The 576,716-nt window shown below is 44.3% G+C and overlaps 1 protein-coding gene across 1 annotated transcript; it reads left to right on the plus strand.

Moving 5' to 3' along the window:
* Nucleotides 1–54,756: 54,756 nt before the first annotated feature.
* On the plus strand, nucleotides 54,757–419,026 carry LOC138580596 (protein-glutamine gamma-glutamyltransferase 5-like). Its single transcript, XM_069651260.1, has 13 exons — nucleotides 54,757–54,969; nucleotides 99,585–99,764; nucleotides 167,952–168,194; nucleotides 176,270–176,388; nucleotides 214,328–214,456; nucleotides 264,121–264,298; nucleotides 325,200–325,338; nucleotides 342,031–342,134; nucleotides 342,322–342,561; nucleotides 375,209–375,607; nucleotides 390,151–390,311; nucleotides 391,393–391,526; nucleotides 418,350–419,026. The coding sequence occupies exons 1-13, from the start codon at nucleotides 54,960–54,962 to the stop codon at nucleotides 418,507–418,509; spliced, it is 2,196 nt and encodes a 731-aa protein (XP_069507361.1). The 5' UTR covers nucleotides 54,757–54,959; the 3' UTR covers nucleotides 418,510–419,026.
* Nucleotides 419,027–576,716: the final 157,690 nt, after the last annotated feature.

Here is a 576,716-nt window from a genome sequence, read left to right on the forward strand (position 1 = left end):
AGGCCCGCAAGGCAGCCTATAACTTACAATGTGGGGAAGACTAGGCCCCACAAGAATTTGTTCAGGAATTAAAACGTGCCTTTGAGCAGACCACTAGAAGGGTGCGCACTGACTGTAAAGAATTTGTGAACATCTTCTTTCATGCTCACCCTAAGTATATTATGACCCAGCCAGTGAGGGACTTTCACAAGAAAAGATAACTAGACTGGGTCATTGAACAAGCAACGCGCATCTATGAGGTACAGAAGCCGTTGGAAAATAAAAATAGTAGCAAAAACCCCAAGACAACCAACACCCCTGCTGCTGCTGCTAAGGTGGCGGAGGAGAAGGTAGCCCCCTTTTTAGATCTGGAGATGGGGGGGGCCTAAAAACCTTCCCACGCAGAATCAGACAAACCCCAAACCCAGAAGGCCCTTGGGCCAATCACAAACAGGGAGCCAGGGAGGTAACCCCACAAATGGGACCCCTAACTCCCCTGACTATATCAGCCCATGCTACAAAGAAAATAGACCCATCCTGGGTTATGTGTGGACTCCTCCAGCCCAAGGGGGGGGGGTCCAACCAGACAGCAGGAAGCCCAGGGAACTTCCCTCCTCACTTTCCCCAGGAGGGCAGCAATCCCCCAAATACCAGACCAAAGTTCTTTACCAGGTACCCGCCAAATTTCAACCCCCAAAACAGCCCATGCTTCTTTCCCCACTTTCCTGAGCCCAGACAGCCCAATCCGGGTGAGGGGAGGCCAAGGGTGGAGGGGTACCAAAACTTCCCTAACCAGGGGTATTTTGTAAGAAGGGATAGTTACCCTTCCCGGGATGAACCCAGGGGAGACCTGAGGACCCCGTACCAGCAAGAACGGGTGTCCCAACTAGAGCGCCAGGTCCAGAACATGGCACAGGATCTGGGTCGCATGCTGAGGGCTCAACAGAACCCTCAGATGAACATGGCAGCTCAGAACACCTCGAATCCAGGGTCTGGTGCTCCAGAACAATGACAGGGGAAGAACCCCGACAACCCACCGGTTCCCTAATATGAGGCACAAGGGGAAGTGGGGTGTAAAGCCTTGGAGGAAGCTTCCTTCCCCACTTGTGGAAAGCCCCTGGAAACCCAGGAACCAGAACCAAAATCTCCTGCCCCCGAAAGTCTGCAACCCAAGGAGCAGAGGGCGGGTAGGAGAAATAAAGAGTCCAAAAAGACCCATTTTGTGGAGGAGGTACAACTCTTCCAGTTTAAAGGAGAGGGATCCTCAGAGGATGCTGAGAAAAGTATGTTCTCCTTCAGGGATGGGGGAACTCCTCCCAAAGAGAAATGGGTCCCAAAGGATGCAAATCCAGACTGGGTAGATGTGTGGACTGAGTTAGAACCACCCATCATCAAACCCCAGAATAATCAGCATGAAAATCCCCTGGTTCAAACCCATCCTGGTAACTGCCTCCAAAAAGGGGGTGTCAGCCCAGAATCAGAACCAGGGGAACCCAACACTTCCCCCATATCTAGCTGTCACCTTTTCCTTACAGATTCTTAAGACCCCAAACAGAATCCTGCCCAAATCACCTCTCTGTCAGTATCCAAAGCAAGGAAATTAACCCACCAGTTGGCCAAAAATGTGCATTATCTTTGCCCCCTTGAGGAAAAGGAGGGAGGATTTTATGTCCCGGTCCTAATACAGGGGCAATGTACAATTTTGGCACTGGTGGGCACTGGATCCCAAGCTACCCTTCTGTCAAAAAGGGCATTGATCAACTGAATTCGGGAAGGGGGGAGAAATACTAAATTCCTCTCACCCCTCTTCCTGGACAACTTCAGAACTTCGATGGGAAGGAAATTCCCATCGAGGGGACTGTGGATTTGGACATTAAAATTGGGCGACGCAAGGGGAAGCACTAGGTCATAGTTGTGACTCTAGAGGGCACACCTTGTTTACTGGGGAATGACATCCTGCGTAGGTTGTCTCCCCTCATAGATTGTGTACACAAGGTCCTATGGACCCAGACTAGCCGACCAATAAAATTGAAACATAGTGTCAACCATGTTAGTTTAAATGGCACATGCCACATGGTTGAACAAAAACCTGACCAACCAGAATTTCACTTCCAGACTAATCAAATCCCAGACGTGACTGTAATTGCAGTAGGACAACAAACTGTTGATGGAGAGTAAACACTCTGAAATTCTTTACAAATTTACAATCAGAAAATCCCATTCCTATAGTCCAAAAAGATGAGCAATCATCTCAAAGCTTGGCTGATATTAAGAATATTGGAGCGCAGTTGTTCATCCCTATTCAGTTAAATGAAGGGAAGGACTCTGTTCCAGCCTGAGTATGTGTGAACAACGGTAAGAGCTTCATCCATGAGGCCATGTTCTGCAAACTCCCAAAAGATCCAGCCATTCCCACATTTGAACTGTTAGATAAATGGGAAATGGACCTGGAAACACCCAATTCCAAACATCTGCTGCTAAGCAGGTGTATGCTCAAAATTTCCATAGGCAACAAGAGCATAGTCCATAATTGTTGGGTCGTGCGAGATGTCCCTGCTCCATTTTATTTAGGCAGTGACATTCTCAATCGCTTTGCCATTAGTTGGACCGAATAAACTTCAAAGCTTGGTCCCGATTAGCGGGTAATCCCATGGACTTTGATGACCCAGAGAAAGCATTTCGTTCCGCACAACTGCTGCCATATGCATTTGAAATTCATATTGGAGAGGAAGTCACCATCCCAGAATGGACCCGACAATTCTCACTGGAAGTAAAAGTTAAAAGAGGACAAAAACTGAAAAACCCTGACGCCTATGTCCATCTCAAGGCTCACTTCCAACAGCAAGGTTTGGGGGTAAACCCAACACCATAGTTAACATAGAACACAACACCATTCCAATAGAGGTGGATAACAGCAACCTAAAGAGTATCACTCTGGTCACAGGCACCATTATTGGAATGGCGGTTGATGTCCGACACTTTTTCATAGATTTAGGTAATTAACTGTTAGGACCAATCCCCAAGGACTGTTTTGACAGTGATAACGATGATGACGCAGCACCAGACAGGATTTTCACCCGGCATGGGAAGAATTTACTGGTGTACTCTTCCTGCCCTTATGGTAAGGAAGATGTGACCTGTGACTTCAGGAGGGATGAGGTGATCTTTCGGGTTCACGAGGACTGCCTTCCCCACCTGAAGTCATTAGTCCAAATCAGCACTTTGACCAGGGACTTCTCCACCCAGCTGGAAGAGGCCGCTGAGATAGCAAAATGGGAAGTCTTTCCAGGCTTCAGGCAGATGGTTGAAGAGAAAGTCAACCTATCTGATGCCTGCGGGACTCTGGAGCAAAAGAAAGAATTGAAACAAGTTTTCTTAGATTCTCAAGATCTCTTTGCGGTGAACTCATATGACTGTGGTCGCACTGACATCCACACAACATCAATTCCCATGGACCCTGGCATGACTCCAGTGTTTGTGAAGCAATATTGCTTGCCTCTCGCATCAATGGAGTCCCTTACTGAAATAATTAAGAACCTTGAGTCCCGTGGGATAATTCGTCCAGTCCACAGCACCTTCAATAATCTGGTGCTGGGGATTTTGAAACCAAACGGCCAGTGGAGACCCTGTGCTGACCTAAGGGAGCTCAACAAACGGGTCCACACTTCCCGATGGCCTCTTCCCTACATTGACCAAGGGCTAGCCCAGATCCAGGGGTCAAAGGTATTCACTGCCATTGACCTGACCAATGGATACTGGACTGTACCTGTCAGTAAGGAGGACCAATACAAGCTGGCCTTTACCTTTGGGGCCAGCAGCACACATGGACCAGGATTCCCTTCGGATACATCAACTCCGGCAATTAATTTAATATCTTTCTACACAAGGCCGTGCCTGACCTGGTTGAAAGGGATAACCTGGCCTATGTAGACGATGTTCTAGTCAAAAGCTCAACTGTGGAGGAACACATAGCGGAGATCCGTTATGTTCTCACACAGTTGAGGGCTGCCGGAGCAAAACTCTCCTTTCTAAAGGCACAGTGGTACAGAACACATTTCAATTTCTTGGGGCATGAGATTACTCCTCAGGATCTCTGTCCCCAGGAAAAGAAAGTGTAAGCACTCCAGAAATTAAAAGACCCCACAACTCTGTGGGAACTAAGGAGCCTCCTTGGACTAACTAATTACAGCAGAAAGTTCATTGAGGACTACGCAGAGATCAGAAGACCCCTGATCCATCTTTTGAAGGGGGGGATCAAGTGGGAGTGGGGACCAGAACAAACCGAGGCAGTAAGACAGCTCAAAATAAGCCTCTCACAAGCGCCTTGCCTAGCTTACCCTGTCAAAAACAAGGAGTTCTTCTGGGAGACAGAGTTCTCAAATACATGCTTGACTGCAGTATTATATCAAAAGCATGACAAGGTCAATAAAGTAATCTCCTATGCGAGTAAGACTTTTCCTCTGTAGAGGAAAAATTCAATGATTGTGAGAAGGCACTCCTGGCAACGGAGTGGGCATTGAAGAATTACTGCCCATTTATCCAGGGGGAACACATCATAGTGGAGACTCCACACCAACCTTTGCAATATCTTCAGAGTGACAGAATCCGGGCTGGAAATTTGAGTAATTCCCGAATTACTTCCTGGATTCTGTCAATGTCAAAGCTTTCTTGTGGAGGTCACATATGGCAAAAACAAGAAGAGTCCCCTCGCGCAAGGTCTGGCTGACTTGCATGATTGTGCCAAAGAAAACTGTCTCGAGGTCGAAAGTCTTAAAGTCTTAAAATCAAGGACAACATGGAGGCATACCTGAATTCCCCACACAAAGGCTATGAAGAAGACAAGTGTGAGGGAATGCCCACTGTCTATGTGGATGGATGCTGCTACCATGTTAACAACAACGGGAAAAAATAACTTGTGGCCGGTGTAGGGAATGCATGGATGTATGATGCCCCAGAACTCTCCGCTGGGTACAAGATTTTCCCCGAAGTAGTCAGGTTGCAGAGTTGATGGCTGTGCATCAAGCCATCCTAACTGCTGTTCAACACCAACTCCACAAACTAGTCATAATCACAGACTCAGATTATGTACGGAACGGGTTCGTGGAGCACCTGGTTAATTGGAAAACCAGAGGCATGTTATGTGCTGATAACAAACCATTGAAACATGGAAAATTAATCCAAAATATCGATGATCTGGTCACCTCAAATGGGATGACCATCTACTGGAAAAAGATTAAGGGTCATTCTAAAGTAGAGGGTCCAGACAAAACTGCAAATGACCTAGCTTATCATCTGGCCAAAACCGGAGCCATCCAAGGGGATCCACTTGAGATTGAGTCCCAGTTGGGGGAAATTCAGGTCACTGCTATCACTAGGTCCCAGACAAATGCTCACAATGAACTCTCGACTTCACAATGGAGTAAGGAGACCCCAGATGCTGATTTGATTACAGCTCAAAAAGGGGATCCAATAATTGGTAAGTTTTATCAACACATTGAGGACCCTAAGAACTTTCCCCTGACAGATACCGATTACACAGGGAAAGAGGACCTCAGAGTGTTGATGAAATGTCCAAAAATGTTCTGAATCCAAGACGGTTTGTTGGTGAGTAGATCCATAGCTGGCCATGACCAGTGGGTGATCCCCACCTCATTCTGAAGCCTGATGCTAAGTCACGCCCATGATGTGGCCACAGCCGGTCATCGGGGTTTTCATACGACAGTAGAAATCTTGCGCGAGGTTGCAAAATGTGTAAAACAGCTTTTGATTGCTTCCGACCACAGTTTTAAGATTTCACATTACCTCTTAGTATTAAATCATTGCTAGTGTTTGTCTGTAACTATCTAAAGCGGCTCCCATAAGAATTTAAACAATTTCAGTAATTTAGACCATATTTAGTGTTTCTACCCATTCCATTCTCAGATAACTTTAAAACCATTTTGACTGCTTGCCAATCAATTCTGTTTTTCTCTTGTGTTGCTGGGGGGAAAGTGGGATTGTTATTTTGTTTGAATTTTATCATTCCTGAAACCTGCTTTCTCTTCTCGTCTCTTTACATTGCCTGTTGGGGGTTGAGGGGTGTGCAGGGGGAAATAGTAACCACACTGCTATATGTTCTGAACACACACACAAAACTATTATTTCTGTGCTGAATTATTTTGTTCACTATTGCTCCTTGTGATTAAATAGATTGCTTAGTGTTACATCACCCCATTGGTGATTATTGTATACCCATTAATCATAGTGTGATTGAACTGTAACTACATAAATAAATATTTTAACTTTGCAAACCAGCCTGATTCCTGGTTCAGTGGGACCGTGGGGGTTTCAGGAGGAGAGCGTGATATGAGTGGTACATCATTCAAAGAACTTTTAGACACAAATAAATATGGATTTCAGTTGTGCACTACATGCTAGGCTTTGAGTTAGGTGAAGTGCCAGATAGAAATCACTTACAATCTGGTAAAATGGGATCCGGATAAGAGGGCATTCCTTTTTGGCTTTGTAGGCCAGCCCTCATAGCTGTCACCAGTTGGTAGGTACAGTAGACCTTAAGGCAGGTATTATAGCGGGACCCAAACCCCAGATTAAAGGGCTCATAGAAAAAGGTAGAGTACGAGCCTCACAGTCTCTGGGGAGATTGTATCAAAGGAAGGCAGGCCCAAGGTTGAAACGTAGTCACAAGACCTGTTCTTTAGCAGGGGAGAGTTCAGACCAGATCAGATGGCTTGCAAAAGAAATAACTTGAATGCAAGCCCCACGGTGTCTGGTAGAAGGAAGTAAAATAGAGAACGAATCTGCCATTAGGTTGTGAAGCGTCCCGTCGTTCTCCTTAGTTTATTTTCCCTGTGCTCTTTTATGCACGAGTACGGTGTCACAAAGTCTCGAAGTACAAGTCGAAATATCAATGTATATTATGGCTGTATTTTAGGCAGTCCGTGGGTCTTACTTGCAACAGACTTCTTGTCAATTAGTTGTGAGACGTACTAATATTTTCTGTCACTCGACAGCCATCCACGGCGAAAAGTCAAACAGCACCAGCCCTTTCCCCCCAGTGCTTCTCTTGTTGTAAAGGGACTTGCTCTGTAGCACAATCAATGGTTCTTATTTATCACTATAATATGCGGTTGACTGCTCAAAGGGACTAGTCCTACAGTTACAGGTGTGCTTTGAACTTTTTTCCTGCGGTGGACTGCGCAAAGGGATTCCCCCCGCAGTCACAGTCCAACCGCGTATGTGTTTAGCAAATTTGACCCACGGTGGACTGCTGAAAAGGAACTATCCTCGCAGTTGCAGGCCAACCGTCTATGTATCTTACTATTCAAACAGATGCCGGATTGAGACGTCTTTCTGAGCACTTCTCTAGTATGACAAACAAAACTGCCAAAGTTCATTCGTGGAGCAGGTCAGTTTCTAAAATAATTCACATGGAATGTTTTATTGAAGGGCTTTAAATGAGTAATTTGGTACTTTTACTACTTTTACTAAAGTTCCACTGACCACAAATTCAAAATCTGGCTATGCATTGGGGCTCACCGCAAATGAGCTGTCATTGAAGTTGTATAGCATGCTGCGAGTAGTAGTCAAGATGATTTTGGTATGGGAAAGCTGCGCCGCGCCGCACCTGCAGCCTGCAAACTGCAGCCTGCAAACTGCTAGCTGCCACTTATCCCACTTTGCTCCGCTTTCCAAGGAGATTAAGAGACACCAGGCCAGTCAAGGTGGGAGGGGATCGCAGTCTGTTGCCAGCAGGCACAGGAATTTAAAGGGGCCAAGTTTGCAATTCCAGCGCCTCCAAGTTAGGTTGCTGTTTAAAGCAATAAACAGTGTCCACAAAACGAAATGTAGCAAGAGCAGCGTGTCCTCCTGCGAACTGCCACTTATCCCACTTCACTCCGCTTCGCTTTCCAAGGAGATTATGAGACACCAGGCCAGTCAAGGTGGGAGGGTCTATATATTACATGGCCACGGCAGTGGCCATGTAGTTATGGTTAAGATGCTGTTTCCATAGGAAGAGCACTTTTTGGGTGGCTTATAACCTTGCTCTCCCTGGACGGATCCTCACCAAACCTTGCAAAAAAAGTATTTGGGTCACTCTGAATTGTTTTGCAAAGTTTGGTGAGGATTCGTCCAGGGGGGGCAAAGTTATAGGGGGGGTCCCAAAACTTTTTTTATTCCCATAGACTGAATGGGAAAAAAATGTTGCTCGCGCCTACAGCCCAAACCGCTGGACGGATTTCCACCAAATTTGGACCAGGAGCAGCGGCTTGGTCCCGAAAGCGTGCTTTTGCAAATTTGGTGAAAATCCGTCCAGTAGTTTTTTTTTAAATGACCAAAAAGTAGGTAAAAAAAAATGAGTGATATCTGTGTTCGGTTCGCGGACACACTTCCCTGTTCGCTCCACGGACAGTGTCCTGATTGGCCAATCGACTTGCGTGATGTTCGCGGACATGCAACGTGTTCGCTGATTGGACGGCGTGGAGAGTGAAGCGCGTCAGATTTTTCGGTAGCGCCCGCCATCTTGGATTCGCGGACATCCGCGGACAGCGCGGTGAAACTTTGTTCAAAATGTGTATTTTGTAGAGTGTGTTGGTGTGTAGGAGTGTTTGGAGAGGGTGGGAGTGTATGAGATAGGATGAAAGTTGTGTTTTTTATGTGTTAGACGTTCTTTTGGTGTTCGATTTGTTTGCGGACATCACGGGTGTTCTGAAATGTTCTAAATAAACTGACTGGGGGGTGTTCTAAGGACTCAATATGTGTCCGTTTTGTTCGCACGCAAAGTGAAACTGTTCTAAGAACACTTGCGGTGTCCGGGGAGTGTTCGTAGGGGGTGTCCTGAGGACGCTGTCCGTATTGTTCTCTGTCAAGTTGAATGTGTTCTAAGAACACCCGCGGTGTCCTGAAATGTTCGCAAATAAACAAAATGGGGGTGTTCTGAAGACATTTTTGAGAACACTCCCGGTGTCCTGAAATGTTCGTAGGGGGTGTCCTGAGGACGCTGTCCGTATTGTTCTCTGTCAAGTTGAATGTGTTCTAAGAACACCCGCGGTGTCCTGAAATGTTCGCAAATAAACAAAATGGGGGTGTTCTGAAGACGTTTTTGAGAACACTCCCGGTGTCCTGAGATGTTGGTAGGGGGTGTCCTGAGGACGCTGTCCGTATTGTTCTCTGTCAAGTTGAATGTGTCCTAAGAACACTTGCGGTGTCCTGAAATGTTCGCAAATAAACAAAATGGGGGTGTTCTGAAGACGCTTCTAAGAACACTCGCGGTGTCCGGGGAGTGTTCGTAGGGGGTGTCCTGAGGACGCTGTCCGTATTGTTCTCTGTCAAGTTGAATGTGTCCTAAGAACACTTGCGGTGTCCTGAAATGTTTGCAAATAAACAAGATGGTGGTGTTCTGAAGACGCTTCTAAGAACACTCGCGGTGTCTGGGGAGTGTTCGTAGGGGGTGTCCTGAGGACGCTCTCCGTATTGTTCTCTGTCAAGTTGAATGTGTCCTAAGAACACTTGCGGTGCCCTGAAATGTTCGCAAATAAACAAGATGGTGGTGTTCTGAAGAAGCTTCTACGAACACTCCCGGTGTCCTGGAATGTTCGTAGGGGGTGTCCTGAGGACGCTGTCCGTATTGTTCTCTGTCAAGTTGAATGTGTCCTAAGAACACTCGCGGTGTCCTGAAATGTTCGCAAATAAACAAGATGGTGGTGTTCTGAAGACGCTTCTAAGAACACTCGCGGTGTCCGGGGAGTGTTCGTAGGGGATATCCTGAGGACGCTGTCCGTATTGTTCTCTGTCAAGTTGAATGTGTTCTAAGAACACCCGCGGCGTCCTGAAATGTTCGCAAATAAACAAAATGGGGGTGTTCTGAAGACGTTTTTGAGAACACTCCTGGTGTCCTGGAATGTTCGTAGGGGGTGTCCTTAGGACGCTGTCCGTATTGTTCATTGTTAAGTTGAAAGTGTTCTAAGAACTATCGCGTTCTGAAATGTTCGTAGGGGGTGTCCTGAAAACGGTGTCCGTATTGTTCGCTGCAAGTTCAAAGTGTTCTAAGAACACTCACATTATTCGCGGACATTAAAAGTTTCCCATAGATCATAGTTGAAATGTGACTCTATGGATGTGATATGCTGCGGTGGTTGTTGCCAGGGCATAGAGTCTTGGGTGCATGGCCATTTGGCCATGCACCCAAGACTCTATGCCCTGGCAACAACCACCGCAGCATATCACATTCATATTTGCTTATAACTTTGGGTGAAAAACAAATGTATAAGGAACAAAGGTATTAGATACTATGGATGTGATATGCTGCTATGGTTGTCCTTATTATTGTATACTTACTGTTTGGTCTAGTAATGGGAGTCCATGTTTTTCTTCTTCATTTCTGTGATAAAAGAAAATAGCATGTTAATATTAGTATTTTGTAATGACTTATTACATTGCATAAGCAATATACTTTTATTTTTTTTCGACCCTCGTATTTAGTAGAGTACAAATCAGAGTACTGTGCAATTTGCTCAGTTTCTGTATTTGTTGCTAAAATCATTGGGTCTGTGGGAGAAAAGAAAAATCCATGTTGGATTAAAAAAAAAACTTTTTCTGTTATGCTACAGTTTATTTGTTTGTTTGTTTTCAATGTTCACTTTTTGTTTCTGGCTAATGCTTTACACTTTGCTTTGTTGTATTTTTTTTTTGGAGCAGTAACAGATTCTTCATTTGTTTTGATATTATAAAATTTTGGAGCAGTTAGATACCAATTGGCGTATTCTAACTGTCTATTTTTTTAATATATTTTAGTGGTTTTGATTTATCTATTTGGATATTGTTAAATATTGGGACAGTTAGATACCAATTGGCGTATTCTAACTGTGTATTTTTTGGCCTAATTTAGTGGTATTCATTTATCTGATTAGTTGTTGTAGAATCTTTGAGCTGTTAGATAGCTTTTGGAATATTCTAACAGTTTATATTATTTTAACACAAATTTATCATTTTGGGACAGTTAGATACCAATTGGCGTATTCTAACTGTGTATTTTTTGTTCTAATTTAGTGGTATTCATTTATCTGATTAGTTGTTGTAGAATCTTCGAGCAGTTAGATAGCTTTTGGAGTATTCTAACAGTTTATATTTTTTAACACAAATTTACTTAAAGGTTTAAATACAGTTTATTTATCAAATTTTGGTTTTAAGAACATCAAATAAGCGTTTGTAAGATTTGCTGGTAATCTATGTTTTAGAGTAATGGTACTATCATTACATTCAAACCATCCACATTTCTTTTTTATATATGCCGTGTAGTGCCCTGAATTGGTTGTGGCTCCTGCATGGTAGATTATACCTATTGTTGTGAAGGTTTTCTTACCAAGTGATATTTGACTATGTGTGAATCCAGTCAGCTTGCAGTTGTTTTTGGTACCATCTGCATTGTAACGTAGAAGCATTAGTATTACGTATTTACTATGTGTTTGTATTACCAACGTGGAGCGATTATCTGAATTTCAGGTAGAGCATAATCTACCATGGTTTGCATTTTGTACAAGTTGCTGAAATGGAATGGATTCACAATTTGGTATTGATATATATATGAAGCGTTCATTGGGAATTTCTTCTTGTGTCACATTGTTGCACAGAGTGCATGTATGTTTCCACATGTATGAAATCTGGAAGATTTCATTTATAGGTATGTTTTTGTTTTCCAGTACTAATAGTAAGTACATTAGAAATTCTTGTGGATGTTGCTGTGAGTTTATAGTGAATTTTACCATTCCAGCACAGTAGTCCAATTGTTGTCTTATTCCAAAAACACTATATGTGTTGTCAGGATTGTTTGCTGCATTTCTGTGAAGTACTAACATTTGCAAACAGAAAAGGGTCTGTACTGTGTAAGTAAATGTTGTCAACAATTGGTGGTAATTGAAATAGAATATTCATTGCAACATTTGCATAGCAACTTACACCAACTATATTTGAGAATTTAAATGGTCCAGATAGTTCTGTATCTAACTGCTTTTTTGGAGTTTGTCTTCCTTCTTTAAAGAAGTACCTGGTTTACTTTCTCTAATTGATTCTTTTTTGTTTGTGGTATTTGATGAAGTATTAGTTTCTTTTACTCTCTTTGGAGGATTTGCAGTGACGTCCTGTTGCATTTCTTTTTGATTTAGTTTTCTTTTACAACGTTTTAGTTTTTGTGGAACAGAATATGTGTTTAGATGGGGAGTGTATAGTGAGCGAAGTCTATTATATTCTAAAATGCAAGGAATATCAGCGTTTACTTTACTTGCATCAAAGTTGATTAGAAATAGACCGTCAAGTGTACGTAAGCGTGATAGTGCTACGTAGCTCATGCCTTCTTTAAAGACTGTGTTACCAATATCTATCATTGCTTTGTCTAGGGTAAGACCTTGTGATTTATGAATCGTGACTGCGTATGCAAGAGTTAGAGAAAATTGTTCTCTGCGTACATACATATCTTTGAAGAGAAGGAATCTAGCTGTTGAGCGTCCTATCCGTTTTACTTCTGAAAGTTTGTCAAAGAGTATATTGACAAACTGAATTTTGTTGTCACGTGGGTATGTTTGAAAGCCAACAACTGTACCCAGTGCTGCATTAACTAGTCCTTGGTCCACGTCAAGGCTACGTTTAAGCATTACTCTGCAATTTAAGGATAATTTTAACATCTTTTCTAAGCCTGCTGTGTTTGAGATTAATTTTTCTAAATTATTTAGTCTTGTTGTGGCTTGGTCACACATGTGTAGTGTCATACCATGTACATCTAGTTTGTCTGTGGCGCTAATTTCCATTATTGGTTGCATTTCTTTACTTAACATTATTTCATTGAATTTGAGACAGCTTGCAAGAGTTGGCATTAAGGCCATACAATTGACATTTTTGTGGGCTAATTGTTCCATAACATCTGTAGCACATGCATTATCGCCATAAAGTGCATTAATGTGCCGGGTTTTCAATGTTGCTTCTGCTTCTTTAGAAAATATACCAACTCTCAAACTTTTTAAAATGTTGGCATAAGTTAGATCTGCAGATTGGCGCATGTTTTCTGTTAATTCTCTGTATTGGAAATGTTGCCAAAGGTTGACATTTCCAATGCTGCCAACAGTTTTACAGCAGTTTGTGCCCTAATGTTTTAAAGATAGGTTCACCTTTTACTGGTGTTAATTGAAGCAGATCTCCAAAAACAATAATGTGTTTTCCTGCAAAGAGCTCTTCATAGTCTGTTTTGAGTACTTCTTGTAATCTGAGGAGAATCAAAGCTAACATCAGGTTGGAGACCATGCTCACTTCATCTATTAGTAGCATTTTCATTTGTTTCAATACTCTGCGTAATTCCATTGCAGCTTCTGCAGAACGTTTGTAATAGTCTAATTTGTTCTGGTGTTCTACTGTTAATAGTAGTAATCGGTGTAATGTAACACCACCTATTTTGTAGGCAGCTAAACCTGTGGGGGCAGTGACAACAGCTGACAGTTTGTTGTTTGTCAATTGTTGAAGGAACTTACTAATGATTTTGATTAGGAATGTTTTGCCAGAACCAGCTTCACCACTGACGTACAGTAGTATAGGTTTATAATTATGGCAGGAACATTCTTTATTTTCATGTTTTACACCATGTGCAATTTGTTTTGTTACTTCTTGAAAAATGCTACTTTGCTCATTGTTTAGTTTTGATTGTAGTATAGTTAAGTCTTCCTTATCTTCATACTGACACATGGTGTTTTCTACTTCTATCATAGCTAATTCTTCCTCATTTGTTATTAGTGGTTCTCCCAGTGGTTCTTGGCTTCCTGTTACAGAAGGTTGAATACTGTCAGGAGTATCCTTATCTAGTTGGGCTTGGAGTTCTTCTTCATGTTGCTGTTCATTGTGCAACATTGTTTTGTACTGTGTAAAGTTTACATCAGTTATAGTGCTTTCATTTGCTTTGAAAGCATCCTCATATGAGTCATAGTTATCTAGTAATTGTTCTTCTTTTCTCCATGGTTTGAAGAGTTGTAGCAGGGACATGTAATATACTTCTTTATGTTGAGGAGTCTTCAATGACAATTTGATATGATTAATTAAATTTGGTTTAGTGAGTTTAACTAAGCTGCCTTCACAGTCTGTCACTCTATATTTACCTTTTTTTCATCAGGTTTCATATTATTTTTGTATGTGTAGTTTTGGGCTATTTGGTATAGACACATGTTTTCCAAAGTATTACTTCTGTTTGGGTAGTATGTGTCCAATAAATTGTTTTTTAAAATGTCTTGGCTGTTGGGATCATGTTTGGCTATTGTTTCTATATCTTCATATGATTTTAGAACTCTTTTTCTATATTTAGCTGGACCAAGACTTAGCCATACTGTATTTTCAGATTTACCATACAATGAAGTACCAGTTAAACGATCAGCTGCTTCATAAAATCCACATTCTCTATGGGTGAGCATTTTTATGCCCAAGCTGTATAATTTCTGAGATACTGTTTTACCTGATGACAGATCATTCCAGAGGTCTTGGAGCTCTGTCTTTTCTGCTTTAGTTAAGTATGCTGTGACATATCGTGCAACTGCAGTAGAATTGTCTGCAATGTACTGCACATCTATGTTTGCCTTCCATAAGTGGGCAATGATTGCATTATAATCATTGATATATTTTTCTTCTTCTTTTCTTTTTATGTAATATGTATTTTTAGGTGGCTTACCTTTAACACTATGTCTAACTGAAGACATGAGGTTGTTTACTTGACCTGTATTATGTAACTGGTCTAGGGAAACCAAATCGGCATTTGGTGTAGTATTTGCCTTTGTTTTTGTATTTGCGACAACAATATTTTCCACATTTGTGTCTTTGAAATTGTAAAATTTGTGCATGAAGATCACTATTTGTGGCTTCTGATGGAATTTCACAAGTGACATATTTTTCAATAAACTGTAAAACAGTAGCATCCCTGTCTTGACCAAATTTAGGAGCATCTTTAATCCATAAAAGCATGTGGATATGTGGTGCTCCTCTGGCTTGGTATTCTTTTCTCCAAAAGAAGTGTTGCACTTCTCCAAGGGGAGGAACAGTTTTATTACAAATAAAATGTAGCATAGCAATGAAGCGATGGTGAAAATATCTTGAAACATTAACAGGATCCAAAGAACATACTTCTCCAGGTGTTAAAATATCTATGTTTGTTTTGTTTTTATTTGATATGCGTAGGAAATCATGTAAATCTTCCCATGCATACTCTGCACAATTTAATGTAACAAACCAAGTGGGTGGGCCAAGGTTTCTGATCATACAACGTACATCTCCATGACGTCGAAACCAGTACTCTTTAGTACCACGCATATTTGCTAATAGATTTGTAATATTTGATTGTAAAACCTCATCCTTTTGTTGCACTTTCTCTAATAATTGTGTAGCTGTCAAATTTTGAAAGTGTGATCCTGATTTTAATATGTGTGCAACTCTGTAACATAAAGTTGCTAGTTCACTTTCAAAGAGTAGGTGGAATATGTATTCCACATTTTGTCTAAATCTGGGATCTTCAGAATACATCCGTAATGAGCGGTATTCTGGAGCTGATATTTGAATAGGTCTATCATCATACCTTCCTCCTTTGCCAGTAGGAAAGAGTAGAGAAAAAGCATGTGCTTTATATTTTTTTCCCAAATACTGATTGGCGATCCTTTTGTTTGACGCATTTGGTAAGTTTCCAGTACATCTTGTACGGTGTCATTACAGTGCAAAGGATGAATTGTATAATGGTCTAAAGTATTTGATATTGTAGCAGGATCTAGTAGCTCAAATTGACCAGCTTCTTGTGTTTCTTGAATTATTTCAGTTGTATCTTTCAAGTTTTCTTCAATATTAATTTCTTTGTAACATTCATTATTCTCTTTAAGATATTGGAAGGCTTGTCTAACTTTATATAAATCTACCAGCTGTTGCTATACTTTTTTGTCTTTTGTAGGTACTCCATTTACTAATATAATTAAAGATTGCTGCATTGGACGTTGCACTGCTAGAGTATGCACATTTTCTTTTAGATTTAATGGTAAATAAACTACTTTTCCACGAATGCCTTTTACCAATTCAGAGGGAGGTAATTTTGCTGTTTTTGTTTGAAGGCGTATTATTGCTTGAAATGGGTGTTCTGTTTGAATTATGATGCTCTCATATAAATTAAGTTGTTGTAGAGGTTTTGCTACTGGGTATAATTCCAAATTTTTTGTGATAGAACGTGAAGGAGTTTGGTTGTTGTCATGTTTTGTAGTGCAATAACTGCAAAGTATTAAGGGCTCAGTTATTTCATATTTGTTTTCTGCTACAAGGTAGAGAGCTAATTCATACCATTTAGAATCTTCATTGTCTTCTATTTTGTATGATAGGTCCACAGTTTTTGTGTTACTTTTATAAAAAATTATACGGCAACATACACATACATGGTTTGGTACTTCAGCTGATGTACTTTTAAATTTTAGTATTTCTTTTTTGTATGTGTTTAGCAAAAGGTTGCCATGTGTAGAATTGTTGCTTAATTGGTTTAAAGCTATTTCATTCTGTAAATGGCTTTCACTTCCAAAATATTTTTTCTGGATATAGTGAATTTCTTCAAGTAGGTCTTTCGCTGTACCATGTAGAAGGATGCTATTTAACTTTGCTAGTGCTAAAGCAGGACTTTTAGCATAGTACAGTTTATAAACTAGATTTCTTATAGTTGAATGATGTGTTGATATCCTTTTGATATCATGGAAAGTGGTTTTACAAGTAGGTCCTGTAATGCAGGCCAATGAATGTCCTTGTAGTCCTGTGTACTTGCGCACTGGAAAGGTATCTATATTTTGCAGTAATTTAATTTTGATTTTGTCTTTGCTTTTTACATATTTATTGAGGAATTGGCGTAAAGATTTGAAACATTGTTTGGGAATGTTACACATTGACGTGCATGGCCATTTGTACACTAGACGTTCTGATTCAGTTGAATGGAGGGGTAATTCTAAGTTTTCAGGGCATATTTTTGTGAGGAGTACTTCTTGTTCCATTATGGTATTATTCACTTTTTCATAACCTCGACCACTGCTATTTATGGCAATTGTATTTGTTTGCTTTTGTTTGTACGCTTCTTCATTAAAATATGGTTCTGTGCTCGTAGTGTGATTCCATTCACCTCCGCAGATACTTAAGAAGTTCTTTCTGTTGACATTTCGCTTATTGAGAAGTCTTTTTTGTAATTTAGTTATTAGTTTTGTTAGTGGTTTCATTTTGTTTAACAGTAAAATAAATACATTTCTTTTGAGAAGAATTGCACTGTCCATCAATGCTTCTAAGATTAATTTCCTCGGATAGGTTTTAAGCTTTGAACCTGATTTCTCTCCTGTTTTTATAAGATTTTGAAGGACTTTGTGACGGTATATTTTGGCTTAAATTCTTTTTTTGGTATGCTTACTTTGCACTATATTAAAATTTGAAGAAGTAGTTTTATCTGTACTGATAGCTGATTTTCTGTTAATTGTTTTTTGGTTTGTTTTACATTTTGATAGAGGAAGCAAAGTTGCGGTACTTGAAACTTCTTGTGTTTCACTAAATGATTGTATTAGCTGTTTTGTTTCAACTTTTTTTACAAATTCTGCTAGAGATGGATGCTTATGTTGGACACCTTTATTTTCATTTGCTCTACTTTTGCGTTGCTTTCTACGGACTAGACTTTTGGTAGGCATTCTTTAGGGTCTGTTGAAAAAAATAAAGAAGATATGGGTTGGGGTGTTCTGGAATGTATGTGTGCTGTGTGCATGAGTGTTTGAGTAAGGTATTCTTGAATATATGTGTTACTAAACTGGGGTTCAGATGACAAAAAAAAAGTAAGCTAGTGGTGTGGAAAAGTACACATAGTAAATCTAATGTATACAATTAAAACAGTTGTTTGTTCTATAATATGAAAATTGTAGTGGTTTAGTTGGGTAATTTGTGTGTCCAAAAATAGAAATTTGTGGGCCATTCTGGCTGTAAATCGCTGTTTAAGACATGGACATTTTTGGACAAAATGGTACAAAATCTCTATTTTTAGAAACCAAAATAGCTCGTATTAATGTTATAGTATATATGATTAATAATACAAATAATATGGTGATATTTTACTTACTTTTTTTTTAAATTAACAGGTAACTTCTTAGTTTGTCTTTCTTCGAATGTGGCTGCTTCTTTTCAGGAAACTGGTCTTCACTGCAATTTACAGATTTTACAAGGTAAAAGTCTGTTTGAAAATGTGTTCATCTACTATACAGAAAATATGCATACCTGAAGTGTGTGTTCATGCATATGGATATGCATGGAGCTGCAAGTAGAAATCTTGAAGACTTGTACAGTATTTCTGGTAGATGGTGCTTGCCAATGATATGACACTTGTACTCAGAGAGATTCAGAGTACATTTGCAGTGCTGATCTATGATGATGCAGTTAGATGTAGAGGTCTTGAATGTGATTGGTGCATGGTCATGTGATTTTTGAGGTACATCCAATGAGGGAATGGCAGAGAGAGTGTAGTGGAAATGGTAGAAGGGCTGTTCATGTTACGATATGTCAGCGGACATGGCGGTAGTTCGTGGACATCAGGAGTTACATCCAGGGATTTTTGGGTTCAGAAGTCATGCAAATGAGAATAAGCACTGAAAGGTATTGGTCAGGAAAGTTTGGTGGGTGTGTTGTGCCAGGAGAGATTTTCTCAGATACTCTTTTTGCTGAGAGAACAAAAGATAGCTATGGCTGTGTGTTTCAGAAAACAGATTGTTTGGATTTTAGGAGATTCATGGATACATTGGTTGAAGGTGCATGCAGAAAGCTGCGGAGTAGCTGTAGATCTTGGATTCCCACATGTGGAAGTACACTGGCATGGAGTATGTGGAATGAAGTGGTTAGACTTGCTACCTCTCTGTGCTACTTTGGAGACAGAGCAACATCCAGGCATAATTGTAATTCATTGTGGAGGGAACAGTTTAGGACATGTGACTGGAATTTTTTTGCAATTTGCTATGAAAGAAGGATTTAGGAAGGTTATCGACATGTTTCCTAATTCTCAAGTGATATTTTCACGGATTGCGCAGGGACAAATATGGCTTTGTTCTTCTTCATTTGGTCCACAAATGGAAAAAGCAAGGTGCAATGTTAATAAGGCTGTTTGTGCCTTTCTAAGAGATTTTGGCATGTCTTCTTTTCACAATGAAAATATTATGTTTTGTAGTACATACATTTTTCGCAGAGATAGAGTCCATCTTACTTATACTGGAAATCAGATTTTTCTGAGAAATGTACAAAATGCATTGCGACCTTTTTTGGAATTACAACAACGATTTTGAAGTAGATGTTAAGCATTTACAATTTTTGACTTACAAACACCACCCAAAGTCTCTTTTCAGAGCCACCACTTCTTTCCAGAGAAAATTACAATGTTTGTGATGGAGTAGCGACCCAATTTTTTTAATGTTCGCAAACTGTCCGCGGACTTCTAAAAAATACAAAGAGCCCTGCTTCATTTATTTTCACTTCTATTTTTTAACTGGGAAAGGGGGCTCTGAAAAGAGCCTTATTTTTTTTTTATTTTTGTAATTTTGTATTTTTTTTGGTTTTTCAGACACGACACACTAGGAGAGGAGGGTAAAGGAGGGTAAAGGGGAGGACACCAACCACAGGGATAAGAAAGGGCGAGCTGAGGGAGGAAGATGTAGAGTGGGTTTTATTTGGGTAGTGAGCAGGTCTTCTCTTGCTCTGAGACGATAGTCTCAAAAGCACTCCGAAGTCGCTCCCCCCTGCAGAGAACTGTGTCACAGTACATACATACAACTGTGACCCTCAAAAGGTAAGGGTCATCAGCATTCTGTATGGCCTGTGAGGCAGCTTGAGGAAGACGCTGTCCCACAGAGGTGGTCCTTGTGGTGACAGGATCAGAAACAGAGGATGAAGTAGAGGAAATCAACCTGCTACGTTCTACGCAAGGTACAACCCTGCGAATAGCCCCAGAGTGAAATGACCTCAGGTGTCGCTTCATAGTAGTGGTCCCAAAGCTGTACTTACCGTGCTTCCCGCAACTGAGTACCATTTTACACTCATTGCAGGTAACACGGTTCGCACGAGCCTTAGGAACATTACCATGAATGGTAAATAACCACCACACCCAAGACTCATGCCTAGTGCGGGTAGTAGGGTTTTCCTCTACCTCATTCTCATCATCCTCTTCTTCCTCCTCCGCATCCTCACTCCTGTTCCCCTCTTCAGGCCCTTGGGGAGGTGGTGGTGGTGGAGGGGGTGGGGGTGGTGCTGAAGCAGGTGCAGCACCAAGTGGCAGTTCAGCAGCCAAAGATGCCATCTCGATGATGGTGTAGTCTGCAGGTGGCAGCAAAAATCACTGTGTTCTGAAGAATAGCCAGAAACACAATGGGAATAGGCTCTTGGGTGTGGTCTTTTATAGGGTTGCTTGTGCGCGGTTCGCGGACATGCGCACTGTCCGCAGACAGATCGAACACAAAAAAAGGATCGGAAAGTTTCAAAAGGTATATAGAAACTCAAGATTGCTATGTGGGACTTGTGCCATGGTGAGATTTTATTGAAAAATATTATGGATTAACTGAAAATGTACTTTTAAATTGTTCGGGGACACGAACAGTGTCTGCATTTCAGGACACACGATGAGCGTGGGCGCGGTCATATGATCCGTTCGCAAACTAGTCCGCGAAGGAAGCGCCTGCCCGCAGGACACCAAGTGCACGGAGATTGGTTAGCGCATGCGCATTGATGTCCTACGGACCCTGTTCGGGTTCTGAAGTAATTAAAAGTGCGTCACACATCAAACGAACATTTCAGGACATCGCGTGTGTTCTTAGAACAGTTTAAACTTGGTAGCGAACAGTAAGGACAGATATAGTGTTCTTCAGGACACGTGTAATTTAGTTTATGTACGAACATTTCAGGACACCAATTGTGTTCTTAGAACAGTTTCAATTGGGTAGCGAACACTATGAACAGGTATATTGTTCTTCAGGACACCTCCATTTTCGTTTACGTACGAACATTTCAGGACACCAATAGCGTTCTTAGAACAGTTTGAACTTGCTAGCGAACAGTACCGGACAGGTATAGTGTTCTTTAGGACACTTTAATTTTGGTTGTTTACGAACAATTCAGGACACCTCGTGTGTTCTTAGTACAGTTTCATGTTGCTAGAGAACACTACGAACAGTTGTACTGTTGTTCAGGACACATCATTTTCGTTTATTTACGAACATTTCAGGACACCAATTGTGTTCTTAGGACAGTTTTAAGTTGATAGCGAACATTACGGACAGATATAGTGTTCTTTAGAACACTTTAATTTTTGTTTCTTTACGAACATTTCAGGACACCACATGTGTTCTTAGAACAGTTTCAACTTGCTAGCGAACAGTACGAACAGGTGTGGTGTTCTTCAGGACACCTCCATTTTCGTTTATGTACGAACATTTCAGAACACTTGCACTGTCCGCGGACACTTTTATTGTTTTAAAAAAAAAATGGAAACTATTCACAATACAATATAAAAATTAAACTTTATTTAACATATATTAATAATTTATGACAGAGAAGGTGAGGCAGAAACAGAAACAAAAACAGGAGAATTTGGGGTTTCAACATGATTGGTATTAGGTGAAGAAGGGATGGAAATCTCATCAAAACGTTTTGGATTATGGAGAGGGTTTGGGGATAATTGACTGGGATATGATGAGGAGGGACAAGTACATGTGGGGCAATGGTACGAGGTTTTTGGTTTGAAATGATTTTCTACAAAAGTTTTTAAATTATTAAAATTAGCCAACAATACATCCATTTTTTCTTCTATATTGTGAAGACTGTTATCCATAACAGGGTTTTCTGAAGTTTTTTCTATTTTGGTATGCTCTGTACAAAAAAATAATATATATGTTAAATGTATATAAAAAAATAATAAATACATGGTTTATATTATAAAGTGTTTACCATTAGTTTCACTATCTTGTGACATTTCTTCATGTGGGAAATTGTCCTCTAGCCATTCCAGAGTACTAGACATTTCTGTGAGAAAATATATTTTTTAATCTAATACAGAAAGTTTATAAATATATGAGTAAAATGAAGTACACTTACTATTTCTGGTAAAATAAGTCCTATGTATTCAGTGGGTCTGGTCTTGTTCTCAGTTCTGTTGTGTCTGTGAGGTAATTATGTTGGAAGCCAATTTATCTTCTTGTGGTATATTCCATTTCAGAACATATTGTATTTAAATGAATGGTTAGTGTGTTACATATATGGGTTACATTTCTTATGTATTACTATATAAAATGTGTTTGTGTGCTGCTTTTTGAATTTGTTAAATGTTCCTATATTATGATATAACAATCAAACATACCCCCCCACTCCCCCCACAGTTTTTAGGTAGTGGTACTGTTCTCCGAACATGTCCGCGAACATTAAATAAGTTCGCGGACATCAAGTTCATAAGAAGAGATCTAGTCAGTTCCATATGACATGTAGATAAAGTCAAAGTCATTATTGTTAAGTTGTGCTACTAAAAAACTATGAAATTCAGTGAAAAAACTTTGTTAAAGGGACGTTATGGTTAAGTTGCGCTACTAAAAACCTATGAAATTCAGTGAAAAAAACTTTGTTAAAGGGACGTTAAGGTTAAGTTGCGCTACTAAAAACCTATGAAATTCAGTGAAAAAACTTTGTTAAAGGGACATTTGTGATGTCATCTTTGATGTCCTGGGTGTTAGTCTTAGCAGTGCACTGTGGTGGCGCGAATTATGGTTGCTTAGCTTACCATAACTGGCGAATTTCAAGGGTTTTTCGGTTTTACTTGGAACCATAACGTCCCTTTAACAAAGTTTTTTCACTGAATATATATATATATATATTACATGGCCACAGAGTGGCCATGTAGTTATGGTTAAGTTGCTGTTTCCATTGGAAGAGCACTTATTGGGTGGCTTATAACTTCGCTCTCCCTGGACGGATCCTCACCAATCTTTGCAAAACAAGTATTTGGGTCACTCTGAATTGTTTTGCAAAGTTTGGTGAGGATTCGTCCAGGGGGGGCAAAGTTATAGGGGGGTCCCAAAACTTTTTTTTTCCCATAGACTGAATGGGAAAAAAATTTTGCTCGCGCCTACAGCCCAAACCGCTGGACGGATTTACACCAAATTTGGACCAGGAGCAGCGGCTTGGTCCCGAAAGCGTGCTTTTGCAAATTTGGTGAAAATCCGTCCAGTAGTTTTTTTTTAAAATGACCAAAAAGTAGGTAAAAAAAATTAGTGATATCTGTGTTCGGTTCGCGGACACACTTCCCTGTTCGCTCCGCGGACAGTGTCCTGATTGGCCAATCGTCTTGCGTGATGTTCGCGGACATGCAACGTGTTCGCTGATTGGACGGCGTGGAGCATGAAGCGCGTCACATTTTTCGGTAGCGCCCGCCATCTTGGATTCGCGGACGTCCGCGGACAGCGCGGTGAAACTTTGTTCAGAATGTGTATTTTGTAGAGAGTGTTGGTGTGTAGGAGTGTTTGGGGAGGGTGGGAGTGTATGAGATAGGATGAAAGTTGTGTTTTTTATGTGTTAGACGTTCTTTTTGTGTTCAATTTGTTTGCGAACGTCACGGGTGTTCTGAAATGTTCTAAATAAACTGACTGGAGGGTGTTCTAAGGACTCAATATGTGTCCGTTTTGTTCGCAAGCAAAGTGAAACTGTTCTAAGAACGCTTGCGGTGTCCGGGGAGTGTTCGTAGGGGGTGTCCTGAGGACGCTGTCCGTATTGTTCTCTGTCAAGTTGAATGTGTTCTAAGAACACCCGCGGTGTCCTGAAATGTTCGCAAATAAACAAAATGGGGGTGTTCTGAAGACATTTTTGAGAACACTCCCGGTGTCCTGAAATGTTCGTAGGGGGTGTCCTGAGGACGCTGTCCGTATTGTTCTCTGTCAAGTTGAATGTGTTCTAGGAACACCCGCGGTGTCCTGAAATGTTCGCAAATAAACAAAATGGGGGTGTTCTGAAGACGTTTTTGAGAACACTCCCGGTATCCTGAAATGTTCGTAGGGGGTGTCCTGAGGACGCTGTCCGTATTGTTCTCTGTCAAGTTGAATGTGTTCTAAGAACACCCGCGGTGTCCTGAAATATTTGCAAATAAACAAAATGGGGGTGTTCTGAAGATGCTTCTAAGAACACTCGCGGTGTCCGGGGAGTGTTTGTAGGGGGTGTCCTGAGGACGCTGTCCGTATTGTTCTCTGTCAAGTTGAATGTGTCCTAAGAACACTCGCGGTGTCCTGAAATATTCGTAGGGGGTGTCCTGAGGACGCTGTCCGTATTGTTCTCTGTCAAGTTGAATGTGTTCTAAGAACACCTGCGGTGTCCTGAAATGTTCGCAAATAAACAAAATGGGGGTGTTCTGAAGATGCTTCTAAGAACACTCGCTGTGTCCGGGAAGTGCTCGTAGGGGGTGTCCTGAGGACGCTGTCCGTATTGTTCTCTGTCAAGTTGAATGTGTCCTAAGAACACTCGCGTTGTCCTGAAATGTTCGCAAATAAACAAGATGGTGGTGTTCTGAAGACGCTTCTAAGAACACTCGCGGTGTCCGGGGAGTGTTCGTAGGGGGTGTCCTGAGGACGCTGTCCGTATTGTTCTCTGTCAAGTTGAATGTGTCCTAAGAACACTTGCGGTGTCCTGAAATGTTCGCAAATAAACAAGATGGTGGTGTTCTGAAGACGCTTCTAAGAACACTTGCGGTGTCTGGGGAGTGTTCGTAGGGGGTGTCCTGAGGACACTGTCAGTATTGTTCTCTGTCAAGTTGAATGTGTTCTAAGAACACCCGCAGTGTCCTCAAATGTTCGCAAATAAACAAAATGGGGGTGTTCTGAAGACGTTTTTGAGAACACTCCCGGTGTCCTGGAATGTTTGAAGGGGGTGTCCTTAGGACGCTGTCCGTATTGTTCGTTGTTAAGTTGAAAGTGTTCTAAGAACTATCGTGTTGTTCTGAAATGTTCATAGGGGGTGCCCTGAAAACGGTGTCCGTATTGTTCGCTGGCAAGTTCAAAGTGTTCTAAGAACACTCACATTGTTCGCGGACATTAAAAGTTTCCCATAGATCATAGTTGAAATGTTTGACTCTATGGATGTGATATGCTGCGGTGGTTGTTGCCAGGGCATAGAGTCTTGGGTGCATGGCCATTTGGACATTTGGACATGCACCCAAGACTCTATGCCCTGGCAACAACCACCGCAGCATATCACATTCATATTTGCTTATAACTTTGGGTGAAAAACAAATGTATAAGGAACAAAGGTGTTAGATACTGTGGATGTGATATGCTGCTATGGTTGTCCTTATTATTGTATACTTACTGTTTGGTCTAGTAATGGGAGTCCATGTTTTTCTTCTTCATTTCTGTGATAAAAGAAAATAGCATGTTAGTATTAGTATTTTGTAATGACTTATTACATTGTATAAGCAATATACTTTTATTTTTTTTCGACCCTCATATTTAGTAGAGTACAAATCAGAGTACTGTGCAATTTGCTCAGTTTCTGTATTTGTTGCTAAAATCATTGGGTCTGTGGGAGAAAAAAAAAATCCATGTTGGATTAAAAAAAAAAACTTTTTCTTTTATGCTACAGTTTATTTGTTTGTTTGTTTTCAAGGTTCACTTTTTGTTTCTGGTTAATGCTTTATACTTTGCTTTGTTGTATTTTTTTTGGAGCAGTAACAGATTCTTCATTTGTTTTGATATTACAAAATTTTGGAGCAGTTAGATACCAATTGGCGTATTCTAACTGTCTATTTTTTTAATATATTTTAGTGGTTTTGATTTATCTATTTGGATATTGTTAAATTTTGGGACAGTTAGATACCAATTGGCGTATTCTAACTGTGTATTTTTTGGCCTAATTTAGTGGTATTCATTTATCTGATTAGGTGTTGTAGAATCTTTGAGCTGTTAGATAGCTTTTGGAGTATTCTAACAGTTTATATTATTTTAACACAAATTTATAATTTTGGGACAGTTAGATACCAATTGGCGTATTCTAACTGTGTATTTTTTGGTCTAGTTTAGTGGTATTCATTTATCTGATTAGTTGTTGTAGAATCTTTGAGCAGTTAGATAGCTTTTGGAGTATTCTAACAGTTTATATTTTTTTAACACAAATTTAGGTTTAAATACAGTTTATTTATCAAATTTTGGTTTTAAGAACATCAAATAAGCGTTTGTAAGATTTGCTGGTAATCTCTGCTTCAGAGTAATGGTACTATCATTACATTCAAACCATCCACATTTCTTTTTTATATATGCCGTGTAGTGCCCTGAATTGGTTGTGGCTCCTGCATGGTAGATTATACCTATTGTTGTGAAGGTTTTCTTACCAAGTGATATTTGACTATGTGTGAATCCAGTCAGCTTGCAGTTGTTTTTGGTAACATCTGCATTGTAACGTAGAAGCATTAGTATTACGTATTTACTATGTTTTTGTATTACTAACGTGGAGCGATTATCTGAATTGCAGGTAGAGCATAATGTACCATGGTTTGCATTTTGTACAAGTTGCTGAAATGGAATGGATTCACAATTTGGTATTGATATATATATGAAGCGTTCATTGGGAATTTCTTCTTGTGTCACATTGTTGCACAGAGTGCATGTATGTTTCCACATGTATGAAATCTGGAAGATTTCATTTATAGGTATTTTTTTGTTTTCCAGTACTAATAGTAAGTACATTAGAAATTCTTGTGGATCTTCCTGTGAGTTTATAGTGAATTTCACCATTCCAGCACAGGAGTCCAATTGTCGTCTTATTGCAAAAACACTATATGTGTTGTCAGGATTGTTTGCTGCATTTCTGTGAAGTACTAACATTTGCAAACACAAAGGGTCTGTACTGTGTAAGTAAATGTTGTCAACAATTGGTGGTAATTGAAATAGAATATTCATTGCTACATTTGCATAGCAACTTACACCAACTATATTTGAGAATTTAAATGGTCCAGGTAGTTCTGTATCTAACCGCTTTTTTTGGAGTTTGTCTTCCTTCTTTAAAGAAGTACCTGGTTTACTTTCTCTAATTGATTCTTTTTTGTTTGTGGTACTTGATGAAGTATTAGTTTCTTTTACTCTCTTTGGAGGATTTGCAGTGACGTCCTGTTGCATTTCTGTTTGATTTAGTTTTCTTTTACAACGTTTTAGTTTTTGTGGAACAGAATATGTGTTTAGATGGGGAGTGTATAGTGAGCAAAGTCTATTATATTCTAAAATGCAAGGAATATCAGCGTTTACTTTACTTGCATCAAAGTTGATTAGAAATAGACTGTCAAGTGTACGTAAGCGTGATAGTGCTATGTAGCTCATGCCTTCTTTAAAGACTGTGTTACCAATATCTATCATTGCTTTGTTTAGGGTAAGACCTTGTGATTTATGAATCGTGACTGCGTATGCAAGAGTTAGAGAAAATTGTTCTCTGCGTACATACATATCTTTGAAGAGAAGGAATCTAGCTGTTGAGCATCCTATCCGTTTTACTTCTGAAAGTTTGTCAAAGAGTATATTGACAAACTGAATTTTGTTGTCACGTGGGTATGTTTGAAAGCCAACAACTGTACCCAGTGCTCCATTAACTAGTCCTTGGTCCACGTCAAGGTTACGTTTAAGCATTACTCTGCAATTTAAGGATAATTTTAACATCTTTTCTAAGCCTGCTGTGTTTGAGATTGATTTTTCTAAATTATTTAGTCTTGTTGTGGCTTGGTCACACATGGGTAGTGTCATACCATGTACATCTAGTTTGTCTGTGGCGCTAATTTCCATTATTGGTTGCATTTCTTTACTTAACATTATTTCATTGAATTTGAGACAGCTTGCAAGAGTTGGCATTAAGGCCATACAATTGACATTTTTGTGGGCTAATTGTTCCATAACATCTGTAGCACATGCATTATCGCCATTAAGTGCATTAATGTGCCGGGTTTTCAATGTTGCTTCTGCTTCTTTAGAAAGTATACCAACTCTCAAACTTTTTGAAATGTTGGCATAAGTTAGATCTGCAGATTGGCGCATGTTTTCTGTTAATTCTCTGTATTGGAAATGTTGCCAAAGGTTGACATTTCCAATGCTGCCAACAGTTTTACGGCAGAGTTTGTGCCCTAATGTTTTAAAAATAGGTTCACCTTTTACTGGTGTTAATTGAAGCAGATCTCCAAAAACAATAATGTGTTTTCCTGCAAAGAGCTCTTCGTAGTCTGTTTTGAGTACTTCTTGTAATCTGAGGTGAATCAAAGCTAACATCAGGTTGGAGACCATGCTCACTTCATCTATTAGTAGCATTTTCATTTGTTTCAATACTCTGCGTAATTCCATTGCAGCTTCTGTAGAAAGTTTGTAATAGTCTAATTTGTTCTGGTGTTCTACTGGTAATAGTAGTAATCGGTGTAATGTAACACCACCTATGTTGTAGGCAGCTAAACCTGTGGGGGCAGTGACAACAGCTGACAGTTTGTTGTTTGTCAATTGTTGAAGGAACTTGCTAATGATTTTGATTAGGAATGTTTTGCCAGAACCAGCTTCACCACTGACGTACAGTAGTATAGGTTTATAATTATGGCAGGAACATTCTTTATTTTCATGTTTTACACCATGTGCAATTTGTTTTTTTACTTCTTGAAAAATGCTACTTTGCTCGTTGTTTAGTTTTGATTGTAGTATAGTTCAGTCTTCCTTATCTTCATACTGACACATGGTGTTTTCTACTTCTATCATAGCTAATTCTGCCTCATTTGTTATTAGTGGTTCTCCCAGTGGTTCTTGGCTTCCTGTTACAGAAGGTTGACTACTGTCAGGAGTATCCTTATCTAGTTGGGCTTGGAGTTCTTCTTCATGTTGCTGTTCATTGTGCAACATTGTTTTGTACTGTGTAAAGTTTACATCAGTTATAGTGCTTTCATTTGCTTTGAAAGCATCCTCATATGAGTCATAGTTATCTAGTAATTGTTCTTCTTTTCTCCATGGTTTGAAGAGTTGTAGCAGGGACATGTAATATACTTCTTTATGTTGAGGAGTCTTCAATGACAATTTGATATGATTAATTAAATTTGGTTTAGTGAGTTTAACTAAGCTGCCTTTACAGTCTGTCACTCTATATTTACCTTTTTTTCATCAGGTTTCATATTATTTTTGTATGTGTAGTTTTGGGCTATTTGGTATAGACTTCTGTTTGGGTAGTATGTGTCCAATAAATTGTTTTTTAAAATGTCTTGGCTGTTGGGATCATGTTTGGCTATTGTTTCTATACCTTCATATGATGTTAGAACTCTTTTTCTAGATTTAGCTGGACCAAGACTTAGCCTTACTATATTTTCAGATTTACCATACAAAGAAGTACCAGTGAAACGATCAGCTGCTTCATAAGATCCACATTCTCTATGGGTGAGCATTTTTATGCCCAAGCTGTATAATTTCTGAGATACTGTTTTATCTGATGACAGGTCATTCCAGAGGTCTTGGAGCTCTGTCTTTTCTGCTTTAGTTAAGTATGCTGTGACATATCGTGCAACTGCAGTAGAATTGTCTGCAATGTACTGCACATCTATGTTTGCATTCCATAAGTGGGCAATGATTGCATTATAATCATTGATATATTTTTCTTCTTCTTTTCTTTTTATGTAACATGTATTTTTAGGTGACTTACCTTTAACACTATGTCTAACTGAAGACATGAGGTTGTTTACTTGACCTGTATTTGTAACTGGTCTAGGGAAACCAAATCGGCATTTGGTGTAGTATTTGCCTTTGTTTTTGTATTTGCAACGACAATATTTTCCACATTTGTGTCTTTGAAATTGTAAAATTTGTGCATGAAGATCACTATTTGTGGCTTCTGATGGAATTTCACAAGTGACATATTTTTCAATAAACTGTAAAACAGTGGCATCACTGTCTTGACCAAATTTAGGAGCATCTTTAATCCATAAAAGCATGTGGATATGTGGTGCTCCTCTGGCTTGGTATTCTTTTCTCCAAAAGAAGTGTTGCACTTCTCGAAGGGGAGGAACAGTTTTATTACAAATAAAATGTAGCATAGCAATGAAGCGATGGTGAAAATATCTTGAAACATTAACAGGATCCAAAGAACAAAGTTCTCCAGTTGTTAGAATATCTATGTTTGTTTTGTTTTTATTTGATATGCGTAGGAAATCATGTAAATCTTCCCATGCATATTCTGCACAACTTAATGTAACAAACCAAGTTGGTGGGCCAAGGTTTCTGATCATACAACGTACATCTCCATGACGTCGAAACCAGTATTCTTTAGTACCACGCATATTTGCTAATAGATTTGTAATATTTGATTGTAAAACCTCATCCTTTTGTTGCACTTTCTCTAATAATTGTGTAGCTGTCATATTTTGAAAGTGTGATCCTGATTTTAATATGTGTGCAACTCCGTAACATAAAGTTGCTAGTTCACTTTCAAAGAGTAGGTGGAATATGTATTCCACATTTTGTCTAAATCTGGGATCTTCAGAATACATCCGTAATGAGCGGTATTCTGAAGCTGATATTTGAATAGGTCTATCATCATACCTTCCTCCTTTGCCAGTAGGAAAGAGTAGAGGAAAAGCACGTGCTTCTATACTTTTTTCCCATATACTGATTGGCGATCCTTTTGTTTGATGCATTTGGTAAGTTTCCAGTACATCTTGTACGGTGTCATTAAAGTGCAAAGGATGAATTGTATAATGGTCTAAAGCATTTGATATTGTAGCAGGATCTAGTAGCTCAAATTGACCAGCTTCTTGTGTTTCTTGAATTATTTCAGTTGTATCTTTCAAGTTTTCTTCAATATTAATTTCTTTGTAATATTCATTATTCTCTTTAAGATATTGGAAGGCTTGCCTAACTTTATATGAATCTAACAGCTGTTGCCATATTTTTTTGTCTTTTGTAGGTACTCCATTTACTAATATAATTAAAGATTGCTGCATTGGACGTTGCACTCCTAGAGTATGCACATTTTCTTTTAGATTTAATGGTAAATAAACTACTTTTCCACGAAAGCCTTTTACCAATTCAGAGGGAGGTAATTTTGCTGTTTTTGGTTGAAGGCGTATTATTGCTTGAAATGGGTTTACTGTTTGAATTATGATGCTCTCATATAAATTAAGTTGTTGTAGAGGTTTTGGTACTGGGTATAATTTCAAATTATTTGTGATAGAACGTGAAGGAGTTTGGTTGTTGTCAAGTTTTGTAGTGCAATAACTGCAAAGTATTAAGGGCTCAGTTATTTCATATTTGTTTTCTGCTACAAGGTAGAGAGCTAATTCAAACCATTTAGAATCTTCATTGTCTTCTATTTTGTATGATAGGTCCACAGTTTTTGTGTTACTTTTATAAAAAATTATACGGCAACATACACATACATGGTTTGGTACTTCAGCTGATGTACTTTTAAATTTTAGTATTTCTTTATTGTATGTGTTTAGCAAAAGGTTGCCATGTGTAGAATTGTTGCTTAATTGGTTTAAAGCTATTTCATTCTGTAAATGGCTTTCACTTCCAAAATATTTTATTCCGGTTATAGTGAATTTCTTCAAGTAGGTCTTTTGCTGTACCATGTAGAAGGATGCTATTTAACTTTGCTAGTGCTAAAGCAGGACTTTTAGCATAGTACAGTTTATAGACTAGATTTCTTATAGTACAATGATGTGTTGATATCCTTTTGATATCATGGAAAGTGGTTTTACAAGTAGATCCTGTAATGCAGGCCAATGAATGTCCTTGTAGTCCTGTGTACTTGCGCACTGGAAAGGCATCTATATTTTGCAGTAATTTAATTTTGATTTTGTCTTTGCTTTTTACATATTTATTGAGGAATTGGCGTAAAGATTTGAAACATTGTTTGGGAATGTTACACATTGACGTGCATGGCCATTTGTACACTAGACGTTCTGATTTAGTTGAATGGAGGGGTAATTCTAAGTTTTCAGGGCACATTTTTGTGAGGAGTACTTCTTGTTCCATTATGGTATTATTCACTTTTTCATAACCTCGACCACTGCTATTTATGGCAATTGTATTTGTTTGCTTTTGTTTGTACGCTTCTTCATTAAAATATGGTTCTGTGCTCGTAGTGTGATTCCATTCACCTCCGCAGATACTTAAGAATTTCTTTCTGTTGACATTTCGCTTATTGAGAAGTCTTTTTTGTAATTTAGTTATTAGTTTTGTTAGTGGTTTCATTTTGTTTAACAGTAAAATAAATACATTTCTTTTGAGAAGAATTGCACTGTCCATCAATGCTTCTAAGATTAATTTCCTACGATAGGTTTTAAGCTTTGAACCTGATTTCTCTCCTGTTTTTATAAGATTTTGAAGGACTTTGTGACGGTATATTTTGGCTTAAATACTTTTCTTGGTATGCTTACTTTGCACTATATTAAAATTTGAAGAAGTAGTTTTATCTGTACTGATAGCTGATTTTCTGTTAATTGTTTTTTGGTTTGTTTTACATTTTGATAGAGGAAGCGAAGTTGTTGCACTTGAAACTTCTTGTGTTTCACTAAATGATTGTATTAGCTGTTTTGTTTCAACTTTTTTTTTACAAATTCTGCTAGAGATGGATGCTTATGTTGGATACCTTTATTTTCACTTCCTCTACTTTTGCGTTGCTTTCTACGGACTTGACTTTTGGTAGGCATTCTTTAGGGTCTGTTGAAAAAAATAAAGAAGATATGGGTTGGGTGTTCTGGAATGTATGTGTGCTGTGTGCATGAGTGTTTGAGTAAGATGATAAAGATGTATGTAATGGTGTGTGATTGTGCATTGGGAACTAAAACTAGTAGGGATAGGTATTCTTGAATTTATGTGTTACTAAACTGGGGTTCAGATGACAAAAAAAAGTAAGCTAGTGGTGTGGAAAAGTACAAATAGTAAATCTAATGTATACAATTAAAACAGTTGTTTGTTCTTTAATATGAAAATTGTAGTGGTTCAGTTGGGTAATTTGTGTGTACAAAAATAGAAATTTGTGGTCCATTCTGGCTGTAAATCGCTGTTTAAGACATGGAAATTTTTGGACAAAATGGTACAAAATCTCTATTTTGAAACCAAAATAGCTCGTATTAATGTTATAGTATATTTGATTAATAATACAAATATTATGGTGATATTTTACTTACTTTTTTTAAAATTAACAGGTAACTTCTTTCTTCTTCGAATTCGGCTGCTTCTTTTCAGGAAACTGGTCTTCACTGCAATTGTAAAAGCTTCAAATTAGTAACTTTGTATATATCACTGTTTTTAATTTAGATATTGATTTTCTTAATTGAAATCCTCAGTGCCTTCTGTAAAACCATTAAACTAATTTATTTACATAAGATACATTGCATCAGTTCAGTACATATGATATGTTCTTAATTAACAAATTGTATTGAATGACTAACTGTAGCAAAAAAAAAATATCTTTACTATGTCTTGTGAAATTTATAATATATTAGTGAATACCACTATTTCTGTAAGTAAACTGTTCTAGGTAATAGCGCCTCAATGTCATGACTAATTTAAAGTAATTAAGTAAATAAATAAATAAAAACAAAAAATATGAAATTGTATAAGTATTTTTATAAAGGTTTAAACATAGATTGTGTTTGCATGCAATTTTGTTTGAATATATGTAGTCTATATATTTCATTTAAAATATGTTATTTTAACATGATTTGAGTGTGTGTGTATAAAGAAAGTAAATAGTATAAAGGTTTATAAGTGTTAGTTGATTTTAGGAAATTGAAAAAAGTACAGTAAATTCATTTTACAGATTTTACAAGGTAAAAGTCTGTTTGAAAATGTGTTCATCTACTATACAGAAAATATGCATACCTGAAGTTTGTGTTCATGCATATGGATATGGATGGAGCTGCAAGTAGAAATCTTGAAGACTTGTACAGTATTTCTGGTAGATGGTGCTTGCCAATGATATGACACTTGTACTCAGAGAGATTCAGAGTACATTTGCAGTGCTGATCTATGATGATGCAGTTAGATGTAGAGGTCTTGAATGTGATTGGTGCATGGTCATGTGATTTTTGAGGTACATCCAATGAGGGAATGGCAGAGAGAGTGTAGTGGAAATGGTAGAAGGGCTGTTCATGTTACGATATGTCAGCGGACATGGCGGTAGTTCGCGGACATCGGGAGTTACATCCGGGGATTTTTGGGTTCAGAAGTCATGCAAATGAGAATAAGCACTGAAAGGGATTGGTCAGGAAAGTTTGGTGGGTGTGTTGTGCCAGGAGAGATTTTCTCAGATACTCTTTTTGCTGAGAGAACAAAAGATAGCTATGGCTGTGTGTTTCAGAAAACAGATTGTTTGGATTTTAGGAGATTCGTGGATACATTGGTTGAAGGTGCATGCAGAAAGCTGTGGAGTAGCGGTAGATCTTGGATTCCCACATGTGGAAGTACACTGGCATGGAGTACGTGGTATGAAGTGGTTGGACTTGCTACCTCTCTGTGCTACTTTGGAGACAGAGCAACATCCAGACATAATTGTAATTCATTGTGGAGGGAACAGTTTAGGACATGTGACTGGAATTTTTTTGCAATTTGCTATGAAAGAAGGACTTAGGAAGGTTATCGACATGTTTCCTAATTCTCAAGTGATATTTTCACGGATTGCGCAGAGACAAATGTGGCTTCGTTCTTCTTCATTTGGTCCACAAATGGAAAAAGCAAGGCGCAATGTTAATAAGGCTCTTTGTGCTTTTCTAAGAGATTTTGGCATGTCTTCTTTTCACAATGAAAATATTATGTTTTGTAGTACATACATTTTTCGCAGAGATGGAGTCCATCTTACTTATGCTGGCAATCAGATTTTTCTGAGAAATGTACAAAATGCATTGCGACCTTTTTTGGAATTACAACAACGATTTTGAAGTAGATGTTAAGCATTTACAATTTTTGAATTACAAACACCACCCAAAGGCTCTTTTCAGAGCCACCACTTCTTTCCAGAGAAAATTACAATGTTTGTGATGGATTAGCGACCCAATTTTTTTAATGTTCGCGAACTGTCCGCGGACTTCTAAAAAATACAAAGAGCCCTGCTTCATTTATTTTCACTTCTATTTTTTAACTGGGAAAGGGGGCTCTGAAAAGAGCCTTATTTTTTATTAATTTTTGTAATTTTGTATTTTTTTTGATTTTTCAGACACGACACACTAAGAGAGGAGGGTAAAGGAGGGTAAAGGGGGGACACCAACCACAGGGATAAGAAAGGGCGAGCTGAGGGAGGAAGATGTAGAGTGGGTTTTATTTGGGTAGTGAGCAGGTCTTCTCGTGCTCTGAGACGATAGTCTCAAAAGCACTCCGAAGTCGCTCCCCCCTGCAGAGTACTGTGTCACAGTACATACATACAACTGTGACCCTCAAAAGGTAAGGGTCATCAGCATTCTGTATGGCCTGTGAGGCAGCTTGAGGAAGACGCTGTCCCACAGAGGTGTTCCTTGTGGTGACAGGATCAGAAACAGAGGATGAAGTAGAGGAAATCAACCTGCTACGTTCTTCGCAAGGTACAACCCTGCAAATAGCCCCAGAGTGAAATGACCTCAGGTGTCGCTTGAATAACCGCCACACCCAAGACTCACGCCTAGTACGGGTAGTAGGGTTTTCCTCTACCTCATTCTCATCATCCTCTTCTTCCTCCTCCGCATCCTCACTCCTGTTCCCCTCTTCAGGCCCTTGGGGAGGTGGTGGTGGTGGAGGGGGTGGGGGTGGTGCTGAAGCAGGTGCAGCACCAAGTGGCAGTTCAGCAGCCAAGGATGCCATCTCGATGATGGTGTAGTCTGCAGGTGGCAGCAAAAATCACTGTGTTCTGAAGAATAGCCAGAAACACAATGGGAATAAGCTCTTGGGCGTGGTCTTTTATAGGGGTGCTTGTGCGCGGTTCGCGGACATGCGCACTGTCCGCGGACAGATCAAACACAAAAAAAGGATCAGAAAGTTTCAAAAGGTATATAGAAACTCAAGATTGCTATGTGGGACTTGTGCCATGGTGAGATTTTATTGAAAAATATTATGGATTAACTGAAAATGTACTTTTAAATTGTTCGGGGACACGAACAGTGTCCGCATTTCAGGACACACGATGAGCTTGGGCGCGGTCATATGATCCGTTCGCGAGCTAGTCCGCGAAGGAAGCGCCTGTCCGCAGGACACCAAGTGCACGGAGATTGGTTAGCGCATGCGCATTGATGTCCTATGGACACTGTTCGGGTTCTGAAGTAATTAAAAGTGCGTCACACGTGAAACGAACATTTCAGGACACCGCGTGTGTTCGTAGAATAGTTTAAACTTGGTAGCGAACAGTAAGGACAGATATAGAGTTCTTCAGGACACGTGTAATTTAGTTTATGTACGAACATTTCAGGACACCAATTGTGTTCTTAGAACAGTTTCAATTAGGTAGCGAACACTACGAACAGGTATAGTGTTCTTCAGGACACCTCCATTTTCGTTTACGTACGAACATTTCAGGACACCAATAGCGTTCTTAGAACAGTTTGAACTTGCTAGCGAACAGTACCGGACAGGTATAGTGTTCTTTAGGACACTTTAATTTTTGTTTGTTTACAAACAATTCAGGACACCTCGTGTGTTCTTAGTACAGTTTCATGTTGCTAGCGAACACTAAGAACAGTTGTACTGTTGTTCAGGACACATCATTTTCGTTTATTTACGAACATTTCAGGACACCAATTGTGTTCTTAGGACAGTTTTAAGTTGATAGCGAACATTACGGACAGATATAGTGTTCTTTAGAACACTTTAATTTTTGTTTCTTTACGAACATTTCAGGACACCACGTGTGTTCTTAGAACAGTTTCAACTTGCTAGCGAACAGTACGAACAGGTGTGGTGTTCTTCAGGACACCTCCATTTTCGTTTATGTACGAACATTTCAGAACACTCGCACTGTCCGCGGACACTTTTATTGTTTTGAAAAAAAAAAAACGAAAACTATTCACAATACAATATAAAAATTAAACTTTATTTAACATATATTAATAATTTATGACAGAGAAGGTGAGGCAGAAGCAGAAACAAAAACAGGAGAATTTGGGGTTTCAACATGATTGGTATTAGGTGAAGAAGGGATGGAAATCTCATCAAAACGTTTTGGATTATGGAGTGGGTTTGGGGATAATTGACAGGGATATGGTGAGGAGGGACAAGTACATGTGCGGCAATGGTACGAGGTTTTTGGTTTGAAATGATTTTCTACAAAAGTTTTTAAATTATTAAAATTAGCCAACAAGACATCCATTTTTTCTTCTATATTGTGAAGACTGTTATCCATAACAGGGTTTTCTGAAGTTTTTTCTATTTTGGTATGCTCTGTACAAAAAAATAATATATATGTTAAATGTATATAAAAAAATAATAAATAAATGGTTTATATTATAAAGTGTTTACCATTAGTTTCACTATCTTGTGACATTTCTTCATGTGGGAAATTGTCCTCTAGCCATTCCAGAGTACTAGACATTTCTGTGAGAAAATATATTTTTTAATCTAATACAGAAAGTTTATAAATATATGAGTAAAATGAAGTACACTTACTATTTCTGGTAAAATAAGTCCTATGTATTCAGTGGGTCTGGTCTTGTTCTCAGTTCTGTTGTGTCTGTGAGGTAATTATGTTGGAAGCCAATTTATCTTCTTGTGGTATATTCCATTTCAGAACATATTGTATTTAAATGAATGGTTAGTGTGTTACATATATGGGTTACATTTCTTATGTATTACTATATAAAATGTGTTTGTGTGCTGCTTTTTGAATTTGTTAAATGTTCCTATATTATGATATAACAATCAAACATACCCCACCACCCCCTCCCACCCACAGTTTTTAGGTAGTGGTACTGTTCTCCGTAATGTTCGCGGACATCAAGTTCATAAGAAGAGATCTAGTCAGTTCCATATGACATGTATATAAAGTCAAAGTCATTATTGTTAAGTTGTGCTACTAAAAAACTATGAAATTCAGTGAAAAAACTTTGTTAAAGGGACGTTATGATTAAGTTACGCTACTAAAAACCTATGAAATTCAGTGAAAAAAACTTTGTTAAAGGGACGTTATGGTTCCAAGTAAAACCAAAAAACCCTTGAAATTCGCCAGTTATGGTAAGCTAAGCAACCATAACTCACGCCACCACCGTGCACTGCTAAGACTAACACCCAGGACATCAAAGATGACATCACAAATGTCATTGATGACATCACTGATGACATCACATGTCTGGCTCACTATTTTTTCTTTTGCTGACATATCTAGGCCACATGGTTTTCTTCAGTAACAGTCAGAAACTAAGAATTTTATTTTATTTGTAGACATATCCTTCTAGTAGGTTCTTACAGTAATTCCCTTAGAGTACAGTCACATCATATGAAACATATACATATGGGAAAACACAAGCTTGAAAGACAGCAATCCTTTTTGTGCATAAAGATAATCACTAGACTTATGAGCACTTTCTGATAGTTCTGTTGTTTTTATATGGCTGTACTTTCCTTGTATATGGTCATATTTGTATACATTGTACTCACACTACTTTCCTTAGGGTCCAATCACATCAAGTGATACATATACATAGGGTAAATAGCAGCTTTGAAACAGAGCAATCATTTATTTGCATGAAACTAATCAGTTAAGTTATGAATTGTTTCTGATACTACTTGTGCTTTTTTGCTAACTTCACTTTCCCTGTATATACCCATATTGGTATGTGTTCTTGTGTCTTTGTGTTTTGTCTATAGTAATGCAATTATGTAATACATGGTTTTTATTAGCTACTTATTACATATTTCACCGTACACAAAAATCTATTAAGAAAACAATTTTCATTTCATTATTCAACATATTAACATTACGAATATCATACCTTCATCTTGTATGCTGTTATGTTTCTGTATGAGTAGCTTAGTATACTAGATAGAACCCCATAATAGGATGCTATTTATATCAATGCATCGTTCAATGCACTTATTAGGGTATATTTCTTGCAATGATTCTTGACACTTTTTTCGCAACATAATAAGAATCCCTTCTACACATATTTCATGATAAGTACATACACATGTGATGTCATCAGTGATGTCATCAATGACATTTGTGATGTCATCTTTGATGTCCTGGGTGTTAGTCTTAGCAGTGCACGGTGGTGGCGCGAGTTATGGTTGCTTAGCTTACCATAATTGGCGAATTTCAAGGGTTTTTCGGTTTTACTTGGAACCATAACGTCCCTTTAACAAAGTTTCTTCACTGAATTTCATAGGTTTTTAGTAGCGCAACTTAACCATAACGTCCCTTTAACAAAGTTTTTTCCCTTAATATATATATATATATATATATATATAACACCCATTTGTGCTGTTGATGGTGCTAATATATGTTTTGTTTGAACACACTGGTGATCAAGAAATTCACCAGCACATAGGGGAGCATTTGTACAGAATGAAACCAAGGACAAACTCTATCTACGTCCTTCTCAAGTAGGCGTTGTGATAGGCTGCTGCTGACTGTAACAGACCAATGGTGTATGGGGAGCAGTAGTGCCAACATTACCATCCATGGTCACAGAATCTGTTATTTTAATGCATATATTGCCACTGGGTGGCATGAACATGCCCCTACAGCCTAGACCCCTCTCCCTGTCACTCACTGTGGAGGCCCATGTGTGTGGGCCACCCAGGTACATCAAGAGGAATGCCTCCCACCATTTACACAGAATCTGAGTAGGCTTTGCAGCACTAGATTCAGAAGGATGTCCTCTGGTTCAATATTTCTTTTTACATTTTGTAGCTTTGGTCCAGGGGGCAAAAGCCCAGTCAGTCTGTGGTGTAATTGCCCCTTGCCAGTCCACTGCTGCGTGTGGCTTAGCTGCAATGGTCAAGTGTCTAGTAACATATGGAATGCTGCTGTATGCTGGCCTAGACAACAGTAGTGTCATGTCACAAACCGACTGCAACAAAATATTAATTACAGTGTCTCAGTCATGTCATGTTCCAAAGCTAGGTAGTAATATTACCACTAGACTGATATATGGGATACATTAGCCCCAGAGGCAGATCTAACGGTCATCAGCCAGACAAATGGCGAGCGGGCCCCTGTGCTAGGCCCCGCTCCTTCCACACAGCGCAGGGCTCTTTCTGCTGTGGCGGGCCTGCTTTGCGGTGGCAAGTTCTCTGCTCACTTTCCCCCTGACTGCTGCCAGAGAGCACACATGCCATTGCCGTGTGGCTCAGTGTGTCACACTCTGCCATTTTTCTCACCTGTTTTTCTCGGGGTTGAGTCTTTTATGGAGACTTCTCTTTCTTCCTGGTTGTTCTGGACTTGTACAGCTAAGGACGCGTGTCCTCTGGGTCTGGTTCCAGTGTGAGGTTCGCAATATGCCTCAGGAAGCTGGGTGTGATTCAGTATCCAGGATAGAAACACTATGGCGGATTCCAGGAGGGAGCAGCGGCATAGATTCAGAGTTCAAAGCGAGCGTAGACCTGCTAGCACGGACCGCACACGCGGTCCGGGAAAAAAGAAGAAAGGAGCCAGGTATTGCGGGAGCAGTTCAAAACAGGGAGGGGGCAGCCTGGGAGGAAAAGGATAGAACAAGTTGGAAGGAACTGACGAAGGGAGCAGTAGCAATTGCTAGTAACACAGACAGTAGTGTTGACACGCACAGAGCCACATGGGCATGCCTATTTTCTAGAAGGCAGCGCGCCTGACGTAAACGCTAGAGAGCAGCGCTCCTGTGCCGGCAGCCATGTTGAAAGGATAATTGTCCCAATGATGCGGTGCCTTATGGACCAAGACGTCCATAGGGGGCAAAAGTGGTGATTCATGACAGCATGCCCCCTCCTAAACCTGGATCCACCAGGTTTTCCTGGATGAGTTAGATGGAATTTCTGCACCAAACAGGAGCGTTCATGTTGGAGGTGGGTTCCCAGGTTCGTTCGCTGGGGGATATCCTTTCCATTTCACTAAGTATTGGAGTCGGCCCCATCTATATCTAGAATCGCATATCCTGGAGACTTCATATTCCATCTGGTCATTGATGAGCACAGGGTTAGGTTGAGGTGTTGATCTGGTGGAGATTACACATGGTTTCAGTAGGGAAGTGTGAAAAACAGGATGTATTTTTTTCCAAGATGGGTAGCTGGAGGCGAAAAGTCACGGGGTTGATGACTTCCTTAACGGTAAAAGGCCCGTAAAACTTAGGCACCAGTTTATTAGGCTGCAAGTGTCGAGGTAAGAGTCTTGAGGATAACCAAACCTTGTCCCCAATTCCATATAAAGGGCTAGGTCTTCTCTTGTTATCGGTGTAGCTCTTGATGTCTGCTCTGGCCTTTTCCAAATGATCCTTGGCATCCTTATGTACACTCTCGAGACATTCAATTCAGGAATCGACCGATGGTACCGGGGTATGATGGGGTAGGATAGATGGTAAAACTGATGGATGGAACCCCTGGCTGCAAAAGAATGGGCTGGTCCTGATGCCAGAATGATCTGAGGTATTTTAAGCGAATTCGTCTGCCGGAGCCAGGACAGACCAATCATCTTGGACCTTGCAGCAAAACATTGCAGGTATTGTTCTAGGGTCTTATTTACCCGCTCAGTTATACCATTGGTCTGAGGATGGTACCCTGAAGACAAGGCACATTGGATGCCCAACATTTGACACATATGTTTCCAAAACTTGGAGATATACTGAGGCGATGATCCTGGAAGGAAGCATATGAAGTCTGAATATGTGTTTTAAGAAAATTCCTGCCAATTCAAGTGCCGAGGGTAACTTGTATAAAGGAGTGAAGTGTGCCATGTGGGTGAATAGGTCAATGGTAACCATTATGGTATTATACCCTCTGGATGGAGGTAGATCCACGATGAAGTCAGTGGCAATTATGTCCCAAGGGCGCTCCAGCAAGGAAGGTTGGAGAAGGAGCCCTGCAGGCTTTCTATTATCACACTTGTTTTGACTGCAAATAGAGCAGGCCTGAATGTATGTGCCTTTATCCCATCAATCATCTTCGGCCACCAGAACTGTCTCTGAATAGAACGGAGATTGGCGGTAATGCCTCTATGCCCAGAATGAAATGTATCATGGCATAGAGTTATGATCTTGGTTCTCAGTCTTTGTGTGGGTATCACAAGTCTGTTATCGTGGAAGAGGTAACCATTCTTTGATACCAGGTTCCATTGGTTGGTGTTGGTATAGCTCTGCCAAAGATCAGAAGATGGTGTTTTCATACGGATTTCTTCCAACAAGGAATTGGCCTGGGCTATGACGACTGTATTGGGAAACATTCTTGGAAATGTGCGATCTCCAACAGGCTCGTAATCGGGATGCCTGGACAAGGCGTCTACGATTACATTATAGGATCCAGGGACGTGTTGTATGTGGAACTGATACTGGGCAAAGAAAAAGGCCCAGCGAGCTTGACGACTGTTCCTGCATTCCAAGGACTGCAGAACTTGTAGTTTTCTATGATCGGTTCGTAGCTGGACTGGATGTTGGGCACCTAGAAGTAAATGTCACCAGTCAGTAAAGGCCTGTCGAATGGCTAGTAGTTCTTTCTCCAGGACTGAGTAATGTGCCTTACTGGGAGTCAAGGTTTGAGATAGATAGGCGATGGGATGTTCCATCTTGTCTTCAAGTTCTTGTTTACGAACTGCTCCAATGGCATAGACTGAGGCATCCGTTTCCACCAGGAAGGGTTTCTTTATATCTGGTTGAGCCAGGATGGGGGCTTGTGTAAATCTCTGCTTTAATTCCTTGAAGGCTGTTTCTTGAGCAACCGACCAAGTAAATGGTGTGTCTTTTTTCCGCAAGGCGACAATGGGATGCACAATGTCAGAAAATGTGGGAATGAACTTCCTGTAAAAGTTGGCAGGACCCAAGAAGGACTGGATCTTTTTTATTGTGGTAGGTGCTGGCCAGGAAAGAATCGAGGTTACCTTGGCACGATCCATTGCAATTCCCTTGGAACTCAGTACGAAGCCAAGATAATGAACAGTTCAAACATGAAAAATAAATTTTTCAGGTTTAGCCAGGAGCTTGTTCTCTCTTAATCGCTGCAGTACAGCGTTTACATGTTCTTGATGGACTTGGGGTTTGTTGGAATAGATCAGGATATCATCCAGATATACTATGACAAAAAGAAACAGCATATCCAAGAAGACTCTGTCCATGAAGCGCTGAAAAACCGCTGGGGAATTGGCTAGGCCGAAGGGCATGACCAGGTACTCAAAATGACCAAAAGGTGTTCTAAAGGCGGTCTTCCACTCATCCCTTCCTTAATTCGAATAAGATGGTAGGCACCTCGTAGATCAAACTTGGTAAAAATTACAGCTCCTCGGATAGCCTCCAAAATATCAGAAATAAGGGGAAGCAGATACCAATCCTTAAGGGTACACTGGTTAAGACCTTGGTAGTCCAAGCAAGGTCAGAGCTCCTTAGTATCTTTTTTGGGCACAAAGAACAATGAGGCACCGGCGGGGGATTTTGAAGGACGAATGGTTCCATTAGCGAGATTTGTGTCCAGATATTCTCTTAGGGCTCTTTTCTCCGGTTCAGACAGTATAAACATTCTGCCAAATGGAATTACTGCTGATTCTTCCGTGTCAATAGCACAGTACTCTGGTCGATGGGGTGGTAAGGATTGGACAATAGCAGTTTAAAACACATCACAATAGGACTGATAGATCTCCGGCACTTGAGTTATGTTGGATACACACAATGGTGGTTGTTCGGGAGTGTGGGAGTCCACCTGAGGATCTGGCACCAACACTTGAGACAAACAATGGCACAAACAAAATTCTGAACCTAGGAATAAGGATCCTGCTGCCCAGTTGATAGACGGGTTGTGCTTCTGAAGCCAGGGTATGCCAAGAACCATGGGATAGTGTGCTGCTTTTATGATATCGAAACAAATTGTTTCTTGATTGTTATTTATGGAGAGTAATAGTTTCTTGGTCTGGTGGGTAATGGGTCCGGAGGATAATGGTTTCCAGTCAATTCCTTCGACAGCTTGAATCACTCTCTTGTTTTCTCGAGGTATATTGTGCCTTAATGCCCATTCATCATCCATAAATACTCCCATGGCACCGCAATCCACTAGAGCCAGGATGGGAAAGGTGTCCTCTTTAGTGGACGACTGGAATGTTTGTAGAACCACCAATGTATTTTGGCGAGGACAAGTCAAGGAAGGAACAGAAGTGGAGCAGACATCTTTCTCCCGAAGCTGTGCTCTGCTCAAGATCGGGAGCTGGCATTTCCCGAACGCAGGGGTGGTGCTATTGGGCAATTCCTTACAAGATGCTTATCAGAGGCACAATACATGCAGAGCCCGGTATTTGTTCTACGGGTCCTTTCTTGTGGGGAGATCGGACCTCGAAAGGAGCCGAGCTGCATGGGTTCTGGATCCGAAGAAGGCTGTGAGGACGTTTCCTTAAGGCTAGGGTACTCCACAAGTGGTTTCGGGTTTGAGGGTTTTGTTTTTCTTTTTTCAGCCTTCCTTTCCTGAATTCGGAAATTGATCTGTAAGGCCAAATCCATCAAAGCCTGGAAGGAACTTGGACGGGCTACTCTAGCTAGCTCATCATTCACTTCATCATTCACACCTCTTCGAAACAAGGTGAAACTAGCTTCCTGGGACCAATCCGCCTCTTTAACCAGTTGTTTGAAACGAGTCACATAAGTAAGCATATCTTGGTTTCCTTGTTGGAATTCCAATAGTCTTTCCTGGGCACTATAAACGAGTTCTGGTCTATCAAACATGGTCTTGAAGGCTTCTATGAATCCATCGTAGTTCTCCAGGAGTGAATCTCCTGCGTTCACGAAGGGGGTCACCCAAGCTAAGGCATTGCCAGAAAGGTGTGATATCATAAACCCCACTTTAGCCCTGGGTGTGGAAAAATAGTAGGGTTTGAATGTGAAATGCACAAGACAGGAATCAAGGAAGGAACGCAGGGACTTGGAGGAACCATCATACTTGTCCACTATACCCCCTGTCAGGGCACTTTCCTTGAATGCTGAGTCCCAGGAGAATACGAGTTGTTTTAGGGCTGCGTTTTCCGCCTTGAGGTTTTGAACCTCAGTAGTTAATTCTTGCATCCCTCTCATGAGGTCCTGGACTGCATCCTCCATGTTAGGCTCAATATCAGATTCTGGCCGTCTCAAACTGTCACACTCTGCCCTTTTTCTCACCTGTTTTCCTCAGGGTTGAGTCTTCTTTGGAGACTTCTCTTTCTTCCTGGTTGTTCTGGACTTGTACAGGTAAGGGCGCGTGTCCTCTGGGTCTGGCTCCAGTGTGAGGTTCGCAATATGCCTCAGGAAGCTGGGTGCGATTCAGTATCTAGGATAGAAACACTACGGCAGATTCCAGGAGGGAGCAGCGGCGTAGATTCAGAGTTCAATGCGAGCAGAGACCCGCTAGCACGTCTGGGAAAAAAGAAGAAAGGAGCCAGGAATTGCGGGAACAGTTCAAAACAGGCAGTGGGAAGCCTGGAAGGAAAGGTATAGAACAAGTTGGAAGAAGCTGACGAAGGGAGCAGTAGCAATAGCTAGTAACATGGACAGTAGCGTTCAGAGGGGACGTGCCTATTTTCTAGAAGGCAGCACGTCCGACGTAAACGCTAGAGAGCAGCTAGAGAGCAGCGCACCTGTGCCGGCGGCCATGTTGAAAGGATAATTGTCCCATTGATGCGGTGCCTTATGGACCATGAAGTCCATAGGGGGCAAAAGTGGCGATTCATGACACAGTGTGGATCTTTACACAAAAGGGGGAAACCCAATATTACTACCTAGGTAGTAGCTCTACCTTTTATCGGGGGAGTCAATATTATAAACATAAGAGGTAGTTAGCTCATATTAACAGTTTACAGTCAGTATTCATTATATCAGTGCTGTAAAAAGTCCATATTTAGTTATATTTTAATATTCAATTACTTTGAAAAAGTAGATTTCAGGCTTAAAAAAGCGGTGGGTCAATCCCATTCACTTGACATAATAAAACATTAACACACTGTCTAAAAACAGACAATTTAGTTGTGACACGCAGATTTAAATACAATCTGATAGCAAATATCTAGTTGGCTAGTGGTGGATTAGATGATCTCTGCAGGGAACAATTGCTACCTTGCACTGATCATGAGACCCTAATTCGGGGTAGCTATTTCATTGAACTAGTAAGTGCTAAACTAGTTGGAGAAGACTCGACATGTTTCAGTTCTCTAATTTTTCTCGGAACTTTCCTCAGGAGTAGTGTCACTGTATCTAAATAGTTAAAGTAAAAAACAGTAAAAAACAGTAAAAAACAGCAAAAAACACCAGCGGCAGGCAGTGCTATGAATGCATATATCATTATTCCTGTTGGCAGTGTTAAATAACGAACTTGAATGTTCTTTCTGTAGCTGTTGATATGGGACAAAAAAGACAAAAGAAGAAAGGTAAGCTATAGGTGCTCCTTATTCTTCTACAATAATTTAATTTTATCAGTCATGCCTAGGTTGATTAATTACCTAGTCTTGTCGGGGCAAGTAGTTCGTTTAGAGGTATGTTTCTGAAGATAGCAGGGTTTTATCCTCTTGGTCTGTTATAGACTCTTTATTGAGTTTCAAAACGACCTGCAAATTTAATTTGCATAGTTTAGTTGGCATATTGACATGGTAGTATGATTGCACTAATTTCATGCACTGTACCGCCTGAGCTCAACTCCCATGTCAATATGCCAACTAAACCATGCAAATTAAATTTGCAGGTCGTTTTGAAACTCAATAAAGAGTCTATAACAGACAAAGAGGATAAAACCCTGCTATCTTCAGAAACATACCTCTAAACGAACTACTTGCCCCGACAAGACTAGGTAATTAATCAACCTAGGCATGTCTGATAAAATGAAATTATTATAGAAGAATAAGGAGCACCTATAGCTTACCTTTCTTCTTTTGTCTTTTTTGTCCCATATCAACAGCTACAGAAAGAACATTCAAGTTTGTTATTTAACACTGCCAACAGGAATAACTATCAAATGATATATGCATTCATAGCACATCCTGCCGCTGCTGTTTTTTGCTGTTTTTCACTGTTTTTTACTCTAACTATTTAGATACAGTGACACTACTCCTGAAGAAAGTTCCGAGAAAAATTAGAGAACTGGAACATGTTGAGTCTTCTCCAACTAGTTTAGCACTTACTAGTTTGATGAAATAGCTACCTTGATTTAGGGTCTCATGATCAGTGCAAGGTAGCAATTGTTCCCTGCAGAGATCATCTAATCCACCACTAGCCAACTAGATATTTGCTATCAGATTGTATTTAAATCTACGTGTCACAACTAAATTGTCTGTTTTTAGACAGTGTTTTAATGTTTCATTATGTCAAGTGAATGGGATTGACCCACCGCTTTTTAAAGTCTGAAATGTACTTTTTCAAAGTAATTGAATATTAAAATATGATTAAATATGTACTTTTTACAGCACTGATTTAATGAATACTGACTGTAAACTGTTGATATAAGCTAACTACCTCTTATGTTTATAATAACAGTGTGGATCTTAATACTGTTTGTCAGCCCCGAGGGAACATGGCAGGCTTTTATGTGACAGCTTTCACAGCATAAACAAAGCCAAACAAGGTTGGTGTGAAATGAAGAGGGATTTGGTCACTGATGAAAAAAAAAAAAACATAGTTCTTGTGGCGTGTTTTGCATGTTAGTTTACACAGGCTTTGTTATATACAAATGTCAGTATCTCCTTCAAAATACATGCTGCAATGCAAAGGTTTTAAAATATTACGACAATCCACATCAGCACGCTGTTCTGTGTAGCATTTTTTTTTTTTTTTACTTTTCCTTTATTTAGGAAGTTTACGGAGCACAGCCCTACTCTAGAAGGCGCCATATGGCCTGATTTACAAAAGCACTTTTCAATGTAAAAATCCCATTGGAAACGTTTTGTACATCGGGCACATAGGGGTGTGTTATGTTTGGGGAGTGTCACAGCATTCTATCATCTTTCGGGAAAAAAATCAAATTAATAAACTAATAGATACAGCATCTGGTCCTGCAGCGAACACAAGCAGCTCATCACACTGTTGTCACAAACATCAGTTATCTTCTTGTAATGTTTTTTAACTCCATCCACATTGATCTGTTTTGCATCTAAAGTACACGCAGATACAAAATATTGTAAAGGGCTCTGTAATTCCATACTAGTATACCCTTGTACAGATCCAAGTTTTTCACTCTCCAACTCGTGCAACAAAAGCTTAACACTATGCAATTCTGCTGTTTTGCAATGCATGGCTGCAGCAACGCCCGCACAAACAGAATGACATCACTTTTCTTCTACAAGGACGCGTATGTTCTCTAGGTTCACAATATTTAGCATTCATTGCGAAGCCTGCCGAGGAGGCCCAGCTGATTCCAGTTAGTCAGACCCTTAGGTAACTGTAATGAAGACTACTTAATAAAAAATTGCTTTTGTCCCTAAAGTTTTGCCATTGTGCACTGTGACCACAATAAACTCCGCCCACCCAAAGCTCCGCCTCCATGACCCGCCCACCTAGGGCCCTGTGTCAGGTGCTGCCCACAGGGCCTTTTGCCTTAAATCTACCACTGATTAGACCAACTATATATTGTATAGATATAGATCTAGATATGGAGAGTGACCAGTATAGTCTTTTACCAGGTTGCGGAAATCAGAGGTGATCTGCAATAGCTTTATAATCTATAGTTGGGGAATTGAATTCCTTATAATCCAAAGGTACACCATGATCCCCTTTAATACTTGATCTGTGGCTCTCTCTGATGCAAGTGATTGAAATGTGGAATACACATAGTTTGTGGAAAGAACAAACCTGTATGCAGCTTGTAATGTGTTGCAAACAAACATTTAAGTAGTTTAATACAAATTCATCACAATCAAAATTGTGGTTTCCATTTGTAGGGTTTTGACGCGGGTCCCGTAAACCGCTTTGAACAAAGTCACACGGGAGCCGGGATACAATGCGACCTCTTTATTCGTCGCACTTGCAGGAACTGCCCCAATGTTTCCCCCGCCCCCTCCCTAGCCCAACGTCACTTCCCCTTGTCCGGGGAACTAAGACCGCAACGGTGGTCTGCCCACACAATGATGTGGGCGGGCTGCAAAGCCCTCACTAACGACCTGACATCTCCCCCTTTTTTAGCAACCAAGTTGCACTCTCCTCCTTACTCCATTTCTTCTATGAGTCTGTGAGGTTTGAAGCGGCTTCTCTGGGGTCGACCACTGTGGCCCGGCGTTTGCTCAGCCAGGCCCTGGGGTGATGAGATGTCCTCACCTTCTGAGGTCTCGCTCTCCTCCACGTAATAGCTGTCCTGAGAGTGGTCATCCTCACTGTCTGCTTCTCGGTCCGGTGCTTCCTCCATGTAATACCTCTTGGGTTTGAAGTACGACGCATTTCTAGTGACGGAGGACTGGTCGGTTCTCTGGGCCGTAATCATCGTCCCTTTCTTGTGCGTGACCGTCAGCGGTTCCGGTGCAAACGTGGCATCCTCCTTGCATTGCTTGGGTTGCTGCAACCACACTTGGTTTCCCAGTTCCACGTTCGACTCCTGTGCCTTTCTTTTATGATCTGCCTTGTCCTTCATCTTGGCTTTAGCTGTGTCGTCCCTGTTTCTGGCCTCTCGTTCCAGGGGCGTGGCCTCTGCTGCATGTGTGTCTTCCGGCAAACGTGTCTGTACCGGTCTGCGGAACATAAAGTCGGCTGGGCATATGCCCGTCGTGCTATGGGGGGTGTGACGATAGTCCCTGAGGAACTGATAGAGCGCTTGTTCGAATGGTTTATGGAGGATGGTCGCTATTTGCAGGGTTCTTTTGATGTTGGCCATGAACCTCTCGACCATCCCGTTGGCCTGTGGCCATCTCGGAGTTATGTTCCGATGGTGGAAGCCCATATACCTCGCGAAGTTCTCGAAGTCTGTGCTCATGAACGGCGCTCCGTTGTCGGATTTTATGATCCTGGGTATTCCATATGTGGACAACATGCGGTCCAGTACCGGGATGACACTGGAGGCTGCCGTGCTGTCTACAATTTGTGCGTCCGGGAATCTGGAGTGTTCATCTATTAGTACTAACACATAGTGCCATTTCTGAGAGGTCCAAAGAAGTCCACCGCCAGTTCCTCCCATACGTGTTTCGGTAGCGGCGACATGTGGAGTGGGTTTGGGTGTGGAGGCGGTGCTACCTGTGCACACGTCGTGCATTGTCCTATGATTTCCTCCACCATCATGTCCAGCTTGGGGAACCACACTTTTTCCCTTAGTAGTCTCTTGGTGGCAACCACTCCCCGGTGGCTTTCGTGTGCTACCTGGATTGTTCTGGTGCACAGTGACTTTGGGAGGAGTACTTTGCACCCTTTTAATATTACGTGATCGTCGACAATGGAGAGTTCGTTCCGGACATGGTCTATTAGTTTGATGTCCTCTTGGATCTCTTCCGATTCATGCTGTGCCTGTTGACGCATGTGTGCCCTTCTGTCTTCCTGTATGCAGTGTCGTACAATTCGTAGAGCCGGGTCTTGTTCTGAGTGTGCAATGATGTCTGCCCACCCCACTGGTAACGGTTGTAGGTGGTGAACCACATAATTGAGATATTCATCGGCGATGGATGGTTGGGAGTTGGCGGGGCCAGTCGGGTGACGCGACAGATAGTCCGCTGGATTGTCTTCTTTTCCAGGCCGGTGCTTGATGATGAACTTGTAATCCTGCAGTCATAGGCCCCATCTGGCTATTCTGGGCGGCATCCTTGACTTGGGGTCTCCGTAGATTGTGAGCAGTGCCTGGTGGTCTGTGATGATGGTGAACTCCTTGCCATACACGAACAGGTGAGAGTACTCGCATGCTCATACTACCGCTAGGCTCTCCTTTTCAGCCTGGGAATAGGCTTGTTCTGTCGGGGTTAGGCTCCTGCTGGCGTATGCAACAATGTATATTTTCGCGGGTTCCAGTGGGTCAATTTGTGTTAATATGGCGCCCAGACCGACGGGGCTGGCGTCCACTATTACCTTGGTGTGCCTTTTGGCGTCATAGTACGCCATGTCCTCTGCCTTTGAAATGGCATCTCGTATCGCCTCAAACACTTTTTGGCAGTCTGTGGACCATGTGTAGGGTTGATCTTTGCACGTTAAGAGGCGCAACGGGTTGCTGATAGTTGTGTAGTCCTTTAAGTATCTGGAGCAATAGCTGGCCAGTCCCAGGAAGGAGTGAAGCTCTGTCGTGTTCGTTGGGGGTGCGGCTGAGTTGAGTGCCGCAACTTTCTCCGGGTCTGGTCGCATCCCTTTGTCAGAGAATATGTGGCTGAAGAACCGTAGTGAGCCTTTCCCGAACTCGCATTTGGCCTTTTTGAGTGTTAGCCCGGCCTCTTGCAGTGCAGCGCACACTCTGTGGAGAGCTGTGTCGTGCTCTTCTTTAGTCTTTCCAAATACGAGGACGTCATCTGAGTAATTCAGGCAGTTGGGCACGTGTCTGATGACTCTGTGTATTTCCTCTTGGAAGATTTCGGCTGCGGAGGATATCCCGAAGCTAAGCCTTTTATATTGAAATAGACCCAGGTGTGTGACGAATGTCGTGATGTACCTGGATTCGGGAGCAATCTCAATTTGATGATAGCCTTTCGTGAGGTCCAATTTCGAGAAAACCTGAGCCCCGTGGAGGAGGTGTATCATGTCGGTGATCCTGGGCGCCTGGTGCCTTTCCCTCTCAATGGCCACATTGGCTCTCCTCATGTCAACACACAGGCGTATCGATCCGTCCGGTGACTTCTTGGGGACGGGAACGATGGGGGACACCCATGGGGTGGGCCCTGAGACTGGTTCAATGACGTTGAGCTTGATTAGCTTGTCTAGTTCCTCTTCGACCTGGTGTTGTATGTTTATCGGAATGCCCCTGTAGTGCTGGGCGACGGGCGGTATCCTCGGGTTTATGTGCAGCTGTACCTTTCGATGTTTTAGTTTTCCTAGGCCTCTGAACAGCATGGGGAATGTCTGCTCAATGGCGTCCGGTCTGGCGAAAACTTTATGGGCCATAAGCAGGTGCAGGATGTGCACCAGACCCATCTCGACGGCTGTCTTAAAGCTGAGGATGCACCCGCTGTTGGCTTCCGTCTTCAGGATGTGTAGCGTGACCTTTGCCGCGTGCGATTTGTGCACGCACCATGCTGATATTGTTCCTTTGCATGGGAGCGGGGTTGTAGCTCCATAGGGGTATATGTCCACTGACGCCTTTCGGATCTTTGGGGGGTTGGTGAGTGAGCTGTACGCCTGTTCACTTATTATGTTAACTGTCGCCCCCGTGTCTATGAGGAATTCCAAAGGTGTGTTGTTGACTTGTAACAGGAGCGTCGGACTGTGTTGGGTGGCTGTGGCATTGTTGAGTGCCCACACGTACCCTTTTTTCCATTGATCATCCTCTGACGACTGGGATTCGCTGCCTGACGGGGATCTCATCTCAATGTACCGGACGAACCGTCTTCTTTGCGCTCGCCTTGATCCGTCAGATGGCCTTCTGTCGTCTCGGGCGTAGGAGCTCCTTCGAGATTTTTCTTCTCTCCAGGGTCCCGCCTGGTCTTCTTCTCCTCTGCTTGCTGGTGGGCTGTGTCGTGAGCTTCTCCTTCTCTCCTGTTGTCTCGGTCTGCTGGGTCCCTGTCCCGGCGGATTCTTGCAGACAGCTCTGTAGTGATCCATTCCGCCACAGGCAGCGCACTTTTGTCCTACTGCTGGGCAGTCACCCACGTGCGGATACTCGAACCCGCATCTGTAGCATGTGGCGTCTGTTCCTTTCCCTCCCGGTGAGGGCGCGGTATGCAGTCTGTTAATGGCATCTGCATTCAGTGTCGGGTGTTGAATGGTGACCTTGCCTAGGCTGTCGAGCTGCGACTCAACTGCGGCTTCCATCCTGGCAAGTGCAAGGATTTCCTCGAGGGACCTTTGTTTTTGTAGCAGCTGCTTCCTGAAAGACTGCGAGATGCAGCCAGCTATGACTTGGGATCTTAGCGCCTCGTCATTAGAGTATCTATGGAATTCACAGTACTTTAGCTTGATGCGTAGGCGCATCACAAAGTTATCAAGGGACTCTCCTTTTTGCTGTCTAGTAGTATGAAAGACATGGCGCTCGTAGTCAATGTTTGTATGGGGCGTGAAGTATTCTGATAGCTTCCCATGTAGATCTCCATAGGTGACCGTGTCTACATTCATCAGTTCGCCTGCGATGTCCCTGACAGCAGGGCCTACTGTCATGAATAGGGTGTTTTTCAGCATCGCGTCATCGGTCAAACCAATTGCCCCCATGTAAAATTTAAAATCCCTGAGCCATATGACCCATCTGGGTCCTAGGTTGGATGTGTCTCTAACATCAAAAGGGCCCGGTAATGGTAAGTTGTGAGCAGCGGTACCTGACGTTGGTGCCTGTTGGGGGCCATCAGCCACGGCTCCAGATCCGTCCAATGAGGAGGCTACGGGGCTCGCTGGGGCTGACATGTCTGCTGTAGCTGTGGTGGACACCAGGCACTCCTGTGCAGCCTTCTGCCGTGCTGTGCAGTAGCCCTCAGCACGAGTTGGTGGTGTGCAGCCTCTTCACGGGCTGTTGCGTGTCCTTTTGAGCTGTCCCCTGGGTCCCTGGCAATTCTTGGGGCCTCCCGCCGATTGCGGGTTGATGTGAGGGAGGGTGGGGGGCGGGACCAACGCCCGCACCAGCCAGCGGGCCCGCGTTCGCTTCACAGAGCGCGAACACGCCCGCTCCCCCGCGGTGTTTGTGAGGGGCCACTTCCCTCCGTGGCACTCCGTGCCTGCGGCAGATCCGGCGGGTCCCTGTATCCGTGAGGTGCGCCGACGCGCCACGCCGCACGACCGCGGACCTCCGTGGCACTCTGGGCCTTCAGGGCGGAGGTGCGCCGACGCGCTGCACCCGCTCACCTGCGGGCCTCCTGTGTGTGCGAGTGGGTACGGTGTACCCTTCGTCGCCAAATGTAGGGTTTTGACGCGGGTCCCGTAAACCGCTTTGAACAAAGTCACACGGGAGCCGGGATACAATGCGACCTCTTTATTCGTCGCACTTGCAGGAACTGCCCCAACGTTTCCCCCGCCCCCTCCCTAGCCCAACATCACTTCCCCTTGTCCGGGGAACTAAGACCGCAATGGCGGTCTGCCCACACAACGATGTGGGCGGGCTGCAAAGCCCTCACTAACGACCTGACACCATTAAGTGTCAGTTGCTGGACTGCTGTTCGCCTGTGCTAAATTCACGGTAGCGTGCAAAATAAACATGCCACCATAAGGGTCTCCTCATCAGCTAATGACTGTGACTTCCAAAAGAACAGGAAAATCAAACGGAGGGAATCTGAAAAGGGGAGCACTAGTGCGTTGACTCTGGGCATGGGCAGTGTTACATCAGGAAGCAACTGTAGCGATTATGACGTGACACTTGACCTGTGTAGTGAGAATAGGTCGTGTGGGCGTGTGCAGTTACTGCAGACCTCCGTACAGTGATAGGGCAGCGTGTGTAAAAGCGTCCATGCAGGCAGGCCCTGCGAGCATCACGCAGCGTGTGATCTCATCCCAGCGCTCTTCCCTGCTGGAGACAATGGGGCCATTAATCACCTACTGCTCGCCCCTTCGCACCCCACCTACCGGGCCACTCCCATCAGGGAGTCACATATGGAGAACAAAGCCAATAAAAACACGATGACTGAGTGCACGAACCAGTTGCCCTTTCACAAAAAAGCTCCAACTAGGTCTCCCATGCCACTACTACTTGTTTGACTTTTTCCAGAAAGAGGTGCTCCAGTTCTTTCCGGACCGGTGACCCTGCACAGTCCGGTGTCACACCAGGGCGTGACAGGAGCATTTCCAAAAAGCACAGGAGTCGTCCAGGTTCGCCATGGAGGAGAGTAAGTTTTGGAATGGCACGGCGCAGCGGGCACCATTGGAGCCAAATAGTCTGGGTGTACGCAGCGGCAGGCTATGCCCGGGGAGGCTCTAGAGAAGGCTTGCGCGTGTGTTCACTCACCAGGGTGCGGTTTGGAGTACAAGCGTGCGTGGCGTTTTTATTTCACCTCAGCAAAAGCTACTGTAAGGAAAACCTCTTCACGCTGATAGACACTGCATGGCAACATATTGCTCTATAATAGTGCGAGCATCCACACTTAACAAGTACACGGAAGGCGGCAAAGACATTGGCGAGCATTGAGGCGTGGAGAAAACTGCCAACAGTGGCAGTGCCCATCTCACATTTAATCCCAGAGTTCATAATGCAAGACATGCTGTACTCTTCACTTGAATGCAGAAACGCCGCCCTATCTTAATTTCCAGGTTTACTGGTGGGAATAGCTTTAAAATATATGTGCATTGCAGTTATCCGACACAACTACACTCTACTGTATAATGTGATGTGAAATACATGTTACTAGTAGAAGGCTATCTGAATGTATGGCGTTATATTTTTGCCTCGACTTTGCTGTGTTTTTGATCAACCTTATTATAAGAAAGAGTGCACGTATCTTTAATGATTGGCCTTTTTAATGGTGTTTCCATTTGTTCATGTTTTTGTTGTTATAACGCCTATCGGATGTTACACAATTGAAGGAACAAAATAAAACACGTTTTCTCAATTTTAACTTTCGTTTGCATTTTATCAAACATTATCTGCAAACAAAATTAGGCTGAAAACCAACACAGCCCTGTAGAATTTAGTCCAAGTTCTCCTTATGACAAACAAGCGCAGCGAATAAGCTCTGTCGTTGAACGGGGGGCCGAGGAGGTCCCGAGGGGAGGGGGGGCGGGGGTGGTGCTGGAGGGGGAGGGCAACAGCGAAATGGCAAAAATAGTCTCTCCAGATCACAGTGTATTGGGACACTTAAAGGTCACGCCTGGGTCACTAAACACCACTGCACCCTCTGTTGCTGTTGAGGCGTGCCTTGATGTCACTGCGCCCGCCTCTAGCGCAATATACATAGGAATCGGAAGGGGCGTAGGAGACACATACAATCTGGGGGGGGACAGAGGACACCTTCGGGAGTTTGCTACAGACGGACCAGCACTGCACTACTTTAATTATTTAGCGCCTAAGGTGATTCTTTACCGTCCCCGCCGTACTGGTCACCTCTCCCTCCTAAGAGATGGTGCATTCTGGAATGACTCTGTGGTGCATGGGTGGGTGGGTAGGACCATGCTCCTTCTCAGCCACCCAACGCCACCTATAAGCAGAGGGGCTTGAAAATTATAGGGCAAAAGGTAGTACACCAGTGGTACTATCCGTTTAACACAGTGGGGGTCATTACGACCTGGGCGCAAAGGGATACCGGGCAGCGGTAATGACACCAGTGCCAGTAATCCCTTTACGCCCTATTCCGAGGTCCCTTTGCGGGTCCTCCTTTAACTCCTGATTTTACCACGCGTTATGGACGGCACCCGCAAAGGGATACCGGAGTCAATAACGGTACCGCAATTTGCGGTACCGTTATTGCCGCATTCACATTGAGCCCTATGGGGGCTCAAATGGGAATGGGTAATGGCTCTGGTGAGTGGGGAATTACCGGTCCCGACGACCTCGGACTGGACCAGTATTTACTCCCTTCACCAGACCAGAGTCGGACTGATTTTGGAGGCAGCCATGGAGGTAATAGTGCCATGGCTGTCTCCAAACTCGGAATGAGGCCCAGTACCTCGCAGGCTCGCACACAATCATGTTTGTGCTGGGTATGCGAGTGAGCTGAGCATCTCTGCTTCCTCCCCAATATCCTCTCTCTTCATTTATTCAATTCCCCACTTGTCTCCCCACCTCCCTGCTTGCACATGCCACCCAAGGTAACCGTGCGTTAAAGAAGGAGTCCCACTGTGGTTGACCTCCTTCATCCATATTGCTGCTTGGGTCTTGCTACAATATGGCTGTTGTAGGCGCGGCGACCACCTAGAGCGCCACAAGGATCCGGGCTCCAAAATCGCCCTCTGGTTCCAAGGGGATGCCAAACTGGCACTTCACTTTAGCTGGCATAAATGATTGCATGGGCGCTCAGTGCATGCCTCTTTTTACCACATGTAGATCACCAATGATCTTACCTAACACATAGATGAGTGAAATAGCTTCTGTTGATGAACACAGGGCACATGTGTTACATTCTCTGAGAAATGCTAAGTCGCCAGATTTGTAGGAAAATCTCTGCCACCTGGCAATATGTTGTAGTTTTTTTTCCCACCGCAAACACTTTGCCTGTTGGGATTTGGAGGCCCATACACCTATATAAATCTGGAACTACAAAGCCAGCATTTCTAAAAAGAAGGAATGGATGAAGGGGAACATGGGGTCTGGGGTCTGTTGGTAGTACAAAGGATTAGTCAAATTAAATCTGCACAACTTTAAATTCTTTAAGTCTAGAAAATGATAACCTCATGGTCTAAAGACTGACATTGTGGGTCCATACTAGGATGGGTGAGAGTGATTGATGGATGATATCAAAGTCAACAGCCAGAGCCTGTTCCACAAAAGAACATTTATTTAGGCCTTCCCCGATAATCTTTTTTTTGCTGCCTTGTTTTTATTGATTCCAGAGGAGAGAAGGTTTGTTTAATTCTATGCCCATTTAATATGCTTCACAGCCTCCCTTCCCCTCTGATAGCCGTATGCTGTTCATGAGGTTCTGCAAGCACATACATCCACAAAGTGCACTAACAAGGTGCAGGTCAGGTGCCAAAACAAAATAATAGCCTGGGCGCTATGCCGCGCTGTGCCCCCTTCCTCCTCGTGACATGTGTTGGAAGTGCGAAATCATAAAGCAAGATGACGCATTTTACGTGCACGAGAGCAGGGCACATACTGGCATGCTCAAGCCCTCAGGCAGCATATATATGTTTTTTCTTCTACCCAAGGCAGCCGCATGGTGATTGCTGGTGACCAGGTGCGGCAGCCCCTGTGAGTTATGGTATGTGTGACCTGGCGCAGCACGGCAGCCCCTGCGAGTTATGGTATGTGTGCCCCGCGAGCGCTGCTGAGAAAAACGCAGCGTTTATGGACTGTGCTGCGGCTCGTGTCGGACTCAGAGTCTTGCATGATACGTGCAGCTGAGCTGGGGGTGCCTGGTCATTTATTTAAGGGTATGTTTAGTGTGCATGCTGGGCTGTCGGTCCATGCATCTATAGCCTATGTGCATGCCCATGGACATGTTCACTGGCGATGCAGCCTCAGGCTTTTTCCCTCCACATTGTATGTTAGTGCAAATTGTGCTGCTCGCCACGCATGGCTGTAAAATCGGGCTCTCGTCTCCCGATATTCTAAAGCCCTACTCTCTTAGCCTGTAGGTATCGTTGTGAACGCAGTCAAAATGAATTGAGCAATTTTCACTATATTTAGCTTTAAAATAGAAAGTATCATAGAGGGGTCGGGTTTCGGTGTTTTTGTGATTGTGGACTCTTGAGTACACCACTTCAGTAGCCCCACTCTTTTGTGTGTTACACAGCACCTTCAGTGCAGTAACACAGGGTTGCCTCTTAGGCTTCCCAACGACTCCGTTTTCTGGGGCTGACTACTGTCCCCCAGAAAAGGGTAAAGTTGCCATTAACTTTACATAGTCACTTGTAACCACAGATTCTGTACACCCTATCTTATATTGAGTATTGGAAAGGGTTAATTCTTAGCCCTTTTTTTATCTGTACCTCTTGGAGCAGTGTTTTGCTCCCTTAACATTATCAATTGGCTGGTGGCAGTGGTACCTACCGTAATTTTCCTACTGCGATTATATTATATAATGTGGCAACGTTTAGGCTATTTTAGTAGCCTCAAACTTTAAACCCGCTTGCCCAAATACTTTTTATTTCAGCTCCGGTTGGGTTTAATCGACATTTCTTTCTGTTAACCTCCTTCTTGGGTCTTTCTTTACGCAGCAAACCAGGTTTGCCTCCTTTGTTTGCCGACCTTTGGCGGGCTTCTGACCAGAAGCCCTCCTTTGGCGTTTGGGTGAATGTGAGGGAGGGGCTTAGTCACCCCCTGCACAGGGTCTCCTTGGAGACCCAAGTCGCAGTTTGTGTTGATTGGCTGAGGTGGTGTCCGGGCTGGACAACCCCTCTTCTGAGTGAGTGACAGCCAGGCTGTGTGAATGGGGGATTTTGGCATAAAAGGCAGGACTCTTGGGCTGGAAGTCAGAGTCGCCAATGGAACTGCAACGAACTGAAGAGAAGTGGAGAAGAAGATGGCTGCTGCAACCCGGATCCCGGTGGAGCCCTGCTGCAGTTCTGAGCTATCTACCCTTCAACGGCAAGAGAAGGTCCAGTGCGGAGTCTTCTTCCCTTGAGCCTAGTGGGATCAACCAGCTCACCCTGTCTTCAGTCAGAGCATCCTCTACTGGGTCGAAATCACTGCTGTGCTGTAGTGGTCCGGATAACCGTCAGAAGAGCCCTCTCCTGATTTAAAGGAGCGCACCTTTTATTCATTATTGTCTTTTTCGCTGCTGCTGGCCTCATCCCTGGGTAGAGCAGATCGCTCCAGACGTCCTCCTTCTTGTCCCCACGACTGAAGCCACAGGAACTGTGAGTCTGCAGGAACTACCAGGAACAACTGCCATGGCACCAGCTTTTCTCCAACGGAATAAGGTACTGTACACATTTGGTCGTTCTCTCCGACTGACCATCCGGAATCGGGGTGAACCCTTTTCCTCCAAGAAGACTTATACTTTCTTCTCTCCCTCTTATAACTTTTCCTTCCATCTGACAATATCTAAGCACTGTTGGCATCTCGAATCTCGAACTGTTCAACGTGTGATCCTCGGCAACTGAGCAACTGCTCCACTGGCACTGGCGCAGGCCTATTGACTTTAATCTGTATCTTTGAACAAGCCCTCCGATTCCCTTGCCTAGACAAAAGTATTGCCTGTGAATTTATCCCCTTTTCCCTTGTTTGAAATTCTAAAGTACAAAGTGTGTTTTACCTTCGTGAGCATTTCTTTCCGTGGGTACGCGTTAGTATCACAACACCGGTCTGTCAAATCCTAATGTACTTACCTTGAATTTGCTGGAACAAGTAGAAATGGGTGTGCGTGGTGTATTTTACGTGTGGTTTTGAATTTATAGAAGTGAAGTGTTTTATGAACAGATGGTTTTAAATAAATGTACCTATATTTTTTACATGAAACCTTGAGTCAGTGTTTGCTAGAGTCACAGAAATTGTGGTCCTTTGTGTAACCTCTACTACTGCTCATTTACTCTTGAGATAAGTCTGGCTGCTCCGCTACTGCTACCACTTTAACAGTGTAGTACATGTTTTTACCAAAGGTGAACTTGAATTACCACTTGTAGTCTTAATTGTGTGTAGTGGTCCCTAAGGGCACTTCACATGATTCTGTCTAACACTGGTGTACAGTGGGTAGGATTTGAAAGTATAGTGATTACACTTAGAGTGCTGCTATTGCTTGGGTTCAACTAACCACAAGGCTAAACACCACTAATTCTATTAACTGAGAAATCATTTCAAATATGGAAAGCTACACTGAGGAGGGTCTCTTAAACTACACTGCTGAGGTTTTAAGAACCATGTGTAGGAAGAGGAGTCTCTCTGGTAAAGGAAAACAATTGGAACTGGTTGCTATGTTATTGGGATTGGGAAAACAAAGTCTGGAGAATGGGTTAGAAGGACCTACCCCTCCAGAAAATGTGGACACTGATGTTTCTGATGCTGACATTGTTGAAGAAGAAGTAGATAACCATTTGTTAGGATTTCCTACCAACCCCTTGCCTGCTCAGCAACCACAACCTATGTCCACAGGGACCCCCACAGGTCTTACACTCACCCCGGAGTTTATTGCACTAGAGAAAACGAGACTTGAATTCGAAGTGAAACGTATTGAAGCACAAACTGCCATGAAACACCAATAATTAAGGCTCAGAGAAATGGAGATGGCTCATGCTCTAGAAATGAAGAAATTGTCTTTGGAAAATGTTTCTCTCCCAGAGTCTTCTAGGTCTTCCAGCCCTAAGAGACCCCGTATGCCAAAGGAAATGATTGGTATGTTTGAGACTAAACTTGATGTTTTGGATTGGTTAGCAATGTTTGAGTACAATCATGGTATTCAGCATATCTCAGGGAATCAGTTGATTCCTTGGCTTTTTTCTAGGCTTCCCCCTGTTGCAAGTGATGCTGTAATGGAGTTGGGGGAGGAGGATAAGCAGGATTATGAGTGTGTGAAGCTAGCATTAATAGCTAGATTTGGGAAGACCCCTTCCCAATACCTTAAGAGGTTTAGGACCCTCAAAAAGCATGATGGTACCCCTTGGGCTACCTGGGTGTGTGAATGTTTGAAAAACTTAGATGGTTGAGTTAAGGGTTACAAAGTGAACTCTTATGAAGGTTTGAGGAATCTTGTAATGTTGGAGTTTATTTTTGATGTCTGCTCTCCTGAGCTTAGACAGGACTTGGCTGATTCAAAGGAGATAGATCCTAAGAGGTTAGCTATGGCTGCTGACTTGTGGGTTGCTAACAGGGCTACTCACAAGGATTCTGGGGCAACTCAGAAGAAGGATGAGGGAAAGCAGCTAAAGAAAGACAACAAAGAGAATTCCAATAATTCCAATCCAAAAGAGGACCCCAAACATAATCAGGGTAAGCCACAACGGGAAACCCAATCAGGCTAGTGTACCCTCTGGTCCCAAACCAGATGGAGGTCAGAACAAGCCCCCATTCCATAAAGCATTTGGTAAATGCTTTGTTTGTGGGTCAACTGACCATGTGAAAGGAGATCCCAGACGTAAAGGTAAACCTTCAGGGATCCACACTGTCTCCTTAGACTTCCCCCAGGTGGATGAATTACCTATAGCCAGTGGAAACTTTCAGGTACTAGCTGATGAGCCCATGAGAGTCTCAGCTAGTGTTTCATTAGTGTCCTTGGGTCTTTGGGAACAACAGAACTTCGATGTCTATAACTCAACCCCAGATAATACTAAAGAGTATTACAAAGATAGTGTTCTTGTGAATGGTCAGGAAACCCCTGCCATCAGAGACACTGGAGCCAGCATAACTTTGGTTGATGAATGTTTTTTCAAGGTGGAGGATGTTTTTAAGGCACCAAACACCTAACCAAGTTAGCTGGAGGCCCTCTGCAAATGGTTCCCCAGTTACCAGCTCTCATCCAGTGTAAAGACATGACTGTCAGAATACCTGTAAGTGTGCAACATAACATGCCTGGGAGGGTCCTGTTGGGTAATTCTAAAGAATGGAGGGGGGTGTCTGTACTTCTGCTCTCTATATGGTAGAGGAGAAGCACACCCCAGCCAAGATTCTCTATTATTGGTACGTGGTCGAGCAATCAAGGCCTAGCTTCTCAGGAAGTGATGCAGGCTGGTTCTTAAGTACAGTGTAGTCCCCAAGCCCCCACAAAGGAATGTCCACACACTGTATTAGTTAAAACACAGTCTTTATATAATTAATAGTCAAGGTTATGTACACTATCACAATAACTCACTTAGTGCTCAGAAAATCAATAATGGTACATATATACAGTTCTACAGTGGTATCACAAATATTATCAGATCTCATTAACGTGCATCAACTATACTGTCAAAATGTCACACAGATCAATAAAGAGGAAACCAGCAGTAGAGAGAGGAAGGAAAGCAAGATGGTTGAACAATTGGCAGAATACTGGTCGCTACCGTTAAACACAGCTCTGTGTGGAGATCTTCCTACCTGGGCAACCTGTAGAATAAAGATACAAGCCCAGTCCATATATTGTTCACAATAGACTTCCCAATAGTTCTGCAACCCCAAAGTACCTGGCGTTGTAGCGTTCCTCGGCGGGGAATCAACGGCCCTTCTTGAGTGCCCTCCCTTTAAGGCAGGAATCACACGTCGTCGAACGTCCGACGGAGGACAGGGTGAGCTACGACGGTGTAGTCGCAGGTTTGTTCCTAGCAGTGCTCGTTGACGGGGAAGCATAAATGTCCTGCAAGGAAGAGGCGTGCGGGGCACCTCAGTGTCGATAGTTCTGGACCGCAAAGAGTTTGAAGAACTGTGGCCCAGGAAGGGCGTCGAGTCGTCGGAGTCTCTGTGGTCCTTGGGTGGCGGGAAACCCACCAGGGGATGCTCCTCGGCGCGTCGACGGTCTGGCCTTCTCCAGCAGGATACAGTGGCGACGATGCAGACAAGAGCGTCCTTGGATCAAATGAAGTTCTTATGCAAACGGGAGCACGGCGGCTCCGGTCGGCGAGGCGGTCGTCTACAGTGGCGGACAACAGTCCGGGCGCTTCTACTTGGGATTCCGCAGCAGTCCCCGTCTCGGGTTGGCAGCCTGTCGAAGGTCTGTCTACCAGGGAGCTTTGGTAAAGGTCAGCTGGTGCACGATGGTTCCTTGTAGCTCGGGAAGAGGGCGCCTTACCAGGTCCTCTCTGGGTCAGTCCTTGGAGGCCCAGCAGCTTTCAGATTGTGAAGGAGAGCAACAGCAATTCTTCTCATCCAGCAGGGCTTCAAGGTTAAGCTTCAGTTACTCCAGTTACTGGACGTTAGTGGACTTCAGCTTCTGAACATGATTCCTAGCAGTGAGAGGTCCCCAGATATACTGTTGATCTCCCATTCATTCCGCTGGTTCATACTCAAGCATCCAATCATGGTGAAGGGCATTCATGCAGGCAGGCAGCCAATCAGGCACACAGTGCATTCAGGCCATTCACTTCTCTCCAGACACTCACAACAAGTAATGTGTATTGGGACAAGTACCCAGCCATTCAACACTCCATGCTACATTCATACCAGTTTCGGGCAGGGCTGTCTCAGTCATTGTGTCAAACACCAGATACTAGACACCAACAACACAGAAGGAGTATTTGTCACACACTCCATTCACCCAGGTCCCACCCACAGGTGTACCCACAACATACGGTCGTTGAGAAGGCTCCAGCCAGTCTGGTCAGCACTTCCCCACACTACCATATAAGGAACTTCCACCCAACAGCCAGTCAGGGGGAAGGGACAGAGTCAGGGCATCCCAGGACTTTGGGAAGATCAAGGTAACAGGCGATGGAAGGCAATAGGCCACAGGGGCCATCTTGTCTCCATCAGGAATCTACCGATTCCAATAACAGGGCCTGGGCATCCCAAAATGGAGGACGCTCAGGGCACCAGTCAATTCAGCACAGAGCTGCCACCAGCCCGTACCCTGCTTTGTGGGCCACACACAGGTGCCCAAAAACATACACTAGGGGCAAAGGGTTGTACCCCCACCCAGGGGTGCCATAAGGGTATCCCATGGGTCTGTTCAGCAAACCAAAAGAGAGAGCTGCACCACCAGGAGTCCCACGTGAACTCCTGCGCAGAAAACACGACAGAACACACGATAAAAAACAGTAAAGGACAAGGATACGGAGGCCTTGTCCCTCCGATGCATTTCCAGCATCACAGTAATGACCTTAAAACTCTTGGAGTCTTGTCCAGTACCCAAATGCCACCCAGCAAAAGTAAGCAGGAACTCACAAGTTCTGCTAGGGAGAGAACCTTGAGAGGCTCTCCTGGAGATTTGATAGAAGAAACTATCACCCCAAGTCCACAGGACTTACTGCTGTTGCAAGACAGATAGAGACCAAGGGGAAACCCAAGTCTGCCAGCAGCAATAAACCAGCAAGCACTCCTGTGCCCAGAAGGACATCCCCAAGATTGTCCAAAGTCACCTCTGTGACTCCTCCACCAGCTTAGGCTGAGTATGAGGTTCAACCCTGTATGGTTCAACTAGATACTGAGGAATTAGATCTAGAAGGAGATCTTACTCTGGTTGGAGATCTTGATCCTGTTGAACATCCTAAGCTGCAGTCATTACTGGCAGAAGGTGGACCCAACAGGGCGGACTTCAGCAGAGGATAAAGGGAGTGTCCTGCTCTTGAAGGTCTTCACCTACAGGCAGCTTCTCAGCTCAATGAGACCGGGCCTGGGAAGTATAGGTTGCACTGGGAAGATCAACTCTTCTACAGTGAACCAACTGAGTCAATCCGTGGAGACTGCAAAAGACTTGTAGTACCTCTAGTGAAGCCACTCCAATTTCTGCAGTTAGCCCACAAGATACATTTGGCTGGTCACTTAAGTTTTAAGAAAACCAAGGAAAGGCTCTCTCTTTACTTCTACTGGCCTAAGATGGGTTCAGAAGTAGACAAATTTTGCAGGAGCTGTCACACTTGCCAAACTTCTGGCAAGAGTGGAGCCAAGAATGTGGCACCCCTGGTGCCTCTCCCAGTGGTAAGAGTCACTTTTGAGAGGGTTGGGATTGACATTGTTGGTCCTCTTGACCCTCCCACATCTTCAGGTAACAGGTTTATCCTGGTTGTAGTAGACCATGCTACTAGGTATCCTGAAGCAATACCTATGAGGATTGTTATTGGTCAAGCTGTGGCTAAGGCTCTACTTTTAGCGGAGTAGGTTTTCCTAAGGAGGTGATAGCTGACAGGGGATCCAATTTTATGTCCCACTACATGCAAGCCTTGCGGAAAACCTGTGGAGTCACCTACAAGTTCTCAACTGCCTACCATCCTCAAATCAATGGTTTGGTGGAGAGGTTTAAGAGAGCTATGAAGAGCATGATAGGTGCTTTAGAAGAACCCCTTAAAAGAAAGTGGGACCTTCTACTGCCATGCCTTCTCTTTGCATATAGTCCCTCAGGAGGGAATAGGTTACAGTCCCTTTGAACTTCTCTATGGCCATCCAGTCAGAGGTCCATTGGCCCTGATCAAGGAGGGGTTGGAGAGTGATCCTTCCCCCACGCCAGTCAGAGTGACTGACTATGTGATAGGTCTCCGGAGGAGAATGTCACATATGATGGCAGAAGCAAGTGATAACTTGAAGGCTGGTCAAGCTCTGGTCAAGCATTGACATGACCAGAAGGCTAACATGGTTGAGTTTACTCAAGACCTTCTTGTTCTTGTTATGGTACCTACAAGGCAGAGGGCCTTACAGGACAAATGGATAGGACCCTTCAAAGTTGTGGGTAAACTTGGAGAGGTGAACTATCTGGTGTACTTAGGCATTCCTAGGGAGGCTCGTAGAGTCTTTCACACCAACTGTTTAAAGGCTTACGTCTCTAGACCTGACATAGGAGCATTGCTCCTAGCTTCAGCTCAGGAGGAGGAGGAGAGTGAACTTCTACCTGACCTCCTCAGGTGCTTACTTTTAGATGAACAAGTGGAAGGAGTTAATCTCTCTTCCAGTCTCACATCTGACCAGCAGGATGAGTGCAAATTACTATTAAATCAGTTTGCCTCCCTGTTCTCACTTTCACCAGACATGACTCCTTGGGGCCAGCATGATATCCTCACTGGTGACTGTTTGCCTGTCAAAAGCAGGGGATACAGAATGTCCGACAATGGAAGGACCCATATAAGGAATGAGGTCAACAAGATGCTTGATCTCGGGGTTATAGAGCCCTCTACTAGCCCATGGTCTGGCCCAGTTGTGTTTGTACCAAAGGCAGGATCTAAGGAGTTGAGATTCTGTGTGGACTATAGAGCTCTAAATGCAGTCACTAAGACTGATGCCCATCCTTTACCAAGGACAGATGAGCTGGTGGACAAGCTAGGTGCAGCCAAGTACCTCAGCACATTTGACCTCATGTCAGGCTATTGGCAAATAGCCCTGACAGACCATGCCAAGGAGAAAACTGCATTCTCCACCCCAGCTGGCCTCTGCCAATTTAAGGTAATGTCTTTTGGATTAAAGAATGCACCTGCTACATTTCAGATGATGGTCAATCAAGTTCTGAACGGGATGGAGGACTTCTGCATGGCATACCTGGATGACATTGCAGTGTTCAGCCCTACATGGAAAGAAGATATTGATCACTTAGGATATGTTTTGCAGGCTCTGAAACAGGCGCATCTGACCAGAAAGGCAAGTAAATATCAAATTGGTCAGATTACAGTGGTGTACCTTGGACATGAGGTAGGAGGAGGTGAAATAAGGCCATAGCCTAGCAAAGTACAAGCTGTACAAAACTGGGCCACACCTACTACTCAAACCCAAGTGAGAGCCTTCCTATGTCTCACTGGGTATTACAGGAACTTCATTGAGAACTATGGGACCATAGCTTCTCCATTGAATGTCATCTCCTCTCCCAAATTTTCTAAAAAGGTCAGGTGGAATGAGGAGTGGAATTAAGCCTTTTAAGGTATAAAGAAAGCCCTTTGTCAATCTACGGTCCTAAGAGCTCCTGACTACCACCAACCCTTCATTGTAAAAACTGATGCTTCTAATGTAGGTATAGGTGCAGTCCTTAGTCAACTGGATGAGAAGGGTAGGGAACATCCCATTTGTTTCATCAGCAGGAAGTTATAGGATCCTGAGACAAGGTGGGCAACAATAGAATGTGAATGTTTTACTATTGTGTGGTCACTGAAGAGGTTTAGGCCATACTTGTATGTTCTACCTTCATTATTCAGACTGACCACCAACCCTTGAGATGGCTGATGCAAATGAAAGGGGAAAACCCCAAACTACTCAGATGGTCAATCTGCCTGCAAGGATTTGATTTTACCATTGAGCACAGAGCAGGAAGTCACCACCAAAATGCTGATGGTCTCTCTAGGATGTTTATAACCGACTAGAGGTCTGAAATCCATCCAGGAGTGGATTAAATCTTCCTGTCCCTTAGTCTGGGGGGGCGAGTGTTAGGGAGAATTCTCATTCTATGGCTAATTTCCCTCACCTAGTGAGTCCCCCAGCAGCCTTGCTGGATTTCTGGAGTTTATTTTTTTCACCTGGTAAGAGTGTGAGCTTTTTCCCCACTCTTAGCTGTGTTTTTCCATTTGTATTTTGACTGTTTTTGTGATTGTGGACTCTGGAGTACACCACTTCAGTAGCCCCACTCTTTTGTGTGTTACACAGCACCTTAAGTGTAGTAACACAGGGTTGCCTCTTAGGCTTCCCACCGACTCCATTTTCTGGGGTTGACTACTGTCCCCCAGAAAAGGGTAAAGTTGCCATTAACTTTACATAGTCACTTTTAACCACGGATTCAGTACACCCCATTTTATATTGAGTATTGGAAAGGGTTAATTATTAGCCCTTTTTTATCTGTACCTCTTGGAGCAATGTTTCGCTCCCTTAACATTAAGACTTGGCTGGTGGCAGTGGTATATAACATTGGAACTTTTTTGGCTATTTCAGTGGCCTCGAACTTTAAACTCCCTTGCCCAAATACTTTTTATTTCGGCTCCGGTTGGGTTAAATCACCATTTCTTTCTGTTAACATCCTTCGATTCGGGTCTTTCTTTGCGCGGCAAAACAGGTTTGCCTCCTTTGTTCACCGACCTTTGGCGGGCTTCTGACCAGAAGCCCTCCTTTGGCATCTGGGTGTCTAGGTGGGCTGAATGTGAGGGAGGGGTGTAGTCACCCCATGCACAGGGTCTCCTTGGAGACCCAAGTCGCACTTTGTGTTGACTGGCTGAGGTGGTTGTCCGGGCTTGACAACCCCCCTGGTGGGTGATTGACAGCCAGGCTGTGTGATTGTGGGATTATGGCATAAAAGGCAGGACTCTTGGGCTGGAAGTCAGAGTCGCCACTGGAACTGCAAGGAACCAATGAGAAGCGGAGAAGAAGACGGCTGCTGCAACTCCGGATCCCAGTGGAGCCCTGCTGCAGTCCGGAGCTATCTACCCTTCAACGACACGAGAAGGTCCAGTCCAGTGTCTTCTTCCCTTGAGCCTGGTGGGATCAACCAGCTCACCTTTTCTTCAGTCAGAGCATCCTCTCCTGGGTCAAAATCACTGCTGTGCTGTAGTGGTCCAGATAGCCATCAGAAGAGCCCTCTCTTGATTTAAAGGAGCGCACCTTTTATTCATCGTCTTTTTCGTTGCTGCTGGCCTCATCCCTGGGTAGTGCAGATCACTCCAGACGTCTTCCTTCTTGTCCCCACGACTGAAGCCGCAGGAACCGTGAATCTGCAGGAACTACCAGGAACAACTGCCGTGGCACCAGCTTTTCTCCAACGGAATAAGGTACTCTACAAATTTGGTCGTTCTCTCCCACTGACCATCCGGAATCGGGGTGAACCCTTTTCCTCCACAAGGATTTATACTTTCTTCTCTCCCTCTTATAACTTTTCCTTCCATCTGACAATATCTAAGTACTCTTGGCATCTCGAATCTCGAACTGTTCAATGTGTGATCCTCAGCAACTGAGCATCTGCTCCACTGACACTGGTGCAGACCTATTGACTTTAATCTGTACCTTTGAACACACCCTCGGATTCCCTTGCCTAGACAAAAGTATTGCCTGTGATTTTATCCCCTTTTCCCTTGTTTGAAATTCTAAAGTACAAAGTGTGTTTTAACTTCGTGAGCATTTCTGTCCGCAGGTACGCGTTAGTATCGCAACACCGGTCTGTCAAATCCTAATGTACTTATCTTGAATTTGCTGGAACACGTGGAAGTGGTTGTGTGTGGTGCATTTTACGCGTGGTTTTGAAATTATAGAAGTGAAGTGTTTTATGAACAGATGGTTTTAAATAAATGTACTTATATTTTTTACCTCAAACCTTGAGTCAGTGTTTGCTTGAGTCACAGTAATTGTGGTCCTGTGTGTAATCTCTGCTACTGCTCATATACTCTTGCGATAAGCCTGGCTGCTCCGCTACTGCTACCACTTTAACAGTGTAGTACAGGCTTGTACCAAAGGTGAACTTGTATTACCACTTGTAGTCTTAATTGTGTGTAGTGGTCCCTAAGGGCACTGCACAGGATTCTACCTAACACCATTGGATCCCCTCCCACTTAAGATTGTGGGGGGGATTTGTCCCGCCCATCCCCCTCCATGTCCTACGCCCATGGGAATCGGGTAAAAAATATACTCACCCTTCATAGCGCTTAGAAACGAACTTCTGCACCCAGACTGGAAGAGCGCCACTCCAGATTGTCTTTTGTTTTTCTTAATTAGTCATTTAAAGTGCAAAGAAACTGGGTTGTAACTATTTTTTTTAAAAAACAGATAATGATTAGTGGGAGATGGTTACAAAAACAGCAGTGTGTGTGGGTATTTGCAGTCGCTTTTTGTCTTTCAACTGTCTTCTACAAGATATAATGTTGGATGTTTAGAAATGAAGGGGTTCATGACAAGGTCAGTGCACAATGTCTATAAGCAGGCAGCTTATTTTCCATTTACTTTCGCGCCTCCTTATAAGTGTTGCAATAGAAAAGCCGCACTTCTTAATACCGCACCACCTGTCTGTTTGGACACCAATCAACCAAAAAGGTCCTGCTTGTGAGTGGGTGGTATTACCTACAAATTAAAGCTAATAAAAGAACATATCGATTGCTGAATGGTATGTTCTTGATAAATGTTTCATTATCTGAGGGATGTTAGAATGTTGACAATATCAGTGACTCTAACAGTGCCCATCGCATGGTTTGCATATCTGGGCAACCTAGAAATGGCATTAGGGCAGTTAGAAAGGTGATGTATGGGGCGTGGCAGGCGTTTGTAAACCCGCCCGGCCCCCGCCCGACTTGCTGATCCTGCGTGAGATCCAGGGTGGAAGTTGAATAAGGGAACTAGTGGTACTCTGGCTGCATCCAAAAGGGAGGGACTGGGCTGGGCGGTCCAAATGGAGGGATGGGGAGGGACCAGGATCACAGCTTTGGCTCAAATAATTGGATTTCAAGGTCTACCATTATAATGTCTTGTAGAGTTTACTTACAAACAACACAAATTGCATAAGAAAGCCATACGACAACATGTACATACTTTGAGCAACATGTTAAGCGAAAGGAATATGATTGTGGCTTTAATTTTCACATCCTGAATGTTAAACTATGAGTCCCAGAATGCAATATAATGCCAACCTGAACAATCTAGTTAACCCCACGGTACTTTCAGAGATGTAAGACATGAAATAACAGAAGCAACTTTATTGTTTTGCATATCAAAATATTAAACATCATGAAATAGAAACACATCTTCAAATGGGCGCTTTTTGTTGCTTGTGCAAGGTAACTGGTGTTTTGTGAGCTCTTTGAGTTGAACAATTAACATCATGCATATGAAAGGCTCTGCCACTGAGAAAGTTGTTTGCAACCTGGACACCTTAACATGCAAAGCCACGGACGCTGTGTGTGTGTCTGCCTAGCTGAGACTTGCGAAAATGGTAGTGCTTGAATGTCCAGCATGAGCCGATTCTATATTTGGCTCAGGAGAAAGACAAAGCGTTAAGGAAGCATTTCTTGAGCCTTTGAACTAAAGTTATGCTCTGTCAAAATTAAAAGAGCTAGTGGTACGGTGTACCAATGATTTACATTACACTTCCAACTCTGGTGAAATCTGTCACCTTTTCACGCCGAGGCGTGATCCGATTTGAAGGTGGCATTGAGTAACGTCTGGATGATGGTCTGGGCTGATTGACAGAGTGATGTGTCATCCGCAACCACGTCCTTCAGTGTGCTGAATGTGAGTCCCCCTCTTCTCAATCCGGAGTACAGTCAAGATGGCCGAAACTGGACAAGCGCATTGAAAAGAGCAGTCGATGCCCGAGAGTGACATGGACCGCTCCGCTTGGAGGATCATATTGATTTGAGTTCAGCGATCTAGTTCAGAATACTGTACACCGGTGAGCATTATACTTTCTTTGGATCAATGCGGGTAGACATATATTGCTACTAGCACCGGCTCAAGGTGTGCTCAGAGGGTGCGGCTGCATAAGGGCGCCCCCATCGCGCAGCAAAAAAAGGACACATTGCCTATTTCAGAATCACATTCTTTAGTAGGCGCTGTTTACATGACAATTAGCTGAAGGGCCTTGATGATTTGGGCTCAGTAATCCAAGTGCGGAGTATGCCAGTAAGCGTTACACTTTTATTTGAGTTGGGCAAGTATAATACACATTTATACGGTGCGCGGTCACCCGAAGACATCATGGTGGTACCCAGTAAGTAGAGGAACCTAAAACAGGTAGGTCTTCGAAGATCCCTTGAAAAGCAAATAATTCTCCATTCTTGGTATGGCCATGGGAGTGGGGGGTCCATAAGATAGCCCCTACCACCAAGAAAGCACGACCTCTGACCCGGGCCAGTCTATAGCAGGAAACCCCTACCAAGAAGGCTTATGCAGAGCAGAGAGAGCAACCAGGTATGTAAAAATGGAACTTGGCCTGCAAATAAACAGCCCTTCTCCCATGTAAAGGATAAAAAACTAGACAAAGAGACTTACATATCACTCTCTTTGCTATTGGCAACCAGTGAAGGGAGTGCAGCACCAGAGAAATGTGAGCCCTGCCGGGACGTGGAGGTGGCAACTCGGGCTGCCAGATTTTGAAGAACTTGAAGACGACGGGTCAGGTAGGCAGTCTGTCCCAACAACAATGCATTGCAAAAGTCAAGGGATGACAGTACTAGTGAAGAGACCACTGGGGCCCAGAAATGGGCGGTCAGAACGGGTAAGACTTTCTGCAATAACTTAAGCTTAAGGTGCGCCCCTTTGCCGGAAGAGCTGACTTGAGTGACTATGGAGAGGGAGGAAGTAATTTTAACCCACAGATTTTTAACACTAGGCATAGGGATCGGACAAGATCCCGGTGAAGAGGGTCAAAAAAGAGGCCACCAGTATCTTTGTTTTCTTCCCGTTCAATTTCAGCCAATTAGAAGACATTCACTCTCCCACAGCCTCGAAGCATGCCCTAAGCCTAACAAGTGGACTGCACATTGCAATTGTGTTGGGGAAGGGAAGAACAGTTCTTTGTGCCCACCCCCAGATAGTCCTTACTGATGGATGTGATGGATCCAATAGAACAGAAACATACCCCATAGAGAATGGGCTTGAAAAACCTAGACAAGCTACAGTTGCTATAATGAGTTAGAGAATCCAGCATATTGGAGGGCAGTTTATTAACTTGTCAGTCTTATGCTCTGCAGTAGTGTTGGTACATTTTACTCTTAGTTGGACGTATGGGGTCCCAGCACAAACGTACCAGGATGGATTGGTTCACGCAGGGGGCCTCACGCCCATGAAACTCCCTTTGCCCCAGTGGGCAGAGACACATACGGTAACCCCTGCAGATCTTGTGCAGCAAAACGGGTTGGAGCAAATTATTTTGGAGGCCATACCAGGTATTATTTATTTATTAGCATTTATAGAGCGCACAGCAGCCCTTAGGCATCTTGGCGCTTTTACAAAGTAGAGACTTGCTGGTTACAAAGAATGTGGGAGCATAGTGGTTACATGCCGGAGCTTAGCTCAGTGGATACAGGTTTGCTTTAGTATACAAAGTGGTTACAATGGTTACAGATGATATTAGTTACAAGTTTAACTAACATTGGAAACAGTACATGTTGAAAACATGCATGGCTTAGTGGTTAATAGAGCAGCAGAGGGAAATAGTTATAGATTTAGCTATGAGTGCGAAGTAGGGTTAGTTGAACAAAGTAGTTTTTAGTGTTTTGCGAAAGATGAGGAGGGATGGTTCTGCTCTAAGCTCACTTGGGAGAGCATTCCATAGTTTGGGAGCTATGTGGGGGAAGCCTAGACCTCCGGCTTTAACTCTTTTGATGAGTGGGACTTGCAGTTGGTTTGCATGTTGACTTCTTTTGGGGCGGGTAGAGCTGACTCTGTTGATAGTATCAGTTAGGTAGGAAGGTGCAGTGCGACTCATGCATTTGTGCGGGATGGTTAGGATTTTAAATTTGACCCGGGTAGTCAGTGTGCAGCTTGCATGGCTTGAGTGATGTGCACTCTTTTGGGAATGCTGAAGGCTGCATGCAGCACATTGTTCTGCACTATTTGGAGCCTGTTCAGATTTTTGGCTAAGGTGCCTGCTAGGCCAGGTCCACTCTGCAAAGAAAACCAAGCAACCCCAGACATGTTTCGGCCTTTGTTGGACCTCCTCAGTGAGCTGAGCCTGGTTCCCTATGGCGCAGCAAGCAAGGGACCCACGTCTGGGCATACCCTCTCTCACAAGGAGAAACAAACTGACCACAAAAGTGATGGGTGGAAGGTTTCGAATAAATCTAAACCACTGGCAATTGCTCTGGGCAACCTTCCACACCACCGTTTTTTAGCCCATCTGCGCCATTGGAAAAGGGGACCAGCCATGTGCAAATCAGTCAGCAGCTGCCGCCACCGAAGGTAGCAGCCCAGCCCGAACTGCTAGGCCAGGTCCCCTCTGCACAGAAAACCAAGCAACCCCAGACATGTTTTGGCCTTTGTTGGACCTCCTCAGTGAGGTGCAGTCTGGTTCGCTGTGGCGCAGCGAGCAAGGGACCCACGTCTGGGCATACCCTCTCTCACAAGGAGAAACAAACTGACCACAAAAGTGATGGGTGGAAGGTTTTGAATTAATCTAAACCACTGGCAATTGCTCTGGGCAACCTTCCACACCACCGTTTTTTAGCCCGTCTGTGCCATTGCAAAAGGGGACCAGCCATGTGCAAATCAGTCAGCAGCTGCCGCCACCGAAGGTAGCAGCCCAGCCCGAACTGCTAGGCCAGGTCCCCTCTGCACAGAAAGCCAAGCAACCCCAGACATGTTTCGGTCTTTGTTGGACCTACTCAGTGAGGTGCAGCCTGGTTCCCTGTGGCGCAGCGAGCAAGGGACCCACGTCTGGGCATACCCTCTCTCACAAGGAGAAACAAACTGACCACAAAAGTGATGGGTGGAAGGTTTCAAATTAATCTAAACCACTGGCAATTGCTCTGGGCAACCTTCCACGCCACCGTTTTTCAGCCCGTCTGCGCCATTGCAAAAGGGGACCAGCCATGTGCAAATCAGTCAGCAGCTGCCGCCACCGAAGGTAGCAACCCAGCCCGAACTGCTAGGCCAGGTCCCGTCTGCATAGAAAACCAAGCAACCCCAGACATGTTTCGGCCTTTGTTGGACCTCCTCAGTGAGGTGCAGCCTGGTTCCCTGTGGCGCAGCGAGCAAGGGACCCACGTCTGGGCATACCCTCTCTCACAAGGAGAAACAAATTGACCACAAAAGTGATGGTTGGAAGGTTTCGAATTAATCTAAACCACTGGCAATTGCTCTGGGCAACCTTCCACACCACCGTTTTTTAGCCCGTCTGCGCCATTGCAAAAGGGGACCAGCCATGTGCAAATCAGTCAGCAGCTGCCGCCACCGAAGGTAGCAGCCCAGCCCGAACTGCTAGGCCAGGTCCCCTCTGCACAGAAAACCAAGCAACCCCAGACATGTTTCGGCCTTTGTTGGACCTCCTCAGTGAGGTGCAGCCTGGTTCCCTGTGGCGCAGTGAGCAAGGGACCCAATTCTGGGCATACCCTCTCTCACAAGGAGAAACAAACTGACCACAAAAGTGATGGGTGGAAGGTTTCGAATGAATCTAAACCACTGGCAATTGCTCTGGGCAACCTTCCACACCACCGTTTTTTAGCCCGTCTGCGCCATTGCAAAAGGGGACCAGCCATGTGCAAATCAGTCAGCAGCTGCCGCCACCGAAGGTAGCAGCCCAGCCCGAACTGCTAGGCCAGGTCCCCTCTCCACAGAAAACCAAACAACCCCAGACATGTTTCGGCCTTTGTGGGACCTCCTCAGTGAGGTGCAGCCTTGTTCCCTGTGGCGCAGCGAGCAAGGGACCCACGTCTGGGCATACCCTCTCTCACAAGGAGAAACAAACTGACCACAAAAGTGATGGGTGGAAGGTTTCGAATTAATCTAAACCACTGGCAATTGCTCTGGGCAACCTTCCACACCACCGTTTTTTAGCCCGTCTGCGCCATTGCAAAAGGGGACCAGCCATGTGCAAATCAGTCAGCAGCTGCCACCACCGAAGGTAGCAGCCCAGCCTGAACTGCTTGGCCAGGTCCCCTCTGCACAGAAAACCAAGCAACCCCAGACATGTTTCGGCCTTTGTTGGACCTCCTCAGTGAGGTGCAGCCTGGTTCCCTGTGGCGCAGCGAGCAAGGGACCCACGTCTGGGCACACCCTCTCTCACAAGGAGAAACAAACTGACCACAAAAGTGATGGGTGGAAGGTTTCGAATTAATCTAAACCACTGGCAATTGCTCTGGGCAATCTTCCACGCCACCGTTTTTTAGCCCGTCTGCGCCATTGCAAAAGGGGACCAGCCATGTGCAAATCAGTCAGCAGCTGCCGCCACCGAAGGTAGCAGCCCAGCCCGAACTGCTAGGCCAGGTCCCCTCTGCACAGAAAACCAAGCAACCCCAGACATGTTTTGGCCTTTGTTGGACCTCCTCAGTGAGGTGCAGCCTGGTTCCCTGTGGCGCAGCGAGCAAGGGACCCACGCCTGGCCATACCCTCTCTCACAAGGAGAAACAAACTGACCACAAAAGTGATGGGTGGAAGGTTTCGAATTAATCTAAACCACTGGCAATTGCTCTGGGCAACCTTCCACACCACCGTATTTTAGCCCGTCTTGTACTGAGGAACAACAACCTCCAAGAAATTATTATGGTTCAATTTCCACCAAGTACTGTGTTGATCCTAAACGGTTGATTGGGACATACAGAGTCACATACAGAGGATAGTGAACACCAATAGTCCTGGAATGCAGTGAGAAAAAAGTACAGGCTAAGGACTATGAATTCCCTAACCCACCACCTACACATGTAGCACAATTGGCATTATATGTACACATGTCAAAATAACTTTATGAAGTAAACTCTCTGAAGACCTGACTCAAGACCCCACAGAGAAATTCACCCAGACCTCATGACAGAATGTGTCAAGTTAGACGGCTCCGAATGAACCCAACCCTGACAGTGTGTCATTCCTGTGCCACTGGCACACACATTGGCAACCATCATGGGATATTTGGAACTCATTTGTCTTCAGAATACTCTTTGAACCACCCCTATTCACACTTTGGTCCTTAATTTCCATTTGCACGACTTTGGTACTTTCTTATTTAATTCCGCTAACTACATGTACCATAATGCACCTTGCTACAGTTATCAATTCCTGGCTATTCCCATTCATCAGTATTGGAACCACAATCCCCAGAAGCCCTAGCGATCAGTACTGCTTCCACCTTCTCAGGACCAGAGAGGGAGGAGGCAGATTACCTTCAGGTATCCTGCTTCAGGCGTTGCCAATTAGCCTGCCCCAGTACAGGGCAGGGCTCTCTTGCATCAAGAGTTCTCCCAGCCCCTTTTTGCCTTGAGCCACGATTTGTAAGCTATTCCTGTTGCCGTATTATCCTGCTTCTGATCCAGTGCCTTGCTGCCCTGCTCCTCTGGGCTCCCTGCCTTGCAGCCTGCTACACTCCTCTGCCTTCAGCCCCGGTCCTCTGGGCTCCCTGCCTTGCTGCCCTGCTCCTCTGCGCTCCCTTCCTTGCAGCCTGTTACACTCCTCACCATTAAGCCCTGGTCATCTGGGCTCCCTGCTTCACTGCCCTGCTCCTCTGGCTTGCTCCTTACTGCCCTGCTCCTCTGGGCTCTACTACAGCTCTCTGGCCTGCTCCTCTGGACTCCCTGCCTTGCAGCCTACTACAGTCCTCTGCAGTCCTCAACAGTTTGCCTACGCCTTGTGCCATCCGTTACTGCAACCCTGCTTCCTTGTTTGCAGCCCACCTGTTTCCTGGCTACTGCTCCCTTGCTCTCTTCCTTGTTTGCAAACCCCTTGTTCATTATCCCTGTCCTTCTCTTCCTTGAGTCTTCAGTCCTCCCCTTAGGTTATCCATTTCAGTTATATTGTTTCCTTCATTTCCTTCTGCTAGCTTTCTCTTGTCTTTCCAGCCCTGAGTTATTGTTCTACTATTCCATGTACAGTTTCCGGTCACCATTCCCTACAGTTAGATACTAGGTTTCTGCCCTTCCTTTCTTCCGGATTCTGTTCTGAACCTTGTTCTCTTTTACTTCCTTTTCCCTGGATATTTCTTGTCTTGCCTTCACTTGTGTCTTATGTAAATCCTTTGTACAGAGCTTGACTGTTGGTTTCCGGCAGGCAACCTCTGCCCCTTCCCTTGTTGCGTTTTCAGTGTTGTACTTCGTGTCATTGTTTGGTTCCTGCTGGACACGTGCAGGGTTCAGGCTTGTGAAGTACTGTTACCTTGTTCGTGCCTTAGGGTTCAGGTACAGAACCCTAAGGCATGTTGTTCCCAGCCATGAGCATACAGAGTGGGCCCCTGTAATAGAATCTGTGCAGAAGGCTGGAGTTTCCAAAGGTCGTCCGTGGAACACTCTTTCCCATTTCTGCATTCACCCCAAGAGGGAATCCAGTTTGTTTGTACCTTTGTATTCCCTGCCCCTTTTTGTTCACAGCTACTGTTGCCCATTCTTCTTTCTTGTTGAGCTTCCTGCTGTGTGTGCTCACCTTACATCAGCACAGCCACCCAAAACCTACCTGGATGCCCTGTGCCACTCTTGACAGTGCCATCCTTGACACAGTGATGGAGAAGGGGTGCAAGAGGCTTATCCAACAAAAACCAGATGAGCTACAAAGAACAACAAGGGCAGTCAATTGTGTTGATATGTTTTTATATTATAGCAGAGAAAGGATTGTATGAATGGATGGCATATGGGAAAAGATGATGCCTTAGACACCCAAATCACATTCATTCAATTGGCAGGGAGTTATACATACAATTGGAAATGTTTTAATCGTATGGAGATATGGGGCCTCATTAGAAGTTTGCCTGCCCAGCAACAAGGCTGCCGGTAAGCTCACTGGCACCCTTGTTTCCCGATCGGCAAACTCTGTGTCTGCCTGTGATGGCCGCTGTGCCCTACAGGTCCGACCCTGCCGGGTGCTGTGGCCACGGTAGGCAGACTGTTCATGGAAATACCAGCACCATTGCTAACGGTGGTGGTGATTTCGTGTCCCCAATCCCTGAGAGTCCTTTTGGACACTCTGGGAATGGGGACTAACGATTTGCCGGCGCCTGACTTCCCCGGCCGCCGGACTCATAATGAGCCAGTGGCACCAGGAAGTCGGGCACCAGTAAATTATTACGGGCCCGGCGGCAACCCGCCAGTAGCACCCGCAGGGTTACCACCAGACCCGTAATGAGGCCCATGCACATGCTCATACCAACATGTATAAAACCTACCCATGGAGTCAGATGCTAATAAGCAGACAGGAGGAGACGCTTATTATGGCAAATGTACATAAACACATATGGCACTCAAGCATAATGAAAATGTGCTATCTAACATGTACACTTTGCCACAAACACCTGCATGCATGCAGATACACATACAGATAGGCTTTTGGTATCAGTGTAAAAGCTTGCAGACCTCCACATTCCACGTTTTTGTGTGGATAGTTGAGACACATCCCAAAAGATGAAAAGGCAGCTCTGGTTGCAGAGACACTGATGCCCCCAGGCCTGATGGTCTGCGCGTTATAAATGAACAAATACAAATACTGCCATGAAATGAAATGTTCAATGTGCCATCTAAGAAAAGGCAGCACTCTCCATTGTAATCTGCAGCCGCTTGTTGAGTAGTCATATTATTTCCATGCCGAAGCCCCTTGCTCCATAAATAGAGGTCATGACAATGTACCCAGATATGTCTCTGAGATCCCGAACAGGTATGTTAAAAGCTTTACTGCTCAAGTATGGATATTATCCCTTGGTCATGTACTGTCATAGTCAGCTGGTTAAGAGCAGTGGCCAAGCAGGACCTTCATGCCTGCTGAAAATGAAGCTAGATGTCCAATGAAGTCAGGAGAGGGGATGGCATGGTCAGTAGGTGGACCGCCTAATGGGGAACACTTACCCCCCCCCCCCCCCCCCGCCCCGGACCTCATTACCTCTGCATCTGCACTCCTGGCTATGTGTTAACCAGGCATGAGGGGACAATAGAGAAATGCAGATACAGATGCTCTAGTCAAAGAGGACTAGCTGTTAAGAACATTGGGAGCAACAATTGTTCAGGTAACTCATGTTGGAGTGGGTTATCCCTCACAGCGCCTATAAACAGAGTCAACAGCAAATTCAAATCATGTCATGTAATGCTGGGTGGTGGAGCATCACAAACAGATGTGATATTCGTACTGTGAAAGAAACATGGGGATGCTAAGAGTTTGATGTTAATGGTCATAGGGTAAGGTTTCAGTTGGGGACAAGGACACATATTACCCTGCCCGATGAGACGTCTTGTTATAGCCTTTAGAACTGGACATTTGTGTGAAGTATTGCATTTCACCGCAAGGCTCTGGATTGTTGGGGAGAGTAGGAAGGGAAAAGTAATGATAATAAAAATGCATTAAAGTAACGACTCCGAAAAGGTCATTAGGGCCTTTTTTACAAGTATCCTATACATGCAAGTATCCTTAGATTGCTTATTATTGACCATTTACCTTTTACCTGGGGACTTTAATGCATGAATTAGTAAGAATATATTTGATTCGGTCTCTAACTCAAAGGGGTTCTTCAATACTTATTTCATTTAAGATTGTGTTTTGTCTCAATTCAGACGTTGTGCACGGGGGGAAACAAATAAGTGGGACTCCGCACCTGCAATTTATTTTATTTATTTTTTAAATTTTGGTAACGCCAGACCCTGGGGTATCACGACGTTTGGTACAGTAAATACGCAAGCTAGGTACAGTGACAACAGCATCGAAAAAGATAATACCAGATACTTCTGTCACTCATATTTGTCAGACAGTCAGGTTTTTACTCACTTTTTGAAATCAGTGTAGGATTGTTCATGTCTGATATGTGTGGGCAGAGAGTTCCAGAGAGATGGAGCCGCGATGCAGAAACTGATACCACCGGCTCTCTTGGTCTTGAATCGGGGGGGAGGGGTAACCAATGAGATGATGGAGCAGGATCTTAGCGCACACACAGGATTCTTATGAATAATACAGTGGACGGTTTTGCTTTGCTTTGACAGGGAGCCCGTGCGTCTTGCGTCTGAGAGCTGTGGTGTGGTCTGATCATTTTTGTCCCAGAGCAGAAAATGCTAGCATCTGTAAATGGGAAGTTTTCATATGATTACCTGGAAAATGCTTGCTCCTTGCATGGAAAGGGGGCTGGTCAGAGATGTTTTCCCTTTTTAAGGAAGGAGTTCAAGAAGCTTTGTGGAGCAACCATTGACCAAAATACACCCGCTTTGTTGTGCTGGTAGTTGGTCCTGTGTTACCTAGGCCCTCAGTGAAGCTTAGAGAAGGAAAACATACAAACCCTCTTTGACTTATTTTTATCAAATTGTATTGTAAGGATGAATCATACACTCCAGATACCACTGTAGACATGCTACACAGAACCTTATGGATGCTACTCAACTAACGCACCCCCACTTTCCCTTTTCCTATCTCGTTCTCCCTGAGCCCTTCTACCGCTTCACATATGGGTTACAAACTTGAAGTTCTCTTTGACTGCAACCTTAACCTCTTCCAGTTCCTCATGCCCACTGCCACCTCAGCAAGAGTCAAACTCCCAAATAACAAAAAATCAGCCCTAAACTGGCACAGCACTCAACTTAATACCTATCTCCTACGCTTATGCTCCGCAAACAGAACTACTGCACACACCATTGTCTTGATCTGCTGCTCTTCTCTGTGCACCTCTCAACAAGGTCCTTAACTTTCCGATTTGCACCCTTTTAAACATGACCGGATCCTCCTCAACCTCTACGTGTGTCATGATCTCTGCTTCCAAAAGGTCAGGGTTTTCCCAACTCCCTTGGAAGCAGATCCATAACCCAGGTTCCGAGTGCCAACCAGTCCCAATTGGGACCTTTTGGACCCAGTCCTGGCGCCAGTGGCACCAGGCTCATAAATATGCCCAGTCCCAGCGCTGGAAGCGCCGGGCTCATAATGCTTGGGTGGACTTACCTGCAGCAGACCATGCTGCTTACTTGCCTGCCAGTTGAGCCTCTGATCCTCTTCTGTTTGGAACTACTTTTCCTGTTGGGTGGGGCAGGAGCCACTCCCTAGGTTCAGAACACTGGAACTCTTCTGGAAAGCAGGAACTCTTTTCTTACCTAGGCGTGGCTGTGGAAGGAGACACCTAAGCACTACAGGAGGCTATTTAAACCACACCCGATGGATGAATCTTGCTTTGCGTTATTCTGCATCCTCTGCAGCAGAACGCTCATCGTGTCTTCTGCATCTGATCCTGGGCCTAAGGAAAAAGGCTTACCATCCTGAATCCAGTCTTCAGCAACACCTATAAAGACAAGAAAGAACAGGTTAGCATTACGGTCTTCAGTGACAGCGCTTCACTTACCTGGTCCATCGGCTGTCACCAACGCCTCGCGCTGCATTCCGGCATCTGAAAGACAAAGGCTTACCTACTCTTCGTGCGCTCCGGAGGTCTTCGCACTGCATTCCGGCATCTGAAAGACAAAAGCTTACCAACTCTTCGCACGCTCCGGAGGCCTTCGGCGCTGCATCCCGCATCTGAAAGACAAAACAAGGTGCGTTTAAAGACATTGGGGAACTTTAATACTCACGTGCCATTACTCCTTTCCACATCTAACCCAGTGGGTATTCCGGCACCCTGCAGCCGCTCCGAACTTGTACCTGCAAAATAAAAAGACAGTTAGAGCGCATCGTGAAGCAGGCAACACGCGCTTACTTAAGTGCTTCCAGGCGCTTCTATTCATCACACGGGCTCCATCTTCAACTCACTTCAGCCCGTCATCCGCCATCGCCGGAACCCTGCAAAACAAGAGACATCATTACTAAAGACTTTTAAAGACATTAGAATTACTCGAAACTTACCGTTCGTGCAGTTAATGACGGACAGCAGTCCTCTGAAGTCAAGAGGCCTGCTCCCCTTATCCAGTGAAGAAACTGGTTACAGCACCCTGCCCCGAGGCAGATGGAGAGCACGGCGTTCACTTACCTAAGGTGAGAGCGTTAACCTTTGGGGTTCTACAGGAGAAGAGAAAGGGAAGAAGAGAGAGACATTCAATAACCCAGTTCATTAATCCCATATTTTCTATCTGCAGACATCTTACCCTTCGAGTCAGACATACAGTGCACAGAGGTCCAGCCCAAAGAGCCAGCCATGTGTTACACATCACCTTTGAAGATACGGTATACGCCCAGTCAAGACCGGCGCCTCTACGGGAATCAGGTGAGCGTTACAGAAAGCAAAGCCTACCGCAAAACTCCCGTCCAGGCGCTATGGAAACCTCGGATACCGACCAGCTAGCCCAGTTACTTGGGGAACTAAGGGCAGAAGTGCATGCAGCCCGTCAGGAAACGAACGCTCTAAGAAGGGAACTGATTATTTCCAAGGAGCGAACAGAGGATCTCGCTAGAAAATTGCTACAGTCACAAGCCGGACAGACCCCGTTACCCGCATCTGGGGGAAATCTTCCTTCTACATCCTCAATGAATCCAGTGCAGATCAACCTACCTGGGAATGTACCTCTGGCTCCGCCCGAACGATTTTCTGGTGACCCAAAGAGGTTTGCAGTATTTATCAATCAGTGCCGGTTGCATTTCTTATGCCGGCCAGCAGCCTTTCCAACTGATCAAGCTAAAGTAGCTTTCGTGCTTTCGTACCTTAGTGGCAATGCGGCAGACTGGTCGATCCCTCTAGTAAATCAAGATGATCCAGTCCTCCATGATTTTCAAGCTTTTCAGCTCAGTATGGAAAAACTGTTCGCAAGACATTCACAGGGGCAGGCTTTGGACAATGAGCTTCTTTCGTTGCGACAAGGTAATCAAGACCTTTTGGCTTATATTGCGTCTTTCAACAGACTGATAGTGGAAACTCAATGGCCTGAGGACAAAAGGATTACGCTGTTTTATAGAGGTCTACGTGGAGAGCTCAAAGACGTGTTAGCCCAAGTAGTGAATCCCCCACAAGATTGTTCGGACTATATAGACTTAGTCGTTCAAATAGATCACAGACTGCAGAACAGGAAGGCCGATCGTTCCAAGTTTGATGCTCGAGTATTTTCCAAACCGCCAACTCCTTCCAAAGGAGTAGACTCCGGGTAACCCATGCAAATAGGGGGCCTGAAAGGTCCTCTAACACAAAATGAGCGGGAAAGGAGAAAACAGTTGCAATTATGCCTCTATTGCGGAAACTCAGGGCACTTTCTTCGAGACTGTCCGGTGAAACCTGCCAAGAAGGCAGTAGGAGCTGCAGTTACCAAAGTTACAAACTCTGAACAGGGAAACGACCTCGCCCGACAAGAATAGAGGTCCTCTTGCCGAGCCTGAAAACCAGTTCCGTGACCTCGCATTTCGTGATACCTATGGTCCTCATTAGCCCTGATAATCCGGATCGATTACATGCAATTGAAGCTTGCGTCGACAGCGGTGCCATCGGCAATTATGTGGATCATGAAATGGTTTTGAGGATGAATCTAACTCTTTGTCCCAAGGCTGTAAAGGACGTCATTACTACGGTGGATGGTACGGAGATAGCCTCCGGACCAGTAACGCATACCACTCAGGAAGTGACGCTAGTAAGTCAAGATGGACACCATGAGAAGATCGTGTTCGATGTGATCAAGGCCCCTCAGTTTCAGATTATTCTAGGAATACCTTGGTTAGAGAAACACAATCCTCTGATCGATTGGCGAGCAAGAACGGTCCAGTTTCCAGAATGTGTCTCTACTTGTCACCCTCCACCTGGTGTTGCACTGGCAGCAATTTCTTCAGAGACTCCCCAGTTACCTCCCAAATACCTAGAATACCAAGATGTATTCCGGAAGGATCAGGCTAACTCTCTACCTCCTCATAGGTTTTATGACTGCCAGATAGACCTGATACCTGGATCTACTCCTCCTTGTAGTAGAATTTATGCCCTCACCGAGCCTGAGAACCTTCACCTTCGACAATACCTGGATCAATACCTGGCAAATGGGTTTATTCGTCCTTCCAAGTCCCCTGCTTCTTCAGCTTTGTTCTTCGTTCCGAAAAAGGAAGGAGACCTTAGAACTTGTATAGATTATCGCTCCCTGAACCAGATCACCGTCAAGAATAGATATCCGTTACCTTTGATCCCTGAACTCCTGGACCAAGTCAGAAAAGCATGCATATATACAAAGCTGGATCTTAGAGGAGCCTACCACTTGGTACGAGTAAAAGAGGGCGATGAATGGAAGACGGCCTTCCGCACCAAATATGGGCTATTTGAATATCAGGTCATGCCCTTCGGACTTTGCAATGCCCCGGCTGCCTTTCAATATTTTATGAACGATGTCCTCAGAGAGCTCATAGATGTGTGTGTTGTTGTTTACATTGACGACATCCTCGTTTATTCTTCATCGGAATCTGAACATCGGAAACACGTGAAAATGGTCTTAGAAAGATTGCGTCAACACAAACTTTTCGCTAAGTTGGAAAAATGTGTTTTCAACGTGACTGAAGTTGAATTCTTGGGATTCATATTATCACCTAGCGGAGTGCGTATGGATTCAAAGAAGGTCGATGCAGTTCTCAAATGGCCATCACCATCCTCCGTAAAAGGTGTGCAAAGCATGTTAGGCTTCGCTAACTTTTACCGCAGGTTTATCCCCGAATTTTCTCGAATAGTCCAGCCCATCACTGCCTTGTTAAAGAAAAACAAACGTTTTGAATGGTCTACCGAGGCGGAACAAGCTTTCCAGGATTTGAAGACTAAATTTATCTCTGCACCAATCTTAAAACACCCTCGCCCCGAACTCCCCTACATCGTGGAAACTGATGCTTCAAGCCTTGCCATGGGGGCAGTTCTATCACAAAAGGACCCGGTAACCAACCAGTTGCATCCCGTGGCATTTTGGTCCCGCAAATTCTCGCCTCCTGAAATCAATTACACGATTACTGACAAGGAACTTCTGGCTATCAAGTCTGCCTTTAAGGCTTGGCGGCATTATCTGCTGGGGGCCCGACACACCGTTACTGTGATTACGGATCACCGAAACCTGCAATATTTGAAAACCGCAAAAGCCCAATCCTCTAGACAACTCAGTTGGGCATTATTCTTTGCCGAGTTTGACTTCATAATTACCTATCGACCTGGTACAAAAAACGGTAAAGCTGATGCCCTTTCTCGGATGGGAGTGGAAGAACACTTGATCAACCCTAAACCTGTACCAATCATTCCCGAACAAAGAATTCTGGGTGTAATCGCCACAGAATCCATAGAGGAAGTTAAGGATAAAGCCAGGCAACTTGTAACTGCAGCAGACATACAGAATTGGCATCTGCAGGGAAAGGACTTTGCAGTAAAGGACAACTTATTGTATTTCCAAGAACGATTATACCTGCCCAGCACAGATTTACAGAAAAAAGTAATCTCTTGTTATCACGATTCTTTAATGGAAGGACATCCCGGTATGGCCAAGACCTCAGAAAATATCAAGCGCTACTTCTGGTGGCCGTCTTGGAAAAAAGATATCAGAGACTTTATAATGTCCTGTGGAGTATGCGCCCAAAACAAGAGTCAAAAGGAAAGACCAGCAGGCCTCTTACGCCCTATTGACATCCCACCTCGCCCTTGGCATACGCTTTCTATGGACTTCATCACCGATCTACCTCCATGCTCCGGATACAATACGATTCTAGTAATCGTGGACTTATTCTCCAAGATGGCGCATTTCATTCCGCTCAAAGGCTTGCCAACAGCAGCAACTCTGGCCCGAGAATTTCTCGAAAACATCGTCCGACTGCACGGTTTTCCTTCGGTTCTAATTTCGGATCGAGGTAGTCAATTTATTTCTCATTTTTGGCGAAGTTGCTGTCGGTCGGCTCAAATTGATGTGAGACTATCGACCAGTCACCACCCTCAGACCGACGGACAAACCGAGAGGACCAATCAAACTCTGGAACAGTATTTACGCTGCATGCTGCAACAAACTGAAAAAACTTGGAAAGACATCCTTTGGATAGCCGAATATGCCTACAATAACTCTGTCCATTCGGGAACTGGGAAAACCCCGTTTTTTCTTTTATACGGCAGTCACCCTCGAACCTCGGAGTTGGATCCCCTTCAAGATCTTGAAACACCAGCAGTAGACTACCTGCATTCTACAATCACCCAAGCCTTTAAGGAAGCTGTTTCTCACCTTCAAAGGGCTAAAGAACAATACAAGAAAGGAGCAGATCAACATCGGAAGGAAGCCCCTCAATATCAAGTAGGGGATCAAGTCTGGTTATCCACCAAATATCTACCTCTAAAAGGGCCACGCACATTCAACCCAAGATACCTTGGTCCCTATTCCATCACTACCATAGTAAACCCAGTAGCGGTCAAGTTGGACTTGCCCCCGCAAATGAAGATACATCCGGTCTTCCACGTCTCTCTATTAAAACCCGTGCAACCTCAAACCCGACTAACTAAATCTCCAAAACCTATCCTAGTTGATGGAGAACTCGAGTTTGAAGTCAAAAGCATTCTGGACTCCAAGATCTCCAAATCTAAACTATTTTACCTAATTGACTGGAAAGGCTACGGCCCCCAAGAGAGATCCTGGGAACCTGCTGAATATGTCCACGCTCCTCGCCTAATCAAAAGATTTCACCAAACATTTCCTGACAAGCCAAAACCCCCGGAGAAGCCCGGTTTGGGAGGGGGCTTGAGGGGGGTACTGTCATGATCTCTGCTTCCAAAAGGTCAGGGTTTTCCCAACTCCCTTGGAAGCAGATCCATAACCCAGGTTCCGAGTGCCAACCAGTCCCAATTGGGACCTTTTGGACCCAGTCCTGGCGCCAGTGGCACCAGGCTCATAAATATGCCCAGTCCCAGCGCTGGAAGCGCCGGGCTCATAATGCTTGGGTGGACTTACCTGCAGCAGACCATGCTGCTTACTTGCCTGCCAGTTGAGCCTCTGATCCTCTTCTGTTTGGAACTACTTTTCCTGTTGGGTGGGGCAGGAGCCACTCCCTAGGTTCAGAACACTGGAACTCTTCTGGAAAGCAGGAACTCTTTTCTTACCTAGGCGTGGCTGTGGAAGGAGACACCTAAGCACTACAGGAGGCTATTTAAACCACACCCGATGGATGAATCTTGCTTTGCGTTATTCTGCATCCTCTGCAGCAGAACGCTCATCGTGTCTTCTGCATCTGATCCTGGGCCTAAGGAAAAAGGCTTACCATCCTGAATCCAGTCTTCAGCAACACCTATAAAGACAAGAAAGAACAGGTTAGCATTACGGTCTTCAGTGACAGCGCTTCACTTACCTGGTCCATCGGCTGTCACCAACGCCTCGCGCTGCATTCCGGCATCTGAAAGACAAAGGCTTACCTACTCTTCGTGCGCTCCGGAGGCCTTCGCACTGCATTCCGGCATCTGAAAGACCAAAGCTTACCAACTCTTCGCAAGCTCCGGAGGCCTTCGGCGCTGCATCCCGCATCTGAAAGACAAAACAAGGTGCGTTTAAAGACATTGGGGTACTTTAATACTCACGTGCCATTACTCCTTTCCACATCTAACCCAGTGGGTATTCCGGCACCCTGCAGCCGCTCCGAACTTGTACCTGCAAAATAAAAAGACAGTTAGAGCGCATCGTGAAGCAGGCAACAAGCGCTTACTTACGTGCTTCCAGGCGCTTCTATTCATCACACGGGCTCCATCTTCAACTCACTTCAGCCCGTCATCCGCCATCGCCGGAACCCTGCAAAACAAGAGACATCATTACTAAAGACTTTTAAAGACATTAGAATTACTCGAAACTTACCGTTCGTGCAGTAAACGACGGACAGCAGTCCTCTGAAGTCAAGAGGCCTGCTCCCCTTATCCAGTGAAGAAACTGGTTACAGCACCCTGCCCCGAGGCAGATGGAGAGCACGGCGTTCACTTACCTAAGGTGAGAGCGTTAACCTTTGGGGTTCTACAGGAGAAGAGAAAGGGAAGAAGAGAGAGACATTCAATAACCCAGTTCATTAATCCCATATTTTCTATCTGCAGACATCTTACCCTTCGAGTCAGACATACAGTGCACAGAGGTCCAGCCCAAAGAACCAGCCGTGTGTTACACATCACCTTTGAAGATACGGTATACGCCCAGTCAAGACCGGCGCCTCTACGGGAATCAGGTGAGCGTTACAGAGTGCTGCCACCATGCTTGATCGCTCCCCATGCAAAATTACTCTTTAAAATTCGGTCACTAATCTGTAAATTCATCTATGCACTTGTAACCCAAGAGCTCTCTGAGTGCAGCTCACTGGAATCTCCCTCTCAAACACCGCAATCATAATCTCTTCACAACCTATTTGTCCCTCGCACTTCCGGTGCCACCTCAGACCTTTTCTCTTTTTCTCTATTTGAAACTCTACACTGGAATGTTCTCCTCAGCCATTAAAGTCAACACTCCACTGGAACCCTTCATAGCGCAAGTCAATCTCCACCTGCTAGTGATGGAAGGAGGACACCCTTGTATCCAAGGTAAACACCTGACCCACCTCTCCTGCATTCTGCCCTCAGAATCACTCTATGTAATTTGTGTTTGTGTAAATACTGGCCTGAGTCTGTCAATGTTAAAAATAGTGTTATGTTGTTCCTGTGTAAGGTATACCCTAAAACCTGATTAGTCAAACACGAATCCAATGAGCCAACAAAAGTGAACGAGTAGCAAGAAAAAGAAAAGTTTATTACCTGCAACCTCAGCCGTGAACAATTAAAAAATCATTCAACATTGTCATCATTAAATGCTGGTTTTCAAGTGACATCACAGCTCTAACAAAGTTGCAAGACACATGTAAATTAACGTTCACTGATTGGACAGTGGTTGCTGTCTCATATAGAAAGCTATACAATACCTAACCCTATTGACCTATCCTCTTCCCTGTGACCAATCAAATGACCTTCTCTCGACAATGACCTAATAATCAGGTTATCCAGTTTCTCATTCCTAATTGATTGATGTAAATTATTTCATTTTGTAACATGTGAATCAGTTCCCCATTGGCTATCCCACATCAAGTGTTCCATGGTGGTATTCTTCCACCTTCCACCTTCATTGACCAATCATTTTGTGAGGTGTAGACAGTGTGGCAACAAAAATTATTACTTCATCACTTTCTCATGAGACCCAAAATGTAAGCACCATCAGACCATTCTCAGCCTTGTGGTTGTACAAACTACAGCTAATATTGCGACTTCTCTTCTAAAACATGTTTCACCTTTTAGTAAATGTCCTTCCTTTGCCATGATGAGAATGCATGACTTCACAAGCCTTATTTCTTGACCGTTTACTCCAAGACCATGTGCAAATGTGGAATATACATCTATATGTGGATGTGTAGCTTATTTAGATTGTATGAATATAGCTAGTTGTGGGGCAGTGCGTCACTAATTTCCCCCATCCTTCGATGAGACTATATACTTTATTCCCTTCATTTGAACAGGTAACCTTTTGCCTATATTGAAAAAGTACCTTTGTTGCTTCATTCTTGCAGCTTCATTCTAAATGGCAATTTTCCGACATGGGGCAATGGTTTTCTTCTGTCTGATTAATTTAGTCTGGTGCACATCTCAGCTCACTACCTCATTCTCACCAAACTGTGGCCTTCCTCTTTCTAGTTTTAAGTGATGTGTAAGAACATGGTTTGTTATATTGTTCACTGATTTAGGGTTTGGGAACCTGCTGCACTGTCGCTCCTAGCCAATCCCTGTGCAGCTTTTCACATCTTCTCTCAAGGGTTCTGACCTTGACTCTTGCAGTGATTGAGACAAACAAGAATGAAGTGTATCTTACCACTAGAAATGTGAATGTTTCTCTGCGGCCTAGTTTTCTCACTAATTTAAAAGGCTGCTTTTCGAAATGCATTTTATTTTAGAATGTCACAAAGTCCAGCTACCACATGCTGGCTTGCTAATATGAATTTCTTTATGTTCCCCACTATTTTCTAAGACCTTTGTCTATTATAGGTCTATGAAGGACTTTTCTAAGGTAGGGAGTGTCATGTGTTGCCCTCCTTTACTTATAAGTCTATCCTATTCCCAATACACTACTGCATACTAATAACCTCAAGCTTTGCACTCTCAATATATTAAATGGTTCAGGTTTCTAATCTGTATTTCTTCATTGACTGCTCTCAGAAATGCATCTATCCCTTTATCACCTTCACATAAGCCCTATATCGTGCACATTAACAAGGCGGCTGGCATTCGGTGTAGATCATGTCTCATGAAAGAGAAATGTCCTTAACTTGTACTTTCTCTCACGTTTGGGGCATTGGATTTGCATACCAACCCATGTAACTGGTATATGTTCTCAAACTTACCCCTCCACCACACAGCATACATCACACAATGCTCTTATGTAAAGACATGTTATTCTAAGACTCCCTCCGCTCTCTGGTATTGCCTACTTTGCAAGTTATTCCTTTTGAAATGAAACCTGTGTCTTCATTAAATATATAAATACAAAGACAACATGGAAACTAAATCGCCCAATGACAATCCCAGCTATGGCTGCATCCATCATGCACTTAAGGGGCAACAGGAACCTTGACTTTGGTTACTTGTGAATGTTTCGCATTTCAGTCTCTGACAAGGCTAATCATTCCACTGTCCTATTAGCTCCTTGGTCCACCGTCTTCCCTACTCATCTTTCTAATGGCACCTTGAAGTGAATGCGTTGGTAACTAACGGTAAAGCAAAAAAGTAACAAACCCAAGCAGACCAATACTAGATATGCTTGTTAACATGGATAGTTAATGACTTGAATAATAAAATAGTTACACATTTATTTGCGTTCACACTCACGCAACACACAGTTTCTTTGTTAAAGGAGAGAGTTGCAAGGGAGCAGACGTGTCTCTAGTTTAATCCACACTGAACTGGGTAACTCACAGTAGGAAATCCCAAAACAGTCCTCCTTGTTATATACACATTTATTTGCTCCAACTACACTAAGAAGCATAGAAAGTGAAACAGCATAAAGAGCATAACCAAGTAGCATCAGCGAAAATGGTCGAGTGTAACAAGACATGTAGGGATGGGAAAAGGGGTTTGAGATCTGCAGTCGTGGAAGCACAAGCCCGCGTTTTGAGTTATCATAGAGGTTGGCCAGCATTTTATCTCATTTTTCAACCAAATCACAGTTTAGCGGAAATCCTAAATTGAATGAAGGCTGCAATATGTTTCCCTGTATGTAAGGTAGGTTTAAAAAAGGCCTGCTTTCATGTAGATGTTTATTTCTGCTTTATGCGATTGGTTATTTTTTGGTGCAATGGCTGCAAGCAGTTAAAAAATAGGCTTTATCCTTGGGCTTTTTTCCCATTCACCAATATGGTTTCATCCATGAGAATTGCCATCAAGTCTTTTACTTACCATATGTTGTTTTTGTGTTGAAATTAGTGCATGTTTCTCTCCTACTGAAATTCTTTTAATCAGTGCTTAAAGTGGGCCGGGGCCTGCCGGGGCCGGGCCCCGGCAGTCTCCAAAAAGTGGGACTGAGCCAGGGCCCTGCCGGGGCCCCCGTCCTACCGCAACATTGGCGGGATGCATTATCCCGTCGCAGCCGCAGCCGCGATGGGAGATGTGCCTGCAATGAAGTCAGGCAAGTTGACAGAAGTGGCAGCCAGCCACAGCGACGCTGTGACTGGCTGCCACTTCCGTCAGTCATAGTAACTGCATCTGGTGACCCCTCGAGCGAGAGGTCACCAGAGGCAGTTACTGTCCCTTTGTTTCCCCAGGTTGCCGAGGTGTCTTTAACCCTCAGCGAACCTGGGGATTCCTCGACATATTTCGAGGTTTATAAAAGATGGCTTGAAAAGTACACATTTCAAGCCATCTTTTATAAAGCTTTACCGACGGACAATTTTGTCCGTAGTCAAAGCTTTATAAAAGATGGCTTGAATTGTGTACTTTCAAAGCCATCTTTTATAAACATGAAATGTTTAAAAAAGATGGCCTGAAAACTAGGCAAACCGTAGGGTCTGCACACAAATATTTATAAATGTTATATATTTGTGTGTGTACCTTACTATGGTTTGTGTACTTTGCAAGCCATCTTTTATAACCGTAGAAATATGTAACATATTTCTATGTTTAGAAAAGATGGCTTGCATAGTACACAAACCATAGTAAGGCACGCACACAAATATATAACATTTATATATATTTTTGTGTATACCCTACGATTTGCGTACTTTTTAGGCCACGCCCCTCCCACAAGCCATGCCCCCAAATGAGGGCCCCCCCTCGATTTCTTACCCCACTTAAAGCCCTGCTTTTAATGTACGTTATAGAGAACTTTCCATATACATGCAATCTATTATATGATCGAGAATGATTTGTTTATTATTTCACTTCTGCTAAGTTCATGGAATGTAATAGCAATTTTGGCAAGCATCCGATTTTCTAAATAAATAAATCCAGGTGTCTGAAATTCAACTGCATGCGGTTAAGTGTGAGTATAGATTGCATCAAAAGAAGTGTGGGCGGTGTCTAGTATGTGTTTTCTGGAGCCACACTCACACCTGACGATTGAACTTCCCAGTCTTCTTGCTCAATGTTGGGTTGTGTGCAAACATTGCTTATGGCTGGCCTTGGCTGTATTCAGTTTTGTGTGTCCCGCATGAGCCTCTATGGCAATCATCAGCTTGGTTTAAGGATGCAAGTGTGTTGTAATGGCCAAGTGCGCAGACAGGCAGTTGGAAGCATTCTAGGCGATCATATTGTATCCTATCGCAGCAGGAAAGACAGTTAACAGTGGTGAGCGCAATGCTCTCAATTATTAACTGGGGAGAAACACATACTCAAACCAATGCCTTCAATCTGTGCCCGGATGGGTGTGGAATCACTCATGGACTCAGTGCTGTTGAAATGCGAGAGGTCTGTTCAGGGGAGCCAAGTTGTGAATTTCCAGGGAGGTGCCGGTAGCCAGATTTGAGGGATGTTGCATTGAAAGTATGGGGACATTTAGCAGAGTTTACTTTTTCCCAGGGGGTACCTGGTCCCTAGAGTACCCGCAAACTTTGCGCCCTGAGTCTGTTGCTAGTTACATATTTGAGGGACCGGGCTATAAAACAGCATGAAAGGTGTTCCTCGTGTGACAGATTAATGAAAAATGTGTGGTGAGATTATGTAATGACTTTGTTCATAAGAAAATAGAATTACTTTCATAAGGAACAACACATTGGGAGAAACATACAGTTCCTTTCTCAAACATTCAGCAAATACATACAATGGTACACTAATACTCAAAGAAGTTGTAAAATGTCATTCACATTCACAAGTAAAAAATGGTATGGGCCGCAAAATGCAGGATAACACAAGACATTAAACGCATGAGAAGTGCTGAGTTGCAGTGTTAGTTGTTTGCAAATTCTCTTTCAGGACACACGTGGAAGGGGAAATTGCTCTAACAATCCGCATCCAAGGATATCATAGACATGTGGGTCATTCCGACCCTAGTGGTAGGGGGTTAACGGCACCGGTAAGGATGCCAGTGCCGTTAACCCCCTACCGCCCTATTACGAGGTCCCTTAGCGGGTGCCACCAGGACCGGCTGCTTTTACCAGCCGGCCTTAGCGGTACCCTAAAAGGGACCATGGAGCTAATAACGGCCCCGCAATTTGCAGGCCCGTTATTAGCTCCTTCCCCATTCCCATTGAGGCCTATGGGGGCTCAAATGGGAATGGGGAATGGTTTTCGAAATGGGAACTTACCGGGTCCGCATAGGTCGGAATGTCCCGGTAATTCCAAATTGTGACACCACGGACCCGGACCAGAGTTTGGAGGCACCCATGGTGCTAATATCACCATGGCTAACTCCAAACTCGGAATGACCCTTATGGACATGTGCCCACCCAATTGGGTTTCCATCAGGTCCACAAAGCTTTCATTGATAGAGGGTCCCAGCCCCCTGTTTCCCATTGGTGTTTATGTGGGTACGTCTTCCTATTGTAATTGTTTGCAGTGTGGTGCTGGGTGAAGGAAGGGATTGAGTTTGAGTAGATTGTCTGCAAAAAGTAAGTACGTTTTCTTGCCAGATCTAATCCTGCCAGCACGTACTTATGTATGTGTTGTCAGTACAAAACTTCACTGAAGATTGTAAGACTGTTTGGCGATTTGGCGATATATGACTATCCTGGGTGCTACAAAGGATTTCCAGGGGAGACTAATACATAGACGTGGAACCCATCATTTAAAGATTTTTGGTTGCCATGCACTTTCATGTGACTTGGCGCGCTCTGAATTTCTTAAGGCACTCTGTTGTGGGGGCCATATCATGTGCTTAGTTTCTTGTGTCAGTGTCTACAAAAGAACATTTAAAGGAGACGCAGGGCAATTAATAGTTGTTGCAGGACAGTCCCACCAGCTGGGGGACTCTTGCCAAAAGTCTACCTTTGTCTTCTTTCTGTGTCAGCAAATTACCTACAATACGGGGATTCATTGTGTTGCTGACAGTCGACTATTCATGAGCCCGATGGGTATGCCATGTACCATGGGTTGCAAATGTGGAATGTTTTTTTGTGTGGCCCTGACTTTTTGTCTTTTCTTCGATACGTCGTGTACGTTCTGTGACCCTAATTTTAATGTACTCTTGCAGCGGAGGGATCAATAGGCAACTCGGATTTAAGAAATTGGTTTCAGAGTTATTTTACAAGATAAATGAGCCTGGGGTTTGGGATGCACGCGGTGAATGGTTGAGAGGTGATCCAAGAAACCAAAAGGCAGCAATTGCAACTTGTATCAGGTCTGTCTGTCCATTCCCTAATTCCGTGGTGCTCCACCACCTTTCAGTCAAAGAAAGGTCACTCACAGTCAATTTGGATTTCAGCGTCCCTTGCGCTTCTTTCTTGGCTTGTTTGGTTTGTTCCATGGTTGTAATTTTAGCCAGGATATAAGGTTCACACAATAGGTGGTTCTCCCCACCTGGTGGGCTCAGGGACCTCGGGCAGGTTTCGCCAAATCTCACTGGACCAAGGAATTGTTGGACGTGTGCCACTGGATACTGGGTACCAACACTGCCACATTTATTGCCAGCATCATATGGGTAGGTGCTGCGTTTCTCAGGACAGCTCTAAACATATCCTGAACCTCCTGGTCGACTTTACGCTCTCTCTCTTTTCTCCTCACTCTTCCTCGGGTCCTCAAAAGAATCAAGCACTCTTTACCTCCACTCTTAGCTTCACTTGTTCTCCCCAGAATGGTTTAGTTATTTCACTCCACGTTACTTCTTCTCTCCTTGCTGCTCACTGGCCCATACTCCCCTGCCTTCTCCCTTCTCTTCTTTTCTTCTTTTGCCCTTCATTCTCCACTCTTTACTCCCCTCAGGTTCCTCTACTTGTTCTTCCCTCCTGCATGACGTACTCCTCTCGTCAGTTCTTTCTGCTCTTTCCCACCTACTACACTCTTAAATCTTCTTCTACTATCTTGCCACTAATTTCCACCTCATCCGCTCTCTACTGTTACCTCAAGCTTTATTAATTCACTTCTACCTTCTCCACTGTTCACTATTCTCTCCAGATATCTCCATTTGCTTCTGCTTCCTCCCACACCCTGCTTCCTTCTTACACTTGCTGTTCTGCCTTCAACTGGCGCTGCTTACTCTCCTCTCCACTACTTTCCGACTCGCTCCTTTCACCTTTTATCACCACTTCTAGTCTCCACTCAGCTCTCAGAGCCAAAGGCCCTGATTCACAGAGCGTTTTCCAATTGGGTTTGCCATTATAAAACGCTTCAGTGAATTAGGCCCATAGTATCAATGACCCGCCCCTAGGGTCCATGAATTCTTGACTGTGCCAATCTGTGGTGTGGGGACCATAATCTTCATGGATTGGTTATCTAGATATGAATCTGCTTCCTCATATGCTGTAGACTGTTGCATACCTCTCCATGTGGCTCCACAGTATGAGCTCAAGGGAGGGGCATCTGCCATTTTACCTCTCGTAATCATGGCTCTAGTAACCATGGTTGTCACTTGTATACTTTGGATTCTATGAAGGCTTGCTGAGTATGATGGGTAAGTTGCTTGCAGGTTTCCTTTCATGGAACCACAGTTGAATATTAGTGATTGACAGTCAGCGTGACCCTGTGGCCACTGATTTATTTTCCTAGGTCCTGCTTAAAGTGACTGATTTCCTTGTACACTTGGCAGATGACAAACACAAGTTGACAAATGAGTATGTCTGGCATTTGCTCTGGCAAGAATGTGTGTAACTCCTGCAATCATTGATGTGTTTTGGGTATTGGGAAGGTAGGAATTTGGAAGAGTTAGGACGATAGGGTGATCACATATCCATTAATTCTAGGGTCCTCATGCAAAAGATGGGAGACTGATTCCTTTCATGGTGACCATAGTTTACAGAAAAACTACTTATGGAACTGGGGTGATTTACGGGTAGTTTCCCCTTCTCCAAATGATATTCCCTTGTCACTCAACTAATTCATAATTACCGACTTGCCGCTAATGTTTTATTATTATTGTTTGGATATTTATTGAGCGTGGACCTAGGTTTGAGAAGCAACAGATCACTTTACAAATCATACAAGGAATTTCACTGTGAGGTAAGCAGAGATGCAAGGGCGAGGAGAGGTAACAAGTGTGAGGGGAGGAACAGGCACTTTTGCAGCAAGGGATCTACAAGCAACTAGATGAGGAAACTAAGGCAAGCAGATTACCCAGTAACAGGTCAGGTGGGGAGTGGAAGGTGTGTGGACCTAGGTGTTCATGGGGATCCATTCCTTCCAGAGGTTCCAGTGTCTTTCCTTCCGGCACAAATGGTGTTGAAGTCTGCTCATGCCCTTACTTCTGGTGGATCATAGGCCTCAAGAGATGCAGAGTTTTGCAGTGAGGTAGCTTAGGTATTTCAGGCTGACAGCCCTGTAGGAGTTGCAGTAGTATTTAAAGATGAAACAAGCTTGCAGTGGGAACCAGTGCAGTTTGTTGATAGTCGGGTGATGTGGTCTAATTTGCAGAGTCTTTCGATGAATCATGCAGTAGTTTGCAGGGCACATTTTAGGGGTGCCAGAGTGGTCGCCGGACGGCCTTGTAAAAGGTCATCGCCGCCATCAAGATGGATGACTACTAAGGCTTGAGCAGCATATCAGAAGTTGTTTTCAAGAATGAAGGGCTTGCTTTTCATCAGGAGATTAAGTGGGTACCAAGCCAGTGTCTGTCGATGGTGAGCCCAAGAAACCTGGCACAGGTGGTCAGCAGGGGTGTAACTCCCTCGAGGTTCATGGTAGTGAGCCAGGTCTGGATGTCAGGGTGTCAGGCGTTGTTGGTCAGGAGTAGGATTTCGGTCTTGAAGGAGGTGAGCTTCAGGTAAGCACTGGACATCCAGGACTAGATCAATTTGGATTAATAGGTAACGGAGAACTATTAACTAAATTTAAAAGCATAGAAGCAATGCACCAGCTGTGATATGAGACTTTAAATGTATTATGGAGGAATTATATATTGTTTTTGACAGGTAGGCCCCCATTAGGAGATTCCTGGCACTCTTGAGGCGATGCCCAGCACTCGGGGTAGTATCCCTTGATAGAGGCTCTTCCCCAATATTTTGCCCCACTTGAAGTACTGGGACTGATCTTGTGCACATTTGAGCAGAACTCCATTCCTCCAACCACATGCTACTGTGAGCAATGCTTATCTAACTGCTGTCCACGTGCCCAAAACTAAAAGTCTCACTCCCCTAGAAGAGAAGAATCGGATGGCACTAGCCTGACTGCTGTTTCATCCGTATGTTGGGGTTGGGTTATTATGTGGACACGACACTTTTCACTGCAATTGGTGGAAACCTGGAAGGGGCTCTGAAATAGGTTCATTTCAAGGGTCACCACATGCATGTAGACCTTCACCCAGCAGAATGAAACAATGGTTGATGCCATGGGATTGGCTGCTGCAGACCCCCACCCCCCATTGATGTGTACTTTGCCAAACCCTGAAATAATCATTGGCTAGGCTCAATGCGGCCTCACAAAAGCTAATATTTTAGGGTTGAGTCAGGGTGGGGCTAACACACAAAATGCCCCAAAACCACCACAGACAGCACACGATCCACCAGTGTACAGCCCCATGTGCAGTGCTCCAGCATCACTGCAATGGTTTTGGAATGCCAAACGCAGAATCAATGCTCCCCGGGCAAAAAACATAGGAAGTCTAGTTTCTGCATTTTCCACTAATCCAGCAAGATAACAAAGATGCTGGCAAATATTCATGGCCAACCGGGCTGTGCAGCACTTGTGTTGGCCGCCAGGCCCGCCCATTACAGGAAAGTCTCACTTGTGAATCATTCAGGGACTTGTATGCAGAGAAATCAGCTCATGATATCCTATGAGCAGCTACATTTTATTGAACGCCTCCATCCTCAATGATTTGATATGTTATTTATAACGCGCTTAATACCCAGAGGTTTCTAAACGCGGACACAGGGACCGACCCTGTGTTGCTACATGTCGTATTGCTTCCAAGGCGAGCACGTTGCCCCTGAGCTATCCTCCCGAGACAAGTCACTGTTTTTAACTAGACTCGGGGGCTAGTCCTCGGTTTAGAGCAGACCACCAAATACAGTGTAAATGCTCACTGCATACAAGCTTTTTGGGATTCTGATAATGTGTCCCTTTTAACCTCATTATGTCTAGGTTATAATTAAATCATGAGCTAAGCATATGACTCATGCGCGCCAAGGGTGTGCCGCAAATCATTAAAAACAGCGTGTTATTCTTCTTAGTTGATGTTAGAGAATATCCTTCCTCTGTATAATGAGCTTCCTTGAATTTCTCTCCATCTGTAGTGTTGGAGGTGGCCTTCATAGACCTTCTGCACCAGCGAAATAAAGAGCAGCACCACACAGATGACATCGGTGGCAAGCGGCTGATTGTGAGGCGTGGGCAGCCATTCGCCATCAATCTGCACTTCAAGACCAGAGGCTTGCAGCCAGGAGTGGACCACATCGCCTTCATTGTGGAGACAGGTATAACCGGCTGCGCTCTGCACATGGAGCAGGTGTGGGGCTGTTACACAAGCAGACTCACTTTCATCACATTCTATGCAAATCAAGGCCTTTGAGAGCTGTAATTGCAACAGTGTATTGCACAAATGAATAGTGAAACTGACACTACTTAACTAAACATCATTGCATTTTCTACTAGAACAACCTTTGAATGGACAATATTTAGATGTGGCCTTCATTAAACACAATATTATGCATGATGTCGCATAGGAATGGCCCAACTAGTTCAGGAATAAGTCGAACTGCCCATATTGTGGGTTCTTTGAGTCCCTTGAACCTTTTGAACTTTTCTGAATATTCGTGCATAAAAGTTCAAGGTCACCCAGGACAAGAACATGAGGGGCCCTGCATGGAAGGGCAGTCTAATGCCAACCCCCCCAAACGTTCCTATAACATGCCCAATTACCCCAGCCATGCCCGGTTGGCCCCTGGCATTGGGGTATGTTAAACTTGTATTCTGTATCCTGTGCATTTGCACTAGAAAACAACTTTAAAGCATTTGTGCGGTGCTAAGGTTGGGGAGGGAGGCCAGGCGATGGGTGGGGGGCGGTAGGGAGTAGGGTTTGCACTCCAAAACGTGACTTACAAGATTCTGCAGCTCATCGAAACATTCTGGTTAGTGACCCGCAAAATGTTGCCACTCAATTTTAGGGGCTCACCTTTAATATCAAGGTAGAAGCACTTACCTACAGGCATTGGTAAAAGAAAGTCATCTTGCTTATCACATGCAGTTATGCATCACAACTCTATGTTGTGATGCCGCCATGACGTCATATATGAATTAGGAAAAGTCCTATGCATGTACTAGTTGGCCAAATGCTTGTTCAGTGAGAATGAACAGGGAAAAAAAAGTACTGACACACAATATAAAACGTCACTGAGCTGATTGGTTAGGGCGTGTACCCAAATTACTTGCACCTGACTGTGTATTCTTCAAGTCTCTATTACTGGCACTGCACCTCCTACTGAACCTCTTTCATTCTATTGCTGTCCTATTACTTTTCGTCTGGCTTCCAGGCCTCGCAAGCTACCTTGCCAAGCATCCATGTTAGGTTTGCTTCGTTTGCTTCAAATCAAAATGTATCTCCCCGCAACCCGTCAAAGTGACCCTATTATTACCTTCTTCTTGTGGGCCCGAAGTCCGTAGACACAAATGCATATAAAAGTTGTATTTACAAGGTTTATGCTTCATCTCACACTATGGGTGTAATTCATGGGGCCTCATTGTGAGTGTGGTGGTCAGGAAATGAGGGTGCCAGTCGCACCATACCAGCGCCCTTTCCAGAACACCACACTCCAACTCTGCGGGTGGGGCTGTTACGCATGGCATGTCTAACTTGCCGGGTGGAAATGCACTCACCTGCAGAGATCTCACAGAAGCACTGGCACCGTTAGCAACAGTGCTGGTGCTTCCTTTCCCACTCCATTCGAACGGGGACTAACATGTTCCAACGCTTGACTTCCCGATCTGCCAGGACTTGTAATGTCTCGGTGGCTCCAGGAAGTCAGGCACCGTATTCAGTGTTTCGATGACGGCAGAAACCCCGTAATGTGGCCATTGGAATGTTCAGCGCAGTGCAAAGTGACTTTGCACTGCCAACAAACACGTAGAAAGAACCTGGCCTAATTCACAGAGCGGTGTAAAGTGTATCTTTGTGGTGCAAAGTCACTTAGCACTGCAAAATTACTCTTTGCACTACTCTAAATGGCCCTAATTCACACAAAAATACACTTTGCACCAGCGGCGTAACACAAAAAATGTGCGGGCCTCCTGCAAGCCCTGCTGGGGGCCCACCCCTGCCACCGCCAAGCCTCTCAAAGAAGCAAAGGGCGTGCCACTCTGGGCCCCCCTCTGGGCATGGGCAGCATGGGGTCCCCGTACGACCCAGCCCCCCCCCCTCTACACCAGCACTTTGCACCACTATGGAATTGTGCCCAGTGGGTCAATGTGTTTGTTGGCAGTGCAACCATTCCTTGAATTAGGCCCTAAATTTCATTCCTTACTACGCTAACGTTATGTATTGTTATGCAAGATTTATATAGCATTTAACTGCCATTGACATGGCCTCACCGTGCTGTGGTTTGTCTGAAAATATGGTAGACCGTACTCTTATGCCCTAGACAGGAGGTGGTAAGGAAGGGCCTTAGCAATGAACTAAATTACAACATTCTACCCTGGCCTTTCCAGGGGTATTGCAAAGCACAATCCATACTTTCACCTGTGACCAAATCTAAAGTGCCTCTCACACATGTCAAACCTCCTTTTTTTTCCATCATCATGGACTCTTTCAGCAGACATAATAGCCACTCAAAAACCCTTACAACGCCCAAGCGCTCCCACTTCCCCTCTGCAACCAAGGACACTACCCTACATGTCAAGTAATGCATTGCTCAATTGCTCAGAAATGCAGAAATGATTGTTTGAAAGACCTTTGACCCAGAAGAAGAACATGCTTTGCCATGTGCAGTCAGATTCCATGGGGGATGTTAGTTAAAGAAATGGTTATTGCTAGGTGCAATCCCAACACAATGACAGAGCCACAGGTGAACCCGCTACCCTGTCAATGTGTGTGGATGTGCCACCTTCCCATGACGGGCACAGTTGAGTGCTGTCTCACACTAACACTAGGCCCCTCTTCAGAGGCAGGGTTCATATGAACAAACTAACAGCGTGTCTCTTGTCTCACTGTGAGTATGTGTGAATATGTTCACTCATAGAATCTTTGGAATTGTCCCTACCTTGGGAGTGTAGTCTGGGACTCCTGAGTCCTCTCCTGAGGGGCCAGGAGAGGAATTTGTAGTCCCAGGCAGCCAGGCCAGCCCTGATAAAGGAATGCGCCATTTTGTCTGGTCTGCCTTACCTGCTGCAGTGGAGTCAGTGCCACTATCTGCAATGAACATCAAGGGCGAGACATACAGCAGTTGTTTACTCTCTCCCCCTATCTTCTAAATAGGTGTGTGTGTGAGTGTCTTTGCAAGTGCCCAATTCTGAACCAGGCGCAGTGAACATGCAAAATAGCACTGTCTGCAATCCGTTTGTTTGTATAGATAATGGGCAGATTCAAAGTCGACAGCAGTTTCGTTAATTAGAGAGTTAATTACAATTTTTCAAAAAGTGCTCCCGACCACATGATAAAACACAAATGAAGGGGTACAAAAATTGCAGGGTGTTTGTGTGCTACTCTGGAAAAAAAAGAAAGCCATTTCAAAGAAAACTAGTGACTGCAAGTTTAAGCAGCATTTTTGAGTTTGGAAATGTCTTTTGTTTTCCCCAATGAAAGTGTATGTGATGTGCATTTGCAATACAATAGTGTGGGCAGCATGTAGAAAGCCTGATTTTAAAAGTGATGGCCCCATTCCTGTGGTGTCCCAAAAAAAAGCTTTCAAACGTGCGAATGAAGGCTGGGCAAAGGAGTGCAGAACATCAACGCCCTCCCAAGCGGTTCGTCAGCGAAGCAGGGGGCTTGCAGGGCTGTGGCAGGTGGTATCACACATGACAGCATAGCTATCTGTGGCACTCCCCCACAACAGCAACACCAAAGTGGTGCCACACACGGATGACACTTTTATCCATTTGCTGAAGTGGATGAGTATCAAAGGAATCAGCATGCAAAATGCCTGATACCGAAAGTGCTAGTTGCTAGGTTGGTTTATCGCCCTTCCTAGCAACTGGCACATATATTCGGAAAGTGGCACATTCATTCTGACTTTGGAACAATGCGCCACCTTCAGAATATGTGTTAAGTACCGAAAATGTTGGAAACGCTTTGTACAACATTTTAGATACTTAACGCCATTTTGAGTTTCGGGGCCTCAGTACAGCAAGAAACGACATTTAGGCCCTGATTTACAGAATATATTGCTTGCTGAAAGTGACTTTGCGCACTTTTCAGCATGCAAATCACCTTTCAGTGATTCATGGAACAGACTTTGGATGCCTTTCTGTGGATCTGTGCGGGCCCATCACGTCTTTGCGTGCAGTCAAGCACTGTGCGCGACACTCCACACAAAGTGTGCAATGGGCCTACACATCGAAATAAACTGTGGACGGAACATTCATATTCCCCATTCTCCTGGAAAAATGTGGAATAATAAGGAAAAACATGGGCTTGTTAAGGGACGGGCCACACAAAGAAAGCACTTGCCCATCCAAGTTCAAGCATAACCGTATTGATGGATTTCGCCGCACAACTTCACATCGGGAAAAGTCATGCGCTAACCTTGTGATCCCACCGTCCCATGATAGTACATGCAAAGTAGAGAGTAAAGTAAAAGCACTCAATGCACACCATTCCAACATTGGTCAGTCACAATGAATGCAGGAATACTGGGAGCCATCATACATGGACAGAGAAGGCGGAGGACAATACAGAGACCCCAGACTTTCACAACATGCACCACTCTGTTTCGGATGCCAGAAGACAAGGTATATGTAACGTACCAGCTCCCACCCCATGTCACACTAGAACTGGTCAAGGAGTGGGAAGAAGACCTTGCATCCCTCACCATCTACTCCCATGGCCTCACCCACCTGGAAAAGCTGCTGAAAGCACTCCATTTCATAGCCACAGGCTCCTTTCTGTGTACCACAACCATTGGTGGTGGCATATCTCAGACCACACAATCCCGCTGTCTCCACCTGGTGTTGGCCTGCATAACATTACGTGCATGTGTGCATAGGCACATATATATGTCGCACACACTGCAGGAAAGGCAGAGAGTGTGCCAGGAGTTCTATGCGGTTGGACTCTTCCCACGTGTCCTTGGAGCCATTGATTGTAAACGCATTGCGCTGCGCTATGCCCACCCTCCCAAATTGACGCAGCACATGTACTGTAACCGGAAGCATTGGCATTCCGTCAATGTGGAGGTCATCTGTGATGCAAACAAAGTCATCATGCAAATCAATGCCAATTTTCCTGGAAGCACACATGCCATCTACATTTACTGCCAGTCACCAATCTACAGGGCTCGGGCATTGGGAAACTTTGGCAACACCTGTCTCATTGGCGAGTATCAACTGTCATGCACATGCATGCATTAAAATGACACACTGAACAACAGACCATGAAAATAAATATAAATAGCAACCATTTACACATTTGCAGATGACAGTGCCTTCCCGCTATCAAGATTCCTGCTCACACCATTCAGGAATCTTGGCACACCAGCCAAGGTAAGGTACAATGTAGCACATATAGCCGTAGGGGCATAGGGAAATGCACATTTGGGGTACTCAAGTCACGTTTGGGCTTCCTTTGTTTTGTGCTCTGCTTTGTGAAAACAAAATCAAAATATCGAGGCTGAGTACCCCAAAAGGAAATACACCGAACATGGGTTACAAAGGAACATACAAAGTACTTTATTTTATACTGAATCCACTTACGAAGAACAGAGCAAAAATCAGATAGCTATCGGCCCCCAGTGCAACACAACGAACTCCAGCATGGTTCAGTGTGTTCAGTGAGAGACGCTGTACATTAGAATGCATTGTTTTTTTTATACTCTTTGTGAGCATGATGTCCAGCGCCACTTTGGGTTAATATTCCACTAATCCATCACCGATCTAGGGTTCATGCCAAGTCTCGCACATCCGCATATAACTGGTTTGCTTTTAATACATATATCAACAAGCCTATACGGCAACTGTGTATTCTTGGATTTCCCATGCAGGTATTCTCAAACATTAATACAATGTAGTTAAACAAGTGCTCTACATTCAGTATTTGAATACATTGTTCTTAACATATGCTCGCAGATTATTTTCATTGCACAAGTAATCCTTTATACACAGGTCAACGAAGAACAAGGTCTCAGTTCATGACCTCAACAAGTGGCCTGCAGGCAAGTTACATATTAGCTACATACAGAGGTCAAGACGGCCATGTTGTATTTTAGAATGACATCGTCCACCATTTTAACTCACAGGGTGACTTTGCAAAGTGAACCTAAAATGGCGGATTGAACTAAAATGGCGGCTTACATTGATTCTAAGGTCAGGACCTTGCCACACGGATTTCTCCGCAAGCGACTTGTGAGCAGCTTGGCGTAATCCAATATACATATATTTATTGCGATAGGAGGCACAATATAATCTCTCATTTGACAAACTCTTCTTTTGGCCTATGCCAAGTGCTAAAACTACTTTGGATCTCCTTGCAAATAACTCCATGCTTCATCGTCCATGCACCCTGAATCAGTGTTGGAAATATCTATTGCCATTAGGTCATTCGCAAACATTTCTTTCAACACATATTCTTTGGAAGTTTTATCTGGGGCATACACTTTATGTCCGATCGAACCTATTGCTTGTGCGCAACATCCCCCTAGCATCTAACATATACTAGGTAGACACTGAATACAGCAGCAAAGAAACAACAGAATTCCCAGAATAATCAGCAAAGCTGAAAGCACCTTCCAACACCAAGATCGCAAGAAGTCCCAGAACCAAGCGCTAAGATCCCAGTTTACCTCGGGAACATGCACTTCTGAACTAAGGACGTGAGGATTCTGTTTTGCCTTGAAGATGGTTGGGGAGGAATCTGGCACAAAAACACAGCAAGCGGACCCCACTAATTTACACACTCCACCACGTTCAGCCAGAATGACATCTAATGCCACCCGGTTCTGAAGTGCTACTAGTCTTATCGCCTTCTGTTCTAATGTCATATTATAGAGTATGTACGTGGTCCGGTTGATGGTTCTCTCCAGTTCTCTCGCTAGTCTGCTGATATCTTTGGAATTCGCTATCTGCCCCCAAAATGGCACAACTGATTTTGCTATATCTCCCAAGATTTGTGCTGGAGTGCCACCATTCTCGTCCCGCCTTTGAAACTTCTTTTGTGCTAGCTATAAACACTCCAGGTAACAGGATCCCTAAATAACAGGTTCTCTGCCAATCCCTGGGCAACCATGGCCATGCTACATTACCGCAGACAAAGTAGACAGGTTCACCTACATACAAAGGTCTGTTTTCCCCAGTCAAATTTGCAACATTGGCACAACCTAGAAAATCTCCCATTGACTGAGTTCCATTCCTCTGTATGAAAAAAGAAACTGAATTGGGGCTATGATTAACAGTGTAAGAAGGAGGCATGGCATCCTTATTGCCTATCGGAGCCATCTTAAAGGAAATCAAAAATTGGAAAGGACGAGACAGTCTATCAGAAGGCCTAATAGAAGCAACGTTAGGTTTACTCTTGTTTGCGAAAAGCGAGCATCCCGGGGGAGTCAAAACACGTTTCTCAAAACTATTCAAATTGGTGCCATCAAAGTTCCCTGAGATGCTATCATTCCAATAGCCAAAGAAAAGTGCTCTAAGAGAAGCATAGCAAGCAGTTGTCAAAGGTAAAGGATGAATGTACCAACCTAGCCCCTTATCCCCGTGTTGCGGTAAATGTGAGCTGACCCAACAGTTAGACTTATTAAAAATGGCATGCGTAGCATTCATGATAAGTAGTAGAGTATTATTGTGGTACCTTTGTCTATGCTGAGAGTCCCTAGGGGACATAGTATGCAAATGTACAAAGGGAGTAGGAACAGTAGGTACATTTTCAGTGGGCAACAAGGATTCTAAAGGATGCATTCCTCAAGGTACCACAATCCTAAAACAGTAACTATTATAAACCCAAATGTCATTATAAAAACACAGCAATATGTTTTCGGGGCCCAGGCATATTGTCCATTGTCCCGGTTGGTCACCCCCTCATTTACAAGTTCCATACGAGCGGCAGCGTGGCAGGCATTGTAGTCTTCAAACGGAAACTCCCAATGTTCGTTGCTGGCGACTTCCCGGTCTTAGTCCTTCCACAACCCTAGCCCACAGAATCCCCTTTCTCAAATTTGGGCAAAAACAAGCCATTGATGATCCTTTCCTTCTTCGAATGCACAGCTGAACCGTGCCGTAAGTCTATCATATGCACAGCAAAACCATGCCGTAAGTCTATCAGATGCACAGCAAAACCGTGCCGTAAGTCTATTTTCTTGCACGCAGATTGTACCTTACTTTTCCCGGTACTGATTGATCCGGAAACAATGTGTCGTCACTTCCCGTTGGAAGCAACGTATCAGAGACAAGTGAAGATGCCAAATTTGAAACAGCAGTATCCAGATGCGAAACTTTTGAAGAGTGTGGAAACAAAATGGCGGCTTCCCAAGCCTCACAGGCTCAGAAAGATTCTCCAACACACTCTTGGCGCTATTTACTGCTTTGGGATCGTTGGTTGCAGCATTAGCGAGGGATTCTGTTTCTTCTGTAACGTGTGGCACTGGGTGAGGAAGTTTCTTAACGTGGGACGCGCGGATCCAATTCTTTCTTCCAGAGCCCCGCACCGCTTTTTGGGTGACCAACAGGACCTGGAACGGGCCAGGCCAGCGAGGCACAAGGCAGGAAGAGCACTCAAATGCCTTGATGAGCACCCAACTTCCAGGCCATATACTGTGGCCCGGGCCCTTGTATCGCACAGGTAAAGCTTCTCGTACCTGGTGATAAATCAAATACAGGTTTTTAGTCAACTGGCTGCAATAATCTGAAAGTAATACATTTTCAACATTTCTCAATGAATTGCATTTAGGAAGGTTCCAGATATTGGCAGGTCTCCCCATTACCACCTCAAATGGAGAGAGCCCAGTCTTAGTTTGAGGGGTTGTACGCATGGATAATAACACGATCGGTAAGGCGTCCGGCCATTTTAGTTTGGTGCCAGTACCCGTCTTAGCGAGCTTGTTCTTGATGATACCGTTGTGTCTTTCTACCACTCCGGCGCTCTGAGCATGTCTGGCTGAATGGAACCATTTGTCGATCTGTAATGCCGCACATATCTGCAGAATTACAGCAGCGACAAAATGTGGACCGTTGTCCGACCAGATGACTCTTGGTAGCCTGAACCGCGGGAAATACTCCTTTAACATGGTTTTCACAGTAGTCATGGCTGTAGCATCTTTGACGGGGAAAGCCTCAACCCATTTAATAAAAGCACAGATGACCACAGCACATATCTTTTATTGTCACATTGTTCCATTTGAATAAAGTCAAAGTGGATAACTTCAAAGGGGAGAGGGTGGCCCAAAACTTCCCCTTGGAGTTACTGTCCCCTTTCCCACATTGTGTTGTAGGCAAATCATGCAACCCTGGACGTAGCGCTGGGCAATTTTCGAAATTTTGTCATTTGCCCAAACTTTCTCTAATATTTTTGTCATTTTCTGGGCACATACATGCGTAGGACCATGGGCCATGATGACCATCATCATTATATACGCGTCAGGGAGTAGCCATTTCCCTTCAACTATGTCCACCCAACACCCGTCATCATCAAGTTTCCCCAAGCCTTCAGCCCACCTCTTGGATTCTTCTAACGTGGCATCGGCTTGGATATCCCGTACAGACCCAACACCCTCATCCATTGCATAAGCATTTACAGTCTCCCTTGAAACATACATCTCCATAAGGGGATCGGTAGCAGTTTGTCTAGCTATCTGATCAGCAAAAGCATTCCCTTTCCCTATGTCATCTGTAATCTTTCAATGTGCTGCACATTTCATAACTGCTAACTGAGTAGGGAGCGCAAGCGCAGAGAGTAGTTGTACTATTAGGGAGCCATGTTGGATTTTAGTGCCATGTGAAGTTAGGAACCCTCTCTCTGACCAAAGTCTCCCAAAGTTGTGAACCACCCCAAAGACATACTGACTTTCAGTATATTTGTTTACTGCAAGCCCTTCGGAAAGTTCACAAGCTCGGATCAATGCTATAATCTCAGTGGCCTGCGCAGAGTTATGCGTGATTATCTTGGTTTCCACGACCGTGCTTAATGTGGTGATTGCATAAGCAGCTGTGGATGTACCATCCGGAAGTTTGAAGCAAGAGCCATCACAGAACAGCTCTCCTTGCGGATTATCCAAAGGAGTGTCTTTCAAATCAATTCTACCCTTCGTTTCTTGTTCGGTAGTATTCAGAAAGTCATGTGACTCTTCATCGCCGCAAGTAGTGCCTTGCGGGAAAGATAGGAGTTCAGCCGGATTAAGAACACAACACCTCTTAATTTGAATGTGAGGAGCAAACAAGATCAATTCATATGTTGTCAGGCGTGCAGAAGTTAGGTGTTGTGTTTGGGTTCGGTTCAGTAAAACATCAACAGAGTGAGGCACCATCAAGGTTAGATCATGGCCTAGGACCATTCCATCACTCTGTTTTACAGACGCAGCAGCAGCAGCGACAGCTCGCAAACATCTTGGCAAAGCGCATGCTACAGGATCAAGGGCGGAAGAAAAGTAACCGCATGGCCTATTCTTCCCTCCATGTTCCTATGTTAATACAGCCAAAACGCATCCATCACATTCTTGCACAAACAACACAAAGGCCTTTTCATAGTTTGGTGTGCCCAAAACTGGTGCAGAGCATAATGCAGTCTTAAGCAAGTCAAATGATTGCTGGTGTTCCGCGTTCCACGGCAATGGCGAAGAAATGCCCTTCTTTGTCAAAGCCAACATCGGTTTGATCACTAGTGAAACATTTGGGATCCACAACCTACAGTAAGAAGCCATACCTATCAAGGCTCTAACTTCCTTCGGTGTATTTGGGACAGACATGCCAGAAATGTGTTTTTTTCTTTCAGGTATCAATCTTCTTCCCTCCTTTGACAGGAGATAGCCTAAATAGGTGACCTCCTGGCAACAATATTGAAATTCTTTAAGCAAAGCTTTATGACCATGCTTAGCTAGATGGATAAGCAATAACACAGTGCCTTCCTTACAGGCGCTCTCAGAGTCAGCAGCTAAAAGCAAGTCATCAACCTACTGAAGCAATGTACAAGTAGAGGGCAATTCAAGGGTATCAAGTTGTTCTTTCAAAGCCCTACTATAGATGCTAGGACTCTCTGTGTACCCTTGAGGTGCACAAGTAAATGTGAACGAGCGTCCCCCTAAGGTGAACGCGAACAAGTATCTACTATCCTTGTGTATAGGAATACTAAATAAAGCATTCTTTAGGTCCACAACACTAAAGTAAGTAGCTGTAGCTGGAATCATAGTTAATATCGTTGTCACATCAGGCACAATTGGAAATTGTAGAGCGACGACTTTATTAATGGCACGTAAATCAATTATGAAAAGGAATGGAATTGCATCATCGCCTATTTTGTACATGGGCAAAATCGGACTATTGCACAAACTTCCTGAAATTTCTTCAATTACCCTGCGATGCACAAAATCGGAAACAATGCATTTCAAAGCTCGCTCGCCCTCAACTGAAATCTTATACTGGGGAATGCGTGGCAGCTCAATTCCATGTTTCAAAACTATTTTAACAGGTTAAATATGTAAAACACTGACATCATTGTCGTTAACAGCCCATAAGCTCTCTGGTACATCAATGAATTCTGGCGGCAAAGGTCTAGTCAAGAATTGCGATACAGAAAATTGCTGTGGTGAAATCGTCAAATGCACTCCATCAGAAGAACAATAAATCACTGCATTCAATTCTTTTAGCAGGTTCAACCCCAGCAAGTTCTCTCCGCAATTCAAAGTTAACAAAAATGGACAGTGGTCCATAAAGGGACCCAAAGAAATGGGTACCAACGAAGAAACCGGACAAATAACTGGTGTGCCAGAAAACCCCACAGAAACTTTGGTTTGCCCTGACAGTGGAATGTTTGGAACCCACGAATGATCAATGGAACACTTCTGTGCTCCAGTGTCTATCAAAAACTGATGTTTCCTATTTCCCACAACCATTTCAACGTAGGGTCTTTTCTAATTGACGGGAATAGGTGTAGGTTCCAAACCCTACTACGGGCAATCCTAATGAAACAGAATGTCATCAAAAGGAAGCTCTTCAGATATGTAGCAGACGGATGATCAAATATGTTCCTCGTATCCACACTCGGAGTCTGATTATCCTGTGAAAAAGGTTGCTGAGGATCCTGTGTAAACTGACCTCTACCAGGGCCCCCTACACCCGGGTGACCTCTGGATTGCCTACCCATATTCCCAAATGTGTTGTTCGACCTTTGTCGAAGGACGGGGCATTGTGCACGCCAATGACCCTCTTGACGACAATAGGCGCACTGGTTAATGTTCACAGGACCCAAGGGCACATTCCCTTGCGGGACATACTGACCTCTAATCTGAGAACTACCCCCTCTGGGGCCTCTAACAATTTGCTGTAATAGCACTTTAGTCTTTAAATCACCTTTTCGTTTTTCAACTCTATCTTTTTCATTATTGACACGATTCTCGTAGCACTGAGCCATGTGCAGTACTGATTGCGATTTCGCCTGCCAAGCGCTCTAAGAAGACATAATTTGTGACTGGATGTCAGGCAGCAATCCACGCACAAATGTGTCCACAAATAACCTTTTCCCAGACTCTGTGCCTAGGTCTTGTCCGCTGAAATCCGAGAATACCTGTTCGAACCGATTAAAGAACTCGGTAGCAACATCAGACTTTCCTTGGACACAGGCCGTAAGTTTGTCCCAAATAATTATTTTCTCTGGAATTATAATTTTTAATTTTGCAATGATTCTATCAGGAAAGGTTAGTATCACCTGGGGCGGTCTTTCACCAGCTGGCCTTTCTCCATCGAGTCTAGTTATATTCACCCATGTATCTCCTAACCCTGGCACGTCGTCTATAGTTCTAACTTGTTTCCACAAATCTACGGGCAGGAGTACAGCAAATAATAAGTCAATATCTCCTAAGGTGAACACAGAGGACTGCAAGACGGACTCTATTTCTTTATAGAATCCTGTCAGATTTTTCCTAATATCAGGAATAGATTGTCTAATAGTATTAACTTCCTGTCTTGAGAACATGACATGAATAAACTGCGATACATAATGTGCAGGAATGTCCACAGCAACTATACCTCGTGCGGCATCGGCTGCAATCTCAACCTTCAGGACAAATGTCAGAAGAACCTCTCTCATAGGCAACTGAGAAGTAGGTGACTCGGAACGCTTACTAAGCAACAGAGCTAAGTCGAGCGCTAAAGCAGTCGAAGAAGTGTCAAGTGAAAAAGCTCTCTTGTAAATACTCAATAACTCTGTGGGACAACTAATCTTTCTTTTTACACAATCATCCTGTAGGTACTCTATCATTACCTGTATCACTTTCCTCTGCATTTCTGGCGTATACTGACTATATGTGTCATATACTTCAACTGGAGTTATCGACTTATCTGAAATCCATCTAAGCGTGCCCTTCGTACAAATTTGTGCTTCCTCAGATATCGATTTACGACAAGGAAGGAACCGTTCTGTACATACATACTTTCCTCCTCGTCATCCTCATTCTGCTTCTTTTCTAACTCCTTCCTCTACCCAAATAACCTCTCTACACGCTCATTTACTTTCTACACAGTGTCTCTCGAAAATGCTAAAGTATTTAGATCCCTGAACCCTTGCGGGAGATCTGTATTATTTAATTTTCCCCACATTACACATAAATGAATCCCTAAACCTTCAATAAAAACATTTTTCTCAGGAAAATTATCCATATTACAAAGTGTGGCAAAAACATTAGCTTGATCATCCCTTTCCATACAATGCTTAGCCCATGCAATCAAATCACGTTTCTTCTCTGGTGGTACAGTATTGCGAGTAACAACCTTTGAACCTGCACCTCGATCGACTATAAGCGACTCAGGACCACTTGGAAGAGAGGGAGCAGGCAAATTCAATGGAGGTACTGTAACTGGTGCGATAAGAAGAGGTGGAGGAGCTGGAGGAACGGGAACCTCGTGTGTGGTGATTTTGGCAAATCTGCCTGACCTCCATAAGTGTACCCTCGTCAAGATGCCGTCTCGGACCACAAGCTAATCGTCCAGGGATCGGGTCGTGCAGCGCTGCTGATGTATCGCGTCTCGTTCAGTGGGCCTCTTTTTTGTCACACCGTTCGATCCCGGTCCGATAGCCTGCATCAACCTTCAACAATCCGGCATCAATCTTGAGGGTCCCCATTCGGGCGCAAACTGTGAAAACAAAATCAAAATATCGAGGCTGAGTTCCTGAAAAGGAAATACACCAAACACGGGTTACAAAGGAAAATACAAAGTACTTTATTTTATACTGAATCCAGTTACCAAGAACAGAGCAAAAATCAGATAGCTATCGGCCCTCAGTGCAACACAACAAACTCCTGAGTGGTTCAGTGTGTTCAGTGAGAGACACTGTACATTAGAATGCATTGACTTTTTATACTCTTTGTGAGCACGATAACCAGCCCCACTTTGGGTTAATATTCCGATAATACATCACCGATCTAGGGTTCATGCCCAGTCTCGCACCTCCGCATACAACTGGTTTGCTTTTAATACATATATCAACAAGTCTATATGGCAATTGTGTATTCTTGTATTTCCCATGCCGGTCTTCTCAAACATTAATACAATGTAGTTAAACAAGTGTTCTACATTCGGTATTTGAATACATTGTTCTTAACATATGCTCACGGATTAGTTTCATTGCACGAGTACTCCTTTATACACAGGTCAACGAAGAACAAGGTCTCAGTTCATGACCTCAACAAGTGGCCTGCAGGCAAGTTACATATTAGCTACATACAGAGGTCAAGACGGCCATGTTGTATTTTAGAATGACATTGTCCACCATTTTAACTCACAGGGTGACTTTACAAAGCAAACCTAAAATGGCGGATTGACCTAAAATGACGGCTTACAATGATTCTAAGGTCAGGACCTTGCCACATGGATTTCTTCGCAAGCGACTTGTGAGCAGCTTGACGTAGGCCAATATACATATATTTATTGCGATAGGAGGCACGATATAATTTCTCATTTGACACCTTAACCATTCTGGTGGGGTATTGGTATATCCTCCATACACAGCTTGCGTGACCACCCCATTTCCTCACAACAATTATGCCCAAAATACACATCTACATAAAAATAGTCACACAGAATGAGAACATTTCTGGTTCACTACAAGAAAGATGCACATCTCACCTCACACCTTTCCCCTTGTGAGCCTGCTGCAGCTTTACCTGGGAATGTATCCTTCCTACCCCTGGTAGACTTACAAACCAGCCTACTCTGCTGACATGTTCCGTGCAGGCATCTGACAGCACTGTTTTCCAGAATATCAGCAACCATCTTCCCTCGCAGAATGCCTCAGTATAAAAAAAGTCCCAGCAGGTAACATATCCACATCCCTGGGGGCGGAAGGATAACTCAGGGGTGAGACGTTGGTCTTGGAAGCAAGGCAACGCACCACATGTTTGATTCCTGATCCTCCGCTTATGAACCACTCCTGGTTTTAAGCGCGTTATAAATTATATAATGATACATTATGCACCGCATGACACTTGTGCCCCCCCTAAGTGTCATGCAACAAATGCAAGCATTAACCCTCCAGCCACTCATTACCATGTGTCCCTGCACCCATGCAGACAGACTCACTCACCTCAGGCTAATACAATAAAATCACCCCACAGTGACACTTTCCCCACCCACAACACCTACACTGCCTGCCCCCTTGAGTGCCATGAAGTGAAGGACCAGATCCCACTTATCCCTTGTTCTGGTGAGATGTCATTGTGAACCCTTAGACCAGCTGGACTCCCAAACAGAGATCACTGAGAGGTTGGAAACCCAGGATCCCCTTGAAAGCACCCCCAATGCCACAATATGGCATCCCCTGATTAACACAGTATCAGTACATTGCAGTAACCACTGGCAGGGGAGCTGATGATGGAATGTCCATGATGACTGAATGCAAACTTCTCATCAATTGAAGTGAAGACAGGATTCGGGAGAAGGCAGCTAGGAAAACAGGGATCATTTATAGAGGAGGGTAGGGCACAGAGGCAAGTGACATAAAAGAGACAATGAGACAAAAGAAATGAATGAGAAACAGAGGTCAAAGAGACTGGCACACAAAGGGAGCACACAAAGGGAGCAGGGAACAGATAGGAGGACGGAAAGGCACAGTTCAGAGGAACTGGACCGAACGAGAACCAATGAGCCAGGAGCTGAAGGGATGCACTGATAAGCTGTCAACCATTCATGCTACATGTCCCCATGGAAACAAACAACACCAGGCCAATGGCGTGTGCCTGGGTTGAGCATGGCATCCCCCAAATGGCCTGCAATACTGTGCTGTGTGCGGATTTGTCTTGTGACAACACCCCAGAACGGGCTTACGTGCCAGGAGTGGACTGCCTTTGTGGGTAGACATGCCATGAAAAGCTGAGGAAACACCTACACTGCCTGCCCCCTTGAGTGCCATGAAGTGAAGGACCAGATCCCACTTATCCCTTGTTCTGGAGAGATGTCATTGTGAACCCTTTCATCAGCTGGACTCCCAAACAGAGATCACTGAGAGGTTGGAAACCCAGGATCCCCTTGAAAGCACCCCCAATGCCACAATAGGGCATCCCCTGATTAACACAGTATCAGTACATTGCAGTAACCACTGGCAGGGGAGCTGATGATGGAATGTCCAAGACGACTGAATGCAAACTTCTCATCAATTGAAGTGAAGACAGGATTCGGTAGAAGGCAGCTAGGAAAACAGGCATCAGTCATAGAGGAGGGTAGGGCACAGAGGCAACTGACATAAAAGAGACAATGAGACAAGAGAAATGAATGAGAAACAGAGGACAAATAGACTGGCACACAAAGGGAGCACACAAAGGGAGCAGGGAACAGATAAGAGGATGGAAAGGCACAGTTCAGAGGAACTGGACTGAACGAGGACCAATGAGCCAGGAGCTAAAGATATGCACTGAGAAGCTGTCAACCATTCATGCTACATGTCCCCATGGCAACAAACAACACCAGGCCAATGCCGTGTGCCTGGGTTGAGCATGGCATCCCCCAAATGACCTGCAATACTGTGCAATACTGTGCTGTGTGTGGATTTGTTTTATGACAACACCCCAGAACGGGCTTACGTGCCAGGAGTGGACTACCATTGTGGGTAGACATGCCATGAAAAGCTGAGGAAACGGGATGCCGTGTGGCAGGCAAGTCACATGCAAAAACTGCTGAGCAATGACAAGCCAGACTCACATCACAATGGGTCCCTGCACCCTTGCAGCTGTACCTGCTTACCTCGAAATAACTCAACAATAAACACCCCACAGTGACAGCCTCCCTCACAACAATCACCCCATAACCAGTGCCCCCCGGATTGCCATGCAAAAACATCAAACATGGACTAACCATCCTGCCATTACCATATGTCCCCGCACCCGGGAAGCTGGACCCACTCACATTAGTCCTCGGCAATAAACAATCCCCCCACACAGTGCCAGACTTCATGCCACCAATGACACCACAATATGTGCCTCCCTGAGTGCCTCGAACATACCTGCACAAGGTACCTGAATGTCTCGCATCCAGAGCATTCCACCTGAAACAACATTCTAAGCTTGCAAAGACATGCATTGTATTACAGTATAGAAGCTGGAGAGTCTTGACAACTCCTGTATGGAATTAGGTAACCACTGTGGACCACCCAGTGTCAATGTACGGAAGTCCAAACAACAGAGGGTGAGCAACTATCAATCTTACAACATCAAAACTCATTGGCAGAGCAATCACTGGCAGTGAAGCAAACCGATTTCAAGCTCAGCAACACATGCACTGTGGATAGAGGTGTCAGTCGTCTCAGAGAGGCGGGCACCAGTTGGGCAATGGATTGCAGGCATACAAGTTCCGCACAACCACTTTGAGGTCTCATGTGTGTTTTTGGGTCACCCATGGATGCAGTGGAGTAAAAGGACACCAAGTGACGAGGTGAAGATCTGGGGAATGGAAGTACAAGTGTGGGTGCTGATGTGAAGTATGACAGAGGGCAAGAGAGAGCCAGGACACAGAGTGATGAATGTGTAGTTGTGGAGTGGAGAGAGAGAGTGGGAAAGGGGATTTGTGGTGCAAGGAGGAGTCTGACTGGTGGGGCGATGAGCAGAGTTATTGTGGCTGTTACAGTGGGTGAGGGCAGAGAGAAGGGGGTGAAGAGAGGGACAGAAATACAGGATAAAACATCTGCATGGTCTGAAAGCCTGTAAGGCACATTGATGGAAAAATAGTACCTGTTGGGGTCCAAGAAGGACAATAGGTGGGGAGGAAGAAGAGCAGGCTGGAAAACAAAGGTCACCTGTGAAAGGGCAATTCTCAGCTCCTCATCACAAAATTAACATGCTCAATCCACCATATGGCATGTGAATCAGAAAGAGACCCATGTCTGCAACATCCATGAAAATAAGTCCCTTCAGCCACAACTCCAGACTCTGCACCAACCACCAACTGTTGGACACCACATTAAATGGACATGACAACAATCCCCAGATGTTGTCTCACCCACCAACAGACCACACATCCTGGACAAGATGTTCCCAGGAAGGGGGCGGGGATCATAGGGTGCACTTGCAACACCTACAGGGACAACAAAGGAACAGAAGCTCGGGGCCTGCAACAGCCCGGAATATGTCCAGGGAGGCATCGCCTGAGGATCACAAGAACCAAGGAGTGTTTCCGGGCCCAGAACGGTGCCAAACACTGTGTCCTTGCCCTTCCACAGGTTTCACTGCTGCGCGGCGGCAACAGCCGGTAAATGTCGGGGGGGGCGTGGCCTGAGGATCGCAGGTGTTTATGGGCCACAAAACAGTGCCAAAAAATGCACCCTTATACCTGATCCTATCTGTAGTGGCATTTACCACATTATTAGGCATTCTTTTTAATCTGTAATGGTGATTATTTGTGATAATAGGTTTACGAATAGTGCTAAAGTAAGAGGTATTGTACATGTAGCAGTAAATACCACCACCACCACCACCGGTAATAATACTGCACTTTCTTTACTAGGGTCCATAGTATTTCAAATACTTTAATTCACAATACCACCTAATTATGAGTTGGGATTACGTGTGCCATTTTTCACATTGAGTATGTGATTTCCACATGCAGTACTTTCCGCATAACCCATGCAGCAATTATTCAGTGTGATATCAATCTAAATTTTAAAAATACAATAAAGAGGCGAGCTCCTCACAAAGTTGATTCAATCCCTTAACATGGAGAAAGTAGAGAACAATTGCTGCATTACGATTTTGGAGATTATACTAAAACATGCATCATTTGGAAATATGGAATGTTTTACCGCTTTGCCAAATTCAGAGTTTCAAGTCTGAAAATGTTCAATTCCAAATGCAATTTGGTGGAGGTAACAGGAAGGTATGCAATATTACCTCATGTGCTATTACCACATGAGGTAATATCGCATTTCCCCATGGGTTACTATTGGGCTCGAAAATGTGGAATAACTGAAGAATACACATGAATCACGTGGACCTCTCAAGTTACTGCTGTTGTTACTTACATCCTCATTACACCTAGTCATTCTTCCTCCTCACAGTACTTACCTGTGAGCTCAACCTCCCATACACAGTACTTACCTGTGAGTTCCACCTCCTATAAAGGAACTTTTCTTTTTTTTGTTTGTAGGTATGTACCTCCTACTTACCCACAATCCTTAGTTTATACCAATTCCAGTCAGATCATGGGACCATCAACACCAGGGGAGGGCGCAGAGCGTCGCCAGTACTGTGACGAGGAAGAGTAGCACTAGGAGTAATGAATGAAGTGGAAGGCCCCAATGAAACACACACCAAACCAATTGATCAATGCAGCAAAGGTACCAACAGACAGTCAGAATTGGGCCACCGACAGCACCCCCAAACCAAATTAACCATCCCTGGGGTTACCCACATTGAGCCAGTAGTGAGTAATAAAGCTATTAGGATCGCAGCTGTTCGAATTGGGTTTCTTATTGGCTGAAGATCGTGCAAGAGTTGATAACACACACACTATCACTCATAAAACAAACATCTACCAACCTAGCCAGGCTTTTGAAACCAGATATACAAATGTGCAAATGATGCCACAGCAGTAACCATTAGTGACGTTACCATCAAAAGAACTATACATTGCCAGTTGGAACTCAAGGGGTAATTCACATTTAAAATCTGCAATATCCATGTTCCCTCATGTGTTTCAAATAATAGCTTTACAGGAAACGTGGTTAACATCAGCACCTACGTGGGATGGTTATGACATAGTGTTGCTGCCTGCTAGATCCACTGGAGGTAGACCCGCTTCTGGCTTGTTGGTGGTGGTGCATTTAAAATCTGGTTTCTCCATTGAGAAGAGGAGCACTGAAAGTGATCATATTTTGTCAGTTAAAATGAAACGCAGCATTCAGAAATTTGCCTTGATAAATGTGTACCACAATCCAGCAGCCCTAAATGATGAAGCCTTCTACGCAGGATTAAGACGCATAATGCACCTGGTACATACTGCCAATGAAATCACATATACCATTCTACTAGGAGATATTAATCTTGATTGTGTCAATCCAAAGCACCACCCCCAGCAGGCTCAGATCTGGTCATCCTTCATGGAAGAAAGACAATATATCATGGTAAACGGGGCCATTCAGGGTGACATTCATGCAAACACTACTTTGTTTCGTAACAACTCAGCAAGCACAATCCGCTATATGTCGATCAAATACTATTTAAACAACTACAATTCCTAGAGGCCATCACTCTTCCATTCAGTGATCACAAACTTTTGGCCTTGACCGTTATGAGTTCCCCACAACCACCTGTGATGAATATCCCCCACCAGAATTTATTATTGAACACGGCAAAGAACAGGATAAGATGGACGGCTCCTAAACTTACATCGTTTAAGAATACTTTAGAAAGAAATGTAGATCTGGTGGTGCCTGTACCTTATGTATAACTATTAGTCTTTTACACTAACACTCTGACTGTGATGAAAAATGGCAGCCCAATGCACAAACATACATTTGACCCGGAATTGCATTTAGACGAGCAGCATATCGTAGGCAGAGAAGATATATCATAGCCTTGAGTCTGCCATCTTGCCAACAAGCTTTGAATAATGCCAAATGTATATACAAGAACTGGCTAAAATCTCACAAACATCTTATGTTTCAAAATGATGATGAGCGTATGGAACACGCAATGGCTAATAAAAACTCTGCTGAGATGTGGCAATTACTTAATGGTCAGATTTCAGATAATCACGCGGATACACAATTGAACATTATTAGTGAAGACAAGTGGATCGAACATTTTAGCAATCATTATAACGATCCAAAGTTCATTCCATCATTAGACCACTCTTTAGACAATCAAGGGTGGAATATGAAATTTGCTGCATCAGATATTGAAGCCAGTACATCTAGAGCTACTGGCCCAGATGGACTCACAAATCATATGTTCAAAGAGAATCCAAGTGAATGGGCACAGATTCTACATTGTATTTTCCAACTAATAATAAAACATCAACAAATACCAAAGACATGGAAAACCTCTCTAATCATACCAATATTCAAAAAAGGTGATCATATGTCACCCCAAAATTACCGGCCGATTGCGCTATTAGATGTGCCTGCGCTATTTAGTAGTAGTTTACTAAACTACTACTAAAAGATTTCAGTGCCTGGACACTTAACAACAACCTACTTGATCCTAATCAGACTAAGTTTGTTAAAGGAATGGGGACCCATGTTAATTTAATGTGCATAAATGCAATAAAGGCTCAGTGTCAACACTCTAAGCAACCACTATTTTTTGCCTTTGTGGATCTACATTCCACCATTGATTCTATATCAAGGAATAAGCTGTTTGAGAGGTTAACGAGAGACAAATGCCCACATACCATACGTGCCATCATTCAAGATCTACACACAAATATATCTATTCGTGTTAGACTTTCAATAAGTGGTGTATTGTCTGCAGAGATTAACACAGCCTGTGGACTTAAACAGGGCTGTTCATTGGTGTCTTCCGTATTTAACTATTATAACCAAGATCTCCAACAGGCATTATCCGAGCTGCAATCAGATTCACCTAAAATGTAAAACGTACCTGTAAAACATCTATTATATGCAGATGACCTCGTTCTACTATCTAAAACGCAAGTAGCTCTTCAAAAATTATTAACAGCCTTTCAAGAATACATCTCACAAAATTAGCTCCAAATAAACTATGAGAAGATTCAGGTTGTATTATATCTCCCTTCAAAAGGTTCTCCGAGACAGTTTACCTGGGTAGTAAACAAAGGACATTTGCAAAGAGTTCCCATATATACTTAATTGGGCACTTGCTTCGAAGGTATACCGAGCATTAAAAATCAGATAAAAAGTATTGAAAGGAAAATGAACATCGCAATACCCCAAACCCATATCATAATGCACAGATATGGGACATTTTCTATTAAACCAGCATGGGCATACTGGAAGCAGAAGGCAGTTCCCACAATTTTATATGGTTTAGAAACCTTCCCAATCTCGGCTAATTTTCAAGTCAACAAATGGGAGGCATTGTATTGGAGGCAAATACTGCATATGCCAATTTGTGTTCCACACACATGAATAAGGTATGAATTTGGGTTGGTCTTGTTACAAGCTTTATACAATTGGAGATGTTGCTCACTGTTTAAAAAATGCTTAATATCAACCAATGTGAATATTGTGCTGAGATTGGTGGCCTCTTACATGTTTACAACTACCCATTCTTTTATGGTTAAATGGGTAGACTATGGTTGTAAAGTTCTAGCAAACACTGATATCAGCATCAAACTGTTGGTGTTAAATCTAGACAAAGCAAAAAGAAAGTTATACAACATAGACTGGATTAATACATGTGATATCTGTGTATCGTACAAAGAGGGTAACACCAGTAGATTTCCCCCCAAAATAATGTGTACGCTACCATCCTACTTAATCAGATCACCATCACCACAATATAGACAGGTAATACTATGTCTACGTTTCAATTTGTAGCCTGTCAAAGAAATTGTGGTTAAACGTCACCTATTAGAAGCCTGGACTAATGTATGTCGATTTTGCAATAATGCTAATACGCCTGAAACTTTAGAACACTTCATCACCCAATGCCCGGCATTGTGCCATTGCAGGCAAATACATTATGACAAACACTGCACATTCTTGGGTAACATGCAATATAGTACCTGCTGGGCAATAATTTTAAGTAATGAACATCCAGTGCTACAGATTGCAACCGTACATTTTCTGGATAGTCTTCGACTAACGGCTCCCTTAAATAATGATTTATTGCATGTTACTGATCAGTAATTAACTATTATCGGGATTTCACAAACATCGAGTTTCAACTAAAGAATGCTTGTGCATCATTAGTGTCCGATAAGGAGTCAGACTGAGTTCAACGGGAAAGCTATAATTCAAAATATTAATCAACTTTACTAGCTCTATGCTTCACAAATTTTACGAGATAAGCGGGTTTGTCCATGATCAATTGTGATGAGGGTTGAGAGAATATGTGCTGAGGACTTGGTTAATTATTGTAAACCAATGCATGAAATGAAGTGATTTGACCATGAGAAATTATTTTTAATATGTTTTGAATAATCTCTTTTACTTATTATGATTGTTTTTAATGTATGTAAAATATTGAAAGGTTGATTAATTTCAACTAAAACAATAATAAAAATATTTATTTTTAAAAAAAGCTATTAGGATCCCCTTAAGTAACCACACTGCAAATCCCGTGCAGAGGAATGCCCTAAGTGTCAGCCCAAGAGATTTCCTTGCCCCTGTTGGAACAACTCTTGCCTTTCAGAGGGACAGGCAGTTCACACGTCAGGTAAGCCGTGGTGATAACCAACTTAATCCAGAGACTGATGGAAACCACAGAAACATTTCTACCCGTCCTAGCAGCCCCAAAAGTGACAAGGAGGCTGTCTGACCACTGGAAGGCCTCTGTCCTGGCAAAGTATGCCAAGACATAGCATGGTAAAGGGATCTGGAAAGAAGGCGGGAAGGACCACATCCTGAGTGAAATTAAATTTCAGGGCCGCTTTAGACAAAAACCAGGGATCACAACGCAAGACCAGAGCATCCAGAAGAACCCTGTGAAATAGGGGGTGCAGAGCAGGGCCCCAATTTCCTCCAATTGACTAGCGGATATTATGGCAAACAGAAAGGCAGGCTTGAGAGTGAGGTGTTTGCTATCAATGAGGTCAAGAGGCTCAAACGGAGCCAACTGCAGAAGCCACAAAACAAGGGGCAAGTCCCAAGGTGGAACACTCAAACCCTGGGAAGGCCGAGAGGAAGCCAAGCTCTTAAGGAACCGACCCACCAAACCGTCATCCGGCAGGGAAATGCCCTATCCCTCTTGAGAGCCTTCAGAGCAGCCCACTGGGCACGAAGAGTAGCAACTGCCCACCCCTTGTTACACCTATCTCGCAGAAACTGCAGGACTGCCAGGACACCACAGCAGAGGGGGTGGGTACCAGACTCCTCATACCAGCGGAGGAAATGAGCCCAGTGTGTATCATAGGCTTTCAGAGTACTAGACTTACGCCACTTGGAGTGCAGAATAGTTTTAAACCTCTCCATTTCAATAGCTAGGCTGCCCAGCAGATCACGTGAAGCCCCAACCCACCTTCTGAGGGCAAGGCCACCCCAGAATCCTCCAGACCGCCTGAACCCTGTGTTCCAGAAGGGAGGGGAACCACCCACTGTGGGGCCAGAAGAGAACCACCAGGATCATTAACGACAAACTCTGCCTGATCTTCTGTGCGCACTGGGAATAAGGGGAGTGGTAGGAAAGGCATACAGGAGACCCCCAAGGCTATTCCAAGTTCAAGGCATCCACCCCCACGCTCCCACCACCAGCTACCAGGAGCAAAATTGTGGATTCTTGGCTGAGGACGGGGAGGCAAAGAGGTCCACCACACGAGTCCTGAACCTCCAACAGATCCCTGAGCACACCAGCTCCTATGAACTGGGAAACACCCAGATGAGGCGATGCACCGCCACATTCTTCACCCCCAAATTGAATGGCCTCCAGGGACAATAGGTGATGATCGGCCCTGGTGCAATGCACCCCACCAGTGAATTCAGGGCCTCTGATCCTGATCCCCCCCTGATTGTTGACATTGGCCAAGGCAGAGGAACTGACGGTCTGGATCAGCGGTTACGCTGAAAATTCCAGAAAAAAGCTGAATGTGCATAAAAAGCACATTCAGCTGTTTTTGGGGGGGGAAAAATGAAGCCCATAATGTTGAACAAGGGGAGCGTAGGTAGTGGAGGAGTCCTCAGCTCCTCTTGTTCAACATTATGGGCTTCAGGGGTTGCGGGAGCGTCCTCTTCTTTCATGACATTGAAAGCGGGAAACAATAAAGTAAAAAGAAAAGGAAAAAAAAAAGAAGAAAGGACCCTGCGGTGCCAGCTCCCACTCATGTTTGTGGGAGGGAACTGACGTCACAGGGATAGAGGGGAGTCAGCGGCATACACAGGAGTGTGCCGCTGAAAAGGTAAGTAGGGGTAAGTGGTAGGAGGGCCTGGGATGCGGGAGAAAGTGATCTATGTGATCACTGCACAGCACGATTTTCGATTTTGACATTTTTTTTCGGATTCGGAATTTCGCACCATGCAGTAATCACGTAGATCCTGGATCAACACAGCCAGACCTTGAAGGCTTATAGAGAACCACTGAAGAACTCAGAAAGTCGCTGCCAATTTCCTCCAAATTGAGGACCGACACAGCCCCTCCAGGTCTCACCATCCCTGCACCCTCAGAGACCCCAGAGACACCTCCCAGCCAAAGCGGCTCGCATTAGTGGTTAGAATAATCCTCTGGTGATTATCTAACCCCACCCCTTTCCAAAGGGTACCCATGACCAACCAACACTCCAGGGCCTCTCGCAACCCCTGAGAAATCGGGAACCGGAACTCGAGAGACTGGGAGGAGGGGGACCAATGAGTCATTGGTGATGGACCACCAACAGGCTCAGCGGGAACTGATCCGAAGGGACCAGGAAGACACACAAAGCCATGCGCCCCTGCACCACCAGCGGTTCCCTTGCTAGGCCAGGGATGCAGTAAGACACTGGAGAGGGCTGCATGTAGCTAAAGAGGCCTCTCACAGGGGATGATGGCCTTCCCCTGCTTGGTGTAAAACTCAACTCCAATAAACACCAGGTCATGGGACAGGACCAGAGGGGATTTCCCCCAGTTGACAAGAAACACCCACTCCTGGAGATTCTGACAGACACGGAGCAGATAGATCTTGACAGTACTCCTGAGGTCTGCCTTGTTCAACCAGTCATCGAGGTAGGGAAAAAGTTGGACACCCAGTAGATGCAGATGAGCCACTACAATTTTGTGAAAACCCTCAAAGCTGATCTCAATCCATAAGGAAGGACCCTGAAAAGAAAATGCTCCCCCACCGCTGTACCCAGACATACTGCCGGTGGGAAGGGAGGATAGAGATATAAGAAAAGGCATTCTGGAGAACCAACAAGACCAACCAGTGCCCCCTTTGCAATAAGGGGAATGATCTTCTGGAGCATCTCCATCTGAAAATTAATCCCCTTCACAAACACATTGAGTGCTTTTAGGTCCAAGATCAGTCGGAACTTTCCCAAGTGTTTCAAAACAAGAAAGGCCCCTGAGCATAAACCCAGACCCCATTACCATTAGGGAACCCGCACAAATTGACTTCTTCTGAAACAGTTTGGCCAGAACCTCTGACATGGGCATCTTCTTGATCTGACCCCTGGGCATAGCAGTCATGGTCAACCCAGACTGAACTTGGGGAGAAATAAATTCGATCCAGTAACCATATCGAACCATCTGCAGGGCCCAAACTTCCAAGGGCCACTTTTCACACACCGGAAAAAAGTTTCAAATCCAAAAGTAGTCCTACAGTTGCACAATCAGAACCATCCTCCATTGCCATGTGCAGACACTTGAAACCACCTAGGACACTCTCTGCCATGTAGGACCCATAGACTTTAGCTCAGAGCGCCAGATAAGAGCCCCATGGGCCTTCTTCAGAGCTGAGTTAGCATTGTGGTCCACTGGGTCTCGAACAGCCGCCTCTTCCGCAGCCATGATGGACCTCTCCACCAAACTGGCCAGTATATCACCCACTTCCACTGAATCTGGAAGGAAGCAGTCCGCACCCTTCAGCAAATATAACTTGGCCATGAAATGGGGCTTGAAGATATGTTCAGAGTCCCGTCATTCACAAAAAATCTTCGTCTTCATGTCAGAAATCAGGGGAAAGCTCAATTTAGGGTGTGTTCATACTGTCTGCGTTTGGGATTAGAAGACCCGTCACCTTTAACAGGCTCTAAGAAGCCCATGGAGTCCTACACCTGAGAGATAATAGTTTCTATGTCTTCCCTTGCCAGGTACGTCCCCTCAGCTTCATCACCAGAGTGGGTAGGATCTGTGGAGGAAGGAGCAAGCTCAGACGAGGAAGAGGAGGAAGAAGATGAAGAAGAAGAAGGACAGGACCAGACCCTCCTTTCTTCTTGGCACCCTCATGCTCTTCAAAGGCTTTCCTCATTAGGCACTTGATCTCTTTTTGAGAAAGGGAAAAGTTTAACTCTATCTTCTTTTTCTTGAGTTTTTTCCTGCAGCGACATTCAGTGCTGTAACAATCATGTTCAATGTGAAAAGGCTTCTGTTTTTCAACATGTTTCCCCATTTGGACAAAGGGAGAAGCCAGCCATTGTATAGCCCAGCACGCAACGTCTAAACAGAAGAAGACACCGAAAATGGTTGCTAAGCAATCAATACTGTTCTGTGGATGGACTCCCAGCCAATCCCCAGCGCTCGTTTCTATCCCACTGGAGACACAGCCCAGAATGGCAACAAACGTCGCTCCCTGGAGCCTCACTCCAAGAAGAATCCAGTCCCTCTCAGAGACAGAAAAAAAAGAACTAAGGATTGTGGATAAGTAGGAGATATATAACTCTGGAGAAACAAAAGTTCCTGTATGGGAGGTGGATCCTCATAGGTAAGTAGTCAGATGGGGAAGAGGGAGGTGGAGGTAATGAATGCTTACTACATGCACTCATGGTAATACCATTCAGCTCTATTTCCAAAGGAAATACTACCTATATCATAATCAGGCCAAGAGGGCATTAATCCTTGACAAGATGTTTACCTGCAAGTAGTCACTGATAAAATTTCGCTATCCACAAAACAGGCCAGAATTCCTCCTAGACAAAGTCACTTGTTACCACCCCCAGAAACACTCAGATCTGGCACAGCATCTCCCCGAGATGTCCCACATTATAACTACACCAGACTCAGCGGATCCTATTTCTCCATCCAAGTGACTATCCACAACATTGAAAATCACTTGGCATTCAGAAAGGGCATCAAAACCTGGCTTTTCCCTTCCTGCTCGCACTCTATACCATCATTACACGCACAGAAACACTGGCCCAAACCCAGCAACACCCCTATCCAACCATACCTCGATGCAGCGTTCACACCGGCACACCGTGACACATTTCACCCCGACCCCCACCCTCGCCCACAGATGATGGCACATCACTCCCCTGTCCCTCCGGGCCCCTCTCCCACTACTCAGACTTCCAATCTAGGGGGACCATAACTGGTGAGACCAGCCAATCACGTTGGACCTAGAAAAAAGACATTGAAGATGAACTCCATCCAAGTTTAAGGTATGTATACCTGCACCACGTCTTTGGACACAGGCCGCAGGCACGTCCACCCATCCATGCACTCTCGAATGCAGCTATGGCTGTGCAATTCCGGTTTAGCAGCTCGTATAGCTGTCCCCACTAAAACTCCTGACGTACCGCAACACTTCTGCCATTAGTATACAGGGACAACTTATGAAAAATATCGTCTAGATGGGCACACATAGAATATCCTGCACTAGCACTCATTCCTAAACCACCAACAGAACCCACCCACGTGCCTGACATCCGGCTGCTTACTGAAGCTTCACACACACACACGTCTATTAATTAACTCTTAGAACTTGATTATGGTCACCAAGGGCTTTCCAACCACAAAGCGCGTTGAGGCCATACAAATGGGGAAATGGCGCTATATAAATGACGAATACAATACAATTTTATCTCTGCATTAGCGAATTATGTGGCAATCTGAGTTGGCAATCAGATTGAGGAGAGCTGAATCAAACCAAAGTGGAATGTCATTGAGGTGAGTGAATAAAGTGTGCAGGTTACTCCCTTTAACTTTCGAAACATTGTCTGGCAAGCAGAATGCTCCAAAACAATACAAAAACACTGTGCACTTTCACAGACAGGACGTGCAGATATGATTAGGGGAAGAGACATTACACCCCCACAAATCCCAGTGCAAAAAACACAAAAAAAAACACAGACCACGTATTCTACAAAAGATAATTGTGTCCTGCCACGGGTGATTAAGCAAAGCAAGTCTCCAACACAAATATGGCAAATGCTCTGCGAGAAATTCACCTTTAGAAAGCTAACAATATCAGGCTGTGGTAAATTCTATAAAGAAATAATAAAACAGTCAACAGCTAAATTTATCTCCACAAGCTCCAAACTAACGATGATATACAAGCACTCAGTGGCAACTAAAGAATTTCTAAACTGGTTGGGGGGAATCTACATGATTACTGGGCGGCACGAAATTTCGAATCCGAAAATGTCGAATTTGAAAATCGCGCCACACAGTGATCACATAGATCACTTACTCCCACATCCTGCATCTCGCATCCACCTACGCCTTCCCCTCTACTTACCTTCTTGACGGCACACTTCTGTGTGTGCCGCGGGCTCCCCTCTATCCTGCGGCGTCAGTTCTCTCCCACTAGCGTGTGTCGCAGTTGGCGCTGTAGGGTCTTTTTTTTAATTATCTTTTCTTATGTCCCCTGCTTTCAATGTCATGGACGCAGGGGTCAACCTGCGAAGCCCATGATGCTGAACAAGGGGAGTGCGGGACACCCCCAAAACCCCTGCTCCCTTTGTTTGACATGATGGGCTTTGTGTTTTGCTTCCCAAGCCAAATGCATACTAAATGCGCATTGAGCTTTCTTTATTCAACATTTTGGGCAGACACGGTTGGAGCACACGGTTTAATTCAGACATTGCGATAACATTGTGTGATCGGTTGTTAAGCCTTCACTTAAATCATTACCTGGCGACAAAAACATTGAATTATCATCTAGTGAACGACAACCCACATTTTGCTCCTCCAAGATACCTTGAGGCAGTGTTATGTTAACTTATATAGCGCACCGTCACCAACGGAATTGGTCCCCAGGCACTTTGACAGATCTGTAAACAGGAGTAGGGCGGGTAGCCTGAGTCGGGAGGAGGGGAGTAGGAGAGTGGGAGAGGTGATGTGCTGTTGCAGCTTCAGCTCGGTATACACCGAGTGCTGGGCTTTGGTGCAAGTATCGGATCGGGCGAGGCCTCGTGTGCTGTAGGTGCTGTCTATGGGCCTCATTACATGGTAGGCGGTAACCATGGCACTATTAGCGCCATGGTTGCCGCCGGTATTTTACCATGTCCGCCTTGGTGGATGGCAGAATTACTGCCCTACTCCAAGGTGAACGGGTGCGGTAATTCCCCATTCACCAAGGCACTTCCCCATTCCCATTTTTGCCCCCATAGGGCATAATGGGAATGGGGAAGGCGCTAATTACGGTACCGTAATTAGCACCAAGATCCCTTTGCGGCACCCTACTTTAACGGCTGGTAAAACCAGCCGTTAAGGTCAGGTCCCGCAAAGGGAAATCGTAGTAAGATGGTAACGGTTTACCGGTACCTTTGCCCTTACCGGTACCGGTAAACCCTTACCGCCTACCGTGTAATGAGGCCCTATGTGTTGTTGATACAGCGTGTTAAAGTGCGTGCGGATTGCTGGGAGAGAAATGGTTGTGTGAGTTTTGTGTGGGTTAAATATGCAGAAAATTGAGGGTTGGGTTAGTGGGGTGGGTTAAAGGGGTTAGGCAAAGACGAGGGATTACAAGCACATGGTACTATAGCAAAATGTTGAGGACTGAATTTAAGTATTAAATAGAGTTTAGTAATAAAGCTTAAAGGTACCTTAGGTTTTTAGGCTTTTATCCAAATAAGTGTCCTAATGAGGGCGAATAACAAAAGCTTTGCAGGTTCCTAGAATGCCTTAATGATTGACTACTGCATCAGAAAACACAATGAGCATTCAAACTCCCTGATGGAAAAAGGCTTCAATAAAAATGAGCTTCAGTGCAAAGGGATAAGAAAGGCGCGATGAAGGCGCTTTGGGACAAGCCTTTCTCACATAGGTAGTATTCTTCCCCCCAAAGCATCTGTATCCCTATGGATGGAAGAACGCATGGTTTTTGGGGGCCGCGCTCCGGTGCCTGTTCTGTTGATCTGGCACCATTGATGGCTGCTCAGCTTTGTGCCTCAGACTCGCGGGCTTGACTAGTAACCAGTAGGGTGCCATACGCGCTGGAGCAAAGGCTGTGAACGGCGTTACCTGAAGTCAACGTTCACCCTAAAAATGCTTATCTGTACCTTTTTCTTACTTGATTTTCAAAAGCCTACTTGAACATACACAAAAAACACAATGCATAAAAAAAAGACCCATGCTCTTGTGACTATACGACAGTGATGGGTAAAAAAGTGATGTTTTATAGCAGATGCACTGGTAGAAAGATGGAAAGTGGGCTTAGACTGACGAATAAATCCAACATTTCAGTCCATCCGATTGGCGGATGCTTCTACGGGAAGAGCTAATTTCCAATGCCCCTTAGTTGTGAGAGCACATCACAATTTTATGTTTATTTGCTCTTCAGCGGCAGGAAGCCTTTGGGGGATACATCCGCATTATAAGAGATTGTATTATGGGCCTCATTACGACCCGGGCGGTAAGGGATTACCGGTACCAGTAAGGGCACCGGTACCGGTAATCCCTTACTGCCCTATTATGAGTTCCTTTTGCGGGTCCTCCCTTAATGCCTGGTTTTACCAGGCGTTAAGGATGTGAGGTAAAGGGACTTTGGTGCTAATGACGGTACCGCAATTTGCGGTACCGTTATTAGCGATTTCCCCATTCCCATTTAGCCCTATGGGGGCTCAAATGGAAATGGGGAAGGGCCCTGGTGAATGGGGAATTACCGCCCCCGCCAACCTTGGAATGGGGCGGTAATAACTCCATTTACCAGGGCGGAGTCGGTAAGGATTTGGAGGCAGCCATGGCGCTAATAGTGACATGGTTACCTCCAAACTCGTAATGAGGCCCTATGACATTTAAAATAGCGTGCACACCATAGCCCTGACAACCCAGAGTATCCCCATCCCCGTCATGGCAATAACAGAGACAAATGACAACAGGTGATGGAATAAAAAGGCTTCAGGTTTTATAAACTTATTTAGAGTTAGTTTGCTGGTGATCAATATACAATCAGCAATAATGATTCAGATTAAAAGGATTGCTGATACCTGAATGACCATTTGGGTTAGATCTACTTGGAATATAATATGTTTTGCTCAGCCCAGGATAATCCAGGCGTGGACCCCTTGCTCATTGTGCCTTAGAGAGGCTCAGCTTCACCTCACTGATGAGGTCTGACTAGGCCGAAAGACGTGTCTGTGGTTGAGGAGAGTACTCTTGTTCAGAGGAGAATTGCCTAGCATTTTAGTGCTGGACTGCCCTTGTGGGTGGGACCAGACTGATATGCAAATGGCCATTTCTCCTCTGTGAAAGGTACAGTGAGCTAAACTGTGGTTGTCAACATTCCTGAGTGGGAGAAATTTCGTAGAACATGTTAGGTGACCTATGTTCCTTCTCAGTGGAGGGCCTCTCATGCCCTGGCTTAATTTGTAAAACTTGGGGTTTCACCCTAGGTAACCCAGGGTAATCCAGACGTAGGACCCCTTGCTCACTGTGCCTTAGAGAGGCTCAGCTTCACCTCACTGTTGAGGCCTGACTAGGCTGAAAAACGTGTCTGGGGTTGCTGATTGGTACTCTTGCTCTGTTCTGTACTGCCCTTGTTGGTGGGACCAGATGGATATGCAAATGTATATTTCTCCTTTGTGAAGAGTGCAGTGAGCTAAATGTGCTTGTAGACCCTCCTGAGTGGGGAAACATCTATAGAACAGGGTATTTGACCTATGTTCGTTCTCAGTAGAGGGGCTCCAAACACCATTGTTTAATGTGTTTTACATGCATGTCTGTTAGCAGGCTGTTCCAATAAAAATTGCTAATTTGGAAATTTTATCTGGTGTGTATCTATAAATACTCCGGATATGTGGCAATATATCTATGTGAGGTGGTGACTATGGTTTTGACACTGGGTGTCTCAGTGGTGTTCAACAGAGTCTGCTGTGTGTGCAGAGGCATGCCTAGTCTTGTTGGAGTCTTGGTTAGAAACTAGGATCATATTCACTCAGTTTTATATAAATGCCAAAGCGCTGTTTGAGCAGAGGTTACAAAACCTGCCTGGGACGCGCGCAGCAACAGGCAGTGCGGCTTTGATATTCTCCACCAAAGATCTGCTCATCTTCATTTTTCCTTTGTGCAATATTAATAATAATACCTCTTTGTGAAATTTTAAGAGATCATGAAGTGCTTAAAGTATAATACAGTAGTAATCTGCTCCCCACCCCAAACCCCATACATTATCCTGTGGACCTTATCAATATTAATGCTTGAATGTTGTTATTTGCTTTATCGGTAGTTTGAAGTATTTTGATAAATGATTATCCAAGATTTGTTTTGACATTTTAGCATTTTTAGTCCACTGGCTCCAATACAATAACTTTGCAACTCTCTTGATTTTAATTCTTTCTTTAACATACCACCCAATTTGTAATGCCAACCTTCAGTAGCATGACAAAATGCTTCTGACCCACCCCAACAGCAACAATTAAGGGGACTATAAAGGTGCATTGCATCCCAAGCAATAAGCATAGAAGACCGATCCCGTAATTAACCTGAATCATTAAACTTTGGAGAAAAACCTGGACAAGACTTTCAAAAAGTCTGTCTGAAGTTCAGCCACAGGCATATAGGAAAATGTGATGGAATTACTTTTGCTTTTTAGAAGTACAAGGAAGTGTAGTGGCTTAATCACCTACTCATCACCCATAATTCTACAAATCACCAGTAATTTAAATCAAATAGGTAAAACAGGCACAACACAGAGATTTGACACCTTCACCTTTTGTCGTAATCTGGGATGAGGGAAGGTTATACTCTTAGAAGGGGTGTGAATGTGAGAAAGTTGCAACCCAAACAGCAATAGTATTCAAGTTACAGAATGAAATAGTGAATCAAAGGTCTATAAAAACATGTACTTTAATTAAACAAATCAATTCTACAACTCACCTCAGAGTGCCAGATGGGAGGCCATATGGGCCTTCTTCAGATCTGAGTTAGCATTGCAGTGTACTGGGTCTCGTAGAGCCACCTCTTCCGCAGCCATGATGGACTTCTCCACCAAACTGGCCAGGTATCATCCACTTCCACTGAATCTGGAAGGAAGGATTCCGCACCCTTCAGCAGATATAACTTGGCCATGAAATGGGGCTTGGAGATATGTTCAGAGTCCCGTCATTGACACAAAATTTTCGTCTTCATGTCAGAAATCAGGGGAAATGTAGGGTGTTTTCATACTGTCTGATTGTGGGATCAGAAGACCCATCACCTTTAACAGGCTCTGAGAAGCCCATGGAGTCCTACACCTGAGAGATAATAGCTTCTATGTCATCCCTTGCCAGGTACGTCCCTTCAGCTTCATCACCAGAGTGGGTAGGACCCGTGGAGGAAGGAGCAGACTCAGAGCAGGAAGAGGAGGAAGAAGATGAAGAAGAAGAAGGACAGGACCAGACCCTCCTTTTCTTCCTGGCACCCTCTTGCTCTTCAAAGGCTTTCCGCATTAGGCACTTGATCTCATTTTGGCAAAAGGAAAACTTTAACTCTATCTTCATTTTCTTGAGTTTTTTCTGCAGTGACTTTCAGTGATGGAACAATCATATTCAATGTCAACATGCTTCTGTTTTTCAACAAGTTTCCCCTTTTGGACAAAGGGAGAAGCCAGCCAATTTATAGTCCAGCACGCAACGTCTAAACAGAAGGAGACACCGAAAATGGTTGCTTAGCAATCAATGCGGTTCTGAGGATGGACTCCCAGCCAATCCCCAGCACTCATGAGGCGGGAGGGAAGAGGCGGCAACCAACCGTGGAGCCGAGAAGGAAGGCACTGGAAAGAGGCCCCACCCCCAGTCAGGCACAGTCCCCACTGACAGCATATCCCAAGTAGGAGATGCAGGAAGGAGCCTACCAAACCCCCTGCAATGTCCGGAAGGTCTCAGCCAAACACCAAACCCGCTCCAAGCACCGGTGTGCAGGAGGAGGGAAAAGGGACAGGCATATCTGCTGAGTGGGGGGAGTACCTCACAGAAACCCTGCCGATAATCAGGCATGGCCATCACTGAAACAATGCATGTGTCGGAGAGGCAGGGAGTGCCTTACCAACCCCCTCCCCACTCCATCTGAGAAGGCAGATGAGGTGGAAGCAGGTCCCCAGACTGTGGGAAACAGCAGTCCACCCGACCGTACCTGTGCACCCCACAGGAGGTCCAAGAGACGCAGCAGGTTCCTGGCTCAACTACAACACCATGCACCTCAAGCGGACCATGAGCCACTATACCCCAAGGAGAATGTTGCTGTCCCACTGGAGACACAGTCCAGAATGGCACCACACATCGCTCCCTGGAGCCTCACTCCAAGAAGAATCCAGTCCATCTCAGAGACAGAAAAAAAAAGAACTAAGAATTGTGGGTAAGTAGGAGGTATATACCTCTGGAGAAAAAAAAGGTTCCTGTATGGGAGGTGGATCCTCATAGGTAAGTACTCGAATGAGGAAGAGGGACGTGGAGGTAATGCATGCTTACTACATGCAGTCATGGTAATACCGTTCAGCTGTATTTCCAGAGGAAATATGATAATCAGGCCAAGAGGGCATTAATCCTTAACAATATGTTTACCTGCAAGCAAAGCACTCAGACAATTTTGCTATCCACAAAACAGGCCAGAATTCCTCCTAGAGAAAGTCACTTGTTACCACCCCTCAGAAACACTCAGATCTGGCACAGCATCTCTCCGAGATGTCCCACATTACAACTGCACCAGACTGGGTGGATCCTATTTCTCCATCCAAGTGACTATCCACAACATTGAAAATCACTTGGCATTCGGAAAGGGCATCAAAACCTGGCTTTTCCCTTCCTCCTCGCACTCTATACCATCAATACACGCACCGAAACACTGGCCCAATTCCAGGGACACCCCTATCCTACCATACCTCGATGCAGCGTTCACAGCGGCACACCGTGACACATTTCACCCCATCCCCCACCCTCGCCCACAGATGATGGTACATCACTGCCCTGTCCCTCCGGGCCCCTCTCCCACTACTCAGACTTCCAATCTAGGGGGACCACAACGGGTGAGACCAGCCAATCACGATGGAACTAGAAAAAAGACATTGAAGATGAACTCTATCCAAGTTTAAGGTATGTATACCTGCACTACGTCTGTGGACACAGGCCGCAGGCACGTCCACCCATCCATGCACTCTAGAATGCAGCTACGGCTGCGCAATTCCGGTTTAGCAGCTCGTATAGCTGTCCACACTGAAACTCCTGACGTACCGCAAAACCTCTGCCATTAGTATACAGGGACAACTCATGAAAAATATCGGTCTAGATGGGCACACATAGAATATCCAGCACTAGCACTCTATCCTGAACTTCACCCAGCCACGTGCCTGACCTCTGCACTGCTTACTGAAGCTTAGCCAGCCCATCTAAGTCCTAACCTGGCAAAATGCACACACACATCTTTTTATTAACTCTTAGAACCTCCCACACATGGACTATGGTCACCAAGGGATTTCCAACCACAAAGCGTATTGAGGCCATACAAATTGGGAAAGGGCGCTATATAAATGACAAATGCAATACTATAATGTTATCTCTGCATTGGCGAGTTATGTGGCATCTGAGTTGGCAAACAGATCGGTGAGAGCTGAATCAAACCAAAGTGGAATGTCATTGAGGTGAGTGAATAAAGTGTGCAGGTTACTCCCTTTAACTTTCGAAACATTGTCTGGCAAGCAGAATGCTCCAAAACAATACAAAAACACTGTGCACTTTCACAGACAGGACGTGCAGATATGATTAGGGGAAGAAACATTACACCCCCACAAATCCAAGTGCAACCCTGTGTGACGCAACCAAAAAACCACAGACCACGTAGTGTACAAAAGATAATTGTGTCCTGCCACGGGTGTTGAGGCAAAGCAAGTCTCCAACACAAATATGGCAAATGCTCTGCGAGAAATTCACCTTTAGAAAGCTAACAATGTCAGGCTGTGGTAAATTCTACAAAGAAATAATAAAACAGTCAACAGCTAAGCTTATCTCCACAAGCTCCAAACTAACGATGATATACAAGCACTCAGTGGCAACTGGACAATTTCTAAACTGGTTGGGAGGGATCTGCATGATTGCTGGGCGGCACTAAATTTCGAACCTGAAAATGTCGAATTCGAAAATCGTGCCACACAGTGATCACATGGATCACTTACTCCCGCATCCTGCATCTTGCATCCACCTAGGCCTAACCCTCTACTCACCACTTCTGTGTGTGCCGCGGGCTCCCATCTATCATGCGGCATCAGTTCTCTCCCATTAGCGTGCGTCGCAGCTGGCGCTACAGGGTCTTTTCCTTTTCTTAAATCTTTTACTTTATTGTCCGCTGCTTTCAATGTCATGGATGCGGGAGACAACCCCCGAAGCCCATGATGGCGAACAAGGGGAGCGCGGGACACCCCCGCAACCCCTGCTCCCTTTGTTCGCCATGATGGGCTTTGGTTTTTTCTTCCCAAGTCGAATGCATACTAAATGCGCATTCAGCTTTCTTTATTCGACATTTTGACCGACACGTTCGGGGCACACGGTTCAATTCAGACATTGCCATAACAGTATGTGATCAGTTGTTAAGTCTTCCCTTTAATCATTACCTGGCGACAAAAACATTGAATTAACATGTAGTGAACGACAACCCACATTTTGCTCCTTCGCGATACCTTGAGGCAGTGTTATGTTATGTTATTTTATGTTAAGGTACTTACATAGCGCACCATCACCAATGGAATTGGTCCCCAGACGCTCTGGCGAATCTGTAAATAGGGGAAGGGCGGGTAGGGTTAGTCGGGAGGAGGTGAGTAGGAGAGTTGGAGAGGTGGTGTGCTGTTGGCAGCTTCAGCTCGTTATACACTGAGTGCTGGGCTTTGGTGCAAGTATCGGATCCGGCAAGGCCTTGTGTGCTGTAGGTGCTGTCTATCCTTTGCTGATGTGGTGTGGTAAAGTGTGTGCGGATTGCTGGGAGAGAAATGGTTGTGTGAGTTTTGTGTGGGTTAAGTATGCAGAAAATTGAGGGTTGGGTTAGTGGGGTGGGTTGAAGGGGTTAGGCAAAAAAGATGGTTTACAAGCGCATGGTACTATAGCAAAATGTTGAGGTCTGAATTTAAGTATTAGATAGAGTTTAGTAGTAAAGGTTAAAGGTACCTTAGGTTTTTAGGCTTTTATCCAAATAAGTGTCCTAATGAGGGCGAATAACATCAGCTTTGCGGGTACCTAGAATGCCTTAATGATTCACTACTGCATCAGAAAACACAATGAGCATTCAAACTCCCTGATGGAAAAAGGCTTCAATAAAAATGAGCTTCAGTGCAAAAGGATAACAAAGGCGCGATGAAGGCGCTTTGGGACAAACCTTTCTCACATAGGTAGTATTCTTCCCCCCAAAGCATCTGTATCCCTATGGATGGAAGAACGCATGGTTTTTGGGGGCCGCGCTCCAGGGCCTGTTCTGTTGATCTGGCAACATTGATGGCTGCTCAGCTTTGTGCCTCAGACTGGCGGGCTTGACTAGTAACCAGTAGAGTGCCGGTTGCACTGGAGCAAGGGCTTTGAATGGTGTTACCTGAAGTCAACGTTCACCCTAAAAATACTTATCTGTACCTTTTTCTTACTTGATTTTGAGCAGCCTACATGAACATATGCGAAAAACACAATGCATAGAAATAGAAAAAGACCCATGCTCTTATGACTATAAAATATATTCGAGGGAATTGGGTCCTCCGCTGTATTCCATATCTATGACAGTAATCACCACAACTGTGCTGCATCGGAAGATTTTCGGCGTCTGCGTCCTTGACGTCGATACGCTGTCCTCGAGGGCCTCCATTGAGCGACGTCACCGGATGTTATAAGTAGGATGCATGACGCCCATAGCCTCAGTTCCGTTTTTTCCGCGAACGTGTTCGCTTCGGAGATCTCGGCGCGCCTCGGTTCTTCTGAGTTCTGTTCTTTTGGTTCTTCGAACCTGCTCGTTGTGAAGATTTCCTTGATGTCTTTGTCTTCTTCCACCCCGCGGCCGGGTTTTAAGAAGTGTCGGGACTGCGGTTCCAAGATGTCGTTGACAGATTCGCACGACGCCTGCCTCTGGTGCCTTGGTGAGGACCATGACAGGGATGACTGTGTAGACTGCCAGTCGCTTACATCGAAGGCCTTGCGGGAATGTAAGAAAAAGCTTTCTGTAGGTAAGGTGGCCAAGCCCCAGAAGTCGAGATCCACTGGGCTTTCGACTGATGATTCGATGAGGGACTCTCTGCATTGTCGGCATAAGTCTGGGGCGTCTCGGTCCAGGAGTAGACCCGCCATTCCTCTGCCTCTTCGAGGCACTCACGGAAGAGCCGGCATCGGTCACCTTCCCCATCTCCATCTGAGGACTTCGCCCGTCGGCGGGTAGCTTGTCCCAACAAACATTCCACTCCTGCGGAATGGGCTTCATTTCGGCAGGAGATGTTGGTGATTTTTCAGTCGCAGGGCTCCGGTCCATCCGCGTCGTCGAAAGACACTAGCCATGACCATGCTAGAGACGCCACTCGCTTGCCTTTGGGCTCGAGTGGGCGTCGCGATCACCGGGCACCTTTGAGATCCCGGTCAGACAAGGATGTCGCTCTAGACATGCCCGTTCCAGGTCCCGGTCCTCGACGCCATCGGCGCTCAGGCTGTCGAAGGACACGCTCGGGGTTCCGCCCTCGAGGACTGTGTCGAAGCCATCGGCGCCATGCTCGACGTCGACGCCGATTCCATCGACGCCCTCGACGCCTTTCGAGGCTGCTTTGTCGGAGGTACCCCGTGGCACGGTGGAACCCCCTCGAAAGGCTTTGGCCAAGGCTAAGAATGTCTTTGTCCCTTTTTCTGTGCCCTCATTCCAGCCTCTGGATTATATTTCTGAGGTGGATGAAGGGTCTGAGTAAGGTAGGGTTCCTGAGGAGGTTCCTGATGAGATTTTGCATGACGCCAGTGGTCTGGACACCTCTCCGGCGGTGGAGTTCTGTAGGCCTGAGCCTGGCACCCATGCCGAGTCCTCGTACCGGAGCCTTATGTCGAGGGTCATGGAATACTTGGGGTGGTCGGCGCCACCAGTGGACTTTCTGCAGGATGACCTGACGGATATCCTCAACCAATGTCCACCAACTGACCTGGTACTGCCATTCCATATTCCAGCTTCGACTGCTCCCGAGAGTCTCCCAGCAGTGAGCAAGTCTTTGCCGCAAAAATACCGCCCAGCCATTAGCAACCCCTGCTACTTAACTACGCACCCCACTCCTGAAAGTTTGGTGGTGCAGGCATCTACAGCCCCAGCGAAGCAGGCGTCGTACCGTACCATCCCTCCTGATAGGGATGACAAGCATTATGATGGCTGGGCAAAGAAAGTGTTTTCTTCAGGGGGTATGGCTTTACAGGCAGCCAACTACGTGTGTGCCTTGTCACGTTTCACGCACACTCTGTGGAACTGTATTTTGTTAGCGACTGAACATATTCCCGAAGGGGAAAAACGGGATGGTTTTCTTGCTATTGTGCAGGATGGCAAGGATGCCATGTGTGAGTCCGTTCAGTCGGGTCTGGACATGGCAGATTGTGTCAGCCGGTCCATGGCGGTGAGCACCGTAATACACATGTATGCGTGAGCGCGGAAGTCGGGGTTTGCTCCGGATGTGCAAGCCCTCTCCTCAACATGCCCTTAACATCATTTTGGCAGCAAGGCTGACGAGAGCCTTGAGAGGTTGCAGACCTCGAAAGCTGCAGCGAAGTCGTAGAGCGCTGCAGTTCGCCAACCTCTGCCTTTTCGTCCTAGGGGACAGCAATGGAGGGGAGGTTCCTTTCGATATTACTCATCCTTTGGTAAATTGAGAGGAGCTGCAAGTCAAAGGGGCAACCGTGGGATTACTAGAGGTGTAAAACAGGGTACTCGAGGTGCCAAAGCCGCTCGGGCAGTTGCATCTTTGCCCTCAGGCAACACCGCAGCCGCTTCAGCTCAGTCGTGAGGCCATGTCCCATGGTTCGCCGGTTGGGGGAAAGCTGGTGCAGCATCTTTTAGAATGGCGTGCCATTACTTCAGATGTGTGGGTTCTGGAGATCATAGCCCACGGCTACTGTCTTCCTTTTCGGCAGAGGCCTCACGACAATCCACCAGGGAATCTCTCTTTGAAGAGTCCAGATCTGCTCCTTGCACATGAAATACAATCCCTGCTGGCGAAAGGTACCATAGAACTGGTGCCTGTAGCTGAGAGTAACAAGGGATGGTATTCCCCTTATTTTTTTATTTTGAAGAAAGACGGGGGATTGAGACCCATCATGGACTTGAGCGGTTTGAACAAGCTCCTAAGGAAGGACAAGTTCAAGATGGTTACTCATTCTCAAGTCCTTCAGGCCCTTTAACTTCAGGACTGGTTGGTGTCTCTTGACCTCAAGGACACTTACTTTCATGTGCCGATCCATCCCAAGCACAAGAAGTACCTGAGGTTCGTGGTTGGCGACTTGCACTTTCAGTTTCGGGTCCTGCTGTTCGGATTGACCTCCGCCCCAAGGGTCTTCACCAAGCTCATGGTGGTGGTGGCAGCGTATCTCAGGAAAGGAGGAATTCACGTCTACCCCTACCTGGACGATTGGTTGATCAGGGCGCGTTCTCCCAAGCAAGTCCTGGATCATCTGTCCGTCACCTGCCACTCCCTTGACAAGCTGGGCTTCTCCCTCAACTTAAAGAAGTCCTACTTGACACCAACTCAGTGGCTCCAGTACATCGGAGCAGTGCTCGACACGTCCCTGCGGCAGTGTTTCCTCCCCAGATGAGGGCTCATCACATTCAGCAGATGGTGAACAAGTTTCAGCATGCCCAGAGTCTGCTGGCGTTCGAGTTCTTGAGGTTGCTCGGCTTCATGGCATCCTGCATTCTTCTGGTGCCAGAGGCCAGGTTGCGGATGAGATCTCTGTAATGGGCCCTCAAGATGCAGTGGTCACAGTCCTCCGGCAGGATGTCGGACCCCGTTAAGGTGCTGCCCTCGGTCAACCAGGACCTTTTGTGGTGGGCCGTCTATGGCAATCTGATGAGGGGGGCTCCATTTTGGCTACCCTCACCGGAAGTGACGATCGTGACGGACGCATCCCTCACGGGATGGGGAGCTCATGCCAACGAGTTGACAGTCAGCGGTCGTTGGTCTCCGTCAGAGTCCAGAATCCATATCAATCTGTTGGAGCTGAGGGCCGTCAGGCTTGGCCTGAAGGCTTTTCTGTCGACTGTGCAAGGAAATAATGTCCTGATTCTGACGGACAACACAGTGGCCATGCACTACCTCAACAAAAAGGGGGGGCAGGGTCACTTCCTCTGTGCAGGGAGGCAATGCAGCTCTGGCTCTGGGTCATCCAGCAGGAAATTTCGAACTCGGCGGTTCATCTGGCCGGAGACAAATATGAGACGGCAGACGCTCTGAGCAGACAGAGCGCGATCTCTCACGAGTGGGAGCTGACTCAGGAGATTCTCCTGGAGATCTTCGCCCTTTGGGGGACCCCTCAATTAGATCTCTTCGCCTCCAGTGTCAACTGGAAGTTCAAAAGTTTCTGCTTGCAAGATTTTTCTCCAAGAGGAGCCTTAGGAGACGCGTTTGTGGTGGAGTGGTCCTTCCCACTGCTGTACGCGTTTCCTCCAGTCCCCGTCATACCACAAGTGCTGCGGAGGTTACGGAGGTTTGGTTCCCAGATGATCCTCATTGCTCCAGCATGGGCCTGGAGAACGTGGTACCCGGACCTTCTCGACTTGTCCATCTGCCCTCCACGTCGTCTTCCCTACGAAACGATCTTCTCTCACGGGGGGGGGTCTCCATCCAGTGGTCAGATCCCTCAACCTTCATGCTTGGCTTCTGAAAGGTTGAGGCATAAGGATTGGGACCTCCCTAAAGACGTGATGGAGGTGTTGCTTTCGGCCAGACGGCCTGCAAACAAGTCCCTGTACCGTTGCCATTGGAGAAAGTTCTGCGACTGGTGCAGGGTTAAGAATGTGGATCCTTTTTCTTATGACATTCCTGTGGTTCTGTCTTTTTTGCTTTTGTTAGCCCACAAGGGCCTGCAAGTGGGTACCATTAAAGGTTACCTGGCGGCGCTGTCCATATTTAAGCGCTCGTTGGAGGAGTGTTCTTTTTTCAAAATTCCTTTAATTTCTCAGTTTCTCAAAGGGCTCACTAATGTGTTTCCGCCTTCACCTTTCCAGGTGCCTGGTTGGGATTTGAACCTTGTTCTAAAATTCCTAATGGGTGCTCCATTTGAGCCTTTGCATTCTTGTCCTCTGAGACTGTTAACCCTTAAAACTGTATTTTTAGTTACGGTCACTTCCGCTCGCAGAGTGAATGAGTTGCAGGCACTTTCAGTTAAGCCAACCTTTGCTGTGTTTCATAAGGACAGGGTTGTGCTTAGAGTTCGTCCTTCCTTTCTTCCGAAAGCTGTCTGGGAATTTCATTTAAGCCAGAAGGTCATTCTTCCGGCATTTTATCCTCCTCTGCATCCTGGTAAGGAAGAGGAGAAGCTCCATAGGTTGGATCCTAGGAGAGCTTTAGGTTTCTACATTTCACGCATGTCCCGAGTCAGAGTGGCCGATCAGCACTTTATAGGTTACGCTGGAAGGCGTTTGGGACAAGCTGTTACTAAGCAGACTTTGTCTAGATGGATTATCTTGGCAATTTCTGAATGTTACCGCTTGGCAGGTAAGGACCCTCCGGGTGGCTTACGAGCCCATTATACTAGGGGTATGGCTGCCTCTACAGCCCTGCAGAGGGGTGTTCCTATTCGAAACATCTGTGAAGCAGCCACTTGGGCTTCGGTCCATACTTTTGTACAACACTACTCCCTAGATTCCATCCATGGGCAGGATCTGGCCTTTGGCAAGGCGGTCCTTTACTCTGCAATTTGATTGGACATTCTAAATTTCTATATTCTAAATTCGTTTTCCCTCCTCCATATGTTGGTATTGCTTTGGGAGTCTGTCAGAGATATGGACTACGTCGGTGGACCCAATCCCCTTGAAGAACCAGTTACTCTCTTACCTGGTAAAGTTCTTTTAACCCTTTAAGTGCCAAGGGCGAGGTATCTCGTCCTTGACAGTGCACACGCAGTGCCAAGGACGAGATAGCTCGTCCTTTTCGGCACCTTGTTTTGAGCGATCCCTGCAAAGCAGGGATCGCTCAAAACTGTAATCCAACCCCCGTGCTATGTGAGGGGGAGGACCCCCTCACTGCCAGGGGGCTGGATTACCTTCAGTTTCGCGTTGGCGTGCGTAACGCACGTCGGCGTGAAACTGAAAGTAAATCCACCGCAGCAGCCATTTTCGGCTGCTGCGGTGGATAAAGAAGGTGAGTTCCCTTCTTTGTCAGCTTCGATCTCCGGCTGTATTTCAAGCCGGAGATCGAGGCGGGTATCGTTGGAAAGGGGAGATTCTCCCCTTTCCAACGATACCAATTGTGTGGCATTACTGCCCGCGGATCGGGCACAGGGCGCCTCGATCCGCGGGCAGCAACGTCACGGATCAAATGAAGATCCGTTTGTGACGCAGGGGGGGCTGCTTACTAGGTAAGCGGCCCCCTTCCCCCGTGGCCCCAAAGCATGGGGCACAGCGCCAGGGACCCCTGGGGGCAGATGATCACTGCCCACAGGGGTGAAATAAAAAAATTAAAAAAAATACAAAATTCGAGGGATGGAAGGAGGTGGGAGGGGGTTTGGGGCCCTGGGGCCCACTGGACCACCAGGGATGGAACAAAAGTGGTGTCCCTCGAAAGGGGACATTCTCCCCTTTCCAAGGACACCACATATGAGGCATTGCTGCCCGCGGATCGGGCGCAGGGCGCGCGATCCGCAGGCAGCAATGCCAGTGGATCAACGCAGATCCATTTGTGACGCAGGGGGAGGGGGGCTGCTTACTAGGTAAGCGGCCTCCCTCCCCCAGTGGCCCCAAGCCATGGGGCCACAGCGCTAGATACCCCTGGGGGCAGATAATCACTGCCCCCAGGGGTGAAAATAAAATAAATAAATAAATAAATAAAAGCACGGGGAGGTGGGAGGCGGGAGGGGGTTTGGGGCCCTGGGGCCCACTGGACAACCAGGGATTGATCAAAAAGTGGTGTCCCTGGAAAGGGGACTTTCTCCCCTTTCCAAGGACACCACACATGAGGCATTGCTGCCCGCGGATCGGGCGCAGGGCGCGCGATCCGCAGGCAGCAATGCCAGTGGATCAACGCAGGTCCATTTGTGACGCAGGGGGAGGGGGGGCTGCTTACTAGGTAAGCGGCCTCCCTCCCCCAGTGGCCCCAAGGCATGGGGCCACAGCGCCAGATACCCCTGGGTGCAGATAATCACTGCCCCCAGGGGTGAAAATAAAAAAATCAAAAATAAAAAAAATCAAGGGGAGGTGGGAGGTGGGAGTGGGTTTGGGGCCCTGGGGCCCACTGGACCACCAGGGATTGATCAAAGAGTGGTGTCCCTGGAAAGGGGACTTTCTCTCCTTTCCAAGGACACCACATATGAGGCATTGCTGGTCACGGATCGGGCGCAGGGCGCTCGATCCGTGACCAGCAACCCACTAGACCACCATGGATCCGTTTGTGAGGTGGGGGGGCTGCTTCAAGTAAGCAGTCCTCTCCCCCTCCCGGCCCCCAAAGCATAGGGGCACATGCATGTGAACCCCGGGGCAGATGGCTGACCATCTGCTCCAAGGAAATGTAAAAAAAAAAAGTGAAATTATGGGAAAAGGGGGTGGGGGAAGGGGTGGGGGCAACTAGCCACCATGGATTTTTTTACTGAATGAAAGGGGGGGTGCCCCCCCAACCGAAGTAGAAAGGGGGCACCCCTTGTAACCCTCCCTGGGGGCAGATATCTGCTCCTTGGAAGGGGCATCTGACCCCAGGGAGGGATGCAAGAGGTGGGCCCCCCCTATCTGCCCCCAGGGAGGGTTGCATGAGGTGAGGCCCTCCATTTGGGGTGGGGGGGGGCTGAGGGCCACCCCCCGTTGCAGTACATCATTTGCTGCCAATTTAGGGTGCCCCTCAGCCCCCCCTAAAAAGCAGCCTATGAATTTGTATTACTTTTTTTGTTTACCCAACTTCGCTTGGTGCAGATGGCCACATTAGTGTGGCAATCTGCCCTCAGGGTGCCCAAACCCTACTGCCCCATCTATTGGGGGTCCTGCCCCCCCTTTTGTGGTGGCCCTCTCCCCCCCCACCCCAAATGGAGGTGGGGTGTACCCCACGCAGCCGTTTGTAGGAGGCCCAGGGAGGCCTGCATGAGGAGTCCCTGCCACCCTTTTGGGGTGGGGGGGAGAGGGCCACCACAAAAGGTGGGGCAGGACCCCAATAGATGGGGCAGTAGGGTTTGGGCACCCTGGGGGTGGATTGCCACACTAATGTGGCCATCTGCACCAAGCGAAGTTGGGTAAACAAAAAAAATAATACAAAATCATAGGCTGCTTTTTAGGGGGGGCTGAGGGGCACCCTAAATTAGCAGCGAATGATGTACTGCAACGGGGGGTGGCCCTCAGCCCCCCCACCCCAAATGGAGGGCCCCACCTCATGCAACCCTTCCTGGCGGCAGATAGGGGGTCCCCACCTCTTGGATCCCTCCCTGGGGTCAGATGCCCCTTCCTAGGGGCAGATATCAGCCCCCAGGGAGGGTTGCATGAGGTGGGGCCCTCCATTTGGGGTGGGAGGGGGCTGAGGGCCAACCCCCGTTGCAGTACATCATTCACTGCCAATTTAGGGTGCCCCTCAGCCCCCCCTAAAAAGCAGCCTATGAATTTGTATTATTGTTTTTGTTTACCCAACTTCGCTTGGTGCAGATGGCCACATTAGTGTGGCAATCTGCCCCAGGGTGCCCAAACCCTACTGCCCCATCTATTGGGGGTCCTGCCCCACCTTTTGTGGTGGCCCTCTCCCCCCCACCCCAAATGGAGGTGGGGTGTACCTCACGCAGCCGTTTGTAGGAGTCCCAGGGAGGCCTGCATGAGGTGTCCCTGCCACCCATTTGGGGTGGGGGGGAGAGGGCCACCACAAAAGGTGGGGCAGGACCCCCAATAGATGGGGCAGTAGGGTTTGGGCACCCTGGGGGCAGATTGCCACACTAATGTGGCCATCTGCACCAAGCGAAGTTGGGTAAACAAAAAAAATAATACAAATTCATAGGCTGCTTTTTAGGGGGGGCTGAGGGGCACCCTAAATTGCCAGTGAATTATGTACTGCAACGGGGGGTGGCCCTCAGCCCTCCCCACCCAAATGGAGGGCCCCACCTCATGCAACCCTTCCTGGCGGCAGATAGGGTGGGGCCCACCTCTTGGATCCCTCCCTGGGGTCAGATGCCCCTTCCTAGGAGCAGATATCAGCCCCCAGGGAGGGTTGCATGAGGTGGGGCCCTCCATTTGGGGTGGGGGGGGGCTGAGGGCCACCCCCCGTTGCAGTACATCATTCGCTGCCAATTTAGGGTGCCCCTCAGCCCCCCCTAAAAAGCAGCCTATGAATTTGTATTATTTTTTTTGTTTACCCAACTTCGCTTGGTGCAGATGGCCACATTAGTGTGGCAATCTGCCCCCAGGGTGCCCAAACCCTACTGCCCCATCTATTGGGGGTCCTGCCCCACCTTTTGTGGTGGCCCTCTCCCCCCCACCCCAAATGGAGGTGGGGTGTACCTCACGCAGCTGTTTGTAGGAGGCCCGGGGAGGCCTGCATGAGGTGTCCCCGCCAGCCATTTGGGGTGAGGGGGGAGAGGGCCCACAAAAATGGTGGGACAGGCCCCCCCAGTGGGTGGGGCAGTAAGGTTTGGGCACCCCGGCACCAGATTGGCACACCAATGTGACCCTCTGCACCAAGGGGAGTTGGGTTACCAAAGGAAAAAAAAGAAAATGGTGGAACGCTTTTTAGGGGGGGCGGTGGGGCACCCCAAAGGGTCAGGGAATTTTCTAATGGGATGGGGCGTTGACCCCCTCCCCCCCCCCACCAGCAATGGAGTGGGTGCCAAGTCATGCAGCCCTCCCTGGGACCAGATATCTGCTCCTAGGAACGGACGCCTGAGCCCAGGGAGGAGTGCAGGACAGCCCCCCCCCCCTTATCTGCCCCCGGGGAGGGCTACATTTTGCTGGTGTGACCGTAGGTAACACATGTTCTTTGTTTTGTTTACAGCTTTTTCTACCCGAGCAGCTGCAACGTTATGTGAGTACTGTTTTTTATTATTCTATGGTTAGGGCCCACTGTCAGTGGGGTGGGTGAGACTGGGGCTGGATTGTTGGTGGTGTGGGTGGGAATGGCCCGTTTGGGCAGATCACCTCCAAATGTCCTGGAGTTGCGGCTGGGCTGCATTACAGCTTTTCCCTTCGGGGAGGTATTGGCACACTGCCGAGACTCCTTGGTGGGGAGAAGCTGTAACGCAGGGCAGCCAGGGCTCCAGCAAAGTTGGCGGTAATATCCCTGGCCTTGGGCAACCTTCTCCCATGTAGGTCTTTGCTGGTGGTTCTGGGTATTACATTCTGGGCCGATTTGCGTGAGTCAGACCTCTGTGGATTCCCACGGGTGTCCTCTTTTGGGAAATGCATTGGTTCCCTGTTTTCCTTGCTGGCTTCGACACCCTAGGCCCAAATCTGTAGGTTGCCCACATTAACAAAATGGGCAGTGGCGAAAGGCTTGGGGTTCCCAGTGGGTTACCCTTTTCCTTTTGCGCCCCCGGTAGGTGCACCCACACATGTGAGGTACCGTTTTTATCGAGACACATTTTGGGACGCGGGAAGGTAAGCCACGTGTTGTTGGCGGTGTGTTTCGGTGGATGGCCATTGCGAAATGTCTGAGAATTGTCTTAATTTCCGGCCAATTTCAGAGACATTTCCCTGTGTCCACTCACCGAAACACGTCGCCAACAGCAGATGTCATACCTTCTCGTGTTCCCATAGGTGTCCCAACGAAAAAGGTACCTTGCATGTGTGGGTGCACCTACCGGGGGCGCAAAAGGAAAAGGGTAACCCGCTTGTAACCCCAAGCCTTTCGCCACAGCACAATTTGTTCATGTGGGCAATCTACAGATTTGGGCCTAGGGTGTCGAAGCCAGCAAGGAAAACAGGGAACCCCATGCATTTCCCAAAAGAGGACACCCGTGGGAATGCACAGAGGTCTGACTTGCGCGAAGCGGCCCAGAATTTATTACCCAGAACCCCAGACAAAGTGAACATTGTGTTTTTTCCCCACCAAATATCACACTTGGTCGGGGATTGTGGCTAATAAAAACTGGGGCAATTTGCGCAAGGCAGACATCTGTGGATTCCCACGGGTGTCCTCTTTTGGGAAATGCATGGGGTTCCCTGTTTCCCTTGCTGGCTTCGACACCCTAGGCCCAAATCTGTAGGTTGCCCACATGAACAAAATGGGCAGTGGCGAATGGCTTGGGGTTCCCAGTCGGTTACCCTTTTCCTTTTGCGCCCCCGGTAGGTGCACCCACACATGTGAGGTACCGTTTTTTATCGGGACACGTGTGGGGATGCGGAAAGGTAGGCCACGTGTTGTTGGCGGTGTGTTTCGGTGGGTAGCCAGAGCGAAATGTCTGAGAATTGTCTTAATTTCCAGCCAATTTCAGAGACATTTCCCTGTGTCCACTCACCGAAACACGTCGCCAACAGCAGATGTCATACCTTCTCGTGTTCCCACAGGTGTCCCGACAAAAAAGATACCTCGCATGTGTGGGTGCACCTACCGGGGGCGCACAAGGAAAAGGATAACCCGCTGGTAACCCCAAGCCTTTCGCCACAGCACAATTTGTTCATGTGGGCAACCTACAGATTTGGGCCTAGGGTGTCGAAGCCAGCAAGGAAAACAGGGAACCCCATGCATTTCCCAAAAGAGGACACTGTTGGGAATGCACAGAGGTCTGATTTGCGCAAAGCGGCCCAGAATTTATTACCCAGAACCCCAGACAAAGTGAACATTGTGTTTTTTCCCCACCAAATATCACACTTTGTCGGGGATTGCGGCTAATAAAAACTGGGGCAATTTGCGCAAGGCAGACCTCTGTGGATTCCCACCGGTGTCCTCTTTTGTGAAATGCATGGGGTTCCCTGTTTCCCTTGCTGGCTTCGACACCCTAGGTCCAAATCTGTAGGTTGCCCACATGAACAAAATGGGCAGTGGCGAATGGCTTGGGGTTCCCAGTCGGTTACCCTTTTCCTTTTGCGCCCCCGATAGGTGCACCCACACATGCAAGGTACCGTTTTCATCGGGACACGTGTGGGGATGCGGGAAGGTAGGCCATGTGTTGTTGGCGGTGTGTTTCGGTGGGTGGCCAGAGCGAAATGTCTGAGAATTGTCTTAATTTCCAGCCAATTTCAGAGACATTTCCCTGTGTCCACTCACCGAAACACGTCGCCAACAGCAGATGTCATACCTTCTCGTGTTCCCACAGGTGTCCCGACGAAAAAGGTACCTCGCATGTGTGGGTGCACCTACCGGGGGAGCAAAAGGAAAAGGGTAACCCGCTTGTAACCCCAAGCCTTTCGCCACAGCACAATTTGTTCATGTGGGCAACCTACAGATTTGGGCCTAGGGTGTCGAAGCCAGCAAGGAAAACAGGAAACCCCATGCATTTCCCAAAAGAGGACACCCGTGGGAATGCACAGAGGTCTGACCTGCGCGAAGCGGCCCAGAATTTATTACCCAGAACCCCAGACAAAGTGAACATTGTATTTTTTCCCCACCAAATACCACACTTTGTCGGGGATTGTGGCTAATAAAAACTGGGGCAATTTGCGCAAGGCAGACCTCTGTGGATTCCCACGGGTGTCCTCTTTTGGGAAATGCATGGGGTTCCCTGTTTCCCTTGCTGGCTTCGACACCCTAGGCCCAAATCTGTAGGTTGCCCACATGAACAAAATGGGCAGTGGCGAATGGCTTGGGGTTCCCAGTCGGTTACCCTTTTCCTTTTGCGCCCCCGGTAGGTGTACCCACACATGTGAGGTACCGTTTTCATCGGGACACGTGTGGGGACGCAGGAAGGTAGGCCACGTGTTGTTGGCTGTATGTTTCGGTGGGTGGCCAGAGCGAAATGTCTGAGAATTGTCTTAATTTCCAGACAATTTCAGAGACACTGTGTCCACTCACCGAAACACATCACCAACAGCAGATGTCATACCTTCTCGTGTTCCCACAGGTGTCCCGACAAAAAAGGTACCTCGCATGTGTGGGTGCACCTACCGGGGGCGAAAAAGGAAAAGGGTAACCCGCTGGTAACCCCAAGACTTTCGCCACAGTACAATTTGTTCATGTGGGCAACCTACAGATTTGGGCCTAGTGTGTCGAAGCCAGCAAGGAAAACAGGGAACCCCATGCATTTCCCAAAAGAGGACACCCGTGGGAATGCACAGAGGTCTGACTTGCGCAAAGCGGCCCAGAATTTATTACCCAGAACCCCAGACAAAGTGAACATTGTGTTTTTTCCCCACCAAATATCACACTTTGTCGGGGATTGCGGCTAATAAAATCTGGGGCAATTTGCGCAAGGCAGACCTCTGTGGATTCCCACGGGTGTCCTCTTTTGGGAAATGCATGGGGTTCCCTGTTTCCCTTGCTGGCTTCGACACCCTAGGCCCAAATCTGTAGGTTGCCCACATGAACAAAATGGGCAGTGGCGAAAGGCTTGGGGTTCCCAGTGGGTTACCCTTTTCCTTTTGCGCCCCCGGAAGGTGCACCCACACATGTGAGGTACCGTTTTTATCGAGACACATGTGGGGACGCGAGAAGGTAAGCCACGTGTTGTTGGCGGTGTGTTTCGGTGGATGGCCATTGCGAAATGTCTGAGAATTGTCTTAATTTCCAGCCAATTTCAGAGACATTTCCCTGTGTCCACTCACCGAAACACGTCGCCAACAGCAGATGTCATACCTTCTCGTGTTCCCACAGGTGTCCCGACGAAAAAGGTACCTCGCATGTGTGGGTGCACCTACCGGGGGCGCAAAAGGAAAAGGGTAACCCGCTTGTAACCCCAAGCCTTTTGCCTCAGCACAATTTGTTCATGTGGGCAACCTACAGATTTGGGCCTAGGGTGTCGAAGCCAGCAAGGAAAACAGGAAACCCCATGCATTTCCCAAAAGAGGACACCCGTGGGAATGCACAGAGGTCTGACCTGCGCGAAGCGGCCCAGAATTTATTACCCAGAACCCCAGACAAAGTGAACATTGTATTTTTTCCCCACCAAATATCACACTTTGTCGGGGATTGTGGCTAATAAAAACTGGGGCAATTTGCGCAAGGCAGACCTCTGTGGATTCCCACGGGTGTCCTCTTTTGGGAAATGCATGGGGTTCCCTGTTTCCCTTGCTGGCTCCGACACCCTAGGCCCAAATCTGTAGGTTGCCCACATGAACAAAATGGGCAGTGGCGAATGGCTTGGGGTTCCCAGTCGGTTACCCTTTTCCTTTTGCGCCCCCGGTAGGTGCACCCACACATGTCAGGTACCGTTTTCATTGGGACACGTGTGGGGACGCGGGAAGGTAGGCCACGTGTTGTTGGCTGTATGTTTCGGTGGGTGGCCAGAGCGAAATGTCTGAGAATTGTCTTAATTTCCAGCCAATTTCAGAGACATTTCCCTGTGTCCACTCACCGAAACACGTCACCAACAGCAGATGTCATACCTTCTCGTGTTCCCACAGGTGTCCCGACAAAAAAGGTACCTCGCATGTGTGTGTGCACCTACCGGGGGCGCAAAAGGAAAAGGGTAACCCGCTGGTAACCCCAAGACTTTCGCCACAGTACAATTTGTTCATGTGGGCAACCTACAGATTTGGGCCTAGGGTGTCGAAGCCAGCAAGGAAAACAGGGAACCCCATGCATTTCCCAAAAGAGGACACCCGTGGGAATGCACAGAGGTCTGACTTGCGCAAAGCGGCCCAGAATTTATTACCCAGATCCCCAGACAAAGTGAACATTGTGTTTTTTCCCCACCAAATATCACACTTTGTCGGGGATTGCGGCTAATAAAATCTGGGGCAATTTGCGCAAGGCAGACCTCTGTGGATTCCCACGGGTGTCCTCTTTTGGGAAATGCATGGGGTTCCCTGTTTCCCTTGCTGGCTTCGACACCCTAGGCCCAAATCTGTAGGTTGCCCACATGAACAAAATGGGCAGTGGCGAATGGCTTGGGGTTCCCAGTCGGTTACCCTTTTCCTTTTGCGCCCCCGGTAGGTGCACCCACACATGTGAGGTACCGTTTTTATCGGGACACGTGTGGGGACGCGGAAAGGTAGGCCACGTGTTGTTGGCGGTGTGTTTCGGTGGGTGGCCAGAGCGAAATGTCTGAGAATTGTCTTCATTTCCAGCCAATTTCAGAGACATTTCCCTGTGTCCACTCACCGAAACACGTCGCCAACAGCAGATGTCATACCTTCTCGTGTTCCCACAGGTGTCCCGACAAAAAAGATACCTCGCATGTGTGGGTGCACCTACCGGGGGCGTACAAGGAAAAGGGTAACCCGCTGGTAACCCCAAGCCTTTCGCCACAGCACAATTTGTTCATGTGGGCAACCTACAGATTTGGGCCTAGGGTGTCGAAGCCAGTAAGGAAAACAGGGAACCCCATGCATTTCCCAAAAGAGGACACCCGTGGGAATGCACAGAGGTCTGACTTGCGCGAAGAGGCCCAGAATTTATTACCCAGAACCCCAGACAAAGTGAACATTGTGTTTTTTCCCCACCAAATATCACACTTTGTCGGGGATTGTGGCTAATAAAAACTGGGGCAATTTGCGCAAGACAGACCTCTGTGGATTCCCACAGGTGTCCTCTTTTGGGAAATGCATGGGGTTCCCTGTTTCCCTTGCTGGCTTCGACACCCTAGGCCCAAATCTGTAGGTTGCCCACATGAACAAAATGGGCAGTGGCGAATGGCTTGGGGTTCCCAGTCGATAGCCTTTTCCTTTTGCGCCCCGGTAGGTGCACCCACACATGTGAGGTACCATTTTCATCGGGACACGTGTGGGGACGGGGGAAGGTAGGCCACGTGTTGTTGGCGGTGTGTTTCGGTGGGTGGCCAGAGCGAAATGTCTGAGAATTGTCTTCATTTCCAGCCAATTTCAGAGACATTTCCCTGTGTCTACTCACCGAAACACGTCGCCAACAGCAGATGTCATACCTTCTCGTGTTCCCACAGGTGTCCCGACGAAAAAGGTACCTCGCATGTGTGGGTGCACCTACCGGGGGCGCAAAAGGAAAAGGGTAACCCGCTGGTAACCCCAAGCCTTTCGCCACAGCACAATTTGTTCATTTGGGCAACCTACAGATTTGGGCCTAGGGTGTCGAAGCCAGCAAGGAAAACAGGGAACCCCATGCATTTCCCAAAAGAGGACACCCGTGGGAATGCACAGAGGTCTGACTTGCGCGAAGCGGCCCAGAATTTATTACCCAGTACCCCAGACAAAGTGAACATTGTGTTTTTTCCCCACCAAATATCACACTTTGTCGGGGATTGCGGCTAATAAAAACTGGGGCAATTTGGCAAAGGCAGACCTCTGTGGATTCCCACCGGTGTCCTCTTTTGGGAAATGCATGGGGTTCCCTGTTTCCCTTGCTGGCTTCGACACCCTAGGCCCAAATCTGTAGGTTGCCCACATGAACAAAATGGGCAGTGGCGAATGGCTTGGGGTTCCCAGTCGGTTACACTTTTCCTTTTGCGCCCCCGGTAGGTGCACCCACACATGTGAGGTACCGTTTTCATCGGGACACGTGTGGGGACGCAGGAAATTAGGCCACGTGTTGTTGGCGGTGTGTTTCTGTGGGTGGCCAGAGCGAAATGTCTGAGAATTGTCTTCATTTCCGGCCAATTTCAGAGACATTTCCCTGTGTCCACTCACCGAAACATGTCGCCAACAGCAGATGTCATACCTTCTCGTGTTCCCACAGGTGTCCCGACGAAAAAGGTACCTCGCATGTGTGGGTGCACCTACCGGGGGCGCAAAAGGAAAAGGGTAACCCGCTGGTAACCCCAAGCCTTTCGCCACAGCACAATTTGTTAATGTGGGCAACCTACAGATTTGGGCCTAGGGTGTCGAAGCCAGCAAGGAAAACAGGGAACCCCATGCATTTCCCAAAAGAGGACACCAGTGGGAATGCACAGAGGTCTGACTTGCGCGAAGCGGCCCAGAATTTATTACCCAGAACCCCAGACAAAGTTAACATTGTGTTTTTTCCCCACCAAATATCACACTTTGTCGGGGATTGTGGCTAATAAAAACTGGGGCAATTTGCGCAAGGCAGACCTCTGTGGATTCCCACGGGTGTCCTCTTTTGGGAAATGCATGGGGTTCCATGTTTCCCTTGCTGGCTTCGACACCCTAGGCCCATATCTGTAGGTTGCCCACATGAAAAAAATGGGCAGTGGAGAATGGGTTGGGGTTACCAGTCGGTTACCCTTTTCCTTTTGCGCCCCCGGTAGGTGCACCCACACATGTGAGGTACCGTTTTCATTGGGACACGTGTGGGGACGCGGGAATGTAGTCCACGTGTTGTTGGCGGTGTGTTTCGGTGGGTGGCCAGAGCGAAATGTCTGAGAATTGTCTTCATTTCCGGCCAATTTCAGAGACATTTCCCTGTGTCCACTCACCGAAACACGTCGCCAACAGCAGATGTCATACCTTCTCGTGTTCCCAAAGGTGTCCCGACAAAAAAGGTACCTCGCATGTGTGGGTGCACCTACCTGGCTGGCAAGGGGCAAGCCGAAAACGCAAGCAACCCCCAGTCTGTTTGCAGAGGGGAATCTCAGCCATTCTGCCGACCGGCACAATATACAGATATGGGCCTCGGGTGTCCAAGCCACCAAGGAAAACAGGGAGCCCCATGCATTTCCGAAAAGAGGACACCCGTGGGAATCCGCAGAGGTATGATTTGCGCACATCGCCCCGGAATTTATTACCCAGACACCCCCGCAAAGTCCGAAATGTGGGGAAAAAAACGCATTTTCCGCACATTTAGCTCGGCGCACCAATCGAAACACGCCCCCAACAACACATGGCCTACCGTCCCGCGTTCCCACAGGTGTCCCGATGAAAACGGTACCTCACATGCGTGGGTGCACCTACCTGGCTGGCAAGGGGCAAGCCGAAAACGCAAGCAACCCCCAGTCTGTTTGCAGAGGGGAATCTCAGCCATTCTGCCGACCGGCACAACATACAGATATGGGCCTCGGGTGTCCAAGCCACCAAGGAAAACAGGGAGCCCCATGAATTTCCGAAAAGAGGACACCCGTGGGAATCCGCAGAGGTATGATTTGTGCACATCGCCCCAGAATTTATTACCCAGACACCCCCGCAAAATCCGAAATGTGGGGAAAAAAACGAATTTTCCGCACATTTAGATCGGCGCACCCATCGAAACACGCCCCCAACAACACATGGCCTACCGTCCCGCGTTCCCGCAGGTGTCCCGATGAAAACGGTACCTCACATGCATGGGTGCACCTACCTGGCTGGCAAGGGGCAAGCCGAAAACGCAAGCAACCCCCAGTCTGTTTGCAGAGGGGAATCTCAGCCATTTTGCCGACCGGCACAACATACAGATATGGGCCTCGGGTGTCCAAGCCACCAAGGAAAACAGGGATGCATTTCCGAAAAGAGGACACCTGTGGGAATCCGCAGAGGTATGATTTGCGCACATCGCCCCAGAATTTATTACCCAGACACCCCCGCAAAGTCCGAAATGTGCCCCAGGTATTGCTGGGAGAGAGCATCATAGATATTAGGAGGTGGCAGGTGACACACCAGTCAGTATCGATCTCTCGAAGTGGACGAGACACATACCGTCAGGGTCACCTAGAAGGAAGCGCTGAAATTGCTTGAAATTCTTGAGAGCATCTAGTGGAAGAGTCATGCGCACCTGATTTTTCTGGGAGGGAGCACAGGAGCCTTGCAGAGGTGGTGGTAGACACACCAGTCTTTGTCCATCTCTTGTAATGAACAAACAAGACATGTACAATCGGGTGACACCTGAGATAGGGAGCTTGCGGAGGAGCCTGGAAACCCTGAGGGCAGCTTGTGGGATTGACATGCTAATCAGGTTTTTCTGGGAAGGAGCAGCAGCGATTGGGGAAGGCAGTTAATCACACACTAGTCAGTGTACATGTCTTGAAGGGAGTGGACGAGGCATGTACTATTGAGTGATTTGGAGGAGGAGTAGGAGTAGCCTTGAATCATGAAGGGCAAGTTGTGGGAGTGGCACGCTCACCTGATTTTGCAAAGCAGGAATAACTAAGATTCAGTGGGTTGGGTGATGCATATTTCGACATATCTGGAGCAATATGATGAATCTCAAATTAGACCAGAAGCAGGGCGGGACATGTTGGTTGTGATATTTTCACTCATGCAGCTAAACCTGCTGTGTGTAGTGGGTAGAACAGATTTTCATGTGGTCAGTTGAAGTTACCATCCTACTCATATTCCACACCCTCTGTCACTCTGAGGTACAAGTGCCAGCATAAGAAAATGCACAGATAATGCACCACATCATTCAACACCCAGTGAGAACGACAGAGAAGGTTGCACTTTCAGTTCTGTCCACAGTCTCAGGAGCAGAATTTGGATGTGTGTAAATCTTATCTAATGAAGAGCAGGAAATGTCAATAGAAGGAGTACTTGAGCAATGACAGGAGATTGAAAATCCAAGGACTCTATCTCCACTTCCCCCATCCATCGAGCTCAGTCAGTAATGATGATGAGACAGATGATGATAAAGGCAAATAGTGTTCTCCTTCTGAGTCCAGACGGCAGCAAGTAATGGGGTTGGAATGCAGTACTACCGAGGAGGCAGAGGAAAAGCGCACCACAGATGGAGAGGCTTTAGTTTTAATAGAAGCACACCCTGCTTGTATAGAGTCTATTTGAGAAACTAGCCCCCCATCACAGGTCAGAAAGCACATCACATAATTACGTGGCATCCAGAACACCATCTGTGCCAGCACATCGTACGCACAAGAATCCCGCCAATGTGATAGCTGACTAAGTAAGTCAAAAGTGTGGGAGTAGGAGCCACCAGGGGGCACCGAGATGTGCTGAAGCACCTTCGTCGGTCTCCTCTATAGGGCAGACCTATAGGGATCTGAGCACCCCCATACCCTCAGGAGAGAGGTGCTGACCCCCCCAGGAGTTGAACGGACCCCCCGGGCTCTGAGTGTGCGGAGATCCGACAGCCGGGGGCCCCGCGAAGCGGAAGTCTCGAGAGTGCCTCTGTGAAGGGACTGTGTTGGCCTCTGTCCCCGCTTGTGACTCCACGGCAAATGGACTGAGTCTGGGGCGTAGGAGGGGCCCTCTGCCTGCGCTCTAGAGTTGCTGCCGGGGCCATCGCCGGGGGCTGGGCTATCTAGTGCCGTCTCCTTCCCTGGTGGGAACCCGCTCCTTTCCCTGCCGGGTACGGAGGTGCTGGGCCGAACGGAGTGGCGTGGCCGCGGTGAGGCCTGGGTGCTGCTTCCCTGCATACAGTGTGCCATCAGAGGTGAGGGCCATGAGGAGATACGTGGACACGACTCCAGTGCCCCGGGCAGCACTGAACAACAGCGCTGCTGCCTAGTCTACCCGCTGCAGCTGAGGTCTGGTGAGAGACAGGGGCGGGTGGAGATCCACTCGGCCACCTGCCGACTGCGTACTGATACGGATAGTGAGGCCGTTGTCAAGAGGGGGTGACCGCTGCGGCTGCAGCCCGGGAGGCCTTAACTGATTTGGAACTGAGCCTTGAAGCCTCGTCCCACATCATACTTTGCCCCAGGAGGGGCCTCCTCCGAGCCTGCAGCTAGTGATTCCGGACGCCTCCTGCTGCTCTTGGAGGTGTGTGGAGGGTGATCTGGGTGCGTGCTGGTGCCCCGCCCCATGGTGGAAAGATGTGATGGGGAGAGGCGTTCAGTTTGGAGGAGGGACTTTGTGATCTGTCTTGGAGTGCCTGCGAATGGATGCTCCTCCTTTTTGGCTTCTGGCAGCCTCAACTTTTTTGCCTGTATTCTTGCCTCTGGGGTTGGTCTGCCCAGCTTGCTCTCTCACTCATGTGATCTTAAGCTACGTTGCATAGCCTGGGAGGTTGGGAGAGGTTCCACAGGTCATTGATTCCCCTGTTCATCGCTGGTCGCTTTAACTGCAGTCTCGCCTAGGCTCGCTGGGAGCCCTCTTGTCCTGGGTAGCTCCCTGCACTGCACCTAGAGATGCCGGTGCACAACAGTGCCTTTATCCATCTGCCAGCGCGATCGCTGGCCCTGGGCGCGGGGGGACTTCATGAACTGGGCTGAATCCTTACAGAAGTTTCTCTGCATGCCATCTGGCCCTAAGCCATCTTCTAATATGGCGGCAGCCGCGCAACCGGATCCATTGGATGCTAATGCAGTCGCCAAGGGGGTGACAGCTTTGCTAGAGGAAATCCGCGGTTTTAGGGCGGACATTGGTAAGAGGACAAAATAAGTCGATACCCTGGAGACGAATTCAACTTCAATTGATCTGCTTGAGACCCAGTTTGACATGCATCTTGCAGAGCTTGAAAGGAGGGAAGAGAAGTGTACCCTGAAGCTCGATGATTTAGAAAATAGGGAGTGCCGCGGTAACCTGCGATTCCTGAGTTTGCCCGAACGGGAAGGTGAGACTCAGTTGATTTGATGCATGAAGTGGGCAGTAACAGCGTGCAGGCCTACATGTTGTTGTTGGAATCTGAAAAGGCCTTTGAGCTTGTGGAATGGTCCTATATGGGGAAAGTCCTGAGGAAGATGTGTTTAGGGGTAAGATTTTGTAGGTGGATCTCCACTCTATATAATGGCCCATCTGCCAAGGTATTTGTTAACGAAGCGGTCTCGGCCCTGTTTGCCTGCCAAGGTATCTGTTAACGAAGCGGTCTCAGCCCTGTTTGCCCTCTCCCGTGGGACCCGACAGGGCTGTCCCTTGTCCCCCCTCTTGTACGCTTTCGCCCTGAAGCCCTTAGCTATAGTTATAAGACAACACCACCAGATTACTGGGATTAGTTGCGGTGATTTAGAGTTTAAGCTATCTCTATTTGCGGACAACATCCTGGTCTATATGACCAAGGTGGGCCAATCTCTCCCAACTCTTTTTACTCTTATTCAGTCGTTTGGGGCTTTTTAGGGTCTAAAAAATAATTTGGCAAAATCATCTCTCATGCCGATGGGGCTGCTTGATGGATCCATTGAAGGGAAGGATCAGATGGGAGGTATTAGAGACGAGCGCAGGGCTACACCTTACCTGGGGGTCCTGCTTCCGAGAGACTTGGGAAGCCTCTTTCAGCTCAATTTTCCTCTGGTTCTCTCCAAGATACGTTCGGACCTGAAGCGTTGGACTCTTCTGACACTCTCATGGTTTGGGCACATGGTATCCCTAAAGATGAATATTCTACCCTGCCTCCTGTACCTTTTTTCTGCTCTTCCTACTGTAATCCCAGATTCGTTCTTCAGATCCCTGCAATCCATGGCGTTGCACTTTATTTGGAACGGTAAAAATCCAAGAGTCAAATTTACCACCTTAACCCTGCCGAAGTCTCACAGAGGCTTTGTGCTCCCGGACTTCTGTTTATACTACAAGGCTGCACAGCTGAGGGTCATGTTGGAGCATATGAGGGACGAAATGCGGACCTACTGGTCATATATCGAAGATACCCATACCCAACCTAGGAAAGTAAGAGACTTGTGGGCCCCGGCGGGGGACCTCCCGAATGGGGTTAGAACCCATCTGACGTTATCAGTCTTGTGGTCCTTATGGAGGCAAGATAGGTCCAATGCGCCCCTTTCTTCCAGGCCATCTCCTCTGTCTTCTTTATGGGGTCCCCCTTTTGATTTGGGGAAGAGGGGTTTCAGAGACACCCAGAAGTGGTCTGATATGGGTGTAGAACGGGTTGCACAGCTATTCCAAAATGGTGCCTTTATTGAGTACCCTACCTTGGCGAATTTCATTGGAGACCACCCGATCTCAATTTTTGACTTTCTTTGTGTGAAAGGGCTCCTGACTGACCCCAAGTGGGGGTGGCTTTGGTGCGCCCCCTCAAACCTCTGGAAAGTTGGTTGGTGGAGGCTACCTCGAGAAGATGTTCCCTTTCCAAAATATACATTTTAATCTCAGCCCAGCTTGGGGGTAGACAGGGTTTTAAGAGGTTCTGGGAGGAAAAGTGGGGTGAACCGTTGGAGGATGATGTCTGGTCTAAGCTCTGTGGGGTGCTTCTGTCTGGTTCCCTTTATATGGCTGCTATGGAGCACAACTTTAAAATCCTCCACACATGGCACCTTCTCCAAGAGAGGTTGTCCAAAATGTTTAGTGGTACTTCCCCCCTCTGCCCCAGGGAGTGTGGCCAGAGGGGGTCTTGGTACCACCTGTGGTGTGAGTGCCCCCTTGTGCAAGTTTTCTGGTCGGAGCTCTTGAGCTGGATTAAGGATATAGTGGGCCTCACGATCCCCCTGTGCTCCATTGACCTCCTGTTTGGGTTCCCCTCTCCAGCATCAGAGTCGTATTCCTATCGGAAGGTGGTCCAGGCTATGTTGAGGGCGGGGAGGCTGGCCCTGGCCCAGAAGTGGCAGAGCGAGGGGTTCCGTCCAGAGCGGACTGGCTGACTAAACTCTGTGTCATTTTCACCTATGAGAAGTTAACAGCTCTGATACACGATACGATGAGAGCCTTCCTGCCGGACTGGACAGTGGTGCTCCTACACGAGGTCTGTGGCTCAATGAGACTCTGAAGCCTCCGGCCCAGACGCTGTCTAGCGTACATATCTCTGGTCCTACCTGCCAGTGGTGTAAGCTCAGTAGTGAACCCAAGATGTCAGCCTAATTGCTTGGTACAGTTCAATGGTTCCCATATTTCTCTTTCTTGTCTCCACAATGCCTGCCTGAGCCTGGTTAAGTATGAGCGGGGAGTGGGCTTGGGAGGGTGAAGGGTTCGTTTTCTGAGGTTTTTTTTTTCTTCACTTTCTTCGTGTGTCAAAGTATTATGGTCAATGGTCTTTGCCAGTTAAGTAACATGTTCAATAAAAATTAAGTGGGAACAAAAAAGTGTGGGAGTAGTCCATAGAGAATAAACAGAAACCAAATCTGGACACTTACACATTCTGCCGGAAAACGGAGTGCCAAGGAAAGGCAGGAACAAACTTCATTACTACATCTATAAAGTCCCATATCCTGCAAAAGATCTGAAGAGCAACCTTGCTCATACCATAAGACAAACAGCATACCACCACCAGTCTGCAGAAATTACCTCTGAATATATTGCAACTGTGTCATTGCTTGCGACACAAGCATTTCCTCCTGTGCCCCAATGATGCATGACAGTGTTCCCCATTTCATCAAAACCAGAAAAAAAGTCCAGAGGACGTGTTTATAATAATAACGTATCAAAATTTATTTTAAATGATACACAAATTAGTACCATATTTTTAACTTGTTAAACACTTTGGAGTAAAGCGCCATGTAAATAAGATAAAATACAACATACAAATACTTTCAGGGATTCCTACTCTCTAAACTCGTCAGATGACACTTCCTGTGTCCAGCCAGATCAGATCACTGTCTGCACTGCACAATGCTGTGAAAAGATACCCTATCATACCCTCCCTATCATAAATACAACTCTAGGTCCCCGGACCCTCACTACCTATGCCTACTCTTCTTCCTACTGAGCTACTCCAACTACAATCCAGTGTATTAACCCTTTCCTAAATTTCATCCATTTCATCCAGCAATAACCTCCTCCCTCTCTGAAAGTTTCCACAGACTGAAAACATACTCCAATCATGTGTGTCGCTTTCCAGTCCATGCGATTAAACTCGGTCAAACATATTTATACTTTTCATCTGAAGTTGGGTCTAGTAGAATCATCCAAAATGTGGGCGATTTGAAGTTCTAGCAGTAAAGTTTGTCCACTCCAACCCTTTACACATTGGCCGCAATCTCTCCTCTAATGCAAGCTGACAACCCTATTGCAATGCAACTGAAGGTCAAACCTTAGTTATATAATGAAACGTTAAGTGTAACATCTAAAATCAAATAAATCAAAGCGCTAAAGCAGCCCCATCTGCATAGAGTTTGTGAGAAAATCTGTACAATTTCCTAAATTAAAAAAGACAATGCTAAAATAATGTACAGAATCATCATAGAAGAAAATCAATTAGCACTATACAATCTAACCAGACAGCTGCACAGGAAATGCTACCCACAGAAGCCCACAAATGGAGGAGGAAAGTGCAGGAGTGGTGCACAGGCCCAGAAGGGAAGAGGGCAGGGCCCAGCAGTAAAGTGGTTCAAGTTGGGTAGGAGCTTGGTGCAGCGGGTGCCGATAGGGAGGTAACCCTAACACTGAGGGTCCAGATGGGGCTGTGGTGACCGGGGGATGAGGATGAGAAGGAGAAGGCACAGTGGGCAAAGTGGGGCGGAGCACATATTATGTGGGGTTTGGAGGTGAGCCTCGCCAATGAGAAAGGTTTATGTCTATTTGTGGCCCACTTTAGAACGACCTCAGACGGGCGACTAATAGACATAGAGTTGCCCTCATGCCCGTTCTGCCCCTCATGTGCTCTTCCCTTGAGGGATCTGATGAGCTGCAGCCGCATCCTGAACTCTTGGGGAATAGGCCTGGCGAGATTCCCAATCCTTTGCAGGTGGTGGATAGTCATGATGAACAGTGGGAGGCGGCCCGGCCTCCTGGCTCTGGTGCTAGAGAAACAATTGTTCCTGCCACACGCCTCTGCCCCAGCTTTGCCACATTCATTAGGAATCTGCTGGGGGGCTTGAGGGTGACAATGCATGGCCATGCTAAAGTAAACAGGGTTATTAGAGAGAGGTGCTTGTTTTCTATTGATGGCCCTCGCTCTGCAGCGCTAATCCAGGGGATACAAGAACCGAACTAGGAGTACTAATTGTGCTCCCAGAGGCGGTTGCCGCTTCGTTTTGAATAATGAGACAAACTTGACATCTTTGTCAGTAAATTTCTATTTTTTCAGGGCTGCAAACATGTGGGCTAAACAGGTAAGTAGAGTGTGAGCTCTGAGATGGGATTGAAACGCTGGGCGTGCGGCAGTAGGAAGTATGACACTTTCAATCATTTCTGGATGGGGCCTTTTCGCATTTTTAATAGTGAGCAATTTTTCTGATCTTGAGCGCTTCAGAGAGATGTGGGCACACTTCCTCCTAGCCGTATGCCCAATCTAAGAGGGGTGCTTTTCAGATGGGGTGTCATGGGAAAACCTTCCTGGGATCGGACTGAAATAGTAATACTTGGCACTCAGAGGCAGACAAAGAAAGGAGCCAAATAGATAATGGTAAAAAGAATGGCAAAATGATACATTCAGTCAAGGTATGGAGATGGAAAAAGGTAACACACAGTAAAGCTCGTATCATGTTTATTATGGGTGCAGGTGAGAAGAGGTCCTTATAAATCATACCCAGCATTTTACAGTTTGTGTTCATTTAAAAAAGAGGGCATGTAGGAATCAAATTTTGGGAACAAATATGCCTACTACACGTCCTTCTATTCAGTCTATTTCTTAATGCGCCTGCTCCTCTAGAGAATCTGCAACATCACTGCGTCCATCTGCACCCCCAGGGAAGGCCAAGTCTGCGCCCCGTGGTGCCACCGTATTGGCAAGACTGTTAGTCCTGTACTCCTGTATATAGAGGCAGGGTAATGGGCTTCTGAACCTGGGATGCCACAGGACATTGCTATTACCTAAAAGAGGAGAATTCAAAAGGAGCCACACGAGTTGGGTGTGTGCCACCTTTATGGACAAGTCTGAGAAATACACATTCTGAAGCACACAGCCTCTTTTGCAAGCATGTGTGCCGAAAGACAGATACATACAATCCACATGTTGAGATCCATCCGGGGAGCCCACAACAATCCTGGGTGGAGCATCAATCAGGTGTGGACCCTGTGAAGCAGGCAGCTCTGTATTAAGATCCATCGAGGGGCCATGCCAGGTAGATTCTAAGGTTTAACAACACTCTTATCATTACTGCTGGCTGGTTAACCTCTAAACCAATTCACTTTAAATGTCTTCAGTTTGAGTATGCCCAGCTGTCTCAGAAGCGTTGGACAGGGAAAGGGTACTCAAAATCCCAGGAAATGTTATTAAATAATTGGTTCATACCCTTCACTTTATACATCAATTTCCAGGACTAATTGGATAAAGAGCCTACGTCGATAAAGGATCTGGTCCACTCACTCACTAGCTCACAGGTTGCTTCAGAGACAGGATTATTAGACCTGAAATGTTAGAACATATGACTGCCGACAGCACGCACCGAAGTATAACACATGGATTTACATTTCTTTTCTTTAAAAATCCTTTATTTATCTTTTTAATATTTCTATTTTTATAACACGAAACAAAATCATCAGGCCAGTTTCTGCAAAGAACGCTACACTTACTAAGATTTTAGATATGTATATCATGCAGGAGGGTATCAGTGAATTACACCACAGAGAAACTTCTGCTTGCCCTGCTGAAGTCTTACTCCAACTCTTGAATAAACACGGCAAGACCGCGTGTTTGGTGACCTGCAATATCAGCATAGCCGTATAGCCGTATAGACAAGAGGAAGGGTCATTAGTTCTTTATTTATTTATTTATTTATTTATGTATTTGTTTGTTTGTTTGTTTGTTTGTTTTTCATTGGTATCTACGCGCTGGTTACAGACATATTAGGTACATTTAGATAAGAATATTTGAAGAGATGACCCGCCAGCCATAACTTCGGGGATGGGTCAATTTTCCAAGGGATAATGACCCCTCCGTAGGTCCATGAGGTTAATAGCACATTCAAGTTATAGAAATATATGTTTGGGAGTTTTCCTGGTGAAGTAAAATGTAACTTTAATAGCGAGTAAAGTAAATAGACAAACTAAGTTAGTACATTAAATGTTTTTATTTTGTAGTGTTTAAATAAGGTGGTCTTCATAAATTAAGCATTGAAATGGCACACTTGGTTATAATGGAGCCGGTTTAACATGAGCGTGAAGTAGGTGTCATGGAAAAGTAAAAGATTCCTCTATAAGAAAGGGAACGCATTTTGCCATGTTTTAGCTTTCTCATTCTTGTGTTAAATAAGATGCTACAGCAAAATGCCCCTCCCAGAGAGGAAACGACTTGTTGAGAAAATATTGGGCCTCATCACGGGTTGAGCGCGGCAGTAAACATGCGGCAGTAACACTATTAACACTGCATTTTCGCTCCGACCAATCTTGAGTTTGGGCGAAAAGTTGGGAGATTCACCTTCAGCTTTGAGCTGGAGGTAAATATGTTGACTTTCGGCACATATTTGGCACATTTACCACGGCGCAATTTGTGCCTCAGTAAATCTGCCGAAAAATGCTCCGTAGAGTCCTACGGATTCTGAACAAAATGGGGATTCACAGTCCCGTGCCGCAACTCGAGTTTGCATTGGGCGGTATCCTGGTGGATTTACTGCAGGGATACCGCCCAACTGGTGATGGCCCCCATTGCCTGGAAATTGCATTGCTGTTTTCCTGTTTACTTTTGAAGAATGTTCAGAATGCTGTCTATACCAGTAGTTGTTGACTGCACTCTGAACATGTTGAATATTGCCTTCTGATTACATGCATGGAAATGTACATCCTGATTCACAGAGTGGTGTAAAGTGTATTTTATTTGTGCAAAGTGACTTTGTACTAGTGCAAAAGTGGTGGAAAGTCATTTTGCCCTGCAAAAATACACTTTCCAATGCTCTGTGAATCAGGGTCTTTGTTGGCAGTGCAAAGTGATTTTGCGCCAGTTCAAAGTGACTGCACCACGCTAAAAGTTCCATGATTCGGGCCCTTAGACACTTGCCAGCAATGATAAACTCGTGATGTAGGAAGATGGGAGACTTGGTAAGTTGAGACATTGGTGAGGAGTCACACATGTGATATCTATACTGTGGACACTGCAGCATCTCAGAATGGAATCCTTCCACTGCCTGAAGGGGGAAACAAACGCCACTGACACAGGAGGCCCATCCTAAAAATCATTGCCTTAGGTTTTCCCTTCCATGCAAAGGACGCCAAAGATGCAATGGGACCCCAGAATGTAGTGATCTAGGTCCATGAAAATATCGGCCATTTTGGTTCACATGGCATTCGCAGATGTGTCACGTAATGTGAATTGTGATTGGCTCAATCTTTGCACTGTAAGACATGTTCCTAATTGTATGGCTTCTATTGCATAACATTAAATACACTTCTCAAAAAAGGAGCGCAAATGGAAAAAGCTGAGTATGCATTTTTTTATTTGCACTCATTGCTGGAATGCACAGGTGACCTTATTCTCAAAGGTGACCTGCGCATTTCGGGAGGAGCTGGACAGTACCTTAAGGATGCTCTGTCCAGTCCCCTGGCATAAATTAGTGTCCCGAGCAAACACACGGTTGCTAGGAATGCATTAAAGGGTCTGTCTCAGAAGCAATCGCAAAATAGTATCCCGGTTTGGGGGATGGAAATACATGTGTGACAGCTGTGGTTTAAACCGCAGCTGTCAAAAATCATGACATGGCCCAAAAAAAACCTGTCATGAGTTGCACCTCCCCCTGCGCCTTTTCCCAACAGGTGCATGCATGGTGAGGACTCTCATTTCTGCGGAACTCAGGGTCCACATTCAAATGCATAAAAACGCTGCTTGATTTGCACACATGTGTAAAAGGGTGAAACAGGCCCTCTGAATGAGCGCATCTTGCGACAAAAAGGTTTTGAGAAACTGGCCCACAGTCGTTGGCATGCGCCATTTCAAGGATGTATTTTACTGTGATGTTTCTACGGCATGACATTGTAGGCCAAGCGAATAATACTTAATTGTTTCCCCATCAATTTGAATTGAGAGATCCGGTAAATTGCTGTGTGCCTGATATCTCTAACGTATAGTTTTTTTTTCGTTTTTGTCAAGGACCATGGCCAGAGGTCTCATCCGGAACAAAAGCCGTATTTCCGTTGGCAAAGTCCGGAAGCAGAAACACTTGGTGTGCGGTCTCTGCAGGACAGAATTCCACGACACTGGTCGCCTCTTTGTCGGCTCCTGGCAATGCCATCATTGGATGCTACACTCTGAAGATCCAAGTGTCTACCCGGGACAGAAACATCCTCTATCAGCTTGGCGACTTCTACCTGCTCTTTAACCCTTGGTCTCAAGGTACACTATGCCTCTGGCTTTAACTCTAGCCTTCCAAAATGACGTGAAAAATAAGAAATGTTATGTCATCGAATTTGGGAACCATATTTGAATAGTTTTATGAGCACTCAGACTTCATTTAATTATTTGGATGAAAATAAATCTTCAGATCAACATTTTAACCCACATCACACATTTGCCGATGCAGTAAAAAAGGTGACAGTAACGTAATTGCCACCGCTTTTACAGCAGGATCAAATTCTGACTGGGTTTAGGAACTTTCCTCACGTATCCTCTGAAAAATTGAGGAATTGCCACTGACGGAATAGCCATCAGAGTACATTAATTCACAACCCCAATGGAGTCCATAATATCGCAATAATTCCAGCTTTGGAAAGTAGGTTTGGCTGTCATCGGTCCACTTGCCTGAGCCCTGGTAGTTAAGGGCTCAGGCCAGATTCCTGTCAAGCTTGCACACCAAAGGCAGAATTAAAACTATTTGCACATGGGGGCTTTTGTCCTAAAAGCAAATACTATTTTAGAGGCGATTGTCTAGCATGTATTATGTAACCTGTAAAAATAAAGCTGTCAGATTGGAGGACCTGTAACAGCATGGCAGTCCTTTTACTATTTCTACCATCCCAAAGCATGGTGTGATGCAAGTGAGAACAGTTGCGGTAGGTGAGTGTGGCTCTGTGGAGGGATAGGCTGAGGCAGGGGGTGGCAAGGCTGATGGTGGCCGAGAGGAGGCAGAAAGCAGGTGGGGCAGAGACAGGGAGACAGTGGGGTGGGGGTGGAATGGAGAAATAAAATTGTGGCTCGAGGGAGTGGCACTGAAGGAAGGAATACAATGCAGGCCTATGCCAGCAATTCTGAGCCTTCATTCCTAACACCCTAATTTTATTTTATCTATTTCATAGTTTTTTTTATAACGCACCATATATTAGTTCGTTTGGTGTTTAACACGGATTCAGGATTCAAACTTCTGTTGCTCTGAGTGGTCTTGCTCCCAAAACCGGTGCGTTGCCCCTGTGCTATCCTCTGTTCGCCATGGCATCATTGCCCTCAGGGCGGATGGCAAATAACACCATCTCTGAATTTGGAGAATTGACCTGAAGTTCCAAGGCAGTATTATGCTGGTAACTGTATTTGATTTATTTGTATTTGGCACTTGTAAATCCAATAAACTCATAATGAGGGTGTTTCTGTAGTATCCTGCCCATTAGTAGACAAGAGTGCACCACTTTGATGTCTAAGCTTGGAAAGTCTTCTTTCCCGTACGAAGTCTAGAGAGTTCACATTTTGCATTTTATATGACTATTGTATTAAATTGCGATTGTCATGGGCCCTTCCAGCCAATCAGGGCGCTCAGAAGGTGGGCTTTACCTTCATGATATTGGGCTTGTTCTGAGCCTCCTGTGACGCAGGTGCCTGCCATCTTCCCTCCAGGGGGTAATCCTTCACTCAGCCCTCTACCCACTGTTCCTCACCTTCCCCTCTGCAGCAATGGCCTCCATGCCAGGGAAGAAGAGGCTGTGCATAGTTGACTTTGTGTAGCGTTTTTTAATTTGAGAAGCAGCAATGTGCATTTCTCAAATAAAACAAAAATAATAATATATAGCACTCCGCGAAGCATGTCGGGATACTGAAAGCTAAAAACCCTTTGATGGGTGGATATTAGAGGTCAGATTATGGCACCAGAGCACACATTAAGACCATTGCTTAAGCCTGTATTTTGGGCCCAGGCCATCACCTGACCAGTAATGCTCGTTCATCTCTGGATGGCAACATACCACACATGATCACGACTTTGGCGGTATTAGCCCTACCACCGAACTCCCGGCGCTAATAGTGCCGGATCACGAGTTCGGCGGTAATGTAATTCCCCATTGAGCCCATTCCCTGGATTTTCTGCTTAAAAAGTGGTTAGTGATAAAACAAAATGCATTTCTTTCATGTAGGTTTCTGTAAAACGAGCTCCTTAGACTTGATGCATGTAAGTGTAGATGCAATGATGCCCAAAGCTTGCTATAGAGAACATCCTACATGTTGCATAAAAGGAAGCATCAACATAGAGTACAAAGCAAGATGAAATCCCCCATAGCATTGCTCACTAACTGATTATAACTAGGTGGCCAACAAGGACCTCACATGGAAGCAAGGGGCTTTGGTTACCAGATGTGAGCTGCGTAATGGATGGCAGGCTGGAGTTACTCAGTGGGGAACTCCAAAGATTGGGAACTTGGATGGGAAATCACACTGGCATTATAGGTCGAGCCACCAAAGCACATTATGAATGAATTGGAGGTAGGGCAGCTTCAAGAGGCTTGATAAAGGGAAACCAATGTGTAATGTGTAATCCATGTAATGCCATATGGTGCAAATAGAGATAAGTAGACCTTTTTGAAAGGTTTCGTACTTATCTAAATGTTCTGGCCTTTACATATTGGCACATTTGTCAAAGCAGAAAGTACAGTTCCCTTAATCTTAGGGACACGTAAAAAGATAGAGAAGAGTGGTCATATATGATGATGGCATTACTAGATCTCTGATCTTAGATGGTCATTTGATCGTAGATGTGTTGTTTTAATGATGTGTGGGCTTTCAGAAGAATACCTTTGTTTCTAGTGGAGCTGCTCACTGCTTAACAGTTTTCTAAAATAACTAAATATTGTGAACCTGCAACATACTGGTCTACGTAGTGTACAGGGTAATGTTATAGGTGGGCATGTTTGGTCTTGCATGTACCATTCATTGGGCCTCATTACACGGATGGCGCAGAACCATGGCGCTATTAGCGCCATGGTTCATGCCGGTAATATACCGGCACCACCTTGGCGGAAAGGGGAATTACCGCCCCATTCCAAGGTTGGCGGGGCGGTAATTCCCCCTTCCACCATTGCCCTTCCCCATTCCCATTTTTGCCCCATAGGGCTCAATGGGAATGGGGAAGGCGCTAATTACGGTACCGCAAATTAGCTCCCTGGGTCCCTTTGCGGGTTGGTTTTTAACGCCTGCAAAAAGCAGGTGTTAAATCCCCCAACCCGCAAAGGGACCTCGTAGTAAGGCGGTAAGGATTTACCGGTACCGGTATTTTACCGGTACCGGTAAATCCTTACCGCCATCCGTGTAATGAGGCCCATTGTGTGATTGCAGCATCTAGGGCTAGCGGTAAACACAGAAGAGTAGGATCGTAGCTAGGAACCATATGGTAGGTGTGCATTGCAAGCACACATGAAAGTACCGGGGCACACAGCGGCAAGGGAAGGAAAATACTGGTGCACACTCTGTCCTTCACTGGAAGTAAATAACAAGCACCACGGGGATTGTTGTAGCATCTTGACTCCAATCCAAGGTGCTTAAAGAACTCATGACAAACATTTTAGAATGTTGCAGGAACGTCAAGAAGACACAGCAATAAGAATGTCAGTTATTTTCATAAGTAACACGCTTGCTACAGTGGTGTGCACTGAAAAGACAATATATTTGTGTTCAAGGAGTGAAATCCTACAGTTGAGAAAAAATGGGCAAGGTGATTGTTTTTTTATTTTTATTTTCAGCATTAGTCACTGCTGTGGAAGTGCTTTTATTTTATTGACTCATTGAGTGAAAGTTGTACAGTAGCTCGTGCTACCGAAAATAAATGTACAATATATAGGTGTGCTTTTTTTTGTACTCCTGTCCAGGTGAGAATTAGTATTTGTTTGTTAATTATCTAATGCAGCACCTGTGAGTCTGTACCATAATTAAGGTGACCATGTCAGTCATTTTATAGCATTATTCCAGAATGTGAGATGCATTGTCAATACTACGGTAGCACATGCAGGGCTTTGCTTCACATATGATAAACATGCCATTCTTTGCATGGCAGGGTAGGGGAATTTGTCTTTGCACTTGACCTTACTTGACTTGAAAATTGTCCTGTATTGCAAATATCGATGTAACCACCTTACCCTCCACTGTAACCAGCAAGCTTGTCTTTCTGGAACAGTGCCACAAGGCCCCCGGGCTGTTGTGCGCTTTAAAAATATGAATAAATAAATAAATAAATAAATAAATAAATAAATAAATACAATGGTAGTGCCGGGCTGTGAGACTACGCCTGCCATATGTTAGTTATACCGTTACAATAATGGTATTATTACAGTATTTGACGCTGCATTTGCCATGTGACAGCAGCTCCTCTCTGTCTGTATTTTTTCTTGCAACCTTGTACAAATTGCGCCCTGATACCCCCAGGCCTGATGGATTGCGCGTTATAAATAAACAAATACAAATGGCAACATACCACACATAGTGCTACTATATTAACAGGCATCTGATGCCATTACTGTGGCATTTGATGCTGGTTTTGGAATACGATACCAGCGCCTCAACATGTAGGGCTATAGCTGGGACATGGTGACTGTATGAGGGATTTGAGATGGGGCTTGTCATATAATGGCTTCACCTGTGAGGCTAGTCCTTTTATATGTAAAGACACTGGTCATATGATGGAATTTTTAGGGCATTTGTGGCTGCCCTTCACATATGTTTAGGGCTGGCTGAAATTGTTCAATTCTGTTCCGCCAGCTGCAGAAGTAAAATCTGTATGATTTTTTTCAGCTTCATCCCAATCTGCCGTGCTGTCACCCCATGTATCGAAAAAGATCAGCGCAAACTTCCTCATACAGCTGCATGAACTGAAGAGAGCTGCACAACGTTTGTTGTGCCTCTGCATGAACCGAAAATCTCTGTGATGTTTCTTGTGCCGTCGTGCGAACCCAGCACAAATCGAAAAGAGCCACCCAAAGTTTCATGTGCTGCTGCGTGAAACCTAGCACAAATCGAAAACACTAGAACAAAATTTCTCGTGCTGCTGCACGAACCAAGCATGAATCTTAAGATGTGGCACAAAATGTCTCATGCAGCTGCGTAAGCCTACTGCAAATTGAAACAAAAACTGTGTGAAGTTTCTTATGCCGGTGCGCAATCCTAGCGCGGTTTGAAAAACCAGTGTGAAGTTTCCCACGCTGAAGTGCAAAACTAGTACTGGTAAAAAAAAAGGCCAGTCTAAGGTTTCTCGTGTCGCTACGTAAACTAACACAAGTTAAAAAAGAACCACACACAGTTTCTTGTCTTGCTGAGCACAACTAGCATGGATTTCAAAAGACCTGGACAAAGGGCCTCATTACGACTCAGGCGGTAAGGGGTTTACGCCGGCGTAAACAGCGCCGACCCTTACCGCCTGAGTACGAGGTCCCTTAGCGCCATGGCGGATTTAACACCTGCTTTTAGCAGGTGTTAAAATCCATGGCGCTGAGGGACCATGGAGTTAATTACGCCACCGTCATTTACGGTGGCGTAATTAACGCCTTCCCCACTCCCATTATGCCCTATGGGGCAAAAATGGGAATGGGGAAGGGTAAATGGGGATTGGGGACTTACCGCCCCGCCAAGGTCGGAATGGGGCGGTAAATCCGCCAACCACCATGGCGTAAACATAGTTTACGCCATGGTGGTAAAGTCACGGCCCAGGCGGTAACTTACCGCCTGGGTCGTAATGAGGCCCAAAGTGTCTTGTGTCGCTGCGGGAACCTAGCACAAATTGAAACCCACACAAAGTTTCTCATTCCGCTGCACGAAACTAGCACGGACCGAGAAAAAGATTGGTGTGAAGATTCTCGTCTCGCTACACGAAACCAACATGGAGACGAAACACCACACTCTGCACAAAAACCCACAAAACCGGGCAACATTTCATTGGCAGCTGAACTGTAATGCTGATTTCACAGAACGAGTGGAAGTGGAATTGAGTGTGAATTCTGCACTTTTCCCTTCACGGTGGGGGGGGACATTTCACCCACCCCCACATATCACCCCAGTTCTTGCATCTGTGGCATTATGACTTAAAGCAATGTAATTATAACATAATGTTATTCTTAGGGCATTTGAGGCTGCACCTGTATTAGGATTGCAGCACCTAAAAGGTGGGGCTAAATCTTCATTAATTTATTCATAAAACTTTATTTGTATTGTGCCTTGATCATTGTGCCTTGATCATTAAAGTGTAGAGAAATGGAAGAAGCGGGCATCATAATCTATCAGATTCTGTCTCTTCTTTAACCAAAAAGTAATCAGTTAATTAGTAATTAGTCAAATTCATAGGAGCTATCAGGCTAATGACGATCCCATGACACAAGGATCTGTAAAAAAACTTCAAGAACCAAAAAAACAGGTGTAACTACCCAATAATGCCCGATGCTTTCACAGTGCTAAAAAAAAGAGCTGATAATTGGTGTGATTACTTTTTACAATATTCCTTTTCGGTGATTCCATGCATTCATCTCATTATTCACTGCAGTGTCTTTCCATCAAAAAGGATTATATATGCAAGTGTGAAACAAGTCTCTTGAAGGACATCTTTATTCCAAGTTTCTAGGCCAATATGTAGATTGGCTACTTCCTGGCAGAACAATCTTCGAAATCAAACATGTGGCTCAAAGCCAATGCATATCGGAGGGTTGCTCCATCTTCAGGGCTATATTCACAGCAAAGCCACATTTATAAAATAGACAAAACATGTAATATTACATTTAGCTATTTTCTACACAGCAATGGCCGCCATGTTAATTCATAACGTGAAAAGAAAAAGAGATACCAAAGTAAATACCGTCAGTCTTTCATCCATACCTTTGTGTTTAAACAATACATTATATTACAGTTTTCAAATCAGGTATGTCAATCAAGATAATCGTACCTTATTTAATGAGCCTTCACGCTGCAAATCAAGAGAATATGTACTAAAGCTTTTATCAGTATCCAAAATGCCTACACTAACATAAGCTGCCCCGTCTTTATGTGTTACATTAGGTAATCAGTTCTTTGTCTAGGCTAATAAGATGGATCTCCATTAGATATCTAATCTACAATTTGAGGATAGAACTCCATTTCCTTTAGCCTTTCACTTACCAAGGACAGCAGTGACTCGCTCACCACCGCTGATGATACCTGCGTGGACGTACATTGCAGCGTTTATACCGTTGCTATGGAGACCATGCAAGGTGTTGCGTCACGTCAACAGGCCTGGTGTCATGACAGCACCTCACGTCCCACCCTCCCATGGATACGGAAGGGCAGGATCGGGTCTTGATGTATGTTGATACGTGTCCATGGTTACCAGCTGCATAAGCTGGATGCACACAACAGCTTAACCCATTAGTTCTTTCATCCCTCTCAAACTTCGCCAGCAGTTGGCTACACTTCACAATGATTTAAAATAGAGAGGAACTGCCTATTCCCTATGTAAACCCCCGCTCACCAATTAAACCTAGCGGGCCTGTGGCTATTGGTAACGGTGTACCCAACAGTACGCAAATGTTAGCTGCAAGGAGTTTTAGATCAAATTTATATACAATAGGTCATTACTTGCTTTACAATACTGACCCATACTTATTTGACTACATTCCACATGTGTTCTACTAAGGCCCTCTAAGGGTGACTCGCGATTGAGTTAAGATAACTTAAATGTTGGTCATATTGTGCAACATATCATATTTCATGGCTTATGGCGTACTCTATGATAATTCCCAAATCAATATATTAACTCTCTATCTGCAACATTAGAAGAGTACATGACAAAGAGGAACATAATTAAACAATTATATATGGCGTAGCAGTAAAACGTGTGGTATTTCTTTTTTATTGCTTCCATCATACTCTTGCCTATGCCCTGGATCTCAAGATGCATGTCCAAGGAATCTTTACAAAAAGATGCTTAAACTGTAGAAGAGCGAGGAGATTGATAACATATAGGAATCTGCTATTGAATGGTATTGATCAGAATTTCTTATTCAATCATGTCATTTGTGTGATAAAGCCTGATGTTATATGTGATGTTATTGACAGCGCAAGATTAAAACTACTTCACAAAGCCTTCATACTCAAGAGATGTATCTAGCCGCATTTATTAACCTGATAAACTTTAAACAAAGATTGCATGAAAGATTTTCCAGACATATCACAGTGAAGAGGGGGATGGAACGCGATTTAGAACAATGCTTGTACCGTTCACCTTCTGTTACTACATTTTGAATCTCATTCCTTTAATTTCTCAGATGATGAAGTATATCTTGGCAACGAGACGCAGAGGCAGGAGTATGTCCTCAATGACTACGGATTTGTCTACCAGGGCAATCCACGCTGGATCTCACCCTGCCCATGGAACTTTGGCCAGGTAATGTGACCCTCAAATGGGAAAGGAAGTGGGTTGGGGGTAATGTGTTGAAAGAGGCTTTGGAGGTAGTGCCTATTAGTCTACGATGAATATAGTGTTCATTCTCACAGCCGGTCATATGGAGGATTACTAATCTGCCTCTAGCCTGGGCCTAAGTAGGCTCGAGCAAAAGGCTCTGGGCCATTACAAGCCCTATATATCCCCATACAAGGTTATGACTGTTATTCCCACCCCAGGGCGTCATACAGGAACAGAATAGTTGACACGTTTTAATTGGGCTGTGCATGTCTTGCGCATGCCCAGTGTACTGTAAAATAAAAACAAGATGGTCATCGTCATATTAAATACAAAAAGGGACAAAGTCCTTTTTCTAATTGTATGGCAGGCCCAGCGCGGATGGGGAATGTGTGTGGAATCCCGAGCCTGGAGAGAGAAGGACAAGCCCTCGGATTGGCGAAAGGTTTCACACACTTTCACTGCGGCTGGACGAAACAATCAACCCGGTTTGAACAGTAGCTTAAATGGAGAAGAAGGCTGTAGCTGCGGCAGATATTCCTGGCAGGTCCTGCAGACTCACGGTTCCTGAAGCGACTGTCGGACTGAAACGAAGTAGGAAGACTGGAGGGTCCTGCACTGCCCAGGGAAGAAACCAGCAGCAGAGCAAAGTAACAAATAAAAGGTGTGTTCCTTAAAATGCAAGCAGGGTCTGTTCCTCCTGGCCATCCGGTTCACTGTAGCTCTGTACAGCAAATTCGACCAGAGAAGGGAGGCCTGGCGAACAGTTTGGTAAACTTGTTATTCCCAACAGCTCAAGGGGAGAAGATTCCTTGCATATCTTCCATGTCATTGGAGTATGAAGATTCAGACCTGCAGCAGGGCTTCATCAGGAGGTTAAGTCGTGGTAGGGGTCCTCTTCTGTGAGCTCATCTTTGGTTCTCTCGTTCCAGTGGCGTCTCTAGCTTTCCAGCCTCAGAGTCCTGCTTTTTATGCAGTTTTCCCCCATTCACACAGCCTGGTTGTTAATCACACAGCAGGGTGGCTGTCCCGCCAGGACAGTCACCACAGCCAATCAAATCAGAGTGTGACATGGGTCTCCAAGGAGATCCTGTGCAGGGAGTCGTAAACCCTTCCCTGTTCCCCCCAGACATACAGGCACCTAAGGAGGGCTTCTGTGTAGAAGCCCGGGAAAGGACGGTGAAGAAAAGGAACTAATCCTGGTTTAGTGGGCAGAGTAAAACACGAGAAAGATTTTTACAAAAAAGAAATGGCTAATAAACCCAGCCGGAACCGTATAAAAATGTATATGGTATGGCAGATTTAAGTTCGAGGCTACCAAGATAGCCTAAAACAATTCAAGGCTATTTAAGAAACCACGGTAGGAAAAATAGGGTAGTTACCACTGCCACCAGCCAAGTCTTGATGAAAAGGGAGCGAAACAATGCTCCAAGTGAAACAGACAAAAAAAGGGATACGTATTAACCCTTTTCAGCACTCTATTTAAGATAGTTTGTACTGGGTGTGTGAGTTTTAAAAGCGACTAATAAAGTCTATGGTAAGTTTATATGTTCTGGGAGACCCTAGTCAGTCCCAGAAAATTGAGTCAGAGTTGGGAAATCAAAAAGACAACCCTGTGTCACTGCACTGAAGGTGCTGTGTAACACACCGTAAAAATATGATGCCTGTGGAGTAGGTGAGGCTCCACAGTCTATGAACACAAGAACATGTTAAACACACACATAGCAAAACACATGTAAGAGTGAGAAAAAAGGCTCACACTCTTACCAGATGAAAAAAATAAATCCCAGAAATCCAGCAAAGCTGCTGAGGCACTCAGTAGGTAAGGGAAATGAGCCATTTTGGAGAATTCTCCCTAACAGACATTCTGCTTCAGAAAAAAGGCACACTTGTGCTTCATTCATATCTATTTTGAAAAAGTTATTTGCTAACAAAATCTTCAGAAAAACACATTGGAACCTTTGGCACTAAGATATGTATAATGTAAAAGCTGTCATTGCATAACTTGAAACTGATACAATAAAAAATATTGGAGGCAAAGTGATATTGCTAGGTTAACAGTGTCCATGGCCAGGGTAGGCCCCATAGTAAGATGTTCACACCTTAAGTACACCATACAGGATCTGAAATACAGTTCAGTATGCTGTATTAACATTAAAACAAAACTACAGTATCCCCAGGTGAGAAATGTCATGTTGGCCTAGCTATATTGGTATGGCCTATTTATATAGCGCAACTTCCACCAGACAGGGCATCTTGGCGCTAAATGACAAAAGAAAGAGAATAAAGCATACCACAACAACCTGACTAGAACACCAGAGATTTCAGCATCCGACAGAAAGAGAAATGAAGCCCAATGGCCCGCAGAGAGTTGGGTAGTTTATTCCACAGTTTGGCTGTGGGCACAGAGAAGGAACAGCCCCCTAGTCTCGACCGCTTAAATCTTGGAACTAGGATCAGTAGTGCCTCCAATTAATGAAGTGGTTGAGATGGAATATAGTGGCAGATCTTTCCTGTAGATACTCTGGGCCAGCCTGATAGAAAGTGCAGTGTACCGTATGGGCCCTGAAAGGGTTCAGGGTGGAGACTCTCGCATCAGAGTTATGAAGTATGTGTAATCGGTGCGGTAGATAGGCCAGTTGGGAGAGATATAGGTGTGATGCTGGAAATGCATCAGAGGGACAGGGCCTCCGTATCCTTGTACCTTTTATCGTGTGTTCTGTCGTGTTTTCTGTGCAGGAGTTCATGTGGGACTCCTGGCGGTGCAGCTCTCTCTTTTGGTTTTGGTGAACAGAAGCATGGGATACCCTTATGCCACCTATGGGTGGGGGTTCAACCCTGTGCCCCTAGTGTATGTTTTTGGGCACCCGTGGGTGGCCCGCAGAGCAGGGTATAGACTGGTGGCAGCTCCATCCTGACTTTGACAGATGCGCTGAGTATCCTCCATTTTGGGGATCCCCAGGCCCTGCCATTGGAATCAGTTGATTCCTGATGGAAAACAAGATGGCCCCTGTGGCCATTTGCCTTCTATTACCTTTTACCTTGTTTTCCCAAAGTCCTGGGAAGCCCTGACTCTGTCCCTTCCCCCTGACTGGCTGTTGGGTGGAAGTTCCACAATGGTGTTGTTGTGAAGTCCAGTCCAGACTGACTGGAGCCTTCCCAGTGACTGTATGTTGTGGGTACCTCCTGTGGGTGGGACCTGGGTGAATGGAGTGTGTGACCAATATGCACCTCTTGTTGTGGCTGTCTGGTTTCTGTTATGAGAGACAAAGACTGAGACAGCCCTGCCCGAAACTGGCCTGAATGCAGTGTGTAGTGTTGAATGGCGGAGTACTTGTCCCAATCCACATTCCTTGTTGTGAGTGTCTGAGAGGGAGGAGGATGACCTGAATGCACTGTGCGCCTGATTGGCTGACTGACTGCATGAATGCCCTTCTGTATAATTGGCTGCTGAGAGTGACCCAGCAGTGTGGATGAGAGACAAGATAGTATATCTGGGGACCTCTCACCACTGGAAATTGTTCAGAAGCATTCAGAAGCTGTGTCTGCACTTTAAGAGTAACTGGAACTGCTGATCCTCGACACCCAGCCAAAAGACGAAGACTTGCTGTTGCATTTGCTTCGACCTGATCTGAAAGCTGCCGAACTCGTCAAGGACTGATCCGAGAGAGGACCTGGTAAGGCGCCCTCTTCCCGTGCTCCGAGGGACCATTGAGCACTGCTAACCTTCGCCGAAGTTCCCTGGAAGTCAGACCCTCGAAAGGCTGCCGACCCGAGATGGGACCGCTGAGGAGAACAAAGCAAAGCACCCGGACTTCGCCGCTGACGAAGTCCATTGCCGTTGACCAGGGTACGCAGGTTTGTGTAACTGCTGGAGGCCTGTCGAAGTTGTGTTGCCCAGCCGTGGGGACCACTTGACGCCGTGCCGCCGACGAATGGAGCCGCCCACTCCTTAGCCTAAGAACATTTTAATCCAAGGACTCCCTTGTCCGCAACGTCGGACGCTTTGTCCCGCCGGAGAAAGTCGAGGACGACCAACGAGCCGAGGAAAATCCGCCGGTGGGTTTCCCGCCACCTGAAGGCCACAAAGACTTTGACGACTCAACGCCCTTGTTGGGCCACAGATCTGCTGAAACTCTTTGCAGTCCTGAACAATCCATCGCCGAGTTTCCCCGCACACCTCATCCTCGCAGCATGACTAACGAGCACCGCCTGGATCGACATCGGGGACTCGGCACCCTTGAGCTTCTCATCGCCGCTGTCGACGACAAGTTCACCATCTTCAACGCCTCTTGACGATCCGTGGCTCCTGCTTTAAAGGGAGTCACTCAAGAAGGATCCTTCGACGCATCTTCGAAGAACTCTACTCCACCAGGTACATTGGGGGGGTAAAACCTTAATAGGAGGAAATAAGGCTATTGAACAATATATGGACTGGGCTTGTGCTATATATCTTTATTTTACAGGTTGCCCAGGTGGGGGGATCTCCACACAGAACTGTGCCTAGTGGTAGGGGCCAGAAATCTGCCTATTGTTTCAAGCATCTTGCGTTCCTTCCTATCTCTATTGCTGGTTTCCTCGTTATTGATCTGTGTGACCTGCTATGTATTTTGCTGTCTTCTCGTGAGATTGTAACACTGATAGGAGTAAAATGGCGTTTGGGACTACTAGAATGTCACAGATAGGAACATGAAGGACACACTCTTCAACTGATAAGGCAATCAACTGGACAGGAGGAAGGATACTTTACACTGCAAGGGGCAGAGCTAGAATGAATAAACCTGAGTTTGCCATATTTTGGAGTTGACCGAAAGACCACTTAGCAAATTTGGGGCAGAGTTGTACACTTACTGAAAATTCATTTTTTTAATGCGTGGAACTGTTCAGAACTGACATATAACATATGTTTTTCTTTTTAATCTGGAAGCTGAATTTATTTATTCCTTTCCTCCTGCTTTTTCAAATAGTAGTAATGGTTAAAGCATATGTCATTTTTTCAAAGATTTCCCATTTTTGTAAATATACTCATTCAGCGCATGGGCATCAATTGTGCTAGCTTTTTTTGACATTCCACGCTGGTGGAGAGAGCTGCCACCCTTTTAGTATGGTTTATATTTCCTGAGACCTGTCTGCCGTCTGTCTTTTTTAATGACAATTACTATTGACAAGCTCACACGGGCCACACAGAGTCAGGCTAAGTGGATGCTAGTCCCTGATCTGAGCAGGCCATTTATTATCGTATAATGTTATCGGTAAAACATGCAAAAGTAACTTCCTACTGTGTCACGTTTCAAATGATGTTCACTGTGCGTGATTGTTGGAGGAACACTATCATAAAAAAGTCATTTCGAATGATGGTGCTAATTTATGTTTTATGACACTGTATTGGCTGGAAACACTTTTTGTAATATGATACCATTTTTAAATGTTTAATGGTGGCGTATTTTGCATTTGCATAGAACAATGCAAAACACCAATCAAGTTGACCTTTTCATGTTTTATTATGAAACAACCCTCTTGATAAAAAACATAGATTTTCCTAGGAAATTGAACACTGGTGATTTCACATGTGTACATAAGTGCCCAAATAAGCTGCAAGGAAATTTTCCATACACATCATTCAACATCTGACAATATAGAAGCTGTTATTGACACCACATATCTGTTCAACAGAGGGGGAGCGTTTGCGATTATTACCTCATAACTGAGTTGAGCTCTAAACTCTTATGAAACCAGTCACAGCCTCTGGCGGGTACTTCTTCTTGGGGGGAATGTTTGCATCTGACATAGAGGGAGTGATAAAAACCAAAATCATCACCATCCTAATCACACCTAGGCAAAATGCCTAAATGCACCAGCATAAAGCAGGCGGACCCTGAAGGAATCCATTGTACATGCTGCCTGGCATCCTCGCATGACAGGCACCCTGTACAATTAGGATTAAATGATTAAATGTTTCTTGAAATGCTTGCATGTTGGGCAGCGTTTATTTGTAATTGTGAACACTGCTTACCATGCACACAGTGTTCACAAAGAAAATTAAGCACAGCACGACATGTGATCATGTTGGTCAACGTTTAATTGTAATTGTGAGCACTATGTCGCTCACAATTAAAAGAAAACACTGCCTGTCTTGCGAGCAATGTTTGCTCAGTTTGCACGGCAGAAAGCTAAAGTCCAGGGCAAAAGGCTGCATAAATATGTGTATTCCACCTTTTTCTCTGCACATTTGCACTCTCCCATCCAAGTGATGACAGTTTGGTGGGAAGCCGCATACATGCATGTCTACAAGTAATGGCTGCCAGTCGCCAAATTACACTTTGGAGCAACATGAGCTTCTCTCTGCCTCAGTGGTGAAAAATGTGAGATTCATGTTAGTAGCTCTGTTGCCCTCTCCCCTTTGAAATGGCCAGTTTATTTTGGCGACCATCCAGACTTTAGATAGAAGTATGCAATAAAGGAATATCAGTTGATATAGATAATCACCTCTCATCTCTCTCCTGACTGCAGTTTCAAAAGGTTGGTTACCAACAGTGTATACTAAGCATTGTGGCTCTTTTGACACTCTTCCAAAGAATTGCACTGGTCATTACAGTTAGTACCTCGAATCATGCCTCCAGACATATGTTTGACCTTATACAATAAGAGCACATCAACCTGGCACTGACGTCCCTTCACTGGATTCTGATACAATAGGGCACTGAATTTAAAGCGTTGTGACTAGTCCATAAATCATTACATGGTCAGTACCCAGGGAATCCTAGAAATAAGACACCTGAACTTAGTACACATCCAGGCTACCAGATACAAATGATGTGGCTACTGGTCTCTTTGTACACAGGCCTCTTCTCTCTGCAACACTCTCCCTTTAGGCTTAAGGGGAAGCTGATTTACTAACGCTTTGGGACCAGATTATCTAACATTTGCACAAGTTGGTTAAAGTTAACACGTGCTTTGATAATATAGAATGGAGCAAACAAGTTTTGTCACAATAAGTATTATTTACAAATATTTGCACTGGGGCAAAGATGATTAAGTGTTTTTGTACCATATTTTATGCATAACATAAAAAGAAATCTGTTTGCTACATTTCTCTATCTGGTACTCATCAAACATAGTAAACAAAACAGTCTTTTTCCGTTTGGCCCTTGTGAATTTCTTTTTAGATAATACAAATGGGGCTAAATCTGTTTGCTCCATTCCCAATTGCGTAAGCAGTAAAATTGCTTCTAAATTAGGTTGCTCCACTTTTTTCCCCCAGTGGAATGCTTTGATGATCTGGCCCCTTGAGTGCACTGAAGACATGTATATTCTGCATTGTCTATGGATCCATATCTGTTTTAGTACTGTTCAATTGCATAAGACCAGTGAGATCTAGTGGAACGGATCTTAGTTAAGTAAATGATTCCCATTATATTCCCTTTTCCCAACAAGGATTGTGTACACATGTATCCACATTGAGTCTATTGATAGTGTGCAAACCTTCTCCAGGATTCTACCACTCATGGTCAGATAGCACAGCAAGCTAAGTGCTCGCCCCTGATATCTGTGCATAACCTGCTGTGACAGGTTTCAGTCCCGGCAGGATGAACTCAGCCTTTCATCCTTGGGAGGTCAATACATTTAGAACTGCTCTGTGGGATAATGTCTTCTGTTATTTCAGCGCCCTGAGACCTATGGGTGTGTAGCGTTATATAAAAAATAAACTATTAATATTATTATCTTTGTTCTATAGAACAATGATCCAATGATACTGAAATGCAGAATATATTGCTTTACAAAGAACCTAAAATAAAATGAAAGAAATATATTTGTATCATCTTCATCGAAATACATTGTTCAATATACAATATTCAAAGGCTGCAGATACAAATGGGGCACAGGCCCTTCAAGGATAGCTCCAATATGGATTTAGCAAAATGTCTGACACGACTCTCTCTCTATGATTTTAGTACATATTGTTAAGCTTTAGCAAAGCTACGTGACTAAACTGCTACAGAAAGAAGAGAGAGGGGAGAGAGCAATGAGAAGTAGAATGCCTTTTTGTCATGGTAACTGGCAATACTATTGCCATGCATTAGCTGCATCACAGATTGCTTTTTTTATGTCCTTCCACTCACCGTTCTTTCATCTGGTCCCTTCTCCTCATCCATTCACCTTCATCATAACATCCTCCTTCATCTTTCCTAATTCTCATAGTTCATATTCCACATCAAAGGCCTTCTTCATAATAGTCCTTTGTCATGGTGTTTCTCTTTCATCATAGTACTTCTTCTTAGTGCTTATTCATAGTCCTTCTTTGTTCTATTCGTTCAGATTGGTCCCTTTTTCTTAGTATATTCCTTCATTCTAGTTCATCTCCTTTGTCATAGACCTTCTTCCTAAGCCTTCTTCTTCATCATGGTTCATAACCTTAGTCTTCCTCCTTTGTTATAGCCCTTCATTGTGTTCCTTCTACATCATAGCAATTTTTCATTCTGATAATCCTTCATCATGGTCCTTTTCCTTTGTTCTTGTCCTTCATGACAGTCCTTCTCTTGCATGCTAATCCTTCAACCTAGACCTTCCCCTTCTTCATAGTCCTTTGTCCTAGTCCTTCTCCATCATAGTGCAATATCATAGTCCTTCATCATAACCCTTCTCCTTCATAATAGTAATTTGTCAAAGTACTACTCATACAATATAAAACTTCATCGTAGTCATTCATTAAAGTACTTGCTCATAACCTTTATCTATCATCTTAGATTTGCAACACAGTCCTTCAACTGTGTCCTTCTTTATCAAATGTATTTGTCTAGTTCTTGTGCTTCTTCATAATCCTTAACCATAGTCCTTTGGCATAGCCTTTTCCTTTGGCATTGTCCTTTTTTTCTTTATTATATCCTTTGTCATATTTTTATGTCATAGTCATTCCCATTTTTCTGGTCTTTCTGTTTCATCATAGCCCTTCATTATAGTCCCTTGTTGTAGTGCTTCATCAAATAACTTCTTTATAGTACTTCGCATGAATGGCTTTGATGAAGGATTATGATAAAGGACTATCAGCCATTGATTGATTATTTATTATGTGCTTATGCACAAGTGTTTCAAAGCACAGCCATGCATGGGAGGGGAAGACATGAGGAAGACAAGACAATCTTACTAGGCATGATACATTCAGATCATTCAGGTGCACAGAACAGGAAGTGCAGGGGGGAGGAAATAGGGACCAAGTGCATGCAGTCCCATCGGAACATGGGTTAAGTGCAGAGAGATATCATTTTCATGGGTCGTAACCTAAATGCAGTAATGCTGTGATAAGTTCAAGGCCGGGGAGCAAGTGCAAGAGACTGGGGAGGAAAGCTTGGGACTGGTGAGGCACTGGAGGTACAACACATACATTTCATAGCCCTATTCTTATTTAATCCTTATCATTTATACCTCATCATAGTACTTCTCATTCTTCATAGTCCTTCATCCTTCATCCTTGTCTTTCTCCTTCAACATAGTCATTCACCTTACTAAGTTGTCATATAATTTTTCAATTTTTTCTCTGCTGTAGTCCTTTGTTATAGTCATTCATCATAGTCCTTCATCAGAATCCTTCTCTGTTGTCACATTTCTTCATCCTAGTACTTCTCCATCAATATAGCCATTCACCTTAGTCCTTCTCCTTTATCATAGTTCTTTGTCCTAGTACTTCCCCTTCATCATAGTGCATCATCATAGTCCTTCCTCATAGAATGTGTCCTTCATCATCCTACCCTGCCTTTCATACCATGTGCCATAAAGTCCTTACCAACATACTCACCAGTGGATGAGCTTTGATGGAACAATTCTTCAGTGGTTTGACATCTACCCCACCAACACAGGGCATCGTGTTCAGATTGGCCCCAACATGGTAATATTGGGGGAACTACTCACCAATACCAACATAAACCTACACCAATATTCTTATGACACCCAGATTTACCTGTAGACCAATCACACCATGTCATCCATCAGCTAAAGCACAGTTTGTCCATCATTGAAGCCAAGATGCCAAGCAGCTACCTGAATCTCAACACAATAAAGAGAAAAAACATTTTCCTAGGCAACTCCACAAAGGATGCCCATGTATAGAATTGGCTGATAGGCATAAAGCTAAACAGTCACACTTCAACTCACACTAAATGTAACATCTCAACCTTCACCTTCGACTGTGACCTCCCATTCAAAACAAACATAGCCAAGAAAATGCAAACAGCATGGTAGCAGCGCATGCTCCTCCACAAAGTCACACTTTTCATCCCTGCCTGAGCTTCCAAACAGTTTTGCAAGGCCTCCTCATCTCCGAGATTGATGGTGGCAACGCCATACTAAAAAGAGACCCAGATGCCACTTGACACATATGAAAGCCATCCAGAATGCTCCAGCATGTCTCAACACAGGACTAAGAAAATATGCCCACACCACCCCCATCCTCAAGGTGTTGCACTGGTTACTCCTTCAAGCACAAATCATGTTCAAGACAGCCTGCATCACCTACAAAGCAGTCATAACTAAAACTCCACTCAACCTGTCTAAGAAGCTTAGAATCTGCAGAGTCTATTGTACCATTATAAGCCACAGCATTGTCACACTTGAATGTAAGAAATGCAAGGGGTAAAAGCCTAGGAAACTGCAGTTTCTCTGATAGTCACCATTTCTCCAGGAAGAGTTACCATTTCAGATAAGGTTGGTACATTCTATCCTACATGTCAGAAAGGATAAGAAGACTCACTTCAAAGATCACCTTGCCAATAATTGATCATTCCACTCAACCCTAGTGACTCCTGTTCCCATTAATTAGATTACACTCTCCCGTGCTCCACTTAACCATTTCAGATACCCCTGCCAGTCAACACCCCACTGGTAAACCCCACGTGAAATCCACATATGCACCACTTTGTTGCTTCCCAGTTAGGTTAAAACATTTTAAATCCCAGGCATTCACAACTTGTCCTTCATCATTATCATTTACCTTCATCAAAGTCCATCATCTTAACCATTTTATTTTATCATAGTGCTTTGTCATATTTTATTTATTTTATTTTATTTGGCATTTATATCAGCACACCAATCCCTCAGACATCAGGGCGCTAGTTACAGTAAGTGCAGATAAGAATGATTTCTTAACAGTTATCGATACAATCAGATTGGTGAGACAAATCAGGTAGGTGCATAAACTGGCAAAGCCACGACTCATGGTGCTGGGGCTACATCAGAAATGCAGTTATAAGTACGGTCAGATTTTATTTTATTTTATTTTGCCTTTATAGCAGCGCCCAGTCAATTACGGGTCCCATGGTTCCCGGTAGGAAACAAGCACACCCAGTGCAATGCTGAGCAAGGTCAGATAGGGAAATAAAGTTATGGCAGCATGGGGCTGCAGGTTAAGTCCAGAAGGTTACAGGCATCAAGAAGCATCATGAGTGGTGTCTGTGAGCAGAAGTGTTATGGGGTATCGAAAGTTACATGGGTCCAGGTTGTGTGGGCACACGGTCTGTACCAGGTAGGTCAGGAGACATGTCCAAAGCAGGGTAAGCCTGAACACGCATTGTGAGAGGCGTGGAAGGCTTACCTGAGCTTGTAGAAGGGTTGGGTAGGCAGAGTGATGAGCTCTGAAGAGCGGATGTTTCCGTGCCATCGCTGCATCACTGGCGGAGACCGGCAGAGACATCCAGGACAGGCCTTAGCAGTGGGCCTTGACAAGTGGCTGGCTGCACCTCACAGCTTGATGTTGTTGCTTGTAAAGAAGTATCAGCCAGCCAATTGGAGCAGACAAGTTCAGCAGCAGGATGGGTGCCTGCTGGTCACAGGTACTGTAGTCGTTTGCCCTTTTCCTTCACATTCACCATAGTCTTTTGCACTTTTCCTTTCTCTTCATCAAAGTTCTCAATCTTAGTGCTTCTTCTTCATAATAGTCCTTTCTCCTTGTCCTTCCATCTCTTTCAACATAGTTTTTTTTTAAATTCTTTTCTTTCATCATTTTCCTTCCCCTTCATCACAGCCCTGCTTCATAGCCCTTTTACTTTATTGTGGTTGTTAGCCCTATTCCTGCTTCTTTATAGTCCATTGTCCAAGTCATTCTACTTTATTATAGTCCTCAATCATAGTGCTTCATCATAGACCTTTTCCTTTGTCACAGCTCTACATCTTAGTACTTCTTCACCGCAGTCCTTCATCCTAGCTCTTCATCCTGTTTGTGATGTTAGTCATTCTTCATAGACCTTCTCCACCATAAGGGTGCTCCATCCTAGTACTTCTCCTTCAACAAATTTTTGTCATGTCTCCATCATCATAATCATTTATCATTGTCCTTCTCCTTCCTTAGTTATTTGTCTGAGACCTAATCCTTCATAATATGCCTCCCTCATAGTCCTTCTCTCCCATTAAAGTCCTTATCACTGTCTATCATCATAGAGATGTCCCTTCGTTATAGCTCATTCTCCTACTGCTTTTCCTACATTATAGTTATGCTTCTTCATCCTCATACTTCGTTGCAGCCCTCCTCCTTCCTCCTGTTGCTGTGTCATCCTAGTCCCTTGCCTTAAATTCGAGCCCTTCTCTTGTTTCTAAGTCTTTCCTTTGTCCCGGTCCTTCACCCTTTCCCTTTATTCTAGTCCTTCTCCTTCACCCTTGTCCTTTGTCCTAGTTCAGCTCTGTTTCCTTTTCCCTGATCGTCTTTTCTCTTTATCCTAGTCCTTCCCCTTCATTCTAGTCCTTCATTGTTCATCCTAGAGTGTTTCTTCTATACATACTGGTCCTTCTCAATTCTTCTTCAATCTAGCTGTTTGGCCTTCATCCTAGTCCTCTCATTCATCCTTGTCCAGTGTCCTTGTCAATCTCCATTTCCTTTTCCCTCATTGGGCCTCATTACGACCCAGGCGGTAAGTTACCGCCTGGGCCGTGACTTTACCACCATGGCGTAAACTACGTTTACGCCATGGTGGTTGGCGGACTTACCGCCCCATTCCGACCTTGGCGGGGCGGTAAGTCCCCAATCCCCATTTACCCTTCCCCATTCCCATTTTTGCCCCATAGGGCATAATGGGAGTGGGGAAGGCGTTAATTACGCCACCGTAAATTACGGTGGCGTAATTAACTCCATGGTCCCTTAGCGCCATGGATTTTAACACCCGCTAAAAGCGGGTGTTAAAACCTCCATGGCGCTAAGGGACCTCGTAATTGGCGGTAAGGGGTCGGCGCAGCTAACGCTGGCGTAAACCCCTTACCGCCAGGGTCGTAATGAGGCCCATTGTCTTTCCTCTTCATCCTAGTCCTTCGACTGGATCATAGTCTTTCATCCTTTAGCCTAGAGCTTTTCTTCTATACATCCTGGTCCTTTACACTTCCCCTTCAATCTAGCCTTTTCTCCATCATCCCAGTCCTTTCCTTCATTATATAGTCCTTCACCTGAGTGCTTCTCCTTCATAATAGTCTTCCCCACTTGTCCTGCTCCTTCATCACAGCTATTCATCATATTTCTTCATTATAGTCCTTCACATTCATCAGAATAGTTGATCATAGTCATTATACTTCATCATAGCTTTGTCCTAGCCCATCTGCTTCATGATATCCCTTTGCAGAAGTATTTATCCTTGTCATAGTCTTTGGACCTAGTCTGTCTTCATCATATGCCATCATGATAATGCTTTTCCTTACCCATACCCCTCTTCATATACCTTCACCATCAAGTATTTTATCCTATTCTTTCCCCTTATCATAGACCTTCATCCTAGTTCTCCTCCGTCATAATAGTCTGTTTATTTTCTCCTCCATATTCCTTCATTGTAGTTCATTGTAGATCTACTTCATCGTAGCCCTTTGTCATAGCCCTTCACTTCATTACAGTCCTTTTCCTTCATCATAGAACTGCATCAGTGTCCTTTCTCATTATTAAGATCCTTTGTCCCAATCCTTCTCTTTCATAATAATCCTTTGTTCAAGCTCATTTCCTTCAATATAGTTCTTAATCATAGTGCTTCATCATTGCCATTCTTAATAGTCCTTTTCGTCATCACAGCTCATCATAGTAATTCAACCTAGCCCTTCAACATAGTTCTATATGACAGTCTGTCAACATAGTCCTTCACCATCATAATTATCCTTCATTATAGTCCTTCATTATAGCCATTCTCCTTCCTTACCACAGTTTGTTGTCCTAGAATAGCTGTTTGCCCATATCTATCTCCTTGTCATAGTTGTTCATCCTAGCTCTTCTTCATTATAGTCCTTCAACATTGACTTTATTGTTCATGTATGTCATTCTTCATAGCCTGTCTTCTTCACCCTACTGTATCTCTGTCTCTGCTTCATTAGAGTGCTTTGTCTGAGTCCTTCGACTTCCTCATATCCCCCCTGTTCTTCTCTTTCATCAGAGCCCTTCATCATAGTTTTTCAACATAGTTCTTCTTCATGAAAGTCCACGACAAAAGAAATGTTCATTTATCATAATTGTGTTTCCTAGTCATTCGCCTTCATTTTAATCCTTCTCCTCTTCATTTTCCTTCATCTAAGTCCTTCTCCTTTGTCCTCATCCTTCTGTATCATCCTAGTCCCTAACCTTCATTCTGGTCCTTCCCTTTTATATCCTAAACCTTCTCCTTTGTCCTTCATCCTAATCTTTCATCACAGCCCTATGCTTCCCCTGTATACTCTATCCTTGTCATTCTCCTTTTCATTTTACCTCATCCCAGTCCTCCTCTTCATTCTAGTCCTTCCCTTTTGACCTAGTCCTTAATTATATTCCTTTATTAATAATCCTGTTCCTTCATCCTTCCTCTTAGGCCTTTCCTTCTGCATCATCCTAACTATTCGACCTTCTACTTCATCTTAGTCTGCTGCCCTTCATCATAGACCTTCTCAATAGTTCTTTGTTATAGTCCATCATCATCATATCCTTCATCCTAGTCATTCACCTTCATTATATTCCTTAATCTGAGTCCTTCTACGTCATCATAGTCCATCCTCCTAATCCTTCTCCTTCACCAGAGCCATTCACCCTAGTTCTTTATCATAGTCCTTCTCCTTCATTCAAGTCCTTCATCTCAGTTATTTTCCCTCATAATAGACCTTTGTTTTAGCTCTTCCCCTTCATCATAACTATGTGCCCAAGTCTTTCTCGTTTATCATAGTCATTTGTCCTATTCCTTCTTCATCATAGTCCTCCATCATAGCCCATCTCCTTCGTCATAGTTATTCATCATAGTCTTCTACTTCAACACAGTCACTCACCACAGACCAGACCTTCTTCTTCGCCCTAGTTCTTCTCCTTCATAATATACTCCCTCCTTTGCCCTAGTCATTCTCCTTCATCATAGACCCCTACTTTGCCCCAGTTCTTCTCCTTCATCATAGACCTTTGCATACTTTCTTCTTTTCCTAGCTATCCTCCTCATTTTCCAACTGTGTCATCTTGTCCTTCATATTTATTGAAGTCCTTCTTCTTTGTCCTAATATTTCTTTATTGTGTTGGTCTTTTTTATTTCTTCTTCATCCTAATTCCACCCCCCCATTCTTGTCCTTCACCTCTTTCGTTCTCCTTTTCCTTTGTCCCGGAAAACATGACTTGATAAATGTGATTCACTTGCATGGTAAATCTGTGGTTTGATCAATGATTTCCCACAAAAGCTTTTTGTGGAACTTTATTACTATTGTTTTATACAGGGACAAAATAACACTGGTTTTATCCATGCAGCATACTGAATAGGTTTCAAACCAACCTTTAAAAATCGAGCAACTGTAGGATAACTCTTATGTGGATCCGACATATTTTTCAAAATACCTATTTCATGTTTAGTAATGGAGCTCATCGTTGTAGGCCCACCAATTTCAGCTCAGTAGGCTACTGCTGAACAAGCCTGATCCTTATAAACGTGAAGGGCCTCCACAGTCGGTTTGCCACCGGCTTTCCTCTTAAAAGACAATGTGGCACCTGCAAGTGTCCCTCGGACTCAATCACATCTCTCTACTTGATTACACCAGGTGCCATTAGCTGTCAATCCCAGGCCTAACTAATTCAACAGGCTGACCTATGCGATTTTCATGCCATTAAATATAAATATAAACCATTTTTTTTTGTTTTTAAATCTGTGGCAAATTAACCTCTAAGCCCCATTATGTGTGTATTTTCCTAAGGCCTTAAATTGACTCTTAATGCCAGCCGGGCCCTGTGATATGAATCACACCATTGATGTATAACGAAACAATGGCTGCCTTTGTGTCTCCTAATTTTGGGCCGTTACAATCTGAATTCTGAACAGCATCCACCAAAAAGTTAATATGTAAAAGAATATCAAACTGTGCTAATACACTTTCACTATTGATAACTTTACAATAACCAATACAGTCCCTCCTTTGCTCAAACCTGACTCTTGCCAAATTATTAATATGTAGACATTGTAGCTTCCAATAACAAATCAGGAATAGTCAATGTAATCAGAGCAGCCCACAATGTCTCTCTTATACCTTGTCAAAAGCAGTTTTAAAATCAATAAACAACTAAATAGAAAAATGTGATTTGATTTATAAAGCGACTCACACCAAGGAGCTGAAGAGGCAATAATAAGAGGTAAAATAGAGGTACATGCAAAACCAACATGAGGAATCTAGTCAGGAAGAATGAAGATGGTCTTTAAGATGGGCTTTGAACAGAGGTAAAGTAGGAATAGAACAAATCGAGAAAGGGAGAGCATCGAAATATTTTGGAGTGAGCAAAGAGAAAGATCAGAATCGAGAGGTCACACATGAAAGGAACGGGACAGACAAGAGAATTTGAGATTGAGGCTGGAGAGTACGACTGGGAGCGTAGAAAGAGACGACAGAGGAAAGATATGGATGGTGGGGGCAAGTTGATTAAGGCATATAAAAACTACACAAAGAAAATGAAACAGTAAACGGGATTCGAAAGAAAGCCAGTGTAAAGAAAGCAGAGCGGGACGCATTGACTCACAAGGAGAGAGAGAAACAAGAAGGCATATATAGGTATTGTATATTGAGTTTAGGGGGGTAAGTCTTCAGTCAGGAAACCCCAAGAGGACCGAGGAGCAATAGATTAGGAGAGAAAATACATGTATTGAGCACATTATTTATATATAAGCAGCACCTAAAAGAAGACAATGCTCAATTATCCCCTTATTATTCTTAAAATGTCCCTGTAAATCAGTGTTCAGCCTATTTTTGTCTGCCAACTCCCCATATCATGCTAATATTCCAGGTATTTCTCCTTTATCCTTTCAGTCAATTCTTCATGCTAGTCCTTTTTGCTCCATCCTAGTGCCTCTTCAAAGTTCTAGCTCATTACTATAGTACTTTGCTCTAGTCATCGGCTGCCTCCCAGTCTTTCGTTTTCATCTCAGTCTGCCCTCCTTTTAGTACTTACACCTAATCCTTTTTCCTTCTAGTTATTTTTCCTTCATCCTATTTCTTCTACGCTGTCCTTGCTCTTTATCCTAGTCCAATCCCTTCATCCTCATGTGTAAAGATGCCATTTGGTGAGGGTGGGAAAGTCCTGACTTTTATATTTGTATTAATAAATAAAGTAATGAAGGTAATTCTGTTTATGAAATTGAGATCTTCTAATCAGAACCCATTCCATAAAATGATCCATGCCAAAAGCATAGTGCATCCATGCATCTTTGCTGCACCAGTCTCCCGACATCAGAAGCCCATGCTCTCCAGTCGCACAGGGCAGGTTCAAAGGTCACGTGTGCATTCCTAAATGCTTCTGGGGAACGAAGTCCCTGCAGACAGAGGTAGCATTTTAACTTCTGCGTCTCTGGACTAAAATGTAATCACTGTTGCTTTATTAATCTGCTGGCAGGGTAATCTTTAAGAATATGCCACGCCTGTTAGTGGTATGGTGACTGATAACAGCAAAGAATGATTAAAGCCACTCCACTTCAATTTCATGAACGGTTGAACCCTGCGAGCCCAGGAAAATGATGTTATTGTATTGTATAGTAGAGATATTTATAGAGCGCAACAAAGACCGCGAGATAAAGGCCTCTAAATGACAAGAACTAAAATTAATAGGTTTTTAAAGCTTTTCAAAAGGGAAGATGTTCAGAAAGATTTCAAAGATCAGGTGGCAAGGCGTTCCAGAGCATAGGGGCAAGCACCGCAAATTATCTCCCTTCCGCTCTGGCACAGCGAAACCTGGGAACACACAGCAAAGATTGATTTGCCCAGTGAAGTGGTCTTCTAGGAATATAGGGCACAAGTTTAGAACATAAGAATTCTACCCCGACATCGTGAGTAGCACAGTGAACGAGAACCTTAAACTTGACTCGGCTTCTAATGGGAAGGCAGTGTAGCTGATAAAGTAGGTCCCGAGAATGACTCAGTTTAGGGGTTCCCAGAGCAAGGCACAATGCTGCGTTCTGGAGAGTTTGAAGGTGTTATAATAGTGTTTCTGGTTGGCCCAAATAAATGCCATTGAAATAACCCACGGTACTCATGATAGATGCAGTCACAATTTTGGATATAGACGCAACCGGTAGAAATGGCAAAACATTTTCCAATGTTTTCAATTTTGTGTAGCCTAGTTGGCAGACTGCAGAGATCTGGACTTCTCTAGAGCCTGTAGCCTTTAGTTTGATCCCTAGGCTCTTCACTATTGGACTAGGCTCTGGACATGGACCCAGGGAGCAAGGCCAATAGTCAGATGGCCAGGGCTGCCCCACAATATTTGAGCCAACCAGGAGGACCTCTGTTTTATCTTCATTAGGTTTGATCCAGTTATTGGCCATCCAGTCTCCGACTGCAGCAAGGCAGTTTTTAAGTTTATTAGGGGGATCAGATGATGGCACATTAAAGCGAAAGAGGATTTGAGTATCATCCGCGTAAGAGTAGAAATACACTTCATAGTTGGCTATCAGATTAGCCAATGCCTGCAAATACAAATTAAACAAACGACGAGACAGAGTAGAACCCTCAGGGACTACACAGTTCAGAACAATGGGCCTGGTAGTGAATGGAGAAAGAGAGTCTGAATCCATTCAGACAAAGAGGAAGAGAATCATTTCAGTGGAATGCCTGAAATTCCTGCCTCCAGGAGACATTGAAGCACATTCTGATGATCAACATTGTAAAAGGCTGTGAAGAGGTCAAGGAGAATCAAAGCACCCACCTCTCTGCAGTCCTAAAGCAAAGCAATGTCAGTGCTGCTAACTCTCACCTCAGAACAGGTTATCATGCCACGTTCTCTCTGGAGAGGTGCGCCTGCTACCTTTTGTGAAATATGTGTAAGTAACTTGGGGTTGGTCACCCTGAGTTACCTGGGGGCAACCAGACGTGGTCTCCCTGCTCACTGTGCTCAGAGTGGCACAGCTTCACCTCACTGATGAGGCCCAACAAGGCTGAAACACGTGTATGGGGTTGCTGTCGGCACTCTTGTTCAGAGAGGAATTGCCATAGCATTTCGGTGCTGGACTGCCCATGTGGGCGGGACAAAGACTGATATGCAAATGGATATTTCCCATCTGTGAAAGGTACAATGAGCAAAAAGCGTGTGCTGCAAACTCTCACCTCAGAACAGGTTATCATGCCATGCTCTCTCTGGAGAGGTGCGCCTGCTATGTTTTGAGAAATAGGTGTTATAATAGTGTTTCTGGTTGGCCCAAATAAATGCCATTAAAATAACCCACTGAACTCATGCTAGATGCAGTCATAATTTTGGATGTAGATGCAACCGGTAGAAATGGTAAAACATTTTTCAATGCTTTCAGTTTTGTGTAGCCTAGTTGGCAGACTGCAGAGATCTGGACTTCTCTAGAGCCTGTAGCCTTTAGTTTGATCCCTAGGCTCTTCACTATTGGACTAGGCTCTGGACATGGATCCAGGGAGCAAGGCCAATAGTCACATGGCCAGGGCTGCCCCACAATATTTGAGCCAACCAGGAGGACCTCTGTTTTATCTTCATCAAGTTTGATCCAGTTATTGGCCATCCAGTCTCCGACTGCAGCAAGGCAGTTTTTAAGTTTATTAGGGGGATCAGATGATGGCACATTAAAGCGAAAGAGAATTTGAGTATTAACCGCGTAAGAGTAGAAATACACTTCATAGTTGGCTATCAGATTAGCCAATGCCTGCAAATACAAATTAAACAAAAGACGAGACAGAGTAGGACCCTCGGGAGCTCCACAGTTCAGAACAATGGGCCTGGTAGTGAATGGAGAAAGAGAGTCTGAACCCATTCAGACAAAAAGGAAGAGAACCATTTCAGTGGAATGCCTGAAATGCCTGCCTCCAAGAGACATTGAAGAACATTCTGATGATCAACATTGTAAAAGGCTGTGGAGAGGTCAAGGAGAATCAAAGCACCCACCTCTCTGCAGTCCTAAAGCAAAGCAATGTCATCCATAAGAGAAAGCATCACGGACTCCGTACCTATGCCAGAGCGGAATCCAGACCAAAAAGGATGGAGAAGATGATTGGATTCCAAAAAGGCAGATAGTTGAGGGGTCACAATAGATCCCATCAGTTTCAGAACATTAGCATTAGAACCGTAAGCAGTGAGATAGGTCTGTCATTTTCCACTTTTGCAGGATCAAGTTGTGTTTTTTTAATAGTGGAGACATTACTGCATGTTTAAGGGGCGCAGGAATATGAACTGTGGAAAAAGAGTATTACGGTGCAGCAGTAAACAGAGAAATAGAGTTACTAGAAGCTGCTTGGAGAGTATGGAGGGGAATAGGGTCTGTGGGAGAAGCAGAGTGAAGTTTCAGCAGTGCAGAGGAGACCATACTGTCTGTCATTGCCCTGAACTGAAAGGCATTAGATTGTGTCTCTTTGATGGTAAAAATTAAAACAGGGGGGTCTGCTGGGACCAGCCTTCCTATATTTTTCAGTTCCCGAATGTTACAGATTTTATCCCTTAAAAAGGAGGGAAGGCGATTGCAGTGTGCCTGAGTTTGCAAAATCTGTAAAGGATCCCATGTTGGAGTAGTCAGCTCCTTAGCAACTCAAAACAGTTCTCTAGTGGAGCAGGAGGCTGTCAGAATGTGCTCTGCAAAATGACAAGTGTTGGCTTTTTTAAATTGCAGTTTGATATATGGTGCAAGCCTGTAAATAGGCTCATTTTGCAGATAGGATCGAGATAGCTGTTCCACCTCCTTTTAGCCTGCCGACATTGTTGTTTCAGCAACCTAAGTGCAGGAGAAAACCAAGGAGCAGAGAGCTCAGCACATCCAGCTGAGTGTGTGGAGGGAGCAAGGGTATCTGCTGTCACCTGTTTGGCGTCAATCAGAGAACTACAGGGATTTTGCATTTAATTTGTTATTCCACCATAGGTAAGGGCTGTAATTGAGTCTGAAATAGATTCAGAAGAAACCCTGGCACAATGTCAATGAGCCTTAGGTAGGGGTAACTGTTAGGGAGAATTCTCCAGAATGGATCATTTCCCTTACCTACTTAGTCCCTCAGCAGCTTTGCTGGATTTCTAGGATTCATGTTTTCCACTGGTAAGAGTGTGAGCCTTTTTTCCACTCTTACATGTGTTTTGCTGTATGTGTTTAACATTTTTGTGTGCATATACTGTGGAGCCTCACCTACTCTACAGTCATCATCTTTTTACTGTTTGTTACACAACACCTTCAGTGCAGTGACACAGGGTTGTCTTTTAGACTTCCCAACTCAGACTCAATTTTCTGGGACTGACTACTGTCTCCCAGAACATATAAAGTTACCATTAACTTGATTAGCCTCTGTAAAACCACAGACCCAGCACAAACCATCTTACATGGAGAACTCGAAAGGGTTAATACTTATCCCTTTTTGTCTGTTTCTCTTGGAGCATTGTTTTGCTCCGTTTTCATCAAGACTTGGCTGGTGGCAGTGGTTACTACCCTATTTTTCCTACCGCGATTATCTTAAATAACCTTGGTGTTGTTTTAGGCTATCTTGGTAGCCTCGAACTTAAACCCGCTAAACCATATATGTTTTATTACGGATCCGGCTGGGTTTATTCGCCATTTCTTTTTGTAGAAGTATTTTTCGTGTGTTACTCTGCGTGCCAAACCAGGTTTGGTTCCTTTGTTCACCGCCTTTTCACGGGCTTCTATGCAGAAGCCCTCCTTAGGTGCCTGTATGTCTGGGGGGGACAGGATGTGAGGGAGGGGTTTAGGACTCCCTGCAGAGGGTCTCCTTGGAGACCTATGTCGTACTCTGAAATGATTGGCTGTGGTGACTGTCCTGGCGGGACAGCCACCCTGTTGTGTGATTGACAGCCAGGCTGTGTGAATGGGGGAAAACTGCATAAAAAGCAGATCTCTGGGTCTGGAAAGGCAGAGTCGCCACTGGAACAAAAGCACAGACGAGGAGCTGATGGAAGAGGACCGCTACCATGACTGAACTGCCCGGTGAAGCCCTGCTGCAGGTCCGAATCCTCAAACTCCAATGACAGAGAAGATCCTCCAGGAATCTTCTGCCCCTGAGCTGGTGGGACCAACCATTTCACACAAACTGCAAGCCAGGGCTCCCTCCTCTGGCCGAATTCACTGTACAGATCTACAGTGGGCCCGATAGCCAGTAAGGTCGGACCCTGCTTGGGTTTTTAGGAGCACACCTTTTATTTATTGATTTGCTCTGCTGCTGGTTTCTTCCCTGGGTAGTGCAGAAACCTCCACTCTTCGTACTTTGTGTCAGTCCGACAGTCACTTCAGGAACCATGAGCCTGCAGGAACTACCAGGAACGTCCGCCTAACCTACAGCTTCTTCTCCATTGAAAGGTACTGTTCAAATCCGGTTGTTCGTTTCGTTCAGCCGCGGTAAAAGTGTGTGAAATCTTTCTCCAATCCGAGGGCTTGTCCTTCTCTACTCTTTAACCTAACTTTCCTGCCCACTAACATCGTCCGGAAGTCTTGGCAAAGACTTAACCGAGAACTACCTTGAGGTGTGTGATCTTGAGCAAAAGACTTTTGTCCTATTGACTTTGGCCCTAAGCCTTTTTGATTTGATACTATCACTGTAGTTCCTCTTTCTAGATTGCTCTGCTTACTTACCTGTTGGTGCTGTTCAATTTCTTCCTAACTTTGTCTTTCCCTCCCTTTTAAATTTCTGGAGTGCCATTTTGCTCCCACTTCATTTTGTGAGCTTAACGTGTCTGGAACCTATTGGGAGTGGTGTGGTGTAATAAGAGTGTGATTTTAAACTGCTTTACTTTAGTGAAATGTTATACAACTGATGTCTAAATAAATGTATATTCTTTTACTCAGAAACCTTGAGTCAGTGTTTGTTTGAATCATAGTAATTGCTGTCCTTTGTGTAACTATTGATAGGGCTCACTTGCTCTTGAGATAAGTTTGGCTGCACAGCCATCGCTACCAGTTTTACTCTGTAGTACAGGCTTGTACCAAAGGTGAATTTGTACTGTCACTTGTAGTCTTAATTGTGTGTGTTGTTCCCAAAGGGTACTGCATATAATTCGGCCTAACAGTAACAGCCTTTGTAAAATGGCAGCCGTGTGAGCTTGCCGAACAAAGGAATGGAAGGACTGAGGAGGAGGGCCCGCTGTGCACCTTGAGAGGAAGCGTCCCTGGTCGGCCAGAACAGCGGCCCAGATGACAATGTGAAGAGCCCGAGCTGTGCTGCTGCGGAACCTAGAGGAGTGGACGCCTCAGTTGCTGATACAGGCATCCAGCGAAGACGGGAGTGCACTTGTGCTCCACTGACCTGGCAGCGCACAAGAACTTTGTGGACCTGACACAGTAGATATTGGACACTCCCGAGGGGCCCTGAAGGCGGTTGTACTTAAGGCGGCAGCATCCACCTGGGACTGGAGGGCAGCAGGGGCCAACAGCGGGCCCCCAATATACGGCTAGCCCGTCGGCTGGCCGATGAGATTGAAAGCCTTTCTGATCTACGGCATCGTGGCCAGGGGCCAGTAGGCCTCGCTTAAAACCAGCGGAATGCCAGACGGCAGGAAGGCATCCAAACTTCTCAAATCCAAGGTGAAGCAGCCTACAATGGAGGACTTCACCAAGACCCGCAACATGCAGAGGGGGCAAGACCTAAGGACAAGATTCCACCTGCAGACATTACCCCTACACGCGTCGACCGGCAGATCCTGGAAGCAATTGCAGACCTTAAGGCAACGTGGCAAAGTAAGCTGAAGGCAGCCACTGCTGAACATAAGGCAGCGCTGGAGCTCAAAATCGGTGCAGTGCAAGAGGAGGTCAACTTGCTTAGATTGGACGTGCTGAAAATGGCGGAACGCTCAGATGAGCTGGTGAAAGAAGTGACCATAAATACGACTGCCCGGACCTCTCACGCTTCGGAGATCCACATCCTGAAGCAGCAGGTGATCAACCTGGAGAACAGAGCAGAGGAGGCCGAAGGGTGCGCTCGAAGGAACAACATGCGCATAGTGGGCCGACAGACTACGTCGAAAACATGTTGTTGCAGGAGATAGGAGCTGGGATCTTCATGCAAGGCTTCGCTGTGGAGCGAGCACACAGAGCGCTCACGAGGAAACCCCCCCCCCCGCAATGCCCCCCCGAGGCTGATCATCGCCAAGATTTTGAACTATCGGGGCAGGGAGAAGATACTGGAATATTTCAGGATGGGGGGCACCATACAAAGGACTTCTGCGACCATCGCGGCATATCCTGACTATATACTTCAAGTGCAGAGGCGGAGGCTGAACTATGGGACAGTGAAGTGGAGATTGCAAACGGCAGGGATGTGATACATGTTGATGTACCCAGCTAAACTGAAAGTGATCCATAAAGCCAAAACTTTGTTTGTTGAGAGTCCGGGGGATGCGATGGAATGGTTGGATGGCCAAAATTGCCCGCAGAGTGCGGACGGCCGGAAGAAGGACGATGCGGACAAGTGAGGCCCGTTTACGGGACCGGGGTGCTGTACATATTGTGACTCTGGGACTTGATTATAATACAGTGTAGAGATGTGTTGACTCTCAGGGGCTTTGAATTCTATTGTAATATGGAGGATGCACAATGTACCATAGTAACTAACAGGAGACAAGTAGGAAGCACTCTTAACCCCAACAGTTAGGACATTAGTTAGGTCACCAAATATTGGTGACACCCTGCCGGGTTCCCTACCTCGGCATTTCGAGGTGGGACCAAACGCGGGGGAGCCTGAGATCCAGTGATGGAGCTGGGCATTAGTTTGGGTGTGGTTTAGGGGTGGGAGGGAAGGGGAAGTGTGCTGTGGGGAATAGTTGAGTGGGGGGAGGGGGTGGCTATTTGAAGAGCCCAAGTGTGGGGAGGGAGGAGAACAAGCCCAATTTCACACTGGCCGGGACTGGGACGGTGACCCGGGGAGGGGGGAGGCGGTACATACTTCGCACGGCTATGGATAGTCTCCGGATTGTAACTTGGAATGCACGAGGTCTCAACAGCTACCTGAAAAGGAATAAAGTAATGATGTACCTGAGAAGGCTGAAAGTCGATATAGCATTACATCAGGAGACCCACCTTACCAGGGACAAATTAGAGCTAGTCAAGAGGAAGTGGAGGGGAACCACCACAGGAGCCACATACCCAGCATATGCAAGCTGGGTGGTCACGTGGGTAGCACCTCATGTACCATTCCAGCTACTAAAGTCCATGCCAGACCCAGATGGGTGAATGTTAGTGGTGCGAGGGATGTTGGAGAATAGTGAGGTCAGCATTGTGAACACATACGCTCCCAATCAAGATACAGCGGCCTATTACAGGGCCCTATATGATAAAATTAGCCCCCTTATGGGCAGCGCTACTATCTGAGGAGGCGACTTCAACTGTACAATAGACCCCAGGATGTAAAGGTCTGATAAGAAACTTGAGAGACTCCCCCCTGCGGCAAAGGCACTAACGGCCCTCCTGCAGGATTTTGATCTGGATGACATATGGAGGTTGCTGCACCCGGGGGACAAGCAGTACTCGCACTATTCGGCCCCCCACAACTTATAAACTAGACTGGACTACATGTTCCTAGACTGGACTACATGTTCCTGTCCTCGGGAATAGCAGGGGAATGACGGGTTCGGAGTATAAGGCCAGAGTGCTTTCGGACCACTCCCCCTTGGTGGTGGAGTGGATGCATCGGCCCCCAGGGCGAGAATCCCGATGTGGAAACTCAGAGCTGAGGCTTTGCAGGACTCGGGATTCTGAGAAGACCTAAGGGAGGCCATTACCGAATTCTTTGACAACAACACTGGCAGTGTGCAGTCGGAAGGTACCCTATGGGAGGCATTCAAAGTGGTAGTACGGGGCGTGGCCATATCCAAGTCTAGAGGGCTCCAAGGGGGTATAGAGCGGGAGCTACAGGAGACAGAGAGGGAGCTCGAAGAAATAATGCAGTCGGGAGGTACCTCACAGGACGATACGGCGAGGGTGGCCCTACTCCAGCAGGTTAGCAGCGGGCTCTGAGACAGGCTCTGCAAGTTAAACTATAAAAAGTACATTGAGCGGCAACATGCAGGGGGAGATAAACCTGGCAGGCTGCTGGCGTGGCTATATAAGAACGAAACGACCGCGCTCAGTGATCAGGGAGATAAAGGATGAAGATGGCCAGACCTGGGATACCCAAGAAGGAGTCAATGAGGGATTTCTTAGATTCTACAGGCGCTTATATGAGGACACGGGGGAGGAGACGGGGCAAGAGATTCAGGAAACCCTAGAGGACATAGGACTGCCCAAGCTTAGTGACCAGGAGCGGGAGCACCTAGATGCCCCAATCACTCTTGAAGAACTAGAGTTGGTGGTACAGCACCTACCTACGTGTAAGGCCCCGAGGTCAGATGGGCTCACGAGTGAATTTTACAAGACATACAAGCAGGAGGTGCTTCCCCCGCTGCTTGTCATGTTAAACGAGGCGTATGAACAAGGGAGGCTGCCGGAGTCCCTCAAGGAGGCGGTAATAATCCCACTATTGAAACCAGGCAAACCAAGCTCGGACTGCGGATCCTACCGACCCTTGTCCATGCTCAACCAAGATAGCAAGATCCTTACTGCCATGTTAGCAAACTGGGTTAAACGTGTCATACGGAACCTGGTCCATACCGATCAATCAGGGTACGTGCCAGGCAGGAATATAACGGACAATCACAGGAGACTCCACCACATAATTGAACAAACAGAAAAGGACCTGGGCGAAATGGCGATAGTCTCGTTGGACGCCATAAAGGCGTTCGACTCAGTGAAGTGGCTGTGGCTGCTGGCACCACTGAGGGAATATGGCATGGGGCCAGGGTACCTGAGGTGGGTAAGAATGATTTACAGCTCCCCAATCGCCAGGGTTAAAACAGGCGCCATGATCTCGGACAAATGGCAGCTTAGCAGGGGCACGAGACAGGGCTGCCCCTGGTAGCCCATGTTGTACATCCTCGCTCTGGAACCGCTGGCAATCTGTCTCAGACAACAGTATGGGGAGATTGGCATCCCCACAAAGGGAGGGACGCACCTCACTTCGCTGTATGCGGATGACATCCTGTTATACCTGCGCTTCCTAGAGGAAAACTTGCAATTTGTCCCGGAGGTGATGGACCATTATGCCACCCTTTCAGGCATAGCGGTGAACCCCAAGAAATGGAGCATGTTCCCCTTGGGGAGATACAGAGGGGTCCCAGAGGAACACTTGCCGGTCTTAGCAATACCCTGGCAGACCAGGACTTTTAGGTATCTGGGCATCGATATATACCACTCGGTTGAGGACGAACACAAATACAACATGGAGCGGGCAGTGGCAGGCATTAAGAACAGCATGGGGTTTTGGTCTAGGCTCCCTTTGGCCATGATGGGTAGGGCGGCGCTGCTCAAGATGGTGGTCCTGCCAAGACTGTTGCACTTCTTTGTGAATATTCCACATATGCTCCCTAGACGCTTTTTTGGGAAGCTCCACAGCCTATGTAGAGGCTTCATCTGGCACAATACTAGAAACAGGGTGGCTTTATGGAAGTTACAAAACCCGAGTGACAAAGGGGGCATAAATTTACCGAACTTAGAGCTATACTATCTGGCAGGACAGCTGCAGTATGTGATCAGGTGGCTGTCCGAGGAAGAGTCCGCTGAGACCAGGCTTTTGTACAAGGACCCTGCCCCTTATTACCTGAGGGAAGTGGTATGGCTGCCAAAAACTAAGGTGCAGGGAAGGGCAACGCTCCTAACACTGGGCTGGAAAATCTGGAACAAAACGTGGCAGCTGGTGGGAATCCCAACCCCATGCTGCCCGCAGGTGCCGTTGGTAGCGGTATGCGGGGAGGACACGCAATTGATAGTAGCGATCTATAAATGTTGGGAATCAATGGGACTTGTAGCCCTCGGGGATGTATGGCAAGAGGTCGAGGCACTAGACTTCAGTAGGCTGACAGAGGACACCGGGGTGAATGTAGGCCAACACATTACCCACACTAGAGTCATTAAACAGGTGTTGGACAGATGGTCTGCGGAAGTGCTATGAGAGCAACCTGACATGGTCATCGAGACAATGGCCCTCATTACAACCCCGGCGCTAAACCATGGAGCTATTAGCACCATGGCTGGTGCCGGTGTTGTAACGAGCCCGCCATGGTGGAATGGGGAAATACCGCCCCATTCCAAGGTTGGCGGGGCAGTATTTCCCCATTCCACCATGGCCCTTCCCCATTCCCATTTTCGCCCCATAGGGCTCAATGGGACTGGGGAAGGCGCTAAGTACGGTACCGCAAATTGCGGTACCGTAATTAGCACTGAGGTCCCTTTGTGGCACCCTACTTTAACGGCTGGTAAAACCAGCCGTTAAGGTCGGGTCCCCGCAAAGGGACCTCGTAATGAGGCGTTAAGGGTTTAACGGCGCCAACACCTTTTACGGCGCCGTTAAACCCTTAACGCCAGGGTCATAATGACCCCCAATGTATGATATCTCGGAGGGTGGGCATGAAGTGTCCCATATATACGAGTTACTGATGTCTAGGGTGGGTAAGGAGGTGCTGCAATTGAGACGGGATTGTGAGGAGGAGGTGGGAGAACCCCTGTTAGATGGACAATGGGACAGAGTTCAGAGGTACCACAAGAAGGTGTCTCGCAACACAAGACTTCAGCAGATACAGCTGTATGTAACCCATAGGGCATATATGACCGCCGGTAGGATTGCCAAGTTTGGGAACCCAGCGGCGCCAAAGTGCCCACGGTGCGGGGAGGCGGAAGCATGGCTGATACACATGTTCTGGGCTTGCCCGGAGGTGGGCAGATTCTGGACAGAGATCAGGCTATGCCTGCCGGATAAAGGGATTGTATTGGAGGTAGAATCAGTATGGGCTTGTTTGCTGGGGGTGTTCGCCAGGCCGCATAATCTGAAGCACGTTAGTAAACTGAGGACCTGGCCTACATTCTGGCCAAGCAGAGAATCGCAATGTGCTGGAAGGCCGCCCGGCGCCCCAGGATAGAGGCGTGGTGGGCGGACCTCCTAAAATGGGCGGACGCAGAATCGACAATTTGGTACGAAGCAATCAGTAGGGGTGGGGAGGAAGAAGTGGGACCCTTGATAGAATGGAGGCAACTGGTGACCACACTAGCCGGCACCCCCAAGGTGGGTCCCAATGAGGTCACTGCGCAGGAGACGTGAGTGCAAAACGAGACACTTTGGCGGGCGGCATGGTAATAGAGGCTCGAGTTAAAGGGGAGGAGGGGAGGATCGCAATGTTTGATGTATGACTATATCGCAGTACTCTTGAATGTACATGTCCTCTAAGTTGTAATGTTTGGTGTGTTGATATTAAAAAATAAAAAATGTTAAAAAAAAACCCAGTAACAGCCTTTGCTTAGATCCTGGAAGAGAAAGAGAGATCGGCAGTAGGTACTGGTCCAACCATACCAAAGGCTGGGGGGTGAGTGTGGGGGAATATGCATAAAAGTCCATCAAAATCAGAAAAAAATGTAATCCAACTGATTGCCCCACAAATGGGTTGGACTGTGATATCTCAGAATGAAAATGCAGTCGGCCAAAACAGAGACAAGTCTGTTGGCCTGCTGGTCATTGGGGTTGTTAGGTTGAAGATTAAAATAACTCAAAATTACAAATTTAGAATATGTCAGAGAGAGATCAGCAATCAACTGTGCAAAGTTATCTAAACAAGGATTAGATACATGCCCAAGAGGGCGAGAAACTATTAAAAAATAAAATGATGAAAAGGCAATGTGTACTCATGGCTAGCCTTGCTGTCTCCACTGCTACAAGAGAGACAGTAGCCAGGATGCTGCCTTCCTTTGAATATCAGAGAGGTAGGGTAACACTTCCCCACATGGAACGGGAGCTCCTTAACAGGAGATCTCCTGGGAACCCAGCTTCAAAGAGCAATTCACATAACAAAGGCCTGTCTCACACCAAGGTATTGCACACCAAAGAGTCTTTCACGTGAACAGGCTTTTGAAGAGTTTGGAGTTTGAGTAGCCCGAGTTAAGGTGGAACTGAGAATGGGTTCCACTGTCTTGGTTTTCGTCTAAGGCTCTCTTCCTTCCTGTCCCCTGTAGTACTGCCAGAACAAGGCACTCTGGGCATGATGCAAGAAAGTAAGTGTCCCCTGTTACATCATGTGGGATTGGACAACTTTCAGCAAGCTTTCTTGGAGTCAATTACCTGTGACCTTTTACTTTTATGAGGATGGAGTCTCCCTCTCTCATCGGTCCAGGATTCAACTTTGGACATCATAAGAAGAGGAATACACTTTTGGACCTCTGCTGGGAGCACATCACATTTCAAAGTCCCCCTATATAGGCAGAGGAGAGCTCTGTCCCCTAGCCATTTCCACGGAACACTGTGATGAACTGCTGTGTATCAAGGTCTGCCATTCGGCCAGCTGCACAGGAACCAGGATCCTCATTGGAAGTGAAGGAACCCCTGTATGCATGAGCCAAGATCCCTGGAGTGCAGAGTAAGAAGAATTCACCTTTGGAAGTGGGACCCAGAGAAAGTTGAGAAGACAAAAGCCTGGAATCCTGTTTCGCTACTTCGATTTTCTTCAAAATGACTCCACTGTGCTCAATGCATTGACCTGCATTTTGGCCTTCATTCATCTTTTGGATCTGCAAGCCACTGACTACATGTTTGAACCAGTTTGATTCAATCTCAGACAAGTAGCACTCATTGCCATCCTGACTCAAAAGCCGCTACACTGCTGTAGAGGTACTGACTCCTTGCATCTTGGAGCATCGCTTCAGCACAACAAGGCCTTGTCTTGACTAACTCTACTACTGACTCAAACTGCATATAGCCATTGTGTATATTGCCACATCAACCCTGCTAAACCATCTTCTTGCACCAACTCGACCACTGAGTCAATCCAGTTGGACCCATTGAACCGATTAATCTCAAGCATCAGCCCACGGAGCCGCCTGTTAATGTTGGCTCGACGTCAACTTGCATATGGATCTACACAACCAGCATCATTTTAAATCCGGTTCAACTTCCAAAAAGTGCCAAGAAGCCAGACTCAACTTTTTCTCCATAGTTTTATGGACCTTCAAACGTTTTTCTTTTGTTTGTGAACAGTCCTGACTTTGTACGTAGTTCTCACTGGACTCCCACCTTTGGACTGAAGACCTCTAGCATAGGGAGGCAGTTGGCAAAAACTTTAAGTACCAGTTGTGATATTTAGAACTGGGAAATGTCCCCAAAATAGATGTTTTGGTGAAGAAACAAAAGAGTTCCTTCCCTGTGTATAAATTTAAGCAGCTTAGATATGACAGATCAGTTGATCTGTCCCATCTTTTAATTTTGTTCTTGAAATCTGTTTCAGATTCTGAACCGCTTAAATCAATCATGGTACGAAAATTGTCACATCTTTTTCTTCTTTTTTTCAGAAATGGATTTGTGACGGGCAACAGTAAGGTGTTTAAATAAAGCCCTATAGAGTGTTTGCATGCTCCCACTAGGGTATCTACCAAGGGTATACTCCTACTTATTTACTGAGACCACCAGGATGTGAGCCACTATTCCAATCTGATGATACTTATTGGTACCGAAGTCGGGAGCCCCAGGAACGGTTTCCGAATTTTCCCCTCTAGTACATCAAAAAGGTTCCTACCTGAGATGTTCATCAGTCCGCACCTATAGAGAACAATTGACGACACTTTCACTCTATAGAACTCGATCAAAGGGATCAAGGAGTATGAACACAGTTTCTGTTTTATCATCTTCAACAATGACATACAAATTCTGACTGTTTGTTTTTCACGTAGATTCTTATGTATAACGTAATACTATTCCCTTAATTAAATACATTTTACAAAATATTGCTATGAAGAATGCACCTAACACACATTGTATTCGTCATCTTGATGCGTTTATTTAGTTCTTTCACACACGTGTGCATTCTTTAATTTTCATAGTCTTTTTTCAATGCGTATTCAAACCGTTTGTTTATTTCTGAGCATTAAACAACTGTGACATGGGGAAAAACTTCAATAGAATATATGGCATTGCTATCACTGTACCGCATTAAACAACTGTGACATGGGGACAACCTTCAATCGAATGTACTGCATTTTCTTTTTATTTATTTGAAATTGTATAGCGCACATCAACCCGGGGGCATTGTGGCGCTGTTACAGTTTGATCACTTGGTACAGGAATATATTATGGCAGGTAAGTACATTAATTACGTTACATACAGTCAATATGTAAAGGAAGAAAGAGAGGGGTTAGTTGAACAGAGTGGTTTTCAGCAGTTTGCGGAATGTGGTGTAAGATTTTTTGTTTCTTAGTGAAGTGGGTAGTGCGTTTCAGCTTTTTGGTGCTAGGTGATGAAAGCTGGACCCGCCGGCTTTGCTTCTTTTGAAGGTGGTCACATAAATCTGGTTGGTCAAATGGGATCTGGTGGTTCTGGTGGATGAGTTGAGGGTGATCCTTTTCAGATAAGTACGGGGGCGTCAGCATCTATTTGTGATGGCCATGGTTTTGAAAAGGATGCGTTCTTTTACTGGTAGCCAATGGTCCTCTTTCCTGGCTTGACAGATGTGTTCCCTTTTGGGAATATTCAATGCTGCTCGCAGGGCATTGTTCTGTGTGATTTGCATTTTGTTTAGATTTTTTGCAGAGGTGCCCAGGAAGAGGGCATTGCAGTAGTCCAGTTGGTGCCTATTGTGGCTCTAGCTATTGATAGGCAGTTTTTAGTAGAGAGGAAAGGTTTAACTGCATTGATTACCTTAGTAGTGAGTGCGGCGGAGGATGCTATGGCATTGACCTAACGTGACATTGACAGAATTGAGTCAAGGTATACTCCTAAGGTTTTTACTGCTGAGGAGACGGTAATGGTGGAGTCGTCAATATTGAAAGTATTGTATTGAGTTGGGAGTTTGTTCAGGGTTTCCTTGGTGCCTACTAAGAGGATCTCTGTTTTGTCTCTGTTTAAACAGAGACCGTTGGCTGCCATCCAGGTTTGGATGGCTGTGTAGATCCTTGTTAGTGCTGCAGCGTCTTGTTCATGGATGCATGTGAGGGGGGTAGGACTTGGGTGTCGTCGGCATAGTTGGTGTAAGCTATGTCGTGACAATCCAGATCATTGAAGAGTGGGAGGGTGAAAATATTGTACAGTGTAAGGGCTGTGCATGAACCCTGTGGGACTCCACAGTGGATGGTGATCGGGGTGGAGCAGGCAGAGTCTGAGAAGACTTTCATGAGTCGACCCTTGAGTAAGGAGGTAACCCAGGAGATGGCTTGAGGGGAGAAGTGGGCTTCGTTTTTCAGTTGCATGCCTGGGATATCGTGGTTGACCAGGTCAAAGGCAGTGGACAGACAGATCCAGCAGGAACAGGAGAGCTGGTTTACCTTTGTCCATGATGTTGCTGAGTTGTATTTTGAGATTGAGTAAGGCAGACACAGTCCTGTGTCCTGGAGAGAAGCCCGATTGTCTTTTTCCTAGGATGTGATTTTCTTCCAGGTGTTCCTGGATTTGCATGTAGGCCACTTTGTCCAGGATCTTGAGCAGGAAGGGGACGGTGGTGATAGTCCCGTATTTGTTTGCGTTTTCTGGGTCTAGGGCATGCTTTTTGAGAAGAGGGCACATCCAGTCTTCTTTTAGGCTATCTGGGACTGAGTTAGAGTTGAAGGAGGCATTGATAAATGACTTGAGAAACGGTGCAAGTGTTTCTACGCAGTCCTTGACTAGTTTGGCGGGGCAGGTGTCGCCTTTGCTATTGGAGGGCTTGATTGTCATTCACAATTTCTATTACTTCTAGTTCAGAGATTTCTTTGAATTTGAAAGGTGTAGTTGGGTTTTTTGTGACCTTTGTCTCAGTCCTAACTTGGGAGGCTGTTTTGATGTGCTGAGTGAGGTTTTTGTGGTGGTCTAGGATTTTCTTCTGCAGGAGCTCAATTTTGTTTAGAAGAGCAGACTGTATGGTGTTGCACCAGGTTTGATCTTTAATGATCTCTTGGGTCTTGGTGACTGGCATGGATGGTTCTTTGAAAATGGCAAAGAGCTCTTTCGATTCAGAGCTGGCATTGGAGATTCTATGATTGTATGAAGTAGATTTGGCTGTGATAATGTCTTTTTTTGTATTGTGTAGCCAGTGATTTGTACAGGGATAGTGAGGAGGCACTTCGGGTGCTTTTCCATTTGTTCAGCGCTTTGTGTTTTTTGGTGCGCAGTTCTTTTAGTTTTGATGAGATCACAATCACTTTTCTTCTGAACTACGGTTTAGATGTATAGATGTATTTGAATGTTTAGATGTATTGTAAAATAGAACTTTCCGAGGACTTTGAACAGGACTTTAAACTGCAAAAAAACTTTCTTTTTTACATTGACGTTGCTGACTGAACCACATTAGAAATTACATACGACAAGCTCACCTTTAATATGAAATAGCTTCTTGTTCTGAGCCAAGCTTGCTCCTTGTCAGTTTTTTCCCTTCAACGCTTGCTGAGGTTTAAACTGATACAACAGCTGTTTTCTTTCAGAGTTAGCTGCTTGCGCTCTAATTGACAAGCTCCCTCTCTGATTTACAATTGCACATTATATGCCTACTAACAGTTTACTTGTACAGTGATTGATGTACAACAGTCATATAAAAGGTTCTTAGTTTATTTATACTGAATGACATTAGCACGGCCAAATCACAGTGATATTTTATAATGGAGGCATTTGAACAGGGATATTTTTACATGGAACCATTTCTTAACAGCGATCTCAAAACCCAGATAGCAAATTGAATCAACTTGCTGTATTGTGACGTCATTTAATTTCCACAAGTATTCGTTGCACTTCCTTCTGGTAGTGCTGACCATGACATAGGATTTCTCTGCATTAATTTGCAGGGAGTTTTCTTTAAAGTATTTTTCCACCCCAGGGAGTTGCTGTTGAAGACCAGCTGGTGTGTAGTCCATTAGCAGGATGTCGGCAGCAAATGCAATACACCTCAGTCTCAGTCCTGACCACTTAGGCACAAAATCTCCCCACTCTTTACTGGCTTCCCACAGGTCGTCTAAATACATGTTAAATGGAAAGGGGGCCAGCACACACCCCTGACTGACTCTTTTTTTCAACAAGATTTTCATAGATAGTTCCCCCAATGTGTTCAGTCTGACTCTGGTGTTATTGTCATAATACAGCAATTGAATATTTTTTAGCAGGGATGGGTCTATTACCATTTTGACAAGTTTGACCACAACCTGGAGATGTCAACGTTGCTGAAAACAGAGGACAGGTTGATTGCCGTGACATATAGGGTGCACCCACTGCGTGATCCTATGTCAGACAATCAGGCTATCAGCGCTAGACCACTCATTATTGTGACAACACCCTTCCTATAGCCGGTCTGCAGCGGGCTTAATAGATGGATCTCTTCTGCCCATGCTGATAGTTCATTCAGCGCTATGTTGGCAAAGACTTTTGAAGAGATGTCTAATAAGTATTTCGATCTATAGCTGGAGGGTTCAACTCTGTTGCCTTTTTTAAAAATGGGGATGAGTATTGATTCAGACCATGATGTGGGGCAGGTACACTCCTGAGTTACATGCCTAAAGACGTGAAATAGTATATCCACCCTGAGTGCAGGATTGTCCATAAGTATTACATTCGTTATTCCATCTGGGCCGCTCAGCCTCGAGTTCTTCCACTTGCTGATTGCCATATCGTTGTCAAGACGATCAAAAGCAAGTGGTTGAGAATCAGAGCCTGGTCTATGTGATACTAGTGGAGTAGTGCAAACTGTTTCTGCATCATACTTGTTCGAAAAGTGATGAACCCACTTCCTTTCACTTACACCAGTAGCCTGGGCGACCGCTTGTGACTTATTTTTATTATGCAATATCCACCAAATTGCGCGGCTAGTCATTTCACCTCACCTAATCCTTAATTTTACCCCTACCTCCTCTTGCTCCTCCCTCATTGTTCTTAAAGCCAGTCCACCATGTTATGGTACTCCATATACCTACTCTCCCATGTTCCTATTCATCCGTTATCCTAGTTCTCCATCATCCTAGTTCACTATCATCGCAGTGCTTCTCCGTCACTGTAGTCCTTCTTCATCTTCGTACTTTATCCTAGTCCTTTTTCATTTTTATGGTCCTCCTCCTTCAGCCTAGTCAGATCACCTATCAGACAAAGTCTCTCAGCCAGTCACAGTTCCCCTCTCCCACTTTCTGGTTTGCTTTGCTTCTTGTTCCCCTACAAATGTCCCTCTTTGTTCTTCTCTCTTTGTGTCTCTTTCTTGTCTTCCCCAGGGTGCAGAAATAATTAAAGGCTGCATGGGGAGTTTGTAAGGTGCTGGATTCTAAAACCATAATGTCTAAGGATAAAGTCAATAATGTATCTATATTATGCTGAAATAACCACCCATAAGCCTGCATATGGATCGTTAAGTTGTATTTCTTCATTTTGTAACTGGGAGCCTTGCTTGTTTAGAGGGTTTGAGGAATGCATGGAATTTAAGCTTTTTTTAAAACATGAAACTAGCATCCCAGGACAGCACAACAGCTGCTTCAGCTGTCCTCGAGGTACATGGTAAGGCATCATTGCTAATCAAATGGGCACATGGCCCTCACACAATCATATTTTCCTTACACCTGTTATGACTAATATGTTTACATGAATGTTGAAGGCTTCTTTGTGTGAGTATGGCTTGTAAACTAGTGCTGTATCTTGGTAAAGAATAACATTCTCATCTTGGTGCAAATAACATTTATTTAGCATTACGGGCCTTGCGACATGAGTCTCATATATCAAGTATTTCTTGATTCTTTTTGGAGTGATACATTTTGGCTCTGTAGCAAAGAAATGGTTGGAGTTCCATGTTTCTGCTGGAAATTGCTGACAGTCTTTGGCATATGGGCTTTTCAGGCCTTTTAAGGCATGTTTTAACATTATTGATGATACCCATGACATCCAGATAGTGCAGAGACCAAAAGCATTTGATGGGCCGCTGTGGCAGTCTCTGTAAGCAGCAGGCTATGAACATCAGCTGCCAGTCACAACTATTTGGAGTATTTATCAGCCAGCATAGACTAACAGCTCACGTAATAATAGTCATGTGATAGCCATGCCCGCACATCGCATGTTCTTCATAAGGCCAACACAAATTCATGCCTTTAAATGCAAAATGCAAGGAAAAACTACACACACCAACATTATTGGCTTTTTTCTTGGTAGGTATAGATCTGAGCCATGCATTTTTGTCCTGTTGGTCCACAATTTCAATGTCTGCCAAGTGGTCTATCGGAACTGTGTCTCCCATCTTGCTATACTGAGCTGCAGAAATTAAATCTGAGTCACGCTCATCTCTTTTTCAACTCAGAACAGGATTCGGAAGAGTGCTGTCCTCACACTTCCATGTGCAGTTGAATATGCAATTGTGCAGACGTTGATAATGTCTTCACTGTAGTGGGAAGCTGTCATTTATCTCATGTACATTCACAGTTCCAGCTTTGACCACGTGGACATTGTATAATTTATCATACGCATACTTGATGAATGATGGATGCATTTTCTATTCTTTTTCTGTAGTTTGAAGAAGACATTGCACTTATCTGCCTGAAGCTACTGGATAAGACTGCAAACTACCATCAAGATGCATTCGAGGATCTGTCTCACCGGAACGACCCGGTGTATGTGAGCAGGGTTATCTGCGCTATGGTGAGACATTGACAGAAAGTAATGTTAAACTATTCACATAAGATCTGAGAAAGTATTATCCACAACAGAATGAAAAGATATAGATGGTCTCATAATGATCAGCACTTATCGATTGCAGTATTCCTTGAAATGCAGAATCATTTGGTCGTATTGTATTGTATTGTAATTGTCATTTGTATAGCGCTGTTCACCAATGATATTGTCCCAATCCTCTGTAGGTTGAAGGCCCTCGGGGGATCAAAGTCCAAAATGTATCAGAGGAGTTTAGAATGCGTGTGTACATTTTAGCCAACATGAAGTTGGGTGAGGATTGCCAGGTCCCTACTAGCTCTGCATATTGAGCTGGCAAATGGATGGGTGCTTAGATGTTGACAAGAGAGAGTGAGGGAGTAGTAGATTCATCTTGTGTCCAGCTAGACCACATTTCTGTCATGGGGCTAGCTGGATTCTAATGGCAGAGATGATGCGCAATATGTCTTTGGGAATGCAGTATGGTTGCCGATGTGTGAGGGTGGGTGTCATTGCCTTTGGCTATCTTCCATAAGCATGGAGTGTGATCCCTACCCATCTACTGATGTTGACTTCTTGGTTTCGTAAATGTGGCATGGACTCTCTCTTGTGTTCTGCCTAGTGTTGTTGTCATAAATAAAATCAAAGTGAACAACCTTATCAGATATCAGTGTCATCAAAAGGAGTACTGGGATACACATTAGGTTGACACATCATTAATACCAATGACTCCCAAAAATGTAGATTAGTTTTGAAATGTGTGATGTAATGATGGGTGGATACATTTACATTTACAGAATAGCATAGCAAAGGATCTATGCCACCTCAGAAAGCAATATGACCTAGTTATTTGAACAGATGTAATGTGTCAAGTCCAAAATGGCGTCTACTAGTTCACACTGCTGTAAAATGTGTTTGCAGTGAGATAAATAAAAAGGGCAGGTCTTGTTGCCGCTGACAGTAACCTACAATACCTACATGCTATTCACAAAATGATGTTTCAATCATCAAATATCATTTAACACTGTTTGACACCTGTTTTCTTTAGTCTCAGCCCAGGCCTTTATTGACACGAGCTCTCCAGCTGACACGCACTATTCGAGAGGGAGAAAGAAAGAGAGAGAGAGAGAGAGAGAGAGAGAGAGAGGGAGAGAAAGAGAGAGACAGAGAGAGAGACAGGGAGAGAGAGAGCGATATATATATAGAGAGAGAGAGAGAGAGAGGGAGAGAGAGAGGGGGGGCATTGCAAAGAGGTGGGCAGAACATACCCACTTAAACCAGTGGGCTTCCATGACCTCTAGGAGTGTAGGCATGGTTCTGCTCTTTACGGTCTGACGCAGAATGTGAGTTTATGGCTCGGAATTGGAAATTCAGTGTTCTGAATTCAATTCCTGAATACATCTTACCCAAAAACACACACAAAATGCTTTTAATCCCCTTTTATTCTGTGCCATATTACCACAATAGCAGTATCATAAAACCTAGGTTTGTTTGTGGAGTGCTGTACTGTGTCCACACCTTAGTCTTCTGGGGGAAAGAACTCGAGTGAGTGGAAGATAAGGGATGGACACGCGAGGAATATATACTACACACAGAGAAGGGGTAATGCAGTGGGGGGAGAATGTTTTGTGATAGAATGGATGCCTGTCAGTCCTATTAGGTTGACCATAGTTCTTAAAAGGGGCAGAGGCAAATATATCATAATGTTTTGCCATAACTGGGTTGTGATTCCAAAGCAGATTTGGATAATTGTAAGTCAGAGCCCAGTTTAAAGTAGGAAGTTTGGTTCTATTTGATCTTAACGGATGACATTATAAAGAATGAATTTTCTACAAAACTTGAATAATGAAAAAATATCAACCTCCCTTTCCCCATGCTTTTAAACACACTCCAACCCCTACCCACCCGATTTGTAACCCCTTGCCCCACCCCCATATATATATTATTTTAAACAATCGATATTTTTTTGCTGTAATTGTTTTCGCTGTAAATTCATTCTCTGTTTTTTATTCATTATACTTACTGGACATCGGACGTTTTTTGGCCTATTTGCCCAGGCATCTACAGATTTGGACCCTAGGTCAATCTCCGGAATGCTAATTCTGCAACTGTCAAACCTGAGTGGCATAGTCAAGAATAGACTGCATATTAAGGTGAATGTTGCTGGTAACCGAAGGCAAGGTATGGAGTGGCCCAACTGGTACAGTAACATTGAAAAGGCCTGACACCTTGAAGTCAAAAAGGCTATTAGTAAAAGTTTGATGCTAGGCTATACCTGTGCATTAATGCCGCAATCAAGTTACCAGTTCACTTGCAATTATAGGATTGGATGTTCTGCAGGGCAGAGTTTTAGCAGTGAGTGCTCTGCATTGTACAATTCAAGCTGGCTTGTTCTGGAGGATAGAATATTACCAGTAGGTGTAGTGCAGGGTTGAGTTTTAGCAGTGGATGGAATTGTGGTTGCAGTGTTGGACTGCAGGGTTAATTTTAGTAGTAATTATTGTTAGAAGTTCCTGCCTAATCATGAGAGGGGATGGTTGGGTTGCCAAGAGGACAGGGTGCCACCACAAGCTGATTTTACTGTTACCACCCAACCCTGAATGGTGCCATGTCGCTTTGCCGACAGGAATTGCTTCGAATTACTTTACTTCATTAGAATTCCACCAAAAAAACGAATTTAATTTTTTATTCCACCCTTTCACGTACACTAATTCCTCCTTGCCAAGCCCCACCCGACTCCTTTTAACCTCTGTCCCCCGTTATCCAACCCCCCCCGTATATATTCCGATACATTTTGTGAGGAGAATTCTTTCCGAATAAAGTACTTTGAAAGAATTCCTGTCTGCAATAGGATGGCATACGCTCTGAATAACACTCAAAGTCAGTGCACATTTTTCATTATCTGGAAAAGAATGTTCTTTGGTGAACAACAAAAAACAGACATACAAATTAACAACATATTCACATATATACACATATATACATACAAAGTCACAAGAACACTAATACATCCTTCCACATATATTTTACTGTGTCACAAATACACTCAAACAAATCACCATGGTCACACAGACCGAAACATAAACACAAACACACACACACACACACACACCACACTCACGCATACGCACACACACACAAGCACTTTCCTAGCCAATACAAAACATTTAATAGGTTGGTATTACTCCCTCTCCATCGCCAGATCACAGGCGAATTCTCCTCACAGGTCGCTCTGCTTCCATGAATTGAAATATGCAGGAGACGTCACACAAACATACAACTTGGGAGCACAATAAAAGTCAAGTCCCCTTGGTCTTTCACTTTGTCATGTCCAATTGTAGCTCCACAGTCACATTTACCAGCAAGACCCATAGTGACTGGCAAATCAAGGTGGTCTACTCTCTACAGTTGAGCCAGGGTAATGGAAGGGGGAAAGTCAGATGGAATTGTTGGCTGAGCGATTTGGGCAAGGGAAAGGGGTGTGAGTGGTTAAGAGAAGGGGACAGAGGTAAGGGGTATGAGATGAGAAAAAGGGAAAGATCTCAAATGTAATTGTTCTTTAGCCGTTCCATGAGCTTTATTTGGCATAAAAGCCCAACCATTGGGAAACGATGAAAGTCCTCATCACACAAGGCCACTAGAGTCTGCGGGTTAGCTATTGGCAGGCATGCTTGGGGGACTGTCAGCTCATATCAATTTCCCTCTTGTTGGACAGTCCCCCTCCCTATCACCACCATACCAGGTCCCAGAGTTTCTTTTGTTCTATGGAGTTGGGGTTTAGGTGGGATAGGGAGTGGGATCTCCGGGGAAGGCAGTTTTTCCCCCAGAGATTGGGAGCAGCAGATGTTGCATGTATGGGTGCCAGGGAAATGGAGGCTGCACCAGGCTCCTCCAAAGATACTGTGGGAATTGTAACCTTAGGAGGATTTTTCAGGAATATGGGGGCAAGGTTAGAAACAGTGGGTGGAATGTCCTTTAGAAGAACCTCAATTTCTGGGGAAAGGACATTAACCTTGGTTATCAATGTATTAATATAAGTAGGTTTCTTACTATGTAAGCCAGGGGGCATACCCATGGGGGGTTTTCTTTTGGCCAGATCTTAAAATATGCAAAGAAGCATTATAAGTGTGCTTATGTACTTATGCAAAATAAGGTCAAGGATAAGGATAAGAAATATATAATATAATATAAATAACACTCTACAGCTCTATATATAGCTCTAAATATGCACAACTATAGCTTATAACGTATAGTGTTCTCTAATTTAAAAATGTACAGCGGTTTAGAACAATTTAAAAATCATAGTATTGTCCAATGTTCCTATTTATACCATATAAAACAAAGAGTCCAATAAAATCACAAAGTTCATTCAAAAGACTGCACCCAAGGTATTCCCAACTGGCTTAGGGCTTGCTCAAGTCCCCCCCCCCCCCGTCAAGCAGTAAGATCTTCACTTCATTTGTCTGGAGGGCCTTAATAAATGGTTGAGGGTCAAACCGCCTGTATCCAAACCAGTCAGGTGTTTGAGGAAGTCTAGATATTCTTGTGAAGGGATTCATTCTTTTAATGTTGCTTAGTCAAAGCAGCCTCAAGCATGAATCTCTTTATGTCTGCTGTGTAGATCTGATTGCAGCATTTGATAATGTGACAGAGGACTTCTCTGAAGGAAACTAAAAGCATGGGGTATTCCCAGTAATGTGTGGATATTCTTATGTCTCTTCACACTGACATGATGATCCAGGTCTGATTGAATGCCAAGGGTGGGGGGGGGGCTTGTCAGAGCCCACACACATGTGTCTTGGAGTTTCACAGGGTTGAGTGCTACAACACTCTTCAATTTGTATATCTCAGACCTGGGTTCTTGGTTGACTGAGGAGGGGTATCCCTCCCCCGCCCGAGGATAGGGATTCAGACCTTCCTATATATACTATCTGCTCTGATGATCTAATCGTCTTGGACCAGACTACAGTTGGATTACGGCATTCATTGGATACAGTATCCTTGTTTACGGATGAGCATGGTCTCGGGAATCAGATCAATACTGAAAAACAAAGAACATGTTGTGGTACAACAGGAGAAAAAACGGTTCCTCTTATGTATGGAGGGTAAAAGAGAGTTCCTCTGGGAAGAGTGCATAGGTTTGTTTACCTTTGTTTCACTATGTGTAGTAGGAGATTTTAAAAGAAATATGAAGGTTAGCATATGTAGTACACTTAGATGAATTTGCAAAGTATACTCCCTTATTGTCCCTGATGAGTCCTGAAGGTTAGCCTTTACTTTACTCTCAGAATAAATTTACAGGGTAGACATTGTATGGCACTTGGAAGAATGGTGAAGCTAACCTATGCATCTCACAGAATAGACCTATGAGGATAGCAATACTCTGCACCTATATGAAATGTGAGCATAGACAATGTGTTGCAACTGGAGAATGTTGAGGCTAGCCAATGTGCTGCACCAGGTTGAGTTGTGAGGATGGCCCATGTGTAAAGGTTGACTATGGATTGCACTTGGTAGAGCCCTCGGGGATAGCCTAAGTATAACAGCTCAGAAGTATAGTGAAGGAAGCCAATGGTGATGCACTTTGAAAACAGTGAGAGTACCCAATTCACTAACAAACCCTACTCCTGCTCCTCTCCTGCATACCTCCCAAGAACCACACATGCCCTACGGGCCAGCCAGACTTCTCACAAAACACACAAAACACATTGAACATAACAAACATTTCCAAACAACAAACACTCCAAAACAATTGGCATTACCCCTCTAGATATAACAAGACAGTGCACACAATCAAACCCACCTAGAAAACCGACTCGCACCGGATGCCAGTTCCTCCTGGCTCCTCAAGCACCAACAGAAGAGCACAACCTCTAGCCTATCCCTCTTCCCTTACTAACCCACCACACCCTCGTTCTTACAGAGTCACATGAGCACCTGGAGACTATACCAATGGCAACAGTGTACTTTATAAGTCAACTTAACAAACATAATGTAACACACACTATACGTCTACAGGGTATGTGAGTTGAAGGAATGTAGGAACAAGCACAGGGGAAGGAGCAGCAGAGGATCAAAAGGATCACAAAGTGACACAGATAGTGTTATGTGCAGGTCCCTTTGGAACAAGCACATGATGTGGCCACGAGGAAGGAAGCCAGGTTGGGCTGTTGTTGAAAAGGCCTTGCACTCCAAGGTATGGATGGTCACAGGAACCAAGAAAACATCCTGTAAATGCTAAGTGGTAGTCTCTTATTGAGCAGAACCTTTGGCTCTGCTGGCACCCTATGCAATACCTCCCAGAGACAAGCGCAGCTGCCAAGCTCAAATAAATGTACCTGTCCAAGGACCAGGTGAATGAATCCTTAAAGACGCAGGCAAGGTGAATAAAGTCCCTGGACACATTTTGAGTTTGTGAGGGAGGGTGCCCTGAAAAGTCTATGAAAATCTATGAATCTTGAAAGATATTGATCAAACGTGAAGAAGGCTTTACCATTTTGACTGTTATTTGCATCTGAGTAGATTTGCTATACAACAATATATATAAATCTATCTGGTCTGGAGTGACCAGCTTCATGAAGGAGAGGAAACGGGTCTAGAAACTACTTGATACAATTTATTTTGCCTTAACTAACTTTTCATTTATGCCCAGTACATCAGCAGCAACCAACCCAGACCCCATTTTCCTGGGAGGCAGAAAGTGACGTTTTAATGGACAGAACAGATAATGAAGGATATGGGGAAAAGGGGGATTGCTTGTGGTAGCTGTCCCAATTTTAATCATACAAATGACTCCTACTGAAGAAATTGTAAATAAAAGGATTGCTAAGAACAATCTGGTGTCTGACTGCTTTTTAATGCAAAAATAGAAGTTTGACGCTGGAAGAGGTCAAAGACCATCTTGTCAATAAATCACATTTTTTTTTTTTATTCTTTTTTATTTTATTGGTTTTTTCAAACCTTTAAAAGTGACGACATATGTACAAACAACAAAGCAACAATTAGATATACAAACAATCATCAGTAGTAGACTTTTGGGCAAGCTCCATTCACGAAGTTATCATACAGATTATACCGTGACAGGTTTTACTAATTTGTTTCCCCTACTGGTGCCATCATCAGACATTTTTCAATTTGCTCCAAAAAACGTGTTAATGGAAATATCAGTTACAAGTCAGTTCCTTGGTACATCTGGTTCCACCAGTCATCAGCACAAAAGGATGGATGGATTACACTCCATGGGCCCAAGTGGATTGATCTTTCAGATTTCAGCTTAGGGCAAAATAGCACTAAATGTTTGAGTGACTCTTTGGCTAGCAGACAAAGTAGACATTCGGGTTTTAGGTGCTCATTATTCTTCCATAAGCGAAGACGTTCAGTAGTTTTGAACAGATTTAGCCTGAACAGTAAAAACAGCTTTCTTGCTTGTGGATCTGGAAACAGAGTAATGTAACGCTGCTGGGTATTGAAGGCACGTGCTTCCAGTGGCACATTACACATCGATTTGGCCATCGCTCTCTTTGTGCATGTATGCTCCCAGTCGATGCGCCAGATTTTAAGCTTTGCCGCATCCGGATTTTCATGGAGCAACTCGCTCTTGATGTCGAAATTCTGTAGTAATTCTTCGCACCTGTTTGACCACATTGTGATGACATTGGAGTTACCAACTGAACCATCAAAGAAGATGTCAAATTGAGGAATTTGTGCTCTAGAACATGTTTTACGATACAAGTTTAGTAGACTCCAGCTGATCCTGGCATGAATCGATATTATCGACAGTTCGTATCTTATACAGGCAGTCTTCACGCCTTTTGGGAGTGTTAATACTTTGGACCAAAAGCAGTTCTCTAAAGAGTCCCAAATTTCATATGAACAGCCGAAAGCATTTTCAGCCCCGTATGTCAGTACGGGGATTACCTTCTGATGGTAGAAGGCCAGCACAGGTTTTAACGAGAATTTACCATATCTTTTGTGGATAATTAGTGCCTGGTTTGCTAGTTGTTTGCATTTTCTTCCTATGTCAGCCTGCCACGGTCCATCCGTTATTGATGAGCTTATGAGCATTCCCAGGTATTTAACACTGGCAGATATTTGCAAAGGTTTGTGGCCTAGCGTCCAGTTTGGGGTGCGTTTCCTCGCCACCCAGCCGCCTTTTAGGTTTTGCAGGACCAGTATTTCACATGTTTTCGTGTTGATCAGTAGTTGATTAGATGTAACGTATTGTTGAACTGCGTTTAACTTTCTTTGCAGCCCAATGGGCGTCCGGTCCAGGATGATCAAATCATCAGCATATAGTAGCCAATTTAAGTGTGATTTGGCCACTTTCGGCGGAAATGATTTTGTTGCTCCAATTGCTTCACCTATGTCCGATATAAAAAGGCCGAATAGTACTGCAGCTAACGGACACCCCTGTTTGACTCCTTTAAAGGTGTTTATTGCTTTGGATAATTGCCCTAATTGATCCAGCCTTACTCGGATAGAGGTGTTTGTGTGCAGTTCTTTGATTGCCGCTATTAAATCTGACGGGCATCCCCAACGCTTCAGTTTTTCCCACAGGATCGCTCTATTGATGGTGTCAAAAGCATATGAAAAGTCTATAAAAGCTAGATAGACCTTCCTGTTTCACTTTATCGCTTCCATTTTAATAATGTTTAGCAGGAGTAAATTCAGTGAGCATCCCACCTGCTTCACGAAACCTGATTGGCGCTTATCCACGTGGTTCGAAGTTTGTGACCAGGCTACGAGTTTTTGTTGGAGCATCGTGGCGTAGATCTTACCTAGGACGTCTAATAGAGCAATTGGACGATAGTTTTTCGGGTTTGCTCTGTCGCATTTTTTGAAGATATGTACAACTATTGCGGTCTTCCAGGATTTTGGCGTCTGGCCACTTAAATTTACTCGATTAAACAACGTTACACAGAACTCTGCCCATTGCTCTGGATGTTGTTTTATAGTAAAATTTGTCAGGCCATCAGGACCAGGTGCCCGTGAATTTTTCACTTTTTTAATGATGGTCACCATTTCATCTTTTGAATAAGACAAGGCCCACGATTTAGGTGTTAGTTTAACAGGGCCGTCAGTTGAAACAGGTGCTTTGTATAAACCTTCGAAGTGAATTATCCAATCAGATTCAGACACCATACAGACTTGTATGGCTTTTTGGGGGGTGTGCTGATTGTTCATAAGCCTCCAAAAGTCTCTAGAGTTCTTGTTTTTTAAGACCGTCAACATCTGTTCTGCATCGTTTTGGGCCATTACATGCTTATGAGCTTTTAGCCAGTTTTTGTATCTCTGCTTGACCGCCTTTACGTCGCGTAAGTATGTTTTGCCCTTTGTACACTTCAGCATTCGGATGTCTTGACGCATAAGACGCTTTTGTGTCAGCAATTCCCGGTCAAAGCAGTGTTGGCGTACAAAGGCCGTATTTTTAAAGCCCGCTTGCTTGGGCTTATAGTGTATCAGAAGGTGATCATAGTCAACGTCTGGGCAGGTCTTGCAGTAGAGATTTACCAGATGTTCCACATCATGTGTTTCGAGGCTCAATCTTACTCTATTGGAAACCACCTGGATTTGATGGGGCCATAGCTCTGGTTTCTGTTTTGTCATAGTTGTAAATTCTGTTATTAGCATGTTGTGATCGCTTTCCGTCTTTTCAATAATTTTCAGCGAGGTTATCCGAGGGTGTAGGGATTCTGATACAAATATGTAGTCAATTGTTGACCTTTGCCCATCACGGTGCCACGTAGGGGCTGGCGGCATATCGTCACAAGTGTTACCATTTAGAAGATGTACGTTTCTTAGGGTCAATTCCTCCGACCACGACTTGGCCAAAGAAGTTTTTTCCGGGTCTGATGGTTTAAAAAGGTCGATGTTTAAATCACCAAAGATGAGAATGTTCGGCCAGCCATTTGTTTCCAGCAGTTCATCAACTATTTCCATAATCTGATCGATGAATATCTGTTTTCCAGCATTCGTGTGGTGCCAGTACAGGTTTACAACACAGAACTGTTCCATAGGCGACCCTTTGTGTTTTAGTTTTGACATTAATGTTGCTTGGATGAAAGGGGAGTAATTGGTCGAACTCGCAATTCTCCAGCCTGAGGATTTCCTAACCATGGTGGCCAAGCCCGACATTGGGCGTCCTTTTAAAGATTTTAGAGAAGGGTTTAAGGCCACCTCAAAGTCGTTCATTACTGGGGTTTCTCGTAACCAGGTTTCCTGGAGACAAGCGATGTCGATTGATGCAAGCCAGTTTGATTTAAACAGATGTGAAAAGCCACGAGTGTTCCACAAAGCCAATCTACACCGAGCTTTAGGGGCCTCATTCCGGCATTATTGGGGATTTTTGCTGCACAAGACTGCAGACAACCATTGCCACTCTTTCTTACCGCCACTAGGGCTGAAGGATTTATTACTAGGAACACTCAATCCACCTTGTTTGGCGTTACAGAGTATAGTAATTCGTATATTCTCTTTTTGTTGCTCCCTCTCAGAGACCTCCAGTGTCTGGTCGTGGCAAGAATTACCCAGTTGATTCTGTTTGGTTCCATCTAAGGGTGCCTTCTGAATTGATGAACAAGGGGATGCTTGAACGTTGATGACACTCTGATCCATGGGTTTCGGCATACTCACACACGCGTCCTTACTTAGGACTTTGTGGGTGTATGGGACCTCAATTCCATTGGATGTTTTATGAGACGATTCAGAGTATTTAAAGACTTCAAAGCCAAGGGAAAACAGAGAGATATTGGCGTCCAGTATTGTTGAAGCAACAATAGGTGACGAGACGTGAAGCACCACCTTATCGTTCCTTTTTTCGTTGAAAAACTCCACGATCATCAGATCATTTGAACTTATGGCCTGTAGGGCAGGTACAAGATGTAAAAGCCTGATTATGTTGCCTCGGTTCAGTATTAGATTATCAGAGGAATCTAGCCTTTCAATGACCAATTTGTAGATAGGGCACTTCGATCTAGCTCCTCCCGATGTTCTGGGCTGAAACAATCGAACGTCATTCAGGGAAGCCTTTGAATTGCGTACTTGACACTCACCATGGTGAATCATATCAATATCTGAGATTTTTACGGTATCGTTATGCAGCCTTGCTACCGCCAGATTAGCGGGGACATACGGATTAGTCCGAATATTTCCAGGGGCCGACGACCCCTGTTCCGTAATGACCCGCATCCTTTTTTCGTGTAGGGTCATAAACACTGGACTGTTCGACGATTTCAGCTGCCCCTGATGGACTTCCTTTTCATTAATTATTTGACAGGTTCTTCTTGCAGAGGACCATGCCTTAAGAGTCGTTTGCGTGCCAGTCACGGCACAAGGGCTTAAATTGATGATACTTGCAACAGTTTGGATAACAGGAAGTTCATTTCCAGGGCCATGTGCTGGAGCATCGATCTTAATTTGTTTGACGTTCTCTACGTCTATCAAGGTGTGGACGACGTCTCCCTCTTGATTCTCATGGGAAGAGGTGGAAGATATGGAATATCGTGTGTTACTTCGTCGTATGTTGATAGGTTCAACAGCTCACTTGATAAGTCGTGGTTCGAACCTGACGCGGCCACTGCGTCAGGTGTTACAGGGACTTCTGTAACACCTGACGCAGTGGCTAAGGGTTTATTTTGCGATTTCCCACTGATTGAAGAGGCTGCCTTTAGACACTTGTTGATGTTGCTTGCCACGTTCTGGTCCACGTTTATGTTACGTAGAAATTTCCGTGCACCATGCAGCGCCTTGTTTCTAAGACCTTTTTGATTTTTAGGTTTCTTCACCTGTTTTGCAGGTGGAATAGCCAAGGGCTTTGAGGTCGACACCTTAGGTTGTGACACCTTGTTGAAGACCGAATAAGTGGGTATTGAAGTCACTGCATATATTGCAGAGGGAATAGTTGTAGAAGCTTCAGCGCCCAGATCTCCCTGAGAGGAAGATGCCACCTGGGAGTCTCGTAGTGCTTGGTTCAAATTTCCCCTCGCCTGTTCAAATGCAGTGTTGAATGAAATGTCAGAAGTAATATCTTCGGATGTTGTCATCATTATAGGCAAGGGTTCTGCGTCTTGAGTGGGCAGATTCCCCGTTATGTGTATCAAACTTGGGGGAATCACCTCACTTATGGTTGGCGAAGTTGCCAGCTTTCCCAGTATAGGATCCGTCGAGACCAACGGGCCTGGGTGCACATCTTCATGGATTACAATCACGTCTGAAGGCTCTTGAGTGTTTTGGTTTACATCCCCTAAACAGCATTCATTTAAGGACTTACTGCATCGAGTCGGTGTCTTGCTCACAATTGGTGGAGTGATTTGATGCTTTTGCCGGTTTGAAGTCAGACCATCGTATTTAAACAAAGCTAGCGCATCTCTCGCTACTTCAGCCAAGAGTTTTTTGTCAATTGCATCGTTTTTCCTTTGCTCTTTTAACAATGTACATGATCCGTCTAGTCTTTTCAAACCTTCTTGTTGGTCATTGTAAGACTGATCACAGACTTGTTCAATCCGGATTAATTTCGAATGCATTAGAGCCACGACAGTTGTCAAGTCCTTAGTGGCTTCATGCAAGGCTTCATATAGTTTCATATAAGGGGCCAAAGACATCGTCATAGATGAAATTATTAGGGTTTGTAGCTCAGTCTGAGGCATAGTGGCTCTGTTTTCAGCACTGAACACTGGTGGCTGAAGTCGATTGGCCATTTCCGACTTTTCTCTAATATGGCGTATTTTCGGAAATGGACGTTCCATCAACGAGGAGTCTTGTGAGTCTTCCAACAAACATTTGTTGGTGACAGAGCGCTGTGAGGTATGGATAAAAGACGGGAGGGACCTATTAAGGTGGTGTTGTTGCGTGTTCAACCTTTTCTGAGAGGTAAACACATGTTCGAGTCCCTCGTGTGGTTCACAATTACTTGGAGTTTGATTGTTGATTTTGAAGCGTTTGTAGCACACCTTAGATCATATGTCTTCATTTGCACCACTTAGTTGTGATATTTGCCTTTTTGTGGTGTGTTTATCAGGTTTCAACGTAGGAGAGGTAGGACCTTTCTTAGTGTTTGCAGGGCACTCTTTATTCATTGCTACTGAGTTTTCCAGAACCTTTGTCACAACACTTAAGGAGTTTCTCCTGTTATCAGTAAACGGAGCACTTGGGTCAACTTGTGTCATACACACAGGTCTGTCGGAGTGGGGATCATATTGGCGTTGGACACGGTCATGACCCCAGCTCATCACAGACTGTGTAGAGTGAGCAATCTCATCAGTTGAGAAAGAGCAACAGAAAGCCATGCGGGACAGATGAACGAGAACTGGCACTTAATGGAGTAGGCTGGACGGGTCTACTACCGTGCTGCAGCACACCAGGAGTCGCTGCAGACAACAGAGGTGCTCCGTCACTCCAGCTATCCGCCTGGCTCGCGCATACAGCAACAAGCACACCTCCAGACCCGTCGGGGGCGCACTCTCCCACAGGCAACGCCCCCAGGTGAACCTCCGCGGGAGAAACGACGGCTCGCCCGCCAACATCGCTGGCTCCGGGGCCCTGCACCACCGCCACGGCAGCCAACCCCCCGCCACCACCCGCCTCATCCAGAAGCGAAAAGTCGGACAACCCAGCAGCAGGTAAGCCGACCGGTTTTTCAAAAATCATACACGCGTCCAGAACAGCAATGCACATGTCACCTTCACATACGCTGGTGCCCACAGATAACAGGCCCGCCTGTGGAGCTACTGAGGGGACCCCGACACAGATCACGTTCTCATTCAACAGGTTCACATGTGATAGGGGTCGTGCCGCTCCACAAAGTTTTAAATCAGACGACACCACGTCTGAGTGAGGTGTGCAATTTCCGGATGTGCAAATGAAATCTCCGGCGTCAGGTGTTTCCTGGCGAACATAAAGCAGCTCATCAACAACAGAGTCAGGGTTTGAGGAACATGAAAAAAATCGGCTTACTTTTCTTGCCGGTGTACGCAGAGTGATTTCATGCAGCGCCTTCTCCTCGCGTCATATTTGTGCCCTTGTTCTCAGGGCAGTTGGAATGGAGTCTGACATGATCGATGTGTCCTGGCTCCCCAACTCGCCAAACAGCCAAACAGCAGGGTTATCTCAGCCCTTCTCTCCTCAGGGCTTAATTTTTGCACTCCCTTCCAAGATAGCTCTAGTAGCCTGTCCAGCTGTTATCCCAGACTTCACTGGAAACAGCCAGATGACCATAGGCTTACAGTGGGCTCAACAGCAGAAACTGCTCCTGCATCATGGAAACTAGTACCCACAAAACCAAAACGAAAACCATGGGGGAAATATGGGACTTCCACAGTTATCCTTAGATTGCCCACCTAAAGGATTTAGGATATTCCAGCCCTCTGCTGCAAGGCCCAGTGGCCCTTGAGATGAAGAAATTGAGCTCCCTCGTGGCGCGTAAAACACTAGTCAAATGTTATGCGTGTGGGAAATCTAGGCACATGGCAAGAATTGCACTAGCAATGTGACAACTGAGACAATGCACACAGGTTATTATGTCCCTGGGAAACTCAATCCAGGACATGACAATTTTGACTGGGAAGAAGAAAGATAGAGAGAGACGCTGGTTCAGGGACATACAAGTGAGATATTCTAGTAACATCTGCTACCTTCCCATTAAGGGAGTGAGGCAGCCGACAACAGCCATGCTGGTCTCTTGGGGCCCACGATCAGCAGTTCATTTGGGCCTGACATATTTAGATGAGTTGCTGCTGAACCATTACCCATGTATGCAAGGAACAGCGATATATATCACAAAGCACACCTTCCATTCTCATTGGATGACCAATTCTTCCATTCAGGGGTAGTCATGATGTCTGCTCTGCCAGAGGATTGTTTCTTTGGCATTGACCAAGAGAACCTCAACACTTGGTTCTTGAAGCGTCAAGAGAAAACCCTATGTTAATGGATAGAACCCGGGAAAGCGGATGAAAATCAGATCATGGATGGAGGATGGGAACACTGCCCGGGAGAATCTAAGGGACGTTGGGCTTAGCACAGGAATTTGCTATTCTCCTACAAACAGAAAATACCCACCACAAAAACTTAAATACCCAAAAGGAGGCGTCAAAGTATACAGCAGACATCTGCTGCCTGTCCCTGAGGCTGGTTATTGGGGTCACCAACAGTGCTTGAGACTGCCAAAAGCTGTGTGATGCTGGACCTCAGGGTGACGTTCAGAGCATCTTCAGATACTCCACCATTTTCTATTCCTGACGATTAAGTGTCTCATTAAGAGTTTGCGAGTTTAGTAAAAAGAAGCAATAGAATTACCATGTTTACCACATTGACAAATTCTTAGTTTCGTAACGATTAACCTACTTTAGCGAACAATAGGTTGGCTATTTTATTTACAGAAAGTTACAGCATGTCCAGCACCTCAAGCAGCAAAAACACGTGCAGGCTGCTGTGGTTTCAACCCCACATTTTCCCCAGAATGTGGGGTAGACGAGGTCGATATTGAAGAGGGGTGATGTAAAGCCCAGCTGCTTCTTCACCCACTCGCAATATTAACGTGGCAATGCTGCCCTGCTCCCAGAATACTGTTTAATATGCAACCTCTTCCAGAGAACAGTAAGATGTTGATTGGTTGCTTCGTTCCCGAAAGGAAACATTTCCATAAAAGGCAATTAAAAAAATATGTGCACGCAAAATTGTAACACGAACGACACATTAAAACAAAATGCACAATTCAATATAGAATTCTGTTCACTAATAACAAATCACACCTTTGAATTTGAATCATGTTCTTCCGTGTTGTAAGAGCACGGTGTATACGAGCCTCAAGGGCAAAACAACATCAGGCATCATTAAAAGTGCCAAGGACGAGTATGCTCGTCATTTTTGCATAGATTTGCATACTAGCCAGGCACTTAAGGGGTTAATAACACACAAAATGCAGGTTTGTAATGTTGGAAGTCTCTCGCTTTCAATAATGGTATTAGAGTCAAGTTCCCTATGGAGCTATACATTAGGTCGGAAAGAGGAAAGTGCATGGCTGTTTCTTTAGACAAGCTATGCGCCACTATTCATATCAAAGCGCAGTCTTTCCAGCAACACACATGAGAGTTATGATCTTGTCCTGAAATCATGAATACAGTGGGGTTATGGGCTCAGTCCAGAAACTGAGAAAAAAGCTTAAAATCAAAGGGTCCCTTTTCCTCTACCGACTCCTTTCCCCCTTTACAACATTCCGCAGTTCTCTTTTGAGGGCTACAATTGTAGGGCCTGATTCAATGAGAACCTGCCACAAAAGAATGCTTTGTACATCAGGCCCTTAGTCTCTGTAAAGCTTTCAGGCACTACCCACCCAAACATAATTTGAAAAGTTTGTCCCAAAACTTTGTATCTTCCCAAGCCAAGGAATTTGGTTCCTGGTATCCCAAACTATAGGTAATTCATAATCATATGTGTTTGAGTGCACACTTCTTTTGCTCAGATGGAAAACCGCAGTCCTAGAGGTCTGGTTGTTAATATGTCCACTACGTAGGGCATGTTCAATTCTAAGTATAAATTGTAAGTAAATGTTAGAATGAGACTCCCAATAAATTGTCACTACATTGGTGTTGGGGGCAGTAAAATATTACATCACATAACACGTGCTGCAGGAGTGTGAGTGAGCGGTTATAGGGACAGGTTTTGGTGGAAGAAGTGAGCTCAGGGAAGAGCTTTGTACATTTCCCAACCCTGGTGGAGAACAGTGATGACAGGTCATAGGGGTCAGAGGAGTTCTCCTCCCTGAATCATCAAGGGCAGTTGAGCACACAGAGGGGGTACAAGGTCCAGGAGGAGCAGGGCCTATGTCAACCGACTGGAAATAGAGTCCTGCACCAAGGGAGGCAAACAAACCTTTCAGGGAAGAGCTAATGGCCAGGAGGGAGTCAGCAGAGGGGCAAAGAGAGGTAGCAGGGAAGCAGGGTTAGGTCGAGAAGTTAGAGAAGTCAGATCATGAAGGTAAAATCAGCGGCTAAGGATCGGATTTCCAAATAAAGAATGCATTGTTAAGTAGCGAGGGCACATTTTGTGGTATAGATTCATATTGTAGCTGAGCTCACTTTATTAAGGACAGATTCAGTGGTAAACCTCTCAAGAGATCAGACTAACATGTTGATTTTAGAGAGACAATGATCTCCCTTTAGGCATAAGCTTAACAAATACAACCAAGACACTGAAATGGCAATACAGTTCCACACTGCACAAGAAACATTGAAAGCACAATAACTGTTTGACTATGCATGACCTCAGGGCTTCATTCTACCACCATGGCTCTTCAACTTCTAGCTAGCCCCTCTGGTCAACTTTCTCCCCTCTCTTCCAGTGTTATGCAGATGATGCACAGCTCTCCTTCAAGCTGCCATCCTCTACCTCCTCCTCCACTTCCCTCATGCCTGACTGCCTGACTGAAATTCAGGCATGGTGCACTGCCAGTGATCGCTGCCTTAATGCCAGTAAGACAGAAATCCTACTCATTGGACGCCTGCTCATTGTCCCCCCCCCTCTTTCTGACCAGATTCCATGAGTCCCCACACCTACCCATGAGGCAAAAAACCTTGGGATCATCTCTCTCTTTCTGTACACACATCACAGACCTTGCCAAGAAGTCCAACTTTCAGCTTCACCTTCTCAGGGGCATTCTCAGGGGCATTCTACCTTTCCTCACCTTCCCAAAGAATCTCAACATCTCCAGAGCCCTTGTTCTGTCTAGGCTCGACTACTGCAGCAGCCTCTTCTTCAATCTGCCTCTTTCCCCCATTCACCTACTCCAACTAATCCAGACTAGTACTGCAAGACTTATCCTTGGCCTCAAGCCCAGGGACCACATCTCACCAGCCCTAAAATCTCTCCACTGGCTCCCGGTAACTGCAAGGATCACATTCAAATGTCCAATGAATAAATAAATAATGCCCTTCACAACAGGACAGCCATTCGTTTAGCAATAATCACCTGTTCCAAAGGCTTGAACAGGTGGTAACAGGCCGGGGCCCTACGCGAAGGTCTTTAACGATGCTTCCCAGTGCGTCTAATGGGTGATTATTGCAATTAGCACGCCAAGTTGTCAATCCGGTAACCTGGGGTGCTGGTAGCTATGTCTTTGGTATGAATGAACGGTGTCCTGTTCATTCAATCAAAATACTTTTAGAAAGAAGGGGATCCAAACAAAGCCCCTCTTCCATTTCCATGGCAGCCAGAAGGAAGACATAGTGGTTGCAGCAGCGGTGGGGCCGCCACCACCGCCACTGAAGCCATGAGTTAAGTGGGGTGGGAGGAACAGCAAAATGAAGGAAAATGGAAGGGAGGGGAGAAGGTGGCAGGGTGGGGGAAGAGGCCGCCAGATCGCTCAGAAAGTAGGCTTGAATTGCGGGATTCAGCCCATGATCTGAGCAACCTGATTGGTTGCTCTCCCAGCCCTGGCTGTTAATATTAGTTACTCCTGTGTGTTTCCTGCAAAACATCTGCTTTTAGCAGACAGATCTACAGTGCTGTAACAACTGACCTTGGCCCTCATTAAAGGTCAGGCGGTGGACCATGGTGCTATTAGCACCATGGTCCATGCCGGATTCCGCCATGGTGGATGGCGGAATTACCGCCCCATTCCAAGGTGAGTGGGGCGGTAATTCCCCATTCACCATTTGCCCTTCCCCATTCCCATTTTTGCCCATAGGGCATAATGGGGATGGGGAAGGCGCTAATTACGGCACTGTAAATTACGGTGCCGTAATTAACACCAAGGTCGCTTAGCGCCTTGAACTTTAACGCCTGCAAAAAGCAGGCGTTAAAGTGTGAATCAGACGTTAACCGATCATGCTGTAAACAGTAGCTTAAACCGGTCAATAGGCAATTGCTATGAGCCCTCTAGGACTGATATGTTTGAGCCGCGACAATTACAATCCCCCTGCAACCATGATCATTTCCCCACCAGACCTCTGGCAGGCAGAGATGGCATTGAATGTTCTGGTAGGGGCTCGGGGCTAGCAGTGGCACTATGCAGCAGTGTGCAGCTCATGCAATGACAATAGAAGGTGTCTGTGATGGTACTAGGCAGAGACTTCATGTGGCGGTAGCTGGGCGACACGTGGCGGTAGTTAAGCACTGCTGTCTCACCTGCACTGGACACAGTCAAGCAGTGCACGGCCCACATTCATTACCCCTTCCAAATATCCCAGTCATGCGCTGAACCCATTTTTAGGAGAGGCAAGCAATGCAGCCAAAAACGGTGGTAATGCAGTGGTAACATAGGTACCATTGCATTACCACTGAATTACTGTTTTGCACCGCCAAACTATGGATTTGGAGTTAAGGTGGAGCAGAATGCTGGAGGTAATTCCTCCAGCCTACTGCCAAAAATTTGCAAAATTGGCAGAATAACCACCAGTGTTAATTCCGCCAAAATCCCCAGTACTAAGGACTCAGATAAATGGGGACTAACACTGGCTGTCACCACTTGTAATCTGGTGGTAATCCCACTGGACCATGTGGCGGTAGCAGTAACTCCGTTTGGTGGTATTTCAGCGACTACACTGCCTAAATCCCACTTGTAATGTGGCCCGAACGTGAACGTACTGACCTTTCTTAACAAAAAAGTCTCTGGGCCTCATTACAAATCAGGCGGTCTGGAAATAACGGTGGCGGTAAACCCGCCGCCACCGTTGTTTCCGGACCGCCTGATCCCAACTCCTGCAGGCGGGAGGTGATGTTCCCACCAGGTTTGACTGGCGGGTTTAACACCGCCCGCCTGCAGGCGGACGAGGAAACACCGGCAGCATCACGAGATGCTGCCGGTGTTTCCATGATCCCCATTCCCATTGAGTCCGATAGGAATCAATGGGAATGGGGATTAACACCATTCCGCCTCCGTGATTCCCGGGAAACCGTGGTTGTAATGCCCCGGTAATTCCGTGAATCACGGTGGCGGAATGGTAATACGAGTCCAGCGGTAACCAGGTGGTTTTACCGCCTCGGTTACCACCAGACTCGTAATGAGGCCCTCTGACTTTACCCTTCACCAAATGTCAGCATTCCCCTGGGCGACGAGTGCTAGGCAAGTCAACAGAGATCTCTAATGGCCTCCAGGTGGGAGTGGGCAAATGGAGCCTTGATGCATTTTTGGTTTCTTTTGCGCATACATCTTAGAAAAGAAACATGTCTGTAAAGAAAGTAATTGAATAAACCAAACTTATGCACTGCCACCTTCCTTGGATGAACACACATACATATGAACTGTCTAAAATGTAATACAATTGATTAACACAAGCTGTACTGTCAAAGGTAGAAAATTCAGATTGCAAAACTGAAGTTCAGTTGATCATTTTACTTAAAAACTCATGTGCGATGTGTAATAAATTAGGAAACATCGTTATGACTGTTCTCTGAATAAGTGAAGCTACATAGGAGGGTCTTCTCACACTTATTTTTAGCCAAAGAGTTCCATCTAGTGGTGAAAGTTAGTCTATATCAATGGGTCCGTATTTCATCTAATCATGTTTTTAAAAGATATACTGTAACCTGCTGTTTACAAATGAACAAACATCTATAAATGCGCAAAGAGTGCTGCTCTCTGGTCATTTACAGATGTCACGTGGGCCTTGCCCACTCAGGCCCTACCCTCTCTACGCCCCGTTCTAGCTCCTGCTTCTCCAAACCTAGCTGCTGCCGACCAGATTATCCTCCATACCCAGGAGTCGCTTTTTTGCTCCTAATCAACAAAATTCAATTGCAAACCCTCGATCTCTCAGGAAATATTACAGCCCTGCTAAATACCTCCATACAGTGCAAGCCAGCATTACACATTCTATCGGTTTGTTTTCAGTTATTACTAGCCATAGTTAATGCGTTTGCAATGTACCACCATGCAAACATAACATGGAATCTCCACACATATAATTAAACATTTATTACTGTGTGAACATAATAAGCAATGTAGCCACATCACCTTATACCCAGTGGCACATGGAAACCTTCAAATCAATTAAATTCATACTTTACTTCAGCATTTTTATGCCACAAAAGTAAGTCAAAACACAAATGCATTCATCATAAAATGAGTATGAACAAGGCAGATACATCTGAAAAAAGATATACAAACAGTACAATATTCAGAATAAAAAACAAGCAATCCATTGATTAAAATACAGAGAACTATGAGAAAAAAAATTCCCTAAACATGAAATAAAGCCCCAATTGGATCTTCAAACTATAAAATCCAGCAATATAATATTAAAGCAGCCTTCGTCTCTAACAATAGATTATCTGGACACCACTCCATATTAAATTTGAGAGGGGGTCTGGCTCATTAAATACTGCCGACTGGACCATATATATTTTCTTCACTCTTATGGATCCCTTCAGATAAGAGAGCAGTGCCCATGGCACATATGTAATAAATAAAAAAGAACAGGACAACACTGGGAACAAGTTAGCTGTCGAAGGATAGGCACAATTGTGCACTGGCGGATAGACAAGTGCCATGGGCACAACATCACAAACGTGTTAACGGTGCAATGTTTAATGTTTCGCCTAACTAAGGCCCTATAGCTTTCAAAATGTGATGAGTCAATATCATAAGAGAGTTAGACCATATCTGGAGCAATGAAACACGAGGGGCCAAAGCCCAGTCGTCGTTCATGAAACTGAGACCCAATTCTGAATGGACAGTGAAAGTGGGTGCAGAACCTGCAAGACCCAGAATCTCTTTTAAGAAAGTATTTCTCTCAGCTGTAAAGAGCATACCTTTACAGATCCCCTTAAAAAGGCATCATAATGTGTCACAGCCTTAGCTCGTGCCCCATAAACATTCAGGATCATTTGTAAAGGTTGTCCACCGCACATAGCTTTTAAGCTGGAGATCACACCTAGAGATTGAGCCATACAAATCTCTTGTTTTGCAATGTGGGGTTTACCTGAGACAGACAGGGAAAAAAGAATCTGCAGGTAGTCAAATTCAGACATCAGTCAGCATGGGATGCATTCTAAATGTTTTCTTGCCCGGGCCGCAGACCATAACAGCTGATTTCGCAGTATAGATCTTTAGGCCCAATGTATTCATGAAAGTGGTATATTCCCCCATGTACCTCTGGAGCGCATTTGTGGTCCGGGCAATGAGGACAGTATCATCAGCGTATGACAAAAGTGGCAATGCCATAGTCCTCGCCCTCAGATAATCTACTCCGGTCTCCACCAAGGTATTGAGTAGTACAGGATAAATAGGACTGGGGCCAATACTAAACCCTTGGGAAGTCCAAAGTCCTATATTTGAGGCCATCAATTGAGTTCTCCAAGTCTTCCAACAAAACTTTCGGACTGATGTTAGCCCTCTGCACCTGAGACAGGTGGTGTATTTTAAGCATGGGCAGTCTTTGCATCAGGCAGTGCAGGCAGCTGTCTGGGGTTCCAGTCTCTAGGGGGCGCCAGCAGTCCAACTCCAACAACACCATTGTGACCGTCATAATGCATGAATCATCATTCAATTATTGATATTTGGAAATAAAGTGAAGTGCTGCTACCTTAAATCATCACACTCTCTTGCAATCGCTCAGTCTGAGCAGCATTTCTGTCACTGCAGCGGCGTGGCCAAAGCCAGTCTAGCTCCTGCTGGGGCCTCTGCAAGCAAGCCTCAGCATGCAGACCTTAAATGCAACATTTGTTGCTTATCACATCCTAGGCCTGGCCCGACCACATGTTCCGCCTCCGCAGCGCATGTGCACAGGCAGTCAGAGTTGGGGCCATTGATTGGGCTAGCAGGATACAGACAGCACTTGCAAAGTTGCGCTGGAGTTTCTAATACCGCAAGATAAGGTTGGGGAGGGGTTAGGTTACCGACCTCAGAAACAACAAATATTTAGAAAGCGACCATTTACATTTCTGCCCACGTCGGCATCCATGTTGTCACTGAAAGACAAGCCAGTTACATTTTCGATAAGGGAAATATGACCACCGGTAGGCTCCTATGTTGCTTTTAATACTTTAGAAAGAATGGTTAGATCCCCTTGTCCCCTCCTAACCCCGTTGCTCGATATCGCTCCCCCCAACCACCCATCTCAAGTGAATCAAGTAGAACTCAGGCCATGCAAATATCCCTGATTATCTTCAGTGATACTGGAATGGGGATGCAGTCAGACACAGGGAGCATGTGGTTGATTCTCAGTGAGTGCAATAACTTCCAGATGGCAGCACGTTGCCCTTTGAAGTGCAGGGCTAACAGAGTGGCCAACATTTGGACATTATTTGAAATCAGTTTATCAAGGGTCTGACTGATGAAGAGGGGAGTATTAGGTAAACCCTTCATTGGCTGTGGCTGGATATACCAGTGCCTGTCCCTGGTGCCTGTTCAGTAACAGAACTCGCAAAACTGTTTAACGGTTTGTTTGCCAAGGCCGAGTGCTTGCGGGTGAGACGTTTAGGGCTGTAATTGATGATGGCCACTTCTCACCCTTATTGAAGCCCACTCAAACTGCAAACTTATATCTCGAAAGAAAACTTGTGAGGAACCTTAAGAAAACACATCAAACCCCATGACCCTGCCTGTATTTTAGTAGTACATTTCAGACTCCAGCGATCACCCCTCTTCGTTCATCATGTTTGGTAAGAGGAACAGAGCCATAGAACAGGGCACAGACAAGGTGGACAGTTAACAAATGCCTGGTTATTACTAATGTAAAACGTTTTATTGTTAGCAGCTCAGCTGCATCCTGCATTCAAATGCATACATTTTTCGGCAATTGAAATCGTGATGGGGTGTTAGTACTTGCATGTCAAGAGAGTGATTGGTGGGTAGGGGCAGGAGGCCATTACTTGTCACAGCAGTGCTTTAGTGTGTGGTTTCAGATGTGAAGGAGAGAGTTAACTGCTTGTAACATGGAAGTTGCACTAGAATAGTCTCATTAGAATGTGTAAAGAAGTTAGATGCCCCCCAGGGTAGTAACACAATCATACACGTTTTACGCAATATCAATATTTTTATATTTGGTTGACTTATAATGTGTTTTGTGTACATTTCATATTGTCACTTTTAGTCTCACTTTAAAGCTGCATTAACACTCATTTGTTAACGTGCTCAGATGAAGTGTGCTCAAGTGTCTCAAGTGCAAACTGGGCTTACATCTCAGATTCACCTCCTGACTTCTGTGATACTGTGCTGATTCATTCATCTCATTGTGCTGTGTCTGCAGGAATCGGGATGTCACGCGTGCATTGTGTGTTGTGGAAGGTAGGACAGCAGCAGGTATGTGTTTATGTCAGGGGTAGGTGCATGGCAGGTCCGGGTCTCATTTTGTTATGCAGAAGGATGCCAGGCATGAATTCTGTGCTGTGCAGAGTGGACAGGTATGACACCATGTTTAGGAAAAAGTTCTCTAAAATGCGACCTTTTAGTCCCTATGCACACATTATTTTTGGGAGATTCCTCAATCGCCCCTTGCAGTGTTTGAGGCTCGCTTGATCGGTGCAAAATGGAGCCACTTTGAAATACATTTGTATAGGGCCACTTTTAGTTCCCAGTCCAGCCCTGTCTATGTGAAACTGCAAGTAGCCCCTTCTGAGACTCCAGAGGACCTTTTTCTGAGCCTGTACGATGACCCCTCTAAGCCAGTGAACACAAATGAAGTGTCATGATTTTGGTTTCAGATAGTTTGCAGGACATGAGATGGAATTAAATGTGGCTTTTAAACATCGCTTGGATTTAGGAAAGCAAGCTGTTACTACTAAGTTAATGTTGCAATACACATGGATGGTTGTAGGTATTGTGAGGTGATGTGTGGCAAAGGACGTCCAGCCTCCCCCGTTTTGCATTTTAATTGACATCACAGAAAATGATCTTACAGTGAGTGACCTAATTCTTTGATACTACCATCAGGTACGGCCAGCTCAGCTGGAGGTTATTCGTTTTATTTACCTTTTAGCACAGAACTGAGTGCAGGTGGGTGACTGAACGCCTAATTGCTGTTCATCTGTCTGACCAGAATTTTAAACTTTATCTCCTTGTACTTGCCACCTGTCGGCTGGAAGGTGCCTGGCTTCCTTTTTAGCCACACTGTTTTATGGTCTGTTCTCACTGTCTACTCCCCCTTAGTGGGAGGGGTTTGGCATCTTTCTGCTCTAAGTAGAACCTCCTCGCTCTACTCGAGCAGACCATCCGGTACGGCCAGCTTGGCTGGAGGTTACTTGATTTATTTTCCTTTTAACGTTCTACTGCGTGCAGGCAGGTGACTGGACGCCTAATTGATTTTCCTCTGTCTGCAAGCATATGTTATCTCAGTTTTTAGCATCCTTACTGGATCTAGGCTTAATCCAACATGTCACATATCCAACCCATCGGCTGTGTAATACCCTTGATTTTATTTTTGCCCTAGTAACTACCATCTCTGTTTCTCCGGTTCTTCCTATTTCTTGGTCTGACCATCATGTTGTTCCTTTCTCAGTGCAGTCAGCGACCACTCTGTCGCCGCAACCTGGACGTCCATACAGGGAGCGGAGCTGGCATTCTGCTTCTCATCAAGATTTAGCCACTCAAATTGTCTCTTACTGAGCTTTGTCAGATTTCTGTAATTGGAACACTCTGTCTGCTGCATTCATTAAGGCAGCTGACTCCATTGTTCCTATTAAGCGCAGCATATCAAAAAACCTGTCCATGTGAACCTTGGTTCACTGATGACCTTTAATCTCTTTGGCTATCTTGCAGGCAGGCAGAAAGGAAATGGAGAATTAGCTATGGCCCAGCTGACAAAGCTCTCTTTCACAGAGCCACAGGTGTATATCAGAAGGCAATCCTCTCTGCTAAACAAGCTTATTTTAGCAGGAAGGTTGAAGCTGCCATTAATCAAACTAAGGCTCTATTTAGTTTTGTTCAGACTCTATCCTCATCTGCTCAGTCACATTCAAATATTATTCCGTCACATGATCTTTGTGACTCCCTGTCAATCTTTTTTGAGAAAAAGATAACCACCATTTGGAGCAAGATCGCTGAGTCCTGCCCTCATCTTCCTATGTCTATTGTGCCCTCCTTAAATATCCCTCTGAACTCGGCCTGGTCGACTTTTCTGTCTTTTTCCCCATCATACGTTCTGTCCGCTATTAGTAAACTCAAATGTGTACCCCTCCCCACCCCCCTGGATCCCATTCCTCTTTCTATTATTAAAGATATTTCGGTTGATATCAATTTTTGGTCACAGCAGCAGTGAATGACTGTTTATCCTCAGGCCTTATTCCCAATGACCTGAAGCATGTGCTGGTGATCCCACTGTAAAGAAACCTTCTCTGTACCTGGCAGTTTTGTCTAACTGCTGTCCTATTTCTCTATGAAGCTGCTGGAATCCTTGGTGTCTCCTGAGCTCTTTTCTTGACCCTTTTCAATCTGGCTTCCGCCCAGGTTGGGACACGGAATCTGTTCTTGTATCTGTGGTGGATGACCTAGACCATCTGGCTGGCCAGGTTGGCATAGGGGCACTGATTCTATTAGATTTTTCAGTGGTGTTTGACATCGTGGCCAACCCCACCCTGGTTGCCCGATTGTCTTCCGCAGGTCGTACTGACCATTTTCTTCTTTTCTCTTTGTTCGCACTCCATCTATCTTTCTCTCTTCCTTTTCTTCCAAACCAATGCCTCTCTCATGTGGAGTGCCACACGGCTCTGCCTTGTCACCTATCTTGTTCAATATTTACATCCAGCCACTCCTGGCTCTCATACGCTCCCACAGTTTCCTCTGCTATTCCTATGCCAGCAATATGCAGATTATTCTACGTCTTTATCTGTCTTGCTCCAATATGGCTGCTTGGCTTAGGAACTGCTTTGTGACCGTGGGTGGATGGATGACCAGGAACTAGTTGAAATTGAATGGTGATAAGACAGAGGTGCTGGTAGTTGGATCTGTCTCCCCCTCTTTGTTCTGGACCGCTGACTTCTGGCCTGCTAGTTTCGAACCCTGTCCGGTGCCGGCTACTGTGGTGAAAGATCTGGGTGTTAAAATTTCGGCATCTCTGTCAATCTCTGACCAGGTGACAGCTCTCTGTCAAGCTGGCCATCTCAAGTTGAGAACCCTCCATAAAGTCCTGCTGTTTATTCCCTCTCAATAACACGCTCCATTCGTATCTGCTCTAGTCATGAACAGTATTGACTACTGTAATGCCCTCTATCTAGCTCAACCTGCCTATTTGATTCATCGACTCCAGCTCCTGCAGAATATGGCTGCTAGAGCTGTGTTCCACCCCCCCCCTTTTTGGTTATCACATGACTCCCCTCCTACGTCAGCAACACTGGCCCCCTGTTGGAAAGCCTGTGGTGTTTACACCTCTATGTATTGTCCATAGAGCTTTTTACAAACTGGGGGCTGAATATCTCCAGGAACAATTCTATGCCTATGTCACCTCCAGAGCCCTTCACTCTCAATCTTCGCCAATGATTCAGGTCCCCCTGATAAAATATTCCCGTATAGGTGGCTGAGCGTTCTCCGTTGCTGCAGCAAAGGCCTGGAACTCTCTCCATTCTCCCTTTGCGCGATGGATAATCACCTCTCCTTTTGCCGCTCCCTGAAGACTCTTCTTTTCTAAATCAGATTGATCCTGTCTCTGATGGCTACTTTTGGTCTTTAGCACCAAGATGCCCTTGGGTGATCGTTGCGTTTAATAAGTTCTATTAACATAACATAACATAACATAACATAACATAACATACTAGAGGCAACAGATGTAGTCAGTCAGGAAGTTACTTTTTGAAATTCTAAGACTGTTACCTAGTATCTAATGTGTGCATTTTGTACTGCATTTCCATCTAATTATTTATTGAGTGCCCTATTACCAACATTTTTAACATGCAGTTTTTGTTCTAATAACAACAAAAACTACATGTTAAAAATGTTTGTAATGGGGTACAAAAATGTTTGGGGATGGGGGTGCCAGTGATGCTTCCCACCCGGGGTGCAATCTGGTTTATGACCAGCCCTCAGAGGGATCATCCAAAGCTGGTTCAAATCCTACTCTGCTAATCGAAGCTCAATCCCTCCATGACTGAATTCCTACTGCTGACCAACAACACCAAACACCCTGATAGGCAGACTTGGTTCATGCCATGCACCACAATGGCTTCACACCAGAACTGGCTACTTGCGCCATGTCTTTTCGGTACGACATAGATAGACAGCTGTCTACAAAAAGTGTGTAGCAAGGAAGACACAATCAGCTTCGTGCCAACTTTCTCTCATGCAGAAAATCAAGACCTTCATCCCAGAAAACAAATTCAGATCTGCTGTCCAAGCATAGGTCCTCTCCCACCTGGATGATGGCAATGCCCTTTTTGAAGAGCTTCCTGCGGCCACCCTGGATCACCTGAGATGTGTCCTCTTTGCTGCAGCACAACTCATTGAAGGACTCCATAATTCAGACTACATCATCCTGAACAGAATTGTCCCGCACTGGTTCTCGTTGAAAGCCTGTATGATCTTCAAATCCTGCTTTAACATCTGCAAGGCTGCCACCCTGAAGTCCCCAAGCTAATTCACTGAGAAACGCAGCGTCTCTGGAAGCCTGCCATCCACCAGAAGTATGGATATGTTCAGGGAGGAAAGAACCAGAAGACAGGCCTTCTCTGTATATGCCCCAAAACTCCGGAACCTCCTCCCTGTCAGTATCAGACTCGCCCCCTCCCTTCTACCATTCAGGAAAGGGCTCCCCCCTAACACCTAGGTCCACCCACCCTCCGGTTGCCATCTGTTTTGCTTGTCTCCACTTTCCTTTTGTAGACACTGGCTTGTAATGTATGATGCAAGGTGTTGGTCTGGCTCATGTTGCAGGGTGTCTAAGTCTAAACATGCTGACAGAGCCTGTTTTACAATGTAGTTTATGTATCTTGCCATGATGGAGGGGGTCAGGATGACTGAGTTGGATGTCGGGACAGAACATCTACCAGTTTCTCCTCTTTTCCAGATTCTGGATGATGGTAAAATCATAATTCTGGAGTCACAGTCTTCATCGGGCCATTATCGGAGGCACTCATGCGTTCGGGTTCCCATAGATCGTTAGCAGCCGCTGCTTATCTGTGACATTCGTGAATGCCTGTCCATAGAAAAATAGGTGGAAGTGTTAGCAGCCCCAGACCATGGCCAAACTTTCTTTCTTGGCTTGAAAATATGCGTGTTCAGTGGTCAATAAACTTCGACTAGCTTAGGATATGATGTGTTTCTGGTGAGAAGTTCGGGGAATCACATTGCGCTAAAATGACTCCAAGACCCACTGGACTGGCGTCTACAGGGAGGTAATTTCAGTCAAAGTAGAACATGTTAGACACTGATGTTATTGTCTGACATGTTCAGTGAAATGAGGCCTGACACTCGGGGGTCCAAATAAAATCACTGTTGTGTTTAGTAAGGGATTGCATAGGTGCAATGATGGTCGCAAGCCTGATTATATTGTGTACAATAAATTGCTAGACCAAGAAACAAGATCAGATCAGATATGCGAGATTGTCTGGGTGTGTCATTTAGCACTGCAACTTTGGCTGAGTCTGGTGTCAAGCCCTGTGTCTAGAAGATACGTTCCTTGTATAGAGTGGGATAAGCATTTTCCAGCACCATGCACACACAGTTCAGTGTTTCATCATGTCACTCTGGTGTCGTGCTAAAGACGAACACGTCTTTGATATACATGATACAGTTGGGTATGTGATAAATGATTTTATGTATCTTCTCCTGAAAAATACTGGCAGTGGAAGAGGCACAACAACTAAAGGACTTATATCTGAATAAGCCTAGATGGGAAACACACACATTGTAATATGCTGTGATTCCAATGCTAATTCCAAATGGTGGTAACCCTTAGTTAAGTCAAGTTTGGAGAATATTGTTGCACTTATGAGGAGCTGAATCGTGTCCATAATTCTGGATGCCTGGTATCTTTCTTGCTGGAAAGCATGGTTTGGAAGTCTCATGTTCATTTGTAGATGAATACTTTTGTCTGAGCCCTTCTTTGGAACTTGGACAATGTGTGACACCTGTGGGGTGGGGCCCGTTGTTGGTTCTATAATGTATTGCTTGAGAATATGGTGTAATCCATCTTCAACTTGTTTGATTTGTATGGGTATGCCCCTGCAGTGTTGTGCCACTGGTTCGATAGAGTCCCCTATGTTCAAGCATACTTGGGAGTTCTTTCTATATCCCAGTCCTGTCCGCCATGTTGAAATACTGATTTGCATGTAGTGATATTAAATGTTTACTAGGCCCATGTCCAACGCCGATTTCAAACTAAGAATGTATCTACTTTCAGCAGCTGCTTTTAGAACATGAAGCTGTATGTTTGCTGTGTGCATTTTGTAATGACATACAGCTGGGAAAGTACCTTTGCATGGTAGAGGTGTATGTGAGCCATCAGGATATATATCAAACTATCAAAAACTTCTTCACGTTTCATGTTTACCATTGCACCTGTGTCAACTAGAAATTCAGTAGTGGTTATTGAGTTGCAGCAATAGGGTAGGGTTTTGTTGAGTGCTGGTTGGTTACCCAGCACAAATCAATGTCCTTTCTTCCTATGAGTATATGGTGAGGAGCTTGAGTCACTACCAGCTTGTGTTCTTGCACTAAGGTATCGGATTTTGCAATGTATTCTGTGTTGTTGATTGTGTTCAGGTGAGTGCTGTTGATGTTGAAACGATTGTTGTCAGGTGAACGTACCTTGTACCTTGCATGGTGAGAGGATCTTTTGTGAATCGTCTCACTATGATGAACTTGTGATGCAGGAGGTGAATTCCCCGAGGCTATGTATGCTGCCTGGAAATGCGTGTCCCTGCTGCAAGCAGTGCCAAACTGTCCTATTGAAGGACAAGTGCCCTCATGTGGGAAGTCATAGCCACAACCGAAACAGAATTTGTCCATTTGTTTTTGCTGATGTATTGTAAATAAGATCTTATGGATGGTCACCAATAGCGATGTGTGAAGTGTGAGCTTGTCCATTGTTTTGATCTATAATTCAAAGGCCATGCCAGTTAATTCCATGGTCAATATTTCGTTTTAACGTGCATGACTTCTGTAGTGGTTTATTTTGGAAAAGAGAGGATTCACATCCAGCAATGAATTGGGAATTAAGAGCTTACATAAGAATAATGATGAAATTCACAATGATTTATGCAAGTACAAAGTAAAATCGAACTCAGATGACCCATTGTTTTCTATGCTGCTACTTAGATCTTGTATGTCACTCCACTCCTATAACACAAACGTACTGAATCTCAATATATGGCATACTTTGTACTCTCCAGTCACCAGTGCCGTAGGTCTCTCATGCGCTATCCATGTGGCAGCATTAGGCCTTTTTGCACCAAAATCGAATCTAGATGTCAGTATGTTTGAACATCCCCACTGCATCCCTACTATTGAAATGCACTAAAGGTTAGCTCATTGTTCTTCCTACTTTAGACGTATTGCTGAACACATCTGCTACTTAAACTAAATATCTAGCCGCCAGCACACAGTATGCTCCTGGCATAAACAGAAATGTCCCCCACCGGCCTTATTAAAGTCACCCTGACCATAATACTCATCGCCACTATATATAGCATAATGGCCTCTACTATCAAAACTTGCCCCCCCAAGGATAGAAATATGAGACTCAGATCCAGACTACCCAGTATCTATGAACCTGTAAGAAACCACCCGAATAATGTTAACAGACGTACTAATACCCAGCCAAAAAACCTATCTTGCCCAGTCAAGCAATCTGCCGACACCAGCACTCAAACTTCTACTAAAACTTGTGAAACTCTAGATACCCCACCACCGAAAACTGGTGAAACTAACAAACCTAACAGCTCTCTAACGCTAATAGGATCCCTCATTAACGCAAGATCAATGGTGGCCCACGCCACAGAAATTGCTGACATCCTAAAGAATGACAACTTGGACCTATTGGCCATAACTGAGACCTGGTTTCACGGGCTGCAGGACCAACACTAATGCTAGCCATGCCCGATAAATACCAAATTCTCAGAGCCGACATGCCTAATGCCAGAGGCGGTGGACTAGCCATCATTTTTAAATCTTTCCATCACATCAGACCTGCCACATCAGTCTCCTTCTCATCCTGTGAAATACTCACAGCCAAAATGTTCCCCTCTAATAACCGCACGCTCTCAATCCACCTAATATACAGTCCCCCTGGCCCTCTGGGTACCTTTGAAGACAATCTAACTAGCCTTATAGCCAATAACACTAACAAGCACTCCCAAACCTTACAATAGGGAGACTTTAACCTCGGCTTTAATGACACTGACAATAAACATGCTGAGTCAGTTGCAGCACTGCTCAAGGACCACGGCCTTGACCAAAAAGTCCTCTCTCCTACCCACATCAAAGGAAGGACTCTTGACTGGGTCACCGAACTGAACTGTAACATCAGTATCGCCGATATTATTCCACAAACCTGGACCAATCATTATCTAATAACATTCTCAGCCACACTAGATCTCCTTAGAGCTAAAATCAACAACATGGTTCCTCCTATCCTGACCAGAAGTAAGAAGGATATAACTGCTGAAAATATTATCCCCCTCCTCCTTCCGGCCATATCTGGACTGGAAAGTAACAACCCCACCACCCTAGTTGAGACGTTCAACGATGCTTTGATGAAAGCACTAGATGTAGTTGCTCCAACTAGACTATGCAAAGCTAAACAGGAAGCCCACCTAAATGCCTGGTTTACGCCCCACCTCAAATCTCTAAGATTACAGAAAAGAAAGCTACAATCCATCTGGCTCCACTCACCCACTGAATACAACAAAAACAACCTAACTGAATTTGCCAAATCCTACAAAAAAGAAATAATCAAAACTAAGAAGAACACCTTTAACGACAGGATCGCAAAAGCTAACTCTAATACCAAAGAGCTTTTTCGCCATCCTCCGCGAACTGGAATCCCCCATTCAACCAATAGACAACGTCCCCAAAAACAAAGCCTGGTGCACTAACATCCAAAACACCCTCTCTAACAAAATCTCCTCGCTTCAATGCAAAATCGCAAAAAAAAGGCCACATTGTCACCACTGGACCAACAAATACCCCAATCTCAGGAGAATAAGACCACCGCACCGTTTAGATTCAAGACTATCTCCATAATTGACACAGAAAAAATAATACTCTCCCTCAAACCCTGAAATTGCAAGGGCGACTCCTGCCCAGCACAAATAATAAAGGACGCATCTAGGGACCTAGCTCCTTTCATCTCCAAGCTCATAAACTCCTCCTTTAAATCTAACACGGTACCCACCAACCTCAAAGAATCATGGGTCCTCCCCCTACTAGAAAACAAACCCTGGACCCTACAATCCCTACCAGTTATAGACGAGTCACCACCGTGCCATTTCTACTTAAAATCCTAGACAGAGCTGCCTACATACAAATCCAAGATTACCTGGAAGCTAACCACTTGCTTGGCTCATGGCAATCTGGCTTCCGTCCACTCCATGGCACGGAAACAGCTCTGTTAGACCTCAAGACACAAATTGAGGAACTGAAGGATAATGGAAAAACAGCCTTGCTCCTCCTACTGGACTTGTCGGCAGCTTTTGACCTAGTGGACCATGCAGTCTTATGCAACCATTTCAAATCTGCTGCCAACTTCACAGGAGACGCCATAGCTTGGGTCCAATCCTTCTTAGCTAACCGCACCATGCGAGTCTTCTCCACCTCTGACTCTGCTGACCCTATCAAAATAACCTGTGGTGTCCCACAAGGATCCTGTGTCTCCCCTACCATGTACAACATATTCACCAAGCCTTTGTTTGACAAGCTGGACAGACTGGGTGTCACCTACACGAACTACGCAGATGACACTCAGATCCTCATACCCCTTTCGGGCAACTACGATGCAGACTCAGCCTTGGTGAACAAGATATACACCCTCATTCAGGTATGGATGGCCTCACATGGTTTCTGCCTGATTAACGACAAAACAGAGATACTAATCCTAGGCTCTGTAGCCAACATCAAACATTAAGCCCCAACTACACATCCTTCAGCATTGATAACAACCCTATCAAGGTGATGTCTGTGGTTAAAACCCTTGGATTCTATCTGGACTCCTCCCTCAAGCTCAAGAAGCAAGTCAACTCCCTTGCCTCTTCCACCACTTACACCTGCAAACTTATCCGCGCATCCAGACTGTACCTATCCAGTGCCAGTTGCACCACCCTAACTAATGCTCTGATCATGTCCAGGTTAGACTACTGCAACGCCCTGTACTCTGGAGCCAATAAAAACGTCATGGACAAACTTCAAAGACTGCAGAATAATGCCCTGAGATCTGCATTACACATCCCCTACAAAGAGCACATTACCAAACACAGGAAAGAGGTCAACTGGCTAAAAACAACAGATAGAATCCTACTCAAAACAGCCTCCCTCAGCTCTAAATGTCTAAACAACCTTGCCCCCCCATACCTTATGGAAAAAATCACTAGAAAAACGTCCTCGCGACCCACAAGATTTGCCAACACCTTTAAATTAGAGACTCCTAGGTTCAAACGTTCGACTGCGGGAGGAACTAGTTTTCCGGTCAAAGCTGCTCACTGCTGGAACAAGTTACCGCTCGACCTCAGAACTGAACAACCGTACCCTAAATTCAGACTCAAGATAATCAAATGGCTGCGTGCCAATGACACATAACTTGACTAACACCGAGCATAATCCCACCTTAGCCCATACCGTATCTTCTGTTCACCTGGACCTCTCCACTCCTTAAATAGCCGAGCATGCATCCTACCTAGCCTTTATATGACACCAGATTCATAGTCTGACCTATGAACCTAATCATATAGCCGTCTGTTTAGATAGTTTCGCTAGAGTGCCTCGGACATCCCTAGATATACCCTGATTTTGTACATATGTTTGGATATATTCCTGTATATATTTGCTCTTTTTTGCCTATGTGTCTTAGATAGCCATGCCAAATACTGTAACAAGCTTACGTTTTCCTGTACACTGTTGCACCCGGCTACCCAAGGGTTTGGAGCGCATTACCAAATAAATAAACAAACAAGCAAACAAAGATGCATCACAAAATGTCCATGGTCATTCATGACCACATTCCTGTGTGGGGCAAAGTAATCCATCAGGGCTTTCTTGGGGTTATGAAATATGCTTCTAGTGTCTTTGGGGAATTCATACAATATATCAAGCGCTGAGGAGCCCATTGCCAGGGAGAGGAGACTTTTCTTTTGGAAGTCATATTGAGGGCCAAGTGGTACATCAATGAATACATTAAAATGGTGAATCCACCCTGTGCAGCTGGGTCCACGGTTGCTAGTCTTAGAAAGATCAAACGGTGTAGGTAAAGAGTGATTCACAAGGCCTTGCCGGGGATGCTTGAATGATCAAGGAGATCTCATCGTTCGACATGGTGCAGGCATGATGCGCTGTTGTGACTAGCAAAGGTGGAAAGATGATCTAGTGTGTGATGGAACGTCCACAAATGAGGAAAATTAGCACTTGAAGCAAATAAAATGACTGTCCCTGGATGTGGTGGTTCATGAACAAATTCATTACAGATGTTTCAAGTGTAAAACATGAATCTTTCACTAATAGTGAATTTATGGATGTCAATCAACCCATGTACGCCAGAGGATACCATGTGTATATCATAACCAATGTTTCACAAACACCAACCTGTGTGTGTCAGAAGATATAACGTACAGAGGCACAGGTACCAAGGTGTGATAGGCAATCAGCCATTGCCATGAACAGGAGGCTGGTAATGGCATAAGCATCATCAATCAGGAGCTGTGCCACACCTCGACAACGAAAGCAGATGTTGTCCTTCCAGACTTGCAATGGCGCACCTGGTGGGAGGAGCCATGTCAGGCAGGCGGCACAACCCCAGGTGGAATGAACACACCAAGGGCAGCATATTGCACGGGGGTATGACCCTTCTTCACCAATGTTTTACAGTAAGTATAATGAAAGGATGAAAATGATGACTTGAAAATGGAGTTGAATAGGGATGCAAGCTTTTTTTTTCTTCTTCAAACGGAACTCCCCGAACTCTGAAAACCCCTCCCTTTTCTCCCACGTCATTTCCTTTCCTTTGACCTGAACACGTGTGCCACCTTTAACATAAGATATAGGACAAACTATACATGTACATTATATACAACCTAACACTATCCTTTCATCCCAATAAGGTGATAGATATGCAGCAGGCATTTTCCTTCCTGCCCTCTGGCTACCTTCCTTGGGCCCTCTACCCTCACCATCCTGTGAGGCAAAAAGCCTTCGAGTCATCTTCATCTCTGCTCTCTCCTTCACCCCTCACATCTTGAACCTTGCCAAGAAGGCCCACTTCCAGCTTCACCTCCTTAGAGGCATTCTCCCTTTCCTCACCTTTCTCCAGAAGCACCACAAATCCAGAGCTCTGGTCCTCTCTAGTCTGAACTCCTGCAACAGCCTCTTCCTCAATCTCCCTCTCTCCTCCCTAGGGCTGCAAGACTTATCCTTGGTCTCAACCCCAGGGACCATATATCTCCAGCACTAAAACCCCTCCACTGGCTCCCGGTGGCTGCAAGTATCAAATTCAAAATTTCTGGGGCCTGGGACTATGCAATCTGAAACTGTCCCTCCCTAAATACTTCCCCGCTAGAGCCCTCCGCTTCTCTAACTCCAACTCTCTGCTTGTCAAATGTTTCTCCAAGCAGAGAGTGGAGGCAGGTTTCTCTCTTCGGCTGTGCCTTTCTTTGGAACAGCCTCCCTGCCTCTCTCAGACTTGAGCCGGATCGTTTTAAGCCCCAGAATATTTTTAAAACTCTGCTTTTCTCTACCTCTTTCTCTCTTTCTCTTCCCTGCTAATCACCCCACTGCCATTGAGACTGGCAGCCTGGCCCTTCATGAATCCCACAGGTTACCAGGCCCTCTACCCAGTCAACGGCAGCAACGCCCTAGCACTGCCCTTATGGGCCACCTGCCTGGCAGATGTGTACCCCACACGTGGGATTCTCCTGCCCTAGCAATTAACCAGTGGCCTTCTCCCTGGCTCCCTTGCTCTTGCCTCCCAGGCACCCACCAGTACTTGTCCATACCTCCCCCTATCTTCCCTATCTCCTGCACTTCTATTCACTTCGCTTGTCGTCCGAATGCCTCAAGGCCTAGTATAACCACGTTTGTATATTACTGTTCTTTTTATTTTGTGCCACTGTTATTTACTCCCATTATCCCCCCCCCCGGCCCCCACCACTTTTGCCCTGCAGCGTGTGGAAACACCATTTTGTTGTATAGGCGCCTAACAAATGTTCAATAAATAAAACGACACAGAGCCCCAAAGCTCTGAACATGTTCATGTACTCAGTGCAAGTGAGTATATCCTAGGGTAACACACAACGATTTTTGAGAATTACCCTCATTGCATCTCCAACCCTAATTTTCCAATGAAAAAAGGGACACACATGCTATATGGTATTGCAGTGCCCCTTTTAAGAAGTATTGAGAACGAACTTCTGGTAGCATTTACTTATACCATATGTTCTAGTATGAGGTGGGCCTCTGCTCCGGGCATGTAAAAATACTATGGGCCTCATTACACGGATGGCGGTAAGGGTTACTACGAGGTCCCTTTGCGGGTTGGGGAATTTAACGCCTGCTTTTTGCAGGCGGTAAAAACCAACCCGCAAAGAGACCCAGGGAGCTAATTACGGTACCGCAATTTGCGGTACCGTAATTAGCGCCTTCCCCATTCCCATTATGCCCTATGGGGCAAAAATGGGAATGGGGAAGGGCAATGGTGGAAGGGGGAATTACCACCCTGCCAACATTGGAATGGGGCGGTAATTCCCCTTACCGCCAAGGCGGTGCCGGTATTTTACCGGCATGAACCATGGTGCTAATAACGCCATGGTTCTCCGCCATCCGTGTAATGAGGCCCTATGTCTATTTAAATTAACGAGACACCACTCCCATGGCGACATCTTTGTACGTGTATGGACTAGATTTAAATTGCGCATTAGTTGAAGCAGTTCTCATGAACTGATCCTCAGCATTAATATAGTGTTAGCATGAAGGCTTAGGTCAAGTTTAGAGTAGTTTGTGAACGTTTGAACTATAGAAGAACAAACAACAGCAGAATGCTCTCATTGCACGCCTCAGTTTTATGCCAGAGAAAGGTATTGGACACGTTTAAGTTTTATGCCAGAGAAAGGTATTGGACACGTTTAAGTTTTATGCCAGAGAAAGGTATTGGACAAGTTTAACAGAAAATACTCGATGCAATAATGGAAAACCAGCAGGCGGTGAGGAAACATAGCCAGAAAGTATTTTGCAACTAAAGGTCATTACCCATGTTCCATGGCCCCCAATGGCCCATTTATATCAGCTCTTAGGAAAGGATTGAAGGGCAAAGTAATCATCTTTGTAGGTAGGAGCTGGGGATGGAGTAAGACAGCCAATCTCTCACAAAGTGGCAACTCCATTTCACCCTGATCACCTCATTGTCACTGATAAGAAAGGTTTGTTGGTGACCGCCATGAATGAAATGAAAACAATCACGAGAATATTCTTTCACTTCAAGAAGGCTCCTGAGACATTGCTAAAGCTGAGCACATCCAAATACTTTGGGGGTCATTACGAGTGAGGCGGTAAGGGGTTTAACGGCGCTGGTAAAGGTGCCGGAGCTGTCAACCCCTTACCGCCTCATTACGAGTCTGCTCACGGGAACCCGCTAAGGATGCCTGGTTTTACCAGGCACCCTTAACGGGTCCCGCAAGCAGATCAGGGTGCGAACAATGAGCCCGTTATTAACGGGCCCGTTGTTAGCACCCTCCCCATTCCCATTGACCCCTATGGGGGTTTGAATGGGAATGGGGATGGGTTCCTTGAATGAGGAATTACCGGGTCCTCCAAGGTCAGAATGGCCCGGTAATTCCTCATTCAAGGAACCCACACCTGGTACATGGTAAGGGGGTAGCCATGCCACTAATAGCGGCATGGTTACCTCCCACCTTGTAATGTCCCCCTTAGAAGCTAGAGATGATAACTCTGATGTTACCTATATTGGAGACAGAGAAGCCTGTTAGAAATTCATAAAATATCATTGCAGGCAGAGCACTGATGGACAAGCCTCCAGAGGGACGATAGAATGACCAGGATGAGTTAAGAAGAAACCTGTGAGATGGTTTGATGAAGTGGGTGAGCTCAGGGGGGTGTGGTCTGGTGCCGAGGAAAATGGCCACGTAGGACTAGCGCTCCATCTCACCATTCCTTAATTATGACATTATAATTCATTAAGTGACCTGTTTCTTTTGCGAATTCTTGCCCTGCACCTGCAGCTACACTTGGAGTGTTGGTCCCTAGAATCCCGACTTCTTGCCGGGTTTGCGTAGTCCGGCATCGGCACTGAGAGATTAGAGCGATGACTGCTTACTGAAGTAGCCGTGCTGAGTGTGGAGATGCTCGGCAGACTTTGCATTCCTCCTGGCTGCCACAAATCTAGCTATCCAACCTAAGTATTTCATTTGGCATACTTTCCTCTAACATGTAACAGCTTTTTTTCCCTAGAAAATATTATTGCAGTTGTTGTATACTGAAGCAATTTGCACAACACAAGCATACATCAGAGTAGGAGAGAAGTGTGGAAACACTTCAGGAATATGTATACTTCTTTCAGTATTCTGCTGCAAAACAAAGGAAGAAAAAGGGAATAAAACAATAAAGATAAATTATTTAAATAAAAGTAAAGGAAGAAAAGAACTGGATAGTAATGAAACTCGATGGAAGGAAATTGATGTGAAGTGCAAATATGACTTAAGGATTTACTAATGCATATTTAGGATCATTTGGGCTCACCTCAAAACACTGTCTGATTTCTCTATCTGAATTACTGCAATAACTGCATATCTCAACCCTCTTACGATGTTATAAGGCCATTTCAGATCAGTGTGCAGCCCTTGCTACCATCCCCTACATCATTTGACACCCTGCTCTTCTCTAAACCTACTGCTCACTCTCTAAAGTTGACTTCTATTTAAGGCAAAGTTCTTATCACCACCCTCTACATCATCAGTCGCTAAGCTCTTCTTTGAACTTGCTGCTCAGCTCTAAGTCCACAGTATCTCTAAATCAGTGATCTCTATCCTGTGTATTACCCATCTGGCACCTGTGGCAACAATGGCAACCAGCAAAAGCAATCAAAAAACCATGCCTGCCATTAAAGACCCTAATCTTTCCTCAACTAATTTCAAAAGGCCTAAAAGCGACTCACCACATCCGCTGAGCTTAACAGATCCAGCTATCAAGACTATTTTACAAGGAATCAGAGCACTAAAGCTCTTCATCAAGACCATGAATCAAAAACGTCAACAAGTGGTTGACAAATGGAATGGCTTTGAAGATAGACTGGAGGAAGTGGAGAGAAGGGTAGGTCTTGTGGAAGATGCATCTCTTAGGTTCGTTAAATACCTCCAGAAACACAATGAGGATTTAGAAAATAGAAGCAGACGTAATAATCTTCAGACATCAGGCCTGTCTGAAGGTTGCGAAGGATCAGACCCCATTGCATTTCTACAGAAATTACTACCTGCCATTCATCACTTACCTTTGGAAACCTCATTCAATATACAGTGCGCTCACCGTATTGGTCCAGTGAGAGTCTCTGCATTCCTCCTAGAACCCTCATATTCTACTAGCTTGAATATCACCAGAAAATCCCTCCATCTCTTCCAGAACATGATATTTTAGTCATCTCACCAATTTTTGTACAACACTTAATGTCGTTATTATTGTTATATCATACCATTGGTGAGACAGGCGCTGTTGTGGCATCGCTCTCCTGCGGTGTGCCATATTTTTCCTTTTTGACGGCTCAGTAGGTGTCACCTACCCCTTTTGCATTTTTCTTCCTTTTTTCCCCACGTCCCGGTCTGATCTCCTTTTGTTCTTTAATCATTTATGCTGTTGTCTTAGTTTCTTCTGAATTGGAGGCTTTTCCCTCACGTTTTGTGTCAGAATTGGCAATCTCTGATGACACTTCCTTTCCTCCTCCCCATATCCTTATGTGTTTTCCTTTTATGTCTTCTCCCAGGTACAGGAGGTTACAACTATATCTTTACTACATTGACTCCTGTTGTTCCCGCATGGCATTTTTCCTCCAGGTTTACTTGTATTATCTGCCCACTACTGTTCTGTATAATGTTCTTACAATTACCTCATTGTGTAAATGTTATTTAAGTATATTACCTGGAACATTAAGGGTTTCTACAAACCTATAAAAATATGTAAGATTGTATCCCACTTCAATAAACTCAAGACGTCTGTGGTATGCATACAGGAAACTCATCTATCTAGCAGTGAAGCTATGAAGCTCAAATCTCTCTTGGTCAAAGAGGTCATTATAAGCCCGGCGGTAGGCAGTTGCTCAACTGCTCAGCAAGAAACCACATATCAGATTTTGGGCCAAGATGCTGATTCTAATGGGTGTTGGGTGTGAGTCAAGCTCCTAATTGGCTCTTTGCATGTCTGTATTCTGAACATATTTGGACCTACCCTACCTGATCCCAACGTTTGGGTTTCCATCAAGCAATTGATGCTTAAGAATAATTTCACTAATCTTCTTATGTGCAGGGATGTCAATCAGGTCCTTGACATGTTCCTAGATCGAAAATCTAGCTGTGTATTTAAAGCATCCAAATCCCACAAGTCCTTTGTAGGGTGTCTCGCTGAGACCGGCCTAATTGATTCTTGGAGGCTTTTTCATCCTACACAATTAGATTACACATTTCACTCATCTCCACATAATACAATCTCCTGCCTAGACTACATTTTTTCCTCTAAATCTCTTACTGGTACTATTGTTGACTTGTCGATCTCCATTATTATCATTTCCGATCACGCCCCCGTTTGCACTACCTTCAACTTTGATAATATCAAAAAACCATTGGCCCGATGGAAATTTAATAATTACTTGTTACAAGATCAGCAGTTTATTCAGTCTGTACAGCTGTTCCTATGACAATTCTATGGTGAAACCACGATAGTGATACTTGCATTGTAAATAATTGGGATGCATTTAAGGCCACGCTCAGAGGTCATATTATGGCCCATACAGGCAAAAAAAATAAAAATGTGCAGAAACCATCTTGACAATCTTTATACCCAGCTGACATCTGCTGAACAACATTATTATCAAAACGCTAACACAATTAATCTTCATCTAGTCATGGCCGTATGCTTCCAAATCAACAATGAGCTTACTAAATTGGCTGCCAGGACTATATTAAAATATAAGACTAAGATTTACCAGACGTCTAATAAAGCCGGTAATTCACTTGCCTCATATCTGAAGATTAGAAAAGAAAAAAACATATATATTACACACTAAGGATGCATCTAGCATCTCACAGAATCATCCTGATGAGATTTTGAACTGTTTCAAAAAAATTATGTGGACTTATATACCCCTGGTACCACTGTCCCTTCTGAGAACATTGATTCATCTCTTAACAATATTAACAGATCTTCCTATCCTCAAACTGACCTATCTCATTTAGAAAGTGATATTGCACTTCCCAAAATCACTTGCGCCATTAAAGGGTTGGGTAGAGGAAAGACCCCTGGACCAGACGGTCTCTCTACTGAATTCAATGACAGTCTAGCCCACTCCCTTACCCTAAACTCAAATCCTTATTCACCGATTTAACAGACAAAGACCCCACTTTTCCCAGTAATTATCGGCCAATATCTCTCATTAACGTTGAAAGTACATTTTTTGCTAAAATCCTCACCAGTAGAATTTAATCGCCTCTCCCTATTTTGATTAAATCCAACAAAGTGGGATATGTGAAGGGATGTAACATCTATACTAATGCAAGACTATTACTAAATGCCCTTCACATAATCACTAAAGACAAGAAAGATAGAATAGGATATGCTGCTATCAAACCTGATGCAGAATAAAAGTCGACCGGGTCAACTGTGACTTTATGTTTTGATCTTTCTGATGGCATGGTTGCGTCGAACAGTTTATCACCCTCGTCAAACTTCTCTACTCATTCCCAAATCATTGATTAGTATTAACGGCCAATCCTCATCCTGCTTTTCCTTACGAAGAGGTCCACGACAAGGCTGCCCTCTCTCCCCTATTCTTTACATCCTCTCTCTTGAACCGTTGCTAGAACTCATCAGATCTTCCAGGTGGGAAATCATCTATTAAAATAGCAGCGTATGCTGATGATATTCTTATCTTTATCAAAAATCCCAAACTTCACCTTCCACATTTGCTTGACAGACTCCATCAATTCACCCAAGTGTCTGGCTACAAACTTAACAAAGATAAATCAGAGATTTTCAGTTTCAAATGGTGTGAGGATTCTATCAAATATATTGGTATTCGTTTTGCCCCCACAATACGTACTACTATCAAACTTAACACACAAATTCTGTTGGATAGACTCTAAGAATTAACCTCCAAGTGGTCTCCCCTTTACCTCTCCTGGTGCGGTCTGCTAGACACCATTAAGATGATACTATCCCCTATTGTTTTATCTTACTGACAGCTCCTCCTGGTCCCATTGTCTCCCCCTTTTTTCATAGCTGTCTACTCTATTCTTCTCAATTTCCTATGGACCATGGTAAATGTAAGATAATTGCAGCTGCCTAGTTAAAAGCCCCATATGACATGGGTGGGGTCAGGTTCCCGCATTTCAAATCATATCATTCAGCCTTCCTTCTCAAACAATCTCTCTGCTGGTTTGCTTCTCCTGATATATTTGACACTCCCTCCTGGTGTATGTTAGAAAAATATTTGGTGCATCCTTATGAGTTTGCTGACCTTATCTATGTATTTAACTACTCCTCTATGGCCCTATCTGATCCCATAAAGGCCTCAATGTTTGCCCTAAGGCTGCTCCTTTTCCCTCATACTAAACCGTCTTCCAAGAACCTTTCCCCACTGATGTGCCATAATAAAAACATTATTATTAATAATAGAGCCCTGTGTCATGAATTCAGGTTAAAAAGAGGCATCAGATTCATTCAGCAAATTGTCTATTCTTTCCTTCCAGAAATGAAGACATCTGTTCTCTATTCCTATCTCTGACTTCATCTTTTACAATACATTGGTTAGTTCGTGCCTTGATGCACTCCACCATTTTATATTATTCTCTTTTTTTTTGGTTAGCTGAATTACATCAACCTTTCCATATTTTTATACAAAACACAGAAGAAAAACAGAACCTTATATTAGTTTTCAATCATTTCATTATCAATTTTCACTTCAAAATAAAAAAATAAATCCATCACCATTAGTCAGTCGACAGACATCACGTATTAATTATCCTACTTTGACTAAAAAAGGAAATAATGTAATCATGATTACACAAGACACAATTAACTAGAAGTTTAGATGAGAGACTAGGGGCATCATTACATGGAGGGCGGTAAGGGGTTAATGGTGCTGGTAAAGGTGCCGGTGTCGTTAACCCTGTACTGCCCTATTACGAGGTCCCCTAGCGGGACCCGCTCTGGATGTCTGGTTTTACCAGACTTTTTTTGGGGGTCCGGCGAGGGGGCAAGCATGCTAACAACGGGCCAGTTATTAACGGGCCCGTTGTTAGCATCATCCCCATTCCCATTGAGCCCTATGGGGCTCAAATGGGAATGGGGATTCATTTTTGAGGATTCATTTTTACTGGGTCCATGGAATGGGAAATTACCAAGGTCGGCATGCCACATTCCATGAAACCGGTAATAATTCATTACCGGCGGCAGCCATGCCCTCCAGGGTCCTAATGAGGCCCTATGTCTCGTTTCCCACAATGCTCACGTCTTTCACATTACCCTGCTGCCGACAACCATAATTGGTGGATGGGTTCCCATTTTCTCAGTTACTCCGGTTTAGGGATTTGATAAACTGAAAAGTTGCAATACGAATGCCTATTGATTTGCTAGATAAAATCATAGGCCATCTATATTCTGACACCATAATCCCAAATATGCCAAATGCTTATGAAAATCTGTGACTCTCAATTGAATTAATGCTGGACATTTCACTAACAAATGTTCCATTTTTTCTTTTTCTGTTTGAACCATACAAAACCTACAGAAGTTTTGAGTCATGCTGATCATTCTGCGTTTGGCCAATAGATCTCCCGTTGGCCATAAATTGAAACGCAGCCGCATTATGCATTGTCTTAATCCAGGAGAGGGTAACCTACACAAGTAGGGTTCCACAGTTCTGAAACTTTTCTCACCATAACAGTCCGTGTTGAAGTGTTTATACGCTGAGCAAAGTCTCCTGGTTTCAATCCAGTCATGTTGGTAAACCTTGCATTTTGCTCTGTCTGGATTGGTGAGAAGAACTTCGCTGGAAATACCTGCAGTTGCCAACATTTTTATGATGTAACTTGTCCATTCACGGGCAAATTTGTGTTGAGAGAAAAACATGTACATTGAAATATTTCTTAAAACATTGTCTGCATTTGTTGAAATCAAACATTTTCAGAACAAGACACACAGACGCCAGTTATACAGGGCAGTTAAAGAAATTAGTCCCAGCTCAAATCTCAGCCATGGACACGATACAGATTGTGGGAGGTGTAGGACTTTACGCCAATATTTGGCCTCAAGTTTGTTGAAGGATGTGATAGAAATGATGGATATAGTTTCTAAACCATACAGGAGTGTAGGAATGATTTTATGGTTCCAAAAAATTACAGCCAAATTAATTGAGAATTTTCCAAATCTGTATAGGATCAACCTGGTCTGCGAGAGGGCAGAGATCAATTTATTCTGTATGGTTTCCCAGTATAGATTCTTCTGGTGTGAATCGCAAAATTGCAATCCTAAATATGTATACTTTGTTGCAATTTCCACTTTAACATTCTTGATGTTCCAGTTAATATGATGTATATTAGAATTGTTAGGAGCATATCTCAGAATCTGCGTTTTCTCAAGATTGATTATCAACTCATTATCATCCAAGTACAATGGAAGAGCAGATAATAATTTCTACAGTCCTATTGGTGTCTTCAGTATGAGTACAAAATCATCTGTGTACCATAAGGCCTGGATAGGAACACCAGCCATTTTCGGTGAGTCCGAGCAAATGTCTTCAAATATGTGTTTAATATCTTGAATGAAGAAGTTAAATATCGCTGACGCAAGTGTGCACCCTTGTTTGAGGCCCTTTGCTGTTGCTATCGGTTTAGAGAGCAAGCCTGTCAAATTCAATCTGATTTGAATTGAAGTGTCAGAGTGTAGAGCATATATGATATCACACAAAGTGGGTGGACATTCAGCTAGTCTCAGTTTATTCATTAATTTGACTCTAGGCACCGAGTCAAATGCTGAATGTAGATTGATAAATGTAAAGAATATTGGTCGCTTTGTAAACTGAGTTTGGGCTTTGAGTGCATATAGAGTTAGCAAACTAATTGCCGTGCCCATTCCAGCCACAAAGCCCGATTGTTGTGGATCTCTCTATTGGAATTTTTGTTCCCAGACATTGGAGTCTCTCAAACCAGTTTTGTACATAGTTTTCCGCGAGCATCGAGAAGTGCTATGGGGCGATAGTTATTTGGTACTGAACAATCACCCTTTTTAAAAATGGGGACGATTAATAACTTACGCCAGGATCCTGGAAGTATGGTGGTTTTTAATATGTCCTGAAAGATGTCATTCAGTATGACCGCCCATTGTTCTAGATGTGTCTTGAACATGAAGTTGCTCAATCCATCCGGACCTGCCGCTCAGGATTTTGAAGCGTTTCGGATTAATTCAGCTACTATTTTGACGTTACAGTCCAACTGTAAAGACTGTGGAGCTCTTTTTGTTTATTGATATTTTTCTAAGCTTTTATCCGCGTATTGTTTGCTAAACTGCTGAGCCATTGAGGTTCTGAGACTCTACTTTTACAGAGAGCTGCCTGAGGCCTCTAGAGTATTACAGCTAACCATGGTCTCCGATATCAAGGCCTATAAATTCTATAATGTTCTGACCTCGGAGTCTGTTGTATGGCCTGCTTGCTTGTTATGGGAAAATGACTTCGGCTGTGCCCTTGATGACCACATGTGGTCTCAATTATACTTCAAAATCAGGGGCCTATCTGCGTCAGCCAACATAACACAGTATTTCTTTTTCTTTACTCATAGAGCGTTTATTACCCCCGTGAAACTATCCAAATGTAAGAGAGATGCGGATGATGAGTGATGGTCATGCAGTAATGCCCCTGCCTCATATGAACACATGTTTTTTAACTGTCCTTTTGTTTTAAAATTCTGGAAAGACGTTTGGAAATATCTGAAACTCATCTTTACAGTAGAAGTCCCACAATCTTTTTTGAATGTTTTGTTGGGTAGCTTAGCGGTTAAGAACAATGATTTGCAAACCTCAGCCAACCTCTATGATTTATTTACTGGCCTGGCTCTGAAGCACATCACAGCCAATTGGTAAGACTCACGCATCCTCTCTGTTAGGAGCTGGGGGAATAACATTTGCCACTTACAAAGAATGGAACTATTTATGGCTAATTACCGACACTATTCCCAAGTACAATGCCAAATGGACTTTTTTCATTTGTTATTTAGACTGTTTCAACGCATTTTCGCATGGCACCTGAGCTTATATTTATATTTGATTTCCTCAAACTTCTTATTGAGCAACACCTGAATCCGTTTTTTGTTTACCAGATGCTATCATCACTGCATTTTAAAAATATGACATATGATACTGCTTTTTATACCTCCCCCCTCCCGCATCCTCTCATTCCCTCTGTTCTTTTATTAATTATTCGGATTTGTAAAGCGCGCACCAGCCCTAGGGCATTGTGGCGCTTGTTACAGACATATCTTAGTTACATATCAATGACATACACAGAAAATTACAGGCAAATAATAATGTACAGAGAATTTACAGTGACAGTTAATGAAAGATGCATTATACAGGGCAAGGAGTGAGATCTTGAGTGTTCTACGAAAGGAAGGGAGCGAGTTTTCTGCTCTGATGTCTGAGGGTAGTGCGTTCCAGGATTTGGCAGCAATGTATGGGAAACCTAGGCCACCGGCTTTGGCTCTATTGACTCATGAGATGTGTAGTTGGTTCGTGCATTGTGTTCTGGTGGGACGTGTGGAGGAGGCTTTGGTGATTGTCTCGAATAGGTATGAAGGTGCATAGGGAGTGAGGCATTTATGTGTAAGGGAGAGGATTTTGAGAGTGGTACACTCTTTTACCGGGAGCCATTGTGCTGATTGTCTGGCCTGGGAGATATGCTTCCTTTTTGAGATGCTCAAGGTGGCCCAAAGCGCATTGGTCTACGTGACTTGTAGCCTGGTTACATTTTTTGAGGATGTGCCAGCAAAGCAGGGAATTGCAATAGTCTAGTTTGGTTCCAATGGTTGCTCTAGCTATATAAAGACAATTAGGTTTGGATAAGTATGGTTTAATGGTTTTGATGAGTTTGGTGGTATGTGCAGATGAGGATGTGATTGCACTAACCTGTGTAGTCATGGATAGGGTGGAGTCTAAGTAGACCCCCAAGGTTTTGACGGTTGTGGACACAGGGATAATGGAGTTGTCAATGGTAAAGTTGGCATATACTTTATCAAGTTTGACTAGGGTGTTTTCTTGACCTAATATCATTATGTATGTCTTATCCTCATTGAGGCAGAGGCCTTTTACCGCCATCCAGGTTCTCGTGTGTGTATTCTGTTTGTCCCCTCGCCTGTCCCCCCTGTATGTCTCAGCAAATGAGCTTATTTCCTTTGCAGATCTCATTGTTATTGAGCCTCCCTCATTAATCTTTGTTGCATTTTTTATCCTTTTAACTACCAATATGTTGATTATATATCTAAAATCGCCCTGGATTATATTTTGATAATTATATAATCTCAATAAAAATGTATTAAACTTAAAAGAGGGCAAGTAGTGTCAGCTATACTGCACATGTATAGTTAGTACTCCTTATATTAAAGGAGGGACCCATGTTCATGTTAAAGAAAAGGAAATGGCATGGGATAAAAGCGAAGGTATTTCGGGGTTCGGTAGTCTCGGTTGGAAATAGAATAAAGAAGGTAGTATTCAGCTGCGTCTCACCATTTTACTTAACATACAACAGAAAGTGGAATGGTAAATATGTCAGACCTGGGCCACCTGGTCGTGTTGGCTGTTTCACTTTTATTTTTGCAAGAAGCCCTGTCATTTCCCATATCACTTTCCAACCCCACTACCCTAAACATTATTCCTAAGTATTCCCTCACCCCGACCCCTTTAAAATAATTTTTCAAAAAACGCTGTTTAAAAGCAGTTTAATCAAATCCGGTGAAACAGCCACAAGGAGGTGGGCGTTACCAATACATCTATTATTAAAATAAAGGTCACTGAATCACAAAGAAGATCATTTGGAAACTGTGACTTACTCTTGATTTAAACCTGGTGAGGGCTAGTTGATTCACAAAGAAATAACCAATAGTAACTCTGACTTACTCTTGAATGACAGGAGCAAATCAGAATAACTTGTAACAAAGTGTTTGAGAGAAAGCCCTAATATCCAGCTCTGCACCGGTGCAAAAGAACATTTAATTAATTTCTTTGATCAAAAACATAATTTTTTCATTAAAAGAGGTCTTGAATGTGTTTCTAAATCTTTGATCTTTTCAGTCCAGCAGCAAGGTGGAATAACAAGAAGATATTTCTGTTGCAGATCTGCTGCAATAACGATAATGGAGTGCTGGATGGAAAATGGGGTGGCGATTGTTCCAGTGGTGTCTGCCCCTCTGCATGGAATGGGAGCGTGGCCATTCTGCGACAATGGCAAGAGAGTGGTTATCAACCAGTGAAGTATGGACAGTGCTGGGCTTTTGCAGCCGTCATGTGCACAGGTAGGTCATGCCGATACCTTAACACAATCCCTTTACTTGTACTTTACATACCTGACATTTGTTTCAAAAATCAAATTCCTGTCTTCCTCCTCAAACAGGGGGCTCTCATTCCACTCTGGTGCAAATATCGCTGAGTAAAAGGAAAACAATCAAAAGTAATCACATCTTTACCAATTCAGTGAAACTGACAACTAGACAAAAGACCTTTATAGAACATTGTTGATTTGCTTTTATTTCTTAATTATTGAGATCATCTCCTTCTCGACATTTCATTCAGTTCTTTGTGCTTGCGCAAGGCAAGTCATACAACTGTGGGCATACAGGCTACATGCTATGCAAACGCAGTTTTCTTTCTTGCTCCCTTTCATGTTTTACTGGTTCTTGGGATCTACTAGGGTGCATGCTTCAAGATGTCTGCCTTCTGAGACTGAGACTAACAAAGCCACTGTGGAACTTCTGTAAGGAAGGACGCGATGCACTGAAGTCTGTAGCTGCATTGAGCTGTGCCTTCCTCCTTCATGAAACCCATATGTTGAGAGCACTGACAAGAGCGCTGGACTGATGTGGTGAAGGAGAGCAAAGTTGTATGCAAACAATCTCCATTGTTTAATTGCTATGATTGAGACCATGTGGCTATTTTGTCTGTTCCTCTGGGACACTACCATGGCGTTAGTGTAAATACCTAATCATGCAAACAATGAGAATTGTCTAAGAACAGTCTGGATTAGCTGCTTACATAGGAGAGACTGCTGTGCCGTTTGTAGATAAGTTGCATATAGTAGTTGATTTTCTGCAGACTAGGTTTCAAACAAAGAACTCATATATATTGTGAAGCATGTGTGACACTGGGCTCAAGTATGAGGCTTCCAGCAACCCTCGTAGATACAACGTGAAGAAGTGTGCCCTATTGGTCTCATTGAAGGCATGGTCCTGGGAACGTTATTGCGCAGCGAACTACAATCCCCAGTGGAATTGTAGTCTGCACACTTATTTGTTGAAACGTCATGCACGTCAGCGCCGACGCATCAACATCTAGCCAGACTGTCCTGTGGAAGTATTTAAACCCTGCTCGTGTTCTGGTGTTTTTCTTTAGTTTGTAACAAGACGCTGCTTTTCTTGGCATCGAAATTACTGCTCATTTTCACATTGTGTTCTTTTTGCACCTTACAACCACGTTGATCGTTTTTAGGAATTTTTAAATTATTATATCTAGCTCCGAAATTCATAGATTTGACTATTTGTTATTGTTTTCAGTCATTATCTCTGTTTCATTCATTGTCTAGCACTTCACTTACCTTGGAATTCTTTCACCCAGAGAAGCCCGCTGGTCTCATTGCAGGTGTGACCCTGGGAATGTTATCGCGCAGAGAACTACGATCCCCAGTGGAATTGTAGTGCGCGTGCTTATTTATTGAAACTTCAAGTGCATCAGGGTCTGGCCAGTCTGTGCTAACCGCAATGTCAATGATGGTGCTGGCCACACTGCTGTTTTGGAGTAAAAGCCCGACTGTGTTATGTCCTTGACACCAGGTATGAATGTATACATACCCGTTATGCCTTCTATACGCACTCGTCAAGTAACTTGTGAAAGTGCTACTGTGAATGCATTCCGCAGGGTTTCGGATGTGGGTGAGAAGTATACCACTATGGGACCATTGCTAACTACAGAAATAACATTTAATAGTCAGATGAAGGAATTTTTATTTAATAATTAAGGTACACCTGTTGAGGGAAAGGGTAATGAGGCTCTGCCTATACACTTTGTCACTACTCACAAGCCTTTGCATGATTCCGAGCATGATCATGCTCCGACATCACCTGATGACACATATGCTCCGAAACAGGAGAAGTGTTTAGTGAAACCCATAATGCTTAGTGGGGCCACTTTTAAAGTTGCCCTTTTGAACATTAGGTCACTAGGAAAGTCAGCCATAGATGTCCAAGATTCCATCCTAGACAATTATATTGACTTTCTGGCTATTACTGAAAACCTGGCTTAAGGATTATAGTGGCCCCATTATCAAGGCAGCTACTCCTATGGGTTTCATTTTCTATGGACAGAATAGAGAGTCATGTATTGTTGGGGGTGGGGGGCACAGCCGTTATAGATAGGGAAGAACTTCATGACTTCCGATATCCCACCATATGTGAGGGCTGTGAGTTGCAACACTTAAAAATAAACTCTTCACCTGTTCACTGTACTCATCTCTTTGTAATTTACCGCCCTCCAAATGAGATGCCCAATTGTAATGAGGACTTCTTGGCCATTTTTACTAACTCTAACACCCCAATACATACATTTTGCATATGGGGGATCTCAACAGGTGGAAGGGTAATCACGCAGATAATGAAGCAACTTCCTGGAGCTTCATTTAAAAAACATTGACATTTTGGTCTACAATAATGAAGTGACACATGTTAAAGGTAACATCTTGGACTGGGTTGTGGCAAAAAATATGCAGATCAATTAAATCTGTACCACCGCTTGTGTCTGGTCTGACCCCTTTACAGTGATCTTTGAAATAACCCTTCCCGGAAAACTCATTCCGCAAGGGAAACCACTTAAAAAGGTAACCTGTAAGAATATTGATAATATTGGACCGTCTGATCTGCACAAATGTCTACTCAGTATCATGGCACATACATCAGATTTTGATTCATCGGATATATTGCTTTATAGATATGATTCTGCCATGACTGATCTGCTCAACAACAAAGCTTGCGTTGAAACCAGAACCATTAGAGACAGACAAAATCATTATTGTTGGTTCTCTCCACAACTTACAAAATTGAAACAAGAAAAAAGATTAGCAGAACGAAAAATGGAATAAAACTCAGACAGACAAAAATAGAGTATAGAAAATATCCTCATTGCAAAAAGAAACTTCTACAATGTGGAAATCGAGGAATCATCAAATAGCACGAGAAAACCTTTTGAAATTTTGATAACTCTGGAAAAATTACATCTGAAATCAGACTTGGCCTCTCCTACCCTTGAAGACTGCTCTACAGACCAACAAGCTTTTCTTTGATAAAATCACAACAGCTCACGCAAAAATTATGACTGATCCGGCATCAGCTTCCAGACCTGACATGACTGAGGTCCCCCCGTGTGAGGACACCATGCTTTTTCATTTTTCTGCCATCTCCATCTAGACTATGGATGATGTCCTTAAGTAGATGTGCCCCACCTCTTGCAATGTGATACGCTGGCAGGCAAAATTATTCTTAATAAGGCCAACATCTTTTTGCCCTTCCTGCTCGCTTTCAAATGCCACCTTTCATCATAGTACCATTCCTAAAAAGGTCAAGAAGGTAGTTATCTCAACTTTGTTGAAGAAGGCAGGTCTAGACCCTAAGAACTTTGCAAATTATAGACCCACTACCAATGTACACTTCCTCTTGAAAATTGATTGTGGATCGAGTAGCTACTATGCAGCTGTAAAGATATTTAGAAGAGGCTAACAACCTCCACCCTCAACAATCTGGTTTTAGAGAACATCATAGCATGCAGAGTGCTTTGCTCAATCTCCAGAGCCAGTTGATGGATTGTATGGACAAGAGCAAGCCAGGCTTAATGATACTTCTTCATTTATTCACAGTCTTTAATCTCTTGGACCATACGAAACTCCTAGATACCTTTTCTACTGTAGGTCACTGTTCTCCAATAGTTGTGAAATGGTTGAACTCCTTCCTGTCAGGCAGAATGTTGAGAGTATGTTGGGGCTAAGCATCTTCAGGGTCCATACTGTCCACTTGTGTAGTGCCTCAGGAAGCATTTGTGTCCCCTGCACTCTTTAATGTATACCCACACCCTCAGTGTGATATCTTGGACAAAGCTGGGGTTAAATTCAAAAACTATGCTGATGACACACAGCTACTGGTGGAGCTGAGTGGTGACTACACTGAGTATGTAAACTGTACAGAGCATCTACCTAATAATAAAAAACTGAATAACTCAACATTGGCTCTGCCTTAAAAGCGGAAGAACCAAACGATTGATCTTTGGATCCCCCCAAGCAAAGTCAAAACTGGCCCAAGCAAAGTCAAAACTGGGGCGGCATACAAAACATTTAAAATGGATGTTTACCCCATTAAAATCTCAGACCAGGTTAAAACTCGTAATGGACCAGTCACTGAGCACAGATACCCATGTAGCAAGTGCCATCAAATATGTCAGTGCTACTTCAGGCTACAAAGATTGGTCAAGCGATATGGTTCTAGTAAGAACTGTGCAACCCTTGTCAGAGCCATAGTAATGCCTCATATTGACTACTGCAATTCCCTAATTGGGGAGCAAGAAAGAACTGTATACAAAAGCTTCAAGCTTTTCAAAATGATGCCGTCCGAATTATAAAACGTGTTTCAACACCTCGGCAGGAAGGGAACTCTACTGGCTCCCTGTCAATTCCAGGATTACCTTTAAGATCCTGGCCTTGGCACATAAATGCCTTCATGGACACCCTCCAATCTACCTGAAAAATGGTCTCATTCCCCAACCACAGGGGAGATCAACTAGATCAAATAACACCCATCGTCTTATCTGCCCCAGGATTTAAATAAGTTGGGACAGAGGTTGTTCCTTTCTGGTTTTAGCTACTCTAGCATGGAATGACAGCCCGGTGGAAATGCGCACAGAGAAGAGTGTTCAAATCTTCCAAAGGCTCAAGACGCTTCTATTTCAATAGTAGCCTTCTTCATATACAATGACACAATGACACACCTCTGCCGGATCCCTTACTGTTCCTTAGTCTCTTCCTCTATATATGCCCTTAGTATTGTTAGTTGCCTGTCTTTTTGTTATTTGTGCGCCCTGTTGTCTGCGGGCTACAGTGCGTTCTAAGAACAAAATCAAAATAAATAAATAAATACCTGAAGCCGGGCACTAGAGCAGGAGACTTTTTCTAAAAAGACAGCACTTCATTCCTGGAACTCTACTTCTCATTCAACGTAAGGAAACAAACTAAATCTAACACAAGTCCACAGGCACATCACATATTTGTGGCTTCCTCTTCCCATGCATTGCACATTCTGCCACCTAAAGAGCTAAAGCAGGGCAGGAGATCAGCTGTCAATCATTACTGCCTGTGATTTCTGGGCATTCCCCATGTAATCCAGGAATGCAGCATTGTCAGAGGGAGACAAACTGCTAAATCAAATCTAAGACTATACAGGCCACCCTTGAGGTAGACCCGCACTTCTCCCCTACACTCCTTGAATGAATGGGAATAGGGCATGTGCAGGCTGCAGACTACACTACCACACCTATATTTTTAATAGAAGCATATTTCCTTGGTCATACCCGTGTGAGCCTAGCTCCTCGAAGTCTGACACACTTCTTGATTCTCAATTAATAATAATGGTAGAATGGGACAGTAATTCCTTCTACAAATGTAAAACACTCACATGTCATTGTCCTTAGGAGTGCGTAAAGGCAATGTCATCTAGGGTGGGGTGTATAAGCCTCTCTAGTAAAGCATTTCAACAAACAAGAAAGTTGCCCCCACACCAAAAAAAGCATACGAAAAAAAAACATAAGCCCCCCCCCCAAATACTTCATAGTTAACCAAAATGTAAACTGTTTTGGTGCAACATGGAAAAACAAATCAAAGGAAAAGGAAACATGTTGCAGATCCATCAAATGTCATTAAGGGAGGAAGATATCATTTGAATATGTTCAACACTCTGTTCAACCCTACAACACATTGCCTTCATCTCCTCTAACACTGCCGGCAGAATTACAGTTGACCTATGTGAGTGGGACTGGCAATATGGCTAGGTCTAAAGCAGTGGAAAAAAAGCCATCTCTTTTCTTTTTACAGAAGTGATAAAGAGGCAGTCAGGCCCCATTTCAACCTCCATACGGAATTAGAAATCAACTTTGACTGATTTGATGGAAGACATAGCAACCTTGAAGTTGTTTATCACACAAACAATTGATAGCACTATGCGCGTCAAGGGAGGCATCACAGCTATAATGGTAGCCTGGGAAAAATACAAGACTGCTCTAGAGGCTCCCGAACATAGGCTCAGTGCCTGTGAAGATGGAACTGGTAAGAGTGGAAAATTGACGAAGATTGGCACCATATGTCCATATGTTGAAGACCTTAAAATCCCTATCTGCTGCAACAATATTACAAAATATGGTGTGTCATAAGACAGTGAAGGCAAACACATAATCACTTTCTCTCAGAAGACCCTGTCCCGAATCCTCAGTACACCTTCTTTTGGAGTCTTCAACATTTAGAAGACCAACTGATTGGGCCAGAAAAACAAAGCAGAAAACCCCATAAATCAAGGGACATAATTTTGTATCTTTTCAGACACACACAGGTTCAAGAAATGTCCCATTTAGCCATGAACCTTAACCCACTAAAGAAGAATTGTGCTTGCATGTTCATTAACGAGGAAATTGATGGCTATGTGCCCAATGCTCATATGGTGGTCACATACAAGGATAAGACCTGGTTGTAGGACCACCCAAATGATCACACATATTCATCAAGTTGCTTACGTAGGAGCAAATAAAAATAACACTTGCTGATAAAGTAAGGCCTCATGTGGAGAGCAAAGGTCCAGGCCAAACAAACAAGAACACACGGGCATTTCTTGGGTCACCACATGTGGTCACCCAAGCCACATGACACTGTTAAATTACATTGCATTGAAAAATTCCCTTGAAACTGCTGGGCATACTGGTACATTTTATTGTAATGTTCCTGGACGTTATTAAACTGTACTTCCTGTCACTACATGGGTGAGTCTGAAAGCATTCCCGATTGACACATGTCTCAACTTAAGCAGGAGCATGTTCCCAAGACCATGTTTCAGTGGAAGAACACATGGAGCTGTTCACTAAGTGACAAGCAATGGAGTTAGGGAGGCATGGTCCTCCACATCCAACTCAGCACCCATTTCACAGACACTTCTCTGGATTTGATTGCAGAATACTTTGGATACCACAGAGAATGCACTGAGAAAAGGTCATCAGGACTGACATTTGTTGGTTCTGTTTTCTAGAGAAGAGCTCCCAACAGCATTATAGTTTTGCTTGCTTGCCAAAGTTATGTCCATATTGGTATTTAGTACTGACAGTCAACTGCAATATTGGACATGTTAATGTTCCTCTCATGTGGTTCATATTGATTGCTTATTTTTCCCTTACCAGTGTGTAAGGAACTAGAATGAACGGGAGACAAATACAGAAACCAGGCACGTCAGATTTGCATTGATGAACGCATGTCAGGTTTTGTGATAAGAAGGAAAAGGCAAGCATGTCTTCTGAGTGTCTGAAAAATGCATTCATCAAACAAGCTGTGCCTTTACTAGAGTTGCATTGGCACAGAAACACACTAAAATAGTCCTAAACAAGTTACGAGTCAGGCAGCAACACATTATTGAGTCAGTATGCCGGTCTGGAATTAACATACCCCTAATTCTGTTTACTGGCATGTTTCCAGACCAGCATACTCCAAGTCTGATGGTGGGGTGGCTGAATTTACCTTCAGCTCTGAGCTGCCGGTAATTCCAGCATCCCACCACCAAAAAATGCTGGTATTACCAGCAACGGTATTACTGGTGCCGGTATTACCAGTGTCGGTACTACTGGTGCCGGTAATCTCAGCAATTCCCCCATGGAGTCCTATCCATGGAATGGGGAATACCCACCATTACCGGCTCTTGTAATCTGCCAGTAATTCTGGTAGACCAAGTGCCGGTAACGGTAATACCATTTGGTGGTATTCCGCCAGATTTACCAGTGGGATACCACCAAACGTATAATGAGGCCCACTGATTTGGTCCATATATATAACCTAACTGTGAAAAAGATGTGGGAGGGCTTCAACTGTAGCCATGAATTATAAAGGCAAAAGATGTCAAAACATATTTTTGCATCTAACTAAGCATTAAGTACAATTTGCATAGAAGGAGTAATTTTGAAGCACACCTACGCGTTGAAACCTGTGTCATACCAAACATGGACAAGATCTGAGAAACTTATTGCTACAACTGAACTTTACTGTAAATGTGCATGACATTGGCCCTCATTACGACCCTGGCGGAGGACCATGGTGCAATTTGCACCATGGTCCATGGCGCAAAGCTGCCAACTTCGTCATGGGGGTTGGCGGACTTACCGCCCCATTCCGACCTTGGTGGGGCGGTAAGTCCCCAATCCCCATTTACCCTTCCCCATTCCCATTTTTGCCCCATAGGGTATAATGGGAGTGGGGAAGGCGTTAATTACGCCACCGTAAATTACGGTGGCGTAATTAACAACAGGTCCCGTAGCGCCATGGATTTTTCCGCCCGGAAAAACCAGGCGAAAAAAGCACCATGGCGCTACGGGAACTCGTAGTAAGGCGGAAAGGTACGCCATGCATTACGCTGGCGTAAACCCCTTTCCGCCAGGGTCGTAATGAGGGCCATTGTGTTTTACGTGTTTTATGTTTCAAGAGTTCAAGTATTTTTTCTACTGTATGGATTGTATCGGTATATTTATTATATTGTGTCTTTGTGTATGCGTACATGTTTAATAAAATTAATTTGTGATATTAAATATGTACTTTACAATTTGAAAGGTGGAACAATATGTCCTGTTTCGTAAATGTGATTTACATGTATACAGCTTTCCTTGTCTTAATAAGATATTGGATCAACAAGGGACATGATCGGAAGAACCGTGTTGTTACAATTGAACTTTATTTCTTTTGTCTAAATAAGTTTTATTTAGGATCATAACTTACAAACATTGTAGAACAAAATGCATAACATTTCAACATAGTGTAACATGATACAACTGTATTATGTTAAACTTATTAAAATGGAAGCATATAAAAATAAAAGAAGAAAAGAAGGTAAGAGAAATGGCGAGGCTTAGTAAGTATATAAATCCATGAATACGCTAATAAAACAATGTTTTAATAAGCGGGCGGTATAACAAACAAACATTAAAAGGATGCAAACAGGACAATACATTTACATGACATTAACAAGATGGAGATTTGGAAATGCAAAAAAGGGGGGTGTATGAGGGTTACTTGAATGTATAAATCTTAAGCTAATCTTAAGTGTTGCAAGGAACTGTACAAAGAGTTTCCATTTGAGATCTTGTTTGCATAATAGGAATTTAATGGACGCATTACAGCATTCTAGTCTGTGGGTATTACATCCAGCATTCCATCATATTTTGTAATGAATTTTATCCAGATTTTTCCAATTAGAGGTGATTATCTTAATGGCTAACATTATGAATAAGTCAAACAGAAGTTTATCATATCTACATATGATACCATTAATAATAGTACTGCCCACAAATAGAACTTGAGGACAGAAATCCATTGATATATGAAATATTTTCTTAATATTCTTCCAGAAAGAAGAAACCAATTTAAAATCAAGGAACATATGTTTAAAGGCTCCTGGAGATTGAAGGCAGCACCAACATTTGTCATTTGATACACTACCACATTTAAAAAGATATGCAGGTGTAACCAAAATCCTGTGGTGAACGAAAAACATTGTTTGTATTAAATTAGCTGCAGGCTTCACTTTAGACACGTGATTCCATATTACAAGCCATTCCAATTGATTGTCTGTAAGCGATATGTCCTGTTCCCAAGCTGCAAAACAATCATGTGATAGACTAGACGTGGAGGTTTTACGGAGCATTTTGTAATATATAACTACTGACAACGCTGGTTTGCGGAGTAATTGTAGTCTCTCAGTATTTAGAGTGGGGAGCCCAATAATCAGAGGATCATAGTTTTCATTTATGGCATTAATAATGGACATATATTGTTAAAAAAAGACTGGGGGACATTACATTTGCAAATGAGAGCATTAAAGTCTATTGGGTTACCATAAATAAATAATTGATCTAGATATTTAATGCCCAGAGAAAGCCATGACCTCCAGAAAAGAGATTTCTTTTTACTTTTAATTAGCGGGTTAAACCACACGTATGAGGAGACATAATAGGAAGATTCGTTGTCTGGGAAATATACAAACTTCCTTAGATAATGTGCTGATATAATAGTGATGAATAGTAGTAGTGCACTTAATACATTTTGTTTTGGCTTTAATATGAAAACAGTCAGCCAAACTTATGGGGGATACCATTGCTTTCTCTAGACACATTCACTGGGGCACATCACTAGAACTTTCTTGAACAAAGCAATATTGAGCTTGTTTTAGAACAAATGCTATATGATAGCTTCTGAAATAAGGCAACCCAACCCCTCCCGCTTCTCATGATAACTTGAGTTTGCTAAGGGATAACCTATGTCTTCCTTTTCCCCAGAGAAATTTAGCAAGTTTGGAGTCAATAGATTTAAACAGGGAAAAGGGCAAAGGAATTGGCAACATATATAATAAATATAGAATTATGGGTGTAATCATCATCTTAATGGATTCTAGTCTTCCCCACCAGGAAAGATTAAGAGGGGGGCAGGAGCTTATAATATCTTCCATTCTTGATAATAGAAAGGTATTGTTATGTTTAACAATATGTTTGATGGATGATGAAATATGGATGCCTAAGTATTTAAATCCACCTGGGCACCATTTCATATTTGTAGCTGATTTATGATGTTTGGAGCAATTAACTTTAAGAGGGAGAATTTAAGATGTGTCAGTGTTTAGTTTATAACCTGAGACAGCTGAGAACTGAGCTATCATGTTTAATACATGTGGTAAGGAGGAGCTGGGATCTGTAAGTAATAGTAAAATGTCATCTGCATATGCCGCTAGTTTAATTTGTACATTACTACAGGTTAAAACTTTAATGTTGGTGTTTAATCTTACTTTCTCTAAAGAGGGTTCTAGGGCTAAAATAAATAGGAGTGGAGAGAGATGATACCCCTGACGCGTTACTCTGAAAAGAGGAAAATATGGGGATATATGACCATTAATGAAAATGGAGGTCATTGGATTTGAGTAAAGCACTTTGAACCATTCAACTCGATCAGCATCTAGGGCTACCACAGCACAAGGATCACTCATGCCACTTATATGATCTATAGAATTTAAAATTAATCTTATATTAGAGGAAGAGAGTCTATTTTTAACATATTCTACTTGATCTTGATTAATTAGCTTGGGTAATACCGATAAAAGTCTATTGGCTAAAATTTTTGCAAAGATTTTACAGTCTGTGTTAATCAGGGAGATGTGCCTATACCTTTGAGGGAGTTTTGGGATATTTTCCAGATTTGGGGAAAACTATCAACATTGCTTCCAAGAAAGACCCCTTAGCTTTCCCGTCCTGTACACATTGAGAGAACAGGTAATTAAGTTTGGGTACTAAAATATCTTTTTAAATGTGCACAGAAATCACTGGAATATCCATCTGGTCCTGGTGCTTTACCTTTCGTAAGGTCTTTGATGGATTTGTGAACTTCACTGGTAGAAATGGGAGCACTTAGCGATGGAAGATCAATTTATTGGCATGAGGAGTGAGGGATGTCTTTGAAAAAAGCCTGTGATAATTCATTATTATCAGATATTTCAGATGTAAATAGGTTCTTATAAAAATCTGAGAAAACTTCGACCATTTCTTTATCTGCAAATGTTCTATTCCCAGTAATATCTTTAATAACTGTGATCCTATTTTTCTCTTTTTAAAGATTTAGATAAGATACTACCGATTTGCTTGAGCATTGGCTAATTAATAAAACTTAGCTTTGTATTTAAGAAGATTATCACAAGAATATTGGGTGACTATTTTGTTATAATTAATTCGAAGCTTAATGCTGAAGTTTAGCATTAATTTTGAATTGTTACATGAAAACTGAGATTCAAGAGTTTTAAGTTCTTTCAGAATATTTTCTGATTCTGATCTAAGTTATTTTTTTATTAGCTACATACAAACTAATATGTCCTCTCATAACAGCCTTATAGCAATCCCAATTATTCTAGGTTGAGGCATCTATAATTAAATTCTCTGAGCAGTAGTAATTATGTTGTCGGGCTATGTAGGAAGTGAATGCTTCATGTTTAAGCAAGGCTGATTTAAATCTTCATCTGTTGGAGGAAAAGGGTTTTAGTATGGAAGCTAGTTGCACATGAACATGGGCATGATCTGATAATACAATTGAGTCAATTTTAGCATCAATAATAGAACTCCCTAGGGATTTAGGGATACATATGTAATCTAATCCAGATAAGGTACCACGAGGATTGGAGAGGAAAGTGAATTCTGAGTTAGAGGGGTGAGTGATCCACCAGGTATCAATGAGACCTAATTCTGAAATTAATCTGGTGAATTGCATATGGGATTTTGTAGATGTATAGTTTCATTGCAGTCTCCACATACAATCATATTATTAGGTTCGGAAAGAAAAATTTGTTTTTTAAGTTGTACCCAGAAGTATGGATCTGATGATGTGGGTCCATAGACATTTAAAATAACATATTCAACTGAGTCAATCAATAGCCTAACTATTACCCATCTACCTATGTCATCAGACCCACTTGAAAGTACTTGACAGTTAAGCTTCTTACTTATCAGGATAATAACACCATTTATTTTCTGATTGGATTCACTGGATAAAACTTGACCAACCCAATGACGCTTGAGCTTCATCGTCTATGTATTGGAGAGATGGGAATCTTGAATACATGCAATGGAAGGTTTGGTCCTATTAAGATGAGACAACATTTTCTGTCTTTTTACCGGATTATGTAACCCTTTCACATTTTACGTTGTCACATTGAATTCCTAGGGTTAAAGTAGTAAACAACGACTGATAGCGAGCCTAAGGGTTCATTAAGAGTACTCTTTGAAAATATCATCATTTCAATATATGCACTCCATGAAGACACATAAGGAGAAGGACACAAGAGGAAAGGAGAAACTAACAAAGATAACATTAAAAACAGCAATCTTGATGTGAAAAATACTTTTTTTATAACAGTGGCTAAAAGGAAACGGCCACCTCTATCCATGTTAACTTCAAGGAGATGAAACAACTCCCTGCCCACTCCACAAATCTAAAGGGAACATAAGGCATGGCAATATAATTAACAGGTATAGTCTCTTTAGAAAATGTCTTCAGGTGGGCACTTTTGAGGTATCCATGTCTTCTCGTCTCTGATTTTGAATAAACAGTCTTAGGGCAGCTGGGTTTCGAAAAGATGATTTGTGGCCATTTAGGGTTACTTTAGGGATCACTGGATGTATGATACCATATCTGGCATTAAGCTGTTAAAGAGCATGCCTAAAAGCTAAAAGTTCCTTCCTTCTCGACGCTGTGGCATTTGAGACATCTTGAGTGATAAAAAGTTTCCTACCATTTCAAGCTAGGTGTTTTTTTAGTTTAGCTCTTTCCAGGATTAGGCGTACATGTGAAAAGTCTAATAGAGCAAAGATCATTGTCCTTGAGGAGTTGTTATTGACGCCACTCGAAGGCTGTACAGGAATATAGGGACCAATATGATGCGCTCTTTGAATATTTAAATTGATTGATGATGGAAGTTCTAGAAGTTTAATGAGGAGTTTGTTGGTGAACAATATTGGAACTTCTCCTTCCACTCCTTCCTGAAGTCTGACAATTCACAGGTTGTTTCTTCTATTACGGTTTTCTAAATTCACTGTGTGTTTCTTTAATGAAATAAACGTGTTTTCAAGTGTTTGAACTCTTCCTGTGAGGTCCTGCGCATTACTGACCCTTTGCTCAACTTCAGAGATCCTGGTTTCAAATGCCGACCATTTCTCATCCATTTGTTGTAATTTATGATCGGTTGCCTCCATGAGAGGCTTTAGAGTTTTTATTTCCAGTAGTATGGCCTGCATAGTGGCTTCTGATGTATCTTCTTTAGGAGTTGGGGAATCACTTTTGGTCCTTATTTGAAATGGAATTGGGTGATTCTTTTGCTTGAGGTTTCTTATTTGCTATGTCAATTGAGGTGTATGTATTGATGCACTATACACTTAAGTGAGGTTTGATTTATCGTGTCCTTAAATAATCCTTTGTTAACAATTATGTAGGTTGAACACACAACAGTGCTATGAGTTTAATCTATACATGTATGACGTTAGAGCTGTGAATTCTCAAAAAAGGATTTTAAGCATTTAATGTTTAAGGAAAAAAAAACACCTTTGCTGTTTGTATCTTGAGGGTCTAATATATGCCTTTTCCACACCTTCTTCTTGCTTTGTCTAGTACCTTTTTCCTGAGAAGTGGGACATATATTTTATAGTACTTTATCACTTATGCCCTTCTTTTGAGAAAGTTAGGAGTATTTCCTGAAATGTCACTTCTTATTAATGGTGCCGTGCTTTTAAAAGAATAAAGAGTTTTCCTCCAAATGCATTCCCTTATTACAGGAGCCTGGATAGTGAGGGGAAGAGGAGTATTCCATTAAAGATTTTTCCTTATTAACGGTGCTGGGCTAATATAAAATAGGGAATATGCCTTTGAGTGTGTTAATAACGGTGCCGGTGCCAGGGCTTATATAAAAACAAGGATACACCTTTAAATATGTTAATAACAGTATTGGGCCATGTTACGAAGAAAGAGTAAACCTGAATAAGCAGCACGTCCTCACACTGTGCATCGCCCACACAGCTGACTAGAGCGTCGGTGTTGGCAGTACAGCACCTCCCGGCTCTGCAGGACCGCTTCTTCTTACAATGTAGCTCGGATTTCCAAAGGCATATGCAGCTCACGGAATGCCCCGGACCACCAGATGAGTGCTATATACCTTCCGGTATTTCGTTTGTATATTTATTTTTTGACTGCCGTGAAGGATTTGATACTGTAATAATTATTACGGAGCGGGAGTGCAGGGTTCAGTCATCCATCCCGCTATTTTTACTGTGCATGACTTTGTTTATTGCATTATGTGGGATATTATGATGAATTAAGTAGTGTGAATTGAATGAATACACTGCAGTGTCATTATGAACATAGTTTTAAATACAATGAGATCATTTCGAGAAGTGTTTCTTGTTTGCTGTAGTTTTTTAAGTCATATGGTAATATAATTATCTAATGTCAATAAGAAAGCGATTATACCGCAGTGAGTAGCTCTACCTTCCTAGGATGTTCTCTCATATTGACTGCAGACACTTCCAACTAATAAGAAGCGATCAGCTATGTTAAGCAAAATAATATTAAGCATGTTATTGTCTGCTGCCATCAAAGTCACCACACTGAATTGGGAAGATCGCTCTAAATCATCACCCCTGCACATAGTCAATAGGATTTTGGGTAAACTACTACAAGCTTAAGGGCACAAGTGTAGAGTCCTCCTCTCCTTTCCTGAGGGCAGTGTTACTGATCCAAATACTAGGTGTGACTGAAGCTCTGTGTAGCTCTCCATTGTTTTCTTATTTGAGTCTACTGAGAGAATGTGCTGTACTGCAATATTGCTACACGGTATACGATTTGGCACAACCACGTCCCCTCCTGCCCCTTGCCCGTTCCAAATAAAGTGGCCTAGACCTAGTAATGGTTGGACGCTTTACACCTTTTAACATTTTTGATACATTGATTGGTTCGGGCAGATGCTTAACAGCTCTCTCCATAACTACTTAATTTGTTAATTGTATTTTATATACAAACGCACAACGGCCATAACTAAGGTCCCAGGTGGTCCTTGATCAAGTGTGGGATACACACAGGAACTTTGAGGCACTGCAGTGCTCCACATACAGAGATAATGGGGTTGATGCTGCCAGCCCGAGGAAATCCTGTAACGTTGAAGCTGAAACTGGAGGAGGGGAGGCTGGTGTGGATATGACCAAGATGTTGGAACGCATCTCATGCCACCCAAAGCAAAACGTGAGTGGGCGAGCAGCTTTCAGCACCGGAATCCAGCATAGGGCTGAGAGCGGAATTCCGATGCTGGAGCGATCAGGGCCAGGGACTGGCACTGCTGCAACCCGGTAGGCCACTGAAGAAGGCATGTGGTGGGATCGAGGGAGGACCTTGGGGACGGAAAACTCTGGGGCATGTGTGCCATATTGACTTAGGCTTTGACCCATTCAAGTGAAGGCTGAGGTGGGCATGGTGACCCGACTGGGAAACATGGTGTGGTGTGTCAGGCCACAAGCTCACTGAGATCATGGAGGCCTGGTGTCAAGCTGCAGAGCAAGTGGATCACTCTGGCAGGAACTGCTTCCCCTCCAGACTTGTCCCCATTGGAGGCATCTCCTTCAGGTTATTGCCTGCAGGATGCTGCATACATTACAGGGATGAGGGATGAGGGATCCAAACATTAAACTTTACCCCTTGGTGTTTCGAATCCACAGGCTGGTCCTTGGGTACACGGACCAAGGGGAGAGGAGTAACCTAGGCCAGGGGATAAGCTGGAGTACACCCCAATGGTTGTTGAGATGAGGCGGTGCAGCCGTGCATCTGAGTGACTTTCCTTGTTCCGAGCCACATATGGGAGCAGACCGGAACGTTGCCTGCTGAATGCTGGTCCACGAGTGTGCGCCCTGTGCGTGCATGATCCTCAAGCGACGCAAAGTAATTTGTGCCTACATACTGGAGCATAATTCCCCCCTTTTCTCTGGTTGCCGCATGGTGTAGACATCATACGTGGAGCCCCAGACAAAACTGAGCCTCGATCAGGTGGAAATTGAAATTTGAAACTTCAACCCCAGCCAAACAACCAACTCCGGGGAGAACACCCCGAGTAGCACTGCAGCACTCTCCATGTTGTACCCAGAGTGAGCGCTCTGCGACATCAAGAAGAGGCTCGGACAAGTACAGACCAGCATGCAGTCCCTAGATGGGAAGATGGACATCCTGACATGCAAAGTGGATCACATGCAGGTCTGCCTGGATAAGCATGGAGAAATACAGGAGGATGTCGCGGGTCTGGTGTCTACTATCATAGATGGATCCAATACCACCACAAGAGGCCTGGCTCGGATCAAGAGGGCAATCAGGGAGCTGTCAGATAAACAAGATGACCTCAAATCCCGGTCTGACGGAATAATCTGAGAATTATATGGGTGCATGAGGTAGCAGACCAGTGTAATATGGACCTGATGGTGTAGACTCTGCTGAGGGATTTTCTGGGAGATGGAGATTAAGCAGTGGTGTTTATTGTGAAGAGAGCCTATCGCATCCCTTGAAAGGAGACCAGTGCTGGGGACACAAGCCAGACCAATAATTTATTGATTACTGAATTTTAGGGGCAGAGACCTAGCCCTATGAAAGGCCAGAGAAAAATGATCCCTGATGTATCATGGTGCGTTGATTCGCCTCTACCCAGTCATCTCAGATAAAGTGAAGTCATCCAGGAAAACTGTCATAGATGTCAAGAAAAGAGTCAGGAATAGAGACATGACAAATGCAATGTTATTTCCCACCAAACTTAGGGTGGATCATGATGGACGGGTGCTATTTTTTCATACCCCGTAGGAGGCAAATACCTGCCTGGAATCGCTACCCAGACCACCGCAGCAAAGAGGGAATAATGAATGAGGGGTGGACTCCCCATAAATATGACACTTGGATTACCTACAGTTCATGGTAGAAATGGATTAGTGCAGAGGCAGGCGGGCTACAAAGAAGGGTTGTCTGGGCGACTGGTCCTTGGTGAGCCCTCACGCATGAGTGTATGTTTGTTGTAAGGTTAAGAGGGGAGGGGGTTAACTGGCAGGTTGGGGTTGCTGATGGAGGTGGAGGGGGAATTGGGGAAGGGTTAGATGTTTGGGTTTGGCAGTGGTTCCAAGGGTCGCTCTACCACACTGATAGATGGAATGGTATGGCATCACAGACTATAGGTTGGGTCAATTTTGAGGCTACAGGGATGCTGTTAAGACATAATGGCTAAGACACTTAAGAGTATGAGAAGGATTAAACTGTCCATCTAAGTGTCATAAAGTGCTACTGTATATGCAGCATCACTTAGTGGACATGACATTTCTTCAGGAGACTCACTTAACACCCAGGAAGGAAACATATTTTGGGTGGGGATGGGGGTGTCACCACTATTTTTCTTTCTACTCCACATATTCCAGAGGAGTGTGCATCCTGCTAGGAAATACAGTTGGGTTCCGTCCGACCTCTCTAGTCATGGATCAGGAAGGACAAGCCCTGCTGGTATATGCGACTATACATGACCGAACAGTTACCCTGGTTAATTACTATGGCCCCAACCAAGGTGGAGACCCTCAGGTGGATTAATCACCAACTTGAGGAGATGCCACCAGGGGAGGTTACATGGGTGGGGGATTTAAAATCGGTATTGGAAACTGACTGGGACAGAACAAGTGGGGTACACAGGCCAATATCAAAAGTAACGTGCTAACCACAGGATATGTGTTGGACATGAGAGGTGAATGGCTCGGTCTCACGGATGGATTATTTATTGCTCTCTAATACAATGGTGGGCTTGGTAACTGAGGTGACTATCCTTGCGCGCACACTCTCGGATCATCCCCTAGTGGTAGTGACCCACACGATGCCTGGTAGAGGAGATGGGAGACCGCCCTGTGTGTTCAAATGCGAATCCCTGACAGATGGGGCTTTTTCCTCAGCGTTATCCAATGGCATAGATAACTTCTTTGAGCTGAATGTGGGGTAGGTGTAATCCTATGCGATGCTACGGGAGAGTTTTAAATGTGTTATCAGAGGGGAGTGTATCTCAAGGGAAGCATGGATATTAAAACAGATCCACAAACAGCTGACAGATTGCGAGGTTCAGATTTGACAATTTCAAACGGCAGTAACTGAGGCTATTCTGACAGAGCAGGCTGAGATTAAAGAACAACTGAAGTTGTTTGGGGAGCTAGCACAGAGCGAGGTGAAATCCTCCTGTGGAAAGCAGCATTAAGACAGTATGGAGAGGAGCAGTGCAATGGCACGTTACTAGCAAGAGTTGCGAAATTAGACACAGCTGTGTGTTGTGTTCTATCAATAAGGGACTTGCAAGGGGAAGAGAAATTTGTGGACCCGGATGTAGTCTGGGAATTCTGTACGTTTTACAGCTGATTATTCTCCTCACATGTTCGGGTATCACAACAGAAATTAAACAGCTCCCTAAAACAGGTGGTGCTGTACTGGTGCACAGAAGAGGAAAGGATTGGTTAGGTCGTCCCCTGTCACTGGAAGAGGTTTTGTCAGCAGTCAAATCGCTGTCATCTGGGAAGGCCCCACGGCCAGATGGGTAACAGATCTGAGTTTTACAAACAATTTGCTGGGAAGCTGGCTTTGCACTTGTTGAAGGTATATCGGCAAAGCCTGAGGGATGGTGAACTGCCTGAATCACTGAGAGAAACGGTGGTGGCGGTGCTACTGAAACCAGACAAGGCCACGGATGACTGCTCATCCTACCGTCCTATATCCCTTATACATCTGGACAATAATATTCTGGCCAAAATGGTGGTCTCCAGAGTAGCCCCGTAATACACAGAATGGTGAAAGCAGATCAATTAGGATTCATACCGGGCAAGTCCACCTTCTACTGTGTAGAATGTCTGATGTCGGCAGTTCCGCAGAGTGATTCGATAGTGGTGGCACTGCTAGACACCAAGAAAGCATTTGACTTGGTGGAATGGCCCTTCTTGTTTGCAATACTAAGCAGAATGGGGATGGGGGAGGATACATCTATGTGGTATAGTTGCTTTACACCTTGCCCATCGCTAGGGTAAGAGTGAAATGCCAATTCACAACCGTCATACTGCTTGAGCGAGGTACACGGCAGGGGTGTCCTCTCTCACCAATGCTGTTCATGCTAGCGATTGAACCCTTAGCGGAGATAATCAGGGAATGTCAGGGAATGTCATCTCCACAGGGATATACAGTTCTGTAAACATAAACTGGTAGTCTATCTATACATGGATTACATGGTGCTGTATGTCACGGATCTGTAATGCATTCTTAGCCCAATTATAGCAGATGTGATTACTTTTGGGTACTTCTATGGGTTAGAAATTAACACCACAAAATCGGTACTCTTCGCACTCACAGACACTACGATTCAGTTTGTAGATGGGTGGGGGTTCCAGTGGCACGGGACCTACAATCGGTATCAGGGTATACATTTTGCACATTCCCCATTTAAACGCAAATATCGACTGGTGTTAGAACGGGCTCGGTTGACAGTGGATAGATGGATGGAAGTACCGCTCATCCTCTATGGGAGGATATCACTGATCAAAATGGTGATACTGCAGCACTTTGTATATGTGTTTCTTAATGTACACTTGTCAGTGACAAAAGTGTATTTCCAGGAACTGAGAACTGGACTCCTGCCGTTCATCTGGGCAGGCAAACAGGCGAGGATATCCTGGGAGAAACTAGCAGCACCATTAGGGGGGGCTAGCACTGCCAGATTTTGAAGTATACTAAGAAGTCGCTCAGGCGGGATTCCTCTACTGGTTTGGGGACCAAGCAGGCAGACTACATGTGGAGTTGAAGAGGGCTCTGACGGCCTCAGTCCTTTTGAGATCAGTGGTGCTGACAGTGCATGGGCTCATATCGAGCAGAAAATGGAGGGGGAGGTTATCTATTCTCCCAATTATATATATTGTGGGAGTGCCAGTGACAGTGAATGGAGCTTTGTGGAATGCATGAAGCGCTGGAACATATCCTGCTTTTAGGACCTCTTCCCGGGGGTGGGGGACATTTTCTGATGCTGGACATGATGGGCACCAAGGAGGTAATTATGCCCCTGGATGTGTTTCTGTATTTCAGGTTGAAGGGCTCTTTGAAAAAGATTTGTTCCACCTGCCCAAGGGAACCGTTCACTAGGAACCATAAGGAGACCACTGTTGAACAAAATGCTCAATAGAGTAAACAATAGCACTGGCATGTGCCTAGACACCAGAGCAGGTCAGGTGACTCTTCTCAGAAGAAATGGGAACAAACACTGGGATGCATGGTGCCAGAAGAATTGCGGGTTGTGCAGAGACAGAGAAGGTGACTCTCAACACCAGATTTGAACTGATCCACTGGAAATATTTACATCCGTTTTATTATACCCCAACTCAGTTGCACACATTTTTCCCAAATAACTTGGATAGTTGTACGAGATTCACCAACTCACCGGCTGACTTCTTGCATATGGCATGGGGATGCCAAAGATCAGGCGTTTTTGGGTGGAGGTCTTTGTGACACTGAGTGAGATTGTTGGGGTGAAGGTAGATCCAGCACCAATGACAGCGCTACTGGGGTATACCAAACATATACCGAGCAGAGTGAGGAAGCTGGCCGGTCTGCTCCTAGCCAAGAGACGGGTGGCAATAGTTTGGGGAGATTGAAAACCCAAATACGGAACAATGGCGAGAGGATATCCTATCTTGCAACAAGATGGAAACAGAATGTGGCAGATTGACACACCCAGAGGCCAGACCAAGGGATATCTGGGGGCCATAAAAGCACTACCTCATTACTCGAGCGCAGATACTAAGGGACGATAATTAGAGCATGTTGTTGAAAATGTCACAAACTATGTGGGAGTGAGCTAGAGAGGGCCCTGCAGGGGGACATGCAACTAAACAATAAGGAAAACATATGCTGTTAATGTTGCTGCTTGAAAAATTTTCAGAGGGAAATAACTGTACCGAGCTGCTAGCTGTGTTCAAGAGTTGGAGGGATGTGTGTGGAGGGGCGAGACATCGAACCGCCGAATTGTTTAATTTTCTTTATGTTCTCAGTTGACACTGTGTATCATTGCAAAATGTTAATACATTTGTTTTTAAAAGAAGTAGTATTACACTCTCTACTATGAATCCTTCAAAAGCCTCAGAATTGCGTAACAGACAGTCATCTATGGCAGAGGAGTATTTTGGTTGGCGATGGCAGTTATATTTGATATAATTGCTGGAAAAAACATTGAGAGTGACTCAATATATTTTTTAAAGGCACTGTAAGTGTTTTTGTCATAGAGCTATTACCTAAGTTGGCGATATCTTAGTGTTGTGGTAAATGAGCGGTAAATTGGTGGTAAATGTAGTGGTGATTTATTATGGCGGTATAACAGTAGTGAGCATATTTATAGTACTGCCCTATATGATGAGACAACCTCTCCCCGTTTTGTATTTGTTTTCTGTTTTAGGGTTGACTGCAAGTACAACTTACCGGGCCTTACACATTTAGTAGGAATACAATATTACCATTTGTTGTGCTGATGACTTATATACGACATAAGCCTATTGTGTTTAATAGTTCTATTCAGCTCCCAGCATGCATAGCTGAACACACACACACACACACAGGTTTCCAGCTAGCTTGCTTTTATGGATCTCTAATCTTATTTGTTTACCCTACCACTGGCGGTAAATGTTTTTTACCACTATGGTATATGCACTAAGAAAATCATTACACCATGTCTGTTTTAACCCACTTTTATGTGTGTTGAAAATGACGCTGCTTGCAAAGAAAGCATAATTCATTTCACAACAATACATTTGTTGATTTTTACCAATGCATCAACACTGCCGTGGTCATCTAAGAGAAGAAATGTGTATCACAGTAAAGTACATGGAACATATTTGTAACATTAACTTCTATTATTTGCTCTTCAGCATGTGTAACAAAAAGAAAACATTGAAAATATTGTTCAAAATAACCCCTTGTCCAAACTGCTTTGAACCTCACAGTCAAGTCAATCGTCCACGCTCCTCAATGATTACAGCTACATAGATTACTATGAAGTTTCTGCGCTTTATCTGGAAAACTCCCTCTCTGTCGTGGTTATCTGCAATGAAGGGTTGCAAATTCTGCACTGCTTTTTTGCACCCCCGAAGGTCGCCTCAGAGTCCCAGCAGCATCCAATGCTGGGTCAGCTCAGCGCTTCCCTCTGATTGCCTTCTCCCGACAGCCAGCAACCAAAAAAAACTCCACACCCTTTCTCCTACCTCTATTTATCTCTCCTGTCTGTCATTCAAAATTAAACCTGCCCTCTCTCTGACGTTTTCAGCAATTTCTAGAATTCTAACCTCTCTATCCAATCACCTAACGAGAACTTGTATGTATCTTTTTGCTTCCTGCATGAACAATGACCTTTCTGAATGGAAGAAAAAAAAAGCCCATTCATTTCTGCAGCACATTTATTTCCTCAGAACGAACAAACCAGAATTTTCCATCTGTGCTCCTTTGCATTGCATTGCAATGTTAAAAATGGGACTAATTAGTGAATGGGATATCATTTAATCAGGATGGTTAGTTAATTAATCTGGGTTAGTTTCCTTAATGCAACATTACACAGATGGCAATTCATGTATACCATGAGTCATTTTATATGTGCTCAGTACATTTTGAATCTGCATTTAGAATCTGCATTTTGAATCTGCTGCTTTTTGCATCAATTGTTCTGCCACCATTAAAAGCCTAGTTCATTGCCCCTCATGAACTCAATGTGTTATTTTTATTTTTCTGCCTTCACCTGCACTACATAATCTGCTGTCTCTTTTTGCATTTATTTATACTAACCCCACTGAAAGTACTGTCATGTAATCGCTAATTTGCTGTTCGCATCTGCACTCATTTTACTAGCTGCCTCCATTGAAATCACTGCCACGCCTCCTACAACACTAAACCCCCTTTCCAACATATTTTAGGACTGGTGCAATTATATAAACAACACTCCACGCCTAGATTATTTGGAGAAATTCCTGGATAGTCCCTTTAAAGAAATATAGAGTCACCCTCAATGTTTTTTTTTTCCAGTGATGAAATCACTGGGTACCACCATTTATTTGTTTATTTATTTATTATAATGCTTATATAAAGCACTACACACCCAAAGGACTAACGGCCCCCAGATAGATAAAAAACAGAACAAATATCCAACAAAATAACAAACACAAAAATAACATTAAAAACAATAAAACGAGTACTCAAATCCTTTATTAAAAAGATAAAACTGCTCTCATTTTTAAACAGGGTGGCCAGGTAAAACGCCAAAGCAATGATGGCAGAAGCTAAAATCAATAAGAAAATCACTCAATCACTTTATTAAAAATATATATTAAAAAGTTCTTCAGCTCTTTTTTTAACGCAGAGAGGGCAAGTAAGATCCTGAAGTGACCATGCCTGCTGTTACATGATCGCGTTTACCATGACCGTGAATGGCAGGGCACCCCATTCTGTAAGATCTGCAATTTGTTCAAATTGGCCTTGGGGGTACCGGCCAGAAGACTATTGCGACAAGACACTGGAAATGTACTAGACGTGTAAAATGCCAGAATGGCAAGAAGCTTTTTAAGTGAAATTGTCACTTGTTTATGTTTAGAGATGTTATTCATGAACTCATTGTGAATATCTTGACACCATGCGTTACAAGTACCGATTTTGGCCTTCACATTTGTCTTTCCCTCCAGCACTCTAAGAATTATGAACAGTTCCTTAGAACTGGATTTAGCATTAAAGAGTCTGCAGTTGCAGTCAGGCTGCTTGACTGAAAAAAAATCCCTATTTGTATTCCCTTACAGACTTCCTATGAGAAATCAAGGAATCAGTACAAGGGTTTTTCCACCAAGCTCTTTCACACAATCTTTTTACTTCCCTGAATTTTATGATATCATCATTAAAGTTAACCTGTGTATTTGTATTGGGTTTGGTTTTAATAGTTTTAAGTTGTCTCAGTGACTTCAATCCAGCAATCCAACTAAGTCAATGCCTAGTCTGGGATGCCCAATGGAAGCCCTTATTTATATATTTTATGTCAAATTCTTTGAACCTGGGTGATATACCCTTACATAACGCCCCTCTCTTTGAATTCCCCTGACCTCAATGAGCTAAGAAGTAGGTTTGTTTTGCAAATTAAAAGATTTATTGGAAGAATTAAACAATATATATATATCACACTTTTATGAATACATTTATATTTGATAACACACTTATGAATATAATAGAGATCAACAATGGATAATATTACACTAGCACACTCCCTTCAATCAGTGAGGAGATGGGATAGAAGGAGAAGGTCACAGAGAATACATTTATGGTTCAAGGAAATGCAATAGTGGTAAAGAATGCAGCACGGAAATAAACTTGATATGGTTTCAACAAGAGATAATATGAGCACTTTTTCCCTTGTGACAAATCACTCGCCCCCTTTATGCAATATAAAGAGATGGAAAGGAGAGCACACAGTTTTCAGGGATAGAATCAAAATGCAGTTCAAATTCCAGTTCCCCCCAGCAAGCTTAGAGAAAACCGGTATGCTTTTAAACAGGCAAAAATACTTTTAATGTGATTACAATGAAGTGAAAAATATGCTAAAAATTATTTTAATTCACTAAAGGATATTCAGGGTAGTTGATCGTGACTTTGAATTGGGACAGGTCGACACTATCAATGATTCATGAGTGATTATCAGGTTGAAAACGAAATTCAGCAGTTGAAAGCAAAAGACAGCAATTATGACAGGAGTTAATTTTTCAATTCGCAGCACTTTTTTCCCGAGTGCGTAAAGCATGATTGCGGAAAAACTATGAGGAGTTGTAATGTTTTGGGTTCGTTGGAAAGCTTAGGATCTTAGCTTTGAAATGACAGTTAGATCTCGCTTCTAGGACATACAGTTCAAAAGATATGGATGTTTTTGTGGAGGTATTCAGAAATAAAATAAAGATTTCAGAATGTCAAATGGTGCTTTACAGATTTGGAATCGACAGGATGAACACACGATTTCTAAGCAGTTCTGGACAGGTTGAAATGGTTTGAATAAGATTATTTTAAACTAAGAGATTGGTTCTGTACAGTTCTAGGCGGGATACTCACACCTAGTTTTGGACTGGAATGAGCCTGGGACTACTCTCGCCACCAGACGGTCTCTGGCACTGGTTCTGCTCACAGCGTGGCCTCTGGTCTGCTATAGGCACTGCACAGCGGTCTGGTCTGGGTCTGACAGGTTCTGGATACAGCTCTGCTTTCTGGGTCTGGTTCTGGCACAGGGTTCAAGCCAGAAGCAAAACAGCCGGCTGTTGAATAGTTTAGTTAGGTTATTGGATTCTGAGGCCTGCTGAGAAGAGTTCAGCTTGTGGATTAGGCCTCAGCTTCTCCAAGGTTCTAGAGTTTTTGGGTTCTAGAGTTTTGTTTCTGGAGGCTGTCTGGAATCTGGAGCCTCAGGAGTCTGGAGTCTTTGTCTGGATATGGTCGGGCAGCGTGCTGCGCAGGAATCGATGAGTAGTGGAAAAATGAGTGTCCCTATCTGGGTCTCAGTGGTTCTTTTTATGTGTTCTCAAAGGGTGTGTGGAGGCTGACTTTCTATGCCCAACCCTCTGAGGATCCTGATAGGTTAAAGGATTTACTGTCCTCTGACTGGAGAAGGGAGTAGGTATCATATTTATGGCTGAAGGAAAGAACACTCACCCTTGCATTTACTTAGAAAACTATTTTTCATAACCAAACATACTTCCCAGATACACAAGTTGTTGAAATTACATGTACACATCACAAATTAATTAAGACAGTTCTCTGTTCAACCCTGCTCTTTCTAAGAGCTTGGGTTCATAAATGACAACTTATTCGCGATTTTCGTGGGTTCGTGGGTTTTCGTGGGTTTCGCAATATTGGGCTCGCCCCAAACCTTACACAGAGGTACACAGCCTCTCTGTGCATATTATGTAAGTTTGCATTTTTCTAGTATAAACCCAGTGTCTACAATATTAATAATTACGGGGCTTGTCCTCAGAACATCGTATGGATTCCAGCTTACTCTCAAATTATGAGTCATTTGTCATATTAAGAATCCCAAAATTGTATATTTCTGCCAACTTGATGCAATATTTTATAAGCAATTTAATAAAAAATGCATTTGGTGCAATATAAAATCCACAACCCAGTCTGGCCCGCCCCTAGAAGCTTTGCTCTGACTCAGAGGTCACATGGCCTGTTTCCTGCCAGGAGTTGTTTGACCAGTTACACCCAATTCAGCATATTCTATTCAATTGAAAGAGTCTATTGTGTTGTGTTCCTGCCAGCATACCAGGGTACCACTCTCCATCTGATTAACAGGACCCTGTGATTTCCCGCCTTCTGGTGCATCGCCTCGGAAGCGTATGTGTGAAGAGTTCTCATAGACTAGCAAGCCTTTTGAAGGCTCAGCTAACTCAGGTTACTGTTTAGCTTCTGAAATACAGGTCTCCTGTCAGAATTTAGATCACCAGTGCCGGGCAGTGGCGATCACCGGTATTGCACCCATTTTTGACAGCTGTCTTGAATTAATATCTTTACAAAGGGGATTTAGCTTGGTAGCATAGGATTCTCGCTGATATTGTATTGATGTGGATTCTTGCAGTGGAGAAATGTAGAACACCCAACAAGAAGTTGAATCCTTTTGGTGGTTTTGTGAGCCATGATTTTAGCAATTTTGACGATCAAGAAAATGAATTCCCAAACAGCTCTGGGTTGCTTTTGGCAATCAATAATACTATTTCAAAGTGGTTTCAGGCTACTGTGTGGGAATCCCAATGGTGGTTCTAGGCAGTGATCTCCTGTGTTCACTGACATGGCAAAAGTGGGTGGCAGCCTATTTTTCAGATTTTTACTGTGCATTTTTGGATGATTTCTGGCGAGCAGCATGCTTTCAGGTGGCCACTCTAATGTTTCTGCTGCCAGCGATGTTGTAGGGCTTGGATTCGTGGGTGAAAACATCCCACAAGCCCCACTCTTGCGATGGCCATTCTGAACTTTCATCGATGGAACTTCGCAAGACTGGGATGTCGCCTCGTCTTCTTCTGATTCCGCAGATGGCAAAGTTCAGCATCTTTTCTTCCATCAGGGTGGATCGATCGGTTCTCCTTGCCGGTCCTGATGGGAGTATTGGGCGGTACTCCAGGCCCCTCGGATCTTTGCTCCCGGTCCCCAGGTCGTCCTACTTGGGCAGTCTCCATGGTTTTATTTCTCCTAGGATGACAAAGAAAAAGCGGCAGAAACATATTCGTAGACATTTCCCCACCACTATTAATGTAGTGGGGTGAACATATACATTTTTTTTTATCAGGAGACATTTACATTCTTATTATGGTATTTCATAAACTACATGTGGAATGTTTTAGGGTTGGAAATTTATTAATCTGGAGCGGCCCGCTCTGGGGTTCCAGAGGACTGCTCCAGTTGCTGCAGAGTGTGCCTGGGATAGCAACACTTTAGCTGATTAATATGGACCCACTTCTCTTCCCCCTCCGCCAAACTGCCTTTGGGGATGCAGATCTTGTAGGCGACTAGTGAGATCTTGTCTACAATTTCAAAAGGTCCCTTCAAGGTAGGCAGAAATTTCCGCTGTTAGGCTTGGTTCCTTTGGAAATTGCATAAGTAAACCCTGTCTCCTACTGTCAGAGCCTTCAGTCTTCTTCTCCTGGCACAGAGGCAGCACAAACGCCTCCCTTCCCGTTAGGTCTTGGGGCCTGGAGGTTACACCATCGCAGGCTTCCACGACCCTTCGGGGAAAGAGGGTTAGGGTCAGTGGAATGGATAGGTTGAGGGTTTTAGGATCACCGGAAAGAGGTAGAGGAAGGAGTTGTGGATAGGAATGGGGGAATTAGGGTAACATGCTCCTTGGCTCCTGCTTCCTTTCGGTGGAGTTGTAACCTGTCACTCCAATGCTCTTTACAACATCTAGTAAACTCTCAATACGGGAGCCTCTGTGCTGGAGCTCCAACCAGTTTGGCCTACTTCTGCAGAGCCTGTGAGGATGCCAATGTTGTTCACAAACACCTACAAAACATTTCCCAGATTATTGCATGCAAGATTCCCACATTACTGCATGTAGAAATATGCGTTCCCCACATTGCTTCATGTGAGGTGCAGTTCTGCTATACGTGACTCACTAGGCTCACTCTGTCATTAAAAGCAACAAGACACATAAACTTGAACTTAGCTTCGTTTTCAGGTGATCTGCGGCGACTGCCGTCTTTTCTGTCCACGCACCGTTCCGCGGAGTCGTCTTCCACTAGAAACAAACAAGGAATGTCAGAACGGATACGTGCGCTAGTTCTACCCTTAAAGGGTTATTTGTTCTGAGATCGAGCGGCCCGTGTCTTTCGTTTTCCCCACACGGGTCTTTAGTAGTCTGGACCATGCAATGCCCCCCAAGATGCATGCAGTAGTTATGCAAGCACTACCCATGCAGGATTAATAGTTTGTGCCCCAAGAGTTAGTTTCGTTTTGCACGCGACTTGGTTTTCGTGGTTTTCTTGTTAGTTTATGAAAAAATCCCTTCCATGCAATTAGCCGCTGCGCGTAGGACCATGCGCTACTTATCTTAATTGTGACGCGGGGCCTGGGGTATGTTTTCAGGCGGGCTGGTGCCCCGCTGATGCTTGCCGACCGGAGCTCATCAGATACACGGCAGCTCAGGTTGCCGGTCAGGATTGCGAGCGGCGCTCGTGGGGCATGGCTCGCGCATGCGCCCTCGCGTGGGCGCGGTTCCCATGTGTCCTGCCGCCGGGGTTGCTGGGAAACGTAGTTTCTTGGCTGTTCTCCACCCCTGGCCTCGCGACCTGCTAAAGGGGTGGAGAACACGTCTTGAGAAGCCAGTTGGGCGCCAAAGAGGCCCCCTCCTCCCTCCACAACCCAACATAGGGGCCCTTTTCCCTGCCACCACCCCAACATTTTCCAGGGTCCTGACAGTACTTCCCCTCCCTCCTGTGGGCCCAGGTTTAGAGGGATTTCTTCGATGGAATTGGCGGAGGAGCCGAGGAGCATGAATATTAGACGCTGGTTCCCAAGACCTACCCTCAGGGCCATACCCCACCCAATCCACCAGATACCACAGTGCTCCTCGCCTTACTTGTGAATCTAGGATAGCCTGGACCTCGAATTCGGGGTACCCATCGATCAGGACAGGTGGAGGTTTCTTGGGCGGAATGAAAGACGGAGCTGGTTTGAGCAAAGCAACGTGAAATACTGGGTGCACTTTCATGTTTGCAGGTAGATCCAGTTTTGCTGCTACTGGACCAATCAGAGCTGTGATTTTAAATGGGCCAATGAATCGAGGTTTGAACTTAGGCGACCCCTGTAACCGAAGATTCCGTGTTGACAGCCAAACCTTGTCCCCAATCCGGTATTGCGGGCTGGGACACCTTTTCTTGTCTGCCTGTAGTTTGTATGCCTGTTTGGCTTTATCCAAATTGTCTCGTACCTGTTGCCAGATAACCTCTAGCTGCTTCTTCTTTGTCACCGCTGCTGGTACCTCTGGGTACTCGTATTGAGGCACCGGCTGAAAGCGAGGATGATGCCCATGCATACTATAGAAGGGCGTGGTTTTCGTTGATGTGTGAAATGCGTTATTATACGCCAGTTCAGCCAGCCATATCACCTTTGTCCAATTGTTCTCTAAACCTCGTGTCAAACAACGAAGGTATTGCTCTAAAGATTGGTTCAAGCGTTCAGTTTGGCCGTCTGTCTCCGGGTGATAGCTGGTTGAGAGCCTTATTTCCATTCCCACTGATTTGCAAAAGGCCTGCCAGAACCTCGATGTGAACTGTGGTCCTCGATCCGAGATTACACTATAGGGTACCCCATGTAACCGGATTATGTGTTGTAGAAACAAGTCTGCCACTGTGCTAGCCGAGGGGGTACCTTGGCAGGGAATGAAGTGTGCCATTTTGGTGAGATAGTCCACTACAACCAAGATGGCATTGTAACCTTGACTTTGTGGTAGCTCCACTATCAGATCCATAGACACGGTATGCCATGGGGTGGGTGGTGTTGGGAGTGGTTGTAAAACCCCCGCCGGTTTCTGATGCTCCGACTTATTTCTCAAGCAGGTTTCACATTTGGCGATGTGTTGTTGAACTTCCTGATTTAACCCTGGCCACCAGAAATGCTGGAGAAGTAATTCTACAGTCTTTTTCTTCCCTGGATGTCCCACGAAGGGTGAGTCATGGCACCATCGAATGGCCTGTTGACGAAGAGGCACTGTTGGGAGATACAACGCTGATTTAAAGAAAGGTAGCCCGTATTTCACGGTTTTGTTTTTGTCTCCGGCTGTCCAATGCACTAATTCCTGTGCCGATACGGCCTTTCTGATATCTTCAAAGATAGTATCCACAGCTGACACGACTTGGGTCCAAAATCGTCTTTGGCACGAGTTCTGATTGGCTGGAATCCGAACTAGGTTCAGGGTACCGTGACAGTATGTCAGCTTTCCGATTCTCTATACCCGGACGGTATGTCACCACAAAATCGTATTCCAAAAATTGCATGGCCCACCGAAGCTGTCTTGGACTCAATGCTTTGGCTGATTTCAAAAATTGTAAGTTTCGGTGGTCTGTATATATCGTGACAGTGTGTCGAGCTCCCATTAAGTAATGGCGCCATTCGTCGAAGGCTGTTTTGATAGGCAGTAGCTGCTTGTCTGCTATTGCATAGTTTTGTTCAGCTGGCAACAACATCCGGGAGTAAAAGGCAACTGGATGCAACTGACCATCTTCATCTCTTTGTGATAATATTGCCCCAACAGCATAACTGGAAGCGTCGGTTTCCACAATGTACGGCTTGGCTGGATCCGGATGTCGCAGAACTGGCGCAGTGGTAAATGCTGCCTTCAAAGCCTGAAAACCTTCCTCTGCCTTCTCTTCCCACTGGAACGGAACTTCTTTCCGTAATAGTCGTGTCATGGGCTGCACCTTCTTAGCAAAGCCATCGATAAAACGGTGATAGAAGTTGGCAAATCCTAAGACAGTTTGAATATCTTTCACTGAACCAGGGGAGGGCCAGTTTAGAATGGATTGCACCTTCTTTTCATCCATAGTGACCCCTTGAGGAGACAGAATAAACCCCAAGAATTCTACTGTTGTTTGATGGAATTCACATTTTTCTAGTTTGGCGTACAAATGATGTTACCGTAGCCTTTGCAGAATGGCCTTGACATGACTCTGGTGTTCTTTTGGGTCTCGTGAGTAGATTAGTATATCATCGATGTACACTACTGTGAATACATCGATGTAATCATGCAAAACTTCATCTAGAAAATGTTGAAACGCTGCTGGCGCATTGCAGAGCCCGAAGGGCATTACCTGATATTCATACAGGCCAAACTTCGTGCGGAATGCTGTCTTCCACTCGTCGCCTTGTTTTACCCGTACCAGGTGATATGCCCCACGGAGATCTAGCTTGGTGTAAATTGTGGATCCGCGTACCTGATCTAGTAACACAGGTATCAAAGGCAGGGGGTAACGATTTTTTATGGTTATCTTGTTAATTGCCCTGTAGTCAATGCATGTTCTTAGATCCCCTGTTTTCTTTGGCACGAAAAACAGGGGTGAGGAAACCGGAGACTTGGAATGTCTAATAAACCCATTAGCCAAGTTCTTTTCGATATATTCTTTCAGATGTTTATCTTCTGCTTCCGTAAGTGCATATATTCGACTGCAGGGCAATACTGCTCCTTCCACTAGATCGACTCGGCAGTCAAAAGGCCGGTGTGGGGGTAGGGTCTCGGCCGCGGCTTTGCTAAAGACGTCCCGATATGCTTCATACTCCATAGGCAGGTCGGTTTCCGAACTCCCTCCTACACAATGAGCTACCTTCCCTGATGTTCCACAGTTCGCGTGACAGTGAGTGGAATTAAATTCCAGTACCCCGGTGCTCCAATCTATGGTTGGGTTGTGCAGCCGCAGCCAAGTCAACCCCAAAATAAACCCGAACTGGGGAGCCGCTATTACGTCAAAGCGGATCGTTTCCTGATGTGTTACTCCACAACTCAAGTGTAAGGGTAGCGTTTGCTGTGTAATTGGTCCTGAAACCAACTGCGAACCACCCACCGATTTGACTTCTTCTGGACGGGATTTGTCACACAATGGAATACCCAGTTTCAAGGCCACCTGTCGATCCACAAAATTCCCTGTGGCCCCAGAATCCACCATCAATGACACTGATGTCCGCTTTTCTTCCCATCTGAGGTGACCTGCTATCAAAACATGACCTGCCTGGCTATGTTGCACATTTGCTAAAATTTCGGGGGTGTCTTCTACTTTGCTCGTCCTTGCCACCCTCATGGGCGAGCGGTCTCGTTTCCCGAAGGACTTCCCTTAACAGGCTTGTTTGTACATTCCCGCACAAAGTGGCCGGCCTTGCCGCAATATAGACACAGTTTCTCTCTTCGCCTCTTCTCTTTCTCCTCTTTAGACAGGGGCCCACGCACAGTTCCGATCTGCATTGGTTCGTCTGTTCCTTTTTTCCGATGTTTTTGGGGTCTTTTGTTGATCGAGCCTGACTAGAGGCTTGTTCTCCCACCTGCGGCGGTCTTGTCGCCGCTCATTTTGTCTTTGGTCCAATCTAAGAGCTAGATCAATCATTGTTGAACAGGTCTCTGGTTGTGGGTCAACCTGTGCTACTAGGTCTTTTAAATCTTCCTCAGCCCCTGATAGAACAAAGCCATCCTTTTATCCTGGGGCCAATCGGTTTCCATAGCCAGTCGATTAAAGGCCGTGACATAAGTAACCAGTTCTCTGTTGCCTTGATTTAGTGTCAATAGTTCTCAATCCTTCACTAGAGTTGCAGCCCTACGATTGAAGATTTTACCAAACTCTTCGAGGAACAATTCCCAATCGTAGAGCAAACCGTCGTCCTTTCGGACCAAGGGGATGGCCCATGAGGCCGCATCGCCCGTAAGGTAGGAAATTACAAATGCGGTGCGCGCTTGGGCTGTCCGAAAAACTGCTGGTTTGGTTAAGAAATGCAGTTGACATTGCATTATAAACTGATTAAAGTTCTGAGGATCTCCATGGTACCTCTCTGGGGCTGCTAGGGGTATTGGTGGTTCTGTGGACACTTGCACCTGTACGGGGATAGAGGATGACACTCTAGGGATTGGTAATGGCGTAGCTTGGGCCTGGCTTTGGATTGTTAAAGTATGGACCTGACCCGCCAGATTCTGGTAATCCTGTCTGGTTGCGGTCAATTCCGCTTTCAATTCCTGAAGGAGTGTAACCACATCTGCCATGGTTGTACTGCCTGGGCGCCTGATTTACACGTGGGCTTGCAATTCTGTCAGCGCCTTCAGTCTTCTTCTCCTGGCGCAGAGGCAGCACAAACGCCTCCCTTCCCGTTAGGTCTTGGGGCCTGGAGGTTACACCATCGCAGGCTTCCGCGACCCTTTGGGGAAAGAGGGTTAGGGTCCGTGGAATGGATAGGTTGAGGGTTTTAGGATCACTGGAAAGAGGTAGAGGAAGGAGTTGTGGATAGGAATGGGGGAATTAGGGTAACATGCTCCTTGGCTCCTGCTTCCTTTCGGTGGAGTTGTAACCTGTCACTCCAATGCTCTTTACAACATCTAGTAAACTCTCAATACGGGAGCCTTTGTGCTGGAGCTCCAACCAGTTTGGCCTACTGCTTCTGCAGAGCCTGTGAGGATGCCAATGTTGTTCACAAACACCTACAAAACATTTCCCAGATTATTGCATGCAAGATTCCCACATTACTGCATGTAGAAATAAGCGTTCCCCACATTGCTTCATGTGAGGTGCAGTTCTGCTATACGTGACTCACTAGGCTCACTCTGTCATTAAAAGCAACAAGAAACATAAACTTGAACTTAGCTTCGTTTTCAGGTGATCTGCGGCGACTGCCGTCTTTTCTGTCCATGCACCGTTCCGCGGAGTCGTCTTCCACTAGAAACAAACAAGGAATGTCAGAAAGGATGCGTGCGCTAGTTCTACCCTTAAAGGGTTAATTGTTCTGAGATCGAGCAGCCCGTGTCTTTCGTTTTCCCCACACGGGTCTTTAGTAGTCTGGACCATGCAATGCCCCCCAAGATGCATGCGGTAGTTATGCAAGCACTACCCATGCAGGATTAATAGTTTGTGCCCCAAGAGTTAGTTTCGTTTTGCACGCGACTTGGTTTTCGTGGTTTTCTTGTTAGTTTATGAAAAAATCCCTTCCATGCAATTAGCCGCTGCGCGTAGGACCATGCGCTACTTATCTTAATTGTGACGCGGGGCCTGGGGTATGTTTTCAGGCGGGCTGGTGCCCCGCTGATGCTTGCCGACCGGAGCTCATCAGATACACGTCAGCTCAGGTTGCCGGTCAGGATTGCGAGCGGCGCTCGTGGGGCATGGCTCGCGCATGCGCCCTCGCGTGGGCGCGGTTCCCATGTGTCCTGCCGCCGGGGTTGCTGGGAAATGTAGTTTCTTGGCTGTTCTCCACCCCTGGCCTCGCGACCTGCTAAAGGGGTGGAGAACACGTCTTGAGAAGCCAGTTGGGCGCCGAAGAGGCCCCCTCCTCCCTCCACAACCCAACATAGGGGCCCTTTTCCCTGCCACCACCCCAACACTTGCCAGGGTCCTGACACCTACATTGTATTCTTACCTGGTAGTCTTCAAGTCATAGTGGGTCTTCATGCTATCGGCGGATCTTTCTAGATTTCGCTGAGCATAGGCAAAAGCATGTTGAAGGTGTTTCCTTAAATTCTCAACATACTCATGAGTTGTGGAGGCATTGATCAATGTCTGCTTTTGGGTCCTGTATAACAGATGCTGGGGAAGCACCATCCTGCGTCCAGTCATCAACTCAAACGGTGACATTTTAGTTGCAGATGAAGGGGTAGATCTGATGGCCATTAGGACAAGAGGTAAGCGAATATCCCAACTTGGCCCAGAATCTGCCACAAACTTTTTCAAGATGCTCACAATGGTTTTGTTGTAACATTCTACTGCACCAGAGGAGGCTGGCCAGTAAGCAATGTGTAGCTTCCTTTTAACCCCCAGTATCTCCCACATCTTTGTCATTACTTCGCTGGTGAAATGGCTACCTCTGTCTGACTAAATCCTTTGGGGTAGTCCAAAACGCAAAAAGATGTGATTGATCATCAGGGAAGCTGCTGTTTCTGCCTTGCAGTTGGGGCCGGGAGACATTCCACCCATTTAGTAAATAAGCATGTCACTGTCAACTGTCGAATCATGGGCCCGATAAAGTTGACTTGTAAATCTGACCATGGCAGTGTCATCCCCCTCTTTTGGAGAGGCGCACGGTGTGTGGGGGATGTTGGCTGAAATTGTGCACACACAAGACACCCCTTCGAGTATTGGTCGAGGTCCTGCCCCATGTGTGATCAGTATGCAACCTCTCTTAAGATCTCAAGTGTTGTCTGAAACCCCCTATGACCGGCGGTGGCCGCATCATGGGCGTGACTTAACATCAGGCTTCAGAATGAGGTAGGAACCACCACTGATCATAACCAGCTTGGGATTTCCTTACCAACAAACCGTCTTGGATTCGGAACATTCTTGGACATTTCATCAACACTCTGAGTCCTCTTTCCCAATGTAATCGGTATCCGTCAGGGGAAAGTTCTCAGGGTCCTCAATGTGTTGGTAAAACTTGCCAATTATTGTATCCTCCTTCTGAGCCCAAATCAAATCAGCATCTGGGGTCTCCTTACTCCATTGTGCAGTTGAAAGATCATTGTGATCATTTGTCTGGGACCTAGTGTTAGCAGCGACCTGGATTTCCCCCAACAAGGACTCAATTTCTATTAGATCCCCTTGGAGGGCCCCGGTTTTGGCCAGCTGATCAGCTAAGTCATTTCCAGTTTTGTCTGGTCCCTCTACTTTGGAATGACCCTTGATCTTTTTCCAGTAGATGGTCATCCCATTCGAGGTGACCAGATCATCAATATTTTAGATTAACTTCCCATGTTTCCAGGGTTTGTTATTAGCACATAACATGCCTCTGGTTTTCCAATTAACCAGGTGCTCCACGAACCCGTTCCGTACATAATCCAAATCTGTGATTATGACCAGTTCGTGGAGTTGATGTTGGACAGCAGTGAGGATGGCTTGATGCACAGCCAACAACTCTGCCACCTGACTACTTCAGGGACCAATCTTGTACCCAGCGGAGGGTTCTGGGGACTCATTCACCCATGCATTCCCTACGCCGGCCACAAGTTCTTTCTCCCCGGTGTTGTCAACATGGTAAGAGCACCCATCCACATAGACAGTGGGCATTCCCTCACAATTATCTTCTTCAAAGACTTTGTGAGGGGAACTGAGGTATGCCTCCATGTTGTCCTTGATTTTTAGACTTTCGTCCTCGAGACAGTTTTTGCTGGCACAATCATGCAAGTCAGCCAGACCTTGCGCAAGGGGACTCTTCTTGTTTTGGCCATATCTGACCTCCACAGGAAAGCCTTGCATTGACAGAATCCAGGAAGTAATTTGGGAATTACTCACATTTCCGGCCCGAATTCTGTCACTTTGGAGATATTGCAGAGGCTGGTGTGGAGTCTCCATTATGATGTGTTCCCCCTGGATAAACGTGCAGTAATTCTTCAATGCCCACACCGTTGCCAGGAGTGCCTTCTCACAATCGTTGAATTTTTCCTCCACAGAGGATAAAGTTTTACTCGCATAGGAGATTACTTTATTGACCTTGTCATGCTTTTGATATAATACTGCAATCAAGCACGTATTAGAGAACCCTGTCTCCAAGAAAATGTCCTTGTTTCTGACAGGGTAAGCTAGACATGGCACTTGTGAGAGGCTTCTTTTGAGCTGTCTTACTGCCTCGGATTGTTCTGGACCCCATTCCCACTTGACCCCCCCCTTCAAGAGATGAATCAGGGGTCTACTGATCTCTGTGTAGCCCTCAATGAACTTTCTGCTGTAATTAGTCAGTCCAAGGAGCCTCCTTAGGTCCCACAGAATTGTGGGGTCTTTCAGTTTCTGAAGTGCTTCCACTTTCCTTTCCTGGGGACAGAGACCCTGAGGAGTAATCTCATTCCCCAAGAAATTAACACAGGTTCTACACCACTGTGCTTTCTGAAAGGAAAGTTTTTCTTCAGCGGCCATCAACTGTGTCAGAACATAACAGATCTCCGCTATGTGTTCCTCCACGGTTGAACTTTTGATGAGGACAGCATCTACATAAGCCAGGTTACCCCTCGCACCCAGGTCAGGCATGGCCTTGTGTAGGAAGATGTTGAATTAATTGCCGGAGTTGAGGTATCCGAAGGGAGTCCGGGTCCATGTGTACTGCTGGCCCCCAAAGGTAAAAGACAGTTTGTATTGGTCCTGCCTACTGACAGGCACTGTCCAGTATCCATTGGTCAGGTCTATTGCAGTGAATAACTGTGACCCCTGGATCTGGGCCAGCCCTTGGTCAATGTAGGGAAGAGGCCATCTGGACGTATGGACCCATTTGATGAGCTCCCTAAGGTCGGCGCAGAGTCTCCACTGGCCGTTTGGCTTTAATATTCCCAGCACCGGATTATTGAAGGTGCTGTGTACTGGACGTATTATCCCCCGGGACTCAAGGTTCTTAATTATTTCAGTAAGGGACTCCATGGATGCGAGAGGCAAGCGATATTGCTTCACAAACACTGGAGTCGTAACAGGGTCTGTGGCAGGGGCGTTGCTAGGGGGGGCTAAGGAGGCTATAGCCCCTGATTTTTTGGTTGTAGCCCAGGATAGAATCTCAGGAGCTACAGCCAAAAGCTAGCCCCCAGTCCCAACAGTTCCAACATCAGCTTAGCCCCGGGTCTTTTCCAGACCTAGCAACTCCCCTGGTCCGTGGGAATTGTTGTTGTGTGGATGGCGGTGCGACCACAGTCATATGAGTCAACCGCAAAGAGATCTTGAAAATCCAAGAAAACCTGTTTCAACTTTTGCTTCTGCTCCAGAGTCACACAGGCATCAGCTAGGTTGACTCTCTCTTCAACCATCTGCCTGAGGCCTCGAAAGACTTCTGGTTTCGCTATCTCAGCAGCCTCCTCCAGGTGGGTGGAGAAGTCCCTGGTCAGGGTGCTGATTTGGACTGGTGGCTTCAGGTGGGAAAGGCAGCCCTCGTGGACCTGGAAAATCACCTCATCCCCTCTGAAGTCACAAGTCACATCTTCCTTACCATAAGGGCAGGAAGTGTACACCAGGAAGTTCCCCCCATGCCGGGTAAGGATCCTGTCTGGTGTTGTATTGTCATCACTGTCACTGTCAAAACAGTCCTTGGGGATTGGTCCTTACATTTCATTTCCTAGATCAATGGAAAAATGTCGGTCATCAACCGCCATTCCAATAATGGTGCCTGCGGCTAGAGTAATACTCTTTAAGTCGCTGTTATCCACCTCTATTTGAATGGTGTCATGTTCTATATTGACTAATGGCGTTGGGTTTACCCCCAACCCTTGCTGTTGGAGAGGAGCATTTAGATGAATATAAGCAACAGGGTTTTTCAATTTTTGTCCTCTTTTAACTTTCACTTCCAGGGAGAATTGTCGGGTCCTTTCTGGGATGGTGACTTCCTCTCCAATCTGAATTTCAACTGCATAAGGCAGCAGTTGAACTGACCTAAATGCTTTTTCTTGGTCCTCAAAGCCCATGGGATTATCCGCTAAAGCTTTGAAGTTTATTAGGTCCAAACTAATGGCAAAGCGATTGAGAATGTCACTGCCTAAGTAAAAGGCAGCAGTGACGTCTCGCACGACCCAACAATTATGGACTATGCTCTTGTTGCCAATGGAGATTTTGAGCATACACCTGCTTGGCAGGAGATGTTTGGAATTGGGTGCTTCAGTTTGAATGTGGGAATGGCTGGATCTTTTGGGAGTTGGCGGAACATGGCTTCAATGATGAAGCTCTTACTGTTGTTCTCACACACTCGGGCAAGAACAGAGTCCTTCCCATCATTTAACTGAACAGGGATGAACAACTGCTCTCCAATTTGCTGAACATCAGCCAGGCTCTGAGCTGATTTCACATTTCTCTGGACTATAGGAGTGGGAATGTCTGATTGTGGATTGGTAAAGAATTTCAGAGTGTTTCCTTCCAGTGTGGAATACCACCTTAAACTGGAAGGAAGGTTGATTTGCAGAAATAGAGAGGAGCCCCCATCACCAGTCTGTTGTCCTACTGCTATTACTCTCACGTCTGGAGTTTGGTTGTTCTGGAAGTGAAATACTACTTGGTCAGATTTTTGTTCAACCATGTGGCATGTGCCATATAAACTAACATGGTTGACACTCTGTTTTAATTTTATTGGTCGGCTAGTCTGGGACCAGAGGACCTTGTTTACGCAATTTATTAGGGGTGACAACCTTCTCTGGAGGTCATTCCCTTGTAAACAAGGGGTGCCCTCTGGAGTCACTACTATGACCGGGTGTTTCACCTTGTGTCGCCCAATTTTAATGTCCAGATCTGCAGTCCCCTCGACAGTAATTTTCTTCCCATCAAAGTTCTGAAGTTGTCCAGGAAGGGAGGTGAGAGGAATTTGGTAATTCTCCCCCCTCCCTGCATTTAGTTAATCAAAGGCCTTTTTGGACAGAACGGTAGCTTGTGATCCCGTGTCCACCAGTGCCAAAATTGTACCCTGCCCCTGTACTTGGACCGGGGCATAGTATCTTTCCTCCTTCTCCTCACGGGGGTACAGATCATGCACATTTTTGTACAACTGGTGGGCCAATTTTCTGGTTTTGGAAATGCAAAGAGAAGATATTTGGGCAGAATTCTGTGGAGAGTCTTGGGAATCTGAAAGAAAAAGTTGGCAACTAGAAAAAGGAGACGTTATGCGTTCCCCTGGTTCCGGTTCTGGGCCGCCCCCCCTTTTTGGAGGCAGTCACCAGAATGGGTTTGAACCAGGGGATTTTGATGCAGTTGGTTCTGGGATGAGATGATGGGCGGCGCTAACTCAGTCCCCACATCTACCCAGTCTGGATGTGAATCCGTGGGGACCCATTTTTCCTTGGGAGGAGTTCCCCCATCTCTGAAGGAGAATATCCTTTTCCCAGGATCCTCTGAGGATCCCTCTCCCTCAAAGTGGGTCTGTTTGGGTCCTTTGTTTCTCCTACCTCCTCTCTGCTCCTTGGGTGGCAGACCTTCAAGGGTAGGAGATTTTGTTTCCGGTTCCTGGGTTTCCAGGGGCTGTTTACAAGTAGGGAAGGAAGCTTCCTCCAAGGCTTTACACCGCCCTTCCCCTTGTGCTTCCTCCCTGGGAACCGGTGGGTTATCGGGGTGCTGCCCCCGTCATTGTTCTGGAGCACCAGGACCAGAGTTTGGTGCATTCTGTGCTGGCATGCCCAACTGAGGGTTCTGCTGAGCCCTTAGCACGCGACCCAGCTCCTGTGCCATATTTTGGACCTGGCGCTCTAACTGTGAAACCCGCTCAGGCTGATACGGGGTTCTGTTTTCTCCCCTAGGCTGATCCCGGGAAGGGTAGCTATCCCTTCTCTGGTAGTACCCCGGGTTGGGAAGATTTGGGTTCCCCTCCACCCTTGGCCTCCCCTCTCCCGGATTAGTTGGTCTGGGATCAGGGAAGTGGGGAAAAAAGAATGGATGATTTTGGGGTTGGATATTGGGTGGATACCTGGGGAAAAAGTTCTTTCCAGGGCTTGGAGAATTTCTGCCCTTCTGGGGGAAGTTAGGAGGGATGTTCCCTGGGTTAGGTGCTTGGCCGGATCCCCCCCTTAGGCTGGAGGAGTACACACATAACCCAGGATGAGTCGGTTTCCCTTGTAGCGAGGGCTTACATATTCAGGGGTGTGAGGGACCCTGTTTGTGGGACTACCTCCTTGACTCCCTGTCTGTGACTGGCCCGAGGGCCTGCTGGGCTTGGAATTATTCTGTGCAGGCAGGTTTTTAGGCCCCCCCCATCTCCAAATCCAAAATGTGGGCAACCTTTACCTCTGCCACCTTAGCAGCAGCAGGGGTGCTGGTCAGTTTGGGGTTTTTCTGAGCATTACTTTTATTTTCTATGGGCTTCTGCACCTCATAGATTCAGGTGGCCTGTTCAATGACCCAGTCTAGTGACCTTTTCTCATGAAAATCTCTCACTAGCTGGGTCATGATGTATTTGGGTAAGGCATGGAAAAAAGTGTTAACAAATTCTTTGCTGTCAATGCACACCCTTTTGGTAGTCTGCGCAAAGGCACGCTTCAGCTCCTGCACAAAATCTTGTGGGGCCTGATCCTCCCCACATTGCAAATTGTAGGCTGCCTTGCGACCCTCTTGGGGATTTCGGTGAACAGAAAAGTGTTTCAAGATGGCCGCCCTATATGTGGACCATCTTGAATGGTTTTGGTCCTCCAGCCCCGCAAAGAAACTGGAGTATTCTGGGGAGAATGTCCATTTTACATACTGAATGCAGCTACTGCTGTCTTTCAAATGGAAAGTCTCCATAATTTGCTCAAAGAGCTCCAAGTGTTCCCAAACAGAATACTTGGAGTTTTTATGATAAGGAGTGATGACGCTCCTTATTGCTTTGATCTGTTTTAAGGGGTCGTTAAGCAAGGCCCTTTTTTGCCTTATTGGCCTTCTTGGTTCGGGTAACCCTGGTCCATTCATCCTCTGACTCAGAAGCGCTGCTCCCAGAGGTGCCCGTCTGATCTTCCAGGTTTTCCCGGATTCTGCGAGCCTGGGGATGGCCAGCAGACTGTGGGGAACTGTGTCCTGGGACAAGCAGAGGAGTCTTCAGATTACTCCTTGCTGCCTGGATTTGATGGGTACCCCCCCCCCGCGTACCTAACTGGGCAGAGGTTTTCAGAATGCCCTTAGAGGGCCTACTCTCCAGGGGTTCCCCATTAGATTGCACTTTACTTGGGTGCCCATACCCGGATGCCCGCCCATCTATTCGTGGGAGGTACTGGCCTATGAGCCCTATACTTCTGACTGGATAGTAATCTGCCATCCCCGTGGCCCTGGGCTCATGTGCGCCAGGGGACATAGGGGTGGCAGAGTCCAAGGACTGGGAGAGATGGAGGCCTCTGATACTAGGGCTCCTGAGGTTATGCTCAGGTGTTTCCCTTTCCCAGAAAACCTCATCTCTATCAGCCTCTGATCCCTGTTGCCCTGCCAGAGCTTGCGCTTTCAGTTCCTCAATCAAGGCCTTACTAGACTCTATCAGTCTCTCCTGCATGGCTACCTGTTGCTGAAGCCTATCATTGTGCTGGCAGAGAGCTTCATTCTCTCTCTGTGGTTCCTGGTTATTCTTGGAGTACTGGGCCAGTCTTTGCTGCAGGAGGGTTACCCCCTGAGTCCCATCCCTACTGGCCTGCTCCTTTCTTGCCAGAGCATCTTCCACCCTCCTGGTGTGCTCTAACAAGTTCTGATGCTCTTTTTGGAGGTCACCCAGTCCCTGGAGGGCCAGGTGATTTTCTTCCATTTTTCTTTTTAAGTGGCAGATTTCCTGGCCTAAGGTGTCCCTTTCCTGAGTAAGACCCTGCATCTGTGCCGCCAGTTCGTCCCTCTGTCTTTGAAGGGCACCAGCTTTCTGGCGGTCTTCATCAAACTCTGCCTGGGTATCCAGGTCTTTCAAAATCAATGTATTGCTCTCCTCTTTTTCTCTATCCAATTGGCTTTGCAGGGTGGCTACCTGCTTTGTGCATGCCCTGTTGAAATCTATCTGTTGCTCCAGCTTTTTCTGGCTCTGCAGTAGGGAATCCAAAACTTCTTGATGCTCCTTCTGCAAGGCCAGAATTCTGATATCCTGGTCTGCCTTTTCCTGTTGCAGGATATCCATATCCTCTTTTATTTTAATGACATACTGTCTTCTATCATTTTCTGACTCCTGGCTCCTGTGCAGCCTCTGCTCAGAAGAGTCCAGGTCAGATTGGGCCTTATCTAATGCCATCAGTTGTCTACTTGCCAGATCTTGACCTTCAGCACATTTGTCCTGTATGGCTCCCATATATAAATATAAATATGCCGTTATCCTGACAATCTTGTTGTGCTCATCCTTGGCTTTAGGGGCCATGTATAGTTCACTCAGGGCCACCTGTAAGGGGCCCTGATATCTCCAGATATCTAACTCAGTTGCAGTGACCTGTTCTGTGATTGCCTGCACCCACACCTTCTGATCCTGTTCCGTCCATACGCCTCTCACAAATAGCTTATGTAAGAGGTGCTCTCTGGCTATTTTGATATCTACCAATGTCGTCATTCTGGAAATTGGTTTCCTTCCTGATTTACAGAAGTTTGTATTTTATTTTACAAAACAGACCGTTTCCTGAGAGTGTTCCTTTTTTGAGGGGTGCTTTTACAGTGTAACACAGAGTGGTGATCCAACAGGATTTATGTATCCTATCAGTTAGCACACTGTATTAAGCTGCACAAGTGGTAGGTCTAATACTGACATCCCGGATGAGCCCCCACTCCGTAAGTGACTTCAAACCAGCAATCCAACTAAGTCAATGCCTAGTCTGGGATGCCAAATGGAAGCCCTTATTAATATATTTTTATGTCAAATTCTTTGAATCTGGATGATAAACCCTTATATAACGCCCCTCTCTTTGAATCCCCCTGACCTCACTGAGCCAAGAAGTAGGTTTGTTTTGCAAATTAAAAGATTAATTGGAAAAATTAAACAATGGATATATATATATATATATATTCAGTGAAAAAACATTTTTAAAATGGACGTTATGGTTAAGTTGCACTACTAAAAACCTATCAAATTCAGTAAAAAACTTTGTTAAAGGGACATTAGGTTTCACTGATGATATCACATGAATGGCTCTCTCTTTTTTTTTCCTTTACTGACATATCTAAGCCATATAGTTTTCTTCAGTAACAGTCAAGAAGTAAAAATTGAAAAGGTACTATATTTGTAGACTTAGGGTCAAGTCATATCATATGTAACATATATATAGCGGAAGACAAAGGCTTGAAAGAGAGCAATCCTTTCTGTGCATGAAGATAATCATTAGAGTTATCAGCACTTTCTCATAGTTTTATTTGTATTACTATACCTTCCCTGTATATGCTCATATTTTGTATACATTGTACTCACACTCCTTTCCTTAGGGTTCACTGACATCATTTGATACACATACATACAATAAGTAGCACCTTTGAAACAAAGCAATAATTTCTCTGCATAAAGATAATCAGTTAGGTTATGAACTCTTTCTGCTACTACTTCTGCTTTTTTGCTTACTTCTCTGTCCCTGTTTATACTCATATTTGTATGTGTTGTTGTCTCTTTGTGTTTTGTCTGTATTAAGTGTAATTATGTATTAAGTGGGTTTTATTAGCTACTTATTACATGTTAGATTATGAATATTGCACCTTCATCATGTATACTACACACAATGCCTAAGTTTCTGCATGAGTTGCTTAGTATACTGGATAGAGCTTCATTATAGAATCCTACTTATATCAATGCATTGCTTAATGCACTAATTAGCTCATGATATTTATTGAAATGATCCTTCACACTTTTTGGTCAACATTATAAGAATCCCTCCAACAGAGTTTTCATGAAAAGTGAATGCACATGTGATGTCATCAGTGATGTCATCAATGACATTTGTAATGTCATCTTTGATGTCCTGGGTGTTAGTGTTAGCAGTGCACGGTGGCACGAGTTATGGTTGCTTATCTTACCATAACTGCTGAATTTCAGGGGTTTTTCGGTTTTACTTTGAACCATAACGTCCCTTTAACAAAGTTTTTTTACTGAATTTGATAGGTTTTTAGTAGCGCAACTTAACCATAACGTCCCTTTTAACAAAGTTTTTTGACTGAATTTCATAGGTTTTTAGTAGCGCAACTTAACCGTAACGTCCCTTTTAACAACGTTTTTTCACTGAATTTCATAGGTTTTAGTAGTGCAACTTAACCATAACGTCCCTTTAACAAAGTTTTTTTACTGAATTTCATATGTTTTTAGTAGCACAACTTAACCATAATATCCCTGACTTTATATACATGTAACATAGAACATACTCAACCCCTAGCTAGTGATTTCGATGTCCACGGACTACCGCCATGTCCGCGGACATATCGAAAATCTGAGCGTGGTGAATCTAAATTTAAATAGTGTGCCTCATTTTCCTTTTGAGGTTGGCTCTCCGTTTTTTTTGTTTTTATTTGCAAATGCTTGACAGACACCTGTTATTTTGTATTTTTTTTTCTTTTTCTTACTTTACTCCTAAAATCTTCACATAACCTTCTCCAAAGCAACCCTTACATTCCAAAACAGAATGGCATTTCCCATAAAAGATAAGGAAATGCCATCTTCTTTAAAATAAATAGCATTACTGGAATCAATATTCTCATTATTACAGAAGAACATACCAGCTCTAAGCATGAAGGCACATATGCCTCGGTTGATTACACACCTAGCATTGTTTTGCTGAGGACAAAAAACTGAATTATTGTCCCATATTGCCCTAGGTACTAATCCAGAAAAAAATTACTTTGGCATTTGGAAGGATGTTCATTACTGCTTGAACCAAGTGTTCCAAATCTGCCAACAAAGTAGGGGCACTGACATAGCCCAAATGGAAAGCACCATAGTGCAAATCGACCACATGGGGACTGTTGATCCTGCCCATATCTTCACAAACTTGTACAATTCCCTGTACATTGCAATCAGGCACAGTGCTCCACACCACCTCCACTCCTTTAACATCACAATTCTTTGCAACATGCCTGCATTGAGCATACTGTTGTAAACCATGCACAAACATATCTCCGAGCACCAACACCCTGACTTTCTCCACTTCTGCCATCTTCACTACACACAGTCTCTTTGAACACAAATCCACAACCTCAACATCTGATTGGCTGATGCCTACAGTCTTCTTTCCCTGCTGGATTTGCTGGAAAACCCTGGATGTAGCACGCCCTGTCCGCAGACCGCATCACTCTTAGACCGCCCTTCTACCATTTCCATTTCATTCTCTGTGCCATTCCCTCATTGGATACAGCTAACCAGGCACACAATACGGAGAACGTCCTCAGAACACCCCTATTTTGTTTATTTTCGAACATTTCAGGATACCGCAAGTGTTCTTAGAACACATTCAACTTGCCAGCGAACAATATGGACAACGTCCTCAGAACACCCCCATTTTCTTTATGTATGAACATTTCAGGACACCGCGAGTGTTCTTAGAACACTTTCAGCTTGACAACGAACAATACAGACGTCTTCAGGACACCACCTGCGAACATTCCAGGACCCCACGAGTCTTCTTAGAACACTTTCAACTTGACACCGAATCCATTCTGTTTATTTACGAACATTTCAGAACAGCCGTGTTGTCCGCAGAAAAATCGAACACAACAAAAGTGTCTAGCACATAAAAAAAACAGAACATTGAGCCTATCTCATACTCCCCCATCCTCCCCAAACACTCTTACACACCAACACACTCCACTAAATACAATTTTTAATCAAAGTTTCACAGCGCTGTACTCAGTCATCTGCGAATGCAAGATGGCGGGCACCACAGAAAATTTGATGCGCTTCACGCACCACGCCGTCCAATCAGCGAACACGTAGGCGGTTTGGGCTGTAGGCGTGCGCAAAGTTTTTTCCCCATTATGTCTATGGGAAAAAACGAAAGTTTTGGGGTCCCCCTATAACTTTGCCCCCCCTGGACCAAACCTCTCCAAACTTTGGGGCCATATACTTTTTTTGCAAAGTTTGGTGAGGATTCGTCGAGAGTGGTAAAGAATGCAGCACGGAAATAAACTTGATATGGTTTGAACAAGAGATAATATGAGGACTTTTTTCCCTTGTGACAACTCACTCCCCCCCTTAATGCAATATAAAGAGATGGAAAGTAGAGCACACAGTTTTCAGGGTTACAATCGAAATGCAGTTCAAATTCCAGTTCCGCCCAGCAAGCTTAGAGAAAACTGGTATGCTTTTAAACAGGCAAAAATACTTTTAATGTGATTACAATGAAGTGGTAAATATGCTAAAAATGATTTTAATTCACTAAAGGAGATTCAGGGTAGGTGATAGTGACTTTGAATTGGCACAGGTCGACACTATCAATGATTCATGAGTGATTATCAGGTTGAAAACAAAATTCAGCAGTTAGAAGCAAAAGACAGCAATGTTGACAGGAGCTAATTTTTCAATTCGCAGCACTTTTTTCCGAGTGCGTAAAGCGCGATTATGGAAAAACTATTTTTGGGAGTTGGAATGTCCTTTTGGGTTTGTTGGAAAGCTTAGGATCAAAAGATACAGACGTTTTTGTGGAGGTAGAATTTCAGAAATAAAATAAAGATTTCAGAATGTCAAATGGCGCTTTACAGATTTGGAATCGACAGGATGAACACACAATTTCTATGCAGTTCTGGACAGGTTGAAATGGTTTGAATAAGATTATTTTAAAATAAGAGATTGGTTCTGTACAGTTCTAGGCGGGATACTCACTCCTAGTTTTGAACTGGAATGGGCCTGGGACTGCACTCTCGCCACCGGACGGTCTCTGGCACTGGTTCTGCTCACAGTGTGGCCTCTGGTCTGCTATTGGCACTGCACAGCGGTCTGGTCTGGGTCTGACAGGTTCTGGATACAGCTCTGCTTTCTGGGTCTGGTTCTGGTACAGGGTTCAAGCCAGAAGCCAAACAGCTCACCTGGCTGTTGAATAGTTTAGTTAGGTTGCTGGATTCTGAGGCCTGCTGAGAAGAGTTCAGCTTGTGGATTAGGCCTCAGCTTCTCCAAGGTTCTAGAGTTTTTGGGTTCTAGAGTTTTGGTACTGGAGTCTGTCTGGAATCCGGAGTCTGGAGTCTTTGTCTGGATATGGTCGGCCAGCGTGCTGCGCAGGAATTGATGAGTAGTGGAAAAATGAGTGTCCCTATCTGGGTCTCAGTGGTTCTTTTTATGTGTTCTCAAAGGGTGTGTGGAGGCTGACTTTCTATGCCCAACTCTCTGAGGATCCTGATAGGTTAAAGGATTTACTGTCCTCTGACTGGAGAAAGGAGTAGTGAGTCATCAGGTATCATCTTTATTGCTGAAGGAAAGAACACTCCCCCTTGCATTTACTCCCCCTTGCATTTACTTAGAAAACTATTTTTCATAACCAAACATGCTTCCCAGATGCACAAGTTGTTGAAATTACATGTATACATCACAAATTAATTAAGACAGGTCTCTGTTCAACCCTGCTCTTTCTAAGAGCTTGGGTTCAGAAATGACAACTTATTTGCGATTTTCATGGGTTTCGCAATATTGGGTTCGCCCCAAACCTTACACAGAGGTACACACCCTCTCTGCGCATATTACTGTAAGTTTGCATTTTTCTAGTATAAACCCAGTGTCTACAATATTAATAATTACGGGACTTGGCCTCAGAACATCGTACGGATTCCAGCTTGGTCTCAAATTGTGAGTGCATTTGTCATATTAAGAATCCCAAAATTGTACATTTCCGCCAACTTGATGCAATATTTTATAAGCAATTTAATAAAACATACATTTGGTGCAATATGAAATCCACAACCCAGTCTGGCCCGCCCCTAGAAGCTTGGCTCTGACTCAGAGGTCACATGGCCTGTTTCCTGCCAGGAGTTGTTTGACCAGTTACACCCAAATCAGCATATTCTATTCAATTGAAAGAGTCTATTGTGTTGTGTTCCTGCCAGCATACCAGGGTGCCACTCTCCATCTGATTAACAGGACCCTGTGATTTCCTGCCTTCTGGTGTAGGGCCTGGGAAGAGTAGGTGTGAAGAGTTCTCATAGACTAGCAAGACTTTTGAAGTCTCAGCTAACTCAGTTTACTGTTTAGCTTCTGAAATACAGGTCTCCTGTCAGAATTTAGATCACCAGCGCCGGTCAGTGGCGATCACCGGTATTGCACCCATTTTTGACAGCTGCCTTGAATTAATATCTTTACAAAGGGGATTTAGCTTAGTAGCATAGGATTCGCGCTGATATTGTATTGATGTGGATTCTTGCAGTGGAGTAATGTAGAACACCCAACAAGAAGTTGTATCCTTTTGGTGTTTTTGTGAGCAATGATTTTAGCAATTTTGACGATCAAGAAAATGAATTCCCAAACAGCTCTGGGTTGCTTTTGGCAATAAATATTGCTATTTCAAAGTGGTTTCAGGCTACTGTGTGGGTATCCCAATGGTGGTTCTAGGCAATGATCTCCTGTGTTCACTGACTGGCAAAAGTGGGTGGCAGCCTATTTTTCAGATTTTTACTGTGCATTTTTGGATGATTTCTGGCGAGCAGCATGCTTTCCGGTGGCCACTCTAATGTTTCTGCTGCCAGCGATGTTGTAGGGCTTGGATGCGTGGGTGAAAACATCCCACAGTTGCAAAGGAGCAAGGGAATTCAATTGCCCCATGTAAAACCTGTTGAAATTGCTCTGCTAGATCATTAGAAATATAAATAGTATGGATTTGAGAGAAACCTGGAATTAGTAGAGGGGCAATAGCCATAGGGGTGAGCTTTTTCAAGTGCCTAACCCTTTTCAAGATTCTAGGATTAGAGTCCACATGCAGTACCGCCTTTGGAAGTAGCAACTCAAAGGATATTAGCAGGTGATCAGACAACAGACAGGGATCAGTAAAGGATACAGAGATGTTAAGATTATGGGAGAGAACACAGTTTAAGATGCTTCCTTCATTGTGTTTAGCGGTCTTAGAATGTTGATGGAAACCAAGTGGTTCAAGCACATTCAAGAGTGAGGCAGCTTGTATGTAAAAAGTATTGTATGTCATGAGATCAAAAACTCCTACTAACAGAACATGAGAGTCGGTCTTCATGCTGCCATTGAGAAATGCAGGTAACTGTTCTTGAAAGTTCAAAGTTGTTTGAAGGGACCTATAGCGAATAAGAATACACACTGAGGTATTGTGGCCAACATTAACTTGTAGAGGTTTGCTTCCATAATTAAATATGTTAATTCCACAGCATGTTGGAACAACAACTGAGTATTTAACAAAGTTATTTTCAAATGGGAGTTCTTCAAGTTTATTGACGAAATGCCAGAAAGAGTGTAAGTGCAATCCCCTGGGATAATAATCAGGTGATGGAGGTTGTATTTGAATGATAGGTGTCACATCTTTAATTGCTTAAGAATTAAGCATAATAAAATTATCATTATGCGATGACAGTAGGAAACTAACATTAGAGGTGGGAAAACTAAAGAGTCAAAGTATATTGCAGTCACAGCATGCAGCTTCCAAGCTGCAAATTTAACAGATGAGTTTCTACTCAATTAATGATTGAAGGTGAGGCCTATGCAGTTTTTGTAAGTACATGGTTATCCATTTTGATTTTTAAATAAGTAAGTAATTTGGTAATTGTAGTGAAGAGTGGTTCTGTTGCCCTTATTATTGTATTATGATTGTGGAATTCAGCTGCATATGTTACTTACAATGGATTAGTTATTATATTACTAATGGGAGAACAAAGAATTCATTTTCCTTCCTGTAACATAGAGAACCACTCAAACTTCAAGGATTTTAAAAATGATATGATGACTTCTTTGATTCTTGGGATAAACCCCTGTCATAATAATTAAACACATTAATATGAGCTGCAGATGCAGTTGGAGGTACCTCTAAAGGTGGGGTCTAGATTTTACACGCCTACAGGAGGAGTACAGCCGAGGGAAATTAGAATCCATAGGAATGTAAGAATATATGGAAGGTGGGTCACATTCCCGATACACGTAGACGCTTTTGTGTATTACCCGCAGCCAGGGTGCCCTTCCCTTTCACTGATGCAGTCATCTCTTCCTTAGAGTCTGGAGATGAGTAGGTGAACTGCAGTGCACTGGCAATTGCTGTGGGAATGAAAGTGTATCTCTTAATGATTTAGTATCACATATATTGACAGAAGTGACAATCAGCATACATTTTTGGTTTGACAGAACCATCAAGAAGGGCAATGAGGAACGAGTAAATGTGCTCTACAAAATGCATAGAGAAGACTGCCGCCGCAGAAGGAGCCCAGTTAGACGGAAGAGTTTGGTGCAGTTGCTGACATGAGGAGTGTCTATCTTTGTAGTCCTACCTTCATGCTGTTATCTCCATAGGATGGGTGGCACTTTAATGTGAGTCAGTTATGTGACTCGGTTTCTGTTTCCGCTTCGGCTTGGAGAGGTCCAATTTGTCATCTCCATGGGTATGGGAGGTAAGGCAGTTCTCCCATGGTCTTGAAACCGTGTCATTACGCCACACTTTTAGGTCTGTGAACTCATGGTAATGCCACTTAAGGAGGCATAATTCCATTCATGCTCTGTTCAACAGATACAGACTAGGAAATGCGTGGGACAATTACGCTATGTATGTGGGGTTTCGGTGCATGGCGGTGACAAATTTGAAAAATGGGAATTGAGCTTTAAGAAATTTTATTTGAGATCTTCATGAGAATGGGAGGTAAGGTGGCTTTCCAACAGTTTTGTAATTGTGATACATTGTGAGCATTTTTTTTAACTTATGGATATTCTATTTATGGAAACACAACGTCATGCATGTTGTGTTTAACAGATGCAGAATAAAAGAAATGTATAGAACTTTTCCGCAATGTGTACTTGGATGTGGTTTATGGCGGCGAGGACTTTGAAACATGAGAATTGAGCGCTGGGGGTAGGGCACGCTGGCAGGAAGCTGCGTAAGTGACCTGACATGATTGGCAGTGTATACGTAGTAATAGTTTGGCATTTTGGGGTGGAGGGGGACATTAATGTAGCACGTTGTTTCCTCTTGTTTGGCATTGCAGATTGGTGTACGAGCAGCAATTCTGTTACCGTCCATCTCAAAACCAAGTGCCTGATTCATGGAATTTGTTGTGTAGTGCATAGTGGCTTTGCACTGCCAACAATCACCCTGAATCACAGAGCTGTGCAAAGCGTATTTTTGCAGTGCACAGTCACTGCACTGCAAAAGCACTCTTTGCACCAAGAATTAGTCCCATTTAGCATGGTGCAAAGAGTACTTTGGCATTGTGCACCGCTCTGTGAATCAGGGTAATAAACTGTATGGTGCTTTGTGAATCAGGGTGCTTGTTGGCAGTGCAAAGTCACTTTGCACCACGCAAAAAGTTCCATGAATCAGGCACCAAGTATCCATTGCAGTAGCAGGTAATGGGTATTTCTAAATTGTTTCAGGTCGAGTTGTTGTTGCATTCCAGGGTGTAGTGTTGAGGTATCACTTTTCCGTGTGTTTCTATTTTTAGAGAGGTGCGCTTTGGCCCTCAGGAAGACGACAGATGGCATTGGTCATTGAAACTAGTGAGGGCACTGTGGGAGCCATTTACTAGTGTTGCATGTTTGTGCACCTCTATGCCCCAACAAAATGAAATATAGTCAATTTTTCATCATCTTTGTGACATATGAACTTTAGTTGGCAGTTTGTTACGGTTGTGCAGTCAGTAGGTGGCAGGGTGTCATCCACTATGATTGCATCCGCACCTTTGTTGAGTACACAACAAGTGTATGCACTCATTTTACATGTGACTATGTGTAACAATCTTTTATAGTTTTGTATATTCGTTTGTATTTACATTGCATTCATTGTATTTTTGTATTGATACTCATGAATTTTTTGTGTAACTAATAAATCTGTGTGTGTGAACCACAACTCAGCCTGATATATTGGGCATATGAGGAACGTTTTAGTCCCACGGTAAACATTGGTACACAATATGTTCTACAAATTATGCCTATAAAATTGTGTTCTGAAATTGTTCGACATGAGGAGTAGACACAGCCAGGAGGGAGGAATCAGTGAGGACCCTGAGCAATATTGACACCAAATGACAACTAAAACACGCAGGCCAAGTGTGCCTGACTTTTGCAAGAGAATAAGAAGAGAATTCACTGGAATTGAAAATGGAAGGAGGGTGGATGTGGTCTGTTAAAAAACTTGGAACTAAAGAATTGATGGAGCAAGGATGGTTTGGGGGACATTTACGAATTTGTTATGCACCTTGTATTTGTTTAGCTGAAGGTTCCAATAAAACAGAAGATAAAGACGAGAGTTCAACATTAATCAAATAGACTGACAGTATGTCAGCCGTAGGGCTAGAGGTCCACAATAAGGTAAAGGGGCAACCATTGGGGCTGAGGTGAGGCAATCAAGTGGTGGAGAGGAGAACAGAGTGGCCAGCTGCTTTAAGGTTGGACATAGTATGCACACTAGGGTTGGGATCTGAAGTAATAGTACAATAAAATGAGGTACTGAGGTGTTAATACATGGCATCCCATTTCGTCCGCCAGTAATGGGGCCCCATGTGAGTTAAGGTCATGAGCGCAGAAAAGCCCCTTAATGGGGGCAGTCCTGCATTGTTACAAGACGAAGTGTCCTGCAATGTCAAGCATTATCTCCATTAGTAATGCTGTAAGTTAACCATTGAGGGGCTTGGCACAGGTTGCAAAGGGTGAAACACACAAGCTTACAAGGAAATACAGATACAAATGGCTGCCATCAATAAATACAAAGCGAGCATACGCAAAAGAGAGCAAATACCATTTCTGTTTCCATGATAGCAGAGGTGATGAATGGAGATGAGCAGCAGGGGAACCAGCGGTGAAAAGAATCAAGGCATCAGGTCAGTTGTTTCTTTTGTTTTTACAAAAAAGGGGAAAGAGACAGAAGCACATGGGGACGGCGAGTGTGGGGAGGAGGTGCAGAGAGGAAGAAATAGACAGACAGCTCAGAATCCGGGCTTGCACTGGAAGCTCATTCCAGCATTTTAAGCTTGCTGCTTGGCTGCAGCAGCACCAAAAGATGGTAATCATAGACTTCTTTACCCAAAGCAGGCATTGAGGAGGTCGCATGGGATTTTGCTATAGGAGGACTCTTAATATGAATTACTTCCCCGAGCTAAATGCTCATGGTAAGTGACTATCCCTTCTAGTTCTGCCATATCAGCAGGTCAAAAATCATCTGTATCATTATTTTATGGGTGTAAACACTTCCCCCAGATGCTGTGGGATCGGCAGAGCGCCAGGACAAAGTCAAAGGTCTTGTGGATGTGTTGCCTTTGAAGAAAGACCCAGTGTCAGAGGGGGTAATCATGCTACAAAGAGGCAAATGGAGTGGGTAGGATGCTGCAGAGAGAGGTATGGTTCTTAAGCATCAGACTCCACCAAGTACCTCCCAATAACATATCGTGGACCGTGGCATTCCCCAGGGTTCCACCCCGTTTCAGCGATTTTCAATATGAATCTGCATCATTTAATGGACTTAATTGCCAGTTTTTTTATATCATTTTATAACTACGCTGATTATATGCAAATCATTTTAGACTTCGAATCATCTAACAAGTCATCAAATGAAAATATTAGAAATTGTCATGCTGCAATCACGAACTGGTGTGATGCCAATGTACTGAAATCAACCCAGATAACATGGAATCCATCTTTCTGGCCTGATAACCTCTGGCAATGCCCAGAACCAAGAGATTAGATTAAAAACCTAGATATTGTCATTGATAATGAACTAGCGTTAGATAAACAGGTGAACTCTAACAGGAAATCATGTTTTTTCTTATCGGGAAAATCAGATACTTGTTGACTTACCACACTTTTACACTTCAGGTTATGGTGTTGAACAATTTCCTCGTTCCCGACTGGATTGCAATAATAGTATCTATCTCGGTCTCCCTTATGTCTCTCTCTGAACAGACTGAAAAGAGTCCAAAACGTGGCTGCTAGAACATTGATGAAGATCAAGACATCTGATCATATCACACCTGCTCCCATGTCAAGGAGGGCAAGCCTTTTCGATAAAGGCCACACAATTATAGAATACAATACCACTGACTATTCGGAAAGAGTATAATCTTCTATCATTCATGAAGAAACTTAAAGCACACCTATTTAACATCTGCATGCTATTTTCAATCTTGGGCTCTGCTTAATCTTTGATGGCCTGGAAATGTTCAGTTTTAATGTTCATAACTTATAGTGCCAAGATAGCTCTGGGTGTACACTTGCATTGTATAAAGCCCTGAATACAATACTGTGAAATACAATACTGTGCATGTTTCTGATTTTTGTGCACCAGCATTTGTGTTGTGTAATGCATAATGATGCTATTCACCAATATATGTGTAAATATATTGATTGATACATTCATTTCCATATCTGATTGTGACAAAAGTGCTGTAGACTCCAAATATACATCACCTGTTAGAAAGGCTAGGAGATATTTGTGAGAACCTCCATTAGAGATTGGAAAACATCTTAATTACCATTGGTTTTGTAAATGTGGTTGGCTGTAATCTGATGCATTTCCAAGACATGTATGAGCTTCTTAAGCATAAGGAAAAATATGATACCTGCTGATTGCAGAAAGGGCCACCACATTCACAAAATGTGCTGATGGACCGGAACATTTCATCAACCTACCTCAGTGACTGCCTATAGCTGCACAGTTGAAAAAAAAAAAAACTTTTATCTGCAAGAGACATGCTAAGACCTAGAGGCCCAACTTATATTATTAGTGGTACTGGACATCAATAAATGGTACAGTACATCACAGTATGTACAATACAAACTGTGTCATCATGTGAATCAGGCCATACATGAGATGGCTGGTGAAATTCAAAAAAGCATGTTTACCAAAAGTAGAGCCACATTCTAGCCTGAAAACTCTGCACACCAGACCAACCATTGGCACAGGAGCGGTTGGTGCTCAAACTTGGAAGACAGCAATGAGGTGCGTGTCCCAGCCGCACCGTCACTGCCAGCACTGACCACTGTGGATGTGTATTCCGCAAATGGCCTCTCAGTGTTGCACAGCTCCATACATGTCACAGGCACTTCTGGAGGTGGTGCTGAAGCAACCTGCGGGAACAGTACATCCAGAAGAAAAGAAAACACAGATAAGTGATAACCTCATGTCAGTGGTGAAGACGGTAGACGCTCAATCAGATGCTGAGATCAGACAATGTATATCATTTTGAAGAAAATAATATTGCACACTTAAGTTTAGACCATGTGGTACATGCGCATGGAGAACAAAAGCAATGCTTAAAGGTGTCCTTGATTTGTCAGGTTGAGGGGTGGCAGAGAATGAAAATACTGAAGGTACCACTCCATCTATGCCTCACAAATCCATTAGCATATCCACCCAAATGTGATTTTGATATGGGTGACGAGCATGTGGATTTCCTATGGTATTTGCATATTTTTGCACCTTTAAAAAGAAGGTGTATTCTATACGAATCTATGCTGACAGACATGGCAGGTGACATTTACTATCCATTTTGACTGGAGTGAAATTTTATGAGAGAAACCTGGGACAAAGGCAATGAAAATGGCGCAAGGGATCTCATGGCACATTAGTACGTTCATAAGCAACCACTTCTTGCTGTTTATGGGCAATGTTTTCAAGCACAGAAGAAAATATAGTTTGCATTATTGAAACAAACTGCAAATGTCACTGTACTTGTAAAGCAAACCCTCATGTTTTAGGATTGCATGCGATGTGTGTCAAAATGTAGCACCTTTGCATTTAAAGTAAGAAGAAATGGAAAAATGGCTTAGGTACGTGAAGGGCAATGTGCTGTTTATTCAGGATATGTTGAACGCAAAGTAGAGAGATCACTGTAAAGTATTTTTAAAGATTGTCTTGTGCACCTTTAATATAACAGATGTAAATAAGCCTTCTATGTATAGAAAGTCAAATTAAATTAAGAATTGGCTTTGGCAAAAGTGATTTATGTAGCTCTAAAGTGAATCATTAAAAAAAAGCGGATTGTTTGTTCAGCCCTGCATGCACTAGTAGGTTTGATATACCAGGAGATAAGCTTGACATTTGGAGATAAACAGTTTCATTCATCTTGCGCCACAGAAATTCAAAAAAGGTTGCTATGACAACAGCACCATTTGTTCGAGGCTCAGCCAAATGCAGAAAAATAGCTGAAATGAAATTCAGAATCAGGTGCCTCGGACTGAAATAACCTAAACTTAAGTCACATGGTACACCCAATAAAATTCCCCAACTGCAAGGTATGAACGGCTTTGCAAAAAGAATCCCTGGCCAGCTGATCAAGGTCAGTCATTAGCTGCAAGCAGTCACAGATATGTTTCCAAATCCGCAATTCAAATGAAACACACACTTAGTATTCCAAAATGAAATTACAGATCCAAAACACGATTTTGGCCGTAACGCCAAATCTTAGAATTAAAATAAAAGATGCTCTGAAACCATGGGATTCCCCTCTATAAAATGACTCTGAACACAATATGTGTGGGTCTGTTAATAAATGATTACATCATAAGTATTAATAAATAAGTCATATATAATCGCATACTTACCTGCTGCATGTCTCTGCATTTATTAGGCTCACCTGAACACAGAAAGTCATATTTCATTGATGTGTCATGTTGCTACTATGAAAAATGGAATACATATGAATTTTACCTCAAAATTTTCCAGAGTACACAGGCCCCACTCTATCACATGTTCACAAATATATTCAACCTATCAAATTAAGGGTAATATTCTCTCGGAGTGTCTGCCTATTAAGTTAACCAATGAAAATATACCCACATTCAAAAAGTGCTTTGCCCATTGTTGAAAAATGTAAGATCTTTTTAAGCAGACTCACCTACAGAAGAGAAGAGAACAAGCATTTTGAAGTCTGCAGAGAAGGGAAACTCATGTTCCAAATGGATGACTACTGATTTTGGATAATATCTCTATATGAAAGGGCCTAAACATGAGTGAGCATAAAGCAGATTTACCTGAAGCAGACCTGCTTTGTAAAGGGGAGTGAGAGAGACCAGATGGGGCCTAGCTGACTCTGAGTTCCTTTGAAGATTCTGAGGGTCCATGCTGGCTCTGTGATTTAAAAGAACTATTCAAAAGGGAGTATGCAAATGCCCCAATGTAATTATATATTGGTCCTCTAAAACTATGCATTTGTTAAGTCCCAGGAGTGGGTGGACTGGGGAGGTAATTGAAACTAAAGGGGGGTTATTCCAAATAGAAAGCTTTCATATTTAATGTGAAAAACAATCGTTCTTTCTTATTATGCTTAAAGTCAAGTGAAATCTGACTTATTAGAGAACATATCGCATTGTTGCATGTAGTGTACAATGGCTGATAATCTATTACCAACTGAATAGGAACAGAATATTGTAACCTGAGACAGTGGGATAAGTCTGGGGCAATATGTTTGTCTTGGAAGCAAGCCAGAGAGAAGTAACACAGGTTCAAGTCTCCATACTGCGCTTAAAAACTGGTCTCCAGTATTAATTGTGTTATAAAAGATTAATTACTTAATTAACCTGTTAGTGTTAACTATACCTTGCTTTCGCTGTATTCAAAGCCAAATGAGATTACATTTAAATAAGACCAAATAGCACTTTGGCCTTTTCTATGCTGTAGGTACAGCATTTGTAAAGGATAGCAAAATGAACTGTATCCAGGGCATTTTAACAGGCATAGTCAACAACTGGGGCTGTGAACTGATGCACATGCTTCATAGCCTGACAGAGAATGTATAAAGTAACACCTGTGAAACCCATAGATAAATAGTGTTTAGTATTTCCTTTTCCAAAGAAAAGGTGCAACTTCAAGTGGGAAATAACATTTCAATATTGGGGGAAGGGAGGATAGCTTAGGGGAAACATGTTTGTCTTGGAAGACAAGAAGGCAACACAGGTTTAAATCCCGATCCTGCGCTTAGAAAACATTCCGGGTATTAAGTGTGTTATAAATGAACAATTATAAATGTAATGACCAATTATAAACAATGATCTTGTGTTTTGAAGGCAGAAGGCCCCTGTCGTTATTCCCACAGTATACATTTAGGAGGCCAACTTTCAATTGATTTTATTTGAATAAACTGACTTTTTGATTCCAAATGCAGTCTCCTTCTTGTCCCAGGATTGTGGAGTGGGTTTGTATATTAGGTAGTGTAACATTAGAGATACCCACTTAGTTAAGAGCAATAATAAAGCACAACACATCTTGACAGCAACAAAGTGTTCCGAGCAACAAATTGTTCTGAGTGACAGCTTCAATCATCTTCTTGCACTACTGCATAATTCATGATACAGACATAGTAAACATGCACATTTAGAAAATGCAGGTATAGCATGCATCATTGACCTTATGTACAAATAAATTAAAGCACACAATTTCGACAGAATAGGTGACTTAATACCAGACTGTTCATGCCTTCATTCACCAAGCTAATTCCCAGAAATTCAAATTGTATTCCCATGAAATCATATTTATTACAATTACATATATATTATTATAGGCAATGCTAACTTTAGAGTAGGCAAAGTAATTTAAAGGAAGCAATGCAAAGACAAGGAAAGCAATGAACAGTGGCATGAAGGTCAATAACTCCTAGATAATTTTGACAAAAGTAGTAATATGTTATTTGATCACTGCAATGAACAGAGCAGTACATTATTAGTATTTCCCCTTAGAATAGCCTAAGATGTAATACCAGTTTAACAGTGTGTGATCTTCGGAGGGAATTGCATTATTTATTATTTCCCCCTTTTCTTTCTTTTTTTTACTCAACAAGCATTCCTTGGGCCTTACTACCTTTTGAGGTATGTTTTTTGCCTGTCCCTGCCTACACACAGATTCGATATGTTGATGGAATTCATTGACGTTCAACCAAGTAAATTGTGTGCCTTGGATTTACCAACTTCCTCATGGTCAATTGATGAAGGAGCGCTTTGTGAAAACTGCACAATTTGCGCTTGTAACCAGTTGCCTATTTCCACTGGTGCAGTTTCACTCATATGTATGTGAACCCTTCTATGATAACCAGAGCATTTAAATATAGTGCAAAATAACAATGATGTAAAAAATGTGAAATATAAGATCAAAATATTGCATTTTTGATGAGAGGTAATTAGACTAAATCGTATTGAAGATTTGCATCATCAATGGGGATGTTGCTCCAAGAAGGCAATTACAAGCTGCTGTCTAGGGCCCCTCAAGCAGAACACAACTGGAGGGCCGTTTGAGACAAATAAGCACTATAAGGATCCGGTGCCTAAGTAGCACTTGGAATAAGTCCTAAATGGTCTTGTTTATCATTTGCGTATGCAAAGCTCCTTATACCTGCGATGCAGCTTCTACAGCGCGCTGGGCTTTGGCGTGGAGACATTTGGTTAACCAGCCAAGAACATTTCTGTTTAATTCTCACAGAAGCTGAGAGTATGAGGCATGTTTTAGAGACCAAATAAACATCAATAACAATGGAAGTTTTGAGATAAGGCACTGGGCCGACGCCGCTCTTCCTGAAAGGTGATGATGATTATGTTAACATGAGATATGAATAATGATATACATTTCCTTTTATCTTGTTTAGTTATGAGATGCCTAGGAATTCCAACTCGGGTGATCACCAGTTTCGATTCTGCCCATGACAGTAGCATGAACCTATCAATTGAGGAATGCCATGACCACACTGGCAAGAAACTTCCAGCCTCAAAGGCCAGCAGCATATGGTGAGTTTTGTACGAGATGTCCTGTACCTGCCTCTGGTGCCTCCTGCCATCTGTGCTCCAGTAATTCAGTTCTGTGGAATATTAAACATTCTCTCATCATCACCTTTATGCTAATTGCTCACACGAAGAAGCTTTTGAAGGTAATTGGTACATATTTGGTAACAGAATACTTCGGCACTCTTAAACTGCTAACCTCACTATTGGGGGCTCAGAAGTATAATCCCAGTATCATGTAGGCTCAGTCATAAGCATATGTGATTGAGGCTCTGCCACCTAGAGTCCGCACAGCACATATACAGAGACACAGGCATTTCAGCTGCAATTATAAGGACTCTAACAACATTCAATAGCCCAGCACCATCAGCTCAGTAACAGGTCACTGCATCGTGGAGAAAATAAAGTGTCTCTTAATCGCTCCAGTGCCAAACACTGTGACAGTTATGATCGAGATTGATTCGCACACTGTCGAAAACGGCCCCTTATGCGCTATCAGGTAATATTGCCATATATATGGCCGTGGGGTAATGCCATAGGCAATATTATTGGTGGGGATCATTTATGGGGTAAATGGGACCAGGAGATGGGGAGGTGTCCTCTGCTCCCTTTAAACAAATATGTGGGTTGCAGGGGTATCCCCCTCAGGTTCCATGGCTTAATATCACCGCAAACATATGTCGATATTTTTGTATGGCGATATTTTTGCATGGATATTAACACGTGGAACCCCTTATTCATGCAATGATGCTGCAAAGAATGAACTTGAATTATTAACCTATTAAGAAACAAGCTCTCTAGAGCCAAACAGTTGCTTCTTGGTACCAATGACATGAATACAGGTAAGAATTGTGTACCGACCTCAAATATCTGTATCATGAGAATGCTTACCAAAAGTGTTTTGGTGATGGGTTTGCATTTTAAGGCAAGGGTCTTGAGAACATGAGAGACGTGTGTTTTCAACGAACATCTTACATCTCGTATTGGATGCAAAATCGTACACATGGGTTGTCTTGCGTGAGGTAGGTCGAAAATGGTGCAGGTGGCAACATTCATTCCCTTGCCAGGCATGATATGATATGATATGGCCTTTTCGTGAGTGTCCCCAAGAGAGATAAACGCCCACCCCTTTGCACATAAGCTTGTTTCTGATTAAAGCTTTGCTACGTCATTGAAGGAACGTGATTCCAACGGGGAATCCCATGTTGGTGCGAAAAGTACTAAGAACTAATTTCTCGGAAAGGTGGGCATACAAATGAACACCAGGACAGTTTCATTTCTATCATACATTGCGTAAGGAGGCAAGAGAAATGATAGCTATGATATATGGCCCTCCCCAAATCAGAAACACACAATAGCAGGAGCCAAGAGGTTGAGGCGTCTATTTATCATAAGTTGGTAAATGAAGACGCCCATTGGGCCTCATTACGACCCTGGCGCTAATGGGTTAATGGCGCCGTAAAAGGCTGCAGCGCCGTTAACCCATTGGCGCCTCACTACGAGGTCCCTTTGCGGGACCCGACCTGAACGACTGGTCTAGACCAGCCGTTAAAGTAGGGACCCGCAAAGGGAACTTGGTGCTAAGTACGGTACCGCAATTTGCGGTACCGTACTTAGCACCTTCCCCAGTCCCATTGAGCCCCATGGGGCAAAACTGGGAATGGGGAAGAGCCAATGTTCAATGGGGAATTACCGACCCGCCAACCTTGGAATGGGGTGGTAATTCCACACTGAACATTGGCAGACTCGTTACGATACCGGCACCAACCATGGTGCTAATAGTGCCATGGTTTGGCGCCAGTATCGTAATGAGGGCCACTGTGTTTGATTTAGACTTACTTACGAGTGAGGACAATTAGTGTTACATGTGCAGAGATGAACTGCAAAGATGAACTGAGTTCATGTACATAGTTGCTCAAGCATCTTTTAATGTATACAATTCTTTACATGCAATGGAATCTGGATGGTTGATTAAGGTTCTAGGTCTAGCCTGCAACCACTGCTGTTAGAGAATGCTTGGCTTTGAAACTACAGTCAGCTGTCAATGCAAGGGGCTGGGCTGCTAACACTGTAACTTGATACCTTGCACATCGTATTGAATAAAAGGTGATTGCTCACTCACATAGGCCGCTCCTCTTCATGTAATAATCAGCCTGGGAAAGTATTTGTATGTTTTAGATTTTGTATTTCCATTTTTTAACACAGAACCGACCCTTCAAAAAGAGTAGAGCTCAGGATAAAATGCGAGAAACAATAGCAGTTTAATGTGTAAAGATGCATTGGGACATCAACAGGGGGACAGCACTGAAATACAATTAGTGCAAACAAGCAGCATACAGAGTTGACTATTTACTGTATTTATACATTTTTATGGGTGTTGGAAGATAGTGGGGACGTCACTTAAGGAGAGGAGGCTCAGCACCTTATGTGCTCCTTAAAAGGGAAGGAGGTGCTATGTCAGAGTAGGTTTTAGTCCAGATACAGTGGAGAGGGACCTGATGACATGGAGTAGGAGTAGGGCAAAGCTGGTCAAGGTGCAAAAGAGTGATATAGGTAGAGAGGTTGGACAACACAATGTCTATGGAGGACTTGAAATCTCAGACTGTGAGGTGGAGCGATTAGCAGCAGATGGAGTTAGTCTTGTAGTCTGGGGACTATCCCATGGATTGATTTGAACAAAAGAGGTAATACTACAGCCATACCACAAGCAAGCAAAGTGAGGAGTTGGTGGGGCAAGAAGTGCAGGTGGCAACATTCATTCCCTTGCCAGGCATGATATGATATGATATGATATGGCATTTGTAATGCGCATGTACAAAAGTGTTTCAAGGCACGACGAGGCAAGGGAGGGGGAACAGAGGGACCACAGACAACGATCCTACTAGGCCAGGTGTCATTCAGATCATGCAAGTGCATGGGAAGGGGAAAGGAGGAAAGTGCAGGGGGAAAGGGGGAGGGGACAGTGCGGAACATGCAATAATAGAATAAATAGACAATAAGTAAGTATGGCCAGCAGGAGGCAAGTGCAAGGGTTAGTGCAGACATCAGGTGACAATTGCTGATAGTGGGACTGTAGCAAACAGAAAACAGTGTCCAGTGCGGGGGCTGCCAGGAAGGTAGTGCAGGTGTGCGACTGGTGGGGTGGGGGACCTGGTCCCGAGATCAGAGAGTGGCCAGGTAACCAGTGCAGTTTCAGTATCAGCCAGGAAGTCAGCAAGGGACAGGAGGAGAAAAAGCTGAGGCAAAGAGAAAGGTTTTGAGGTGCTTCTGGAACCAAAGATGATTCTCCTCAAGTTTCAGGGAGGCAGGGAGAGGGAGGCACCAGCCAAAGAAAGAGATCTACCACCAAACACTTGTGTGCAAGCGCGATATAAATAAAATTTAATTTAATTTCAACTCGTTGCTTGGAGAAGCGACTGACCCTGAGGGAGTTGGAGGCGGATGAGCGAAGAGCTTGAGAAGGAAGATATTTAGGCAGAGAGATTTGGAGGTATTGAGGCCGTAGGCCTCAAAAGGCCTCGTGGACAATGCAGAGGGTTGTGAACTTAATCCTCGCAGCCACTGGGAGCCAATGTAGAGATTTCAGTCCTGGAGAGATACTATCCCTGGGCTTGAGGCTAAGAACAAGTCTTGCAGTCCTGTTCTGAATGAGTTGCAGAGGGCGGAGAGTAGAAGCAGGCAGATTTAGAAAGAGGCCGTTGCAGTAGTCCAGCCTAGAGAGAATCAGAGCTCTGGAGACAGTGAGCTTCTGGGGGTAGGAGAGGATAGGAAGAATACCTCTGAGGAGGTGCAGCTGGTAGTGTGACTTCTTAGAGACATCAGAGATGTGAGGAGAGAAGGAGATTACAGGGAAGGAGGGAGTGGTTGTGCCGATGAAGAGCATCTCGGTCTTGCTGCCATTAAGGAAGAGATCATTGGCGGTACACCACTCCTGGATGACGTACTGACAGTCTGAGATGAAGGAGGGAGAAGAGGTGGCTGAGGGTAGCCTGAAAATGAACTCGGTGTTATCCACATAGAATGGGTATTTAAGACAGAGGGAGTCCTGGAACAGAAGTTCAGCCTGTTTAGAACTAGGGAGTAGATGAGAGTCTTAGCAGATTGAAAGGTGAGATGCCCATCTAGAAAGGAATGTGCAATTTGGACAGCAATATGGTTAATATGCACAGATTAAGAGGGAGGGAGTTTTCTATTAGCCAATTTTTTGATACAACACAATAATTATTTTTGAAGCAAAACAATTCTACCTGGTGTTAGGGCAGATTTGTTGTAAAGATTGAAAAAATATTCCAAATTTGCCAATGAGACCGATTTATTAGTAAATCTGGATGAGGGACCAAAAAACAAATAGTTTTTTTTTTAATTGGTGAATTGACTAAACATTCTGTAAAAGGCATGCATAAAGGTTCTACTCGTTTTTGTTTTGTGCTGTTTGAATATGAAATAGTTGTAGGGCAGAGTGGAGGAACAGGTCTTAATTTCTGAAAAGCCACGCTCATCCTTTCTGCCACAATTATCAATCAGCATCTACAATGGCATGCAATTTTGATATGAGAAAAGATACTATGGATTACTCTAGAACCGACGGCCTGTTGTACCTGCTCACTGCAGCTAGATCCCATAGGCCACAATGCCTGTGAATGGTTTGCAATTGTTTGCCTTATGATGTGTACAATTATTCTGAAGCCGAGAACTCTCTTTACCTTATTTTCACCTCAGAGTTCAAGCAACCAAAAACAAATAATAAGAAATGCATGGAGGTGAATGCATTCACAAGAAGGCACAGGTTTGTGGTTCCCTAGGCCTGGGCACTGGTCATCACAATTCTACCACAAGCTCATTCCTCCTCCCAATCCCTCCAGACAATGGTTAGATGGCCATTATATCAATGTCTGTCTCTGGCTGTTCCTGTGCCCCCAAGGACCTCCCCACACTTTACCTATGTTATAGCAAAAATGCTCCTTCCTTTGTCCAGCAGCATCCTCCTTCTGTGGTGGTGCCCACCTCTGTCAGGAAAATGCCCAAAAAGACTATATCCATTTCTACGAATGGCAAAAAAGACAGAAAAAGGCCTGTACCATTCGTACGAATGGATACATTGTCTTTGAACATTTCCATTGAGAATCCGAAAATACTGACCATGAGGAGCAGGGGTTGTGGTAGTGTCCCCTGTGCCCCATGTTCGGCATTTTTGGATTCAGGGGTTGTGTGGGTGTGCCCCACAAAGGGGAATATATACATACATTTAAAAAAAGGAAAGGACCCTGCTGCGCTGGTTCACAAACACGCAAATGAAGGGAACCAGTGTCTCAGGGAGTCAGCAGCACACAACGAGGTTTGCCACCAAAAGCAAAAGGGAGTAGGGAGGTATTTGTGGGGTATGTTTGGGGAGGCATTTACTTTAGGTTGTTTGAGCGTAATGGCCAAGTTAGCTGCAGACTTTTCAGCCACAAACTTTTCCGTTACAGGGTAACAACCAAATCCCCTCTGTCCCACTTTGCACTCATCGTCCTCCTTGTCCTTATTGACCTCCAAGCCATATTTCCTCCTTTGCTCTTGAATGGTCTCTTCCAACCACTGCCCTCTCCTCACCTGCTTGATTTTCTACAACCTCTGTCCTCTCACCTCCTCCTACCTCATCTCCTTCCACTCCATCTCTTCCCCGCCTCCACCTGCTGTGTCTTTAAGCCTCTTTCCCCCTCTTCTTCCTCTGTCACCTTTAATTCTTTCTCCACCTTCTCCTCCCACAGCTTCATATCGGTTTCCACCTCCCCCTCTTGGCCTGCAGCACTCTCGCCATCTCCTCCTCTTGCACATTCAGCTCAAATACCACTTCTACCTTCTTCAGCAACTCCACATCTCCATGCCTGCCCTCTCAGCTGCTCCACAATCTGACACGACCCAATGCTTCCTCTCAGTACTAACAGATCCCAAATTCTTCCTCCAGGGCTGGGCTATGGTCTGTAGCCTACAAATGTGTATAATAGTGATTCTGAGCGTGGGATTGATTAGACAGCATGGAATCAAGTGTGTTTAATTTCCATCCATGAGTGTGTTGAATTACCTGGACTGAGACTATAAATGGCAGTGTTACAAAGTTTCAAGATTCTCCGCCAATTGCTTCTTGGTCATGGAATGACTATTATTATTATTATTATTATTATTATTATTATTATTATTATTATTATTATTATTATTATTATTATTATTATTATAAATAAATAATAGACCTAGCTTCAGGAAGCAACAGACCACTTTACAAGTCATAGGAGGAAGGACACAGTGCAAAAAGCAGAGATACAAGGGATGGGGAGCTAACACCAGGGGACGGGTGTAGGGAGGGAAAGTTGGCAGCCAGGGATTAGCAAGCCACTAAGGGAGAAAACAGGAGGTGCGGGGCAGATTACCCAGTCTCAGCTCACATGGGGAGTGTGTGTGGACCTAGGTGTTAGGGAGGACCCATTCCTTGAAGAGGAGGCTCTTGAGCTCCTTCCTGAAATGTAGAATTGGAGGGGCATGTCTCATATTCATAGGGGGAGGTCCCTTTCATACCTTTTGTGACATCCACAAGGGCCTCCTGTTTGTCTTCTTCTTCACTTTCATGCAGGTAGTTGTTTGAAGAAGGCTCAGGCACCTGTCCTAATGCACAAGTTATGTGACAGGCAGCATGTGATTACTGTGTCCTCCAACTTCACAGCTCTGTACATCAACGGTCCCCTGTGCTATCCAGGCACCAGAATCTTGCCGCTATGGCTGGAAAAGCCCTCTCAATGTATGCATCTTGTGTAGATATGGACGTCATTGTCACCTATCTCCCGTGTCATTTGTGGCTTGCAATAAGGCATCAATAGACATGGCAGAAGGGGATATCCAGGATCACATATGATGGGAAGGATACAATCACAAGTCAGATTCCTATCTCGTATCAGAGGCGGACACCATGCTGTAGTGTGCTTGACATTGGCGGTCCACTGCTGGGTCCTTTCCTCCAAGGCACGCGCGTGGTGAGACAGGGTGGCTCATGGATAGGGAAACTGTGAGCAAGCCTTGCAGATGAAAGTGACAGTTATAGTGGCAGTTTGGGTACATTGTTTTACCAGCGTGTGCCCCCTCCACAATGGCTGCTCCCTCCATACTACTTCAATGGAAGCCCTCAATTGTTCTCCATGAGAGAGGTTGATCTATGGCTGGCTGCTGCTCTATTCTGGCATTGAGGACTAGTCCAGGCTGTGTGGGACGTGACCGGACATTACTTGAGTAACACATATTACCCAGTGAGGTTTGTGTTTTTCAAAAAGAAAAATAGCTGTTATATTTATTATAGTATTATATTATTATACTAATCTCATTATATGCGCACTAGCTGGGAGAGCAGAGGCTACAGAGCTCCAGCAGACTGCCTTGCTGGTCCCTTCAAAATAACACAGCAGGGTGCCGGCAGTTGGGTGCGTTGGCAGGTTTATGTTTTGGAATCTCCCATGGCTGCCCAAAACATGAAGAGAGGAGACTGTCTGCTTGCAGGTCGCAATGGTGGTGAAACCCGGCACGACTAGGATGCTGGGTGGGTGTTACCAAACTTACTGAGCGGTGCCTCTGTGGTACTTGTGGACTTGCAGTCTTGTGACATTCTAAAATGTGACTATGGAACCAGGGTGGAAGGCTGGTTCCTTCATGATTAACACCATGAAGCGAAGAAGTAAGCTTCTGCCCCGCGTTTCTGCTTAGTTATTGCGCTCCTTGTTTTAAATTTGGTCCTGATTGGTATTTCTCACCACTTGGGGCAGGCAAGCCCCGTGATTACTGGGCTGCTGAATCACACAGGAGGGAAAAACAGACTCGAGACCAGCCTTTGACCATTATAATTGTTATAGTTGTTCTGAACTTTTCTGTTCATCACAAGTGTTTGATCCACTTTTTGACTCTCTCCCTATATTATATGCTTATTGGACCTCGAGTATGGAACAATATGTTTTATTGTTTCGATGTTAACAGCATGTGTGTCTAGGTTTTCTAACTCTGTTGTTGGCACTCTGAATTCTGCCTTTTCTAACTATAAGCACTGCAACACTTTAACAGCACTTTGTTTTCTCCCTATTCTGAGTCTTGTTTTTATTAAGCAAATTCACATATTAGGAGTGTTTCTTTCGTGCCCTGCACTTGGCATTGTTGTGCATAAAAGCCTCTCTGTCTTTCAGGCACCTTGTATTGAGGACGTTCTTCGACATATGCTTGTTTGGAAGATATCGTTTCAGTGGGATTGCATTCCTGTTCTGGATCTAGCACTCCATTCCTGCACTGGGCACTTCTTTACTCTGTTCATGGGCTTTCCTTTTCCAAACTGCACTGGTTACCTGGCTACCCTCTGACCTCGGGCCCAGGTCCCCTCCCCGCCAGTTGGACATCTGCCCTGCCCCCCTGTCACCTCTTGCACTCTGGGACTGTTTCTGTATCCCTACATCCCCCTACAAGCACTTGACATTGGATGTCTGCACTTACCCTGCACTTGCCACCAGCTGGCCGCACTTTATATTCATTGTCTATATTATTTATTTTACTGTTATCCTATGTACTGCACTGCCCCCCATACCCCCACACCCCCTGCACTTGCGCTGTCACCTGGCCTAGTAAGATCGTTGTCTGTTTTCCCTCTGTCCCCTGCCATGCCACGTCGTGCCTTGAAACACTTATTATAAATGCCATATCATATCATATCACCCCCCCAGTATTGACTGTCTAGGAGATGTAAACGCAAAGCTGTGACCAGTTCCGAACTGGTTTGGGATCAACTGCTCATCAATCTCAAAGGGTGTTTATTCACCAGGACAACAGGGGAGGGGAAGGAAGTAGTCCACACACAGGATGGGTCCCCTGGAACACTTACTAAAAAAAAGGCAGTTTGGGCCCTCGATGAAAAAAATGGTGTTAGCAGAAAACTCAATTGTAAGTGGGGACATTTTGAAAATAATTTCTGATGACCTGCGAGCTATTCTTCCCAGGTAGATAAGAAAATGAGCACTATTCCTGTAATTCCAGACTCTAGGCATAGCGGGGACACCTGCAACCAGGACATACTAGAGGAGAACGTGAGTGGGGATGACATCCTAACCAACTCCCAAATGGGTGGCTGTCAACTTGATCTCTCCAAAACATTCAAGTTGAAGGAAACACATCCTGATTACACGTTAGGGAAACAACTTGCCATCACCGAAAGTCAGGTATTACATAGTCACAAGGCTTGCTAAGATTAGAAGACTCATTTCTGGGGGCTCCAAGGCGGTGTGAAACACAATAAGCAATTCATGTGTGATGGAAGCTCCCACTCGTGAAGCCACAAGCATTTGTTGCAAAGGAGGCACTTGGGTTTCATCCCGGCACTGTGAAAGCAAATCAACCCCATGGTGCCACTATAGCAAAAACCAGAGTCCTGGACTTTGAGTGCTATGGGTTATAGCGCTGGGAATCAATGTTCAGCAAAATGGAGCGTGGGTAAAGCTGGGATTAATACGCGTAATAATGTTAGGACATCCACCTCAACTGTGAGGGTCTTAGATCACCCCTTCCTGATATTGTAGATCTCACCAGTACACTGCCCACCCATGATAGCCTTGAGTGTTCGACAACAAGAGGGAAGGGGACCTGCAGGCTGGAAACATGGCCCAGTCTTGGCATGGCCTCCAGGAATTCTAGTAATGCATTTAGGCTAGATTTGCTACCTCAGGCGACACCTCTAGTTGTTGTTTTGACTAATGCCTTGTCACTGAGTGCAACCAGCACAGAAGATGCTGTGTCCCAAATGAACAAGGTGAACCACTGAGTAAGGAATGCGTGCGGTACAACTCTACTCAGGTGGAGAGACCTCCTAATGGCAAAGCTTTCCACTTGGGTAGGTAGAGGGGGAAACATGCTTTCAGGGTGTTAATAACCTTAAATAATGCTTCTAAGGTCTCGGACCATCTATGGTGAGATTTGCATAGCCGAATGGATTTGTCCAGCATTCACCTTTATTCCTCTGTGTTTTTTCTTTAAACCAGTGGCAAGGAGGATATTGGACATCTAGTGACTGGTCTGATTGATGTCCATCCCAGTGCATCTTGGGTAAAGCCAGGACATCAGCATAATTAGGACATCTTTCTACATCTTGGGGAGTTTGGGCATCCTGGACGGGACCTTCCAATTTCGAATAGATTGACTGTCTAATGGACCTGGAGATGGTTGACTGACAGGAAGCCCTTCTTAAAGAAGCTTGGCCACTGGTGGCTCCTCTAGTGACCCGACAATAACCGAGTGAATAGTGGAAGTTTGGATGTTTGTGGGGGTTTGCAGTTGGGCTTCCCAAAGGGGTCTGGTATTGATATCCCTAAGGTTGCCCAAGTAGTCTTGACAGGTGTCAAGCTCTTAGTATGGAATATTGCAGGCCACAACAGCAAACTTCAGGATTTCGCATGATGGGACTTTGTCAAGAACCATTACGGTATTATGTTTCTGGAAACCTCCATGCATTCCCATTCTTTCAAATGCTTGCGGTGTGGTCTAGTGTTAAAGATCGACCTGCCGGAGGCCTGTCAGTATACATTTCAATCAATTCCGGAGGAATATTCTTTCATCTGCTCAGTTGAACACAAACATTCCTCTGTGACAGCTACTACCCTGGGAGCTATCCCTCTTGTACTGGTTAATTTCTATGACAACAAAAGTGGAAATCGGATGGTCAGTCTTTTAAAGTCCTTACCTATTTCTATGTTAAATGATCATGATCCACTGGGACAGATTTACCCTGTAATAGTGGGGAGGATGATTTTAGTATTCGATTAGGGTCAGGCAAGGACCTTCTATATGATAATGAGGAGGACATGGCCTTGACAATTCCCAAACCACATCAGGTGGACCCCATAACTTCAAGCAATGCACTTTTGCTGTGGGACATTCTGGTAGAGACTGTGTTTGGAGTAGTAAATGGAAGATTCAAACAGAAATGGCAGGCAACTTTACTTCTGATAATGGTAGATCCCACAGTACTATAGATTGTGTACTGATCCCTATAAAGTGTTGGGGATGCATTTATTTATTTATTTATAAATGTATGAAGCGTGCCCACAGCCTAAGGGCATTGAGGCACTGTTAAAGGTAATGAGCTTAGTTACATGAGTCAGATGTCATACATTTGTAGAAACATTACATACATATAGCATGGGCATTCATAGTACATATATTGAGTCCCTACAGTCTTGGGTTAGGCGAATAGAGTTGTCTTGAGGGCTTTGTAGAAGGCTAGTTATGAGGTTTCTGCTCTCAGGTGCAGTGGCAGTGCATTCCATTGTAGGGCAGCTATGAAAGGGAAGCTGGCACCGCCTGCTCCGGCTCGTTTGATTTTGGGTACTGTGAGTATGTTGGTATACAGTGTTCTTGCTGGTCTGGAGGATGAAGATCTGTCTATTCTTTGGGCAAGGTAGAGAGGTGCTGTATTAGCACCTTTGATATTCACGAGAGGTGTGAGAGCGATCACCACTCATTTCTACTTACTTGGGTGTAGGATGGAAGAGAGGTGGGTGACACTGCTAACATTTACACTCAACCTTTGCTAAAAGGAGCCTATGGCCGGGTGCTCAACTGCAGAGTGGTCAGATAATTCGAGACATTGAAAGGGGTGCTTACCTAAATACGGGTACCCTTAATGCCTGTCTTAATCCCATGTCTCCCCCTACAAACACTACAGATATAATTATTGTTTGGAGCATTTTTGTGGCTAATGGGAGGACAATTTGTATGAGCAGGAAGCCCATTAGGAGCAGTTGCCCGGGTTCATGGCTATCAATCAAATGCAAGTTCAAAAAAGGGTTAATTCTTCAGCTGTTAAAGCCTCTCCCCTCACCCCACAATGTTCTGGACATCATGTTTAGACGCTGGGACTACAAATTAGAACTTGCTAATAGGTGGGCATAGATTGCTAGGAAGCTTTGGAAGCTCCTTTGTCCTTCTGAAAGAGTTTAGCCATAAATATGAATGGGCTTGATCTGGGTCTCCGGGAAGTCTCAGAAATACATTTGTCCAGGGAAGCATTGGGTCTATCACTTTTTTACTTTGTATAGTACCATTAATATTGTTGAGGGAATGGGTGATGAGTTTGTACCTCTGGGCGTAGAGATTCTGACTCACTTTGTAGTTAGGTAACTGATTTCTATAATTAGGGGACAAAATCACGTAAAGCCACTGATTATGATGGGTCACCAAATTACCTTTTTGCACTAACACTGAACTGTGGGCTCCCTTTCTGACACACATTTTCAATGCCATTATTACTGGTGGGCACATTACAGAAAGCTAGAAATCAGGCATTATTATGCCAATTTACAAAAAGATAAACAAATCCCTGCCTTCGTCCTACCATCCAATCACCTTGTGGGATGGGATATTCAAGTTTTTCTCTGGGATACAACTGAATAGATTGGAGGACTGGGTGAGGGAAACTGACCTGTCAGATACCTATCAGGCCTGTGGAGTGGGTATGGAAAATAAGTGCTTACATCTGTATTTTCTCTTGGCAAAATATGCTCATGTATCCCTTCAACTCCTCTAAAGTCATCATTAATGTCTACCTTAATGTCACTGTCATAGTCCAATGCCCTCAGGCCAATCTCCTCCTCGTTGATAGGCACTTCCCTCGCCTCATCAACTTCCTTTCATCTCCTGCTGTCCCATTGGCTATCTCGCCCTCTCTTCCCTCCTCCTCTGCCCCACCTCGGGCCCCTTCTTCACCTCCGCAGGGTGTACCTCTAATTTGTACCCCTCCCTCGAAGGCCTTTAAGCCTGGAAACCTTCTCCATCTTGCCACTCTGAACTCTCGCTCTGCTGTCAAACCCTCCTCTGATATCTGCCACCTCCTGGAAGAACTTGACCTCAAAGTCCTTGGTCTTACCGTGACATGGTTCATGGCCAGCTCTGTCACAAGCTTTGATAGTTTGCTCCCTGATTGCTACAAAATCCTCTCCGCACCCAGATCCACCCAGGTCGGAGGAGGTGTGGGGAGTGTAGCCCTGATCTCTCCTGAATGGATTCCTGCCTCTATCATTCCCACGCAGATATACTCCTCTTTCGAATGTCTTGTCTGCAGGCTTTCTCTCTCTCCTAGCCAATCTCTTACCATGGCTACCATCTACCAGCCACCTGTTCTGATCATCTAATTTCTCTCTGAGTGGGTGGACCTCCCTCCTGGCATCAACCACTCAACTCCGCCTTCATGGCGATCTCAATATCCATCTCGACTCTTCTTGTCCTTTCTTGGTACTCTTCAGTGACCTCTGTTACTCCCTCTCCCTTTCTATCCTCCCCTCTGGCCAATTCACTCTGCAGGGCATACACTTGATGTCTTGATCTCCTCTGACCTCCCCCTCGCTATCCCTCTGACCACTCCTCTCTCCTGGAGCGATGCCTCCCCACTCTACTCTCATCTCTCCCTACCTTCCCCCCAGGCCAAGCCTGCCCCAACACGGCCACCTACATTCTCGGACAGCCGGCCCATGAAGCATGTGTTAGTTGTGGCTTTCCCCTGCCACCTTCTCTACCCCTCGCCACCTATGGCTGATTCACATCCTGACACAGCCTTGTCTATGCTCTACCCCTCTATTTCTGACACTCTTGATGTTCATGCCCCTGTCATGATTATCCATTTGAAGCTTTGCCAAGTACAATTCTTGGTATGAATCTGGCCTAGCTACACTTAAACATAGGTGTAGGGTGGCTGAGGGGAAATGGAGGGCTTCTTGTTCATCCTCTGACAAACTGGCCTGTCCCTGATCCAAATTCAATACCAACTTTATGTCCACTCTAAGAAGAGAGCCCACATCCAAGCCTGTGTATCTGTGGCATCTAACAATTTAGCCAAACTCTTTAAAATCTGCAAGGAGCTGGCCAACCCTGCTGCAGTCTCTACCTCTCCTGTCTCTTCCCAGGCCCGTTGCACGGCCCTTGCCTCTTACTTCATCTCTAAACCCCAGGATATCCAGAACACCCTCTCATCCACTCCCCCTCTCTGTCCCCCTCCTTCTAGGGACTCTGGCCCCCCTACAGCCTCCCTTGACCCTCTTTCTCGTTCTTTCCTTGTTTCTCCCCTGACAAGATCTCTAGACAAGTCCAATCTATGAATGTCTCATCAAAACAGCTTCCTCCCTGTTCTTCCAAAACCAGCAAGGACCACATTGCTCCTGCTATGTTGGATTTCTGCAACCTCTCCTTCACCTCAGGAACCTTTCCCTCCCATCTGACGCACTCCCTTGTACACCCCCTTCTCAAGAAACACATGGCCGCCCTTCTTGCCTGGCTAACTATCGCCCAATCACCATCACTCCTTTTCTGGGCAAACTCCTGGAAAAGCTGGTCATCTCACAGCTTAACTTTCAGTCTGATTATGGTGATTGTCTTCATGACCATCAATCTGGCTTTAAAGATGCCAGAAGCATGGAAAAGGCTCTCCTGAACAACCTTGAAGATCTGCTCTCCAACCTCGACTCTAACATCCCCTCTGTCCTCATCCTATTCAATCTCTTTTCTGCCTTTGACACAGTCAACCATACCATCCTGCTCAACTGTCTCCGTGACAACCTGGGTATCACCGATCAGCCTCTGGCCTGGCTGACCTATTTTCTCACTGATCGACCCTCCCAAGTCCAACTTTGGTCCTTCCTTTCATCTATCTCCATTTCTACCTGCGTTTTACCCCAGGGGTTTAACCTCTCACACTGGCTCTTCAACCAATACCTGGCAACTCTCACCCACCGCATTGCCATTTTCTGCTGCAACTTTCAGTGCTATGCTGACAACTCTCAACTCATTTTCAGGCTTCCCTCAGCCATGTCCTCTCCTTCTCTCATCTCGGATTGCCTATCTGCCGTTCAGGATTGGTGTGCTGCCAATTATCTGTGCCTGAATGCCAGCAAGACGGAGATCCTCCTCATCTGCACACCTTCACCCTCCTTTCCTCTCTTTCTCTGGGCGGCTTTCCCTGGCCCTCCTCCTACCCCCACCTGTGAGGCTAAGAACTTCAGGCTCATCTTCGACTCCATGCTTTCCTTCTCTGCCCACATCTCTGATGTCTCTAAAAAGTCAAACTTCCTACTTCCCCTACTCAGAGGTATTCTTCCTGCCCTCTCGTTCCCCCTGAAGCTCACTGTCTGTCGAGCTCTGGTTTTCTCTAGGTTGGACTACTGTAACAGCCTCTTTCTAAATCTACCTGCTTCTACTCTCCGCCCTTTGCAACTTATGCAGAACAGGACTGCAAAACTTGTCCTTGACCTCAAACCCTCGGATCGCATCTATCCAGCGCTGAAATCTCTCCACTGGCTCCCAGTGGCTGCAAGGATTACATCCAAAACCCTCTGCATAGCCCACAAGGCTTTCTGGGGCCTGGGTTCAAAATACCTTCAGCTGTCCCTAGGCAAATACCTTCCCTCCCCAGCTCTTCGCTCCTCTACCTCTAACTCGCACAGGGTAAGTCGTTTTTCAAAGAAACTAGCATGGGGATAGATCTCTGTCTTCGGCTGGGACCTCCCTCTGGAACAGCCTCCCTGCCACTCTGAATCTTGAGGAGAACCATCTCTGGGTCCGGAAGAACCTCAAGACCTTCCTCTTTGCTACTGCCTACGCTCCTACTCTCCCCTGCTGATCTGCTTTCGCTCGGCACCGTGCACCTGGCCTAGCCTCTGACCTCCGGACCCAGGTATCTGGTGACCATGCCACTCTCCCGCACTGCCTCCTGGCAATCCCTTGCACTGGGGTATGTATCTGTAACCATACAGCCCGCCCCCCTTTTCTGCACTTACCAGACACTCCCTGTCTGCTGCCTTAAACCTAGCACTTGCCACTTGCTGGCTGCACTACTGTTTGTTGTGTTTTATTATTTATGTATTTACTTATTATTTATCTGTATTCCTTGCTCAGCACTTCTTCCCCTTCCTTGCACTTTTCCTCTTTCCTTCTCCCATGCACTTGCGCGTTCTCAATGTCACTGGGCCTTTGTAAGATTGTTGTTTGGGTCTCCCTTGTTCCCCTCCCACCACCATTTTCAGTGAAAAGTTTTTTTTAACTTTTCTTTTCAGATTTACTTCTATACTTTAACTGGTACTCGCTTGTATCTGGCTACTTGATCTTTTTTTGTGATTCAGGTGAATTTTCAAATGAAAAGATTGTCGGTTGCACATTGTGCACGGCGCATATAGGATTAGTTGACAATAGCCGTTAATGAGCAATGTGTAGGGTGGACATAGCTGCTTTTTGCAAATGCCGCATTTTGCACACACACACATTTCTTCATGAATTAACCATTTTTAGGGTATGTGTTCAAGCAACATGATGTTTTTATATGCACCCAAGTCATTATTTGTTGATGTAGCCAAAACACCACACTACCAAAGCTTAGACATGAACTTGGGAAGGCCTTGGGTACTAAAGTGGAGAAGGCTATTTGAATGCCACTTTATGCATGATTATTACAGGAAAGGAATTCATTCTCTAAATGATTGTTTATGCAAACTCTATTAAAAATAACACTGGCATCAGTCATGGAAGTCCTTGTATATTTTCTTCTAGGTAGTATTATGCCAAGAGCAGTTCTCCTGTTTTTCATTTTTCATTTGATGGGCTTTTGGTGCTACACAGAAGTATTATTTCTACCAGTGCAACTCTTAATGTTGGTGCTCCTCTATTTAGGAGTTTTCATGTCTGGATAGAATCCTGGATGGCCCGGAAGGACCTGCCTCCTGGATACGGTGGATGGCAGGTACTGGATCCAACACCCCAGGAAATGAGCAATGGTAAGCCCCACAGATCATTTCTTTTAAAATCTGCTCAGAGGGAAGATTTTTTTTGTAATCCCAAATCCCTGCTTATAAACCTCTTCGGTATTACGCACGTTATAAATAACCAATTATAATTATAATTATTATTATAATTAGAAGTTATAGAAGTTATAGTTTTTAAACACATGTCCTTTGCTTGCAGGGATACTTTGCTGTGGTCCTGCTTCAGTGAAAGGTATCAAAGAAGGTGATGTGGACCTGCCTTATGGCGCTCATTTTGTATTTGCCATGGTGAATGCAGACTGTATTTCCTGGAGAGTCCAGGGACCAAAAAAGGAGAAACATTTTCATGACACCCGCCTCGTCGGTAACTCCATCAGCACCAAGAGTGTTGGCAGTGATCACCGTGAAGATGTCACCGACAACTACAAGTACAAAGAAGGTACATTGAAATGGGAATGTCATGGCAACAGGGAAACTTGTGTAGGGATTGACTTTGCACTATTGATATCTATTTTCTTTTTTAAATTGTGTTTTTAAATTTTTGCCGACTTTGATATTGAGGACAAGCATCCTCCACGTAAAATCTTCTCTGATCCATTAAAAGCGGTGAGAGGTTTTTACACGGCTATGTTACACCAACATTCCCACCCAATATGTGCGGACAGGAAAAATAAAACATATTATTGTGCCCATGTTCTCGAATTCAAATTATAGACATCACTTGCCAACAATGATTGGATCCACACATCTTGATTATTTCCAGTGCCAATACCTTTAGCAACTATTATTTGATTCTCTACACCCTGCAGGAAATCCTTGTGTAACTCCAATATGGATGGAGCTCTGAAGGGTCAACCATCCTTATAATGTACTGCAAGCCCAGATGTTTAGGTGGCCACAGAACCTACCATGGCCTATCAGTCCGCTGTCAGAGTTTAAATGAGCCCAACGTGAATTACATTGAAATGATGTTGTGTTTGGATTACCTTGAACTGCTTGAATCTCTGTAAGTGTGTCCAGGGTGAAAGAGTAATGTTGCATTTTTGCAGGACACAGACCATGCCTCCTCTTATGGCAGCTTTTATTTGTGGCAAGGTCATTATCTGAAATATTTATTTATTTTGAATCCTCTACAGGTCCCTTAAATGGACCTTGTCTTGACATTCGTTGATTCTCAAGATTTAAAAAAAAAATGCTTGTTTCATTGAGTCCTTAAGGAATATCTGCCCAACCACGAGAGCATACTATGCCATTCTGAAGTACGCTAGGGACCCGACACAGGGTAAGAAGAATTTAAAAAGGATATACAAGATATTTTACACAGTTATGTATTTATCTCTACTGTATTGTGGACATTTAAGAGGCCACAAGGATACCTGAATCTTTGCCCTTCCCCTAGCCTCAGAAGAAGTATTCTCCTGCTAAGAATCAATCATCTGCCAGTCCTATCGGTTGCTGGTGTGGAGTGTGGTATTCCGAAAACTGACCGTTTTTGTCAGTTATGCTCTAACAGGGAACAGAGTGAAACTGCAAAATACGTTTTGACAGAATGCCCCTCTATGGGAGTAACCTATATTTATCATCTTGGCAGATTTGTCCACCAGCTGGAGACAATAAGAGATGCCTCATTTTGGAATCAATGCATTAATACTAGCAATCAAAGTTTGCATATGTCCCTGTTTAGGATATGAATATAGTGGGAAAGTGCTGGAATACGATGGCCAAATGAGGCAACGTGAACCAATGAGTAAGATCAAAGCGATCCCTGGAACTTGCAAGTGGGGGATTTGTAAGGGTCCTTGTGTTTTTATTTGACCCCTAGGACTATTCATGTCCCTACTGCCCACTAGAACTGTTGCCCTCTGAACCAGTACTATAACTATTGGGAGCATGGTTAAGAGTACTATGGTGGAACCCATTGTGTGTATTTTGTCCTTTCGGGCTATGCATGTGGACTGGACTTTGCACTTTGAATCAAATTGAATGTGAATTGAATGTAAATTGAATTGAATCAAATGGAATTTTAATGTTTTTTGGGGTGCATATAATTACTTCTTTTATGTTCTCCCTCTTTTTCTTTTTCTGTTTTAAATTCTAACCTATTTACGTTTTAAGTATATATTATGTTTTTCTTTCGGTATATGATCTTATTTTATCATGTGTAAAGTTTTTTTTCAAAACTATATCACATTAAATGAAATAAAATAAATAAATGTTGGGCGAGTATTACGAGGAAGCTAAGGGAAACAAGAGTGGACAGCTAGCATTCTTTCAATAAAACCCAAATAGTTGGAAATTGTAGAGCAAAATTATAAGCAGCAGAGTTTTTTTGATGATTCTGTAATTCTGCATAGGTGGAAGGGAGAGCATGTCTTAATAGGCATGTAGGAGAATAATTGTTGACGGACTGGTTTTATGCATCTGGCCAGCTATGAATAAAGGACAAAGAACAGATTTGCAGGAGATGTGCTCCTATAGCCCGGTAATGGCTGGATCACAAGGTGTTAATGTGCCTACCGACAATACGCATCTTAAAAGGCATGAGTTTTTTTCTGGCTATTGTTGAACCATAGAAAACCTTCTTTGAGTCGTAGGTAATCAGGAGGAGTGTTCCAGAGAAATGATCCCTGAACATCTAGTCCATGATTGGGTGGATAGGAAAAGTTTCCCATGAAGCCAACCTCTGGCAATTGGATGTTTGTACTACTTTGTAAATAAGGTGCAGGAGATTTTTATAGACTATTTCCTGGTTGGGAAGACATACATAATTCAGACAGTGAGGTGCAGGGATCTTAGATTTCCTAATTAAAGAGATCCATATAAATAGAGTTGCATTACTCTAATCTGGCAATTCCTTCTGCTAGTGCTAGCATCATTCTTTGATGTTGGTGAAGCAATGGGAGAAGTCTCCTTACTGGGAAATGTGGATGAGAACATGGTGTGTACTTGCATTCACTTGGTGAATTTGAGTTTTCTTTTGAACTTGTATTCTTATTTTGCAAACCATCATGTTTAAATCTGCCTTTCTTTATGTGCATATACCAGGGGGAAAAAGGAAACAGAAACACATTTAGTTAGGAGCAGCAAGCACACAACATACATTGTGATACAAAAGAACTTGACATGGAACGGACACCAAAATCAAGAATCTAGGATAAATACATATATAATTCTGCATATTTATCAATAGAGTAGAATATGGGTGGGAGTCGAAGGAAGAAGCAAAGACAGTGTCAGACATAAGACCAACATAATACTGTTATATCTTAAAACATATATTTTTACAAATATTATGTATTGCAAAACGTTCAACGCAGCAAGTTAGCCCCCCACTAGTGGCCAAATTGTGCTTTTCAAAAGTCTGAGAATTCGTTTTTAGACCTTCCACAAGTCTTATTGGACAAAGTGTCCATGCAATGTCATCCAGACAAAAGATGACTACGTTTGGAGAACGTTGCAGGTGTTGTCTATTTCTAAAGCTACTTATTTAAAAAGCTTTCCTCCAGAAAATGTTGACAATTTCACTACCTTCTAAATTACCTTTGATGATCATCACATTGGATCCCATCAGGTGAATGGTAGTCGTTATAGAATGACTGGGCATATGAACAATATTTATGTCTCTTGCTGATAAGCCAGGGACAGTGCGGTTGCATCCAGCGTTGACCTGCCATCATGCAGTATGCTATTTATTGTGGGTTCCCAGATTTCTCTTCCAGTGTAAAATAGATCTGTGCATCATATGTGTACAGGTGGTGGCTGATATGGTGGAATTTCAAGATGCAGATTAAAGGAGCCATGTAGAGGTTAATCAGGATCTGTGAGCTCGACAGCTCGACAGCTGCATGAAGTGGTTTTACATTTTGTTATCACACTTTAAATCTTGGACCAGTCACTCAAAAAGTAGGAGATCCTAGAGGGTGCTGTGCTGGTCAATGAGTATGTTGTAGTCAGTGGTATGGATGATATCAGGGAGGTTGAATAGGACTTTCACCCAAACCTTTCCATTAGCTAGTTATGTGTAGCTCCTTGCCCGTGACGTTGGTCCCATAGAATAATAATTAGCTCAAATGGAAGTCCCTCAGTAGGTTTTTGGATTCCAGGTGGAGGGTGAGTTTAGGACTTTCCCACTGTTTCTAGTTTCTTGGAAATATGGGGCATGGGTGTTTAATGGCACAGGTTTTCCACATCAGTGTTAGGAGCATGTTAGGATTTCATGAAGTTGATGAGTTAGTGACTGCAGCTACGACATTTTAATAAAAAATGTTTGCACTGGGTAATGTTTTTGAAGGTCGAAATGTACTTCCCAATGTTTTCATTATGTTGGCCAATGTCCATGGAAACATGTATTTCTGTGTGGGTGATTATTTCAGTGAGAATGGTCAGTGTGGAAATCCTGACGAGATCGTTTGCAAATGAAACTAGATTGATAGTTTTCCAGATACTTAACAGGAAGGTCACACATGTAAAAGATTGTTCTTACTATTGAAGTTTGCAATCCAGTGTAGTAAAATTGATCAGGTATCTAGTTGAGCCAAATGCCAACCACAAAAAGTAGCTAAAAAAAACATTATTTTGTGTACATTCTTGGACATGTGAGTTTGATCTATGAACTGTTCTCGTAGCAGAGATCAAATATCCTTTTTCTATGGCATCTAATGTTCTCGGGTTGTAGTGCTATATAAGAATTTAGTACCCGGCGAGGGACAATCAGATTGCAACATGCAGTCTGATTGGCCCTCGCTGGGGCTTTACTGGACCGGGAATCCCGTTCCCCACATTCCTTTCCTTTCTGTCCCCAGCGGGGGGTGTGACTGCCACTCAGCCAATGAGGAGGCTCGGAATGGGGTAATCCCTGCTCCGAACCACTTGATGGCTGGAGGCTGCCATATTCCACTGCTGGGGATCAAGGTGTTTCCCTCCCAATCCAAACAATACCATCCCTGCCCTCCCAACCCCAATTACCTTCTTTTTTATCCATTTTGGGAGCGGATGCACTGGGAATACTTATGTCCCCAGCGTGTCCGCTCCCGATCTGTGACAGGCCGTCATGGAAAGGAAGACATGTAGTCCCTTCTCTCCTTTCCATGGCAGCCAATTACTTTGTTTACATTTTCCCCTTGTTTTGAATGGCCACCACGGAAAGGGAGAAGGGACTACATGTAGTCCCTTCTCCCTTTCCGTGGTGGCCATTTTGTTTGCTTAAATGTTTCCATTAATTTTAAATGGCTGCCATGGAAAGGGAAAACAGACTCTGTTTTCCCTTTGCCAGCGGCAATTTTTTAAACTTTTTTATTTTCTGTTCAGAAACGCTGGAGCGTTTCAGAACAGGAATAAATGCTCTTAGTACCCCGCATTTGCGGGCCGTGGTACTAATAACAATATGCCCCTCGCGGTGGCTCATTACCACTTCAGGCAATACTCACTTTTCTCGGGCCTGTAAAAATTGTCCCCAGGCCATTACCCGAAGTGGTAATGCCCACCCTGCTCGGGGCTTATTGCTTAAATAAACATACATTGAGGGTATAGATGACAGGAAGTTGGAAAGGTTATTTTTGAGTGGCTGATATAGACATGCTCACAGAAAGGCTGTTGCTATAATTGTCCTGCATTTTGTGTTTAAAAAACTCTAAAGCGAACGTACATCTCTCAGTAACTTGCAGGAGGTAGAGTTTGCTTTATTTATTTATTTCCTCTTTTGCAACACGTTAAATGCAACGGATGAACTCAGAGCACACTTCAAGATGGTGGGATGATGGTGCATGCGTTATGTTACTTTGTAATCAACCTGCTATTTCTAGTTTCTTAACTGTTTTTATACTGAAAGAAGAAATTGGCAGTGAAAAGTTCAGTAGACTGGATCATGTGCTGAGGGGTGTTGGGTACCCGAGAAAGGGGGAGAAGATGTATGTGTTGTTACGAGGGTGGCAGTTGCAACTAGAGAGTTAAATGAGGAGCGCGTGGGGATTTATTTTTTGCCTATGATGGCAGTAAAGGCTTTAATGTTATCTGGGATTGAGGCTAGTGAACTCTTGGCCACAAAGCTACTCCCATGAAAGATATTTCAGAAATTAGTTTCGATAGGATGCAACTACAACAGCCTTGATCTGAAGTACATTGCTTTGTTTTAAATCATACAGTAACACTTGTCAAATATATAAAGATCCATAAAAAGGAAAAAGAGAAAAAAAAAACGGGTAAAGTAGCAAAAGAACAAAGAGAATCCAAGAATTAATTTTTCCTAATTATTATCCATTTCTCAAACATTTCTCACCTTTTTGAGTATATATTTTACAGAATGGCAGATTTTCAAATGTATTTTATTTTAAAAGAGGGAAACTAAATCATGGAGAATCAGCAGTATGCCCTCCTGAATTTGATGAGTACTCCTGTGTTGGGAAAAAAGCCATTATACTTCACAGAGAAACAAGTCCTTGTGGGATTTGCATAGTACACCCACACATGGAATGTTTTCTCAGTTCAGCATCCGGGGCTATTTTACCAATTCAGTGGTCTCCCTTTGGTTGACTACAAAAGACCAAAAGGCTGCGTCCTCCCGGCCCAACAGCGAACCTGTGATCTACACTTTTGCATACAGTTGCCTTCAGTAGGCATGTTAATGCACTGAGCTATCATACTGGGCTATTGAGAACTGCAAAGTTCCTCAAACATTTATTTGTGACCTCCCCTCGCATGTCTCCAGCTGCTTGAATCTTCTCTTAAATTCAATGATTAAAAGGAGATGTGTGGCAATTCGAGTTTAGCCACAATGGTTCTTAAATGCCTCGAGCTTCCACAAACCTCTATGAAGAACATTCAAGGGTGTTGTGAATTACTTTTGAGAAACGATGACCCATAATAAGATAGGGCCAATAAAGAGGAGCTTAACTGAGACCAAAGGGATAATTCAGGCATCTAGAAAAAGGCTTAGGAAGGCAGTGGGTATTTTTGTGTAGTGGTGATGGAAGAGGCTGAAAAAAGACCCAGGTCTCAAGTTTGTGGAGGCTTGAAACGGAGAGGAAGTCAGGCCATGTGCAGGAATGGGGGCAGGCAGTCTAGGACTGATGTGCACAGCATAGCAAGCTAATGTGCAGGAAATGGAGGATAGCACAACAATGACAAAAGTATGCATTGACTGGTTGAGAATATGGTACTGTTTCTCTTTGGGGATGCAGCTTGACAGCCTGGGATGATGCAAGGTGCTTTCCTTGAATTAGCTTGGCAGTGTCATCAGCAAGCAGAGACATGCTCCAGTCTGTTCTATCTGCTGTGACCCTGACTAGAGGCAAGCGGGTAGTGATCCAGGGAGGTGCAGAGGCCCAGAGTGACCCATAGCTGGAGTAGCATTCGAGAATCCTGAAGAGGGTGCAGTTCATGACGTTCTTCGGTGCTGACCAGTGCAACGCCTAGCAGCTAGGCTTTGAGTGCAGTCCGGAGCTAGCAAAGCCTCCAGACCACTACTTACCTAGTGGGCAGTATTCAGCGTCCTGCTCCTCAAAAGCTTGCCCACACTACGCACACACTATTGCTTCACTTCTATTTGTCATACTAATGACCAGGACATACCACGGACTATTAAGAATAGCAAAACCATCATCAGTAGCGTCATCAGCTGGGTTTTGCTTCGGAAGTGGCTGTTGCGAAGGTAGTGCAGGGCAGCTTTTCACTTGCATCAGTCTCAGAAAATCCTCTCTGTTAGCTAGACGAGAACGAGAAGACTCAGCTTCACCTTACCTCGTTGCTCGATCCTGTTTACCCTTAGTGCTCCATAATTTTGTCTTATGGTGAGGCATAGTGGGGCATCTTTAGTACTCCTTGATCTGCTATTTACGCTAGCCACGGCAGTTATTAAAGCTCTGAGCAACTATGGGCAAACCTCGTCAGAAAAATTTGACACAAGAACCTATCAGGAAGCAGAGGACACAGCTTAGTTGCTTGAGTGGCTTAGGTCACCTAAGCAGCAGGCCTAGAGGGGCGACGAGGCAATCCACCATCAAATAGGCTCTTCGTACTAATCTAAGCGTGACTCTTGGGTTAGGCCCAACGACGGATGACGACTCCGTTTCTAAATGCTGCACCGAACAAACCGCAGACTACGATCTTCGATGCCTCTTTGTCCCTTGTCCCTAGTAAAAGATATTTTCAGTTCACCTCCAGCTCCTTCCCCCTAAGACGTACTTGCCCCCCTTTATAGAGTGTGCAGCTCACTAGCGTTTGCTCCAATGCAAAGTACACTCTCAAGCACTATAACTAAACCAATAGTTCCCCCTTCGCTGCTCCCTCTGATAGAACAATCATTGAGGCTGGTCAGGTTGATCGATAAGTGAGTGTAATGACGCTATCTGGTTTGACAGGAAATGTTGTAGAGCCAAATTTGAATTGGGGTTTACTTTTAAAAATAAAACCTTGACAGCAGGAAGCCTGCAGAATCCTAAAAAGAGTATAAAAAACTTCTAAAGGCTAAGAAAACGTTTTTAAAGAGTTGCAGTGCAATCTGATGGACAAGACAATACGGGAGAATAACGTAAACGTTTTTTGGAACCTTGTTGTTTAATAGATCGAGTTTTTTTTTTAGGTGTGCTTTTTCTGTTTTGCAGCTATTTGTCTCTATTCTGACACTAGGGCCTATGTTTCCGGCCAGCCCAGTCTAAGTGCAACCAGGGAGTAAAACAGGGATGCTCAATGGCCCCTCTGCTTTCTATTATTTTCCTTTCAGACTTCAAGTCCGTTCCCAACAGGAAGGATTATTCCCCCAGTCCTGAATGGAGTCGGCTATTCTAACCTTCTGTATGCGGATGACGGCTTCTTACTTGACTTGGCACCCAAGGGACAAGGCAGAGCCTGAGATACACAGCCACATACTTTGAATCAAACAGTTTAAGTTTGAATCTTACCAAAACAAAAATAGCGTGTTTGGCAGTAAGATACGGGAAACCTCATGGTCTATAAATAATGTTAAAAACATTGACAGTGGATTCCTACTGCTTCTTAGGTGTGAGCTTTTTCAAACAATTGTTCCTGGCGTCTTCATTTGGAGTCGATGAAAAACTGCCTTCAGACAGGCTTGGGCAGCCTGAAGAGATTCTACTATACGTTTGGCGGCCACCGGCTCAATAAATTTATCCAAGTGATTGAAGCCAAGGTTAACTCATCTGTTTTATACAGTAGTGAAATCTGGGGTCATGCACCTTGCTCTGCCCTAGACCGTATTATGCATATGCATTTAAGGAAGCTATTGTGATTGGGTCAGAGTGCCCCACCGGTGGCTTTGAAAATGGGGGTTTTTGTTTCAAGCAGTTTAAAGGCAGAATTAAGATTTTTTAAAATATATTAAAAAATGTTTCCAGATCCCTCAGAAAACCTCAATATTAGGAATGTAATGGGAGAAATGGTATTGGGTGGCTCAAGAGATATTGACCCTTGGTTCAGGACGTGTGCCTCTGTATGTAAGAAGAGGGGTATTGATATCACACACCTCAAGGGAGGCTCTATTAATTAACAACATTTAACAATGAAAACAATAGTGTTGAAATCTGATCAAGCCATGAATATCATGGCACATTTGGGCTCACTGAGACCTTTGACTGCAGCTTGCAGTACATGCCATGTGAATAACTCAGTGAACACAATACAGACACCAACCCAAAGGCTTATTATGGCAATGGTCAGATTGAATACATTGCCATTAAGGGGTCGAATGTCATGGTTATTTAAGAACAAGTATCTGTGTTAGTGGTGCCATTGAGGACATGCCACACTTTCTGCTTTTTTTGTAAGATAACATTGGTTCTTAGAAGGACGTGGTTGCGTAGTCATTTTATATGCAATCACAATAGATCAGTTTCAGAGACAATGTTATTTATCATGTCTGCACTAACGGACATTTTGCAACTGATATTTGTGAATATGTTAATATTTCTTTTAAATGCTTGGGAAGGATTTTTTAACACAGTTTTGTTAGGATCATTTTTATATCTAGCAGATTTTATACTTTTGCATATTTAAGTGTTACATTTAGGAAATGCTTCTGTGTGACTGTTTTTAATCTGTTTGTAAATGGCAAAAGCCGAAATAAAGTATACTTTGGGCATCCCAGCTGAATCATATGGTCATTAGACAGCCCATGGAATATTCATGCTAAATGAGTGGAGTGTTGGCTCCTCTGTACAATTTGGCCAATGGTTCTGGAATACAGGCTCCGGTGCCTCATGCAGTTCCTCAGCAGGCATGGGGGAACTTTAGAGCCGCATCAGTAGTGTTGGATGTACTCTGTATTGGACGGAGGGGATGAGAAAGACACATTCACGAGAGCAATGGCAAAATCCAGTCATTCAATATTTATTTATTTTCGGATTCCAAGATCCATCAAACAACACAAGAATACATAACAGTGCAAATACATATTACCAGAGAAAATTAAAAACACAGTTAATTCATATTGATGATCTGCATTAAAAATCTAAAACAGTTAAATGAGCAGAGAAGAGGCAGTATTATAGAAATGACAAACAATAATTTCTAGTCTGGGCAGCCCCACGGCAGAGAGTCATTCACCTGTGCCATGCAGCTTTCAGAAAACAAGGGCAAAAGCAATTCCAACTTTAGGAAGGTCAATGAAAACAGAAGAGCAGTCTCCAGTGTAGTGTTCTGCTGGACATAAGCACATTTAATAAATATATTTTACGTAGGTCACTGTAAAGTGAGCAAAACAGCATACATTGTAACAAAAGCCAGACAGGTGTCTGAGCAGAAAAAAGATCTTCAAGGAGTTCAGTAGGGGGGGGTGAAGCTGATCCGCAGGGGTTCCTAGCCCACGGAACAGTTCTGATAATACTCTGGGAAAGTGGGTAGGCAAAAAGAAGGGGACATGAATTGAGAGTATGGGGTGACATACACCCAATGAGCTCAGTTGGGGGGTCATCTTGTTTGGGATCAGCAGGTTTTCAGTGGCCAGAGTTCCTCCTGCAATCCAGGCTTCTTGCTGGTTTGCTCATTCCCAAGGTCTGCAAGGTCAGCATAGCAGTGGGAGACTGGTTACGATTGATGAAAAACTAGCCGCCATTGGAGACATGAGCCATGAAAAACAGACGCCATGAGATACAGTAAACGATTCTGAAACCTAAAGAAGATCAAACCTGAAGAGAAACGTGTTGTTTATCTGGAAACTCTACAATTAATTTCAGAATTGTTGTTCTTAAACACAGTGCCTATGAAATTACTTCAACACTTTCAGAACTAGTAATTGTGCAATAATGTAAACCGTAGGCCCAAAAATCATTTTTTACATAGTCAGCGGCAAAAGTGAATATCAGTGAAACTGCATCCTCTTTGCTATATGTAAATATCGACTTGGTAGCATGACTTTCCATACCTTCTGCACTGTGATTATTCTATTTATTTTGTAATTACAGCACACGAGGTTATCCCAGTGGATAATACTGCTCAGAGTTTATGTATTGATTTTGAATAGGATTAAACTGATGATGCCTTAAGTCATGGATGAAGTACCTCTTAGACTGTTTTACCTGAGGATCATATTGCACTGTTCTGAAGAAAATGGGGTGATTCCTGGAAGGGGACAATCACAGTCTGCTGATTGATATCAGGAAACATGGTGGGCAGCATCTAATATTAATGCTTTGCAATGGAAGTCCTTTGATTCAAGACTAAGGCATCTGAATTGACAGAATCAAAGAAATATCTCACTATTAGACTCAAAGTGTTTGTGAGACTTGTGTGTGACTATCAATAATTTAATTTTGGCTTCAAATGAAAAAATGAATACCTTTTGGAATCCGTATTTTTTTGCATGAGGGGGGTACAATCTTCAGTAATCACTTTTGAATTAGCCACTGTTTCCCAGTGTATGCAGTGTATATAGGTTCTTCTCCCTAAAGCTACACTATCTTGTGATTATTCTCAGCAGCATAAAAGAGATTGTCTAACAGTCTCATCCTGTAGCTAGAAGGTGTCAAATAAGTCTTCATATTTGCCTGGTACTTCAAACCTCCATTTTGGTTAATTGTTTGTATGGGGAAAGGCTTCTTCAGCAGATGTCTAAAACATACCAAACCAGTGTACCAAGGGAGAGCTAATGAAAATGGCTCTGCTGCTGGATAGCACTGCCTGGGAGTCAGTGTGTGCAATGGCACACAGGCAGTGTTTGAACTATACATTATAATCATTAGGTTTTCAATGACAGTGCTTTAGGTGCCGGCAGGACTTGAGGCACAATGCCAATCCCCAATGGAGAGTCACCAAGGGCTTACTGTTGTACATCCAACTAGTCAAGCGGATCAAGGGTGATTTCGTGTTCAAGCACATTGGGTAGGGAAATGTTTCCATACCAATGGTGTACATATGCTGGAGCTGCCTCAGCACTTCCTTGTGTGCTGCAGTGAACTCCTGATTTAGGAACACAAATGAACATAGATTAACTCGTGTGACATTTGTTCTTTGATATTATTATTTTTTCTCTCTCATTGAGACAAGAGGACACTGGAAGGAGGTGGCTGGTGATTGGGTAATATGAGGTGCAGCTTCTAGTATTGCTGTTTTCCTACCCATCATTGACTGGCTGAACTGATTGTGATCAGTTCGACACTTTGGCTCCTTATTATACCATTGCTAATTTCAACCACTAAACTTGAGGCTGTCAAAATAGCAGTCCAGCAGAAGAGATCCTTGAGTGTCTTGCTATCCATCTTGGAAGGGTAAAATGTCCTTTCATCGCGGGACATTTTTTTCGCAGAGTTTTTTACCGCACATTTTTATCGAAAAAAAACATCTATTTTTTGGGATGTGGGTTTTTGATAATGATATAAACTGAAAGGGAATGGGGGGACCCCCCAAAAAATAAATAAAAAATGGAGGTAGAAAAGCCCACGAAAAAACATCCCGCGATCAAATGACATGGAACCCTTGGCAGGAGGACCGCTGTCATGCTTAAGCCCGCTTCTCCTGTAGGCCAGTGGGGAAGAGCATCCAAGCCAAGGCAGGGCACAGCGTAGGCTGCAGAGTCCCTTTCAGATAAATCTGGAATCTTCTCTGGTGCCTTTTAATTGGGAGCTTACTGTCCCATGGACAACAAAATCTAATTGATTCTGCTCTATCAATGGAGCATGGTATATATATATCTCAGTTACATAACATAAAAAGAAAATTGGGCTTCACTGGGTGTATTCAGCATATGCTGCATTTAATACCTGGACCCTATCGTGTGTCACTGTCAAACTAAATTTCGGGTGGCCTTCATCAGTTTTGTAACAATGGCGAGCGGGGAAATCTGCAAATATTCTATAACTATGTACCAGGGCTCCCATTATTCTTTTTGAGAATAGGTCTGCATGGGTGACAACTCTGTTCGTATTGTAGTTGTCACATTTAATACTATTGAATAAGGCTCATTAGACCATCCATTCATCAAGTGACATACTTCTGCCATTGAGTTCTGTCTTCATTATCTCTAGGTAAGAAATCTCTCAGAATGCTCTGCGTGAAAGTTGCTTGTGGGTTAGACCAAAGCCACTCCCTCCTTCAGTCGTTTTACAGTGAGGAAATTAAAAGATGGAGTATGCCTTGTTCATTGTGGACAGGTGTAGTCCCAAGAGACAGAGTAAACAACATTCTCAGCCCCTTGAAGAATTTGCCCCAGCAATCCAACCCAAATTCCTTTCCCATATGATGAGATACCAACAGATGTGAATTAGTACATTTTTAAATGTGTCCCTACTGGATGCCTCCTTATATCATTTTAAAGCTAGGTTGTGCGCCATTTGGTTCATTATTCATGCCTTTCTGGATATATGTACCAACCAATTCAAGACATGTTCTGTAAAAAGCAAAATCCAGGCTTATTGTAATGTTTGCCACATGCCATGTGCCATGTGCTTTAATTCAACTCTAAAAAGCCAGAGAAAATCATATGCAAGAAAGAGCAGACTTCTTAGTTCTGTTGAACTGAGGAGAAAACCATGCTACAACATGTATAAGGTGTATATAGTGACGTTTTCATAGGGACCTGGTTGTTCTATTCATTAAAACAACATTATCTGTGCAAACATATAGAGAGTCTTCAATTGTTGAAAGAAGGGATGTTTGAAGTAACACCCACTAGTTATTTAGTCAGAAGACCTATATACATAGCAAAGGGAAGTGGCAAAAGGGCAGCGCTGTGGCAAACACCACTTATCGAGATAAATGATGCCTCAACTATCGAGATTTATCAAATCTCACTTGTTCTGTATGGCTATGCCCAATCTCTCCATGAAACCAAATTGTATATTGAACATTATTTTAAAATTCAACAACCACTAAATAATTATATTACAAATTATCTGATCATACATACATCTTTGCAACCCATCTGAATTGGGATATACACATTTGTTCAAGAAGTATCAGCTTTCATTTTTATTTGGATAAATATGTCCTCTGGATTGGACATTTTTGGGAAATTCAGAAATAATTCAAAGTTAGAGCTAACGATGGTGCCCACAGATCAAAAGAGAATTCATATATATCTAGTGGAAGCTCCAGCCAGGGCATTTCCTTAATTTACTAGGAATGCTTATGTAAAGGTTATGCATCATTAGTTCCTCCTCTCTATTGTAGAATGTGTTGTTCCTCATCAGATTTGGTCTAGGATAAATGTTACATAGTGATTTTATAAATTCTCTAATTGCCACATTCTTTGCATTGTTTATGAAGAACCCTAATTTACAAGGCAATAATAGATGTGTTCGATTCATACCAGCACATGGAAGTGCCAGGTTTATGTCCTTGCTATCTCTGATGTCCTGTGACTTGTGATGGTCAGCCGGTACATACATTATGGCTGCCATTAGTTAATTGGCATTATAGCTAATAAGATGACAACATGTGTTTGCAGTCTAATTATCATATAACTCTTCCAAAATAATTGTGATAGTTCATTCTGATTGCTTTCACACAATGTGTTTGTAGAAAGGCAAAAGGGCTGCATTGTTTAATATTTCATGTGATCTGTTGCTCCCATATTTCAAGTGGCATAATGCCAAGTTATTCTACATTGTGACATCTCACAGCTCAAGATGATCTGTGTCCACCTTCTGTTCTTTTATAAATATATTTCCTAAAGGTTTCTGTAACACACTTCCTTACATACCATATTGTCATTTTGAAACTGCTCACTGTCTCTGTCTAGTACCTACATGAGTTTCTGATTTAGCAGGCCTCATGTACACATACGTGCAATGGCTCATATCCACATATGCATTTATGTAAGTGAACAGATTGTCCTCTTCCCATCAAGCTTCTGGCATCCATGAATGGCAAAGGCAAAGGAAAAAATCAGGCGCCCGGGAGGTTTTCTCAGCAGTCTTTATTAGATGAGGTTACAAGACACTCTGGAAAAGCACTCAGCACATTTTATCTTCAATCTGCTGATATAGGCTATTTGGATGACGCAACATCCTCAAGCAAATAACTACTTTGGTCAATGTATGCTTTTGATAGGTTCTCTTAATCAGAGAAAAATACTCACTTTACCATGATTGGGTGGCTTATCTGGTGCACCCCAAGCCCACATTAGCATTATTTGAATTAACAATTTCTGCTGATGCACTGACAGGCTATTTTAGACCCGGATGAACACAATTATAACATTCTTCAACTACTGCCAAGAACAATTTTAAACACATCACTGTCAATTCTTTATCTACTTTTTGATGTCCTGCCAAGTTTAGCTAGTGTCTTATACCATGGAGAAATACATAACCTCTATTAATTGATCCAAATAATGCAGCTGGTCTTGTCAAATTGGTCTACATAAAGTACAGTGTGCTTCGTTATTAACAAAATAGATCAATGTATCCAGGTTTCCCTTGCATTATCCCACTTCATCATCAATCTTTTCTGAATTTGCTACAAAGTTCCAGGTTATCCCCCCAGACTCAATTATCACACTGCGAGATGCTGCCAAAGATCATCATTTGTTGGCCTCCGTTGCTTATCAGCATGAGTGAGGGATTTCACACCTGCCTTAACAAAATCCACCTTTATGTACTGGAATCATCCATTTTGAAACATAACTCTGTCTGCCTACTGTATTAATCCTTCAGATAGCCATTATGTATTTATTTAAGCATTTCTCACTCTGTATCCCTTATTCATGATATATCCTTTCTTAATTATTTTTTAACAAAGTTGAACAGATCAGAGTAAATCTTGATAATCAACTCTTAGTCCCATCCATTATAACAATGCATAAGGCAGGGGGAACATCCCCAAATGTGAGTTTAAATTCTAACAGTAGATAAAGAGACTATCAAAAAATTACTTGAAGCATTAAAACCAACAGATCATCGTTACGACCCAATTCCGGCGTACTTAGCGCAGAAACATGCTGAAGCCCTGAGTGGACTTATGCAAAGTTTTGTTAATGCCTTTTTGGCACAGGGGTGTGTGCCAAAGGACTTTAAAAGATCTTACCTGATGCCACTATTAAAGAAGCCCAGCTGGATCCCCATGAATTGGCTGACTGTCGCCCAATTGGTGGGTTGGTGTGGCCAACGAAACATTTTGAAACTCAACTACAAAAACATATAGAAGCAAACAAAATTCTTGACACATTCCAGTCTGGATTTAGGCCTGGACATGGAACAGAAACAGCGCTGATTAAAATATGGGATGACATACTGGAAAATATAGGCAGTGTTAATGTCAGCATGCTTATTATGTTAGACATGTCGGCAGCGTTCGACACTGTTGATTCACAAATCCTGGCTGCTAGACTGAGTGAATTAGCACATGTCTCTAAAGAGGCACTAAGATGGTCCGACTCTTTTTTATTTTATTTTTATTTCTTTATTTATTCAGAATTAAACAATTTACATATTTACAAGTTACAGAGTAAAATCAATAAATTATGAGATATTAAACCACATCACATATATATAAATGTACATTAAAAGACCTAGTACATGTCAACAAATGTTCTCCATATTTTCTCCAAAACTTTTTCTGTCTCCTGAAAATTACCATTTCCACATCTGCAAGAGAATACATCTCAGAGATTCAAATAGACGGTAGTGCCAACATTTGAGACATCCAATTGCAAAGTATCAACTTTTTACCCGTCAATGCCCCCCTGAACAAGAATTTGTTTGTGACATCGTTAGATCATCCAAAACCATTTCCTCCTAAAATCATCGTTTTAAAGTCCAGAGCAATGTCAGTCTCCAGAACACAAATGCACTTCTGACAAATATCTAACCAAAATACCCAAACTCTCGGGCAATGCCAGAACATGTGTTCTAACGTACCAATATCACTCAAACATTTCCAACAGTCATCAGAATCAGACATACCCCGTTTCATCATTCTTTCAGGACTCCAGTAGACTCTGTTCAAGATTTTAATCCATCTAGATCTTTCACTCAAATTCAGTGAACAAAGTTTCACATTAGCACACATCTCCATCCATTCTTCTCCCGTAATAACATGCCCCAAACGCTGACTCCATTCTTCTCTTAGTGTAACGCTCACCTGACTCCCACGGAGGCGCTGGCCTGGTTTGGATTGCTGTGGCCTCTTCTAGGGTGATGCTCAGGACTCGGAAGATGGAATGGACCGGACCCCCAAATCTGGCTTGTCTGGCTCGTAGAAATTTCCTTCTGTGTGTGAAAAGGGAGTATTAACAATCTGCGGGATAATGCGTAGGCCTCCCACTTCCCTTCTCACCCTCCACGAAACCCTTCTGCGATTCCCCGTGAAGTCTCACCTTAGGGTCTGAAAGGACAAGCTCTCCATCCTGCTTCTGATGCAGGGGTGCGTTGTTATCCAGTTACTTCACTGGATCTCGGATTGGTGAGAGTTCAAGTTCGCTTGACTTTTCCGGTAAGGTACCGTAAGAATTCTGTTGCAAGTTCAAGCTTTAAATAACCATTGTCCGTTTTCTCTATTTCAGGTGCTGAATGAAGATTCCGAGTTAGGAAATGGAACCGTCGAGGGAAAACTCTGGTGAGTTTTTGATGAGTGGTTCCTCTAGTGTTCTTGCATTAATGCACTAATGCTTGTGTCTTTTTCCCCTTAGGGGCCGGGGTTTGGAAATGTCGAAGATACGGCGCCAACCCGAAGTGAGAAGAGATGTCCCAATAGATATCAGGTAAGTCTTTGATGAGCGTTCCGCTAATGTCCTTGCATTCGCTCACTAATGCTAACGTCTTTTTACCCTTAGGGGCCGGGGTGCGGAAATGCCGAAGAAACGGCGCCGACCCGAAGTGAAGAGGGATTGACCCAACAGTTAAGTCTTATGGTGGAAATTAAGCCTTTCTTATTCTCTTCCCTAGCTCACCTTTGTTCTTGTCTTTTTCTCCCTTAGGCGCTGAAATGCGGCGGAAGATCCAGATGATCGCTGATGGGCAAGAAGGCGCCTAGTAAAGGTGAGTGGAATGCTGCGCTGCAGTGAGCAATGCGATGTGCTTTTAAAAATGAATGTCTTCCCTTTAGGATCGTCGGCGAGATGACTCTGGAATGCGGATTAAGCAGGTAATGTCTCTTCTTTCTCCTGTTCTCCTCTCTTTTCCCTTTACAGGTGTTCCAGGATGCTGGCTGGAGTCCGGATGCAGGAGCAGACAGGGTGAGCGTCCAGCTGCTAGGTGCAGAACAACGCGAATCGTGAGTTGCTGCTTTGGCGTGGGTTAAATAGCCTTCAAAGTAGTTCCAGGTATGTATTCTTCCTCTAAGGTATGTATTCTTCCTACGGCCACACCCGTGTGGTAAAGTAGTCCCATAGGTAAAATAGTCCCATTCAGGTCTCTAGGTGGCCTGGATGTTGCAGCACGGTCTGCATCAGGTAAGTTCACACAACGCACTTCTTCACACAAAGTCATCCTTTATGAGCCTGGCGCCTATGGCGCCAGGACTGTTGTTCAACATGAGCCTGGCGCCAAAGGCGCCAGGACTGAGTCCAAAGGGCCCCTACCTGGGGCCGCTGGGACTTCCCTCAGGAACATGATGTCTGCCTCTGGGGTTGCTGGGCCCGGTCTGGCTCCTTGGGGGTAGGCATCAGGACACTTAGTTTCACATTCTCTTTGTATTTAGAAACAATATGTTTGTACATCCTACTCACAATCCCTCTTTCACCTGGTTCTCTCACCCTGTCAATATTACTATCTTCACATCCTCTTCCAACTTTACCCTACCAATGCTCTTCTTCAAACGTCTGTAATCAGATTCTGAAAAATTCTCAATACTCCATTTCTCACATAACTCGGTCCCTGAAATCCATGTTCCATTCTGCCACATATCTCAAATCAAACACACACCAGCTAAAAACCACTCCATCTAAAATAATACCTTTCCTTTTCTTTAACCACAGAATTCATCCATATCGAATCATTGAGCGAGCTTAAAGCATCCGAACCCAAATATACATACTTGCTTCAAAACTTTAATTGAAGCCTTTTTATGAATTAAAATCGCCACCCCTCTAGATCTGGAAGAGTAGCATGAGCCATACGCACCACCAACCCATTGTTTCTGCAATCTTTGGGTCTCTTCATTCAGTAAATGTGTTTCTTGTAAATAATATATATCAAACTACATCTCATACATACAATTTTAAATTCTCTGTTGCTTGCTCATATTATTCAATCCAATAATATTCCAGGACAGCACTTTCAGGTCCTGTTTCATTGGAGACACCATATCTTTCAATAAATCCAAAAATATACTAGGCGTATAAAAATCAATTAAAATAACTACTATCAAATAATACAAATACAAATAATCCCTCCCTCCCCTTATCGACAGAATGTTGATAGCCAACAATACAGACTATGAAAGCCCAATTCCCCCAGCACTCCCCCCATATTTAAATGAGAACTTCAGTGACTAGACTGAGAAGAAAAAGAAGAAAAAGAAAAAATACCAAATTAATGTAATACATATACACTATCCCCACACAGACCGAATGACAACCAAGTTATTTCCGCAGATCAACAGTCGCATGATGATATTTCAAATCCATCAACAACAATATTATAATATCTTGGCCAAAAACAATACACTATAACACCCCCACACAAAAAATTCAATTATAAAGTATTTCACCAAATAAAGACTTTCACTGTTGTAACCAAGCTCATTAGTGCCAGCATAAAGTTGTGCCAGCCACATGTACCACCACCCACCACCATGCAAGCCACATTTCCATCATTTCTGCCCATTCTTTAAAATGTACACTGCCCTTGAAAACTTCAGTGATATTAACTTCTACACTTCAAATAAATAATAAACAAACTCATTAAGTCTTTACCTCCTATTTATTGTTCATAAAATGTCCTTGTTTTAAAAAAATCATTCACCCAATGAGTTCACCAAAAGGTACATCCATAAATGTCCATAGATTTACCCTTAGTATAAACCACCCCAGTCAGTATAGCCACCCACATCCGCAAGGCAAAGGAATATATTTGAACAACTGAAGGCCTAACCACATTAGGCAATCCAATCATAGTACCAAATTACAGTCATGACAGATAATTATGTCATGGAAGGGGACACAACACACCTCACCCAATGCCCATTAAAAAGGACAATTCCATGTAATAAGAACATCAACATCTAAATAATACCAGCAAACACTAGTGAATATGCACGATACACTGGAGCCAAAAGATGCACATAGACCTGGAAAAAAAAATGTATATATATATATATATATATATATATATATATATATATATATATATATATATATATATATATGACATGTGTAGCAATATATTTTTCACCCTAAGAATGCCAATAGCAACACTGCCCAATGTGTAGCCTGTGTAGCATATGCCTCCATTCACAGGGTTATCCAAATCCCCCTCGGAGTCAGCCCGCCCACGCCCAACCGCATCCCCCCACGCCATGCACACCCGCATCCAGCGCCTTGCGATGCCACCGGACGACCATACCATCCAACGACCCTGCAACACACCAAACACCAGCACACAACACTGGAGACACGGACATCGGCTAAGAAAGCTGACTCCACAAGGAACAAGGACGACGCCCCGCACCCCACAAGGCGCTTGCCTATATCAGAATATTGAAACCATACATATGTTCATATATCGTAATACATGAAAAAGGTTTTAGCATTTACGTAAAATCATAACTAAAATGAGTTAGGCCAAAGTTCCAACGAATTAATGGATCACCGCTCCATGTATCAGCTGTATTTTCTGAATAGTCATTCAAAGTGCATGCGCTCCAGTATATATTCTTACCAATGTGGGAGATCTAAAGTCATAATGTCCGCGCTGCCACAGAAATATGCATTCCTCCCTTGTGAATGGACAGCTGTCCTTCGCGTGTCACATGGATGCGTCCTGGCTTCCAGTGCAGACACGTAATGTCAAAGCTGCCCGATCCTTGCATATACACAGCAGACTTAGCAGTGAACACACACTACGCACGCAACGTAGAAATCAGCTGACATCATGTCTAAGATGAAGGTCTTTTCCTCTATCCTCGTTCACTGGCACAAATAATCTAAAGGCACGCTCATCATATCAAGTATGTTTTTAAAAATTATAACGTTTAACCGTAGCGACAAAGCAGCACCATTTTAGCTAATTTTGACAATATAAAGGTAAACATAAAACAAAAACTGTACATGAAACGTATATTACCAAATGATAGAATATATGCACTCCATTTCAGTGGCATTAACAGATCCCTCATGGCAATTTTCTAGCCAAGAAGTTGCTTCCTTTGGTTCAGTAGTAATCCTTTCACCAGTTGGTAAAAACAATGTAATGGAATTGAACTTGTTAAGAAAGACTTGAACATTCAACTCCTTTGCCAAATCTTTAACCACTTTGAAAGATTTCCTGATGTTCAAATGCTCCTTTGGGAAATCTGGGTAGAGGAAGATTGGTTTCCCTTTGTAAGTAGTCGGTCCTTCAGATCTAGCAGCCTGCATTATGGATTATTTCACCCTAGAGGCAGTAAAGGTGACAAGAATATGTCTAGGTCTGGATCCAACTGATCTGCCAACACAATATATATAGTCAATGTCAGATTCAGCAACAGACTCTACACCATAACATTCCTTTAAAATCTGTAAAGTCAATAAGGTTAGTTTTTCTCCCACTGGATCAGTATTCTATTCTACTCCAATCATCCTGATGTTTTTCTCCCTCAGCTTTAAGTCCATTTCCAGTCGTTTCTCCTTCTCTTTATTTAGATCTTTCTTCAGAATATTGTAGGCTCCGAAGCTCCCAGTAAATCCAGAGCTCATATTTGAAGATGTCTTCTCCAAGGAAGTTACTCTGACATCCAGATTTGGACCACTTGAGCTAAGGTCTGCCATAGTCACTTTGACTTCCTTCATATCTCTAGCTACTTGTCTAAGAATCTTACATATTGTCTGAGGGCTAGGATCTTCCTCTTCATCTTCCTCCATCTCTGTAAGTTGTTTCTGTTTCTTGGGAATTGGATTAACAGATCGCTGAGATTTCTTCTTTGAGTTCATAATTGTATATGTAATATCTTTCAGGGAGGCCAGGAGCTGCAAGCTTAAGCTGCTGCTGCTAGGACCAACATTCCGGACTCCTCGGTTAGACTCTTTTTTGAGTGATCGCACAAAGAAGGTTAAGATAGGCTCTCTTTTACCTGAAATGCTGACCACAATCTTCCCTATCTCTGGTTCTCTTTAATCTCTATATTCGCCCCTTCTAATAATTTTGGCATGGTTAATCTGCAGTATCATTCCTATGCGGATGATACACAGATTTCTTTCAGCCTAAAACAGCCAGTCGAGGCAGTGGACAATATTATGAAATGTGCAGAGGCAGTCCGAGGGTGGATGATAAAAAACAAGCTCCAGCTAAACCCTAATAAGACCAAGATAATTATATTTGGATCTAAAAAGAATCTCGGAACTACTGCCCAGATGGTCCCCTGCCCACCGATATTTGGCAACACCCAAGTGTATACAGATTTTGTTAAGAATCTAGGGTGCATTTGGCAGTCAGATATGGGATACAGGTAAACCAAATGGTTAAATCAGTTTATTTTCGGTTGAAACTACTGAAACCACTCCTCCTCCTCATTTCAGAAGGTGATTGAGCAAAGGTGGTGGGTTCACTTGTTAATGCCACGTTAGACTATTGTAATAGCCCTAAATACCAGTTACAACATCTTGCAGTAGCACAGAATGCTGCAGTTCCCTTAGTGTTTGCCCTGGAAAAAATCAGTCTCGGATCCAGGAGGAAAATACATTGGCTTCCGGTCCACCGAAGACTCCTATTTAAGTTATTGGGCCTCATTACGACCCTGGCGCTAAGGGGTTAACGGTGCCGTAAAAGGCTGCAGCGCCGTTAACCCCTTAGCGCCTAATTACAAGGTCCCTTTGCGGCTCCCAACCTTAACGGCTGGTCTGGACCTTGGAGGTAATTACGGTACCGCAATTTGTGGTACCGTAATTATCGCCTTCCCCATTCCCATTGAGCCCTATGGGGCAAAAATGGGAATGGGGAGGGCCAATGGTGCATGGGGAATTACCGCCCCGCCAACCTTGGAATGGGGTGGTAATTCCCCATTGCACCATGGCGGACTTGTTACAATACCGGCAGCAACCATGGTGCTAATAGCGCCATTGGTTACCGGCGGTGTTGTAATAAGGGCCATTGTGTTTTATCTTTAAGTGCATACACAACCTTGCACCTTCTTCTTTATTCAATGGATAATATTCAAATCTATACCCCCAGTAGATCCCTGAGATCTATGGCTTTAAATCAATTTGTCCGCTGGGGGGACAGAAGGTTTTCAGTGGCTGGTGCCCATGCATGGAATGGTCTTCCACACCATCTAAGGAAGATAGAATCCCTGACAGTCTTCAAAAAACATCTAAAAACAAATCTGTTTGAATAATGCCATGTGAATGGTGATGGCTGTTCATCGAACTGTACATAGGATCTGCACCTAGATGCGGCTCGCCGCTTGGTTTCCATCGTGGATATGCGCAATACAAATTGTAAATCAAATTAAATCAATCAAATCACTCATAATACTCATAAAACCCAAATATGTGCAGCTCCATGTGACTATAATTATGATTTATGTAATAAAGGAACCATTTGATCTGCTTATCATGTTTTCTGTACTCATTTGAGGGGGAGGGGCTGATACCCCTATATACAGGTGTGTAAACATATATTATTTATCTCTGTAAAATGTCTACTATACTTAAGTAAGCTATTAAGTTTAGCTTCTTGCCTCTGAACATTTTCTTTTAGTTTCGCAATCATATTCGCCAGCAAATGCAATGCTTATTAAGAGGCTGCTGTGAAAAGGTTTCTACCCTCTTTGGTTTACTTAGCAGAAGAGCATCCTACACGTCAAGCACACTCATTACAACGTCAGTTGCACCAGAGTTGGCTTTATCCATTTGATATGATTTTGCTTATGTATGTTTATAACTGCTGGCTTATTGCTTCTGTTTGATGTATGTCAGTCTCAGGAGAGGGAACACAGACTAATGACAGTTTTTGGGGGGTCTACAGTATATGACGCAATGGAAGCACTATTGCTAGGTCTAATGCAATCCCATGGTGGTAGATAAAGGGACTTCAGAGATCTACATGGCTCCCAAGATTCCCGTTCACAATGTCATCTCTATAAATAGAGTGTGTGTCTAGTTTCCAGTGAAGAGACAAGCACCATGCTGAGGTAGACGGACTACTGCAGCCTCTTTTAGTGGTAAGGAATTTGCAATGAAGGACACTACGACATCACGCTTTGTGCTCTGCATGCGCCACAGCAGAGCTACTACCATGTCAGCAGTTCTTCTATCTTTGTAAAGCGACTAGCCAATAGGGTTGTGGTAATTTTAAGATGGGATTTTAAAAAGTAAATACACAAGGTTCCAGGCTAAGACTGGGCTCCTGGTTCCAGACAGTGTTTGTTAGTGTGGCTATTCTGACCCATGCTCCTCAATTCTGATACCGTCCTCTCACGCCAGTTGTCCACAGCTCTTCTATATTTGTTGAGTGGCCAAACAATCCATATGTATTGATTTTATATCACATCCCTCCTATGCCACCAGGATTCAGGCAAGTTGATAAATGGGGTTTCAAGGACAAGACAGCTCCCCCGGGATTCCTTAGTGCAATGGTACGGTCCATACTTCGTGGTCCTGATGCCTTCCCCTCTCATCAGCTGTTAGTAGCTCTTCTCTTTTTGTAGAATGACAATCCAATCTGATTGGGACTAGTTTGGAACATGATTACCAATTCCCCAATATTAAAGCAAGTCAATAAAAAGGGTTCATAGATCAAGACAGGCCCACGTCATCCCAGTGTTTCTTAGTGTGGCTTGTAGTGTGTCTGTTCCACAGTCCTGGCACCTTTCTCTCTCTTTACTTGTGATTCACAACAAAGTGAATCCGTCAACCAGATGCATGTTTGGCATTGTTAACACAATACATGTAAAAGATACTCATGCAGTCACTAGATAAGGTGTGGATGTGTCATGGGGTTGTGTGAATGAGAACATGACGCACAATCAGAACGTGCAAATCAAACTGCATTTACAAATATTTTAAGATGTCCTGTCAACACACTTAAGTTGCGCCTGGACAATCTAGATGTGAGTGTTGTATGTGAAGTGTGAAACTGAATCAAAATGTATGTATTGTTTAGGGTATGTGCAGTAAGAGAGGATATCTCGAATAGAACTACTTTTGATTCATAGAAAAAAACAATCAATATCATTTTCCGAAATATCTGGATCTTCGTTCTTGAATTGGCATAGCATGCACTGGATATAAGTTATGGTATGTTAGATGCTAATATTGCCCATAAGTGACCTCATTATAACTTTTCTGGTTCAGAATTAACGTGCCGGTATTACTGTATACCGGCAGGTTTCTGTACTGGCAAAGTACAAATTTGCTGGTGGGGTGGAGAAATTACCGCCAGCTAAGAGCTGGAGGTAATTACCCTATCCTAATTGGCAAAAATAACTGGTATTACCAGCACCGGTATTACTGTTGTTGGTACTACCGGCAAATCCCCCGATAGAGTCCTTTGGGACTCCATAGAATGAGGTTTTCCAACCCTTACCAGCACTTGTATTCCAGCGGTAATACCTCCAGATCGAGTGCCAGTAATAGTGTTACCATTTGCCAGTATCCTGGCAAAATTATCCTGTCACGATACCGGCAAAGTTATAATGAGGCCTATTATTCTGCAAGAAGTGAAACCAGCACAATCCATCCAACAGTAAAAATGTACAGCTGATTTGTTATTCCCATTTCAGGGCAGAGGTTACAAATACTTATGTGTGTTTTACTCACATGGAGAGCTGTAAACCAGGAGTAAAATAATCCGACCTTATGTTTAGAAAGCCTTGTCATGTTAGGTGGACAGGGAAGTCCCATACCTCTGCTGGCCTTAAACATGTTTCTGCATTTAGAGCCACAGACAAGGCAAACAACATGAGAGGAAGAATGAAAAACGAAACTTCCAAGTGACAGGATACATTATTCATTAGCGCTAAACAGCTGAGAGAAGGTGGCCCAGATGGATTACACAATGTCATTTTTAAATGTAGTTCAAACATTTGGACCACACTATGCTATGTTAGTTTATAATATGTTATTGGTATTTATAAGCACACTCTGCTGCCATGTGCATAGTCTCCAAGCGCTATGTCAGATCTAAAATCAAAGTGGTGGTAGGCTAATGGGGGAAAGGGAGGTATTTGAGATAGCTGGATTGTTGCGTTGGTGCATTCTGAGTGAAAGTACCCTGAGTTCCATGTGCAGATCTGTTTCTAGGTGTTCCATGTCCAGAGCACAGAGACATTGGTGTCCAGGGAGGGTCCTTGCGAGCCTATGGTGCAAGGGTTCATGGGCCACTTCTGCGGTAGGTAAGTTACTTGTGGAGGTGTAGTGTTCTGTTGTTTGATGCCTTATGGAGAAATTAAATTACTGTGCGTGAGTGGCACCGTTTGTGCATTGGAGCATAGAAGTTGTGAATGTTAGTGTTGGTGGGTTATTGGATAAGACCAGTGGGGAAAGAGCTTAGGGCCCTTCAGGAACATGCATGCAATGGATGGGATCACACAGAATAACTCTGAGTCCAAATAACTGAGCCAAATCAGGAATATGGGAAAGTACTGTTTTATTAAAAATTATCTAAGAATTAAAAATTATCTAAGACGGGGCGTTACAACGAACATCAAGGGATGTTCGCTCGATTTCTCTCAGAAATCCTCTCACAAAACAAGATTATATATGAAAAAATATGTCATACTATGCAGTAAATAATGAACAACCTACCAGGAATTGGGATTGGCCTAAGGGGAACATCTAAGTATATTATCTATAGGAACTAGGATTGTAATTGGCCGCCCACTGTCAGGTGGACAACATATGCCTACCTCTAAAAGATGTCATCTTCAGAAACATTAGATACACTGTTCCTCATTGGTTTTCAAACTATAAGGTCCTTCTTTATATGGACAATTACAATTGGTTGGCACACTTGTGCCATGTCTGGAAAATTTAGTTCACTCAGCAGCACGTAAGCCCAGACCCAGGTGCAAGGAGATAGGGCATGACACTACCTCCCAACACAATTAGCCCAGCATCTTTCAACACCCAACCCTTCTGCCATGAAGATTGTCTTTGAGCTTGGCCTTGCAAAAGTATCCTTGTCTTCAGAAAACATGGAAGTGTGGGTACTCACTATCGTGTTCTGGAACTCCAAGTCTGAACTCTATTTTCATCCTTGGCTCACGTGACTGGAGACCATGATTTGGTCCATTTTGCAGGTTTTAAATGCCTTATATGAATAAAACATGGCACTCTTTGTGTTGTTTCCTTGCACCTTAACAAGCGATGATTCATCCTTCGCACTTTCTCGCCTTTCCAGAATAGATATCTGACCTTGGCTGCTTCAGTCTTAACTCTAGGCCAGACAACCTTGCCATTCAGCACCACGATTCAGCTTATTCTTGCTGAAACATATTTTTCCCTTCCTTCTTCATGGGTCCTGGCTTACCAAATTCATGATACCGATGTCCAGCTTCTACACAATGGCGGGTTTGCCTGCATTCTATTCACTACGTACAGTCAGCTTCTATGATGACTTAGTCTACTTACATTTCAGCATCTGTACAATTATTGAACGGTTGATTCTCTGCAGCACTTTGTGCATGTGTAATCTGCTTTTTCCTATTTAAAAGTTCACTTGATTCTTTAGTTCGACATTAGGTTCTATAGGATCTTTAAATCATCTTCAGCCACTATCTTGGGATGTCGTACGTTTCTCTTGTGACGTCACTAGCTTCTTTCTTTGCTCCTTTTCATATTCCTTCAGGGAGTTTCTCCCTTAGGTTGACATCACTTCGGGGATACATTTGGTAGAGTTGTCTCAACGGGTACCTTCTTTCAAACACATGTTGCAGTATTGGCACAACTGCTGGTGTCAAACACGGCACAATCTCAGGTCTCCAACATATGGGGACTAAGGGAGCAGGGTTTCCGGCAGAGGCATGCAGCTGCTCCTCTACAGTAACTTCTCAGTATTGGAACCCTTTGTATTTGTTGCTGGTGAGGAGACATCCTGAGGCACTCAGGTGTAGGATGTCTCTCTGGATGCCTGTGCTCAGTGACTTCTGGATGAGAGAGGGGGAACACGGCAGGGGAAACAAAGGAATCATGCAGCAGTGGCACAAAGTGTCTGTGGATGAGAATATCCCAGAGAGAGTTCATAGTAGGCATTTCAGGGGAGGGTAGAGGCCAAGTGGAATCCATAAGAACCACCCATTGCACTGCAAGGTCAAGATGCTTATATCTAAGAGCCAGTCACAATAATTTCAATAAGCATAGGGAGAAAATCAAAGTAGGATACTGCATGGAGGACCGAAAGGGGCAAACCACAACCATCGCATTACACTGGATGCCTGGAACCAAACTCACAGAATGAGATAGATTGTATTTTGTACCCAGGAGCCAAGATAATGTGAATTAGGCATAGGGACGCTTTGTGTACAGTCCAAATGGAAATTGAAGGGGGACATGGCTGGTTACTGTGTGATGAAAGCTTGATCTTTAGCCTTTGCAGGTGATCATGGAGTGTGAATTCCCTTGGTGAGAAAGTTCCAAAGCAGAGATGTGATGTTGGAGCATGACAATCTTCTAAATCACTTTCTGGCTAATGGCGATTTTTCTAGGAGTACCTCTGAGAGTTCTTCTGTCTGGTATGATCTATCACTGGATGAATTCAGCTCCATGTCCATGTGTTACCCTCTAGGGCATAGGTCTTCAAATTGTGGGTGTGCCCCCCCCCCCAAGGGGCACAGCCGCATCTCGGGGGGGGGCATGAGAGCCCAGCATGAAATGTAAATTGTTTTTTTTTGTTTTTTAGATTGGAGGAAATGGGCTGGGGAGGCTCACATGGTCAGACTGGACCATAAAACAGTCTCAGGCACCAATGAAGAAGTGGCCCGCAGTTGCAAATGATTCCTTTAGTCACAGACTGTTTGAATAGTACCAAAGGGGGTGTTTTTTGTTAAAATGTAAGCAAATTGTGATATTTAAAGAATATTTATTCAGCAGCATAGGTCAAAACTAAAAGCTGCATAGTGAAATATCTCATCAAACTGGCCCACAATGGCCAAAAGAGTGATCCATTTTGACTGGTCTACACTAGCATTTTGCATTTTTGGTACGGGCATTGCCTATTGCCCTATAGGCCAGTCCGAACCTGGTGGCTCATCCATAATGGGTGAGGGGGCGTCAATCCCGTGCCCCCCCTCACCCATTATGGAAGAGCCGGGGAGCCAGCGCAGTGAAACACTGAGCATTCCCTCAGCTGCTTTTTCCAGCTGAGGGAGTGCTCCTGGGCTGGCTGAACTGTCAAAAGTTCAGTTCCCTAGCCGTACATGCTCACTGAGCCATGCAAGGCTGGGGGCATTTTGCTTCACCAGCCTTGCATAGCTCATTGGAAATGCTGGCTGGGGCACTGCATGTCTGCATGTGTGAGCGTGAACTCCTGTGCCTCCTTGCACATACGAACAGAGCAACCTGGAGCGGGGCATTTCAGCCCCCACGCACAGGCCCCAGCAGAAGGTACGTTTATGTTAATTTATGTTTTATTTAAATGCGTATGGATGCGTGTATGCTTCTGTTAGGAGTGAGTGTATGGTGATGGGTGCTTGTATGCATGATAGTGATTGCTGTGTGAATGTGTGTGTGTGTATGTGTGTGTGTTTGTTTTGGTCCGTTGAGCTCATTTTCGCGAGGAACCAGCGCAGTGAAACACTGAGCATTCCCTCAGCTGCTTTTTCCAGCTGAGGGAGTGCTCGTGATTGCTGTGTGAATGTGTGTGTGTGTACGTGTGTGTATTTGTTTTGGTCCGTTGAGCTTATTTTGGCGAGTGGGGGTAAGAGGGGAAGGAGGGTTGTACAACAAAGGCCTTTTAAAAATGGCTTTGTTGCACAATCCCCTACCCACCTGCCAAAATCAGCTCTCTTTCTGAGGCGCTGTGGAGCACGGGGGGACAGGGATGGTATTTTCTTTTACTGAATATCTTTCATAGATGTCCAATCAAAAATACCATGGTTTACCTCTTGGTCCCCCATCGCCAATTGCAAACTGTTTGGCTTTTTACCAATTTTTTTAAAGTATGCTCTAAAATGCAACATTTTAACCAATTATTTAAAAAGAATTCATGGGGGGGAAAAAACCTCAAACCCACCTTGTTTGGTTCTGGCACCCTTGCTGCGCTCGGTCGCTATGGCGTTTTTGTAGGAAATATTTATGCTGCTCCACTTAAAAAATTCACCAGCTCCCACTGGCCCTCAGACTGTGTTGGGAATGGGGTGGGGGAGTCCAGGGACTGTGATGGGAGCCGGATGAGCAGGGTCACTGTAATAGTGGTGGGAACAGGTGGGGAGAGACCAGGGACTATACTGGGAGTAGGGCGCAGTGACGTCATCCAATAGTTCAGAGCCATTTGTAAATACTGTTCATTTGGCATTTTGTGGGGGGGCAACCTGCCCAAAATTTGCTCAGTCAGGCCCAATACAATAAAGTCTGAAGACCACTGCTCTAGGGCATGCACAGTGCTTTTGAAAATATGAAATTCCTAACTGGTAGCCAGTGGTGTGATGTCAAAGAAGGTGCAATATGGTCCCATCTGTTGAGTCAGAGTAATGATCTTGCGGCTGGAGGCCAGATGTGTTGCCATTGCTACTAAGGTGATCCAGAATGCCCATATATGAGTTGTTGACATAGTTAATTCTTTATAAAGCAAGCAATAAGATGGACAACATCCTCTGTGGGAAGGGCTTTATTAGGTTGACCGAGCATAGGTGCTAGTAGCATTTATTTGCTATTAAATTCATGTGTCATTCCAAGTGTAGTTCACTGTCAATCAAAACTCATACATTCTTGACCACATGCAAGGTGTTCATGCATGTAGGTACCCATCCCTGTAGTAGAATGGATAGATGCCTCTGGTGTGGCATTCACTGGAGTGATCATGAGCTTTCTCTTTTCCGTGTTTAGCTTAAGGTTGTCACTAATCATCAATGTGTTCTTTTGAGTGAGTCAGATGTTTAAGGTAGCATCTGCTTCCTTGCTGTCAGTCATTTTGAAAATGATTTGTGTTTTGCCTGCATGGTTGCAGCAGGTGAGGCAGTGCCTTTTGATGATTCCCTTGAGTTGGGCTAAGTATATGTTGAAGATCTAGGTGACAAACTCGATCATTGTGGTACTCTACAGGTTATGTCACATGGGTTTGTTCTGTATGGGGCTGGGTAGCCAGGTCATTTCTGCTCTGTCCTCAAAACATGACTTCCTCTAATGCGGCGTCATATCGCAATGTCCTGCTTCTTTCAGACCCTTTATTGTTGCAATGTCCTGCTTCTTCTTCAGTCTCTTCATTGGGTTTGTATGGTTAGCAGTGTTGAACGCTGCCAGGATTTCTGGGCGCTTGAGGCACATGGTGATGTTAGTGTCTGCGTTGATCTTACGTTCACCTGAAATTCCTTTTCGTTCAATGGTATTTCCTTCAATGGTCTGATTCATACTTGGTTATGATCCCAGATTTTGTTGCATTCAAAATGTTTCAGGGTTTGAGCATGAATATAGGTTTCTAGCATTTCTGCTGGAAATGGTATGCTGAAGGTCATTCAGTAGTTTGCCTGCTCTTCCAGGTCTCCCAGGGTGTTTTAGCAGCACTTTGATGTAGGCCATCTTGAAATACTGTTTTGCGATTTCTGTACCTTATGCACTAAAATACAGGCCTTTTCCCTGCAAGGCAAAGGGAGTTGCTACTTGTGTTAACAAAAGTATGGACACACTGTGACAATAACCCTGAAACAATGAGGAATATTGAAAATGAAGAGGTTAAAAATAACTTTTACTGAAAAGTACAAATGAATAAGCAAACACATCCCAACGTTAATATTTAATAAAGAAAATCTGAAGATAGATAAAAACAAAAAGGAAAATACTTCTGCCTGGGATCAGTGTGGTTCAGAGCAAGTGAGACGAGTAGAGGAGGGATGGAATTGTGCATCTGGATTAAGGGGTTTCTAAAGTGTACATTCAAAGCTGCAAAAGGGTAATTGCAAATAAGAGAATGATGGGTTTGGCTTGGTTTGATGTAGGGGATTCCCTTGGTGCTGCCCAATCAACAAGAAATCAAAAGCACATTTTAATACGTATGTTTGCATAGAATGTTCTTTTTGAGAAAAAAAAACAATAAAGTAATACATTTTGTTATTTATGCTTTCATCATTTAACATTCTTGTATGTTTACGGTTTTCATTACTTCAGTGTAAACTATGTAATTTTACCTCGTCATTATTACCTTGTTTTAAGTCTGGGATATCATTAGCGGGGGCACTAGAAGACAGAACCTCATACCTAGCTTTGAATAAATAAAAAATCAGATAGATTAGAAAAGAACACCTATACCTCTATTCCAAGTGTCTACACATAGAACATTTAAAATATTGCAATTTGTGACGAGGGATGGCGCAAAATAGACAGAAAGTGAATGCAACGTTATTTTTCTTTTTCCCAGGTTCCCAGCAGGCGAGGAAGGTTTTTCAGAAGGCCAGCAACATGCTGAAACCACATGCACTGAGGGCTCCTACTAGTCTGCAACCCAAGTCGGCATCGCTCCCTTCGCCTCAGAGCAACGGTTCACTATCACATTTCGTACGCACACAAGAAATGAGCAACCAACAGGATGAATGTCCCAACAGGTCCTTGAATGAGGCCAAATTACGAATGCAGTTTAAATTGGTGGATTTTCCTTACATTGGGCAAACAATCAGTCTCAAGCTTGTGGCGGCGAACTTGGCGGCTCATTCGAAAAACCTAAAGCTGTCCGTAAGTGCACAATCCATGAGACATGATGGGAAACCTCTACACCAATTCTGGACGGACTCTCTCTTTGTGTCACTGGGTCCAAACGAAGGTAAGATACAGGAATCCCACACATTGCAATACTTACCTCTGGCTATATTTTCCACACAATAAATGTATCTCGAATCAGCAGCCACTAGAGGTTGGGCAACCAACTCGAATCAGCAGCCACTAGAGGTTGGGCAACCAACAATGAATTGTAATCTCTTGCACATGGTGACTGGTCCTTAAAATATTGATGTAAATTGTTATTTAGGGCTCTTTTGTCTGGACAACCTTTTCTTAACATTATGCATAGTTTTAATATTGTTATTTGTCTCATGTCCATTTTGAGGACAACATACAACAGAACATTCTCGTTGTTTTACCAACGTCTCCAACTTGCGGTGCTTCTTGCTAATACCCACCAACGATCCATGCATATAACGTCACTTTCTTTAATATTCCTCCTTTCTGTCTATGCATAGTTAGTACAAATTAGGACACACTGTATGCAACACAGATCCCTCCACAAGACAGGTAATATATTTTCACATGGTATAATCATTTTATTTGCACCTTCATGCCACCCTTCTACTAACTAATTTGAAGCATTGCTGAGCAGAGCTTCAAAGGACAGTGAAAATATGCTGGGCAGTCATCAGATAGATTACAAATTGGGTACCTGGTAATCAAATAGTTGATTTGGCTCACATTGCTCTTTGGTCCACATATAGCCTTGTGTTTTGAAGACTCTCTAATGTCAACAATAGACAATTCTTGTAAGTGGACTTGGTCTCTTTGCCTTGTTTTTGTTTTTTGTTAGTCTTCCAACCAGGAGAAAAATATCACTGAACTCTTGCAGATCCAATGCTAATGTTATACTGCATGCCATGTCACATCTGCACAAAGGCCCGGCATGCAAACGCGATTGGCTAACATATGAATCAGTGATACAAACCAATTCCAGAGACAGAAGAGATTTGCCGTATGTCATCCAGCGTTGGGTCATTTATATACAGAAGCGTATTGAATAGACTTCCTAGGAGTGGGAGGACAGGCAGACCCTTGGTCTGAATATGGCCTTCAGAATGATATGGCCATCATGCATGGCTACACTTGCAGGAATATTTAGGTAGCAATTCATGCTTGATTTGGAATGTTTACTAACAATGTAAACATTGCCCTCTTTTGATTCAGGACTCTTACAAATTCCTCAGCAGCTAAATATCTAACAACTTTGTTTTGTTTCAGAAATCCTCATTCAGTTGCTTTTTTGTCTCATACTTCCTTATCATGCCTTCTTTAGTTTGCACAAGCCCTAGTGTTTGAAGTTTGAAGTTTGAAGTTTTGAAGTTTGAAGTTTGAAGTTTGAAGTTTGAAGTTAATTTTATTTATAACGCGCAGACCAGGCCCGGGGGCAACCGGGCGCATACTCTTGAAGACAGGTTACATTACTCATAAATACACATTGAGATTACATAAAAATACAACAATATAACAACAAAATACAATTGGTAGATTATAATACAAGTAAATAGGGGGTGTACCAGAATACACATGGAAGCAGGACTAAGTGAGGAGTCTCATAGCTCATGAGAGAACAGCCAGTTTTTTGCATTGTTCTTGAAGGATAGGAACGATGATTCGGTTCTGATAGGAGTAGGCAGAGTGTTCCAGAGTTTGGAAGCTAAGACAGGGAAACTCACACCGGACGCTTTTTGGAGTTTGAATCTGGGCAGGGTGAGGCTGTGAGATTGGGCTGATCTGGTGGGGCTGGCAGAGGTGTGGACTGTGAGGCAAGCAGAGAGGTGGGGTGGGGTGTTGTTATTCAGGCATTTGTGGGTCAAGGCAAGCATTTTGAGGGCAATTCTTTGTTTTACCGGGAGCCAGCATAGGTCAGATCTGATGGTGGGTGGATGTGCCATCCAACTGACCTCAGCAAAAACACAGACAGAATACCCTACCCAATACCAGAGCTAGGCACTCTAAGATCACATATCAATTCACACATCAAAGCCACATATTAAACGCCCTTGACGTCTAATACTATGCTGAACCACAATCTACTTCCCTCCTCACCCTATTGATGCCCTCACTTCATCCCATCACCCAGCTTCCCCTCCCTTCTGTTTTGTCCTCCTCCCACACTAGCAAATCATCGTCCACCGCCAAACATTTCAGCAGCCATACAGCTTGTAACCCTCCACAACCACACACTAGCTCCTCCTAACCCTGCCCTCCAATGTAAATCCACCCAATATTTCCAACTATGCAGACAATTTACTAGGTAACAATCGTACCACTGCACAATTTACACACTCCCACAATAAATTCCACCTCAGTCAAACACACTCTAACATCAGCACATAATGTCACTAAAACCCATACAACAGAAGCCCACACCAATACAATCATAATCATCCCTACACACCACTGAATACCACACTGACACCATGAAACAATGATTGAATTGTACACTCCTTAGACAAGCACATTGCAAAATGCCCATCCCATCATAACATGATAACACAGAAACATGGCATCCTACATTCAGCAACATTAATGCCACACTGAAATGCCTTTCATAATACATTCACATTGCAATCACTTCCACCACATTCACTTTGCAATCACTACCATTCTAACAGCCATTCATATTCATACACTATGATATGCTAATGATATGCTATTCCGCATTTCCCCAGCTGGGCAATGGGTTGCTGGCAACTTTAAGTAAGGTTTATGACAGTATATGATGCCACTACTGTCCAAATATGTTTGTGACTTTTTCAGTTCATGCAATGTTTATTGTCTAACAACTAACCCTCAACCATCTACCATAAACAACACCCACATTTCTCTACCCAAGCACCACCACCTGGCATATGCCACTCAACCCTTCAAATACAGCATGTTTCATTGACACCCTCCACCATCATCTTTGCTGTGACCTCCATACTACACACTGACCAAGGAACACAACTGACGATGCTAGCACATACAGAGGTCTAGGATGTTCTATCTGGACTCATGATTGCATCAAAATATGCAACCACCTGATACTCCATCCTGCAACACAAACATACATTCTCGTATCCATTTCTCGTTTCACTTTTTGACCTTTTCCTCCTCTCTCACCTTCTTCGTTCTATGCTTTCCTGGGCCTATCATCTCTTTCTCCTTACTCTCTTTTCTGCTCTTCCATCTCTCTGTGGGCTCTCCCTCTCTTTCTTTTCATCTTCTCCCGTGACAACCTCTTCCCCACACAACCCTGGATTTCCCCTCAGACTATTTCATCATTTTGTCTTCTGCCTATTTCCCTGCGCTGTCCCCTCTCTCCCTTTATCTCCACTTTCTGTCTCTGTTCTCCTCTTTTTCTCTGCTCTCTTTCTTCCTCGCCTCCTCTCTCACCTCAATGTAACCATCTCCTTCTTAATCCTTCCAATCCTCAATCCCCCAAACCCTTTCCCCATGTGTCTCACACGTGACCTCCTTCCCTCCTCATTTCTTTAATTCATTGCCTTCTTCTCTTGCCCCCTATACCTCTCCCAACCCGACTCTCCTTTCACTCTTTACTCTCCCTTCCTCTTACCATTTTTCTCCTGCCGAATATCTTTTCCCTTTTGCTCCTCTCATATATTTTCTTCCTTTCAATCTCTCTTTCCACCCACGTTCCCTCTATCTCCGCCCTGCTATCTATGTTCCTTGTTCTGTTTCCCTCCTCTCTTCCCTTTCCTTCTAAATGTTCCCGTTTCCAGTTTCCCATACCATACTTCGTCAGCCTCTCCATCCCTCTCTCTACTTTCCTCAGCCTTCTACTCCCTCCTCTTTCTTCTTATCCCTCTTAGCCTTCACTGTCTTCTCACTCACCATCACACCTAAGGAGATGTGCATGGTCTTACAAGATTACCAGGCTCTTGTATGACGGAAACCATACACTCAGAAAGTTCCCTGAACCCCTGCCTGGAGTCTCCCCCTTTTACACCACAGATATACACAATGTCTATGATCTCTGCTAGAACCTGACAGCTCACTGACCTCCCAGACCAACACCATTATATAAGGGTAATTATTGGAAAGTGCAACAGGTTAACACCAGAATATCTGTCAACCCCTCCCGAACATACCAATACACCCTACCCTACTGACAAGCACCTCAAGAGAAATCCCAAATACAAACACAAAAGCATTACCTCAAAAAACTTGCCCTGCAGAGTGTTGGGGATGGCTGTTAGGTTTCTGACTTCCTACTAGGACTGTGCCTTCAACTAAACCCCATATAAACCAGGAATCCCAATAACATGTCAGGCATCCAGTGATCACAAGACATACACTTGCAAGCTTATAAGTTTTGACGACATTTTGATTTTTCTGTTTCTTGAGTCAGCAAAGAGGCTGATCAGTCCTCTGTCAAATTATAATAGTGCACATTGGACGGTGAGTCATCACAATTTGTGTGATTTACATTATCATTCACAGGATTGGCAAATAATCCAAAAACGATTGTGACAATGGTTGAGTAGCATGTACCTGTTTCCGTGTTGTCTGGGTTTTGCCACTCGTTACTGTCATTTTTATCTAGATTTACTACAATTGTTGCTTCTGAGATTCCTCATTTGGTCAAATGTTCCCTTGGTGTCATACTTTAAAGAGTCAGATAGTAAATGATCATTCGGAACATTATATTTTTCTCACACTTATTCCTTGTGAAATTAATTACTAAGGTATTTAAAGTGAGATAATGGGAATGAAGGAGGCCTTTATTGCTCGGAGTCTGCTTTACTTTCAGGACTGGTTTGGAGCGCATACATTTGGAGGCACGTTGACAAGTGCAGTCTCAAAATAGTCACCCAGATTGAAAAACTTGTGATTTCACTATCTATGATGTATGTGCTACTTATTTACTAATGGTCGTAGGGATGATGAAATACCAAGGGGCTTTGATGAGTAAAATCCTGGTGAGAATCAGCCACCTTTTGAAGTTTTGTGTGAGCAAGCTGGGCACGCATGAGTCAAAAATTGTGGTCTTGAAGAGGCAAATCAATGATATCTGCAGAGAATTGGTTTTATAATTGAATTGGCTCAGAATTATGTGTTGAGTTTTTTAGACTGGTGCTTTTGCTGTCAGGTGTGGTGCTCCAGAAGGAAGTATTGAAAATGTGTAAGGCGGCAGTGACTGCTGGCCATCAAGGTGTTAGCAAAAGGTTGGATTTGGTGAAATATTCTTTTTGCTAGCCAAGAAATGGGAGGATGATAATTGTTGGCTTGTTCTGTACACACAGAGCAACTATCTCCCCAATAGGCAGCTGGTTTACTGAGACCTCTGCAACTTTCTCCAAAGCACTGGAATGGTATTTCCACTGATTTGTCTGAGGGATATCGCTCTTATCAGTGCAGTGTACCTCAAGCATGGTCACTATGAACACGTTTTCTAAGACAGAACTTTGCACACCTTTGGAGCAACGCAATTGGGTTGCTTTTTCTGCAGTAGGAGGATCTTTTCTGACCATGGTTTGCAGTATTTTGTAAGGTTCTTAAACTCGATGTGTACTGATTTGGGGGTTGAGTAGGTTCTTACTTCTGGTGAACATCCGCTGACTAATGGGAAGAATGTTGCAGTGAATGAAATGCTGGAACATTATTTACAGTGTTTTATGAAGACCAAGCAGTCCAATTGGAAATACTTGTTCACTGCAGTAGAGTTTTCTGATAATTATTACTTAGATTATAGTGCTAAGGAGATACTTTTTGCATGTATGGCTTGCACACATGGGGCCTCATTACAACCCAGGCGGTAAGTTCCCTACTTTACCACCATGGTGTAAACTCCGTTTACACCATGGTGCATGGCGGATTTACCGCCCCATTCCAAGGTGAGTGGGGCGGTAAATCCCCATTCCCCATTTACCCTTCCCCATTCCCATTTTTGCCCCATAGGGCATAATGGGAGTGGGGAAGGCGCTAATTACGGCACCGTAAATTACGGTCACCCCCCCCCCGGCCCATGTAAAAGTAAACGGCGCATTCAAATACACTTTTTAGGCAGCGTTTACTAATGGATCCTTATGGAATCGGCCTTGTTGTTGTGCAAAACCTATGCAGATGACATAGCAATATATTTATTTTATGCCTGTGTGAAAATCATACAGGTGTAAAACAATGTTCTAACAAAAGTTGAGCACGGCAGAGACTGTGGGCCTCATTACACGGAAGGCGGTAATGGTTAACGGCCACTTTTAATGGTAACGGTGACCGTTAACCATTACCGCCTTACTACGAGGTCTCTTAGCGGGTTGGTGCTTTAACGCCTGCTTTTTGCAGGCGTTAAAAACCAACCCGCTAAGGGACCTCGGAGCTAATTACGGCACCGCAAAATTGCGGTGCCGTAATTAGCGCCTTCCCCATTCCCATAGAGCCCTATGGGGCAGAAATGGGAATGGGGAAGGGCAATGGCGGAAGGGGGATTTACCGCCCCTCCAACCTTGGAATGGGGCGGTAAATCCCCTTTCCGCCAAGGCGGTGCAGTATTTTACCGGCATGAGCCATGGCGCTAATAGCGCCATGGCTCACCGTCTTCCGTGTAATGAGGCCCTGTATCTCAGCTCCTTGCCCCTCCTCCTAGTTGTGAATGCACTGCAGAAGAAAGGAGCAAAGAGGTAATTTGCATTTGCCTCACTGTTTGCTACTCCCCCCATTTAAACTGAGGGCAACTGGCTCCTGGAAACAATCTTTGTAAATCAGGCCCTAATGTGCTGCTCCCCTTTTGTGAATTAAAACTCTGAAGAGGAGCTTTGTGTTCCACAGGATAGAATCCCTAGGAGGGTGATTAAACACCTGGTCATGGGAGTATTGCAGTCCATCTGGAAGTAGGGAAGTTCTGCTAGATGGCTCACGTCGTAGCCCGCTCCCTTGAGCTTTATCTGGGCCTCTCCACTAAGTGACCTGATTGCAAAACCACTGAACTTTCAATCCGGGTATGAGGCTGGCTTGGATAGAGCAGGCCAGCTCTGGGAAGGAGGAATGTTCATGTCCCCTGACCAGCTGGAAGAATGCCCCCAGGTTAGAACACTCTCAATGCTTTTGGTATTTAAAGTTGAAGGGTGCTCTCTGGGGCCCAAGGTGGGTAGTCAGCCTTCGCAGAGGGTTAACGTCCTTCAAAATGACCCTTATCCAGAAGAGGCGTACAAGGGACTTGTAGAAAGGCTCTACAAGGAGTTTTTTTTGACAAAGCCAATTGGCCAAATAACTGCAAGGGGTCAATGGGCTAGGGATCTCAATATAGACATCTGTGATGGGCTCTGGTCCATGCTATGTAGTAGGGTGTCACACTCCATAGTATCCTTGAAATATAGAATGCAAGCTGTGAAACTGCTGCATAGATGGCATTGCTCTCCCAGCAAATTACCTAGAATATATCCAGCAGTGAATTTTCGCTGTTGGAAATGTGGACAACAGGAGGTTAACTACTGGCATATGTGGTGGAAATGTGGTCACGTACAAACGTTTTGGCAGGAGGTTTTAACCTGGATGAAGGACTTAGATGGTATTTCTAGGACATTCACATCACTATTAACACTAGTGCTGAAGAAGATGAGGAGAGATATACATAAATTACACGTAACAAAGCCCATTAATAGCTGCCAGGAGCTGTGTGGCACAATTGTGGAAGAGAGCCGGGGTCCCAATGAAAGAGAATACCTCCAGAGCTTGTGGGACATATATAGTATGGAATATCTCACAAGGGTAACATAGGGGGTTTGACTTCCTTTCTTTCTCAAATATGGGAAGTAGCCTCTAGAAAGGTTGACCGCAATAAAAATAACCTATATCCCTCCATGAAGCGTGTTGTCCCTTATTAATGTACTGTGTGGAAGTGGGAGTGATGGGGATTGGAGGGATAGGGTTGGATGTAGTACGGGAGATCAATCGGGAAGTTCTAAAATGTTGTTTGGGAATCTGTATCTCTGTGTTCTGTAAGTGAATTGTTCTCCCTTGGAAAATGGAACATGTAATAAACTTTGATTTTGAAAATACTCTGAAGAGATATTAAGATGGACATCTAAAGTCAGCCTGGGGGGAATACTGTAGGGCACCAGCCTAGGTATGGTGAACAGGGAAGCAGTTAGCCCAAACCCAGCCAAGGTAGGAGGATGAGCAGTCTAGGCTTCGTCTCAGGAAAAGTGTGAGAGTGGTCGAGGACCACAGAGAGTCCATACAGGGCAACACTCAATAATTCAAGTGAGACAGTCAATGTACAAACATACAGTAATGTATTAGGCCTTTAAGAACAGACTAGGAGATGAAAATCACAGTATTGCAATCAAAGCCCATATATCACATATATATATGTATATACAAATTCACATTCAGCGATAATATCATTTACTAGTAGTCATCAAGTAAGTAATAAAATGCAAGAGAAATAGACAAAATCGCTCCATCACTCTCCAAACCTCTCTCTCGTTGTCTAAACTTGCACCCACTTAATCCCTCCATATCCTATATCCTATATCGCCGTATCCTTTCCCCCACAGACCACAGTCTCAATACCGCTTTAAGAGCTACAATACTCCAACACCTGAACAAGCCTAGGCACTTTAAAACCTCAGCAGTTGCAATTTTGCACAGTACAAAAGGTTAATAACGTACAGTACATTTCAACTGCTTGTGAATACCTGATTTCTTGTAATTACTGTCCATAGTTTCATGGTGTCTGTGTTAGCTGCCCTCATGGAATGTACTCACTATTAGCCCCCTCCTCCATCCAGTCATTACGTTGGGCACTTTAAATATGGAATGCTAAGCACGCTGTTATTCTAATGCCCAGTGTTTCTGTTAGAAGTGCCAAACACATTCACCAACAAATACAAAAAATACCCGTGCCTCAGTAGAGGGGCTCCCATGCCCTTGTTTATTGTGCATGCATTACTTTAGCTATTTTGTCATGTTTTCATATTAGGCAGAGAAGAAGCATTAGCAGGCACAACCTAATGTGAACGCTTTAAAAGGAGGCAGTATGCATAGCTGCCTCCAGCACTGTTGCATGGACGTATGCCTCCATTTTGGAATTATCCTCACTTGAAAAGTGACACATTTGAATTGTCAAACCATGACATATCTGCCTACAAAGATCTTATACTAGAACCTGATCTGGTGGCCAATTTTGTCAACAGATCTCCCTTCATCAATAACCGTACCTCAATAACAAATGAAATAAATCATGCATAACTGTGCACAAAACATAAATAAAATGGAAAACAGTGAAGGAGGGAAGGAGAAACGAGGAAGAAAGAAGGGCAGTGGTGTGGTGGAGCATTATATTGCTTGTTCTAGATTTGTAATGCAGAGTCAATTCCATCCAAAGGGCCAGATTCATGGAATCCGGTGCAGAAATGGTGCAAGGACTGCGCACTGAGCAGAACACTGCGCGAGCGCTGGTACAGAATATAGATTGTGCGCCACATGTATTCATTCATAAATTCCAAGATGCATTACTAGCCATCGCGCAAGTCACAACAAGCTGCACAAGGAACGCTTACAACACGTCCTCGCGCTCACCAAAAAGTATGCCAAGGACTAACATGGCACTAGCCTCAGCGCCACACCTGGCCCAGCATCCAGTACCCCAGTGAAATCTTACACCTCACCTCGCAATTCTAGGCCACACCCTAGAGAAAACGTGTGCCCTCCCTCGCAAGCCCAGGCTGCACCCCAACGAAATCATGCGCCTCATCTCGTAATCCCAGGCCGCACCCCAGAGAAAATGCGTGCCCTCTCTCGCAGCCCAGGCTGCACGCTAGCGAATTTGCGCGCCTCACCTCACAATCCCAGGCAGCACCCAGAGAAAATACGTGCCCTCCCTTGCAAGCCCAGGCCGCACAAAAGCAAAATTGCGCGCCTTACCTTGCAATCGCATGCCGCATCCCATAGAAAATACGTGCCCTCCCTCGCAAGCCCAGGATGCGCCCCAGCAACATTGCGCGTCCCCTAGTAACTGTCTACACCCCTTACAAAAACATGAGTCCCCCTTACACCCTCATTACTCATCCTGTCCACATAACCCCCTACTGCACATGAACCACTGTAGTCCACACACCACCGCCCAAACCCCCTCACATGTGACATCACCCACAGACACCCCACTCCAGACTGAACACCACCCTCCAGCCTCCCTCACCTGTGACATCCGACAGTTAGCCCCCTCCAGAATGGACACCACCGCACAGCCCCGCTCAACTGTGACACCCCCCACATGCATCCCCCTCCAGATTGAACAACACCTACAGGCAGCCCCTCCAGACTGGACACCCCCCACAGGCAGCCCCCTACAGACAGGACACCCCCCGCAGGCAGCCCCCTCCAGACTGGACACCGCCCCCCAGGCCACCTCACCTGTGACACCCCCCACAGTCACCCCCCTCGAGACTGGACAACACCAACAGGCAGCCCCCTTCAGACTTGAGACCCCCACAGGCAACCCCCTCCAGATTGGACACCCCCAACAGGGGGTGTCCTGAATTAGGTGTGTACAATTGGAAAGGCTATTCTGGGTTTTGTAGCTCTGAAAGCACCATACATTTTGATCAGTTTTGGTCTACAATATCCAGAGCATATTCGATTGTTATTACCGCAGCAGCTCACAGTATATGGAAAATTTCACAAAAAAGAATTGCTGAAATTGAGGCCAAATAATAGCGAGAGAAGGAAGAAAATATATATATTATACATCTAAGATCTTTGTGATGCATGAAATGCATTTTAAATTAATTATTCTAGAACGTGCAAGGTTTCAGGCATAGGTTAATTGATTCAAATGAAATGAATTATTATGATAATTATTGTGAAATGATTTAGTGCTGCGATATTTTATGATTCTACAAGAACGGCGGGACCGGTAATTCCCCATTCACCAGAGCCACTCCCCATCCCCATTTGAGCCCCGATAGGGCTCAATGGGAAGGGGGAAGGCATCAATAAAGGTACCGCAAATTGCGGTACCATTATTGACCCCGGTATCTCTTTGCGGGTCCCTTCCATAACGCCTGGTAAAACCAGAAGTTAAGGGAGGGACCCGCTAAGGGACCTTGGAATAGGGCACAAAGGGATTACCGGCACCGGTGTCATTACCGGTGCCCGGTATCCCTTTGCGCCCAGGTTGTAATGACCCCCATTGTAATTGTATGTGCTTTCTAGACGTATTAATTGTTTTAATTGTGCAAGAAGCTTGTTTAGATATATGCACACAAATAAAACATTAAAAAAACATGATTTGTTATAAAAGGTGCCTGCATTGTGAAGCTATGAGGAATGCTGTTCAGGGTCTCCCTTATCCATTACTCCACCTTGAGAATGCTCAGCCAAAGATTCCAAGAACCTTCTCCAACTGTCTTTACTGAGGTGTTTATGCCCAGGCAGAGTTTACAAATTTCACGTGTGATTTTGCCGTATTTTAATGGCGTTTCAGCCCAAGGGATTGGAGGTACATTGGTTGCAGCAGGTAACTTGCCTGTTTCCATTTTGCCACCACCTAATACCAGAGATGTAACCATGAGAAGGGGGTTGAGTTATTTTTATTCAACATTTGTAGAAGATGTGCGTGTACCACTTGCATACCTTTCACATGTAAACTTCACCATTTGACAAGACCGGATGTAGAAATGTAGTTATGTTGCATTTATATTGAAGACCAGTGTAGGTGCTTCTCAAAGAGTGACAGCAGGCAATTTGTACTGGACAGTTCAAGAAACAAGTCAGAGATTTTCATTCAGAGATTACATCCTGAAAAATGCCCACACTTGCGAACGACAATGGCAGATGTTGCTAGTTTGTTAGTGACTCTAAACTCTAAATACCAAACTGCACCAGCAGGTGGCGCCTGATGGCTGTCAGATGCGACTGTTTTTCTATGCACTTCAAATTCTAAAATAGCAAGCTGTTCTCTGTTGCTTCCTCTTGTGCCACCAGCCGCTTGTCGAATTTCAGTTCTTGTCCAAAACTCCCTGGGCTCTCCTGATTGCCTCCATGTTCGTTGGCTGAATGCAGAGCCGGGCACTGCTTTCTTGCGGCTCGCGCCTTACGCCTACCTCAACCTGGCTGTTCGCTGCGGGCGGCCATCCTGTTGGTTCTCCTCCTTGGCGTGCTCACCTTCATGGCCATAATGTGGAGGTTGTATTCCTCCAGGGGCACACAGAGACTTGGAGTTACGCTAAGAGGGTTTATTCATTAGCACCACACGTCCTCTCCTTCAGCTCCGCGCAACCGCCAGCCTCCGACTCTGCTGTGGAACGCTCCCGCAGCACAACAACAAAACATAAGATGCCACGTGCCTGATACGACCCAAGGAACATTTGGATTCAACATTGGCTCACACTACATCACGCTACTACACATAACCCTGCAAAGTTGGAAATACCTGGGCTTTTGATCGTAATAGCTTGTAACACCCACAGGTTATGTGTCAGCCAACCAGCTGACTGGGATTGTAGGCAGAAACAGCAAGTACCTGTTCACATTCCATCCTGGCCCTCTGTGCCCTTCTGGTGAGGCTGACATGTTCTTGTCTTCCCAGTACACATAAACTGGGCCTGTATTTCCCACTTGCACTGCCCCAGAATGTTGCACATATCATACCTCAGCACAACCCCCAGCAAAATCACCCCACCTACCTCTCTGCCTCTCACTTTGGCATCTTGTGCCATGTCCTGCCAGCTGTTATCCAAAGTCATAGAAATAGTACAGGGCCTAGCTACCTTCACTATTTTCCTTCAGTCATTGTTATCTGTAGTTTTTGTATTAGAAATTGGCATGTTTTGATTGCGTAAAGCCAATTTCCCTTAAAAAGAATGATTAACATTTTGGACAATGGCCCATTGTGATAATAGAGATAAGTCCAGTGTTCGGGACCGAAATGGATGAAAACATCCCTGATCCCTTACTACATGACTTTGGCTGGTGTGTCATTAATGGACATATCTGACCCCGTGATGCTTAACCCTATATTAGAACATTACAATGCTGGTAGTTTAATTGCAGACAAAACAGCAGCCAGGCACTGGTATAATTCTTCAGTCCCAGCATTCCAATTTTCCATTTTTTTCTTTTTCTAGTTTTGCCCCCTTCTTGGGCCATTACTGAAGCAATAAGCACCCGTTTAGGGGCTTCAGCAGCTGGTAACGGCCCAAGGTCCAAGTTATAGGCCCGGGCGAAGCGAAGGCCTTAACACTAGGCCCCGGGACCGTTACCAGCCAGTGAAGCTCTCAGAACAGGAGCCTATTGCTATTAACACACTGGATTTTAAAATTGGAAGACTGGGGTGCTAATAGCAATATATTTTGTTTGAATGAATTAGACACCTCACGGCTTAAAGAATTGGGGTTTATGATTGAATAAAGTAGTCTTTTTTGCTGGCTTAACCACGGGCCAGAACATAAGCCTCTGACCCCAGCAAGACGCTCACTGTTAGACATTACCTTCCCTGTGAATAGGGCATAAGAAGGTTTACTGGCAGCATGATTTTCCGTAAGATTTTAAGGGGTAGATCATTTTGACATAACATTCCTCTGATTGCCTAAAGAATAAGAATTTGCTCCATACAGAGCCCCTCTTTCATTTACATGGCAGCCAGCATGGACACAGAGCAGCAGTGGTGGCGGGGGCGCCACCGCCGCTGAATGTATCAGGTCAGTGAGGCTTGGGATGAGAAGGGACTGGACACCTAAGGGGAGGGGAGAGTGGAGGGAAGATGGTGGGGCAGGGCAAGCAGCCATCAGGCTGCTCGGAACGTGGGCTGAGATCGTAGGATTCAGCCCGCGATCCGAGCAACCTGATTGATCGCTTCTCCCGCCAAGGGTGCTAATAGCTGGTAACCTCCTTTAAAGCATGAGTTTGGACCCAGGGGGTTTTATCACTTGGTAATGGCCCTTCAAATGCAGCATTATTACTTAAGTATGTTATAGCAATACATTTTATATGATATCAGTATCAAAGGAAATCATTGCAGTATCTGGGCATATGGTAGCAACTAGTAACTATTGGAGTTTTCAAAGCTTCTTAAGATTGTATGCCATTTCATTTAATCCAATAAGAAGACATGTATTTTTACGGGGGCTAGATGGATATGGTCAGGGCAGCCTATATTCCCTCACATCTGCCCGCCTATTGCAGTTGCCATTTAAAGATGTTAAAATGCAAAGACTCACTGCTTGCCCAGGTGGGAAATGTGCAGACTATCCCTGCTGCGCTCCTTCCTCACAACTGTGCCCTAGGCTGTTGCCTAGTTTTCCCACCCCTAGAAACGGCCCTGTCTGCAATTGCTATGTTACCTTCTCACTGCAACAGCCCCACAAATTGACTTAGGAGAACGAAAGGAAAGTTGAAGCCATATGCTCAGAGTGGTCCTGTGACCCTTCAAATAAATCAGAGGATAGCAGTTTTAGAACCACAATCACCAGCGTGCACATGGAATTCTTAATTTCTCTTCTCACTGCTGCAAGCTTACGGTTGGGTCACGAACAGCAACAAAACAGTGAAGCATTAAAAGAACATGTGTGTAACTTAATGGGAATAATCAACTCACAAATATCTGCATATGTTTTGTTTCTTTTTCTTTTGCAGAAAAAATGGTGATGTTTAAAATCCCTTACTCAGTGTATGGAAACTTTCTGGATGAGAATAATTTAATTCACTTTGTAGCCATGGGGGAACAGAACACCAACTGGGAGAAGCTACTTGCCGAAAAGGATGTTAACCTCGCTTTCCCAGATGTGATAATCAGTGTATGACACTTTTACAATGCTGGTGAAGTATCCAACATTTCAAATACATATGTGTATTCTTGAAAACCACAACGAAAGAATCTAGACTATCGAGGAGGTCAAAATAACCATCAGCTTCACTCACATCAAACAAATGTCCTCATATCCAAGCACACATTTTGCCGACCTACTGTTATGTTTCTGAAGATGCTATTTACCACTACACACACTCCATTTTGAACATGCCTGCAAATTTGATGAGGTGTACTGGAACAGCAACAGTGACCGCTTCTGCGGCCCGTTGCATCAGAATTTCATCATTTTCCATCAGAGGAGGATAATGGCTCAGGAATCCGAGTGGTTTTGTGCCTCTGTGCCATTACTCGCCACAGGCAGGAAGTGCACTTTGATCAGTACCATACACGCATTCACACATGGCGGTGATCAGTAATGGCTGCCACCACGTATAAACATGGAGGCAGGTTTTACAGGGAATCCTCACTCTTTCTCTTGTTCCATGACATAAAAGAAGAAGTTGGAACCTATGAGGGATTCCAGCATCTCAGCCCGCATCAAAGTCTAATTTATTTAGAGGGACTGTGCAAGTCTGTCTACACAGTGGATAAAAGCAAGGAGCAGATATCCCACCCCAGGACCCCATGCACGTAGGGAAACTGATCCAAAAAGGCCAGAGTTAAAAAATCACGCTGAGATGCTTTTCTATGTCTAGGCTATTTTGTGCCCTAATGAAAATGAGCCCGAAAGAGTCTCTTTTCTAATTTTGAGGACGGTATAAAAAAGTGGTAAATGAATTAATTAAAATGCAATCTCATGTTAAAAGATGTAGGTAAATGCAGCAAACGTATAATAAATGATGGTTAACAATTACTGAATTGTATATTTCGCAACTCAAATTGGATTAGGATGGCATACATATATATCTATATAACTTCCGATCATTAGATGTAAATATATAACTAAAACTGTAGGACATATCCACTCTGCTGTTGGAATGGTGTGGAGTTATTCTGTAAAACATAGATGACAGTTTTTTCTTTCCTTATGGTGAAAGAGTGGTGACTTTTTCTCTTTCATACCCTAGGTTCTCGGGAGAGTTATAATGGACCAGAAGGTTACAATACAGGTCAACCTTGTCAATCCTTTGCCTGAGGTGGTGCAAGACTGCCTCCTGGTGGTGGAGGGCAGTGGCTTGGTTCATAAGCAACTGCAGATGAGGTAAGCACAATATGGTATTGAAGGCATCCTTGACATGACATGTCTTCGATAGAAAGAAATAGGAACTTATTCCCAGTCTCTGATGACCAAAATGGATTGCATTGGGCCTCATTACAAGTTTTCTGGTCTGGGAACTACTGTACCGGTAAGCTTGCCGGTACTTAAATTCCCGGACCGGCTAACTACTAGTTGTGCCGGTCCTCAATGATTCTCAATGTTGCCGGTGCATCCTACCTCCCCATTCCCATTGAGCCCTGTGGGGTTCAAGTGGGAATAGGGAGTATTTTTTTTCGGCGCCCGCGATTGGGCACATACCGCGTCCGGGTGCCGGAAACAATATCACAAGTTTGGCGGGCGGTTTTACCAGCAAGGCTACCGACAAACTTGTAATGAGGCCCATGTCTTTAATTACACCCAATATACAAAAGCACCAACGTTGCAGAGAGGTGGAATGCGGACCACAGTGGCCTTGTGTATAAAATAATGCTGTTAGTGTATTGCAATTCACACACTCACCTTTTTGGAAATCTATTTGAGCAGAGGCTAATTTTGACTTTCTTTCTTCAACTTGTTGAGGAGTAGGCAACATGTAATGCGGTTTCATTTTTTAAGGTAACGCTATGGAGGGGTCTGCCACCAGAGAGAATTAGGCTATCACTCTCACGAAGCCGAACCACTAACTATGCTGGGTAGGGGTACACCAAGCTGTATTTCAAATCATCTGGAGAGCAAAAGGTTCAGGCCCCTACTTATGGGAAAGAGAACACTGAGACCCCAGAGATGAATTTCCTGTTTTACACTCCATGTAAATAACAGCAAGTAATGTAGAAACTGTCCCGTCAATCCCTGATGTCCCCAGTCCATGTTTCTGTTGGTATGGTCCCTCTCCATTACCCTGCCCACATTAGGCACACTACTCACTATCAATGATGGTAAAACACGTGGCGAGGAGGGTGCTCGGTGCAATGTTGTCTTGCTTGCAATATTAAAGCTATCCCAACCGAGTCATTAAGTGAGTAAGGCCCCTGTTTTGTTTTTGGCCTTTTCATTATTGAAAACTAAATTGTCATTCTGCATTTTTTCATTCAAAACGTTTACTCCTGTTTCCTGGGTGTATTAAAGCAACCCAGTACTTTTTAGATTATTCCATTTTTGTAAACAGTTTATTAAGAACGTCTAAACTGCACCCCTGGGACAACTTGCATAATGTGGTTTATGGGGATGAATAAACCAAAGGGTCTTGTCAAGTCCTTTTCAAATCCGTATGGAGGCCAGGTTTGAGCTATCTTTAGAGCTCTACTTCATGGAAATCCATGCTTATGAAACACTGGCTGGTGCCAATTTAATACAAGTTAAGAACAATGATTGGGTGGAAGATACATTTTTTAAATTTCTCCTGCTGTATCAGTACTATTCAGTATAATTCCTGTTTTCCTAAAAAGAGGCAACCACAGAATAAAGAGAGTTGCGGTGATGGCCCGTGTCCCCTTTTGAAATTGGAAAAGATGAGAGGAATGTGCTCGCACAATGAATGGCAGGTGCAGTGACGGGGTGGGTATCATGGAAGGGTACCAATGGTGCTGATGCTTACCTGGGAGGCACTCAGAGCTGGCTGGTGATGATGTTGACCTTCCCACCATACCTTGCCTGGGGAAATGAAAACGTTCACCTGATCCACTTTGGTTGTGATCATGAACACCCATTTCCCCCGTCATTGGCCGGTGTTTACTATACATGTGAGTTCAGTAATTGGATGGTGGTTCAAAACAGCTCTTGCACTCGTTTCTGGCAAGTCGTACCCATTTGTGTGTACCCCCAGATCATCAGTGGAATTGTGACAATAACAAGTAATCACTATCCTCTGGGATCAATGACGATTGGGAACTTTTTGGGAAAACAGCCCTATCTGTTTTGATTGCTTAGGGCTTCATTTGAAATGCCAGCTGTCTAACAAACCACATTTAGAGGGCCAGGTCATGAAGATGCCGCAAGCAATTGGGAGCTTATTTATATTCACCAAATCTGTAAGGCTCTTCCACTTGATATGTTGCTCTGTACGTAGGAAGAAAAGGTAAGTATACGCAGTTGCAGTATACGGGATGGGCATGTGGGGCTGCAAAAACATGCCACGTTTACAAATGACACGAAATCGTGTGTTTGGAAGATTCTTGGATCATCCAGTGCTGCCCCCATTTTTGCAATGCAGAACTAGATTGCCCTGTTAAACTTCGAAATGCAAGACCATGTTGACTTCCATTTCCCTCTTTCTCAGGACATTTGCCAATAAACAAGCCAAGCTTATCCATCCTATTTTCTGTAACTTGTCTGAATCTGACAAAGGTCTTCAAATTCCTTGGCTGCAATGTATACACAATACAATGTTGCAAATGCTCCAGCTGACACAGAGAATTGCTTACAGCGTGCGTGTGCAGAAATCATCCAGCAAGAACTTCTTATGCAGTATTGAGTACATTTTTAAAACCCCTCGTGAAGAACTCCAGCTGAGGAAACCATTGAATTAGCTGTTTCAGTGGGGGTGACCCTCAACGTTTCTCAACTATAGTATTTTATGGAGGGCTCGTTGTTGCTTTACGAAACTAACTTGAACATTAGATATTGAGTTATGGCAAACTAGAAGAAATGACAACAACAGTTTGCCCATTTTGTCCTGGTTTCCCGGAGAACCCTGTTCATGTATTGCTGTTGTGTGTAAAAGTCTGCCCCTTTGGGACATTGCCTTCTGCTTCCCATCCTGAAGTAGAGAGCCATTTGACAATGCAAGCTGGTATTTGTCTATTGGCTTTGGGCTGTTGACACATCTACAACCTGGGCTTTGTCAACCTTCTTAATAAAGCAATGCATATTAGAAATTGAGACATTGATCTATCCCTCCCCCCAGCAGAGTTAAATATAACAACATATAATGAGTGTTAAATATTTCTCGCGTTTTTATGTAGAAATTCTATAAGCTATATCATGTATGATCTGGATGTATTTATTTTATATACGGATCCTCTGTGAAATGGTAACTGAGGCACAATGTATGTTTAGAACATACGATTGTATAATTGCATGGATTGTCATTTAATCCGAAATGTTTCTGAGAGGCAATAAGGCTCCAGGAAGACACCGTTTTGGTGTGGAGTGAATAGAGAGAGGGTCTTTTTGGAAAGGCTGCCTTGCCTATATGAGGTACCACAAGCCAACATAGAGCGAGAAGGACACACCAGGAAGAAACACACATTCAGAAGATAGGCAGGAGCGTGATGTGTAGGAGGTGGCATGGTTTATGAGAGGAACAGGCTGTTCACCAATTGGAAGGGTAGAGACTTTTGCCAGGAAGGGAAGTTTGGGTGATGTGAATTCACACAGGACACAATGTGGACGTAATTTAAATGAAACTTGTCGGAGGTTTACTGAAGACGCAACTGCGGCTTTATTCTTTTGAGGATCCTGCATTGTCTGTGGACTGAATGCCCAATAACTATGCCCAAAAGTACCATATTGACTGTCAGCACCACTGCTGCCATATGGGTCACACAAACCCTGTTGGTGGGGGAAATGCCCAGTTCGCAAATGTTCTCAAGTGCAGCCGCCATGTTACATTTACTAACTAGATTCTAGCACACGTCACTGTGTGCCGCATCAGTGTGCTTAGAGACTAGCAGCAATGCACTGGGAGGAGTTCAGGCTGCTCATGTCAATTAGGTGGATTGGTCCATTGACTCAGGGGCAATGCTGGACGTCCTTGAGGAGGAGCTGCAAGTTCATAAGAGTGATGTGTCTCGACTCATAGTTTAATAAATGCAGAATTGCAGTCACACACTTCTTTTAAGTCTCTTAACCACATTCTAACACACTTCCATGAAGGAAGTCACTAATATAAAGTATGCCAAGATTTAAATAACATAATATTATACTATCAGGTATTTTACCAAAACATTCTTAAGAAACAACTATTAAGATGGCCGCCACTTAGGGTTTTGTCACATGAACTTTTACTATATAAGGTGTGTTGGTGTAGGACTAACAATTTCATACAGTTCAGTATTGAGAAAGCTGCAGGTTGCAACGAAGCGCATTGACTGCCACCCCTTCTCTTAAAGGGTCCCCCTGCTTGCCTGTTGCTTAATGAAATAATACACATATATTGTATTCTTTCTTGCCCATGGGTGTGCAATCGCTAATAATGCATGTGATGTGTTTTTTTAAGATGTAGTATATGTTCAGCCACGTAGGGAAAGGCAGAAAAGTAATCATACAGTCCCAGAGCAGAAAGGGGTGCATGAACAAACGACAGGAACAATTTCAGAACCACAGAAGCCCTGTACACTTTTTAGATGGCGAAATTTGTTTTTTTAGATGGCGGAAATTGTTTCACGAACCGTGTATGTTATGCAAATACAACTAGGACCATATCACGTAGTAGAATATTCCCTGATTGCCGCGATGAAGGGGAGTGTTCTTTTTCCACCCACGAGCAACGTCAAATAACATGGCATAGCGGCCGTTCATAACAAGCCTCTGGAAATACTCCATGCAGGACAAGCATCAGATGCATAGTGGATCCTTCGCTCCCAGCAGAAAAGTCCTGTGCCATGGGGAGCCTGAGAGAAGCACAAGGATCTCATGTTTGTCTATGACAAGGGGCAGATCAAGGGGTTCGCAACCTTAATGAAGCATGCATCCACCAGAAGCAGCTACCGCAAAGTCATATGGAGACTCCCGCCCAATCATTCACACTTAAAAATGCATGACCAAGAGAAAAACAGAAGAGACGTGCTCCAGATCCGTCTGGCTAAGTCAGAAACATGACATGAGGCATTGAACAGTCACTGCTCAAAGCTACACTTATCAAAATATTGGCTACACAGATATTAATGCATGCCTTTATTTAAAAAAAAAGGTATTAGGAAGATGATTTACAGCACCTATCATAATCCCTAAACTCCAAGGTATGGCTTCTAGCTCAATAGGATGTATTTGAGTTTTACAACCAATGTGGTATTATGGTAGCAAATGCATCCTGACCATGCCCACATGAACCAGTCCTGAAAGCACCAATAACATGGCCAACATTTGTTACTCTGTTCTACTGTCAGCCAAAAGGTGTCATGTGCAAAGAGCTAGGGACCATGTTTTTTTTAGCAATCTTTGCATATACAAGACTTACTAAAAAAGTGACAAATGCGAGACAGATATACAGGGCGTTCAGCAGTGACCCAAGTTGAAGTGATAGTTACACTAGAGGTCTGTATTTTTGATATGTGTATTTATTCTCCTGCAATGGTTTTTAAAACATGTTGCAGATGTATTTTATTGGAACATTTTCTTTCCTACATTCACATGGACCAGGGAACAGTTGAAAGCATTCTATGCCATTCAACACTTCAAAAGAAATGCTATTGCAATTTGGTCATCATAAAGATGCACATTTATCATTGCAGGTTAATCAGCCAGCTGTAGGACAGCGTCCAGTCGAAACATCAAACTCCAACTAACCCTCGCACCCCTCCTCTCTTGCCCACCCCCTTCTTCCTCCCATCTGATTCCTTTCTTCGGTCCTAAGTCCAATCACTCACTGGTGGACATGCTTGGTCTAACATGCTTGGTCTATCATGTACTATGGAGGCATCTTACATGCCAATACCAAAACTCGTACTCTGTGTACCATCTACTATTCATGTTGGCATGACATCTGGGAGGGTCAAATATCAGCTGTGTCAACACGTTCCAGCCCATGATTATGCCCCCCTCCTTCCGTCCTATCTATGTACTTGAGGCAGACTCTCATTTTAGCGAACACCTTTCCTATTAGGCCTATCAACCATTTGTCCAGCATGGGGCCTTCTGTGTTCTCCCATGCCAGCACAATCCTGTGTTTATGCAATAGAAAATCCCAGTTCTACAAATTTCCGCTCAGGTTTCAGCGTCTTCGGGCCTTTCCTAGGGTACATGCTCAACAGGCACACCCGGGACGAACATGAGAAGCTTGTTATTTCCTATTCAGTGAGCTTGATAAATATTGCTGTCCAGTACCCCTGTACCACTGGGCAATACCAAAATACATGCATCAAACCTATCATTGTCGAACAAATATTCCAGCAAAGATATTTACATCGTTTTCTTTTTAAAGATGCAAATAAAGTAAGTAAAAACGGCTTCATTTTATAAATGGGATTTTGGTGTTAGGGCTTGGCATCACAATACACACCATGTCCTTCTCCCTGACATCTATCTCTTTCAAAATTATGCATTCATTTGTTTATTTATTTTGGTTCCACACTGACAGATTGCCTACTTACCACTTTATGACACTTGAAATCCTTGTTTGTTTGTTTGTTTGTTTTATTTGTATGGCGCTCCAAACCCAGAGGTAGAAGGGCGCTTAGGAATTTGGTTACAGCGTTGAGAAGTATCTTTGTGTTGCACACTTTGTACAAGTTTATAATATATACATATATATATATACAGTGATCAATAAACAGAGCATATGCAGTAGGTACAATATACAGTTTTCAGTATAAATACAGTGTCTAAGCCAGTTACCGCACAGGTCTGGTGTTAATGGCATTATTCTTTGTTTAGCAGCCAGCTGATGACCTACCTCCTAAAGATCTGGAAGGATTCGACAGTTTTGATGTTAAGTAGTAGGGAGTTCCAGAGTTGGGGGGCAAGCACTGTGAAGCTTACCTCTCCAGCTCTTTTTAGGTGGAACCTGGGCACTAATAAGCAAAGAGAGTTGGATGATCTGGTGGATCTGGTGGCAGGTTTCAGGGTGAATTTATTAGCTAGATATGGTGGTGCTAGGTGATTGAGGGATTTGTACGTGAGGCAGATGGTTTTTAGATCAATTTTTTGGCGTATGGATAGCCATTTGCAGGCTTTCCTAGTAGCAGAGATATGCTCTTGTCTGGGAATGTTGAGGGCTGCGCGCAAGGTGTTATTTTGTATTACCTGCAGCTTGTTGAGTACGGATTGATTAGCACCTAGGTACAGGCTGTTACAGTAATCCAGTTTGGATTGTATTAGGGCCCTGGCAAGGGTGAGGCAGCTGTTGAGTGATAGGAAAGGTCTGCTGGCCCTAATGAGCTTGCCGGTATAGGCAGCTGCTGAGGCGGTCATATTGGTGTGTTTGCTAAGGTTGGTGTTGGCATCTAGATGGAAACCAAGGGTTTTTACGCTTTTGGCTATGGGGATGGCATGGCCATCGATGGTGATGTTGTTATAGCTGGGGTCAAGTTTAGTTAGAGTGTTGGGGGAGCCGACGATTAGGAGCTCTGTCTTCTCATCATTCAGGCAGAGACCATGGGAGGCCATCCATGCCTGAATGATGGAGAATATTTTGTTGATCCGGGCGGAGTCTTCTTGGTAATTACCAGAGATGGTGAGGAGTATCTGGGTGTCATCTGCGTAGTTTGTGTAGGTGACACCCAGACGGTCCAGTTGGTCAAATAGAGGCTTTGTAAATATGTTGTACAAAGTGGGGGATACACAGGATCCTTGTGGGACCCCGCATGTGATGGGGATGGGGTCTGCTGCAGCTGTAGTGGAAAAGACTCGCATGGTTCTGTTTGCCAGGAAGGATTATATCCATGTGATGGCAGAGGAGGAGAAGTGGGCTGCGGTGGCAAGGTGATTACAGAGGACTTCATGGCTGACCAGGTCAAAGGCCGCTGAGAGGTCTAGTAGGAGTAGGATTGCGGCATTGCCTTTGTCTTTAATTTCATCAATCTGGCTTTTGAGATCAACAAGGGCGGTTTCAGTTCCGTGTTGAGGTCTGAGGCCAGATTGACGTATTCCTAGCAGTTGGTTGGATTCCAGGTATTCCTGAATTTGGATGTAGGCAACTCTGTCCAGGATTTTCAGTAGGAAGGGGATTGTGGTGATGGGCCTGTAGTTGGTGGGTATGGCCGGGTCGAGGGATTGTTTTTTCAGGAGTGGGAGAACCCATGATTGTTTTAAGTTGCTGGGGATAGAGTTATTGGTAAAGGATAGGTTGATGAGTTTGGTAATGAAGGGGGAGAGCTCTCTGGCTGCATCTTTTATGATCTGTGCAGGACAGCTGTCTCCTTTACAGTTAGAGGGTTTCAGGGGGGTGATGATTTTTTAAACTTCCGGGATGGTGACTTTTTTGAAGGCGAAGCCTGCGCTAGTGTTGTTGGGTGTGGGTAGGCTAAGGTTGGTGACCCTATTGTTGAAGAGTTGTTGCCGTTTGTCTTCGATTTTAGTTTGGAGTCCTAAAATTTTATTGTTGTGGGCGTTCTGGGTGTTGGTGCACCAGGATTTGTCTTTCAGGCAGGTTTCTGGAGGTGAGATAGGGTTTTCTAGTTCCTTCAGAATTTTAAAGAATTCTTTAGTGGAGGATCCTGCCTGAGTGATCCTTGTGTTGTATGTATTGTTGGGTGTCCTGACCCACGTTTAAGCTATCATGCTACAACATTTGGTGCTGTGGGCTTAGAAAATTCAAGATGGCGGAAAACCCACATGTGCGCCGAAATCCAGGAAAGCTGCGCAGTTTGTGCGCACACCAAAATGGTTGCCTCACTTGCCACCCCCCGTGCGAGAATGATAGGCCGGGTTGCCAAAGGAAAAACAGTAGCGCCGGTTAGCTTCAAAGCGTTTTAAAACCACCCTGTGTTTCTCTGAAGGCAGGCTCAAAATGCCTATTTTCAAACATTGCAACATGTGCAAAATATTCACTGAACACCAGCAGACATTTGGCAGAATGAGGTTTTGTGTGCTTACAAAATCTGGGAAATGAAGAGCCCAAAACAATGCTTATAACAAAACTGCTATGGAGTCAGCAGTTTAAGTTGCACTGGATTTAAAGACACTAAAATCGAAAATGTTTAGATTAAATGAGTGACCTATGTTTGGTGTCACATGCCTTTGTAACTGTTGAAATGTCATAGTTTTGCACTTAGAATCAGCATTCTAGCTGCATGTGTAAAATTGCAAGTTAATTTAAAAAGCAACAAAAAAAACATGACAGTTAGCTGAAAGTCTGGCTTAAGGAACTTGATTCTGCCTGACAGCTACCCCCATCAGGAGTGAAACTTGAGTCACAACTGTGTTCCCAGGCCTATCTGCCTTTTGCTGGCCACACTAAGGATATGCCATCTATCTGATAATTGAATTACCTGTGCTCTACAGGAGCTCTGAACAAAGCCTGTTTTTGACCCAGGCAGATGGTTTATTACAGAGGTCGTAAAACAGCTTCCTCTTGGCAGAAGCTGGGAGGGGCACTGCTTGTGAGAGCAAGCTGGCTTGGCAGAACTGGAAAAACCACTAATTCAACCTTGTGCTGAGGGTAAACCACACCCCTTTGGAGCCAGAACATAACTTTAAAAAGATGGATCATTCATAGAGCGGACATGTGAAAATGTTATAAATGATACCATAATTATTGTGATTTGGTGGTATGTTCAGGGGGGTGTTAGCGGAAAAGTGGATATTACTCTAAATATATGCATGTTAAAAATCTGAAACTTCATCAATTAATGACCATACTCCTTGCGCACATGTGTGTCAATTTGGGTCAATGTCAGAAATTGCGAAATCCGTTAAAAAGTGAAACATGTGCCATTTCTGAATGCAAGCCCCCAGGAACAGCAGATTTGGGACAGAGTATACCTCATGGGATATGTGGCATGGGTATGTAATTTCAAACAACTGTGTAACTGTGAAATATGGATTTTGATCATATATAGATTTGGGTGCACAGATGACAGGGGAGGTTTTTCAAGAGATCATAAATGGATGACATCACTCTGACTCACAGTTCCTTCCCCAATCAAGTGAGGAATGAAAGCTGGACCAATGACAAGTGAGAGGGGCAAGTTTAGTTATGACCAACACACACACCCACTTGCAGAACATATAAATGGACCACTGAAACTTAGGTAGAGACCTTCAATTCCATCTGCCGCTGGAAGCTCTGCCGGAAAAATCCATACTTACCTCCATCAAACTTCAAAGAGCCAACACTTAGACTCCAAGATAAACAGACTCTTCAGAACCTTAACCAAAAAGGTCACTGCCAGCAAGAGTATTTGTCAGCAGGCCTAAAAATATTTTTGCAACTGAACTCTTCAGACAGCCGGCTGACGCCGTCTGAATTTTGCCAAGAACTTTTGCAAGAACCCGGTGACAGAAATATCCAAAGAGAAGGCTGGACCCGACCCAGAGAACTGGTGCCTAGCAGAGACCAGGCCATTGTATCCAGAGTGCTGACCCCGATGCTGTGAGCAGTTCCAGAGACCAGACGCTGTGCCCAGAGACCGTCCGAAGTCCAGACCTGTTGACCAGATCGTGACAAAGCCGCCTTCCTGTTTAAAATCTCTTGTGAGTACCGCCAAACTGTACCAAACCAAAGCTCTTAGTTTAAATTCATCTAATTCAATCTATTTAACCTAAGTAGAACTGCCTGATAGCTCCAAATCTGTCACCTGTCATTCTAGCTGCAAAATCTGTCACTTGTCATTTTGAGCTTTTAAAATTTCAAATCTGAAAAACGACCTTCACAAAATCGCTCATATCTCCGCGACCGTTTGTCTTAGAGACTTGCAATAACTTTCATCTGAAAGCTTAGAATCGTGGCTTTCCTACGAACCTAGAAACGCATTCATACCCCCTATAGTTTTACCGCAATCGCGGAACACCCATCCGCGAATTTTACCGCGATTTGCAAATTTCTCCACGTGTAAAAACAGCTGCTGCTTGCCTTCCATTTGCCAGAAAATCGTTTGCCTCATAAAAACTATCCCTGAATCATTGCAAGAGTGAGCCTGAGCTAATATTAACTAGATACCACTCACCCTGAACCTCTAGAGGGAATCAAAAGCATTTTAGCATATTTTTTTTAATTCATTGCCAGCACATATCAAAGCAATTTGGGCCTGTGTTTTCAAACTTCTGTAGTCTAAGCTTGCTGGGGTGAACTGAATTACAGTTGATTGCATTTCTGAGAACTGTGTGCTTCCTTCCATTTCCTTGCATTGTATCAAGGGGGGGAGGGGATTGCCAGAGAAAAGTGATTACATTGTTTTGTTGAAATCATATTGAGTATTTTCTATACTGCATTTCATTCATTCAACCTTGCATTTCCTTGAACCCTATAAAGCATTCTCTACCACATTATACTTCTGTACCTATTTACCACTGTGCTACCTTATCCATTTTATGTCAACTCCTTATTGATTATAGAGAAGCGTGTTAGTGCCAGATTCTCCGTTGTTAATCTTTATCATATCAGATTAAGTGTGATATTCAATTATTAATTTATTATAAGGTGTGACATATATATATATATCTATTGTTTAAATTATCAAATAAACCTTTTAACTTGCAAAACAGAACTACTTCTTGGCTCAGTGGGATCAGGGGGATTCCAAGAGAGGGGTGTTATATAGGGGTAGTCATCCAGAACGCATGAACTGGACATAAAGATATATCAATAAGGGTTTTCATTCAGTATTATAGACTAGGCGTTGACTTAGCTGTAGTGTTGAATTGAATCCTCTTACAAACTGGGGGCTCGGCCGGACGTTTGGGTTAGAATACCACTTGTGCAGCTTAATACAGTGTGCTAACTGACGGGATACATACATCCGGTCGGATCACCACGCTGCATTACGCTGTGAAGCATTCCTCAAAAGGGACACTCCAAGAAAAGTTCTGTTCTGCAAAAATAAAATACTAACTTCTGTAAGTCAGGACAGAGACCAATCTCTAGAATGACGACCTTGGTAGATATGAAAATAGCCAGAGAGCACTTCTTACATAAACTATTTGTGAGAGGTGAATGGGCTGAGCAGGGCCAGGATGCCTGGTTGCAGGCCATCACGCGACAGGTCACTGAAACAGGGTCAGACTTATGGAGAGATCAGGGTCCATTACATGTGGCCCTGAGTGAACTATATATGGCTCCTAAAGCCAAAGAGGAACACAATAAGATTGCCAGGATAGCAGCATACCTGTACCTATATATGGGAGACATGCAGGATAGATGTGCTGAAAGCCAAAATCTGGCAAATAGGCAACAGGTGGTGTTAGAGAAGGTCCAATCTGACCTGGTCTCTTCTGAGCAGAGGCTGCAGGGGAGACAGGAGTCAGAAAATGACAGCAGGCAGTACATCATTAAAATAAAAGAGGATATGGGCATCCTACAACAGGAAAAGACAGATCAGGATACCAGATTTCTGGCCCTGCAGACAGTTTGGACTCCTTACTGCAGAACCAGAAAAAGTTGGAGCAACAGATCAATTTCAACAGGGCATGCGCGGAGCAGGTAGTCACCCTGCAAAGCCAGCTAGATAGAGAGAAAGAGGAGAGCAATAAACTGATTCTGAAAGACCTGGATACCCAGGCAGAGTTTGATCAGGAGCGCCAGAAAGCTGGTGCCTTCCAAAGGCAGAGGGACGACCTGGCGGCACAAATGCAGGCTCTTAGTCAGGAAAGAGACACCATAGGCCAGGAAGTCTGCCATTTAAAAAGGAAAATGGAAGAAAATCACCTGGCCCTCCAGGGGCTGGGTGACCTCCAAAAAGAAAACCAGAACTTGTTAGAGCACACCAGGAGGGTGGAAGAGGCTCTGGCAAGAAAGGAGCAGGCCAATAGGGACACAGCTCAGGAGGTAAACCTCCTGCAGCAAAGACTGGCCTAGTTCTCCAGGAAGCACAGAGGGAAAATGAGGCCCTCTGTCAACACAATGATAGGCTCCAACAACAGGTAGCGATGCAGGAGAGACTGATAGAGTCTAGTAAGGCCTTAACTGAGGAACTGAAGGCACAAATGCAGGCTCTTGCATTGCAACAGGGAGCAGGGGCGGATAGAGATGAGGTTCGCTGGGAAATGGAAACTCCGGAGCATAACCTCAGGAGCCCTAGTACCAGAGGCCCTCATACCTCTCAGTCCCTGGACTCTGCCACCCCCATGTCCCCTGGCGCACATGAGCACAGGGCCACAGGGATGGCAGATTACTATCCAGCCAGAAGCATGGGGCTCATAGGCCAGTACCTCCCAGGAATGGATGGGCGGGCATCTGGGCATGGGCACCCAAGCATGGTGCAATTCAGTGGGGAACCCCGGGAGAATAGGCCCATTAAGGGCATCCTGAAAACCACCGCCCAGTTAGGTCAGTGGAGGGGGTACACATCAAATCCTGGCAGCAAGGAGGAATCTGAAGACTCCTCTGAACTGCGCAGGACACAGGAGACCAGGTCCCCACATTCTGCCAGCCATTCCCAGGCTCGCAGAATCCGGGAAAACCTGGAAGAACAGACGGGAACCTCTGGGAGCAGTGCCTCTGAGTCCGAGGACGAATGGACAAGGGTTACCCGAACCAAAAAGGCCAATAAGGCAAAAAGGGCCTTGTTTAAGGACCCCTTAAAGCAGATTAAGGCGATCAGGAGCGTCATCACGCCTTACCATAAGAACGCTAAGTATTCTGTTTGGGAGCACTTAGAGCTGTTTGAGCAAATGATGGAGACTTTCCATTTGAAGGACAGCCAAAGCTGTATTCAATATGTAAAGTGGACCTTCTCCCCGGAATACTCCAGTTTCTTTGCGGGGCTGGAGGACCAAAATCATTTAAGATGGTCCACCTATAAGGCGGCCATCTTGAAACATTTTTCTGTTCACAGAAATCCTCAAGAGGCTCGCAAGGCAGCCTACAATTTGCAATGTGGGGAGGATCAGGCCCCACAAGAATTTGTGCAGGAGTTAAAGCGTGCTTTTGCACAGACCACAAGAAGGGTGCGCACGGATAGCAGAGAATTTATAAATACGTTTTTCCATGCCTTGCCCAAATATATCATGACCCAGCTCGTGAGGGATTTTCACGAGAAAAGATCTTTAGACGGGGTCATTGAACAGGCTACCCGGATCTATGAGGTGCAGAAACCGGTAGATAGCAAAAGTAATGCCCAGAAAAACCCCAAAGCCAACAGCACCCCTGCTGCTGCCAAGGTGGCAGAGGTAAAGGTCACCCCCGTTTTGGATTTGGAGATGGGGGGGCCTAAAAACCTACCTGCCCCTAATAATGCTAGGCCCAGAAGGTCCTCGGGCCAGTCACAGACAGGGAGCCAGGGAGGCAGCCCCAATGGGGTCCCTCGCTCTCCTGACTATGTAAGTCCTCGCTACAAAGGTAACAGTCCAATCCTGGGTTATGTGTGGACTCCCCCAGCCCAGGAGGGGGGATCCAACCGAGCACCGAACCCAGGGAACTTCCCTCCAAACTTCCCACAGGAGGGCAGAAATTTACCAAACCCTGGGCAGAACTTTTTCCCCAGGTATCCACCCGACTTTCAGCCCCAAAACCATCCATCCTTCTTTCCCCAATTCCCTGAGCCCAGACCACTGAATCCGGGAGAGGGGAGGCCAAGGGTGGAGGGGTACCCAAATCTTCCCAACCCGGGGTATTACCAGAGGAGGGACAGCTACCCTTCCCGGGATCAGCCCAGGGGAGAAAACAGGGCCCCGTATCAGCCTGAGCGGGTTTCCCAGTTAGAGCGCCAGGTTCAAAACATGGCGCGGGATCTGGGTCACATACTGAGGGCTCAGCAGAACCCTCAGATGGGCGTGCCGGCGCAGAACGCACCCAACTCTGGACCTGGTGCTCCAGAACAATGACGGGGGCAGCACCCTCCCGGTTCCCAGGGAGGAGGCACAAGGGGAAGGGGGGTGTAAAGCCTTGGAGGAAGCTTCCTTCTTCACTTGTAAACAGCCCCTGGAAACCCAGGAACCGGAAACAAAATCTCTTGCCCCTGAAAGTCTGCCTCCTAAGGAGCAGAGGAGTGGTAGGAGAAACAAAAGACCCAAACAGACTCAGTTTGAGGAGGAGGTAAAGATCTTCCAATTTGAGGGAGAGGGATCCTCAGAGGATCCTGGGAAAAGGATCTTCTCCTTCAGGGAGGGGGGAACTCCTCCCAAAGAAAAATGGGTCCCTAGGGATGCAAATCCAGACTGGGGAGATGTGGAGACTGAGCTACCGCCGCCCACCATCTCATCCCAGAACCAACAGCAAGAAAATCCCCTGGTTCAAACCCATCCTGGTGACTGCCTCCAAAAAGGGGGGGCGGCCCAGAACCGGAGCCAGGGGAACCCACAATGGCTCTGATCTCCAGTTGCCAAATTTTTCTTTCAGATTCCCAAGGCTCTCCACAGAATTCTGCCCAAATCTCTTCGCTAGCGATGTCCAAAACCAGAAAATTAGCCCACCAGTTGTCCAAAAATGTACATTATCTGTGCCCCCTTGAGGAGAAGGAGGGAAGATATTATGCCCCGGTACAAGTACAGGGGCAGGGTACAATTTTGGCACTGGTGGACACTGGATCTCAAGCTACCCTTCTGTCCAGAAGGGCCTTTGACGAACTGAATGCAGGAAGGGGAGAGAATTACCAAATTCCTCTCACCTCTCTTCCTGGGCAACTCCAGAACTTCGACGGGAAGGAAATTCCCGTTGAGGGGACGGCAGACTTGGACATTAAAATTGGGCGACACAAGTTGAAACACCCGGTCATAGTTGTGACCCCAGAGGGCACCCCTTGTTTACTAGGGAATGACCTCCTGAGAAGGTTGTCACCCCTAATAGATTGTGTAAACAAGGTCCTCTGGACCCAGACTAGCCGACCAATAAAATTAAAACAGAGTGTCAACTATGTTAGTTTAAACGGCACCTGCCACATGGTTGAACAAAAATCTGACCAAGTAGAATTTCACTTCCAGAATAGCCAAATTCCAGATGTGACAGTAATAGCAGTAGGACAACAGACTGGTGATGGGGGGTCCTCTCTATTTCTGAAAATCAACCTTCCTTCCAGTTTAAGGTGGTATTCCACACTGGAAGGAAACACTCTGAAATTCTATACTAATCCACAATCAGAAACTACCACTTCTATAGTCCAGGAAGATGTGAAATCAGCTCAGAGCCTGGCTGATATTCAGCAAATTGGAGTGCAGCTGTTCATCCCTGTTCAGTTAAATGATGGGAAGGACTCTGTTCTCGCTCGAGTGTGTGTGAACAACGGTAAGAGCTTCATCAGCGAAGCCATGTTTCGCCAACTCCCAAAAGATCCAGCCATTCCCACCTTCAAACTGATAGACAAATGGGAGATGGACCTGGAAGCACCTGATTCCAAACATCTCCTGCCAAGCAGGTGTATGCTCAAAATCTCCATTGGCAACAAGAGCATAGTCCACAATTGTTGGGTCGTGCGAGACGTCCCTGCCGCCTTTTACTTAGGCAGTGACATTCTCAATCGCTTTGCCATTAGTTTGGACCTAATAAACTTCAAAGCTTGGTCCCGATTTGCGGATAATCCCATGGGCTTTGATGATCCAGAAAAAGCCTTTAGGTCAGCTCAATTGCTACCTTATGCAGTTGAAATTCAGATTAAAGAGGAAGTCACCATCCCAGAAAGGACCCGACAATTCTCCCTGGAAGTGAAAGTTAAAAGAGGACAACATTTGAAAAACCCTGATGCTTACATACATCTAAATGCTTCTCTCCAACAGCAAGGGTTAGGGGTAAACCCAACACCATTAGTCAACATAGAACATGACACCATTCTAATAGAGGTGGATAACAGCGACTTAAAGAGTATTACTCTAGCCGCAGGCACCATTATTGGAATGGCGGTTGATGACCGACATTTCTCCATTGATCTTGGAAATGAACTGTTAGGACCAATCCCCAAGGACTGTTTTGACAGTGACAGCGATGACAATACCACACCAGACAGGATTTTTACCCGGCATGGGGGGAACTTCCTGGTGTACACTTCCTGCCCCTATAGTAAGGAAGATGTGACGTGTGACTTCAGGAGGGATGAGGTGATTTTCCAAGTCCATGAGGGCTGCCTTTCCCACCTGAAGCCTCCGGTCCAAATCAGCACTCTGACCAGGGACTTCTCCACCCAGCTGGAGGAGGCCGCGGAGATAGCCAAACCAGAAGTCTTTCCAGGCTTCAGGCAGATGGTGGAAGAGAGAGTCAACCTAGCTGATGCCTGTGTGACTCTGGAACAAAAGCAAAAGTTGAAACAAGTTTTCTTGGATTTCCAAGATCTCTTTGCGGTAGACTCATATGACTGTGGTCGCACTGACATCCACACAACAACAATCCCCACAGACCCTGGCATGACTCCTGTGTTTGTGAAGCAATATCGCTTGCCTCTCGCATCAATGGAGTCTCTTACTGAAATAATTAAGAACCTTGAGTCCCGGGGAATAATCCGTCCAGTCCACAGCACCTTCAATAATCCGGTGCTGGGAATATTGAAGCCAAACGGCCAGTGGAGACTCTGCGCCGACCTTAGGGAGCTCAACAAACGGGTCCATACTTCCCGATGGCCTCTGCCCTACATTGACCAAGGGCTGGCCCAGATCCAGGGGTCACAGGTATTCACTGCAATAGACCTGACCAATGGATACTGGACCGTGCCTGTCAGCAGGGAGGACCAATACAAACTGGCGTTTACCTTTGGGGGCCAGCAGTACACATGGACCCGGACTCCCTTCGGATACCTCAACTCCGGCAATGAATTCAACATTTTCCTACATAAGGCCATGCCCGACATGGGCGCGAGGGGTGACCTGGCTTATGTAGATGATGTCCTCATCAAAAGCTCAACTGTTGAGGAACACATAGCGGAGATCCGTTATGTTCTAACACAGTTGAGGGCCGCCGGAGCAAAACTTTCCTTTCAGAAAGCACAGTGGTGTAGAACCCGTGTTAATTTCTTGGGGCATGAGATTACTCCTCAGGGTCTCTGTCCCCAGGAAAAGAAAGTGGAAGCACTTCAGAAACTGAAAGACCCCACAACTCTGCGGGAACTAAGGAGCCTCCTTGGACTGACTAATTACAGCAGAAAGTTCATTGAGGGCTACGCAGAGATCACCAGACCCCTGATTCATCTCCTGAAGGGGGGGGTCAAGTGGGAATGGGGTCCAGAACAAGCTGAGGCGGTAAAACAACTCAAGAGAAGCCTCTCACAAGCGCCTTGCCTAGCTTACCCTGTCAGAAACAAGGAGTTCTTCCTGGAGACGGGGTTCTCTAATACGTGCTTGACGGCAGTATTATATCAAAAGCATGACAAGGTCAATAAAGTAATCTCCTATGCGAGCAAAACTTTATCCTCTGTGGAGGAAAAATTCAACGATTGTGAGAAGGCACTCCTGGCAACGGTGTGGGCATTGAAGAATTACCGCCCGTTTATCCAGGGGGAACACATCATAGTGGAGACTCCACACCAGCCTCTGCAATATCTCCAAAGTGACCGAATCCGGGCCGGAAATGTGAGTAATTCCCGAATTACTTCCTGGATTCTGTCAATGCAAGGCTTTCCTGTGGAGGTCAGATATGGCCAAAACAAGAAGAGTCCCCTCGCGCAAGGTCTGGCTGACTTGCATGATTGTGCCAGAGAAAACTGTCTCGAGGACGAAAGTCTAAAAATAAAGGACAACATGGAGGCATACCTTAATTCCCCCCACAAAGTCTTTGAAGAAGACAAGTGTGAGGGAATGCCCACTGTGTATGTGGATGGATGCTCTTACCATGTTGACAACAACGGGGCGAAAGAACTGGTGGCTGGCGTAGGGAATGCATGGGTGAATGAGTCCCCAGAACCCTTCGCTGGATACAAAATTGGTCCCCGAAGTAGTCAGGTGGCAGAATTGATGGCTGTGCATCAGGCCATCCTCACTGCTGTCCAGCATCAACTCCACGAACTGGTCATAATCACAGATTCGGATTATGTACGGAACGGGTTCGTGGAGCACCTGGTTAATTGGAAAACCAGAGGCATGTTATGTGCTAACAACAAACCCTTGAAACATGGGAAGTTGATCCAAAACATTGATGATCTGGTCACATCGAATGGGATGACCATCTATTGGAAAAAGATCAAGGGTCATTCCAAAGTAGAGGGACCAGACAAAACTGGAAATGACTTAGCTGATCAGCTGGCCAAAACCGGGGCCATCCAAGGGGATCTAATTGAGATTGAGTCCCTGTTGGGGGAAATCCAGGTCTCTGCCATCACTAGGTCCCAGACAAATGCTCACAACAACCTTTCAATTGTACAATGGAGTAAGGAGACCCCTGATGCTGATTTGATTACTGCTCAGAAGGGGGATCCAATAATTGGTAAATTTTACCAGCACCTTGAGGACCCTGAGAACTTTCCCCTGACGGATACCGATTACATTGGGAAAGAGGACCTAAGAGTGTTGATGAAATGTCCAAAAATGTTCCGGATCCAAGACGGTTTGTTGGTAAGGAAATCCAAAGCTGGCCACGATCAGTGGGTGGTTCCTACCTCATTCCGAAGCCTGATGTTAAGTCACGCCCATGATGCGGCCACCGCCGGTCATAGGGGGTTTCACACAACACTGGAAATCTTAAGAGAGGTTGCATACTGGCCACACATGGGGCAGGACCTCGACCAATACTTGAAGGGGTGTCTCGTGTGTGCACAATTTCAGCCATCATCCCTCACGCACCGCGCGCCTCTCCAAAAGCGGGGGATGACACTGCCATGGTCAGATTTACAAATCGACTTTGTAGGCCCCGTGATTCGCTCTGCTAGGGGGAATAAGTACATGTTGACTGTCACATGCTTGTTCACCAAGTGGGTGGAATGTCTCCCAGCCCCAAATTGCAAGGCAGAAACCGCAGCTGCCTTGATGATTAACCACATCTTTTCCCGTTTTGGTCTACCTCAAAGGATTGAGTCAGACAGAGGTAGCCACTTCACCAGTGAAGTAATGACAAAGATGTGGGAGATACTGGGGGTCAAGAGAAAGCTGCATATTGCTTATAGACCAGCTTCTTCTGGGGCAGTAGAGAGATATAACCGGACAATTGTGAGCATATTAAAGAAGTTTGTGGCAGATTCTGGGCCAAGTTGGGATATCCGATTACCTCTGGTCCTAATGGCCATCAGATCTACCCCTTCATCTGCAACCAAAATGTCACCATTTGAGTTGATGACTGGACGCAAGATGGTGCTTCCTCAGCATTTGCTCTATAGGACCCAAGAGCAGACACTGATAAATGCCTCCACTACTCATGAGTATGTAGAGAATTTAAGGAAACACCTCCAACATGCTTTTGCTTATGCTCAGCGGAATCTAGAAAGATCAGCTGATAGCATGAAGACCCATTATGACCTGAAAACTTCCAGGAAGGAATATCAGGTGGGAGACCGGGTCTATCTATACAACTTCCAAAGGAACCAGGCCAAGCAGCGCAAATTTTTGCCTACATGGAAGGGACCCTTTGAGATCATCGACAAGATCTCCCCTGTGGCCTACAAAATCCACATCCCCAAAGGCGGTTCGGCAGAGGGGGAAGACAAGTGGGTCCACATAAACCAGTTGAAATGTTGCCATCCCAGGCATGCTCTGCAACAACTGGAGGAATCCTCTGGAATCCTAGCGGGTACTGTCTCAGACTAATTCAGTTCCAATCATAAAACATACCACATCTAGTCTCTAAAATACTGTGATTTGCATGAAACTGTCTCTTAGTTATACTGTTTTTTTTTTAAAATAAGAATGTAATGTTTCATTATGATGAAATGCATATGCTGCCCCACTATCTCAACAGTGGTGGAAAAACGTCTATGAGTAGGTATTGCCGCTCTTCCTTTGTCGTCCTAGGAGAAAGAAAACCTGAAGACGGGCCAAGGAGGACGATCCGGAGACCGGGAACGAAGATCCAATGGGCCCAGTGGACCGCCCAATATTCCCATCAGGACCGGCGAGGAGGACCGATCGATCAGTACCGGATGGAGAAGAAGATGCTGAACTGTGCCATCTACAGAGTAGGAAGAAGGTTATGCGGACAGACCGGTGCGTGGGTCAAAACCCTTGTGCACCCGACTCCCCATCGACTCAAATTCAAAGTGCAGTCACGTGAGGGGGCTTGTTGGGTGTCCTGACCCACGTTTAAGCTATCATGCTACAACATTTGGTGCTGTGGGCTTAGAAAATTCAAGATGGCGGAAAACCCACATGTGAACCGAAATCCAGGAAAGCTGCGCAGTTTGTGCGCACACCAAAATGGTTGCCTCACTTGCCACCCCCGTGCGAGAATGATAGGCCGGGTTGCCAAAGGAAAAACAGTAGCGCCGGTTAGCTTCAAAGCGTTTTAAAACCACCCTGTGTTTCTCTGAAGGCAGGCTCAAAATGCCTATTTTCAAACATTGCAACATGTGCAAAATATTCACTGAACACCAGCAGACATTTGGCAGAATGAGGTTTTGTGTGCTTACAAAATCTGGGAAATGAAGAGCCCAAAACAATGCTTATAACAAAACTGCTATGGAGTCAGCAGTTTAAGTTGCACTGGATTTAAAGACACTAAAATCGAAAATGTTTAGATTAAATGAGTGACCTATGTTTGGTGTCACATGCCTTTGTAACTGTTGAAATGTCATAGTTTTGCACTTAGAATCAGCATTCTAGCTGCATGTGTAAAATTGCAAGTTAATTTAAAAAGCAACAAAAAAAACATGACAGTTAGCTGAAAGTCTGGCTTAAGGAACTTGATTCTGCCTGACAGCTACCCCCATCAGGAGTGAAACTTGAGTCACAACTGTGTTCCCAGGCCTATCTGCCTTTTGCTGGCCACACTAAGGATATGCCATCTATCTGATAATTGAATTACCTGTGCTCTACAGGAGCTCTGAACAAAGCCTGTTTTTGACCCAGGCAGATGGTTTATTACAGAGGTCGTAAAACAGCTTCCTCTTGGCAGAAGCTGGGAGGGGCACTGCTTGTGAGAGCAAGCTGGCTTGGCAGAACTGGAAAAACCAGTAATTCAACCTTGTGCTGAGGGTAAACCACACCCCTTTGGAGCCAGAACATAACTTTAAAAAGATGGATCATTCATAGAGCGGACATGTGAAAATGTTATAAATGATACCATAATTCTTGTGATTTTTCTGCCCACAATTTAAGAGGTTTTTAGAACCGGTGGTATGTTCAGGGGGGTGTTAGCGGAAAAGTGGATATTACTCTAAATATATGCATGTTAAAAATCTGAAACTTCATCAATTAATGACCATACTCCTTGCGCACATGTGTGTCAATTTGGGTCAATGTCAGAAATTGCGAAATCCGTTAAAAAGTGAAACATGTGCCATTTCTGAATGCAAGCCCCCAGGAACAGCAGATTTGGGACAGAGTATACCTCATGGGATATGTGGCATGGGTATGTAATTTCAAACAACTGTGTAACTGTGAAATATGGATTTTGATCATATATAGATTTGGGTGCACAGATGACAGGGGAGGTTTTTCAAGAGATCATAAATGGATGACATCACTCTGACTCACAGTTCCTTCCCCAATCAAGTGAGGAATGAAAGCTGGACCAATGACAAGTGAGAGGGGCAAGTTTAGTTATGACCAACACACACGCCCACTTGCAGAACATATAAATGGACCACTGAAACTTAGGTAGAGACCTTCAATTCCATCTGCCGCTGGAAGCTCTGCCGGAAAAATCCATACTTACCTCCATCAAACTTCAAAGAGCCAACACTTAGACTCCAAGATAAACAGACTCTTCAGAACCTTAACCAAAAAGGTCACTGCCAGCAAGAGTATTTGTCAGCAGGCCTAAAAATCTTTTTGCAACTGAACTCTTCAGACAGCCGGCTGACGCCGTCTGAATTTTGCCAAGAACTTTTGCAAGAACCCGGTGACAGAAATATCCAAAGAGAAGGCAGGACCCGACCCAGAGAACCGGTGCCTAGCAGAGACCAGGCCATTGTATCCAGAGTGCTGACCCCGATGCTGTGAGCAGTTCCAGAGACCAGACACTGTGCCCAGAGACCGTCCGAAGTCCAGACCTGTTGACCAGATCGTGACAAAGCCGCCTTCCTGTTTAAAATCTCTTGTGAGTACCGCCAAACTGTACCAAACCAAAGCTCTTAGTTTAAATTCATCTAATTCAATCTATTTAACCTAAGTAGAACTGCCTGATAGCTCCAAATCTGTCACCTGTCATTCTAGCTGCAAAATCTGTCACTTGCCATTTTGAGCTTTTAAAATTTCAAATCTGAAAAACGACCTTCACAAAATCGCTCATATCTCCGCGACCGTTTGTCTTAGAGACTTGCAATAACTTTCATCTGAAAGCTTAGAATCGTGGCTTTCCTACGAACCTAGAACCGCATTCCTACCCCCTATAGTTTTACCGCAATCGCGGAACACGCATCCGCGAATTTTACCGCGATGTGCAAATTTCTCCACGTGTAAAAACAGCTGCTGCTTGCCTTCCATTTGCCAGAAAATCGTTTGCCTCATAAAAACTATCCCTGAATCATTGCAAGAGTGAGCCTGAGCTAATATTAACTAGATACCACTCACCCTGAACCTCTAGAGGGAATCAAAAGCATTTTAGCATATTTTTTTTAATTCATTGCCAGCACATATCAAAGCAATTTGGGCCTGTGTTTTCAAACTTCTGTAGTCTAAGCTTGCTGGGGTGAACTGAATTACAGTTGATTGCATTTCTGAGAACTGTGTGCTTCCTTCCATTTCCTTGCATTGTATCAAGGGGGGGAGGGGATTGCCAGAGAAAAGTGATTACATTGTTTTGTTGAAATCATATTGAGTATTTTCTATACTGCATTTCATTCATTCAACCTTGCATTTCCTTGAACCCTATAAAGCATTCTCTACCACATTATACTTCTGTACCTATTTACCACTGTGCTACCTTATCCATTTCATGTCAACTCCTTATTGATTATAGAGAAGCGTGTTAGTGCCAGATTCTCCGTTGTTAATCTTTATCATATCAGATTAAGTGTGATATTCAATTATTAATTTATTATAAGGTGTGACATATATATATATCTATTGTTTAAATTATCAAATAAACCTTTTAACTTGCAAAACAGAACTACTTCTTGGCTCAGTGGGGTCAGGGGGATTCCAAGAGAGGGGTGTTATATAGGGGTAGTCATCCAGAACGCATGAACTGGACATAAAGATATATCAATAAGGGTTTTCATTCAGTATTATAGACTAGGCGTTGACTTAGCTGTAGTGTTGAATTGAATCCTCTTACAGTATCTTTTTTGGTAGGATTATCTCGCTTTTGTAAAGTGAGGATATGTTAGTGAGGTTGGATTTGTTTTCCGCGGTGGGGTAAGTCTTCCAGGTGTGATGAGCCTTAGCTTTCTCTTTCCTGAGTAGTTTGAGCTCAGGGGTGTACCACGAGTTCAGATGAGCTTTGGGTTTAACTTTGCGTATTTTCAAGGGGGCAACGGTGTCCATTGCTCTGGCCATGGAATCATTGAAGGTGTCGATCAGCAGGTTTAAGTCAGCGTTGGCTGGAAGAGCATTGAGGGTAGGTAAGACCAGTGGTAGTAGGGCTTCATCAGTAATGTTGCGTTTATTCCTGGTGGGACCTGCTGGTGCCATGCGGTGCTTATTGGACAGTACCTGATTGGTGTTGACCTCAAGAGGGATCATGTGGTGATCGGTCCATGCCAGAGGTTGGGGGTCTTTGCAGGTTGTATTGCAATTGTGAGTTGCTACCCAATCAAGGGTTCTGCCTTTTTGGTGGGTAGGGAGTACAATGAGTTGAGTAAGACCATGATCGGTTAGGACATTGGCTAGGGATGCGGCATGTGCATCGTTCGGGTCTTGGTAGCCGAGATTGAAGTCTCCGAGGATCATGATTTGTGCTGATGGTTTGGAATTTTTGGTGATGAAGGATGTGATGTCTTCTTCAAAGGTCCCAGGGGGGCCTGGGAGTCTATATATGAGGTAGATGGTGATCGTGGTTGTGGGGGAGGTTTGTAGTTTGGCTGTGAGTAACTTGCAGGATGTGCGTGCGACTGTGTCGGTTGGTCTAAGGCCTAGGGCGGATTTGGAAATGCTCGCTACACCTCCACCTCTGGCTTTGGTCTGTCCGCTCTGAGGATAGAGTATTTGTCTGGGATGGCTAGCGATAAATGGGGTCCGGACGCCTCATGAAGCCAGGTTTCTGTTAGGGCTAGAAAGTCAAGGACGTTGGTAAGGATAATGTCTGCAATTTCTGTGGGGTGGGCAGCCAGGGATCTGACGTTGAGTAGGGCGCCTTTTAGTGGGGGAGGTGTGGGCTTGTTCGGTGCAATGTGCTTTGTATTAGTTTTGGTGTAAGGTTTGGAGTTGGGTTTTGAAATTGTGGTGGGGAGCCTGGAGCCTAATCTGTCATTGCGAGCTGTGAGGTTGGGAGTAAGGGATGGGGTGGTTGGCCCGAGCGGCTTAAAGCGGGCGGGAGATTTGGTGGTCAGGTTGTTCATGATTGATGTGAATCACTTGCACTCGGTAATGGTGCAAATAGTCAGTTATGAGGGCTCTCAAATCAGATCTACAAGGGCAGGTCAAGTGAGGTTGAATAAGCAACAGGTTGCTTTTTGGGCCTGGTGCAAATGTTGTTAACAGTCAATGCCTGACCAAATGATATACCGGGAATGTCTGCTAGTCAGGATTCACAAGGGAATACTAGCATTTGCCTAGTTCATAGGGCTGCAACCTGTGGCTCTCTAGATGTTTTGGTCTACGACAACCATCATCCTTGACAATTGTTTGGGCTTGATATGGCTAATGTGGGTTAGTGAAAAACATCTGAAAAGCCAAATGTTGAAAACCTCTGCCCTAAATAGATCCTTGTGACAGACTAGGTCTAACCCTCCAAACACCTTTAATACAAGTATGTGGTTTTGGTTTCCAGAGTGATACAGCCACCCACTCATCCTGTACTGATGCTCAACACCAGAGAGCACCCCTCGGTGGTCTGTTGATCCTTCGTCACTCTTTTTTAAAATTTTCCAGTATTTGCTAATAACCACTTCTGTTCCTGACATTTCTCAAAGTAATTTCTCTGTAAATTATGAGTTTTGATTTGTTATCATGAGATTCTGTTTTCTTCAAAATAGCCCATATGATAGCCCATATGATTTCTATGGTGACTGTACAATTATGTTCTATAAAAAAAAAATAGTTACCATTAAGAAATGTTCTGTTGTCATTATTTAAATGTTAAATGAAAAGGTAACACTGGTCCGCATTAACTGAGGAAGAAGAAGTTGGTTATGTTCCTGCAAGAAGTCTTCGTTCTGAATCACAGGCGCCCCTGAAGATTCCTAAATTTCGCTCTAAGAGTCTAGGTAGCCGCTCTTTCTCAGTACTTGCCCCCCGTTTATGGAATGCCTTCCCATTACATTTGAGAGTGCAATCTGAATACTTTCCTTTTAGGAAAGCACTTAAAACCCACCTGTTTTCTTTCTTCTCTGCTCCATAGTTTTTTGGTACTCTCTAGTAACATCTGCCTTTCTCTGCTCAGCACCTAGATGCCTTTGGGCCTTAGTTCACGCGTTATTAATTTTTAATAATAATAATAATAATAATAATAATAATAATAATTCTTTAAAAAATATGTTTTACCAAAAAGGTGTCAAATATGTCACAATCTTATGATATTTATACATTGGTGAAAGAGCTTCAAACATTACCTGTGACTATCAAAATATACCAATCCTTCTGACAGGTATACTAACTGTGCTAAAATAAATAAATAGTATAGATGAACTACAATCATTCAAGATTATTGAGCCTAAAAGATGAATTGCATGTTTTGTTTGTGTTATAGTGTAATGATAATGTGAAGTGTGAACATATCCAACATATGGGCATTGTTTTAGTAGATATGAAACTAGAATTCCCTTTTCTATTGGAAATTAATGAATAGGTGACTTGATGCATGTATGGCTCTCTCCTATGCTAACCCTCGCCAAATACTTGTTTATATTTCAGCATTGGAGCCATGGGCCCAGGAGAACAGTCGAGTATCACATTTGAAATTGTTCCCTTCAAGAGCGGTCTAAAGCAACTTCAAGTGAACATTAGCAGCAGCAAATTCAAAGTTATGAAAGGTTACAAAACTATTGCGGTGAACCCAAGGAAGGCACCCTAAGGTTCTGCAAGCCAAGCAGTTTAATCAGAGCAGTTTCAATTGTTTTTAAAGTTTTTAATTTCGGGGTCTTGGGTGGTAAAGCGATGCAGACAATGCACCAAACTCCAGGCACATATTTGTCCATTGAGCGATGTTTGCCAAATGACCCAATGAAGATGCTTCATAGCCTGGAACAGAATTGTAGCTTGTCAACCAGCTTGTTAGGTTCTCTACATAGAGGGCCTAATTTACATAGCCTTGTTCAATGGAAAAACTGCATTGGAAAACACTTTGTAAATCAGGCCTAGAGTGTCTCATTGGCAGAGCCCACTACACTTGATCAATTCTGTGTGCCCATTTATTTTGTAAGCTATTGCTGTCAGTGCCCAGGAATATAGAAGAAAATCTGCTTTGTTTGCTACTAATTCACTAAACATAATTCATCACGGTTGGATTACATTTTCTATTACGTATTTCTTTCTATGAAAGTGTAAACAATGGTGCTCGTTATTGAAATAAAGTGTCCAGGTTTAACCAATGGATGTCTTGGCTATTTCTTGATCAAGCATAAGCCTGCACTGCTCTTGCCTTTCATTCCATGGTCTGTTTGTGTAGAGATGTTTAATGGGGACTGCGGGTTTTCATGGATGTTAAAGCTACTAAGGCCACGTGGATGGGCTGTGCAAAGTGAAGGACGAGCAATGCATGGCCTGAGTGAAGCATGGGCAGTTAAGGAGGGGTGGGGTACTTTGACAAGCTGGTGACCCCTGCTATAAGGCTGTGGCATTTCAAACACATTGCTTTCAGAGTAGTTTACTTGGGCTGACATTTTTTAGCTTGATGGTGCACCAAGCCATCCCCTTACACAATACCTTTTCTGCTGCATGCCCCCGGCCGCACAGAGCACATTGGGAGAAAATAGTTTTCAAATGCATTTTTGTATCAGGTAAATATTTCCCCTATTCCCACTACTAATTCGAAATTTGCCCTGATACAAAAATGCACTGAAAGAATTAGCTTTTTGCCCTAGAACAATTTTTCTCTAATTCATTTTCTTTTGCGGTGATGGAAAGTGTGTGTAATGTGATTAAATATCCGAAAAGAAAATGGCTGGCATGTATTTGGGGGTCTAGGATGTCGACATTGATGTAACCTCCCCACAATACATATGGGAAAGACATCGTCATGCCACATGTTCGGCATTTTCTTTCTCATCTTGGTAAGTGTCAGACAGTCAAATCAGTGCATTCTGATTAACACAAATCCATAAACAACATCATAAAAGCATACTAAAAAATTCCATGAACAACAAAAAATTAAAACAATAAAATATTTTTTAAGACATCCTCATCACGAGTCTGGCGGTAACCCTTAAATGCGGTGTTAGCGCTATTACCGCTGCATTTAAGGGTCCATCAGATCATGGCTTTGGCGGATTGCCGCCCAGTTCTGAGCTGGGGGTAAATCCGCGGCACAATTGCTGATTTTCGGCGCGATTACCGCCGGCGGGAAATCCGCCGGCGGTAATAGCGCAAATTTTCCCCTTTGGACCCAATGGGGAATGAGGAATTCCCGAATGGGCCCAATGGAGAATGGGCAATAACCCTTCCACCAAACCCGTGATCGAGCGCTAATAGCGCCGGGGGTTTGGCGGTAGGGCTATTAGCGCCGGCGCTAATAGCGCCGGCGTTACCGTCCAACTCGTGATGAGGCTGACTTCAATATTACCAACATCAGATTAAAATCACAATTGGGTGTATCAAATCATATAACAATGAATATTCTCCTTTTCTAAGCAGTCTGTAAATAATAACAGCCAAGTTTAAAAGCACGTTAGAAAAATAAGGAGTTACCGTCTTCGTAGCTCATTGTACAGTGGACAAACAAAGCCAAAGTAGACCATGGTTTAAGTCCATCATTTTTAGACTTTGCACCAGACCATTTTCCGGGCCTGGCCTTTACCGGCAGAACTTTTAACCTAGCTCGAGTCAGCAAGGAGCTATGGTAGCAACTCCTAACCAAATTAAGAAATCTCACTGCCCAATTAGATGGAACGAGGATCCTCCGTGTTACTTCCCCACAACAACATACACTTGGATTTTAACATTTCAACTGGCAATTCAGCAATGTTATTAGCAATCACAGCCGACTGATTGAAGGCACAGTTATATATAGGCCAACCATTCAATATTATTAAAAAAAATACTCCAAAATGGCCGCTGCTAAATAAAATAGGCGAGCGCTACGAGGCCGAGTCAGTTAATGGGGGCTACAATTACCAGAAGCTAAACATGGAGGATTTCTTTGAAGAAATTAGCTGGGTCCCAGATTTCGGGGGCGGGAAAAGATTGGAGGTTTTGAAAAAGGCCTTCTATAGAATCTGAATAGCTACAAGAATGTAGCTGCTGTTACTCATTACTATATGAAGCCGCGCCCTATATAATTTTAGGTCCGGATCCGGCGGTGTGAAGATTATGTCTGTTACTTCCCACTAATCCATTGCCATTACTGGACATATGGAGGAGAGGATTTGCCTAATATGTAAGGCACTGGGAAAACGAGAAGCCACAAAGCATGTTTTCACTGAATGCCCTAATTTGTGCACACAGTATACATGTATCCTGGGCAGTTAAGTTCATAATATGAGACAATTAAAACCCAGGAATTCTGGACTTTGTGTTTCAATACAGACAAATATTAAGAAGCTTTTTTAGGAGTTAGTAAGAATGCTTTCCTTATGATTCAATGATGAATTGTATGTTTAAAATGAGTTTTAATGGGTATGCACTATATTTCTATGGAATTTGCATTTGAAGTGTTTACATTTTAATTCTTAGAATTGTTATTGCTATGAAATTGTTTTTTATGTTTCCTGTGAAAAGTTCTTAATTGAGCTAAAACACAGTAAATACATAAATATTACAATAGCTTCCCAGGAACAACACGTCTCGTATTAATAATTTGGTGAGTTTTTCACCTTGCCCCAACCATGAGGATCTCCAAAATAGAATAGACTTAAGATACAGGATGTCTGAAATGTGAGATTCTAAATAGGTGGCATATGTTGAGGTGCACCTAAGAGCCGATAGAGGAACAAATTTGCCTCACATTGGAGCCCAACAATCTTTCCCACAGCACACAATTCACTATCGTAAGCCCCTACGGCCACCCCATTTCCTCTGTAGGCAGTTAGCATGTGTTCAACAGCAAACTGTTGCAGGGTCTTGGCAAATCAAAACAAACAACCTACGACTTATTTAATGTATAGTCTTACATATATTTCCATTCTAATTAAGCCGTCTGGTAAAACCTATCCCCAAACACTCCAAATTCTCACAATTGGGCAGCTTTTGGCTTACAAATACCTTAGTGTGATGATGGGATTTAGTGGAAAAGCATAAAACAATATTCATCCTAAGTGCCCGAAAAGACATGACTTTGGTGTATACCCTTGACTGAAGTGTGTAAGGATTCAGGAGGTCCAGCTATAAGAGCAGCCTCATCTGCATAACTCAGCACGGGAAGCCTTCTTTCCCAACATTGTGGTACATCTGCTCCCAGAATCTTCAAAGCAGAAGGAAGGGAATTAACATATAAATTATATGATGTACCTAATATTACTACTCAACAGGCCCCCACTTTGCAAATCTAACAAGAACCTTTGAATCAGAATGAAGAGATTCCTGCATTCATAGTACCAGTCTTGGAATACGAATTTCATCCAAAATGTTCCAAAGGAGTTTCATGTCTATGTGGTCAAATGCAGAGCAAATGGAGCGAAAAAATTAAAGAAAACATATTTGGCAAGAAGCAAGTAGAGATTAATGTATTCTTTTACAGTCCACACCCAGGCCTGAAAGCCAACTGGATGTCAAGGAGATCATTAGACCCCATTCCTCCAGTCTTTTCATAAGAATACCAGAAAATAGCTTAGGTCTACCGTCCAGCAAGGTGACCCGGCAATAAGAAGAGGGGAGATGCTTTGTTACCTTTTTGTAGATGCACCCTAGAGTGCCCATTGTCTAACTATGGTGTGTTTGGTTTGTGGCCAATACTGTGTTGAACACATGGGTAAAGAATTGAGCCCATAGTTCAGTACAAGAAGGGAACAGAACAGAAGGGAACAGAAGGGAACAGGTCGTTTGGAACCCAATGTTCCCTCAGCACCTTAAATGGTCTTTGACGTCCAATGACAAGTTCTAAGTGTAAATGGCTCAAGGGTTCCTCTGCCCAGATGAACCAGGTCTGGAATATCATTGCCTGGAGCAGTTGTATTTGTACTAGAGGTACAAAGCAAATTAAAATGTTCAACCCAGTCTCTTTCAGTAACATGGAACTCAGAATCTTCAGGCAACCCCAAATCAAAGCCATTACAATTCCTTGCAATAATCTTCCAAAAACCTTTCTTTTCGGAAGAGATCACATCCTCGCGTAGAGTGTCCAAGTGGCCACTGGCAATCTCTCTCTGTTTCTTAATGCCAGTTTTCTTTTAAATTATTTCTGCCTCTGTCTGATAATAGTAAGATCGGGAGAAGAAGCCTTAAGGGTGGCAAGGAGATTGGTCTTTTTCTCTTTGCATCTATATGCTAGCCAGGACTTGTTTTTGTATGAATAGATGGGATAGCAGTCCTCTTACTGCAAAAGATTTCAGTACAATTTGTAATAAAATTAGGGAATTCACCAATTATCTTTGCTGGCGTATTTTGTCATAAGCATGACATTAAAACATCCTTATTAAGTCTTGCCACTTTACTAAGTAAATCATTCCCCTTATCACCCCTCCATTGTATTACCCTTTCATTTGATCCCCTTTGCAGTTTCATGGAATGAGCTAGACTGCTGCCTGTAAACATTTCCACCCCCAATACCAAACCATTGAGATTGGATAATGATAACTATCACAGCGATCAAGATTTTCAAAGCCATCTATACATCTCCACTGTTCATGGAGACCAATGTGTAATCAATAATGCCACAGAGACAACTATTGTTAAATGTGTCGTTCCCAGTAGATCTTGACTGGTACCTCCCATTATGGCTCTATAGCCAGTCTCTATCATTATGTCCTATAGGAGGAGGGCTCCAAAAGAGGTGGGCAAATCCATCAGGCAAGGACTTGGTACAGAGAAGCCCCACTCCTATTCTTTGTCATAGAGGAGTACCCATTCCTACCCTGAGGTTAAACCCCAAATAATCACTGTCACGTCAGAGGCATAAGAGGTATCATCATTTTTCCTCACACTCTGTAAGGTTTTTAATAGGGCTAAAGACCTATTTCCATTTCCATTGTATACATTTACAAGACCTAATGGTTTATTTCCTGTGATCTCAATGGTTAGGAACAGTATACTAGCATCCAACATGTTTGTGTAAATCCCTAGTGCAGAGAGCTAGCTATATAAGTAGCCCCCCATAGGATCTCCCTTTCTTATGTCTTCCTTGCACAGAGGAATTGTGTCGTCGGCAGTTGTTGCAGCGTATGATATGAGGAGAGCGGAAACAACCCCTTTAGAACACAGGAAGGTAACTTCTGATACCATGCCTTGCTAAAGGACCTGGAAACCAATGGTGCATGTCTTTTTGAGTGCATTTTAGCATTTCTGACCATGTTACTATACCAAGTGTTGTTCATGATTGCAAATAAATATCAAACAGAATGTAATTAAATCTGGGCACAACATGGGCACTCTACACTAGCAGTTGGTTATTGATTATTGACTCTTGGTATGTAAGAGTTGCTGTGCTGTCTGCATGTATAGAATTGAGTGGTGAATGTGTTTTTATGGTTATGGCTGGCTAGTTGCTTGCAACCTTAAATTTTACACCTTGATTAAATACAAGTGTAGCTACAGCATGCCCAGGGAGGTATTGATGAGGTACCGAATGCAACCGCAAGGAATTATTAGGCTAGGAAAGATACATGCTATTCATGTAGCAAGCATTCCACGTAGCAAAGATTGGATTTAAAGCAATGTTGATTGGTGATATTAGAAGTATGCTTCTACTTATTGGAAGTACTGTCCACCAAAATATGTAACCAATAAAAAGAGACGTAATTGTGTTTACATTTTCAAACACTGTTTTCGGATGTAACTGAAAGTTTGCTCACATTTCTCTTACTCTTTGCATTGTCATTAATGGTGATTGTTTCATTGCATTAGTGCTGATGATATCACGTGCATCATGCGCAGTGCATACCTCCTGGGCTCTCCTTCCACTTGTTGGAAGGTAGTGGACAACCAATGTGGCAAATAACTTTCATGCAATGTAGGTTGCTGTTTGTGCCTTCAAACACAGTATTCACAGCTGCAATGTCATGAAGTCTGACTCTGCATGGTATTGCATTTTAACATCTAAATTAAAATGCGTCCAGCATGACCCCAGTATGCCTAAAGCTGGATGAAATCTAACACCCTCAAACTCAACCCGGATAAAACAGAAATAATGATCATACCCAAAAGCGCAGAAAAGAATTACTACATCCCATGGCCGACTGAACTAGGAACACTACTGACTCTTTCAACGATAGTAAAGAACCTGGGAGTCTTAATGGACAACAGACTAGCACTTGAGCCTCAAGTAAACGCTATAATCAAGAAATGTTTCTTCCTCCTACATGGAGTAAAAAGGATCCTACCCTTCCTCTCTTTCACCCAAAAAACACTCACCATCATCGCACTCATCATGTCCAGAATAGACTAAGTCAACAGCCTATACCAAGGAATGCCAGAACGACTATTGAAAAAACTGCAGCACATCCAAAACGTTGCGGCCAATCTCCAGCTCACAATACTGCAAAGACAACACTTTACCCCAGCGCTGAAACTGCTACACTGGCTACCAATAAAACCGCTAATAAAGTGCAAACCGATGTGCATAACATAGAGAGTAATCCACGGCCAAGGAGCAGAGTTCCTAAAGGAGAACATAACCGTCTAGCATCCAACAAGACTACTCAGATCAAGCAATGCCATTTGCTTAGAACCAAAACCATACAATAAAAGAACATGCAGAGGATCATCCTTCTCTCACCTGGCAGCAATAACCTGGAATCACCTACCAAAAGAAATATGCAACACAAGGGATCATCTGGAATTCAGAAAACTACTCAAAATGTGGCTCTTTGTCCAGAAACAGGAGGTAACGACTACGAAGCATGGACCCAACAGGAAACCAGAATCCCAGGGAGGGAATCCATGACCCCTAACTTAATCTTCCCTAATCAGAAGGAGCGAGTGATGCTCTGACCATCCATGTCCACATACCGTTAATCCACAGAGGAAACCTAAATAGGTAAAGTCCCCACATGGCATGGGCAGGGAGGGACCAGAATCCTCTAAGCTAAACATCCCTAACCTCAGGGTGGAGGAATAGGCTGGCATAAACCAGGTACACATACCACTACAGTAACACAGAGGAAAACTGCCACTGCTCAACAGGCCTGCCAACTAGGTAGACAAACTACAGTTCCAAACACACAGGATAATCATAGATGTTGATCACAGAAATGCAAAGACAAAGAGGTAAGGAAATCCTGCTCACCCAATTCTCAACTTTCTGTATACACTTCTCATAAAGAAACTCACACAAGCACCTCTTGGCACAGCAATCCGCACGCACTTCACCATATAACAACAAACAGACTAACAACACATAACATGGCACAACAGCACATGGGAATTCCCACAGACCCAAAAACTGCACTTAAGCTCAGCGAACGGTGCAAACCGAACTGAAGCTGCCGACATGACATCACAATTCTCACTTTCCTATTCCTACTACACCCTACTAACTCCCCACTTCCACCCTTTCTTCACACCTTCCTTTTCAGATCTGCCAGAGCGCTTGGGGACCACTCCGGTGGTGACGGTTTGTGGTACAAATACCTTTAACATTTAAAAAAATTCTGATTGCTGGCATATGATACAGAAAGAACTCCTGGAGATAAGTGGGCTCAATGGTCCATGTTTCCTGGAACATAATAATTTAGTAATTTTTAATTAAGTTGTGCCATGAGCAATCTTGCACTTTACTGTATAAGCTAGCAAATCAAGATCTTAATTCCCAACTTATCGGCAGGCGGAGATCTAAAGGTGCCTTCATCTCCACTCAGTGGAGGCACATATCTAAATTTCCCAATCCCCATTTCCCCCAACTCTTCTGCATTTAGAGCCTGTAAATCTGAGCTAGACAATAGAGAATGTCCTGAGCCCTCATCAAAGTCTGAAAGTCAGTCTATCTCCTCTAAGCCACTCAGACAATGATATCTAGTGGCAGAGCCATCTTTGTATTTGAGCCATGGACCTGTTTACAACTTTGCTTCGGAAAAAGTGTTTCAAAGTGGGCAACGCTGGATTTGAGTTGGGAAAATCAGTGAACGCTTTAGCCATGCTTATCCTGTTCCTCACAGGTTTACATAAGAACCGAAGGGGGACGAAACCAATTTCTGACATGGCTAAGCTATGATGCGTTCACCTCCATTGTAGGTTACAGACCATGTACGGATGGTCCAACGTTAGAGTGACACAGTCTCCGTCTATAGACTTAGGACTGCATCCTACTGGGGAGAGAATGTTGCCACCAGGAAATCCATTCCTCTTGACAGAACTAGGCCACAGATATCTTTAACATAATGCCCCACTAATTTCATAAGGGAAATGGTGTCCTCCTCAACAGATCGGTTTAACCTGAGGACATTAGTCAATACTACAACCATAGTTGCTGCCTGGGGATGGAGATATAAAACCAAGATATCCCCATTGTTGCCACCAGTTATGTTCAGCCTCAGTTCTTATGGCTGGGCTTGATACTCCGTCCTCCTAGGCCTTATTTGGTGCCCCAGCACTACACTTTGGAATGCTAGTAAGATCAAATATTTCTCCCTTTCCGACTATTTCCTTTGAAATACTCCCCTACTAAGAAGATTAGACAGATATTTGTTTTCCCCCTCCATCGTTTCTCTTTCCTTGCCTCTTTGCACCCATTCCTTTGGCTCATTATTTCTTACTTCCGAATGACTCCAGGTCGCCTTGGTGGTAGATTGTCCCTTAGTACCCAGTCCAGTGTTTCTTTTGTGATGAGCTAAGGTTCTTCCTCAGCCATGAAATGTATTTAAGAATTCATATGTTCAGTGTTATGTCTTGTCATCCCCGTCAATTTTCCCACTTTGGTTTCTTATCTCAGGACAACCTCATGAATATTTCCATAATGGTCAACCGTTTGCCAAAGGCATATTCACGATAGATCGCCTTCAAATTGGAAGATTTAGAGAACTTATTATCTAACTTAATTCCCAACTGTGGGGTGAATGAAGCACAACGGCCATCTCGTACTCCTCTACTATAGTTCTTTGCAGCACTGTCTGCTTCCCACTAGCAAATGGGCAGAAGTGCAATTCATGTTATCAACCTTGCAGATAAGAACCTCAAGGTCGCTAGGGATAACATCCAGTCCCTCCTTTTTCCCTATAAACTTTTCAGCTAACATGATCTTCTCTTCTAAAGCCCCAACTACCTTTTTTTTAAAAAGGACTCGAACATTCTTGGCCCAACTGCTTGGTGGTTTACAGTTTTCTTGGATGTCTTTTCCCAATTTTCTCCCCCAACATTGTCAGTCACTTTTTCATAACCTTTCCCATATTTAGCTGTATTTTTCTTAGTTGTGAGCCCGGTGTCAACGCCTCAATAAAACGAGGGGCACAGGCCTGATGTATGTTTGTCCCTGTATGTTTGTCTGATGCAGTAGTGTTGCTTGTTGTCACCGCTAGAGGGAGCTGTTGCCTTAGGCTGTATAGAGACAATGCCAATTTGCATAGCTTTGCCTGTTGTCACTGCTAGAGGGAACTGTTGCCTTAGGATAAATAGTGGTCCTATTGTGTTAATGAAAACCTGCTCTTTGGCCCGTGTACATGGGCTCCTACACTAGTTTCCTGATGAATGATTTAGGGAAATGTACTTACGCTTTAGAATAATTGTTTTGTATTCAACAGAGGTAGCGGGATTCCGCAGGGGCATACTAAAAGGTTTTAGAAAATGCTTCCTTGCAAAAAAGAAGATGAAATAGAAACATTTAATTATGTCTTGTCAGGAAACCGGTACATTTAGAATACAATTGCTAGGAATGTGTGTATTTATTTATTTATTTGTTTATTTATTTCATTTGTATAGCGCGCAGGCAGCCCAGGGGCATTGTGGCACTGTTACTTATCGGGAAACTTAGTTACAGTGGGTACAGGTTGTGCCTTGGGTTACAGTAAGACAGGATCCTGTGTCAGGCAATAGGGAGTATCATACAACATCATACATGGTAGTCCTGGGTGCTTGAGCAGATGGGGTTGGTAAGGCGAACAGGGGAGTTTTCATGGCTTTGCGGAAGGCAGTCAGTTAAGGTTCAGCTCGCAGTGAGGTGGGAAGGGTGTTCCAATGTAAGGCGGCAAGGTAGGGGAAGCTGGCATAGGCCTTGTATTTTAGGTAGCTTATGCCACCACTTCCCGAACATCGATTCTACATCAGTGGTTTTAGCAACAGTATGTTTCATTAAGAGTTTATATAACATTTTTACATGGCAATGTTTATTTTTGAAACTGAATGTGATTGATGTATTTTTTTTTTAATTTAAACGTGTATAAAGGTTTTGTAAACCACATATACAGAATACAATAAAAAAAAGATTGAAATATGTGGGATGCAGAATACAAATAACAGGGCAGAAAGGAAGAACCAATTTGAATATCGTTATAGTGCGGCAGTCGCTGCACTATAGTTAAGTTGAGTACCAAGTTCCATAGGAAACCTGAAATTTGAATTGCTAATAACTTTTGACTTGCAAGACGAATTTGGCTGATATTTTGCAACAAAATTTTTGTCAGGGCCCCCTGACCCTCACGAACCTGTTCCAAGACTGGAAATTTTGTTAACATCCTTTAAAAAATAAAAAAGTTATTAATAAAGCAAAAAAAACCCTGCTTTCGGCCTGTTCCCATTTCTTTTGCCATAGAGAAAAAGCCAAAATGTATGCACAGCAAACAGCAAATACTGCTGGACGGAACTGCACCCAGTACGAAACAACTTGGTCACAAAGATTTGACTTGATTTCTGGGGAGGGGTCTGGGGTTATTCCATCCAGTAGTTGTTAAAATATTTGACATAGAAGGCGGTTCTTATAGCTACATTTTTGTTCGATGCAAGTGATAACTAGGGTTATAACGGGTACAACCAAGCTTAGCCAAAAACAAAAGTGGAAAAAATGCCATTTGGAGGTGGAAAAATGATTAAATGGTATTAGGCTAGAGGTGGGAAGGAGGAAAGAGAACACCATGAGAAATTGTGGAGTGGTGGAGGACCTGGGGACCAAGCTTGAATGTTTTTGCATAAGCGGGGTTATACTGGAGATAACCGTGATTATGATAGAAAACGGGATCAGGAATGAAAGTGCGTCACACCAAAATAGCCATGTTTATTTTCGGATGTTAAAAGAGAGTTAAAGAAAATTAGATTAATTCAAAAAGAGATGAATTTTACAGTTACAGTGAGGTGGGGGTAATGGGTGTGGCCAAAAGATATGGGTACTGGGTTACTTTCAGGAACCGCATTGTGCAATATGGTAAGTGGACACAGCCAAAGCCTGTGGCCATTGGCCATGGCTGAAGGCCATGGCTAGTTCATCCCAACAAAACCTATTGGGGCAAGATGTCAAGGTGTGCAATATGGAAAGTTGACACAGTCGAAGGAGGTGACCACCAGCCATGGCCAATGGCCATGACTAGTGTGCGCAAAAGAAACCTAGTGGTGTGGCCATGGATGAAACCCGGGGCCAATGGTCATGGGCAGAGGCCAATGCCAGTGAGTAAGAAGGAAAGGTAGATTTTTTAAATATCCATTTGGCATTCCTCAAGACCCTGGCTACTGGGCCCAAAAGACATGTATAATGGCCAAAGGCTGTGGCCACCTACTGGGTCCAAAAGAAACATATTGGGGGAAAATGTACAGTGGACATGTCCGAAGGCCATTCCTAGTGGCCCTGTAGTGTGTTAAAATATGCTGTGGGCTCGGCCAAAGGCCGTGCTCCCTGGCCAAGGCTAAAGGCACTGGCTAGTCGGTCCAAAAGACATGGCTAGTGACCACAGCCAAAATCCATGGCCACCTAGAGGATCCAAAAGAATGATATTGGGGAAACATGTACAGTTGACACAGCCAAAGGCTAGTGGGCGGGTTGTGTTTTAAAATACACAGTGGGCACGACTGAAGGCCCTGGCTAGTGGGTCCAAAAGACACTTATAGGGGCCATTGGGGGAACATGCACAATGGACATGGCTGAAGGCTGTGGCCACCTACTGAGTCCAAAAGAAACAAACTGAGGAACATGTACAGTGTACATGGCTGAAGACCATGGCTAGTGGCACGTAAATTTAAAAAACAATGGTATAACAAAACTATTGAAATTCACTGAAAAAAACCTTAGGTAAAGTGCAGTTAAGTTGTGCAGATTTAACACAACAAAACTCTTGAAATTTAGCGGATCTGGGAAGTCATGAAAGTGTTCCTCTTGCAAGGCCCGTGAGCAGGAATTCACAATGACATGCAAAATGGCATTTTGGGAGAAATAGCATTATGGGGGACATACCAGATGGGAATTCAGTCTGTACCAAACAGTGTACTTATGTGCATATGTAGACTCACAAGCGGCAAAAAGACAGTCAATAATGTAGTTGGTGGCAGGCCCCAGCAAACAACCAACAACCAGTGCATTGTCTAAAGGCTGAACAAACGGCATCAAAGCAAGGTATCAGAGACATAAGCAGCTTAAACGCTGACAGATACAATCCTGTGTTCTGTGTTCTGTGACAATCTTCACTGCTTCAAATGGCAAAATTATTCCTCTGCTCCTCCCATCGGTGTGAATAGGTAGGGAGGCGAGAGACAAAGCAGTGGCAAACACTGCAGAGGTCACCAGAATACCTGGCAAAGACGGCAGCTGCCAACAGAGATTCAAATGGGCTAATCTTCTCACACCCAGACGGGTTAGATTAGATGTAGCTCCTCTATTTTCTGCTGTACATCTCTGCTGATCGCCGACCAATGCCAAGCAGCACTCAGCAACAGGACAACCTGTAGTCATGGAGAATTAAAGTTACTCTGGTGCCATGCCTTCCTTCGCATCCTCTGCTGGTACCTCCATCCCAGGCCAGGACCTCAGTTCTGGCGTCAGCCACAGTAGGCCCACAATGGACCAGTGTACCAGCAAGGTGAACAGGAAGACACTGGGTCCTACAATGATCCAAATACAACAAAGGTCTATATCATGTAAGCAAATAACCAGGTCTAGCCAATGATACAAGGACCATTGGTGTATGAGGCAGAAGAGAATTACTAGCATCGCAACTCACTCCACATCACACTAACTGCCACAACTGGGTCACTGTCTCGCAGATACCCTGTGGGGGCAGAGCTTCCTCCCACTCCTCAGACAGTGGCGACATGATCAGACCCTGGGCAAACGGCTCCACAACTGCGCTGCCCTTAGACCTCTTGGTAAGTGGTCACAAGTTCAACTGCACAGAGCATGGAGCTGGCCTTCTTTATCTATGCCTTTTTATATCCAGATGCTGTTTGTTTTGAGTGTGGTTGAATGAGGTTGTTCCTGGTCCACAGGTACACAGCAAGGTGGTTAAGCGAGTACAATTGAGGTGCCCAGTATTACAAATCGGTTCTTCCTGGCAGCTTCACAAAGGTGTTGCACCATTGAATATTGAGTTAAAGTAATCAGTGATCATTCACTAAAAAACGGGTTTGAGATTTGCCCCAAAAAGATGTGCTTCATAGACCAAGGGCAATGGCACCATTTGAGCAAAAAAGGTTGTCTTCAACTTTTTTTGAAATTGACTTGTTCAAAAAATCGATGTTATAATCAGTGATTTAAATATTGTGGCAATTTCTCTCGGCTTTGTTTAATGAATTGTTCTACGTGATTGATACAAAGGCCAGTCTGGTCAGTTTTTCAGCAATTCTAGTCACCCGTACCAATGATCCTGTATAATTGTGGTTTTCTTTATCGGATCCATGCGAGTTAGCCGGGAGATCCACACTCTGTCTCCCTATCTGAGGCCTCCAGACAGAACAAAGTTTGGAAAATCAGATATATTCAGTGGTTCCAGGCTCCCCTGGCACCCAAAGGTAAAGCCTTATAGGAAGATTTTTTGCTCACGTCTCAAATTCTGTGAGATGTGTTCCAGAGCAAAGAAAGGAATCCAAACCCTCTTATAAGGCCTGGAAACCAGCACCTAAAACCGAGCGCTTGGCAGCATGAGCAAGCATCGCTGAACCCTGCCTGCTTATAAAATCAAAGAAATCTTTGGCAGGTACTTACACTTCTCGTGTCTCAATAGGTTTCCCCAGCAGTATGAGACATATTGGTGCCAACTGTGGCACATCTTTGATACATTTTGGATACCTTGAACCTCACCCCACCCCAGACACTGCGAGCTCCATTTAAACACACCAGGGTGCTGCAGTCGTTATCCTGCAGAACCATTTTTGACAACTTTTATAGGGAATGCACTTTTTTGTGGGGGTCCCCCTCAAACCTCAATTTCCAGCCCCTAAAAACCCACCCCGGCCTTTTCCCAAAAATATTGAACCCTTTACCACACCCCTAAATTCATTCACTATAAAGGTTTTCAATATTAAACATTGATACATGGGCAGTCAATATAAATAAAAGTCGACATAAACACTGGGCCTCATTACGACCCTGGCGGAGTGGGTTTACGCCAGCGTTATTCGCGGCGGACCCGTCCGCCCTACTACGAGTTCCCGTAGCGCCATGGAGCGTTTTCCGCCTGGTTTTTCCGGGCGGAGAAATCCATGGCGCTACGGGACCTTGTTGTTAATTACGCCACCGTATTTTACGGTGGCGTAATTAACGCCTTCCCCACTCCCATTATACCCTATGGGGCAAAAATGGGAATGGGGAAGGGTAAAATGGGGAATGGGGATTTACCGCCCCGCCAAGGTCGGAATGGGGCGGTAAATCCGCCAACCCCCATGGCGCTATCGGCAGCTTTCCGCCGTGCTCCATGGTGCATTTTGCACCGCGATTTCCGCCAGGGTCGTAATGAGGGCCACTGTATACTTTTTATAGGGGTAAAAGCATTCCAGCTGTTCTTGGGTATGTCTTCATGAAGAAGGTACTGGGATGAGTTTAGGCAAGATGATTGGGCATCTCAACATGGACTATGAATCTCATGATGAGTCTTACTGACTTTATTAAGTGGGGCAGAGACTGAGACCAAACTTATTTTTAGAATGAGCCATATTACCCTACAATAATACAGTGATCAGCCAGAAAGAGAGCATTGTACTTCTCAAGCTACTTAAGTGGCAGATAACCCCAAAGCAACCAGAATGAGTGGGCGTCTCTTTAATTTTTATTGTTATTTTTATTTTTTATTTATACTGCGTCGTTGACAGAGTGTTGGAGAGGAATGCATATTATAAAACAGCTGCTGATTGGCCGAACAGTGACTGTGCTGCAGGTAAGAGGAAGGAGGAAAACAAAAATGTGTTCTTGCAGGTAAGAATGTTGTATAGTACAAAATGTGACTCTGGCCCCTGCTTAAGTTTCCCATTGGTACCCATCACCTAATAGACAATCGTAGTTAGACACATCCTTAACGGTTGGAGTACACACTGATGAGAACAATCCCCCAAAGAACTGCTATAAATGAAGTAAACCTGGGGATTAGTGGATGAGTGTACACTTGGGCATACATTTACCTACTCTCAAAGCCATTACATTTTCTTTTGGCCCCAATAAACAAATGCACTTTCGTAGACATTTTTCTGATCTTAGCCTGTTTATTTGTTTGAGCAAGTTCCTTTGTCTAAAAAAGGAAATACTGTGTTCTGAGATCCTGCTGACTGGAAGGCATGGAGAGGGTCTGTGGGGGGGTTAAGGTCTTTATGAAAGACAGTAAAAATTTAAATAAAGCTGGGGATTTAGCAAAAGGGAATTAAACTCCTTCATAAAAGAACGTTTTAGGCTTTTTACGCAAGATGAGAACAGGAAGAAAAATGTGTTTGTCTAGTAAGTGACTTAAAAACATAATTGACAGACTATACGAATGTTTAATGTAATTAAAACATTTTCAATGGAGCTAAACTAAAAAGTATCAGTGATAGAAAAACGTACAGTTAATACTGAAAAAGATTAGTTTTCAGGTGTGTGCCCGAAAGATGATCTTCTAAGCTTGTGATCTGAGTGGCTAGCGCATTCCGCAGAGAGCTGGGCCCAGTAGGAAAAGGCCTGACCACTAGTTTAGCTCATCCTATTTATTGAAAAAGGATCTGTTACTGAGAGAGTGTAGGAGTAGAGCAGTATTTCTTGAGCAAGTCAGCCAGGAATATTAGCCCGTCCCACAGAAAACATGTGAAATTATCTCAACACTGGTGAGAAATAGTTGTGTTTGTGTGTGTTGGTTAGGGGATAACTGTATTCTGCAGTCTCTATAGTCTGTTTAGTGGATACTTCGTTAAGCCAGGCAAGATGTTGTTGCTGTAATCTAGATGCAACTGTACCAGTACCAGTGCCATTATAGTTTTAAGGTTGTGTGGCTGGGCCAGAACAGGAAAGATCTACTTGATTATTTTCAGAAGAAATACCCCTGTCTTAACAGCTTAGGGCCAATGAAAACTCTTTGTCTATGATAACTCTGAAATCCTTCAACCAAGTAGAGGGTAAAGGTCAGATACCCGTGGTGGGAGGTCAGTGGAGCTTGAGAACTGGTTCTGTTGTACCTACTACCAGAATGTGTTTTTTGTAAGATTAGTACCTGGGAAATTATCCCCCGCCCAATTATCCAGTACTAAAACAACATCTTTAAAATCCACTGAATGAGTTGTCCGAGAAAGGTATTTTCTTGAACATGATCTGGGTGTCAACTGAGTAATTAACGATGTTTAAAACAAGAATTAGATGAAAGCACCAGAGGGTGGAAATACATCTTAAATTATATGGGGGGAGGGGGTTGGGCGAATCTCCTTGGGACTCTGCATTTCACCACTGTCAGTTTGGCTTAACAAGGAGATACAGCTATACTTGTTTGGCAGTTAGCAAGACATTAAAAAGTGATCCACTATAATACAGTACCTCAGACTCTGAATTCCCTCGATTATTTATTTAAAAGAGAGTGTCTGACCATGTCATAGGCCACTGAGAGGTCTAATAGCAGCAGGATCCCAACTCTTCTTTGCTAACCTACCCAACAATCTAATGTCTACCTTGTACTGCACTGCTCCCCGGTGCCCCACTGTGATTCTATACCCTGTGATTTGATCCCAGGTGCCCCACTGTCATTCTATCCCCTGTGATTTGCTCCCAGGTGCCCCACTGTAATTCTATCCCCTGTGATGTGATCCCCGGTGCCCCACTGTGATGCTATCCCCTATGATTTCCTCCCAGGTGTCCCACTGTGATTCTATCCCCTGTGATGTGATCCCCAGTGCCCCACTGTGATTCTATCCCCTGTGATTTGCTTCCGGTTGCCCCACTGTGATTCTGTCAGCTGTGATTTGCTCCCGGTTGCCCCACTGTGATTCTGTCAGCTGTGATTTGCTCCTAGGTGCTGCACTGTAGTTTTCATTGTATGGGTCCCACTGCAATTGTCCCCTTCTGAGGGTTTTCCCCCTGGTCTCATACTGTGAGTTGGCCACCTGGTGCCAAATGCAATTAGTGCCCCATAGTATTTTGCTCCCTTCAGTTCCCCCTCGTGGGAATGTTATAATTTACTATATTGGTGATTGCTTTGCTGCTAAATATGCAATTCTCATAACTTTTTTTTTGTTTTTCATTTGATCATTCTCCTTCATAACATGTTAGCCATTGATTGTGTGACTTTTTGCTAATCACTTCCCATTCATGTGTTTATTGGAAGAAATTGACCATTTCAGACCATACGTGAGGTGGCGCCTTCTGGCAGAAGCAGAGCTACATTCCAAAATGCACATCAAATTCAAGTGATCATTAGAGGAAGGCTAAGTGACAGTGACGTTGGCCAATTATGTATCATGGGTGAACCATTATTGCTGTTGTACCCAGAGCTCAAAACTTCTTTCAAGCCAGGGAAGTGAGGCCCATCATGTGTAGATTGTTTTCTTTACACGAACGTGTTTAATCATCATAAACAGAGCACTATAACTCACAAAATACAAAATAAACACTGGCAGTGGGGCTACACCTGCATGACGTTGTTCCAGTTGAGAGATCGCTACTACTTCAGGCTTCTGCTTCTTTTAATCAGAACCTTTTCAAAGCGCCTCCCATTCAGGTTAGATGATAAAGGCTTAAACTGTATACAGGGCAAATCGAAATCCTTTGCTCTGGAGGTTTTTTCTTTGCTACCAGGCAATCCAGACTCTTCCTGTGGTGTGTACGTTTTCAAACGAGGACTTTATGTATTTATTTAGAGGGAGGAACAATGCTCTTTTGATCACAAAAGATCATACAGTAGATAAGAAAGCTGATTTGATTGGAAGCATTGAGCTTCCTACAATTGGGTGAGTTTGAGTGGCATTCGGACCAGGTTGCGGAGGGGAGCACATGGAACAGTCACTCGGAACAATACATGGGTGGACTTATATAGATTAAAGCCAATCACCATTGGACATTTTTAAGTGCAGGTAGGTGGTACGGCCAGCTGTGTTAGATATATTACAATGATGGTTTAAGTGCTAGAGTGGCGGCCGTGAAAGTGTTTCCCCAGGGCAAGATGGAGGCTCCATGCAGAAGTGTTGATTGGCTGAAGCTGTGTGTGAGGTAGTTTGGAATTCCTTTTAGAATTCTATACTGCCTTTCATTCAAGTTACCATCAGAGCTGGTCACATTTTTTGCAGCTCCAGCAACCAGAGAAATATATCCTTTAAGAAAAGGATTGTTACAACTGAAAGAGTTTTAGATCCATAGATTAAGTTCCTGAGAAGTTTTGAGAATCAACTGTGTGATCACTTGAAAGAACAGAATCCAAATCAGCAACCACAGAAGAAGGAAGCTAAGTGAACTTAGCTCTGAAAACCTCTGATTTTCAGTTTACAGAAAAAGTACTTATCTTGTTTTATATGTAATGTTTGTGAAAAGGAATTGGAAGTGAAAGCTTTCATTAGAATACATTTCATTGTACAAAATTGACAACGCTATCTGGCAAAGAGTTATTGATAGTTGCAGCATATTGCTGTGGCATTTATTTAACTAACCCAACGAGCGGGTAAACTGTGTTGCATTTGTTTTCCTAACTAACGCACTAATTGAAGATACTTTTCTATAATAGCTAACTAACATTAGTTTACTCGCAAGCATTTTGTTCTGTCGTAACAAGCGCAAGGAGTTCCCCGTCGGGCTTGTTAAAGGAAAGGACCTACGGTATGGAAGTGCACACATGCGCATTGCTTCATTTATACTCGGAACATTGTCTGTGTGCCTGAAGTCAATTTCAAAAGATGTTACACGTTCAACTGAATGCTGCAGCAACTTAGGGGCATTCCAGCATACGCATCAGTCGCTTGATGTATTTTCAGACACTTAAGTGAACAAACTCTAATGGAAAGGCATTGAGCCTGGCAAGGATCAGCAGAGTAATGTGTCCCTAATAATATACTGAGACTTCAGTTTTTGCTGAGGTAAGGACATGTTGCCTCAATTTTTAAAACGTTTTTCAGGAAAGGCTTGCGAGTACCACAATTGTTAGTAAATGAGAAGCAGTGAAGCTGACAAAGCATCAAGGGCAATTATTCTAAAACTTTGGCTTGTAAAGCCTTTTTATTTTTGAAGGTTGAATGAGACTAAAGTAAAAAAAAAGATACCAAGCAGCAAATACTTGCACATTTATTTTGGAATAAGCATCACTTCATTCTTCAACATATAAAGGGCCTATCAGCTAAATAGCATAGGCAGCAGGTATGAAAGGAAGGTTTTTGGGAACATGAAATACAGAAAAGATAGAGAAGTAACAGACCCATTGTAATGTTTTTGTGATTATCTTTTAGATTGTCTTCTGGGCAATCTAGTCATGAAGAGGTCATGTTCTGAAGTCCAGTGCTAGAAGAAACCTGTGTTTGTTATTTTCTCCACTTCCCCTTTCCCCTTTGGTTTGCCAGCTAGATAGTTATTACTCAATGACTGTTGGGTCAGCAGGCTTAGGGGGTCTGGTGGGCTATCGTCACTCCTGCAGGAATTCTGTAGCTGGACCTGATAACCAGGAAGTGCAGGATTATCACAAGCTTCACACGAGGTGATATGGCTGTCCTTGTGTTGATACTGCTTCCAACGTCATCTTGGATTAGGGTTAGCAGCTCCGCAATGGTCTCTCTGTTCAGCTGGTACAGGGGAAGTAGCTGTCTGTCTGTCAGGGTCCAGGGTGATGGCCTGACCCGGGGTATGGGCACTCACCTTGCATGCTGTCTCCCCCTCATCCTACTCCCCCTCTCCTCCGTTTCCTGTACCCTATGTTGCTCTTCCAGCCCCTGCAGCTCAATGTGGAGCTGGAACAGCTGCGTGTCAAGGTGCAGAGAAACCAGTAGCAGCACAATGGTGATGGAAAGTTTGTTTGATGAAGGTTTGGTCCTTATGTACCCTTCCTGAGTGCAAATGGTGCACCTGTGGCCTCACTTCCATTACCCATATGCATTTACCTCCACCTTTCAGGTAGAGTTAGCTCCACTGTGTTTTTGGCAGTATTACCACCCAATCGCACAGGTACAACCACCATTTGCCCAACTTGAAATACAATGGTAATTTTGTTTTAGTACCATCAAAAATAATACCTTTGACTGTAATACAGGTGCTAGATTTTCAACTGACTAACCGCTGACAGTATTACCGTCGCTCGTGATTCGGCAGTACGGCAGTACAGTAAAAATGTGTTTACCCCCAATTTTAACATATACCACCAAACTCATAATGACCCCCAAAGAGCATAAGCGAGAAGAAGCACATGAAGGGAAAGGTGCCACAAGGGTAGTCAAGGAGGCAGAGTGAAGACAATGAGAAGGCTTGTAGAGTTGGATAGAGGAAGATAGATACAGTGGTGCTTTACTTTGGATAGATTTGTGAACCAGGAGAAGACATGTAAATAGGGCCCTGCTTTGCATTGTCAGCCATCCAGCCTGGGGACAGTATGAGGAAGTAGATGAGAAGTGATGGATTTCAAAGAGAGTTCTGGTAGCAAAGTTAATGACCTTGTTGAGAGGACAGAAAGCATATTTACGGAGACCAAAGAGGATGCTGGCATTGTGGTCCAGTTTAGAGAATACAACAGCGTTCATAAAATTCTTGGCAGGATTGAAAAGAATGAGGTGCCTTATTTTCCTAATAAATAGGAGTTTGAGGTGAGCCGCTGTTGCAGTTTAGGAGATGAAAGTAGAGAAAGCATAAGAAGGGTCACAGAAGACACTGAGGTTTCTAGGTAAAGAAGAGCAGGGCTGAATGTCAGGTGGGAACTGGATAGACAGGGCAAGAGATGAGAGAGAGCATTTGAAAGGGGATAAGAGCAGTGTGAAATCATCCAAAATGTAGTGACTTTGAGACAGTTGGAAATTGTGATAGAGAAATCAGAGGAGAGTTGATGAAAAAATAAGATTTGTGTGTCATCCACGGAGGGTTAGTACGAGTACGCAAAGGAGGAGATTAGTGCGCAAGAACATAGGTGTAGAGTGTAAAGAGGAGAGGACCCAAGAGAGGGCCTTGCTGGAAACACAAATAGTTAGAGGAGTGAGTCGAGAGGATGTTGTTCCAGGAGACAGGGAATTGGTGAGGTGCCAGGTAGGATTAAATACAGGCAAGGGCTTGATCGTGAATCTTGAGAAAAGAGAGAGTATTAAGGAGATAAGAGGGAGCAACAGTGTCAAAGGCAGCAGACAGAATAAGGAGAATTAGGATAGAGGATAGGTTGGAGTGCTTGACAGAGGCAATGAAGTTAGAGACATTCATGTGAACAGTTTCTGTGGAGTGACAGCAGCAGTAACCTGCTTGCAGACGTTCTCAAAGGTTTGCGTATGTCTAGGAAAAGAACTAAGAACACAACCCTTTCAAGCACTTTAGAATAGTGTGGAATGAGAGATATGGGGCACAAGTTATCTGGTAGGACGTGTCAAACCTTGGCTTTTTTATGAGAGGGATGACAGTTGCCATTTTAAATATATCAAGCAGAGTCGAAGGAAAAGTTGAAACGTTCAGCAAGATGAAAGGCCACTAATGGGGCAATGTGCCTAACTAGCTGAGGAACAAGAGGGTCTGATGAGACACAAGAGGTGTTAGCCTTTCGTCAGTAGAGTTCTTCAGTATTATTGTCACTAAAGTGGGAGATAGAGCAAGAGGGTGATGGTAGTGTAGGTGGAGTGTACAATGTAGGAGGAGGGATTTTGAGCAAGGTTAGGCGAGTCTCTAATTTAGGAAATGTTTTTGTGAAGTATTCAACTAGGTCATTAGCTGTGAAAGTGGAGCTGAAGCCATAGGTTTAGGTAAAGTAAGGAGTCAGTTTAGGGTTCCCTGTAGCCGGTGAGGATGGTTGGAGTGAGAGTCAATGAGGTTTATGCACAATTCAATATTTCTCTATCAAGAAAGGATTGCAGAGGGTTCATGGAAAAAGGTAGATTCCAGGTCCTTCAGTGAGTGGGTATGCCTCCATTTGCAAAGCATCTGATGCCTGTCTGTGCAGACACAGCATACGAATCTGGTGACCAATGGTTTAGGATGCTGAGACGTTGGGGTGAATGTTAGCAGTGGTAAGTGAGAGGAGAATGAGTCATGTAGTAGGGATTGGAAACTCGAAAAGGCAGTGTTTGTGGAAGAGGCATCAGGTGCAAAGGAGGAGAGTGAGAACCGTAGGTCAGAGAGGAAGGGATGAATAGCAGAGTGTTTAAATTTCCCTTCAGTAATGGGTGAAGAGAGGTCAGAGGCTGGAAAGGAGATGGTGGTAGAGACAATGGAGTGATCAGATAGGAATTGTGTGACAGTAGTCTTAGTGTCTGAGTGAGAGGAGGAGATGAATAGGATATCCAAAGAGTTAGCCCTGGTGTGGGTAGATACGTTATGGATAGAGTGGAGAGAGTGGTCACTTTGAGCAAGGTTAGGTGAGAGTCGCTAATTTAGGAAATGGTTTTGTGAAGTATTCAACTAGGTCATTAGCTGTGAAAGTGGAGCTGAAGCCATAGGTTTAGGTAAAGTAAGGAGTCAGTTTAGGGTTCCCTGTAGCCGGCGAGGATGGTTGGAGTGAGAGTCAATGAGGTTTATGCACAATTCAATATTTCTCTATCAAGAAAGGATTTCAGAGGGTTCAGGGAAAAGGGTAGATTCCAGGTCCTCAAGTGAGTGGGTATGCCTCCATTTGCAAAGCATCTGATGCATGTCTGTGCAGACACAGCATACGAATGTGGTGACCAATGTTCTAATTTTTTTGATGTGGGTGGAGAGGTAAGGTTAAGTCACCTAAGAGAATGGGGTGATCTCTAGTGGAAAGAGAATCAAGGAGTTGCCAAATTCCATCAAATTGTGGTCCAGTGGGACCAGGAGTGGGGCAGTTGGAGATGATGTAAACCAAGTGAAACTGAGCAATAGTGGAGATGGTGAATTCAAAAGAGAGGAGGGGATGTGTCATTGGAGATTTGTGAGGCTTTGAGGTGGTAATAGAGAAGGTGTCTGATGCCTTAACCTCTGCCAGTCGGATGAGGAAAGTAAATGAAGGATAGTTTGGAGTTGTGTAGGGCTGCCAGAGTGGCAGTGTCAGATGGATAATTCCAGTTTTTAGTGATAGCAAGGTGGTATGGGAGAGGAGAGCTGGTGTGAAAGTAGTTTGTGATAAAGGACGTTTTGCTGCCCAGAATGCAATGATCAGTTGGTACAGTAAGGAAGAGTGGAGAAGTTTAGTCTCAGAAGAAGAGAGGTGAGGTGTAAAGGTGTTATCCGAGGGATTGTTAGCTTATTGGATTTCTTTGTTAGAAGTAGGAGGTGGAAGGGAGATGGAATAATGGGAGTTTCGTGATGTTTGGTTTATCACAGGGATAGGAAAGGAGAATGTTATAGCGTGATTGCCAAAAGCGTAGGAAGAGGAGAGTAGGAAGACAAGCAGCAGTTGAAGGACCCAATGCACAATAGGTGAGTACTGCAGAGTAAAGAGATAGAAAAGTAATTAGCAAGATCGGGGTCCTCACACTTGCAGCAGGGAAGAAGGCGAAAGCAAAGACGCATAGGCTGAGAGGTAAAGAGGCTTGTGAACTGCTGGTTTTCACACTTCAATGCGATGCGCCTGGCTGGACACCCATAGGGAGTCCAGAAGTGATGTCACACACTCTTGTCACCTGATCACCCATTACATCAGTGGTTGATATCTCTGATGTTGTTTCTGGTGTTGGCAATTCCAGGATAGCATTTGGCTTTTTCAGAAATCACAATATCCACTCAATATTTTTGACATCATTGTTATTTTATTTACTGTGCTTTTATCTAAAATCATATAAAAGAGTGTTCTTTTTCCTTTTTTCTGTTTTTCACTTTTTAAATCTCAGGTCGTACTTTTTTATTTATTTTTCATGATATGAAAAATCCTCTTACCTTTCTCTCTACACGTGTTACACGTGTTTCTCAATTTTTCTATAATGGATCATCAGGAGAGGATCTATAAACAAAATCAGTTACCATACTGTTATTTTTGGCACAGTCAGTATAGACCTTCAAAATAATAGAGAAAGTAAAAATCAGAAAAACAAGATTAGGGAAAATTGTTGCCCCCAGGTGCATGGGAAATAGGGCTGGGGGTTCCAGCTCACCGCTGTCCCCCCGGAAACACTCCATCGCATTGCTTCCTCAAAAGCTTAGCGGCCTGTCAACAGTTCGGTTTCTTAACCTTAATGCCATGAGAGAGTTCCTTCTCTTAAAAGAGTTCACGCAAGACACTTGCTATCAAAGTCTGCATAACACTCATGTCAAGTTCTATGGTTGTAATAATACCTTTGCAGTGAAAACTAAGGTTAACTGCACACTTTTATGTTAGATGGCTGAGCTTTAGGCTGTTGAAAATACCCACTGCTGCCGAATTGTGCCATAAAATGTGGGATGAACTGGATTCCGCCCTGCAGCAGTACAAGGACAAGTAGTGGCTAAAATGCAGACTCAGCCCCTCACAATCCTACAAACCAAGAGCTAACACAATCATAAAGGTAAAACAGGCACAGTTAAGGGATATACTTCCTTTGCCCTTTGTGGTACCAAGGGTCCGAGGGAAAGTTATACTCTTAAGAGTGCTGTGAATGTGATTTAGTAGTGACCCTAATAACACAGCAACACAGTCCAAAATAAATGGAATCTCGAATCAAGGTTCAATAAAAATATATATGCATTAATCAAGCACACCATTTGCATGACAACTAAATAGAACACACTGTGCAAAGCCCACCTCTATGGAATGAACAGAGAACATAAAGCAGATGGAAGAATGTATCACTCTGAGTATGAATACAGTGGTGATAGGCAAATTAGGAATCAGAAAAACGATATGGCTTTGGATGAAAAAGGAGCAAAAGTGACCTAACCAGTCTCTAAGACCCAAAATGAGCCAAGGGGGCAGTTAATAGTGTCAGGTGTCTTGACCCACGTTTGAATTATTATGCTACAACATGTGGTGCTGTGGGTTTAGAAAATCCAAGATGGCCGAAAAGCCCACATTTGCGCCAGAATCCTGGAAAATGGTGCAGTTTTGCGCACACCAAAATGGTCGCCTGACCTGCCACCCACCAGTGCGAGCGTGATGGGCCAGAAGCGCATGAGTGAAACGTGGTGCCAAAGGAAAAACAGCAGTGCCTGTTAGCTCAAAAAGCGCTTTGAAATCACATTTGTTTCTCTGAAATGCAAGCTCAAAATGCCTATTTCAAACATTGCAAGATATTCAAAAATCTCACTGAACACCAGCAGACATTTGGCAGAATGTAGTCTTGTGTGCATACACAATCTGGAAAGATGAAGAGCCTAAAACAATGTTTATAACAAAACTGGCTGAGCTGTGGCTGTCAGAAGCTTAAGTGAAATTGGATTTAAAACCACTAAAATCGAAATGTTTAAAATAAATGAGTGACTTACTTTTGAGTGTCACATAGGTTGCAACTGTTTAAATGTCATAGTTTTGAACTTAGAATCAGCATTCTAGCTGCATGTGTAAAAATTGTAAATTTGATTTGAATGAAGAAAACTGGAACAAAAGTGACATTTAACTGAAGCCTGGCTTGAAGAGATTGAATTCTGCCCGACAACTTCCCCCGACAGGAGTTGAAACTTGCACAGCAACTGCATTCCCAGGCCTGGCCTGTATTCTCCTGCCCCCACAAAAAGGAGATTACACCTCTCTGATTGAAGTAGGGGAGGGGTACCTGGGGCTGGAGGAAAACAGAAAAATGAACTTTCCTTGGCTCAGGCAAATGCTAAATCAGGGGTCGTAAATGGCTTCCTCTTGGAAGGAAATGGGAGAGGCGCTGCTTCTGGGAGCCACCTGAGCTGGAGGCGGAGACAGACAGAAATTCCCCAGTGTGCTTTGGAACCTAAACCACACCCATCTGGGCCAGGGCATAATTTTAAAAAGATGGATAATTCATAGTACGGAAGTGTCTATTCACAAGGTGAAACACCCGGTCTTAGTAGTGATTCCAGAGCGCACCCCTTGTTTACTAGGGAATGCCCTCCTGAGAAGGTTGTCACCCCTAATAGATTGCATAAAACAAGGTCCTCTGGACCCAAACTAGCCAACCAATAAAATTAAAACAGAGCGTCAACCATGTTAATTTAAACGGCACCTGCCACATGGTTGAACAAAAATCTGACCAAGTAGAATTTCACTTCCAGAACAACCAAATTCCAGACGTGACAGTAATAGCAGGACAACAGACTGGTGATGGGTGGTCCTCTCTATTTCTGAAAATCAACCTTCCTTCCAGTCTAAGGTGGTATTCCACACTGGAAGGAAACACTCTGAAATTCTTTACTCATCCACAATCAGACATTCCCACTCCAATAGTCCAGAAAGATGTGAAATCAGCCCAGAGCCTGGCTGATATTCAGCAAATTGGAGAGCAGTTGTTCATCCCTGTTCAGTTAAATGATGGGAAGGACTCTGTTCCCGCCCGAGTGTGTGTGAACAACAGTAAGAGCTTCATCAGCGAAGCCATGTTCCGCCAACTCCCAAAAGATCCAGCCATTCCCACATTCAAACTGATACACAAATGGGAAATGGATCTGGAAACACCCAATTCCAAACATCTCCTGCCAAGTAGGTGTATGCTCAAAATCTCTATTGGCAACAAGAGCATAGTCCATAATTGTTGGGTCGTGCGAGACAGCACTGACGCCTTTTACTTAGGCAGTGACATTCTCATTCGCTTTGCCATTAGTTTGGACCTAAGAAACTTCAAAGCTTGGACCCGATTAGCGGATAATCCCATGTGCTTTGATGATCCAGAAAAAGCATTTAGGTCAGCTCAATTGCTACCTTATGCAGTTGAAATTCAGATTAAAAAGGAAGTCACCATCCCAGAAAGGACCCGACAATTCTCCCTGGAAGTGAAAGTTAAAAATAAGACAAAAATTGAAAAACACTGATGCTTATATTCATCTAAATGCTTTTCTCCAACAGCAAGGGTTAGGGGTAAACCCAACACCATTAGTCAACATAGAACATGACACCATTCCAATAGAGGTGGATAACAGCGATTTAAAGAGTATTACTCTAGCAGCAGGCACCATTATTGGAATGGCGGTTGATGACCGACATTTCTCCATTGATTTAGGAAATGAACTGTTAGGACCAACCCCCAAGGACTGTTTTGACAGTGACAGTGATGACAATACAACACCAGGCAGGATCTTTACCCGGCATGTGGGGAACTTCCTGGTGTAGACTTCCTGCCCTTATGGTAAGGAAGATGTGACTTGTGACTTCAGAAGGGATGAGGTGATTTTCTAGGTCCATGAGGGCTGCCTTTCCCACCTGAAGCCTCCAGTCCAAATCAGCACTCTGACCAGGGACTTCTCCACCTAGCTGGAGGAGGCCGGTGAGATAGCAAAACCAGAAGTCTTTCCAGGCTTCAGGCAGATGGTGGAAGAGAGAGTCAACCTAGCTGATGCCTGTGTGACTCTGGAACAGAAGCAAAAGTTGAAACAAGTTTTCTTGGATTTCCAAGATCTCTTTGCGGTGGACTCATATGACTGTGGTCGCACCGACATCCACACAACAACAATTCCCATGGACCCTGGCATGACTCCAGTGTTTGTGAAGAAATATCGCTTGTCTCTCGCATCCATCGAGTCCCTTACTGAAATAATTAAGAACCTCGAGTCCCAGGGAATAATCTGTCCAGTTCACAGCACCTTCAATAATCCATTGCTGGGAATATTGAAGCCAACCGGCCAGTGGAGACTCTGTGCCGACCTTAGGGAGCTCAACAAATGGGTCCATACTTTCCGATGGCCTCTTCCCTACATTGACCAAGGGCTGGCCCAGATCCAGGGGTCACAGGTATTCACTGCAAAAGACCTGACCAATGGATACTGGACCGTGCTGTCAGTAGGGAGGACCAATACAAACTGGCTTTTACCTTTGGGGGCCAGCAGTACACATGGACCCGAACTCCCTTTGGATACCTCAACTCCGGCAATGAATTCAACATTTTCCTACAAAAGGCCATGCCCGACCTGGGTGCAAGGGGTAACCTGACTTATGTAGATGACGTCCTCATCAAAAGTTCATCTGTGGAGGAACATATAGCAGAGTTCTGTTATGTTCTGACAAAGTTGAGGGCCGCCGGTGCAAAACATTCCTTTCAGAAAGCGCAGTGGTGTAGAACCCGTGTTCATTTCTTGGGGCATGAGATTACTTCTCAGGGTTTCTGTCCCCAGGAAAAGAACGTGGAAGCACTTCAGAAACTGAAAGACCCCACAACTCTGCGGGAACTAAGGAGCCTCCTTGGACCGACTAATTACAGCAGAAAGTTCAATGAGGGCTACGCAGAGATCACCAGAACCCTGATTCATCTCTTGAAGGGGGGGTTAAGTGGGAATGGAGTCCAGAACAATCCGAGGCAGTAAGACAGCTCAAAAGAAGCCTCTCACAAGCGCCCTGCCTAGGTTACCCTGTCAGAAACAAGGAGTTGTTCTTGGAGATAGGGTTCTCTAGTACATGCTTTACTGCAGTATTATATCAAAAGCATGACAAGGACAATAATGTAATCTCCAATGCGAGCAAAACTTTATCCTCTGTGGAGGAAAAATTCAACGATTGTGAGAAGGCACTCCTGGCAATGGTGTGGGCATTGAAGAATTACCGCACGTTTATGCAGAGGGAACACATCATAGTGGAGACTCCACACCAGCCTCTGCAATTTCTCCAAAGTGACAGAATTCGGGCCAGAAATGTGAGTAATTCCCAAATTACTTCCTGGATTCTGTCAATGCAAGGCTTTCCTGTGGAGGTCAGATATGGCCAAAACAAGAAGAGTCCCCTTGCGCAAGGTCTGGCTGACTTGCATGATTTTGCCAGAGAAAACTGTCTGGAGGACAAAGTCTAAAAATCAAGGACACCATGGAGGCATACCGTAATTACCACACAAAGTCTTTTGAAGAAGACAAGTGTGAGGGAATGCCCACTGTCTACTTACCATGTTGACAACAACGGGGAGAAAGAACTGGTGGCCGGCGTAGGGAATGCTTGGGTGAATGAGTCCCCAGAACCCTCCGCTGGGTACAAAATTGGTCCCCGAAGTAGTCAGGTGGCAGAGTTGATGGGTGTGCATGTGGCCATCCTCACTGCTGTCCAACATCAACTCCCCGAACTGGTCATAATCACAGATTCGGATTATGTACGGAACGAGTTCGTGGAGTACCTGGTGAATTGGAAAACCAGAGGCATGTTATGTGCTAATAACAAACCCTTGAAACATGGTAAGTTAATTCAAAACTTTGATGATCTGGTCACCTCGAACGGGATGACCATCTACTGGAAAAAGATCAATGGTCATTCCAAAGTAGAGGGACCATACAAAACTGGAAATGACTTAGCTGATCAGTTGGCCAAAACCGGGGTCATCCAAGGGAATCTAATAGAGATTGAATCCCTGTTGGGGTAAATCCAGGTCACTGGGTTCACTAGCTCCCAGACAAATGTTCACAATGATCTTTCAATTGCACAATAGAGTAAGGAGACCCCAGATGCTGATTTGATCACGGCTCAGAAGGGGGGATCCAATAATTGGTAAGTTTTACCAACACATTGAGGACCCTGAGAAATTTCCCCTGACGGATACCGATTACATTGGGAAAGAGGACCTTAGAGTGTTGATGAAATGGCCAAAAATGTTCCGAATCCAAGACGGTTTGTTGGTAAGGAAATCCGAAGCTAGCCATGATCAGTGGGTGGTCCCTACCTCATTCTGAAGCCTGATGTTAAGTCACGCCCATGATGCGGCCACCGCCGGTCATAGGGGGTGTCATGCAACACTTGAGATCTTAAGAGAGGTTGCATACTGGCCACACAGGGGGCAGGACCTCGACCAATACTTGAAGGGGTGTCTTGTGTGTGCACAATTTCAGCCAACATCCCTCACACACCGTGCGCCTCTCCAAAAGAGGGGGATGACACTGTCATGGTCAGATTTGCAAGTCGACTTCATAGGCCCAGTGATTCGCTCCTCTAGGGGAAATAAGTACATGTTGACGGTGACATGCTTATTTACAAAATGGGTTCAATGTCTCCTGGCCCCAAGCTGCAAGGCAGAAACAGCAGCTGCCCTGATGATCAACCACATCTTTTCGCGTTCTGGTCTACCCCAAAGGATTGAGTCAGACAGAGGTTGCCATTTTACCAGCAAAGTAATGACTAAGATATGGGAGATACTGGGGGTTAAAAGGAAGCTACATATTGCTTACCGGCCGGCCTCTTCTGGTGCAGTAAAACGTTACAACGAACCATTGTGAGCATATTTATAAAGTTAGTGGCAGATTCTGGGCCAAGTTGGGATATCCGATTACCTCTGGTCCTAATGGCTATCAGATCTACCCCTTCATCTGCAACCAAAATGTCACCGTTTGAGCTGATGACTGGACACAGGATGGTGCTTCCCCAGCATTTGCTCTACAGGACCCAAAAGCAAACCTTGATCAAGTCATCCACAACGCATGAGTATGTGGAAAATTTAAGGAAACACCTCCAACATGCTTTTGCCTATGCTCAGCAAAACCTAGAAAGATCAGCTGATAGCATGAAGACTCACTATGATTTGAAGACTACTAGGAAAGAATACAATGTAGGGGACTGGGTTTATCTATACAATTTCCAAAGGAACCAGTCCAAACAGCGGAAATTTCTACCTACATGGAAGGGACCTTTCGAAATTGTAGAAAAGATCTCCCCAGTCGCCTACAAGATCCGCATCCCCAAAGGCAGTTTGGCAGAAGGGGAAGATAAGTGGGTCACTATTAATCAGCTAATGTGTTGCCATCCCAGGCACACTTTGCAGCAACTGGAGGAGTCCTCTGCAATCCCAGAGGGGGCCGCTCCAGATTAATACAAGTCCAACCCTAAAATATTCCACATATAGCCTATAAAATTCTATGATTCTGGAATGCAAATGTCTCCTGATGTATAAAATGTATATGTTCGCCCCACCATTAATAGTGGTGGGGAAATGTCTACGAATATATTTCTGCCGCTTTGCTTTGTCATCCTAGGAGAGATAAACCATGGGGACTGACCAAGGAGGATGACCCGGGGACCGGGAGCAAAGATCCGAGGGGCCCGGAGTACCGCCCAATACTCCCATCAGGACCGGTGAAGAGAACCGATCGATCCACCCTGATGGAGGAAAAGATGCTGAACTGTGCCATCTACGGAATCGGAAGAAGATGATGCGGACATCCCAGCGCGTGGATCAAAACATCCTTTGCACCCGACTCCCCCTCGACTCGAAATCAAAGTGCAGTCGAGCGGGGAGGCTTGTAGGGTGTCTTGACCCACGTTTGAATTATTATGCTAAAACATTTGGTGCTGTGGGCTTAGAAAATCCAAGATGGCCAAAAAGCCCACATTTGCGCCAGAATCCAGGAAAACCGCGCAGTTTTGCGCACACCAAAATGATCGCCTGACCTGCCACCCACCAGTGCGAGCATGATGGGCCAGAAGCGCCATGAGTGAAACGTGGTGCCAAAGGAAAAACAGCAGTGCCTGTTAGCTCAAAAAGCGCTTTGAAATCACATTTGTTTCTCTGACATGCAAGCTGAAAATGCCTATTTCAAACATTGCAAGATATTCAAAAATCTCACTGAACACCAGCAGACGTTTGGCAGAATGCAGTCTTGTGTGCATACAAAATCTGGAAAGATGAAGAGCCTAAAACAATGTTTATAACAAAACTGGCTGAGCTGTGGATGCCAGAAGCTTAAGTGAAATTGGATTTAAAACCACTAAAATCGAAATGTTTAAAATAAATGAGTGACCTACTTTTGAGGGTCACATAGGTTGCAACTGTTTAAATGTCATAGTTTTGAACTTAGAATCAGAGTTCTAGCTGCATGTGTAAAAATTGTAAGTTTGATTTGAATCAAGAAAACTGGCACAAAAGTGACATTTAGCTGAAGCCTGGTTTGAAGAGATTGAATTCTGCCCAACAACTACCCCCGACAGGAGTTGAAACTTGCCCAGCAACTGCATTCCCAGGCCTGGTCTGTCTTCTCCTGCCCCCACCAAAAGGAGATTACACCTCTCTGATTGAAGTAGGGGAGGGGTACCTGAGGCTGCAGGAAACAGAACAATGAACTTTCCTTGACTCAGGCAAATGCTAAATCAGGGGTCGTAAATGGCTTCCTCTTGGAAGGAAATGGGAGGGGAGCTGCCTCTGGGAGCCACGTGAGCTGGAGGTGGGGACAGACAGAAATTCCCCCATGTGCTTTGGAACCTAAACCACACCCATCTGGGCCAGAACATAATTTTAAAAAGATGGATAATTCATAGTACGGAAGTGTCAAAATTATGTAAATAATATCATTATTTCTGTGATTTTTCTGTGCACATTTTAAGAGGTGTTAGGACTCTGTGGTATGTTCTGGGGAGTAGTAGTGGATAATAGGGTGTTACTCCAACTGTCTGTATGTTAAAAATCTGACACTTCATCATCTGATGCCCATATTCCTTGAGCACATTTGTGTAAATTCTGGAAAAGTTTAGAGGTTCTGGATGAAAAGGGCAGAATTCTGTCAGAAGTGGACACAACATCTTACAAAGACAGGGATCGGATGGTTTGGTGCTACAGAAAATATGTTAACTGGACATATAATATTAGAAAAATTGTACACAGATAAATACGCATTTGGATCAAAAATAGATTTGTGTGCAAAGTGACAAGGGGAGTGTTTGTTCTGTATGCCATAAAAATGACACCGGATGACTCACAACTCTATTCTCCAGTGAGAGCACAGAAAATACGCTAACCTATCAGGATCTTTAGAGGGTTGGGCATAGAAACTCAGCCTTCCGACCCACTTTCAAAAGACATAAAAAGGACCACTGAAACCCAGGTAGGGACACTCACTTCCCATTCAAACTGATTTCCTGCGAAGCGCTTTGCCACAAAACTCCAGAACCAGAACTTAGAATCCAGACTTCAAATCCAGAAGACTCCAGAACCAGAACTTAGAATCCAGACTTCAGCAGAGAGGCCTAGTCCACAAGCTGAATCCTTCAGAGGCCTCAGAATCCAGCAACCTAATTAAACTCTTCAACATCCGGGCTGTGCTGTTTGATTCTGGCTAGAACCCTGTGCCAGAACCCAGAAAGCAGTGCTGTATCCAGAGAGACCCAGACCAAACTGCTGTGCAGTGCCAAGAACTTTTGCCAAAACCAGAGACCAGACCAGACCGCTGTGCAGTGCCAGAACGTTTGCCAGAACCAGAGATCCAGACCAGCAGAGCAGAGAGAACCGCAGCTAAACCTGTTGACCAGATCTGTGACGAGGCCCATTCCTTCCAAAATTAGGAGTGAGTATGCAGCCAGAACTGTGCAAACCAATCTCTTAGTTTAAAATAATCTAATTCAAACCATTTCCACCTATTTAGAACTGCATAGAAATTGTGTGTCGATTCTGTGATTTCAAACCTGTGAAAGTGTCAATTTCCATTCTGAATCATTACTTTAATTTTGAGAATCTACCTCCACAAAATCTTCCGTAGCAAGCCCTAAAACGACTTTCTACTCCTTATAGTTTTTCTGTAATCGCGCTCGACGCATTTGGAAAAAGTGCCACGAATTGCAATTTGAATCACATTTCTCCACCTGTCAAAATCGCTGTCTTTTGCTGGCAACTTCTGAAATCCGTTGTCAACCTGATAATCCCTCATGAATCAATGATAGTGTTGACCTGAACCAATCTTAAGTAACTATCACCTACCCTGAATCTCCTATAGGGAATTAAAATCATTTTTAGCATATGTTCACTTCATTGTAAATCACATTAAAAGTATTTATGCAAGTTTTAAAAGCATCCCGGTTGCTCTAAGCTTGCTAGGGGGGAACTGAATTGGTATTGCATTCGATTGTATTCCTGAAAATTGTGTGCTCCCCTTCCATCTCCTTATATTGCATAGGGGGGAGTGAATTGTCAAAAGAAAAAGTGATCATATTATCTCTTGTGGAAACCAACTCAGTTATTTCTGTGCTGCATTATTTTCCATCATTGCATTTCCTTGAACCCATAAAAGCATTCTCAGCTACTTTATCCTCTCTATTCCAACTCTTAAGTAATTAGAAAAGTGTGCTAGTATAATACTATCCATTGTTGATCACTGTCATATTCATAAGTGTGCTATCAAATATTAATTTATTTATAAGTGTGATATATATCTTGTTTAATATTTCAATAAATCTTTTAATTTGCAAAACAAACCTACTTCTTGGCTCAGTGAGGTCAGGGGGATTCAAAGGGAGGGGCGTTATACAAGGGTTTATCATCCAGATCTATGAACTTGTCATAAAAATATATAAATAAGGGCTTTGTAAGGATATTTGGCATGTTACAGCACAGAGTACAGCACTACTGCACAGGTAGCAAACAGCACAGAGTACAGCACTACTGCACAAGTAGCACATTTTTTTTTTTGCAGCACCACCACAAGGGTGCGGTGCATTGCTATATGGGGTACCAGATTAACAAGGAAAGACAGGCTATTCAGTCAAAAACGATTTTAACATATAAGATGCAAATCTATTTTTACAGTTAAAAGCACACGTGCTCATTTAAAAATGCACACTATTTTTCACCTGAAATGCCTATGGTGCGAGAGACACATTTGAAAATTAACAGCTAACCTATTAACCATTAACCTGACTAATAAAACCTTATTTAACATAACCCACTAATAAAATGTGTTCTCCACTGCAGAATTAGGCATACTCTGAAAGCCATTTAAATGTGTGTGCAGATTTTTTCTTCTCTTCTCTGCCTGCTTCTCCGTGTTTTTGTGCACAGTAACTGCAGGAAGAAGGAAGTCAGATTTGCAACAATTGCAAATGTATAAGCGAAGCTATTGTTGAGAGTAGGAGGATGAGAGATGATGGATTTCATTGGGACATGTCATACAGAGGGCTGGGATGAAAGTTTTAGTGGGCAGTATCGGGGAAAAAGACAGGCAGACATTTTTCTGCACTACTGGGGAGAAGACCTGGCTGTGGGACTCCTGACTGAATGCAGATCCCTGCGTCCTGCTACAGTCAAGATTTGGCAGTCGAGATTGGGGAGAGCTGAAAGAAGGACCTTTCCACTGGCTGAGGCGTTCCTATCTGCAAAAGCTGAGAATTCCAGGCAATGACCCCGGTTTGAGAAGGCAAGCGTTCCTTTTTGCTGGAGTCAATCTTCAAGGGAGCCACATTCACAAAGAGAACAGCCAAAGAGAACAACTAAAAAGATAAGGTAATGAGAAGTGTGGGAGCTGAGTGTGTACGGTAATATGCAGTCAGTGTAGGATTCCTGTGCATGCCTTAATCAAATGCTAATGTTGCAATTTGAGTTCTGTTCTCCGCCACTCTCTTTGCAGTGTGTCATAGACAATGCTTTTACTGTACCATTTTATTTATTTCTGTAAAGAATGAGATCGTGTTTAAATGCAACTTTTATAATACAGAAAAATATTTGAAAACAGACGGGTGGTGTATTTACTATTTACCATTACAATGCCGATGATGAGGGGAGATTTTTAAACAGTGCAATGGTCATTTTAAGACAGATGTGTGCATGTCAGAATCAGTATGAATAATTGTGAGTGACTGTAGCATAGCTTGTTGGAGGTACATGAGCCAACGGGAAGAGAGACTCTCTGAACATAGCTCCCTACCGTATATAAGGTAGTGGAAATTACCACAAGACTACCATATATAGCTCTCTGTCGTAAATAAGTCAGTGAGTTTGCCCATGGTGGCACACCAACACTATCACTGAAAATGTGGTATTCCTAAAATGTAGGTCTGAGGTCTCTCTAGTGATCACACGAAAAATCTAAGCAAAGATAAGGGATTCTGGACATTGGGGCCACAAATAAAACAAGGGAATTATGCTCACCAAAATACCACCAACCACGTATACCAAATATGCAGGTCTGGGTGCTGAAATAATGCATGTCCATTGTATTATTGTTGCACATGGCCAAATCTGAATACAAAGAGTGATTATTGCTAAGTTATTTTTCGGCGGTAATAAAATACCGTCAGGCCCCAAATCTCCACAAAATACCCTACATATTTATGGTGCGTTGCAGGCCGGGAAAGTGATCATAGAGTACCTACTGGGCGTGGCAAGTGTGTCTCACACTGCCATTTGCACATTAAAGGGAACCCATTTTATAATAGCAGTGTGCCACTAAAAACGAATTTCAGAATGTCACAAAGGGAAACCACATTCTCAGATCTAGTGCAATATTTAGAGGCAAAGTTATTTGCACATGGGAATTGGTCTTCGAATAGCACGTTAGAATGGAGTAACCGCATTCAGGGTGAGGTGCAGAAAGAAAAACTAGACAATATTTTTGCAGAAGGCAGCATAATTCAGGTCTGCCTTACAAGATTATTGAATGCAGCCGATAAAAGTGCAGAGAAAGACTGTTTAATACGGCTATGCGGCAAAATATGGTTTATTTTAAACAAGTCCCTGCGAATGCAAGAGAATGATACTCAGCTAATTAACAGGTTAAAGACTGAATTAGAGGGGGCAAGTAAAAATCAGGAAATGTCGAGAGCAGAATTGGATGTATGCCAAAAAGACATGCAATTAAAATGCAGAGACTTTGATACTCAGTTATCCAAAAGCAAGAAACAATTTGAAGATAGTGAGCAAGAATTGGCACACTTAAAAGCCTTATTGGATCACATTAGGCAGGATAAAGATGAGGTTGTTTCAGAAATGCAGATTTTACAAAAAGAACATTGCGAAAAAGAAGGTGATCTCCAGAGTGCAGAACAAGAAATGATTAAAATGATTCAAGAAAGAGACAAGAGAAATAAAGAGTTCAATGAATGCCAAATGCAAATGTGCGATATGCAGGAGGTGATTAATAAAATGAGTGATGAAAATAATTATTTGCATGATGAAGCCAACAGACTCCTTAAAAAGTGTAAGGACTTAGAACAGCAAATGTGCATTCCCAGGTCCCAGGAGAGGCGGCAGGGCACCACATTCAATGGAGTGGAGGTGAATTCTAGCTATGCCCAAAGAGCTAGTGCTACAGTGGCTGGGCCGGTGACTGAACTTGGTTGCAGCGCCCTTGGGGGATTCAATACTCCCATTGGGGGCAGCCACCAATCTCATACACCTGAAAACAGGATTGAGTCACAAAATAGTGCAATTCCATGCATTGCAACAAGTAGCCCCATAAAAATAATGAAATCCATTAAAGCCCTGATCAAACCATTTAAGAAGGGAGGTGAATGCTGCATTGAGGATCACTTAGAAGCGGTACATGACATTTTTAAAGCACTCCAGATACCTAGGGAACAGTACAGACAATATTTTCATTTAACTTTAGATGCCCCGACGGCCAGCATCATAAGGGGATTAAATGAACAGCAGAATATGACATGGCTGGAGTTTGAAAAAGAAATTAGGCGTCATTTTTCTCCTTTTCAGTCATTGCAGGAGGCAAAGAAAGTCGCGTACACAATTACTGCTGGACCTAATACATCCCCTCGCCAATTTTTACAAGACTTAAAAAGAGCATTCTCTCGCTTTAATGTATCTTTTGACTCAAATTCCAATGAGTTTAAAACCGCATACTTCTATGGGCTACAGAAAGACATCATATCCCAATTGGTCCGTGAATTTGACCGTGACAAGTCCCTTGAATGGATTGTACATCAAAGCACAAAGCTATATGAGGTACTCTATTGTCAGGGTAGAGAAAGTGATAAAATGAAAGATACCAGGCCTAAATCTAAAGAACCCTCAGCCACAGTAATGGAAATCAGGTCAGCCAAAATGTCCCTTGAGTCTGCTCAAAGCCAAGGTAAAAATAATGTGACACCTGAACAAAGGGGTAATCAACAAAGATCGCCATTTCCTGTACCAATGTTCCAAACACATGATCCTAGTAATAGAGAGAGCTACATCAGCCCTAGATATTTAGGGGATAGACCCCGGGTAGGATATCGGCCTGATATGGCAGGTATGAACAATAACCAGAGACAAAATCAAGATCAAAGAAATGATGGTCCCTACCAGTCATTGGGGACACAGAGCAGATTTGATCCCAGCACCATGATATATGGTAATCAGGATAGGCCCCGATATGTGGATCGATTTACTGATAATGGAAATCAACATAGGGGCCAGTACCCACAATCTGAGAGACAGGACATGAGGCAAAACGTGAACTACAATCCACGCCAGTACAATGATTCCCCACCAGGGGACTATAATCAAAGGATGGGTGCAACCCGCTCCCCTCCACAAATGAATCAAGAGTTCAGAAACCATCCCAACCGACATCAATCACCTGAGAGGTATCAGAATAGATCCAATCAGGGGGAAAACAACCAATATCGACCTAGGCCACAGAAAGAGGATCCTAGAGAGATGGAAAGGTTCCAGTGCCTTGAGGCCCAAGTGAAAATGTTAGCTGAGCAAATAGGAAAGCTCTATACAGCGCAAAAACAACCTTCCAAAGAGGGGGCTGATGGCCATAGCAATGACTGGGGGGCTTCCGAAAAGTGACTAAGTACTCATGATAATCGCAGTGCCAAAATGACAGATTGCTCTGATATAATTTTGCATAACGACTCTGAGATGCCTAATGGATTAAAAATGAAAGTACCAGTAAATGAAATTGTGATAGAAAGTGCAAATATTTCTAAAAAAGAGGTACGGTTTAACTTAGAGCTAAATAAAACAGTAAAGATTTGCACAAATGAAAAAGAAACATTAGGAATTCCAAAAGAACACAGGAACAGATTTAAGAAAAATGACTCATGCATGGGGAATACCAGTGAACAGGGAGTAAGTGGGGATGCCATAGCTCCTTCCCTGGGCAAGCAAAACAATGACCAAACACAGACAGAAAAAGGAAATACTCACAAGGAGGGTACAAGTCAATCACCTGAAGAATTCTTTGAGCCACATATTTTTGAAGAGGCTGAAAGGGCTGGTATTACACTAAATGATCACAAATGCACAGAATTAAAAAATGACAAATTGCTGAATGATGTTGTTACACATGTTCAGTTGGAAGGTTGTAATGTGGTCTCTGATGTTACCCAGATGGATGGGCGAACAGTGGCCACACTCCAAAAAACCTCTGAACATGGAGAAATGAATAAAATATATCGCACAGAAATGGGTAAAAAGGAGGGAAAAATGTCTTTTCATTTACCAATGTGCTTAGCCAAAAGTCAAAAAGACCTGAGAAAGGTGAGCCCTGAAATCAGTAAGAATTCACATTTCTTATGTGTATTAGAGGAAGTTGAGGACAGATATTATGCACCCATCACTGTAGAAGAAAAATGCCACACCTTCGCTATGATTGACACTGGCGCACAGGCCACAATTATGTCCAAGGAGCTGGTAAAGAGTATCAATGAAGGGAGGCCTCCACAGAGTCAGATCACAGTGAAGGCAAATCAAGGCCCAGTGCATAACTTTAATGGGGAGGAGGTGCCCATCATAGGTGTAACTGAGGTTGACATAAAAATAGGAAAGCACAGAATGAAACAAGAGGTATTGATCACATCTATTTGTGAAATTCCATTTCTGATGGGGACAGATTGCCTGAAAAGATTGTCTCCTCTCATAGATGGGGTGAATGGAGTGATGTGGTCCTTAACCAAAAAACCATTGAGGCCTAAGAAACTAAAATCACAAAACAGCAATATAAATGAATGTCACACCGTTGCCAAAACAAATGATGCTGTGGAGGTATATCTCCAGAATAGCTGCATACCTAGTGTCACTGTTATATTAATGTGTCAAGACAAAATGCAGAGCGACAATGAAAAACTACCTGTACAAGTATACTTGGACCCAAGGAAAGATTGGCAGACTGCCATAGATGAGCACACATTACGTTTCTATTTAAAAGAGAAAACATGCAAACAGAATATTGCTCCTAAAACAGATTCAGAAAAACACATTACCACTCTGGCAGAAATACACATGGAAGATGAGCAACCATGGGTTCATGTTGGTATAAATGATTATCTTAAAACAATAAAAGCCACTTTAGCACTTGAACATGAAAGGAGTTTCATTAATGAGAAATTGTTGCAAAAAATTATGGAGAGGGAAGAAATCCCGAAATTTAGGATTAAAAACCAACATGTTTCTGGGTTGGACAGTCCAGACTTTGAAAACCGAATTGCAGGCAGATGCATGCTTAAAATTAGCATTGGGCAGAAAACAATTTACCATAATGTATGGATAGTGAGTGGAGCACAAAATGAATTTTACATGGGCAATGACATCATGCACAGAATGTGTATGGTGTTAGATTTACTTAATAAAAAAATATGGTCACGCCTAGGTGGTCCGGCACCTGAATTTGAAGACAAAAGAAGGGCTTATCATTGTGCACAACTGGTTCCTTATGCAGTCGAATTACAAATGAGGAAAAATACTATTATTCCTGCATTTACAAAACAGTTTGCAATAACACTGAAATGCAAAAATGGGCAGCAGATGAAAGGCTCTGATGCATTTGTATGCCTGAATGAATCCATAAAACAGCAAGGCCTGGATTATGAATACATTCCATTGGTAGACATTGGTGAGGGATCTGTAAAAATCATGGTAAATAATAAAGGTTGTCAGGATATTCATTTAGAGGAAAACTCCCCATTAGGAATGGCCATACAAAAATCACATTATACGGCAGATTTAAATAACATGGTGATTGGGAATATTCCTGAAAAATATGTAGATGCCAAGGGCGAGTTGCCAGAACACCTGGACTCTCAGCCCAAAGGAATATTTAAAATTCATTCTGTGTATCCTTATGATTCAAATGAGACAGTGTGCTGCCATCAAGAGGATTGCATAATATTTAATTTAAATGAAAATGAAACAGGAAATCAGCCCATTGAAGTGGAAGCTGATATGCCAAAATATTTAAAAGTGGCAGCTCTACAAAAAGACACAGCCACACAGTTAGAGGAAAGCGCTGAGATTCCTTTACCAGAAGAGTTTCCAGAATTTTCCAGAATGGTAGAAGAGCAGATCTCCTTAGCGGATGCATGTGACAGCGATAAGGATAGAGACGACCTGAGGGAAATATTTATGGAGTTTAAGGATGTATTTGCAAAAGATGCTTATGATTGTGGTTTAACTGATTTACATGTGGCCACACTACCAGAAGGTTGTAGCAGAAATCCAGTGTTTGTACGCCAGTATAGACTACCGCTGGCATGTTTAGAATCATTGGCAGAGATTATTAAAAATTTGGAATCACGGGGAATAATCAGGCCCATTCATAGCACATCCAATACGCCTATTTTAGGTGTGTTAAAGCCAAATGGTCAATGGCGGCTGTGTGCAGACTTAAGAGAGTTAAATAAAAGAGTACCAGTATCTAGATGGCCACTACCATTCATTGATCAGGGCCTAGCTCAGATACATGGTTCAAATGTATTTACCACGTTAGATCTCACATCTGGATATTGGTGTGTGCCATTGGCAGAGGAGATACAACACTTATTTTCCTTTACATTTGACAGGACTCAATATGCCTGGCTTAGAGCTCAGTTCGGGTACATCAATAGTGGGAGTGAATTTGGCATATTTTTGAGAAAGGCCATGCCGGATGCAGCGGAAAGAGGAACAATAGTTTATGTGGATGATGTCCTGATAAAAAATGAAAGCCTGAAAAGCCATTTTGATGAAATAAGACATGTACTTGGCCAATTGCAGAAAGCAGGCGCCAAAGTATCGTTGCAAAAAGCACAATGGTGCAAGAAAAAAGTGAACTTTCTAGGGCATGAAGTGACTGAATGTGGGCTAAATCCACAAAGGAAGAAAATAGAGGCCATACAAAGATTAAAAGATCCTAAAGATGTGAAAGGAGTAAAAAGTTTATTAGGGATGACAGGCTATAACAGAAAGTTCATTGAGAATTATGCAGAAATCACTCAACCATTGAATAAACTGCTTAAACTAAATACTCCCTGGAGATGGGAAAGAGAGCAGTCTGATGCAGTGGCTAGATTGAAGGAATGTCTTGTAAAGGCACCATGTTTAGCATACCCCATAAAGGACAGGGATTTCTTTATAGAAATAGGTTTTTCTGAACATTGTATGTCAGCAGTATTATCACAAAAACACGATTTGAATCACAAAACCATTGCATATGCAAGTAAGGCATTTTCCCAAGTTGAAATGAAATTTAATGAATGTGAAAAGGCCCTATTAACCACTGTGTGGGCGCTACAACATTTCCGCCCCATTGTTCAGGGAGAAAAGGTGATTATTGAAACAAATCATCAACCTTTGCAATTTTTAGAGAGTAAAAGAATTAGATCAGGCAATCTAGCGCAATCCAGAATCACTTCATGGACGCTGGCATTACAAGGTTTTCCCGTAGAAGTGAGATATGGACAAAATAAAAAGAGCCCAATTGCTCAAGGGTTAGCTGACTTACATGACTGTGCAGCTGAACAAATACCAAATGAAATGGAAGTGGAAACTAGTTTACAGGAATTTGAACAATCATCACACAAAGCTTTTGATGAAAAAACATGCAAGGATTTGTCAACTGTATATGTGGATGGTTGTGCTTTTCACATTGAAAATGACAGTAATAAACAGTTAGTGGCAGGAATAGGAAATGTCTGGTTGAAATGTGAAGGCGTTCCCAGTATAGGGATGAGGATTGGAGATAGGAGCAGTCAGGTGGCGGAATTGGCAGCCATCTATAAAGCAATTGCTACTGCAGTTGATAAAAAGTTCAGTGAAATTGTCCTGGTGACTGATTCTGACTATGCACGGAATAGCTTTGTGGAGTATTTGCCTGGTTGGAAAGCAAGAGGCATGGTTACATACAACAAAAAGCCACTTAAACATGGAAAAATGATACAAGCCATAGACAAATTGGTGTCAGAAAATAATTTAACAATATACTGGAGAAAAATTCGTGGGCATTTAAAAACACCAGGAGAGGATAAGCAGGGAAATGATAAGGCAGACCATCTGGCTAAGATTGGGGCTGTGATGGGAGAATTGCTACCTATTGATTATTTAATGGGTGAAATACAAATTGATGCAGTCACACGTTCTAAAGCACCAAAGGAGGTAGATCAACCGGTGGTGCAGTGGAGTCATGACACGCCAGACCAAGATTTGATTGAGGCACAAAAGAATGATCAAATTTTGGGAATCTATTATAATCATTTGATAGATCCTGAACAAAATCCTTTAACAGAAAATGATTGTATGGGAAAAGAAGAGTTGAGGGTGTTATTAAAGAACAAAACACGAATCAGATTACAGGATGGACTCATGATTAGAGAGTCCATAACAGGACAAATACAGTGGGTAGTACCCCTTTCATTCAGAGGACTGATGCTACACCATGCACATGATGCCATAACTGCAGGCCATAGAGGTTCACAAAAAACATTAGAAATATTAAAAGATTATGCTTACTGGCCACATATGTCCCAAGATGTGGAATTATATACTAGAGGATGTCTAGTATGCGCCCAATTTAAACCTGCTTCACCAATGCATAGAGCACCATTGATGAAAAGAGGCCTAACTCTCCCATGGTCAGATTTGAAAATAGACTATGTAGGTCCTTTAAAAAGGTCAAGCAGGGGACACCGTTATATTTTGAGTGTGGTATGTTTGATGTCGAAGTGGATTGAGTGCATTCCTGCACCAGATTGTAGTGCGCAAACAGCAGCCACATTGCTGGTGAACCATGTGTTGTCAAGGTTTGGGTTGCCACAAAGAATTGAGTCAGACAGAGGAAGTCATTTCACAAGTACTCTAATGAGTAAAGTATGGCAAATACTAGGTGTGAAAAGGAAACTACATATCGCATATCGGGCGGCGTCTTCAGGTACAGTTGAAAGAAGCAATAGGTCTGTTGTGGATATTTTAAAGAAATTTGTGGCAGAAGCAGGTTCCAGCTGGGATTTACGTTTACCGTTGGTTCTGATGGCAATCAGATCGACTCCTGCCAAAGCAACAGGTGTTAGCCCCCATGAGGTCTTAACAGGTAGGAAAATGGTGTTACCACAACACCTACTATACAGAACACATGAGCAAACTCTAGTGAGTGCATCCACAGTTCATGAATATATTGATGAACTGAGGAGGCATTTGCAACATGCATTTGCTTTTGTGCAGAGAAATCTGGAAAGAGCTGCTGACAGTGCAAAGTCATATTATGATAAAAAGACATCAGCAAAGGAATACAGTGTAGGGGATCAGGTGTACAAGTTTCATTTTGGAAAAAGTAAACAGAAAAATTCTAAATTTCTAGCAGCCTGGCAGGGGCCATTTCGGATTATAGATAAGATCTCTCCTGTAGTGTATACAATTTTGAAAAATGAAGGTGAAACAGCAATAGAGCAATTTGTCCATGTAAATCAAATCAAACCATGCCATCCCAGACATGAGATCAGGCGGCTTGAGCATGTAGAAACAGATAAAATCCCTTGAACACAAAAAGAGAAAATAAATGGGTACAATCAGGAGGCAGTGACAAAGAAGTTAAAAAGTTGATTGTCATGATGGTACATAAACACTGTAATATATGTAAAAATATATAAAATAAATAAATAAATAAATAAATAAATAAATGCACATATAATGGAAGCTCATGGTTGGTGTGCAGAGAGAAAGTGTGTTAAATATTGAATATCTGCTTGTTTTCTTTTAACTTGTGTTTAATTTCAGAAAAAAAAAAATGAAATATTTTTACCAAGCATGTTTTATTTTTGGCAAAAGGATGAAGTTAGTATTATGCTATGTACTTAATTTGTTTATTTTCTATTTTGATTTAGACAATTAACATTATTTGATCGGAGGTTCCGAGATCAGAGCCCACGGGAGAGACGATGGAGTCCTGGAGTCCCCTGGATGAAGACCAAAAGATGCCTGCCTCCAGGTGGAGGTGAAGACAAAATAACTGGAATGCCAAAAGAGATGACTACTGTGGATTCAAGATTGCCAAGATGAAAGAGTACTCGAATGAACCGAATAACATCGCTGGTCGGGACATACCAAAAGAGACAAAACAGAAGTTCCGGCATATGAAGTTCCACGTATTTATTATTTTAATTATTTATTTTAATTTGTTATATTAATTATTTGTTTTAGTTAGTTGTTTTATTTCGTTGTTTTTAATTGACTTGGAAAATTTAAACTTAAAGTAATGCCACTTCCACTGAGAAGGCAAATGTGGAACATTTTATGAACTGATGGACTCAGATGAAATGTTGATTGCAAATTTTTCAATGATGCACATGAATATTCATTTTGTTAGATTGCTATATTGTAAAAAAAAAAAAAAGAGAGAACAAGTTGTTTTTAGGAATTGGCTTGGATTGTAGCCAAGTTCTAAAAACAAAAGGAGGGTATAATATATGTAAGGATATTTGGCATGTTACAGCACAGAGTACAGCACTACTGCACAGGTAGCAAACAGCACAGAGTACAGCACTACTGCACAAGTAGCACATTTTTTTTTTTTGCAGCACCACCACAAGGGTGCGGTGCATTGCTATATGGGTTACCAGATTAACAAGGAAAGACAGGCTATTCAGTCAAAAACGATTTTAACATATAAGATGCAAATCTATTTTTACAGTTAAAAGCACACGTGCTCATTTAAAAATGCACACTATTTTTCACCTGAAATGCCTATGGTGCGAGAGACACATTTGAAAATTAACAGCTAACCTATTAACCATTAACCTGACTAATAAAACCTTATTTAACATAACCCACTAATAAAATGTGTTCTCCACTGCAGAATTAGGCATACTCTGAAAGCCATTTAAATGTGTGTGCAGATTTTTTCTTCTCTTCTCTGCCTGCTTCTCCGTGTTTTTGTGCACAGTAACTGCAGGAAGAAGGAAGTCAGATTTGCAACAATTGCAAATGTATAAGCGAAGCTATTGTTGAGAGTAGGAGGATGAGAGATGATGGATTTCATTGGGACACGTCATACAGAGGGCTGGGATGAAAGTTTTAGTGGGCAGTATCGGGGAAAAAGACAGGCAGACATTTTTCTGCACTACTGGGGAGAAGACCTGGCTGTGGGACTCCTGACTGAATGCAGATCCCTGCGTCCTGCTACAGTCAAGATTTGGCAGTCGAGATTGGGGAGAGCTGAAAGAAGGACCTTTCCACTGGCTGAGGCGTTCCTATCTGCAAAAGCTGAGAATTCCAGGCAATGACCCCGGTTTGAGAAGGCAAGCGTTCCTTTTTGCTGGAGTTAATCTTCAAGGGAGCCACATTCACAAAGAGAACAGCCAAAGAGAACAACTAAAAAGATAAGGTAATGAGAAGTGTGGGAGCTGAGTGTGTACGGTAATATGCAGTCAGTGTAGGATTCCTGTGCATGCCTTAATCAAATGCTAATGTTGCAATTTGAGTTCTGTTCTCCGCCACTCTCTTTGCAGTGTGTCATAGACAATGCTTTTACTGTACCATTTTATTTATTTCTGTAAAGAATGAGATCGTGTTTAAATGCAACTTTTATAATACAGAAAAATATTTGAAAACAGACGGGTGGTGTATTTACTATTTACCATTACAATGCCGATGATGTGGGGAGATTTTTAAACAGTGCAATGGTCATTTTAAGACAGATGTGTGCATGTCAGAATCAGTATGAATAATTGTGAGTGACTGTAGCATAGCTTGTTGGAGGTACATGAGCCAACGGGAAGAGAGACTCTCTGAACATAGCTCCCTACCGTATATAAGGTAGTGGAAATTACCACAAGACTACCATATATAGCTCTCTGTCGTAAATAAGTCAGTGAGTTTGCCCATGGTGGCACACCAACACTATCACTGAAAATGTGGTATTCCTAAAATGTAGGTCTGAGGTCTCTCTAGTGATCACACGAAAAATCTAAGCAAAGATAAGGGATTCTGGACATTTGGGCCACAAATAAAACAAGGGAATTATGCTCACCAAAATACCACCAACCACGTATACCAAATATGCAGGTCTGGGTGCTGAAATAATGCATGTCCATTGTATTATTGTTGCACATGGCCAAATCTGAATACAAAGAGTGATTATTGCTAAGTTATTTTTCGGCGGTAATAAAATACCGTCAGGCCCCAAATCTCCACAAAATACCCTACAGCTTCCCTTGGGCATCCCAGACTAAGCATTGACTTAGTTGGAGTGATGAATTGAAGTCGCTTAACAATAGTCAATAGCACCTTCTTGCAGTTCTTGGCAGTTTGAAGGAGTGAAACTCGGCTTCGAGCAATTATGCAAGCAGATCGAGCTCAGTTCGGGTACATTGGATTGTGTGTGCCCAAGCAGCAAGCAGGAGTCAAACAGATTTGAATGGGGTAGCTCTGTGCTATTCAAGGGAGGCTTTCGGCAAAGCAGGTCGGAGTGCTCACAAGAATCTGTCTGAGGTAGATCCAGGTTGGGTCGGGTTGGGTTGTAACTGTTTGAAGTTTTGGTGGAGTACCAGAAAGTAGTACCGACAGGATGCCCTGGCATTTGGTGGTGTCGACATTGGCTTTGATGGCAGTTCAATTGGCTTGAAGGTGGCACAATGGAGAGCCTTAGCTGATCTGATCCTCCAGATGCTGTTGGACCCAGTTCAGGGACTCAGGGACAGGATGAGTCCTATCAGGGTCTGCTCACCCAGCCCTGGAAAATGTTGGTGCAGGTCCTGGTCTACAGAAAGTGGTCAACCCAAATATGCCCTGGGATTGGTTAGGGGGCAGATATCCCTTCTGCCTTGGACTGCACCTTCTTCACCTCAGTGACTGAGGGCATTGGGAAATGTACCTCTCCCAAAAGAAGTCTAATGAACCCTTTTCACGGGTTTGTTCCACAGTGAATCAAAGAAGTGGTATAACAGCCTTTCTTTTAAAGGTAAATGTCCACAGGTAAATCACCTGCCCTTCTGACATCCCACACAAAGTGTTTTTGTGGTAGAGGATGTGGAAACAACAGGAAGGAGAGGCAAGATGATGGACACATCTTTCAACCGTGCAGAGCTCTTCCTGTCTACACTAAGCCAACCCCTTCCCTTTCAATATGATCAAAGGCCTTCAGATATGCAGCACCTTGGTGTGAGGCAAAGCCTTTTGTGAATAGGTCTGCATTGATTCCTGTTCACAGGCCAGCTTCCTATGAGTGGTTGTATGATGCTGGAAATGCCTTGGAGGGACCGGGCCTCCCCGTCCTTGTCCCACTACCTCCTTAGACTGTGTTTTCTGTTTATATTCTGCACAGGAGTCCAGTTTGTACCCCTGGCGGTGCAGCTCTTCCTTTTTGTTCTTGTTGGACAATGACCCATGGGATAGGCATTCAGGGGTAGAGGTACACCCTTGTACCTGTAGTGTGTGTTTTTAGGCACATGGGTGTTGTCCACAGAGCAGCGTATGGGCTGATGGCAGCTACGTGCTGACTTGGCCGTGGCTCTGGATGTCCTCCCATTTTGTAATACCCAGGCCCTGGAAGCAATGGATTACTAGACAAAGGCAGCATGGCCACTGGTGGCCTCTTGGTTTCATTTGCCTTTACCCCTTGTATCTCAAAGCCATGAGAAACCATGTTTCTGCCCCTTCCCCTGATTGAATGTTGGTTAGGACCATATATGGAACTGGGGCTGCCCCTGTTAGACTAGTAGGAGCCTTCCCAGGGATTGTTGGTGTGGGTACACACGTGGGGTGGGCCCTGCCTCAATGGAGAGAGGAGTTAAATCACATTCTGTGTTGTGGGTGTCTGTTATTGATTGTGTGGCACAGTGCATGTGGTCCTGCCTGAGCCCGCCCTGACTGAAACTGAGTGAATGCAGTAAGTGTTCTCAAAGGTTGGGAGTTGCCGCCAATCCTCATTCCATATTATGGGTGTCTGGTTTTGGTTGAATGGCCTGAATGCCTGTGAGCATGATTGGTAGCTGCAAGAATGCACTTTGTGATTGGCTGGCTCAGCCTGGCTCAGCCTGAGTGAATGGGGACCATTTGTGTATATATGTGTATATCTGTATAACTGTTCAATTACCTCCTTTTCAGAAGCTGAATGTCAAAACTGAAGCAGAAGCTGAAGTCTCTTAAACTTGCATCATGAATGCTGCTGGAGGAAGAGGTCTGCAACTGCAACTCTTCATCAAATTCAAAAGCTGCTTTGCTGATTTCAAGAATGATCCAGAGAGAACCTGGAAAGACAACCACTTCCAGTAGTTATGAAGGGACATTGTACAACTGCTGCTTCTAACCCAAAGTGTCCTGGAAGCCAGTTCTATGTGCCCCCAGTCCTGAAGAGGTGCTTTTGTGGGTTCAGAAGAGGAGTGTCTGGACTTCTTGAGCCCAAGAAGGCCATCTGTGTCATCCAGGGTTCAGAAGAGTTTTTGCGATTGCTGGAAGCCAAATGGAAGTCAAATTGTTGTCTATCACCCAGAAGAGGGATACCATAGCATAGTGCTGCCTGGAACCCAGAGCTGTCAAACTTCCAAGTAATACCAGCAATCTTCAAGTTGCACTGCAGCCACAACATCTGCCCACTTTTCTGTGCTGGAGAAGATCCTGCGTCACTGCCTACAGAAGAGTGTGAGCTGGTGGGTTTCCTGCCACTAAACACAGAAGAAAGTGTCCTGAAGGTCTAGACATGGTGAGCGTCCGCAGAGCAGTCCAGTGCTTGAGTTCAAGTCACCAGAAGTCATCCTGTCATCGGTGCTGTGGCTCCAGCACTGAAGAACTGAAACGCACCTAACCACAAAATACCCAAACCCCAGACCTACTGCTGGCACTTCCCCCATTGTTGCTGAAGGTCTGCGACACCCACCCAGGTCCATAGCAAGTTTCATCTTTGTGGAACATCCACAGCCGGCATAGCAACGCGTCAACGTAGACCACTGTGACAGATCTGCACTGCTGCCTTTCCGACATTGCTTGGTTCCCTGCTCCAGCTCGGAAATGGCATCCAAGCGACTCCTTCTTCCAAGGGTGGTCCATCCTTGAGAGGCATCATTGAGCAGAGAAACCCCACCACTTAACCATTCGAGGTGCCCACGGTATTGTGACAAGGAAGAGCATATTGCAGACACAGGATTTATCCAGGGGAGGGGATCCTCACACTGTATTGCCTTTTTATACCAGAGAAAGCATTCTGTCTATGTAGTGTAGTATTACCTGCCTTTCTACATTAATGTTTATGAGTTTTATCCTTGCCTAATAATGTAAATGCGTTTTAATAACTGTCAGCAGTTGGTGCATTATAACTGAATGTAACAGAATTTTAAAGGCACAGTACCTACCTGATTAGATTTTTAGTATAAAATGAGTCTTATTTATTTGCATACATCTAATTGACTTATTATTCTTGAATTAAAGGACTGTGTTATCAGCTAACAGTGCGTGGACATTCAATTGTGGGGAGCTTGGGGATTCACTATACCTAAGAACCAGCCTGCATCACCTCCCTTGGGTCTGAGCCGTGGTTGCTTGTCCATAGCTACTATTACGGAACCTTGGCTGGGATGCTATGTGCCTCTACCCCAACCATAGGAACAAGTTACTTACCTTTAACTATTGTTCTCCAGCATGGGCCTGGCATGGATTCACATGCCCATGAATATTCCCTGCCCTGTCGCCAGGCTGGGAGTCCTGGGTAAAAGAACAAACAGTTTCACTTTCACTTACAAACTGTATTTCTCCTCTAAACCAATGACTGTACTCTGTCTGGGCCATACTGCCCCCAACCAATGACTGCCCTCGCCCTAGGCATTTGGTAGCATGCAAAGTGGCAGCATGACCAAAAAGAGCCGCAGAGGGGCAGGAGCTAGGGTTCACAAGTGAATCCATGCCAGACCCATGCTAGAGACCAATAGTTACAAGTAAGTAAGTTGTTTCTTCTCCAGCATGGGGTCTGGCATGGATTCACATGCTCATGAATAAAGAATACACAGCAGTACAACAATACACAACCACAGGAGGTGGCAAGGCACAAAGAACCGAAGCAATTACTCTTACCTCCGGAACATGCTCACCTTCAAGTGAACAGGTTGCGTAGCACTGCTTGGCCAACCATGGACTCCGCTCTAGAATCCCTGTCGACGCAGTAGAATCTCGTAATGGTGTGGGTAGGCCTCCACTTAGCAGCTCTGCAGATATCCAGCAGGGGCACACCAGACAGGAACGGCATTGTTGCAGCAATCACTCTGGTGGAATGGGCTCTCGGGCAGCCGTCGGTTTGCCAACCTATGACAGTGCATGATGCAGCCGGAGAGCCACCTTGAGATGGAAGCCTTGAACAAGGCCTTCTCATGATTCCCAGGACCAAAGTTCAGGAACAGTTGAGACGTCTTCTGAAAAATCTTTGTGCGTGCCACGTAGAACTTCAGACCACGAGCAACGTCCAGCAAGTGCAAAGTCCTTTCAGCTGGTGACAAAGGTTTCGGAAAGAACACAGGCAACACCAAAGGCTTGTTGAGATGAAATTCCAACTGAACGTTTGGCATAAAGGAGGGGTGCATCCACAGCACCAGTCTTGATTCTTGAAAAGTTAGATATGGCTGTTTGCAGGAAAGGGCTTGGATCTCACCGAACCTCCTGCCAGAGGTGTTGGCCAAGAGGAAAGCCATTTTCCATGAGAGGAACTGGAGAGATGCCTGATGCATGGGCTCAAAGGGGGCCCCCATGAGCCTCATCAGCACAAGGTTGACTGCCCAAGCAGGGGCAGGAGCCTTCACCAGTGGGAACAATGGAGACAGTCCTTAGAGGAACTCCTCAACGAGACCGTGGGACTAAAGAGAAGATGGACCTGGAGACCTGGTGTAGCAGGAGATAGCCGTCAGATGCACCTTGAAAGAGGCATGCACCAGCCCCGCGTTGGCCAAGGACAACAAGTATGGAAGAATCTGCAGGCTGTGACCCTCCGAGGGTTGATATTCTGTGCTCAGCACCACATAGTGAAACGCTTTCACTTGTGCCCGTAGCACTTAAGAGTCGATGACACTCTGGCCCTGGCAAGGACCACCCTGCAGTCCACTGGCAATTTGAACCCTCTGAACACTACGGCTGCAGGAGCCAAGCCCTCAGGTTCAGCGATCCTGGGTCATGATGCAGGATTGGGCCTGCTTCTCTGGTGAGGAGATCCTCAACCACGGGCAGCTTGACTGGAGGCGATGTTGACAGGCTCAGAAGGTCCGGGTACCAAATCTATCTCGGCCATGCGGGTGACGAGGATCATCCTGCATCGGCACAGTTTAAGTTGATTGATCACTCGCAGCAGGGGAGGCAATTGAGGGAATGCGTATAGGAACGGGACTTCCTACAGGAAGGAACACGTGTCCTCATGCTCCTCGGCTGGTGGAACCTGCTGCCGAATTTCTGGCATTTGGAGTTTGTCACTGTTGCAAACAGATTGATCTGGGGTCTGCCCAACTTGAGGAAGATGCGGTCCAGCTGATTCTGTTGAAGTTCCCACTCGTGGCAGGAGTCAGTGATGGTGTTCTTGACTCAAAACAAGCATCTCAGATATGTGATGTCACCAGTGACATAACTGATGTCATTTGTAATATCATCTTTGATGTCCTGGTAGTTAGTGTTAGCAGTGCATGGCAGTGGTGCAAGCTATAGTTCTATAGCTGGCCATAACTGGCGACTTTCTTGGGTTTTTTGATTTTACTTGTAACCATATCGTCCCTTTAAGAATGTTTTTTACTGAATTTCAAAGGGTTTTATGAGTGAAAATGTGTCATGATGTTGCATCACTGTATATACGTTATCAATAACATAATATAAAATAAATCTTTTCACATATATGAAAGAACTATACATCTACTTGAACAGACATATTTTTTGCAACGCATACTGATGTGTGTCGTTATCAGCAGCGCATGCTGGGGATGCAAGTCATGGATGAATTGATTCCGGCATTAGGCTCGACCATGACCCCAGACCCACCAAACCACCCTTGTTATCCACTGCAACCTACCCTGCATCCTAGTTCAGTGTCCACTATACCCTCATAATGTGACCAAGCAGCCATGGCCAGTCTCCACAATCCATGCCACATTCCCCAATAAGAAAAGCAGAGTAGACATTTGTCCTTGCTGAGGGCCAGGGCCACTGCCCAGGTAGCAAAGTTATATTACAATTTTTTGTATTTACATTTTGATACATTGCAAAATGTAAAACATAGGACATATTTGCAGAGGTTTTTAGGTCCTTCCTGATGCTCCTCGTGCAATTTGGCTGCAATCCCATCCAGAACTTCGGGCTGCAGCCGCAAGCAGAATTTCTTTCCCATTTAAACCTAGGGCTTTGGCCATGCCGCATGCACAAATAAGTAAATCGGAGTAGGCTTTCATACTTGCCTTCACTATTTTTTGTACTTACATTTTTACACTTTGGGAACAATAAAACACGGGACACATTTGCAAAAGCATGCTTTCAGGTCCTTTCTGATGTTCCACGTGCAAGCTTGCAGCAATCCCGTCCAGCACTTCAGCACTTCAGGCTGTAGCCACGACCAAAATGTATTTTCCCATTCAAAACTAGAGCTTCAGCCATGTCACATGCCCCAATTAGCAAATCGGAGTAGACAATTCTCCTTACTGGGTGCTAGGCCTGCTTCCCTGACACCAAAGTTATATCACCATTTTATGTACTTATTTTTGACACTTTGGAAAATAAAAAAACACAGGCTAGATTTGCAAAGCCATGCATTAAAGTCCTTGTTGATGCTCCTCGTGCATGTTTGCTGCAGTCCGGTCCAGCACTTCAAGCTGTAGCCACAAGCAGATTTCTTTTCCCATTGAAACAGATCCTGATTTCGAAAAACTCTATGACATAGCTGGTCTCTGGTCTCATTTAACCCCATTGACGGCCCCTCGTGGTTAACCCCATTGACGGCCCCTCGTGGTCGTGGTCATTGGCCCTGGTACAGGCTATACCTCAGTCACCAAAGGTATATCACAAATTTTTGTATTGACATTATGACACTTCAAAAAATAAAACACTGACACACTTGCAAAACTATGCTTATGGGTCGTTACCAATGCTCCTTCCACAAGTTTGCTGCAAATCCGTCCATGTTTTATTGTTTGATAAATGTCAAAAGTTACGTACACAAAATAGTCATATAACATAAACCCGACTTGACAAAATCCATTAAAACTTTGCACAGACATTCAAGGTTGGGTCTATTATCCTGCAAACTTCTGTGCAGATTTGTCAAATGGCAGCAAAGTTATATACCATCTAAAAACATTGAGACCACACCCCTCTCATTTTCCCCCTCTTGGCAAAATCCCACCAAGCTTTGCAAAATCATTCCACTTTGGGTCTAGAAACTATTTGCAAACACTTCTGCAGATTCGTCAAACAGCACCAAATGTATAAGCTTTTCAAATATTTTGGGAACCCCTCAAATTTTGCCCCTTCACGGCAAACCAGCACCAAACTGTACTGTGCCATCCAGGGCAGGATCTAAAATAATACTGCACAATTTCATGCAGTTTCGTTCAGTGACGGCAAAGTTATAAGCCATCCAAAAACAGTTTTTCCCAAACCCTGTAATGCAGAACTATGCATGGATATCCCCAAACATCTGAGATGTTTGTGCGGACTTCGGAGAATAAAAACACCTGATTTGGGTATTTTTTGGGCCATATCCCATCCCATCCCAATCACCCCTCATCTCCTCTGGGATTGTTTAATTATTTTGACTAGTGTAATATGGTGTTTTATGTTTTTACCGCAATGTTAGCAGAGTATTGCCACAGTGTGCCAATCCAACATGGTATCCGTTTCAAAAGTTTTGATGCACCTTGCATTTTTTATTGACCAATCTGCAAGCATGTAGGATGTCCACGAATGTCACACGGCTCTCTGGTCCAGAAGTGTCTGGAGACTCTGAATCAGGAAGTGAGTCTGCGGACTGGACCCTGATATCACTAATTTGTTTTGACCTACTTTTTGCCCTTTTTTTCAAAAAACTACTGGATGGATTTACACCAAATTTGCAAAAGGATTTCAATAGTTTTGGGACCCCACCTATAACTTTGCCCTCCCTTGACAAAACTGCACCATAATCATTCAGAGGTGCCACAGTTTGGTGAGGATTTGCCAAATGGCGCCAAAGTTACAAGCTGGCCAAAAGCTGCTCTTCCTATGAGTTGAGCATCTTAACCATAACTACACACCCGCTACCGCAGGCCATGTAATAAATGGCATGCTGAAATATGTGGAGAAAGCTGCAAGCGACATCCCAAATATAGATTGAAGGCAGGTGCCTATGCTTCTTTATGCTGACGACTCTGCCCTCCTTGCAAGGACTCCTATTGCCCCCCTCAAAGCAAGTGATGATCTTCGGCAACACAAACAGGGTTAGGTCAAAACTCAGTTTCATGTTAGAGTGGGAACTAATTGAAGTAGTGGATAGTTTTGTCTATTTAGGAGTGACATTGATCTGATATGGATATGATATGATATGGCATTTATAACGCGCCTATACACAAGTGTTTCAAGGCGTGACAATGCAAGGAGGGGAACAGAGGGAAGACAGAGACAAAAATCTATCTAGGCCAGGTGACAAAGAGATTGCGCAAGCACAGGGAAAAGGGTAATGGGAAATGTGCAGGGGGAAGGGGCAGTGTAGTACATGGGTTCGACAATAAAAAATAAATAGAATAAATAAAAGCAATAAGTAGAGGTGCGGACAGCTGGTGGCAAGTGCACCTCTGTTGGAAGGCCCACATTGAGCTTACTTTTAGAAAAGCCCCTAATGCTGGTAGAGTGATCCTCAAGTTGACCCGTAATACAGGGACAACTATGCAACAGTAATTGAAAAAGTCTTCTGTGCCAAGCTGTGTGGCACAGTAGCTTATGGTGCAGAACTATGGGGATTCGGCAATTCAATGGCAAAAAATAGGCATTTGTGTGCCGTTCTTCTTGAAGAACCTGCCGTAACTACCCAGAAGTTACCCATCAGCTGTTCTTCATGCAGATGTCAACTTCAGGAAACAAGACAGTAGTGTGTCAGACAGTCTGGCCAGATCTGCGATCAAGCGGATAACCTCAGAGTCAAATGAGCTGGTGGATCTGGCATAGTGAAAACACTTTTTGCAGACTTTCATTTCCCCATATAGGAAGAATCTGTTGAAGTACTTTACAGAACTGGGCCTTCGGCATAGTTGAAAGGAAGCCCAAGCGCATACAAAATGGAGTCTGAGTGAGTAGGACATAACGGCTTGGAGCAGATCCACTGGTGTGTTATATTTGTAGAAGGGGAAGCCACCAACCATAGCTATCGACACTCACTAACCCGCAGATGAGACGCCCCGTTTTTCCTGCATGAGCAAACCTTCTACTCCTTGCAGTTGTCCCTAACAAATGGAAGTAATCACGTCCAAGTTGTACAATGTGCTCAGCGGAAAGAGAGGACTTGTTCCATTTTCTTTTTTTTACTTGTTCCATTTTCTTTTTTTGTGTCCTGTTTACGATTCTATCAGGGCTCAAAGTATTATGCCTCTCTTAAGAAGTGAAGGCTTCTAGGACAATCCAGGTGATGCTATGATTTTTCTTCTGGGGGACCAGGATAGTATTAGGACCAAAACGTTCACAAGTTTTAGTTTTGGAGCTTGGCGTCAGAGAAATAAGAAGGTTAGAAACTGTGGGGACTAGAAAAGGCATTGGAGGCTGCGTGCATGGCCAGGTATACAGGAGGATCATCACCAGTTCTAAATGATCCCTCTTGTTTTAGATTCTGAGTAAGTACTAAAGGACTATTCACTTAGGATTAATCATTGTTTCATTTTGTGTTTTTTTCCTTTGTGGTGTAGGTCCGAGATGCATTTTTATATTCATCATCTACCCGCTATCTTTTAGTGACATTTTTAATGTTGTTTTATTTATTGGGTATTTATAATGCACCTGTACACAAAGTGTTTCAAGGCACACGTGTTTTATTATGTTGTTTCATATGCTGTTTTAATTTGATGATATTTCTGTTGTTTTTAATATTGTTTATGTATTTTGCACACTTCCCTTTGTAGATTATTATGTTTGCACTGTATTTTCTTGTCACGAAAGACTCATTGAGTCGAAAGTGCAAATACAATCTGATCTAATCTTTATGGAAGGAGAACTGTGCCAAAGGACTACGATGAAAGACAAGGTCTGAGATGATGGACTGTGATGAAGGACAAGGACTGTGATAAAGGATGATAACAAAAGAAAAGGACTGTGATGGAGGAGGGCAGTGACAAATGAGAAGTGTCATAATTAAATCAGAATTTGGCAAAGGAAAAGGCAGGACTGTAATAAAGGAAAAAGGACCGTGACAAACGACTGTGCAGAAAAAGAACGATGAAGGAAAAAGACTGTGATGAAGAAGAAATGAGTGAGAACAACTTTGTTGAAGGAGAAGGTCTGTGGTAAAGAAGAACTCTACAATGGAACCAGAAGCACTGTGACAAAAGACTATGATCAATGAGAAAGACTATGATGAAGAACTAATAAAGGACAAGGAGCTTCATTAGGAGTTTGCCAGTGTGGTAATAACGTGGCAGTAATTCCGTTTACCGGCATATTCCTGCACCGTCAAAGTGCAAGTTTTCCAGTGGGGTTTGCCGAAATTACCTCCAGCCAAGAGCTGGAGGTAATTCTGTCACACCACCAGCAAACATATCTGGTATTATTGGTTCTGGTACAACCGGTGCCTGTAATACCGGCAAATCCCCCTCGGAGTCCTATAGGACTCCAAAGAATGGGGATTTACCACTGCTTCGGACACTCGGAGCCCGGGGTTAATTCCGACAGACCGAGTGCCGAAAACGGTACTACTGGTTGCCAGTATCCTGGCAGTATTGCCTTATAATGAGACCCAAGGACTGTGGCAAAAGACAACGATAAAGGAGGACTGCTTATCAGCACTCTTTTATTGTAGTCTCTGTAGCAATGTTCTAGCCACTAGGCGGTGCTTAAATGTGTTGAAACCAAAACAAAGCAAGAGAAGACATATACAATAGACCTGAATGCTAACACAACAGGGAGGGAAAAGAAACTGGATTACAATGTATCTTTACACCGACCGGAAAAGGCCATTCATACAGGAGTCCTTTGGCAAAGATGGTGCAGTCCACTTTAAAAAAAAAACTAAATACAACCCTAAGCACAGATCATTTTTGTGTAATTAGAGGCAATGTTGTACACCCAACCACCCACAAATTATCCAATAGCCCAAGCATCTACAAAATAGCCAATTCTAGGGTAGAGACACCACAATCACTCACTATTTTCTCCTTTTCAGTGGTATTTCCTCATGTGTGCCACAGGTCTCCCTTTTTATCTTTAGCAATTGTTCTAGCTTGGAGAAGACAAAGGGGCATTTTGCATTGTTTTTTGGCCAAAAAGAACATATTTTTCAGTGTTCAGTCATGGATCATATAGTAGCCTACACTCTTCACAAAATGAAGAATGTATAAAATGATGGCACATTGGCCGAGTATTAGTATTAGCAAAATTAGCACTTACAGGCAACATTCAACAACCTCGCCGTCACCTTACAAGGTATTTCTGGACTCTACAAAATATACAACCCTAGAACAAAGTTTTTATTATGATTCACTCATTGAACCCTTATCACGAATTCATAGAAATATATGTTTCAGGTCTCCCCCTGTAACTTTAGTTCCAGCTTGAAATAGTGTGATGTGGGACATGTTGTATCATATGTATTGCCCAAAAATGTGTAGATGTTTAGCTATGCATTAGTAGCAGCCTGCTTTATTTACAATTAAGAAAAACTATTTAAATTAAGACCGTAGGTGAAAGAAAACATGAATGCAGTATTCAGGGTGGCTGAAAGAAACTTGCAAATCTCCCTTTCTTACCCTTCAGATCTAGCATCAACAATATTGCTGATCCTATAACAAAGCCTTTACCATGATGCCCTCATTTGCTCACTTTCAGGGGATCGCATAGCTCTCTGCTAAAGTTAAAGAGGGAGACCTAGCTTCGGGAAGAGGGACAAGAATGGTGCATTGTGTTTTGGACAAACAAATATGGATCCTGGTCCAAACGGCCTATGTAACCTTATCCTGTAACAAGAAGTGACTGCATGGACAAAAATACTACACATCCTGTTTATGAACATATTACGTAGTGAGATCCTCCCAATAACTTGGTCTGTGTCAGTAATAGTCCCAATATATAAAAAAAGAGATCAAAAAGATCCAATAAATTATCGCCCTCTAGCCCTAATGGAAATTGAGAGTAAGATCGTCTCTCGCTGCCTACTCAAAGACATAGATTAATGGTCAAGAGACAAAGGTATTCTGCCAAAATTTCAGATGGGCTTTAGGCGACTGATGTAAGTGGCGTGCTCATTCAATCTCTAATTAACCAGGCCTGCAAGGTCGGAGAAGACCCGATTTATGTAGCTAGCATAGATCTGAGTCCAGAATTTGACTCTATCAATAGAACAAGGCTGTGGAGAAAGCTTGCAGACTGGGGCATCCCAAAACACATCTTGGACATTCTTATCCAACTACATAAAGATATGAAAATTAAAGTAAGATTGAATAACCAAGGTGATGTATCAGCCACCATAGATACCTATTGTGGGCTGAGACAGGGATGCGTGTTGGTGGCATGCCTTTTCAATTTGTATCTGGCCGACTTGTAGGAATTATTGGGAAGTGCTTCCTTTATCTCACCTAAACTAAAAGATGAGAGATGTTTCGCCATTAGCTATGCCAACAACATTTTACTCATAGAACGAACGCAAGTGGGATTACAAAGACTCTAAAGGAGATTTGAAGAATATGTCAAATTAAATGGCCTAATAACCCAAAGAAATCGTGCATTATGAATTGTAAAGGCGAAAGATACTAATTGAATTCATTCATATGCGTAATGAATGGTGAACAACTTCTAGTTGTGAGAAATGTTAAATATCTAGGTTTCCTATTAACAAGACCAAAAGAAATTAAGGTTTACAGAGAGCCTTTATGGGCAAAGGGCCGACAATTAGCAGCTCAAAGGTTTCACATTACAAAAAAACACTGTTGCTTCCCGATCAGGCCGCTCACACAATGCTATCTTTCAAAAGCCATCCCTTTCCTGATGTATGACCTGGTATGAAAATCCTAGTCAGGCCAAAAGGAAAAAGATGGGAAAAGATTGGATCATGACTTGTGATAAAAGAGCTCAATATAGCCTGACCAGCGAAATCAACACCAAATGTAAAAAGAAAGGAAGCCACACTCAGCTAGCCAGTTAGGTGTCGGAAGCGGCTGTTGTTCTTTTCTTTCTGTCCTTAAGAGTGCGGCTTGACACACTACGTGGCACAGACATTAGACGTTAGACGTTACTCGGGCCTTTCCTCTAAGGGCTTGGGCTTTGGAGGCTTTGCTTCACTTTTTTACTTTTTCACTTTTTGATTACGACTTCCAGTTCCCATCCCCCGTCTCCCGACTCCCGACTCCTGACACACCTCTTGAGCACCTGCCGGGAGCGGTGACAAGTAACAAGCGAGGTGCGGAGCGGCAACACTTCCGGGCCGTGCCTGGGTCTGGAGTCCGGGGTCTGCCTGGAGCCCTTGAGCTTTTAGGTAAGCTGAACGTTTTTTTTTTTAAAAAGCTACCTGAACTTGTAAGTGTGCGCCTTGTCTGCCTGCCTGCCTGACTGGCCTGACTGGCCATTGATTTAGTTACAGTATATTGTACATTGTACAGGCAGCACACAGGCAGCATACAGGTGGCCCACAAGGCACTGCTCGGCACACAGCTCGGCACACCTACTTAGAGGAAGTTCTTGTAGCGGGGGAGTATTGGGGGGCTGAATTGTGGACCCTCTGACTCACCTTTGATTTATCAGTTCTGCTGTTCACTGACTTACAAATTCAAACTGATTGATATTCACACAAACAAACAAACTTACGTGCCTCACGCTGTACGTGTTTCACTCTAAACTCACTTTTGGGTGAAGCTTGGGTGAATATTTACTGATATTCTAGTCTCACACATGCTTGCACGTCCTAGAACATATGGAGGACGACTTGGACCTCGTCACTGCCATGGTGGATTCCTCTTCTGAGGATAACCTCACCGTGTTCGGGGAGGGTGGGGGGGACTACAGTTAACCCCACTGCCAACACAGAGGTTGAGGTTGAAGGTAATAGGCCATTTACCTAACCAACCCCCCCACCGACAGCCCTCAAGTGGTTCTCAGTCTGGAATACACTTGACCCCCGTGGTCGTAATAAGCAAGAAAACATTGAACCACGAAAACGCCCTCCAAAAGGAAGGGAGCACACACGTGAAAGAAATACCAGAGGCAGTAACGGATCTACCAATTGACATTGATCTGACAGCGTCCCTATGCGAGGAAAAGAGCGACATTGTGCACGAACCAACAGCAGATAATATTGGACAAAACATGGGGGAACCTAAAACACCAGCAAGCCTCAAGACTAGCCAAAGCAACCCTACATTTTCCCCGGCTGAAGGAGCAACAGGAAACCACAAAGTAGGAGAGGCTGCTAAACCATGTCAAGATACCCAGGTGGTCCACAGGGGAGTGACATTAACCCCCTCATACACATTTGGCATAAATGCAAAACACCAATCTCAAAAATACTCAGCCCAAGAAACCCTGGGAACTGCCTGGAGACCCCGGGGAATCACGCCTATCCTGTTAAAAGGGAATCAGCGTTTCCATTACTACAGGAAAGATACACAAAGATGGGACTGGAGCCACGCCAAAAGCACTTTGAACACCAAGGATATTGGTTTAACGCCCGCAGAAAGAGGCGGTAAGGGCAGAGTACCTCTGTCCAGCCTGGACCTGGGACTACAAGCAGTCCATCAGAAACACTCCCTTTGGTAGACTCCACAACAGAGGGGGTAGTCGTTCTGGACAAACAATTAGACTCAAGGGCTCAGTTTGCCACTGGACGTTCTGGCGGCCTGCTGGCTCCTGCTCCTAAGTTGAAGGATCGAGCGCCCTTGGATTCTAGCACAAAACAAAGTGCCTTAGAAGGTGCAAAAATGGCCACAACTCAGCGGCCAACTCCTCGTTCAACACCAACAAAGACAGTCCCTGCAAGTAAACGACAAAGGGCTAACCTGGACAGAGAAACACCTCACACCCTCGACGAGGACCTACTGATGGATTTAATAGCTTCTCAGGTCGAGCAAAGTAAAGACAAACTGAACAGTCAAAGTGCAATCGACCCTAAATTAATAACAGCCTTTTCTCTAATGATGGCACCTTTTATGAAGCTGATCGAAACTCAAAATGACCAGTTAAGAGATCAGACCACACTGATTGCAATGCTACATAGTAAAATGATTTTTGTAGAAGGATTCATCACGGCCATCCAAAACGAAAATGGATAAAAATGAGGAACAAACTACTAACATCTTGAAGAGTATTCTGGAGTCTGTAATTCGAGATAAAGAGAGAAGAAGATCTGAAAGATTCTTTCCACTTAAACATCTACAAGATCAATCAGGAGGAGAGTCCTTGATCACATAAGGCCTTACCAAGAACTGGCCTTGGGAAGGAGAAACTGAGACTCACAACAAATTAGGTAAAACTTATGCAACTGTATCGACACTCACAGATCCAATGCCTGTAACTATAGTTATTGCAGACACAGAGGCTAAAAGAACAAGCCAAAGTTCAACTCAACCAAGCCAACCTAGGCTTGATGAGACTTTAATCACTGAGCTGGTGGCATCCCCGGCGCAAAAAAATAAAAAAACAACAAATGAACCTCACTTGCCCCCGAAGATCTTCAAAATCTTTGACAAATTGAGTGAGGGCAATAAAGTGTCAGCTAAAAAGACAGATTCACCACAGTCGAAGAGACTCGTTTTCCGGAAAAAACTTGAGCAAGAAAAAAAAGCACTGACAAAAAAGGCATTGTTTAAGAAACAGCAAGTAACACCACAAACTGATGCGACGAAAACTGGGGGAATGGCAGTGCCTATTAAGAAGGGGACAAAATTAAACGCAAGCACTGCTATCCGAAACATTCAGAGACCCAAAACTCCAGAGATGTTCGTTAGAGGGCCAGAGGAGCTCATTGCAAAAGAAAGCGCAACAGAGATCTTAGATGTGGATGACCAAAAAATCTTAACACATCTAGTTAATACTCAATTGGAGTACGACGATAGCAATGAAGATTTACTAAATTTGTCTATTTACTCTGATGACTGAGAGTCAATATGCTCAAAAGGTGCAGACACTCAGTCAGAGCACAGAGAACCAGACTCTAAGTTTTCTGATGAGGAGGATGTAGTACAGGCTGAGGAACTGGAAGAGGAATTGAATGAAAGCAACAAACAAGGGTCCATCACGAAAAAGACCCTAAAGGTTAGATTCTCAAAAGATTGCAGAATTATTGAAACAGCTAACCTAACAGGTCAAAAACCTTCAAGTGTCTGTGGTGAGTCAAATGAGAATCAAGACAAATCAATAACAGATGACTCTGACTACTGGCAATAGAAGAGTACAAAATCTGGAACCATAACAGACACGGCAACCAGGAAAGGAAGGAGGCGCCACAAAGATTGACTGAAAGATCGGTCAGACAAGAAAAAGACAGCATCAGAATAACAAGGATGGTTGACACTCGTGATAGTATGTCCCCCCGTGCTCAAGGTTGGTCGAGAACTGCAACAATAGGCTCCCCTCTTGTTTTCTGTTAGAGAGGGACAACTTGACCCTGAATAGAACTAACATTATGAGACTCATTGGGTCAATTGAGGAATTCAAGAAAATACAATCAAGGGACATCCTGTTAATTGAATTCCCAGAAGAAAAGCGCCTAGATAGAGTTCTGATTAATACATCAGATACCAGAACCAAAGACACCTTCATCAAAGAAGGCCGCAGGCTTCAAATTATGGGCTTCTGGCTAAAAGAAAGAGAAACATCGTCTCCTATAACAAACTGCAATTATGTTGAAAACATTTGATTAGTGACTTAAAGCAACTTTATTGTTTTGCAAATCCAGAGAGTAGACATCATGGATAAAAACAATTCTTCAAATGGGTGCTTTGTGTTGCTCACTTTAACTTGCACAGATTTGCACCGTGACTGGTGTTTTGTGAGCTTTTTGAGTTGGAAATGTTCCATCATGGATATGAAAGGCTCTGCCACTGATAAAAGAAATGTGTTTGCAACCTGAGGACCTTAACAATCTGCATAGCCATGCACGATGTGTGTGTGTGTCTGCCTAGCTGTGACTTGTGCTTGTATGTCCAGCCTGAGCCGATTCTACATTTGGCTCAGGAGAAAGACAAATCGTCAAGTGCGTGTTTCTTGAGACTCTGAACTAAAGGTACTCTGTGTAAAAATTAAAAGAACTAGTGGTACTTTGTACCAATGATTTATACTACACTTCCATCTGTGGCCTAACCTGTAAAAATTGCCAGGCTCAGCCGCTAATATTTCACAATGGTCAGCTCCTCAGAGTAATTTATTTCTCAGAGTGCTCCCTTCAAAACATCTACACTTATGGTCTAATTGGCAATAGCACTGCTTCATGTATAGTAATAGGGAGCTCTGGCACATAGCACATCACAATTTGTTTCTTAGCACACTCATGGCACCTCTAACTAATCTGTATCATATTGCCCATCTATGCTGTGGTATGTGTATTCTGCTCATTGCACAAGATGCTACAGCAGTTGTACATTCTGTGAAGCTGCTAATCCAAGTTCAGCTATTTGGGACACTGAGGTTGCAGCGGGGAATTTTACATTATTGACAAATAAGATCACGTCCATAGCTTCTCTACCGTTTTATCAAATGCATTATTACTTTGAGGACAGCAAGTATGGCCCAGTCGTGTAATAAGTATGGTCTAGAAGTGTGTTCAAATGCACTCTTTGTCCTCTGCGGGTGCCATGACAACTAAACCTACCATAACAATTGTTTTCCAAGCATTATACTTCCTCAACCCATGTGTGCTCCTTCCCCATCCATCCCACTTCTAGCCCGTGCGAGCATTTGCTGCAGTGCCAAACATGTGACATAGCGCAGCAGCAGTGTGATGGGCTGGTGGTGGGCCGATCTAGTACTGAGCCGGGCTGGGCTGGCATTAGTGAGCCAAGAATGTTTGGGCCCCAGCACTTTTTTTTTTTTAAATTAAGCACTGCTTACATGTATCTGGGCAGAGAGTTCTAGGCTTTAAGAACACCATATTAGATTCTGATGAAATCATTTTTGAAGCTAAGTAAGTATATTTGGTGAACCATCCTCATATTGCAGCCCCTATTTCATATCTCTTTGGATACACTCATTAAAAATGACCAGTTCATGCGTGTGCTTATTTTTGTCAACCATAGTTCATTGTTTGATTGGACCCTTACTATGGCTTTATTTTTTCCTTTTGCTGCTGTATGCATTAAAAGAGTATGCCATGTACCCACTGGTACCTGTGTTATACTAAAGTAGACAGTAATTTCTTTTTATTTCTTAATTTAGGTAAAGAGTTTGGCCTTAGTTCTGCCCAAATTAGTAGGATCTGCAAACAGCATGGGAGGCAGCAAATTGCATGGGAGGCAGAAAACCTTTCACTAGAAGCTCCCTTCCAGATGATCTAGCCAAACGGTTGGGAGAGCAGTAGACAGCCAGTCATGCATACCTTAATTTCAGATGAAATGCTTTAATCGATACATTTGAACAACATTTATTCTGGAGGTTTATGGGGTCATCTAAAAACTAGGTGCATTTTCATCAAAGTCTGCAAACTTTTCAAAGCTTTATATGCTGTCTAGCATGTAATGGTGAGGGAGATTAAGGTGTGAAAGTTGAAAGAGTTGAATGTGAAATCCTGCAGGCTCAGTCTCATGAGCAGTTAAAGTGGACTCTTCAATAGACCAATGAGGGCTAGATATTAATCCAGGTAGAGTCATAAACCCACATTTTTATTTTGATGGCGTTGTCTTGCGCTTTCTTCCTATTTGAATGGACAATCCATTTTGATAGCTGGAAAAAATGGCAAAAAAGCAGACGGTGAGGATAACATGTTCAAGCTCTCACTTGCATTGTTTGTTTGTTTGTTTTATTTATTTCTATAGCGCACAGAACCCGGGGGTCTCTGGGCACATTGTAACGGTTATAAATAGGCATGATAGTAACATACAGAGAAATCCAATACGAAAAATAGGCATGATAATACCATACAGAGAAATATAATACAACAGTGAATTAATAGGTTACAGGTGATGACCGGTCATAGGAACAAGCATTAGCAGTGCAGAGATAAATCGTGTGCTGTAGGTGCCCTTTGACGGTGGTGAGGTCCTTTTCTCACTTTTAGTACATCTCAGTTAGCCATGTGATAGATGTTCTTCTAAAGTTAGAGAAGGACTGGGTCGTTTTCAGGGAGGGTGGGACTGTGTTCCAAAGTTGGGTCGCCATTACTGGGACACTGCTCCCTCCTGCCTTTTTTAGTTTTTACCTGGGGAAAACCAGACAGGAAGTATGTGAAGACCCTGGATCTGATGTTGAATTTTTCAGTTAAGTATATTGGGCTGCATGGTTCAAGGATTTGTATGTGAGAGACATGTTTTTGAGTTGAATCTTATCCTTCATAGATAGCCATTTATGTTGTCTTCTAGTTTCAGAGATGTGTTCTCTCCTAGATGCTCAGCGCAGTCCTAAGTGCATTATTTTGCAGGATTTGTAATTTATTGAGAATGTGCTTACTTGCGCCTAGGTAGAGATTGCTACAATAATCCAGCTTGGACAGGATGAGGGCTCTGGCTAGGGTAAGGTAACTCTCCTTGGAGATTAGGGGTTTGCAAGCCCTTATCAGTTTACCAGTATAAGCTGTGGCTGAGGCTGTGGCGTGAACTTGTTTATGTAGGTTTAGTGTGGAATCTAGATAAAAACCTAAAGTTTTTACCTCTTTCACGACTGGGATGTTGTTCCCATTGATATTGAAGGAGGCATATTCGGTTTTGAGTTTATTCAGGTTAGCTGGAGATCCTAAAATCAGAAGCTCCGTTTTATCATCATTCAGGCAGAGGCCGTGGGTGGCCATCCATGCCTGAATGATTAAATACATTTTGTTCAATAGCAGTACATCGGTGTCATAGATACCCATTAGAGGAGGAGGATCTGGGTGTCGTCTGCATAGTTAGTGTAGATGACACCCAGATGGTCCAGATCATCGAATAACGGCTTTGTGAAAATATTGTACATGGTCGGTGACATGCAGGATCCTTGGGGGACACCGCATGAAATGGGAATAGGGTCAGCTGCTGCTAATGGTGAGAAGACTCTCATGGTCCTGTTATTTAGAAAGGATTGGAGCCATGTAATTGCTTCCTGAGAGAAGTGAGCTGCTGAGGCGATGTGATTGCAAAGTACTCTGTGGTCGACCAACAATTTTTTAAATCAATCAGCGCCTTTTCGGTACCGTGTTGAGGTCTAAATCCAGATTGGCGAGTCCCTAGGAGATGGTTGAACTCTAGGTATTCCTAGATCTGCAAGTATGCTACCCTTTCCAGTATCTTCAGTAAGAACGGGACTGAAGTGATTGGACTATAGTTTGTGGGAATAGTAGGGTCCAGTGATTGTTTTTTAAGGAGGAGTAGAACCCAAGACTCCTTTAAGTTATTAGGTAAAATACCTGAGGTAAATGAAGCATTAATTAGTTTAGATATGAATGGCGCCAGGTCTCTGGCGGCATCTTTAATTATTTGAGCCGGGCAGCTATCTCCTTGGCATCTTGTCGGTTTGAGGGATGCAATCATTTTTTGTACCTCCAGGACGGAGACTTTGGAAATCTGAAACATTGGGATGGTTTAGTAGCTGGCTTTTGGGTTTGGTGTAGTGTGTCTGAGTTTTTTAGGTTAAGGACTTTGTCTGCAATATTGCTTTGCAGTATAGCTATTTTGTTAGTGAGGGTTTTCTGAATGTTTGTACACCAGAGTTTGTCCTTTAGGCAAGGATCCGTTGGGGGAATGGGCGTCTCCATCACTTTGAGGATAACGAAGAGCATGTTGGTGCTGGAGCTAGCTTGGTTAATTCTGTTGTTGTACGACTCGCGTTTAGTGCGAAGAATCTCTTCCTTACATTTTGCAGATAGACTCATCGGGTTGGTTTTATTCTCTACGGAAGGGAGGTGTTTCCAAAAAGTTTCCAGTTTTCTTTTTTCAGGGCATTTTTTAGTTGCAGGGTGAACCAAGGGTACAAGTGAGCGCTTGGTTTGCTGTTGCACAATTTAAGTGGGGTGATGATGTCCGGCGCTTTAGTTATGGTAGAGTTGTAGGCCTCTACTAACATGTTTGGGTCATTGGTTCCCTCTAGGGATATCAGAGTAGGGATCACATATGGCAGAATGGCATCTGCCGTAATGTTCTGTTTGTTCCTCGTGGGACATTGAGGCGCTATTGGGTTAGGTTTAGTTTTCAGAGTATTAGCTGAGAGAATAAATGACAAAAGGGGAGGGTTTGTCCATGATAGGGGTGTGATAGATGTGATTATAGAATCACGGTTGAGGTCAGCTACCCAATCTAAGGTCCTTCCTTTGTCATGGGTAGGTTGGGTAACTTTTTGGTTAAAGCCATGTTCCCTAAGGCTGTTGGCTATTGCTAGTGCTTGGTGATCTTTGGGGTCATTCAATCCTAGATTGAAATCTCTGTGTAATAATATTTGCGAGGAGGTTTTAGTATTATCCAATAGTAGTATCGTCATGTCTTCCTTAAAAGTACCACTAGGCCCTGGGGGTGTGTATAGTAAATGGACAGTTAAGGTGCAGGAATTAGCGATTGGTATTTTGGCTGTGAGTAAATCACAAGATGAGAATTTTGGCATAGTAGCTAGACTGAGGTCTAGGTTAGACTTTGCTATGATGGCAATACCGCCACCTCTGGAATCTGACCTGCCTGCCCTTATGATCGAGTAATGGTCAGGTACAGCAAGTAGAATTGAGGGTCCTGCTGCAGCATGCAGCCAAGATTCAGTTATAGCCAGGAAGGCTAGGTTTTTGGCTGTGATTAGATCAGCAATGTCTGTCGCGTGAGCTACCATTAATCTGGCATTAATTAGTGCACCCTTGATGGTATGTGTGGAATCTTTAATGGGAGTGGCCCTTAATTTTATCCTGTTTAGATTTCTTGTTATGGTTACTCAAGGTTAGGTCTTTACTAGGTGCGGTGAGGTTCTTAGGAATAGTCGGTAGTGAATTTATTTGTGGGGTGTTGAGCGGGGGCTCATATTGTGTTAGGAATCTAGGCGGAGTCTATAATTTCTGTCTTCAATAGGGGATGGATGTCTATGAGATGTAGGCTGGATATAGAAGCATTTAATGATTAAGTTGGATGAAGGCGGAGGAGAGTTAGCAGCACTTGTGTAAGCTTTGCAAGCATTTGGCTGTAGCACGTCTATCATAAGGTTAGATAATCCTGCAAACAGTAGGCTTTCTGGAACCGCTAAACATTTATGGTTCAATATTGGTCATCCAGCAGTTAAGACAATGTTGAAATAATAGTATGACAAGGCTAAGCAGAGGATCACAAGGCTCCTCAAATGCACTCGCTATCAATAAGAGTATATGCAATCTAGAATGCCTAATGCAGCATAAGCGCTAGTCTAGTTTGAATCATATTGGTGACATGGAAGCATTTCGATAGCGTTAACAAATGAGGCCGAATGTGAGTATAGAATGTGTGGCAAGTAGTGGTGAAATGTGGTAATAACACATTGGTGACTGATATAAGGCCGTAGGCGAGGGTCAGAGGCTCATGCCTAATTAAGTTGTATGAAACAGTGCATGGGAAATAGGCAATCAACTGTAGCGAGGGCTAGTAGACAACATGTAGCAAGTACAGACAAAAAGAGCCACAATGCAATAAAAGGAACGTGCAGGAAGTTCAGTGATGGTTGGTGGTCGAATAGCAAGTCGATAGTCTGAATGCACGAGCGTTGGGCCTTAAGATTGAGGCGGTAGGGTCCGTGGAGCGGCAGCACCTGGGGTGACAGGCGGTAGAGTGTGGAACAGGCTCTTTAACTCGTTAGCAGGCAGGCTAATAGCGTGCAGGTGATCGAGTAGTTACAGGACTTGCGGGTTAATGTTTTCTGTTGCCAATGTTTTAGCAGGCAAGGTCAATGAGTTTCTTACCTATATGAAGAAGGAGTGGGGAGCAGGGAGACAGGCCCCTGCCTCCTCCGGCAACGACAGGCACAGACAGGCCTGGCCCTTTTGAGGAGGCCCTTCGGATGTAGGTCGGCTCACGCCTTCCATTGGAGCTGCCCTCGGCAAATAGGACGCAGCAGCCAATCAGTGGGCTGCTTGTTAGATACGGTTGCTTAGCAACCTGGCAACAACGAAGTGGCGGCCATTTCCTCACGCCACACGCGGTATTCATGGCACAGATGTTGATTTTCAAGTGTGCAAAGGCACGGATGAGCTGATCGAGCAGGGGCACAGTGCATCTTTCAGGTGGTGGGGCAAATACTTTTCATAGGCATGTGAGCAAATACCTTTCATGGGTGTGTGGGAGGACGAGGGTCTGGCTCGGATTTGCTGGAAATACGTTCCGCTTCTCCTGAAGCCGCCGGGACGATGGAGGAGAGGGATGGGCTCCTGCCCTCCTCTGACGAAGTGTTGAGCTGCTTTGCAAGTAGGATCCTCGTTGTAATTAGGACACCCATGTGGCTGATATGAAAAGAGAAGAGACAAAATGGGGAGTGCTTCTGAGAGAACCTTAACACAGCTGTTGAAGAAAAGGACCCACAGTGTGGAGCAAAATCAAGCTGTGTGATTCATGTCTGATTTTTCTTTGTCCCTGAGAATTAGCATGCTTGGTTAGGAACTAACAGCAATGCATGGGGCAGCTAGTCAAGACACCTCTGAATCTCAGAGGAGGCCATCACTGCCGTCAGTGATAGATTCTGAGCAACATCGACAATAAGAACAGCATGTGCTAAGCAGTATGCTACTTGGTTGGACTTAATAAACCACAATGCACTGCACCTGTCAATGACAACAGGCAACATCTTGTACATCACAGTTTTCCATTTCTCTAAGTCCAGTAGTTAACTTTGTCTTGGTGATACATCCTTCATCAACTAAAACAGTATAAGCAACCAAAGCAATGACTTGTCCTCTTCCTCGCAGTCGAACACTAATAATCAGAATCATGTTTTACAAGTTTCATTAGGATGGGTCATACTTCTGGGTACAAAGGTTGTAACCCTAACTGAAAGCCCTGAAGATCTGTGTCGCAGTGCAGATTTAGACAACGTGCCCACACTGTCTGTAACATATTATGAAACTAAATCCTGGATTAAAATTGTGGATTTGGAAATATGGCTTCAATGCTGTGGCCTTCAAATGTTCAGAAAATGGAAAATCATAATCTTTGACTGAGTATGCTGGAGTCCATGGAGCTCTTCAATCACGTGGCCACTGAAGTTCACTTCACAGGCTTGCAGAAGTCAGTCACACCATCAGGCATAGGGGCCAAAGAGTCTCAAATTGTTCTGGCTGCTCATGCATTGTACCTGAGCATGGTAGAAGGCGGTTTGCCTAATCTGGTAGATCAGGGAGTTGCTGCAGCTAGTAGAATGATCTCGCTTGAACTAACATTAAATACCATTAGGTATTTCCTACCACTTTCCTCCTTTTTTCCACAATTTTTACCACATGCTTAACTAGACATCTACACACTTTGTACTGTGCCAGGCACACACGATGTTCTCTGGAAATTCTCACTGGAAATCGTGAATTGAGCATGCCACACAATAAAAACCACCACACATGCTCACAATTATACATTTTGTAGGCAAATATTCAGATCTGTTAGCAAAACAACACACACTTTCATTTGCATTGGTTATAGGTGTGAAAACAACATATGTCAACAATTTACACTGGTGAATGTAAGAAAATGTAGCACATTTCAAAACACATGGAATGTTCCTGTTTGTTTTGAGAAACCCTGTCTGACATTCATTATGAAAGCAAAGGCATTTCATATATAAATATATATATTCAATGAAAAAGCTTTGTTAAAGGGACGTTATGGTTAAGTTGCACTAATGAAAACCTATGAAATTCAATGAAAAATCTTTGTTAAAAGGACGTTATGGTTACAAGTAAAACCGAAACCCCCCAGAAATTCGCCAGTTATGGTAAGGTAAGCAACCATAGCTGGCGCCACCACCGTGCACTGCTAAGACTAACAGCCAGGACATCAAAGATGACATCACAAATGTCATTGAGTTTTGAATTGCCATGACAGACAATGACAGAATTGCCAAAGGGAAAAACAAAGAAAGGAGAGCAGAAAGAGAATGGATTAGAGAGGACCGCACACACACACAGAGGGTTAAGAAAAGTATTAAGGCTGTTCTCCATCAAACCCCACGGCGAGTGTTCCCGAGGAAGGGGAGCAAAGCAGGGCACATATTCATTTGAAAAATGAAGAGTCACCTGCTAAAGTTGGTAGCGGCAGTTATATAGGCTTGAGCACTGCATGGCAAAAACAATATACTGTGTCCGGCAACTCCCACACTCAGTACCACAAGGTGAAGGGACTTAAGTGATGAAACAGTCCCCAGACGTTATGATTTTGAGTGAAATTAGTGTTTACTTAAGGCTTTCATCAAAGATTGCTTTTTTCAAACATTTAGAAAAAAAGAAGGAACACGAACTGTGTTTGCGTAAATTCATGTTCCAACTGGTGATGCTTATGTAAGTTGCACAAAATAAGCAGTTGACCAATTGCACCATGTTTTCTTAAAACATATTTTAATTCCTGGTCTGCAGCATTTCACAAGAAACGTTGTATTGGAACATTGCACCATGTTTGATTGCGTCTGTGCTCCCATGTAGATTCTATGATAATTTGCACAAAGCAGAGATGTGATGACAAGCATTTTATAAAAAAAGCTTTTTTGTGACATTGCCCTGCGTTTGGTGTGGTGCCTGCATTGGCTTTCCAACATTCAGATAATATTGTGCTTCTTTGTTAGCCTCTGGATTTACCCTTACCCTCAGAAGACAATTTCGTGTAGGCATGAATGCTAACTGATATACACTACATTTCCTGACCACTGCTCTGCCTCTCTGGTTCTTCCCCAGATCACACAGTGTGAGTGTGTCTGTGCACCAGAGTTACATTCTTGGAGGCAACAGACTCTTTATCCATACACATATGGGTAAAAGGAAGATAGTTTACACTCTCAGGTCTTTCTGAATGTACAAGGGGCCTTTTTACTGGTACTGGTCTGTGCCAATGAATGTATGCGTTAAACTAACAAGCAAGGAGGAACACCAGAAAGGGGAAAAGACAAATAATGTACACATACTAATGCAGGCCCCAGCCCTACAGATTATACTGTTATTGCCTGGTACCGACTGGGTAAAGTGTTGTAAGTGCAAATTAGGGAGGAGGTCGATATTGAACATTTGTGGCTGTTCTTTATCCTCCAATGTCAGTCTCTGATAGGTGAATAAGACATGACCGAATTGAGTGTGACTGATTTAAGGTAACACACACAATCTACAAGTGTTTGCTCTTGGGACTTGGTCATCACCAAATGTCAAATTATTGATAGTGCAATTGGCAGGTGAATGTGGGAAAGTGGATTAAGTAACCTAGGCAGTTTGGTTTACAATTGTATGGTATCTCTTTTTGAAGCCACACAAACAAACAAGAAAAAATTGATTTTCAAACTTGGGAGTAAGGTGTGTTTGGTTTTAGAACATATTGTAACATCTAGAAAGGATTGGATGAAAGAAAGTGTGAAATCTAGTGCTGGGCATATATTTCTTTGATTAAAATGTTACACTGATAGAGCGGGAACTGGCAGCAGTAAAAAGGGCAACCCCAAGGCATGATATAGACACTTGCGCCAGGGGAGAGCCAGGGTTTTATTAACCCCAGGTGCAAGAGGAATACATGTATTATTAAATTTACCTAAAGATCATGGACTGTGTTCATCCAAACAAGGTGAGCTCAGAGACACAGAGCAATCAATCACAAGAGTAACTTGACCCGTTGATTTGGGTAATATAGAGGCTGCTTGCTGCACAGGTTGGGAAAAATGGTTCGGGAAAGAACTACACCATTATCAGACCCAGAACAGTCAGTTGATGGAAAATCAGCAAACTGCGGACCGTGACTGTACTCAATTGACAGTCCTGTGCATCACACAACACACATGTTACAAGAAGAACATGTGAGTGGCAGAATGTTATGAAATCTAAAGGTTATGAACTAAATGTGCAGCTTAGCAAAGCTTAGCTCAGCTTAGCAAAGCTAAATAAGATCATGCACGTTTTTTGCAAGAGGTGATGTGCATGGAAAATTATCAGCGCCTTGGTGTAAGGCGCTCAATAAATCAATCAATCAATCAATCAATCAATTTCAAAAGGGGACTGTAATAAGAAGAAAGAGAAGGGCAGCGGGGCGTCGTTTATCACAGCAAGGGCCTATACGTTAATGCATAAATGTATTTGTATTTGTATGTATTGTTTTATATAGTTTACTGGCTATGTTTGCTTTCCATTCGGCAAGTGGCATGATTACAGGAACCATTCCAGAAGGTTGAACATAGGGGTGTGGAAGAGACCGAAATTCTGTCCACAGAGAGATTGGTAAATTGATGGCCAAAAAAACTCTCTTTACCAATTTCGAGCACAGAAAAATTGGCAATTGCCCTTCTCAGGCATTTTCCCCACACGCAATTTTATTTATTGGGGGCAATTTTGAAAGATCTCTCGGCCAATTAGGGGCTTGCAAATTTTGGATCCCCTCATAGGCTGAAATGACACGAAACACTGCCCAAAAAACGAAAGTACATTTTTTTTTAAAATCCAATCCGGATGTGAAGCAATATTGGGGAAATTAGGTTAACTTTGCATCACTGGCGTTATGTTCTCCCACGCCTCGTTTTACCAGGGTAGGCTGATGGTGACTGAAGAACAGAAGTGTACTTTATGATGGTAAAGAACTGTGTGAGACAAACATGGCCAAATGCCAGTGCCAGTGAATTTGGACAGGACACCACATATAAATCAGTCTCTGAAAGGGGAGTTGAAGCGGGCGGGCCATGGCTGCTCCCCAAACATTGTCAACAAAGGAGTCAACAACAGGTATTTATTTTATTTATTTGTATATGGTTTCAAAGAAACCTTAACAAAAGTCATACAATGATACCAAATATTTAATAAAAGATTACAATTAATGAACTTTTACCAAGGTAAAAACAAAAGACAACAATAACAACACACATTAACATGCAGAATCCCAGGATTCAGTTCCATTTTTTTTTTTTTTAAACACTGTATCTACCTTGTCACCAGCTATTTTACATTATTTCATATACAGGTGTGATTTAAAATCTTATTTTTTAAGAACAAAACCTTTTTATCAATTCATCAAGTCAGTATACAATTGAGTTTCAGAAAGCGAACCACCACCAATTGCATTTGAATTTTGTTGTCAAAAAGCATACGTTTCTACAACAGTTCCAAATCTATGTTTGAAGGGTCGGGCACAAATTGTTTAAAACTACAATATCTCCCCTGGACCAGTGCAGGAAAATCAATTAAAAGATGTCTTAAGCTCTCAATAGTCTGACTACTCTTACAATGTCCGCACATTAGTGCTGTTTCATTCGGAATAGCTCTAGCTGACAAAATCTCTCCAGTAAGGAGTACATTAAAGCAGAATCGCATAAAAGAATTCCTCCACCCTTTCTGAGGAAATGAATTAAGATATGGTTCTGGAGTACCCAAACACTTATAATAAGAAACCATATGACCATAAAACTTGTATTGTGGAAGTTTCTGCATTGTTCTTGCCCAATCCCAATTCTGTAACAATAACTTTACTTTTTTGGGGTTGAGTATGAGAGTACTGACTTGTGCTCCTACGCTGTTCAGTGAATTTTTACATATATCCACCAGTTTTCTCATAAATACTGATTTAGAGATACCCAGAGAAAGCAAAGTAGACAAATCATTGTACAGAATATTCCCATTATTACAACAATATTCCGCAGAAGCAACAGATATTTCCATTCAATAATACTATTTAGTGACTGCAAGCCTAATTCGTAACGAATAGCCACTAAAGGAATACATTTTGGTAAACAATAAAACATTTTCCGCAGAATCTGCGCTTCCAATATAATTAAATCAATTTTACCATGAATGAAGGAAAATTCCATGCCATAAGCAAATTTGGGAATAGTTTTTAATATCTCAACAGCGGAAGACAAGAAAAGATCCCAAACTTATGGTCCACTATTCGCATTTGGGCAATGCATGTTTTAATTTTCATCCTATAATGGTTAATAGTTAAGCTACAGTTTGGAATATCACTAACAAGTAGACCAAGATAGATCATGCTATGTCTAATGTCCAGCTTCGTCTTATCCATGAACCAGTTTTTCTTACAATGCTTTTTCTTCTGTGTAAAGCAAAGAACATTTGATTTAAGGGCATTGACAACTAGACCATTTTCTGTCATGTACACATTGAAAGCATTTAGCAAACGCTGAAGCCCCAATGGTGTTCGATCGAAAAGAAGATAGTTGTTGGCATAAGAGCACCAACACATTTTTTTGCCTTCCAAAGATGGCTGGACAAAAGCGGCTTTTTGCAAGCATGTACCAATGTCTACCGTATACAGATTATAAAGGGTTGGGGCAAAAATACAACCCTGTCTTAAACCGTTATAGGTTTTAATCGGTGAAGAAAGCAAATCATCTTTATTTAGGCTAATCTGTACACTAGAACCTTCGTGGAGATGTATAAGAACGGCCAGCAACTCTAATGGCATACCCATTTTGGCTAATTTAGCCCAATGATTCTCATGAATAACAAGATCGAACGCCAGAGAAAGATCCATGCTTGCAAGGTAAACCGGCACTGCACCCTTTTTCCAGCCAATCTCTTGTAAAAGAGTTATCAGTAAACCTCCCGCCATTGTGCCAACTTTTTCCTGAAACCAAACTGTGCCGAGGACAAGATGGAAATATCAGAGTACCATTTTCCGATTTAAAGGAGAACATTAAACATTTTAAAATCAGAATCTAAGAGCGCGATCGGCCTATAATTAGATGGTAGAGTTCGATCACCCTTCTTATATATGGGTACAATAAAGCACAAATTCCAGGTCTGAGGAATCGATTTTGTACGATCAATGTCTTTAAATAAGATTGCTACCGCTTTGGCCCAAGTATCCGGATCCCCTTTCATTAAAATGTTCGATAGACCATTGGGTCCCGCTGCCCTCGAAGAACTAGCAAGTACAATTCTCTCCCTTATTTCTGCAAAAGAGAAGTCACAATTCCATTTAACATTGCCTAGAGATTTTAATGGAAATGGACCTAATACACATTTGGAATAGAGATTAGAAATGTGTTTTGCCCGCACCTGTTCACTATTTGGATTGAGACCATAATCGATGTTAGCAGCAGGCGTTCTGTTGACCAATCGCCAAAATTGGCGTGCTGAATTATGAGTCAATGATTGCAACATTTTCTCATTATCTGCCTGATACATCTTACCTCTATAGCCCCTCAACCAGTTTTTATACAGTTGTTTAAAATATCTCGGCCCGTCAATCTTAGCTGTTACAGAAATTTGAAGTGTTTTCAGACCTCTTAACAGTCTGCGAAGAATGTTCTTAACTTGCCTTACAAGGGAATCGTAATTATGTGTATGTACTTTAGTAACGTTTGTCTTGCATGGCACAAGATTTATCAAGGAGTTTTTTTGAAATAGCAACCTACATTTACTTGGGAGAATCTCTCCTGTTTTTCCTCCTTTGTAGTTAAAAAATAATAATTTTGAAAAAGCAAATTACAAGCGACCTCATGCCAATTTTCCTGTTCCTGCCCTGATTAATAGTCAGATCTATCGGCAAATAGTCAGGAGTCTTAAAATCTCTAATTGTCTGCAGTTCAAGCTCCAACATTCCATGATCACTCATCCAAGTTCTACAAATTTCAAATTTTTTGACTAGATGAAATACCACTTCCGAAACAAAAATGTAATCAATAGCAGATACCCTCTCGCTAGAATACCAGGTTATATAGTCTAGCTCAACCGTTGACTGCAGATGCACAGATCTTAAACCCTAGGATTTAAAAAACAAATTCCACAGTTTTGCATCAAATTTCTTGTCGGGTAAATGGAAGTAAAGTTAATTTCTAACGGGCCTATCCAGGATTATGTTTGCAGGCACTACATGGGGATCTTCTGTGTCATCTATTAGGGATTGCATATTCGTGTTGAGGTCACCAAGCACCATTGATTGCACCCCAGGATAGAGTAAAACACAATTTCCCATGATTGATTCCATTTTTACCAGAAGGGTGTGTAAATCATGCCCTGGGGTCCAGTATACATTCCATAGTAGGATATACGACAGATTCAAAAAATATTTCATCCCCAATAAAGTGCCTAGTGCAAAAGGGGGTTCGCTATAGATTTCTATTACCTGAAGGCCACAATTGATCTTAATGGCTGTGAAAATGCCCCCAGATGGACGGCCTACAGGACCCTTTGTAGCTAGCAAGTGAACACACTCATATCCATCTAAATGTGCTGCACTAGACATCCAGGATTCCTGTATGCAAATAAATTTTTCGACTTGAGTTTGCAGCATAACTCAGAGGAGGTGGACAGATATGAATGCCCCCTCGAATTCCAGCTAATTAAAGAAAGTGTGTTCTCTGAACCTAGAAGCGCTGATTGAGTGTTTGTAATTTTGAAATCGAGTCTCAGAGACTCTGTGCCAGCCATAGCCAACTTGTTTCTTGCTCTGATAAATTTTCTGTGGTCTTTATTTGGAATGACCCGCCTGGATATAGGGGCCTGGAAGTGTCATTTATGGCGCAATCGGCCAGTTGTTGTGACCCGTCACCAAAAATTAGTACATCAAAACCTCTTCTATTAAATTGGTCTAATTCAGATATTAGTTTCTGAAACACCAGGTGTGAATGAAAGACAACCCTCACATGGTCAAAACATTGGGGATGAATGAAATCCACCCTCTTGATATCAGAGCAGGCCATTCCCACCAGAGATGGTATATCGTTTATGAGGGTGTGAATTCTATTTCTATTCAATGCTGGTTGCCTGCCACAATCAAAAAGTGGATAAAGGAGAATGCTAGGGAAATCCAGGTGACATGGCTTCCTCCACATTACATCCCTCAAATCGGTATCCAAAAAGTTTTTCGGTTGCCTTGAATCAGCAACACCCATCATTGGGGGGTGATTTGGCGGGGGGACCCCAATACTCAGGGATTTTAAATCAGGAATCCCCAGAGTCTCTCTGGGAGGAGGAACCATGGTTCTAGGACCATGAGAATCTTCCCCTAACTCAAAGGATTCGACTGGAAAACTCGTTTTTGGAAGGATGATGGAAGTCTTCTCCAATAATTTCTCTATCGCCTCTAAACTCTGCCCCTCCTTCTCCACTTCCACATCTACCAAATGCGTTTGTCTTAAAGATGTATTAGTCTTTGCACTACTCCATTGGTTCCTAAGGGCTTCTTTCTGGGGGAGACATGACGGAGACCTGTCTAATGATTTCTTACGTTTCCCCCCCTCGGGACCTAGTAGGTTCTTAAGGAGGGAGAAACCTACCTCGTTTTGCCTGACCCACTTCACCCCTGATAAAGTTTCTCCAAGTATGCTTCGCAAATTTTTTACACTGTGTTTTTGCGAGCAATAAGAAGGTTTTTTTATTTTTCCTAATTTTTGGGTAAATTTTCTTTTGCTGTGCAGAAAAGTCCCTTTTTCTGCCCGAAAACATCTTTGTTGGATGAGACGAATCCGTCTCTGTCTCTTTCAATGTCAGAGAAGGGAAGATAGGAGGATGAACCGTACTATCGGTTTTGTAATCCGGATTATCAATGAAAGGTACATGCACCTGCGAGGAAAGCTTTAAGGAGAGGGAAGCCATGATTTCCGATGGTTTTTTTTACTCAGTTAATTGGCGCTCTGAAAGAATCCTTAGTTCTGTAAATCCCAGTGAGTGTGTTTTTAATACTTCTAGTATTTGTCTCAAGAGATCAGGCACCACCTGATTCTGAGACATAGTCTCTCCACCAGTTGCCAACTCCTGAATAGAGGAATTTTCCTGAAGGTGTTGAGAGAGGTTTTTCAGATCAGTATCTGCCGAAAAAAAATCAGGCGGAGTATCCAAAAAAGAAGAGATAGGTATATTATTTACATTTTTTTCTGGTGCAGAGCCGAACAAGCAGGAACTGAAGGCTTTGTCCTGTTTACAAGCAACAGAACCCCCGATGGAAAGCATAGAAGAGTGTGCCATAGCTAACCCCTCCAACAGCAAGGAATCACTTGGTTCTGGAGGTGAGGGCCAAAGTGGCATATTCATTGCCATGCGAAGGGTATTTTTGACCGGAGTAAAGATTAGAGGAGCTGATAATATGTCATCGTACATTCTGAGCCCCTGTCCTTTAGAGCCCCTCATATTGGGGGCGGAAGGATTTGTACGATTATAGACATATTCAAAACTGTTATGCCTTCTAGACATCATAGAACATATTATAAAATGCAATATAATTCACAATAACCCTCCACCGCACTGCACCACAGGCTCAGGCCTTTAATTCACTAACTACGTCTACTCTATCAGGCAGCACAATACAACTTTAACTTCAACTCTACCAGAGAAATGCACAAGAAGCCCGAAATCCACAGATTTAACCCAAGTGGCCGCTGTAGATGGGGCGTGGCTCTAAAATGTGAACAAGTTACACATTGACGTTTGAAAGACAAGAGAGTAGCCGCAACGCTGCCTAACAAAACACACAGCTGCACAGGAAAAGGGTTCAGGTGGAGCTTATACCACACAGCCCACCACAGAGAAAAACGCCTTCACTGTCCACAAAATTCCATTCGAATCCAGCACAGTCCAGGCGTAGCAGGCAGGCACTTCTGGACGGCACTTCCGCAAAGCGCTATAGATTTATCCCAATTGGCCTCTGAAGAGGATACGTGGCTCACAGAGAAAAATGCCTTCTCAGTCCACCAAAGTCTGTTCGAAGTCAGAGCAATGCAGATCCGACACAGTCCAGGAGTAACAGGCAGGCACTTATGACAGACACTTCCACAAGGATTCAATCAACCTCAAAATAAAGCTGATCATCAAGAACAAGAACAATGCGTGACCGCCTTGAAAGGAAAACAAGGTCTTGTTTGTCATGCACTAATCACAATAGCCTTTGGGTCAAAGGCTATCAGCCCGCAGTCCCCAAAGCCAAGCATCTCACTGGCTAATCTCGTGCTACAGACAAACGTACCCCACAGCACGGCACCAATGATCACAAATGGGCACTGATGGGCTCCAATCGGCCACCGAGGGTCACTGCACACTGCTCAGCCGTTACCCGTGGCACACAGCGTTATAAATAAGGATAAGGATAAGATTGAGGTAAACAGCAGGACCCCCCACAGCTTACAGGTCAATCACTGATCACTCACCCGTTACTCGCTGCACACATACACAGCGTTTTAAGAGAGACAGAGTGACCTGGATACCTGGAGCCTGTAGCCCTCTCAAATGTCCACACTGCCCCCGCAAGGCTTTCCAGGCTTTCAAGACTTTCAAGCCCAAACCAACTCGGGGGCGACTTCTGGAGGAGCTCGGGAGTACTTGCGCAATCTCACTCGCTTGCTCGGTCCACAGCTTTCAGCTTTCTACTCCAGCTTTTCTGCTCAGGCCCCCCAGCTCCCCGGCTCCCGCGGCTCCCGCGTCACATCGCGTCCGAGTACACACTCGACTCCAAGGAATCAAAGGAAAGGACCCTATGCTGACGAAACTGATGGAACTGACGGAACTGTCAAGCCGCACCTCTCCTCTCACGAGCACATGAGCTCACGCAAATCACAGAGGCCGCTTCTGACAGCCACCTGTCCAACCATGTAAGGATTCCCTTACTCCTAGCCCATTGATCGCCGGGAAACCGCAGGTATACTCGTTGAGGGACAAATAATCAGTTAAAGAAATAATAAACCTCTTCTTTAATATTTGGGGTATGTCGATTGAAGAATACTTTGAGATACCAATATTGTTTTCATGAATGGTGGAAACTTGTTGTCGGATGGATATGCGTCAGTGGACTGGCCAAGTAGGGCTTTACAACTTGAAACAAGTACAAACATGAGGCTGGGAAATATGTTTCTCCCTGCAGATGAATGCAGGTAGCAAAGCATGGTGCCTAATCCCTGAGTCCAAGGCCACATGAGTCACTCAGGGAGTTCTTGAATACCCTGAGGAAAGGGTTTCTCAAGTTTGATCCTGATTACATTTCTGTACAATTTCTTGCAGATTTCTATTTGTAATTCTTAATGATGAAATGTGTAAAAAGTCATTTTGTTTTTCTTCCTTGTTTATGACTAAATGCACAATAAAAGAATAAAAAAACAAAGACTACATTTTGTGTCCTCAACCGTTACAAATTCATTTTTCTATGGGATTCACATAAATTGTTTCTCAGATCACCATTTATTAATCAGATTTAGAGCCAATTGAATGGATAGAGGATCAGCCGACCAGGCAATGTGAGGTAATGCCTGTCCCGATTTAAGGACTCCTGCCCTTCCTCATCCACCCTTGCAGCGCTTGCACAATATACCTCAGTCTAATATTGTGGCGTGCCTCACGGATTCTCTTTCCCCTGGACTTTCCTTGGATCTTGACATATTGGTAAAGCATTTCAAGTCACAGCCGATCTTCTGGCTCATCTTAAAGCTTCCAAACCTTGTGAAGGTCTCTCTGAGCCCTGATTTTCAGATGAGTTGTCAGGACTTCACCTGCTTCAGTGACAAGCTGAGCACAAATGGCATTCAGAATACTGTCCTTTGGCCTGCAGGCATTTCGTAAGGCCACAGCAGTTTATCAATTTGCAAGCTTACTTTTCATTTTGCATTGAATCTGCTATAAACTCTCCTCAGGAACTTTTCAAACCTGCGCAGGCCCTGTCAGCGATGCCTTCCCCTAATAAGGTTACTGATTCTTCTCAGTTATGCACATCTCTTTCTACCTTCTTTCTAGAAAAAGTCTGCACTATTCCTTGGAAGATTTCCAATTCCTGGATTCCAGGTGAGCCAGTGGTTGGAGTCCTGGTTGTGGGGCCTGCTTCTCATTCGTGGGCAGCATTGCCTACTTTTCCAGAAGCTGACGTTGTTTCGGCTACTCAGAGCCTGAAGTCCATTTCACCTGTGGCTCCTATTCCCCTTTGTAATCTCAAAGATGTTATACCTTTTATTGCGACCTTGGTGTCATCAGTGATTAATTCTCCTCTCACCAATAGCTATATTCTCCCCTGCAATTAAGCATGCCTTGGCGATCCTTCTTCGAAAAAATCTAATCTGGATGCTACTCTCGCCTCTAATTTCATGCCTATTTCTCCTTTCTCTTTCCCTATAAAACTGGTTGAATCTTTGGTCACTCCCCTCATTCACTCATTTCTTGAGGGCTTGCATTTTCTGGACCCCTTGCAGTCAGGATTTAGACAGGGTTGAGGTACTGAAGCCATTCTGGTGTCTGTCCCTGATGATCCTGTGCAAATTGTATATTAAAGGGGTATCTGTGCCCTGATCCTCTTTGATTTCTCTGTGGCATTTGACACCAAAGACCATACCATCCTGATCCGGAGAGTTGCATCAGTAGGGCTCACGGGTCAAGTTCTTGACTGGTTTCTTTCGTATCTGACCGATCTCAGTCACTTTTTCTTTCTCCTTTTACCTCCTCTCCCCTTACTCTGACCTCTTGGGATACCCCAGGGTTCTGCGTGTCCCCCTCTTCTCTTTAATGTTTATATCTAGCCTCTAATCACTCTGATTCTCTCTTTTGGCTTTTGGTGTTATTCCTACACCGACGACACCCATATGCTCATGCGATTGGACTTCGCTCTTCCATCTGCAGCCAAACTCTGTTGTCTCTGCCATTCTGCTTGGATTGGAAAACATTGTCTGTGACTCAATGGCGATAAGACTGAGGTTCTCATCATTGGGGCCCCTCCTGAGGGCTCACATTGGTCCTCTGCCTTCTGTCCACCTGAGCTTGGCCCCTTACCGCAGCCTTCCATGGTTGTGAAAAAGCTTAGGGTCAAGCTGTCAGCCTCCCTCTCTATGCTGCCTCAAGTGAGTACAGTCTGTCAAACTGTCCACTTTAAGATCAGAACCCAAAAGTGCTCCCTTTTCTTCTCCCAGCACTTTGTCCCCTGGTGGTTTCTTCTTTAGTCGTGGGTTCACTTGACTACTGTAACTCTATTTAGCCCAGACTACCTATCTCCTTCACTGTCTGTCAACCTAAATTCTGCAGTTCACCTAGCTACCAAGGCCTCCCACGTTGCTTCTGCCTCAACTATTCTCCAATCTTTGCACTGGCTCTCGGTGGACAGTTGAAACAAATTCATGGCACTGTGCATTGTTCACTGGACCTTCTATAAAATTGGCCTGGCCTGGAATACCTACAGGAAAAATGTATCTGCTATGTTCCCTCAAGTCCTCTTCGATTTGCTAACACGTCATCTATTGCTGTGTTCAATGTTACAGAAAGTTAGGCACTAGAAGCAGATCCATACCCACCTCCATTATCTTTGGGACTGACATGCTAAAGGACCCTGATATGTTATTAGCTCTTAGGAACCAAAGGGGCAGCAGAGAGATAAGTATCAACGTAATGACTGACCTGTAACAAAATAAAACTCACAGATGTGTGCAGGTGTCACTCCTCAAGATAGTTATGTACCTAGGGCAATCCCATGGTCACCCCTCACAAATGAGGCAGAAGCATGAGGGACGCCCAAATCCTACAGTCTTCTGAGTGTAACCACTGCAACCTCAGCAGAGAAGGCCAGAATGACTCAAACCGGTACAGATTCCAAAGAAATGATTGAGAAAGAAACCAAGTTAGGATACTTGCAGAGCAGGGGGACAGGCTATGTGAAAAATCAGCAGAAAGGCTTGCAGCCATCACAGCAAAATTAATGTGCCAGGAGAGACACCATAGAGTAGGAAAACACGTGAATAATTGCTTGCACTTCTGAGCCGGAGGAACAGGGTACACAGTGGAATGGGGTCGGTAAGATATAACTCCCATGGCAACGTCTAGGGCAGGCCCCAAAGAAAGTAGACAAGTACAAATTGACTCTGAGCCTACACATATACATAAAAAGGGTGGGAAATTCAACTTAGACACTTAAACAAACAGTTAAACATATCGAAGCAAGTAGATGCATTGGTTTAGGGTGAAAGGATTGAATCCAAAGTTTCGAAATGCAGTTGATTCGAATCAAAAGGACCGGAGAAAAAGAAATTCGAAAGCACTTTTTATTTTGTGGGGGTCCCTCCCCCAAGCCCCTGTTTTTTGGGCAAAAACTACAAATGTAACCTATACCAAGGCCAAAAAAATAAATGGGTGTCCGGTCAAAGTTTCGACTCAAAAGGGTCTAATGACAAAAGGGTCGAGTCAATTCGACCGAAAACAAAAGGATCACATTTTTTTTTAAATGTATATTTATTTATGTTTGCTTTACTATAGGTAAAAAAAAAAGGTGTTTTTACACCAAAAGGGGTTGGGGGGGCAAAAAAAATATATTAAAAATAAATAAATAAATAAATAAATTGACCCTGTTTTTGGTCGAATTGACTCGACCCTTTTGAGTCGAAACTTTGACCTATAACAGAAAAAATGGCATTCGAGCATTGTTTTTTGGTCCTTTTAAGTCGAATGTATTGTATTCGACCCTTTTGAATTCAACCCTTTGACTGGACAGCAGATGGCATTGATACAGAAGAAGTAGAAGATTGGCACCTTCCAATTGTAGTTGAAGAACACAAAGAACTGAGAGAGTAGAGACAGACCAAGACCCCTTTGCAGATCCACATTTGCATTCTTGTCGGCTCCTTCTAGCATAGTTGTACATAGGTTTCCTCTTTGTGGCAAGTGTTATTGCTTGTCTATGGGCTCTAATTCATGTGCGGTATCTGCCCCACCAATGTGGAAGTAGGAAGTTGTTCCGAAAAGGATGGTTAATTTACTTACAATGGAAAAGATAACATATATTTATTAAGCATTATTGGTTTATATAAAACGTTCTGCTTTCTCCAAATAAGTATCAAATATACACAAGTTCATTAAAATACAAAAAACTCCAAATAAATTACACAGTTCACAGTTTACATGTATAAAACACATTAAGCCCTGAGGCATCAAGGCGCTAGTACATGGCAAGATACAAACAAAACAATATGCAATTCTTATGGGTCACAATGCCAATGTCAAGGAAGGGATTACTGTGGTTCCCTGTTAGGCAGAAAACAATGTTTTTAGCTCCTTCCGGACGGTCGAGTATGAGCTTTCGGCCAGCAAAGTTGGGGGGAGGAGGATCCAATGTTTGGCAGCCGTGTACAGAAAGCTGGATCCACTGGCTTTAACACGTTTGAATTTAGACTGGGTGATATAGTTGGCGTACACTTCTGTGGTGTGTCTGGACGAGTTGGTTCTGGTGAATTATTGGGATAGGTAAGGTGGTGCATCGTTAGGCAAGCATCTGTGCATAATGGATAGTGTCTTGAAGGTAAGCCGTTCTCGAATCGGGAGCCATTTGGCTTTTCTCTCGCTGCAGTGATGTGATATTTTTTCTGAATGTTCAATGCAGCATGAAGAGCATTGTTCCAAATTACCTGCATTTTTCGAATGTTGTGATCAGTAGTACCCGCAAAGAGGGCATTGCAGTCGTCAAGCTTGCACCCTATAGTAGCTCGGCCTATGGTGAGACAACGGTGCAGGAAGAAAAACTGTCTGGATGCATTGATTAGTGTAGTGGTGTAGGCTGCAGACGGTGCTATGGCATTGACTTGTTGTGAGAGGGGCAGGGAGGCATCCAGGTATATGCCTAATGTTTTCACAAAAGGTTAGACAGGTATAGGGAGCCTGTCATTATTAAAGATGGAGTATTGGGGGGTTGAGTCTTTTTAAAACTGTGGGTGGACCCACTAAGAGTAACTCAGTTTTTTCATTGTTCAGGTAGAGACAGTGTGTGGCCATCCAGGCCTGGATGGTCAAGTAGACAGAATTTAGGGTGGCCGAGTGATCAAGGAAGTTGCCTGAGAGGGGGAGAAGAATTTGCATGTTCTCAGCATAATTTGTACAATATATGCTGAGGGAGTACAGGAGAGCAAAGAATGGTGTTGTTAATATGACATACAAATTAGGGGACACGAAGAAGCCTCGGGGCATCCCACAAGTGATAGGTGCCGGGGAGGTACTGGCCTTCTCTGCAAAGACTCTGATGGATCTGTCCCCTAAGAAGGAGGCAATCCAGGTGATGGCTTCTGGGGAGAAGTTGGCTGAGGTGGAGAGGTGCAGACCTAGGAGTGTAGGATCCACCAGGTCGAATGCTGCTGATAGGCCGAGGAGGAGAATGAATACAGGCTTGCCTTCATCCCTGATTTCATCAATCTAGATCTTTAGGTTGAGTAATGCTGACTCAGTTCCATGGCCAATAATAATAAATAAGGTAATCAAAAAAAATAGACTTCATCATGTGGAAATAGGAAGCTGTTCTGCAAACAATGGTTAATTTTTATTATTATCTTTATTGTTTTTGGTTAATGAAAAAACCTTTACAAAATTTCGAACAAAAGTACATTAAAAGTTACAAAAGTACAAATTGCAATATGTAAAAAATGGTATTTACTTACAAGAGAAAAGACAAAAGCATCAACAAGAGCATAAACCCCTGAGTCCCTTATCAGATGGCTGTACATCAGATTCCCCATCTGAATGGCTGAGCTCACCGGGACTTGCTTCTTCATTTTGTACGTGCATCTCAACCTTTTTATTATGAGTCTCAGTACTTTTATAATTCATGCACATCCAACAATTATACAAATACTAGACACAGACCATTACACTGTCAGTTGCTTTTACAAACATTTGGGAAATGAATTCAGAATTATCCGACTCTACAGGCAACACTGGTCATTGAGGAACAGCAGCTGATCCCCTCTCAGGGGGTTGGGCACCTGTCACTGAATCCAAGGCCTCCACCTCACTGTGCTGCACAAGTGAATCTTTTTGCCCAAGCAAACGTTTTTTTCTTCAGGTCTCATTAACTCCATATCCCAAATTGAATAATATGCACAAGAGTGAGTAGCAGTTAATTGCTTAATTGCTAAATCCTAAATTCCAGTAAAACTTGGAGTTCATGAATTCGATAAATGATCACTGTCAAACATCCAAAAATGTTTCTACTTTGGAAAATAGCTCAGGAAGGTCCCAAGATTATTGTAAAGAACTTCCAGAGCACTTACCATGATTAACATTTTTTTTTTTAGCTTTGATATTCTGTCTCTATGTCTATACTAGGCATATGTCACATTGGAAAAATGGCAATGTTGGAGTATTCTTTAGAGCTTTGCTTTGCTGGGCTCTCTCACTAACATTAGAATTAATCTTCATAGTTGGAAAATCTCAGGGGTACACTAATACAACTATATAAAGATTGGGACAATTGGAATGGTATTAAGTGAATTTTCAATGTAATAATTGGCCCCTATGAGTAGCAGAATTAAATGTAAATTCGACTAGGATATTAACATGGGTGGGGAGCCACCCAATCAGGTTGCTGGTATCAGGGACTGAATCTCCTGATCCGAGCCCACGTTTTGAGCAACCATAAGATTGCTCTCTCACCCCGTCATCTTCCCCAAACTTCCCATCTGATCACTGTTCCCTTCTCTCCCCACCCCTGTACCCCATGCACCATATTTGTTTGGCGGCAGCCCAACTGCTGCCACCACACTAGCCTCCTGGGCAACCAGGGACATGGAAGAGGGGGTCCACACGAATCCCCACCTTCCAGATCCAAAACCCAGGGTGATGATAACAATAGCACCCAATCCAGCAACCCTCCCAGCTTCCACACTCTCAAAAGATAATGGGGTGTGTGAGAAAGCCAAGCAGCATGGAAATCACCCAGTCTGGCCATATTAAAAATGCTAATCTTTCCTCAGGCATCAGGCGAGGAGGCAGTAAGGGCTGGGTGGCAGCATCGCAGTTGAGCCTGTGGGGCTGGGGAGCGATAAGGTATAATTACTACTTCAAAGCACTGGGCCTGGAGGCAGGGACTGGAGAATGACAAAATTAACTTGACTGAAGGCAGCAGACAGGCCGGGTCATGGAAGCCAGGCTTGGACAGATGAGCTATTTCACTAGAATCAAGGCAGGCCAATTAGACTACAGATAATGAACAGCATTATGAGTTGAAGGTTATGGTATAGTAACTAGCTTTTGTAGACAGCAATTTTCACAGGCGGCTTGTGCCTTCTGATCTAGAATCTTCTGCAAAGAAACTTTGATATCGTAAACTCTTGCAGTCCCTCCAGGTCGCACAGAAACCTGCACTCATTCCTGACACTCTGACAATCTTCTATGTGTTTGGAAGAGCAACTCAGGGGCATGTTACTGAATGGGAGAGGCCAAGGTGGGATTAGCTGAAGTGCTTCAGATATGGGTACCCACTGTTATGGAGGTGTGCAATGGAACTAAAGAGGCAATCTTGGCCATAGCGCGATTACGTGCTACCAGCTAGACCTGTGGGAGCCATTTGTAGGGAATTTGAATGTGCAGTGTAAGGCAAACTTAGTTTAATGGTGGAAGAGTGTATTCCTGATACCTTGCTTGTATCCTGCTGGCTATTGAGCACTATTGATCAGAGGGGACTTTTGCCCACAGTCCTGTCACAGGGGTCGTATTTCTGCATTGGGGTATAATGAGCTAGAGCACGAATGTGTGCTATCGTACAGACATCGCCTCTGCAGGAGGCTGCCAAGTGAGAAACAGAGCACTGCTAACAGGCGGAGTGGAACTCTTCCAAGCACGGGAGACTTATCTAGACTGCTTGCATTATTGGGGAGAATCCGTTTCCATAATTCTGTTGGGTGAGAACAATAACTCTGTTTATAGGCAGAACGAAAACTGTCTGAGAATAGGAGCCTTCCCCGGACTTTTAACTGTTCCCACATTTCCTTGATCGCTGGTGGTTTATGGAAGCCACTGGTCCCATGCTCGTAATTTCCCACCACAACCTAATCAGAGATGGCCTTTGTGACAAATCAATTTCCGGGGCACCAGTGGTCCAGGGACGAATATCGGTTTCTAAACCATCAATCAACCCTGCACCTCTAGTAAACCAAAAGCGATCTGAACAGATTGGAATACAAGTGAATTATAAGACCTCCTTGTCCAATTTTGGTAATGTGGACAGACTGGCAGGCTTATCTTTGCAAGTTCATAGATCGTTGGTTAGTTGCAACACAGCAAAAATACATTTATTACTGAATGATAAAAGGAACTTAATATGATGTAAGAGATCTTGCATTAGCTGACCCACATAATCAATGTAGAATCTGTTTGGATTTAAAAAAGAAACTGTGCACATTTTATTGAATGTATTTATTAACTGAATATCTGTATGGCACCTATACAGCAAAAGTGTTTCCTCCAGCTGCCACAAGACTAAAGAATGGAGGTGGTGGGGTGGGGGGGTTACAGAGGAGTAAACCAACACTAATGGTCCTACTAGGCCTTGTGACATTCAGATCGTGCAAGTGCAGTATAAAAGTGCAGGGGGGAGATCAGGGAGAGGGAATGGGATAAGGAGGGAGTGGAGAGGGAGAAGTGCTGGAGGGAAAGGGCCCACGGCTGGGCGAGTGCTAAAGGGTGCCCAGGAGGGTGAGTGCACAGGGGGAAACCAGGGGGGTAGAGTTAAGTACAAGGACCGGGGTGGACAGGCCTCTGAAGGCCAGTCAGGGAAGGGTGACCAAGAGCAAGTGCTGATAGGAAGGGGAAGGCTAGCAGATTAAGGGCCTGACCGCAGTAAAGTTCTCAAGGGAACAAAGGCAACGATTTGCAGCAGCAGGAGGAGTTTAGCAGTGGAGAGGGTAGGAGGAGGATAAAATGAAGGTCTGGAGATGTTTTCGGAACTTAGGAAGATCCTGCTCATGTCAGAGAGGAGCAGGGAGACCTTTCCAAAGGGAGGCTCCTGCCGAAGAGAGAGATAACTACCCCCCACTCTCTGCTTCGAGAAACATCTGATATGCAGAGAGTTTGAGCTAGAGGACCAAAGGACTCTAGCAGGGAGGTATTTAGGGAGAGAGAGATAGATGTAACAGGACCCCAGGCCCCAGAAGGCCTTGTGGATGATGCAAAGGGTCTTGAATTTGATCCTTACAACCACCGGGAGCCAGTGGAGAGATTATACTGATGGAGAGATGCTCTGTCACGCTCACCTGATTCCCACGGAGGCGCTGGTCTGGCTTCGAGTGCTGATGAAGCGCAGGACTCTGAAGATGGCCTCACTGGTTCGCAGGAATATTCCCCTGTGTGTGAAAAGGGAGTATTACCTACTGACGGAACAATGCTCAAGTCTCCCACTCCCTTCCAACCCTCCACGATACCCTTCCTTGATTCCCCGTGAAGTCTCACCTTAGAGTCTGGAAGGATGAGTTCTCCATCCTGCTTCTGATGCAGGGGCGCGTTGAAACCCAGTTACTTCACTGGATTGAGGTTTGATGGGAGTTCAAATAAGCTTGACTATTCAGGTAAGGTGCTGTAAGAGTTCTGTAGCAAGTTCAAAAGTTCAAGCTTAATAATAATGTTCTTTGTCTTATTGCAGCAAGCGCTAACGCTTATGTCTTTTTCCCCTTAGGGGCCGGGGTTCGGAATGCCGGAGATATGGCGCCGACCCGAAGTGAAACGTGCAGTTCCAGTAAATGACAGGTAAGTTCTGGATGAGCGTTCGGGTAATGTCTTTGCATTCGCTCATTCAATGTCTTTGTCTTTTTTCCCCACAGGGGCCGGGGTCCGGAATGCCAGGATGCGGCAGGACCCGAAATGAAATGGGAATGACCCAACAGGTAAGTCTTAGAAGGAAACTGAGCTTTTCCTATTCCCTTCCTTCTCTCACCTTGTGTTCTTGTCTTTTTCTCTCTAGGCTCTGGGAAGTGACTGCGGATCCGGACGATCGCTGCTGAAGATGGAAATGCCCTGGAAAGGTGAGTGAAATGCAGCGCTGCAGCGATCGAAGCGAAATGCTTTTAAAATGATGTCTTCCCTTTCAGGATCGTCGGTGTGAAGTTCCCGTGATGCAGCTTTAGCAGGTAAGGTCTTCTTTCTCTCCAATTCTCTCTTAGCAGGTGACCCAGGATGCTGACAGGAGTGGCTGAAGTCCAGATGCAGGAGCTGACACGGTGAGCGTCCAGCTGCGAGGAGCAGAACAACGCGAAGCGTGAGTTGCTGATCGGGCGTGGTTTAAATAGCTTTGGAAGAAGTTCCAGGTATCCTTCCACCGATCAGGTATGTATCCTTCCCCGACCACACCCAGGGGAAAGTAGTTCCACAGGTAAAGTAGTTCCATTCAGGCCTCAAGAGGGCCTGGATGTAGCAGCATGGTCTGCATCAGGTAAGTGCACCTTAAAACACTTGAACACATGTCTAGCTTTATGAGCCTGGCGCCTAAGGCACCAGGACAGGGGTCCAACATGAGCCTGGCGCCTAAGGCGCCAGGACTGTGTCCAAAGGGCCCCAGCTTGGCCCGCTGGCACCTCCCTGGGGGAAATGATGCCTGCCTCTGGGGTTGCTGGGTCGAACCTGGCTCCTTGGAGGTAGGCATCATGACATGCGGTCCCTGAGCTTGAGGTCCAGGGTAAGTCTTGCAGCCTTATTCTAAATTAGTTGAAGGGGAGAGAGAGGTAGATTAAGGAAGAGGCTGTTACAGTAATCAAGCCTTAAGGGAACCAGAGCTCTAGAGACATTGGGCCTCATTACGACCCTGACGGTAGCCGTGCCCTTATTAAGGGCACGGCTGCTGCCGGTAATGATTTTTTACTGGGTCCCAGAAAAGAGCAATAACCGGGTCATACCGACCTTGGCGGACACGGTAATTGCCCTTTTCTGGGACCCGGTAAAAATTAATCCCCATTCCCATTGAACCCTGCAGGGCTCAATGGGAATGGGGAGGATGCTAACAACGGCTCCGTTAATGACGGGCCCGTTGTTAGCATCCTGGACTGCTAGCGGGACCCGCTAAGGACGCCTGGTCTGACCAGGCGTTCCTTAGCAGGTCCTGCAGCAGTCCTCGTAATACGGCAGCCCGTAATGAACGGTGCCAGTCCCGTACCGGCAACGTTCATTACGGGTCCGTACAGGTCCTAATGAGGCCCATTGACTTTTATTGGGGAAGGTGAGTGTTATACTTGAACTAAAATGGTGCTGGTGCGCAGTGTATTCTGGGAGCGCTCGGAGCCATGATGGATATTTACTTCATGCCGCAGTAAAAAGCACACACATTTTGCTGAGTGTTAGATTCACGGTGCTGAGGAAAACATGCTTTCCAAACCTGGTATGCGGTCAAGGACATTTCTGCTGGGAAAGCTAACTTTGTTATGATTTGTTACTGTTCTCCGTGGAACGTGTTTTTAGAGGAGGGAGGCACTCTGCTCCTTGAGGGTGGCTGTCGATTGACCCAGCTGGCAACCAACGGCTGCTCATCAACTGCACAAGTGCCATTTCCAGAAGGTTCGAGAACTGCCACCCCTTTTCGAAGTGTGTATATATGCGGAAACCCGGAGGTGGTCAGGTGAGACTTCAGCCGCAGGAGGACGCTTACGTCCGGGACTCCTGTGAGCTGTGGTGCTCTCGGCCTGGCTGTTCCCGGGGTCTTGCGATAATGAGTAGTTTGTTCAGGAAGAAGAGCGTTACCACTGGCGGTGACTGTTCTGATGTTGTTATTCCAGGCTCGACTAAGAATCCATATGATAAATTGGCCCAGGCATGGGCATGTGGTGCAGGGCTAAGTGAAACATTGGATCAAGGATTGGGAGATGCCGATCCGTCTGTTGTAATGGCATGCTTGCAACAAGTTCCAGTGGAACGTGGTAGAGAATGTGCGGCATTAGGTAGGCGAGGTTGGGTTCTTTTGCATGCTTATAGGAAAATACATCAAATGAAGGTGGAAATGAAAAATGAGGTTTTGCAATTAGAAAGAGAGCTGGCTGCAGAAAGGCAGACTGCGTTAATGCAGCAGATTCAAGTGAAACTGTTTAAAGATAAGGCTGACACATATCAGGCTGTGGCCTAGAGGGCAGCAGTCAGAGTAGCCCGGTATAAGTATAGGAAAAGACGGGGAGGGGTCAACAAAAGAAAGGTGTCAGCTGTAATCGCTACCGCTGGTGTGGACTGGGATCTGGATAAGTGGGATGGTGATATTTTTGACTCAACCAGTCTAGAAAGTAGTTCCGCAAATGAGTCTGGCCCGAAAATGGAAGTGAAACAGAAAACAGTGGCGGCTAAGCCCGTTAGAAGACGGCGAGCCGGACCCCACCCGCAGAATTCTGCTGGCAGAATGGTGGATTTAACCACACTGGAGGATTACACACAACAGGAGGTTGGGGAAATTATTACTTGTTTGAGGCAAAAATTAGGGGAAGCTTTATTGACATGGATGGTGAGATTACTAGATGGGGGTGCTGCAGGGTTGTTGGTAGATTCTACAGATTCACCGCATTTTTTACCCCTCTCAATTGACACCAATGTACAGGAGGTCTTAAGGGCAGGACCGCCCACTGACGCAAATGGTCAAGATACTCAGGTGTCTTTGTTGCACCTGATAGCCCAAGCATGTAACCGTAAATACCCCATTACCACAGATTGGCCTAGCGAAGAAACGAAGTGGTATACGTTGAGCGAAACAATTCAAAAAGTCAAAGAGCATGCTATGAAAGAGGCTATTCACATAGATGCTCCAGATCACATGGGAGCCGTGCCGCTCTCAGTTTCAACTCGAAACATGGTGATTAGAACCGCGCCACCTGCATACAAAAGTGTCATTATGACTTTGCTCGTAGGTATGACGGGCAAAGCTACTGATGAGGTAGCGGATGCCTTTCAGCAACTTGCAGATTGAGGGGAGTGGGATAAGAGCAATAACAAGCCACGAGAGAGAGGGGGGCGTAGTGAGAGAAGAACCGAAGGCAGGTGGCAAGACAGCAGAGACTATCCCTCAGATTGTTCGAGGTACATTGCGAAGAGGAAAATTACCAGGTCAAATTTGGCAGATTGATTATATCGGTCCCATGCCAATCAGTAGAGGTTGTCAGTATGCATGAACTATTGTGTATACATACTCACGATATTTGATGGTTTTGCCATGCAAACGTGCAACACAACTGAACACCATCAGGTTGTTAGATCAGATCATACTACATTATGGAGTACCTTTGCAGATTCAAAGTGACAATGGGTCACATTTCAAAGGCAAATTAATTCAGGAGTATTGTCAGGAAAAGAGCATTGAGTGGTTGTATCACGTATATAATTATCCAGCTGCTTCACGGTTAATTGAATAAATGAATGGGTTATTGAAAGAACAGTTGCTCAAATCTGGAGACGGCAATTTGGCAAGCTGGCGTGATCGTGTGTTTGATGCAGTGCAAGTATTAAACAATAGACCTGTGAATGAGCATGAAACTCCTTTGATGCGATTAATGACTCCTACTTTATAGGTTCAACCCAATTCAGTCAGAGAAACACTATTGTACTGGGAAATTACTCTGGGTTCTTTATCTCCCTATCAAGCAACTCCAGAGTCAGCAGGGGTAAACTTGCATTCCCATGAAGAAATCAGATTAGACCCGAGCGGGATGGTTGTAATTGAAACAGGGATTGGAGTAAAAATTTCCCCAGAGCATATGGATGTATTGCCCCTAGATCTGGCCTAGCATTGAAGGGAGTTCAAGTGTTGGGAGGGGTAATTGATGCTGATTACCAAGGCGAGATTAAAGTCATCCTAATGAATAGTGGGGACCAATTTTTATCAACCCACAAGGGTGATCGAGTGGCCCAATTGATCATTATTCCCGTTAAGTTGTCTATGATTAAGAAGGGGGAGCCTCCTACAGTGTTAACTACCCGTGGGGATCGCGGTTTTGGCTCTTCAGACAGTATGGTACTGGGTGCAAAGGTGTGGGTGGAAAAGCCAAGTGGCCCACCAGTGCCCGCAGATGTCATTGCATCAGGCAAAGATCAAGTAGTTTTAGTCATGGAGCCTGGTAGAAAGAAATGACAATATGTGCTCACAGACAAATGTTATCTGAGAGAGTGATGTACAACTCTTTTCTGGGTTTGCCTTGTAGATCCTGTGTCTGGTTGGTGTAATTGTGGTACTAAATGGACTCCATTTGGGAGAGTTAAACAGCCTGCTGCTACCAACGAAAAATGTCACATCTGTGCCAGTGATCAAGGGGATACTGATAGTGATGAATAATGTTGTCGCAAAGCAGCCTTATGCCGATGCCGAAAAGCCAGCCAGACCGAAGACATGGATTCGTGAAATGCGGCAAACACGTCAGGAGCAAGTGAAAACAACCTTGATGCCAGTCATGCGAGAAGCATTTTCAGGATGGCAAAAACATTCTCCTATGATCACTCAGATGGAGAATATGTGGATATATCTGGCACAGCAGGTGCTCAACATATCGCACTTCTGTTTTACTGATGTGCCCAATGCTGAAGCTTTATTGACTACGTGTTTAGGAGCAGTGCCGACGCCTGTTCCAGTTTTAAAGCATATCTTCGGCGTCACACACAATGATTCTTTGGTTCAAGATTCGGATATTAGGCAATCTTTTTCCGTTTATGAGTACTGTAGGTTTTGCCAAGAAACCGATCGCAAATGGAGACATTTGACATGTGTTATTACTTCTAATATACCCCAAGGTGATGTATGTTTTTTTATGTCCTGCAATGCACAAGAAATTGGCAAATGCCAACAGATCGATTTAACACAACAGCACAATCACACAATGTTTGAGAGACGACTGTGATCGCGAGTGCCACGCACATGCACCAGTGTAAATAATACTATGTCTTGTAATCATACAGTGATAGCTGCCAGTCATTTGAATCATGTGAAACTTCCAACAGGATGGCTCTTTTCATGTGGCAACATCACATACACTTGTATTCCAGCTAACATTTCCGGAGGTCCATGTGCTTTAACTCGATTAGGACTAATGATGTTTCCTTTACACCCAGCGATAACTCGAGGTAAACGGTCAACTTTCGAATCTGTGGGTCTATCTCCTGATTGTGATTCACATGTACACTTGTGATCAGAAGCTGAGGTTCTAGCATTAACCCTTTCATTAGTGGGAGTTTGGGGTTAGGCTGCTAGGGAATACAAATCTTTGATGAAATTAGCATGTTTAGTAGTCAAAAGCCTTAATCATACTTCTCAGGCATTAGAAGAATTACTCCTTGATAGTCAAGTTATTAGAAAAGCAACTTTGCAGAACAGAGCTGCTGTTGATTATCTATTGCTAAAGCATAATATAGGGTGTAACGCATTTGAAGGTATGTGTTTTAATCTAAGTGACCATTCATGATCCATTGAAAGTCATATTCAAGGTTTGAGGGATCTCACTTCTCAAGTGTCTCAAGATCGTACTGGGAATTGGTGGGATTGGTTATTTTCATGGATACCTGATATTGGGGGTACACTACGTTACACTTTTGCTTGCATTTTCATTATATTAGCTATCATAATAGCTTGTTGTTGTTGTATTCAATGTATTCCCAATTTAGTTTCAATGTTTCGTCGGGTTCAGAGACCGGCTCCTTTGCCACAGGGCTATGGAAGTTAAATATCCAAGTGTGGAATTGTTATGCTTGAACTAAAATGGCGCTGGTACGCAGTGTATTCTGGGAGAGCTCGGAGCCATGATGGATATTTACTTCATGCCGCAGTGAAAAGCTGCACACATTTTGCTGAGTGTTAGATTCACGGTGCTGAGGAAAACATGCTTTCCAAACCTGGTATGCGGTCAAGGACATTTCTGCTGGGAAAGCTAACTTTGTTATGGTTTGTTACTGTTCTCCGTGGAGCGTGTTTTTAGAGGAGGGAGGCACTCTGCTCCTTGAGGGTGGCTGTCGATTGACCCAGCTCGCAACCGACGGCTGCTCATCAACTGCGCAAGTGCCATTTCCAGAAGGTTCGAGAACTGCCACCCCTTTTCGGAGTGTGTATATATTCGGAAACCCGGAGGTGGTCAGGTGAGACTTCAGCCGGAGGAGGACGCTTACGTCCAGCACTCCTGTGAGCTGTGGTGCTCTCGGCCTGGCTGTTCCCGGGGTCTTCCAGCCGCTTCTGGGCGAGATGAGGAATCCAGTTACGCTCACGGTGATGTATTTCCTTTTGAATTCTTTGCTTCTTCTGTGATTTATGTCTATGTTATCTCTGTAAGTTATTTCTATGTTATCACTGGTTGCTTCTAAACTTTGAATAAATAGCTCTATAAGTGCTGATTATCTTCTAAGAGTGTGTGGTTGCGAGTTATTGCGTCTTTCTGCGTTCAAAGTATTGGCTCTATAATTGCATTGGTGATTTATGTTTTTCCGTGCACTCTGGGGAGAGCAATACAGCGAGGAAAGGGAGAATGACTCTAAGGTAGTGAAGCTGATGGCGAGGGGGCCCAAAGAGGGCAGCCAGAGTGTAGGAGGTAAGGAAGGTATAGGAGTCACAATGAGAAGGATCTCTGTCTTACTGGTCTTAAGGGCAGAGATCATTAGCAGTGCACCATGCCTGAATAGCAGTCAGACAGTTGGGAATGAGAGAGGAAGGAAAGGAGGAAGAGTAAGGAAGCTTAAAGGAGAGCTGTGTGTCATCAGCATAACACTGGACATGACGAAGGAAGGTGGAGATCAAGTGGGCCAGAGGGTAAAGGTAAATGTTGAAAAGCCACATCGAGAGACTAGAGCCCTGCGGGACGCTGCATGTCGAGCGTGAGGTAGAGGAGAGAAAAGGGCCCAGTTGCATTTGAGAGGGCTGATTCAAGAGGAAAGACGTCAAAGACGTCAACCAGTCCAGTGACCAGTCCGTGATTCCCAGAGTATCAAAGAGCCAATTTATGAGGATGGAATGACTGACCATGTCAAAGGAAGATAACAGATTGAGGAGGATAAGGGCGGAAAGAGTGTTGGAGTTGAGGTTTGAAAGCAAGTCATCACAGGTGTGTAGAAGAGCAGTTGCCATTTCTCTGGCTGCTCTGATGCCAGACTTCTGCTCATGGAGGCAGCCAACCAATTCAGTCTGATGGATTAGTTAGGAGATGACCAATTTCTCCAGGAGTTTGCCCAAGAAGGTGGTAGTGGAGATAGGGCAGTAGTTAGCCAGGTAGGGAGGGTCCGCAGATAGCTTTTTTAGGAGATGTTGCACAAGGGAGTGCTTGAGAGGTGAGGGGAAGGTGCCAGTTGCAGAATAGTGGTACCAGAACTCAGCCAACAGAGGCAATGTTGTCCTTGATAGTTCTCGTGGAGCAGGGTAGCACCTGTTTGGAGAATACTTTCATAGAGCAGACTATCTTGGTAAACTCATCAGGTGCTATCAGTGAGTAGGAGCAGAGTAGGGGGAGGGGGAACAGGGGCAAGAGAAGTCAGGGGAGTCCTGCATGCAGGTGGGGGAGGGAGGGGACAAGAGGAGATAGGGGACAGTATGTCCTGAGTTTTAGTTTTGAAATGGGATGCCAACGACATGCTGAGGGCCTGAGAAGGAAGAGGAGAAGAAGAGACTGCAGTTGGATTGGCAAGGTCCTTACAGATTTTGAACAGTTCAGATGTATTATTTGAGGCCCCAGAGATGCAGGATTGGATGTGAGCCTTTTTCTTGGAGCAGATGGAGAGTCGGTATTGCCTTTGGAGCAGGCGGCAGGCCAGTTTATCAGAGGATGTACTAGAAGCCAACCACGTCTGTTTCACAGCTTTGCACTTGCATTTCAGCGAGGATAGATAGGAATCATACTAGCTATTGCACTTGGCGGGTAGCTTCCTGCAGATCCTCGTAGCGGGTAAGAATGTCAACGGTGTTGGAGATGGAGAGGTGAAGGTTAGTTAGAGGTAAACAGTGTGAGATTGAATAGTCGGAATGGGGGGTGAAGGAGGTGGCAAAAGAAGCTAATGACACTCGCTTCATCGGTTGAATGACAAAGGAGGCTGGTAGTGCTGGTAAAGGGTTAGACGGGGAACCCAAGAGCTCAAGATAGGAGGAGAGGAGAGCGTGGTCAGCCCAGGAGAGAGGAGTAGTGAGAGGGTTACAGAAGGGGATATCAGGTGAGATGAGCGCATCCTAAGCGTGCCCGAGTGGGCTTAGGTCAGAGGGAACAATGGTGAGGGAGAGGGAGTCACAGAGGTGGCGGAAGAGTAGAGTGGCTGCATCAGGAGAATCCAGGTGAATATTGAGTCTCTAAGGAGGTGAAGCTTAGAGGTAGAGGTTCTAAGAGAGGAGGAGAGGTTGGTCCACTCCGAAAGGTAGGGGTAGATCGGCCCAGGAGTCCTGTATATGGTATTGAGAGTGAGGGAGAGGGTAGGAGAGATGCAAAGCTTGCAGACAAGACATTCAAAGGAGGAGTAGGATTGAGTGAATATGATGGTAGCAGGGACCCATTCTGGGAAGATAAGGGCCACTCCACCTCCAGACCAGTTAGGCCTGGGGTTGGAGCGAATCTTGTAGCCCTCAGGAATGAGAGTGTCAAAAGCAGTGACAGAGCTGGCATTGAACCACGTCTCGTTGAGGACGAGGACGTCAATGTCAAAGTCTTCAAGGAGGTGACAAATATCAGAGGAGTGTTTAACAGCACAGCATGTGTTGATTGTAGCTAAGTGAAGCTGGTTGCTGCCTTTAAATGTCATCTGATGTGAGGTACAGCGAATGGGTACAACCATTGATGGGGGCAGAGTGGCCAGGGGGTTGGCAGGAGAAGGGAGGAAGTTAATGAGAGACAGGAAACACCTGTCAAGAAGGAGGAGGTTGGGCTGAGAGCGCTGGGCAATGAAAGTGCCATTATGGTAGACATTTGCCAAGAGAACTTCCAATCAGGTTTCACCATTAATGGGAGAGGACGAGAAAGGGGAGAGGACAGAGACCATAGGGTGAGTCCATAAATCTGTGGAGGGGGTGACAAAGATGATGTCAGGGATAGTCTGCCTGGAGGAAGCATTGGCGTAGGTGTCGGCGATGGGCAGGCCTGGACTGGAAGCTAGGAGCCCTTTCTTAAACTTCTTCCTTCCAGGCTTCGAGAGAGAGAGGTACAATAGGTAATAGAGTAGCAGTTAGAGTAGATAGGGGAGACACAAAGCACCATAGAGGCAGGGGGGAGGAACAGAGGAGGGAGAAGGGACTGTGTATGAGGAGTTCACCAAGTGTCCTAGCAGCTGTAGCAGGGAAAAGCAACAGATTAACAGTAATTCAAGTATCCAAGTGGGAAACAAGGGCCTAGGTTATAGCAAACTATAAGGCAATAACATCAGATGAAAGTGACAATGGGCCTCATTACACGGTAGGCGATAACCATGGCGCTATTAGCGCCATGGTTGCCGACGGTATTTTACTGTGTCCGCCTTGGTGGATGGCGGAATTACCGCCCTACTCCAAGGTGAGCGGGGGCGGTAATTCCCCATTCACCAAGGCTCTTCCCCATTCCCATTTTTGCCTCCATAGGGCATAATGGGAATGGGGAAGGTGCTAATTACGGTACCGCAAATTGCGGTACCATAATTAGCTCCGAGGTCCCTTTGCGGCACCCGACTTTAACGGCTGGTAAAACCAGCCGTTAAAGTCGGGTCCTGCAAAGGGAACTCGTAGTAAGGCGGTAGGGGTTTACTGGTACCGGTGCCCTTACCGGTAAACCCCTACCGCCTACCGTGTAATGAGGCCCATTGTGTGCCTAAGTATTGAACACAAGCACAGGGGTCACAGGTCTAAAATGTGACTTTCAAGTACAGGTGTAAAAGGTCTAGTTATTCAAACAGGCAAGAGGAATCAAAAAGGTCTAAATTGGACTTTCAAGTACAGAAGTAAAAAGGAATACACTTCTAAATTTGACTTTCAAGTACAGGTGTAAAACGGCACAGGAATCAAAAGGTATACATTTGACTTTCAAATACAGGTGGAAAAGGCACAGGAATCAAAAAGGCCTACGTGTGACTTTCAAATACAGGTGTTAAAGGCACAGGCATCAAAAATAAAATATCTAAATTTGACTGTCAAATACAGGTGTAAATGGCACATGAATCAAAAATGTCTAAATATGACGTGCAAGTACAGGTGTAAAAAGGCACAGTAATCAAAGGCACTGGAATCAAAAATGTCTACATGTGATTTCTTTTTTTTTATTGTATTTGTTTTACAATCTAATTACAATAGAAATAAACCTTTACAATTTGGTACAAAATGATCAAACATCACACTTAATTTTTCAGTAAAACGCCAGAGAATCAACCCACCCACCCCCAAGACTATGGGAGATCTGGGATGGCAGGAAGTTGATTTTCAAGTGCAGGTGTAAAAGGCCTAGGTATTCAAAGCAGGCAACAGGAATATAAAAATAAATAAACTGACTTTCAAGTACAGGTGTTAAGGTCTTAAGTAAGGAACTCAATGGAGGATTCAGAATGACCAAAGATTGATTTGCAAGAATGTAAAGACTACAACAAATAGTGCGGAACAAGATGCTTTGGGTTGAAGCCAATTACATGGCGACATGCAACAGAAGTCACAAATGTTGGTAAGATAGTATACAAAAGTCTTGCAAGGCAGGTAGTTTGGTGTAGTGGGAAGCAAGTCGAGGGAGGACCTTGCCTAGTACCGTAACAGTGAGGAGGGAGAGCAGGGCTTGGGGAGTGCCGAGGCGAAAAGGCAAAACGGGACATATGGAGACAACGCAAAAATGCTCCGGTGTATTTACAGGGTGATGACTGGGCCCGGGCTATGCACTGCATGGCAGGATTATGGGGATGGTGCAGGCAAGGGCAGCACAATCTCAGTGAAGATGATAGGGACAGCGCCTCAGACACAGAGTGCCAAGCAGCAGCACATACCTTAGGCCAGAACTGGAGTGGAGAGCAAGGAGGAAGCCAGAGTGGAATCAGAACAGGTGAGTGGAGGCAGAGGCACTCCCGACACATCGGCCACGTCCAGACAGGCCAGACAGGGAAGTTGATGGGCCTTAAGAGAGGGCCTTAAGAAGGGGGCAGGCTCCGCCTCCTGGCTCCCTTGATTGGGGGAAATAAGGGCTGCAGAACCCGATCAGAAAGTGAGGCAGGCTCCTAGGCTGAAGCAAAAGGGATATTAGATGTTGAAAAAAGTGGTGGCCATCTTGGAAGAGACACGAGGCAGCCACAAAGCACAGCGCCCAACTCCACAATGTGCCCAATTAAGAGGCAAAATGAAGGCATCAGATAGCACCTGAAGCACAAGCGGGCTAGGTAAATAGATGGCCCAGGAGTGCCTTTAGGGTGAAGATTACCTCATTTGGGTGAAGGCAGCATCATGGATGAGCATCAGGGTGCGACAGGTAGATGGTAAGATGCTGCCAGCTCCAAGGCAGAACAGTGAAATAAGAAGGCAAAACAGGGAGTCGATGGGCCTTAAGAGAGGGCCTTGAGAAAGGAGCCAGCTCTGCCTGCCAGCTCCCTTGATTGGGTGAAATAAGGGGTGTGCCAACCAATCAGGAAGTGAGGCGGGCTCCTAGGCTGAAGCACAAAGGATATTAGATGCTGAAAAAGATGGCACCCTGTAAAGAAACCATCGGAAGGGGGTGCTTTGTACTTCCGCTCTCTATACGGTAGAGGAGAGGCACAGAGGACCCCTGCCAAGATTCTCTATTATTGGTGCGTGGTCGAGCAATCAAGGCCTAGCTTCTCAGGAGGTGATGCAGGCTGGTTCTTAAGTACAGTGTAGTCCCCAAACACCCACAAAGGAATGTCCACACACTGTATTGGTTAAAACACAGTCTTTATATAATTAGTATTCAAGGTCATGTACACTATCACAATAACTCACTTTGTGCTCAGAAAATCAATAATGGTAAATACATACAGTTCTAAAGTGGTACCACAAACGTTATCAGATCTTGTTAAAGTACATACGGTCAGAATGACACACAGATCAAATGAAGGAAACCAACAATAGAAAATAGGAGGAAAGCAGTTGGTTGGAACAATAGGCAGAATACTGGCCCGATACCTAGACACAGTTCTGTGTGGGGATCCCCCCACCTGGGCAACCTGTAGAATAAAGGTACAAGCCCAGTCCATATATTGTTCACACTAGCCTTCCCAATAGTTCTGCAACCCCAAAGTACCTGGTGTTGTAGCGTTCCTCGTCAGGGAATCGATGGCCCTTCTTGAGTGCCCTCCCTTTAAGGCAGGAGTCACGGGTTGTCGAACGTCCGACGGAGAACAGGTCGAGCTACGACGGTGAAGTGGCCACGTCGTTCCTAGCGATACTCGTTGACAGGGAAGCGTAAACGTCCTGATAGGAAGAGGCATGTGGCGCACCTCGGTGTCGATAGTTCTGGACCGCAAAGAGTTTGAAGAGTGGCCCAGCAAGTGCGTCGAGTCGTCAGCGTCTCTGTGGTCTTTGGGTGGCAGGAAACCCACCGGCAGATGCTCCTCGGCGTGTCGACGGTCAGGCCTTCTCCAGCAGGATACAGCGGTGACGATGTGGACGAGAGCATCCTTGGATTCAAACATTCTTAGGCAAAACTGGAGCACGCCGGCTCCACTCGCCAACGGCGGTCGTCGACAGTGGTGGACAACAGTCTGGGCGCTTCTCCTTGGAGTTCCACAGCAGTCCCCGTATTGGGTCGGCAGCCTGTCGATGGTCTGTCTACCAGGGAGCTTTGGCAAAGATTAACTGGTGCACGATGGTCCCTCGTAGCTCGGGAAGAGGGCGCCTTACCAGGTCCTCTCTGGGTCAGTCCTTGTAGACACAACAGCTTTCAGATTGTGAAGGAGAGCAACAGCAATTCTTCTCATCCAGCAGGGCTTAAAGGTCAACCTTCAGTTACTCCAGTTACTCGTCGTAGTGGACTTCAGCTTCTGAACATGATTCCTAGCAGTAGGAGGTCCCCAGATATACTGTTGATATACTGTTGATCTCCCATTAATTCCGCTGGGTCACACTCAAGCATCCAATCATGACTAAGGGCATTCATGCAGGCAGGCAGCAAATCAGGCACACGGTGCATTCAAGCCATTCACTTCTCTCCAGACACTCACAACAAGTTATGTTTATTGGGACAAGTACCGAGCCATTCAACACTCCAAACTGCATTAATACCGGTTTCGGTCAGGGCTGTCTCAGTCATTGTGTCAAACACCAGATACTAGACACCCATAGAATGCATATTTGTCACACACTCTATTCACCCAGGTCCCACCCACAGGCGTACCCACAGCATACGGTCGTTGAGAAGGCTCCAGCCAATCTGGTCGGCACTTCCCCACACTACCATATATGGAACTTCCACCCAACAGCCAGTCAGGGGGAAGGGACAGAGGCAGGGCTTCCCGGGACTTTGGGAAGATCAAGGTAACAGGTGATGGAAGGCAAGAGGCCATGGGGTCCATTTTGTCTCCACCAGGAATCTACCGATTCCAATGGCAGGGCCTGGGCATCCCAAAATGGAGGACACCAGTCATTTCAGCACGGAGCTGTCACCAGGCCGTACCCTGCTATGTGGGTCACACACAGGTGCCCAAAAACATACACTTGGGGCACAGGGTTGTACCCCCACCCATGGGTGCCATAAGGGTATCCCATGGGTCCATTCACGAAACCAAAAGAGAGAGCTGCACCGCCAGGAGTCCCACACGAACTCCTGCACGGAAAACACGACAGAACAAATTATAAAAAGCAGTAAAGGACAAGGATACGGAGGCCCTGTCCCTCCGATGCATTTCCATCATCACACACCCTCTAGGAAAAGACACGAGGCCGCCGCAAAGCACAGTAGCCCAGCAAGGCTTTTCTCAAGGAAACCCTAATGTGCCCAATTAAGAGGCAAAACATAAGCCTCAAAGAGCATCTGAAGCCCAAGTGGGTAAGTAAATAAATGTAGTTCGTTTTTTGATTGTTTTTGCAGCCAAGGCCCCGGAGTTCCTTAGAGTGAAGGTTACCTCATTTGGGTGCAGGCAGCATCATGGATGGGCATCATGGTGCAGCAGTTAGATGGTAAGATACTGCCAGCTCCAAGGCAGCATGGTGGAATAAGGAATGTATTGCAAAAACAATAGTTGAAACATTTTAATAAAATGTATTGAAAACGTTTTATTGGTATTACTATTTTATTATTGTTATTATTATGGTATTTATTGAGTGCGGACCTACTATCAAGAAGCAATGGAGTGCTTAACAGAGGTATACAACAGTACAGATTGGTAAAGGAGCGTTTTTGAGCGGTAACAACAGAACAGATATACAGCGGGGGGTAGGATACTGAGGGGCAGAGGAGGGGTACAGCTGTACAGGGTGGCGAGAAGCAGAGTGGCACACAGAGTCTAGCGAGTCCAGTGGCACAGGAGGAGACTTGTTGGCCTAGGTGTTGATGAAGAGAGACTCCTTGAAGAGGTGGGTCTTGAGTTCTTTTCTGAATTGTAGGAGAGTGGGGGCAAGTCTGATGCTGACAGGGAGCAGGTTCCATAGTCATGGGGCATACGCAGAGAAGTCTTGCTTTCTGGTCCTTTCCTTTTTACAGCAGTGGTTTCTAGTCTGCGCGTGTCCTGGCTTCTGGGAGTGCGCTGTCTGCTGGAGATGCTGAATGTATCCACTTGGTAGCTCAGTGACTTGAGGGCGACTGCCTTATAGATGATATACCAAGACTTGAAGGTGCTTTGTGCTTGCAGTGAGAGCCAGTGAAGGTCAGTGAGGGCCGGGGTGATGTGGTTGTATCTGCATAGATCCTTGATGAGGTGTGCCGCCACGTGTAGGACACTTCTTAGGGGCACAAGGGAGGACAACGGGAGGCCTTTTGTACTTTAAGATAAGTAATAACATTCAGCTTCTTGGTCACATGTGTTAAACTTCAGCAGTGCACACATTAAACATTCTAGAAACAACAAATGAGTTCCCAATTTGGGAACTCCCATCCCCTGCACACTTATGTATGTCTGGAATACCAGACCGACAATTCATAATTTTGAATAAGTCATATTTAAGAAATTTACATATATTAGCAAAAGAACACTTTTGTAATAATGATCGTTCAGTCAATTTTGATCACAAGAATAAATCTTTGTTTTATTCATGATGGTGGAGCTGTGGAGGGCCCAACGCGTTTCGAGTGGTAACACTCTTCATCAGGGGCAAGAACAAATTCTGGAAAACAATATATATATATACAATATTTACATTCAAAAAGTTTTACATTCAAAAACATTTTTGGGGAAAAAAACAGTTTTATACATAACAGCCTTAAATGAAACATATCCGTGTACTCTGAGATATTATCTTCAAAAAACCTCAGTTAAAGACTCAAGACCAACATCAGTGTAATAGGGAAATTCAATCCCAATTGAACGAAGTTTAGTAAATGCCAAAATGCACGACTAGTGCAGTGAAGTAGGGTTCCCCTGTCTATTTATTGGACAACTTAAATGGTGATGGAAATGCATCGTGAAAGGAAAAAAATCACATTAATGGTAATATCAATAACTGCAGCGATGTGTTTAATTTGGGAATAGAGATTATAAGAATCAACTATGGAAGGTATCTAGTCCGACTCTGGAAAGTAAAGTCTAAGGAAAGTGCGAAATGCTAACCTTGTGTTATATCTGTGGTTCACAAAGTGTAAGAGAAATCTTCAAGATCTTGGAACACACAGTTACGGTGCTCAGGGAATTCAGGGCACTAGACTCTCTACAACAGTAAGGAATAATGTAATAGCTGAATCGAACTTTATAAATATCTAAGAATCATAAAAGGGTGATACTAGCACTCACTCAGAAATGAAGGGTGTTCCAAGCAGAAATGCAGAGTCCAGTAGGGGCAGTCTGCAAGACAAGCTAGGATAGCTCGGCCAAACTCCAGTGCAGGGCAGGGTTCAGCGATAGGTCTGCAAAAAGTAAGTAAACTAGTCAAGATAACGACTAGATATTAAGAGGTAGAGTTATAAGAGCTCCTTAGAGCTCTGTACCATAAGTAACAAAAATTTACCTGCAGCTTCCAGAGTTGCCAAAGGAATCAAGCGATCCGGAGAGGACATCAGATTCCCTTCGCAACGCTCAGGCGACTTAAATACAAATCATGACGTCACTAGGCGCATGCGCGTGTGACGCAGTGGAGTAGTTAAAAGAAATCTTTAAAGTGTTCAAAAATGCCGTCATGAGGTGGATTCAGAAGGAAGGCTGCTGCGCGTAATCATTGCAGCAAGGTAAGTACTAAATAATAGAAGTTACTAAGAGTCACTTGTATTTTGTGGTGTTTACATAGTGACGTCATCACTCTGGCGCGTAAGTGACGTCATATGTAAACAAAGTACGAGTGAAGAGAATGATGTGATAGTTAAAAGAAATAAGTGGAAAAGGAAGTGGACATTAACAAGAGGTCCATCATCTTGATCACAAGCCCATAAGGTGCCCAGGTAACATAATAATCATGGCGGAACTAGTCGGCATAATGGAAAAAAGCGGGGTACTCGAGACTATCAAAAGAGTTCATCAGTAGTTCTGGTCTCCTAAGTGGAGGTGTCCTTGGTGAGTAGCTCACGGGTAATGCATAATAACCAAATGGACTCGAAGGTGTAAAAAGGGGGGGTTCCTTCACTGAAATAAAGAGTGAAATTTTTGTGTACACTTAGGGGGATCATTTTGTAATAGTTAAATGTGGAACAATCAGGAGATACACCCATGACCTTCACATGTAATACCTTATAATATTCAACAACTCTAGTCAAACAAAGAACCATATTTAGTAATTGGTTAATTATTCTGCCCAGGACATGGTTCACATTCTTATGGGTAATCTAGAGTACAGCAAGTGTCTAAGTAGCAAATGTAAAACACTTTGTGGAGAAGAGAGATAAAAGGACAGAGAGAACCTGTTTTCCTAATATAAAGGGTCCCAAATAATAATCTTCGTTGAGCCCAAGAGGTGACATGACATCAAGTTTATGAATCCAATCGAGTTCGCTTTGGGAAAGTATTTTTGATAGGTCCCCACCCCTTTGGAGTGGATGTATTACTTCCAATATTGCAAATCTCATTTGTGAGATGTTGTGGCTGTTGTCCCTGAAATGTCGGAAGACAGGAGATTTGGGATTTTTTGTTATAATCTGGGACTTAAGTTCGGTCCATCTTTCTTTTGCACGTCTACTTGTCTTGCCCACATAGTACTTACCACAGGGGCATCTGATGGTATAAATGACATTTTTAGATTCGCAAGTTGAGTAGTGTTTCAGGGGGATCTTTTTCCCATTGTTTGGATGCCTAATGTGGTCTCCCTTTATAACATTGGAACAGTGCTGGCAATTAAGACATGGGAAGGTTCCATTTTTTTGTTTAGTGAGTATCCTCTGAGTAGGTTTCTTTACTCTTTCTGCTTTGATCAGAGTGTCTCAGAAGTTTTTCCCTCTTTTGTATGCTAGCATAGGGCGGTTGAAAATTGCCGATTCAAGTTGGGGTCAGATTTAATCAAATCCCAGTTTTTGGTAATAATCTTCTTAATTTGAAAGCTTTCTGCTGAGTATTTTAAGGTGTAGATCAGATTGGATTTCGTTTGTTTGGTCTGTTTAGATAGTAGATTTTCCCTTGGGTTAGCGGCTGTCCTTGTGATAGCTTGTGTAACCACTTCCTCTGGAAATCCTCTTTGCAAAAACCTTTCTCGCATATTCTCAAACTCAGTCTGAAGTCTTTCAGTATTTGAAGTAATCCGTTTGGCCCGTAAAAGCTGACTGTAGGGAAGATTTTCCTTTAGTTGCTTTGGGTGGAAACTGTTATAGTGCAAGAAGTTAGTAACATCATTAGGTGTTCTGTACATTGATGTTGTTAATTCCATGTTTTTCCATTCCACAGTGACATCCAAAAAATGATCCTGAGGTCTGCCAATTTCAATCGTAAATTTTATACGAGGATTACATTGGTTGATGGATTCCCAAAATTCGGTCAATTCTTGTTCCGTGCCATTCCAGATACCAAAGATATCGTCAATGTATCTTAACCAGCAATGTATTTTGGTTTTCCAATGAGGGTGGCCCAAAACACGAGTTTTTTCAAAGAAAAACATAAAGATATTGGCATAAGAGGGGGCCACGGTTGAGCCCATGGAGGTTCCCGAGATCTGTAGGTAGTATTTCCCATTAAACATAAAATAGTTATTGTATAAAATAAGGTTAATGACTTCAATCGCAAAGGTTTTCTGAATCTGGATATTATCATTTCTTAGAAGAAACCATTCTAAGGCAGCTATTCCTTCATTATGTGGAATCGAAGTATATAGGCTACTTACGTCCATAGAGAACACTAGAGGATTTGGAAATTCGATCTTAAGTGAGTTTATTGTCGGTAGGAAGTGTGTAGTATCTTTCAGATATGTCGGTATTGTCTGCACCAGTGGTTGGAGTGCAGTGTCTAAATAGACAGCCAAAGGTTGGAAAATGCTATTGGTACCTGCTACGATTGGTCTGAAGGGTGGGTTGTTTAAGTCTTTGTGAATTTTCAGTAATCCATAGAAAACTGCAATCATAGGGTTGGCTTTGATCAAATATTCTTCAGTTCTATCGGATATCCAATCCATTGAGCTTGCTTTTTCCACCACCTGTTTTATTACAATACATATATTGTTAGTTGGATCGTTATCCAATGGGAGATATGTTTGTCTGTCTTCCAATAATCTCAAACAACCAGCATTGTAAAAGTTAGTGTCCATTAGTACCAAGGCTCCTCCTTTATCGGCTTGTTTGATAGTTAAAGAGCTATCCTCGGCAAGATCTCTGATTATTTTGAGTTGATGTCTACGTATGTTTTGTTTTATGGGTCCATCATATTTAATACGTCTTAAATCTTTTGTAGTTTTCATTTTAAACAAATTGACCAGCAGATTGTTAATTTGTGGGTGGAACATACTCTTATTTCTCATCTCGAGGTAATCATGTTCTTTAGGTGTGGTCATCTATCCGAGGTTATCGAAGAAGATCTTTAACTCCATTTTGCGTATTAGTTTAAACAAGTTCACTTCTTCTTCAAACAGGTTGGTCGAATTTGTCGGTATAAAGGAAATGCCAAGGCTCAATGTATCTATTTGAGCTTTTGATAGTTGTTTACACGAGATGTTAACAATCAGGGGTGATTTTATTTGTTCTTTTGGCGTGGCTTTCTTTTGCCCTCGTCTGGTCGGATGTCGCCTAAAAAAGGTTATATTGGATTAGAAAGGATCGGAGTATCCGTTGCTCTTGGTATCGTTGCTGGAATGTCTGTTGCTGTTGGATTATGACCGAGATTAGCTGAGCTTGTGTTCAGTTGCTCTTCTTGTTCTCCACTAGTTACTTCACTGCTGTCAGTGTTGTTGTTAGATGGTGTTTTCTTTGGTGCACCTGGTGTACCGGGTCTAGGTCTGTAATTCCCGTAATAATCTTGCCACTTGTATACAATTTCCTTGGCGTAATCTAGTGTATCTCTGCGAAATTTGCAAATTTTCCATTGCTCTATATCGCGTTTGTAGCTTTCTAATTTGCTGTTAGTATCCTCTAGAATAGAGTGCAGTTCAGAAGATGATTTCAGCTTTGTAAGTTGTGTGGAAACTTCTTCAATTTCCTGATTGATGGTATGTAAAGATTTAGCCAGTTCTTCTATAGTAATTAGTATTAAATCCAAGGAGCATTTATTTAGGATGTGTTCCCACCTCTTCACAAAGTCTTTATTATATTTACAGAGTGTCGGGCGCAGGTAGACCCTCAATTCCCTTGGTATTCTTTTTGCCTTATAGTATTGGGTCAAAGTGGTGGTGTGAAGTTTTTGGGAGATTTCTCTCCGTATCAACCGTTCCAGCCGTTGAATGACAATATCTGGATTTTCTCGATTAGTTGTGTCTGTGCTCGTGTCCTTAATTAGGCCAAAGATCCTCTCAGCTTCTGCATCAGTGAAAGCTAAGGTTGTAGCGGATTTGTCCGTGAGAGTATTAATTTTAGAAAATGACATTTCAAAAAGAGCGGGGTGCTAAGGTCCAAGGTAAGGTGTCAACCCCTCACAGGGCAGAAAATTTGAAAAGAGAACAAAGGACAATAGAAGCACACCCTATTTAAACAGATAAAGAATATTGTGTAACAAAGTCTAGGTAGTAGGTAAATTACTGAAAGAACATTTTTAAGGTGCAGGGGAGAGAAATGAAACCTTGACACCTAGGTTGAGCTGAGTACTAGAAACAACAAATGAGTTCCCAATTTGGGAACTCCCGTCCCCTGCAAACTTATGTATGTCTGGAATACCAGACCAACAATTCATAATTTTGAATAAGTCATATTTAAGAAAATTACATCTATTAGCAAAAGAACACTTTTGTAATAATGATCGTTCAGTCAATTTTGATCACAAGAATAAATCTTTGTTTTATTCATGATGGTGGAGCTGTGAATACGCAAAATGGAGTTAAAGATCTTCTTCGATAACCTCGAAGAGATGACCACACCTAAAGAACATGATTACCTCGAGATGAGAAATACGTTCCACCCACAAATTAACAATCCGCTGGTCAATTTGTTTAAAATGAAAACTACAAAAGATTTAAAACGGATTAAATATGATGGACCCATGGAAAAAAACATACGTAGACATCAACTTAAAATAATCAGAGATCTTGCCGAGGATAGCTCTTTAACTATCAAACAAGCCGATAAAGGAGGAGCCTTGGTACTAATGGACACTTACTTTTACAATGCTGGTTGTTTGAGATTATTGGAAGACAGACAAACATATCTCCCATTGGATAACGATCCGACTAACAATATATGTATTGGAATAAAACAGGTGGTGGAAAAAGCAAGCTCAATGGATTGGATATCCGATAAAATTGAAGAATATTTGATCAAAGCCAACCCTATGATTCCAGTTTTCTATGGATTACCGAAAATTCATAAAGACTTAAACAACCCACCCTTCAGACCAATCGTAGCAGATACCAATAGCATTTTCCAACCTTTGGCTGTCTATTTAGACACTGCACTCCAACCACTGGTGCAGACAACACCGACATATCTGAAAGATACTACGCACTTCCTACAGACAATAAACTCACTTAAGATCGAATTTCCAAATCCTCTAGTGTTCTCTATGGACGTAAGTAGCCTATATACTTCAATTCCACATAATGAAGGAATAGCTGCCTTAGAATGGTTTCTTCTAAGAAATGATAATATCCAGATTCAGAAAACCTTTGCGATTGAACTCATTAACCTTATCTTATACAATAACTATTTTAGGTTTAATGAGAAATACTACTTACAGATCTCGGGAACCTCCATGGGCTCAGCCGTGGCCCCCTCTTATGACAATATCTTTACATTTTTCTTTTAAAAAACTCATGTTTTGGACCACCCTCTTTGGAAAACCAAAATACATTGCTGGTTAAGATACATTGACGATATCTTTGGTATCTGGAATGGCACGGAACAAGAATTGACCGAATTTTGGGAATACATCAACCAATGTAATCCTCGTATAAAATTTACAATTGAAATTGGCAGACCTCAAGTTAATTTTTTGGACGTCACTGTTGAATGGAAAAACATGGAATTAACAACATCAATGAACAGAAAACCTACTAATGTTAATAACTCCTTGCACTATAACAGTTTCCACCCAAAGCAACTAAAGGAAAATCTTCCCTACAGTCAGCTTTTACGGGCCAAACGGATTACTTCAAATACTGAAAGACTTCAGACTGAGTTAGAGAATATGCGAGAAAGGTTTTTGCAAAGAGGATTTCCAGAGGAAGTGACTACACAAGCTATCACAAGGACAGCTGCTAACCCAAGGGAAACTCTACTATCTAAACAGACCAAACAAACGAAATCCAATCTGATCTACACCTTAAAATACTCAGCACAAAGCTTTCAAATTACGTAGATTATTACCAAAAACTGGGATTTAATTTAATCTGACCCCAACTTGAATCGGCTATTTCCAACCCCCCCTATGCTAGCATACAAAAGAGGGAAAAACTTCCGAGACACTCTGATCAAAGCAGAAAGAGTAAAGAAACCTACTCAGAGGATACTCCCTAAACAAAAAAATAGAACCTTCCCATGTCTTAATTGCCAGCACTGTTCCAATGTTATAAAGGGAGACCACATTAGGCATCCAAACAATGGGAAAAAGATCCCCCTGAAACACTACTCAACTTGCGAATCTAAAAATGTCATTTATACCATCAGATGCCCCTGGGCAAGTACTATGTGGGCAAGACAAGTAGACGTGCGAAAGAAAGATGGACCAAACATAAATCCCAGATTAGAACAAAAAATCCCAAATCTCCTGTCTCCGACATTTCAGGGACAACAGCCACAACATCTCACAAATGAGATTTGCAATATTGGAAGTAACACATCCACTCCAAAGGGGTGGGGACCTATCAAAAATACTTTCCCAAAGAGAACTCTATTGGATTTATAAACTTGATGCCATGTGACCTCTTGGCCTCAACGAAGATTATTATTTGGGACCCTTTATATAAGGAAAACAGGTTCTCTCTGTCCTTTTACCTCTCTTCTTCACAGTGTTTTACATTTGCTACTTAGACACTTGCTGTACTCAAGATTACCCATCAGAATGTGAACCATGTCCTGGGCAGAAGAATTAACCAATTACTAAATATGGTTCTTTGTTTGACTAGAGTTGTTGACTATTATAAGGTATTACATGTGAAGTTCATGGGTGTATCTCCTGATTGTTCCACATTTAACTATTACAAAATTATCCCCCTAAGTGTACACAAAGGTTTCACTCTTTATTTTAGTGAAGGAACACCCCCTTTTTTCACCTTCGAGTCCATTTGGGTATCATGCATTTCCCGTGAGCTATTCACCAAGGACACCTCCACTTAGGAGACCAGAACTACTGATGAACTCTTTTGATAGTCTCGAGTACCCCTCTTTTTTCCATTATGCCGACTAGTTCCGCCATGATTATTATGTTACCTGGGCACCTTATGGGCTTGTGATCAAGATCATGGACCTCTTGTTAATGTCCTCTTCCTTTTCCACTTATTTCTTTTAACTATCACATCATTCTCTTCACTCGTGCGTTGTTTACATATGACGTCACTCACGCGCCGGCGTGATGACGTCACTATGTAAACACCAAAAAATACAAGTGACTCTTAGTAACTTCTATTATTTAGTACTTACCTTGCTGCACTGATTACGCGCAGCAGCCTTCCTTCTGAATCCACCTCATGACGTCATTTTTGAACACTTTAAAGATTTCTTTTAACTACTCCACTGCGTCACACGCGCATGCGCGTAGTGACGTCATGATTTGTATTTAAGTCGCCTGAGCGTTGCGAAAGGAATCTGATGTCCTCTCCGGATCTCTTGATTCCTTTGGCAACTCTGGAATCTGCAGGTCATTTTTTGTTACTTCTGGTACAGAGATCTAAGGAGCTCTTATAACTCTACCTCTTAGTAACTAGCCTTTATCTTGACTAGTTTATTTACTTTTTGCAGACTTATCGCTGAACCCTGCCCTGCACTGGAGTTTGGCCAAGCTATCATAGCTTGTCTTGCAGACTACCCCTACTGGACTCTGCATTTCTGCTTGGAACACCCTTCATTTCTGAGTGAGTGCTAGTATCACCCTTTTATGATTCTTAGATATTTATAAAGTTTGATTCAGCTAACTATTACATTACTCCTTACTGTTGTACAGAGTCTAGTGCCCTGAATTCCCTGAGCACCGTCACCGTGTGTTCCAAGCTCTTGAAGATTTCTCTTACACTTTGTGAACCACAGATATAACACAAGGTTAGCATTTCGCACTTTCCTTAGACTTTACTTTCCAGAGTCGGACTAGATACCTTCCATAGTTGATTCTTATCATCTCTATTCCCAAATTAAACACATCGCTGCAATTATTGATATTACCATTAATGTGATTTTTTTCCTTTCACGATGCATTTCCATCACCATTTAAGTTTTCCAATAAATAGACAGGGAACCCTACTTCACCGCACTAGTCGTGCATTTTGGCATTTACTAAACTTCGTTCAATTGGGATTGAATTTCCCTATTACACTGATGTTGGTCTTGAGTCTTTAACTGAGGTTTTTTTTAAAATAATGGGCCTCATTATGACCCCGGCGCTAAACCATGGTGCTATTAGCACCATGGTCCATGCTGGGGTCCGCCATGGTGAATGGCGGAATTACCGCCCCATTCCAAGGTTGGCGGGGCAGTAATTTCCCATTCACCATGGGCCCTTCCCCATTCCCATTTTTGCCCCATAGGGCTCAATGGGAATGGGGAAGGCGCTAAGTATGGTGCCGCAAATTGCGGAACCGTACTTAGCACCAAGGTCCCTTTGCGGCACCCTACTTTAACGCCTGCTAAAAGCAGGCGTTAAGGTCGGGTCCCGCAAAGGGAACTCATAATGAGGCGTTAAGGGTTTAACGTCGCCGACACCTTTTACGGCGCCATTAAACCCTTAACGCCAGGGTCGTAATGAGGCCCAATATCTCAGAGTACACGGATATGTTTCATTTAAGGCTGTTATGTATAAAACTGTTTTTTTTTTAAATGTTTTGAATGTAAAACTTTTTGAATGTAAATATTGTATATATATATATTGTTTTACAGAATTTGTTCTTGCCCCTGATGAAGAGTGTTACCACTCGAAACGCGTTGGGCCCTCCACAGCTCCACCATCATGAATAAAACAAAGATATATTCTTGTGATCAAAATTGACTGAATGATCATTATTACAAAAGTGTTCTTTTGCTAATGGATGTAATTTTCTTAAATATGACTTATTCAAAATTATGAATTGTCGGTCTGGTATTCCAGACATACATAAGTGTGCAGGGGACGGGAGTTCCCAAATTGGGAACTCATTTGTTGTTTCTAGTACTTACCTCAACCTAGGTGTCAAGGTTGCATTTCACTCCCCTGCACCTTAGAAATTGTCTTTCAGTAATTTACCTACTACCTAGACTTTGTTACACAATATTCTTTATCTGTTTAAATAGGGTGTGCTTCTATTGTCCTTTTTTCTCTTTTCACATTAAACATTCTACCATATACAGTTCCCTGGCAATTAATCACTGTAAAGTGTCACCGAAAACTAGTTAACGAGCAAAGAATTTGAAAAGAGTGTAACGGCTTTACTTAACTGCTGCAGGGACAGCTAGAATTCTGACCTTTGCCTGCCCAACCAGCAGACATTGTGACATCACAACTGAATCGTAATACCTGATTACGGAGCAGCTATGAGGTCATTTTCTTATTACAGTTCAGTTGCAATGTCACAATCACCCTGTAATATATGGGATAAAGTACCCCTTCCTTAGGTTATAAGGATGTTGCCAGTCACAGAGGAGTTTTGTAACCAAGTAGAGGAATAAGCCAGAAGGCTGAGTTCTTTTATAAGGTAACAGAACTCCAAGGTGTCCTGTAATATCCTTTCTATGCATAATGTGTGGTATTGTATTCCTTATAATTCATGGCCACACACTGTAATTTCCTTTAATACCTTGTCTCTTGCATAATATAATGTAGGTGATTTTCCATTGGCTGATCCATATAATCAATACAGAATCTGTTTGGATTTAAAAAAATGTAAAGATGCAGCTCCTAATATGTTGCAGAAAAATTGTTCAAGCAGTTTAATGCATTTCATTGTTTTTGATGTCCTTACTAGATTGTAATAAGAAACATATTCCGATGGATTTTGCAAGCTGACATGTATTGCATACTGATTATTGCCATAAATGTAATATCAATTCTTCATGTCTCCGCCTTCAAACCCCTCAGAAAAAGAGGCAACAGTCTTAGCGCTTAACCAAATAAGCTCGCTCAGCCTTTATATCACAGCCAAGGCTGTCGAGCAAGAGTGAGCAGCAAGGTCGTTTCAAGGACCTCTGATGGAGCTGAATATAATTACATGGTGTTAATGAAAATCACTGAAGCGTCTCCAAGCTCAGGAGGTCAGAATCTGGCTCAGCACAGGTGTCAAGGTAAAGTCTCTCCTCCAGGAATATTGCCATATTTCTGACACTGAGGCATTCGCGCATCTTCAAGGCAGAGTGCTTTGCTTCTGCAGTGAATGCCCTGACAGCTGAAGTTGCTTGCTGGGTAGCAACATCCCTGGACATGAACGGAAGCAAGCTGTAGGTTCTTCCGGCTGTTATTTTACTGTGCGGGCGCTTACCTATGCTATTCATACAGCATGTTACTGCCCAGCAAGCAGGGGTCAAGTCCTAAAATAAAAGTGGGGGGACTCATTAACATAACACATCTGGCATCACCATAAATGAGCATGTCAAGGTGCCCTCTGAAAAAAGTGGGGAGACTCCGGAAAAAAGTGCGGGTCTCGGTCCGCCTGCATGTACCCTCGACTTGAGTCCTGCAAGTGATTGAGACATGACACAGTTTTCTAAAAACAAAGTTTAAACACAAAGGAAATTGACGCGTTTGGAACTAAATCAATCTCTGTGTACAAAAACGTGACCAATGGTAATTGATGTGTGTGTGGCTGTGTGTATACATAACTGCATGTGTAAGAGCTACCAATCCCTGCTTACATCTGCCACTACTTGCAACTAACAATACTCACTCGCATTACTGACCAACACCCTTCCCTTATCACCTTCTTCCCTAACTGAGGCATTCCTTAGCTCGTGACAAAAAATATTCCAAAATTGTGTTGTCTATCCCACTTGCCTGTGGCTCCCCTTTAGCCTCTCCTCCATGAAGATCCTATTACGGAGTCGTATTTGCTTCTCACTTCCGGTTTTACTTTTTGCACAAAAAATAGTGGCATACCTGCAGTTGGACTTGCTGGCGGCCACACCGGATGCGAGAATTCTGGACATAGGTGGCCCTACAGGGCGGCAAAGTGGGGCAAGTCCCTCCCACGTGTTTGATACCTTGCTCTCCTACCCCCTAATTGGTACCCTGGCCGCTTGTGACAACTAACAGTTTTCAGGAGTGTCAAAAGTGTTTGTGTGCCCAGCAATAAAGCCTGCATGTACAGTGCCTTTGTTTGTTTGAGGAGTCTGGTCTTTCTGCAGCCCTGGGGCAGACACTGTTACGTTCTGGCTCCGCACGGAGGCAGAACGTTGAAAGCCTCTGAAGTAGGCCTCGGTGGCACAGCTCCGGCCGGAGCGAAATGAAACACACCACACGTTGTCAGAGTCTTGGCCCGGAACTGCCTCCCATGCGCGGGGGCGGGGCTTTTATTGAGACGCACTGCGTCACCGCGTTGCGGAGCGCAGGGCGGATATAACATTCCTCCTTTATTATAATTTAACTTAACATTTAACCACACACGTCATCAGATATGCACATGCTTGAAAACACAACAAACACCGGTGCTTTCCGCTTTAACAGTCCTCGTGAGGCAAACTACCACACATAGTCCTTGAGCCAAGCTGGCGGCTTGGTGGCGGTTCTTAGTCCATATATCCCACCCCGGGAGCTGGGCCCCACAGTCTCATCTGGTCTCTCACCTTCCATCTCCGGCTCACCCATGTCCGGTTCGCTCCACTGCTCCCACGTTCTGTCACTCGCATCTTCTTCACCCTGAAAGTCAGTGGGTTCGTCTTCAATCAGCTGGGAGTCTTCATCTTCTTGGGGACAGTCCCCGTCAGTCCATAGGTTGCGTGGCACAGCCTTGAACCACGACGCATTTCGTGTCACCTGATGGTGTCCTCTTTGCACAGTTATCATGGTCCCTTGTGTCTCGCTGACAGTCCATGGGAGAGACTCATAGCGGGAGTCCAGCTTGGACTTTCTCGGATTCCGCAGCATGACCACCTGGTCGCCCACCTGGTGGTTGAATGGTTTCGACCTCCTCTTGGCACTCATGTGGGCATTGCCATCTGTTCTCCTTCTTTCGGTGCGGTCGTTGTCGAACTCGTCCGGGCTTCTGCTGGGGTGATGTGGAATGGAAGACTTTATGACGGTACCGAACATGAGGTCAGCTGGCGGGACACCAGTCGTGCTGTGTGGGGTGACCCTGTAGTTTCGCAGAAAACAATAGAGGTCGATTTTCCACAGACTGGCATTTGCTCTTGATAACCACAGCACTTTGTTAATTGTTCTCATGAACCGTTCCACATCCCCATTCGCCTGGGGCCACCTTGACATGATGTGGTGATACCGGATGTTCAGTTCTTGCAGATAGTATTTGAACTCCTCCCCTTGGAAGGGTGCGCCGTTGTCACTCTTGATCGTGGTGGCTAGTCCATGTGTTGCAAACATCTTCTCGATGGCCGGGATGACCACCTCTGCCACCGTGGATTCGAACCACCTCGACTTCGGGATATCGGGAGTGATCATCGATGGCTACCAGGAGGTATAGGCCTTCTTGTAGTTTACAAAAGTCGATGCTTTTTGCGTCCCATCTGCCAGAGCCTCGTTCCAACGACTGGATTGGTTCTGGATCAGGTGGGGCTCTGGTTATCAGGCATGGTAGACAGGTGTTTACTAGCCTTTCCACCTTTACGTCTATTTGTGGAAACCACATTCGGTGCCGAATTCGAGCCTTCGTCCAAGCCATCCCTTGGTGGCCTTCATGAGCGAGCGCTACTATTCAGGCCTGCAGGCACGGCAGGATGAAAATGCGATTTCCCCTGAGCAGCAATCCTTGCTCTGTGATCAACAGATCCTGTCGTATGGTGAACATCCCTGTGAGGAACGCCTTTGCTTCCACAGTCCTGTTGTGGGTGTTCTTCATGAAGGACTTCCAGTCGCCCAAAATGACGGCATCCTTTATCAGGTCGCAACACGGGTCTTTGCGTGTTTCCTCTGCAATGTCATCGATACTGACAGCCTTTGGCCTCATGGCCCGCACCACCTGGCAGATATGTTCCTCGGTCTCTTCGGCCACCTGAACCTCCTGTGGCGTCGTCGCTCGAGGGTGTCTTGAGAGGAAGTCTGCCGGGTTTCCGCTTCCCGGCTAATATGCCATCTCGAAATTGTACTGTTGGAGATGTAGCAGCCATTTGGCTATTCTGGCCGGGGGGTGCGAGGAGGTGCCCTTGAAGATTGGCAGGAGGGGTTTGCGATCCGTAATCGCCGTGAACCTTCTGCCATACAGATAGAGGTGGAAGTGGCGACACCCCCACAGTACGGCAATTGCCTCCTTCTCAATGTGAGAGTATCACTGCTCTGTCATTGTGAGAGCTCTTGACGCATAGGCGATGGGCCTCTTCTCACCTTCTTTGGTGACCTGCATGAGGATGGCCCCAGGCCGACAGGGCTGGCATCGACAAAGAGTTCAGTCGGAAGCGTAGTGTCATAGTACGCCATTTTCGTGTCCACGGATAATGACTCTTTGATACTTTCAAATGCTTCCTGGCACGCTTTCCGCCATTCCCACTTCGCGTTGAGCTTGGTAAGTTCTCGAAGGGGCTCAGAGAGAGTGGCCAGGTTCTGGATGAATCTCCCACAGTACGTGGCCATCCCCAGGAAGCTGCGCACGTCAGTGGGTGTCATGGGCGGACTCGCAGCCTGTATGTCGGCAACCTTCTGGGGGTCCGGTGAAACGCCAGTGCTGCTGAACTTGTAGCCAAAAAATGATATTTCCATCTTGAAAAACTCACATTTTTCCTTGTGGATGGGTAGGCCAGCATCTTCTAGTCGGCTCAAAAGCATCCGTAATGTTCTCGAGTGTTCTCCTCTGTCCTGAGCATGGATCAGGATATCGTCACTCACGTTTAGGACACCTGGTATGCCCCGGATGACTTCTTGAATTGTCTGTTGAAAACCTTTGGCAGCCGAAGAGATCCCAAAGCTTAGCCGCTTGTATCTTCGCAAACCCATGTGTGTTGAAAAAGTGGTTATGTACCGAGAGTCCCTATGCAGCTTCAACTGGTGGTAACCTGCTTTCAACTGAACCTTCAAGAAGACTCTCGATCCCGTGAGGTCAGCCACAATTTCGTCGAGGGTTGGCATGATGGCAGTGTTCGGGAGGCGGATGTCTATACAGATTCGGACCTTTCCCGGATGTTTGGGTTTCTTTGTGACCACCATCGGGGAAACCCATGGTGTCGGCCCCCGTTACCTCTTCTATAATGCGAGCTTCTTCCAATGCTTTCAGTTCTATCTCCACCTGTTCACGCATGTGGAATGGGGTCCTCCGGTGTCTGACGGCCTTTGGCTGGACCGATTTATCAATATGGAGCTTGATCGTCTTTCCTTTCAAACACCCAATCCCATTTTGCATGTTGGGATACTGTGCAAGGATGTTTTCGACCTCTTGGGCTTCCTTGACTTGACTGATAAACTGTACTAGCCCTAGGTCCTCAGCCACATCACCACTCAGAAGACATTCAATCCCCGCATTTACTACGTAGATCTTAGACGGTAGCTTGTTTTCACTGTGGCTGAGGGTGGTGCGGAATCTGCCAACCACCGGTAGTGGCTTCCTACAGCCATATGCAAACAGAAGGGTGTCTGTGTTCTTGAGGTCTGGTCGTGGTTGCAGTGTTTGAAATGTGCTTGTGAGCATGACATTTACAGAGGCTCCCATGTCTATGGTCATCCATACCCGTTGGTTTTGGAGGGTGACCTGGCATTTGCGCCTCCTGAGCCCTTTCCTCTGCGTAGCATGTCCACGATCTAAAGCTGACACCATGAATACTTTTCTCCCTTTTGTCCGCTGCTCCCTACCAGAGTCTTGTTGAGTGCCTGTGACGTCATCCCCTTCTTCCTCAGTTGAAGAGTTGGTCGTTTCGACTTGCCTTGCACTTGCTTGCTTCTTTTTCTTGGTCCCACTCTTCTCCTGGGGATTCTGTGGAGGCGGTAGTGTAGCGCCCGATGACCGGCACACCTTGGCATAGTGGTCCTTTCTGCCACATGCCGCACAAGTTGTCCCTTGCGCCGGGCAGTTTCACCGTCCATGACGCGGTCCTCCACACCATTCACACTCTGTAGGATCCGGGATCTGTGGGTGCCATCTGGCTGGTGCGTAGTTGCCGCCAGACTCATCTCTGGTGGACTGTCTATTGGTGACATGGGCCACCATGGATGTCGCGAGGGCAGGCTGTAGTTTTTGAAGAGTCACTCCCATGTTGGCGGCCCTGGCATGTGCCAGCTCCCTTTGATGACCCAACTCCAGAATGTGTGTTAGAGAGATACCCTTCTCACTCAGCACCATCCTTATTAGTTTCTCCGATTGGATGCCGTTGATGAGTTGTCTCCAGATTTCTTTCTCGACATCCGTGAACTCACACGAAATCGCCAGCTTCCTGAGTACGGTGTGGTAGGCATCCAAGGTCTCCTCTTCTGCCTGAAATGTGGTGCAGAACATGAAGGTTTCATAATCCGGGTTGAGTTGTGGGAGAAAATGAGCCGTCAAGGCATCTTTCGATTGTTGGTAAATGTCCTGGCCATCAGGAATGGTTAGCGAGTTGAAGATCAGTAGCACCGCGTCCCCCAAATTTAACAATAGGTACAATCTCATTTTCCTGGGGGAAGTTATGTCCTGGCACTCCATTCCCATTTCGCATTTTTAGATCTATAGCTGCCACCGGGGGCCAACTGATGATGGATCTGTGAATGGGTCAAAGGGCTGAATCATTGTAGAGGAGCTCCCTTGTGGACGAGCTTGCGGTGATGACATCGACAGATTCGCCGCAAGTCTAGAGGGTGTACTAGGCCTGGGGGTGGACGTGCCGGTCACCATAGTGGGGCGTCACCGTTACTCGATGGTGTCTATTGTCCTCACCTCAGTGCGTGGTTTCAGGTGTCAGTGGTCCCTTTTTGAGGCCGACCTTCGAAACAGTAGCCGATGGGACCGCTGCCTCTTTCCAAGTGCCTACTGCCGTGATTGCACGTGTGCACTGCGCATGTGATGGCTTCACACGTCGTGTTGTGGTGCCTCTGGCCCCTGGATGCCAGGTGGAAGGGCGTCGAGCACGTGTGCTGGGTCCCGTTTCCCTCATCGCCAGTGTTACGTTCTGACTCCGTGCGGAGGCAGGCCGTTGAAAGCCTCTGAAATAGGCCTTGGTGGCGCAGCTCCGGCCGGAGCGAAATGAAACATGCCACACGTTGTTAGAGTCTTGGCCCGGAACTGCCTCCGATGCGCGGGGGCGGGGCTTTTATTGCGGGACACAGGGCAGATATAACAGACACCACCGGAAATGATGGGCCATGAATACCACTGCGGTGGGGGGCATTAATGTTAAAAGCAGGCTTCCCACGTGCTGGGGCACACTATTGTTTTTTTTTTTAATGTGCAGCTTACAATGTCAGCAAAACAACAAACATACATTTTTAAAGTGAAAAGCGCTTCTTACATGGAAATCCACCAGTTCTCTATAATATGTGTTTGGTTTTCTGTCGCACTACCCCCAGAAATGCCCTGTGATTTCTTTAAATGTTATTGTTGGGTATCCTTCTAAAGATGCTTTTGTTCAATCATAAGTGAACGCTTTTTTTGTGCTGAGCTGTGGGTCCGTGGGTGCCATCTTTGGATTTTCACTATGGAGGCTGACATTCCTCCATTTCCTCCCTAAATATGAGCAAGCGCCCAAACCCAAACCATCTCCTGACTGAACGGTGCACTTTACAGCACACAGTTTACTATAAGGAATTTCAAAAATCCATAGTCTCAGCAATAGTCACTCAACCTACTCAGCTACCTTGGTAGCTTTCTACTTTAGGTTGTGTCGCTCTAATAATTCAAAATCATATATGATCCTTGATTGTGCTCAAAACCACTGCATTACCAACAGAGCAGTTTAAGTTTATAAGGTTAAAGCCACTAGTGTTTCATCTCCTGCCACACTGACACGGCGCAGTCATTTATTATGTACAACTAGAAACTGAAAACTGTAAAGACCTCTGTGGTGAAAAGTGAGATTCCTGCTCTAATTGCTAAATAACTAAGGCCCTGATTTACAGAGCGTTTTCCAATGGTGTTTGGCCAATATTAAAAGCTTCTCTGAATTAGGCCCTGAGAGTGCAGTTTCCGTGTGTCCCTCCTTTACTCATTGCCTTTGGGTGATGTGTCTTCTGCTAGAAGGACTTTCTTTGACTACATATTATTTTAAGATAACTAATGATCGCTGTCTCTTTTGCTAAATAGTCTCTGACTGCACATTATTTTAAGCTGGGCTGGGTATAAACAATTAGCCTCAATGACCTTTCCAACAGAGTGTTTGAAGAGGCTCCTACTGTTTGGGCCTCAATGGTATTCATTCCGTCTGTGCATGTTTTAACTGCCTGCAAGACACTGCATGTACTCACATATTGTCCCTATGTACGAAACAGGTATCAAAGCAGAACCACAACATCATAGCCCCATTGCCCTTCTGGATGCTGACAGTAAAGGCTTTGCATCCTTAGTCCGAAAGAGCTGGAGAGCTGAGGTATTCAAACTGGACACAAAAACATAGCCACGCCTTTAAATGGTTTCCTAATTCACAGCGTATGGGTAAGTGTTTGGGGTAAATAGGCACGACATTCTTTCTAGCGTGTATTCATCTTTCAGCTGCTTTCGATCTGGTGAGCAGTGAACTCTTATAGAAGAACTCTTATGGAAGAAGATAGCAACATGGGGTATGCCAGATGCACTCCCTACCCCCTTGACTACCACCCTTTCCTCCAACCACTCCCCACCCTCCTTCTACTGCCTAACCATTAATTACATCTACACAATTACTTCCCCACAAAGGAATTTGAAGATATTACAACGAAGTAAAGTACCTAAAGGAATGTACTTCATTAAAAGTACGGCATACCCAATCAATAGGACCATCTCTCTAGAAACATCTTTACTTTTAGAGGAATGAGGAAGGGGTGCGTTTTGCCACCCTGTCTTTTAATCTCTGTGTCTCTGACATTCGAAATTTTATGAAGAAAGCAATCGTGTATCTCTACCGTTCACTTACACCCATAGACTTCTGGCTGTCATAAACCAATGGCGTTATACTTCTGCACCTTACCCAAATTGGTCTACAAAAATATATTGATTCCTTTGATCAATTTACTTAAAACAATAGTATACAAATAAACCCTTTAAAAATAAAAATCATGCGATTCACTGAACTGAGCAGAAAGCCAGGCTTTGCATGGTTTGTAGACAACACGAAACTCGAACGGATGGCACGTTTGACGTACTTGGGAATTGCCATCACCGCATAGGGAGGATAGCTCGGGGGCAACGTGCTCACCTTGGAAACAAGGCAGCAACACAGGTTCGATCCCTGGGTCCTGCTTAAAAACGTTATAAATAACCCATCATCATCATAGCCAAACAAATCTTTGATAATCAGTTTCTTATGCAGGATAGCGACTGGTTTAACCACACAAATGATATTGTTTATTTAGGTATGGTAGTGTTTATTTATATAGCGCCTATACACAGGCAAGTGTTTCAAAGCGCTCATTCATAAAAAAAAATAAACATGAAGTACGTCAGATACTCATTGATGCCCATTCTAAACTTCTATCTTGGGAAAGTAGTTAGAAATCTATTTATCCAGATAATGCATCAGTTGGAGCCTGTTGACTTGGACTCCATGGATATGCTGAAGAACTTTGTTCCTACTCAATTGTGCTACAGTGGTAGCACTACGTTTTGAGCTAGGTTTGCAATCATTGAAAGGGAGGGTCTTGTGGAAACAAATGCTGTTTTACCACACAGTTCTTGACCCCCTCCGCCCCAAATTCACTCCTTATGGACCTACTTTAATCGCTGGCAGATTCTGACCGTATCACAAAGTCTTTTACGACAACATTTCTTAAACTGCTTATCGAGTTAGAAGTTACTTGCGATTCACTTATACATAACCATAGCCAAGCCAAAAGAGCACTTTTAAAGAAGTATTGGATTGTCACGTGTTTCACTGGAGCACAAAACTGTGAGAACTGTGGTCCCCTACTTGATCAAATGTCCAATGCTAGTTAGCAAACTCATTTTATGAGGTTTAGAGTCAACTTCTTTTCAATAATTGAAATGTCATGCATTCGTAAGAGATTACCCAAAGAGTTCTTATTATGTCCATGTTGTAATGCCCCTAAAGAATTGGAGAGTCTAAACCACTCAACGATGTTCCATCCGGTGCTTCACATTTGATGTACTATGCAGGTTAGATGCTTTGTACATACGACTGAGCTTATTGAAACATATCAATTCGGGCATTGGCTTTTACTTGGGGATCACATTTCTATAATGCTGGCTTTCAATAGATTCTTGGAAATGATGCAGTTGATAAACTTGTATGACTAATGATTGTTTTCATGTGGACATAGTGAATGTAGTTTGACTGTTTCTTTTTGATGAGTGTTTTACAGATTATGTGTAACTGCATATATTTCTTTTTTGATCCTGAAAGGTTTACTTTAAACCAATTCCACAATAAAAAAAAAACCTTCACACTGCATTCTCCACTTCGGCACCCACCCTGAACATTCACACAATTACATTCAAACCCATTCACTCAGCAGTCACTCACCCATGCATCTTCTCTCACATTTACTCACATGCACACCCAGGACATGCACACTGCATTCTCCACACACACACACACACACACACACACACTCCCAGAGCATTCTTATGCACACACACAATCACGTTCAGACCATTCACCCACCAATCACTCACCCAGAGGTGTTGCTGGGGGGGGGGGGTGGCGCTGAGGAGGCTATAGCCCCGGGTCATTTGGTTGTAGCCCCGGATAGACGCTCAGGGGCTATAACCAAAAGACCAGCTAGCCCAGAGTCCCGACAGTCCCAACATTAGCATAGCCCCAGATTGTTTCCAGGCCTAGCAACACCCCTGCACTCACCCATAACTCTTCTCTCACATTCACTTACACACGTACCCAGAACATTCACACACACACACACAATAACATTCATACCCATTGACCCACCAGTCCTTCACCAATACACATTCTCTCACATTTACTCAAACACGCACCCAGAACATGCAAACACACACACACTAAATCACATGCATACCCATTCACGCACCAGTCATTCACCAATATACCTTCTCTCACATTCATGCACAATGCATTCTCCACATGAGCACACAGAACATTCATTCACACACAATCACATTCATGCCCATTCATCCACCAATTACTCACCCATACACATTCTCTCACATTCAATCACACATGCATTCAGAACATTCTCATTCACATGACACAATCACACCAAACCACTCACATTCATATACCCATATATGCATGCATACACATCCAACACACGCATCATACACACATTGCACATATACAAAAAAACGTTCTGACCTGTTTCCAGAGGCTGCTTTGATCCACACAACTCAATGCTCGGGCCCCGGGCCACCAACTCCCGAGCTCTACATAGACAGGATCTAGAGAGCAGGCAGGGCTTCCTGGTTCCTGTGTAACATTTGCAGCGGGCCTCAGGTGGTGCAGTGAGGGCTAGGACGGCCCCCCTTGTACATGGGGTGTTCGGGCCCGCCTCATTACAGGGGCTGCAGGGGCCCTGCTACACCACTGAATTAGAGTGACTTTGAAAAACCAACCATCATTTTACACAGATTCCTGGTGTTCAGAACTGTTCCATCATTCAAGGCCTTAGCCATACAGTGTTGAATTTGAATGTGTGTAGTACTGTACTCCCCTTCACTTGCCCACTCGCACATAAATATTAACACAAACACCAAATTAAGACACACTTTGTGAAAACTACTGCTTCAGTTGAAGTCCCCAGCTTGGATCTCATTGAGGACAGCCACTCCCCCGGCTCGGACCTTTGAACTGTGCATTGATTACAATGGCACTGGGGATTCTGACAGGCCTCTTGTCTGCGTGTGCTGCTACCCTCCTCCCCTTTTAATGGCTGTATTTCCCTTCCTAGTCTTTGCCCCGTCTATCTTGTCTGACTTTCTCAGTCTTTTTCACCTTCTGCATATGTATGCTGTATATGTCTCCGCTTCTGTGGCAGTTCTTTTTCAAATCTCTTTCGTCTTCACTGATGACTGCCTACTCACTTCAATACCCCGTGCATTCAACCAATCCCAGAGGGCTGGCCACTTTTTCCACGTGTCAGCGAAAAAAAAAACCCTCTTCACAACGCCTTCACGATTGCCAGTGATTTGTCATGCACAATAAAATGCTGCTCGGTAATACAGCTTGCTCTAGAGTCGCAATGTTGCTCGCGACTCCCAGTTCCCAGGCCTCTTTTCCACTGCACCTCATTGTGCAACGATCAGCCCAGGGCTGCACTCCGAACTCCAGAGTTTCACTTTGCCCTGACAATATGACTACCATCGTATCCTTATTTTCCAGCGATTTGAAAACTAAACTCATTAGCCTAGTCCAATGCTTATGGGGCGTGTCAGTGATGTACATGCAGCAGTAAGGCGCACACGTCACACCTCTTTCCTGATGTCTACTGTCACAGAACCACTGATTTCATGTGCGTGGAGACCCTTGTGAAAGACTAAGGTCTTTCCTGTTAGCCACCTTGTATCTTAGTGGTGCAGTCTTATAAAATGCTGCGTCTCTTCACTGCAACCCATTCCAGGAGATAATAGACAGCAGTGGTCAGGTAAGACATTCTCCATCCTTTAGGCTGTCAGCATCAGTAAAGAACCCGGTCCCATACGATGTGTTTTTAATCACTGCGCATGTGTGCACACACATTCATTTTCAAATGTTGATGTATTCTGCTTATTTTAATCACCCTCGGCCTGATTGCACAGCTGTGTAAACGTCTGACCTATCATAACGCAATGCGCACAAGTTAGTCTCCTGTATGTCTTCCAATTCCGCCCAATTCATGCTAAGCAGGAGCTTAACGTGTACCTAGCTCCCTGCACATCTGGCTTGCATTTACATGAGTAGGCCGCATGTAGCCCCTCTGCAGTGCCTTTATAACATCTTGCTGTCTTCGCTAACAATTGTTAATGCGCCTAGAGTTCATTAATATGTGGCAAAAGCACTACATTTCTTCTACATGTTTTAATGGCAGGGTTGTTCCAGTCTTGTGGAGCGATTGTCACTCATGTTTTCACTGGTACCGAATTTCAAATGTTCGCTAAAGTTACTTGTGTTAACATTTTTTCATGGGTCTGAGTTGCTATGTCTGAGCACCAGGGCTGGTGCGCATTTCCAGTTTGCTGGGTAAGACCAAAGGATTGGCAAATGGTTGTGAATTTTGAGACGGCAATTAAGGGAAAATATTGAGTCCAGGCAGAGCCCACTTTTGCGAGGTGTTGATTAATCATTGTTCGAAAGTGGCATTTTCTAAGGTGAAGATAACGTTGGTGGCAGGTTTCTTAACACGGGCATCTAGCCGAGGGATGGTGTCACAGGGGCTTGAGGTTTTGTTAGATGTCAAGACCATGCAGTATGAAAAGGCAGACCATTCTGACAGGAAATATTTGCTGTGACTAGGCAGTCACTATACCACCGCAGAAACGCTGGAGGTGTCAGGCTGTACTTGGCATCGCCTAGGTATGTGTTCAGCTCGGGTGTGTATGATGAGAGATTGGGTCGCATTTCAGTAGCTACCTCCCCTCCCCCGCCTTCCTGCTCTGTTAATGACCAGCATTTTTAACCCTGAAGCAGCTCATCCAGGAAGAGTCTGCAGTTTCCTTTAATCAACATCTGTGTGACTCCGAATATTTCAATAATAAAATGGTCATTGACATGGTTAATCTTTGAGGCGTCTCGTATGACTCCTCTGGCATTACATGTGCTTATTGTAGTCACTTCAGGGTAGGCTTGAGAGTGAGTGCTAACTCATGAAGAGGCGGGGCAACGAGATCTTTAATAGGCAGTTTTGATAAAGGCTTTGTTTTAACCTTGCTCAGTTCTTGTTAAGGTGGCGTTTTTGAGAAGGTGTGGGTCTGTCTCTTGTCAACTAAAAGAATATTAAAATAAAAGTCCTCCAGTTCTTGCCAAGTCTTGACCGCAGTCCCTTCCTGCAGTTTTGTACAGTTTGAAGAAACAGACACTCAGACATGCATTGTTGGTGTTGGGGCCGTTGCAATTCTGCCCAGCAGCCCACTCTTGTTCCCCTCTTCAATGCTTTATGTGCGTGTATCTAATGGAAGGGCTGTGTTCCATTGTTCTCCTCCTTTCTGTCTTGAGGCTTTACCCGCCCCTCCTTGATGATTTGCCACATGCCCATTTATCTGCCCATCTCTGGGTCACAATTTCCCTACTCCTGGCTGCCACCTCTCTCTCTTTCTCTCTCTCTCTCGCTCTCTCTCTCTCTCTCTCTCTCTCTCTCTCTATCTCTCTCTCTCTCTCTTCTCTGTGTTGAGTCTTCTCCTCTTTCTCCTGGTGTATCCCCTTTGCTCCTCTCCTCTCACTTTCCCCTTCTCTTCAGCAGATGAAGCTCCTTCCCGCATCCCCTTTGTCTTCGCCCTCCTTCTCCTCCCAATAGATGACCATTCTTTCCTCCTTTCCTCTATGTTAAACTGATTTATATTCTCTCCTTCTCACCTCTCACAATCCTGATCGTTTCTCCAACTCCAAACCGCCTGCTATACACGCCATCCCCGAAATCCCACACCTTTCTGTTCAACCCTTCCCTTTGCATAGCAGCTTGTACCCCCCGACCCCCAGCATCTACCCATTTGGGATCAATCTTTTTTTCTTGTTCCCTTTTGCATGTGATTGGTTGCTTACATGTATTCTACTCACATCTGTCTTGTATACTGTCTTCACCATCCAAGCTGATCATGAATTGGGATCCCATCTTGAATTGGATTCTGGCAGAAGGAGAGCTGAATATTTTGGAGCTGCTGGCTCTGGGGAAGCTCTCCCTTCCCAGCATGCATGCAAGGTTGTACTGGGGGTATTTATTTTGTTTGAAGCAGCTCACTGGCTCCTGAAACGTTCACCTGGTGTGTACACAGTGGCATGGGCTCTGTCTTGCGTGTGACTCCTTGTTAACCTAGTAAACTTTCTTCTTGTTATGGGCAATGGAAGAGATCCAGGTTTCCACCATTTCAAAACCCCTTAAGGGATATCAGCACTTTGTTAACTTTGGTGCCAAGTCCCCATTTCCTGGTGGGGCTGGTCAGGGGACCCTCATCACTCCCACCCAGGCCCAGCATCATAGCATACGCGGATGCTTCTGGCCACTTTGGATACCTCAACTATCATTCCAAAGGACAGGCCGGGGACTACAGCACAGAATTCAAATGCGTTTGGCATGGTGTTTGGTTTAGAGGTGAGATGGAGAAGCATCCAGAGGGTTGATAATAGGGTTGACAATAGCCAGGGCTAAAAAAAGAAGGCCCGGAAGCCCTGTTTAGATTGGCAGTTTATGGGATTTGACAGGGACCTTAGGGTGGATTGTTTAGCCAGAAAAGGATTTTGTAGTTCTTGAAGAAAGTAATAGTTATTTCCTTGGTTGGTTGTACTTGGGAGATGTCTCCCGGTGAATGTGGAGACGCCTCCCTTTGAATGCCACTGTTTATGGTGTATTTTGCAGAGATGTTGAGGTAGATTTTCTAGCACCCCCTTCGTTTTGTAATCAAGTCAGTCTGTAGTGTAATGTCAGTGACGTATTCTTGGGCCTTTGCTACCCAATCGCTTCCAGTGAGTGGTATGCTGGAATTGGAGGAAAGAGTCTCCTGATTCAGTATTTCCTTAACATTCTTAGTGTGATAGAAGTGGGGGGAGGGGAGTTCATATTATAACTATTAGAGAAATATGGGAGCAGGGTAAATGCCATAATCGTGGACGTTGAATGGATGTAAGGGTGGAGAGTATGAGTCAATGGGCCTCATTCCGAGGCTGGCGCTATCCATGGAGTAAAGAGCACCATGGTAAGCAACCATGGAGCTATTTACTCCATGGAAATCCGGCATGGTGAATGGAGTAATTACCGGTCCATTCCAAGGTTGGAGGGACCGGTAATTCCCCATTCACCATACCGGTTCCCCATCCCCATTCCTGCCCCCATAGGGCTCAATGGGAATGGGGAAGGAGTAAATTACGGCACGGTAAATTACGGTGCCGTAATTTACTCCAAGGTCCCTTTGCGGGTTGGATTTTTAACGCCTGCTAAAAGCAGGCGTTAAATGCCAACCCGCAAAAGGGAACTCGGAATATGGTGGTAAGTGTTAACGGTCACCGTTGCCATTAACGGTGACCGTTAACCCTTACCGCCAGCCTCGGAATGAGGCCCAATATCCCTGGTTCCCAGATTGAGCATGGGGAAGATAGATTGGGCATTGCTGACTCTAATTCAAATGACTGAATCTGAGAGTAGAGAGGTCAGGCAATGCCAGGGAGCTATGGTGTAAGTCCAATTAGGAGTGCATTACAGTGATCATGATTGCAGTTGTCATGACAGCAGAATTAACACAAATCTGCAGTTAGAAGAACAAACAACTCCTCTTCAATGTAGGTGGTTGTAGGCAGTCAAGAAGAGTTTGGCAACTGCTGGATAATCTATGGATGGGGACAACGTGAGTGACCTGTGATTGGAGGAAGAGATTAAAGTAGGGGGGATCAGACCAAGCTGGTCAGAGTGAGTGGCAGTCAATATGCCAGTGATTGATAGTAAAGGGAAGACTTCAGGTAAGGGGAGAGCAGGATGACTGGTAGTGGAGGAGAAGCCCAGCAATGCTCAGGAATACAAAGGAAAAGCGAGTGGGGAATCAACAGTCTGTAGATGGTAACGTTGATAAGATCAATCCTAATAGAATGATGGCGCCATGCTAGGGATGAGAAGGGGACAGTATGTTGTTATAACAACTGATACAACATTACAGTAACAAAGCTTGGTATTGGGCACCACAATTTGTCGTAGAATCGTTCTAACAATGTTGAGTTACAGAATGGAGCAAACTCTCTTTGGGATTTACACCGCATCAAATAGTCTTCTGTAACTTTGACTGCTCTTTGGGGATGTGGTGTAAGTTGTTGGGCAGAGCTCCATTCATGATGATGCTGTTGAGTACCTTCATGTATGGGTGATGACGAGGCGCCAGTTTATGAACCATTTTGGTCCATGACAGGTGGTGGTTGACCCCCGATGAACAGGTTGGCGACTTTTAACCTGCTCTTTACTGGTTGGTTCATATGGGTGTGGCTGCCCTGAGGGTCCACAGTGAAAATGAGACGAGGTAATCCCTAGACACTATATCTGGCAGCGGCAATCCATGGGCCTGATTACGAGTCAAGCAGTAACCGGCGCCAGAAAATGTTGTTCCTCATTTCCATGAAGGCCCATAGGACTCCATGGGAATGGGGGGACGGAAGCAACTGCGCCATTGTTAACGGTGTCAGTGCTTCCGTGACAGCTCTGCCTACCGGGGCCTGCTGGGTGTAATGGCCCGGAATTGCAGAGTTGTAGTGTGGCGGTTCGGAAAGGGTACTGGTAGTTTGCAACTGGCACCCTTATTTCCAGACCGCCACACTTGTAATGAGGCTCCATGTCTCTTGTACACAAAGGTTAGGGCAAAGAAAACACAAGCAAGAAGAAAGCGCTGGGACCCATCGCAGCACTTCCTACTTATCTGGGCATGGCCAATGAGGGTCGCAGTAGACGGTGTAACAAGGCACTGATTGATGTGATGTAGGCACCAGACGTACAGAATCCTTAAAGCAATCACTGATAGAGGGGGTGATACATGTGGGGAACTGCCAAATGACAGATTAGAACAGCAAGATGAAGTGGTGAAAAGGGTGCAGTCACAGAACAGTACCATGCAGTCTTTGGGGATGTTCCTCCAATGATGGGGGAGGAAGTGACAACAGAGAGTCAGAATGTGATAAAGTGGCGCAAGAGAAAAGTGCAGAGGATCTGTTTTTTTACTTACGCCACATTAAGAAACGCACGTCACCTTAATGACAAAGGTGGCTTGCATATTTCTCGGGGGCAGTGTGGCAGCGCAACAGATGCATGGTCTAGTACCCTAGCATATATTAGTGTCGGGATCCATCTTCCGACATTTACGTATGGCATGTTCCCATCACCGAAGTGTGCACTGGGAGCGCATTTCACTGTGAAATGTGAGCAACAAACATTGAAGCCTGGGTATCCATGTTTAGTTGATAGTAACTCAGGCCAGGCAGCAGTGGTTCATGCCACTTCTGTCACACTTAAAGAATAATGCATGTCATGGTAAGAAATGACCCTCTCATGCATTACGCATCCCCATGATCCTGTTCCTAACATGTGCTGGGGAATGTGGCTTATTTCTGTGCATTTCAAAGCGCATTTGTGAATCTGGGATGCTCAAAGACATGCGCAGAAATGCCCGCTTATTTGAGCACATGCGGAAAGGGTGTGGAAAAGGGCATATGAATGAGTGCAAAGGTGATGCCCACATTTAGATGCCCTTCGAGAAGAGGCTGCAACTGTTATGGCACAATTGGTGATATGTGCTATGAAGCCTGTGGAAGAAAGGGCACGGTTGTCGCGCAAATTGATTTTGGCCCAGGAGGGCCAACAAACAGGACTGCTGCTACTCCCATTGGCCACGCCCCCTGCACTTAAACCCACGGGCCAGGGCCCGCCAGGGTGAAGCCCCCGGGAGAAAGGGCGTGAGTGTTCTGCTCCAGCAGGGTTTTCAGCAACAGCGGGGTTGAAGGCAACCAACTTTGACCGCACAAGCTCAGGGAGTTCCTTCAGGAGAAGCAGGTAAAGTCACCCGTGAAGCACCTATCTACACCCATTCAGTGATGGCGTGCCAGAGGTCTCTGAGGAGCCACATGGCTAAAGGGAGCAGTGAGGGGCAACTGTGGCTGTGATGCAGCATAGGAGCAGGCGAGAAGGTCAGGATCAAGGTGGGGGGAGGCAGCACGTTCCTTTCGTTAAAAACTGCATGCATGTCCTTGGCCTCATTTTGTAAAGGAACCCGCATAGCGGCCACCAAAACCCAAATGAGCATCCATTTAACTTGTGGCCAGTTTTCCAGCCATGTCTTCACCTGCAAAATCTGTAACACCTGTATCCGGACCTAAGTGGAAAATGATCTCTGTAAAAAAGGAAAATTCAACCAGCACCCCTTCCGCTACCTCCACCGAGTGCCGCCAAAAATAAATTCATCAGCCATTCAATACCTCTAGGGGAGGCTTATTCCCTGATCAGCGAAATCCCTCAGTTTCTCGACTCATTTGATTTCCCTGCAAGTCTGGACCCCTGGGTGGCGGGGGGCAAACACTGCACAAGATGCTTAGGTCGACACCAAACCTGAAAAACGCACCACGTGCCCCTAACAAAGGCGTTGATGGCCACCAAGCTGCGATGACAGGACTGAGTACACTGCTAACCAAACATCCTCCGGGGTACCCCACTGTAGCCTGCCCTCAACTGTTACCGGACTCAGTCTGTGTATGGCCACAGGCAGCCTGCCCCAGAGATCATGTAAGCGATACGACCAAGGGCACCATCGTGACCCCCAATGTTAACAATGAGACCCTGAAAATAGTAGCCGGGAGTCCCTGAGCTAATAGCGGTGGGAAGACACTGAAAACCAGGAAACCCCAGAGAAACAGTATCAAGAAGAGCCGGTGACATAGTACCATGTAAGCCATGCAAAATAATCACAGGGAAACCCTGAGATCTCTTTGCAGTTGCACCGATCGCATTGCATGGGACACTGATAACATATTTTGACTGGGTCTCTCTTGAGTAGCAGGGAGAACCCAAAAACGTCCCATGTTTGTGCCTCACAGGTAGTAGCGAGAACCTGAAAAATCCCATGTTTAGGGATATTGTTTAACCTGGATAACTTGAAAATGATTACTTGTGTAGCTCTCTTGTAGCAAGGTGAACCTGAAAAGGTTTATTTTTTAGGCGCTTGGTAGCAGAAAGAACCCAAACACTTCTTATATTTGTGTCTTGCGTGGCAGTGACAATCCATGTTTGCAGCTTTTGGATAGCAGGGAGACCCTGAACAATTATAATGTTTGCAGCTCTTATGTTGCAAGGATGACCTGATACATTCTCATGTCTTGTGACTCCCATGTAACACGGTAAACCTGAATAATTCTCAAGTTTGCAGCTTTCATATAGCACAGAGGACATCAACATTTCTCTTTATGGTACCAGGAGAACATGAACAATTGTCAGGTTTGCACTCTTGTCTAGCAGGGAAAACATGATAAATGCTCATGTTTGCGGCTGTTGTGTAGCATGGAGAAGCTACAAACTGCTCTTGTCTAACATGGAGAACCAGAAAGCATTGTGCTTGCAACTTCTATGTAAACTGAGAAAATTCACATTTTTGGGCCTCTTGTGTAGAAGGGAGAACCTGAAACTGTTCAAAGGTTTCTTCTCCTGTGTACCAGAGAGAACACACAACCTTTTCCTATCTACAATTTGATTGCAGTAGGGACAATCAGACACATTGTCAAAGGTGCTGTCTGCCTTGTTGGAAGGTGGATCACCGCTCGCTCTCTCTAATTTTGCAATATCAGGATCAGGACTTAAGAACAAAACAATACAGTTGTAGCAGAAACATTAATGTCATTTCATCATGATATTAGTCACCGGCAGTCACCACCAGCCTCAGCTTTCCACTTCACAGCCACCAGCCTTAGTAAATAATCCCACTCCACTTCTCTGTGTGTGACTTGATTTGGAAAGTGATGTGTTGACTATGGAGAGGCATCATGGGATAGACTCCCTCAATGTTGCGTTTCTTCCTCTTTATTCATTTTTTTTATTATTATTTATAGTGCGCTATTAGATGTCTTGCATCTTTTTCACACTAACATCAAGAAACCTTTTACAATTATATCATAGCAATTTACATTTCAGTCATTTTTAAAATTCCAATCTAAAATCATATTACACTTATTTATCTCCCTTCTTACTTAATAAACGACAATTAAATATGTATTCCAAAAATGTAACACTCTTGAGATCCCTAATCTTTCTCTATTGCATCTATTTTTTTAATAATTATCTCCCACACATGATATGCTGCATGATTTAAAACAGATGACATAGCAGCAAACAACTCACTCCAGAACACATCCATGTTGGGATTGCAGTGATTTTCTTATGCAAGTTTGTATTCTGCTTCTAATACTTCACATTGTGTCAACAGGTGTCTAGCCGTCTCAAGGTGTTTCCCGCATAGTCTACATTTCCTTTGTTCTCGCGGTATGGCCTTCCAGGCACCTGCATTTTCCAACACCTTGATGGTTTGAAGTCTGAGTGAGAGGATAAACCTGGTCATTTTACGATATCGCTTCCTAGTCAGGTACAAGCAGGGGCTATTTCTATCAAATGCCTGCTTAACATATTCTCTATATTTACTCAGGGTGGCAAGGTGCATTATTGTAGAGTCTATGTCGTTTGATCTAGCCTTTTCGGGGATTTTTGCCAAGTTATATTCCAGCCATGTCTTTGGTATTTGTGTAAGGCCAATTTTATGCATATACTTTATGCTCCTGGCCTCAAGTTCACTAAACCATTTGCTGGATTCAAATCTCTTGGCATGCGGGATAGTAAGTGCCAGTAGGCTATCATGCCCAGTTAGGTCAAACTTTATCTTGGCCCATAAATTGCATGAGGCCACTGCCCAGCGCATGGCTATAGAAGCAAGGCCCAGCTCAGGTCTAATGGCCTGCACAGGGGTCCCGGGAGGGAGGCCCAGCATTGAGCGCACGATCTTCCCTTCAAGTTTCTCTATCGAAGCAACCCATTTCCATGGGAAAGTTTCTAGGGCATATGTAATGGTTGGTACAATTGAGGTTTTGTAGGCTAGAATCTTGGCTTCAATGTTCCTGCCACCTTGGCCATCAATGATTTTCTTTAAGGCTAGCCATTTTCCCCATGCTTTTTTTGTAGCTTCCTCTGAGATAGCGGATGTCATCGATTTTGTTGTGATATTGATTCCTAGGTACCTGTTTATTAATGCTAATTGCTCCACCCGGGGCACTGCAACACTTATGCTGCAGTTAGATAAAATACCCCTGGCAGAGCTTAAGATTCACTTTGACTCTGCACAGGCAGGTGGCACCTTAGGGATTCTGTGTCTACTCTCGCAAGTGCTGATGGCCAGCCAGATTGCTCACTGGAGGCAGTACTTTATTGGATCAACATGGTGTCCAGTCATTATCTCAAAAACAAAATGTCGAATTACAATAATGTCGAAACAATAATGTCGAAAACAAAAATGCCGAATTGTTTTTTTTTTTAATTTACATGTTTTTTTGGGGTTCCGGTGGTAAAAAAAGGGGTAAAACATAAAAAAGAAATTAAAAAAGGGGGGTTGGGGGGGAACCCCCCCATTTCGAATAAAAATCAACAAAAAAAAGAAATTCGACATTTTTGTTTTCGACTTTATTTTTTCGACATTATGACTTTCGACATATTTGTATTCGAGATTATGACTATAAACCGATCAACATCCCTACTCATGTGAGAGGTTGACAAGATGAAAAACATCCATCATTTAACCTGATGGCTGGGAGGGGTTGCACACCCCGTGCTCAGTCACAGGCCATGTTGTCAATATTCAGTCCATTGCTCTACACGTCCATGGTAAAGCAGACCCTCTAACTGATCTAGTGCCTACGCCCACAGCAAATGGCTTCCCATCATACAACCCCAGAAAAGCCTGAAGGGAAAAGTAACAGACAGATATTTGGGAGAGGTAATAGCCTTCACTCAGAAAACTGACTGAAAACAGACGTAATAATTTTTTTTAAAAACATGTCTGCTTTCCAGTTAGAACCTTTTTTTACTTGCTTATGAAATACTACCATTGGGAACGGGACTTACTTTTGTTACTGCCTAATAAAAGTCATTTTACTCTAAGCTTTATAAATTCGGAGTAAAATACATCCACTTCAAAATCGTATCTGATGCATTGTTAACACCACAGTTCTTCTGCACCGGCCTGTCCCACTACCCCACTTAAAATGCCCCCACCTTGTTTTTACTTATGGACCCACGCATAGTGAAGCCAACATTTCTGGCTGAAGTGTGCTATACAAGACCACATAGCATACCTTATCTTCCCCAACTCATCAGATACTGGCGTGGGCCCCTTATCCATCTGAAGCAGCACTTGAGTAAACATAGTTTGGAATATTGGCGGAAGAATAGTACATGTGATGGTCATTCAAGAAAGCATAGCATCTTTGGGGCATGAAACTTCGTTATTTACCACAAGTGGTCTCGCTAGGAGGGCCTACATTCCTCTGCTGGGTAAGTCCGCCTCTCCTGATCCCCGGTGGGGTTCCGCTGCCTATCCTCCCTGTAGAGAATGTTTTGGGGTGGAGACTTTGCTGCCTTGAAGAAAATGTGTTCTTTCATGTTGTACATAACAAATCAAAACACAAAAAGAATAAAACAGGAGGATGGAGAAATGCATGTGTAACCAGCACTGTCTGCAGCGTGCAGGCCACACCATCTTTGCCACTGCCATCATCCAGGGAGTGAAAGTTGAACTTTCTGGTGAATCGCGCGTACTGATGACTGCGTGGAGACAACGAGAGGGAAACGATAGCGGAGGGAAGGGGGAGACACCATGAACTTTAGTCAAATAACATTCAACCCCAGTCACATATAGTTTTCAAAGCACATTCTCTTTCTTCTGGCACCTGTCTATGGGGTGCTAAAGCATGCCCGTTTAATTCTTTACAGTTCTAGTGTTTATGTTGCAGGTTTGTCTTTGGTAGACACGTGAGACAAAACACATATTACACATCGAAAATATTTCCCCAAAATCTCATGTCCTGTGACTTTGTGAGACTCAATCCAAGGTCATGAGCAGCCTACTCGATAATGATCTGATGCCTGGCTGCTTATCTTAAGCCTCAAACAATTTGAATTTCTTATTGGGCAGCGCGCAGCTCATCGATTTGGAGTGCAACATACTTGGAATTCTGGCTGATTGAAGTTTCCTTTAATGAATGGCTCATCTCTAGTGAGTCCCGTCTATCATGAGAGAATCTCGAACATAGAGAGGAAGACTTGAGGGGACCGTGTATAACTCAGATGAATTTGGGTTCTTTGGAGAATTACATTCATAATAAACCCCTGGTGCTGGAGAAGGGTGGCCCGGGGGAGCATGCGGTATGCGTTGCTCCCCGGGGAGGTTTTTGGCACTGCACGGACCAGCAAGTTGGGTGGGGCTTAGATTGTCCCCTTAGCTTATATATACGGGTGCCGGCGAAGGTGCAGCAACTTTTGGTGGTTAACGCCATTCCGTGTTGCCTGGACCTTCACCGGCACCCACAGCTGTGGTGGCGGCCTAGGGGGCACTCGGAGATAGGATGGGTTGGGGGGCAAAGGAAGGGGGTATCCCGGAGGTTATTTATATTTTTAAAAAATTAAATAAAAAAATAATTCTTATATGTATTTAAAATAAGGTATATTTTATTAAGGGTAAGATATATATTTTTATTAAGGGTAGGAGGAGTGTGGGCATAACTACTTACCTGCCCGGCCGGTCGGGTCCCCTGGCCATGCCCTTGTTTCCCCAAAATTCTACTCATACCGCGTTCCCATTGCTCACCACCCGGTGGCAGTGCGGTGCACGGCCCTCACAGTGTTCTCGGGCAGCCCGATGACAGAAGCCATACAGCTGTGTGTGATTTAGGTTGAGGGGTGGTTAGGTTGATGGGGAGTGGTGGGTGGGTTGAGAGGGGGTTAAAATAAAAAAAAAAACACACTTTTAGGGACAATCCAATAAAATGATACAGGTTGGTAGCCATTAATATCTGGGGATCTGCATCGCAGAGCTCTACCTTGTCCTTGCCAGGGGCACCTTCCCCCCCATGTTTTTTCAAGGGGTAGTAGGGTGAGGGGGTGCTCTCTAGGGGGTGTATCGGGGCAGGGGTCCCCAAGGGGCAGTGGGGTCATCCAGAGGGCTGGGGTGTGAGACTGGCCACCCACCCTAGTTAGCAAGAGGGGGGGAGCCACAGTGGATTAGGAGAGGGGATGGAGAAGCTAGTGAGCATGGTAAAGGGAGTAGGGGGGGCACCGCCTGAGAAGAGACTTAGGGGTAAAAGGGCAGTACCCTGCTAGTGTGGTCAAAGGGTTCAGGGTGGGAGAGGAAGAGGGGGTGCTGCCCAAGGAGGGCCACAGGGTCACCTTTGAGGTGGGTTGGAGGGCTCAGTACAGTTACACGTTTGTCCACGAGTGGGAGGGGAGTTGGCGAATGCCATCATCCCTGGGTGCAGCAGCAGGGGAAGGGGCTAAGGCGCCCCCTCTACAACAGGACAGGAGCAGAAGGGAATTGGCCTGGATATCGTGGTGCAGGGCGATGGCCGGAACACCGTTACCTGCACTGAGAGCAGGGAGAGATCTTGGTTGGCTCCCCCCACCCCCACAGCGGCGGTGTAGCAGTGATTGAGTTTGCAGGGAGTGGGGAGAGATTTGAACGGCTCCCCCCAGCAACAGTGCAGCAGCAATGGGATGTGCGCTTCACGCTACAACGGTGGACCAAGAGGTGAGCAAAATACGAACTGAAGGTGCATTGGTGTTTGGAAAGGGTAAGGTTGGTGGTGTGAAGGTGAGGTGGAATTGTATTTGGGGTGTGACGAATGCATATTAATAAATAGAATACACATTAAATGAATAAAGGAAAATGAAGAATAATTATGAAGAAAGAGTGGATATCCCAAGAGGGAACAGGATTGGGTGGCTAATAGTAATAAAAGGAAATGGCATTGGAGAACTGGAGGGCCAAGAAGGATGTTTTGAAAGGGATGTTGAGGAGGAAAAGAGTAACAGTTGCTGCGAGCCGGCAGCGGGGGAGGAGGATATAATATGATAAGTTAGTTATGGTGCACCTGTATACAAGTGTTTCTAAAAAACGACAAGATGAGGGAAAAAACACAAAGGGAGGGTAAAACAACAATCCGTCTATAGTCTTGTGTCAGTCGATAGGGCAAGGATGAGACGCAAAGTGTAAGGCGTGGAGGGTACAATTGGGGCAGCAGTATTGGGAGTAAGGGCAGCTAGGGCAGCGCGGCTCTGTGTAATGTGCAAGGAAGAAGGCGACTGTTAATGTTCCAGATAGAGCCCCTAGTGTGCAGTTGGAAAGGGGGCAGTGCAGAGGTTACAGGTAAAGAAGGGGGGTCTGGTACCTGTGAGACTGAGGGTAGCCAGTCAGCACAGTATACAGGTTGATTAGCAGAGGAGAGCGAGAGAGATAGTGGAAGGGAAGAGGTAGGGTTGGGCCACTTCCGAACTTCAGGTGGCACAGCAAGTTGAGGGAGAAGGGAGGTCATCCCAGAGGGAGGCACCTGCAGAGGTGAGAGCTCTACCCCCCACTCTCTGCCTGGCGAAGAGTATGACCATCAGAAATTGGCGGTGACTGAGTGGAGGGCCCGAGATGGGAAGATAATTGTGGTTTCTATTTTAAAGTGCAGATAGGGTTTTGAGGGTACGGTAAGGGGTGATTGGTTAAGTGAGAGAAGAGCATAGTGGTCAAAGGGAAATGGGGGTTGGCCTACCCTGGCATGAGCTATAAGGCCCGAGACAGAGCAAGGTGCAGGGGTGGTGGTTGTATGGCCTCTCTGGGCCTCGTGGTTTAGAGCTAGTTGAAACGCAGCCTGGCCGGTGCCTTTTTTCTGCCAGCTATTGGTTGCCTCATCTGGGACAGGACTCGGGGACAGGAGGAAGTAGGGAGCCAGCAATTCTTTGGGGGAAGGGTTGCTGCAGGAGGGGTAGAGGTAACCTGGTGGAAAGGGTTTCTTATATGAAGGAATAGGGGGATGGGGACATTATCAGGGCAAGAAGTTGGTGGGTTTTGCTTGAATGGCAGCACAGTAATAATTTATCATACCTAGTCTAGTTTGTGGGCTTAAGGGGAAGTGTGTGGGGTGTCAATTGAGTTAGTGACAGTTATGATAGGTAAATACAGGTCAACAAAAAAGTTTTAAACTAATTGGGGAGCTTGGATGATCAATGTTGGAGAGAATGTCATTTTAAAGGGGAAAGTTAAGAGAAGGTGAAGGAGAGAGGAATGGGGGAGACGAACATTGTAGCGGTGTGGCGTTATACTTTTTCGACACAGGGACGGAGAGGAAGGTTTTATAAAATAAATAATAAGAGGAGAAAAGGTAAAAGGAAAAGAAGGGAAAGGAATGGAGAATTTACAAAATAAAGGTAAATGAGGGTGCAGAATGGCGATATCAGAGGATGTGCGCTTGGGTAAAGGAGCAGAGGACGAGCAGCACACAAGGCCACAGGAATAAATTGGGCAGTGATGCTACGTGAAGGAGCAGGGTGTGTGGTTTGAACGGCATGGACGGGGGTGCATGGTTGGCCCATGGTGCAGTGGGGGGAACGACATTGAGATTGAACTGCATGGACGAGGTTGCACGGATGGCCTCTGGTGCAGTGGTGGAAACATCGATGAGATGGAACATTGGCAAGGGTGAACATAGGGGCGCAGTGGCCCAGAGGAAGGGATGTGGTGTCACAGAGGGTAGTGCGCAGTGGGAATTAAATGGCACGGACAGAAGACATGTGTATGGCAACCAGGAAAGGGGGCAGCATGTGATATTGACAAGGGTGGACACGGGTGCATTGACAAAATGAGTAGGGGGTGGAGTTACTGTGTGGGGGGATTAAACTGCATGAAGGGAGGGAGCAGGTGCTGCCCCTGGTGCAGTAGGGGAACAATAAGAAAGTGTGCAGGGTAAGGAGTGGGGTACAATTGGGTATGGTCGTGTGGGGTACAGGGGAGTACCCCATGCAATGGTACATTGATGAGTGGATAGCCATGAGATGCTGTTCAATATGCGGGCCCCATTCAAAATGAGGTTGAGTTTTGGTTTAGGGTTACAAGGTGTTGTGGCTGAATAGAATATGGAATGTTTGGGGAGTGGAACTTGGAAAGGAATGCAATGGGGAGATGGCAGTGGAAGTATGGCAATAAGGAGATGGATACACACATAATGCATTCTGTCATTATTTGAAGATATTGGACTGTTCATAAGTCTATGAAAGGAACACAACACAGGGTATCACGTGCATTGGCAGAGGAGAGGAGAAAGTCTGCGGTTGAAGTGATGAATATGGGAAAGAAAAGGGTTAGCTGCGGCATTAGTTGGAGGGTACTTGATTGGAGAGCATAAGATGGACAAAGGAGACTGAGGCGATGTCCGCAAGAATACCTAATGCATTTACATCACAGAGTTTGGGCTCTTAGTGGGTACAGAAAGTAAATTAAAGCGGACATGGATTTTTCAAGCCGTAGCAAGAGTCCAGCTACTTCAGCACAGGGAGAAGAGTCAATACAGCGTTCCTTCTCTTTACCATTGCCTTTGCCATATCCTGGAATATGAAGATTTAATGACCTTTCTACAAAAAAAGGCTTCTTTTTGGGCACATTGTATTTTGGGTTTATGTACAGCCCAATACCTAGTAGCTTGCAAAACATCCTTGTAAGAACGTCATAGGGTTGTGGTTTGGCTCCCTTTGACAGACCATGCAGGTGGAGATTATTCTGCCTGTTTTGGTTTTCCAAATACTCTGTCTGTATCTGGATGACCTTCACCTTTTTCTCCAAGGACATCACCCTAACTGCATTATTAATTCTGGCTGCCACCACCTCCTCCAACCAATTTCCCTATGCTACCTGCATGCTGTCTAATTGCTGAAGCTTGCTATGTGTGGTCATCATGTAGAGGGTTTCAGTGGCCTGACCATTTCAGCACTGTTTCAATTTCATTTTGTTATGGTGCTTGGAGAAGAGTGGGAGAGTCAATTATTGGCTGCCTCAGTGAGGCACCATGAGCAGTTGCAATATCTTTGCCAAGCGTCACTGTGGTCCGGCCATAATCAGTTAGCCAATTTGTTGTTAGTAATAGAACCAAGTAGCCACTACCGCTCCACTCAAATGCACAAAAAGCCCTGAACAATAAAGTTGGTTGGCAGCAGATAATGAAGGGCCATGATCAGCCATCATGAGCTGGTGCTCATACAGGACAGATGAATGTGCTGGCTTTATGTGTTCCTCACAAAAGTGTAAATTGGTTAAGCTGCTGCACCCTGAGCAGAAGGACTCCTTCACCATGTGCGACAAGTCCACTTTGATACAGCACCTGAACAATGTCACATCACTGTAATCGAAAGCCAGTGCAATTTGGGCCACATTTGCTAAAGCAATAAGAACAAATGAGGGCGAGCTGCCCTATCTAACGACCAATATCTTGGCAACAGAACTGGAGGTATCTTGGCAGACACCTCCGAGTTCTGGGCATGACACCACCTCAATGCATTCATATGTCTTGGTTAACATGCAGGTTTTATAGGGAGATTAGAGAGGAAGCACAGTATCAATACATCCTTTTTCGTAATATCTTGTTGTGTCTACCAGCTTAGCCTATACATTTATCGGTTCCATGTGATAATGTCCCCGCAAAAATGTCGCCATGCAAAATATTTGCAAATAATTGCCATTTTTTGCGGAGACATTCTTACATGGAACATGCGGGATTACACCCCTGCATGCCCAACACCTTTTTTTTCAAGGAGAGCAGGGGACACCCCCTGCAACGCCTGTCCCTATATATATGGTCACCTACATAATGTCACTACGAACTTTTCCCAGCAACATTATATACGGTGACCATATATATAGGTACATTATTACCTGATATCCATTTTTCATGATAAAACCTACTTGCTAGGGCGCCTCAAGGGACAGCCCTTGGCAAATAGAGCCACAAAAAGTCAGCTTCCTCTGCCTACCTATGGATGCAGGCCCATTCAGAATTTGATCTACTCATTCTGCCTGCTTCTAAATGAACAGCCACAGACCATTAACCGCATCTTCACATAGGTCACCTGTTATGGTGATATTTCTATCAAGTATAGATCTGCCCACTCCCACTCAGCCACATCTCCTCCCACTCCATACCTGGAACATGCACTCAGTTTCCCACAGCAAACCCCACCTGCTCAGCCACTAACCTACACCTGTGGGACCCAGTAAGGCTGCTCATTTAGTAGAGTTGCCATTTAAATGCCGGCACTGTGTGTTTTATTAATGTGAGGCTAACTTCTTACCAAGTTTAAACGCACTGTTTGGGGGTGACAAAAATGCATTCTGATAAGTTTTTTTAACTTCTGCACAGCATTTGTGCCCAGCTACCTGAGGGTTTGGCCGTGCACTACAAATAAACAATCAATCAATCAATTTGGGAACTACTTGGTCCCTTTCTTTTAATTCCAGCGCTATGCCCATTTCTCACTCGGTGCACATATGTGCAAGGGAGAAGGGCAGCGGAGGGGACACGCACTAAAGACAAGCCCGCCTGTGTCCGTCCGGGCCGAGGATGGGCCATGGGGTAGGATTTCTTGTCAAAATGTTCAATCCAGAAATATATCATGGCAGCGATGTAGTCATGATACACAGGCCGTAAAACAAGGATATTCTCGCTATAATTTATTAAAATTGGCTCCTCCAGAAAAATATCCTTCCATGAGGCTTTCTCAATAATGGCCAACTCGAGCCAAATATTGGGGTTTCAGGTGCTGGTGAGGATTTTTTTGAGTGCTCTAAGCAAACGGCTGAATCCCAGGCAAAGCCCCGGGTTTCCCTGCTGGAACAAAATGGCCTTCTGGTTAATGCCCTGTCAGCCGTGGAGCACCGGTATCATATCCCCAATTTATGAGTGAAACAGGCGCCCGATTTGCTTTGTCTGATGGAAACATGGTCAATTGCCTCCTCAGACCCTGCCATTGTCCAAATCCTTCCGGCTACCTTCAGTCTGCTGCGCCGCGATAGGCCCCCTCCCACTAAGTGATGGGGAACTTGCCATTATCCATCGGACGGCTATTAAAAGGTCCTAAGTGAAAATATCTTTTTTTATGGGAGATCAAACTTCGAAAATGTATAGGTCACACATTTTCTAATTCTCGTCACACAATAAACATATAGGGCCTCATTACGAGTCAGGCGTTAAAGGTTTTACGGCGCCGTAAACTGCGCCGACCCTTAACGCCTGATTACAAGGTCCCTTTGCGGGATGGTGATTTTAACGCCTGCTTTTTGCAGGCGTTAAAAACCATGCCGCAAAGGGACCTTGGTGCTAAGTACGGTGCCGCGATTTGCGGCACCGTACTTAGCGCCTTCCCCATTCCCATTATGCCCCATGGGGCAAAAATGGGAATGGGGAAGGGCCATGGCGGAAGGGGGAATTATCAATCCGCCAACCTCGGAATGGGGTGGTAATTCCCCATTCCGCCATGGCGGAGTCGGAAACTTATCGGCATGGACCATGGTGCTATTAGCACCATGATCCATCCGCCAGGGTCGTAATGAGGCCCATAGTCCAGTGTTCTAAGAAGGACACAACCTACAGGTGCAGTCCTCACTCTCATATTTATTTGACAGGTGACAGGCATGGGTGCACGAAAACATCCAGAGAAGGGCAACACCTTCCTCCTCCCATGGCCAGCCTAATTCAATATTAAAGGCTCCATGGATCCGCCATGTGCCATTGTCTAGGTTCTGTTCATTGGTGATGCATACTGAGGAGAGTTAATAGAAACAGGCCTGCGAATACCCTGGTCACAGAACCTAAACAATGGGCAGGAACACTAACACCTCTTTGATATGCAATGTGTCACCTTGAAGCTAGCTCCCACCCCTTTGTATGAAGGATAGGTTACCGTAGGCAACCCTTGTAAAGCGGACCCATTTCAGAGGGACAAAGTAAGTGATTTGAGGAAGACAGAAGTCTGTTCTCACCACAAACTTCAAGGGAGACCTGTGCTTTGATCAAGAGCCACAGAGGGCTCAGTTAACCAGTGAGACACTTTGATCTACAACAGACAGGAAGATGGGTGGGACTTAGGAATACATGTTGTCAACTCTTACCTTTCCTATTGCAAAGCACTCTGATCCTGACCTCACGCATAACAGAAGATTGTTGGTGGGGACCCCGGATTGGTTCCTTAAGGTAGGCTTAGCCTGCACCAATCAGTGGGGCCCATTTGACTTTAAAAGAGGGCTGAGTTCCTCACTTAGCAGATCATCCAACCACTTCGAAAGGAGTAAGAAGCACTCATTTGGAACCTGGCTGAAGGTACAGTCTGCCTTACATCTTCCGTCAGTAAAGGAAGGCCGGAATTTCCAAGTGGGAAGCAAAATCCCTCTCATAAACATCTCCCAGGGAACAGAGGGAGATATCGGACTCAGAGGACCCATCCAGCAGCTCCAGAACTGGTACACAGCCAGCACACAGCATGCACTGCTAGGTTCTGCCAGCAAGCTTCCTAGGTGGGAAGTGCCAGAGAGTCTCTGAACAAAGGACAAGGTTGTTGCAAACACACTCCTCAGCTTTGGGCCATCCGCCTTAAAGGATGACACAAGCCCTGCGAAGAAGCTAGGAGGAGTGCCACAACAAACATCCACCAGCGTCCATCTTTTAAGGACATTTTTGAGGCAATCGAGCCCTCGAACCACAACCGGCTGCACCACTGACTGTCATCATGCTGCAGTCACTAAAGCCACCCGAGACACCTCGACCAGAGTTCCAGTTCCACCAACCAGCACAGAGACAATGATTCTTGACCCTAAGCTGCTGTGTAGGCCAGCCTGCAGCCGTCCGACCAGCCTCACTTGCTGAACTGCCTGCCGCCTCATACCCGCAGCTGTCTCCCATCTTGAACTCTGTTGCAGGAGCTGCAAAGCGTCCTAGAACCGACTTAATGCTGTCGAGCATCATGATCATCTCAGGCACCAGGTACATTGTGGTTCTGTCTCCCAGATCCTTCTCTGAAGGCCCCGAGTGACATTTACAACCCCTTGCTCCCTTGGTGCTGAAACCAAATAACCTTGAACACTTAGGAAATATTGCTTTACCGACTACCCTCCTGTCAGTATACAGAGTGTACCCCTTTCCTTCATGAAACCGTCTGTTCCCTGTGTTACTTTAGAGGGTGGTCTGTATTTTGTAAAGTGCTCGAACTGTCTGTTGTAATAATAATAAAGTAGACATTTGTATACAACCTTGACTGGACAGTCCATTTTATCATTGGGTAATAATTGCATTTTCACTGTGTTGCAACTAACCACCGATCCACGACCTTGCGGAGATAAGCCTGACGTTTCGTCCACGTTACCAAAAATTGGACAAGGAGGTTTATAATTTAGTTGAGTTCCAATCTGTTTGGATCCCTTCTGGTGTACTAGAGTTGTGAGACTGATTGATGGTTTAGAAACCGATATTCATCCCTGCACCACTGGTGCCCCAGAAGTTGATTTGTCACAGAAACTGCGGCAGGTTCAAGTGGGGGGTTCGGTCTTTTTGTTACGTGGCTCACAAAAAGCAGAAATATCACATAGAACCCTATTAAATGCAATCATAATCTCCCTTATGAATTACAATTGATGCAGTGCCCATTCTGCTGTACTACCACTCCCTGTCTAAACAGTTGCATAGGTTTATCAGACCATTTGTGCAATTGTTGTGGACCTCACTTTATTACATCCAAACTTTATTGTTATGTGCCATTTCAACATGCATCCTATTGATCCTTCGGATATTCACGCAAGAACCCTTATTACTTCTTCAGCCGACACTATAATATATTGGATCTCATTTTTGCAGTGGAAGACCTGCTTTCTACATTCAGTCTTCTTCCAGTGGTCTGGTTGGATCACTTTCCATTATCCTTGGTGGTTTCTTTTCAAATGCCCCCAGTCCCTTCATAAACTGCCAATCACAAAGCATTTTTGGGTGAGGGTTCACCCTTCTGCAGTGGCAGACAGACTTCTGACTTTTACAGCCCAGCTTACTGTAATCAAAGGCCAGGATCCTGCCACAGCCCTGATTAATGCTATGACTGAGGTAGCTTTGGTGCCACTGGACACTCGACTATGTCACTCAAAGTCATTGGCCCCCTGGTTTAATTCCAATCTTCTAGACTACAAGCGGGCATGCCACCGGGCAAAATCCTGCTGGCACAAAGAATACGATCCTGAAGCTAAATTAGCATACAAGCAGGCAGTGGAGCTTTACCATTGAGTGGTCAAATAAGCTAAATCCCACTTCTATGCAAACAGCATTATTTTGGCATCTTGCTCCTCATGAGAGATTTTGAAGGTGGCAAGAGAACAATCTGCACCACCCCCATCAGGAAACTTTACTATGGGGTCTAAGATTAATTGCAATGCTATTAGCAACTTTTTCTCAGAAAAAAATCGAAAAAATCAGGCCCTCTATTACCATTGATCTTCAGAACTGCCCTAAGGCTACACCCAGGGCTGTTTGTCCATTTGGAATAACCCAGTGAAACCCTTACAATATGAACCAATTACTGATTGTAGGGTTGTGTCCACATTTAATAAACTGAAGTGAGCTTCCCCCATGGATCCTATTCCTCTCCACATCCTCAAGGAATTGCCTTAGACAATTACACTGCTCTTTCCGGCTGATCTTCATCATTGTTTCTCCTCTGGCATTATTCCTTTCTTGCTGAAACATGCCGTATTCCACTTATAAAGACGCCTCAGTTAGACCCATCTTTACCAGCCAACTACTGCCCCTTATCACTTCTGCCACTTCTTATGAAGCTTATGGAGGCGATTATTACACCTCAGGTCTCACGCTTCTTGGAGGGAATAAACCTCTGCATTCTTTTCAGTGTAGCTTTAGACCCCAGATGGGAACTGAGTCGGTCATGGTCTCTCTGTCGGATGACTTTGTATAGCTTCTGGACCACGGAGAGGTCAGGGTACTGATTCTCCTAGACCTCTCTGTGGCCCTTGACACGGTTGACCTTGCGATTCTCCTGCAACGACTGAAGGAGGCTGGCTATTCTAGAATCCCTCTTGCCCGGTTCTCCTCCTTTCTGTCAGACCATGTGCAATCAGTGTCCTTGCAGCCCTACGGTTCTGCCCTGACTACTCTCTCTTATGGGGTCCTGCAAAGGCCCTCCCTTTCACCTCTTCTTTTTACTTTATATCTTTGTCCGCTGTCAGACCGTCTTGCTCACCATGGGGTGCATTTCTATACTTATGCCGGTGACACGCAATTGGTGTTCCGCCTTGATTCACCAGTAGGGAAGCCACCAGGCAAGCGGAAAACTTGTCTTTCAGCAATAGGGGACTGGATGGCAGAAAACTGGCTAAAATTGAACGGGAGAAAAATGAGGTCCCATTGATTGGCTCCCTCTCTCCCGATTCCAACTGGAGGTCAGAGTTTTGGCCTGATTCTTTAGGTCCTTGACCTACCCCGAGCAGCTCAGTAAAAAGCCTAGCGCGGAAGCTTTTGCAGTATGAAATACCAGCTAAGGACGTCATTTAGAGGTTCCCAGGGGTCACAACTGCAACCCCTGAGGCCTCCATTGCTACCCCTGTGGTTTCCCTTGCTACCCCTGGAAAAAAGAAAAAGATTTTTTTGTTCTTTTTTAAATGCAAGCTACTGTGGCCAGCGCCATGCGGCTCTTTGCTTCTGGAGTGGCTAATTTTCTTGTTCAGACCTCTTAAAAGAAAACGGGGTTCCACAAGTCTAATAACTTTCAGCAGTGACCATAAAAAAGAAAGAATAGGAATTACAAATCATTTGTCTTTTTGTAATTCTATACAATGATTGCTAGACTCACTGACTTAGTCTGTTCTTAAACACCTCAACTCAGCCTTTCCTTCTTCTGAGGTCGATAAATGAGTACCAACAAAGGTTGGCTGATATTTGATGTGTATTTGTTCAATATAAAGCGCTTAAGTGTAAGTGGTACATAATAAGACATCATTATCATTTGACCATGGATGTCTGCTTGCATTCACAATCATTTGATAATATGGGCCTATACACACTGATATTAACGATATATATGGGATCCCTTTTTGTATGAAATGTTTATAACATTATAGTAATATCGCAACCATTTTTATCGTAGTGTACTTTCGAACAATGCTATCTGAGGCCACGCCCTGTTTTGTCAAGGGATGAAAGGTTGTGTTCCATCGCTTCCCGTGATATCACTTAGCGGTGGGGTCAAATGACATCACTTCCTGTGATGTCATCAGAGGTCAAGGGTCTTACTTTTCTTCCTCCTGATTGCATAACTCAGGTAGTCATGTCACTTGACCACTAACGGCATATATTTGGGAAAAACTGCGTCTCAGAACCAGCGGCTGCAAGTTCTGCAAAATTCGGCAGCATGACTGGCACTTAATGCTCCATTACTTTCTCCAACACAGGCTATGCTACATCAGCTTCACTGGCATCCAGTGAACTCCTGTATCAAATTTAAAGCGCTGTGTATGACTCATCTTGCAATGCATAATTCAGGGGCAAACTATCTACAGGAAAAGGTGTCCAAGTAGCAGCCTCGTAGGCCCCTTCGATCTGCTTCTCAGAATTTGTTAAAAACATCCCACTACCAGAGAGCACGTCTAGGCGGTTGATCTTTCTCATTTATGGCTCTATCTCTCTGGAACGCTCTGCCTGCAACATTGTGTGGAGCGACCGACCATGCCCAGTTCCGTAGGGGGCTGAAAACATACTGGTTTTAATGGTTTCTCTTCCTATGTGGTTTCCCGGCTCATGCCATTTTCTCAGCACCTTGACTCCTTCGAACCTTAGTTGGCAATCTCTAAATAACCCTACATGCATACCTCTGTTTCTCTCAGAGGCTTAAGTTGCCACACACACCATTCACCTGCAATGTGGTCTCCAGCAGTTCTCTGCCATTCAAGCTGCTCAGTAGTCCAATCCTCCATACGGCCACAATCAATAACTCCCTCTTCCATATTCTTCTTTGAGCCCCTAGGGAGTCAGCCCTAAACCCCTCCGCATCACTGCATCCTAATTATGTTAACATGCTCCTAAATATTCCAACATGAAAACATTAAATGAAATGGGGCTCCTTAAATAAAAACATTATGGGTTTGCAAGAATTCCTTTGTAAGGTTGCTGTCTTGCATGGTGCTATAGCCATGCCCCCCGACCCTGGGTTGTAAGTCTGCAGGAAATCAGGTGGTGTGAAACAGTAAAAATGATCATGACAGATGCTTCTCCTTTGTAACCTCACCTTCTAGCTTCTCTTCACTTCTCCCAACCCTGACCTCTGTTGATCAAATAGTCCCCTCTCTACTTGCCTTCTTTAAGCATATGCACCCCCGTTGTTGAAGTTGATCCCCGCTCAGGCATCCCACTAGCAATACAAAGGTTTTCATTGGTGGGTCTGGACTATCTATTTGCAAATACTACCAAATGGGAAAGGCATTCAGCATACACATTGTTCATTTGACTAGCCAATAGGTGCAGGGCAAAATAATCAAACACTGGGCCTCATTACGAGTCTGGTGGTAACCGAGGTGGTAAAACCGCCTGGTTACCGCCGGACTCGTATTACCATTCCGCCTCCGTGATTCCCGGAATTACTGGGGCATTACAACCCCGGTTTTCCGGGAATCACAGAGGCGGAATGGTGTTAATCCCCATTCCCATTGAGTCCTATGGGACTCAATGGGAATGGGGATCATGGAAACACCAGCAGCATCTCGTAATGCTGCCGGTGTTTCCTCGTCCGCCTGCAGGCGGGCGGTGTTAAACCCGCCAGGTCAGACCTGGTGGAAACATCACCTCCCGCCTGCAGGAGTTGTGATCGCCCGGCATGAAAACAACGATGGCGGCGGGTTTACCGCCAGCGTTGTTTCCATACCAGCGATTTGTAATGAGGCCCACTATATTTAACAGCTGTTAAAATGGATTTTTAAATTCTAACCTGGTGGGTAGATGTTTAGGAGGCCACACTAGTTTAGCAGAGCAGCGGAACCTTCTGGACAAAACAGACCAATCGACAGTATTTTAGCAGGCGGTCAAGACAATGGGCCTCATTCCGAGTATGGTGGTAGCCATGGAACAATTAGCTCCATGGCTGCCACCCATACCGGTTCCGCCTCCGGGTTGGTTCCATTCCGATTGGAGGGACCGGTAAGTCCCCATTGAAAAGACCATTCCCCATTCCCATTTGAGCCCCCATAGGGGAAGTAGCTAATAACGGTAGCGCACTTTGCGGTACCGTTATTAGCTCTGAAGTCCCTTAACGGGTCCCGTCCATAACGCCTGGTCAGACTAGGTGTTGCTGGAGGGACCCGCTAAGGGACCTCAGAGTAGGGTGGAAAGGGATTACCAGCAATTATATTTCAGGTAATCCCTTACCACCCACCTCGCAATGACCCCCTAAGTCTCAGTAGGGGTGAGAGTGATCGGAAGCACACAATGAGCACACACAGTAAACTTCACATATTCTTAGACAGATGTACCAAAAATACATTTATTATAGACCTTATAATCAAATCACAATTAAACCACAGTTATGAAGAAACAATACCAACCACAATCATACACTATCTAACATATATACAATAATGTGATTAGTCTAAGGCTGATGATGGGGGAGAAAATAAGCACACCTGTAACATAAAAGATGTTAAATCAACACAGATATCAGTTTAGGCAGTCCTTCATCATCAATCCCTAACTTATGTAGTCCAGCCCTACTGTTACACTCACCTGGACCCCACAGGGGTGTCGATCGGACCCGGACAGCTGCGGTCTCCGTCAACGTGATGCGTAGTGCAGAGATGACTGTCTGGAATGGCCCGCCTAGTCTTGTCTGCTGGACCCGAAGAAGTATTTTCCTGCAAGTGGAGACAGAGATTAGCCACCTGTGGGTTTTAGTGATGGCCTCCCAACTGTTCTCGCTCTCCCCCACTAATCACCTCCGCTATCCCCTTAGAAACCTCACCTTATGTTTGTAAAAGATGATCTCTCCATCCTGCGTGTCTTGCAGGGGTGCGTAGATACCAGTTACTTCGCTGGTTTGAAGGCGTTGGGAGAGTTCCGGTAAGCATTGACTCTGAAGTCCCAGGCGGGATTGGTAAGTATCAAGTTCAAAGAGTTCAATGTGCCCGATGTTCACTATTGTCCCCTTCCTTCATTAAGTTGCAACTGAGTTTGTGAGAAGAAGGTCTCGTAGCTGCTGCTGGCGTTCAGGTAAGAGTCTGTGTTACCCAACGCTGTCCGGTAACTATTGCATGCGTTAACGTGTTGTTTTTCTCCCTCTTTACAGATGCGGCATATGAAGATATGGAGAATAATACCGCCAGTGGTAAATCAGGTAAGTTTATGGTGGTAAGAGGCATTTGTTGATTCCCTTGGCTCACCTTGTTATTCTTGTGCCCCTAGGTTCGTTTTCTAACCTTGTCCTTTTCTTCCTCTTTATTCTAGGAGCTCCGGATTCGAGGCGGGCGTGGCAGAAGACTGGATGCTGGCTGCAGGCACGTGGGCGTGGCAGAAGACTGGATGCTGGCTGCAGGCACGGTGAGAGTCACGCTGCTGGATGCAGAATTACACGAAGCATGTGCTGCTGTTCGGGCGTGGTTTAAATAGCCACCAAAGTAGTCCCAGGAAAGAAGTTCCCCAGGAACACACCCAAGTAAAAAATAGTCCCTGTAGTAAAATAGTCCCATCCAGGCCTCACGTTGGCTTGGATTTATTTGCAGCATTGTCTGCATGATGTAAGTAATGTCAATGAGCCTGGCGCCTGTGGCGCCAGGAGTGATTTTTATTATGAGCCTAGTGCCTACGGCACCAGGACTGAACCCAGACAGCCCTTAGCTGGGGCTGCTGGGGTTTTTGTAAATGTCTGGATGCCTGCTCCCGGGGCTGATGGGCTTGATCCGGATGCCCGGGGATAGGCATCATGACACCTATGAAAAGGGGAGCATAGCGCTCAAACAACGCGCATGCGTACGTATACAAAAAAGCAGGTTCTCTTCAGGGGGCTGTAGCTGATCAAGAAGGGGCTTGAGGTGATTAAGAATAAGTTCCTATTCTAAGAAGAGGGTCTACCATTTTGGATAGAGTGACTTTCGGAGTTTTGGAATAGCTGGCTATCCCAGCAAAGGTGAGTATCTTTTGAGGGACACTCATGAGTAAAAGTGAATGGATGTGCCAGAGACCACTATTAAGTTAGGAAATTACTCATTCCCTCGACACAGTCTGGACCAAACTTTGGCAGTCTAGCCCACTTCGCCTGTTGGTGTTAATCTTGTAGTTTCAGGATGCTCCGACTCTCAGCGGCTGCGGTACAGGACGATTGTCCATGACAGGACGTTTGCCTTTTCTCAGCCATTGAAGGAGGAAGAAGGTTTGTTCAGACAGTACGGCGACGCATGGACTGCAAATGCTCGACGGCGTGGTGCACTCTCGTAAATCGCAACCCAGAGGAACTAGGACAACGATTTGGCGGGAGAGGGCCCAGGACTACAAGCTAGTGATTCCCCAAGTCTCAAGTGTCAACTCAGGAAGGTGGCGTTCCTGTGCGATACCCTGTATTCAAGCTGGTCAGTTCACTTAATGGCCCATGAACACTTCCGAAGAGGCTTTTAGCGAGGGTAAGTAGGTGAAGCCGAGAGTAGTTGTTCCCACTACTCCAAAGGGGTGAAGCACCCTGGCAGACCTTCTTAGTTTGACGAAGAAACAGGGGTCCGACGGGACAACAGCAGGGTCAGGGTGCCAAACCTTCCAAGCACG

Source organism: Ambystoma mexicanum, chromosome 3p (assembly GCF_040938575.1).
Source record: "Ambystoma mexicanum isolate Mex_15411 chromosome 3p, UKY_AmexF1_1, whole genome shotgun sequence".
Lineage (NCBI taxonomy): Eukaryota > Metazoa > Chordata > Amphibia > Caudata > Ambystomatidae > Ambystoma > Ambystoma mexicanum.

Excerpts from the sequence above, each read along its gene's own strand:
- LOC138580596 (XM_069651260.1), top strand. Across the intron at positions 325,339-342,030 it reads TCAAAGGCCAGCAGCATATG|GAGTTTTCATGTCTGGATAG; the intron begins GTGAGTTTTGTA and ends TCCTCTATTTAG. Across the intron at positions 342,562-375,208 it reads CAACTACAAGTACAAAGAAG|GTTCCCAGCAGGCGAGGAAG; the intron begins GTACATTGAAAT and ends TCTTTTTCCCAG.